This window comes from Plectropomus leopardus, chromosome 18 (genome assembly GCF_026936395.1).
Source record: "Plectropomus leopardus strain MGB_pleo_1.0 chromosome 18, ASM2693639v1, whole genome shotgun sequence".
Lineage (NCBI taxonomy): Eukaryota > Metazoa > Chordata > Actinopteri > Perciformes > Serranidae > Plectropomus > Plectropomus leopardus.
Genome location: NC_142193.1, coordinates 17,326,123 through 17,841,972, shown reverse-complemented (window position 1 = coordinate 17,841,972; position 515,850 = coordinate 17,326,123). Strand labels below are relative to the sequence as shown.

The 515,850-nt window shown below is 39.7% G+C and overlaps 25 protein-coding genes and 2 long non-coding RNA genes across 55 annotated transcripts; 14 read left to right on the top strand and 13 right to left on the bottom strand.

Moving 5' to 3' along the window:
- Positions 1–1,669: 1,669 nt before the first annotated feature.
- Positions 1,670–52,917, top strand: cyth1a (cytohesin 1a). Of its 4 annotated transcripts, none has more exons than XM_088090906.1 (13): positions 1,670–1,733; positions 35,419–35,501; positions 38,266–38,330; positions 39,891–39,957; positions 40,057–40,175; positions 41,490–41,570; positions 41,816–41,928; positions 43,693–43,841; positions 43,937–44,048; positions 48,907–48,983; positions 49,082–49,150; positions 49,677–49,831; positions 50,763–52,917. In XM_088090906.1, the coding sequence occupies exons 1-13, from the start codon at positions 1,715–1,717 to the stop codon at positions 50,839–50,841; spliced, it is 1,188 nt and encodes a 395-aa protein (XP_087947032.1). In that variant the 5' UTR covers positions 1,670–1,714; the 3' UTR covers positions 50,842–52,917. The 4 variants fall into 4 exon arrangements, with proteins under 4 accessions (XP_087947032.1, XP_042360882.1, XP_042360883.1 ...); XM_042504948.2 differs by lacking the exon at positions 1,670–1,733 and adding an exon at positions 8,587–8,942; XM_042504949.2 differs by lacking the exon at positions 1,670–1,733 and adding an exon at positions 18,787–19,031 and having other exon boundaries at positions 43,937–44,049; positions 48,905–48,983.
- Positions 52,918–71,573: 18,656 nt separating this feature from the next.
- socs3a (suppressor of cytokine signaling 3a) lies at positions 71,574–74,148 on the top strand. The gene is made up of 2 exons (XM_042505650.2): positions 71,574–71,760; positions 72,290–74,148. Exon 2 carries the CDS (start codon positions 72,424–72,426, stop codon positions 73,039–73,041), a length of 618 nt encoding a protein of 205 aa, XP_042361584.1. The 5' UTR covers positions 71,574–71,760; positions 72,290–72,423; the 3' UTR covers positions 73,042–74,148.
- Positions 74,149–119,789: 45,641 nt separating this feature from the next.
- On the bottom strand, positions 119,790–135,057 carry LOC121956076 (transmembrane protein 235). The gene is made up of 4 exons (XM_042504165.2): positions 134,563–135,057; positions 133,356–133,433; positions 132,702–132,839; positions 119,790–121,166 (listed from the first exon to the last, which is right to left on the bottom strand). Exons 1-4 carry the CDS (start codon positions 134,732–134,734, stop codon positions 120,922–120,924), a joined length of 633 nt encoding a protein of 210 aa, XP_042360099.1. The 5' UTR covers positions 134,735–135,057; the 3' UTR covers positions 119,790–120,921.
- A 766-nt stretch (positions 135,058–135,823) lies between these two features.
- On the top strand, positions 135,824–181,924 carry LOC148186475 (uncharacterized). The gene is made up of 4 exons (XR_015774824.1): positions 135,824–136,062; positions 138,289–138,372; positions 140,775–140,874; positions 181,507–181,924. It is a non-coding gene; the product is annotated as an uncharacterized LOC148186475 (long non-coding RNA).
- On the bottom strand, positions 147,298–155,904 carry fscn2a (fascin actin-bundling protein 2a, retinal). Its single transcript, XM_042505831.2, has 5 exons — positions 154,823–155,904; positions 151,381–151,537; positions 151,177–151,298; positions 150,892–151,059; positions 147,298–150,754 (listed from the first exon to the last, which is right to left on the bottom strand). The coding sequence occupies exons 1-5, from the start codon at positions 155,643–155,645 to the stop codon at positions 150,549–150,551; spliced, it is 1,476 nt and encodes a 491-aa protein (XP_042361765.1). The 5' UTR covers positions 155,646–155,904; the 3' UTR covers positions 147,298–150,548.
- Positions 181,925–205,976: 24,052 nt separating the features above from the next.
- On the bottom strand, positions 205,977–321,506 carry bahcc1a (BAH domain and coiled-coil containing 1a). 12 transcript variants are annotated; one of them, XM_088091089.1, is made up of 32 exons: positions 313,393–313,612; positions 312,837–312,903; positions 304,999–305,037; positions 292,433–292,839; positions 289,187–289,510; positions 254,953–255,135; positions 246,051–246,176; positions 243,431–245,836; positions 242,448–242,562; positions 240,923–241,122; positions 240,026–240,187; positions 238,373–238,665; positions 237,768–238,113; positions 235,240–236,172; positions 232,792–232,961; positions 232,462–232,598; positions 232,135–232,248; positions 228,076–228,190; positions 227,531–227,765; positions 226,579–226,773; positions 224,876–225,049; positions 224,461–224,741; positions 223,132–223,212; positions 222,537–222,666; positions 222,322–222,436; positions 220,872–220,947; positions 217,932–218,040; positions 217,673–217,789; positions 217,419–217,568; positions 215,296–216,533; positions 214,891–215,127; positions 205,977–208,143 (listed from the first exon to the last, which is right to left on the bottom strand). In XM_088091089.1, the coding sequence occupies exons 5-32, from the start codon at positions 289,356–289,358 to the stop codon at positions 207,934–207,936; spliced, it is 8,820 nt and encodes a 2,939-aa protein (XP_087947215.1). In that variant the 5' UTR covers positions 289,359–289,510; positions 292,433–292,839; positions 304,999–305,037; positions 312,837–312,903; positions 313,393–313,612; the 3' UTR covers positions 205,977–207,933. The 12 variants fall into 12 exon arrangements, with proteins under 12 accessions (XP_087947215.1, XP_087947216.1, XP_087947221.1 ...); XM_088091090.1 differs by lacking the exon at positions 313,393–313,612 and adding an exon at positions 313,042–313,174; XM_088091095.1 differs by lacking the exons at positions 304,999–305,037; positions 313,393–313,612 and adding an exon at positions 321,175–321,506 and having other exon boundaries at positions 224,876–225,046.
- A 1,206-nt stretch (positions 321,507–322,712) lies between these two features.
- LOC121957294 (protein VCF1) lies at positions 322,713–328,089 on the bottom strand. Its single transcript, XM_042505855.2, has 3 exons — positions 327,517–328,089; positions 326,588–326,705; positions 322,713–325,230 (listed from the first exon to the last, which is right to left on the bottom strand). Exons 1-3 carry the CDS (start codon positions 327,531–327,533, stop codon positions 325,009–325,011), a joined length of 357 nt encoding a protein of 118 aa, XP_042361789.1. The 5' UTR covers positions 327,534–328,089; the 3' UTR covers positions 322,713–325,008.
- A 1,673-nt stretch (positions 328,090–329,762) lies between these two features.
- On the top strand, positions 329,763–340,678 carry hid1a (HID1 domain containing a). Its single transcript, XM_042505125.2, has 19 exons — positions 329,763–329,923; positions 330,573–330,722; positions 332,016–332,186; positions 332,627–332,743; positions 333,773–333,879; positions 334,010–334,126; positions 335,013–335,220; positions 335,309–335,365; positions 335,448–335,588; positions 335,674–335,764; positions 336,309–336,460; positions 336,551–336,629; positions 337,278–337,442; positions 337,578–337,805; positions 338,687–338,838; positions 339,387–339,473; positions 339,566–339,657; positions 339,752–339,910; positions 339,985–340,678. The coding sequence occupies exons 1-19, from the start codon at positions 329,858–329,860 to the stop codon at positions 340,046–340,048; spliced, it is 2,403 nt and encodes an 800-aa protein (XP_042361059.1). The 5' UTR covers positions 329,763–329,857; the 3' UTR covers positions 340,049–340,678.
- Positions 340,679–342,363: 1,685 nt separating this feature from the next.
- Positions 342,364–345,941, bottom strand: LOC121956441 (proton channel OTOP2-like). 2 transcript variants are annotated; one of them, XM_042504650.2, is made up of 7 exons: positions 345,799–345,860; positions 344,716–345,110; positions 344,498–344,634; positions 344,353–344,411; positions 344,154–344,278; positions 342,731–343,536; positions 342,364–342,629 (listed from the first exon to the last, which is right to left on the bottom strand). In XM_042504650.2, exons 1-7 carry the CDS (start codon positions 345,852–345,854, stop codon positions 342,459–342,461), a joined length of 1,749 nt encoding a protein of 582 aa, XP_042360584.1. In that variant the 5' UTR covers positions 345,855–345,860; the 3' UTR covers positions 342,364–342,458. The 2 variants fall into 2 exon arrangements, with proteins under 2 accessions (XP_042360584.1, XP_042360585.1); XM_042504651.2 differs by having other exon boundaries at positions 342,366–342,629; positions 345,803–345,941.
- LOC121956442 (E3 ubiquitin-protein ligase TRIM16-like) lies at positions 345,803–352,008 on the bottom strand. The gene is made up of 6 exons (XM_042504652.2): positions 351,359–352,008; positions 351,111–351,206; positions 350,783–351,016; positions 350,348–350,519; positions 349,981–350,052; positions 345,803–349,892 (listed from the first exon to the last, which is right to left on the bottom strand). The coding sequence occupies exons 1-6, from the start codon at positions 351,764–351,766 to the stop codon at positions 349,354–349,356; spliced, it is 1,521 nt and encodes a 506-aa protein (XP_042360586.2). The 5' UTR covers positions 351,767–352,008; the 3' UTR covers positions 345,803–349,353.
- amn (amnion associated transmembrane protein) lies at positions 347,555–349,116 on the top strand. The gene has a single exon (XM_042504654.2). It carries the CDS (start codon positions 347,555–347,557, stop codon positions 348,965–348,967), a length of 1,413 nt encoding a protein of 470 aa, XP_042360588.2. The 3' UTR covers positions 348,968–349,116.
- Positions 352,009–352,613: 605 nt separating the features above from the next.
- ush1ga (Usher syndrome 1Ga (autosomal recessive)) lies at positions 352,614–376,290 on the bottom strand. 3 transcript variants are annotated; one of them, XR_015774894.1, is made up of 8 exons: positions 375,786–376,290; positions 375,636–375,679; positions 374,270–374,328; positions 363,124–363,276; positions 357,141–357,594; positions 354,472–355,268; positions 354,317–354,372; positions 352,614–353,781 (listed from the first exon to the last, which is right to left on the bottom strand). XR_015774894.1 is itself a non-coding variant. In XM_088069473.1 (7 exons), exons 3-7 carry the CDS (start codon positions 374,317–374,319, stop codon positions 354,369–354,371), a joined length of 1,458 nt encoding a protein of 485 aa, XP_087925599.1. In that variant the 5' UTR covers positions 374,320–374,328; positions 375,636–375,679; positions 375,786–376,290; the 3' UTR covers positions 352,614–354,368. The 3 variants fall into 3 exon arrangements, 2 of the variants coding, with proteins under 2 accessions (XP_087925599.1, XP_042360587.2); XM_088069473.1 differs by having other exon boundaries at positions 352,614–354,372; XM_042504653.2 differs by lacking the exons at positions 374,270–374,328; positions 375,636–375,679; positions 375,786–376,290 and having other exon boundaries at positions 352,614–355,268; positions 363,124–363,491.
- On the top strand, positions 366,012–370,719 carry otop2 (otopetrin 2). 2 transcript variants are annotated; one of them, XM_088069392.1, is made up of 7 exons: positions 366,012–366,101; positions 366,585–366,955; positions 367,051–367,187; positions 367,274–367,332; positions 368,125–368,267; positions 368,643–369,508; positions 369,601–370,719. In XM_088069392.1, the coding sequence occupies exons 2-7, from the start codon at positions 366,586–366,588 to the stop codon at positions 369,769–369,771; spliced, it is 1,746 nt and encodes a 581-aa protein (XP_087925518.1). In that variant the 5' UTR covers positions 366,012–366,101; position 366,585; the 3' UTR covers positions 369,772–370,719. The 2 variants fall into 2 exon arrangements, with proteins under 2 accessions (XP_087925518.1, XP_042361720.1); XM_042505786.2 differs by lacking the exon at positions 366,012–366,101 and having other exon boundaries at positions 366,453–366,955.
- A 731-nt stretch (positions 376,291–377,021) lies between the features above and the next one.
- Positions 377,022–379,979, top strand: LOC121956815 (Golgi apparatus membrane protein TVP23 homolog B). The gene is made up of 7 exons (XM_042505207.2): positions 377,022–377,119; positions 377,327–377,394; positions 377,474–377,618; positions 378,286–378,375; positions 378,936–379,061; positions 379,159–379,287; positions 379,377–379,979. Exons 1-7 carry the CDS (start codon positions 377,108–377,110, stop codon positions 379,401–379,403), a joined length of 597 nt encoding a protein of 198 aa, XP_042361141.2. The 5' UTR covers positions 377,022–377,107; the 3' UTR covers positions 379,404–379,979.
- Positions 379,980–380,550: 571 nt separating this feature from the next.
- On the bottom strand, positions 380,551–392,622 carry LOC121957136 (5-hydroxytryptamine receptor 3A-like). Of its 3 annotated transcripts, XM_088069227.1 has the most exons (10): positions 392,567–392,622; positions 391,839–391,905; positions 385,535–385,680; positions 385,028–385,072; positions 384,839–384,945; positions 384,595–384,764; positions 382,805–382,920; positions 381,878–382,088; positions 381,632–381,790; positions 380,551–381,097 (listed from the first exon to the last, which is right to left on the bottom strand). In XM_088069227.1, exons 2-10 carry the CDS (start codon positions 391,855–391,857, stop codon positions 380,841–380,843), a joined length of 1,230 nt encoding a protein of 409 aa, XP_087925353.1. In that variant the 5' UTR covers positions 391,858–391,905; positions 392,567–392,622; the 3' UTR covers positions 380,551–380,840. The 3 variants fall into 3 exon arrangements, with proteins under 3 accessions (XP_087925353.1, XP_042361592.1, XP_087925352.1); XM_042505658.2 differs by lacking the exons at positions 391,839–391,905; positions 392,567–392,622 and adding an exon at positions 387,127–387,285; XM_088069226.1 differs by lacking the exons at positions 391,839–391,905; positions 392,567–392,622 and adding an exon at positions 385,799–386,373.
- Positions 387,471–394,071, top strand: LOC121957214 (inward rectifier potassium channel 16-like). Of its 2 annotated transcripts, none has more exons than XM_088069229.1 (2): positions 387,471–387,602; positions 392,621–394,071. In XM_088069229.1, exon 2 carries the CDS (start codon positions 392,647–392,649, stop codon positions 393,793–393,795), a length of 1,149 nt encoding a protein of 382 aa, XP_087925355.1. In that variant the 5' UTR covers positions 387,471–387,602; positions 392,621–392,646; the 3' UTR covers positions 393,796–394,071. The 2 variants fall into 2 exon arrangements, with proteins under 2 accessions (XP_087925355.1, XP_042361680.2); XM_042505746.2 differs by lacking the exon at positions 387,471–387,602 and adding an exon at positions 388,815–389,116 and having other exon boundaries at positions 392,621–394,070.
- Positions 394,072–395,204: 1,133 nt separating this feature from the next.
- LOC121956622 (inward rectifier potassium channel 2-like) lies at positions 395,205–401,874 on the top strand. Its single transcript, XM_088069221.1, has 2 exons — positions 395,205–395,357; positions 397,791–401,874. Exon 2 carries the CDS (start codon positions 398,039–398,041, stop codon positions 399,353–399,355), a length of 1,317 nt encoding a protein of 438 aa, XP_087925347.1. The 5' UTR covers positions 395,205–395,357; positions 397,791–398,038; the 3' UTR covers positions 399,356–401,874.
- A 5,763-nt stretch (positions 401,875–407,637) lies between these two features.
- Positions 407,638–418,249, bottom strand: LOC148186474 (uncharacterized). The gene is made up of 3 exons (XR_015774823.1): positions 417,959–418,249; positions 414,715–414,769; positions 407,638–408,953 (listed from the first exon to the last, which is right to left on the bottom strand). It is a non-coding gene; the product is annotated as an uncharacterized LOC148186474 (long non-coding RNA).
- A 5,295-nt stretch (positions 418,250–423,544) lies between these two features.
- On the bottom strand, positions 423,545–436,261 carry LOC121957025 (dual specificity mitogen-activated protein kinase kinase 6-like). The gene is made up of 12 exons (XM_042505513.2): positions 435,916–436,261; positions 431,926–431,995; positions 430,582–430,630; positions 430,375–430,488; positions 430,010–430,129; positions 429,790–429,906; positions 428,484–428,535; positions 428,250–428,377; positions 427,665–427,742; positions 426,157–426,296; positions 425,865–425,910; positions 423,545–425,586 (listed from the first exon to the last, which is right to left on the bottom strand). Exons 1-12 carry the CDS (start codon positions 435,932–435,934, stop codon positions 425,509–425,511), a joined length of 1,011 nt encoding a protein of 336 aa, XP_042361447.1. The 5' UTR covers positions 435,935–436,261; the 3' UTR covers positions 423,545–425,508.
- Positions 436,262–436,976: 715 nt separating this feature from the next.
- btbd17b (BTB domain containing 17b) lies at positions 436,977–446,073 on the bottom strand. Of its 2 annotated transcripts, none has more exons than XM_088069474.1 (3): positions 446,023–446,073; positions 439,636–439,921; positions 436,977–439,282 (listed from the first exon to the last, which is right to left on the bottom strand). In XM_088069474.1, exons 1-3 carry the CDS (start codon positions 446,057–446,059, stop codon positions 438,208–438,210), a joined length of 1,398 nt encoding a protein of 465 aa, XP_087925600.1. In that variant the 5' UTR covers positions 446,060–446,073; the 3' UTR covers positions 436,977–438,207. The 2 variants fall into 2 exon arrangements, with proteins under 2 accessions (XP_087925600.1, XP_042361747.1); XM_042505813.2 differs by lacking the exon at positions 446,023–446,073 and adding an exon at positions 441,170–441,617.
- On the top strand, positions 445,497–451,937 carry LOC121957277 (G protein-coupled receptor family C group 5 member C-like). 3 transcript variants are annotated; one of them, XM_088069475.1, is made up of 4 exons: positions 445,497–446,067; positions 447,051–448,031; positions 450,564–450,667; positions 450,756–451,937. In XM_088069475.1, the coding sequence occupies exons 2-4, from the start codon at positions 447,065–447,067 to the stop codon at positions 450,852–450,854; spliced, it is 1,170 nt and encodes a 389-aa protein (XP_087925601.1). In that variant the 5' UTR covers positions 445,497–446,067; positions 447,051–447,064; the 3' UTR covers positions 450,855–451,937. The 3 variants fall into 3 exon arrangements, with proteins under 3 accessions (XP_087925601.1, XP_042361772.2, XP_087925602.1); XM_042505838.2 differs by having other exon boundaries at positions 445,509–446,067; positions 447,032–448,031; XM_088069476.1 differs by having other exon boundaries at positions 445,510–446,067; positions 447,223–448,031.
- Positions 451,938–454,499: 2,562 nt separating this feature from the next.
- Positions 454,500–458,754, bottom strand: ccdc137 (coiled-coil domain containing 137). 2 transcript variants are annotated; one of them, XM_042505411.2, is made up of 6 exons: positions 458,563–458,754; positions 458,227–458,369; positions 457,083–457,290; positions 456,414–456,496; positions 456,131–456,210; positions 454,500–455,361 (listed from the first exon to the last, which is right to left on the bottom strand). In XM_042505411.2, the coding sequence occupies exons 1-6, from the start codon at positions 458,631–458,633 to the stop codon at positions 455,164–455,166; spliced, it is 783 nt and encodes a 260-aa protein (XP_042361345.2). In that variant the 5' UTR covers positions 458,634–458,754; the 3' UTR covers positions 454,500–455,163. The 2 variants fall into 2 exon arrangements, with proteins under 2 accessions (XP_042361345.2, XP_042361344.2); XM_042505410.2 differs by having other exon boundaries at positions 454,500–455,364; positions 458,563–458,753.
- A 2,992-nt stretch (positions 458,755–461,746) lies between these two features.
- LOC121957162 (rod cGMP 3',5'-cyclic phosphodiesterase subunit gamma-like) lies at positions 461,747–465,688 on the top strand. Its single transcript, XM_042505684.2, has 4 exons — positions 461,747–461,903; positions 464,464–464,625; positions 464,716–464,756; positions 464,847–465,688. The coding sequence occupies exons 1-4, from the start codon at positions 461,872–461,874 to the stop codon at positions 464,921–464,923; spliced, it is 312 nt and encodes a 103-aa protein (XP_042361618.1). The 5' UTR covers positions 461,747–461,871; the 3' UTR covers positions 464,924–465,688.
- A 449-nt stretch (positions 465,689–466,137) lies between these two features.
- Positions 466,138–468,711, bottom strand: tspan10 (tetraspanin 10). Its single transcript, XM_042504233.2, has 3 exons — positions 467,675–468,711; positions 466,970–467,550; positions 466,138–466,869 (listed from the first exon to the last, which is right to left on the bottom strand). Exons 1-3 carry the CDS (start codon positions 467,762–467,764, stop codon positions 466,563–466,565), a joined length of 978 nt encoding a protein of 325 aa, XP_042360167.2. The 5' UTR covers positions 467,765–468,711; the 3' UTR covers positions 466,138–466,562.
- Positions 468,712–473,326: 4,615 nt separating this feature from the next.
- LOC121957260 (uncharacterized) lies at positions 473,327–477,264 on the top strand. Of its 2 annotated transcripts, none has more exons than XM_088069423.1 (4): positions 473,327–473,482; positions 475,183–475,285; positions 475,442–475,568; positions 476,351–477,264. In XM_088069423.1, the coding sequence occupies exons 2-4, from the start codon at positions 475,192–475,194 to the stop codon at positions 476,628–476,630; spliced, it is 501 nt and encodes a 166-aa protein (XP_087925549.1). In that variant the 5' UTR covers positions 473,327–473,482; positions 475,183–475,191; the 3' UTR covers positions 476,631–477,264. The 2 variants fall into 2 exon arrangements, with proteins under 2 accessions (XP_087925549.1, XP_042361748.1); XM_042505814.2 differs by having other exon boundaries at positions 475,439–475,568.
- Positions 477,265–478,148: 884 nt separating this feature from the next.
- Positions 478,149–481,918, top strand: LOC121956658 (immunoglobulin lambda-1 light chain-like). Of its 2 annotated transcripts, none has more exons than XM_088069248.1 (4): positions 478,149–478,286; positions 478,379–478,708; positions 480,519–480,548; positions 481,397–481,918. In XM_088069248.1, the coding sequence occupies exons 1-4, from the start codon at positions 478,247–478,249 to the stop codon at positions 481,723–481,725; spliced, it is 729 nt and encodes a 242-aa protein (XP_087925374.1). In that variant the 5' UTR covers positions 478,149–478,246; the 3' UTR covers positions 481,726–481,918. The 2 variants fall into 2 exon arrangements, with proteins under 2 accessions (XP_087925374.1, XP_087925373.1); XM_088069247.1 differs by lacking the exons at positions 478,149–478,286; positions 478,379–478,708 and adding exons at positions 479,634–479,780; positions 479,866–480,195.
- Positions 481,919–485,797: 3,879 nt separating this feature from the next.
- mgrn1b (mahogunin, ring finger 1b) lies at positions 485,798–500,735 on the top strand. 2 transcript variants are annotated; one of them, XM_042505275.2, is made up of 17 exons: positions 485,798–486,153; positions 487,861–487,979; positions 488,155–488,243; positions 488,360–488,506; positions 489,586–489,703; positions 491,052–491,118; positions 491,232–491,275; positions 491,972–492,019; positions 493,543–493,611; positions 493,715–493,874; positions 494,001–494,110; positions 494,875–495,089; positions 496,472–496,583; positions 496,672–496,717; positions 496,819–496,923; positions 497,355–497,400; positions 498,900–500,735. In XM_042505275.2, the coding sequence occupies exons 1-16, from the start codon at positions 486,066–486,068 to the stop codon at positions 497,393–497,395; spliced, it is 1,578 nt and encodes a 525-aa protein (XP_042361209.1). In that variant the 5' UTR covers positions 485,798–486,065; the 3' UTR covers positions 497,396–497,400; positions 498,900–500,735. The 2 variants fall into 2 exon arrangements, with proteins under 2 accessions (XP_042361209.1, XP_042361208.1); XM_042505274.2 differs by lacking the exon at positions 497,355–497,400 and having other exon boundaries at positions 485,799–486,153.
- The last annotated feature ends 15,115 nt before the right edge of the window (positions 500,736–515,850 follow it).

The following is a 515,850-nucleotide window of genomic DNA, read 5'->3' as shown; positions in this document are numbered from 1 at the left end:
GGTCACTCGTGAGGAAAGATTATCACTTGAACGTGCAGCTCCCTTCAACTTTGTGTAGCTTCATAGTGAGTTTCAGCTCATTATGTAGCTATGTGGTTTGTAATTTTGCGTTTTTGGTTCACTCAAATCTCATAGATTTGTTTTCAGCTGCAGCAGGCAGCTGTTTTCTGTGAAAAAGCTAAAAACAAACAACCCATTGCTCACTACCATGTAAGCACCAAACAGCAAACACATTTAGTAGCTAACTGGTGATGGATATATTCGAGCACTGAGCAGCTAAAGAGCCAAATATTTCCCAGAGAGACCAAAAATGTCTAGAAGGGAGTTAATATTGGACTCCACTACCACCATTCACCAAATTCACCAGTGGCCAGAAACATGGCTCCAGATGAATGATAATTTGCTCCATAGCCGCTAAACCAACCTAACCTACTGCTGTATCAGCTAATAAGGAAAGAGTATGTTGTGCTCACATCTTCCTTCAGCTGCCCCCAAGTGGCCAGAAAAATCTGTTATGCAGGTTGAAAGAGCAATGCAGCAACTGCTCACCTGGTATCCAAAGGTTCTGCAAAGTTGTTAGTTTACTAAAACCCTCTCTCATGAAATGTAAAGAGTACTGTGAAAATACATTGATTAAAAGTCAAACAGTCAATAAAAAGCAGCAACCACATTTGCAAACGGCAACGGCTCAAGAACATGTTTGGCAACTGGCTGCCAATATTTTAAGAGCCCAAGATGTTAAACCTTATTTCTAGCATTTAACCCGATGTCCAAAATTACCTGATTTCACCCTGTTCCTTAAGCCTTTGAAACCTAGATGGACATCACTTTTCTTGTGCATTCAGGCACCATTCACCAGTATTCAAACCTTTGAATCCTTGAAAGCAAATTGGTTTGATTTCTATTAAAACCATGGGCAATGGGCAACTTGGTAGAAAAGTTGTTGAAATCATAAGTAAATAAAGAAAAACTTTTTTTTTAAGCTGGAAAAAAATTCAGAGCACTATATTTATAATTAACATAATAACAAATTTAATTTAACATAATTATTATAATTTATAATAATACATTCATCATTTATCATTTCCCAAAGTTTTTTTTTTTTCCAAATCACTTTCCTGTTTTTTTTTGTTTTTTTTTACTTTTCTAACTTTTCAGTTGTTTTTTGTGGGCCAATTTTCAGGGTTTTCTTTTTTTTTTTTTTGCACTTTAAAAAAAATAAACAATTCCTTGCCTATTTCTACATATTATTATCTTAAGTTGGTCATTGACGCCTTCCCAGGTCTCAAAGTGTTTAAAATAGCCCATGTATCTCCAAATTGGTCCAAAAACTGGATAAAATGTGGTTCAGCAAAGTTGTTGGTTTCTGGAGAAGTTAGAGCGTGACATCACATCTGGGATGGGCGGGGCTAACATGTGCACCGGGCTGCTCTGGATGCATATCAGCAGGCGGCCAACAACATCAACGCACACACATTTAAAACGGCAACTGGGGACAAACAAAACAGCAACAAGCTGGAAAGTATCACCTCAGAGTGAGCTTACATATTCAGAAAGAGCCTGCCATCAAGTAGAAACCTGGGAGGAGGTGAGCGGAGACAGAGGGAAATAGAGAGACCGGAAAGGAAGGGAGGAAGGTATCCGGATTGTTGCGGCCGCTTGGCGAGAGACATCCCCGGGCAGAGACGCCTGCGGCAGCATCAGGACCGCCAGGATGGAGGGGGAGAATCACGGTTGGTCCCACTTTTACACAGGCTGTTTGCCATTTTGTGGAGCCCCTGACAGCACCATGAGTGTGTGTTTTTTTTTCAGCATTGCTGTCTACAGTGTTCGTGCTGTGCTGAGCCAAGTGTAGAGAAATGACAGCATAGATGTTCATACTGCTGCCAGTCTGAATGCTTGGTGGGACTGTTAAGATGACAGCATGACTGACTGTACAGTGCTCATGCATTATTTCCAAAAGAGATTTATTATTCGTGTTAATTAAACTGACACAGAAAAGGTTTTGTATTAATAAGCCATCTTCAAAACAGGTGTCCCCTGTAGTATTCGTTGCCAAAAGGATATAAAAATAATCTGTATGATGAATTATTAAGCATGGCACTGCAGCTATGACAGCATGGGCACTGTAGAAATCCACATATTTACACACTAGAATGAATGCAGTGTGAACGATAGAAATGTCCCTTTTCTTGTGGGAATTAAGATGCAAACTGATTTATTCATACCACGCTGGCATCCAGTCTGAGGCACATAGGCTCTCCAGATGACACACTTTCACAAAATGCCTACTTATAAAATTGTCCTCATTGCTGTAAAACCATCTTTTACAGGAAGTTCAATGTCCTGACATCATGTATAGGGTGACCCACACCCTGAACCGCTGATGATGTCAGGCTGTGATGAGCTGGCTCATGGCTCATCTTAGGCTATGATAGACTTCATCTCAATTATTTAGCAGTTTAGTTTTTCTGTGAGCTTAATGCATCTCAAAATAGAACCACCAGCAATGGCCTCATTGCAAAACTGATGCTCTGTGGGGAGAAAAGAGGGCTGGTACCCCACATTGCTGACTGTGACTTACATGTAAGATATAAAAAAAAAGTTTAGGTCTAACGTAGTAGGATGAAGGTTGCTTGCTCAGAAAATTGTACTGTTTCACTTACCAAAAGTCTTTGCATTTTCATTAGGTTTTTGACTTATAAGTAAGGCATACATGGCCCAGTATGACTTCTGGCATGCTGCATGTTTGCTCTAGGCTTCCAAAAAGGATAATAATTTATTTGCAGTCCCCTACCCTTGTCAGTACCTTCCTATTTGCAATTCAGCTGAAGTCACCGATTATGTAATTATCTTCTAAAGTGTGAGGCACAGGAGAAGGGACATGCTGAAGCTCCCAGCACATTCACATACCACTCACACTGTCCCTGACACCTCCTTATTCCAATCGATGGCTTGTTGATCTGAATGAGTAAGTATAAGTCATATCATCTCTTCTGTTCCTGAGCACTGTGGCTGTTGAACTCAAGTCAGAGAAGGAGGATGGAAATAATCCATCCGCTGTCAAGACTCCAGCAGACGTCATTTTATTTTGGTGCAGCTGTGTTTGCTCTATTTTATTATTTATGTTGACATATGTATTTGCAGTGTATTTAACAGCCGTGCAGCGTTGAATCACCTCCTGAAAATTTTTGATGGGATTACCACACTGTGTTTTTGCACTCTGCTCCTGTGATGTTGCTAGGTGCCCTAAACCAGCTATCTTGGGATTCATTGGGTGCTGCTCTGTTTCAAGACTCACTTCAAAGGCTCTGAGCTGCACGTTGTCAAAATGACTTTGTTTTATCTTTTTTTCTTTCCGTGCTCTTTTGCCATCTACCTGCACCTGTCAGTGCAGCTCGGTTTCCCTTTGCATAATGAAATTTGTGCACACAAAGGAAGCAGTGTGGCGCCTTATAGGCGTGGTGCGCTATAGCAGCAGGTACGTGTGGTTGCAGTGGTTATGGGTGTCATCTCTCCTCCCAGTTTGAAATACAGTTGCTTCTACTGTTTTTCTGCTGCATACTGTCACCCTGAACCCATGTGATCAGACAAGTTTACTCCAGCACTAAGCTCCTCTCTTGTTCAAAGCACATTGAAGCTGTCAGCAGCAAAGTCTCAGTGGACTTATGCGTATTGCGCATATCATGTTCCTGCTGAGAAAAAGTGTGACGCGAAAGTCAAAACATAAAAAAGGAGAAAAAGTTGAAAAAATGTTACTTCAAAGTACATTTTAAATCACTTGTGCTGCAAGTTTTCTTCTTACTTACCCATGTGAGATGCCAGTCTAGAAATAAACTTGATTATTTTAATGATGTAAGCTGATTGGTGGAACCAGATAAACACATCATCCCTTTGTTTCTCATCTTTAAATCTCCTCCTATCACAAAGAGATGTAGATAAAGAGAAGCAGACAAAGGGAGGATGTTCATGCTTTGAGACAGCTGAAATGAAAAGTGGGCAGGGTGCTGCAGGATGTTACTTAGCGCATTCAGGCCATATTTAGCCTGTTGAGCTTTATTCTGGCGAGTATTCAGTCGAGTCGTACCGGCAGAGGTGCTCGTTCTGCTCCCATCCAGCCAGTTGTTAGTCACTGCAGGTGATGCTAACAGAGTGCTGCTGTATGTAGGAGTTCCACCAACACAGATCACAAGGCTTTCTGTAGGTTTTATACCCAACTGTGGAAACACTTTCATCACACAGAAGACTTGTCTGCCTACCCGACTGTTTGAAGACAAACATATGACTGATTTCCATCAGAATCTCCCTGTAGACTGTCTGCAGAGGTAGATGATAAACAATGTTTGCTCATGACTTGTTTAGAGGATTTCAATTTTCTGTATGCAGTCTTGGGAAATGACTACACGTTTACATTACAAAATAATGTTCTTGTAATTTGTTACAATTACTAAGGAAAACCATGGAGTCTATGAGGAAAACATATGAAGACCTAATTAAAATACAGTTAATTATAATGTTGGTGGTTACAAAGGGGATTACAGTGGAAAAGTCTGTGACCCATCAGATTGTGTGACCAAGTACCAGACTCCATGAAAAAGTGGACCCTATATGCTGAGGCCTTTGCAGCATTCTGGGTTCGAGTCATACCTGTTGTCCTTTGCTGCGTGTTGTTCGTCGTTCTCTCTGTCTTGCTCACATTTCCTGTCAGTCAACCCCCCCACCCCCACCCTCCGGAAGTTAAATTCATCCAATAAGGGATTTCAAGCTTGTGACTCCAAAGTTCGTTTTTTTAAGAGGTTAGAGTAGATTTCTGGACCGTGTTTTGACTAAACTTGGATTATGTTTATCTAGAATTTATCCTGTTTTTGACGTTTTATTTCCATATTTGGATTATAAACTGAATGATTAGGGTTACGATAGTCTGGAGGATATAGGTCTGACCTCATTAAATTCATAGTTGAGTCCTGATTACTCGGAAGATGGAAGACAGTTGGGTTTTGGCATTGAAAGCGAATGGTAGGGTAAGGACAGTAATCTGTCATATCTGTCCTATTTCCACACATTTTTCAGCTTTATCGCCCAATTTAAAACATTTGTCAGAAAACTCATCAAAAAAACAATTAAATGTAATGAGTTGCATTACTTTAATGAAGTTAGATTACTTATTATTTTTAATAGGGTAACCAGTAATCTGTAACCTGTTATATTTCAATTAACCTCCCCAACACTGGCTTTGTGATACGAGTAAAGGTGTTGTTCCATGCTATGTCCACCTGATGGCATGTATGCACAACAGCTCAAATTAAGTGTTCTTGTAAGTCCAGTTCAAGGCCAGAACTACAGACAGCTTGCAGCATTGTGCAGAGAAAATCTCAACAGCCACTGTTTGTGCTAAACAAAGATGTTTGCTTCATAAATGCACATTAAACCACTTAGGCGAGGCTTCATCAGATATTGTTGTAATGTGGAAACGTATTTATTGCATGAGGAAGTGTTTTCTTCACTTGAGGGATCATCTACAAAACAGCACCTTTGCCAGAAGCTGCTTATTTAGGATTATTGCTCTGTTTGTAATGTGTTATTGTGGATTTGAGTGAGCTTTATTGCAATTATTCTATTATAGTGGGCTGACAACAATGTGTTTTCTCTGCTGTTTGACTGCAGATTGTTGGCTATTCACAGTTAATTGAACTAAGCATGTATGTGAATATTTACGCACCAAAAATCACTACAGTCAACAGCTTACAACAGTGATACTTGGCCTGGCTGGTGGGTCAAATCTGGCCCAGGGTAGGGTGCTGAGTGGCTCGCTGATAATTCTCTAATTCACAATAAAAAGCAATGGTTCGATATTAGGTTTTTTTTGTACTTGTACCTTGGTGTAAATAAGGCGCCAAAGTGCATAAAAACATTAAAATGTTGCTTGTTTATATAAAAAGGACCCAGGATTCCAGGCTAACTGTTATATATTAATTATTAATATTTGTATATTAACTGGCCCCTGGGCTAATTTCATTTTGCAAAAGTGGCCCCCAGTCAAAGCAAGCTGAGTATTCCTGGTCTACAACTTAAACTGTTAAAAATTTATGTTGCACGATACAAATAAAACTACTCCACAGCGCTACTACAGGTCAAAAACTCCACAGGGAACCTTCAAGTGCTGTTCAGGCTGTTAGCGACTGCAATTGGTTCTCTAAGTCTCTTTCTGTGTGTTGCACTTTGCTTGAAATAACCCACAAGGCCTTATGGGTCAACATTAAGCATAATGAATTGAAATTTACTGTTATTGCCGAAGCTAATTTGCCTTCATGGCTTTCATCAGGGTACTTACAATTTGCAATGTGGACTCAGGCAAAGCCACTTGACAGTTTAGTGTAATACATGTTATTCCATTTACAGCGATGAACTTTGCCAGCAGGGAGGACCAGGAACTAGGCTGATGAGTGCACTCTGCACACCTACTCACCATCTATCTATCTATCTATCTATGTCTGTTTTCTTATTCATACCCTCTGCAGGTGTTCAGCCAGGTGCTGACAACACACTCTTATTCAGCGAGGTAATGTGGAGTCGTGTGGAAGGTGGGGGTAATATGCATACTAAAAACGAGAAGCGAAACATTTGTGCTGACTTCACCACGTGCTGTGCTGCTGTTCCTCCTGTGACAGAGCAACTCCTCGGGGTGATGTGCAGCTGCAGCATTTTAAAGTGGTCAGGACTGACTTTGCAGTTCATGCATGGGTCACTGCGAGGCACTCGGCCCCACTTTTTTTGGCCGTGAACTGGGCAATGATTGTTCGGTCCGAAGTGATGTCATAGCCATGCAGGCTGAGGAAACAGCATCTGTCAGGTATACCTTGTTATGAGTTTGCCACCTATAGCCTGAGTCGCTGACATGCTTGCTCCTGATGTCAGCGTGACCGACAGAGAGGGCAGAGTTGAGAAATTAAAGTTATACTTTGCCGATTTTCAACCAGCTTCAAAACAATGTGGGTAGTAGGTGTCAGTGAACTGTGGTAAACTTTCCACTATCTAACCATGCAAAAGTCCGCCGGATGATGCATATTGATGCAAATTAGTCATCCAGCTGAGTTTCGCTTGCTCTCTGGGCTGTTGCTTGCCTGCCACTCATGCCACCAGCGTGGACACAAAGAGTATAGAAGCATATAAAGAGACAGACCCCCCTTCTCACTGCACTGCCCATTTCTCTCCTGAAATGTTTTCAGAAACATATTTTAGCGCCATGTTTAGGTGTAACAGTGAGAGCTTCTGAACAGGAAGTGGGCACCATACTGTTTCTGGCACAGTGAAAACGGAGGCTGAAAAAAGTGAGATCAAATGGTAAAACTAAGCAGCGCTGACCAAATATAAACCAAGATTCTGTTACTGCATTGCCTATTTCTTGTCTCAAATGTTTTCAGAAACACATTTTAGCCTACTGTTTAACTATAATACTAGCTTATGTCTTGCCAGCTGGCTGTAGTTGTTTCACATATGCCAGTTTGCATCATGTCACCCACCAGCAGAAGCGTTTATTGGTGTAATGCAGCGCAGTGCATTAAGGTACTTGAGCAAAAGTGTCCTTTTTTGTCTTTTTTCTCTGGTCATGTATCACCATCTTTCTAGTGCATAGATGTTCTAGTTTAATTAAAAGGCCTTCTGTCCAGCAGTGAAATACTTCTATAATGAGTGACACTGAGTGAGAGAGGCTGTTGTTAAAGAGTGAGGAACACTTTGTGTGACTGACAGGTCGGCTAATTCAGAGTGGCAGGAGTTCAAGAGTGGAGGTAAACATTTCCGCTTTGCTCCATGAGAGAAAGTGAAAATCCAAAATGAAACCAATTGCTGTTGATTATGAGCGCATCTGTGACAGAACCAGACCTGTTTATTTTGTTGTGTGTGTATGTGTGTGTGTGTGTGTGTGTGTGTGTAAAAAAACCCTGTGTGTGTTATACAGCTCCGAGACCTCCAAAAATGCGATTGTGTCGTAGTGAATAACCTCAATAGGTGTGAAGATATAATCTAATCAAAACAAATGGCTCACAGTGTTTTGCCTGGGAGCAAATCATTTCTTCCATCCCGTTGCCAAGCAACAATGAAATCTTGATTTTATGTACAAAGCTTTTGAAGCCAAAAATGATGAGTGACTAGAGGCTAAAAAGCAACAGAGGGTAGAGCTGGAACTCTGACTGCACCGCACTAAACAGAGCGACGTGCTGATAGCTGGCCGTGCTTGTAATGCAGAGTGAAACTTTCTCCGTAATTGTTTCTTTAATTGGTTTTCCCCTTGTCTCCACAAATTATCAGGCAAATTTGGTCGCAGCAAAAAAGTAAAAACAAAGAGAGTTATGTCCTGATACTTTAAGATACGACCTGACTTTTCCATTTGCGTGTGCAATCTGTTATGTCTAAGAATATCTGCTTGAATTAACATGGAAAGTAGCAAGAGAGTGCAAGTGGGAGAGAAAGAGAGAGAGAAAGAGAGGGAGAGAGAGAGCAGAGGAGGATAGAGGGAGGCACCAGCACAAAAGGGGAACTGGGAGAAAGCAGAAGTGATTTCAGCGTCCTGGCAAGTTGCACATTCTAATCGAGGAAGGGAAGAGAAAGTAGGTGAGTGTGAAAGCTTGGCGGAGGATTCATCCAGCTGAGGGGGGATTAGGTGCAGCAGAGTGACAGAGAGCAGGACCTTATAGTTGGAGTCTCTGCATGGACTGAACAGCCGGGAACTCGGAGTGACTCTCAGCAGCCACAGCGGGGGAGCCCGGGCCTTTCCAACATCTCTTTCAATCTGAATCGTCAGCAGGGAGCATCCACTGACGGAGACATTCACACGCTCATAGACATATCACACACTGAAGCTATGGGGTCAGTGAGTGAACTTTGCGTGTCCAGCCTTCAGACGTTCTTGTGTCCAGCTGTGAAGCCACTCCAGCAAGCTCCAGGTAAAGTGTGGGCCTTGCAATGCATTTTTGATAGTTTAATTGTCGGCATGTGTCTTACTAATCAACAGGTTTGGATTGAAGGTCTTTGTGTGCACGTGTGACCGAACACATGGCTCCACCAGAGATGATAACAGATGGATAGAAACAGAGGGAGCTTCTTGAGGCTAAGGAAGCTCTCATTAACTTAAACCTCAGTGCGCACACACTTAGAGACAGAGAGAGAGCTAATGTTATTACTTCACTGAGCAGATCTAATCCCCAGCAGGTCTCACACACTATCTGCCGCCAGATTTGAACCTCACACATCCTTATTCACACAGTGTAAGAGATCTGCGTGCTGTATGGCAACACTGAAACCCTAAGGTGAAAACACAGCCACACATTTCTGCTCCTGCACAACCTGCTCTCCCCCTGTATGAAAATGGCTCTTCTTGCCTCTGTGTCCTTCAATAACGGGGTTGTGTTTACTGGAGATCACCTGCTAAACGTGGATAAACAACTCTCAGTGCTTCCCAGTGTAATTACAGATGGAGAAGTGGAGCTGGCTAAGACGTCGGCCTCTTTAGGAGGTGTTTTTATACTTACCATCTGTTCCCGGATTTATCCTTTCACACTGTAGTAATAGCATGATCTGGACTGTGATGGAGGTTTGTTTAGGGTTGGTTGTTAAGTGTCACAACTGTATTACACTGCACTGCAGGGTGGCACACAGGTTGCCATCGGGAGTGTTTGAAACTGTGTTGGCAGACAGTGTTGACATGACTAAAGCGGCTTCGCTGGCTTGTGGTGAATCAGCTGACTGCGTGCGTAGCAAGGGGAAACGGTGCTGTCTCAGTGATTTCAAAACACCTGAATCAGCACTACAGACGGGCGTAAAAAGATGGGCCTTACTTTTTTAGTTCTGGATACTCAAGGGGGAAGTAATCTGGATTGTTCTGGTATGAAGTATTTGGTGACAGAAATAGACATATGGGTAGAACTGAAGAAAAAGTCCTCTTATATATGACACTGGTTTGTCATTTTAATATTCAGCCTCCCAAAGGCTTAATTCCAGCTGTCACCCACATGCAAGTGTCAGTTTTTTTGCTTCAACTGCATTATAAAACATTCATGTCATGATGGCAGCCTTTGCATTTTAGACCCCAGGTGGTGGGAGGAGATTGGGCAGTGTTCTGTGAGTGTTGGTGTTTCTGTTTTTAATCGTGAATCATGCCAGTGATTCATATGTGACTCATCGAATGATCGTCCAGAGAGTTCACGCCGTATCTGCAGCACTATTAAATCACTCTTGAAAAATAGCCAAATGCTGTTTGATATGAAAAAACAAGTGCAAACATTATCAAGAAGTTATGAAAAAGTCACTTGGCAGCTTCGCTGGGTGACCTCAGGTCTTATTTCCCAAAGTCTCAAACTGTCACTCACTCTTAATTTGTATCTTAATGAAATATACACACGCACAGTGTTATGTCAGTGCTCTTTCAGACTGTAAATGTTACTGTGAGTCTAACTTTCACAGTCACTGTGAGTGTGACTCAACATGCCCAATTAATTTTCACAGGGCACAGGCTGGGACTGATGGCGGGAAGTGCATTGCCCAAAGCTGACGTGATAGTAATTTAGCTGATTAATATCATCGCAGTAAGTTACGAGTTCCGTCTGTGCTGTGAGGCAGGTGTGTCGCAGCTTTGTCTTGATTTTCTCTCATGGAAATTACACCATGTGGACGCCAGGGGCAGCTGAGGACAAAGTGATCCCTTTGGGAGCATAAACAAACCCATCAGCAGCAGCAGCAGCAGCGTTCAGAATATTTGCCAAATCAGCTGGTTGTAAAGGAGGGCACGGGCCCGTATTGACAGTGGGTAATGACACCAACATGATTATTGTTGTGGTTCTGTTTGGGGTCCTGGGCGTCTTTGTCAGCTTGAAAATAAATTACTTATTCCTAATTTTATAATCATCATTTTGAACTGACAACTTGTTTCAGACGTCTACAGATTACCTCTGTTTGGGTTATTACACACCCAGCTATAAAACATGGTTGAATACAAGTGATTTCCATATGCTCTGTATCTGTGGTTTATGTTCAAAGTACTTTTTTATACAGCAATAGCTCCCCAAAATCCCAAGTTAATGTGGATTTCTGCTATTTGAGTTTGTCAGAGGTTTAACAAAGAGTTTGACACTGGAGTCTAATTGGCCCCAAAACAAATGATATTACTTTGTAGTCAGATGATATGTACTATAAATATTCTGCCATATGCACGTAGGTTCACGGCTTTACTGTGAGCGAATTACACTTCCAGTAAAGGATGAAAAAAGCAGAATGCCTTTGATTGTTTTACTGGAAATAACTGTGAAAACAGAACTGGACATCAAAAGTGATTACAAATCAGAAAACCATGTGATTCCACAGAAAAGAGTTAGATCAAGGAAACCGGATTTAATAAGTCGAGGCAAGCTGTCAAATTAGTGTAAAACTTCGATTACTGGTAAATGCGGTGTACATGGCTCCTACTTTAGACACGGTATGGTGACGTCAAAAAAAGGGGCAGTATCAATTAAAACAATCAAAGAACTACAATTAACAATACTAACTAATATTTCGATAGAGTATAACTGCATAAAACTGGGTAAGGTAACGTTAAGCAGCAAATAACTTGTACTTCTACTAACTTTAAGAGCTTGCTAACTTTAGCTCTTTATGCTAATGCAGTTATTAGTTTGCTATTGATTGCCATTTTGTTGCTTAACGTTACGTTACTTAACTTAACGGATATATCGTAATTTTAGGTAGTATTGTTCACCTCTGTGTTATTGTAGGAGGCTTTGTGGGTTTTTCAAACTAATGAATGCATGCTATCATATCCCGATGATAGTATTCTCCACGTTTCATGGCATTAAACATATAATACACTTATGTATTAACAATAAGCATGATAAACAATACATATGTAACCTGTAAATGATCTGTGATTAGTAAGCTTAAAAGGCTTACTAATACAGAGACATGGATATGACACAATGTATTATATATACAGTCAGGAGGATACTTTATTTATCACAATAACTGCAATACGACAAAACAATGTGCAGTTTATCACAGTGGCCTTCAGATTATGAAGCGGGATAAACACATGGGATTTTCAACCTTAACACACTCTGTAACCCACATGGTTGATCAGTAAGCTCCTGTGTACATATACAGAGGAAGAACACAACATTTGTATGTTATAGATTTCATGTGAAGTGTTATACCACTGGTGATACAGATTGACGTGTCTTGGATGCTGAAGGAGACAGACTCTGCCAGCGAGCTGCTTCAAAGAGGCGTGTGTGGGAATCCAAACAGAGGCAGATGAAATCCACACAGCTCTATAAGCCAAATAAGATCCTTCTGGCTGCATGGGAGGATTTGTTTTTCTCCGAGTTCTTGGTTTTTATCTTGATGAAATGGCATGAAACGAACAGGCGTGGTAGCATGTTTGCTGGCGAACAGAAAAATAATGTTCTTGATTGTGTTTTTGTATTATCGTTGACATTTATCACATACTGTAACTCTTATTGTTGTACTGTAAATGCACAAACATGCATCAAGCTTTCATGCCTGCATACATGATTCATCTATGAACAAACAGACCTTTATTTTGTCATTCCGTAGTTGTTAGTCTGACTTATGCATAATAAATTATAGATGAACAAATGCTTTGTCCGCCCGTACTCTTTCACCGCTTGTTGGGTGTGATGTCAACTGCAGAAATGTATGCAGTGCAGAATGCTGCGAGTCTAGCCTGAGGAAGAGTGACTTCTAGACAGGCTGTCCTACTTCAGCAGCTCTCTGCATTTCACACCCTCTTCCTAAAATGGATTTGCAAAGTCATATTCTCTGACAGCAGTATTTCTGTATGTATATAGGTGAGGAAAATAGGAGAAAAATATATTCGACTATGAAGAAAATTGCCTCGCTGTTATGGAGAGTGTGGTGTATGTTAAAAATAGAACTTGATGTTTGTAATTGCCAAGTGATTGGTCGCCCACTGAGTGTTTTTCTCTCACATTCACATTGGAAAAGAGACATGAGAGCCAGATGTATTCATGGCTCATGTCAGTAATTAATCGCTCAGGTCCGCCCACCCTCTCACCCGGAAAATTATGGGATGGATTGATCCAAAGGTCTCATTACCTCTGACTGCACCTGTAAAAAGAAAGCAGTGGTTTCAAAATCAGCTTGTGCAATGAGTCATGATGCATGGAGATCCTAAACTCCCGCCACAGCTTATGCCGAAGAATGTCCGCCATGCATGTAGTAATCATACTGATAACAGAGACATTTTTCATGCTTGTTGTTCATCTCTTTCAAACAGGTGTGCTGAAATTATAACCTCCTGTTTCTTAATTCTGGGAAGTTAGTTTTGTTTGTGAGTCAAAGACAAAATGTTAAGAAATATGAGGCAATTGCGTGGGTATTTGTATAACAATGTCTGGCTCCTTAGGGATCATTCATCATTTAGGGATCATTTTTAGTGATGTGTGTGTTCAGATAATGAATGATTGAAACCTTTATTGCCCCGTTTATTGCACCGAGAGCGAAAAAATATAAACGACAAAAAACATCAACATCCACACTGGACAGCACATAATAATATAAAAAAAATCATCAAAAAAACATCACTTAAAAACATGATCAAAGCATCTCAGGATTACATGAAAGAAATGTCAAGTAGCAAGTTCAGTTAGAGAGGCTACTGTGCAAAGTTTCCTTACATGCCATTTCTTGTTTCTGCAGTTTGGACTGTAATTACAGCAGATGCTCAGCAGGGGTCACTCATGGCATCTTTTCTCATGGGATGGTTAAGATTATATTCCCTTTCCTCCCCCATCTAATTCAGGTTATTTAAACACATAGATTTACTTGTTACTTTGATTCTCAATCAACCTTGTGGTTTCAGGATTAACTCTGTCGTACAGTTACAGTCATACTGATGATTGTGGAAAGTTGACCACAACATTGTGCCAAGCACACACAGCTGGTCTTAAAGTCCCAAACCTAACCCTTCAGACACGTTTATCAGTTAAAGGTCATTTTACTGATTTTCTGCATTAAAGCCAGTGTTCCCACAGTCATGGAAAACCTGGAAAAGTAATTAAATTTCACAATCACATTTTCCAGGCCCGGAAAAGTCATTGAATTTTGTTGTGTGTAATGAAATTGTTACAGTACTCTTCCATGGATTACCTTCCACATAATGTTACATTAGAGCAGGTTTATTTTCTGAAGCTGTCCATGTAGCATAACTCTAATATGCGTTGATGTGTCACACAGTTTGTTGTCAGTGAATTCAGTCTCTCCCTCCATGTGTGCTAGCAAGCTGAAATTACATTTACAGGCAAGTAGGGACAGAAAAGAAAGGAAAAGTGGAAAAGTTTTGAAATTTTGCTCATGAAAATGTGTAGGAACCCTGCAAGGTGACTTTTATCACAATGTCTTCTCTACCTTTGGATGTTGTTCTCTAAACGTTTGAGAAAATTATGTACTCATTTACAGAAGAAAGGCTGCGTTATAAACAAAGGTCATGGAGTTTGAAAGATATCAATCACTAAAAGTCAGGATTATTTATTGCCAAAAAAAGGCATGAATAATCCAGGTCCAGGCACTCAACATGGTTTAAAGAATACAAAAGGCCTTTATTTCAGCGGGCTAGAAGCACTAAAAATACACCAATTTGTATTGGCTTGCACCCTCCTCAGGGTGTGAACCCTTTGAACTCTCGAACCGTCTTTAGTGCCTGGACCTCGGCCATTTCTGCCTTTTTTCTAGGAATAAGTTTTCCTCTCTTTTTTTTTGAAGAATTCCCCTCCATGATGCCAATGGTACTCTTGCTACCTTTTTCTGTCACATAAACGTCAGGATATCTCAGCCTTTGCTGCACTAATTTGACCGTCATTTTTCTCCCTGCTTTATTGCTGGAATATGCCATTAAATGCTGAATCTATGTTTCATAATCTAAAGAAAGAGACACAATGTGAGGGGGACATCTGACCACCATGGAGAGAGCTGTCATGCTGAATTGCTTGTTTAAAGTCAATAGCACTGTTGTCAGAAATATTGATTTATCAATTAATTGATAAATTATCAATTTATTTTAATTTATCAAATTAATCGCACACTTTATTAAGAGCTCCAATAGTTTTATCTCTACAATGCTTCGATCTAACAGAGATTTTAATCAGGCATTTTCAAAGTAGTATCAAAGTTAAAAATTCCAGTATCTTAATGACACAAGTCAGAAGTCACATTCGATGGTCAGCCAGTGGACAGAGGAATACAGGAGGCACCTTTCAAACATGAGAGCCAGGATTCCTGAGAACTGGCTCTGTCTCTTGCAACAACACTGTGATCTAAGGGCTTAACATGGTACGCAAAGACCGAACAACGCCTATTCCGTCATACGACCATGAAAGGCCTGTGTGGGGTTAAAATGTCCCCTGCTGTTGCAGATTTAGTTGTTTGGAAGTTGACAAAGAAGCCCTGTATTGATTTTCTTACTGAATCTGCTTTACCATCATTGCAGACAGAGCAAAGGAACAAAAGCAAATACTTGCAAAATAAAAGTAAAATAACCTTGAAGGTTTTTTTTGTATTGTATAACCTTAAACTGTCAGGTGTTACTGTTACCTTCAAACTGAAGCAGCCTGAAAATGAACCAAAACTGCATAAACAACAGAGATGTTTGATGAAACAAGAACACTTTGTCCAGCTCCATCTTTTAACATGCAAGAACAAAATCTTGTATGACGCTGTTTTGACGTTGGAGGATCAGTTTTGCATGTCTTTGTGTAGATCAGGAAGTTGCAGACAACAATGAGTTGAAATCAACCGATTATCTCTTCATTTAAAGGTCAAATGGTTCTCTGGTTTCAGTTGTTCTGAGGTCTTCAGCACAGATTTACTGCAGTGCTCGGGGGAATGGATGAACTCTTGAACAATGAATTGAAACTTTGTGGGAACAGGGTTCACTTCACACAGGCTACATTGTCAGTTGTTGAGTTTGGGCAGCACAACTGAGGCATTCATGGGCCACAGCTTGAGGGTGAGCCCCTCAACTGAAGTGGCCATGCAGACTGCAGGGCCTCTCAAGGGTGGGTTTGTGCTTTTGCTTTAGGTGTCTTGATGATCTCTGAGCTGATATGGTCTTGAGAAAAGGGCTGAATTCCAATATTTGGTCTTTATTCCTGCCATTAACCCCTCGAAACCTAAGCAAATTAGCTTGACTCCTTCCCAAAATATGGCAAGAGGGCAACAAGCAACTAAACAAGAAATGGCCTAAAAATGAGTTTAAAAAAATGAAATAAAATTACCTGAAAATAAGCCAAATGAAAAGGAAATGTAAAAAAAAAAAACAAAGAAAGAAACTTGCCTGATTAAATGTTTTTTTCTGTAACATACATTTCAAATAAAAAACAACACATTCATAATTATTATTATTATTATTTTTTATTTAAAAAATAAGTTTTTGGTTATCACCTTTAACTTAGGTCTTGCAATTTGTTGGACTTTTTTTTGCCACCTTGCTCATTGCCTTACCCCCCATGTTTTCTAATAAAAAAAAAAGTTTCAATGGTTTAAATGCCTGTAGAAGGTGTCTAAACAAAGCTAAAGAAAACTGATGACAATCCAGGTTTCAAATGGTTAAAATATAGCTAGACATCCAGCTTTTTGCACATGTTTTACTCCTTGTGCATCAGATAGGATAGGAGAGGAGGTATTTTCCCCTGGCCTCTTTCACTGGCTGTGAGCGCAGCATTCCTCCTGGCTCTGCAGCGTTCATCAACAGGCAGGGACAGGCTCGCACTTTCCTATCTGACAGCCGAGCAGGTGTTATACAAACAGCAGGCTGATGTATTCACTTTTAACAAGGGGATCGAAAGCTGGGTGCCCTTGCAGTTTTTTCTAAGATATGCAGCCAAAAAACGTCTCCCTACTAGTGCAGCCATCAGGTGCTCCTTTGATCACAGGCAGCATAAATGTGTATAGATGGGCCAGGATGAAACATGAAAGTAATAAATGATAGTAAAAAAAAAGATGAGGCTGTTATTCATGGGCAGGTGCTGGTTTCTGGCAAGGTGAATCAGTCATAAAACATGTTGCTAAGAATCACTGGGATTTGGTAGAACCAGTTTCAGCATTACTGACACATCCGAATGTACGTGTCTGTAATCTTGTTGGAGTGAGCCAACACTTGAAGTTGTGTAACTGAACCACAGAAATGTTCCTGATGATAAAAAGGTGCAGTATTTCTAACATTGCTTTGAGAAGTGTAGTCTAAATTATTTTTTAAAAAAATAGTCCAAAATGTTACAAATTGTTGTAAGGCCAGTAAAAGCAATGAGCAGCTGTACTGATGTTAGACATGTGCGAATATGCTGTGATTATATTTGCAAGTATTAGGTCATGTCTTCACCGCAGACAGGTGTTGTTGCTATTTTCTAAAGAATGGTAAAAGTATGACTGCCACACACACACACACACACACACACACACACACACACACACGTCTGCTCTCTGCGGATGTGGTGAATCAAATGCAGCAACAAGCGCAAGATCAGCAACAGCAGCGGTGAACTGCTGTCTGTGTGTGTCAATCACTTTTCTCTCCCTGCCCCCAACCATGTCCCAACAACAGTTAGGTGTGTGTGTGTGTGTGTGTGTGTGTGTGTGAGAGAGAGCGAGAGAGAGAACACAGTGCCCCTGGTAACAGGGTGTAACCACAAGCGTCAAACGCGTCATCTGGCCCATTTGCTGCACCTTAATCTGAGCAACGTCAACACTGCAGAGATAGAAGATTGTTACCGGATATGGAGCAGCTCTTCTTTAAAAATAAGAGTCAAACAAATAAGAATTGTTTATTATTTGATTTTCCAATATGCTGTAGAGGCCGTGTATGCTGCAGTGCATTTACTATATCTCAGCAGAAACCCAACTAGGCCTATTTTTTTCCAGGTGATTTTAAACTAATGAAAACATAGTAATGGATATTACTAACCATATCATTTCTGTCGTGAGACAATCCTAAATTCTACAAACTAGACCTTTAATATGTAATATGATCATAGATTCAAATATGTTTGCTACTTTCTGGAGGTGTATGGTTTGAGTATGTGGACTTGAATAGCATAGCTATCTAACTCTAAAAAAAAGTTGATATTCGGTAGTAATGCAAATCAATTTAAAGTTAATTTATGGAACAGTCTTAATATGGAGCTGAGGCAATGACCACTATAAAATAATGTATAAAAACATGATTTTCACAAGGTACAGGGATATAGAGGGGTTTTGACAGTCATCAGGTGTTTTCAGGGATTGTTGTTCATTTATTTGGTTATTTAAAATGTATTTTTTTCCTAGTTTATCTTCCTCCTTTTTCTGTAAATAATAATGAAATAATAAATAAATACATAATAATAATAAATAATGAAAAATCTTAGATATTTGACTTTGAGTATGTGGGTGTTTTGATATTTAATTAATTGCAGTATAGTTTTAAATGGACAATGAAGCTGGTTAATTAAAATTCAAGAATTTTTAGTGATGGGATGAGATTAAATAAGTTTTTACTTCTTCTCACTCCTCAAATATGTAAACCAATCATCACTGACCATTATTTTAGCTTTATGTTTTTCATCGTCTGAAATATTATTTTTTTGTCTGTCTGCTTTTGTGTAATACTTTGTCTTTTCTTTACACTGGAGGCAGAAGAAAGCCGTTTGAGGGTTTTATTGTGAAAGTCATAGCCGGAAGCTCGTTGATTTACTCCGGTTTGTATTGACAGAGGCTCGCGCGCAGTAAAGATTGGCTGGTTAAATCTCGTCTCTACAAACCACTCCCTTGAGTTCTCGGCAGAGCTACCCTTCACTTGCCGAAGAAACTAGTCCCAAGTGTATTTGCTAACTTGGCAGAAAGAAAAACTATTAAAATATTTGTCGATACTACTCTCTGGTCAAAGTTTCGACGCTCGGAAACTACTTCAAACTTTTAGAAGTCGGACCTGCCAGAGGAAGACAGCATGGTGTTGAAGTCAGAAGACGGCGTAGGTGAGTGAGTCAAGGAAATACATTTTTCGTCGTCTAAATATCGTTAAATGTCTCTACAGGACTGTGTTTACTTGAAAATGTGTGAATGGGAAGTTTTAAACAGTGTTTATAGGTGGTTTATTTAACGGTGAATCTCAGGGACCGAGTTTGTGTAGTGAATGCGGGATCGCCTGGCCTTGTTTACAGTGTTTACGCTGCCATTTGCTCTGTGAGTCAACTTTGTGCATATTTTATCAACCAATGTGTTTTTTTTGAAAAGGCTAAACTTTGCGTGCCTTCCTTAAAAATGAAATGCAGTGTAAGGAAAATAATAGCGTCAGCATACAATGGAAAACTTTTTTTAAATTACAAATTTAGCTTAAAAACTTGAGTGCAAGGCATTAAGGTAATAACAATAATAGCTATTTATTTGACACCTTTTTTAAAAACAGTTGTTTATGAAGTGATTTGAAAGACAAAAGTAAAGGCAGGAACTCATGGAATAATAAAATAAACATTAACAAACATGGCAAACAGAGAAATCAACCAAAAGGCAAGAACAAAATACGTATACAAAAGGTCAGCAAGAATAAAGCAAATAAAAGGAATAAAAGTGATAAAGCAGGCAGATTTTTAAAGGCAGTTAAAGTACTGAATGAATATAATTTGTAAAAATATAAGAATAAATGTAATAAAAGAAAAAATAGAATAAAAAACAGATAAAAGGGAGATAGATGAACAAGTAAATACATCTAAAACATGAAAAGATGGTAAGATCAGGACATAAGTGTAAGGAATGGATAAATAGAGTAAGAGCAGCTACATGAATGAAGAGAGGAAGAGAGATATAAAAAAAAGAACAATAGAGAATAGAGCCTATGGTTACTGCCACTTTATTTTAAGATTTTTAAATGGTATGTAGATTGACACAGTCTAATCAGTTGTTTTTTGCAAGTAGTAGTTTTAGCACTCTGTGTGTTATTTCTTGACCGCATCTAAATACTTAAGTAGCAGTTTTATTGCTTGAAACCTTGATGCACAACAGCTTCTGCTTTATAGAGAACATCTTCGGTGTCAGTTTTCATTGACTGCTGAACTATCAGCAGCAACAGGTGTGAGAGCAGTTACTGCTCCAGTGTCAGCATGGCAGCAAAGCACTGTTCTTCATATTTACATGTTAGTTTTCTGCTTTATTCCTGAGTTTGAGTAGGTTATCTAAATAAAGGTCACTCTATAATCCTCACAAAAAGCCCATTCCAACAGCTGTAATATTGTTTTAAACCATATGTAATTCCTTTACATGCGGTTCAGTTTTATTATTACCACAGACTGTATTACTATATAGAAATAAATGAGTGTGCAGCCTTTGAAGTCACAAAGAAAGCCTTTGTTGCTGAGCATGACTGGCTTTCATCTCCTTGGCTTGGTTTAGCTGGCAGCATTAATTAGCACCCTCAACTTGCGTCACTATTAATCGTGTTAGAGAACAGTGAACGTCTGACTGACTGATCCTGTTATACGCTGCTGCTCTTTTGTTCTGCTGATGGAAAAGGGAGAACTTGCACACTTCTTTGCTCACTTAGTGGCCCCCATGGCTGAGTCTTGCTGGCACACAGATGCATTGTGTTTACAGGGATGAGAGTAAGGGAACAGTCGATTCTCTCCGAGTCCATTTGTCTCTGCCACTTAGAGGTGGGTGGTCTGGGAAGTTAAAGTAGTTGTCACTAATGGTTCCCTAATGAGTGGTGCTGAGAGCTCTAATGGGCCCTCCAGAACAGTGTGCCCTGCCTGGCACTAATGCCTTGATGGTTTGATAATCATCATCCTCTCCCCATAATCATATTTTAGCCTTCTTTCTGCATCAGTTTTGGTCCTCTTCTCCACCCAGGACAGTGTCCATTCTGCATCATTCTGCGCGGTCAATGCTATAATACAATCAGGCAAATGTGTATTTACTATACAGTGCAGAAAGGTGTTGTTTTGAGTCTCATATTTGGTAGCTCAGCAGCACTCAATAGGCTGCACTGCCGACATTTTTAGGGCAGTGTCACCAGTCAAAAAAAGAGGCAGAACAGTTCATGAAACATTTAAAAAGTTAACCAATTATTTTAATCAAAATTAACTAGTTGATTAATTATTGTTGTCAAGGTTAGACTTGTGTCAATTTCTGGTTTAGCCAGCCCAGTGTACGAGCTTAAACTAGTTTGATTTTATGCAAACTGGCTGCATACAGTCTGTGTGGAGAGGCAGAGTGCATTTGCTGAAATGCAGTCTTGCAATCAGCTATTGTCTGATGACGATTTAGTTTTATATTATCTTATTTTTGTATCTATCTGCACTCATATGCAAGTATCTGTTTATAGAGATTATTTTAATTGACATGGAAGAGGAAGTCTTAACTTAGATATCCACTTACTACTGCGGATCTCCTGAAATATTGGCCGTTGCCCCCAGAGGCTTATTGTCTTCGGACCAATAGCTGGTTTTGTGATTAACAATATAACAACTGGATTAACATAATATTATGTTTGTTTTAAAACGGACAAATGGAGCCTCTAGCATAGCATCAAGTAATGTCATATGTCATGAGCATGATAAAACACTCTCGCCAAGTTGAATTTGGCCCAACCCTGGTTAAGATCTAAGCCACAGAGTATAAATATATATTTTATTCTCAGTTTATGGAGCCAGAAAACAAAATAGGATTTCTTAGCCACAGTTATGCAGCTCTATCCAAGTCTAAACTTTATCCAAAATAATTAATTAATGAGGTGATCATCAATTTTGATGAACAATTTTGATCGCAGGGTAATCGTTTAAGACATTTATCAAGGCTAAGTTTCAAGTATTTGTTGCTCTGAAATAAGATAATTTGCTGTTCTTCTCTTTTGTATCTAAGTTTGATGCCTTTTAATCTCTAGTGTGTTAGTTAGACAAAACAATCTAACTATGTCACCCTGAGCTCTTGGAGCTTGTGTGTATGTTTCACTATGTTCTGACATTTTTATAGACTCAACATTTATTCAGTTTTATGTGATACACATAATGTCACTCGTTCTGTCTGTCTAACACATTTGACAGTTATTGCTGATTTGCATGGGAGCTGTATTTGCTCACATAAGCTTGTCATCATGTAGGCCTGTGAGGAGCCGTATCCTCTGTTCCACAAACAGATAAAGTGGTCCTAAAATTGGCCACACTGTGCCATGGTTTCATTTTGGTAATAATTTCTCTGTCTCTCAGTCAGAAGCATGTCATACACACAGCCTTTCTTTCTCTAGGTATTGAAATTACACCAGAATTTTTATTCTTCACTTCTGCTTTTGTCTTTCTTCCGGCCTGTTTAGTCTCCTATTCATTTTTCTCTTTTATTCCAGTACTGATTTGAGTGACTTGCAGCAGAGCTGTACCAAATAATTTGCAGCTAGCTAAATATATGTGATAATTACCAAAATTCACAACATGCTTTTATGTTACAACATATTCTGCTTCAATCCATATTTGTTTTTGTTGAGCTTTTCAAAAACAATGTTTTCCCTGCAGTCAGAAAACTGTTTTTCCTCCCACTTGATGCACTCAAAGGGAGAGATGCACCTTTATTAATGTGGCAGTCTGTCTTACAGCAGCACAAATGACATGTATTCAGTGAGGAAAGTTGATTTAATAATTAGAAGACAAACTCATTAAATCACTGAATCACTTTATTCAAACCGCTTTATTCAAAAATCTCAGCAGAAGCTTGAATGTAGAAAAAGAGACATTCAGTACAGCCCCAACGTGCAGGTTTGTTTGCATGTAGAGACACGCCTGGAGTCATTTCCTTCATGCAGGACAAAATTCTGTGATCAGTCCTGCTGATAGTGCATTGGAAATTTAAAATGGCGCCTAGCAGGAAATCCAGAGAGTGGGCAGGTCACCTATCAAACACAGCTCTGGGTGCAGGTTAGGGTTTGGTTGCGCTTGCATAGTCTGCGCAGCATTATTTGTATGTCATTTGTTTGGGCTGCAGGAAAGTGATGCCAAAGTGAAAGCAGCAGTCCAACATGACACGCTTTGCTCCTGATGTCGAAAAGCAAGTTTTTAGTGTTGCTTATCAGATCTTTTGTTGATTTTACAAATGATTTTACTATTTGTCTGGTGTGTTGTCTTTTTAAAAACACAAAGAATGCATTAGGAAAGATCTGGCACCATAGAATCTCTGTAAAAGAGGTAAACAATGCATGCTGAGTTGTATGGCTGCTTTGTTCGAGTCCTTTTGGTTTTTGTGCACTGTTGAATGTGCATGCCATCATGTTGTGACAGAGTTGAAGGATTAAGATTATAAAGAAAAAAGAATGGCCATTTTATTGCCTTTCCTACAGGATGGGTGGGTTAAGCCACAGCTTTCACTCCTCCTCTGAACTATGAGAACGGCTCACAAACAGGAAGCCAAGAGTTTGACAATATGCTCAACAGGAAGTGACATCCCACGGTTTGTGTGTGGGCTGAAATATCTTCACTGCTTTCTGACATAAAAGGCAACAGAGAGACAGATAATAAGACACTAGGAGAAAAGAGATCAGTGGCTCTTCCAGCTTTTCTGTCATGTGTTTTGCAAATGTGTGTGTGTGTGTGAGCGTTTTACTGGCAAGAGAGGATGTTGATAGTAGGACAGTCCCGATAAGAATCAAGGCCAGCAGGATCAGAGCACAAAGGCGTGCATTGTGGGTAGAAATAGCACTTCCGCTTTTGAGGGAAAACATTGAAAGCCCCCACATCGGCCTATCTAAACAATTAACCTTGATAAATGCCAATAAAACAGAATGGATTATTTAAGAAAGCTGATCTTTTGTGTTCATAGTGATGGATTGTATGTGTGTGTCTGCGTGCTGCTGCAGGATGTTTATGCTGTTGAGTCGTCTGTGTGTTTGCTTTACACCGAAGCTGTGTTTGTGGTGACAGGCCTCCTCGCTATACGTGCTTCAGCTTCCATATGGTCACATCCTCTGGTCCCAGCATTCCTTCACAGCTGCCTACGCACAGCTAGCTAACTGATGGTGCACTGTCTCTGGGATGTTGATGTTCTCTCAGAGGAGCAGCAGTTGAATCCTGTGACTCAAAAGTGTGGCAGACACCTGACTGGACTCATATACATGCAACAAGGCGGCGTTGTTTTTGTGAGACAGACAAGGCTCAAAAACATGGGATACTTTTAACTGTGCTGTGCGGTTGTTCCTAACCTGGGGTTAAGTGTTGCCAAAAAAATCTGCAGTGTCACACTGTTTATCTGTAGAGTACTGCACTTTGTCAAGTTTGAGTCATGGGGTCGATAACTGATGTGTGGATCCGGTTAGAGCGGATCAGATCACATCGATGCATGAGAGGTGCAGCTGCTACAGAGGCAGTGAATGCAAACTTTTACGGTGGATTTCCACCGCTTGCATGTGCGTTGCGTTACAGCTCCGCTGCGGTTTTGCTCCGTGCTCCGTCATCCGTCAAACCCCACCAGTTGTGTTTTGAGTCTGGCACAGCACCGCCGTATCAGCTGGAGTGGTGCGACTGAGGAGTTCTCGCAGTCGTTACAGAATCACGCGCAGTATATATTTACAGAAGAAAAAGTAGTAACTCCATTCACTCCCAGGATTAATTACAGTGATGCCAATTCACTCCCATAACTCCCAATAAGTTGCTCCATGCCATTTCCTTTCTATGGTTGTCCTTATAAAAGGATGTGTGGTGTCATAAATAATTTTGTGGTTTTCCACCTTCCAAATTGACTTCTCCTTGTCCGTGTTGCCGGTAATGACCCCCGAAAACCTCTGACCTGTTGAATCCAGGCCTGGATCCGCTTATTTTGACGTTTTGTTGATGTAGTTAAGTGAAATATGATCAGACATAAACACGGAGGGTGGCGTGTGGCGTGTTGGCATGACCAAGTGAACAAGTTTATCCTGTTACATTGCATTTTGATATATTCAGACATCTCATCCAGGATATAAATCATCACTTGGTCTACGTCAGAAGTGGCTTTAACTCCTCTAATACATGGATGGCATACTGACACGAGTCAGAGGACGCTCCGTCACTGTGACTGCAGAGTGCAGCCGGCACAGCAGAGGGCTCCAGGTTGACTCATAAAGACAAACAGACATGAGGCAAGCACTCACATCTGCTCTGTGATGCAGACGCACCCGGGGCAAGTGTACACTCATGCTGTAAAAACACACTGCTTGGGATGTGACGAGGAGGAATGCTGGGAATCTTGTGCAGTCGTTTGCAACGCATCATCAGCATGGGGTTAGTGGTCATGCACTAGTCTTAACAAAAAAATACACAATTGTCAATTGGACAGACTCCATTGTTTATCTGGAGTTTGGTGGTGAAAATGAGATCACGACTGGTCCTATGACTGATCAGGAGAGGGAGACCTGGCTCAAATTGCTGACTCATAACAACAGCTCATGACTTCCTCACTGTCTCGTAAGGAGGTGACAGGATGGGTCCAAAGAAGAATAAATGTTCATCCTGTTCACCTTCAAGTTGAGCACTAATTTATCTCTGTATAGCTGCCTTCAGTTGATAAGAAATATGCTCTGTGTTATATTGTGAGGTAGCGTAGAGAGCATAGTGTAGACACTGGCAGAGGCAAAGTTGCAGTGCATGTCATCAAAAAGCTTTAGCATTAGATTTAGGTAAGTTTGTAAACTATACCACAAACCTGGTAACCCCACCTAATTACTGACATTTCAACATGCATTACTTTTGCTGGCGAGATTGTTGTGTATTTTTAGTGTTGTGTTGTAGAGTTGGGAAATTCAGAAACACAGAGGATGATTTTTTTCTTCCATCACTATCTACCTACCTTACCTGCATGTTGTGCTCCTGGCTTAGTCACATTATACTACTGTTATCTCATTGGCTGAGCTTCAAAAGGTCAGCAGTAGGCAGTGCGGTTATTATGAATGGGGAAATTTGCTATACAGACCAAATCTGTTTTTTGTTCCTGGCTAAAAACATGTTAATTTTTACTATAAAGTCAGGCTCTTAAACAAAGGGGTCTGATGAGATTGTCTGGCTTCTGTGTTCATTTTTCAGCTCTGGAGGTTGCAACTTGTGCATCTACCTAGTTGGCTTCCACAACTCTTCCCATAGAAAAACAGTAGCACAGCCGATGCGGAGAGGTTGTTGAAGGCTTGCATCTTTTTTCTTAAGGTGTTATCTCTAGAGTCCCTGAACATATTTCTAAATTAAGCTACACATGACATGAGACTTTTGAATTAATCCTTTTTCAAAAAATCTGACCCCCTTTTTGACACAAAGCAGACTTTATGTTTTCTCTTTTAAGCTACCGGCTGATGTGGCTATGATGCACCATCTTACCCCTCTGAATCACTGTTCATATGTTTTGTTTTGTTTTTTTGTATGTTGCTCATCATTGTAATCCTGTCATTAGGATTGATTCTCAAACTCAATATCTTTTGAGTACCAAGAGAATTGTGTCCATATTTGTCTTGATTTCTTGAATTTTGATGCAGCTTAGTTGATAAGTCAGATTTCTCCCCAAATAATTTTCAAATACATATTTAATCATACATATCTGTATTGAAAGAAAGTCATGTGGCTATATCTGTCTATCTATCTATCTATCTATCTATCTATCTATCTATATATATATATATATATATATATATATATATATATATATATATATATACACACATACTGTATATTGTTGTGTGTGTGTGTGTGTGTGTGTGTGTGTGTGTAGGCAGAGAGAGGAATGACCACTGGGTGGAGCCTCCATGTTAATAGTAGTGACAGCAAAATTGAGAGAGAGTAGAGAGAGAAAGGGAGGGAGAGGAGGGAGTGAGGTAGTGAGTAAGGCTCCTTCTTCAAATGGACTGTGTCAGTGTGCTGTGTGAGCATGCTGGGAGCTGATAGCTGTGCTGTGCAGTTGAGGAAACCTGGCAGTATCTCTCTCCCTGACTGGAGGAGCAGGCTCCTTCTCTCTGCCACTTGTCATGAGGACGTCCGGCTCGCCTTCATTAAGCCACACAAGCTGACAGAAAAAGAGCCTGCTGGGTGTGTTTTTATATCAAGGAGGAGAGATAAGGTGGAGTAGAGACATAAGAGGAGCTCTCTGGGAAGAAATTGAAACTTCGGAGGATTTCTCTCACAGGTTAGCTTTAAATGTATGTCTGTGTTTATTTGTTATACTCATCTTGTGTTGTTTTCCACAAGTCTGTTTATGTAGCTTGGCGTCTCTGGTATGTTGTTGTCATGTGGGACTTTGGTCAGTTTTCATTGACTCTGTGTCCACCCCCTGCTACACTTTGACAGTATTTGAGATTAAAAGGGTGAAGCTGGGCATAATGCATGCTGCCCAGATCAAAAACAGCAAGGATTAGAATAATTTAAAGTGCTAGTTTGACTTTTTCATGTGCTGGGCTGTCTTGTCATTCTCCAGCCTGGTTTGTTGTGATGTGGTCAAGGCCAGTGAAGGGAGCGCCGCTGACTGACACTTGAGATGATTGAGTACTGGTGCAGCAGGCAAACGTCTTGGCACTGTGTTGCTGTCAGCGGGGGTGAGGTGTGTCTGTATGAATCGGCAGGGATGGTATGAAGGCCTATGTTTGTGTGACTGTCTGGTATCATATATCTGAGGCACAAGCAGAGGCTTCATAACCACAGCTGCGGAAGTCACACTGTGATTTCACGTAATAATGGAACTCAGAGGCACAAGATGAAGCTGGGAGGACAAAAAATTAATGTAGAGCCTGGTCACACAAGTAAAGGATGTTTGAGCCATCAGTGCCCCTGCCTGGGTCTTGTTAAGGAATGTCTTGAGAGGCAACTTTCAGACACAAAGGGAAAGCTGTGATCGTCCCACTGCTCTTCCCACTGTCTCTGTGTTCTCCGGCCATTCGCCAACCCACGCCTCCCCGGCCAAACACAGGGCTCCTTCTCCTGTCGTCTCTCTGTCCCCCTTCACCTCCTCCCACCCTCAGGACATGTCAGGTTTGTGATCCATAACTGGTGGTCCATTTCAGCCTGTTTCTGTGTTTGTGTTTGGCAGCAATAGATCTGAAGGTCAAAGAAGTTCGCTAAGGCCGTTGCCCGCCTTAAAAACTGGCATTCCTTCACAACACTCACTCCACTTTGTTAGAAGCTGTCTGGTTCAAAAGATGAGGGTGTGTGTGTGTGTGTGTGTGTGTGTGTGTGTGTGTGTGTGTGTGTGTGTGTGTGTGTGTGTGTCTGTGTGTGTGTGTGTGTGTGTGTGTGTGTGTGTGTGTGTCTGTGTGTGTGTGTGTGTGTGTGTGGTTTCAAATATATATGAGGGAGAGTCCCCCCCTGGGGGATTCTCTAAAGTAATGAGATTCAGTCTCAGATCAGAGATGAGCGGATGAGACGTTCACGTTTTAAATCGCCCTTTGTTGTTCACGCAGCAAACAGCAGCAAAGATCAGAAAGCTTAGAGCCATTTTAATAGCCTTTGGTGTACTTCTGCGTGTGTTGTTGCCTAACCCAACTCACATAATCGATTGTTTGTGCGCATGTGTTTTGTGCTGAATGCATTAGACCTCATCATGAAGTGGACTGCTTCTTGTTACAGCCAGCACTTCTATTGGTATAGGCTAGGGGTCGATTGATTGGAGTCTACAGGGACCCTGGGATGGGGGGTGCTTTTTACTGTTCAAAGAGAACTGTCCATGTTATTCTAAGGACAAAGGCTGTAGAGCAGCAACAATAGCCTTAGAACAGGGGCAGAGGTATAGGGTTGGAGAAAATTGATGATCTTGGTTGCATTTTGGAGATAAGGTTGGTTAGAAACAGAGAGAAAGGTACAAAGGAGTAAATGAGAGGAGACAGGACAGAGGAAGAAGAGAAGGGGTAATCAAGAATAATAAAGAGTATTAGAAAAAAATTAATGCTGTTTGTTTCACAAATATATGGAGGAAAAAGCTTTAGACACCAGATAAAGGACCTTGTGCATTTAGCAATTCCTGCTATGAGTGTCATTCATCTGCCTCGATCAGTGCCCGCACTTCATCAAAATGTAATTATGTACAGGCACACAGACACGTGGCTGCTGAACTGGATGCGTATCTCTTTGCATATTCCCTCAGTCAGCAGATCACAGGCAGCGTTGTAGCGTAAATATATTCATTGATGTCTCCATCTGGTCAAGTAGATATAGAGAGAATAGATCCGGTGTCACGTCAAACTGTATCAGTTCACCATTCAGATCTGTGTGTGGGGCATAGATGTGTCCTTTTAGGTGCACCTCAGTGTGTATCTTGTGACCCTGCCCGGCAGTTGTGTCACTGGGGGTGGCCTAGGTGAAGAGCTTATTTAATTAATAAGTTTTTTCAATCCTTGTGCTCTGAGAGGAGCTCCCTAAATTGGGTCACATCTGCAGGGAGGGGGGTGGAAGCTGAGAGATCCTACAAGCACTGAAGAATTCTAATTTCCTTATTTTCCAAGGAGAGTTCTTCAGTGATCTGGGTGGAAATGAGACGTCTGCCTCTTCTGCCAGGATGGCAATCAGGATGTGTATTAGTGGGCTCCGCCGCTGTGGGAGAGGGAGCTATAATTGGTATCTCCCTTGATGTCACCTCCCCAGTGCTCTCCGCTGACCCAGCCCTCACTAAAAACTACTTTGCCCATCCAGGAAGTCTGCAGACTCTTAGAGGCAAAAGATTAGGACACACACTGTCAAACTGTTCAATGGGATTTAGTGCTCAAATGAAGCATTGTTATGAGTTTTACAATGTTAACGTGACAAAAGTTTTGAAAAAGAGTTTATGTACAACAAAATAGAGCTGTAGTAGGGAATAGGGCCAATTCAAGAGTGGGCACCATGGTTATACTCAAAGGGAGCATATTAAGTGTTTTGAGTCATAAAATTAGGTTAAACAGCACTCAGTAGTAATGAGGGCCAGGACATGGCAGGCTAAAGCTCAGATTATACTGTCCCAGATTTGGTAAACGGGCACTCGTGTCAGTACCTTAACACAGGGATGTTGTCATTATCATTATCTGCTCTCCACTCACGTTCTCAAATCTACACACTAACCACTAAACTTTGCAGCAAACAAGCAAAACACATATCTTGCAAGAGAAAACAGTTCTCGCAAACTCTTTTAAAAATTGTGTGTAATCAATGAAGTAATCCCATGCATATTATAAGTAAGCAAGCATACAAAAGTATAAATTAAAAAAAACACTTTTTCTGTGTGCAGGGCAGTTTGCAAAAAAATTACCTTTATATATAGTAAACACACTAACACACAGGGATCAAAATTTTTGAAATACAGACTCAACATAGCACATTATCAAATAGATTTTTTCTCACAAGGTTTCAGCATTCCTCAAACAGCAAAAGCATTTTGTAAGAAAAAAAAGAGAAAATAAAAAAGGCTCTTGACTTCTTTGGCCATAAGACTTCAGCCACATTACATGCAATGTTAATATGGAAAGGCAATTTCAAAGAAGTGTAGCAATGTAAAGAGCAATGTTTTGCAAAAAGAGAGTAAAGTAGAGAGCAAGCATTCAGTTTGGCATTCATGGCATATGCATCAGCTACAAGTGTTAGCTTACGCTTTCAGAAAGCATTAAAGCATTCAGAGAAAAACTTAATTATTATTTCAAAAAAGCAAATGTGAGGACGTTTTTCTAGTATCATTTTTTTTGCTACAAGAAAGGTCCTGTCTTGTTTCCCAAAACTGACTTTGGTTAATAACCTTTATTTGAAATCTTTTTGCAGTGATGTAACTGACTCAGTCTGAATATCATAGTCCTGACAGTTCCAGTCAGATGGTGTTAGTGTTGAAAGTCGAAACAAAAATCAAGTTGCTTAGCGCTGACACAGCGCCAGGCACAGCACAGCCCTTGGCGACGCACTACGTCGGCCAAGGGCGTCGGCGTGTGTGTGGGTGTTACGCATGTGCATGTGACTGTACCCTAGTGTATGTTCACGACTGCACTCGTAGCGTGCACGCCTCTGTGTGCATGTGATTCCCCTGAATGACCTGCTTTCCGGGCAGCGTGAGTCCCTGAAGGAGTGAAGATGTGGGCGGCTTGTGTTTCTCTTTCAGACTGTGGAAATCACTACATAGAGGGTAGCACTAGTCAGACCGCTTTAGGGGCCCTCTGCTTCTGAGAGGCTCCTTAAGTCAAATATAGACAGGACAGAGGTGAGGTTGTGAATATAAAGGAAAAAACACCACATTTTCCTTTCATATCAGTTAGTCGTCAAATGTTTTAGCTGTATCACTGCATCTGCAAAAGAGATAATTAGCTTTCACAACAAAAACTCACTCTTTCTTCACCCTGTTTGCCCTTTCTTTGTCATTTCCTGTCTGTTTCTGATGACAGCCTCTTTTCATTTGCCCTACCAGTGCAGAGGTTTGCTGAATGACAGCCAGGCAGCACTCCCAGACTGAAGAGAAACAAGCAGCTCTCAGCATTTACTTAAGTGAATAGGTTTCCCCCTTCGTTTGCTGTATTTAGGGAAATGACACCCACTTGGTGCCTACCTCTGGCACATGCGTTGGTGGGGCCTTTCCCTTCCCTGATGTGGTCTTGATCATTTTGGGTGGAGTAGGGAAGGCAGCGATTGGTGTATGTGATTGGCTCCTTGAGTAAGTTAGATCATGTAGGTGACGATAGATAATTGCGGGAAGACAGGGTAGAAATCCTGCCCTTTAATCCCAGGCAGTGGTGGACAAAGTACATAACTCTATAACTTGAGTTAAAGTATAGATACTCCTGGTTAAATATTACTCCAATACAGGTGAAAGTTACTGAGTCAAATTATTACTTGAGTTAAAGTACTGGAGTACTTGCTTTTAAAAATACTTAGGTATTCAAAGTACTTAAAAAAATCTCAATGCATTGTTGTATATTGTCACACTACATAAATAAAATGTAATGAGGGTGCAGTAAACGGAGCAAACATTTATAATACAAATCATTCTTCATCTCAAAAACTTCCAGCATGGACTTGGTGATCTAGTGGAGAATCTCTCAAATAAATCTTCCGCTGCCGTAGTACTTATGTACAGTACTTAAGTAAATGTTCTTCGTTACTGTCCATCTCTGATCCCGGCAAAAGGGAGTCTGCCCTGCTGATGGGCTGAGATACTGATTTCCTACAAGCTCCTTGTTTGTGCTCTTGAGGGAGGAAAGATGATTTTCATCTTCGAATGATAACGCTCCTTTTTTCACTTTCTTTTAAATTATAGTCATTTTCTCCAGCTCCTCTCTCCTGTCAGTCCTTGACTTTGTGCTCCTCCTTCAACACAGGAATGCTGTGGTTGTGTTGGGTCTGGCTGTCCTGCTTTGTGTGGCGTCGCTTCAGCGTCCACCAGCCGCCCAACCTGACATCATATTTCCAGAAAGAGGAACGGACTTCCTGCTTTAATCTTTTCCTCTCTGTGGCTCTTGTTTGTGCTGATAAATGCACGGCCTGCTCTCGGTTTACTCAGCGCGACATAAACTTGTCCAGTCAATGGGGAGACAGGGTCATTAAATGGGAGCCGAACACACACTCTCAAACCTGTCAGCACTTTGTATGTTTGTGTCTGTGCATCTCAGTCTGTATCAAAACACCCATGTTTTCCCCAGTATAAGCCCCAGCTGTCTGACCAAATACAAAATGTTGCTCAAGTATTTATCTTGGTGTCAGCTCCCCCTGTAAATCTTGTGTAGAGTAAATCATGGTTTCCATGGATACCCTGAATATTTAGGATGGAAACGGCCGGTTCTCCAGATGTACTGTAGGCTGTGAGGTATGATGTGTGAAAGGTCAACCTTGAGTGGACTGCCGTGCTCCTCCAGCTGTCTGAAAACAACACAGGAAGACAACATGGCTTTGTTTAGGAGTTCCTTAACAGCCCGCTATAAGACTCTTGTTTCGGACTTCCATTGTCTGTTATCCCTGTGTTAAATATTAGCAGACATTCCAATGTAAGTCATGGGCCTCAAGCTGTTTAGGTTAGCATACCTTGTGTTATTAAAACAAGTGCTTGCCATTATGCAGCATGTATTTTCCCTATGGGGTATAATTTATTTAGAATATTATGCTTGGATTTAATCTTCTTTTTAGGGAAATAAAATGAGCTTATGTTGTGTTTTGCTAGTTGTGAAGTTGTGCATGTTTGTGTGTGTCTCAAAGCACAATGAAGCTCATAATTTCTGCATGGCTGGCCTCGTCCTTGCTTTATTGATTGCTGTGCCAGATTTTGTTTAGCTTTTGTAACCTTCATCTCACTGACCTTTTACTGCAGGTACACTGTGTCCACAGTTTAGCTGTTACATTTAGTCAAGAATTTTTCAGGATTTGTTAGGATTATGTAGCACCAATATTGAATTAATGTTTTCATTTAGGAGAGTAAAAAATAAAGAGAAGTGATGTCTTTAGGGTCATTTTTGGTTTTATAGAGGTGTGCATTGAATCATATAAAACCTTGTATTGAGGAGTCCTCTGTCCTCAGCTCCCATCACTCTATAACCATTACCTTGTTAACCAGTTTTCAGAGATCCACAGTCAACCCTAGCCTTTTTAACCTTTGAACCCTGCTACTGAGATAATGAGGGGAGGAGGAGAGGTCAGAGGAGGCTTGTGCTTGGCCACTGGGGGAATCCGGACAGAGATCATCTTCCAACATAACTGCTGTGACTTGATCAGCTCATGACAATGACATGGCTCTGTGGAGTTGATTCTCACTCATGCTAAATATTTCCAGTGATGTGATACTGAGACAGTCTTTCAGTGTCTACCCAAACGACACCTTGCAGCAGTTATTTTGCCACAGAGGAGCCAAATGGTTGGTGTCTACACCTCAGAGGGCACAAGCTTTCATTTTATTTCCCAGGAAATTCAACTAAAATTTAGAATTCATAAATGCATGTTGGATCATGCATTTCGTCAGCAAGTGGAAATACGTTTTTGTAAACATGAAGAGGATAAAATCAGTTCCCTTCAGGCATTACAGATGTTTTAAAAATACATAGAAGCATTTTGCTCTCCAAATTGCCTGCTAGTAAAAATACTTTTTATTCAAGCAAGCAATTATTGCTGTCTTTTAGGGAGTAATTCTGATTCAAAAATAAGTTAGTTTTCAAAGAGACACTTAATCTGATGAAGATATAGTGAATGGAAAATGCTTCCAGTCCAGTGCTTAGGTAAAGGAAACAGGGATTGTGCTTGGACTGCTGTTATGATTAGAGTGCTGATACAAGTGGTGTCCCTTTATGCTTGTAGTGCAGGTAAGAGCTGCACACACACAGACACACAAACACGTGTCCATCAATCAGGACACGTTGCTCACCCCTCAGTCCTTGGCGCAGACAAAGCTAATTATAACAGCCTATAGTGTGAGTGACGGGAGAACTGGCAGCGCTTTGAGACCTGTCACATTTGTGCTACTCTGGTGCCGATGCTCAGTGCCGCCTGGCTGACCTGAGCGCTTTCATTTAGTCGTGGAGATTACACTCAAAAGTTAAGCCCTCTTCAAGGTGCACCTGGCTGCCACATACTTGGTTTACTGTTGGTGGTGATGCTTTATACACTGAGGCCTAGTTCCCTCGTACACAAGTATTTTTGAAAATGTAGCTTATTATAATGCATTTTTGCCTTTCGTCCTCATGCAAATGGCAGTTTAGATCACTTGAGTTTTTGGCTTGTAACGTCAGAATGTGGACTTTCATCTTTTTGCAGCCACACAAATGAGGCAACATGTCATGCAGTGGTGGATGTTGCCAAAATAGTTCTAGTTCTAAGCTTGCTAATGGGACTTTTTGCATGTTTACACATAAATGTACAGTTACTCTCCCATAAGTGTCAGAATATGCTGAAAAGATCACTGCTACTGGTTGCCATTCGATGATAGCTTTTTTTCAGGCTTCCGATTGGCCAACATCTTTAATTTCTTCTTTGCTTGGCTTTTGAGTCATCGCTGCCTGCCTCTTGGTTTTGCATTGCTTGTGTGGAAAGATTTACACACAAAAAAAAGGATAAATCAGTTTTAGTTTGGTAGTTTAAAAAAAACCCTGTGAACATGTTGACTAGGCCTGAGAGTGTTTGTTTGCTGCCTGATCTCCTCTAGCCTACGATCCTTTTTGACCACATATTGTTTGATGTTGAGAGACATATTTCATGACTGTCACTACTACATATTTCACATGGCAGGACTCCACACCACTTGCTTTGGACATGCAATCACCTTCTGATATGAAGGAAATTATGATGATATTTCTGTGCACTGAGATACCCTCAGGGACACGCCTCAGGGGGGAGATATACATAAAGAAGGATTAAGGTGCATTATATTTTGGGCGACTCTGTCCTAACCCTTCATCCTCTCTCTCTCTCTCTCTCTCTCTCTCTCTCTCTCTCTCTCACTCTCTCTCTCGTCTCTCCTCAGTGCCGGACGACCTCACCCCAGAGGAGCAGCAGGAGCTGGAGAATATCCGCCGGCGCAAGCAGGAGCTGCTGGAGGACATTCAGGTAATGCTGGAGTAGGATGTGGTAATGTTTGTTGATATGAATCCTAAACCACAGGATCCATAGATAGGTACAAGAAAGATCATGTACATTATGTGTTTGATAGCAGAAAACCGTAAGTTTATATTTATTTTTCAGTTTTACTAATGTTTTAGAGAAATGTGAACATTTTTTTCAAAAATAATTTTACTTTTCAATTGAAATAAAATGTAAAAAAATAAATGAATAAATAATACACTAGATTTGAAATGGAAAAGAGTAGGTCTATTTTACCCAACTGCAACACATTTCATGGTGCTGTAATTTTGTCTGCTGTAAAAGCTTCTAAAATTATGCTTCTCAGAGCATAATATCACAGTCTAGCTAATTTTGATTTAAAAATTAAGTGAACCATCCATTCAAATGACCAGTCTTGAGATTCACTGGCTCAAGGGGCAGGAGGATCTTAATTTTTGACATACAAGATCCAGATATTTGGCTATAATCCACTGTACTCAGTTACAATTGAAACTCCTCTTTTGGTTAAATATTAACCTCCTGTCCAGATCTGCAAATGTCTCTTTCCAAGCAGTCCATTTCACTCAAAGTGGAATTTGAGGTATTTCCTGACAAGTGCTCACTTCCTCCAACCATTTCTGTTTACTTTTCAGCCATTTGTGTTTTGTAGATTATAGAGTCAACAAAAACCTCTATTTATGGATACAACTTGGGGTTTTTTATTGAAATGTGGTTTTGAATTTAACATGAGTTTAAAAATAAGACAAGGAAATGATTCTGCGTACAGATGAAATGGGATTATGCTCTTATGAGAAACGTGCTTGTCCAGGCAGTTAAATATCCCTCATGTTCTCTCTAGCCAGGATTCAAATCAGCTTGGCCAAATTTCCTTACAGTATATCCCATGATATTTTTTTTGGCTAAACCTAAGAGCAGATCTGATTATCGAAACGAGCTGCTCAGGTTAGTTCTGTCACCCAGTAACCAACTCTGTAACCAATTGACACACAGGGTTGACTGAACTGTCAGGGCCTAGCGGAGTGTTGGCCTCCAGATGTCAGACAACTCAGTTTCTTCTGGCCCTGAAACTTGACACATTGGACACAAGCTCTTTTACGAGCCTAGGCCAACATAACACCCCCCCACCCCCACCCCCTCTGATGACCCCTCCTCTCCTCCTCACCTTCTATGTAGTCTACGTACTGACCGCTCTCCTCCTCCTCCACTCCTACACCCTCCTCTGCTGGTCCTGCATGTTGAGCCCCCTCACCACAACCACCCACTTCCCTGTATAACACAGCCTTTGTTTGTGGAGGCAAGCATCTGAGGAATGTGTTGTGATTGCGCAGGGTTTGAAAACACAGATGTTCCCTTTGTGGTTTGGCCTATATTGTGTTGGTCTTATGCATGAGAAATGATAAACTAACACTGCGGCTGGATATGAATGGGGAGGCTTGATGGTTTGAAGAGTTGCAGCCTCTCCTGATCCAAAGTCTTTCTGTATACTGGACTTCTCTTATGCTACAGTCTATTATTCGGCACTTTCATCAAGCTGACGTCACCTTCTCCATCCTCTACCCTCTGTAATGCCCTTACTGCGCCAGTGTGGCACCGGCGGTCCTGGCTCGATCGACTAAATCTGCCTGCAAGCCCATTAATCACTAAAACGCTAAACACAATATAATCCACTTTTACGCTTTCTTACTCCATTTGTATCGAGGTTGTGCCCGAATGTTCTCTGCCTTATCGCATTCAGAATAGGAGGATTTTTTTTTAAAGAGCACAAAAACACATGCATTAGTATGAGATACAGATCTGAATGTATTCACTTACACTACTTTTTGTCTAAGATGCTCTTTATGATTCTACTTGTGTGGTTTTCTTTTTTATACAAATCTAATTGCGTTGTTGGAGGAGGCATGAGTCAGAAGATTTGCAGTGGCAATGCTCTTATAATTTTTGTGCATGTGACAATAAATAACATTGAACTCCGTTTTTAGTTTAAGGTAACTGAAGAGAGCTGCAGGGTTCCTGTGGATCCTTAAAAAGACCTTTAAGGCATTGAATTCATAATCTAAAAATAAGGCTTTATTTGGTATTGACATGCCTGAAATCAGTCTCTCAAAAGTCTTAAAAATGCATTGGAAGTACAGTTTCATGAGCTGCTTTTTTTCTGACTTATCATGGTAAAATCATAGTCAAAAAACATTTTTTTAACCAAATTGCTCCTCTTAAACTCTTCATGATAGGAATAAAAGCAGTAGAATTCCACATACAGAGTGATAAACACAATTAGTAATAAAAATCACCAATAAATGCTGAGTATTTCCCAATTCTAACCAGATATTACTTTTTCACTGGACCAAAAATGTAATGTTTTATGTTGCGTTGAAAATTTGTTGTCCTTAAGTCTGTATAAAAAAATTTGGTTCGTGGTTTGTGGGGTGATTATTTAGGCTGTAGGAATCCTGGAGCAGGATGAGCAGCAGTTAGTTTCATTTCATCAGCAGCGACACTTTTGCGGTGATGGCTCTTACGAGTATTTGCTGGACTTGATAAAAGGCCACCTGGCTTACAGACAAACAAAGACGATGCCTCTCCCTCAGCACGGTTTAATAGAGCCTGACACAAACACTTTGCATGTTGGTTGTGTTGGTCACACTCATCCACACCTCCCGGTGTGAGGGAAGTTAGTAGGCAGATGCAGATGATGAACTAATCTTCTCATTCTCATTACATTTTAAGACTAACATTTGTGTCTTTCCTGCAGCGGCTGAAGGATGAGATAGCAGAAGTGACGAGTGAGATCGAGAACCTGGGTTCCACTGAGGAGAGGTAAGAGAAAGGAATCTGACTCTCCCCTCCACACACATTTCCCTTTCTGTTTTTCCTTAATTGGTTTGTTGTTTGCCTTCTATTAACTTAGCAAATGAAGTTGTCAATTATTAATGTTTGATGGGCAGGTCGGGCCATCCCGTCACACAAAATAAGCTCCCCAAATTGGCTATGCTTTTAGGGCAGTTTAAATGTTTCATCAGGCACACCCCCATGATGGGAGGCCTCATTGAATAATGCAGTGGGTGTATGAGCAGAGGCAGACAATGGATTGTCCCAGGGGAGGGAGTGCTGATGTTTGGTCTACTCAAGTGTATAGGGATCCCATCAGCTACCGAACAATCCTAAAGCACTCCTTCTTGGATCTGAAATCCATTAAAGGTTACAACACCTTCTTGTGATCAAAGTTTCTTCAATCCATGTATTGATGAAAGTACATGATTGTATGAGCTGTCCTGGAGCGTGTGTTTAGTTGAAGTTTGGCAGACAAGAGCTGGAAGAATGCTGGTGCGAGTGAATCAGTGGGAAGAAGTGGTGACCTCTCACCGGCTGGAGATGGGAGATGTATCCATGGTGATGGCGGACTCTTTGAGCGCACTTTGACCCCTGAATAACTCAAGGCCTGAGAAATGAGACGTTCCCATATGCATGGTGTTAAAGGCTTTATCAATGCTTTGTCATCACAGTGGCGGGGGAGGAAAGGCCCGTCTCTGCCAAACAAATGAAAAATGTTAATGGGAAAGACACTTTCAGGAAATGAAGCGAATACATTTATTATAATGCACCGAGTCTTGTTAAATCAATTTGTTGGATTTGCATACCTAAAAGGCATAAAATCTAAATGAATTCATGATTCAAGCATCTCAAATGTGAATACTTCAGGGTTTCCTGAGAGTTCTGTGGTATTGAATTTAATATTTTTGGATTTGGAGGGTTGCTCATTTAACAGACAAAATTCTTAAAGATGTACTATGCAGGATTTTCCTAAAACATATATAGACTCTTTACAGAGGTAATCCTCCTCCTGTCATTCAATTAAAAAAACTTAAATTTTTAATACAATCACAACAGTGGGCTCTACATTTTTGTTTGTTACACACTCTCTAAAAAGCTAGCAGTTTAAGTTGAAAAGTCGAATGGCGGGCGTTTTCACAATTCAAAATGAACCACTGCCACAAATCTTTGCGTGTTAGCAAAAAGTAAAAATAAGTACAGTGTTTTTGAGAACCGATACATTATTATCTGGATACTCCGGTATTGCCTCATTTTCTTACACACTTAGCAATTTCTTATTTTCCTCTTTTTTTGTTTTTGCAACATTTATGGATGTGTACCCCCACAGCGTATAGGTGTGGTCGAAGCTTTATAAAAAGGTAGTGAGAAGGTTCCAGACTGTAAGCAGCCAGCATTGAAGAAACACTTGAATTAGTTAATTGTGAAAATAATTGACAGATTAATCAATAATAAAAGTTATTGTTGCAACCCTGGATAAAGGATAAATAATTATTGAAAAAGAAAATAAAAAAACAACTAACAACAACCTTTACTCTGATTTTCCAGGAAAAATATGCAGAGGAATAAACAGGTGGCCATGGGCCGTAAGAAATTTAACATGGACCCCAAAAAGGTAAGAGAGATAAAGATGAAACTGTTGTGATTCTTCGGAAACGTGTCCCACATGTTCTCATTAGCAGGATGTAACCTGGGGCTCTGTTTCTTTTCTTAGGGGATCCAGTTCCTGATTGAGAATGACCTGCTGAAAAATACCAGCGACGACATTGCTCAATTCCTCTACAAGGGCGAGGGCCTCAACAAAACAGCCATCGGAGATTACCTCGGAGAGAGGTCAGAATGAAGATTAATTTATTGTTTTTTCCCCTCTATCTAACCATCTCTCTCTCCATTATGAATCACCAGCACCCATCCATGTGGTTGATAAAAGCATCGAATAGCGAGTGCATATTTTCCTTATTGCTGTGCTTCCTCTCGGTCAGGCACACGCCCATCCTTTCTAGTCTATTGGTCCCACATTTAGACCATCCTCTCAAGACGATGTCCGTTACTCAATAGCCTCCATCTGGCTTTGGTTATCTTACTCATTCATAAGAAACTGGATCAAGAGACTCACAACTTGGGAATGCATGTGTTTGAAATATTTCTCTCGAGAGCTGAGACTGTCTTCGTTAGAGTGAACACATAATACAGGAAATAGCTATGAGCCTGATGTTTAATATGTGCAGCTGAGGGACTACAGGGCAGGCAGGGTTACAGTCAGGGTGTGGTCTGTGAGGTCAAACCAGGAAATGGAGCTCAGGCCGTCGTTGGATGCTCTTAGTATGATTGTTATCAAGCTCTCCAAGTGTTTTGGATTCTGTGAGGAGGGGCTGGAGCAGCGTGAGAGCCCTGAGACACGATTGGTCACTCGTCCACTGGGAACAGTAGTGACTGGATATGACTCTGTCAGCGAGAGCTCCTTAGTGCCTTCCCAAGATCCCACAGGGCAGATTATTTACCCTGAAGGGCATGAAGGTCAGGAATGATGTCACGAATGAGATTAGGTGATTAATGAATCATAGGTGGTGGGTGTTTTTTTTCTTCTATTGGGTTTGATGGGAGAATGCAGCTAATAACAGACACTCTTGAGCCACCCTGAGCTGGGTCTTCAGGTTGCTGATAGCGACCACTTTTCAAATGAGGCAACAATCAGACTTCGATGAAGAGCCACAAAGCAAGCATGTTTTAGCCTTCCTCAACATCCACCAAATCCCTCGTTTAAATTCAGCTTATAAGTAAAATTGCTTGGACACAATGATCTTATCTCATTTCTTGGTTTCAGGTTCGCATTGTTATGATTTGCTGGTTTTTTGATCTTATATGACAGGAAATTGAATAAATTTGGGTGTGGGACTGAGGTCAGACAAAATTAGAAATTAATTTAGGTCATTTGGGGCTTTAGGAAAGAGTGATGGAAGTATCTTACTATTTTCTGATATTTTATAGACCAAAGTAGCAAATTATTTGAGAAAATAATTGTCAGATGAATTAATAATGAATAAAATCATTAGTTGCAGCCCTAATCTTTTGCATATTTGGTTGTGGTTATTCAGAAAAGCACATTTGAAATATTTACCAGCAAGAAATTTGTTTTCTCTCCTGTAGAGATGAATTCAATATCCAAGTCCTCCATGCCTTTGTGGAGCTTCATGAGTTCACAGACCTCAATCTGGTTCAGGCCCTAAGGTAAGACCGCAACTTCTCAAGAACTCACATCCTCAAATCTGCTACATACTCACCAAGTCTTTGACTCGATGCTCACAGCTTTGCCCCCCTTTATATGTAAATCATGTGTGATACAGTCCATTTTTTTAAAGATTCCCCTCCCCTTGCAGCTGTCAGTTTCGGTTTTGTACCTTTAGAGAGCTCATTCAGCCTTTTTACAGTAAAAGTGAATCTGTCGCTGACTACTGATCTGTGTCCCCTAACAGACAGTTCCTGTGGAGTTTTCGGCTACCGGGAGAAGCTCAGAAGATCGACCGCATGATGGAGGCCTTCGCTCAGCGCTACTGCCAATGCAACCCTGGCGTTTTCCAGTCCACAGGTAGCGCCATCGTGCCATCAATGCTTTCAGTCTTAAAAAGCCAAGAAGCTGCATATGTGTGTGTGAAACCAAGAACAACATGACTTTAGATTTTCTTGTGTCTTGATAGTTTGTCAATAACAGGTAACTTTGGTATTTCTAACCTTGACCCTATTTTTCCATGTTTTTATTACTAAGTGACAAGTGAGAACAACAATTTTTGAAAAATGCCAGCATTGTGCGAGATCACTGCAGCCGGCCGCAACAAAACAGGCTGCAGTGTAACCACTGGGGGCAATGTGCACATCCACTAAAAGTACTTGTTTTATGTGTATTTATTAAGTGTCTTAAAGCATTATGGAAAGGATCTCAACTGAGACCGACCCTTTTTTGTTAAAGAGGAAGATCCTTTTTGTTCAAACAGAATCAGCCTAGAAATTGTTATTGCCAAAGCCACCAGACTCCATTAGATAATCAGTTATTTTATTTTTGCAAAACACACTTGATTCAAAGTCATTGGAAATAAAGTAAAACTCACAAAAAAACATCAAGGTCCATTTTTCATCTATTCCAACAATCACCGACTCTGGTTTGGTTGAAATTAACCCCTAATTCAGCCAGTTAGATGTGAAAATATGCTGACTCTATACACACTAAAGTTACTGTTTATTGAAATGGAGTCTGGTGAGTTTGGCGACAGCAATTACAGGGCTGTTTCTGGTTAAACTAAAAAGGATCTCACTCTGGAAAAGAAATTCTATTTCTGTAGGGATCCTTCCCATAATGTAGTCAGACACTTAAAATATCAATCTGGGCCTGTCGGTGGTAAAAATCAAGCACTGTTGGTGGATGCAAACTTTTTTGCAGCTACCGGCTCCAGCAGTCTGTCAATACTGAACCAAATATTAAAGAATGTTGTTCTGATTAATCATTTAGACACAAAATCGAGCGAAAACAGCGCCAGGGTTTAAAAAATAACAAAATTACCCTGTAAGTCTAAAATATAGCCTTTTTGTCTGCAATATTGAGGGACACAGTTACTCTAATTCAAAGCTCTAATCAGAAAATTACTAATTACTAAGTGTAACTCATTTTTTTTTATCTTTAAGGGGCTATACCAGATAAACTTTTGTCTCCCTGAAGCACTCAATTTTCCATTTTGCCCTGAGATCTAATAGCATGTCAGTGGGAGTCATATCAAAACTGCTTTGTTTAGCAGACACAGAGTCTGCTGAGGTGAACTGTGCTCTGGAAGAGTGTCTGGCTTTTGGGAAATAATGCCCATAGCAGACAGCCGCCTGCCTCTAACATGAATGCAGATGGATGTGAATAATGCATGGGACTTCTCAACAGCCTAACGGGCCAGATAAAGTGCTGCTGTGTCAGCCGTGTGCCGACCACGATGTCTTTTAGCAAAAACACACACACACACACACACACACACACACACACACACACACACACACACACACACACACACACACACACACACACACACACACACACATTAAAGCGCACGCCCAGAAACACACATGCATACTTAGCTGCCCACACGCAGCCTTTCACTCCCACCCACTCTCCTCGCTAACGAAGCTTTGCCTATCTGTTCCTCGCTGTTTGACTATGGCCCCCTAAGTGCAGTCCTTTCAGCTCAGCTAATTTACATTCATATTTCAACACTAAATTAAACACTGGCAGCAGTTTTTATGGTAAACAGCAACCTTTTGCTCATCCCTCGCTTTTGGTGTGATAGCGTATGCGTGTATTTATGTGTGTGTGTTACAGACACCTGTTACATCCTGTCATTTGCCATCATCATGCTAAACACCAGCCTCCACAACCCAAATGTGAAGGACAAGCCGACTGTGGAACGATTCATCTCCATGAACAGAGGAATCAACGACGGAGGAGACTTACCTGAAGACTTGCTCAGGGTCAGTATGGATTTAAAACTTTATTCCCCTCTCAGTGAGTGTATTCTCCACCTGCAAACCTGCTCTGTTTTCATGCTCAACTACCTTTTTTGTAGAATCTGTATGAGAGCATCAAGAACGAGCCTTTCAAAATCCCAGAGGACGATGGCAACGACCTCACACACACTTTCTTTAACCCAGACAGAGAGGGCTGGCTGCTAAAACTGGGTGAGTGACACTGAAATACATGTGCACGGTGATTTGGGCACTTATTGAATTGCCAATTTGATGTACCTGTGGTGACAGATTTCTTCAGATTGTTGTTTTTCGAAGCAGCTCATATTGGTAGATTATGTCCAGGCTGCATTAAGTGATAACCAATGTCTCTCCTGAGGTCAGTAACCTGTGTGTGTGTGAGTGTGTTAAAGTGTGAGCATGAGTGGATAGGTTTGTACACACTCAACCTAAGACATCTGAAGACATCTCTGCCCGCTTTCATGTATTATGAATGTGGCCCTGAGATCAGAGCACCACATGTGGAGGCCTCTGAATTATTTAAGACAGGGCATATTCATACTCTGACATGCACGCACATGCACAAATACTGATTTTTATAGCTTGTAAATCAAGTGTGCACACCTACTGCATTGAGGGCATTTTTCATGGACATTTTGGTTCTTATATTGGAGATTTGAAGTGTATACTGTGTAGGGTCTCAGCAGGCCTTGGAGTTTTGTTAATAATAAAGGGTGTGTCTAAGTCTTTTTTTAAATCTATATTTGTAGTCTTAAAACTATATTTTTATCCTAATTAAATGTTACCAGTGTTTCGTGACGTTTTAAGGTCCTTTTTGTGCTGACCTTTTGCCAATTTTTATACCATATGTTCTGACACAAACACATGCAAAAACACACACACGAACTTGAGTTGTAACAAATGTTTCACAGGGTGTCAGCTGGTACGTTTACTGGCTCACAGTCACCTTACAAGCAGAAAAGCACAACGCTGGACCCCTGAACTCTTCATCTTCTGTTTCCTCTGATATCTCTCTCTGTTGTTCAGATTCACAATGAATTTAATCTATAAAAGCATTCATTTTCAAAGTGAAATTGTATCCTCCAATCGCTGTGAATCTTTACAACCGACTATACCAAGAAAGTAAAGAATTACTCTTTCTCCAATGACTCCTAATTGGCAGATTTGAGTAAAAACAATCAGGGTGGAAGGTAAAAAACTGGAAATAACAGAAATGGACTCAAGTGGAGGCAATATTTAATGTAGTGCTTTACGGCAGCAGCTGTGATAATGAGTACAACTCCCCCTTGTGGGCTGATAGAGTAAAAGCAGATATGTGAAAATGGTAACACTTTTTATGACGCAGGGCATTCCTAAAATGCTTTATAAACAAGCTTATGATGTGCTATAACCTGCTTATAGCACTGAATAATTATAGTTGTAGGCACTCATAAATATTTGCATTGATTTGAAACAATAATCAGCACACATTACAAATATATATAATGAGTTAAGTGTCATGATACTCCATACTAACTGGTCACATTTTTTTTAAAGTCCTTAGTGTACTATATCTCATAGTACACTATAGTGTACAATATCCCACACTATATCACTACATTTCAAATCTTACATAGTTGTGAGATTATAGAGTATAGTAAGTTTATAATGCACTGTAGTCACTGTTATAATGCACTATATTGTAATTATAAGTCACTATAAGTTATCATTTTTTGCTTGAAGTAAAGTGAAAAATATGGCATTAAATCTATGCAAGAACACAAATGATGTAAAATTAATCTATTGTTTAAGAGATCATCAAAACAACCAAGCACTAAAATTTGGCACAACTTTTTGATGATGAACAACTGAATGGATAACATTTAATGTAAGGTTTCCCCCAAAAAAGTCGCTCTAACGACTCAGTTGATTCAAATGATAAATGATCCAGTCAAGTCAAGTCAAGTTTATTTATAGAGCCCGTTTTAAAACAAGAAAGTGCTTTACAGAGAGATTTAATACAACAGAGGAATCAAATAAAAAAAGAGAAACATAACCAGTATACTGGTAATGTATCCCTATTTCATTCACTAAATTGACTCAATTTATAGAAAAGTCTTACTTCGAGTAACCTATAATTGCACTAAAATACATTATATTCCAATTAATTTTAATGTATAAGAGCTATTAAACTTAATATACAATATGATTCTCACAAAAAAATGGAAGAGTGACCAGTAATTATGAAGTTTTATGATACTTAGCCTGAAATGTCATTTTAAAATGCATTGTAATGCAGGACGATTATTGGCATACAGTATTATGGCTATTCAAGAGTGCTTATATTTGTAATCATACACTGCTTACGTTGTAAGTGTGTTTACATTGCATTATTGACATGAGCGTCATAGAAAGTGTTACTATAAAATGTGTTGACTGTCATCACGGAAAATTAAAACTTGAAGCTGTAAAGCAGTTCATCAAAGCCTCGCTGGAACCAGATTAACAGGACTGTGGTGCAATAATTCCTTATCATTTAATTTGATTTTTTTTGTTTTCTTTTCCTCTTCGTTTGTTTGTTTGTTCCCATGATTTTGGCTGTTGTCTTTCCTCAGGAGGTATGTACACCTGCTCTTCCCAAAACGCTAGTCCATCTCTCAGCTCTCGGGTGCTTTTTGGTGGTCCGCCATGCTTTTGTTCTCTTTCTCATTTTTTTGATACGTTCACACAGGGGTTTTTTTTGTCTGCAGATTTTTTTTTATTTTTATCGTTTGTCTCTCCATCGACTCATTTGAACTTCAGATGTTTGTCTGTTCAGTCTCTCATTGAGCTGGTGGTTTGTCCACACTCTTTTATCTCTGTGGGTGGTTGCCGGGCAGTCGCCGGGTTCGTTTGCCACCCCGTGGGTTCGGCTCGGGGAGCTGATGCTTTGTGACCACTCTACTGAGCAGTTTGACCCTCTTTTCTCTGTATGCTGTGGTTGGTCACTCTCTTTGATCTCTGTTTTTTTGGAAGCTGCATTATACCCTTTTTTCCATACAGCGAGCACAACAAAGGACTTTTGCTTCACTCTCTGAATTGATCATGAACCCATTCACCTATTGGCTCATCATTGTTTGCTCGCTGGCTGCATGGAAAGGGAATATTGCACCTTTCCAACAATGTGGCTCTGCTCTTCTTATCTTATGCTGTAAATGGATCTGAAGGGTAACAGTGTGGCTGCGGCCCGGTGTGGTGCTTGACCGGACTGGACCAAACTGTGGGAGAGAAGCGTGGGCAGAAGAGCGTGCCGAAACGGAGTCAGGCATTGTTCAAATGATTCATGCATGCTTAATATTCACTTAAAGTGCACACGGTTACTAGTTTGACTGTGCATTCTTGTAATTTATGCATCTTTCTTATCAATTACAAAATAAGAGCCCTTATTTAAAATAAAAATCTTTAGGTTAGAAGAGAACCAGTTGTTTATTGAAACTTTTGCGATAAATCATTTCCAAAGAAACCATAAAACCATTTACAACTAGATATGATTCACAAGAAAGCCTGCTCCCTCTTAACCTCTACTCGCCCAGCCTCCCACAGTCCCGTCATGCATGGGTGCCCCCCTCCTCTCAGCTCCACTCCGGCCCAGCACCGTCCACACACCTCTGCAACAATCTGCTGGGACGTCCCACCTCGTCCCAGACATTCTTGCACGGGATGAGGTCATATCTCTTTTCTCGGGAGTGACAGGAACTGACACCAGTCACAACCTCCAACCAACCCAATCAACTCTGGGCCTGTCAGCTGTGTGATTCTGCCATTGCGTCTGTGTTTTTCTGTTTGTCTGCTTTTTTGTTGCAACACGCTGACGAGTCGAGATGTGGCGAGTGGCTCTCCATCTCCGCCTGTCGAGTGAAGCGTGTCGATGGCGTCTGTAGATTATAACAAGCATAGACTGAAGTGTTTGACCTATCATGATGTCTGTGATGATGATGGGATATCATATACAGCGCTGCTGCTGTTATATGATAACATAAGTGTGTTCTACATGTCTGTATATAAACATCCTCAAAGCCTCCTCTGTCCTGGTAGATGGGTTTCACAATGCAGCTTTTACTAACACTGGTGCTGGGATAGCTTAGTCTAGACAAGGCTTAGCTCCTTATGTCATGTTCAGAAAGAAAGCTCACCCCCTAAACTCATTGGACACTGCTCCTGCGTGCTACTTAACAAAGCCAAAAACAGGAAATTTTGTCTGAGATGCCTGTAGAGAAGCCGAGCATAGCTTCAGGCGCTGAGCTTCCTGCCCCACTCAGTTTTGTTGGCATCCCATCCTCCCAGAGTGATAGTGCCATCTGCCACTGTGATCAGGTTTCCCCTCACAGGAAGTATGGGTGACAAAGAGGGTCAGAGGTCAGCTACTGATCAGTGAGCCGCAGAGTTAACCAGAGTCCCGAATGGGCATCAAAAAAAAAAAAAAAACCCTTAATCCTCAGTCCTCCTTACATTCCACACCCAGCCTTTGTGTAGTCATTGGAGTACTTTCCATATTTATAACTGTCTTCTAGTTACTTTATTAAGTTCAGTGAGTGCAAAGTACATAGATCTGTATCCTGTCTATTGATCCTGGCTCTCTACACTCATTCCTCTGAGTCAGCAAATAAGGAAAGAGAAACAAGTAAGAAGAGACGCACCAAGATACTAATGAAGACATGTAGCTTTATTGTGTAGCATCACATTGGCTCAGTTAGCCTTAATATGGCATTTATCAACAATATATGGGAACTGTGAGTAACTGATATATGAATGTAGGTGTGAAAATAGGCCCAAGTTAAATCAATCAGGGCTTATAGAGTCAATAACCAGAGAGCTGAGGGCTGTGCAGCTGTGGTGATGGTGAGCGCATGATGCGATGGTGGATCAGGGTGAATAGCGGGATGTTTTGGGTAAAATGAGTTCTGTGGAGCCGTCATCTGTCTGTTTGCCCATACATCTGTCTGCCTGTCTGCTGCTCGACCCGGTGCTTCGGTGCTCGTTTCTCTCCCTTTTCTCTCTTGAGCTTCTCTGACCCTGGCCGTTTGCTCCACAGGGGGACGAGTTAAAACCTGGAAGAGGAGGTGGTTCATCCTCACAGACAACTGTCTGTACTACTTTGAGTACACCACAGTGAGTACAGCTCCGTCACAGTACAGAAGCCGCTTGTTCTGTTCCTGTCGATCCCTGCATGTAGCGCCCTGTCACTCACATATTTCACATTTGTGCAGGACAAAGAGCCCAGAGGAATCATCCCGCTGGAGAACCTGAGCATCAAAGAGGTGGAGGATAAGAAGCCTGTAAGTACAGCTCCCTTTGCTGGTGTGTTATGTTATTACACACTGTCAGCACTGGGATTTTATTGCCACCCTTTTTTTTATGAACAGTAAAAAAGTAAGCTATCCAGTGCTGCTCATTAAGAAAATTGATTACTGGTATTAATTTAGTTGATTTTCTACAGCTTGGATTTGCACCATGCACTACTTTGACTTTTGAGGATAAACTTAGAAATTAATCCATCTTCCTTATTAAGTATATATAGAAATTTAATTGACTATTGCTGCTTGATGGGCAGTTGCATTTATATAGAAAACCACTTTTATTGGCAGTTATTTAGAAATGGGGATTTCTAAACCTAGATAGTGTACACGTATGGAATTGTAGGTATCTGTGCTTATATAGTATATGAGTATAGTAGTATAGTATTTGATTATCATATATGAAAAAAATGATAAATACATTTATTTATTTATTTAGTTATTTGTATTTTTGTTTTCACATCATACCTTCTATCGTTTCTAACCTCCGTACTTTTCACAAATGCAGAACTGCTTTGAGCTTTTCATTCCTGACAACAAAGACCAGGTGATAAAAGCGTGCAAGACCGAAGCAGACGGACGCGTTGTGGAGGGCAACCACACCTTCTACCGCATCTCCGCCCCTACTGCTGAGGAGAAAGAAGAATGGATGAACAGCATCAAGTAAATGTTTTTTCTTTACTTCTTGAAGGCATGGTATGACAGTTAGTGTGTTAGGCTCAGTGCTGTAGTTCAGGGGGGGTAAAAGTCACTCCTTTATTTGTCTTTACCTTGGTTTGATTTTGTGGATAATCATGATGCAGGTTTTTGAACTACAGCTCCCATAATGTAAGGGCTTTCAGGGGTGTAAAGATAGGGCAAATGTTGCCTTGGACTCAGTGATTTAGCTGTGGTTGCAACTCCAGCCTGTATTTGTTACCATGTCAGCATACTGGCACCATTAAAAGTGGGCCGAATTAGGAGATAGCTGTTCATGTTTGCAGTTGTGCAGTTGTGGCAATGATTTCCTCCAAGCAGATTTGTGAATTTTTATTTGCAGTGGTCATTTGGGCCGATGATATCCTCATGAAGTTATTCTGAATCTAAACATTAGTGTTGTTCAGATTTGACTGAGTTATGTCTAAATGGAGGAGCAGAATTGCCACAAAAAGCAGTAATTTACTGCACACGAGCATCTTTGCCTCACGTCTCTCCCTCCGTGCCTCCTCTTGAATGTTTTTTTTTTACATTTTTACTATTTTTTTCCCCCCATAAATATACCAGAATCCCTTTTAATTGGGGAAGATTGGTTTGAACTGATTGTCACTTTTCTGTCCCCGTATTTCCATGGTGTAATGTATGGGAAATAAAAGCAAAAGTGCAGATCATGCAGAGCAGTTCCTCTTAATTAGGTCTAAAACCGTAAAAGGTGTTCTTTTTACAGTCTCGTTTGACTTTCATCACGCACATCCTCCTGTAAATTTTTGGAATAAAAACCGGCTAAACAAGCACAAATTACACTCAAAGGCACATTGTCTGACATTAAGTGCCGCACTATGCAAAGTTATGCCATTATCCTTCTCACTGACATTTCCCTCTGCGTCTGTGCCCACAGAGCTGCCATCAGCAGGGACCCCTTTTACGAGATGCTGGCAGCCAGGAAGAAGAAGGTGTCGTCCATGAAGAGGCACTAGAGGCTCTCAGCGCTCCAGATGTTGCACTTGACAGAGCAGGGGGTCCGGGTTTCTGCTCACCCTGCCTGGGTCGGTGCAGAGGCCGCGGCTAAGGTCTGCCTCAGACCTCTCCAGGGGATTTCTCTAGGATACATACTAGCTCTGGCTTTGAGACTCTACTGGCCAGAAAAACAGGAAGCATGCTGGGGTTTCTAGATAAGAGTCGGGGCCAAAGCGTCCTCTAACCCCCTGTCTCTCTTTCTCTCTCTTTCTCTCTCTCCCTCTCTCTTTCTCTCGGCTTTGTGTGTGCTCTCTGTCTATGAGGCCAAAAGGAAATCTTGCTGTTCAACTCGGCAAAATCCCCTTTGAATATGCTTTAAAAAAACACACACAATTCCCATATACATTGCACACATACACAACATGCATACACTCATGCAGTCCCCAGTAGCACACATCGTTTGAAACTCAGCAGGTCTGACCAAGTGTGGCACTCCAACCAAAATATTCCTCGCTTTCTGAAAGAAAAGTTAAGAGCTTTTCTGATGTGCTTTGATATGTTAGGGTAATACGTGTCTATTTTTACAGCTTTAAATGTTAATTCCTCTTGCGTCTGTTTAGTTTGCTTTTGTACAAAAATTTAAAAAAAAGTTCTTGCAACAGAAACTGCAGTGGGGGCGGGTGTGGGAGGGAGGGTATAATTTGCCAACTGTCATTGATTTTGTAGAAAAAGAAGAAAAGAAAACAAAAACTTCTCAGTTTCAAAAAAGTTGCCACTCAGGAGATTGTTACGAGGTTCTGAAACTTTCCATGTCTGCGTCGACATGGATCCTGTTCACAACATGACAGCCATGCGAGGAATGAAAGCCTCATCTGTGTCCCAGACCAAACTGTTTTTTTTGTTTGTTTGTTTGTTTGTTCGGTTTTGTTTCTGTAAATGTGAAGCTGCAGCGTGGGGACGTAGCGCTGCAGGTGAGGGTGTCTGCTTGTCTGGACGGGGTCTCAGTGTCGGATCTGGCTCTCGCTGTTCATTTCCTGAAGGTCCTTGAGGTGCATCCTGGGGATTAGTGTCTTTTAAAGGGAGTATTTGTCACCCTGGGCTTCTTTTTGAGGTTGTCTGGAAATTATAACAGGTTGCCCCCTTTTTTAATTTTCTCTTCCTATACATTTTTCTCTCATTTTGTCTCAATCACAAGACAACTTTATACTACTTAATTTCATTTCACGGTTAGGAAAGTTACTTTACTGCTGCACAGTGCCTGGCGCTCTATATGAAATGTGATGAGAAAAGCTGCTGGTTGGCGACAGTAATGCACAGTTTTCTTCTCCTGGTCAAAATAGAATTAATCTTTCTTTCCTGCCTTTAATGTGCTTTTTCTTTGTAGAGGTTTACCTATTTAATGGTAAAACAAATCTCTTGTCATTTTTAGCTCGACCTCATTGATCATTGTACAATACTGTGTGCTTCAGGTCATGGTTAAGACGTGAAATATGACATATTATTGTAGCGGCTTCAAAGCGGCACAAATAAAAGTGTTTTATTGAAGCTACGCCTGGAAATAAAATGGGTTGTCCCTGTCTCAGGATCCAAAGAGTGATGTGAAACAATACAAAACTACTTGTCGTATGAGGAATGTACTGCAGTGAACCAAAAGCTGGAGGTCAGGATGGTTGATTGGTCACGCGGAGGCAGTCAGAGTCATTTTGTCAAAATGCGTCAGGGTACCATTTTGCAAACACAGTCTGAGTTGTGCATCAAGCGATTGTCTTTTCTACTTTCGTCTCCAGTCGTCTGTGCCTGCTGGTCATTCTCCTCAGTCCCTGCCTGTTCTGTTTCCCGGTTCTCTTCCTGTCTCTGCTCCTCTCTGCGCTCTAATCCTAGAGAAATAAGGAATAAAATGCAAAACAATCATAATTCTAGACAGTATTGGTTTATTTATCAAAGTTGTACATACTTAAATGTATAGTGGGTATTTTGTCTTCATTTGTTTTTTTTAGTTGTGCCATTTTCTTTTGGTATTCTGTTTGATAATGTTTGATTTGAGGTTTGTATCATTGCCATTTAATCAAGCTGAAATAAAGACAAATTTGTCACAAGGCTGCCTGTGAATGACTTTTATACATGCATTTAAAAATCAGCTCACGCAACAGTATTAAAATACCTCCAGCAGGTGGCAGTATGTGATAAAGTTCGGTGCTGCAGAGACTCACCGCTGCAGCTCGACATCTAACATGGGTTTTTATCCTGCCTTTTAATTACAGCTGAATTACAGTCATGCCAAATCATCAAGAATTAAAGTATGGGGCAAGTGAGGGAAACCTGAATATGTCCATGACTACTGAATAATATTTCCACTTAAGGGCATACTGGAAATTCAATCATTTGAACGTAATGCGCAAAGTTTGCATTACTTTTACCACATGTACCCCTTAAAAAAGTAACCCACTACTATTTAAATCCAGCTTTTATTTACAGCTTCATAACATTTCATATCTTTTCGCAAGCTCACTTTTAAAGTATTTATGGCACAAATGTCAGGGCAGCAGGGAAAGGTCGATATTTACAAGTGAATATGTATCAGATTAAATGATGCCTGGAAAAGCAATCAATAGAAATGACTTTTTCTCAATGGAAGGGGTTAGCAGGAAACCGACTAAAATGCAGCTGGAAATATATATGCAGATGCATCTTTGGGTTTCTGTTAGTGTATGGGTTTATACTGAATGCTTACGAAAAAGAAAATATTTTAAAGGGACAGTTCACACCAAAATCATTTTTTACCTCTTGCTTGTAGTGCTGTTTGTCAGCTTAGATGGTTTTGGTATGAGCTGCAGTGTTTGAGACATCAGTCCTGAAGATGTCTGCCCTCTTTTGAATATAATGGGACTGGATGGCACTTGGCTTGTGATGCTCAAAGCGGCAAAAATATATATTTGAAAAACTCAAAAGCAATGTCTTTATCCAGAAATCATGATCTGGTTACTCAAGCTATTCCACAGACCTTGAAAGCAATGTCTGGAAAGAGACATTGCTGCTGAGTTTGTCACTTTTTTCTTTTTTTGGCACTTTTTAAGCATCACAAGCTGTGTGCCATTTAGTTCCATTGTAGTCAAGAGAAGGCAGATTTCTCAACACTCACAACATAAGAATCTCGGTCAGCATTTCCCAAATCTCTCCTCAGTACCACTTGTCCTGCATGTTTTAGATCTCTGCCTGCTGCAACACAGCTGCATTAAATGATCCACTTGTTATCAACAGCTTCAGTAGTTCATAACGAGTTAATCATTTAAATCTGCTGTGCTGCAGCGGAGAGAGATATCTAAAACATGCAGCATTCATGGTACTCTAAAGGAGGCTTGAGATATGCTGATCCAGACTCATATACAGCACTACAGGTAAGAGGAAAATTGTTGTTTTTTTTTTTTTGCTTTTGTGGCATACTGTCCTTTTAATCTCACTTTTTTGAGAATTGTGATGATTGTGTGCTCCTACTGTCATCATGTGGTGACATGGGAAAGAGTAAACACCTCATTGAGACACAAAAACACTGTGTAGTGACATTACAATATAAATGAGGGATGGACAATCAGGTTGCAGCAGTAGCCAGAAAGTCTTAGTTGTAAAAAGTTGAGAAAGTCTGACTCAAGTGTTTTCATTCCTTCATTTGATTTATATTTTGTATGAAATCACAAATCACAGTCAGAGGGGAGTGCTATTAAAAGGACTATGGGTAAACATTTAAAGCACTTTGTAGCAACACAAATCAGCCTCAGTCCCTGTTGAACATCCACAGTAAATGCTAAACTGCACTGACACACACACACACACACACACACACACACACACACACACACACACACACACACACACACACACACACACACACACACACACACACACACACACTGTAGCTGTAGAGTTGCAGAGGCCCGTGGGTAACATTGAGCAGGCGGTAAGAACAGTGAGAAAGTAAGAACAACAGTTGTGTCTTGTGAATACGTGAGTTTATTCAAGTTGAGACGTGTTTATCTGCACAGAGAGAATTTGTTCGAAAAGCCCTTTGATCTGTGAAAGATTAAAATATTTTCCCCTCCAGCAAAACCAAATTATGCCCTGGACTCAAGGCTAAATGAAGAGGTGCTTATTTGTATATATTCCTCAGGGCCGTAGCCTGCAGTGTTTTGGCTGAATATGAGTGCAAATTATAAAACCATTTGTTCCAGATGTGCATTGAAAAGATATAATAGCATGCTGTTTGCAAAACAAGATTCCTGCTGTGCAACTGTGCCTTCTGATATTAAATGAATACAGTGTTGGCGGATGGGAAATTGCCCGTGCTCATTTATGCAACTGCGGTTAAAATAATATTTTGCATTTTGCTCTTAAACAGGATGATAATGACGTTTTTGAGAATTACAGAGCAGGGCCAAGGAGGTGACCGTGACTGATGGGAAACGAGAGGCACACTGCCACGGCGAGAAAAAAAACAGTGAAAAAAAGTTAGAGAATGTGTGGTGGTGGTGAGGCAGCAGCAGCAGCAGCAGGGAAGTCTTTGTTTTTCACCATCTGTGCTGTTCTTCACTTCTCGTATTTCTCACTGCATCCTGGATATGAAAGCACATGAAAAGACAGTAAACTTTTTTTGTGAGGTTGAGGTTTTTGTGCGCGTGAGAAGGGGGACGTGATAGTTGGACGGGGAGGTTTCATCACCTTTACCCAGAATGAGTTAAGCAGGAACAATAGGAGGAGGCTGCACATACTGTACAGAAAAGAGATTCTTGGAACAAACTGTACCCAGAGGGTTGTATCAAGGTCAAATACTGTTTTAAAAACACAATCTAAAGTGGCAATATGGCCCACCTGACCTCACTGCACTGAAACAGCCCAGACCACAGCACTCAGTCATGCTGTCATGTCAGGCCTGCTTGGTGAATTCTGTGTGGTTATGCTGATGAGGGGGGAAACGGCCTGGGCCTGCAGCAGCTCTCATAGGCCAGGCGGCGGGATCCTCCGTCTCCTCCAGTAAGTGGAGACATGTGAGACCAGTCAGGCTCCAATTAGGCCCAGACTGTTTCCCAGAAGCGCTGCAGGCCTCCCCCTGCCTCTCAGCCCACCACGGTGGGAGAAGGGTGCACCCCACGGTGTCCGGACCTGACCTCAGCTGGCATTAGAAGGCCTCCTTTCTTGTACAGGGCTCACGCAGGCAAAGAATGCTACACACAGACAGGCGTGTGCACACAAACACTGTCACGCAAGCGTAAATGCAACACAGTCAGAGTAAAAACATTTTTAAACCAGTTCACAGCTGCAGAAAATTTGCTGCAACAGGTTTCTTGTTTTTTTAGTTTTGCATGCAAGTCAGTTTTTGTAAAGGGCCATGCTTTAACTCAGTGAAACCTGAGCAAATTGGCTTGATTTCTTTTATAAACATGGGAAGAAGGCAGTGATAATTTTAACAAGAAATGGCCGAAAAAAATGTGCAAGAAATTAACAAAAAACAATTACAAGAGAATTATCTGAAAATAGGCAAAAAAAAAAACATTAGCATGATATTAGTAAAAGGTTACAGTTATCTGAAAATCAACACAGATAAAGGAAAAGCAAAACACAAAAACAAGAAAATTACCTTAAAAGTGATGTGTATGATCTATATATTTCTGTAACAATATAAAATGTATAATTTAAGAATTATGAATATAGTTTTCTGTACATTTTCCCTAGTTTTTTTGCAGGACATGTCTTGCCAGGTTGCTCATTATCTTTCCTCCAATGTTTTTGAAATAAAACAAACCAGTTTTCTCAGGTTTCAGATGTTTAAATGCTTGACAGGCATCTGAACACTGCAAAAAACTGATTTTGATCCACGTTGTAAAGGCTTAAAGCAATCATGTGACCCAGCATTGTTCAAGACAACTATAAGCTGTCAAAATTCAGAAAAGAAAACCCTGTTAGATCTCCCCTAACTGCCATGTTTATACAAATACAGCTTACAGACAGACTGGTTCCAGGTGAAGCTAATATTCCAAAATCTCTTTAAATGCTATATATCGCAGTGTTTTAGGTACTAGTGTGCACTTCAGGTGCTTTGTTGACATATATCTAGTTGCTTTACTGGAAGCATAAATCCTGCTCAAATCACCTCAGGAATCTCCTCTCGCTGCTGAGGGACACTGAATTCATCCCTGGGGCTGGATTTCTGAGAAAGGGAGTTAAAAAAAACACAACCACAACAAAGTGTCTCCCTCCCCTTCCCTCCTTCCACTATCTCTCTGCTTCACACACACACACACACACTTATATAACCATGCAAACATATTTACAGTATACCACTGCATCTTTGCCAGCTGAGAGTAAGGTTATAGCGCTGATAGCAAAAAGCATTAAAACTTAGGCCTGTGTTCAGCGCAGCGAGGAAAATACTGCGGGGGCGTGGAATATATCATTTACTGATTCGGTTTCAGGTTTTTCCCCAAAAACATGCAGTTATGTAAGTTTGCATACAAGATTTTGCAAAACATGTAATTAAAACTAGCTGGAACTGACAAGAAAATGAAGATCGATGGCCTCACTTAAGTTTTTATTTTAAATTATGTGACTGAGTCTTTCATCTTAACTTTGACATGGTGAAAAAACAGAACATCTGCTGTTTGCACGGCCATTTTTTAGTGAATTGAAAACTTTAGGCCTGTGTTTGAAATGACACTCTTCATGTCAAATGCAAATTTTCAAAGTTATCACCTTCTCCATAGGTGACATGGTGACCTAGATAGAGTGTATAGGTCCTAAAACACACATGAAAACAAACAGGTTCTATCATAATCCCTCTAGTTGAAATTGAAGTGTGCTCTTATTTAAGCAAATGAAAAGTCCTGGAAATGATCTGATTGATAGACAGTATTGAGTAAAAGCTGAGCAATGACGCGAACACCTTAAATCTGAGAGTTTGTTCCTGAATTAAATTTGACGAACAGGATCGAGTTGTGAGACATAGACGCAGTCTTAGTGCCACATCAATTAGATTTACTGGAAAAGAACAACTTTTCTTGTGCAAAATATTTTTGGTCATGAACTTGCTGATGCAGGGCTGCAGAATAACTGTGTGAACAAGACAGAAGGTTGTTTGTCCCAGCGGGAAAATGGTATTGTGGGATTTTTGTTCTGCACATTCATTGAACTGTGGGTGGTTCTCATTCTGGGAAACTCAGAAGTTTTTTTTTTTTTTCAATGTGGTGCGAAAAGAAGCACTTTTTTTCCCTGTGGGATTCTTTTTTTATGGTTTATCTCCTGTCTTAGTGGAACATCCTGCACATTATCTCTTGTTGATTGTAGCGTATTGTGCGGCTTAATGATTACAGGCATTGCAGAAGTCTCAGAACAGAACATCTGGCAGATTAGCAGATATGTAGGTAAGCTGGAGTGTATCTGGAACAGGCAGATTGTTTGTTTACATGCATGTCGGAGGTTGGGACAAACTGTTCCCTCCTTCCAAGATTTCTAGTAAAGGAGGGAAAAGGAGGCGATGGTTTGGAGCAGCTCCAAAAGAATTTCCTGTCTACAGGGAGTGCCTAGCTAGGAAAAGGAAATGCCAGGAGATGAGAGAGAGAGAGCGAGAGCGAGGCCCACAGTGCTCCTTTCTGATCTCTGCTCCAGTACCAGCTTACTGCAGCATTTAGTGATCAAAGTGGGTGTGCGGGTGTGAACCCTATAGAGTTGTAAGGGTCAAATGTTAATCGATAACCCACCAGGCCATCATGTAGGTTGTTAGTTAGATGGGTCCAGGTTTGAATGGGTGGATGAGAGGTTAAAATGTCTTCAATAAATTAGCGCATGCACGGGTTTTTTCAAACACAGATAAACCTGCTAAATTTAGGCAAAACTACATTCCTATTACCTGTGAACAAAGCACTGCAGCACGCAAGTCTGCCTTTCTTGTCTGTGTGTGTGTGGGAGTTGCTTTGCTGTTGTGTCTGTGCAATGTCACTGACGGTCAGGAGAACAGGTAAACAGTTGAAATCAGCATCGACAAGAGTCTGTGGAAACTTTTCAGTGGTTTCCTCTTCAGTCTCTCAAGGTGTTGTGTTCCCATCAGTGCAGATAAATAACTGTGTCTACTGTGTCGTTTGACCCGGGTGTGAAACTCAAAGTTAAGGGATTCAATGTTTAGGACTTTGTTCCTGCTTACCTTGACTTATGACTTGAATGAAAAAACTTGAGACTTACTTGTGTTACCCCCCATCCTTGGGCATCCATATGGGGCAAATAACCACTTACCCCCCAAAAAACCCCACATAAAACACCTTTTAAAACAATCAAATTGATAGGATTTATTAACAAACAACATACAAACAAGACAATAAAATCCCAGGCTGAGAGGCCAGAAGTCCCATCACCAGAAGCCTGTCTCCTCTGCTGCTGTAACAGAAGCTTTAAAGCACCTCCTTCCCTGGTCAGGTGCAGTGTACCTTGTTAGGCAACGCAGCACACCTGGGCAGATCTACTGACAAGGGAAAAGAGAAAACAACACCAAACATGGAGCCTGTTTAGGCCTGATATTAGCATGCGTTTTGGTGATTCGAAAGCAAGTGGACAGCCTAGACACATTGCCATTAATACCTCATCCTGTCATGTGTCTCCAGCTGAGCATTTGTGAGACATAGACGCAGTCTTAGTGCCACACTTTTGCTGGCTGCTCACATTAGCAGTTGTGTCAGGGTAGCTGGAGATATTGTTGGCAGAATTCCACGTCTCCTTCCATAAGGCAAAACAAGGGACGGAAATGTAACACTTCGTACAACTCAACATTAAACAGGTAAGATACAGAGCATTAACACGCTATCACCAAAACAACCACTACATCCTGCACTGATGATGTAGTCCTTGTCGGAGAAGCATCAGGACAGCGTTAGCATTTATACTACAAAATATATGTGAGTGCTTTCCAGACCACCTCAGCAACTGGTTTCAGTGAATGTATTGGAAATGTCTTGGTGGAAGTCAACACCTGTATTTAGCGCTATCCAGTTGTGATCAGATCACCCAAGACGCATGTTGATGTCAGGTCTAAGCTGGATGATTTACAACTGTAACACTTGTGACTTGCAAAACAATGACTTGGTGCCACTTCTGCCATAAATATGCATGAGAGGCTGTGAAGATAGGAGCTCCCTCTGTTAGGCCTGTGTGGGACACTGAATTGCTGTTTGCAGAGGTCACAAACCTCTATGTGTGGGAGTTGCACATCTACAATGCAAAATTGGATTCTTGCAAACAAAGAGAGCAGAGCTTTAAAAGATAAAAAAAAAATATGCATGTATACTGAGTGCTAACATAGCTGCAATTTTATTAGATGCCTTCTAAAACCAGGGAATAAACACTCATTCATGATGACTGAAAAGATGAAAGGGCGCTGTTGTAACTCACACAGAAACACACCTGTGCCAGTAACAATGGGCTCGATTCAGCTCGCAGTCAGTTTACAGTCACCCTGATATGACGTCATTGCATCTGCCATGAAGACATTTTGTGCAAGGTCATCGAAGGCCCTGTCATGCACACATGTGGAATCATTTCCTTACTGAGAGAAAAGCCAGGATCAAAGCTTTCCCCATGGTGACTGATGCATCCTGGGTAGTTTCCTCAGACATCTGGGACTGACTCAAGCCCCTTTAGACAATGTATGTGGAGTACAAGGGAAAACTTATCGTTGAGGGATAACTTGCAGTCAAGATCTGGCTCCTTTTGGATTACAGGACATCTACCAGGTAACCCCCCCCCCCCCTCCCGATATTCTGAAACGTCCCTGTCTTCTGCCTGGCACATATCACAGGATATCAGCACTCTAATCTGGACAGTAACCACAAAACCGGCGCAAACATGGCACGTGCACACTAAATCAATCTGGAAACATCACGCTTACTGGCACAGCTCAGGATCAAGTTACTATAGAGGAAGTATGTGTCTCTGCGTTTGCATGTGGTCATAAGTGTAGACGCATATGGATAACCAGCGTATTATTTTATTTATCTAGGTCATGCTTTTGAAAGAGATCCTGATCTCAATGGGTTTTTATCTGGCCAAATAAAGGTTATAATTTGCATATGAATAAAGTGTGCATGAGTGCGTGTTCTCTGTCCACTCACTCATTTGTATGTTGTAGCAGTATGTGCACTCTCGCTTGAGTGCATTTAAACAAGTTGAATGTGAAACAGCATCTCTCATCCAACCTGCTATTATAGTGTAGACAGATTTATTACCATCTGCACAATGACATCAGCCAGCTATTTCAGGGGTTTGTGGGAATCAAAGTCCATTTTGAAGATCCCGATTATGTCATTGGCTCCCTTTGTCTCCAAGCATTTGATACTGATAAACGGTTGGAGGCGGCAGTGGCCAGGCGAGCCGAGATAGGCGGGCAGCATCAGATCAATCATATTATCTACCATGATGCAATCTGAATGTCTGAGGCAGCAGTTGATCATGATCTGGATGCTGGTAGTTTCGGGGAATGTGGCAGATGTGCATTTTCCAGATGCAGGCTGTACCACCATGGTGGTATGACCTCACATACTTATTTCAGCTGGAAAGTTCGAAGATCAAAGAAGTGCAAACTGTAATCTTGCACCTCATGGTTTCCTTTGGGGTGTTTATTAGTTTTCTCTCTTGTTTGCATATAACTCATGCATTGTAAAGTATATTAGAGGAGTAGCTGACACTGTGGGAAAAATGCTTTTTTACTCTCTTGCTGAAAGTTAAATGAGAGGATCCATACTGCTCTCATGCATGTAAATATACAGTTATCAGCCAGTTAGCTTAGCTTAGCAATAGAAATACAAACAGGGAGAAACTGACAGCCTATTTCGATTCAGAGGTAACAAAATCCACCTACCAGCATGTGCAAAGCTTTCTAGAGGTGAGGTGGACTATTTCTTGGTTGGGGCCATAGATTGTATTTAAAGATGGATGACACGCCCCTACTCCTGCTATGCCTAAGTGAGGCTAAAATACAGGCACTGCCATCTTGCGTTGGTGATGTCATTGAATATATCATTGCAATAGTGATATGCGCAATGTGGGAGTTCCCCGCTAAAACACCCATCTGACCAATTCTGAGCAGCCCCATTGAATGCAAGCGCATGGATTGGTTGTCACAGCCGTCAATCATGGCGGTAAATCCCCATTTTTAATAACTTTAAACCAAACTTATCACAAACATTTGATCAGGGTGATGAGAAAAGCTTTCAGTGACAGAAACCATACTTGGGAAAAAAAATATTTGATGTTTACTTTGAGTTTTTAGTTTGGCCAATGTGCGTCCCATTCACTAACATGGAGGGGCAGGCCTTAGGAACTATACTACAGTCAGACACCAGGGGGTGATTGAGATTAAAATGTTACATTTTGGGAGCAGTGTTATGTTGTCAACCTTTATATACAGTCTATGGTTGGGACAGATAACTTTCAGGAGTCCTTAACTGTTGCCTGGCAACAGGTTTCAACCAAGGAATAGTCCAGGGACATAACCCCTGTTAAAACTGCAAATGTTGGCTTTTACACTTCCTGTAACAAGATATAACCTGTTAATGAGTGACCTTTAGAGATGCTAGTCGGTGGATTTTGTTACCTTCTAACAGAGCCAAGCTAGTTGTTTCCACGTTTCCAGTCTTTATGCTAAGCTAAGATAAGCTGTTGGCTCCAGCTTCATATTTAAAGGTCTAGTGTATAGCAGTGTGGTGGTGAGGTTGCAGGTTGCAACCAACTAATTGCACCCTCTGGGTCCATCACTTGATGCCATGGGGCCCAGAAAGACTTTTCCCCATAGACTTACCTTGAGATGTCTGTAAATCAGTGCATACACTTTTTTGTGTATAAAAAAAAACTCAAAATGACTTGTTAAACAATTTATCGGTTTGGTTCAACAACATTTAGAAAGTTAAGAAGAGTCGCAAGATTAAATCATTGTATTCTCATTCAAGCTAGTGGAGAGTTAAACCAGAAGTTAGCCATTCAGCCGATGGAAGTTAGACAATCAGGTGCACTCAGCTGCGCTTGGCCATCATAAATCTCTGATATACATGCCCTGTTGGCCCCATGTGGAGGATCCGGGTACTCTCATAGCATGGTTTTTCATAGAAATGAACTGGGCCCCACCACCAATGCTGTATCCAGGTATCCTAATACACCCATGCTTATTAAGACCCCCAGGACTCCTGCTTAGCCTTGCCTCTAATGTTTCCCAGTGGCCACTTGCAGTATTACAGCAAATCAATCCCCTGCAGCAAAAATATTCCCCATAGACCACCATTATAAAAGAGATGTCTGAAAACTGCTGAAAGGACACTTTGAACTGGAAGGTCAATTATGACACTTTCTATTATGAGTTTTTGATCCTTGGAAGTTTTAAATGACTAAAACTTCCCTTAAACCGAGAAAAACTCAGATTTCGAAATCTATGATGTCATCACAATGTAAATTCTAAGAGACAAGCAGGAACTTGTGGGCGGGGTCAGCGGGAGAAACACTACTGCACATGGTCAGTAGGCTGCATACCAGGTTAGTAAACCCATAAGCTAGAAAACGTATATGGCTTATGTGCCCAGTGAGCAGCTCCATTAAAAAGGAATAGATGCCATCTTTGGGGTCTGATATCTAGTTATTATTTCATTGTACATCTGTGGAGTGAACCCACTATGTATGCAGATATTAATGGCTCATTCTAAGGTAACTAAAACAGAGTGATTCTTAGTTTCAGGTAAAAGTTAACTAATGAAAAGCTAGTTATTTTCTTCAATTTCTGCCAATTTATCCTCCTAAATCTTTAACACTGGATCTTTAATGTACAGACATGAGAGTGGTGTTGATTTTCTCATCTAACTCTCAACAAGAAAAAGAAAAGGTGTCTTTCTGAAAATGTCACTGTCCCTCTTGCAGTAAATGATGCTTTGCACCCATTAGAATATCTACAATTAAGAAGTCAAACATCAAAAAGTTTGTATCTTTCTAGACAAAGATAGAATGCGACGTGGCGTACAGTGGATCAGCTGATTTTATGTGCTACACTATAATCTTGAACATTTGAACTTCAGCTTGCCAGTAAATGTTGAGGTGTAATGTGCCTAGCAACCACATCTGGCATAATGAGGGTCGTGGTGGAAAATAATGACACACTGGATGTCATACCCGATGACGTTTGTGACATTTACTTCTTTCTTTTACTTCTTCCTCAATGCCATGACTTTGCAGTCAAGGTGAACTGAATAACTCGTTCCCATAGTCTGCATTTCCTGTATCCATTTTCACAAGTTAGCACTAAATGTTAAAATAGTTATTGCACAAGTTTTGTCAGCTATATGTGATTTGGAAAGAATGGGTTTTGAAATACTTGTGTGGGTCTCTCAGGAGTTAGTCTTGTGATGTCGACCTCAATAATAGCCCCAGCTCTCTGTCACATGACCAAAATGTTGGTAACTGACACATACTCTTCCAGTTGCAACTTCTCACAACAGGACTAGACATTCCTATTATGGTCTCATTGGCTTATACCAGGAAATTATTTAGACAACAAGTTTATCACAGCTCTCCTGTTGTCACATCAAAAGCTTACTCCCTCTTCTCCTTCTCCACTTGTTAACCTTGAGAAGAGGAGCCATTGGCTCTGGCCCCGTCAATGGGCCACAGTGTGGTGAAGTGTAAATATTGGAGTAGTGCCCGGAGCTGAAAAGTTTCATTTGTTTGCAGGTCATTTGCTGGCAGGGCTTACAACAGACAATGCCAGAAAGTACATCATAAAAACAGGAATAAAATGATTTATTCAAGGATCTTACCTGGTAACGTCATGGGCTAATGTTAAGAAGCTCCCCAGCTGCTGTGACATAGATAGACACATTTTCAAGGAATAATAATCTGTGTTAGTGGAGGAAATGTACTGAAGTCAGCACTTTTAAGGTACTTATATTTTACTTGAGCATCTCAGTTTTGATACTTTATTTTTCTACTGCACTATATTTTAGAGATATTACAAACAATATATATAATCATATAATCAGCTCATACCACAAAATGTATTATTACAGATTAAACATAATAAATGCTGCTTCACCATGACCAGCTACAACATTAACCCATTTGTGCCCAAAGACTACTAGTAATTGGTTTTTACATTTTTCATTACACACATGCAATGGCCTCCTATCGATATATTCCACCTAAATAAAATATGCACAGGACTATCATTAGTGATAAAGCAGGTAAAAACATTTGCATGAGGAGCCGTTCTTTATTCGTTTTAATGGATTTTAATGCATTTCTTAAAGTGTTCCTTCCAAGTTAACATACAAATATTGAAACAATGATATTATAATATAAAACTTTAGGGCTCATCCTGCACTTTTAGTGCTTTTGATACAGTACATTCAGTACATTTTGTCTTTAATACTTCTTTACTTTTAACTGAACACAATCTTAAATGCAAGACTTGTAAGGGTATTTTTATAGTGTTGTTACTTTGAGTTAAATAAATTATTGAAATGTGTCTGAATAAATATTTTTAAAAAAGAAATTGTATGACCTAACATGAAAAATGGCCTCATAATTTAACTTACCTAGAATAGCTGCAATTGTGAAATATCTTTGTGGACAGTTTTGTGGGTGTGAAAAATACAAAGTAATGGCCCTGTGTTCTTCTTTTAGCTCTTCCCAGAAGGCAGCTGTGACTGTGATGATACTCTCAGCCATAAATAGACTCCAGGCGACACTGTATGCTGGCAAGAATGCTGCATGTGCCCGGTATGATACGCCATCTTTCACTGCCAACTTTCACTGTTAGCTTTAACAATTTTTCAGGTCATCAAATGCCAATCCTCCCTTTATGGGAAACCTGTTTACTGATTTAGAATCAAACGCCCATATGTGGTGCAGAAGGGTGTAGACAGATTTTTTCAGCTCTGCAGATAGAGATATGACAGGGTGCACGCTTAGATCACATGGTGTAAATAAAAAAATGGGAGGGCACCTTTTTTCGTTGGATAAAATGCTGACTGATTTTTGTGTGAGCTTTTATATCAATCATCAGTCAGTCACTTCCTACTGTGGGATAAACGAGAAATGATAACAATAAAGTGTGCTTCCCTGTAAATTTACAGTAATGCTCAAGGGAGTTTCGCAATCAGTGTGAAGAAGCATATGTCATGAACAAAATATCCTAAAAAGAACTAATGACATCACTCCACATCACAGGGAGGATTACTCTAAAATGTTTTAACACAGCACAAAATGCATTAATACATTTTATACTGATACCCAAAGGACATAGTTTGTTTTTATGAATATTGTGTAGAGAATGAATTGTGAAAAACAGTGTTGCCACTTAGGGCTTTTGTTATTTACTGTCTGGGGTGTTCACACACCTTCCCATATTTCAAAGAAATTACACAGACAGACAGAGAGAGACCAGGAAATTACCACTGGTTGATTGGTGATTACATAGAAGCAATCTTGCTCAACCAACAAGGAAGTTTTACAGTAACACTGCAGCTGTGAGTGACACATCTCAATAGTGGACAAACGGTGATATTAAGGGCAGCAGGTAGAGGCAGGAAGTAAAACTACTGTACATAATGATACAGGACTAACAGGAATTAGATCGGCTAATATGCCAGGAACCTTCCTGTTTATCTCAGATCATCAGTGACACTTCTATAGTAACTGACCTGATTTGAATCATACATAATTAACATCTCATAGCAACTACAATGTTTCCTCTTATGCTGTGCTCACACCACGAGTGACACAGCAACACAAGTCATTTTCAATTAAAGCTGGTGACACAAAACTACAAACTGATGGCTTTTTTCAAGCACTCCAATGAGGTCCAACCATTCATAAGTGTTTTTGTTTCTACCTGTGGTACTATTTTTTTTAGGTTAGGTAGTGGATGTTATGTGCTAGCTTTATGTACATTGTGGTGCGATGGGACAGTAAAATGTGATGCTTAAATAGGGCTCAGACATTGAACAAAAGCACAGATGGTTTTGTGACTAAATACAAACTTTAGATGAAGTTCAGATGCGGTGCTTTGTGGCAAGTACTCTACACACACAAGCCTGTGACGATGTGACTACATAAACCAGCACTTCAACCGCAACTCAGCGGTAATGTAACTGATCATGCTGTTGCTGTGTTGCGTATAGTATAAACATAGCATCGAAACTCTTTCAGTCATTCTGTATCGGTTAAAGCTGGTGGATTTTATATAGGTGACATAAGAGGATGCCAAAATTGCATCCCAAATCCAAGTTTTTTTTAACTTAAAAAAAGGACAACATAAGGGATATGAAGGACCAGAGTGTATGTGGAGAACATTACAATAAGAGAAAATAAAAAGGCAAAAGCCATCTTCGCGCAGTACAAAAACAAAATAAATAAATAAAAGAAAAAGACAATAATTTCATCTTTGCACATAGTGAATTTTCTCATTGCTTGTTATTTATTATAACTGTTTGTTATAGATTTTTTAAATTAGTTCTGATCTTGTTTTGCCTGAGTCCAGACTTTTGAATCTGCCCAACCCATTGAGTTTGAGTTGACTTTGATTCTGGCATTGTGGCATGAAACAGTGGCGAGTGGGAAAGAAAGCGTAATCTGTCAGCCAGTCAGCTGACAAAACAAACATCAATGTCCGCCTGCCTACAGGTCAAAAGCCATTGTACTTGCCTGCATGGACAGTAATGTTCACAATGTGATTTTATTTAAGCCTGAATTACATTCAGCCGCTCTCTGTTTTATCAATCTCTATGGACTTGTTTGTGTTTGGGCCTTGTGGTTGTGCTGACATAAAAACTCAGCTCTCACTGCTGAAATTTAGCCACAGATTTGGTGTATCTCCTGGCTCCAATAACTGTCAAATGGCGTGCTGACACCGACTACTCTACCCCTACTGCAGGCGTACACCAGCATAGTACAGGTACAGACCCACAGTGACGCAAGATTCAGGCCAATATGTGGAAGTATCAAATCTCCCTCCTCCACAGAAATCAGACTAGACGCAATGTCAGACTAAAGATGGAAGTGGAGTGAAACAAATTGACAATTGTGTCTAATATCAGGCAAGTCCTTGTTAGCAAATAAATAAATAATAAGAATTTTTAGGAAACTTGCTCAGGGCACCAACTGTGTTAGTTCCACCTGTGGATTTCAGTAAAACACATATTTTTTAACCCACCATGATTGTAGATGATGTGATGTCCTGTAAATAACATCAGCTGATTTCAGGGCTCACTGTATTCAGCTGTGCAAACAATAAGTGGCGCCTTTGTAATTGCCAACACCTCAAACAATTTCACAGAACTGGCAAAACACACAGAGCTTTTAAAAGATCTCCTTGTTTCAGTAAAATTCTCCTAGACCAAGCAGCTCCAAAATATTTTGTTGAATAACATTTTTCTCTGTCCAGCAGAGAACTCCGCTTTTTCCCCCCCTCGTACCCACTGGGTTTACGGGAACCATGAGCTAGAGTAAATTTCTGAGTCAGTGTGGGAAAACCTAAACAGCTGCCTTTTCCACTAAACAGTGGTTCAGACCAATAAGCTATCATGCGAGGCCTTGTCCCATCCGCAGAGCTCAAATTCATTGAGTTTGCATGTGAGTTGAGACTCATTCACCTCTAACGTCATGTTTAGAGTATTAAGAGGATACACATTCAGAAACCAAAGAAAAACATGGAAAAAAGGGTGTGTTTTTGGTTTTTATTTAGATTCTGTAAACCTACTAGAAATAAAAGACACAGACACACATCGCCTACAGAGCCAAAACTGTCATTGCCAACCCTCACACCCTGAGGCTCAGATGTTTGGCCAGAGTCCTGCGGCATGCAGAGTAGAAAGCTTTCTCAGCCTCAGGTCACTTGGTTCGTCAGTGGCCTTGACTGACCAACCATTTGAGGGTTGACCTCTGGTTAAGTACACACTATCTTCTGTTTGTTTATTTTACTTTTTTTTTTGGTTACAAGTCTTGACGTACTTACTCTTTTTTTAAACATCTTTCTAGCTGGGCTTAAAGGTCCATTTTCCCTACTCTATTAGTTGGGAAATTACATACTAAAAAGCCAAGTCAGCATGCTGTAATAATGTGCATAGTGGTTTCCTTGGAGACGTGGTGAGCTCAAACATAGTGTAGGGGGGTGTTTCCCTCCCTTCTTCCTTTCATTGACTTGCGTTATGGTCCCAGTGGAGACTTTAGATGCTAAATACATGCCTCACAATGATGACACAATAGATTTTCTGGAAACAAGTGGACTGTTACGAGGCTATCCTAGTGACCCTCCCCCCTTCATCCTGCTGGTGGTCTGAATCAGACAACACCTGACTCACCTCTGTGGACACAGCTGGCTTTTACCAAAACCCATCAGGCTCTGTGGCGTCAGTCCGTTGCCCACAACCCGCCTCCCTCTATCAAGCTCCCAGCTGAAGTTTGGTAAAACGCACGCCAAAAACAGATGTATCTTTTCCTGAGGGTTAAACCGAGAAGTGTCAGAGCCGTTTACTGTCTGACTGTAACTTATATGCTGTCATCTACATGATGAGTACTCAGAGTCAACAGGTTAAAGGAAGACAAAGTCTGACATGACACCATAGCCTGGAGTTAATCTGTCATTCAGTAACCACCTGAGGCTGACGGTGGTCATGGCTGAGTCAGCAGGGAGGGCGCTGCTGTGGATTGTATGAGCACTCTATCAGTCACACACATGTTGCCAAAGATTAGGCTGACTTTACATGAGGATCTGAAGTCAGCTTCCCTTAGATGGCCCAATGCTGATTTACAAATTATTAAAATGATGATAAAGACGGCCTTACAGTAAGGATGAGATCAGGAGAAGAGCTGGGGTCACCACAGTAGGAGGAGGGGAGATGAAAACTGTCAAAATTTAAATCTTATATAAAACAGAATTTTTAAAATAGACAAATAAATAGATAAAAAATAAAACTAAAAACAAAATATATTTTAACTTTATATAATAAAATTGTTTCTGGTTGAATTATATATATAAAAGATCATTTAATATTTCTAATCCCTATATCAATATTTACTAAATTTTGCATGGGGGGACTCTAAGCCTGGGCCCCCCAGTGTCTGGGAATGCCACCAATTAGGGCATTTTAAGTGTTTATTATAAGGTATTTGTCAAAAATTAAAATTTGTCCTTTTTTTAAAAAAAATATTTGCATATTTCGCTTATGCTACTCATTACTATTGCACTGTATGTATTATAGGTGTCATTTTCTGTGCAAACACCAGCCTTCACTCACTGTATGTGTTTTGTAAAAATAGCATAACATGGAGGCTACATCTATTTTTTCAAAATTAAGAAAAGGCCTAATAATTTGAAAAATAAAATTTAAAAAAAATCCCAGATCTAATTATGTCTCATATCATTCACACTTGTACTTGGACAGGCAAGGAAAGACAGGACAATTCAATGTGCTTTTCAGAACAATAAAATATAAAACTTAATAAAGGATGCAGATTTACAATAAGAGTTAAGAGATAAGATGTGAAAGATAAAAGTAATTACTAAATGATTTGCATTTTTAAAAAAATAAAAATCATCAAAAATAGCAAGAGTGCAGAGGTGCAAACATTAAAAAATATTTTAAATTCTGAAAATAAATGAATATACTTAAGCATAAATTCATACATTTAACTATTTTTCAAATCTAGTCAATAGATTTCTAATAATAGCAGTTGTAAAGTATTTTGTAGTCAATACTAATAACTAACAACTACTTATTGTTCTCATCACAATTCATTATGAATCTGGAGAGTTTAAAAAAGGTAAATTAGGTGCCAAGAAAAAAAGCATCTAAATAGAGCTTTTTCATCATATATATATATATATATATATATATATATATATATATATATATATGTGTGTGTGTGTGTGTAAAAATTTTTAATGGGGGAATGGTCCCCCTGGACCCCCATACTGAGGTCTGGACTAAGCCCCCAATTTCCTTAAATCCTTAAAACGCCCCTAGACAACAGTATTAAAGTACACATTTTCACATTTTGATATTTAATGGCATGTTTACAGAGTGCATTTGGAGAGAGCCTTTTCCTGGTTTTATTATGGCCCTTGGGATAGATCAATCATAGAAGGTGCTCATAATCACTGCAGGGAAAAGCAGACAATAAACTCCACAACAATGAGTAAATAAGAACCTGCTGCCCCTGGATACCAGCTGTGGCTATTGGGAAACAATTGCTTCATGTGCTGTATACAGTGGCCCCAAAATCTGGCGCCCTCTCTGGAGAACTGCTGCTCAGCATGTGAGCAACAATTACTGAGTATTTCTCCGAAAACGACTACACAGAGCTGAATCATTACCTCATTGTTTAGGCAAAAGCGGAACTTCTACAAATATTTAAGAAAAAAACATTATAATCAAATATGTTTTTCAATAGCTTATCCTTAAACTCTAAAAAAGAGAGAGAGATTGTTTTATTTAAAGTGTTTATAAAGCACTAAAGAGACATACTAGGTTACCAAAGGTAATCAAGTATTGCTAGGAACTCCTCAACCTCATTTTAGACGAACAGCGGGGGGAGGGCGCTTCTCATAGCAGGAATCCTTTAAAAAAATAAATAAATGCTTCCTGTCAATCTGCCAAGAGAGAGAGTCTTTACTGGAATGGAGGAGGAGGAGGAGGAGGAGGAGGCGGAGTCACCACAGTAACCTCCTTCATAAGTAACTCACAGCACAGCAGGGCAGCACACAAGCTCTAACACGCCGAGCAAACTACTCTACAAGTTTGAAGTTTGAAGTTTGTTGCCAAAGAATTTCAGAAACATTTGTAAAATCCTAACAGTCGCTGAACAACAGTGCATCTATCCGGCGACTGCGCACTTGGATTTATTTTTAAAAGGGCGAGTTTGGAAAAACATTGAAGGTGAGGATCTTTTCTTTCTTTTCATTATAACACTTATATTTTTTTGCATGTTGTATATAAGAGGATGAATATTGTTGCGAGTGTTTGTATAAGTGAGGTTTAGTGAAGCCGGTAAATTGCGCAATCAAGATTACGCTGTCTTTACTGGAACTGACCGAGTCCCGAGGGCAGATTACACACAAAAAAGTTTCCCCGAAATGCCTGAAACTTAATTGGAAGCATTTTGTTTAAACACGCTGTTAAAGCGACACCGCCTCTTAAACAGAGGAGAGAAGTAATGTAGCTTGTGTCTCTTTTTTTGTTTTAAAATTACAAAAAAAAAAAAAAAAAACTCATGCGCTCTAGGGCAATTTCCCCATCACCACCAGGGATGTTTAAAGCTTCCACATCTGGAAAAATGGTTTCCAACAGAGCTGCTGCATCACATTAGGCCTCAACATGACTAAAACAGAGCTGTTACTGTATGTCAGCTTTTAAACTGCATTTTAATGTTTTCCACACTGAGCTCACATTTCTCTTGTCTCCTTAGGTGTTTCCAGACGGATTGACCTCTCCACGCCCTCACCGTCAACCCTCTGAACCTCTCTTTGACCCCACCTCCTCTTCTCTTGTCTGTGCGGCGCCCAGAGCTCCCCAAGCTACCTAGAGAGCGGGCACAGCGCCATGGTAACTCACAGCAAGTTTGACTCCGCGATGAGCAGCAGCCTCTTGGACTCCAGCATGCGGCTGCCTCACCGTTACAAGACTTTCACCTCCAAGACGCAGTACCAGATGGTCCTCGCCACGCTCCACAAGCTCCAGGAGAGTGGCTTCTACTGGGGTGCCATCACCGGGAAGGAGGCCAACGCCATGCTGGCGGCTGAAGCCACCGGCACGTTCCTCATCAGGGACAGCTCGGACAACAGACACCTGTTCGCCCTCAGTGTCAAGACAGCATCGGGGACCAAGAACCTGCGCATCCAATGTGACTCTTCTTCTTTTTACCTGCAGACAGACCCTAAGAACATTCAGTCTGTGCCCCACTTTGACTGCATCCTCAAGCTGGTGCATTTCTACATGCCTCAGAGCAAAGGAAACGCTCGCAGTGGGAATATCTACTATATTTACTCAGGAGGAGAGAAGATCCCTCTGGAGCTTGTCAAACCTCTCTCCTGTAGTTTGTCCACGCTGCAGCATCTGTGCAGAAAAACAGTCAATGGACATTTGGACATTTCTTCTAAAAGAGACCAACTTCCACATCCTCTAAAAGAGTTCCTCCAGGAGTATGATGCTCCTATCTAGAGGTGTTGGATTGGTGCTCTTGAAGGAGCAAAGACTTAAGAGTGAAATGAAGAAATGAGAAGGTTTCAGCACAGCTACAATCACAAAGGAGTAACGGTGAAGCCGAGCAGAGCCTGAGATCGAGCTAAAGGAGCAGTTTACTGTACTGACAAGATGTGAGCAGTTCTCACAGAAAACTGGGCATCAGTCTCTGGATTAGGGACTAATCCACCAAAAGGGCGAAGACCGAGAGAGTACTGCTGTAACCTGGTGGTATGAAACCCCGCCGTCCTCCTCTGCCTCACCGATGACATACAACTTTCTGAAAACTGAAGTGAGGCTCACAGTCAGCTGTCTACAGTCTGATGACGCACAGGTTCCCTCTGCTGCCGCCGCTGCTGCTAACCAAATGTGCTGCAAGGCTGTTGAGCTCGCACACATCAGAAAATCATCCATCCATTAAAGCCGGCTTTTACGGTCAGGCCGGCTTTTTTTGCTGACCTCAGATGATAATCTTGGACATATCAGACACGTCCTGTCTGGCATCCTGGGATCTCTGACCACGCTGGAAACACACAGACAATGGAAACTTAGAGTGGACACTGACGGCCTTCTGGGTCCAGTCGAAAAAGAGAAAACTAAACTTTTAAAGACCAGAAAATGTGCAAAGAATGTGTTTCTGATATTTTATGTAGACGAAGGGTTTACGCCAAACTTGCCTAAAGAAGACAGCAGTTTGTTGGAACACGACTGAATCCTAGAGGATCTTACTTGAGAGAACAGCACCACTGCTTCATATGGCTTCAGTGGTGAGGATACCAAAAGATATGGTAGTATTTGTGGCACAGACAGGATCACTATTGCTTGCAAATGAATGTATTAAGCAACTGTCTTTTCCCATAAGGAGAAGAATCCAAATGTGTCTTATTTTCATGAGTTTACATGAGTGAAGATGTGTTTTTGTGCTGTCTTTTATAAAGATGTGTTTTTGCCAGCCAAACCACTGGCTGTGGATGCTTGAAGATGTTTGTTTAACAAAGCGAGCAGACTGAAACGACTTTGCACTTATTTATATTTGTATGAACATTTCATTAATTTATAATAAAAAAGCCCTATTTTTCTATGAAATGAGATCTCTGTGTTTGTTTGGTTATGAGTCAAACTTTATTTTCACAGGCAGAGTAAACTGACTGATGGTGAAACACTCTACATGTTATATGCATCTTTCAGTTACATCTAGGAAACAAGTTCACTGTTTTATGGTTTCCTCTTAAAATTTAAAGTGTCTCAACCCCAGATGGGAAACCGTTGCTCTGTATGACACTGCATTTTTAGAGACACTCCAATAACAAACATATCTACATGTTATCAGTTTCTCATATCTCAAGAGCTTTAAAGTTTCTCTATTGAAGATAAGTTTCCTGGAAGAGACAAGCTCATTTTTATTTTCTGAGCTGATAAATTTATCCCTTTAACAAAGAAACTGCGCGGCCGCTTCAGACAAAATACTCCAGAACTAGAACAAGGCGGCTCCGGTCTTCTAGAGAATTACAAGTTGACTTTATACTGCTGTGACTCACTTGATTCTCTGTAGGTGTTAGTGTAACCTGACATGCTCTCACATGCACTTACATTTGTGATGCCTCTTAATTACATAAATGCCTCTTACTGCACAAGAAGTGTACAACTTCTCCGAAATGTCCCTGCCCTGTACATAAGTGCACACTCGGGTAAAAATATGTCAACATGTGTGCCTCACAAGATAGGAATTCAAAAAGTTGTATTTGCCATTGCACATTTTGCACCTCATGTGATCAAGCAGAGTGCTGCCAGTTCACTGGAACAACGTGTTCTTAAACAGCAGTGTGTGTGACACACCGTCTGTTCACCTGTGCACCGTCTGACGTCAGGCGACTTCACTACAATCAGGAGAGATGTCAAGTCTCCTCCGACCAGCGTAAACTATTGTCAGGATTATTTTTAGAACAACACATCCTGTGCTCCCTGGCTCTCTTCCTTTGTAAGAAGTGCCTGGTTTCCATCTGCATGTGTATGAGTGCTTTTGTTTTATATCTCTTTAAAATCTTAATCCTAATGTTGTGTTTGGCATCCTGGATACCCCTGGCCCTCTTAAAGGTCCAGAGTGTATAATTTAGAGGGGCATATTGGCACGAATTTAATATAATAAAATAAGTATGTTTTCTATTATGTGTGATCACCTGAAAATAAGAATTGTTGTGTTTTTATTTCCTTAGAATGAGCTACAGGGTGGGGGTTCCTGTCTACTGAGGCTGCTGCCATGTTTTAACAGACGAACCAAACACTTGCTCTAGATAGGGCCATGAGCATTTTCGCATTAGCCACTGTAGTTAGCAGCCCCTCCGCAATGAGCAGCAATGATAAAACACAGATTTTTTATTTTATTTTTTTTTAACTTTTTTTTTTAAATCTAAAATGGCTTTATTAGTGTTTTTACCAGATTAAATCACCAGGTCTGTTTGTTTTAGAGTGGGAGAGCTCTCTGCAGATAATTCAGCTCCTGGTAAAACTTTCCTGAGCATTTGAATTCAAGTTATTAGAGCGTCCCGTCTCCAACAAGCGTTAGAGAAACACTGATTTGTAAGGTGAAACTGCTTAATTCAGTGGTTTTACTAGTTTTAATCACCTGGTCTGTTTGTTTAACAGAGGAAGAGACCTCTGCATGTAACTCGGCTCCTGGTAAAAACCTCCTGAACTTCTGGATCAGAGAAAAGGTAAGCACACATTAGCAGGTGCTGGTTTGCAACATGCCAAACAGCGTCAGAGAAAACATGAATTTAGGGTCAAATAGTTTTATTCCAAGTTTTTGCCAGTTTTAGTCACCAGGTCCATTTGTTTTGAAGAGGAAGAAACCTCTGCTGATAATTCAGCTCTTGGTTAAAACCTCCTGAACAATGAACACTGGCGAAATTCTAACCGGGAGACATTTTAATTGGTTTCAATCTGCAATCCTCACTAGATGCCACTAAATCCTACATACTGTCTCTTTAATATGTCGTGAGTTAAACAAATTCTGTTGGTTGCACATTAAAAAAAAATAGAAACAGACAACATGCTTCAGAAGTCTGTTACAGGAGATAAGACATTACCACTGTTTGGGGACACAGAGACACCTGCTGTCAAACATGGTTAGGGATGATCTATTCGTGTGATCTGGGTTGTCAGTGCTTTTTATGCATCATTGACCCTCCCAAATCCCAAATAAGTCAGTAATATCTCTGTATTTGTTGTAATACCAATGCTTTATGGTGGTTTCTGTATTTTATCACTTTCATAAAATGTATAAGCCCAGTTTGTGACAAAGGGATGGATAACCACTTCAACACTTTATCACAAAGTAGGATTTAAAAAGGTCAAAAGAAAATGACAAATATACATTTGACAGAAAAAAAAAAAAAAACATCTGTCACACAAACAGTGAGACATACAGAAATAAAAACAAAATCAATACAATGATTAGAATTTTTATGACTTATTAATTTCCACTCTAGATGCTGCTTATTTATTGCAATTCCCCTGTGAAAGCACATCACAAGAGAGACTACAGCCAGGAATGTCATGCACAGTTACGGCAAACCGCTAAAATGATGGATGAATGGGAATCTACAATAACCTCCACACACAATTACAGGAATCAGCTCCTGCTCTACCTGTGAGTGGTCCAGAAAAAAAGTGGGGTTTTTTTCTCAGTAATTTTTTGAAATCAAAACAACATGATTCTACTGAAATACAAACTCAGAGGCCCCTTTATACATGTAATTAGTATCTCAGAGAAAGCTGCAAGGGGCATTCTCTGCCTTCCCTGTAAAATATCAAAGATTCAGTTCCTCAGAACTAAACAATGTGAGGATTTTGGAAACATCATGAATCATTTTTCTGGTTGAATGTGCTCTAAGGCAATGGGTGCAGGACTAAGCTGGGAGTACTGAATCAATCCATTTGTGTGTAATAATACCAAATAAGTGCAGGTTGCTGCAAAACTGCTGCTGAGCTTAAAAAAAAACCCAACCAGTAAACATCACATTCCCCTTTGTTCCTAGTAAACCTGAGCTGCATGAATACACAAGACACATGGGAGATAAATGGGGAAACACAATACAACACATGATCATGTGAACTTTATGTGTTTAGTGGTTTGGAGCATGTATCTGTCAGTTATTCAAGTTATCTGGTTTTTAATGACAAGAATCATAAACCTGTCAGAGCACTTAATGCATTAAAGGTTGTGACACATCTGAAGCCAGCTGAAACCAGCTTGCCCTTCAGTGGAGGACTATTAAAAGCATGCAGGGTTAGTGCGGTGCTCAGGAGAAATTCTCTGGTAGTCCTGGTCATGTGATTCTAAAGAATGAGCCCTGAAGAGTCTGCGCACACAAGCTTTACATTTGTCAGCATAGCAACACCCACAGCTGGCTGAAACCATTACAGCTTACAGGTTTTTCCGGGGAAGCGCTGGTGTGCTCTCCACAGCTGTACTCAAAGCTATCACACAGCTGGTACAAAACACAGAACTAATAGGTGGTGTTATAACAATCTTACTTTCTTTGGTGTATTTCTTTTTTAAATTTTCTTAAGAAAGTACATCTGTATTGCTTCAAATAGAGTGTATGGTGACAGTTAACTCTAAATTTTTAATCTGTTTCTTTTTGGCTACAATGTACAAAAGTGATTTACTGCAACTAGACGCAGCTGGATGCCATTATTTACGATACTGCATATCAGACATATTTTACAAGACAGGAGATTAGTCTTTTTCAATTGTGCAATAACCCAGCCTACATTTGTATGCAGGGTAAATGGGCTGAAAAATGGGTCTGATATAGGACTGTCCATGGGTTCCATAATGGCCACATGCCAAATGCACACACTGTGGGGTTTACCCAGATAAGATGGATATTTTAGGTGCATACCCACTTAGTATCCAGGTAACCCTTGCATAACCCATGTGGAGCCCACTTGGGTTAAACCACCCATTTGTGCAAGTGGCACGGGACCATTTTTTTCCAGCCCATTTATAGACTCCTTTCTAGTTGTCAGTTGCAGAACAGAGCTGTGTACACAGCTCAGCGGCAGAAAAGTATGTCTTTCTGTGTTTTTTTTGTTTTGTTTTTTGTTTTGTTTTGGTGTGTCATGTTCGTTCATGTTACATCATGGACAGGCCAGCAAACACGTAAACATTAGAAAGCAGCATGGATGCCTGATGCCTGGTGAGACAGGAAGCATGAGATTTATCAGTTTTTGACATTTTTGGATTGATATTTTAGAACTGCTTAGATGGAGATGAACAGTATATAGAAGCACGTCATTGCATCTTATCAGTTAAGGACCTAAAATTAGAACGTTCACCCCAGTGCTGTATTTCCATCACTATAGATTGAAGCCGGAGGCAATAAATACCCATGACAGTTATAGAGTCAGAATTGTGTGTCAGAATTGAGTGTGAATTGTACATTTCGCTTTTTAAAAAAGTCAGATTTTCGCAAGTGTTAGTCGTTTTGTGTGTTGTTTTTTTTTTGTGCAGTGGGAGTCTTGAACCAAGGGGCAAGGTGGCAAGGGATAGGGGTAAAAATAAGAAATGGCATTGGGCCCAATGATACTTCATAGCCAACATTTGTATATATGGGGCTCTCAAGGGTTATCGCATGTTTTAAAAAAACCAACCAAAGTGCACGTGCTAATTTTGTTGAAAAAAGAGTATAACAGACACCAAGTGTTGCCGAACAATGCATGTATGCCGTCTCCAGCTATGGTAATTTCTCACGTGTAGGCTACAGGCAGCCTTTTGTTGTTGTCAAGAAGCTTGCAGTTTGTTGATGATTTAAGTTTCAAACAGGTCATCAAGTAAAAGGGAGCACTATTTCTTTACCAGGCCACTAGCAGTGTATGAACTTCTCTACAGGAAATAAGTTAAATTTTGGGCATCATATGTCCTCAAAGAGAGTACCCCTACAGAGATTTCCCAATTCTTTTTTATGCTTGTTATAAAGAAGAAGACCATAATAAATTAAAACAACATTATACTAAGACAGTATGATAAATCTTTATTTAAAAAACAAAACAAAAAAAGCCCCACTGTGGATTTCTTTTGTAGCTTGTGCAGCCATCGTAACACTCGGTTTGAAGTGTGCCTAAGAGGTGGAGGCATGGGTTGTACTGGGATTGGGCCTTAATCAGCATTATTTAAAATGTGGCTTGGGTATTTAATTTTATTTTTTTAAAGTATGATGGTTGCAAAAGACCTTAGCTGCATAAAAATGAGACAAATATCCCTGCGCCACAACGTCCTTGACTTTAGTCAGACTTAATATAGCACAATAAAGTGCCTAATGTCATGTTGGATTTGTGATAAATACAAACTGCCGAATGGAAAAATCCCTCCATGTCATCTTGGTTACATTACAAGCAGGACATTAGATTTTGTAGGCTTCACTGACTCTAAGTTGATGTCTCAAATTGCTGAAGTTTACACAGATGGCAAACACTACAGACAGATGAGTAATACACAAACATTACATCAAATTAACAATACATGTGAAAAGTGAGCAGTGTTGTACATTCATGCATTGTGTCTAACCTTGGTAGTAATACAAATAATATGGAATGCAACACACTCAAACTGTAATAATGAGATGTTATAAAAAGTTCTCTTACAAGATAAATACTCTGTGATCTGTCGAAATTTGCTGGTATCAAGCCAAAACATCTAGCTGTTGTAGATTTGTTAAAACTACCTCAACAAAATACTGTGTGATCTATAAACTAGTGCAAATTTGTATAGATCTGTCTTTTTAGCTTGTCCCACTTACTTAGATATATTTGTATATTTATCAAAGTTTTCCCAGTGTGGTGTTAATGGTCAATAAAGTGATGACGCTGGACTTTCTATTTACTGGAAAGCATGGTTAAAAAATAACCTAAACAAACACAGAAGTGATGGAAAATAATTTTGCATAGTCTCATATTCTAAATATATTCAAAACAATCCCAGCTATGTTTTCCAAGTAAGGATTTTGCTTAGCTTAGCTCGCAACTTTTGCATCTGCTCCCATGAAGTTTTGACAGGATGCCTATTTGTCAAAGGCTCAAGGGAGCTGAAGTCTAAAATAGTCTTAAAACATAGAGGCTTATAAAAGACAAGGAAGGCCAAAATGTGGGGAAGCTACTGCTCCCGATAGCACAGTTTGTAAAATGCACTGCGTACAAAGGTGATGTAAGTCATTCTAGTTTATTTATAGTATAGTTTCTTGCATTAATGTGGTGGAGCTAATGTTATCTTATCATCAACGGCATAAATGATCTTGTAAGTGAGAGATTTGACTGTCCACACTGAATTCAAGCCCCACAGTTTCTCCCTCAAAGTGTCACTGAAACGTGAACTGAAGTTTCTGGGTTGAGGGGAACTAGACTGAGAAATTTTGAAATGGTAGTTCCCGGGGGAACTACAGCAAAGGTGTCAAGTGATTCTTCCAACTTTCTTCAAGAATCAATCATGCAAGCAAAGAGGAAAGTTACAGAAACTAAACCACTTACTGCAGGTCAAGTCCATAAAAAAAATCCAACAGGCAACAAAATAAAACACAGTATTCTGCAATGCAGGGGTAGTAGGACTTGTTATGGATGGATTACAGGCTTACTGTGCACAGGCCAGGGGCCCAGGTGTTGCCCCCCCCACACCACTCCCCTTTATCGACCATCACTTGCAAAATGTCTTTTAAAACATTAACAGTATTTACCTGGAAGGTAAATGACAATAAAGAAATGGTACTACAAAGACACATACATACAACCAAAAAAGACACAAATATGACTCAAAGAGACAGAACTTGACCCTCAAAGAGACACAAAATGACAAAAAAAAGACAGAAACGATCAAAAAAGACACAAATGTACCCCTATGAGACACAAAATGGCCTCAGACTGATACAAAAACATTACAAAGTACACAAAATATTCATTAGGACACACAAAACCAAAAAGAGGTGCTGATAACTACATAAAGAAATGCAAAACAACAACTACAAAAAGAGGCAAAACCAGCACAAAGTCTGTGTGTCTTGTTCCTGTGTGGGTCCTTTTGCATGTCTGTGCCCAGGGACCCATCTGTCCATACTATCTTTAAATTTTCACTTCTCATTTATTATTCTTTAACGGTGTAAGCATTTATTATTACATTACATTCCCATTTTACAGTGGCAGAAATTACTCTGAAATCTTTCTTATCTAATAAAAAAATGACTCCTGAATGTTGCATACATTCACATATTTCAGGGAAGGCCTCCACATGTGCATCTTGTCATATCACCCCATTTGCTCCCTCTGACCTCAGCATGCTCGCACACAGTAAGCTGACAGCCGAGTTGGCGCTCTTGAGCACGGGGTGGAGGAACAGCAAAAGCCTGCTTCCCGCTCGTCTTTCCAGTCCCTCAGTCTGTTTACAATTCCACAACTGATGGTTGCCATGGAGTCATTGTCAATGAGCTCCAGATGCCAGATATGAGAGCCAACCAGGGAGCAGCAGTGAGTCACCATGGCCCGCAAGTCCCACCCTCTGAGAGGCTTCTCCGGGCATGCTCCTCCTGTTCCTCCTCCAGGCCTCTAGATTTACTGTTAGCACTCCACTTCCCTGTGCCGCACTCCACTGCTGGGCTGTAATACTGTAAATCTGCACCTCCATCTCCACGGTATTCTTTCAGCCTTTATCCTCTGCCACTTCAGCAGCTCTGTGTGCAGACTGTTATATCACTGCTGTGCCTCAGGAAGAGGGGGCTCCAAGAAGAAAAGAGAAAAAATAGATGAAGCCGAAATAAATATGAGGCAATGCTTCAAAATAGACCTTGGATATAAGCCATTACCCCTGATGGTATTGTGCACGAGCTCTTCTGGCATTTCCTAAAATGACCTTGGCTATTTTAGTTCAGTGTCTTATTTCACAAATCCAGACGTCAAGACAGGCATGCATAAAAAAATAGGATTCAACAAGAAGTTTATTTCCACTAGACCACCTTTCCTGCGTGTTACTTTACATTAATAATCTTTGGATTATTTTAATAACTGTAGTTGCTGTTGCACCACAAATGGTAGTCTCTCAGATAGTAGGCCCCTGGGCTAAGATATGCAAAAGGCCCCCACCACCTCTCAGAGGTAAGATACACAGACTTCGTGCTGGTTTTGCATCTCTGTGTAGTCATGTGCATCTTTTTGTGGGTGTGTGTTTCCTTGTCACTTTATCTGGTACACCGCCATCCTTTACAATGTTTATGAGATTTTGTTAAAATTATCCAAGAGGTGTTACTGCAATTACAGATCCAAGGTACAAGGTGAATTTATTACTCATTTTTTAAACATAGTTTTAAAAAAATTAAATTAAGATTTGTCCTTGATCCTGCTATGTCATTAGGAAGGATGAGTAGATGAGTCTCTCAGCCTGGGGAATGAAGCTGCTCCGTAGTCTGGTGGTACAGCTGCAAATACTTCTGTATCTTTTCCCAGATGGCAGCAGGGTGAACAGACTGTGGCTAGGGTGTGTGTTTTCTTACAATATTCTTAGGGCTCTGTGCAGACATCTCACTTTACCAATGGCACTGATGCTCTGTAGATGGGTACCAGTGATGTTCTGGGCAGTTATTTTGTTCTGGGCATCATCCACTGCAGAGCCTTGGCTGTGCATACACCATGCCAGTTTGTGATTGTACATTTGATGTGATTAAACATTTATTTCTGAGGTCATACTTAGTAGTTGTGTTGTAGTGGACTGCTTTATATTGTTGTAATTGATTTAAAGAGGCCTTTGAGTGTAAATGTAGGCCTATAGTATTGTCAGTAAGAATCATGTAGAAATACTTTGAGTCATCATAGTGTTACTCCTACTATATTGTAGCATGAAAACCATGCCACAGTTTTAGTGGAAACCACACAAAAACAGCAATAGGCCACTTTGATATATTTAGATTTCTTTAGTAATTTGATCCATGTTATACAATTTGTTCTTCTTGAGGATTGGTTTGACTTAAAGTCCTACTTTGACTCACACAAGAGCCACAATCACGTCACTTCCCAACGTAGTTCCACACACCTATACAGTGAGCTAACAATAGCCAGCACAATATTAATTTACAGTACAAACCATTCATTAAGCTATTGCAAAGGTGCAAACATCAATTGTGTGATCAAATAAGGCTTTTTGTTTTGCTTTCATTTAATGAGGGTACGCAAGTTATCTAAGTACTGCAAGTTCAGGTAAATTGCTGATAGTTTTCCTTTCTTTTCTGCATTGCAGAAACTAGATTTACAGTTGTAGCGCTTGTAATTGTCAAACAGGTATTAAATGTAAACACTGTCAGCTGAAGAGAAATCCCTAACAGTCCTCCTGCACTGCCAGGAAACACCCTATGAGTCACCGCTGCAAAAAAAAACAGACTGGCGTAACAGTAGGCTGGGACTAAGAGAAATGACGTACTTCTGGTGGATGGTTACTGCACGAGATACTTCAATACACCATGCAAACACAGACTTCATTAGTTACAATGTGGGAAAACTCGGGGCACCCATACACAGCAAGGCTATCATGACCTATTCTAAAAACATACAGTCAGCTTTCAAATAATGCTGAGTAGAACAGATAATAATGGACTGGGGGGAAAAGTCGCAAGTTCTTTTATAAGCTTGTTGCTGTGCAACGCTGTGGTGATACCCTGACTCACTTCCTGTTCATCTTATCTGGGTGAAAAACACTGCAAACAATCAACATGTGTTCACCACCTATCATATATTCAAATGAATACGCAGCAACAGAGTATGCTGCAGGGAGACTTTTCTCTCACTCACCAAATGTTAAGAAAAGTGTTGGTAACATAAAAACTTCCTTCTGAGTCATGAAAAGTTTTATTTTAATACACTCTAATGCTAGTGATTGTTGACAAAAGAAGTTTGTTCTTAAAATAATCTATGCATTGTTTTGACGGTTTTTGTCTTGTGCTATACAAGGACACTATTGTGTGTGTGTGTGTGTGTGTGTGTGTGTGTGTGTGTGTGTAGGAGAGTCTTTTATTGGAACAGGGTGTGTGTCTTTGACATCATGAAACTTGATCTGGGTTGCAATGTAACTGAAGCTAATACTGCCTCCATTCATTGTGCAGCACAGCTTGTCATCACCGTGGGAACCAAATATGTGCAGTGATAGTGTAAATGAGCACAAGTTCTGTACTTAAATACACATTTGAGGTAATTTTACTTTACTTGAGTATTTTAATCTCGCGACCTTTTCTACTTCTGCTCCACTCTACTTCAGTGGGAAATATTTTACTTGTTACTTCACTACAATGATTTGATAAATTCAGTTATTTTACAAATTCAGATTTTTACACACAACCCATATGAAAATGTGAAAGTGCAGCAGAAATGATAGTCAACTGATTAGAAAATTAACTGGCAACTATTTTCAGAATCATTTTTTTATGCAAAATATGTCATGCTCCCAGCTTCTCAAACATGAGGACCTGCTACTCTTTTAATTATTTTGATGTATTTTAATTATTAAAAGTGTTGAATACGTTCCCTATTAATACTTAAGTACATTTCCCTGATTGTATTTACATACTTTTACTTAACACTCTGAAACCTGCATCGATGTCAGTTTTCTTGTTTTGTGTTTAGACGACTTTAACAAGCTAGTTGACTTTGAAACTTGCTTTGATTTTTTTTTTTTTTTAAATAGAAAAAAGGAAATGATCAACTGTGCAAGATATGTCCTACAAACTGAGAGAAATCAGTAGAAGGTAAGAAGAAAATTACCTATAAAAATCTTTTTACAAAGGAAGAGAGGTTTATTAGATTTTTTTAAAGGTAAAATGTGTGTTACAACAATTGTATATTAAAAATTATGTTACAGAAAAAAATATAAAATATATAATATATACACATTTCTATGGGTTGATTTTCGTGTTTGTTTTTGAAAGAAATCAAACTAATTTGCTCATGTTTTAAAAGGTTAAGTAAGTAACATTTCCCATGCAGAACTTTTACCATTAACGTAGTGCTTTTACAGTGTGGTACTTTTTTTAGTACTTTCACTGAAATAAAGGACCTATAGCTTCCTCCACCACTGATTATGTGAAGTGCATACTATGTGTAAAAGTGTATCCATCATTATAGTAAAAGTTCAGGAATAAGTGTTGCTCACATTAAATGTAATTTGACTTAATAACATCTCTATTGTTGAAGAGGAAAGTAGGAACTCAGCAGTTTTAGAAATCAAATAGAGGAAAAAACAGGAGCTTCCTTTTTCTTTGGAAACCTCTCAGTTATGCAAGTGATGCATTATTACTGAGAACTATTGAAGTGCTTCCGTCAATCTTCCAGGGATTTCCTCCCAGTTCTCTTTGGTATAATTCATGTCACTCACAAAACAAACACTTTTATAAGGGCTGCCTCGATCTGCAGCCACCTGCAGCAGGCATACTGCACTGGACAGAACATAAAAGCTGGCAATTATCACACAGGGGTGGGACTAGAAGTTGCTCAGAATTTTCCTCTTAGTTTGTTTTTATAGATACTGCCAAGGCACGTAAAAGATCAACAGATATGTTTATCTCCGCCGTGTTCTCTGTCATTTAGATATGTTGTGCTGATCAGTGTCTGAGATATGCTACATTTGTAAAAGTATCAAAGTCAACATGTCATGTTGACACGTATTAACTTCCATGAAACAGAGTCATTCAAACACACACTACGAAGACAACGGAAGATACTGAATTTAACATGTATAACATGCATATCAGTATATGATATGACACAACTGATCTGTGACTTAATTAGCTGCATTTTAGTCAATGTCAAGGTTAAAGTTAATTGGGATTGGAAATAGTGTACTTTAAGATGAAGAGTGCAGAAATCACCTAATGCTAAAAATGACTATATATATATATATATTTTTTTTTTTTTCAACAAAAATGTAAGTTTATTTATTTCCATATATTGCTAACTTATATCTGTTCTGGTCAGTGTCCTGATGACTTTTTGGAAAAACTGAACTGAGTGTAATAGACTTATTTAAGTTGCTTGTATTTGTGTGTTTGTGTTTTCTGTTGACTGTGTCTTTCCGTTCCTGTGTTTCTGTGTGTTTCTGTGTTGACTTTTCCTCATTTACCCATCTCCACACCGGTCCTGTATCAGCCTCGTTAGTCCTGACCTGCTCCTGAGTTTTTCCCAGCCAATCAGCTCCCTGCCGGTTCTTTTGCCTAATCACCTGATTCCTCGCACCTGAGCTTCTCTACCTTTCTCTCCACCTGCACTATATCCCCTAGTCAGTCTAGTTTGTATTAAAGTCCTGCTTTTCAGTTCAGTCTTTGTTGGATACTTGGTTTGGTTGTGTGACGTTCAGGTGCTCTTTCCCTGCAGCGACCTGGAATAAAGCGTGATCTTTTCAGTATCTGCTGCCTGCAGGCAAGGTGATGCTTTAAAACACATACCATATGCATTTTGTATTGTATTTGTCATCACAACTCAAAATATCCTCAATTTCTGAAAATTAAAATCAAGAGTAAAATCTTTTAAATCTCTTATATGATTTTTAACATCTATAAATAATAGATTTCATGTTTACTTTAGAAATTCTTTAAATACAAATTATTTACTTTAACAATGACTGATGTCTGGAAATGTGCGCTTCCTCCTTGCCTCATGTTCGGCTATGCCTGTTAAAAAGTTTTCTTTAGGTGAGGTGAATCAAACATGCGGGCCACGGGCCAAAACTGGCCTGCTAAAGGCCAATCTGACCCTCTGAATGGCTTTGAAAACAAAAAACAAAAACGGCATTTTTTATCAAGTAACAAGGAAGTGCTCCATTTTTGTTTTGTTTTATTTTATTTTATTTTCCTTTTATTAAAAGTACTTTTACTTGAGTACAGTATTCTGGTACTCATTCCAACTCTGCTCTGGGCTGAGTATCAGAGACATGCTTGGGAAATCAGAAAGTGAAGAGAGGACTAACCTGTTGAGTCTTTTAAATAACAAAAATATAGAATAACACCAGCCTTATCCTTTAACATGCAGCTGGCCTGACCTTATGTCTTTTGTTTTTTTCTTTTTTACTGATTTTTATTTGATAGCTCTAGGTGTCCTCAACTTATAGAAAAATTTATTCTCTAGAACAAGGGGTGAGGTGCAAATCCTTCTATATCTAGGCTCAGAAACCATGAGGCGGATGCCTACAGGTTTTCATGCTGATTAAACCGAACAGCTACTTCTCCTCCTGGCACTCATGGTACTGTCTCTGTATGTGGCAGGTCACAAAGCACAGTTACAACAACAGCTGTCAGTCATGTTTGAATATGTGAATGATTGCACATTTTCAGTGGAGTGTTCCTGTTAAAACCATCTTTATCTCATGCTTCATGATAAAAGGGATTAGTCACCAGATTGATTGCCTTAATTGTAATGGAAAGCACGGGCAGATAAAGTTAAATAAGGTGATAGGTCATAATGTCATAACACCACCTAATTTAGGCCAAAGAAACAAAATTTTGTATAGACATTTATGTAAACACTTACAAAAAAGATTTTTAAATGGGTTTCACAGGTATACGTGCATTTAAACTGCAGTTTAGCTCAGGATTTATGTCAGTATATTTTAGTATATTCTTTTCCCTAAGATGAGATCTGTTTCTTGTTTGCACGCTCTTTTTTTATGTTCCAAGAATCAGCTCAACTCTCAGAGGACAAAGTTTCTTATTGTCTAATGTGGAATGTGCACATTAATGTGAGGATGCATGATGTGACTAAAGAGTCGACCAACTGAAATAAATAACAAAATGATCCAAAGCCACAATCTTGGATCATGTGTGGATCATAAGCCAGCAGCAGGAGCTTTACTGGAAGCTGCCTAATCATTTGACACACTGAGCCATTCAATGCATCAAGCCACTTTTTTAGTGTACAATGACATCTGTGTGTGAGTGTGTGTGTGTGTGTGTGTATGAGTTAAAGAGCGAGAGAGAGATAAAGAGAGGGCCTGTCACTATTATGTGCACATGACTTCTACATGTCCTCATGTGTGCTCATTAGGCAATAACTTTACGATAAGGGAACAAAGAGCTGAAACTAGAGCTCAGTCAGGTGGCGTGAACAGGTCTTTCCTGTAACAGAGGTCATCCAGTGACCAGAAATGACCCAGAATGCCCTCAAGGATTGCCAGGATGGTGTGTCAGGAAAAAGCGGAGCAAATTACTGGATCTCTGGCAAAAACAAAACAAAACAAAAAAAAAAAGCACACAGCACTTTGTGTCATTAATGTTCTAAAAATTTACATATTATCAATTTTGTATATGAACCTACAATGCCAATTCATTTTATACTTTAATCTAAATTTCACACAGAATATGATCCTGAGTACCACATATTTAAACTAGATGATTGTAATATGACTCACACACTGAAAAAAAGGTCACTTGCCAGTAGAAATAGAAATACTACAATTGTACTTTGTTATAAAAAATTCTTGCACTAAAGTTTTTTACTGAAGTACGACATCAAAAATGTATTTAAAGTAGGGCCTATCAAAAGTAAACGTAATCATCATACAGAGATTTATTACATTTATTGATGCATTAATCTAAAAGCATCTATGATGGAAGCTTAACACACTGCAAACTGAGAAAGCACGTGCTGAATTTACAACAAGCTGCAAATAAACATGTTACAAGAGGGCACAACACAACAGAAACTGTTTCCAGGGGACACTAAAAAGTGATGCACACAGCTGCAACAGGCTTGGCATGGTTTGTGGCTCATGAATCTGTTGTACTGTCTATCAGTGGAGCTGGAAAATTACTTAAAAAGTTTTTTTTGTTTGTTTGTTTTTGTTTCATTTAACATTGAGAATGAATAATTCAGATATCATAATAATAAGCAAAAGGCTGAGGTGAATAGCAGATAGTTGCAGTAATATTTGTTTTCCCTATTTGCAATGCTTTTTTCTAAATGTTGCATGTGTTGTCAAATGATAAAGATGCATCTTCATTTGCTTGTGATCTGTCCACAGACTGTTAAAATACCCAGATGTCACCTTTTGGTTTGTGGACTCCCATTTTGAAACCTACAAGTTTGGCATCTGGACACCTTTCCCATCTTAGATTTTGGGGGGCAGAAAGGATGAGGTGTGACCATATGTGGAGGAGAATAAAGGTTAGTTAACAATAATGCTGGTTTTAGCTAGCAAAAAAACACAAAAAACAAGCTTAAAACCATTAAAACAAAATACACTTACCCGACAAACTTAACATTTGTCTCAATTTGTAGCCCAAGGATCAAAACTGGTCCACAACAGGGTGCAGGGTGGCCTGCCAACCATTTTGTCATTCAATATTTTCTCATATTTTCTCATCCACACTTTGTCTAAATGTTGCATGTGTTGTTAAATTGGTAATTCGCTTGTGTTGTGTCCATAGACTGTTATGGACGTAGCCATTGTGACATCACCCAGTGGGTTTGTGGACTCCTGTTTTGAAGCCTACAAGTTCTACATCTGGATTGTTACCGTCTTGGAATTTTGGAGGCAGACATGATGAGGTGTGGCCAAATTTAGACGAGAGGAGGGAGGTAAGTTCACCTTAATGTTAGCTGCTAACATAGTGCAGTGCATTTCTAGTCGATGGTTGACCATGATAATGCTGTTTTTTCTGGCAAAAACAGGCTTAAAACTATTAAAACAAAATGTAATTACTGGGAAAATTGAACATCTGGCTCCTCTGGAACAGTAATAGTCAATTTATAGCCTTAGGGACAAATCTTGCCCATGACAGAGTTTAGGGTGGCCTGCCAACTTGCTTAAATAGTACAGTTTAAAATATAAGCAAGACTTATATATTTTAAGTAAGAAATAACGCCCGACAAGCTGGGACACGTCACTTTAATTTCAAATTAAGTGATATTTTCAGGAATTTTGAGGTATAATCAACTTTGTGTTTGTGTTGTAAATTTATATGCGTCTCAACAAGAAGCTGTTTATCTCTTTCAATTTAGTGGTTACACACAAAAACCCAATATTATATGATAATATCAAAATGCAATGTAAAAATGATGTATTGGCATTATGATTATATGTCATCTGTTATAAAATCATAGGTAAAATGCAAACAATAGTTATATAAAAGACTGCTTTGACAGTTTCCAAGCTAAATAAATACAAACAACGGAAACTAAGAGGAAGAAATATTCTGCTACAACAACAATGGATGCTGTGGGTCACAGAGGACATGCATTTGAAAGGGCTAGTTTTAAATCATTTTCAGCTCTTTCCTGCGTTTAGTTACTGAGCAGTGTTGTGTTGAAGTCTGTTCAAGAAAAACTATATTGTTATAGAAAAAAAACTTTTGGCTCAACGTTTAATTTGAGTTTGATGACTGGAGTACTAGAGTGTGTGAGGTTCTTATATCTGTCTGCTGTTTTCAGAGGGAGTATTGGTGTTAAATTGTGCGTATCACTTTCCTTGACATGCTTCTGCTATGGCAGGTCCTCACTTGTCTTTTTTAAAATATTTTTTTTTTATTGTGCCATGGGAAGGAACACGCAAACTTGTGGGGCTTTCTGCATAATATGTGGGAATGATTATGAGAATTAGTCATAATAATGTCCCCTCAAATAATCCTAAGCTTTTTAACACATAATTACAAGGGATCTTCACAATAAGTCGCAACAGAGGCATTTGCAAATAAATCCTCCTGGTTTCATATCCAACGAGAAAAGAAAAAAATACCGGTGTTGTTTTTCTAATCCTTTTTGGAAAATACAACACTAGGGGAAAAAGAGTTTAAGCAAACCCCTGTAGTCTTTAAAAATAAATACAAATCCTGTGAGGACATGAAAGGTGTCCCAGGAAAAAACAAGCGGCTGCCATGGAGATGTACGCCGAAGACACTCAGATCTCTCGCGTCATAGAAAACCGCACGGCACTGAGCATGCTCCAGGAAAAGGCTCCTGCACACTTCCATGGAAACGCAGCCCAGTGAGCTGGGAACATTCTGATACTGTACACTATCCGCTGTGCCCTGGCAGGCCTCACGCAGCCCACACACCAACTCCAAAGCATGTCTCGCCGCACACTGACTCTCACAACACAACAAACCTCAACATCAAATGTCACTAAAAGCCGCCATTATGGGCCAGCTGGCCTGAAGAGGAAACAGGACGTTTTAGTCCTCCTGCTTTTTTCTTAATTTTTTTTTTATGAGAAATCTCACTATAAATAGGCTTCAGTCCTGGTGCTTTCCATTGCTATGAAAAAACGGTCCAGTAATAGAAAATTTAACATCAGTAAACGAAAAAAGTATCCATTTATGTCTCAAACACTTGCTGCAAAAAGTTCACAGTCAGGACTTTTTTTAAAAGCGAGTTTTATCTGCATTTGTGATTCTCTGAAAAACTGTCTTTGATGTCTATCAAAGTGCAGCTTCAGTTGAGATCTGTTGGATAATAGTAGTGACACTTAAGAGTATATTTTACGCTTATATGACTAGAAAAAAAAGTACAGTGTTATACTCCGCATTAGTGGCTTTAATTCAGTGTGAAGCGTGCTGACAAGGTTCAGCTTCCAATTAAGCTTTACAAGGAGATACTTGATGTAAGCTGCTTTGAACATTGATGCCTGATGTGCTCGGTCAAATAAAATGAGATTTATGTACACTGCTGTGGTAAGGGTTTATTAGGAATAGGGCTATCCACTGCAAACACCCAGACGGTGGCACTTGCATAAAACAAAATGAGAGGAAAGGGAGGTTCATGAGCATGGTAATAACAGGAGTGCGTTTAAGATTTAGTTGTTTAAAGAAGTCCTTCACTGCTGGACAGATGGCCTTTTAATAAACCAGGACGTATATGCAGTAAACAGACGCAAATACTTTTGAAATAGGTGCTACATGACTAGAGAAAAAAGACACTTTTTGCTCAAGAATATCAAACTTACAACTACCAGAATACGTCGCGCTGCCCCAGAACAATAAACGCTACCCACTAATGGGTGATGTAATGCGAACTTGTACATGTCAAACAGTGGTGGCCAGCTGGCAAGAAACAATCTTGTTAAACGGTAAATTAAAATTTCTGAAAACATATAAAGCAAGAAATATACAATTTTGGCTGTGCAGGAAACAGTATGGTGTCCACTTCCTGCTCTGGAACCTTCTCTGATATCGCTAAACAGGGCACTAATTTGTGTCTCTATCAACAGTTTAGGCCAAAAATAGGCAGTGTAATGATACAGTCTAGATTTATATTTGATCAGCACTACCTAGTTTTACCATTTGATTGGATTTTACAATTTTTGTCCAAGTTTGAGAGACAGAGAGATAGAGAGAGCCGGGTCTGTCTCTTGATGTGCTTCTACACTTTTTTGTGTTCATTATGGCTGCATGGGTGGCTGGCAGTATGAAAATGCGTAGGTACAGAGCAATGTCCCTGGAGAGCTGGCGAAACTCAGTCGGATGGCGTGTTTTGCATCAATTTGCATTATCTGGTGAAGTTTTGCAAAGGGATATCTAGGCACTGGTTAGAAGGAGGGAAGTTTACCACAATTCATCAGCACATACTACCCACATTGTATTGATTCAAAGCTGGTCAAAAATTGGCGAGGTTTCCCTTTAATTTTTAGTGGAGGTTAAAGGACAGCTTTTGCTTTTTACATAGTCTAAAAGCCAAAAAAAAGGGACATGTACGGCATGATTACAAAATCAAAATGATTGAAGGGTGAAAAAACATAAGATATTTCATATTTCAAACATAAGATCATGGTTTGCTAAAGGATAAGTTCAATGACACAACTCCTTGTCTTGCCAGGTTCAATGTGGAGGTGAAATGATGCAGGGAGTGTTTTAATGCCATTTGCTATATCGGGCCCTTTCATAACAAACAAGCATCATTTGATTGTGATTGCATAATTAAATATTACAGCTGGCCAGGTGCAGATCTCAAAAGACTGTCAACACTTCTTTTTTCAAGCGATCACTGGCTTTGTTTTTCTCCAAGGGGCTGTGAACTCAGCAGTCCAACACAGACCTTCTGGCTTTGATGAAATGAGATATTTGCAGCATGACCGCGCAGCTGAAAGACTCACATGAACTGGACCATGATTTCTGTGAAACAATTTGAGGGTCTTGTTGAGTGAAGCTTCTAGGAATTTGGTCTGTTGTGGAGGGAAAGGTTGGCCTCATATTCAACAAAAATATAGAGCAGTTACATAAATTACTTGTCATTATTAAAAGTTGAGTGCAGGGTAGTGAGTAAATATATTTATGGTGAAATGTGCATTAATGAAGTAAAGATCAGATGTGAAACACACAATTCCTTTTAGAAATCATTAATGAATCACGGTCTTGGAAGCAGCATGAGGAAATGTGTTTTAGTAACTAACTTAGAGAAAATAAAAGCAGGGGAACTTAAGCAATACATGTTGAATATTTAAACATTGCTTAATGCCTTTTCCAAAGCAATCGTGGTAAGAAAACACGTAGTTTAGAAAAATTAGCGGGTCAGAAGAGGACAGGATATACGCAGACAGGCTGATTCCTCACTGGACTGACTCATATGTTTAATATATGGAGATTTGGTGGACATGGAAACTTGCATTTAACAGACCATCTCTCTGTCTCTGAAGAGGAGCTATTATGCTGATTTTTAGATTCATACTTTTTTTCATAATTTGTGTCTGCTAAAACATGTTTACATGCTTTATTAGCCAAAAACACTGTCTGTGCTGGAACTCCTGTGTTCACCCTCTGTATGAAACGCTCCGTTTAGCACCTGTCTCTGTAAACTCCCCTCTCAAAAAAGCCCAGTCTGATTAGTCAGCATTTCTTGATCTTCTGCATCTGGGCTCTCGGCATCTCTGTGCCATCATTGCAGCCAGGGATTTACTGGACTGGGCTCTTTCTACTGTGTAAATCACCAATAAAAGCTTCTAGACCAAAATCTTCATGACCGAACATGTTCCAGCAGAATTCTGATCTCAAATTTGGGCCAATTTTGCAATTTGCATGTTTCCTGGCAGAAATCTGGTCAGAAATTAGGGAGAAATAAACAACAACAGAGAACAGCAGCACTTTCTACTGTGATCTGCAGCCAAGTTTACAGGTTCTCTTTATATTTGTAAACTTAACTATTTGAAACTCTGGCCATGTTTTATATAAACATCCAAAATTATAGCACTGCACATAAGACAGAAAATAGGAAAAGCATAATAGATCCCTTTAAAATCTCTCTTTTTAAATATTTTTTTCTCAGAATTTGTATGCAGTCCTTAGGCCTAAATGCCATTTAGGCAATCATCATAGTGGCATAACGGTTTCTCAGCTTGCAGCTGGTTTGCTGCTGAGTTTTCTGTGGATGTCTTCCTGTTTATTTTTTATTTTTTTACTGCCTTTAATGGACAGGGCATTTTGAGAGTGAAAAGAGGAGAGAGAGACGGCAATGTGCAGCAGGAGGCTGAGGCCAGAATCAAACCCGCGACCACTGCGGCGAGGATATAACCTCTGTATATGGGACGTTGCTCTAGCCACTGTCTTCCTGTTTCTTGAACAAACAAAACCTTGTTTCACTGTGTATTTACCACAATAACATCCATCAGAGTCAATTTTCACAAACACCAGCATGGATTAAGTGTGAGATAGACCCAATTAATGGGTCCCTGAGGACAATATTATCAAGGCTTCTAGTGGGTGTGTGACTATAACTGATGATTCTTTATCACAGTCTGAGGAAATGTCTTAAGCAAAGAGCTGAGATATCTCACAAAACCATTAAATGAGCTGAACTGGTTATTAGATTTCTGAAGGTTGACTCACAAAGTACACAGTAACTGTAAACAGGGATGGATCACTATTCCCATCATCTGCACACACACACACACACACACACACACACACACACACACACACACACACACACACACACATTTCCTGCCTCATAAAATCTCAAAAAATGTTACATTAGTTTGTCTTTGTACTAAATTAGTTCTGTCACCATTACAAAATGTTCCAGTAGCGGTCATGAACTCTTAACTCATCCACTCAAGTTAACCCTTAATTTGGTTGTCATGCATGTCCATGTGGGAAGTGCAACGACAGAAAGACTGGAATTGTTGTAATAAATGCAACAATTGCTAAGAACAGGAAAAAATATTGCAACATTCCGCATTTGCAGTATACCCCACCACAAAGACGCTAACATGTACAGTACACTCTTGCAAAATGCCTCTAACTAGAAATATACTTGCTCAATTTACGTAGCAAAGGAAGTGCTGAAATAGCTCTGTGTATTAAGTATGAAATAGTGAGCGTTGCACAGGTGCAAACGTTAAAAGATGTTGATGATGTATCTTACTGGCCATCAGTGAACGGATCACTAAGAAGCACAGCTGCAGTTGTGAACTCTTAGCTCACAGAGTTTACTGAGAAGTTCATTATCAACGATGCGCATACACATGTTGCATGTGGTTGTGAGGTTTGCATTGTATTTTTAGTACTTTTTAACACCATGCTTAGAGGGGGGAAGTGGCCCATTTTACTGTTGATGAGATGAAAAACAGTTAAAACATCCCATTATAGTCATTCAGTGTTGGTGTGCCTGTAGTTAACTGGAAGATGACAATTGTTTTACAATGACCTTCAATGCATCACTTCCATTCTGGTGAAATGGAGTAATTTTGGCAATGTAGATGGTGTAATGCCTGTAATTCATATTTTCTTTTTAGATAATAGTCATGAGTTTCTGAAATCTCTTCCAAAGAACTGGGCGTCTTTATGTGACAGTATCTCAGTATCTCACTGTGATCTGATTTCATCACAGCATGATTCATGTGTGTTGTTAAATGAACTGTTTCACAGTGGTGGAAAAAGTAGTTTGAAATGTGACTTAGGTAATAGTAGCAGTGCCACAGTGTCGAAATACTTGGTTATTCCTCATGAAGAATGGCCCATTTTGGCAAAACGTGTATTATGGGATTACAATTAGTAATGTATTAATGTTTCAGCTGGGGGACATGGGACTAATTTCAACTTATTATACTGCGTAACTTTATTCAGAGGTGGCACTTCGTCATTGTTTTGCAAGTCACAATGAAGTCTCAAAACTTTGCACTTAAGTTCCAAGTAAAGGCTGACCAATTCCAAGTCCCAAGTCCTAAACACTGAATTTTGAGTTTTAACAAGTCATAATAAAGACTTCATCCTATGTAGTAATATAATAAGTTTACAAAAATAATGAATTATTTTTAAAATCCTGATGCTGTCCTTCAGCATTTCAAGTGCACGGGACTGGACATGCGCCTTGCATGTGGACTTGCCCGCTAGCGTAATATAACAATGCCACCGGTTCTGTCCTACCGGGTTATCACCTGACACATCTGTGCACATGCATGTGGACGCAGAAGGTGGCATTTGGCGTCACACTCATACGCTGAAAGCACTGACAGAGTCAAAGTATTTGACGAATTCGGAATAAGAACATGTTGAACTGGCTCCCATGGGAATGCAAGAGGTGTTATTGCATCGCAGTACTCCTCAAAAGTTGATCATCCAGAAGTTTTGAATCCAAAATTCTTCTGTGAAATCGTAGGTTATCACCTCCCAGAAAAAACCTCATATCTGGCCACTCCCAAGTATAAAGGGCTTGCCTTTCCATTATCGCTCGCTTGCATAACATGCCTACATCTCCTTTGATTGGAAATACTGATGGCCAGTGCAGTGGCTGCAATAGAAATAAACTTGCTAATATTTTGATCACCCTATTGCAATGCTTCTTGGAATGTTATTGCGAGAGGCGAAGTCAAATACATCACTAAATGGAAATGCAGTCATCTCCAAATTGTGTTTTATTGACATTTTAAAAACATTGTTTAAGTTTTGCGCAAATCTGTAGTGGAAACCTGCCCTCTGTCTCTCATCTTTAATTTAATTTACTTTATATAGACTTTCTGGTTTGTATTAATAATCCAAATCTACAAAGAAACTAAAGCTTTGTATTTGAAGAAATTAAAAAGTGCAATATTTGCTTAGCATAACATGGAATTACTTAAGTACAAGTACCTCAAAACAATACATAAGTACAGTATTTGAATATTTTACTCACCACCACTGCTGGTCTATAAGTTAGAGTCTATGATTAAAGCTTTTTAAATGAGTTTATTGGAGAAATGTAGGGAAAGTAAAATTGAATTCTCATTTATACTCACTATTTCCATGGTAAATTATTGAGCAAAGAACATGATACAAGTCATAAAAAAGTACACAAGCTACAGATATTATATATGAAAACAGAAAATAAACATTTCTTTACTACATGAGGAGACAGTCACTATCAGAACAGCTTGTCTGACAGACTTCTCATGAATGAGAAAATGACTACCATAGATAGAAGAATGGGAGGAGAAGTCAGAGGAGAAGGAGGAGGGGAGTTGTTCTCTTAGTAACAATTCAAGGAATTGATTGTGGCCTCTGAGAAGTGTGACTCATCCTGTGGCGTGTCAGGAAACCCTTCAGATGTTGTTCACAACCTGTGCGCCTTAAGCAAATGCGACCACATCTTATGCAAAACGATCCTCTCAACCTTTCTCTCTCTTGTTCTCTTCTTTAAAATAATCCTCAAAACTAACGCAATCCTTGCGTGGGCACATCAGGCTCCCACTCTCTGCCCCCGCACAACCTGCTCTGTATCTCCCCGCTGCAGTTTTGCTTTACTCTAAAACTCCCGCTGAGTATTGACACGTGTGATTGGAAGTGGCAGCACAGAATCAAAACTTCACATACCAAACTGCTCACGTCAGACAAGACGTTCAAAAACAATGATCTCCACTTCCCATAATAGGGACACACACTGAAGTCAGCCTTAGTTACTGGTTGTGCATTATTTACAACCGATAAGTAAACGGACAGACTTATAAAAGCAATTTAAAGGATGAATTGCTCAACCAAAAAATATGTTTGGAAAGAACAAATGAGTCAGGGATTAGGGCATGTTTCTCCAGCCAACATCTGATTCACTCATTTGGAATTTTTATGTGTGTAAGACCACTGTCATCAGATGCATTGACCAAGTTTCACTGGACTTTCATGTCATTTATTCAAAATGAAACAATTTTAAACGTGGCTTTTTCGAATAAAAATGGCAACCACGAAAGAGAAACCTCCCTCAGGTTTCTCTCTCTTTCATGTTGAGCAAGAGAGCAGAAACCCCTCCGCTCTCCCCCTCCTCTTACCCGCAGCAGTGATAGGAAGTGACACAGCTGGGACCCCTGTGTTTCTACTGCAGTGATGATAACAGATGATTAGTTTCCTCTAAACTCTTGTGCCCTCGCTACAAATGTACGAGGGTCGTGTTTAGTCAGAAAAAAGGTGAAATGCAGCATCCAGTCAGACTGAATGATTCCATCTCTTTGGTGTGTGGTGGGCAAAGTGGATATGAGTCCTCACAGTTCCTGTAAGATTCACAGATTTCATTGTGATGCTGTTTAAAGGTCTGACGTACACAGGAACTCTCAGGAGCCCCCTCAAAGAGAGCTTGACTAATTTTTGACTTAAACACAGAATCTTTCCATTATTGACTTAATTACTAAATAAAGAGCAACACACAGTGACACATAATGATCACAGTCATCCCCCTCATGGAAACATCTTTAATTTGCTTCACGATATCATCATTTTTCCATCTTTTTATGCTTTCATTGCTATGATAACTGAAAGTTTTCCGCCTGTCCATCTGTCCCATTCTCATGGGCGTGATATATCGAAAACACCCTCAGGAAATTTCGTCAGATTTGGCACTAAAATCCACTTGGACTCAAGGATGAGGTGATAAGATTTTGTTGATTACAGATCAAATTTTAAGGTCATTGTGATTTCATCTTGTGAATGGCATTTCTCAAGAATGCCTTGAGGGTTTTTTTTTTTCAAATTTGGCACTAACATTTACCCAATTTGATGGTCAAAGGTCAAAGTTATCGTGACTTTCATCTGATCTCGATAAAGTGATATCTATAGAACATCTTGAGGAAATTCAGCACAAACGTCCACCTGGACTAAACAATGAACTGATTAGAATTTGATGTTCAAAGGTCACTGTGAACTTGCATCCATCTCCCTCTTGCAAACATGAGGGAGGCCTTGAGGGAATTTCCTCAAATTCGGCACAACTTGAATTCAAGAATGAACTATTCAGAATTTGGTGGTCAGCGGTCAACATCGAGGTGAGCTAAAAAAAATTTCAAGAATTAATGCATTAAATCATTATTACAAATATTACAAGACAATTTTCTGGCCATTATTCTAATGGGGGGGGTATATAGCATCTATGTTTCATAGACATGGATGCAAATTGTGACTGCAACTTATTCGAAGAGGCATACAACTGCAAGGTGGAAAATTTAGTTTTTTGTGTTTGCTTTTTACTGATAATTTCTAATTTTGTCATGCATAAACAATGGAGTTTAGTTTTAGGACAGCATGTAAACCAAAGATAGAATGGCTGTTTTATTTCTTTTATTTAAAGAGAGAGGTGTACTCACTTCACCATGTCTGGCATATAAGTGGAACATAAGTATTGTGCTCCTTCATCCTGTGTGTACGTGTGTGCGTGTGTGTGTGTGTGTGTGTGTGCGTGTGTCATGGGGAAGGCAGAGAACAGAGAAAAAGACCCAAAGCAGAGAGAGAGTGACAGACACAGTGTGATAAACTCACAGGGTAGATTGTGTGAATTGAGAGTGAAACACTCGAGACCTTGGACATCAAAGATGTAAACCTCATATCTTTATGCAAAATCTGACTCAGGTGAGTCTCCCTGCTTCCAGGAAAAGTCTGTTGCAAAACTAAGTGTTTTTCTCAACACACTGAAACAACCAGAATGCATGAGCTTCCCATAAACAACAAGCTTGCAACATTACAAAACCACTTGGCTCACATGAAAAAAAACAACAAAAAAAGACTGAGATGAAATGTTGTGACATGCAAAAACACAGTCTAATAAAACTTTTGGATTTGAATACCACAAAATGACTTTAAGATACTGCTTCCTCCCTGATCTGGAGGCTTCCTGGAAATCATACGTAGCCTTATTTGGAAGCCAAATAACACAGGCATCATTCAAATATCCATTTATGCCAGTAATTCAGATATATCACAGGGAAATGCCTCATTACACTCCACTGCACATCACATTCAGGCTCCCGTAAACAGAATTTCCTGTCACACATTAGTTTTTCTTACCAAATTTTTACATAGTCATGACTTATTTTCTTTATGCACAGTTGATGCCCAAGAATAGCACATTATCTATTATTTATTTTCTAAGACACCCATACTATAATATGAATAGGTAGATTGAAAAGAAAAATCCTATAATGTGCTGTCATATCTTGTATTGACTCCTTATCACTTTTATAAATCCACATAATGGTCACTTTTCTTGTTCAGTGGTTTGAGGATAGATAGAGCAGCTTGTTAAATGGAGTGTTTAAATGGGGAGAACAACATGTAAATGTTTAACACCTGGGACACAAGGGTCATCGAGCTGTCATTTTGTCTTTGCATAAACACTAAAAAATAAAATCCACATCTTTAAAGCTGTTTGCAGATGTGCAAAACAACTGCAGAACAATGTGTGCCTGTGCTTGTGAAGCATGTCTTTCAAGTTCTACATCTTGAGGCGTCTTGACTTGCGTTAATTGTACAGTGCTGGTGTTGCATTTGTATTTTAGAGACATTTAAAAACTAAAGCAGTTTCTTTTATTTCCCCATGTGGGAGTAACTAAGTTAATATTTATCTTTTATAACAGATAAGCTTTGTTCCCAGAGCTTTAGACTCAGTAAATCATTTGTTTTTGCTCATACACACACAAAAAATCCACATTTTGTGTACTCCCATATGGCATGACAATTTCCAAAAATCACGAGACTTGCCAAATGGCTTGTGAAATTATGGAAACGAGGGAATGCAGGATGACACATACGACAACCAAACTGCAGAAGTGTCTTGCACTCAAAAATGGCTCCTGTTTCCACATCATACACATACTGAAAACTGAAACAGTTGTTTAAGGTACATGTGGGAAAGGGTCTTTACTAAGTCATTAGATTTTCCATTAGCAATGAGTATGAGGTCAGACACAAGCAGGACTGGATATAGAAAAGCAGCTGCAGCACATTATGAGGCGGCTATCATGAGCAATTTCTCTTTTAATAAATGGCTTGCTGCTAATTTGTTGCAAACAAATATCAATTTGTCATTCCATGTAAATGCATTTGGCTTCAGATGAATTTTGTTGGATGAATAAAAGACAGCTGGCAGTTCACTAGCTGCACTCTAAGCCCATATAAGTGACCGAAAAGTTGAAGCATGCAAACACTGCATGTGTGCACACGGTGTAGTTTCTGTGGAAGTGAATTGGTCACACTGGCTTACTTCAGTTTTCTTTGTTATCAAGACAGAGTTTCTTATTACCAAGAAGTTACCGCTGTTATCAGTTCACATGAAGTTCATTTGCTTGACAAAACATTACTTCATGACACTAGTGAATGATAACACTATGGGATAACCATGAATTTCATGATAAGGGAGTACATTAACAGCTTCCCGAGGAAAGCAGTGTCTGCTTTCACAACTGAATTTCTCTCAGTGGAAGCTGGGAAAGTTTTGCATTGTGTAGCATACAGTTCCATATGCAGAAACTTGTGATTGTGTGTTTCTTTTTTTCCATGTGAGCCACAAAAGGTCAGTGTGTTGAGGTGTGCAATATTTTTGGAGTAAATCCCTGAAGCTGGAAACGAATGCCACACAAGAACACCTACCAGGTCAGGACAGCAAGGGATATTCATTAAAACCAACTTGCTAAAGAGACACAAAAACAGAGTAGAAGGGGAAAAAGAGAAAGTGTAAGGCAGACAAGTTGAAGCAAACAAAGCAGAAAAACTGGCTAAACACGAGCACAAGAGCAATTCCTGTAAGTCAAACCCTCTGGGGATCTTTGCAATGCAGCGTATGGATCTGTTATTCCACTCTTTACAGGAAAGCTCGACCACACTGCTACTATGGCAACCAGGTGACATGGCATGCAGTGCCCTTACTCACTGAACAAATAGGCAGATTTGTCAGGCAGCCTGACAGAGTATGGAGAACACAGTGTCTGACCCTGACCAGAGCAGATTGGCAGTGACGCTGGTCAAAGCCTCGCGTTTACCCAACCGCCTTCTATTGACACATTTAAGCATTTCCATTCAAATAAGCACAGATCCAATAATGCACACACGCAAAGCAACCTGCACACAAGCCGACACACATACAACTAGCAGTTGGGAGTAGAGGTTTGGCACCGTGGAGTGAAAACTTCTAGCTTTTATAAATCAAGCTCAGCGCTCTTTTTCAATGATCTGTACTGCAGTTAAAGCCTCCAGAAAGAAACAGTCAGACATGCGGTTCAGTCGACAGTAAATCAATTGTACAATTATCAGATCAGTCAGGGTTTAGGTTCTGGGCCCAAAGGTGCAGTTCTGACAGAACTTTGCAAATTGGTTTTTACTTTTTTTTCCACGGCTGTTGTGGAAAATACATTATGCTGCCATTTTCCAAAGCATACCATGTACAGTATGTTACTGTAGACCTATTTAAATGGTTTTTTTTTCTTCATGGTGAACATTCTCTGGACTTTCATTTGTTTATTATCTAAACACATTTAGTAGTATGACAACAAACTCTAAAGTTTAGCATTTTCCCCAACAGCACCTGAACACACCGACCTTGAAATTAACAAATTATTATTAACAAATTACAAATTATTAATTATTTTTTCTACTGCATTAAAATAATAATGAAGAGTAATGGCCACTGTGTCAGGGATATCTTTTTCAAGCATGTTTTAAATCTGCAATCTGATTTTACACCGTATTACACTGAATTCATAAAGAAAACTTTCTTATCTCGCGTGCCTCCATGTTACATGAAGAATCCAGAACCCTAGAAAACGTTTACCAAAAGCAAAACTATATCGAAAAATATCAGATTACAAACTTCAACACAAGACTTGAAGTATAATAGGTAATAGTACATTTTATTTATAAAGCACTGCTCAAGGTACTCAAAGACACTTTAAAAATGTAAAAAATAAAAAAATCACAAAATAGAATAAAATAGGATATCCAACTCTCATTTATTCATTTGTATGCACAGTACTACCCACTTCTACATTGACGATTTCGCACAAGGACAAGTAGCAGGCCTGGGCATCGCGTGCGTGTGACCTCGGCTCAATGGTATGCACAAGCATATGTGCTTGCCCAGGCACGCTACTCCTGTGCCGAAGTGTTTTAATACTGAGGTTTTAGATTTTTATCCTTTTACTGAGGAAAATACATGTTTAAGAGGTAATGAACATGACTGTATAAATGAGACTTTGATTTTAGTTATGAGTTGTGTTGGTTTGTAAATGAATGTCACGCTATAGTATTGCTGTTGTTAAACGCAGCCACCTTTTACTCCATAGAGAATTTTATCCGTTTTTGTATTCTTCATTCATTGTGGAGTCATGTGACAAAAACAGTTTTCTTCGCATATTCAACGCAACACATAAAGCAGGCTGTTCTCACAAACTGCTTGTACATTTTCCTTAAAAAACAAACCCAGAAGTTGTACACCCCACATATTTTGAAAGGCCGCTGCGCTGACGGGAGTAAAAAGTGAGGCAGGTTGGGGTGGTGTATGGGTCACAAAAATCCAGACTTAGCCCCCGGTCTTTTCCCTGTGGACACGTGTTTGAGATTATGTAAACTTTGAGTGAACTTGAAGTCTTTTTAAGGTATATCCTCATGATGTTTCTTTTCCTAAACCTCACCACAGTGACTTTATTTGCCCAAACCTAAAGGCATCCAACCATGTTTCTTTTCTAAACCCTATACATAGTAACTTTTGCTGCCTAACCTAACCTTAGTAACCATGGTGTAGTAATTATGTAACTGTACATTAAAGATGTAATGTCATTTGTGAGACGCTAATTTGTATAATATCATACAAACTGTTGTGCTTGCATTTTCGTAGGATATCATATGACCCGTTCTATGATATTATGTTGCGTGGTGTTTAATATATATACAATAGATAATGATCATTTATTTGGTGAAGGAAAAAAGCAGATGTAGTAAAAAGAACTAAAATCATTTCCGTGATTTTTCTAAAAATGTTAAGAACTACTCTATTAAGCAGGGTCAGATCAAATGAAAGATCTATTAAGATAGATACTCTTTTTAAGCAAATTTGTTGAATCATTATGTGCTGTGACTGGTAAAGAGAGAGCTGCTGTTTAACAGTGAATGGACCAGACTTCATTTGTCCTGCCTGGTGTCTGCTGTGTGAAACCCAAGCTCCTCTGCTCTGAGGTAATGCTATAGTGTTTGCAGACGGCTGCAAGAGTGGATCAGGTGACGGCAGGGTGAGACACTTCCATTTTTAATCACCTGACTGACACACACATCCTCACTCTCTCCTTGTCTCTTTCATGTTGACACAGGCCTTTTAAATTTTTTATTTATTCTTTTTTTTTAACTGCTCTTAGAGCTGAAAATAGAGATAAAGTCCCATCAAAGAAGGTCCCAGGCCTGTAGATGAAAGTACCTTACTTTGTCAGGATGGCAGTTCAATCCTGAAGAAGAATGGTGTTCCAAAAAAATTTGTCAGACATTAAAAGTCTCAAGAAGTGTTTTGTGCTGCCGCAGTCTACTAAGCGAAGTTCAACAAGGACAAACTGAGAAGTGCTAATGCAGAATAGATGGATGAGAGATGTAGAAACAGCGACCTCTTCAGAGAGACTTCATGTGGAGGTGTGGATTTGTAGTACTGAAGTAAGGTTCTGCACATAGGAAGTATATTTGGTACAGTTTTGCTACAAATGACTGCATAGATGCATAAAAGCAACGCTTGCTGAGCACTTTTGTGGCACAAAAACAATCAAGTGTTAAAACCGGTGTTTGATTTTGTTCCCACGAGCCTGTAAAAGGTCAAACTCCACTGCAATGTAAATATTAAAGGTTGAGCAGGTTCCTCTGCATAGCAGGTAATCCCCTCGAGGCACAGACAGACAGTCAACACTTAATAGAGAGGGCTGTGAAATTCTTTCAGGACACACTCACATGAGTACCCCACATGACACGGAAAAGTAGTATTCAGCCAGTGACTGTAAAGGTAAAGGGCAGTAATCAAAGTCTGTCTGCAGCACTTTGAATGGAGATCAAAGGGCAAACATTTTCCACATTTTGTGGGATGAACGTAAGAGGGAAATTGTGTGATCAGTTTATAACTGTATTCAAGAAAATGATTTGGACTGTCAGTGATGAGGCGGCACTTTTAAGGTTAGGAGGATTATGGTAAGCATTAGCCTCTTTTTGGAGCATTTTCCTCATGAAATGCAGTTCCCAAAATCCCCTCAGTATCACCAAACAGTAATCCAGATGTCACATGAATTTGAGCATGGGCAGTCTGTTTTCACAAACATCCGGGGGGCATTAAATAGTGTAGTGGGGATTTTGTATTTCAGAGCAACGGGGGAAAAATATCCTGATCATTCACTTACAGTTCACCCCAAAATCAAAAATACAAATTTTTCCCTTTTCCGGTAGTGCTGTTCATCAATCTAGATTGTTTTGGTGTGAGTTTCCTGTTGAAGATATCGGTCATATAGACATCTTCCTTCTCGGAAATATAACGGCACTAGATGTCACTTGGCTTGAAATATTTTTAAAAACTCAATAGCATGTCTTTTTCCAGAAATCATAACCTGGTTATTCAAGATGATCCACAGACCTTGTGAGCAGTTTCCTGTAAGACTGATTTTCATACCAACTACACCACCCAATCACCCCGCAGAAGGAAGCATTCATCTACTCATGGATGAAAGGCTCCTTCTCATAACAGTGTGAGATGTAAACATTAAAGGTGTTGTCCTTGGTTGAGCTGTAACATTAGCTAGCTCAGTGGTGCTTGCTGTGCTAGCACGCAAGCTTGCTTCTGCGCAGTGATTCAGTTGGTGGGTGTAGTTCAATGGAAAGAAAAGTTCCTACATGAAACTGTTCAATACAAGGTCTGTGGATTATTTTGAGAGATTGAGTCATTATTTCTTGAGACATGGCTGTTAAAGTTTTTTAATGTGTTTTTTTGGCACTTTGAACACCACCGATTGCTAACTTATTCCATTATATTGGAGAGACAGCTCTACAGCTGATATCTCCATTTGTTAACTCACACAGAATATAGTAATATATATATAGTATAGAGAGACAAATTTGAACTACTTTATAAATTGCTGAATAACAGATTAGGTGTTTTGTGTGTAAAATCTAAATCTGAAAGTAACTACAGTTGCATAGTATAACAGAAGGTATAGTTTAATACTGTAAAAGTTGGGAAGTAGAGGCGTTACATACAAACACATTTAGGTAAATTGACTCAAAATTGAATTCAAGCACAGTCTGATTGTTTTATTATATAATATGAATATGCTCAAGGTGAACTCTCTGTTATAACAAACACTACACCCTTGTCTTTAAGACTTTTTTTAGAATGAAGTCCTTTAACTTGAAACAGGCCTTTCAGGGAGATTTCAACCACACCTCTGTTTAGTTCAAGATCAGATACTCTACAGCTGTGGCTGTAGTTTACTTAACAAATTCATGTGAATCATGGCCACCTGCTTAAAAGGAAACCATAGGGTGGAATTTTGTCAGTGACACAAGATAAACGATTCACTCAACTGTTTCCTCTTTCCTAGTAAAGCAGACCAGAATGACAGGTTTGGTGTTTGACCAGCAGTATCAGCAGATGTCAGGTTCCCATACTATCAGGATTAATTTAACAAAGAGTCACAGGGTTTATCATTTAACTATAACAGTATAATGTGATCAGCGAGAGCACACATTTGTAGCTGCGCTCACTGGTTGGCTGGAAGTGTGAGTCAGTGAAGGATTGGTAGTTAGTTGTGCTTAGCCTGAGGAAACATTTACCCATTAAACTGTAGCTCTGAAACTGTAACTGAATAACAATCTGGTAGACCGGCTTTAATGCACTCACAAAGACTGACTCCATTCCCCTGTCTTTGTTGTGACCCCCATCTTGTTGTCGTAACATTTCACTGCCAAGAAATGTTGCTCCACACACAAAGAAATTGTAAAATTCAAGTCAGGCTTGCTCTGTTTCCTAGAAGAGTGAGGAAGAGAAATACGAGCAGAGAGAAAAATTGGATAGATGTGTGGAAACACAAACTTTAAAAGTTCAGGCATGCATATGTCTTTACTCTAACACCTGGCTGCAGCATGGCCTGCATTTGAATAAAGCCTGTGACCGCCTCCTTTAAGCTTAATCAAATCTCGTGTCTGTTTTTTTTGGACTATTTAGGAGACAAAGAGAAGGAGGGGTGTGTAGATGTCCTGTGTATGTGTGTGGAGGGCAGCAGTGTTGGCAGGAACAGCGACCATGAGCTCATGTTGGCCCTTCCCATCTTGGCTTGACTTCTGCTTCATCCCTCAGGGATAAGCAGGACGATGAGCTTTACGGTGAGGTGTGTAAGTCCTCTTTGTTGAATCGCAGCAGGAGAGACCTTGCATTGCTAGCAGAGGCTGAGTGGATCAAGATGGTAAAGGGCACATAGCGACCATCCCACTGCACACTTTGTTTTGGGAGCAGTGAAATCTATGGGAATTAACAAATACATCTCAGCTGAGCCAAACTGATGGCGCTGGTTCCAGAATTGGTGCTCAGCAGACGTAGCAGTTGACAGATGCTCGTTGTGGAAATAGAGCTGAGTTCTATCTTCGGAAACACTGCGTGATTGTTTGTTTGTGCGCCGTATAAGTATATGACTGAGAGCAGCTTTGAGAGGGAGATGTTGTTCACCCCCACACACAGCAAAAAGGCCATAATGTGGGCCTTTGTTCTGCATTCACATGAAGAGATCAAAAACAGGTCCGAAAAATTACAAATACTAAACAAAGGCATTTTCCTCCTACAAGCCATGGGCGTTGACAACTTCCACATGAAAGCCCCAAGTCAACTTTAACTCTTTGCCTCTGTAGAAAGTCATTAGGACAAGCCTGAACCTTTTAGACAATACACCCCCGCATTTCATGGTAGTTCTCCGAAAAGGCAGGAAGAGAAAATAACTGCAGGGTCATTTGAGTGCAAGCGAGCAAATGAACAAAACTTTAGGTAGTTTGCAGGGTTCGCATTAGATGGTACACAATTCAAAAGCTCAACACGAATTAGAGGAAAAACTGCTGCACACTGTCTAACTTGCAAAAATCCTTATTTTAGTGTAACTTTTTTGGAGACCTTCATCAGGCAAACAGTTTTTGGCAAAGAGAAGCACTCTTATGTAGGAGGAGCTGTGAGTTTGCAGTCAGTCACGTTCCCCTCGTGCAGTGGGAAGGCAATACAAAACATCAATTTATCTGTCAGTATTCAATATTATATATAGAAAGAGAGATGTTAAAAGGTAAGAACACTAAAAACACTATTTAGGAATATATATTTTTAGGAAAATATTATATAATTGTAAAGACCATACAGGCCTAAATCAGGCCATGCTGAAACATTGCATATATATAACATGACAATTCAAAGCCCGGCTGCAGCAGGCCTGTTGGCTGCAGTGAGTTTGCTCTGAATGCACATGCAAAACTTAAGGAGGGTGTCATTATTTAGGCAAATAATGCTTATTCAAAGACAGAGGTTTTTGGTTAGATTCTACTGGTAGAAGCTCTCACTAAACTGCAGCCACCTCAGGACAGGGCACAGTGTGGTAGAAGAGAATGAGAGGAAACAGAGCCAATACACACACACACCCTGTTAAGCCTTACTGGAATCATGATGCCCTTTGGATTTCCTTACATGACACACTTGCTTCACCTTCAGCCAGAGGTAATTTACTCAATGGCAGGCAGAAAAAACAGACAAAAGGTTGTAATAGATGCCTTAACAGCACTGTTCACAGGGTGTGCTGCATGCAGTAATTACCCAGCTTTACATGCACACTTTTTCTGTAAAGTAGTTTAATAAAGGATTCATAATAACATGGCTGCAATGTGACTGATTACGTTTAGTGTGCTAAGTGCCTTATTTTTGGATATGTGAGAAAAGAGTACTCACTTTAATTGCTAATTTATCTGTGTTACTGTAATTCTGTTGTAATTATAAATCCTTAACTACAACCTAGTTATTCACAGTATTTCACCCCCAGTGTGTATCAGCATGCTGAAAGTGTGCATTTGGATGAATACAGAGATTATTTTTTTGGCCTGTCTGCGCAGAGTGACGTGTAGGCAAATGCTGACACCTAGTGGATTATGGGACAAGAGACCACTGGGAGTCCTGGAGGAGGAGGGTCTGATCAGTGTTGCTTACATTGTGTGTCCATCTGGATGATTAATTACTTGCCTACAGGCTCACCGAATGCATAATGAGTTTGTGATGAAGGTCAGATAGGCTACTGTTTATCACAAAGAAACCATTAGGGCACATTTAGCTCTGTGTTATTTCTTAATGAGTTTGTTTAAGGGCTATTGCCACTATTTAAGACATTTTACAATGATACTTGATACAGTCCTTGTTATGTTTATTTATGTTTAAAACTTTGCCTGTCCTGGTAGCAGCATTGTTATATGGTAATGTTGGTTTGTTGGTTGACCACTTTGGTCCTGAGGTGAGTTAAATTTAGTAGACATTCAGGGTCCCTAGAGGACGAATCCTATTGACTAGAGTGATCCCCATTCCTCTGATACCATCGACAGGTCTAAATGGGTGGGTATAAGACTTGTGTATTTTAAAGCCGCTCTAATCAATATTAAAGAGACAAATCCACAGAGAATTTTTGCCTGACTCTGCAGTTCCCCTCAGCTCTATGGGCTGTTTAGACCTCTTCCATCTCATTGTTTTGGTTTTATGGTCCACAGCAGGCAAGCAACTGTGTTTTGCAGAAAAGCTCTGTACACATCCTGGCCAGCACTAAGGCCGAGACACACTCTCTAAACCCAAGGGAGCTATGAGATATTACACATGCACAATGCAACTGGAGCTGCGATGTTGGAGTTATGGGTCATTACATTTGCATTGGGAAGTCAGAATTTCGGAGTCCCTTGTTGGAAATTTTAACTGGAACGTCATCAAGAAGTTGGGTTTCTGACCTCGAAAGTCAGAGAAACCTCATCAACCCTGACCTAAAAAGGCTGCTCCTTGCATCTACATTATTGTGAAAGCTGTGGTAACATCCTGTTTAATAGCACTTTTATGTTATTTGAGTAAGAAAAAAACAGTCATACGCACAGCTCTGTCCAAGTTCTATCTGTGGACATTTTGGTGCAGTGTTTGTATGCACAAAATACAGCGTAATGCCTTGTTATCAACTGGTATTGCTAATGCCAGCTTGCTTTTTGGACTTGTTCTACTGGTACGTAATGAACTTAGGTTTGATGTCATTCCCAGCTCTGGCCTCCGAGATAAATGGAACGTAGAATTACAGCAGATGGCACAAGAAATACAGGGATGGCATCTGCTCCTGGCTATATAGGGTGCTCATTCTGTAGCATCTTTGGGCACTCTCAGCGTGACAAAATGTATAAGGTACGCTTATATAGATGGCGGACAAAATACAGTAGTTTCATAGAGAAAACATTAGTTTATGGTCTTTTATTAGGGACCTTTTTCAATGACTGAAGCACTGTAATTCGGCAAGTCTGAGCAGATTTTTCTATGCCTGTGTTGTACATCACTGATACAATGCAACATTAAAACGTGACTTTTTCTCTTTTTAACCTCCTTGTCCAAAACCACACTACAGACAAAGTAAGTGAAAGTTTTGGTGAGAATATAGTGGAACATGTAGCTGCTAAAATGTTTGGTAGCTAACTCAGGAGCCAGAGAGAGAGTATATTGGACTATGTTAGGTTGTCAGAAACACTTCTCTAAATGAATGCTAATGTTTCCCTGTATCTGCTGGATGTGTAAACAAGCAACCGTTTGCTGTTTGCTACATGCATATGTATGTAATACTGTTTTCACTCAAGTTTGATTTACATAATCACACAAAACTGTTGTATTTTTCTTTGTTATGGACCTCAGGAAGAGTAACTGCTGTGCTTGTTAAAGCTAATGTGGCTACAAATACAAAAATAAAAAGGTGCATAAGGATTCAAGAGTGATATTTAACAAATCAATAGTGCTGGAGAGATAATTAATTGTGCTAAAAAAAATCTTTACAGCGATATATTCTGGACAAAAAGCATACTTTTTTTTAAATTCAAGTTTGCTTTGTAAGCTCTTGGTTATCATTCACAGCCACCTGTGCATCACGCTGCGGTTAAATCATCGACTGCCGTCATTGCTGTTTATTTCAGGGGCTTCGTGGAATGTTTACACACAGAGCCTCTAAATCCAGATTTAGAGAAAAAACATAATGTTTTTGGCTTTGTGGGGTTTTATAAGCTTAGCCAGAGAATGTCATAAGGATTCAGGTGGTGTTTTGAATCAAATTAGCGGCCATGTGTGTCATGGCTTATTGGGTTACCATGTCTCTGGAAGGCATGACGCCATTACAGCAGCTGCAGCCACCCTGCATGACATTTCCAGGCAGCAGGAAGACATGAAGCCTGTGTCTCACTGGCAATTTACTCCATGCCCTCTTTGCATTATTTGTTGGCTTCATTTAACCTCATTAGCCTAACATGGACTGTGGTTGCCGGCGATTTAGTAGCGCTATGAAGGAACCTGTACTGTGGAGATAAGGATACATTAGGCCTCCACAAGAACAATTCGTCATTGGCAGCGGAAATGAACCCAGTGAGACAGAGAAGGTGGAAGAGAGAAGGGGTGACAAAGGTGAAGGAAAAATAAAGCCATTTTTGTGATGCACTCACTGCCCCTTTCCATTTTCCTTTCTCTTGGGTCATAGCTGACAGTATTGTGCAGCTTTCATCAACAAGAAGTGGCACTTTTTTATTCAGAGAGGAGAATATGTGATCCATCCTACTATTCATATCTTTTCTCTCAGCCTCTTTTTTGATCTGCCTGTCTGAATTCATACTTTGAATCCATTTCTATTTGAAAATGTCCAAGCCCATTATAGAGAGGCCTTCCAGTTCTTCTCTGCTGAAGGAATTTAGATATTCATAAAAAAGCTTTGTAATCTTTCTTTTGTCAGCTGTTGTTTGCTGCTGTTTGTCAGCTGTAATCCGGGCCAATGCAGGTCACATCACAAGTCTTAAACAACAAATTGTCAAGGCAAGATTCAAATCATTCAGGTCTCTGAATGACAGAGGTATGAACTCGAGTCATGACTTGGAAATGACTCAGATTAGAGTCACAAATGTGAGGACTTTAGACTCGACTTGACAAAATTAAAAAAAAAACAAACATGCACCTTGATTTGGACTTCAACATCAGTGTCTCATGACTTCATCTTGAGCCTTTTGACTTGAAAATAATTGACCTTCCCACAAGCCCAAAGATTACGAGATATATTATTTAATAAGTGTGCGAGGAATCAGTTCAGTTCCCTTCATTTCTTGAAACAACTGTTAACGCTTTTTATTCCCAGCAAGTGAAGTGGCAGGAAAAAAACCTTGAAGGCCCAATGTTACATTACTGAGCACCAGTTTGAACAAATTATTCTGAAGATAATTTTTTTCATTTACAAAAACTACAGGGTGGTCAACAATACTGAATTGCAGTATGTAAATTGCTCAGGTCCTAAATTAAAAACACAACTTCCTCCAACAAACTTATTTCAGCAACAACAACAAAATTAAAAAGCATTTATGATTTTTGTAAATTTAATGTATCATTGCTCCAATAAATTTGAGCACATTGCTCTCAACTTGTGACTTGATGTAGGACTTGAGCGCAATTATTTGATACTTATTTTTGACTTGCAATACAATGACTTGGTACTTCTCAGAACAATGACCATTACTATATACAACATATATAGACACAACATTTAACCGTTAACCTTTAAAAACTGTTTGAGCGTCTTTTCAACGCATTTAAGTGGAATTTTATATATGTATTCATTACAGCCAACCCCAGAACTGAGTCAAGTCTTTCACCTTTTTAGTACTGATGTTTTTATATCAGATGTTTTTAATGTGGTTGTTTTATTTTAAATTTCATTGGTTTATTTACTTTACTTTACTTTGCTTTACTATATATTGTTTTTAATTGTAAAGTGTATTGGGACCATGGTGCTTGGTGACTCTACACTTTATATAAAATTGCTCCTCAAGGCTTTGCACAAAATTGTAGTTAAACTTTCAAAATGAATAACTTGGAGAATAAATAAACAGAGAAAACTCTGTTTTGTTCATTTTGGGCTCAAAATATATTGTAAAAAAATGACAATTCTTAGTAATTTGAAACAAACAAATCACAATACAATAAAAAGAACTTAGAACTGCATAAACATCAATTATTGAAATCAGGCACATGTACCAGATAAATGTATGCTGTACTATAAAAACTTGTGTGGCTGCCTTGAGGCAAGTAATAACATTTCTTTGAATATTCTGAACACAAAGAGAATAAAAAATATATATTGAGCTCTTCATTTTATTCCTTTGGGTAATTTTACTTCAGGCCTGATAATAAACTATGGAACTTGTGGGCACAGCTACATATATAAGGCCTGCCTGACAATATGTATTTTTATTGCATCACCACAGGCAAAATGGACCAAGTCTTTTCTCTCAGGTTCTTATATTAACCTCGTGCGTCAAGTCAAGTCAAAAGACCAAGTCTTAGGTCTCAAATTTTGTCAGTCCACTTGTCTCACTATTTACACTCTGTTGGATTTGTGTGTCTATGTGTTGCAAGATTTATACATCTGGAATGTGAAAGTGATTCCTCCCATTTCATTATTTACCTGCATAACCTATACACTATCACAGGAAACAAATGAACTTGACACTCATGGCCTCTTCAATCTCTAGAACGATCCCATTACTAGTGGTGCTCATCAAGCAAGGGATGTGTCTAATTAACTTTTCAAGTGGTTCCCAGGTCAGAGAAAAGACATCTTATTCACGTTCCTCCAGGGATTGAGTCCCTCTTCTTTTTATGAGACCACTCAATCCCAGCTCCACACAGCCCTCAACTGCAGAGCTAGAATGAAGCAATGTGATGTGCTGAAGTGTCTAAAGAGGTTAAAGATACAGAGGAGAAAGTTGGTCTGAACCAGAATGTTTCAAACTTGACCTGTCCTATCTCTAAATAAGGCAAAAAGGCAAGGCAAAAATCTTTGAAAACAAACAAACAAAAAAAAAAAGATGATGAACCCACCAGATACTGTGTGAGTGCTGTTAACTGGTTGATGGACACTGTATGAATGGGAGAATTTGGCATATAGTGTAAAAACATTTTGAATGTTGGGAAAACTAGAAAAGTGTTTTATATAGACAGGCCTATTTGCAGTTATCATTTTATATGAAATTAAAAATAATAATTAAAAAAAAAACACTTTAATTTGATGTGTCAAATGTCAAATTTATGGCCAAAAAACGTGTAGAGTGCAACCTTAAACATATCATGAATGGCCTAAGTTTGATTTTTAAAATCCCTCTTTACTATATATGCCTGAATGAATCATTTCCATTGTGCTGTTCTCAAATGTGCAACTATTTAAACACTCCATCAATGCCTCTTAACAAGGGCAAAATCCTTCTTTGTCTGTCTTTGATTCAGTGAGGATGATGGTTGCCCTTCATGCAGTGATACATTCACTTTTCTGTAACATCTGAAAGAAGGGCTTATTCATTGTGATTGATCTGTAGAAAGAAAGCAGTGTACTGATGGCAATGACTGCAGGCACAACATGCTCATTTCATATAGTGAAATAGATGAGGCTGCTTAGTTTGTGCTCTACGGCTACATCACCGCTGTCACCATGGAGGTAATCGCTTTAGAAAATAACATGGGTTCTTACCTTTCCCTAAGGCAATGCATTTTTTCTGTAGAATATACTGTGGATGCTGCTGGCCATAATAACACACATATGAACAGTTCTAGTGTCCAGTTAACTGTATGAGCTCCTACAGTGTGTCAAATGATATATATTTATGTTAACCCCTTGATGGCAACAAATGGAGAAAAGCCACAGTATATTGCTCATAGAGGTTCACTGAGTCAAGTCAAAAGAAACGCAATTTGGAAATGAATCCAAATGTGTTGGAGCAATCACACAAAAAGCTAAAAGTCCAATTTAACTTTGTTTCACAGACCGCTCAAGGGCTCTATTGCTGGGCAAAAGTCCACGGCTCTGAACAAAGACAAATTTCATAAAGGCCACTGAAGAGCCATCTCACGAAACAAGAGAACTGATTTATAAATGTACTGAGTGATTGCATGTTTGGGAGCTTTAAAAAACGGCAGTCCGAGGAGAAATTTTGAGCGAGGAGAGTGGTTCTGATGAAAAGACGCTGTGCTTCTTTAATAAATTCTTAAAACGGAGGTTGTCCAAGTCAAAATTACTGCACTCTGTCAAGGACAAGGGCACAAACCAAGGAGTAATGGCTTTGCACCAAGTTTGGTGCTCTTCTGCCAGTGAGGATTGAATTATTATGTTCCATAAAAGTTTAATGGGATTTCAGCAGGCCTAATATATAAAAGGGGGTGCTGCAAAACCAAGCTGCTGTGCTTCAGTCCCTCCTTTATAGCTCCCTGCTCTCTGTTCCATCAGAGACAGGATTACCAGACAGGATGCAGCCTCACAAACAGCTGAGTGGACACAATGTTTCATGGTTTGGATTTTGATTCACTGGCTGAGGCACTTTAAATCACATTGCAAATTACTTAGTACATCTAGGCAAAGCACACCTTTCAATGCTACAGTGTCCATTTTTGCCACAAGCATCTTCAGCAAAGACTTTTGCACTGCTTTTTCCCCATTGCAGCACTGAGTGGTGTAATTTAAAAGTGAGTTTAATGCAGGTCTACATCTTAGGGTCAAAAATTCCACTTAAAACATGATCAGTGCACCTCACATTTTGGCCTGCAACCTTAAAAGCCTTTGTGTGTATAATTAAGGTTTTATTTCCTGTGAGCTTTTTTTAATATTGAATTTTTTCATTTTGGGGGGGATGATTCACTTTTTCTCGTGTGTGACAGGCAGTTTATCAGCATAATTGTAATGCTGCAAAAGCATCAACTGAATTGAGATTTCTTGGTGATTACTGGTGTAAAATTCCTGTAGGAACACTATCTGACACTGCATAGTGGCAGTCTGTGACAAAGTTGGCAGGCTTGATCATAATCTCTCAGTAGATAAACAAGTTGTCAATGTACCGATACTTTGCTTAAATGCACTTTCATACCCACAATTATCTCTGTTAAAGCTCATATTAATGACAGCATATCAGGAATGTTTATAGATGCTAAAGGCTGCTGGTATTGTCGTAAGATTATTCTTTAATGAGCACTCTGTGGAGTTGTCTTTGTATACACCTCTGTTTTTATATATTTTACTATTTTACATGCATTCCCCTTTTTAAATGCACTTTTTATATAGAGCAAAAAAATTATGCAAACCTTGCCTGGGTCCAGACCAATGAGCACCGCAGGGAGCCTCTATTCGCTAATCAGCGCCACAGGTACGAATATCGCTAATGTCTGTTATCAAGGGCTGTCAAGCAGTGTGAGCACTACAGACAGGACAGACACTGCTATCGAGGCTGTTCTAAACTGACATGTCTTCAGGGGTGGCTGTGGCTCAGGAGATAAGAGTGGGTTGTCCAGTAATTGAAAGGTTGGTGGTTTGATCCCAGGTTTCTCCAGTCCCCTTCTACTGTAAAGATTAACTATTTGTTTTAATTTTAAAAACTAAGTGTCCAGGTTACCATTGCTTTTAATTTTCTTCTCTAATTTTTCTAACGATTTAACTTCTCTTCTAAAATTCAGCCAATGTAAAAATTTAAGGCAGTGCAGACACCAACAGTTTTAAGTTAAAACAAATATATTAGTTTTACTATGTGTCAATATCAGTGGCAAGATATTCAACCCAAAAGATCCCAGTGGCTCCTGATTGCTCTGGGAGTACCATCGGTTACTGGCTTGACCAGTACCTTGAGCGGCCTCGGCCACAACTGTGTGTATGTCGGTGTGAATGTGACATGCAGTGTAAACGCGCTTTGAGTGGAAGACAAGAAGACTCGGCGCTATATAAGCGTCGGCCCATTTACCATTCTCAATATCACCTGACATCATAGTTTGTTTTTACTTTGCTGCCCTCCACTCTCAAAACCCCGGCACGACAGGTATGTTGGTATGGCTACACATTACACAGATTCAGGTGAATATGTTGGTCTCAAGTGATTGGTTTGGTAAAGATCAAATTCACCTCCCCTATAAAAATTCGGTTCGCCTGGATGCAGTCTCAGACTGAAGATGGAAATGGAGTGTAATGAGTTGAAAATTCTGTCTGATATCAACTGCAAACCCCGTTTTGAAAGCTTTGGATCTGCATTGCTCATATTACTGTCTTATAGTTTTCTTCACCTCCTTTTACAGCACATTTGCCACCTTTTACAGCAAATTACCCACATAAAAGCTGGTAATTCACTGAATATTATGAACCCACAGTTGCCACATCTCCAATGTATTGTTAAAAAGATTAATGTAACTTTTATCGACAACTGCATTGTAGCAGTATTGTGACATTTTTTGCCAGACCTTTCTGAATTATTCTCAGGCTGTCTTAAACTATTTTTTACACAATTGTTTTCTTTCTTGCTTCTGACTCCTGATGCGCTTCATTTACATTCAGAGGCAGCCTGGATTTATCCCAAGGCACAGCAGCTAAGTATTCTAGGAACTTGAAGACGTATTGTCTCAGAATTATATTGTATACAGAGCATGTAAATCCAACAGTGCATGAGTGAGCATATAACCATCACATTTTAGATCTTACTGTCTCACAACACAATAATCTTCAGGATGTTTCAACAATTGGATTACACTGTTTACGCTGTTTCACTGGCATTTAAAAGCATTTCATCAATGTTTCTGTTGCCTACATACAGTTTGCACTCACACCGCAGCAGGATAAATGTTTCATTTCAGCTTTAGCTAAGTTAATCTTTTCATTTATAAACACATAAGCATGATTTGTTATGATCCTGAAAAGGCAACAACACAATACATTTTACAGCAATACAAAGTGCTATGTGTTGTATTTCTTCTTTTTACTTTCAGTAAAGAAGTCTCATTCCTAGAAATGGACAGCACAGACATAACATTACAATATCTAGCTATTAACTACTGCAAAGCATGCAGCAACACTTGCACATATGTATTCTGTACTGCTGAAACCAGTTTGCAAGATCCCCAAGAGTGCACTTCGGTTGTAACTTCAGCCCTGTTTTCATGATTAACCTTAGAAACTTGGATCGATGTCATGTGCTGCACTCAGACACCTTCCACAAGTATTAAAACCTTTCAACCCCGAGCAAATTGGTTTGATTTCTTTTGTGAACCATGGGGGAAAAGGTAATGAGCAAATTGGCAAGAAATGTTCTGCAAATTGCAAGAAATAAGTAGGTTTAGCAGATTTTTAGAAAAAAGCTAGGGTGACATATTTCTTTTTAAATTCTTTTTTGCTATTTTATTGAAAAAAATTGTATATAAATAATAAAAAATAAAAAATATATATATATTTTTTAGAAATGTTCCTATTCTTTTTTTCCCCAATGTATATACAAATTTAGGTTTATTCTTTTTCTTAAGTTGCTTATTCTTGTCTCCTCATGTTTTTGAAAGAAACCAAGCCAACTTGTGCAGGTTTCAAAGAGTTAATGCATTTACCAGTATAGGAAGTTTCTAAGCAGTAGGCACAAATTTTCTCTAAAAGTCACAATCCAACATTGTCTCAACATCTGCAAAATGCTAACTACTTTTCAAAAGCTGTGAAAATTGTATCTAACACAGCAGCTTTTCTGTTATGAAATACAGAAACTATCTGTTCTGCTGGTTTTCTGCTGCAGATTCAGCAATGTTTTCACTTGAATGAAATGCCTTGATCCACTGATGTGAACCATATTTAAATGCATTATCCATATGGTGTACAGGAGGTGTTCTCCTCAAAAGATTTATACAGCATGCGTGGAAAAGAAATTATCCCATACAACTTCACTTCTCATTTTGTCTGCGGTGATATTTCAGGACAGTGAGTCTGTATTTGGTTCGTAGACGAAGCTGCTCTTTGTAAATTACAAACATATTTTGGGGCAAATCTCACCAAAAACCTACTGCTAAATGAATCACTACACAAACTCCTACATAATTTTTTACATAATGGTTACATTTATGGACAAACATGGCAACAAAAGGCTAACAGGGAAGAATAATACTTCTAATTTCGACAGTAATTACATTCTGAATGGTGAGCCCCTTTGTTCTGTTTGTGGCTGTATTATAATAATCTGGACTGGGACAATGGATACACAATGATACTGAGAGGATGAAAGGCAGCTGTCGTCATAACAAGCCAGCGGAAACAGCATCACTGATATAGCTATGTGCCTGTTTTTGCAGTTATGTAAATCTAGCTTGCATTTACATTTTGTTGCTTTGGCCTTTGACCTGTTTGATAATATTACAAGACGACATTCAAATCTGTTTTACATCAGTACAAAAAAATAAATAAAAAACAACAGCAATAATATACCATTCTGTGGGCTTTTACATTCTGAGAGCACAATGCATTGCCCTGTTTTTCTGAATTACGAAAGAAATCTGAGAAACCTTTCCTTTTTTTTAAATTAATTAACAAGATTATTATTTAAGAATTCTGAGAAAAGTTCGATGGACCAAATCTGCTCTGTTTTTCCAGCCTGTTCTCATTTCGAAGTTGTCAAATACTGCTGCTCGGTCATATTTCAGCGTCAGAGAGTGATGGTGAAATTAGACGGTGTAGGGTGGCTGAACTGCACCTTTCACAGCAGTATGATATGCCACTGGTTGAATGGACGGCACCTGTTGCGGTTCAATATATGCTGACAGGCGGTGTCAGTTTATGGCACAACCAGACAGAATCTGTCACGGAAGTATGATATGCCGCTGGATGTTACAAATGCTGTCAGTAACAACTTAATATAAGGAGCCCAAAAGTTCCTATAAGTCCGGCAGGAGGAGAAGAGGATGGGCCCAGCAAACCATTGACTTTCACCCAGGAGTTGACTGTTTGCTTGTATGAGTGTCGAGCCAAACCATGATGTTTTTTTTCTAAAAAACTAACCAGGTGCTTTTGTTGCCTAAACCTAACCATGTGCTTGTGTTGCAGAGGGATACAAATGTAATTATGAGGTGTTTTACCGATGGTGTAAGTTTATTTTGATAACCTCACATCTGATGAGCAGAAAATGTATTTTTCCAGTGAAAATAGAAGTGTATTTTGAAAAGACTCGATTTTAACAGGCCTAAATTTACACTCTGTCCCTGAATGTCAACAGCAAATGGAGGAGGATACCTATAACACGTAATATGTAGAGTTTAACAGCTCTGACCAAGCAGCGATATTTGACAATTGGGGATGAGAATGTTCATTTTTCTTACTTAATGAAGTTATTATTATTATTATTATTATTATTATTATTATTATTATTATTATTATTATTATTATTATTATTATTATTATTATCATTTATTCTGACAAAAGTTTAAATTAAAAAAATTACTTGGTTTCCTGAATGAAGGAGAAAAATTCTTATTTTTATGAATTAACAAGATTATTATTTTGTTGATTCAGGAAAAAAACAGAGCCATTTTTTCTCTCATTATGCTTCTATATCATTCACTTGATCACCAAAAAATATAAATCTATAACATAGCGATGGTCACACCAGAGTCATAGCATCCCTTCATCTGAGTTATTCTGGCAGCTAGCATGAGCAGCAGGCCGGTGACCACTTCCAGGCTGTAGGAGAGCCACGCTATGGCGAAGGACCATCCGAAGGACACGTCCACATGGGCGAGGCTCTCTGGGGACACTATCTGCTGGAACTCCTCCATGGCCAGGTCAGAGTATCTGACGTAGATGCTGACCCCAGACAGGGTAAAAAGACCTGTTAATACACAGAAACAGACAGATGGCACCACTGAACACATTGCATTGTGCCTGTGCCATGGAAATGGATCCATGTTGAAGGATTACTGTAATGAATTCTCAAGGCATGAGACCCTTCTCAGCTAATCAAACACTATAATCATCATGATGTCTTATATTAAACCACTTTTACAATGGGGTCATTAAGGTGACAAAATAATTAGCAAATAATCCTTTTTCAACCTAATTATATTCAGTTAACTCAATGGATTTCATTAGATAACAGACTTGGCTCATTAATGAGAAACAATTAGTATAATCTTGAAGAATAAACTATTTAAAGCAGTTGCAAGAAAATTATTTTCGTTCTCATTCATATGCAAATTATTCCAGTAAAGTGCTTCTAAATATAATCAAATCATTTACTCAACAGGAGCACTCCCTACGTAATAAATTTCTACGGTGTATCGTTTTTTTGTTTGTTTTTGAGTTCCCAAACAGATGAGTCATGAACAAAAACCCAGCTAAGTTATTCTGACAGGAACAACATCACTGAATGCCAACCCCCAAAAAACGCTTCAAATACCGAGGAGCCACCACTGCATGTGCAATTCAGACTGACCTTTAGAGTGGCACCATGGAAGGCAGAGGCACTACACACTGCACAATCATCTGTAATTAACCCGGGTTAATTGCAAATGATCATTCAAAATCACAACTGTGGGCTCTCTCAAAATCTATGATGTGCTTGATTAGCAGGTGAGCACATCAGAGTAGATAGAGGGAGCAGAAAGATAGAAAGACAGAAAGAAAGGCTAGCAAGTACCAATGCCATGAACAGTACTATCTGCAGACATCCCTTTCAGAAAGGGCTAGGGGACTATACTTTATTTATCAGAGTAGGGGGGTAGCTGCGGTGTGACTTCGTTTTTATATCATGACCCTCCCCAGAGCCAGCAATATTTTTCCTTGAGGATTCCAGAGGGACTGGAGGAAAATGAATGACCCTCCCTCCACCATTAATAATATCTCACGGTCCACAGCTATGAGAAAAGATGTGATTTTGGAGATTTATTATTTGAGAAAACATGCCTTTCCAACCGAGGTTTTGGGGTTCTAGTGGAATATATAAATACAAAATGCAGCTGTTTAAAGTTGTCCCTGCCCAAAGCCAAACCCCAAAAAACATAACTCTGTCCCCAGTGCTTAAAAAATAATTTTGATTGTCTTCCCAGTTTTGCACTAACCCCCCCATATAAGTAATAGTTAACAGTCCCTAGCAAATAATTTTCACATAGATTAATCTTGTTAAATTCAGTCACACCCCCAGATTTTTCATAGGGGAAATGCAGGAATTCACAAATGCCGTTGAAGTATATAGGCTAGTTGACAACTATGTTAATAATGGAGAATTGGAATCGCATACTGCTGTCTCATTATCTGATGTGCATAGCAATACAGTTTGCATTTTGAGCAAAACAACAGTCATGTTTAAATGTGTATCAATATGGAGATTCATTGTTCTTCAAATAGGCTGGCTTTCCTTTTTCTTAAAAAGACAAATATAGCCAATCGTTTTAGTTTGAAGGTGTAGGGTAGAATACATATGATTGTAAGGAATAAAACACTTACTGGGAATAAACCTTCTCAAGTTTAGGGGAGACTTGTGGGTAGCAATAGAACGGATTTTCATTTAGAGATTTTGAGGTAAGAGTTCAAAAGACCCCTTTGAAAATGGCCTTGCCAGTCATCCCTCACCAAAATTTTACCAAACTTTGGAGTGTTATTTAGCTCCCTTCCTGAGAGGCTGTGCCGACGTTGTTGATACCAGTGGTCACCTTAGCTGTCTAGTTTCACAAGATACCACACCTTTGTGCTTCACGAGTGCGTCACAGCCTCATAAAGATAACAGTTTCAGTCTCCAATTACAGAATTTACACACAGCAGATTTGTTTCATTTAACTTTTCTCAGAATTCTTAAATAATGATCGTGTTTATTTAAAAAGAGATGATAGGGCAGAATTTTCATTGTACACAATGACGCCACTGGTTGAAGGACATTGGTTATTGTAGTGTGACAGAAATAAATGGAGTAAATACTAAAAAAGTTTATACAAGTGCTCATTAACACAGTCTGTCTGATACTTAGCTTTCCATTGCAGTCTATTAGTGCTCCTACATGGGCCAGCTTTCACCTTAGTTCTACTCTACAATACATCCATTATGTATTGTCTTCTGTGTACTCCATGGCTTTTGGTAGTTCCCTTGGACTTCAAGCGAGGTCTGAGCTCTTACCGCACCACTGCCACACTAAGGATTTGTTAAACATCTATTTTGTTCACTTAGAAAAGCAATATTAGCTGAGACATTTCAATGGAGTAAAGCTAGCTTTTTAAAATGATCTTGAGCTGCAGAGCTGCAGAATCAGACCTGAAGCCAGAATGCCGTACATTGTACACTATCTCTCACACAAACATTTCTAACTCAGATATAGGTTGTTTTGGGGTGTAAAGTGCATCTGTATTGTCTTGTGTCGAAAAGGGACGCTATTGGACTTGGCTCACCTGCACCCTTTCAGAGTAATTGAACATCCTTTCTTTGTGTGCTCCCATTTGAACAGATGCAGGTTCAGCTGTGATTTCTCAGGTAAGACCTATAATCAACTTGAAACATGTTACAGCAGGACTGTAGCTGTTCAGCTTTATCCCACCAGGGGATTTCAATCTTATTTCAAGGGCATCGGAAAAAGCATCTTTGGAAAATTTTTCTGTTTTTAGTATTTTTCCAATCTGCTTCCACTTGGCACTTTAGCTTGTGTATGTTGTATGTACTATTGATAAACTATTGATAAATCTGTTACTAATTGTTGTTATATTGCATGTTGTCCAAAACAGGCCTGTCTTGAGAATGAGACTCATCATCTCTCAATGAGATTACCTGTACAAAGGTTAAATTGAATAGAAATATACCTTTTCATTTCTGTCAGTGCCAATGTGATAATTAAAAATAACTGGTCAATATAAGCTAACACTAGCTGACCCAAGAAATGATCTGTTGCTTGCTGTTGAATGTGAATGATTCATGCTCCACAATTTCTGGAACTTGAGTGAAGAAGCACAGTAGGCAACAGGAACTCATTTCTATACCCCCCTGCGAGTCACAAGTCCACCATTAGACTGTAACCTGGATTGTCATACTCTGGTTTCATCACTGAAATTGAAAAGCAGGAAGCATTTTATGTGTGTTCACTATGGAAAATATAATCTTCAGTCATTGTCAGAGGAAAAATCATCTCCGTAAACCTTTGTTTGCTCTCTTGGCTAGATTGTCTTTTGGCTTTAATGGATGTGACAGAGCCACTGATGTAAAACCAGAGCTTGCCCTTTTTAAAAGAATATGACATTTTGGGAAATGTGCTCATTCACTCTCTTGTGGAGACTGAGATGAAACTGATACCACTCTCAAACCTGTCCTTTGAAGCAAGAGCCGGAAGACGATTAGTAGGGGACACAGCTAATCTGGCTCCATCCAAATGTAAAAAATCTGTCTCAAGCACCCTCTAAAGATCTTTAATCGACACAGTAAATCTTGTGCAATCAGTTAACAAACAGGAATGTAAAAATGTGTGTGGTTGTGGTTTCACAGTAAGGAGCTGGAACTGTTTGTTTTTTTTACCAGCTTTCCTAATGGATAGAAAAAGGGTGTTCTTACTCTTCTCATAAGATATGCCCCAAAATGTCAAAGTATTGTTGTGTTATGTTTGTACATCAATCGAGTTCTAGTTCCCTCTCAGATAACCTGTCCTGCTCTTCGAGCCAAGGAGAGAGTCGCATAGAGTGGGCAGTTCTACTCCCTGGAGGGTGAGCGCTAGATCTAATTATACTGGAACAAGCATTTCTGTGTTGAAGGGTGAAAAAGAGCTACCAACTGTTTTGCTTTATTGCAGATTCGGCACTGACTCTAAAGTTAACGTTTCCCATAATGTTGGGATGCAATGTATGGAAATTAATGAGGTAGAAAAATTTCATTATTGAAGTTATCTTTTAGTGCACAGTTAAATGTTATTTAATCTAAATATAATGAATCTGAACCTAAAGTAGTACTTTTTGTCTGTTACCTCTCTTGTAGAACTATGGTCAGATGTTTTACTGATGACGGCAGGGGGTCAGGATGTCGTGCAATTTAAAGCAACTCGTTTTCTGAAGCACAACTTCCTTGACATTTGAATTATACATAATTAACAGATACAATAGGCCAACTAGTGAGAGAAAAAAATGTGGGCTTCAAATAATCCTGGGCTGATTCTCCTCATGGAGGTTTTCAGATCTTTGCAGGAGGAGCTCAATCCGACGTTAGAGGGAGAGGTGATGTTTGGGGATTGTTGAACTCTGAATAATGCCTTTTCTCCAAAGGGCTATGAGTATGATTGGGTTTGTTCGTATTTTGCTTTTCTACAGAAATATGTCAAATTGCATGTATTTTAGTATTTTGTGTGTATGTGAGAAATTCATGATGAAGGTCCATGCTAATTAAGATTAAGTCTGACATTTGAATTTTTTGATTGGTTTTTTGGTTTTGGATTCAGAACTATGTTTTTGCATTCAGTATCACAGTAGCACTTCAATGATGCTCAGCAGGGTACTAGATACCTCAACGAATAGATGTCAGTGGCCTGTTACTGCCCTGACACACCAAGCCAGCAATTGGGGTCAATGTCAAAAAGTCAGTGAGCTGCTGTCCTCCTAGTTTTTGTGGTATGTCCCTCCCCTTTGGCCCTCGATGGCTCTTACCTTGTTGCTTTTTTTTTTTTTTTTACAGATTCCGCATGTTGAATCAGCGTTGGAAAAGGCAGAGCCTGTCTATGAGCAAAATCACTCTGATTGGCAGGTCAACTAGATGCATGAGAAGAGAAATGGAAGTGAGGAAGGTAAAGTAAATGGCTAAAGTCAGTGGGGCATAGACTGGGACAAACTGGTAATATTAGATAATTTTTTTATATATATATTTTTTAATTGTTGGTGTTATTGTTTGCTAGCGCTTGTTAAATATCACAGTCTTTCAATATCAGGTTGTGTTGTTAGTTTGATAACTGGCTAACATAAGTCTTGAATCTGTTCTGTTGGTCTTTCGGGTTTCCTTTTTGAATGATGAGACTTTTGTCTCCTGCTGATGTGTAAAGTTATTTCCTCTCATAGGCACAGAACGTATGTGCTGGTTGGTCATTGGCTGTAGTCTTTGGCTGTGTTCAGGAGTAACGTTTTGGCTGAGACACAGGCAGCAGGAGGCAACTTGAGGCCTTCACCACCAGTCTTTTCATGTTGGTTAACTAGATTTTTAATATTCTATAATATATTTTGATGTGGTGATATTTAAGGTACACATCATTACACAGTGGACAGCACTTTGGCAGCAGGAGTAGTTTGCTTTTTTTAATTAACCAATCAAGGCATGCTTTCATCAGAGGTTTTCACCCCACTCTGAAATGGTCTTGTTATGGTCTCATTTTATTATTTTCTGCTTTGTAGTCATACTGCAGCATTTACGATGACCTGAGGGGAAGCGAGTCAGCAGCTGTACCTCCTTGTTCTAAGGCAGAACAAAGACTGACACTTTATATGTCATTGTGGACAAACAGCTCATCCACTGACAGGGAGCCGTCTACCTAGCTGCATTTGATGAACTGTTTAAATCTCATGTTGTGTTCAACCTGTCCTATGAGGTGTCCTTGGCCTAGATGTACAACTTTGTGCAGACAACATATAACACTGACAATGGAACAATTCAGACCTCTAGAGTTTGCAAAACTTCTCAACTAGTGGTGATGAGATTTTAAGGATGTTTTGGTGTTTTATTTGTCAGGCTATGCATATCAGCTGTTGTTTCAAGTGCCTGAGCATTGGCCAAAAGTTCAACATTGCATCAAATTCACTGTATTTTTTCATGCTGACAAAAGAAATGAAGTGATTATGTTTAACAAAATGCATAAATGTTTATCAGAGAAAGTGAGGACACTTTCTTTTTTTTCTAGATTTTTCAATTTTATTTTACTTTTAATTTTTCTGCCTGTGCACTGGTGATGGCTTTGGTTGGAAGGTTGTGACCTCACAAAACACATTTTGGCCATAATTCAAGAGTTTATGTTCTAATTATGACAAAAAAATTCACAAAAATGTCTAGAGTAAACTGATTACATTTTATATGCAAAAGGTTGGAGGTCAGATACTATATTGGTGACTCTAATCATGGGTCAATCATTTGAAACTGTGCTGTCTGTATAGATCTTCTGTGCTGCTAGGGGGAAGGTGTGTGTGAAGCATCCATATTTTAGAATTTGTTGTCCTCTGCCGTAGCATCCATATTTTAAGCATTGTCTAATGACATGGCTAAAACTTTGTGTTCTTTCTTGTTCCTCTTGCAGTCCATCACAAGCTTGTAGGTTTTGCTGATATTGAGCTTCAGGTGATAGTCATTGCACCATGTGACAAAGCTCTCTCTTAGTTCTTTGTACTCTATTGTAAATTCTTACTAGGAATTATTTACTGTAATCATACATTTCAATATGGTGATAACTTCCATTTCACCAGAAAAAAATACACTAAATACCTTTTATTAAAGCCGTCATTTCATATATTATTGATCTGGACATACATGGATGAACTGTATCTTGACTGGTTGTCAGAGGCATACATCCGCAAAGTGGTAGTAGTAGTTAATTAACATTTCTACCTATATCAGTTAAAGGCTGAAGCTTATTTGGGCACAAGTTTATCAGTTTTCACTTTTCTCCAGTTTCAGAACTAAGAGATGCAACATGCAGGCTGTTAACATTTTTTATAAATCAGGCCTTGCACATGCGCACCCATATACTGCTAACTCACTTCAATCAATGAATCAATCAAGCAATCAATCAACCAATGACTTTATTTGTCACATGAAATCATAAGAATATTATTTCAGTGAAATGCATGTGGGGTTCATTTAGGATCCTAGTTGTTTGAGGGTAGAAGCTCTTCCTGAGCCTCTCTCTGCCAGCTTGGTGTAATGTGGGTATCTGGGTGGTTGCGATCTGTAATGACTTTCCTGGCTTTATTTTTGTATGGCTTGGTGTAAACATCCCTCAGGGTAAAGCAGCGACTATAGTAAGTCCAGCTAGTAGAAATACTCTTTGCAGGGCTTTGCAGTACTGTTCGGTGCAGTCTCCATACCAGGCAGTGAGTTTAAGATCATCAGTGGAAGACATCACCATAATATGGACCAATAAAACCATTTAGCATGAGTGATGGAAATGCATACACACATTTCTCATTTGACTTGCTAAATGGAGGCAAGGCCTGCACCATCTGCAGTTCCATTGAGGTGGAAATGCCAATGTTCTCCAAAAGAACTCATACCCTGTTATCTACTTTGTTGTTGATAAACTTCTGAATTGCCTTTTTCAGTAATTGTTGTCATACCTGCATAGTATTAGATGGAAAAGAGGAGGATGTTATGAAAGCTAACACTGCAGATTTAGAAGCCTTTTTAAAAGTGCATGTGGTTAAGATGATGGCCCGTACATTGTGCCTTTGTTGTCACTGCTCTAAATTGTGTTGCTAATTGTGTTTTTAACTTTAATTTTATAACCTCATGCAGTTTTAAGAGAACTAAAGTGAATTCTTGTAAGACTTGATATAATTTTGCCTTACAGTTTTTAGAAGAATAAACGTTACTTGTGGTCTTTAAAATGATCTATTGCAATTAACATTAAGATGTTTGTAGGAAGAAAAAAAGGAATGTAAATTAATTTGAGTGCTGAAATTTCAGTTAATTACTAGAAAATCCAGGAATGACACCGATTGTGCTGTTAACTGTAAACTGTTCACTGTAATACTTGCACTGGTACATGTAGAGTAAAAAGCATTCAGTTTGTTAAATTACTGTGTAAACTATGTAACGCTAGTGGTGACAATCAGAGTCAGTGTATCATTAAAATCACATTTTCTGGTGTTCTGAGATGATAATAAGTGTTAAATTTAACACTCACTGGCCACTGCCAATACTCTGTCAAAGTACTTTGCTGTGATCACCCCTTTTTTTCTGTCTATCAAAGAAAGTTTTGAAAGTGGAAGAGGATAGGTGTCTGCAGTCTTGTGATGTAGAGCTGTGGACAGGCCATTTGCTGCAAAGCCTGAAATTAGCTGTCTCTACTGTGTGACATGAAGGTTGGGCCTGTCAGCAGAGATGGCAAAGTATATTCAGTAATAAGACCCTCTACCTCTGTGACAGATTCATGCATCCAACCTCACCCGCATCCAAATGGAGATTCAAACTCATTTCCATTAAGTATGGACCTCATCAAATGCATTCTTTGATGGATATTCTATTTATTGTCACTGCTCAACAGCTGAACCCTTCACAGGAATGGAAGAAAAGCAATCTTGATATACTGTATTGCTGATGAAAGCATAACCCTGTACTCCCTTACTGTATAGGCAAAACCAACATTTCTGCTTGAAAAGGACTTTCCAATGTCTGTCAATAAGGACAATGCTCAGTCTTATCTTTGAGCTCCTATTCTGTTGGAAATTCAGTTTCAATTTTCCAGCATTTACTACTCTTTCATATGGACAGATCTCCTTTATGGCATCTGAAGTATTTCAAGGTTTATGATATGTTTAAGGCCATACTTCAGATATGTAATGGTTTTACCTGACAATCACAGCTGAACCTGCATCATTTTAAAGGGGAGCAAATAAAGACAGCAGGTTCAATTCACTCTGAAAAGGTGCAGGTGAGCCAAGTCCAATCATGAACATCAGTGTGGAAAATGGCACCCCATTTTGACACAAGAAAATACGGATGCACTCTACACCCCAAAATGAGCAATCTCTGAGTTAGAAATTTTAGTTTGACAAACAAAACAAAACAAAAAGTTTCTTGTTGAACTATGTATCGACTGGCCTTTAAAATTCACATCACACTCTGCAGCACTGATTAATCTGGCCTCAGGTCTGATTCTGCAGCTCTGCAGCTCAAGATGCTCTAAAAAAGCTGGCTTTCCTCTACTAAAATGTTTCAATTTGTATTGCTTTTCTAAGTGAGTGTAAATCCGTAGTGTTCTATAGATGTAATAGGAGCTCAGATCTCAAAAGTCAAAGGGAATGACAAAAAGCAAAAACAAAACAAAAACTACAAAAAAAATGAATCAACTAGAATGGGAATCTAACTGTGAGACAATGTTGTCACGAGCACTTCTATAAATTGATTTAGTATTTACTCTATTGATATCCACCACACTGCAATAAGTAGTGTTGCTTAATAAGTAACACCTTGGTGTAAATAACTGAAAGCAGAAATTGTTACCTTTAAGAGGCTGTGTATGAAGGTCAGTGTTATCAGGTAAACTAGACAACCACGGTGACCATTGGCACCAATCATGCTGTGCTAGCTTCTCAGGAAGAGGGCGAAATAGTGCTCCAAAGTTTGGCTAAATTTTGGGGATGGAAAACCTGCATGATCATTTTACAGGGGTCCCTCGACCTCTGACCGTCTGTATTTTATGCCAGTCCCATGAAGCTTTTTGCTGTCATTTGATTCCTAATCAAGACATCTGGAAGGAATTGCTTTACCTTTTCAATATCGACTTGAAAACTATTTTGTAATGCAAAATAATGGAATTGCACTATTTCACAGTTTTAAAAAAATAATTGTTTTGACAGCCCTAGTCTAAATTAGTTATTTGATGCTAGAAAAATAGCTTTTGAAGACATGGTTGATAGCTTGTGTGCATATTGGTGTGCACAAGTTCAATACGCTGCTCGTGATCAAACCGCTGACCTTCCGATTAGAGGACGAGCTGCTCTACCTCTTAGCCACAGCTGCACCGCTATTATTAAAAGTGCTCATAAACTCAGTATTTTATCAAATGTCCGGGCTGTGCCTTTGATGAGGTCACAATAACATTTAAAGGGGATGTGTGTTTATCATTTATCTGCCTGAGATTATCAATAAAACATTATGTGAGATAGGCCAAAATGTATCTAAAGGACTGTCTGTGTGATCACACTCAGTTTCAACAAAGAGGAAATTACATTTGTTGATATTTAATGGGGATGCCAGTTGAAACAGAGAATGACATGAGAGGGGATGCATTGATGATCTCTGGTTGAAGTCTGACTGAACCTTTTAATCAAGAACAAGCTCCTCTGTAATTTTGTGCCATTCTATCACAATCAGCAATCACTCCACATTCTGCGATCAATACTGATAATTATGTCCATGTCCAAAGTGAGAATGTTTGGTGGTTTGTTGTTCAAGGCTCATCAAGGAACAGCTTAATTATGATTTATCTTATGCAAATCTGACTGGCAAGCACTAAGAAAAAAATATCAAATCTTCACTACAAACTGTTTTAATTCACACAATACTACAGCACTGTAATGTTTTGTAAAGGGTGTCAAAGCTGTGATTCAGCATATGGTAGTCGTATTTATTACAAATGGTTCCACTACCATAATTGTATTATTCCCAAAATGTGACAAACAGATGGAATAAAGCTATATTAGTCTTGCACAGTGCACTCTTGTCAGTAAAAAAGTTTCTTTCTCCCAATTCCCTAATAAAATCCCAGAAACCAGTGTGAGTAAAAAGATCATTACCTAACTCAGCTCAATTAAAAGTCCAGTGTGTTGGATTTAGGGAAATATATTGGCAAAATAATTATATACTGGTGAATAATCACCTGATAATAAGAATCACTGTGTTTTCGTTAACTAAGAATAAGCTTTATCCACAGATTCTGCTATGTTCCACTACCATGTTTCTACATTAGCTCAAAACATACAAACCAAACACTGCCTTTAGATTGGACCATTTGCAGTTTTGTGTTGGCCACCGTAGTTAGCAGCCCTTCCGTGACAAGCCAAACAGCATTAGGAAGACATTGATTTTTAATATGAAACTGCTTTATTCTGTGCTTTTACTGGTTTCAATCACCGAGTCCTGGCAAAAACCTCCTAAACATCTGGGTCTTAAACTATAAGAGAAAAAGATAAGCATGCATCAGCAGGTGCTGGGCAAGCATCCTGTTTCTGACATTCCTAATAAGCATAGAAAAAACACTGATTTGTGACATAAAAACACTTTATTTGGTGATTTTACCAGTTCTAATCATCAGGTCCATTTGTTTTGGAGAGGAGAGAGACCTCTGCAGATAATTTGGCTCCAGGTTTAAACCTCCTGGACAATGAGCATTGAAGAAATTTGAAACGGGAGAAGTTCCTGCTGGTTGCAATATCCAGTACTCACCATTAGATGCCATCAAATCCCCTTAAATCTCACACACTGTTCCTTTAAGTCAGAAGTAAGTCAGAAGTGAGCGAGCAGGTGACAGTTAATTCCTAGGGTTTTCTTTGACACACACAAGGGCACACACCTGTATGTGTACAATGTGCCACCCACACACTTTCTCACACACATCTTGCATGCTAATGAACCCTTACAAAGGACTTGTTTTATAACAGCCTAGCCTGAGGCTCAGGAAAAATAAAACAATAAAAATTCTCTGTGGACTTACTGCAGAAGAAAACATAGGATGCGGATCCAGCCAGCAACTTTGGACTGCAAGCCAATGAACTGACAAGTCCAAAGATCCAGCTGAACACCAGCAGGACCAGGCTGAGGGGCAACACGATGACCACCACCTTGTGTAAGCCTGCAAATACACATGCACACAAAAACACAGTGCGGTTACTGTGTGCTTGAAAATTAAAAATGACTCCTGTGATTTTTTTAAGTGTCTTAACTACAAGTCATCTAGATATACTGCTGAGTGCAACCATTTTCAAAAGCAGCTGGGGTTTTTTTAGATTGATTTCTACCATTCAGGGAGCCACTGCTTGTCATTTTCATTGTTAGCTGGGGAGTAAAATAAAAAAAATTGAAAACTTGTTTAAGATAGCTTCTATCACAGTGGACAAGTTATTATTGTATTTCATGGTCAAAGTTGCAAACAGGGAGCGTTTCAGAAAATTCACCATCCTTTACAATAATGTACATGTTTTCCTTAGGTACGTTTTCTGGATTGGATTTGCAGACAGCACTCTGCCGCTTGTAAATGTAAGTTACTAAGCAGCCAGCTATCAGTTACTTTTTTCAGGAATCACTAATGTATTAATTTAAATCCACTTCTTTATGAACTCCTATGCCCATCAATTAAGAAATTACTCACCAAGAAGGTGCCTTTCTGCTTCTGATAGGCTGGACATATTTGCTGTGAAAGAGGGGATGACTGAGCTACTGTTCTCTCCTGAAAATGTCAAAGGAAAAGGTTAGACATGACAAGGTGCATGGACAGAGCTGACAAAATAGAAAACTGCCACTGGATACCAACCAAGGTCACTTTTTATCCAAGAATAGTACAAATAATGATCAGTTTATTAAGAAATGTAGCACGGTGTGTGCTCAAATTAGTCAAACCAATTAAAGACCTCTCTGTGTGACATATTTCCTCAGCCCTGCATGTGTGCACCTCTGCTGCTCCTGTGAACTCAGCCAGCGCAGTAGATGATATAACCATGTCAGAACACATTCCACCTATGCCACAGGTGCACTGCTTGAAGAGGTTAAATTGTTATGTTTGACTTATTACTCGGCTTTACTATGTGACAGGTGGGTGCCAGAAACACACTGGACACATGAGATCTCAAATTGTGCAGCCAGCAAACAGATTTGCAGCTGTATTAAAAAAAAAAGGATTTTCTTTGCAGCCTCCTACATGTTTGCCTGCAGCTGCCTGCAGATGTAAGAGCGTTAAAGCTATTGTAAAGAATGGCAAGAAAAAACTATGAATACTGGGAGATTTGGATCAATATATATATATATATGTGTGTGTGTGTGTGTGTGTGTGTGTGTATATATATATATATATATATATATATATATTTGCACTGTGTGGTAATTATACTAACTGAGTAAAAAGGGAGATTTTTATCATCTTTTTGAGGAGTGAATAATATTGCATTTATTTCTCCAAGCCACCTCTTCTGTGCATTGTGTCAGAAAACTAAGACTCACTGAAAGCAATTTTGTGTTAAGGAATAAATCATGGTAAATAGCTCCTGTCATGCTGCTGACTGAACATGGTTGGTAACACAGCTACAGGAAAGCGAGACCCATGTGTGTACAATGTTAGACCCAACGCCATCAAATTCACAGTGGCAGTTACATCGATTTTTCTTTTTGTCAACATCAGAGACGATCAATACTGGGATTTGCACAATTGAGATCAGGCGTTTTGTGCCACGGGACAAAAGCTTCTCAAAATGACTGTGTTCAGAAGCAGAGCAAAAGTTATTCTGCAAAAAAATAAGGTTGCATCCCATTTTATTACAGCTCATCCTCTGAACTGCATGTAGGTTTAAGTTGGATTGACATACCTTCAACAATTCGCCACAGTCCAGAATGTGAACTCAGGTCGTCTGAACATGTGCAGTTGGGTTTATTCACATCGATAATGTACCAGTAATCTGTCCCAATAGCCACAGCGAGGAGGCTAAAGCTAAGCAAACCAGTAAAGCCAGCGGCAAGAACCACCAGTCCGTACTTCATTATATACACTCTAAACGCAGAGCGCAGTTACTAGAATAGTCTGTGCAGTTTCTATATTTTTCCACAGTTATCTGTACAGACGCTCCAAGATGTGAGATGCGTAAAAGCTCTCCCGCTGGATCCTTCTGGTGGCTGGTTCTCCATGGCAGTCACGGTCCTAAAATGTAGTTCGGGATGAAAACTGAACAAAACACATCCCAGGAATAGTTAACTTTAAAATGAAAATAGGAGAAGAGGGAGATGCGTCCTCCTCGGCACCAGTTCACATTGCACTGTCAGGTAATTGCTGCTCACAGCGCTCTTGGATCGATCCACAGCATCAAGCTGAGAGAATAAAACGCCACACTCTCGGTGCAGAATTCCAAAATAAAATCGCGGAATATGTGTTGTGAATGTGTTTTGAATGTTTTTTTTTTTTCAGCAAGCTTGCCCATATCCGGCCATGGTTGTGTTATGTAATGTGTACTTGACCCATGCAATTTAACTGGAGACTATTCTAACTCAACAATCGTCGAGCCTATTCTTATGTCACTATACGCATACAAAAGTGGCTCAAATAAATAAATAAATAAATAAATAAATAAAAAATGCCTATACTTAACGGATAAAAAACAACATTTATGTCTAAAAACTATGCCTCGTGTCTCTACACTCCATTAGAAAATCCAAAAGTACTCCTGGCTAATATGTTGGTCACATGTGGGAAGCTCGGTGGGAATAACATCCTAGTTACAAACAATAAAATACTTACCTGTTGCATTTCGTGACGTTCGTGACGAGAAAGACAAACAAATAAACAAACTAAATAAAAAAGACTTAACAAATAAAAATCAACATTAAAAGCTAAAAAATGCTGTTTTTTGTCGCTACACTCAATTAGAAAATCGTGAAATACCCCCTGATTTGTGTAAATTACATGTAAGAAGCTCGGTTTGAATGGCATCCTGGTTACAAACAATAAGATACTTGTCTTTTGCACTTCATGACCAGAAAACTATATGTTATTCAATAAATAAATAAATAAATAAATAAATAAAAATCAATAAATCAAACAAAATTGATGACCAGGCGCTTCCGTTATTACAGCTGTTATGCCGGAAGTGTCCTGCAGGTGGGGCAGCTGGTTGTCAACAATCCAGCACATCTACGTCTAAATGTAAAAGGAGACAGCAAACTGTCGGGTTTGTAGCTAGCTTTGCCAACCGATGTTGACATCAAATAAATAAAGCTATGAGACGGGCAGTTTTTGGACAAATAGGCCTGCGTATTACCGTGGAGAGACGCAGCGGTGGACACCTGTTGAACAAGTCAACTTTAGCGTCCGTGAGGTAGGCCTTGGTGTTTTACTACTGAGCCCCAGTCAATGTGATTTAGCTTTTTTTGGTCACTGATCTGCAAAGAGTTGATGTAAAAAATGCAAACAAGTCGATACAAATTAAATGCAACCAGCAATTAGCATCAGCATTCACCCCCTTTCAAGTCAGTTTACTGGTACTTTTGGCAACAGGCACGTGCAGCCTGGAGTCTGTGTGAATAGATCTGTCAGCCCCACACATAATAGACAATCCACCATTGTTCCCTGTAAAACTGCCCAGGCTCTGTCAAACTGAATTGGGACTGTGAGTGAAAAGCAATTTCAAGTACTGCAACAAATTCTCATTTAGACTGAGGTCTGGACTCTGACTTGGCCACTACTCCAGGATATTTCGAAGCTTTTAACTTTATGGCTTTGTGTTTTGGTGTTGTTGTCTCACTGGAGATCAAATCTACCAAGTTCATTTGCAGACTGCAGCAGGTTTTCCTTATTCTCACTGGACCATAGTTACAGCTATAGCAGTATTTTTAAGTGTCCATTTGTAGAAAGTCTTTTCATGTAAAAGGAACACTTATATAGAGGCAGCATCTAACCTTAAATACTCAAGTCAGCATGGTTCATTTTCATGTTGAATTGAAGCAAGTGATTTTAAAAAAACTGAAATGGTAAGAATAATGGACCTGCAATCATACAACTCATATATTAATCTGTCATGCTTTGGTAGGGGTCAAGCACACAAAGGAAAAAAATGGAAACCAGCTGCAGCGTTTTTCTTGGAAATGACTATACAACTCACCCAAATAGCGAATGTAACAACTACAGGAAGTTTATGTAAAATGAACAAGTTTGAGCACATTAATCCTATAAATATTGTGTCAGAGATGGTCTTGATATTTTTATGAACATTTTATATAATTCTCTGTCTATGTTATGTATCTTTATTTTAGTTTTTAACAATCATACATACTAAATATGCTTCTTTTTTGACAAATTGGTCTCTTGGCCATGGTTCTATTAGCTATTTGGTTGTTTTATCTGTGTACTTTTGTACGGCAGTAGTGCAGAGAGTGAAGGCTCTAGCTTGTGTTAAAGTTATCACTGTGCCCTTATCTTGTGAGATTTTTAGTTTATATCTGGAATAATAATCTAAACTTTAAAAAAATGACAATTTCATTAAGTTTTTTTTTCTCACAAAGAGAATATATATATATACATACATACAGTATTTATGTATATACAGTATGTATGGACCAGCAGTGTAGTAGATCACATAAATCATAGATGAGATACTTTAGGCAAAAGATGCATGACATTTGAAACACATTTCTTTTCATTGATACTGTATCTCCTAATTGTTATGTAATCAAAGGAGACTGAAATCTCACAAACACAGACTGTTTGTGTTTTAGTATTTGTATTTATTAATTTGCAAAAAAAGAAAGTCTGCTCACAATACACTTTTTATTGAAAATCCCATGCATACTACCGAGACCATCTGAGCAGGATACTGCACAGTTCTTTTGCATTGAAAATATGCCAGGATATTCAATCAAACATTATTACAAATGTAGCACTTTAATACCCAACAAAAAAACAGAAACTAAATATGCGCATTAGACTTGTATTTTGTACTGCAACTGCAAACCTTTGTACATGTGCAAATTCTTTCATCTGAATAACTCAAATGCCGTTTTGGGTGAAAAGCAGGAATGCTATGATGTGCTGAATAGTTGAAGCCTTGTTAATTTATCTTTTGAACCGCTCTTGACTACTTTAACCCAAGTAACCTGCCTGTTTGCATGTTGTTATGCAGACTTCAAACATTTTCTTAAAACTTTCCGCTACATACTTATCTCCTTAAATTACCAACCAATAAATATTATAGCTACAATGCTTCATGCTGTTAACACTATAACACCACTGCCAGCTTCTGGTTATTGTTGTTAAATAAACAAGAACTGCCACATCTGTGTTTAATTTAAAGCTCACATTCTTTCTAGTAACTTCTGCAGAGGCATCACTGCATCAGATTTTGCCGAGTGTAAAGTGACTTAGCTAGTCAACACCTACCCGGAGCTGACATTTTTGCACCATCCTTCCACAGTGCATGTCGTACATTAGCACGTAGGTTTGGACACGTGATTTTTGTCTTGTCTGTATTATTTTATTCTTCAGTGGCTTTTGCCTACAGCAAGCATGATGCATTTTATAGATAACTAAATCAACTCTGTTTTTGCAGATTCAGAATGCAGGAGGAATTGATTCAGCCATGTTATATCCAAACTGTGAAAGGCAGTGTGATGAACCAACAGAGAATAAAAAGGTAGGAAAGTTGACCTTTTCTTGGTGCTGATAACAGAAGTGCCACATTTGTTTCTTAAATGGCAAGGCAGGTTTATTTATAAGGTACCCTGTAGACAAAAGGCACTTCGAAGTGCTTTACAGGGGCACAGAAATTCATGAAATTCAATATATTAGGTGCATATTAAAATTGCTTTCAAACACTAAAAGACAGTCAAAGAGCAAAAGTAGGCAATTTTTAAAACAAATGTATGTAAATATGTTATTGGAAAGCCTCGGTAAACAATAATGTTCTAAGCCCCGATCTTAATGAACAGTTTCAGCAGATCTCAGGTATTCAGTGAGTTTGCTCCACAGGTGAGGAGCATAGAAACTAAAAGCTGCTTCAGCTCGCTTGGTTTGGATCCTGGGAACGCTGAGTAAATCCATCCCAGATGACCTGAGGGGTCTTGATGCATTGTACCATAAAAATATATCAGAAATGTATTGAGGCCCGAGACCATTTAGGGCTATATGTATGAGTAATAGTATTTTAAAATTTATCCTTTGACACACATAGACAGTGCAGAGATGCAGCACTCTGGCAGCAGCATTTTGGACGAGCTGCAGCTGTCAGAGATTTTTTACTGAGACCTGTGAAGACACCATCACAATAGTCTAGCCTGCTGAAAATAAATGCATGACAAAGTTTTTATGAATCTTGTTGAGATAGAAATCCTTTAATCCTTGCTATGTTTTTCAGGTGTTAATGGCTGATTTTTTTATGTCTGTCTTAATGTGGCTGTTTAAATTTAGGTCAGAGTCCATAAGTACACCATGATTTCTGTATTGATTTTTAGGTTTTAAATCCAAGGATTCAAGATGAGTACTGACTTTAATCTTACTTGTTTGGGGCCAGATATAATAATTTAAGTTTCTACTGTGTTCACTGATATGTTCAGTGCACTTACTCTATATATGTAGAGCTGTCCACATGTGATTTCTGTTCAGACACCAAATTACCAACTGAAACAAAATAGTTCTTGTTTTGTAAATACAATTCAAACCAGTTCAGAGCAGTGCCAGAAAGTCCCACCCACTCTTGTAGTCTGTGGACCAGTATTTTATGATCGACCATATCGAATGCAGCCAAAACCCAAACTTTTGATGCATCACTTTTCAGATGAATGTCATTTGAAACTTTGACAAGTGCAGTCTAAGTGCTGTGGTGCGACTGAAATCCAGACTGAAATGCATTAAAGTAATTATTAAGCACCAAGAAAGTGTGAAGTTGCTTGAAAATGTCTTTTTCAATAATCTTTCCTAGAAAAGGCAGGTTCGATATGGGCCTTTAGTTATTCATTACTGAGGTATGCAGACTGGGTTTCGTTAAAAGAGGTTAAATTACTGCAGTCTTGAGGGTGCATAGAAAAAGGCCTGACTGTAGTGAAGTATTAACTATTTAATGTACATCTGATAATATGTAGTTAAAAATGTCTTTGAAGAAACTTGTAGGCAAAATGTCAAGACAAAACTTACAAAACAAAATTTCTGTCAAGGTTGTGCAGTCTAGGGAGTGAAAGTCTGGAAATTTACAAGTGGATTCTTAAAAGGAGACACAGGTGACATAACCAATTTCCTTGAGCTGATGAAAGCGCACGTTTTTGTTCATGATTTGTGCAAAAGGATCATTGCATTGGCTTCTGCTTAGAGTAAAGTAACATAGTTCACCTGTGCTCTGTCACAACAAGCTAGTTTGAACTGAAGTTCTTGCACCACCTTTCTACAATCCATGTTTTACATTAGCACATAGGCTTATACACATATTACACACAGAGTCATGGAAAACCTGGAAAAGTCATGGAATTTCATTATCACATTTTCCAGGCCTGGAAATAGTAAAAATCATTGAAAATTTGAGAAAAGTCATGCAAATTTGTTGTGTATAATCAATTAAATTACATTAATGTAACACAAGGTGAATTTATTTTCTGTAGCTGACAACATAACGTAGCGCTAATATGAATGTATGAGAATGTTTTGGTTGTTTTTGTTTATTTGTTCATCACAAAAGTGTCTTTCTACCCATGTAGAAAAAACAGAAATTATTGATGAATCTTCAAATTCCCGACAGTCCTTGAACACATCTTGGTTGATGCTGGAATTATGTTTGAGCGGAGTTTGAATCTTATGTGTTTGATAAATGCTGGGCAAGAAATAAAAATATTGGGTAAGAAAAAAAATATTTTGGGTCCTTGAAAAGTCATGGAAAAGATTTTGTCCATGGACATATGTGGGAACCCTGTACACAGTGTGGTAAGATGAGTGGACATGGTATTTGTAGCACCACATACTTCACCAAGCATGTTGTGCTACAACAGCGACTTTAACCCACAGCAAGCATGATGCATATTTTAGATCAGTAAATCTACTCTGTTTTTGCAGATCCATTAAAAGAATGCAGGAGGATTTGACTCTGCAACAAACTTTGAAAGGCGGTGTGAAGATGCTGGAGCAGCGTGGGGAAACAACAGACAGTCAGAAGGTAGGAAAAGTTAACCTCTTCTTGGCTCTGATCACATAGTGAGCTCCTAGGAAACCAATTTGTCAGTTATGCCTTTTTTGTTGCTGGCAGAACGGTCTCTGTGCTCACTCATGTCTTTCTCAGTTGCTCAGAGTGCCCAGATAATCTGCCTCTGTATCGGCTGGTCAGTGCTAAGTTTACTTAGAAGTTTGTATTGAATGTGGAGTGTTTGATGCACCTTGCCTTCTTTTAAGGCTATAATGTGGTTGGTCGTTTCTGTGTGAGGTCTGCATGCTGTCGATGAGCTGAGCCTCCTTAGCAGCTGAGAAAAGACTTGTGTTCATTTTCTTCTTCTGTGTACAGCTTTGTAATAATAGGAGCTAGGCTCATTGGCTTTAGGGTGTTTGTAGAATTTTTATTGTTTTTCTTGGATCCTAATGACAATTGGCAGTTGGTCTCTGCATGGCATCAATTGTGTGTTGTGTTTCTGTGCGTTCCTCAGTTTGCAAGGTTTCATTTGGGTGTTAATCCCATTTGCAACAGCCTTGTTTTGTCATAATGTCCCCACATATTACAATACAGCAAAATGCTTCAGGTTCATATTAAAATATTTGATAAAGGGTGTTAAGATTGTTTCATGGCATAAAAGCTCCCTTTCTCTGTCTGTGAAAGCTCTAAAAAAAGGCCCATTGAACAAATTTGTATTCATAATGTATAGTTATTTTATTTGTTTGTTCAGGCTCAGTGGAGCCCAGTAATACACAACTTGGATTTAACATGTTGGCTTAATTCTTGAAAATCATGGTCATGTTTCTCTCCAGATTTACTACCAAGGCCCAGTAAGGATGTAAAAAAACAACTGTTATGATTAAATTTAGCCAGAAACATTAGGTAATCAGCAGACAGAGGTCATTTTGAGCGAGTATCTAACAGATGGGGAGCAGGGACATCTGAAGGGTGAAGCTGTAGTTTGTTGTGTGATCATTTGGTTTAAAACCAGTATGTCATTTTCTGATTACATAATGTTGAAAAGGACTTTTTGCAGTTGGTTGTTAAGGATGCTGCAGAATAACTTGCGGGTGCTACACATACTGTATTTTTCAGTAGTTTTTTTGGGGTCAAATTTATTTCCAGTTTTTAAAATAGGTATGTTTGTCAGCATTTCTGGTCCTGTAGTCCTTATGTCTTTTATTTCAGTAAAATACTCTGTTACTGAAGTAAAAAGTATTAGCATCAAAATACACTTCAAGCACTGAAAGTAAACTTCTCATTACGCTTTGTGGCCCATTTGAGAAATATTCTAAATAATATTATTAGATTATGAATATTGATCTCTTTAATATCGCAGCTGGTTAGGGTAGGGATAATTGCCATCACTTTATATGCTTCTTGGTGGAATTCCCTCGTGAGGACCAATGAAGTCCTTTCTTCGTCTAAACTATAAAAACGCATTATCATTTTTTATTAATCATATTTTGTATTATTAATCTAAATATTAAGTGGAGTAAGAGTTACAATATTTTCTTCTAAAATGTAGTGGAGTAGAAGTATGAAGTAGCAGAAAATAGAAACAGGAAATGTAATCTTTCCATCGCTTGTAATAACACTGAAGTGATTAAAGGGCAACTCCATCGATTATCCATCTTTTTTAGTGGCTGCTCACAATATTGCAATGAAAAATGCCCTTTGGCCCAAAAATCTTTTTTTTCCATAGGCCAGCATTGTAAAAAGGCATGTCTGTAATACTGATGACAGAACACAAATTTTAAGTAATCTGGGCTTTAATGTGTCCTAAGATGAGAAAAGACATTTTCTTAAAGACGTCGCTGCTGTGTACTTGCACGGCACATGTTGTGTTGTTTCTGGGGAAAAAGGACGTTTGCTAGGTTATAGCAAATGCTGTACGGATATAGAAAAAAGAAATGGAAAACTTCTTCTTTTTCTTTCTTTTTCTTCTTTTATGTGATCCGTGTGTACCAGCAGATTCTCCTCTTTTGGCACAGATGACACCAAGCCTAGCATCCATTGGCAACAACTGCATTAATTATTATTATTTTTTTCACTGAAAGTGTCTCAGTGTGGCAAAATTATAGCCCATCACGAAAGCAGACTTTACTTCTGTTTAGCTTAGAGCAGTCCCTAGCACATTCACCAACCATTAATTTGTGATTGTGTTCATTTTATGTGTACTTAATGAACACAACCCCTTTTGCAAGGCTGATCAGCAGTGCCATGTCCACTATCCAGAATGTGGTTTGCTCTGCCACTGAGGCATGATGGGATGAACACAACTGTGCACCAGTGGGCTGCATAACCCAGTAAGTAAGCTGGAGGCCAGAAACTGTTTTGGCACATGCACCAGACGAGCATTGGAATGATTTTGGGGTCATCTTGGGCTCCATTATATAATTTTTGTGGTACATATATGGGAGTACAACATGTGCAAAACAAAACATTGCAGAAAGCATACTGTGCCTCTACAGGAAACAGTGTGATATCTGAATAATTTGACTTGAATATGAAAATGAAAAATTTTGAGAATGAAAAAAAATCTGGAGGTGTGGAGTTAGAAAGAAGTGAGTTTACAAGACTTCTGTAGCCAGTCCTCGTCTTTGCTTAAGACTAGCGGCTTGAGGCTACATTAGCTACAACTAGCATAATATAACTAATTCTCAGACCAAACTGTCTGCAGTCAAATTGCATTTTGGGTAATGTAAGTTGAAGGAAAAGACAATTCTGCTGCATTGGATTTGTTTTTGTCTTGTCCCACAATGTTACAGAAAAACAAATCTGTTTTCTTTTACTCTTTGTTGAAAGTGTTCTTTTTGCGTTTCATCATAAACCATCAGTGCTGCTGGCTGTCATAGTTTAGGGCCTGGATTTTGCTCTCTACTCTTTGACTTTTACTCTTCTCCTCTCAGGCTGAGAAGATGTCTTGTTGAGGGACATTTAAAGTTAAAAACTGTCCAGTGCCATAGTTAATCTGACACTGATGCATGCGCATAAACTGCCATTTTGAGTGTGATGTGTGTTTTTTTACCTCTCTGTCGAGGCTGATCCAAGGAGAATGCTGAACTAAATTTAAATTTAAATTTAATATTGATTTGCATAAAAGCTTTTGTTTAAAACAAGCCCCTTTTTTAAATACAAATAAAAATCAGAATTTGATTTTTGTCTAATGTTTGACAACCTACCACAAATAATCTTGTTTTAGTGTTGTTTGTCCAGGACAAAACTGGCTGCAGGCAAACCTTGAAGTACAGCAGAGTAAAAACACAGAGTCAGTAATACATATTGACCTTTAGCCATCATTTCTCACCAGAGGACTACAGTTTTCTGTTTAACATACAGACAGACTGAAGGGAAAACTTAGGTCAGAGGGGTTTATTTCTTGAGTACTTGTAATACCAACATTTTATTTAGTTTCAGAGTTCTTGTTTCGTCCGTTTGCTTTGCTAAAATCTTTGGCGCTCTCATTGGTATTGCAGACATTGCACAGTTAAAAGAGTCTACGACACATTAAAGGCAACTTAATCTGTTCAAACATCTCCAGTTCAGTGAGCAGTGTATAATGTGCTTTAGTGAGCACAGCAGTTACGGGCTGTGACGCACAAAGGCAACTTTTGCCAGGGTAATTATAGAATTAAACAATTGTCAGTGTGAAATGTGCTGGGCTATACCTCAAGGAGACAAGAATGGACTACAAAAAGACACAACATTTGAACAAAGAGACACAAAATAACTTAAGAAAGACACAAAGTTATCTCAAAGAAATTCCAAACAACCACAAAACACAACAACTCGATAAGCTCAATAAGTCACAGAATTACGAGAGCGAAAGAGAAACAGAAAGAGACACAGACTTCAGAGGGACACAAAACAATGACAAAATTACCCAAAATTACCACAAAGAAACAGAAAAAAGCCCATAAGACACAAAAAGACTACAAAAAGTCTAAATAAAAAAATACAAAGACACACAAAACGACCAAAAAAGACAAGTTTACCCAAAAAGAAAACAAAATTTACAGATAATTAATACTGGTTATAAGACTAATTCAAATGCTTTATAATCATGAAGAAGTTGGGGTAGGTGGGGGGTGAGGGTTTAATCAGAAAAGCTTGGAGTGTGCTTGTGTGTGTGTGTGTGTGTGTGTGTGTGTGTGTGTGTGTGTGTGTGTGTGTGTGTGTGTGTGTGTGTGTGTGTGTGTGTGTGTGTGTGTTTTAAAGAAAGAAAACTTAAAACCATAGAAAAATACTACACTACTCTTTGTTTTGGATAAACACTATGAATGGGTTGGAGAAGGTGATGGTTCTGAACCTGAGAGGCTTCCTATACATCCTGTGAATCATGTCTTGTTCCCTCAATGTCATATGAGTGTTGCATGCTGCAAGTGACAGCTGTTGCCACGCTGAGTTGTTGAAAGTGTGGTAACACATTTCAGGAGTTCAGCTGCAGTGTGGTGGACTGCAAACAGGTGTGATTTTTGTAATAGCAGCAGGATATATTACTTTCACAGCTCATGTCAGTGACTATTACTGTAAGAGAGAATGAGCTTAGAGAGGGTGCATACTGCCACCCAGTGTAGTAAATGGGAAAATGCTATGAATATAAATATAATACCACACTTCTCATAGAGCCCTTTCTGTTATTTATGGACGAATGCTGGCAAGGTTGGACTGTGTTTTGGTTGAGAGCTGCCAGGAGAACATTTTAGTATTTTGGGTACAATTTTACCATTGTTTTTGAATTACTTTCTTGACAAAGCAAAGGCCACTTCTGTTTTTTTTACCCATACACAAGGCTCATCTACCCTTTTCAGCAGACATTGTGACCACTCATATTGTAGCATGAAAAGCAATTAATGAGACCTCAGTTTCATTTATGTCCCCCAGCGAGCCAGCATACACTATATCAGCGCTCTGGAGCCAGCACACATAGAAAGTATAAGTATAAGTATAGTCATCATTTAGCCATCAATTGTTCATTACACTACCTATCCTACTGTGCCCTGTGGGGAACAGTTTATATTGTAAATATGATATTTACTGTCATACTGTTGAGCTATAATTACATTTTTTATACACCTCAAGGAAAGAACAAGTGGTAATAATAATAATAATAATAATAATAATAACAATGATAATGGCTAAATCCTCTTTTTTTCAGTTTCAGGGTCTTGAAAATTGGAAAATCAAAATATGAATTCATGTGCTTCTACCGGACTGCATAAAAATAATGGAACTATAGCCACTGTGATGTTGGTTTGTTGAATGCCGTATTGAAGACTTGGCATTTTGGCTATCATCATCTTGGTTTTTTGGAGCCAAATTTGACCATATTTCTGTAAGCCTTAATAAAATGTAAATGTTTGAGTTATATATAAAAAAAATACTGTTAAATTTGCAATTAGCTACAGAGACCAAAACCTTTTTTTATTTTAATTTTTTTACCAGGCTTTAAATATGTTTACTTTGCTGTAAAGTTGGGCATTTGAACATGAAGGTGTATGAGGAGTGACTTGCCTTTGGAGTCAGCCTCAAGTGGCCCTTAAGAACTACAGTTTTTAGCACTTCGACCTTGGCTTCATTTTTTAGCCGTGGAGGTTGCGGCTTGATTACTATCTTCTACCATTTTGTAAATATTTTGATTTAAGCACGTTGAGATAAACAACTGGCGACAATAACTCTCCAGTCGGAGGCCATTACTGGGGACGCAGTGAGATGATGTAATTGAAATGTGCCTGTTGAAGCTCAAACAGCAGACAGTCATGCAGAAAACATGATGAAAATGTGGCATTTATATTTGTTTTATATATTCATTCGAGGAAAATCTAAAGATTTAATGTTTCTGCATTATTTCATCTCTTTAGTGAAGTGGAAGTTCACATGCTTTATGTATGCCATGATTTTGTCTATTCCCACTGCAGTTCTCACATTTGATTTTCATTGATACATTAACTTTTCCACCTTGGCCAAGCATTTTGAGATACTTCATTTTTTTAAATCTCTATTAAAAAAAACAGCATTTTTACTAACCTTTTTAATGAGCAAATTGAAAATACACATGAAAAACAGGTGGGTGGAAATGTACTTATGGCTTAGTGGGACACTTGAATGGAACAAAGCCATTGTTAATGTTATTAGTAACCCCTGTGCTTGGGGGTAGAGCAGATTGTCTACTAATCACAGGGTTGGCGGTTCGATAGCTGGCGCCTCCTGTCCATATATCAAGTGTTCTTGGGCAAGACACTTAACCCCAATTTTTTTCCTGATGGGCAGACCAGTTCCTTACTGCCTTTCATTGTCACTGTCTTTTTTTTTTTTTGTGTGTGTGTGTGTGTGTGTGTGTGTGTGTGTGTGTGTGTGTGTGAAGCAAATAGTATAATAATAGTACTAAGCTTTGCTGTCAAATCATGTCACCAGAGGAAAATGGCGGCCATATCCAGGACATTATGGCTTTATTTTTGTACAATGGGAGTAAGTGAAAACGTGTCGTCTATCTTGATATACAGTGCAGTGATTAATGGTTAACCATTTAAATCCCTACTTGGTGTACAACTTTAGTCCCAAAGTCAGCAAAGATATTGTCAAGTTTTTATTGTCATCAACATTTTCAAAAATCATATCAGAAAACAATGATAGTAAAACAACAAACATCTATATTAAATACATTCTAAAATATGGCTGGAGGCTCTATAGAGCTGATACAGGATGCATAGGTGACCAAGCCTTAGAACGTGCTTCCTAAAACTTCTCTACTAATTGCAAAGTGCACACATCACAAAACCATTGATTTAGACATCATACTTGAACTATTGCAGATTTTATTTCTTTCTGGGTTATAACTTAAAAAAATGTACAGTATAAATTGTATACAGGTTCAGGCCGTCCTCTGTACTGCACGCCAATTATGTGCCAATAAACTCTGGGCAGCTTGTGCCCTTTGGTGGGTGTCAGGAGTGTGTAATAAATTCAATGAGTCCTGTGAGATTAATTTAAAAAAAAAAGTTCCTCCTTCGAAGGGTTGTGTTCGATAAGGGTCAACTAGAGGCTACTGATCACATTTTATAAAAGCAGTGTTGCAAATGTTATTCAGAGGAACAGTCCTGTATTTTTTTAAATACAGTTTGCTGTCTTTACCAGAGTTAGATGAGAAGATTTGTATGAGTTTAAGAGCAATGTTCTTGGCCTGGTTATGCACAAAGACTGGGTGCAGAGGGAAGACAGATACCCCAGCTTTGCAAAAAGTAAAACAAATTTCCCAAAAACATTTCCAAACCTGTCTGAAGAAGCAGTTTGCTGCCGCGTTAGAGCATTGTTTGACCAGCAACCACCGGGCAAAGGTGGTGCACAGAGCACTTTAGAAATAAAATTCATACATCTTCTCATCTTACTGTGGCCAAATGGACATAAAACGAAAAAGCATTATTTAAAGATTTGTAGTCATACATTTTTGCTGCCGCGTGATATTTTAAGGGTTGTCACTGTTGTAATGGCAATTTCCTCAAACATATCTGTTATCTACATCCGTTATCTTTTCTAATCATACCACCCAACTCTGAACATTAGAACAGGGTATAAAGGGATAAAGAGTGCAGTATGGTTTAAGGCCCCAAGGCAGAACACCAGAGAAGCACTTTCTGGGTTCATGCCTGGTACATTAAAAATGATGTATAGTCCATCAGATGCTTTAAATGTGCTCCCCCTTTGGTTTCTTGCTGTCCCTGATATGGATATATATGGCATTTCTACGGATGTCCTTTGTTCCTAAACATGTCTGATCTATATGTGTTGCACAAAAACATATTTCAGTGTTTGCAGTGATGATGAGTAAAGTCCTCTTTGGTTTTAAGCTATATTGCTCAACACTGCAGAGGTGTCTGAGACAGTGTGGTCTACTTACTCCAGTAGTCTTCATTTACTTCATATTGCTCTTTTATGGAAACTGTAAAAGGTCCATTAAGATAGATGAAAACACCATTGACACCAGACATTCATTGTCTTTGAAAACAGTGGTGCATTTACTTTGCTTGGAGTGACGTCAGTGGCCACGTTTTTCTTATAGAACAAAGTACTGAAATTATTTGAAGGTGTAAAAAAACACAGTTAGATTGTTGACAGAAGTTATAGATATTGTTGACTAAGGTTTAGTGACCAAAACAAGTTAATTTTGTGTCTATAAATAAGTATTCCTTTTTTGATTTTTTGTTTTGTTTTTTAAAGTAAACCCTAAGAATGCAGCCACGCTGATCCTTCATTGTCTGTTTCTCATGGATTTTCATGGAGTTTTTTTCAGCTTTTTGAGCTCGTTCAACTAATTAGCCAGTAGAATTCAGTGGAACAGCAGCAGCAGAACTATGGGCTCGTACGCATGCTGCTTCTTTTACTGTCTGGCAGACGTGAGCTCGGGTACTGGCTACTGCTCTTGTATCAGCTTTCAAGTATGTGCAGGTTGCACCTGACATTGTTAAGCGAACATAACCTACTTCAGAAATCCAGACGTTGATGATTATCTTCTTCCAGGCGATGTTTTTTTAAGCATGTGCTAATATATTGTCCATAGGACATATGTAAAGCTCTGGGTAGACTCATATTTATGGAAGAAAGGAAAGATATCTGCGTGTTGTGAATGGTTGTTCCTCTTCACATGACATGCAGTGCATGTTGCTGTGTTCCAAAAGTTGAACTTTGTATATCTCAGGGCGCAGCCGTTGCGCCCTAAAAATTGGCACTCTGAAACACTTGCAAACTGATGGCATTGCTTTTAGGAAAGCTGTAACAGTTCATTAATTAGTTGTCGACTATGAAATGAATTACCAACTGATTTGGTAATTTGAGTAGTGTTTTTATGTAAAAAAAAAAGCCTAAATTATCTAATTACAGCTTCTTTTAAGTGAGTATTTTCTGGTTTATTTTAACTTCTCTGTGACAGTAAACTGAATATCTTTGGGTTGCAGCCAAAGCAACACATTTAAGGATGTCATTTTGGGATTTGAGAAAACACTGATATTTTCACCATTTTCTGGCAGCTTATAAACCAAACAACTAATCGATTAGTCTAGAAAACAACTGACAGATTCATTGACAATGAAAGTAATTAGTAATTGAAGCCCTACGTTTCAGCCACCTTCCACACGTCTACATTGACAATAATGGATTTTAGAGCGCAAGAAATATGGCATGTTAAATTCCCCTAATGTGCTTTTCGTTGCCATTAATGGCCATGTTACCTGAATAGGCTCAAGTGGAAATGCAGCAGAAGAATTGCTGGAAGCAGCAACAGTCTTTGTTGATTTCTTTGTTCATTGACTGATCAGTGTGGCTGCCCTCAAAGATATTTAATTGTTACTGTACCTATGTTGAACCAAGTGTGTCTGAAAGAATTGGGACAGCCATTGTCTCATTTTTTATCTGTGAAATTACGCATTTTCCAGAATATGTGTTGTTTGTTGGCATTGTCAAGAGAAAAACATTTAACATTTACAAGAAAACCACACATATCTTGCTAAAGTGTTCACTCCTTCCCAATTAAAAAACAAAACAAAAAAAGAACATGGGGTTGGGCACCTGGCAGCTAGTATAAAAACAGGCAGGAAAATGTTACCCGATCAGTCCATTTCATTTGAGATGAGAGAAGCGGGTCCTGCAGCCCGCCTTCTTGCTTCCTCGTTGAGCACCCTGATTGAAAGGTGTCAAAACTCCCAAAGAGAAGATGCATCAACAGTTGTGCCATCAGCCATAAGCGTACCTCCCTGGTCTCCACGAAGGTACTTGCCATCAGAGGCCTTGATAGCGACGCGTCCATGCTCCAGGAACTCAAGGAAAAAGTCCTCTGGCTTTTCTCCGTCTGAGCACACTAGGCCACTGCTAGAGACGTACCAGAACTTTCCATTCACACCTGTAGAAGGATATCGGTAAATTTTATGTTAGATTTTTCAAATGAACAATAGATATAGTTGATGCTAAATATCGATTAAAACAGGATCTACACTGGCATGCGGAAATTTAGTATGTAGTGCGCACATGAAAACTGACTTTTTATATTGTAGGCGCCATCATTGAAGATCAATGAGAAAATGTCATAGACGGATCGGTTTGCATTCAGAGTGTTTGAGTTCTTGTGGTGACACACAAAGCCGTTCTCTCCACACAGGATCAGCATAGGGCGGTTGATAAGTTTCATCAGGAATAATTCATCATCACCTGCAATGAAGGACAAATCCTGTTCATCTCTTGAACATGGGTCAGTGAAACTGTAGTCTACCTATAAATGTAGTCTACCAGCATTGACTCTCAAGTGGCTTGACTGAAAGCACTTACCCACTGTATCGCTGACTGCTGAGAGCTGCCCATTCTTCTTTGTACACACATACTTTCCGTTGCTTGCTTTGAGTGCCACCCTCTGTCCTCGCCACTCAATGTCAAACATTGTGTTGACCTCTCTGGGAAAAGAATGCACGAAGAGGTTAGGGAGAGGTATTTGAAAACATTGAAGAAAGCTCCTTAGCTACAAGAGCTACTTACACTTCTATGGCAGTGGACTGGATCTCTCCGTGAGTCACTAGAGTCCAATAAGATCCACCATTGGTCCTGAACATAGACTTTTTGCTCTGCTTATCAATCTCCATCTGGAAGGTCTCCATGTCTGTCTCCACGTCCTGATTGGCTGAAATACTCACTCCTGGGAAATAATGGAAGAAGAGACCATAATTATGCATTTGCTTCATAGAGATTATGGGTGACAATTTTGCATCCTCTCTTGAATGCCATTTGTGTCCTCTTGAATGTCATTAACTCTCTCAGGCATTGCCAAAAAGGCATGTGTGTGTAATACAGTATTAATCCATTCTCTGTTGTTGCAACATGTAACACAGTGTGCTGGCTACACTGACTCATCCAAAGCTTCGGTGTCCTCATAAAGGCTGCAGGTGCGAGGTTACACAGCATTTTATTTAGCAGATTAATAAACTGTCTCGGTGATGTGGATATCATGTAGTCACATATTTGATGATGCATTCCAAATGCAGTGTTACCTCCATGGATTTATGGTATTTAATCATACTTCATACATGCTTTAATGTAATGAGATAGCTGTGTGTAATAATTAGCTTGAGTTTTAAAGCACATTTTAAGATTGCAATGTTTGCTAATATCCTTCGTTATTTATTAGTTAACGAAAAATTTATTTGTTTTTGTTTAAATCTGTCTCATAAAACACTCACCTGGATTTGAAAAATGATTATAAAAAAAGTTGTGTTTTCTCCCCCTCTTAGAATATAGGAAGCTTTGGCCAGGTTAAATGAATTGCAGGTCTGATTTTTAGATTTGGATGTTTTGACACCATGTCGTTATTGCAATCTATTTTACCTTTAAAGTTTATTGGAGTCAAGTGTTTCATGTTCCAAAAATAGATTTTAGGCATAGGATCATGTGAAACAGTTAACTTGCTTTGTAGCCATCTGCGAGCTGTGGACCTCCCCCCTGCCTCACTCTGTGAACCTTTGCACAAGGGCTGGGCTATCTATTGATACATCAGTATTGGACTAGATATTTACTTTATATAGACTTTTGATATAGTAATATGGAAAGTGTCTTTTCCTAGTTTGTGAGAAAATTTTAAAAACTTAACAGACTGTAGGTATTGCATTTTTTGCCTTTACCCACTTTATACCATTATCCACATTACTGATGATTATTTATCAAAAATCTATAAAAGTAGTCAACACTGCAATATTGTTGCAATATCAATATGGGGGTAATCAGGAAAAAATATTGTGATATTTAATTTTCTCCATTTCGCCCAGCCCTACTTTGCTCTTAAACAAATTTCATCTGATCAATTCATGTCATATGTTTTGCATACAAAAGCAAGAGTGTAAGAAAAGCCAAACCCAACACAGACTAACACTAAAAATTTGCTTAACTTGTGCCCATTTTTAGTCAGTTAGTGTCTTGTTCTCTAAACCCACAACCCTCACTTGCAGCCAATTTAGTGTTATACACTTAATCCATATGTATTAACTCTGTCTGGTGGGGTGTGTTAGGTGGTGGAGAATACACAGACACATATAACTGAACTGTGTCTGCTGTAGTTCAAATTAGATGCCACTGAAATATCCTTCAACCTTTCTCTTAAGCCTGTTACAACCCTAATCCCCCACAGTCACCCCTCCACCCTTCCTGTTCATTCGCTTGCTGTAATTCCCTGAGTGGTGAAATGCAAATCTGCACTGCAGGGCCCACTAAGCAGCTTTCAGTGCCTTGTTCCTTAGAAAACGTGGAACTGCCACAAGGCCAAACACTACAGTTAAAAAATCTATTCTGTGCCCTATATTATGAGAATAGAGTGCAAGGTTGTTGAAATATTATTCATGCATAAGCATAATGACTGCAGTGTAAAGTTAGTTTGAGATTCATGTTCCTCAGATATGCTTTAGTATTGCATGTGCATTGTACAGCTAGTTTAAAGAAGTCTGTTGTGTTTGAATTTTAAAGCTTTAAAAAGCTGCAACAGAACCCAAATTGCTCTCCTGTCCTCCCACACTATTTGCTTGAATAATTATACAGGACAGAGCAGATTACATCATGCAGGCTGACAGGGGACCTTGTAACTAACTCATCTGTCTGGGAAGGCCTGGCTGTAGCTCTGTTTGGCTGCCACCTCACTGCCACACTGGCCAACCATAGATCCACATAATTTGGAGAACTTGCCTCAATAGATGACAGTAAAGAGCGAGTAGCTGCACGGCTTAAAGTCCATTGACGGTAATTGACGCCCGTGGGGCACAGATCTGCCCTGAAGTCATTTGCACGCTGCTTAATCTTCAACGGACACACAGTGGATATGACAAAGCCCATTACCACAATTACCTCCACAGCATGGCTGTCAACCATTCTGGATGTCGCGTGTAGACAAGTAAAGGCAGGGCTTTCCCTCATTAGCTGGTAAATGTTGCTGATTTTTTCAATTAAACAAATCCAGGCTGTCTCAGGTTAAAAAGAATCCCCCATTACTATAGTGTGATATTTGAATACATGACAGTGGTACTGCACCACTTAGGAATGTACTATACATGTATTTGTCAAAAGGCACACAGTGTACTCTACTGTGCTCTGAGTTAAGCTATTTTACTGTATATAGGCTAGGGCTAGAGTCTTAGCTAAACCCAATGCCTAAACCTGCAAAATGTAACAGTCTGTGTCATCATCCTGGTTCTTTTTTTTTTTTAAGCTTTGCAAAACTTTTAGAGAATGAACTGAGAAATACAGCCAAAATAAAAACTGACAGAATGTAGAACTAAATTTGACAGGACCTCTGATCTGATATCAACCGTTCCTGGAAGATAAGTACTGCATTTAACCACAGACATGGTAGATAAACTGTAGCCAGGACAATGAGGTAAAAAATACATTTATCTTACCAGTGAGGGGTTACTAGAGAGGTTAGCAAAGACATACTTGAAGAGGCGTGTACCTGCATTTTCAGCAATATAGTGCACTGCTCTCTAAAGGATCTGATAATGATTTCACCTAGTCTCAGGTGCTAACGTTCGGAAAATACATGGGGACTTACTGCAGCTGCATAGTGATTGCAAAATCACAGTGGGGTAAATTGCTGTGTCTCTCAATCTGTCAAAAATTTCATAATTTCTCTTCTGAAATGTGAACTCGGCATGCAGCCTCTGAGAGGAGTGCTAGCTATGTTTGTTACCATGAAGACCCTTTTACCTCACCTCATTTTGAATAGATCCAAGTTTCTTTCAGATGGATTTGCAAACAATCAAATGTCATCCTTTACCGTAATGACTTTCAACAATGAAAAACATTTTCACTCTAAAGTCTCTCAGTGCTTCATACCAGATTGAGAGCATAATGCTGTAAGTGCAGCACTTCAACCCATTTTCTGCACAAAACTTTTCAATTTTAGAGAATGTGCTTTTTTAAGACTACACCACAGACCATTTACCTTGCTTGACTGAGACAAATCTTTTATTGGCGGCTTGAAAAACTACTTGTGGATGGCTCTCCTCAAGATCAAACAGCTCATCTTTTCCTGGCTTGGAGCATCGGCCAGATCTCAGAGTCCCTGTGGGACCTACTGGGGTCAGATATTTCCCATCACAGTCCTTAAAGGCCAGCTTGCCAGATTTCAGCTCCAGTGTGAAGCTAGTAGTGTTGTTGTTCTCCTTCACCAGTTTGCCATCATTGCTCAGGAAACGGCTGTCGCAGGTCTTGAGGCTGTACTTGCCATCGATGTATACCAAGGTGACAAGGGAGTCCACTCCCCAGGGAATGTTGCTGTCCACTGAGATCTCTCCATCAGAAGCAGACAGATGGGCATAGCGCTTACGTGCCACACTTAGCAGGCTGGCCTGTGGGTGTAAAGCCAAATGGACGGCCCACAGCTCTTGTTCCCCGATGGCTTGGGCGAAGCACGACAGGTAGTCGGCCGAGCCTCCAAAGTAACGCAGGTAAGGCTCTGATTGCAGTGCCCAGCGACCATCGGATTGAGGCACAATAAGGAAACGGCAGTCAGAGTCAGGTTTCTCTGCCCCACATGTGATCTTCCCATCTTTGTCGGAGGCCAGATAGCGTCCCAGGTGGCTGCGGAGGAACACCACTTGGTTATCGTGCTCGTCCTGCTCTAAGGTCCAGATTTGTTTCTTCTTCATGCTGACACCTGAGGCGTTCACCTTGAAGCCGAAGGCCTCAGCCGTCAGGTAGCGATTCTCATAGTTGATGAGGCCAAACTGCAGCTTCAGGGCCCTGTTAGTTCCGTTTGTGGGCATGCTTCAACAGGCCGCACGTTAAGATTGCAAATAAAGATGTTTAGGTCAAACCACGGAGAGGGTAATGAGGGAAAGCAGGCATGAAACTGAAATGTAAAAATAAAATGCTTGATCACCCTCTTCTTCTGTCTCTCAAGCCGCAAATTATCTCCACTTATCTCCCTTGATGGATTGTTTAGTGTTCCTTCCTTCTCCTGTCACTTTCTCTCTTTCCCCAGAGGGCTCGCACAGGCACTTGCTCTCTGTGCCTTAATGAGTTAGGATTAAAATCAGCAGGACACAGCACCTCAATCCAACAAGCTGCTGACGTCACATACCAGTGCACCAACCGCAAACCTCCCCTCCTCCCTCTCTTCCTCCGGTACACTCAGTGCAGATTCATTCTCTATCTCTTCCATATCTTCCCCTTACTCTCATCTCTTCCCTTTCTCCTCCACTCTTGTGTTCCTTCCCTGTGACTCTCAAGTGCACACTCATTTGTCAACCTGTCTCCCTATCAGTTGTTACACTCATATTTAGGTCCATTTACTAGTAGTCAGGCCATCCAGCCCGGATTATCCTAGCTTTGATCTGCTGGCGAGCCACAGCCTAATTGGAAAATGTCCAGAGTGTACAGGTGCTTTTAGTAGCTCCCCACTGCTTCTCCTTCTCTTTTGGGTCCCTTTTCAAATAGATTAAGTTTTTCATGGGTCAGTTTGTGTAAATATAGGCACGTTTTTAATAACATTTCCTGTCCATGAATAAAATGCTCTGGTTGTTAAAGACTTGATGTAAAGATTAAATTGTATTCACAAAGAGCCCCTTTCACATTGCATTGGACATGGTTGACTAATTTAGAAGCATAGTCTTAGCTCTCAAAGCGGTACAAAGGTTTCTTTCTTTAAGTTATTACCCCAGTTTGCCACATGCAGGTACAGAGGAGCTATATAGCAACATTATGTTTGCTTCAAGTCCCCAGAGATATTTGAATTTGTGAAGTCTGTGAACTTAGCTAAGAGGGATTTGAATAGCACACATTTGAATGTGCGAGCATTGCCCATTTGCCTTTGCTCCACTTCCACCTTTTGTGATTCTCAACCTAATTATTGCCAATCCTTCCAGACCCACCTCTGTTTTTCTGTTGGCCAGTTGATAATAGATGGTGAGACTCCACGACCTTTGTCACAGTGCACATCCAAGGTCAACCTTTGTAAGAGCATTACCACCCTATGTCCCTAAAGGTTCCTGGGGATGTAAAGGGTAATTCTGAGGATACAAAATGTGAATACCAAAACCACAAAAGTGTGTTATTCAAACTATAGTACAAAGCAAAATCCTTAGGGTATTATTTCTACTTGATAATCTTTAAATGCAAGTTATCCCATCCATTAGCCTTGACAGTTAAGAGTGATTAGCATTGTGATCTCAGGCAAACAAGGGGGTTAATGCTCTAATGTCAGTCTAAGGACAAAGGTTGGCAAAAGCCCAAAGCTATAAAGAAGCTGTTACTGAAGGATATGTAGCATGTTGATGTGTGTAGTAGCTAAAGGACAGTATTCCTTTTATTGAGGTTAGTTCGGGAGTATTTAAATCAGTTACATAGGGCGAAGAGCTCAGATATCCGAAAGGAGCTTGTGTAGAGCTTCCGCTTATATGTGTAGAAAAACAGTTCAGTTTTGTGCCAGTGAGCTTCATCAGAACTAGTCAGATGGTCGAATAGTTTCAGATTTCGGTTTCGGTCCATTCACATTTTACGTCTGCCAAGATGCACAAGGGTGAAGTTTCAATTAGTTACAATCTGCAATCTCACAGCTAGATGCCATTAAATCCTTGACTTTATATGCTGTGATTGGTTAGCTTTGCAGAGGTGAGAAAGGAGCCAGGGCTTGCCATAGGTGATACAGGTGGTCGCCTTGGGCACCATCCCAAGGAGCACCAAATTTGTGCCCAGAAAAACCTTTTTCTGTCTGTTTACAGTATAACGTTACCCACCTATTACCCACCAACTGGCCAAAAAGCCATTGGAATATATAAAAGAGTATACCCACTCTCTCATCTAATTTGTAAGCCACCCACCTACCTAGTAGAATACCCACCTCATCAACTACTACTATACCACTGAGAGAAGCGTATGTTGAGAGAAAGAAAACGAAAAAGAAACAACAAATATGTGTTGAAATCAGCAGAAGAGCTTATTACTTTACCTCTAAGCAATCATTGACTGCAAGTAAAAGCTCACTGAGTTTAAATTGAATTATATTGTGATACGTTCAAAATAAGCACTAGGCAAAGGCCAACTGTAACGTTTACATGATGTGTTCAATGTAGTCTTGGAAAATGTAGCTTTTAGCGAGAAACTTGAATAAATAAGCTGTTTGAAGGAGAAAACTCTTGATGTTTTCACAGCAACATAAAATAGATATTAGAGAGGGAATTATGAGATATAATAAAAAGTAAAACATCTTTTATTGGTTTTATTTTTTTTTTTAGGTGGTCATGTGAAAGACGTGGTGTTTTTTGCAAAGATTATTTTTTGGGCTTTTCTTGCCTTTTTCGTAGTGCAGTCAGAGAGTGACAGGAAAGGGGGAGAGAGAACAGGGATGACATGGAGCAAAGGGCCTCAAGCCAGAATCGAACCTGTGCTGCTGCCTATGACTCAGCCTACGTGGGGCACGCGCTCTACTCACTGAGCTAGAGGCCAACCCAAAAGAAGTTTATTGTAAAGGTTGTTTTATTAATGTTTATCATTATATTTTTTGTTCATTCAATGGTGGTGTATTGAAGGATTTACTTTAAAACAGTTCTGTAATTTTAATGGTGTAGATTTCTTTGTTTCCCTGACACAAAAGAAGAATAAATAAAAACAACAAAAAACTGTATAAAAACATCAGGATCCGTATTTCAAAACTGATGCATCCCCTGTTCAATTAGAAAGTGAATTACTTTTGAAAATACTTTTTTTTATTTTCATATTATCGCATATTGTATTTTTCTTCTGATCAAGGAATTTGCATTTTTTACTGCAATTTTTATTAAGATTATTTATTTGATTATTAATTTATTTGATTATTGCAACACGTTACTAAATCTAATAGAACCGGCACTGCCGGTTTTTGTCCCTTTTCGCATGAACCATGGCATACAACACCTTGCCGGGAAAGACTGTCTGAAAATGTCTGCTGTTAACCTCAAATTTAAGATCCCCGTCTTTATATAATGTTAGGTATAATGTTAATGTCACATGGATGTCTCATGGATCTACTGGGGCTAACTTGCGGACTCCAAACTCACTGGTATAATTCAGGATATGCTTCACAGCAAACCAGTTTGTATGAAGTGTTGTCAGACCAGGTCAAATGTATTTTTAGCTGTTGAGAAAGGCCACACTTGAAAGTGAGGTGAAGAAGTTTCTGTCGGAGAGAGAGAGACATATGGCGATAACAAAACTCATTGGGACAATCTTTCCTCAAATATAATTTATAGTGTTGCTTTCTTTCACATATACAAAAAGTGACAGAAGGACATCTAATTGGGTAAAGAATGAAAAAAGAGAGTTTGAGTTAAATGTGAATAGAGATTACAGCTTCACTATTCCCATCATGACATATAGTAAAATTCAAGCCCTGGGTGTATACAGGCGAGGTCACAATTTTAAGTTATAGTGGGTTGCATGCAACTTACATGCTTTTATTTTCTTCCAGCTAGCTGTGGGAAGACTGTTGCATTTTTAATAAATGAATAAATCTCACTCTGCAGACTTGACCAAATATTGGTTGTTTTGCTCTTACTTGCCTTAAATTGTGATTTTTTTTAATTTTTTTTTTAAAAAAGCATTCACAAAAACTCCAACCCATCATTCATAAATACAGTGTCTATTACTTTCCATGTGTTTTCACCTTGCGCTCACTGGGTGGCAGCATTGCCATGTATCGGTACACAATAATGGTTTGCCATCACAGGTGGATGAAATGATGAGTTTGAAATGATTGTAATTTTATTTGTTTCACAGTTTCAGAAATACATTTAAAGGTGCTCTAGTTGTGAGGATCCTAAATGTGTGTATTTATCCATCTACAAACTTTACCTTTTTTTCATTCCCATAAAAGGATAGTGAGCATGAAGATATACTTGTGTAAAATGGAGTAGTGTAACATTGAAACATATGTTATGATAGTCAATGCTTATTAGATTATTTGCAAAACCTAAATGAACTATGTGATGTATCAGATGAAATGCAATAAAAGTGACACTTCACCAATTCAAGATAAACTTTATTGTCCCTTGAGGGAAATTTGTCTTGGGCTATGGTACTACACAAAGCTGTAATTACAGCTATACTATATAAACAATCAATCAATACAGCGAGGTGAGAGACACAGACAAAAAAACAGCAGTTTACATTGATCGCACACATTATTGACCGCCTTATATTGCACCTGCCTTATGATAATGCACCAGCATCTGCAATCACATTAACGTGGCAACTTATAATATTGCACCAAAACAAAAGAGTTATGTAATTGCACAAGGATGAAATAAAGAAGAAATGTCAGTGATAACGACAAGAATAAAAGTGACATGAAATTACGATATTCACAAATATAAAATAACTGCTGTTACACAAACATAAAATGAGATTTAAAAAAGCAAGATAAGTGAGAGGGAACCATGGCTAATTACAGCGGCATGGAAAATAGGCAACAACAGGAAAAATAATAAAAGGAAATAACTGCACAGCAAGAATTTAAAGTTTCTAGGGTTGCTATAACCATTAAAATGCTAAAATTGTGCAGGTTGCTGGTGAAGTAGAGCTTTGGAAGTTGGGAGAAAGGAGAGCTTTTGAATCTGCTGGCTCTGCAGCACACATGTCAAAGTCACTTAACATGTCATGTCTGTGAAAACAGTTGTATGATGTATTTCGTGGCTGTGCAGGAGCTTTGTGAAGTCTTGGAAAATGGCTCCACTCATGTCACTTGAGTAATCTTGGTTTGCACTTGGAAACTACAAATTGTTTTAACAGAAATCGATTGGAATTTGAAAGATATGACAGTTTTCCAGGCAGGGAAAGTCAGGGACACTATTAAGTTGTATATGTTTTTGTGGAGCCTGACGCATAATAGGAAATACAGCTCAGAAATTCTCAGCATCTGTTGCGTTGTTATTGACTAAAATTCTTGAAAGCTGTCTTTTACAGTTTCCAAACTTCTGTTGGAGTGCAATCCCAGTTTGACAGATTACCACTTTACTTGCCAATCATGAGAATCAGGGTAGACTGAAAAATAGAATTCACTAGGGAGATCACGATCAATACTATGATTAATTAGTAAAGACACATGATGACACATTATGTCCCTTTATGATTATTTGTTTCTGGATGACAAATGTAACCCAATTATCCTTTTTTGGGACACAGCCCGGCTTTCAATTAACTTTGCAGCTCTGTGGTTGGTGGAGTTGACTCATGTCCAGTAGATGTCAGTGTTGACCGTAAATTGCACCTCGTTTGTGTTTCTCTCTCCAACTTGTGTTCCTGTGTTTACTGGGTTATGCTTTGAGAAGCATTTCATGAACAGAATGTCACAAGTTTTATTATTTCATAAGTGTGCAGGGAATTGATTTCTTAGGGTATTTAGAAAAGACTCATTCTACCTTTTCTCTTCCCGGATAGGACAGAGTCATTCAATCTATGCACTTATGCATCAGTCTGAAGTCACCTGAGAATTTTACTGTAGTTAATTGATAAGCGATAAACTAGAACAGAGGCATTTAGAGATATTAATTATAAGTTTAATCACAATACTATATTGTATTGATTATTTTGGACAATTTGATATTTGCTGATATCATAAAGTCTGCCACAGTACAATTTTGATTCAGTTCAATTAAGGGGCCTGTGATGGATATTATATGATATCAGTAAATGTTCTCATTGTCTTTTTCATGGCTGCTTTCCATTATCTGCCAGGTGCTGATTCTCTAGCACTGTTTGAATGTTTAGGGGGGTTTAGGTGCGCTTTTATGGAAATGGTGACACAGATGTGCTGTGACAATTTAAAAATAAAGGCATAACTCAGAGATGATGATAAGTATTGACCTTTTCACTTTGCATAAATGATATTTGATCATTAATTACTGAGTCAGTATATTGATTCAGATCAGTGTGTCTCAAGTCAAGTCAATTTTATTTATAGAGCCCATTGTCCCTCTGCCCTTAGACCCTCACACACCTGAGGAAAAACTCCCAAAATGAACCCCTGTAACGGGGGAAAAAAGAGGAAGACACACCCCAGGGGGCACATAAATAATCGTTTGCATATTGAAGTTTTTTAGATTACCTTTTAGTCATTTATATTTAAGGAAAACAAAGAGTTTGAATGAGTAGAAAAAGTCTTACAGTGAAGTATTGTGATATTTTGCATGCAAATATTATATCAATAAATAGTTGCCAATTATCAATTTTTAAATTATAAAAATGATTAATATAGCAAAAGTATTTATATACAAACTTTTGGTAGCCTACTAGAATATTAAAGTCAGTTGCTTCCTCAGTCCACTAGAAACATTTTGCTGCAATGAACTGATTGAAGAGGTTAAAAAAAAAGAATTTTTTAGTTTTTTTGTTTATTATTTATTTTATTTTCATAAAGGGGTGTTGAAAGGGTATTAGTTTGGGGGGCATACAGCAATTTGCAGTTGAAAAAAAGATTTTAAAAAATGAAATATATCATAATATATATTAGAGCAATTCTCAGCATATTGCAAAACATTTAAAAGATATGGTTTTGTGACGTAAGATTTGCGATTATATCGTATCTTGGGGCCTTTCATGATTCCTGCTTCTACCAAATTTAATAATGAAGAAGGAAATTGTAGCGTGAATCATAGGAAAAATGTGATTTGTATGTTGCAGGCGTGAAGTGATGAACCGCTTTTGAGCTGTTCTTCTTTAATTATTGCAAACAAAACAGAAAAGATCCAAAAACTGTTTTGATAACCTTCTGTAACTGATATACCATGAGTCACTGATGATGGAACTGGCCTAATATTTAACAAACGAGGACATTTTTTCTCCTGTCCTTCAGATGCCCCCACTCCATTGCAAGTCTGGGTCGCCTGGCACTCCAGGAACCTTATAAGCAGTCATTAAAACTAATTTAAGCTGTAGTGGTCCAGTGGCCATGCCAAATTGCATATTGTGACCAAAATGTCTTTAATTTTGCTCCTCTCTGTCTTTCTCGGCTGTCCTCCTGTCTTTGTATCCGTCTTTCTTTTTGTCCCCTGTATTTGTCACTTCTCCCTCTCTCTCTCCCTGTGCCATATCCCCTGCTGGAGCTCCTGGTTAAAAGCAAGTCAGAAAGAATAATGAATCCTTTGCTGTTAGCTCTAAAAGGAAATGATTGAAGGAGGGAAAAAATGAGTGAAAGGGGTTGGTTACACACAAATACGCAGAGACATGCATGTGCACACACGTACTGTATACATGCACTCACACACAGATCAAATGGTGAGCTGAGGTCTCCTCCTAGGGCATGAACATGGATTAATGTGCCCAGCACGATTATTTCATTTATAACTGTCCTGGACCTTTTCAGATAAGACCATTTTTCAGGTTGCCATCCACTAGCACCTTTAGACTGCATCTATTAGCCTGCCAAGCACTCAGAGCTCCATTTAAAGGGCCGGCAGCCTCCCTGTTTAGCTTGCATTGTAGTGCGTTTTCAGAGAGAAGTCAAGGTTGTCTCGTGGCAAAATTGAGGCCAACTAAATCCCGAAGGACTAAGGTGCAAATGTTTTAACTAATCAGAAAAATGACACCTCAATATGGATGTAAAGACAGTTCATCTCTTTACAATCAGAAAGGTGCATTTATCAATCCAGGTGAGCTCAGACAAAGTCAATACTATAACATTTTATTGTAAAAATCATAGTACATCAGCATAAACCTATGGAGTCGTGTCATTGAAATGGCTGCTGTTTCATAAAATCATAACTGCATAACTAGCACACCCACTGCTCATGTCGTATATACAGTACACGGGTCCAAAAATGTCCTTTCTTCGCTCTCTTGTGCCCCCGTGGGACCCTCCCGCTGCCCCCTCTAAAACCAGCAGAGGAAAACGGTCCATGAGACACGCAGTAAAAGTAAAATGTAAAATGGCTGCCTTGGCTGGGATTCTCCTTCCTCAGCAGCATGGTGCTCACTGACCCCATTAATCCAGGTGTTCATTCATCTACAGGACGATCCTCCCACAGGCCGTTAGCGGCTCACCCCACTGTGTTTGCCCAGCCCCAACCCGGCCCATCCCCGGCCTTCTCACTCCTGCTCTACCCAGAGTAACGGGGGCTGCCAATGAGCTAAGTGTGGGCAGCCATATAAATGAGCCTCGGTAAATGTCAAGCCTTTTAATACTCAGTTGTAATGCCACATTTGTTTTGTAGGCTGTCATTTGTTTTTAGAGTGAGCCAAACTTGTTAAACCACTCCCCACCCCCTCCTCATTCTCCAAGCAGTGAAGACAGTGAACTGGTCATGCAAAGAGAGACGGTGGTATAACTTAATTGGAGGTTGCTGTCAGTGCAATACACTATTGACAAAGATACTTCAACTTTCAGCGAAAGCAGCCTGTAAATAGGTGAGCAATAAAAGCAGTTTCTCACTGATTAAACTGCAGACTGGTGGACACTGCGTACAGCCGTGCATTGACTGGGCTCTTGTTTCGACGCAGACAGGGTGAGCTTTAAGGGACAGGAGCGCTCATGTTAATGTCATCCTTTGCTCACCAGCTCTGACAGCGGGGCTAATATGAGGCCTCAGCTTCTGCCATTCTGACAATTCCCTGTCTCTTCCATATGAAGAGAATGATCGTGTGAATTACAATGACAGGTATGTGCATCTGTCTGTAAAACTGCAGCTTGTTTGTGTGTGTGTGTGTGTGTGTGTGTGTGTGTGTGTGTGTGTGTGTGTGTGTGTGTGAGAGAGGGAGAGAGAGCTAATGCCTGAGTGGGTGTGAGCCTGCATGCGTAGCTAATACTCACCATCCTTGTGTGTGTTTTTTGTTTGTGCCTGTGTGTGCTTGTGCATGCATACATGGTAATTTATGTGCAAACACATGTGTCTCAGCGTCTCCACATGTTGGTCTGTTCGCTCAGAGGTTTATGTACAAGCTTTGCCATTCTGCAAGAGCCAGGCATACAGTACATCGCGTTGCATTTCTCCTCCCTCACTTTTTACTGCATTCCCACACGCAGCGACTGTAAAAGAGTGTGATTTATACACAAGTGAATAAATACTGTGAGCTTGTGATACAGTCAATGCACTATAGCTCCCCCCACGCTGATTTTAAAAGCTTCAGTTAGTCACAGGTTCCTTTAAGAGGGTCAGTGAAGCATGTTTGTTTTGCATCCCAGCAAAATCTGTCAGTGGGATTGTTAGTGGGGGGTAAGAAAAGAGGAATTATCAAAAAGCAGTGCTTGTACAAAACCTGGGATAGATGCTGATATTTTTAAGCACTGGCGAGTTGGGCAACCAAGCCCCTAAATTAGGTGGCCAAAGTACACTTTTGATGGCCCAAATGAATGCTTATATAAAGAGGAGAGCCTGTCACTTCAATTAAAAAAAGATAAGGAGACATTAACAGAATGAAAGTATCTTGGTAAACATATGGTATGTTCTCTCCAGCCTCTTTGTTCACAGTCTGTTGTTTCTTATTATCATCAATAGTTGGTAGTGGTATAATAAAAATACCATTAAATGTTGAGGATATGAATATATTTTGTTAGCCCTATAGAAATAAAAATGCCACCGTAAAAGATACAGGCTTGATTTTTGAATACATTTACTGCTGATTCTTATTGTTTTGTATTTAGTTTAAGTAAAGCACTTATTGATCAATAGCTACAGCCACATACACTAAATGTTCTAAAATTAATTTGGTATATTGTAAAGTGTCTGTATCCCCAAATTCACAAAACTTTTAATGTCACCTCAAAACTATATGCTACTCAGCTGAAGTACTTAAGTTACATTATATTTATGAACTATAAACTAGTTGTGTTGTCACATTTAATTTCAGTTCTGTTTAATGCGTTTTGTTCCTGAAGTCCCCGAAGTACAGAAGTCTTCAGTCACTCGATTCACTTTGTCATTTGTCAAGGGACAGTTGTACTTGCATCCAAAACCCCTTATGCCCCAGGGGTGTCCTCAGGGAGATCTCTGTTATTCCCAAACACAATTATGGTTTTTTTGTTTTTTTTTGCCTTTATTTGACAGGACAGCTTGTAAGGGTGAGAGAGATTGGATGACATGTAGCAAAGGCTGCAGTTTGGGGTTAAATCCTCTGCTGCTGGAACTCTAATTTTATGTTATGTAACTTTATGTGGCCCCGGGCCGTGGGCCATGGTTAATGTTAAACCCTAAAAACTAAGGGTCAGCCAATATTGGTTTTTCAGGGCTGATACTGATTATTAGTAGTTCCTGAGACTGATAACTGATATTTGGAACTGATAACTGATTTAAAAAATATTTAGGATTTGGAATATAACAAACTCCAAAACAAAACTTTGTTTAAATGCCTTCAACAAACGTTTAATAAAAACTGAAACATTAAACATCATATACAGCAACTTCCCATCATTTTTATTTATTTTTGTAAAGTCAAGTGAAAATTTTAAATAAAAAAAGAATAAAAAAAAAAAGATCCCTGAGATTGTACAAAGTAAAATTCCCTCCCATGCTGGCATTGTCTTTGCACTTTTTAATTAATTAATTTTATTGTCGATCATTAAAGTAAAATGCTGATAAAGATAATGAGCAAAATGCCAAGTATTGGCCCCAATAGTCGACCAGGCCAATAATCTGTTGACTCCTACTGAAGACTATAGGAGTCATCACAGACAGTTTCATATTGGGATGAAATTCAACTACATGATGGCTAATCATAGCGACTTGTGAGGCCAATATTGAGGCTGATGTCTAATAAAACTAAGGCAGCAGCTTCGGCCAGCAGTTGGAATAGAGGGGAAAACATGTAGGAGGAGAGCGAGTGATTAAGAAAGGAGAGGGAGCCCTTATTATGTAGTGTGAACTCAGCCAAGCTGTATATCCAACGTCTGTCTCCATAAGCCCTGAGCACTTGCTTTGTGTTCTTCTACACAGAGATGCCATTTGTCCTTGCATGCACATGCACACACAAACAGACACACACATTCCCCTCAAACAGACTACGGTAGCTTGTCTGACAAATTGAGCACATTTGTTCACTGGAGAAATTTTCATTGAGCAACTGGGTCTTCTCTCCGTCTCCTGTTGTTTCTCATTCAGAGGTTTCCTCCCCTCGTTCTCCGTCTGTGGGTAGATTGTTTACAGCAGGAAGTGCCTGGCATCCTCTCACTTGGCATTGGGAGACAGTGACTTGGCTGGTGCTGGTAGCCCAACATCATTCACAGTCCCAGTGCCTGCTTCAATGTAATTCATGTGCTTTTGGGAGACATCCTTACCGGAATAGAGAGCATTTTTGTTGATTATTCCGTCTGTTTTTGATTACATCCTGGCTGGCCTCTGAGAGTTAGCGGACAATTTAGCTATCATTGCTAGATGGGTTAATGGGGCCCGAGCTGGAGGTTTATGTTGGGGTTCAAAACAGTAGATTGGCTGAGATTTTCAGTTGTTACAGCAGCGATTACTGCATATAAATGTTTGTGTGGTATTTCTATTCCATGTATGTGTGCGTATGCGTGCCCGAGAGGTTGACATTTGTGGTTTTGAGTGAAATGTCTCAACAATAGGATAGATTGTTATAAATTTTGGTACAAACGTTCATGACCCCGTCAGGATGAATTGTAATCATTTTGGTGATCCTCTGACTTAAAATCTTGTGCCATCATCTTGTCAAATTTGAAAGAAATTTTTAGGCAAACTTCAAAACTAATCACATTTCTGTCGGCCTCAGCTGTACTTTGTGTTATTGCTAATTAGCATGCTAACACACTAAACTAAGATAATGATCATGGTAAACATAAAGACTCAAAAATACCAAACCAACATCAAAGAACTAGCGGCGAAGAAAGCCTCCTGTTGCATTGCTTCTTATTGCCTGTGTCTTGGACAGTTTTTGCACCAGAACACACTGCAGAGACTACAGCTGACAGCCAGCCTGCACATACTTTTTGCACTTGTATAAGAGGAAATAATTCTCCATACCAGCAGGTGGCAGATAGTCAATCAGATTTGTCAATCAAAAGGGAAACCTAAAGACTGAAAGGACGGATTCAAGATGCCAGTTAGCCACTTAGCAACCTAACAACTTGATGTTGTTGAAGAACCAATATATTTACTGTGTTCCAGCTAATAATCTGCCAGAGCTCAATGGCTAAAAACATAATCTTCCCTAATATATAAGTTTGTTGCAAATCTCACGCCCTCCCGTTGTTTTTTTTGCTTTCCTTACTTCTGTTTCTCTTTTCGTGCACTGAGTTGAACTGCTAATCTGAGTGATGTCACTCATCGTTGGGCTCTGCCAGGTAGAGGGCAGCATTTGGATTGGGATCCCTTGGTCCCCATGAGACAAAATAAAAATCTTGGGGGAGTTAGCAGCAGTAACTTTGCTGCCATTGGGAGCGGGTGGTAAAAAATAAACTATGGGTCCTGTGATTTGTTGGAATACAACAAGTCTGTCTTTATCTCGGCCCTCTTTGTGTGCTGGTAGAAGTCATCTGTTTAAAATTCTCTGCCCAATCTATGAAAGATATTAAAAGACGTAACAATAACTGTCGCTGGAGTGTTAATGTGATAAACATTTGCGTTTATGCAGGTGAGAATTGCAGTAAATACTTAAGAAACCCCTGCCAAATGTAGCTGGCTGTCACATGGGTTACATGCAGCAGAAGTGGGAAGGATTACGAAAATAGTTCTGGACAGGATTCTACTGCCAGGTCTGAACCTGATTGAACTTCCTTTATCAGCGGTAAAACAGTCAACAAAGGCTGAGTAGTTTAACAGTGCGGGAAACACCACAAAAACTAGGGCAGCAGACACTCACAGACAACCTGACATTAAGGGTTGTCTGTTGGCTTGGTGTGTCAGGGCCATTAAACCTACATAGCATCAGCATGTTAGCATTACACTGTAATCATGCTGACATTTGCATTTAGCCTCACAGAATCCCTAGCATGGCTGGAGACTTGACAAAGCTATAGTCATCAGATGTTTAATCCGTCTCATCTCATGACTGTTTGAACAGAACAGTCCCTGTTGTTTGCCCAGCAGTGATGTCAGACACACTGTAAAAGAGAGGATATTGGTCTCTTCAAGGTGCAAACAGATCTTGTGCCCTTTGACCCTTTAGATGGATGTTGCATGGTCTGAATAGTGCTAGCTTCTGCATAAGTACTCCAATTGCTCTCTGCTGACGTGCTAAGCCTACTGGGGCTGTTTGTGCTGGGTAAGCTTATATTTCCTTGAGCATGCACCACCTGTCAGCAAGCAACACAACTGTGTGTGGATGTGTGTTTGTGTGTGTGTGTGTTAATATGTTCATGCTTGGACCTTACAAGCGTGTCACAAGCCATGACTAGTGGCACAAGTCAAACCCGTATGTTGTTCTTCTACTGTAGCCTATAACAGTAAGAGGTTGGCACTCTCTTATTAAGGAGCTTTTAGACTGTGTAATTGTATTCCAAAAGCGTTTGTGCTTGTGTATGCTTATGTTAGTGCATGCAACTTTCCCAGGGGGCTACCTGATCCTATTACATTATCCAGTGCACATCAAAGGGTTAAGAGCTGTCTGCCTCTATAGTCATTAAGCCCTCTCTTAGCCACAGTAAATCAACGCAGTGCCAGCAACAGCTGCTCTGATCACCTATTAAAACTTCCATAATGTGCCGTGTGTACAGAGTGGGGCCTGTAAGCTGACACTGGCCAATAGACCCCAGATAAAGGCCATCTTGAGCCTCTGATCTGGATCCTATGGTTGAGATAGCAAGGGCAGTGGAGCTGAGTGGGGAGAGATGACAGAAAAGCCTTGTCATTAAGGACAACTGCTTCAGGGCTTGAAACCATGCAGGATAAAAAACGGATATGCCCTGTACTGTAGATATATTTATATCTCAAGGCACCAGACTATAAGATGTTATCAAGCCTTTAGCCCAGTTGGTTGAAGTCTTTAAAACTTAATATATTCAAAGCTGGAGATTTCCCCAGTAAATGCCTGGTAGCAGCTGAGAAAATACTTTATCTGATGTGATGGGAGCCATACATTAGAACTCAGTAAAGGAATGCATCCTGCACATGTGAAAATGTCTCTTAAAGCGATATTTTGCCAATTTTCAACCAGCTTTTTATGTGAATAACATGTATAAATTAACTATGGTTAACTTCCCTCCATTTGCTAGCGGCCAGATCTGTCTGTTCATTTGCCAGCAAAAATCCATGAGATGATGCATTTTTCATTGAGAGAGGGAGAGCCGCCCCTCTCGCTCACATCAGACCATAAAGCTGGGGCCTGCTGAAATATAAACCAAAATTTTGATACTGCATTGTCTAGGCCAGTGGTTTCTTACCTTTAGCCTAAAGGGATCCATTTTCTATCAAATATAAACTGACGACCCCTGACCAGGCAGCTGATAAACTGTGCAATTAACCCAAATTGTGAACACTATAACTGCATGAAATTTTTATTAAATTAGTGATTTGGATGAATTCTGAGGAGATTATTTCCTATGATTATTGCCTGAGATGAGTTTTCCTGATATTTTTATAAAATTCTCTGTCTGATTTTGTTATTATTATTATTTCTAATAACCATACATACTTTGTAGGCTTGTTTCTTTTTCACAAATTCAGCATTTTCTTTTTCCCTGATGCTTGGCTGTTGTTGAAGTGGGCACCATGCTGTTTTCTGTATTGTAAAATATGTAGATTGAAAAAAAACTTAGTGAAAGCAAACTCAACAGCCCTTTTTCTGTTTTCTCTGATCATATTGCACAGATTTCAAAAAGCATTTGTGTCTGTCTTCAGCACAGGCAGCCCAGTTTTGTGAAAAGACAATCTTTCCAGCAGTGAAATACTTCTTTGAAATACATATTATATGTCAGTGACCAACTGTAAAACATGCAAAAAATGAGAATACACAGCGGTTAGCTGCAGCTGTTGACACCAGTTTAGTTTTTAGCCAAGAACTTGACTACAGGCTAGCTTTTCTTCACTGATCTGGTCTGGGAAATTGTGTGGGAATCAATAGCAGGATGAGCTAGCTGGACTACTGTCAGTGTATACAGAAGCACAGACTCAGGAGGCCCGTCTCCATGGAGACACAAGCAGGGCATAAGACTGCCCTCAGGTGAATTCTCTGTGTGGCTCCGCCAGCTGAATTGGTCCATTTAGGTTTCATTTTCTTTCTTGTCTACATCTTTCTCTTTCTCCTTTTCTTTCACTTTCTCCCCTACTGCTCAGCAGCAGGCCCTGGGACTGACTTTTCTATCGCTTTCTTTCACTCATTCATTTTTTGTTTCTCTCCCACCGACAGGTAGCAGGGCTAAAATTCAGAAGAAGATTTAATGTGAAATTGTTTCTCTGTACATAACAACTGTCACAGGCCATTCGGAGGGTGGGTGCTGATTTGCCTCTGTCAGGGTTGCAGAGATGTTTGTCAGTTGATCTCATAGCGAGGCCCATGCATGCTGTGCTCTTCCCTCTCCTCCCTCTGACTGAATTTCTTCCACCTTTTTTTGTCCTCACTTCTCTTTATCATTTTCTCTCCTCTTCCTCACTCTCACATGCTGATTTTTCAGCCCTCTCACCTCTTTACTACACAGACCGTATATGGCTGTGCCTCTGTTTCCTGCTATCATAAGGTACATTTAGTGCTTTGAGTTTGTTTCAAATTTAGCACACCAACCCCAATGGATTTGTTTGAAGAAAATGAGAGATGTCTCCAAAATGTCTGATCAAAGCCTGGCTTAGTTGCCCAGGGGCTTCAACTCATGTTGATAAGATGTCCAAGTGCCAGTCATGGAGCTTATGACTGCCTTGTATCTAAGCAGATTGTATATTTTTAAAGTGCTAGATATATTCGAGGAGGAGAGCAGAGCAGAGCCATCCAGTGAAGGACATGGATGTGTTTAAGGGCTCTGGCAACCGGCGCTGGGGGCCTGGCAGCTGGGCAGAATTCTTTTATATCCTGCTATGACTGGCACTTTTATACACACACACAGGCATGCATGCATGAGTTCATGCTCTGTCTCTCCCTCTCTATGTCTCACTCTTTAATACGCTCACTCACCACTCGTGCCATTATACATGCTGATATCCTTTTTCATCGTGGGTGAGGCTACTACTGAGGGAGGCTAGGAGAAAGAGGTTCTGTGTGTGTGTGTGTGTGTGTGTGTGGCAGCTTTAACTACTGCATGCATGTGTCTTCATCACCCTGAGAGGTCTGTGGAGAATGTGCGACAGACTATCAGTTGTTTTGACCACCTGCAGCCCACGATAGGGGAGATTTTCCTCTTTTTTTTCTTCTAAGTTCTTCTCATTTATTTTTTTTTACATGTCTGGCATTTTTCACAATACATCAGCCCTACCTCTTTCTGGCGTCCTGGTTAGTTTTCTGCATTAACATCCACATCAGTGTAATTTTGGACTTGGGCTTGGCAATATATCGATATTACATAGGTACTGTGATATGAGACTGAGATATTGTAAGTGTCTCTTCCTGGTTTTAAAGGCTGTATTACAGCAAAGTAATGTAATTTTCTTAACTTTTCTTCTAACCGGGCCGTGCTAATTTTCTATTATTTGCCTTTACCCACTTAGTCATTATATCCACATTACTGATGATTATTTATCAAAAATATCATTGTGTAAATATTTTGTGAAAGCACCAATACAATATACTGCTGTTGTCAAATAGATACCAAGATATTTGGTCAATAATAAACATAGTAATTATATGATAACTAATTTTCTACTTAACACCCAGCCCTAATTCAGACTAATTTGTTGCACCGTATAAATGAAACCAGTAACTAAGCTTTGGTAAAGGTGGTTGAGGCTTTTATTTTATCCACACCATCTGATCAAAAACATACAAATTAAACCTAAAAGATTCAGGTAGTGAGAGGGAGCAGGATCTATAGCCCTTTGATCAGTGGTGTGCTCACTTGTATGAATCATGGATGATGTTTGTGGATTTTGCACTTGCAGTCTGTGCTAGTCATTTTGTCATTCACATCACCATTTAATGGATGAGACTGTATTGCACCAGTTCTTCGAAGGGCCATTTCACCCCAAAAACAATTTTCCTCTTACCTGTAGTACTATTTATCAATCCAGATTTGAAAAACTCAACAACAATGTCTCTTTCCAGAAGTCATGACCCGGTTACTCAAGATATGTTACTCATGTAGGAACTATTTTCTTTCTATTGAACCACACCTACCAAAAGTATCAGCATGCAGAGGTAAGCGTGCATTTACTCGTGGACGTGAGGCTCGTGCTCGTGATAGCGTCAGATGTAAACATTAAAGTCTTCTTGGCTGAGGTGCAGTGTTAGCTCACTCAGTGGTGCTAGGTTAACCAGAAGAAAATGAACGCCTCCTTTTACACAGTGATATGGTTGGCAGGCATAGTTCTGTCGAAAAAAAGGTTCCTACACAGAACTGAAAACATGGTCTGTGGATTATCTTAAGTAACCCGGACACAATGTCTGATTTATTTATTTATTTTTATTTATTTATTTGCTTTGAGCATCACAAACAAAGTGCCATCTAGTTCCATTACATTCAAGAGAGGGCAAACATCTCTATGGCCAATATTTTCAAAGCTCTCCAACTCACACTAAAACAATCTAGCTTGATAAACAGTCCTATAGGTAAGAGAAAAAATGTGTATCTAATTTTTTGTGGAGGGGGGGTTTAACCGTCCCTTTAAATGTGTGACTTGCCATATTGCTGATGTGGTAATTCATTTGATATTTGAGGAAACACTGTGTATCATGCTATATGAAACACCAAACATGCATACGAACGCACCTTGAGGGGAGGCGTATACACACACACACACACACTCACTGATGCCAGTTCACATGTACTTGAAGGAACATACAGATCCAGACAGGTCCATATTCTTCAGCCCCAAGCTGTAGCTATTGTATTGTGATAAATGGAGTGTCTCCTGTCCCTGTAGCCACAGGGCCCTACTGGGAGCCTGGGGATGCTTGGTGGCCTTTCTCCCAGGTTTCCTGTCTCCTGACTCAGCACCAGCTGTGCACACCAGCAGGAAAAAGAACATGCAAAGGGTAAAAATAATTCACTGGAGATTCATGGTATGGTGTGACCCTAAGGCAGTCAGTTAGACAATAGTCTTTCTTTTACCTGACAGCGTGAGCCAGGCAAAACGTTTCAGAGGAAGGATCATCATGCTCTGTGGGATAATGGCCCCTATGGATGATGTCATGTAGAAGCAGGATATATGGGGTACTTACAGAAAAAGTGCCAAAATGATGAAAATGCTCACTGTTTTGTAACGACATACTATAAAAGCCGTGTTTCATTGTAAAGATGTTTGTGGCAGTTTATTCTAGATCATCTGGATATGATTGCCGCTTGTTTAAATCACCACAGAACTGCATCCCGTACAGAGACACTTAATCAAAAGCTGAACTTGGCAAATTTGTCTTGCGGTTTGAAGACAATCTCTGACAGTTGCCCCGGCTGATTCTATGCCCAGAAGCCACTCTGGCATTGAAGGAGACTGAGCTTTATGGCAACAATGGCAGGCGTGCCAGCGGAGCCAGACAGTCATCATGGTAGCGACTATGGTGGGCTGTCAGAAAGAGCTGTGTGGCAGCACTGCGTGGTTGAAGCGCCTGCTCTCTCCATAATGGAACAGCTGTTTAGAGCGCGGTGCGCCAGGGCGCTGGAACACAGAGTAAATAGAGGAGAAGAGCAATGTAAACAGAGATGGGATGGTGGGAGCTGCTTTCCTGCTACCGTGAAAGGGGGTAAACACCCCAGAGAACTAGACGGAGGGGTTGTCGACACAGGAATGCACAAACAGCACTACACGGGAGGGTGTGGAAAGAAAGGGGGGTGTATTGTGAAAGAACAAAATAGTAATGCTGTACTCCAGCCTCAGTTTCCCATTCAATAGCTGACCTGTATATTTTTATGAGACAAGAGTTGAGACATTATTATACCTGCTACCTTGGAGACCAATCCCAGTTTCTCACATGTGAAGCCTATGGGTAAATTATCATCTACATGCCTTAATTTGATGAGATTTTGGGTGCAAGTGATTAATTGAGCTCACAGCTGATCTCGCTCCTCAGAGGGCTAAAGGCCTTTCTTTATTATTTAACATAAAGAGCGTTTCCAGCTGTCCTGCACTTACAAATGGGATAGTATGAGAAGGCGCCTGACCCTTTTTATGACAGGCTGTAACTTTTCCTGCTGTTGGGTCAGTAGAGTGCTGTGGACAGTAAGAGAACAACTGTGGCTGTTGGCACAGTATCGCTTCAGACACAGAAAGGCATCCATACATGATACTGTCTTGCAAACCCAGATTCATGTGGGTGTTGCGGTCGATTTAGGAACCACAAGTAACAACAAGCCCTGTGCAGTGTGGAAGGGCTCAGCTGACTTCTGAACTTCTTATCCTCTGTCTTTTTTCAACAGCTAGGCACAGAATTGAGGCTGGGAAAAATTTGATCTTTTGGATTCAAAGACCCGTTTTACAAACTGCATCCATCCCCCTGATTACACAGTATTCTGTGATTGCTGCCAAGCTGGGTTAATACATTATGAGTGAGCAGTTTAGGCCAGATGCATATCTGAGGTAGTTGGAGACTGTATGGCTATTAAATCTCCTGGGAAAAAATACCCCTGAGTGGACCATCCTCCTTAACTTGTATACTCATATATGAGCATGCTAATGTCTCTTTCCTTTACATTTTACTCATCCATTCATGGACACTCTACAGCTCTCTGACACAATATAGGGAAAGATATAAAGAGTTCTAGATAAAAGGTGATGCAACACAATTCAACTTACAAACAAAAAGAGCAAAAAAAGACCCTAATAATGAGTCATGCATTAGTTACTTTGTGAGCACCATGCAAAAAGGGTGGCAATATTACATCAGAGTTTGTGAGCAACATATGTAGCGAGGAGCAACAGTAATCCCATGTAATACTGTGAAAAGCTCTTTTAGCATAGCTGATACAGAATCTTTACAAGCCACTAATAATGAGCAACAGAGAAATGGATTAGGGGTGGCATGGCTGGATCTGGGCCACAGCAAGTAACACAGCACAGTTAGTGAGTGTCTCGGCATATGTGTCTATGGCGACGCATTAGTCCCTATGAGGAGTGTAGATTTGCAAATAGCAGGTGGTTCAGTATTCAAGTCACCTCTGAAAGCCTTCTGTTATGCATGCAGTATATGTGCGCACAGTTTCGGCTTTTTGAAGGTTTTATGCACTTTACGTTTTTGAGAATTCAGGTTTGTGCTAAAACAGAATGACGCGGGTCTTCTTACCATCAGACTTGCCTGTCATTTTCCTTTTTGCTTTTACACTTTTTATCCACACTACTGTATTTATTTTATTTACAAGTCTCACACTTCAGTATCTGTATTAATCCAAATGTTGACATCAAATATGTTTTTCACACTAAGGCTGCACTTTTGCTTTACTTAATAGAGGAATCGCTTGAAAGATACAATGTTACTCCTGCTTTCATTATTGTTGAGGTTATTCTTCAGTGGCTGTAACTCCTCCATAATTGAAATACTCAAAAACGAAAGATCGGAGCTGTAGTGCCCTTTAAGAAGAAGCAGTCAGCGTCTGAATGATCTGTTTGTCCTGCTCTCGTCTCCCAGCACCTTGTTAAGACCCAAGACCTCACCTCGACCCTCCTGAAAAACACACACACACACACACACACACACACACACACACACACACACACACACACACACACACACACACATATATGCACCGGGCTGTCTGTCCCCTGCTCAACCCCCTCACAGTCAGAGGCCAGACAGGGTCGAGCAGAGGGCGAGACATTTATGAGGTGTAGATATTTGTGCAGGAAAGCATTCCTCCTGTTGACACTGAGCAACACAGTCTGGATGCTGAGCGAGCTGAACCAGACAGGCACTGAAAACCAAGGCAGGCAGATCACTGTGAGTGAGAGGTAACAGAATCCAGGTTATAGACTTTAAATGTGGTCCAAATTAGGGAAGCAGTAGACAACTCTGGTGCACTGACCTGTTTTACTGACCTTTTCTTTCCCACAGATACCGCATGTTTTGATCGGCTTAATTCAGAGTGTATAATTTGTCAAAAACATCTCAAGTACAGCCTAAGTTGTCCTCATTAGGTCCATGATGAATCTTATCTTGACTGTGTATCTCAAAGCACACAGGAGTAATGAAGCAAAACTGTCTCAAAACATGATAATAACCTTAAGACCCCCACACACCCACTCTTAACCCCATCTCCAGCTCCAGTGGTGAGTCGGCCCGCATGCTGATGGTGCAGGAAGGGCCACGGCTCAGACACGGGGCAGTGGCCACAGTCAACACAAAAGGTTGTGGTGGTAAACAGAGCTGTTTGTGTTCACTGGGCCACTGTTGGAGATGACTGATGTGCCCATTAGCCCCTGTCTGGGCATTAGGGGGGGAGGGGTGGCGGCACTCCGGCTCCATGCAGGACAAAAAGACCCCTGGGCCTGCAGAGAAAGGTCACTGACCCATATTGTGTTTCCTTCAGGCCTAGCCAGTGGTTGTTTCACTGATTCAGGTTACAGAGATTGGCTTTGTCAAAGCTGATGAGCATGTGTGCAAATGGACAGATGCTGTAGGTTATGGATGATATTGTGTGATAGAGGCATGTACCTGCTGCTGGAGGATCGGAATAGAAATGGTGTCATATTATTGCGAGCATTTTGTGCTCTATTGTTGGCAAAAAGTTAGCATACACTGTGTTTTTGAGTCAAAAGGTAAAAAATAAGGCGTCTGCAATTGTGTGTGATGTAGTGTGTTTTGTGAACCACTGGAGGGCGCCCTCCTTTACATCTATTCTTCATTTAAGAGATGTCAAAAATCTATGTGTAAAGCTCCTTATTTTGTTTAGAAATATTTAATTTCTAAAACTCTCACATTTTTTGTTATATTAATTCATATATTTAAATAAAAATCTTCATCCTTTAGCACAGTGTTATTTATAAAATAAAAAATAAAAAAAGCTGTATACAATACAGAAATGACACATTTACAGATCTTGAAAACATTAACACACTGAACGCTGACAGACTTGTTCAGGAGCTTGCAACCAAGTAGTAATTTTGGTTAATGTCTGGCCTTGTCCTACAGATACACCAACCAGAAATAACCAGTTCATGTTAGAAGAGAATAGGCAACTGTGCTTTATCATGAATCACGAAAATTCACATCTATCTCTGAATCAGTCAACATCGTATTTACAGAGCTTGGCAGCTAAACCCAGTAGGCTTTATTTGATGCTGTGACAGATCTGTCTCTATTTACTAAGGAACTCAAACCTCACATAAACTTAGTTCAGCCAGAGACACTTACATCAAAGGATTTATCTCAACAAATAAAAGAATTTGGCAAAGAAAAGGGTTTGTGCTTGATGGTGCTTTACAAATGAATCCAAGTAGCCTCAAAATTCTAAGGGGATCACATTAAAACTCCCAACGGTATATAAAAGAACAGAGCCCGCACATGCAAATAAATAAGATATGTGATGAGCATTATGCACAACAAGTGCAAGAGCTGCCATCACCATGTCTCGTAATAAAAAAAAAAATAGAATAGGTGGAGGTTGGGGGTGGCTAAGGGGGAAATCAGCTGTGTGATAAAGGTAGTAATGAATAGTACACCCAGTAGCAGCAAAGGTAGCACATATGATCAAATGACGGGAGCAGTTTTTTCTTTTATTCTATTTTATTATCATTGTTATTAATATTACCTTTTTATTTTTCTTCTTCCATTTATTTTAATATACTTCAATACTTTCAATTTGGGACTGAGGACTGTTGACCTTGAGAATTGTATGTACAGAGTGGTACGAGTGGTAATCATGAAGAGCTTGCAACTGTGCCTGACATCAGTTGCTATCTGGGTTTTGATAATGCTGGTTACTGTTGTTTCTTCATGATTTTATAAAGTTTTATGGGGTTGGGGGTTTGAGAGGGGGAGAAGTTTCCCTGATAGGCACTACTGGATTCTTTTCTACTCTTCAACATACAACCCTTTATAAGCTGCATTGGCTAAGCATATCAATGCAGCTTGTCAACTTCTCTAACCATTTATTCTCTCGTTTTCCTGAACTGAGCTCTCACTATTTAATTTTTGGGGGAGACCTCAACTGCTGGATCACTCATCCACAAAGTCTGGGGTAGTGAGTAAATCCCTTCACACGTTCAGTTCTTTCTCTCGGAGTATGGGATTTCAGATATATGGCGATCCCTCCACCCTAAAGAGAGAGTATATTATTTTTCTCCCATGTCCACCACACGTACACCAGAATAGACTGACAACAGGTTAATCCCCCAAGTCTGCTCCTGTGAATTACAAAGCATTGTTATCTCTGACCACGCCCTTGTGGTGATGTCACTGCTTCTTCCTGGCGTTCCAAAGACCATAAGGCACTGGCGTTTTAACTCAATTCTACTTTCTGACAACAAATTTATAAAGTTCATAAAGGAACAAATCATCTTTTTCTTAGTACCAATAAAACCTCAGTTGCATCTGCTCTGGTGATTTGGGATGGGCTCAAAGCCTGTTTAAGGGGGCTGATTATATCATTTACAGTAAACAAGAAAAAACAGTCTGGAAAGGAACGATCAGACCTGTCATCTAACATCCTAGAGATTGATAAATAATATGCACTATCCCAAACCCCGGAACTATACAACAAAAAATTAGAACTCCAAATTAAATTTGACCTCCTGACCACTCACCTAACACAAATGATCTTATTAAAAAGCAGAAGGAAGCAGAAAACAGGGGGCGGGGGCATAGTACATAAAGTATCTTTATTTGCGGACAACCTTCTGTTATATGTTTCAGACCCCGTAACTTTTTTACCAGTCGCGCTTTCCCTACTTAGCCAATTCGGTTCTATATCAGGGTACAAAATTAACTGAAACAAAAGTAAATTATTCCCGATTGATAACGATGCACTTGAGATTGATTACAATGGCATACCGTTCCAAATTGAAAAATGTCAGTTCACCTATTTGGGAGTGGTAGTGACATGGAGATTCAAGAATCTTTTCAAAGAAAATGTTATTACCTTGTTAAATCAAGTTAAAATTTCACCGCTTCAAGCCCTTGCTGGCTGAACAAGCTCTATTAAAATGAATATAATATATATACATAAAATTTACATATTTTTTTCAGTGCATAGTAGTGTTTATCCCAAAATCTTTCTTTATGTCACTAGATATGATTATCTCTACATGCATTTGGCAAAATAAGAAACCACGAGTAAGCAAGTTCCTTTTTCAGAGACCAAAAAAGGGGGGTATCGGACTCCCTAATATCCGCCACTATTACTAGGCCGCTAACATTCGATGTCTTGCCTCCTGGCACCACCACTATCTTCAGCCCAATAGCCCAGAATGGAGAATGAAAAACTCATGCCAAAATATATCACTTCCTGTAGTCCTCGGGGCGCCGCCCCTATACCCTCTGCCCAAGCTAATAGACAACCCCATTTTGCGCCACACCCTGAAAGTGTAGGCCCAGTTCAGGAGGGCTTTTGGCTTTAGGGATTTCTCCCTTCTCAGCCCTATTGCTTCCAACCATATTTGTATTCCATCTGCACATGACTTAAGCTTCCTGGATTGGCACAGGAAAGGTATCATGTCATTCAAGGACATGTTCAAGGACAAATGTTTTATCTCCGCTGTCAGAGAGATTCCACCTGCCAAAACAATTTTTTCCATTACCTACAGGTCAGACATTATGTGCATTCTGTTATAACATCTTTTCCTAATGAACTAGCATAACAAGACATGTCATGGTATAGAATGTCAAAAAAACGTCCAAAGACTAAAAAATGACCAAAAACGTCATACTATAGTATGTCGAAAAATGTCAAAATATGACAGTATATGTCAAGTCACGTCATAGTATAGAATTTCAAAAAGGAAAAAAAAAACGGCCAAAAGCGTTATAATATAGCATTTCTAAAAAAAAAATGACTGAAAACATAGTAGTATAGTATGTCAAAAAATTACTTACAGGTCTCACAAAGTTTTTTAAGTACCTGGGTGTTCACCTGAACAATAAACTGATGGACAATAAAAGATGGACGATCACCAAGCTGTCATCCATGCCGGACAACGACTCCCACCCCATGCATGACACTCTGACTACACTGGAAAGCTCCTTCAGTGACAGACTGCTCCATCCAAAGTTTGTGAAGGAGCGTTACCGCAGGTCCTTCCTTCCTGCTGCCGTCAGACTGTACAACCAGCACTGCTCCCGGTAGACCACACAAACACACTAACTGGACTTATACCAAAAGTGCGATTTTTCACAAGTGCAATTATACTCCATGTGCAATGGGTGTACATATATATATATATATATATATATATATATATATGCTTTTTTTTTCTTTTTTTTTCTCTAGACTGTTGAGTCTCACTACAGTATGTCGAAAAATGAGAAATTATGACATTTCCAAAGAACAGCTGAAAACCACATAGTATAGCATGAAGAGACACGCCATGCACATGAGCTTCTACAGCCAAATAGAAGGTATGTTCGTAAATTAGCAGCTTATTTTCATTTTTTTTTTTTTTTTAACTTCACAAGCTCATTGACATGTTTTCTGTGTTGATACAGTTACTTTGAGAGTGTGAAACTGGACTCCGCTGAAGAAATCACCTTCACATCTGATACTACAAACAGACAGGCAGGGAGAGGAGGGAGCCAGGGCGTCATGTGGACCAAACACCTGATGACCTTGGACTTTGCAGGAGGGGGCGTTGCGCCTGACCCCCCTGTATGTAACCAACCCTCCAGATGCAGGGAGGACAGCAGACCACCATAAATCTACATTATGTTACATGGCAGTGTGAGACCCTCACAAGTGATCATACCAGGCCAATGTGTCTAGACAATACTTTACAGATTTCCAGCTCCTCACGGCATAACACTACTACTGTTACCCTTGTTACATGTAAAAAATGTGTGTACTGTACTGAACTGTAAATGGATTGTTTTAGTCAGCTCTTTTATCCCCATATTTCTTTTAAATGTATGCAACTTTACTATTCTATAATTAAATTTGTTTACAAAGTGATTTTTCTTGTACTTGCATAAATTAAACAGCACATTTCCATATTATATGACCACAATACTTTTTGAACACATTTTAAACAATATAAAGGTCTGCATTTGTGGCATTGAGATTCACAGTCAATACTAGGCATGTAATGTCTCAAAAATAATACCTGAGAAGCTTTTGAGAATGGAAGTGATGACACTTAACATATTTTCAATTTTATTTGATAGATGGCCGAAATACAAAGGACGTGGGTACAATACATGGGTACATTAGCTAATTTAGGGTTGAAATAGAGTCATAAATACTTAATTGATCCCCAGAAAATTGAAACATTTTACTGTTTGCTCTCATACTGTGTGTATCAGCAAAAAAAATAATAAATCTGAATTTTTTAAGTATTCAAAATATGTGCATTATACTACCAAAACAATAGTATAACATATCACCAAAAAATGACTGGAAAACATCAAAGTATAGTATGTCGAAAAAAGTCAAAATATGACTTGTCCAAAAAACAGCTAAAAACATCATAGTATAGCATGACGAGACACGTCATGGTATAGTGTACCGCAAAAAAACGACTAAAAACATAATAATATAGCATGTCGAAAAAATGACTGAAAAACAGCTGACAACCATTTATTATAGAATGTCAAGACACACCATAGCATAGTATGTTGAAAAATCAACCAAAAACAACAAAGTATATATGTCGAAAAATGTCAAAATATGAGGTGCGAAAAACAGCTGAAAACCACTAAGTACAGCATGTTGAGACACGCCATAACAAAGTATGATAAAAAAAACAGCCGAAAACATAAAAATATAGCATGTTGAAAAATCGACCGAAGACTAAATAGTTATAGTATGTTGAAAAATGTCAAAATATCACATATCCAAAAATAGCTGAAAACCACATAAAATAGCATGATGAGACACGCCATAGCATAGACTGTTGGAGAAACAACCAAAAACACCATTATATAGCATGTCGAAAAAAAACGACCAAAAATGCCATACTATAGTATGCGGAAAACTTTCAAAATATTACATGTCCCAAAAACAACTCAAAACTGCATAAAATAGGGTGCTAAGACACGCCATACGATGGGATGTTGCAAAAACAGCAAAAAACACAATAATACAGAATGATGAAAAAATGACCAAAGATGCAATATATGTCGAAAAATGTCAAAATATGACATATCCGCAAAACAACTGAAAACAACATAAAATAGCATGCCAAGACACGGCATAGCATAAAATGTTGGAAAACATGTCCCAAAACACCATTACGTATCATGTTGAATAAAGGGCTGAAAATGCCATACTAAAGTATGACGAGAAATAGAAAAATATGACATGTTCAAAAAACAGCTGAAAAGCGCATAAAATAGCATGCTGGGACACGCAAAAGCATACAATGGTGTAAAAACAGCCAAAAACGCCATAATATGGCATGTTGAAAAAAATGACCCAAAAAGCAAGGCTATTGTATGGCTAAAATGGCAACGAAAAGCATTTCCAAAAAACTGCTGTAAACTGATGAAAACGACATCAAATAGCTCACAGAGAAACAATTGCACAGAATGTTACCAAAAAAATGCCGAAAACACAATAATATGGCATTTCGAAAAAAAAAAAAGCAAGACTATAGTATGACAAAAATATCAATAAATGACATTATGGTGTTTTTGGCTGTTGTTGCAACATTCTATGCAATGGCGTGTCTCTGCGCGCTATTTTATGTCATTTTGATCAGTTTTTTGGAAATGTCATTTTTGGACACTTTTGCCATACTATAGCCTTGCTTTTTTGGTCATTTTTCCGACATTCCATATTATGGTGTTTTTGGCTTTTTTTGCAACAGTCTATGTAATGGCGTGTCTCTGCACACAATTTAGTGTCGTTTTCATCAGTTTTTAGCAGTTTTTTGGAAATGTCATTTTTGGACATTTTTGCCATACTATAGCCTTGCTTTTTTGGTCATTTTCTCGACATGCCAAATTTGGGTGTTTTTAGCTTTTTTGCATCATTCTATGCTATGGCGTGTCTCTGTCTCTGTGTGCTGTTATGTTTTCATCAGTTTTTAGTAGTTTTTTGGAAATGTCATTTTTGGACGTTTTTGCCTTACTATAGCCTTGCTTTTTTGGTCATTTTTTCGACATGCCAGATTCGGGTGTTATTAGCTTTTTTTGCAACATTCTATGCTATGGCGTGTCTCTGCGCTCTATGTAGTGTCGTTTTCATCAGTTTTTAGCAGTTTTTCGGAAATGTCATTTTTGGACATTTTTGCCATACTATAGCCTTGCTTTTTTGTTCATTTTTTTGACATGCCAGATTCGGGTGTTTTTAGCTTTTTTTGCAACATTTTATGCAATGGCGTGTCTCTGCACGCTATTTAGTGTTGTTTTCATCAGTTTTTAGCAGTATTTTGGAAATGTCATTTTTGGACATTTTTGCCATACTATAGCCTTGCTTTTTTGGTCATTTTTCCGACATTCCATATTATGGTGTTTTTGGCTTTTTTTGCAACAGTCTATGTAATGGCGTGTCTCTGCACACAATTTAGTGTCGTTTTCATCAGTTTTTAGCAGTTTTTTGGAAATGTCATTTTTGGACATTTTTGCCATACTATAGCCTTGCTTTTTTGGTCATTTTTTCGACATGCCAAATTTGGGAGTTTTTAGCGTCTTTTACAACATTCTATGCAATGGTGTGTCTTGGCACACTATTTATTGTAGGTTTAAGCAGTTTTTAGCAGTTTTTTGGAAATGTCATTTTTGGACGTTTTTGCCATACTATAGCCTTGCTTTTTTGGTCATTTTTTCGACATGCCAGATTCGGGTGTTTTTAGCTTTTTTTTGCAACATTTTTTGCATTGGGGTGTCTCTGCGCGCTATTTAGTGTTGTTTTCATCAGTTTTTAGCAGTTTTTTGGAAATGTCATTTTTGGATATTTTTGCCATACTATAGCCTTGCCTTTTTTGGTCACTTTTTCGACACGCCAAATTCAGGCTTTTTTGGCTTTTTTTGCAACATTCTATGCTATGGCGTGTCTCTGCACCGAGTGTTCATGTTTTAGCAGTTTAGTCATTTTGGTCATTTTGCCATACTATAGCCTTGCATTTTATTGCATACATGCCATGAACATGGTGTTTTAGCTTTTTGCAACATTCTATGTAATGGCGTGTCTTGCGCTATTTATGTAGTGTCAGTTTTCATCAGTTTTTAAATGTCATTTTTGGAAATGTCATTTTTGGACATTTTTGCCATACTATAGCCTTGCTTTTTTGGTCACTTTTTTGCCACGCCAAATTCTGGGTTTTTTGGCTTTTTTTGCAACATTCTATGCAATGGGGTGTCTCTGCGTGCTGTTTTATGTCGTTTTCATCAGTTTTTAGCAGTTTTTTGGAAATGTGATTTTTGGACGTTTTTGCCATACTATAGCCTTGCTTTTTTGGTCATTTTTTCGACATGCCAGATTTGGGTGTTATTAGCTTTTTTTGCAACATTCTATGCAATGGTGTGTCTCTGCAGCTATTTAGTGTTGTATTTTTCATCAGTTTTAGCAGTTTTTGGAAATGTCATTTTTGGACATTTTGCCATACTATAGCCTTGCCTTTTTGGTCATTTTTTGACATGCCAAATTCGGGTGTTTTAGCTTTTTTGCAACATTTCTATGCTATGGCGTGTCTCTGCAGCTATTTAGTGTTGTTTTCATCAGTTTTAGCAGTTTTTGGAAATGTCATTTTGGACATTTTTGCCATACTATAGCCTTGCTTTTTTGGTCATTTTTCGACATGCAAGATTTGGTGTTTTTAGCTTTTTTACAACATTCTATGCTATGGCGTGTCTCTGCGCGCTATTTAGTGTTGTTTTCATCAGTTTTTAGCAGTTTTTGGGAATGTCATTTTTGGACATTTTTGCCATACTATAGCCTTGCTTTTTTGGTCATTTTTTCGACATGCCGAATTCAGGTGTTTTTAGCTTTTTTTGCATCATTTTATGCAATGGCGTGTCTCTGCGTGCTGTTTTATGTCGTTTTCATCAGTTTTTAGCAGTTTTTTTGGAAATGTCATTTTTGGACATTTTGCCATACTATAGCCTTGCTTTTGGTCATTTTTCGACATGCCAAAATTCAGGTGTTTTAGCTTTTTGCATCATTCTATGCAATGGCGTGTCTCTGCGTGCTTTTATGTCGTTTTCATCAGTTTTTAGCAGTTTTTTGGAAATGTCATTTTGGACGTTTTGCCATACTATAGCCTTTTTTGGTCATGTTTTCGACATGCCAAATTCAGGTGTTTAAGCGTTTTTTACAACATTCTATGCAATGGTGTGTCTCACACTATTTATTATGTCGTTTAAGCAGTTTTAGCAGTTTTTGGAAATGTCATTTTGGACATTTTTTCCATACTATAGCCTTGCTTTTTTGGTCATTTTCTCGACATGCCAAATTTGGGTGTTTTTAGCTTTTTTGCATCATTCTATGCTATGGCGTGTCTCTGCGTGCTGTTTTATGTCGTTTTCATCAGTTTTTAGCAGTTTTTTGGAAATGTGATTTTTGGACGTTTTTGCCATACTATAGCCTTGCTTTTTTGGTCATGTTTTCGACATGCCAAATTCAGGTGTTTTTAGCGTCTTTTACAACATTCTATGCAATGGTGTGTCTTGGCACACTATTTATTGTAGGTTTAAGCAGTTTTTAGCAGTTTTTTGGAAATGTCATTTTTGGAAATGTCATTTTTGGACGTTTTTGCCATACTATAGCCTTGCTTTTTTGGTCATTTTCTCGACATGCCAAATTTGGGTGTTTTTAGCTTTTTTGCATCATTCTATGCTATGGCGTGTCTCTGCAGCTATTTTAGTGTCGTTTTCATCAGTTTTTAGCAGTTTTTTGGAAATGTGATTTTTGGATATTTTTGCCATACTATAGCCTTGCTTTTTTGGTCATTTTTCCGACATGCCGAATTCGGGTGTTTTTGGAGTTTTTTACAACATTCTATGATATGGTGTGACTTGGCACACTATTAAATGTAGGTTTTTTAAGCAGTTTTGGAAATGTCATTTTTGAAATGTCATTTTTGGACATGTTTGTCATACTATAGCCTTGCTTTTTTGGTCATGTTTTCGACATGACAAAGTCAGGTGTTTCTAGCTTTTTTTGCATCATTTTATGTAATGGCGTGTCTCTGCGTGCTGTTTTATGTCGTTTTCATCAGTTTTCAGCAGTTTTTTTGGAAATGTCATTTTTGGACATTTTTGCCATACTGTAGCCTTGCTTTTTTGGTCATTTTTTCGACATGCCGAATTCAGGTGTTTTTAGCTTTTTTGCATCATTCTATGCTATGGCGTGTCTCTGCGTGCTGTTTTATGTCGTTTTCATCAGTTTTTAGTAGTTTTTTGGAAATGTCATTTTTGGACGTTTTTGCCATACTATAGCCTTGCTTTTTTGGTCATGTTTTCGACATACCAAATTCAAATTAATTTTAAGCGTCTTTACAACATTCTAACCACAATGGTGTGTCTTAGCACACTATTTATTGTAAGTTTAAGCAGTTTTTAGCAGTTTTGGAAATGTCATTTTGGAAATGTATATCATTTTGGACGTTTTGCCATACTAGCCTTGCTTTTTTTTGTCATTTTCTCAACATACCAAATTGGGTGTTTTAGCTTTTTGCATCATTTATACAATGGCGTGTCTCTCATTCACTGTTTTATGTAGTTTTCATCAGTTTTTAGTAGTTTCAGATATATCATTTTTTTTGAGACGTTTTGCCTTACTATAGCCTTGCTTTTTTGGTCATTTTTACGACATGCACCAAATTCTTGGGCGTTTTATCTTTGCAACATTCTATGCTATGGCGTGTCTCTGCACGCTATTTAGTGTCGTTTTCATCAGTTTTTAGCAGTTTTTTGGAATTGTCATTTTTGGATATTTTTGCCATACTGTAGCCTTGCTTTTTTGGTCATTTTTCCGACATGCCGAATTCGGGTGTTTTTGGAGTTTTTTACAACATTCTATGATATGGTGTGACTTGGCACACTATTAAATGTAGGTTTAAGCAGTTTTCAGCAGTTTTTTGGAAATGTCATTTTTGGACATTTTTGCCTTACTATAGCCTTGCTTTTTTGGTCATGTTTTCGACATGACAAAGTCAGGTGTTTCTAGCTTTTTTTGCATCGTTTTATGTAATGGCGTGTCTCTGCGTGCTGTTTTATGTCGTTTTCATCAGTTTTCAGCAGTTTTTTTGGAAATGTCATTTTTGGACATTTTTGCCATACTGTATACCTTACTTTTGGTCATTTTTTTACGACATGCGAATTCAGGTGTTTTAGCTTTTTTGCATCATTTTTATGCTATTAGGCGTGTCTCGTGCTGTTTTATGCTATCGTTTTCATCAGTTTTAGCAGTTTTGGAAATGTGATTTTGGGCATATTTGCCATACTATAGCCTTGCTTTTTGGTCATGTATTTGACATACCAAATTCAGGGTGTTTTTGGAGTCTTTTACAACATTCTATGCAATGGTGTGTCTTGGCACACTATTTATTGTAGGTTTAAGCAGTTTTTAGCAGTTTTTTGGAAATGTCATTTTTGGAAATGTCATTTTTGGACGTTTTTGCCATACTATAGCCTTGCTTTTTTTGGTCATTTTCTCAACATGCCAAATTTGGGTGTTTTTAGCTTTTTTTGCATCATTTTATGCAATGGCGTGTCTCTGCGTGCTGTTTTATGTCGTTTTCATCAGTTTTTAGTAGTTTTTTGGAAATGTCATTTTTGGACGTTTTTGCCTTACTATAGCCTTGCTTTTTTGGTCATTTTTTCGACATGCCAAATTCAGGCGTTTTTATCTTTTTTTGCAACATTCTATGCTATGGTGTGTCTCTGCACACTATTTAGTGTCGTTTTCATCAGTTTTTAGCAGTTTTGGAAATCGTCATTTGGACATTTTTGCCATGCTACTATGTGCCTTACTTTTTGGTCATTTTTTCCGACATGCGAATTAAAGGTGTTTTAAGCGTTTTTTACAACATTCTATGATATGGTGTGACTTGCTTTTTGCACTATTAAATTGTCAGGTTTAAGCAGTTTTCAGCAGTTTTTGGAAATGTCATTTTGGAGCATTTTTGCCTTTTATATAGCCTATAGCTTTTTTTGGTCATTATTTCACGACATGACAAAGTCAGATGTTCTAACTTTTTTGCATCATTTTATGTACAATGGCGTGTCTCCTACGTGCTAAGCGTGGCTTGTCAGAGTTTTTTAAGCATGCATGATTCCTATTTGGCATATCAAACGGAAATGACTAAAAAGCAACCCGATTTTTATGTAAAGTGTCCAAAATATTGTTCAAAAACCTTCAAAGTGATAAACAACACTTAAATACCGTGCAGAGACACGCCATTACATGAATGTTTGCAAAAACAAAACCACCAATTGGCGTGTCAAAAATGACAACAGGATTCAAATGACATTTCAAAAAAGCTAACCAAATATCAAATCAGAATTCTCAAAAAAAGACAAAAAAACCAAAACTAAACCAAAGTGCTATGGTGTGTCTCTGACAACAAATAAACATAAAATAAAAGCAAAAAAGAGTCAGAATTTGGCATCAAAAGCAGAACTGATTTTTAAAAGCAGTATAGTAAGGCAAAAAAATATCCAAACATTTCAAAACTGACTAAACGATTTTTGTTGAACACTATGATAAAGAGTTTGAGGACAGGATGAGGGTTGGTCATTTTTCAGAGACATTACTTGTTACATAAAATGTTGCAAGAAAAGCTAAAAACACTGCAGTCTAACATGATCGAGCAAACCTAATGTGACAAAAGATGGCAACACTAATGAAAACTACTAAAAGCTGGTTGACGTTTACTAGCACTAAACAGAGAATGTCATCGTATAGAATTATTGCAAAAATAAAAAATACTTACTTAATTTGGCATGTTTTTCGAAAATGACCAAAAAGCAGGCTGAACTAGTAAGGCAAAAATGTTATAATGACATTTTGTTCAAAACCAACCTGCTAGCTGATAAGCTGCTAACACTAAATAAGCGTGCTATAGTATGTACCGCCATTGCTCAGAATGTTTTAAAAGAAAGCGGCAAAATGACCTAGTCTGGCGTATGTGAAAAATGACCAAAAAAACAAAGGCTATGTGTATGGCAAAAAATGTCCAAAATGACATTTCACATAGAACTGCTAAAAACAGTGAAAATGGCTAACACTAAATGGCGGGCGTGCCGACCTGCATAAAAACACTGCAATGTTAGCAAAAAAATGCAAAAACACATCTGGCGTGTTGAAAAAATGACCAAGAAAGCAAAAAAGAGTAATAGACAAAATAAAAATGACATTTCCACAAAAACTACTAAAAACTAGTAAGCAAAACAACACTAAATAGTGTGCAGAACCATAATCTGTCATGTATAAAATGTTGCAGAATATTCTAAAAACACCCCAAATTTGGCGATGGTGACGAAATGACAACAAGGGCTAATAGTATGGCAAAATGAATATCAAAACTGACATTCAAAAGGTGTTGCAGTAAGGCAACACTAAATTTTACATGCATAGCAGACCAACATAGAATATTGCAAAAGAAGCCAAAACAACCCAGTTTGGCACATGTCAGAAAAAATGACCAAAAGCAACAGACTAGTATGGCAAAATGTCCAAAGGCATGACATTTCAAAAACTGCTAAAAACAAAAAACAACACTAAATGGCGTGCAGGCCAGCGCCATAGCATTTACAAATGTTGCAAAAAGCTAAAACACCAGAATCTGGCGTGTGCAAGAAAAGGTATTGACCAAAAAAGCAAGGCTATCATGTTTCAAAATATCCAAAAATGACATTTCAAAACTGCTAAAACTGATGAAAGAAAACGACACTAAAGTAGTCGATGCGAGAACCATCATAACTTGAATGTTGCAAAAAAATAAAAGCCAAGAATTTGGCGCTATCGAAAAAAATGACCAAAAAAGCAAAGGCTATAGTAAAGCAAAATGTCCAAAAATGACATTTCCAAAGGCTGCTAAAAACGTGAGCAACACTAAAATAGTGTGCAAAAGAGACCGCATTACATATAAATGTTGCAAAAAAAAAGCCAAAACACTGATTCCAGATAAAACACTTGAAAAAAGTGACCAATAAAAGCAAAGGCTATAATTTGGCAAAAATGTCCAAAACATTTCAAAACTGCTAAAAACTGATGAAAGCGAACACTAAATGGCGATGCAGAGATTCTCATAAATACATAGAATGTTGCAAAAAAATAAAAAACAAAACACTTAGAATTTAAGGCGTGTTGAAAAAGTGACCAAAAACTAAAGACTATAATAAAACAAAAATGTCCAAATGACATTTCCAAAACTGCCTAATAACTGATGAAAAGCGACACTAAATAGCGCAGAGACCTGCGCCATTGCATAAATGTTGCAAAAAATAAAAAACACCAGAATTTAGGCGTGCATGTGAAAAAATGTAAACCAAAAAAGCAAAAGGCTATAGTATAGCAAAAATGTCCAAAAATGACATTTCCAAAAACTGCCTAAAAGCAGTAAAACAACACTAAATAATTATTGCCAGAGGCTGAGACCAACGCCATGGCATAGAATGTTACAAAAAAAGCCAAAAACCCAGAATTTGGTGTCGAAAAAGTGACCAAAAAAGCAAAGGCTACTCAAACAAGTGATGGCAAAATGTCCAAAAATGACATTTCCAAAAACTGCTAAAACTGATGAAAACTTGACACTAAATAATTATCGTGCAGAGACAAGCATCCATAGCATAGAATGTTGCAAAAAAGCCAAAAAACCAGAATTTGGCGTGTCGAAAAAAGTGACCAAAAAGCAAGGCAGGCATATAGTAAAGGCAAAAATGTCAACTATAGCGTGCGAGACCGCATTTCGTGCAAAATGTTGCTGCTAAAACTGATGAAAGCGACACTAAATTTCAAAAATGGCGTGCAGAGACAACATCATTACATAAATGTGTTGCAAAAAAAGCCACCAAAAAACCCAAATTTGAGGCGTGAGGTTGAAAAAATGAGGCTAAAAAAAGCAAAAGGCTATGTGTCTGAAAAAATGTCAAAAATGACATTCCCAAATACTGCTAAAACTGATGAAAACAACACTAAATAAGTGTGACGAGACACGCCATTGCATAAAATGTTGCAAGAAAAGCTAAAAACACCAATCTGGTATGTCGAAAAATGACCAAAAAAGCAAGGCTATAGTATGGCAAAATATCCAAAATGACATTTCAAAAAACTGCTAAAAACTGATGAAAACAACACTAAATAGCGCGCAGAGACACGCCATTACATAGAATTTTGCAAAAAAAAGCCAAAAACACCCGAATTTGGCATGTCAAATACATGACCAAAAAAGCAAGGCTATAGTATGGCAAAAATGTCCAAAAATGACATTTCCCAAAAACTGCTAAAAACTGATGAAAACAACACTAAATAGTGTGCAGAGACACGCCATTACATAGAATGTTGCAAAAAAAAAGCCAAAAACACCCGAATTTGGCATGTCAAAAAAATGACCAAAAAAGCAAGGCTATAGTATGGCAAAAATGTCCATAAAATGACATTTCCAAAAAACTGCTAAAAACTGATGAAAACAACACTAAATAGCGCACAGAGACACGCCATTGCATAGAATGTTGCAAGAAAAGCTAAAAACACCTGAATCTGGTATGTCGAAAAAAATGACCAAAAAAGCAAGGCTATAGTATGGCAAAAATGTCCAAAAATGACATTTCCAAAAAACTGCTAAAAACTGATGAAAACGACACTAAATAGTGTGCAGAGACACGCCATTACATAGAATGTTGCAAAAAAAAAGACAAAAACACACGAATTTGGCATGTCAAAAAAATGACCAAAAAAGCAAGGCTATAGTAAGGCAAAAATGTCCAAAAATGACATTTCCCAAAAACTGCTAAAAACTGATGAAAACGACACTAAATAGTGTGCAGAGACACGCCATAGCATAGAATGTTGCAAAAAAAGCCAAAAAACCCAGAATTTGGCGTGTCGAAAAAGTGACCAAAAAAGCAAGGCTATAGTAAGGCAAAAATGTCCAAAAATGACATTTCCCAAAAACTGCTAAAAACTGATGAAAACAACACTAAATAGTGTGCAGAGACACGCCATTACATAGAATGTTGCAAAAAAAAGCCAAAAACAACCGAATTTAGCGTGTCGAAAAAATGACCAAAAAAGCAAGGCTATAGTATGGCAAAAATATCCAAAAATGACATTTCCAAAATACTGCTAAAAACTGATGAAAACAACACTAAATAGCGTGCAGAGACACGCCATTGCATAAAATGTTGCAAGAAAAGCTAAAAACACCCGAATCTGGCATGTCGAAAAAATGACCAAAAAAGCAAGGCTATAGTATGGCAAAAATGTCCAAAAATGACATTTCCCAAAAACTGCTAAAAACTGATGAAAACGACACTAAATAGTGTGCAGAGACACGCCATTACATAGAATGTTGCAAAAAAAGCCAAAAACACCCAAATTTAGCGTGTTGAAAAAATGACCAAAAAAGCAAGGCTATAGTATGGCAAAAATGTCCAAAAATGACATTTCCCAAAAACTGCTAAAAACTGATGAAAACAACACTAAATAGCGTGCAGAGACACGCCATTGCATAAAATGTTGCAAGAAAAGCTAAAAACACCCGAATCTGGCATGTCGAAAAAATGACCAAAAAAGCAAGGCTATAGTATGGCAAAAATATCCAAAAATGACATTTCCAAAAAACTGCTAAAAACTGCTTAAACCTACATTAAATAGTGTGCAAAGAGACGCCATAGCATAGAATGTTGCAAAAAAAATGCCAAAAACACCCGAATTTGGCATGTCGGAAACAATTACCAAAAAAGCAAGGCTATAGTATGGCAAAAATGTCCAAAAATGACATTTCCAAAAACTGCTAAAAACTGATGAAAACAACACTAAATGCTGCGCAGAGACACGCCATAGCATAGAATGTTGCAAAAAAAGCCAAAAAACCCAATTTGGCATGTCGAAAAATGACCAAAAAAGCAAGGCTATAGTATGGCAAAAATGTCCAAAAATGACATTTCCCAAAACTGCTAAAACTGATGAAAACAACACTAAATGTCGTGCAGAGGCACGCCATTAATTAGAATGTTGCAAAAAAAAAGCCAAAAACACCCGAATTTGGCATGTCGAAAAAATGACCAAAAAAGCAAGGCTATAGTATGGCAAAAATGTCCAAAAATGACATTTCCCAAAAACTGCTAAAAACTGATGAAAACAACACTAAATAGCGCGCAGAGACACGCCATAGCATAGAATGTTGCAAAAAAAGCCAAAAAACCCAGAATTTGGCATGTCAAAAAAATGACCAAAAAAGCAAGGCTATAGTAAGGCAAAAATGTCCAAAAATGACATTTCCCAAAAACTGCTAAAAATTGATGAAAACAACACTAAATACCGTGCAGAGACACGCCATTACATAGAATGTTGCAAAAAACCCCCAAAACACCCGAATTTAGCGTGTCAAAAAAATGACCAAAAAAGCAAGGCTATAGTATGGCAAAATGTCCAAAATGACATTTCCCAAAAACTGCTAAAAACTGATGAAAACGACACTAAATAGTGTGCAGAGACACGCCATTACATAGAATGTTGCAAAAAAGCCAAAAACACTGAATTTGGCATGTCAAAAAATGACCAAAAAGCAAGGCTATAGTATGGCAAAAATGTCCAAAATGACATTTCCCAAAAACTGCTAAAAACTGATGAAAACAACACTAAATAGTGTGCAGAGACACGCCATTACTTAGAATGTTGCAAAAAAAAGCCAAAAACACCCGAATTTGGCGTGTCAAAAAAATGACCAAAAAAGCAAGGCTATAGTATGGCAAAAATATCCAAAAATGACATTTCCAAAAAACTGCTAAAAACTGATGAAAACAACACTAAATGTCGCGCAGAGACACGCCATAGCATAGAATGTTGCAAAAAAATGCCAAAAACACCCGAATTCGACATGTCGAAAGAATGACCAAAACAGCAAGGCTATAGTATGGCAAAAATATCCAAAAATGACATTTCCAAAAAACTGCTAAAAACTGATGAAAACAACACTAAATAGTGTGCAGAGACACGCCATTACATAGAATGTTGCAAAAAAAGCCAAAAAACCCAGAATTTGGCGTGTCGAAAAAGTGACCAAAAAAGCAAGGCTATAGTAAGGCAAAAATGTCCAAAAATGACATTTCCCAAAAACTGCTAAAAACTGATGAAAACAACACTAAATAGTGTGCAGAGACACGCCATTACATAGAATGTTGCAAAAAAAAGCCAAAAACAACCGAATTTAGCGTGTCGAAAAAATGACCAAAAAAGCAAGGCTATAGTATGGCAAAAATATCCAAAAATGACATTTCCCAAAAACTGCTAAAAACTGATGAAAACGACACTAAATAGTGTGCAGAGACACGCCATTACATAGAATGTTGCAAAAAAAGCCAAAAACACCCAAATTTAGCATGTCGAAAAAATGAACAAAAAAAGCAAGGCTATAGTAAGGCAAAAATGTCCAAAAATGACATTTCCCAAAAACTGCTAAAAACTGATGAAAACAACACTAAATAGCACGCAGAGACACGCCATTGCATAAAATGTTGCAAGAAAAGCTAAAAACACCCGGATCTGGTATGTCGAAAAAAATGACCAAAAAAGCAAGGCTATAGTATGGCAAAAATGTCCAAAAATGACATTTCCCAAAAACTGCTAAAAACTGATGAAAACAACACTAAATGTCGCGCAGAGACACGCCATTGCATAAAATGTTGCAAGAAAAGCTAAAAACACCCGAATCTGGCATGTCGAAAAAATGACCAAAAAAGCAAGGCTATAGTATGGCAAAAATATCCAAAAATGACATTTCCAAAAAACTGCTAAAAACTGATGAAAACGACACTAAATAGCGTGCAGAGACACGCCATTACATAGAATGTTGCAAAAAAAAGCCAAAAACAACCGAATTTAGCGTGTTGAAAAAATGACCAAAAAAGCAAGGCTATAGTATGGCAAAATATCCAAAATGACATTTCCCAAAACCTGCTAAAAACCGATGAAAACAACACTAAATAGTGTGCAGAGACACGCCATTGCATAAAATGTTGCAAGAAAAGCTAGAAACACCCGACTTTGGCATGTCGAAAACATGACCAAAAAAGCAAGGCTATAGTATGGCAAAAATGTCCAAAAATGACATTTCCCAAAAACTGCTAAAAACTGATGAAAACGACACTAAATAGTGTGCAGAGACACGCCATTACATAGAATGTTGCAAAAAAAGCCAAAAAACCCAGAATTTGGCATGTCAAAAAAATGACCAAAAAAGCAAGGCTATAGTATGGCAAAAATGTCCAAAAATGACATTTCCAAAAACTGCTAAAAACTGATGAAAACAACACTAAATGTCGCGCAGAGACACGCCATTGCATAAAATGTTGCAAGAAAAGCTAAAAACACCCGGATCTGGTATGTCGAAAAAAATGACCAAAAGAGCAAGGCTATAGTATGGCAAAAATGTCCAAAAATGACATTTCAAAAACTGCTAAAACTGATGAAAACAACACTAAATAGTGTGCAGAGACAGGCCATTACTTAGAATGTTGCAAAAAAAAAGCCAAAAACACCAGAATTTGGCATGTCAAAAAAATGACCAAAAAAGCAAGGCTATAGTATGGCAAAAATATCCAAAAATGACATTTCCAAAAAACTGCTAAAAACTGATGAAAACAACACTAAATGTCGCGCAGAGACACGCCATAGCATAGAATGCTGCAAAAAAAGCCAAAAAACCCAGAATTTGGCATGTCAAAAAAATGACCAAAAAAGCAAGGCTATAGTATGGCAAAAATATCCAAAAATGACATTTCCAAAAAACTGCTAAAAACTGATGAAAACGACACTAAATAGTGTGCAGAGACACGCCATTACATAGAATGTTGCAAAAAAAGCCAAAAACACCCAAATTTAGCATGTCGAAAAAATGACCAAAAAAAGCAAGGCTATAGTATGGCAAAAATATCCAAAAATGACATTTCCCAAAAACTGCTAAAAACTGATGAAAACGACACTAAATAGTGTGCAGAGACACGCCATTACATAGAATGTTGCAAAAAGCCAAAACACCCAAATTTAGCATGTCGAAAAATGACCAAAAAAGCAAGGCTATAGTATGGCAAAAATATCCAAAATGACATTTCCAAAACTGCTAAAACTGATGAAAACAACACTAAATAGCGCGCAGAGACACGCCATAGCATAGAATGTTGCAAAAAAAGCTAATAACACCCAAATCTGGCATGTCGAAAAAATGACCAAAAAAGCAAGGCTATAGTATGGCAAAAACGTCCAAAAATGACATTTCCAAAAACTGCTAAAACTGATGAAAACAACACTAAATAGCGCGCAGAGACACGCCATTGCATAAAATGTTGCAAGAAAAGCTAAAAACACCTGAATCTGTCAGGTCGAAAAAATGACCAAAAAAGCAAGGCTATAGTATGGCAAAAATGTCCAAAAATGACATTTCCCAAAAACTGCTAAAAACTGATGAAAACGACACTAAATAGTGTGCAGAGACACGCCATTACATAGAATGTTGCAAAAAAAAGCCAAAAACACCCAAATTTAGCATGTCGAAAAATGACCAAAAAAGCAAGGCTATAGTATGGCAAAAATATCCAAAATGACATTTCCCAAAAAACTGCTAAAAACTGATGAAAACAACACTAAATAGCTGCAGAGAGACACGCCATTGCATAAAATGTTGCAAGAAAAGCTAAAACACCCGACTTTGGCATGTCGAAAACATGACCAAAAAAGCAAGGCTATAGTATGGCAAAAATGTCCAAAAATGACATTTCCCAAAAACTGCTAAAAACTGATGAAAACGACACTAAATAGTGTGCAAAGAGACGCCATAGCATAGAATGTTGCAAAAAAAATGCCAAAAACACCCGAATTTGGCATGTTGGAAACAATTACCAAAAAAGCAAGGCTATAGTATGGCAAAAATATCCAAAAATTACATTTCCAAAAAACTGCTAAAAACTGATGAAAACAACACTAAATGTCACGCAGAGACACGCCATAGCATAGAATGTTGCAAAAAAAGCCAAAAAAGCCAGAATTTGGCGTGTCGAAAAATGACCAAAAAGCAAGGCTATAGTATGGCAAAAATGTCCAAAAATGACATTTCCCAAAAATTGCTAAAAACTGATGAAAACAACACTAAATAGTGTGCAGAGACACGCCATTACATAGAATGTTGCAAAAAAAAAGCCAAAAACAACCGAATTTAGCGTTTCGAAAAAATGACCAAAAAAGCAAGGCTATAGTATGGCAAAAATATCCAAAAATGACATTTCCAAAATACTGCTAAAACTGATGAAAACAACACTAAATAGCGTGCAGAGACACGCCATTGCATAAAATGTTGCAAGAAAAGCTAAAAACACCCGAATCTGGCATGTCGAAAAAATGACCAAAAAAGCAAGGCTATAGTATGGCAAAAATGTCCAAAAATGACATTCCCAAAAACTGCTAAAAACTGATGAAAACGACACTAAATAGTGTGCAGAGACACGCCATTACATAGAATGTTGCAAAAAATGCCAAAACCACCCGAATTCGGCATGTCGAAAAAGTGACCAAAAAAGCAAGGCTATAGTATGGCAAAAATATCCAAAAATCACATTTCCAAAAAACTGCTAAAAACTGATGAAAACGACACTAAATAGTGTGCAGAGACACGCCATTACATAGAATGTTGCAAAAAACACCAAAAACACCCAAATTTAGCATGTCGAAAACATGACCAAAAAAGCAAGGCTATAGTATGGCAAAAACGTCCAAAAATGACAATTCCAAAAAACTGCTAAAAACTGATGAAAACGACACTAAATAGTGTGCAGAGACACACCATAGCATAGAATGTTGCAAAAAAAGATAAAAACGCCTGAATTTGGCATGTCAAAAAAATGACCAAAAAAACAAGGCTATAGTAAGGCAAAAAAGTCCAAAAATGACATTTCCCAAAAACTGCTAAAAACTGATGAAAACAACACTAAATAGTGTGCAGAGACACGCCATTACTTAGAATGTTGCAAAAAAAAGCCAAAAACACCCGAATTTGGCGTGTCAAAAAAATGACCAAAAAAGCAAGGCTATAGTATGGCAAAAATATCCAAAAATGACGTTTCCCAAAAACTGCTAAAAACTGATGAAAACAACACTAAATGTCGCGCAGAGACGTGCCATTGCATAAAATTTTGCAAGAAAAGCTAAAAACACCTGAATCTGGCATGTCTAAAAAATGACCAAAAAAGCAAGGCTATAGTATGGCAAAAATGTCCAAAAATGACATTTCCGAAAAACTGCTAAAAACTGATGAAAACGACACTACATAGAGCGCAGAGACACGCCATTACATAGAATGTTGCAAAAAAAAGCTAAAAACACCCGAATCTGGCATGTCAAAAAAATGACCAAAAAAGCAAGGCTATAGTATGGCAAAAATGTCCAAAAATGACATTTCCAAAAAACTGCTAAAAACTGATGAAAACGACACTAAATAGTGTGCAGAGACAGGCCATTACATATAATGTTGCAAAAAAAAGCCAAAAACACCCGGATCTGGTATGTCGAAAAAAATGACCAAAAAAGCAAGGCTATAGTAAGGCAAAAATGTCCAAAAATGACATTTCCGAAAAACTGCTAAAAACTGATGAAAACAACACTAAATAGCGCGCAGAGACACGCCATTGCATAAAATGTTGCAAGAAAAGCTAAAAACACCCGGATCTGGTATGTCGAAAAAAATGACCAAAAAAGCAAGGCTATAGTATGGCAAAAATGTCCAAAAATGACATTTCCCAAAAACTGCTAAAAACTGATGAAAACGACACTAAATAGCGTGCAGAGACACGCCATTACATAGAATGTTGCAAAAAAAAGCCAAAAACACCGAATTTGGCATGTCGAAAAATGACCAAAAAAGCAAGGCTATAGTATGGCAAAAATGTCCAAAAATGACATTTCCAAAAAACTGCTAAAAACTGATGAAAACGACACTAAATAGTGTGCAGAGACACGCCATAGCATAGAATGTTGCAAAAAAAGATAAAAACACCCAAATTTGGCATGTCGAGAAAATGACCAAAAAAGCAAGGCTATAGTATGGCAAAAATATCCAAAATGACATTTCAAAAACTGCTAAAACTGATGAAAACAACACTAAATGTCGCAGAGACACGCCATTGCATAAAATGTTGCAAGAAAAGCTAAAAACACCCGAATCTGGCATGTCAAAAAATGACCAAAAAGCAAGGCTATAGTATGGCAAAAATGTCCAAAATGACATTTCCCAAAACTGCTAAAACTGATGAAAACGACACTAAATAGTGTGCAGAGACAGGCCATTACATATAATGTTGCAAAAAAGCCAAAAACTACCGAATTTGGCGTGTTGAAAAAGTGACCAAAACAGCAAGGCTATAGTATGGCAAAAATGTCCAAAAAATTACATTTCCAAAAAACTGCTAAAAACTGATAAAAACAACATTAAATAGCGTGCAGAGACACGCCATTGCATAGAATGTTGCAAAAAAGCCAAAACCCAGAATTTGGCGTGTTGAAAAATGACCAAAAGCAAGGCTATAGTATGGCAAAAATGTCCAAAAATGACATTTCCGAAAAACTGCTAAAAACTGATGAAAACGACACTAAATAGTGTGCAGAGACACGCCATAGCATAGAATGTTGCAAAAAAAGCCAAAAAACCCAGAATTTGGCGTGTCGAAAAAGTGACCAAAAAAGCAAGGCTATAGTAAGGCAAAAATGTCCAAAATGACATTTCCAAAAAACTGCTAAAACTGATGAAAACAACACTAAATAGTGTGCAGAGACACGCCATTACATAGAATGTTGCAAAAAAGCCAAAACAACCCAGAATTTAGCGTGTCGAAAAATGACCAAAAAGCAAGGCTATAGTAAGGCAAAAATGTCCAAAAATGACATTTCCAAAATACTGCTAAAAACTGATGAAAACAACACTAAATAGTGTGCAGAGACACGCCATTACATAGAATGTTGCAAGAAAAGCTAAAAACACCCGAATCTGGCATGTCGAAAAAATGACCAAAAAAGCAAGGCTATAGTATGGCAAAAATGTCCAAAATGACATTTCAAAAACTGCTAAAACTGATGAAAACAACACTAAATAGTGTGCAGAGACACGCCATTACATAGAATGTTGCAAAAAAATGCCAAAACACCCGAATTCGACATGTCGAAAGAATGACCAAAACAGCAAGGCTATAGTATGGCAAAAATATCCAAAAATGACATTTCCAAAAAACTGCTAAAAACTGATGAAAACAACACTAAATAGCGCGCAGAGACACCCCATTGCATAAAATGTTGCAAGAAAAGCTAAATACACCCGAATCTGGCATGTCGAAAAAATGACCAAAAAAGCAAGGCTATAGTATGGCAAAAATATCCAAAAATGACATTTCCAAAATACTGCTAAAAACTGATGAAAACAACACTAAATAGTGTGCAGAGACACGCCATAGCATAGAATGTTGCAAAAAAAGCCAAAAAACCCAGAATTTGGCGTGTCGAAAAAATGACCAAAAAAAGCAAGGCTATAGTAAGGCAAAAATATCCAAAAATGACATTTCCAAAAAACTGCTAAAAACTGATGAAAACAACACTAAATAGCGCGCAGAGACACGCCATTGCATAAAATGTTGCAAGAAAAGCTAAAAACACCCGGATCTGCTATGTCGAAAAAATGACCAAAAAAGCAAGGCTATAGTATGGCAAAAATGTCCAAAAATGACATTTCCAAAAAACTGCTAAAAACTGATGAAAATGACACTAAATAGTGTGCAGAGACACGCCATTACATAGAATGTTGCAAAAAAAGCCAAAAACACCCAAATTTAGCGTGTTGAAAAAATGACCAAAAAAGCAAGGCTATAGTATGGCAAAAATGTCCAAAAATGACATTCCCAAAAACTGCTAAAAACTGATGAAAACAACACTAAATAGCGCGCAGAGACACGCCATAGCATAGAATGTTGCAAAAAAAGCTAATAACACCCGAATCTGGCATGTCGAAAAAATGACCAAAAAAGCAAGGCTATAGTATGGCAAAAATGTCCAAAAATGACATTTCCCAAAAACTGCTAAAAACTGATGAAAACGACACTAAATAGTGTGCAGAGACACGCCATTACATAGAATGTTGCAAAAAAAGCCAAAAACACCCAAATTTAGCATGTCGAAAAAATGACCAAAAAAGCAAGGCTATAGTATGGCAAAAATGTCCAAAAATGACATTTCCAAAAACTGCTAAAAACTGATGAAAACAACACTAAATGTCGCGCAGAGACACGCCATAGCATAGAATGTTGCAAAAAAAGCCAAAAAACCCAGAATTTGGCGTGTCGAAAAAGTGACCAAAAAAGCAAGGCTATAGTAAGGCAAAAATGTCCAAAAATGACATTTCCCAAAAACTGCTAAAAACTGATGAAAACGACACTAAATAGTGTGCAGAGACACGCCATAGCATAGAATGTTGCAAAAAAAGCCAAAAAACCCAGAATTTGGCGTGGCAAAAAAGTGACCAAAAAAGCAAGGCTATAGTATGGCAAAAATGTCCAAAAATGACATTTCCGAAAAACTGCTAAAAACTGATGAAAACGACACTAAATAGTGTGCAGAGACACGCCATTACATAGAATGTTGCAAAAAAAAGCCAAAAACAACCGAATTTAGCGTGTCGAAAAAATGACCAAAAAAGCAAGGCTATAGTATGGCAAAAATATCCAAAAATGACATTTCCAAAAAACTGCTAAAAACTGATGAAAACAACACTAAATAGCGCGCAGAGACACGCCATTGCATAAAATGTTGCAAGAAAAGCTAAAAACACCCGAATCTGGCATGTCGAAAAAATGACCAAAAAAGCAAGGCTATAGTATGGCAAAAATGTCCAAAAATGACATTTCCCAAAAACTGCTAAAAACTGATGAAAACAACACTAAATAGCGTGCAGAGACACGCCATTGCATAAAATGTTGCAAGAAAAGCTAAAAACACCCGAATCTGGCATGTCGAAAAAATGACCAAAAAAGCAAGGCTATAGTATGGCAAAAATTTCCAAAAATGACATTTCCAAAATACTGCTAAAAACTGATGAAAATGACACTAAATAGTGTGCAGAGACACGCCATTACATAGAATGTTGCAAAAAAAGCCAAAAACACCCAAATTTAGCATGTCGAAAAAATGACCAAAAAAGCAAGGCTATAGTATGGCAAAAATATCCAAAAATGACATTTCCCAAAAACTGCTAAAAACTGATGAAAACAACACTAAATAGCGCGCAGAGACACGCCATTGCATAAAATGTTGCAAGAAAAGCTAAAAACACCCGAATCTGGTATGTCGAAAAAAATGACCAAAAAAGCAAGGCTATAGTATGGCAAAAATGTCCAAAAATGACATTTCCCAAAAACTGCTAAAAACTGATGAAAACAACACTAAATAGCGCGCAGAGACACGCCATTGCATAAAATGTTGCAAGAAAAGCTAGAAACACCCGACTTTGGCATGTCGAAAACATGACCAAAAAAGCAAGGCTATAGTATGGCAAAAATGTCCAAAAATGACATTTCCCAAAAACTGCTAAAAACTGATGAAAACAACACTAAATAGTGTGCAGAGACACGCCATTACATAGAATGTTGCAAAAAAAAAGCCAAAAACAACCGAATTTAGCGTGTCGAAAAAATGACCAAAAAAGCAAGGCTATAGTATGGCAAAAATATCCAAAAATGACATTTCCAAAATACTGCTAAAAACTGATGAAAACAACACTAAATAGCGCGCAGAGACACGCCATTGCATAAAATGTTGCAAGAAAAGCTAAAAACACCCGAATCTGGCATGTCGAAAAAATGACCAAAAAAGCAAGGCTATAGTATGGCAAAAATGTCCAAAAATGACATTTCCAAAAAACTGCTAAAAACTGATGAAAACGACACTAAATAGTGTGCAGAGACACGCCATTACATAGAATGTTGCAAAAAAAAGCCAAAAACAACCGAATTTAGCGTGTCGAAAAAATGACCAAAAAAGCAAGGCTATAGTATGGCAAAAATATCCAAAAATGACATTTCCAAAATACTGCTAAAAACTGATGAAAACAACACTAAATAGTGTGCAGAGACACGCCATTACATAGAATGTTGCAAAAAAAAGCCAAAAACACCCGAATTTGGCGTGTCAAAAAAATGACCAAAAAAGCAAGGCTATAGTATGGCAAAAATATCCAAAAATGACATTTCCAAAAAACTGCTAAAAACTGATGAAAACAACACTAAATAGCGCGCAGAGACACGCCATAGCATAGAATGTTGCAAAAAAAGCTAATAACACCCAAATCTGGCATGTCGAAAAAATGACCAAAAAAGCAAGGCTATAGTATGGCAAAAATGTCCAAAAATGACATTTCCCAAAAACTGCTAAAAACTGATGAAAACAACACTAAATAGTGTGCAGAGGCACGCCATTACTTAGAATGTTGCAAAAAAAAAGCCAAAAACACCCGAATTTGGCATGTCAAAAAAATGACCAAAAAAGCAAGGCTATAGTATGGCAAAAATGTCCAAAAATGACATTCCCAAAAACTGCTAAAAACTGATGAAAACAACACTAAATAGCGCGCAGAGACACGCCATTGCATAAAATGTTGCAAGAAAAGCTAAAAACACCTGAATCTGGCATGTCAAAAAAATGACCAAAAAAAGCAAGGCTATAGTATGGCAAAAATGTCTAAAAATGACATTTCCCAAAAACTGCTAAAAACTGATGAAAACGACACTAAATAGTGTGCAGAGACACGCCATTACATAGAATGTTGCAAAAAAAGCTAAAAACACCCGAATCTGGCATGTCAAAAAAATGACCAAAAAAGCAAGGCTATAGTATGGCAAAAATGTCCAAAAATGACATTTCCCAAAAACTGCTAAAAACTGATGAAAATGACATAAAATAGCACGTAAAGACAGGCCATTGCATAAAATGTTGCAAAAAAAGCTAAAAACACCCGAATTTGGCGTGTGTCGAAAAAATGACCAAAAAAGCAAAATGTCTAAAAATGACATTTCCAAAAAACTGTTGAAAACCACCTGAAAGCACATGATAGTACGCAGAGAAATAACAGTTTAGAATGTTGCAAAAATGGCCAAAAACACCATAAAATAGCATGGTGAAAAAATGACCAAAAATGCCATGTTTTAGTATTGAAAAAAACATGGCAAAAGACATGTCTAAAACAAAAGCTGAAAACATCATTAAACTACAAAATAGCATGCAGAGACACACCACAGCATAGGATGTTGCCAAAACAGTCAAAATCTCCATAAAATAGCATGGTCAAAAAAACACAGAAAATGTCATGGCGAAAAATGTCAAAATAAGACATGTCCTAAAAACAGCTAAAAACCACATAGTATAGCATGTACTATGATGCTTTTGTCATATTTTTGACGACATACTGTAGTATGATTTTTATGTCATATTTTGGATGATATACTACAACCTGTGATATTTTAGATGACATCCTACGCCGACATTTTTGTCTTAATTTGGATGACTTGTTATACTATGGCTTTTTTTCACATTTTAGATGACGTCCTATACCATGACTTCTTTGTCATATTTTGGACAACATACTATACAATTACTTTTTTTGCATTTTTGGATGACATACTATATTGTCATACTATACAATGACAGCTGTTATTCCATTTAGGACAAGATTTTTTTTTCTTAACATAAATGTGTTCAGGTGCAGTAAGATGAGAGGTGCATAGAGGTGAAGAGGACACAGCCAAAATACCAGAATTAATTCACAGAGGTTTGCGGATGAGAAGAATCCAGTGTTGCTTTATTTCCTTTTCACTAGATGGTCTCTACAAGACCAGTTTTATTTAAGAAATACAAATGCGACATCACACCAAGAAAAACAATGTCACATTCTCATAAAGCGCTCTTGGCATGAACAAACAGCAACACTGACAATAAATAAAATGTTGGCAAACAAAATAAAACTTTGTGAACAAAGAATACTTAGGATTGCATATCAAACAAGACAAAAAAACAAAAAAATGTTGTTGGCACAAATTAAATAAACTTAAGTAAATTTTCAGATTGAGTGAACCTACTCTATGTCCATTGCTTTGTGAATCTGATTGTCCTTCACAGTCAGCATTGAGTATGTGCATTTACTGTACAAAATAGACACAGATGGCTGATGAAATTAAAATAGACTAATTCCAAAAAATTGTCAGTACTCAACTTCTTTCTCTGTCGGTACCTTGACCTTCATAGTCACACTTCCAGGTGGCCTTTTGCTGCATATGTTTGCACTAAACAAAACTGCAGATACATGTGCAAGAAACCATTGTCACAATGCAAAGCCAATATTTTATGCACATAAGTGGAGGACAATAAGTTACCAGTGATTTCTGATTTGAGTTCAGTACAGGTGCTTGACATATGTTTAATTTAAATAAAGGAAATAAAGATATTAAAAGACACTTTGGTATTTTGTAGGTCAGAATGTGCTGAACGATGAATTCATTTCACACATTTTCATCAAAAGACCCAGTCTTGTTCTAAATTGATTTGTGTGGACATGATTATAGTGATGCCAGGACACTCATCACACACAAATATTTTGTCAAATGTTATATTCATATATCATTGATCTTAAATCATTTTTGACCCGTGATTGCAGTCCAGTGGGATCTGCTTTGTGATGATGACCAACTGAGAAGTACATAAATAAAAAGGTGTTTTTAAAATAGGAAAAGAAAAATGCAAAGTAACAGAACACTTACAAAAGCCACTTGACCTAATTTTTAAACAGGATGAACCCTCTCTCTCAGAAAGCAGATTTTGTCCTGTTATAGACTAAATCCTTCTGTCTTTGTGCTCTGTCTGTCTGTCTCTTTATGTCTCAGCAGGGCATATGCAGTGCAACACTAACCTCTCCAATCCTGACGTCCCAAAGCAAAGGAAAAAAACGACGTAATGTATTCTACACCCATATAAAAATAAATCAATCGCAAACATGGAAAGATACATCTCATATATACAATAAACTCCTATATAAAATAGCTTTTATGTACATATAGACAACAAACAACAATACAATAATTGACCTGTACAATGTACACCTGAACAGTAAAGACAGGTGAGAGGTACTGAAGTGTATGGCTTGATTGGGAAATATTCAAAATATTTACAGACATCAACTTTACATCCTTTACATGTTTTCAACTTCCCTGGAATGAAGAGGTCTTGGGAGAGCCCAATGCCTCGCTTTCTTTTCCATTCCCTCAGGTAAGGCTACCTTTACAGAATTGGTCCGCAGAGACTCTTCAGCCTCATGGTATTTTGCACAGTCAAACACACTCTCAGCTCTACTTTGGTGACATACGATAGGAGCTGAAAGCAAGAGTCCTCAAACCATTCAAGCTGTCTATCCCATGGATCCATTACAAAGAGATCAGTTGGACGATCGAAACGTCGCTCATTGAATTTTGTGATGCCTAGGAAGACCCAGATCTCCTGGTATTCTTCTTGAAAGGATTAACCAGTTATGGACATCCTCTTCACATCCATTAAGGTTAGATGCCAACAGACTCCAGTGTGTAACCTTAGACAGTTATACTTTGGTGCTGACATTTTGTCCATGGATCTTTCAGGCAAACCCACTGAACACTTGTTGCCTTCCCAGGCTAGAGGGTCTTGGACTTTAAGTCATGGACTTTTATCCTTCCTCCAAAGGAGTCCTTCAGTAGTGTCCTCATGGAGGTTCAGCACAGGATGGAAACTCCTTCAGTAGTGACCAACTGACCAGCTGTGGGGTCGTAAGTCCCTGCCAGGTAGTAGAGGTCTGGGGAGGTACTGTTCGGCTTCTGATTTCGAGTCAGACACTCATACTCCTCCCTGCTCACCACCTGGCACTTATGAGAGATTGTCTGGACGTCATTCTCATCCTCATGACATGACTGGTACAGGGCATGCTGGATAGGAAAAAAAACAGTTAGCTGCACAAGTATGTTTATGAACTCAAAAGGAAGAACATCACTGGAAGGTTCTAACTATACTATGACATTGTTTTGACATACCATGTTGTGACTTTATTTTGCGACATACTATGCTGTGACATGTTTACAACATACAGCACCAACATTTTTATGCAAAACATTTTGGACTATACTACGACTTTTTTTGTCATATTTTGGACGACATACTATACTATCACTTTTTGGGTCATATTTTGGACGGCATAATATACCCTAATTTTTTTGGTCATTTTGAACGGCATACTGTAATATGATTTTTTGTCTTATTTTGGATGACATACTATACTAAAATCTTTTGTCATATTTTGGATGACATCCTATACTAAAATCTTTTGTCATATTTTGGATGACATCCTATACTAAAATCTTTTGTCATATTTTGGACAACATACTATGACGTTTTTGTCAAATTTTGGACGGCATACTGTAATATGATGTTTTTGTCATATTTTGGACAACGTGCTATACTAAAAAATTTTGTCATATTTTGGATGACATACTATACTATGACTTTTTTGTCATATTTTGGACAACATTGTTTAATATATATATTTAACATACATACTGTAAGTTATTTTCTTTTTTTTTTGCCATTTTAGACAACAAACTATACTACAATGTTTTTTTTCTGCCTTTTTAAAAATTTTTCTACAGTGTGACAGTTTCAATGCTGTTTTTGACCATACAGTATAATATGACTTTTGTATGCCATTTTGGGCAACATAATATACTGTAACGTCTTTTTATTTCATGTTGGACGACATCCTATACTGTGACGTTTTTTACGTCATGTTGCACAGCATTCTATAATATGACGTTTTTCTATTTTGTTTTGGACTAAATGCTATACTATACCTTTTTATGCCAGTTCTTGTCAATTTGGGCCAGATACTACACTATGACATTTTGTGTGCCAATTGGACTTCATAGTATAGTAGTAGTTTATAATGCCTTTGGGTGACACACTATACTATAACGGTTTCATGCCATTTACGATGACGTACTGAACTATGACATTTTGTACGACATACTATACGATGACATTTTTCTGCCATTTAAGATGACAAACTATACTATGACATTTTTGTGCTGTTTTGGATGACATAGTTTATACTATGATGCTCTCTATGTTATTTAGGACGACATACTATACTATGATTTTTTTAATGTAATTTTGGACGCCCCACTATGACTTTTTGATGCCATTTTGGACATTCTGCTATAGTATGACATTTTTGTGTTGTTTAGTCATCATACTATACTGTGCCATTTTGGAAGACATTATATACCATTACTTTTTTATGCCATTTTGGACAACATAGTATACGATTACTTTTTTATGTCATTTTGGACAACATACTATACAATGCTTTTTTTATGCCATTTTGGACAGCATTTGACATTTTACATGCCATTTTTGATGAAATGCTATATACTATGATGTTTTTTTGTCATTTTGGATGCCATATAATACTATCATGTCTTTTATGCACACTTTTGACAACATACTGTACAACGATTTTTTATGTAGTTTAAGAAGACTTAATATAGTATGACTTTTTAATGCTATTTTTGATGATAGTATGATAAAGTATGACATTTCTATGGCATTTTTTATGTCAGTGTATACTAAGGTGTTTTCATGCCATTTTGGACAAAATACTACACTATGACTTTTTTTATGCCATTCAGGATGACATACTATACTATAACATTTTTCATGCCATTTTGTACGACATAGTATCATATGATTTTTTTTGCCACTGGGTATGACATACATACTATTCAGAAATTATGTAACAAAACAGAACAGAAGGAAATAAATAATCTATTATCAAAAATAGACAGTCGAAAAATATGGAATACACTCAATGAATTAACGGGAAGGAAAGCTAAATCGACACCATCTTTTTTGGAAGCAGATGGGCTTCTTCTTACCAAATCAACTGATGTTGCCAACTTTTTAAAGTAATATGCCATGTTTGACGATATCATAAACTTTGTTGGATTTTATGCCATTTTGGACGACATAATATACTATACTATGTTTTTAACGCCATTCTGATCACATGCTATACTATGACTTTTTTTATGGCATTTTGGACGACATGCTATACTTTAACTTTTTGTTATGAAAATTTTGTGCCACACACTGTAATATAACATTTTTATGCTGTTTTACATACACACTGTTTCACATACTATGATTTTTTCGCACCATTTTGGACGGCACACTATAGTATGACTTTTTGATGTTATTTTGGATCACATATAATAGTATGAATTTTTTATGTTATTTTGAGCAACATAATAGCATACATAGTTTTAAGTGACATTTTGGATGACACATCTTACTAGGCCCTTTTGATGCCATTATGGACAACACCCTATAGTACAACTTTCTCATTCTATTTTGGACAACATACTATACAATGATTTTTTTTTCATGCTATTTTGGAGAACATACTTTTTTATGCCATCAATGACAACATAGTTTACCATGATTCTTTTTCTTGCTATAACATAACATACCATATCATGAGGTTTTAATACCATTTGGACGACGTGATGTACTATGACTTTTTCATTTTGTACGACATCTGGTAGCATGAAATTTTTATGCCATCTTGGACAACATTCCTATGAATTTTTTTTATGCCATTGTGACTTTTTTGTAGATTAACCATACTATGACTTTTAAAGATGTAGTATACTGTGACATTTTTAAGACAGACTTCACAGTTTTTTTTTTCTTGACATGATATACAATGGCTTCGTGAGGACATACTATACAATGACATTTAAAAAAAAATACTGTACCAGGACATTTTAAGAAAATGGAGAACTTTTTATACTATACTATAATTTTTACTACATACTATACTATGAGGTTTTCTGACATATTATACCTTGACAATTTTTTGACATATTATAATATACATCCTTTAAGACAAACTATACTCTGACCATTTTTTTAAAAAATAATCTAGTATGACTTCTTTTTAGACTTACAATACTATAAGTTTTTTATGGCACACATTACTATGACAATTTTTTGACATAGTATGACTTTTTTGGACACACTATACCATGGCATTTTCACAACATAGTATATTTTTACATCATACTATAGTATCACATTTTTCAACACCATATACTAAGATATTTTTAGAAATTATACACTATGACTTTTTTAATGACCATCTGTACTGTGACTTTTTTGTTTTTTTTACATACTTTACTATGGCCATTTTTTCAACATACTATACTGTCAATTTTGCAGAAATACTATACTACCACAACTACTATACTATGACATTTTTTTAAACATACTATAACATATTTTTTAAGTGGATATTTTTACAACATACTATTGAAATTCTTATTACATACTTTATCATGACCATTTTTTGACATACTATACTATAACATTTTTTAAAAATACAGATCATCACAATTTGTTTACACAATACACTATGACTAATAACATACTTTACTATTGCGTTTTCTAAGATAATATACTATGAGTCTTTTTATTTATTTTTTTATGTGAATTGCGATGACAACAAAAGTGAAAACTGTGAAAAATAACACAGAAACAGCCAAGAGAGACAAACAATGACACATACAGATAGCGAAGAAAATACTTTACAAAACAAAATGGATGCAGCACAGGTTTTAGCAGATTTGTATCAGAAATGTGGTAAAGCCCACAAAAAAACAAACAAACAAGCAAAAGAAAATAAACACAGATAACAAACACAGGCAAAAACATGCAAATGCGTCTGTGTGTGTGTGTGTGTGTGTGTGAGTGTGCATCTATGCGTGCAAGAGAAATTGGGGTGATAGGTCTTTTATGTTGGGGATGAGGATATGTCTATATATTAAATTAAGAGGAAAAAAAAGGAACTGCACACACACACACATATATATATATATATATATATATATATATATATATATATATATATATATATATATATATATATATATACATATACACACATACACAAAAATATAATATTCCTATACATACACAATTATAAAAAAAATAACAACAACAATAATAATAATAATTACTATTATTATTATTATATAAATAAACAAACAGTACCATAAATGTGATTGTTACCACCATTATTGTTAATAATTAAGTCATAAATCAGTTTTTATGAGGTGTTGGTGTGTATGTGAGAAGAATCGGAGGATAAATGTGTGTGTGTGTGTGTGTGTGTTGGGGGTTGCTGTAGCAGACTGGTACTGGGGCCCGCCATTGAGGGAGCAAGCCCAAGCTAAAGATGGTACAGCTATGTCATCCCACAAACAGGAATGTTGGCCCCAAAACAAATTAAATTAACAGGAAACAAAAAAACAAAAAACCCAACAAGAACGAAACCACCAAGTTCATCTTGGTTGTATACTGATACCGGAAATGAGGAACGCCCAGACCCTTGGGAGGGGGTTTGCCCATTCTGGTATACAGTCTTTTTGCTAATACTGGTTGAGGTATGTGTGCAGGTCATTTGTTTATAATTGAGGAGATAGAAGAAGTCAGTGACACGATAAGCAACCCAAAGACCCTTCTGGAGGGGGTGCTCATCAACAGCTTATGAATAATTATAATTATTCATAATTAAATGAATAAATAAAATAAATAAATGATGGTGTAAGTGTAATGGTGGATATGCAGTGGGTCTCAGTTATGAATGGAATTTGTGGATATGTACACGGCTTGGTTTTAACTGTGACTGAGGTTTAGATAAGAAATAAATGTATTCCAGGTTTCATTAAAGACTGATATATTGTTTTTTGATATGCTGACATTCTTTCAATTGAAATATATTCCGTAAGTCAGTTTATCCATTGTGTAATATTATTTAGATTTCCAGTTTTGAAAGACTATTTTCTTAGCGATAGTTATAGAGATGAGTAATGGGCTTCTGTATCTGGTTGGGATGGTGAGTTGTGTTATGTCTTCCAGCAAGCAAAGCGATGGGGAGGGTGGGATTCTGCAGTCCAACATAGAGGAGAGTTTTTCAGTGACTGCTGAGTGAACTGGTTGACAGGCCCGAGTGGCATGAAAGTAGTGCATTGTGAACAAATGTCTGTGTTAGCCAATCCCATTTTAAACAAATTCCCTTGGGTGATATGTGTTCTGTAGATAGTTTTGTATTGTATAATTTGAAGATTTGTATTTGTGGACATAGAGAAGATGTTTTTATTGATTTGTGTCCAGAAGTCGGAGTTGGTAGGCAGAGACATGTCATTTTTCCTATTTTTTGGTTGGCAGTGTTACAGAGGTATTTGTTATGGATATAAGTATGTAGAGTTTTGAGATTTTTTTTTTTTTTTAGCCTGTTATTTTCCTAATTCCCACAAATAATTGAAAGGGTTGCAGTGTGTTATTGGCAATGTTTTGTAATGTTTTGTGTTTTTGTAATGTTTGGATTTAATTATGGATTTCAATTTGTGGCACTGAAGGAACTGATCGCTCCTATGCCCGTACTTCTGTATTAGTGTATTAAAATATATAAACTGATTGTTTTGAAATAAGTGATGGAGGTGAGTGGTGCCCTCGTGATGCCAAGATGCAAAGTAAACAGGAGTGTTGTGCAGTTCTGGGTTATGCCAAATTTGAGTGTATCTACATGGTGCCAGTGATGAGTTATTACGACTTATTTTTACACATATTATACTGTGAAATGTTTTTACTATGCAATGGATTTTTTTATGACAAACTATAGTATGACATTTTTTGGCAAACTATACTATTTCTTTTTTGGGACATTCTCAAATAATGCTTTTTTAGGACACTGACAATTTTTAAGACATACTATACCATTGACATTTTTTAAAAATACTATACTATGACATCCTTTCAACATGCTGTACTATGATAATTGTTATACCATGACTAATTTTAGACATGCTATACCATGACATTCACGACGTAGTATACTTTTGAAATTTTCGCATACTATCCTCTATTTTTTTACATACTATACACTATATCTGTTTTGAAATACGTCACTTTGACCATTTATTGACATATTATACTAAGACTTTTTTTAGACATTAAATACCATGAGACTTTTATGACATATACTTTTGAAATTTTCTCAACATACTTTACCATGACTTTGACATACTTATTGTATGACATTTTTTGACATACTTACAATATATAACTTTATTTGACATACTTAACTAGGACCATTTTTTGACATACTATTCTATGACTTTTTTTACATTATTTTACAAGTTATTTTTGAAGGAGACTTGCATTCTATACTTTTTAGATTTTTAGATTTGAGAATCCACTTCACCATAGCAATGAGCCCTTCATATAATGAAACAAATACTATACTGTGACATTTTTGACACACTTTGAATTATTTTGTCATGCTCTACTAAGACGTTTTTCAAATTACCATTTTTTTTCCAACATATTTTATGACATATTTTATGACATACTATACTGATATTTTTATGACAGTGTACTGTGACATACTTTACACTGACATTTTTAGGACACACTATACTGTTAAATTTTTATGACATACTATACTATGACTTTTTTAAAAAAAAAAAACATACTATACCATGACATTTTTAGGACATACTATACTATGACTTTTTTTTTTTTTTTAAATTCTATGGTATGCAAAATCTATCAAGGCTTACCTTGCCATCTCGATGCCTCTTGCCGAGCTTGGTCTCCTCAGGGTGGTAGAACCACTTGACTTTGACCACCATGCTGGAGGTCCAGGATTCCCAGAAGTTCTCAATTCGACCTACGTATGGGAGGTTAGGGCGCCCAGCTGAGAGGAACACAGCACAATCTCCCACTCTTACTGTGTCTCTGCCTCGCACGATGGCCTTATAAAAAAGCTTCCTGGCCTTGCCCTTTAGACCTCGCCGCTGTGGAAAACAGACATTTTGACCAATCTTGTTGGTTAATGATGATTGTTATCACCTATCTTGACCTTAAGTAATTTATTAGTTTTGGCTTACTGCACTAACATTGTGAAAGGCTATTCTTTGCTACATTGATGCAGTGGAAACAAGGAAAAAAAAAAAAATTCTCACCTGTGTTGGGTTTCCTGACCATCTCCACATTTGTCGACCTGCAAGGAACGCAGACATCTTGGGCCTTGGAATAAATGAGGTGTCATCTGGAAGCATCCTAGATTTCTTCACAAAATCCTTGGATGGTTTAGACGGGGAGCTAGTGCATTCTTTCCTCTTCAAAGACTTGCTGGAGACCTGGTCAGAAGGGCTTCCTTTGGCGTTGGAAACAGCCACAGCTTTGGCCACAAAGGAATGCTGGTGCGGCCTTGAAGATGTAGAGGGCTCAGAGGGCTGCAGGAGCCCCCGGTGGGAAGACAGACAACTCTGAAGCATCAGTGTAGAGCTGTCCTCATCCTCTGAGCTGTAGGAGGAATCATTGTCCGAGGAACACAGGCTGGAACTGGAGAGAGAGCCTGAAGAGGAGGAGCTTGAAGAACCTGAAGACGAGGAGGAGACAGAGAGGCGAGACAGGAAGCGGCCAGCCGTCCTGAGTCCACCTGAAGCTGCCACCAGTGCAGCCCTCCTCCTCTCCTCTTCATCATCTTCCATATCAGAGTAGGAGCTGTGACACTCTCTGTGCGAGCTGAAGCCCAGGTCACCGTATTCATTGAGACGCAGCGAATAAGAGGGCTTTCTTTGGGGTGCGGTTCCTTTCAGGAGAAGTTCTACCCTGGATGAACCGCCCTTTTTGTTGTCTTTTACCAGCAAGACAGGATGAGAGTAAGCCTCTGTCCTTGGAATACCACCCACACTGGAAGATCCATCTCGCAACAGCAGAGCTTTGCTGTTCTTTGTCTTGGGGGAAGTCACGCCTTCATGATCTAGCTTCACCAGGAACTCTTGTCCAGACTTCCTGCTCCTTGGCATAACAAGCTCATCTTGCCTACGCCTCTGGCCATACAGCCCACTTCTGGATCCCAGAGATAAACCCGGACTTGGCCCTGTAGACTGCGTGCAGAAGGAGGAATAGCCATTTGCAATGCTGCTGAAGGAGTCCACCTCAAAGGAGCTGCTGCTGAAAAGGCCTTTAGCTGGGGTGGAGGGTACTGGCTGGGTCCTAGGCAAGGGGAATGGGTCACCGTCTGTCCCTCTCAAGGCCTTCCTGGGTGCCCCATTGAGCTGAAATAGGTTGTCGGACGACCTCTTTCTGGAGTTGCCCAAGGAAGGCCAAGCCAGGAAAGGTGAAGGATTTTTATTAGCATTCTCTGCCTGCTGTTGCTGCTGCTTTTGTTTTTTTCCAGAACCCTTTGGTCTCCCTGAAAAGTTTTAGCAACATATTGCAAATGAGGAAACATGACTCGATCATATTTGCTCACGCTGAACACTAAACAGTTGTATAAAACAAACTCTTCAATCTACTGAAGTCCATTGTTATGTGGACATTGTGTCAAGATGTGTTTGCTCAACTGGGGGATTTTTTCCCATTTATATGCATAATGTCAACAAAATATCAGACGCATGTATCAATATAGTGTAAATGTCAAAAACAACACTACCTAATTTAATACAGCCACAAAAAACCCAGAGTTGATATATCGCTATGACAACAACAGAACAAAAACATTATAGAACATTATAGATGTCACAAATATCTTTTGAAGGCTAACATGCCGAGCAGCTTACAAACCCACAGAAATGTATTTTAATTCTAGTCAAGGACCCATGGTTTTAAGTTTTAGGTTTTACATAAAATGAAAAGACATTTTGAAATTTGATGTACAGGCTCGGTGGCAAGAGTCTGATGTCTGGGCCTTTGCCCATGGGGCTCAGTCGGGCTCAGCCCATATGGTATACAAGGACATACATTCACCACCTGCAGGGCAAGGAATCAGGGCCGGCTCTATTGTGTGCCAGGCAGGGGCATGGTCCCAGGAGTGCTGACCCTTGGCTTCAAATACTAGCTCTGAGGATGTGGAACGTCACCTCTCTGGTGGGGAAGGAGCTGGAACTGGTGCAGGAGGTGGAGCGATACCAACTAGATGTACGTAGTTGGGCTCACCTCCATGCACAGAGCTTGCTGTAGAACCAAACTTGTTCGGGGGGGGTATTTCTTTTGTTTTTGTCTAGTGTGACATGGTACCATACTTTACATCTTCTTGGTAATTTAAGGTGAAATTAAGCATTTGAGGGATAATTCTTACCCGGTCTTCTTTTGTGAACAGTTGTTTGGCTGTTTGTGAAAGTACTGAGTCTGTCAGAGGGTCTGTCACTGATAGGGGCCTGCTCCAGACTAGAACTTCTCTTGGCGGTTGTCTCGCTGGGTAACAGCAGGGCAGGAGATGGCTCCCCACCTAAAGGATAAGGGGAAGATGATTGTTAGCGTTTACTTACAGGTAGACAACACAGTGCAACATTACAGAGAAAATTCACAGTAACACAGAGAGAAGACACCCACAGTGAATCTGGTATCCTGGAGGCAGAAGGCGGATGTTTTGGAGAGAGATCTTCCCTCGGTCTCCATCATCAAACTCTACCATCACTCCCCCTTGTTTCCCTTCATCAGATGAACCACCTGCAAGAGACAAACAAGCAATTCATTGTTTAGGCAGAAAAATTAGCAAATGCTAAAAATAAAATCAACATGCAACTAAATATGTCCTTGAAGATACACAGGATACACAGGAAAACAGAGATAGAAGAAGTTAATGTCTCACCTCTGCGAACGTAGCCTGGGTATAAGCAGCGTGACCGTTCGCTCCAGTAAGCGCACACCCTGGTTCCTTCAGTGAGCACAGTCTCCGACTCTGGCCGTACATCCAGGACCTGAAGGCCAGACCAAAACATAATTAAGATTCATTACAGGCTGCACACAAACAGACATGCATGCATGCATACACACACACACACACACACACACACACACACACACACACACACACCGACAGTGTGAGAGCCATAGAGCATTGTGCATGGGCAGCCACTGTGCCACGTTTCCAAGCGGCACTTATCTCATGCCAATGTGCCAGTCAGGGCTGAAAAGAACGGAAGCCATGATGCAGTAAATCCTGACTTGCTGAGTAATACTAAAGAGGGCCTGAATAGAGGGCTTGTGATTGCAGGTTGCCAGATCCTCCCTCCAACAATGCAGGCAGCCCCAGCATCCGCCACTCACTGGGGGCTCTTTCAGGTTGCTTTCATTTACTGTTGCCATGGCGAGGGACCCTTTGACTGATGAGGTGTGGATGTGGGTTTGTCTGTGTGTGTGTATGTGTGTGTGTGTTTGCACGGGGGGAGGGAAAAGGAGAACGGTGAAAATCGGGGCATTGGTGTCAGAGTCAAAAAAATGGCTTTGGGACTAATTTAAAAGACAAGAAAGTGGAAGTGTGGCATAATTAGGATCAGCTGCTATCTGATGAGTGTTTAAATAAGACTAAAGTTGCCAGAAGTGCTTTGTGTAAAACTGCCGGGAGAATCGGTATGAGTGAGCTTAAATGGATAAAGAGGAGGTCAGAAATTAAATGGACTTTTGTATCTGTGTCACCCGATGTCAGACATAATTGACAACTTTCTACAGCCAATTTCCATTTTCACACTGACATTGCGTTCACTCTGACTGATTTTTGTTGGCGACGGGGAATCGATTTTGCCTAACCGATCACCAATATAACTGCCTGAGTCTAACATCATTTTAAGTCCACAGTGATGTTTAGCCATGCCAATAAACTGGTTTTGCCAGGGTTTTAAAAAAGGACTGAAGCGAAGTAAAACAAACTATTTTGGGCAATAATTGAGAAGACGTCAATTTAGAACAGCCTCTTCCATCCCTGAGACTCAGGCACGCGCATGTAGTGCTATTAGTGGACAAAACACAAAACACTATGCACTTTATGGATGCTTAAAGGGCCTTTTCATGTCTCTGCAACAATGCTCTTTATAGATTTTAATTTTGCTTTTATTTACTTGTACTGATTTGTTTTTTCTCGTCTTTTTGGGGAAACACAATGCCATTTTTATTTACGTATGGAAGTGCATAATAAATATGACTAATGACAAGGAAATCTGAATCTGAGTCTATCTCGTCTATAACAGTTGCCATTGTTGTTATCTTTTACTTTTTTATCTTTGATGTCTTTAATTTCAAAGTGGGCAGATTTCAAGGTCTGGACGCAGGCAGGGATTTGTACCTCAAGGAACAAACAAGAAAAAACTAATAGTGTGTTACAATACATACAATTTTGGTCTGTTTGAGTAGGTATAATTGAATTATATGCTCCTGTAATGTATTAATTTCAGTTAACTTTAAAAACGTTTCTCAAGAGATTAGAAAAAAACGCAGCATTTTAAATGTACTCACAAGATTTACTTAATATTTTATCCAGCTTTAATTAAAAAGTAATTCCTCACAGCTTTCAGTCAAAATGTGCCTGTCTTTTCAAAAAGAAGCAAATAGCTCAAATTCCAAACATGCTGCACTTCAGCAGAACAAACAGGAAATCCAGTCACACAGTCTATAATTTGTGCAGAGCCGTGATAATTCCCATATCACAATAAGATTTATATGATTTAGATGACATATGATCACAAAACTAGTTTAAATTAGGTCCAAGCACAGTGATCATGCCCTTTTGGCAGCTCTTCATTCCCTGTATTAGAATGACAACAGAAGCCATTAATCCAAGGCACAATCATGCCAGTAAACTCTGCTCCATTGTGTGCAACACAACCTCCTCTGTCCTGTTTGGCAATAGTGAAAACTTATGTCCACAGTTGGAGAAAATGTGGGTGTGACAGCTATGTTTCAAGTGACCCAGCATCTTCTCAGTGAAAAAACAAATCGGGGAAAAAAGGTCACCTGCTTCGGTACACTTAAAACTCCATTCAGGATGCAAAGCACACCAGGAAGCACGTTACCTAAATGCAAATGAACAGCAGCCAAGAATGTGCTGTGGTTTGTATAAATGTGTCTCATTACATGGATGACTTACGCAAACTCTACTTGTATCTTAACATGAGTGAGAATTACAAATCTAAATGATCTTGTGGTTTAGGTAAAAGATAAATCGTAACCATCCCAGGTGCAATTAAAAAACTTAAGGGGTGAGCAATTTTATTGTGAGGTATGGATATATGTCCTATAAAAGCTGGACGGCCGTACACTTGCGGATCATCCTTTTACGTTGCTAGCTTCTCTTCCAACGCTACATCACTGTATCTTTGTCAGTCTGAGCGTTTAAAGAAATCTGCTACTTTGTCAGCAGTAGGGATGTGACGTTCACGTCATCTTCCATTTAAACTCCAAAATGTGAATGGATTCAGGTGTTAGCGGGATTATCCCACCCACACACAGAGCTGGGTTTAACGGACAACCGCACTCACACACACACACACAAACACAAAGATCCTGTCTCCCATATGTTTATATGCATTTACGAGGTTTAGATGGCCTCAATGACCCCGAGAGACTGTCAAGGTAGGTTGAAAGAAAGAAAACGAAGGGACTGGCAGCACTACAGAGAGGCTGGAAGGCCACAGAGAATTGCAGAGGGTGAGAAGGATGTTTAAGAGAAATAGAAGTGTTGAGTGACCCAGACGACCAAACAAGTGATGGTTTTTCCTGTAACAAAGAGTGTGTCAGTGCAGCACGGTGAACTTACAGCTTCCTGCAGCAGCTGCTCCAATGAATAGATTCTTGGGCGGTTTCCTCTTTCACCGTAGATAACAATGCTGAAGCTAGAGAAAACAGCACCACAGAGAGAGAAGAAAAAGATATTTTCAGATGCTTGTATTATGCTTGCCTGGCTCCCATGTCATATGTTACACCCACTCTGCTGTTGTTAAAGCATCTTTTTGCTGCCTGAGCTGGAGGAGCCGTATTGATACTCAGAGCTTGGTATGGGACGATGTGGAGTTTGTAAGGTAAGGAAGAAAGACATAAAGAGATAAACCGAGGCAAAAACATGGGATACTGGTGATAACTTCTATTCCCCTCATGCTTAATTCCTCTTTTTGTGATCTTAGAGATGCCTACTTCAATAAACCTTGTAAGCATGATTTATTTTATGGTGTATTGATATCTGTAAGGATGTGTCAGCCTAAAGGTTAATTAAATTATTTGATTTCCTGCTACTTCTACATAAAAATGTCACTTTGTGGAGGGCTAGCACATACAGAATGAACTGTGACAAATAGGTGTAAACATGGGACTGAAGTAATCTGAGTCTGTTAATTGCATCATCCTTACTTCAATTTCAACATTAGCCCCCTTAATAAATGAAATAGCATGATTAAAGGAATACTTCACCCCCAAATCACCATTTTTATATCATTTAATCGCCTAGTGTTATTCTGCATCTTCCCCCTGAGCGAAGAATCCAGAAATGTAGAAAGTTCTTGATCAGTTGAAGCTATAGGGGTCCAGGTATACAAATCAAAAAATTTGTTTATAAACTCTTACGCAACACCTTCAGTTTAATCCAAGTCTCATTTATCCCGTCATGTGCTCAGTACTTCCCGATAAGTCCTTTGCGACTGGAATCTGAACAGAAATTGAAACTTATTTATGCTCTCTTCAAAGCCAAACTCCACTGACATAAACAGTAATTTTACCTCGAACACGGGAGGTGCTGGTTTATTGCTGCTTTGATCGGTAGTTTGTGTCACTGTGTAACTTTGCTGAATCTGAAATAACCCTTTAAAACACAGTCACAAATACACAAACTAATTTATGGATTTAGGCAGCGGTAGACCAGCAGCTCCTGTGAGGTAAAATTACTTTTTTTGTCAATGGAGTTCAGTTCTCAAGCAGAAAGGGCTGTTTTCTCAGGAAGTACTGAGCATGGATGAACAAGAATTCGATTGCACGAGTTGTATGAGAATATTTAAACTGATGTTTTAATAAAGTTTTGCTGCTGTTACGGCCATCTATCACTTCAATTCATCAGAAAAACAACTGCTTTTCTTTACAAATTTGTTGTAACACAGGATGAGAAAATTGATATACAAATGGTCATTTGGGGTTAAGTGTTTATTAAAGGTATCAACATAGCAAAGAGCATGTGGATTCTCACACAGACTCATCACTTGAACTACTGCAGGTGTGCTTACATGTCTGGGAGCTCCAGTGTGTGGACTCTGGCAGCATATAGAAGCTCATCCTCCTTGGAGATCAGCACCTTCAGCCCATCAGTTAATAGTTCTTTGGTTAGGACGCAATTGGGAACTGCAAAAGGAAGAAGTAAACATCAACCTTAATATTTCATTACGTCACCGAAACCTGCTGGTTGGAACATTGTTGCGAGATATGCGGTGTTGTCTTTAACCTTCGGGGCTTTTGTTGCTGTACGAGCGGCTGCTGTCCTCCTCTTCTTCTGAGAAGCTGCTGCCATCCATCTGAAAGCCCTCATCGGCCGCAAAGCTCTCCAGCAGCCGACTCACTGCTCGTCCCTTTGGCTGTAAAACATAACAGACGGGACGCACAGAAGAATAAATGGATGCAGGGATGAATAAAAAAATAAATGTGGCGACAGAAAGTGTGATAGAAGAAAGAAGAAATTGTTTAACATGCTACTCAAAGTAGCAATTAACCACAGGGGGCTTCACAGAGCCTGTACTATCTCCTTCCAGTAGCCATTTTTTCACTCTGTCACAGCAGAAGGTGTGAGCCACCCCCCCCTTCCCACATCTCCTCTTCCATCCTCTCCTCCCCTAAGATTACTCAGCAGGAGGTTGGGCTATGGGTAATGTGCTAAGTACTTTTAATAGTTCTACAGTAACTGTCCTCAGGGTGAGAAATCTAGGACAGTAAGACATCACCAGAATTGTTAATAGAATGTTTAAAGACATTTTTTGGTTATGCATGTGCCTGGGCCTGGTTTCCTGAGTGAGAATTTCATGCTTTTTGACGGAGTCTGGTACCTGTTGGTCCTTGCTCCTCCGTCCCCTGCTGCCCTCCTCGCTCTGTGAGGATGGCGCCCCAACTGACCAGCAGCTTCTCCTCTGTTGATGTGGACATGAAGGTAGAAGGGGTGAGTGTTGACAGGGTGACACATCTCCACAAACAATGATTATGGTCCCAGGCAGTTCAAGGGAAGCAGGAATGGGTGGACAAGTTTGTGCACATGAACGATCAAGGATAATTATTTATATTGCCTGAGTCCAGACCTTTAATCCATCTACGCCGTCGAGTGTGAGTTGACTGATTTGTCTGGCATTATGACGTTAAACAGCAGTTTCTCGGTTAAAATAAAAAATGAAAAGAGGGCACCACGAGAGGACTAATGCCGTTCTCAAGCGTGGTCAAGTAGTGTGTGGGAACCCTATACGAATTGTTTTCCCCAACATTCTATACTGTGACTTTTTTTCGGCACGTTATACTATCATTTTTTATCAACATAGGACCTTTACATACAACTATGACTTTTTTAACTGTTTTTCTTTCTTAACTGTTTTTTTAAAAAAATTCTGTACCATGATTTTTTTGTTTTCTATGTACTATTAATGACATTTTACATTTTTTGGAAACGCTATACTATGCTTTTTTTCAACAACCTTTTTTTTTTTCCAACCCGCTATCTATACAGATTGATAACAGAGATGCAGAGCAACTACAAAGACGCTCAAAATGACTACAAAGTATCACGAAATGTCTACAAAGAGATACATAAAGACTACAGAAACACAAAGCAACTACAAAAAGACTTGGTAGTGCCACAAAGAGACAAAAAATGACAACAAAGAGATACAAAATGACCAGTGATAAAAAAAAATGACCAGTGATAAAAAAAACACAAAGAAGCAAAGCAACTACAAAGACGCTCAAAATGACTACAAAGAGACTCAAATGACCACAAAGAGATTCAAAATGCCCCAGGAACTGATTTTCTCACAATCTGGTTATGCTCCACTTCAATCTTAAAACCCCAGCAAAACAGGAAGGTGGGCATGGTTACACATCAGCATGGACTTATGACGGTAGATTCAGGCAGATACGTTGGTGTCTAGTGATTGGTTAGGAAAAACTGAACCCTCCTCCCCATGGAAATCAGTTGGAGTGGACACATTGTCCAACTGAAGATGAAAACTGGGTGAAGCGAGGTGCAAGTTGACAATTCTGTCTGATATCAGGCAATAATTTATGTGCAGAATAGTTTGCATGATTCAAGACCTTTGAGGGTATGAATAATTAATTTGAGGGAACAAAGTTGAGCTATAACATTCATATTTATCTAAATACTTTCTGCTGACCTTATTAATTGCTCCCCTCAACATGGTGCTCTTGCGGGTCGCCCTCTTTAGCCTCTCGCTGGTGGTCGGAAAGGTGGCCAGTCCCATGCTCCTCCGGAAGCGGTTACCTCTGGTCCCAAGGTTGCCCCACCGAGGCTCCTTCGACCTGGGTCCACATGGCCTTCTAACCCCTTCGGGCCGGTGATCTTCATGGCGGTTTTTAACTGCAGTGGCCAGGCCCAGCCTACAGGGGGGCTTCCTCACTTTGACCTCACCATCTGCTCCAGGCAGACTTTGGGAGCCTGTACAGTTCAATTACAGAAACAGCTTTAGACCAAGCTAACAACCCAGGAGGAGAAACACAAAACAGATGCTTCCCATGAAGATGTGGGGCAGCTTTGTTGACTTATGAATCCGGTTCAAAGGACAGTCTTACCATAAAGTTCCTGTCTCTGTTTTTTGTTCCTGGCTTTCTGATTGGCCTCCAGTTTTACAACAGACGAGGGACTCGGACCTGTCACAGAGGAGCTGGAAGTGATGTCTCTGGGGAGTTGGGCTTTGTAGTCTTGACCCTCATCAGTATCATAACTGCCTTCCTCTTCTTCATCTTCTAATGGAGATGGAAACAATACAGCATAGAGATGCAACTATTAGGTGGATTTTATGAACTTACATGGCTTATCAATTCCATCTCTTTAAGTCATTACTGACTTAAGTTATTTAACTTCCCCTCATCATTTCACAGGCACTTCATTAGCATTTAAGTAAATAGTTTAACTGTTCATAGAAATGATGTATGAAGTGCTTTGCCTCTGTGGTATTTCCTGGTGTGAACCCACATGCTACACAGCTAATCTGTAAGGGAGAGTAGGAGTGACTTTGTGTGTGTATGTGTGTGTATTTGTCACTGCACTTTCTCAAGCAGCTCTTTGACCCAGTCTGTTAGTCTCCAGGGCTGTCAAAGCCTCTCACAGGCAAGTGTCTGCAGCTGTGGCTGCACATCTAGCCCAGACTGGCCAACGAGGCCTATCACCGAGGTGTTGAATGTCCCTGCACACCCCTGTCTGTTACAAGACATTTATCAACACCAATTAAGTCGCCTCGGATTGCTTTTAAAGTGATTTACAAATTCACAAAAGGCACGTTGGACTTAAGAGAATACCTGATTCAAAGTGACACAACAGCTACATCCACACTAATGTGTTTTTGTTTTATAACAAATAACTATTGATACATTTATGTCAAGCATCCACACTACTCTGTGATTTGGAACCTCTTAAACTGAGACCTTTGAAAATGCTGCTGACCCTATTTTATCTAGATTTATTTTATCTGGGTTATGTTTTGGCATAGATGGAAGACTTTTGAAAGCGAGATGCTGTCACCCGTGTTCACTAACTGATTGGGTCATTTCAGTCAAGAGTCAATCGAAAACATTAAAGCTACTACAGCGACTATATAACTTGTGAGAAGTCATTCTTCTTTTGTGGTTATTGATACTCATTTCCCTTTGCCATGGCTTCTTCCAGCTATGGATAATGCCCCTGCTCTAATATTTCACCATATTTGCTTTGGAATGACTTCCAGTCAATCCTCTGCCACCTTGACCACTGATGTGCTACTTTCAGTAACAATTGCATCTTTTCAGCAGTCCACGCAAAGAAATCCTGGTCTTACATTTTGCCATCTATGTGATGTTCTGTAACAAAGGAACCAACTGCAGAGAAGACACAGGCATGTGCATGCCCTGCATACCTTACCTTTTTTTTTTGCATTTATAGAGTTAATATGTATGGAGATTATTTATGAAATAGTGCCGAAATTCTTGTGTGTTTGGGGATCATTTTTGTTTTAAAATAAAAACGTGTTATTGTGAATGTGGCCCATGTAGGGGGTTGTTTCTTTATTTTTAACTTGAAACAGGTTGAATGTTTATAGAGTTGCTCCATCAAAACAGTTAAAACTTTCATTGCCAGCCAGCCAGTTAGAAGTTGTTTCAGAAAGAGTAAGGTCCAGAATTCACATCCAGCTTTTTTTTTTTTTTTTTTTTTGCTGTGAGAGGACAGTTAACCAATGAGCCATGTTGTGTTGCTGTGATCGGTTTCTTTACCCGTCACTGCACATGTCTCAGTGTCTCACCTTGATCAGAGGAGTCACTCTCTGCAGGGGAGCTTTCTCCGTCCTCCATTGCCTCCGGTCTCTGTCCACGGAGAACCCTTGCTCTGGGTTGACTCAGACGGGAGGAACCCTGCGTCAGGGTGGTGGATACCTTTTTACGTCCACGACGCACCAGTCCGGTCCAGTTCTCTTGGGGGCCACTGTCCACACTGGCTCCTGGAAAGTTTATAAAACCAATCACAAATCTAGGTTACGAATGGGACTTCAGGGATTCAACAGCGTGAAAGTGAAAACAGCACTGTGCTTATTCAGGGTTCCTGCAGCTTAAGGCAAGATAGATTTGAGACTTTTTAAGACCTTTTTTTACTGCCACTTGGAATCAAATTAGGACCAATTTTCTAAAAACCAAATTTGAAGAGGGACAATTTTATTTTGCACAAATGTTTATTGTATCATAAACATGACTTTTTTGTCCTGTGAAAACTTTATTTCAGATTAAATGTTTAAAAAAAACCTTTTAGAATGAAACACATGGAAGACAATGAACACATTTCATTTTTATAAAAGTATGTATTTGGATTACCAACAGAAGTGGGAAATATCTGGCATTTCTGGAAAGTTTTCTTGGTGATTTTGTGTTTTTTTACTGTGAACATTGAAATTCCACTGCTTGGATTCCCACAAGTTTAAGAAAATGAATTTATTAAATCAATTAACAAAAGAAAAGATGTTACCAAATATTTTACGATTTCAATATGTAATGTCAGAAAAATGAGTATTCATAAAATCCTACTTCCCATGTCTGAGCATTTTGGAGATTTTTGAAAGACTAATTTAAGTCAATTTCATACCAGCTAAGGCCTTATTTTTAGATTAATGAATCCAATGCCTTTTAAGATTTTTTAAGAATTTGCGGGAACACTGTTATTAAAACAAAACAGTAGAAGGCAAAAGACTGTAGACCAGTGTCTACCTGTGTCACTTTGTCCCCCAGACTCTCGCCTGGACTCTGCTTTGCTCGTGCCCTGGCCTCTGTGTCCATGCTTGGGGTTGGAGTTGCAGGGCGAAACCTCCTTGTCCCTGGAGCCCGTCCCTGAGAGAATCTTTTTACCCTGGGCTTTCTGTTTGAGCTGAGTCACATCATCGGCCAGCTTGGAGCCGGCTATGCTGTGAAGGCTGCTTTTTCTGCAGCCCTGTGCTTTTATCTGCTGCAACAGAGAGAGATGAGAGAGGGAGAGAGCCAGTTACACTCTTGGTCACAGCAGCCACGGAAAAGCATCAGAACGTCAGAGGGAGAGGGCTCTCGTTTGCTCGCACACAGAGAAGAAAAAGGAAGACGAGAAGCCCCAATGATAAAGATATTAATATGGAGAGCAGAGGATTTGACTCCTGAGGGTAGCACCTAATTAGAAATAGTGTGCAACAAAGGAATATATCAAACGCAAAGAAACAAAGAGTGGCCTCTTTCATTTCTAGTTGCACAGAGGACAAAAGGGACGAGGACAAGGGGACCCTGACCTGTGTGCTGCTGAGTCGCTCAAAGCCTCGACTGGACAGCCTCTTCTTCCTTCTCTGGCTGTCTCCGCCCCCTCCTAGGTCCTCAGGCGACAGTGCAAGCCCCGCCCCCATCGACCTGCCAGTCAAAACAAGGGAGAGGCATTCATTAGAGAAGAATGGCGGTGGTTTGAAAGAAAAAGAGGGGGTAGGACATCACAGGGGAAAACAGAGTTGAGTCACCTCACTGTGGGATCTAATAAGTCTCCTTTCTGTGTCTGATGAGGAGAATGACAAAAAAGGACATGGAGAGCCCAGTGTCTGAACCACATACTTGAAAAAAATTGGGATCTAACAAGGAACCTGGGATTGTTTGAGGGCAGTGTGGCATAAGAAGCCTTAACACTTTATCTAGGGAGTGTCTGCAGCCTGTGAAGCGCTGCGTAGCTTTGAAAGATACACTGAATGGTTGGAAGGCATTGCATTTGTATGCGGCTCTATTGTTCTGAGCGAATATCATAGCTCTCCAGTTGCATTTTCATATCACTGTGGCACACTCTTTCCCCTACACTGAGCAGCATCACAGGCCAACCACTCCAAATGCCCTTGAATTTCCCTCTGGAAGCCTGCCCGTAGACCACACCGACGTGAGCCAGGCCATGCTCAAACAAAAGATTAACTTCCCCTCTCCTCATGTGCATGCAGCCTCGGAAATCGGTCACATTCACAGCAGAGTTGAAATGTGAAGTAGATAAATAAAGCACATTTCGTGTTAGTTCTTTGTCTGTGTATTGTAGTGTTCTGTAACTACACATTGGGCCTCGTGGAAAAAAACAATCTCTAATTTTTGTTCTATTTTGTTAGTGCTCATTGATTTTCGGGATTCATCAATGTTTTCTTACTTTTGCTCCCCTCTTAGGGTAAAAGAAAATTTTACGAGTGGTCAAGGGCTCTCTCACCAAGATAAGAGAAAAATTTGTTTTTACAGTTTACAAATTGTTTCCAAGTGCAAGGAAAAATAAATTGTTGTTTGAGGAAATGCATGAATATCATAAAATCAAACTAACTAATCAAACTAACTATCTAGGTAACAGATGAATTATGATCAAGTTGGATTCAGCATTGATCACTCCTAGTTAGAGCAGATTTGGATGATTAGGAACATTTGATGCATCTGGAGGTGACTTCTCTTATATTGTTGCTTTCTAGAAAATTAAGAGAAAATGTAAGAGAAATTTCAGAGAATGTTGCTGCATTGTTCATTGTTTGCAATCAAATGTGTGTGTGTGTGTGTGTGTGTGTGTGTGTGTGTGTGTGTGTGTGTGTGTGTGTGTGTGTGAGTGCATGCACGTGTGTGTGTCAGTGTGCATCTGTGACAGAACGGAGGCCATTGTCGGCCAGTGGGACTGTCGGCCCGCTGACTGACAAGAGAGTGACAGAGGTGGCAGGGAAGTGTGAGTTGTCCCTGTGAGGCAGATCCCGCCATGCCGCGCCTTCCTCTGCTGACAAACACAATATGACAGAGTCCCTCCCCTCAGCGGGGGGGCTGGTGGAGCTGAGCGTACAGTGACTAATTAAACAGAATTGATTAGCAGGGTTTGCTGGCTAGCAGTAGCTCTCTCCAGCCTTCTCTCCAATCAAAGCAGCACCACAAAGGACCGAGGCGCTCTACGCACAGGAAAAACCAAGGCACGCACAAAAACAAACAATGCCTGCATGAACGCTCATAAGCACACAGCTGCAGCCATACCTAATTGCACAGATGCATAGAATGTGAAGGCAGGGAGGCTTAAGTGTATCACTCACTGAAACACCACCACACACACTCCCTGTGGTTCAAGCGAAATAAGGAGGGAGATGCTAAAAGGCTGGGCTGTTACCCACTGACCCACTGCCCTCCATCATAGCACCCAAGCGTCAGCATCTTGTAGAGGCATGAGTGGCAGGTGCAGTGCATGCTTTTACATAACCCTGCCATGTAACGCAACATGAGGCTAATCAGTCCCCAGCCAGCCTTTTCCTTGTTCAGATATGTCATGTCATTCTCTACTGCATTGTACACACACATCCACAGAGACAAAAGCGCCCTGGCTGCCTTGAAGTACTTGTACGACTAAAACTGTGTGTACGTGCAGAGGGAGAAATGTGCATACACATTCTTATCCTCAGATTTATAAAGTGTGCACCATAGATTCTGTTTAATAAATCTCAAACATCGTGCCACTGGGTGCATGGGCAAGAGCCTCATTTCCACACCCACAGTTTACCATAACTGGCTGTAGAAACGCCCTTAAAGATCCCTTTGCATATTGACACATGTCCCCCTCCACCATTCGTTAAACCTGTCAGTGCGAAATCCAGTAAAGAAAGTGCAATTTCACTGACTGTGTTGCTGCAGCAATTGTCATTATGCATGGCTGCGGATATTTGTAGCGTCCATACCACCCATTCATCACATTTCCGCAAATCATTGTCCCGGTGAAATCTCGATTGTCAGTATAATAAAATATCAGACAGACTATCAATGATTCATTCATTGTGGAAACTGACTTTTAAAAAAGGCTCCACGTGATAAAATTAAACAATCACTAAAAGGGAAGTTAAAAATAATGCTGAAATGTATCACATCATGTCACTCATCAATAATTTTAGATTATCTTTCGAAATGTGCCTTTGATTGACATTTTACAGAAAATAGTGTAAGCTGCAAAATAAATAACAAAATAAAACGGTTTAAGACAGTGTTTTCCATCTCTTAACGTACATATATAATCTCTTTCTTATTATATTACCTGTAGCTATCTCGGCTAAAACTCTGAACGCCTGCCCTGAAAAATGCACGAGGTGCGCACATTCTCACAGCACATTCCTCTTTTACAAAGTACCAGTTTATGTTTATGTTTGGGCAAAGGCATAACCACAGTTTTTGTGCGTACACATCATTCATGCATCTGGCCCCTGAGCTGTGGCTCAACTCGCAACCACCCCCGTGTCGGCCCCCCACCCTCCCTCTTTTGCACTTTGCTGCAGGGCCACAGCCCACTACGCTTTCATTTGGGTGTCATTGTCACCCAGCATCAGCGTCCCCACTCTGATCAGTGCTGGCCTGGCAAGGGGGCAGGGGTACATGGGTGGAAGGAGAGTGGAGGTGACATTGCAGAGGGGCCGCAACACTGTGGACCGTTGCCCAGAAACCATAGTGAGAAAAGGTGGGCGAAGAGAAGATGAAGAGAGGGGGAAACGCTGCGAGGTGACATTTAGTACTCTAAGCCTTTCCAAATCCTGATGACAAGGCTAATTGACGCCAGACAGGAAACCTTTCACCCCGAGACCCTTTTGGTTTATCACTTCCGCACCTCCATCAAACAGCACTGGCACCGCTGTTTTGACAAGAGCATAAAGTAGGTTCTGTGTCTCTTGAATATCTTCCAATCGGCATCCTCTGTTATCTATCCAACTCTTTAATTTTATTCGGCTGCTTTGCTCACTGTCTTCCACTAATTATTATTTTTTTCCTTATACAAACGCTGACGTTGTGTGAGAGCTCTAAATGTCAGCTTATCTCTGAGTGCCTCGACTGTCTGACCATCATATTATCCTTTGGACCCCCGGCGACCCCATGAGGCTGTAATGGCAGTGGTGTGTCACATTCCTGCTGCTGGGACAGATTACAGGAGAATTCACAGTAGTCTAATTACATCCTCTGCCTGTCATCCCCCGCCTCCCACCTCAGCCAGCAGCCAGCTCCCCCCCAAAACCTCGACATGCACTACAGTAATGCCACTGAGGTTTAAGATTAGCTGGGTTGAAGCCTAATGAGATGGTGAGCGGTTTTCTAGGTATATCAAAATATTGTGCACCAGCAGACATACACACAACTTTATTAGCATACTGCTGTTATACAATTAACGCCGGTGTTGATTAGATTAGAAAATGGACTTCCTTGAATGGTTCAGCTGTGTGTTCTCCCGTTTCCTGTTTATGCCAATGAAAGGCAGTCCCTGAGTGGCAGTGATACAGAGGGACTTATCAGGCAGGATTGGACTACAGCCAGCCAGCGTAGATGGGCTGAGTGATACTCACTTGACTTTTCTTTGGCCCTCCGATGAGGACACTGGACCTGTGGTGAGGGTGGGTTTCCGCTTCCTCGGCCGCCCCGGCCCTCTTCGCGCTGGGCTTCGAGGTGTTTCCTCCTTCCTGCTTGCACACGCAGATGTAAACAGACAAGAAGAGGGAGAGGAAGTCTGAGATACTACACATATTTAAACTCAAACGTTTGTAGCAGCAAAGCAATACAGACAGGACTCTGAAAACTAGAAGCAATTGAGTTTGTTTTTTATTACTTTGGAAACGTCTGAATGCAGAGGGTAGAGAGAAGCTTAAGGGAAAGGAGGACAGGGTCACACTCACTGATGATCGTGCTTCCTCTGCAGTTTGGCCAGCTCTTTTTGCTTCTCTTTGTATCGACGCTGTAGCTCAGCCAACTTCACACGCATTGCAAGCTCAGGACCGTCCATTGTTTCCATGCTACCTTTGGCTGGGCACACCTGTGGTACACATCATCAGTGGTTATTTTTAACATTAAAAACATCCTTAAATTGAAGAAAAACACATTCTTCCCTTGGTTATCTACTCATTTATGTAAATGAAAGACACTGAAACCCTTTATTGTAGTCATTTATTATACCATTTATTATTTATTAGGAACTTAATGTTTTGAGGAATTAGTTGAAGTCTTACTGGTTCATTGCGAGGTGTCCAGCTGCATTTCCTGCGTAAATTAAGGATCCTGCGGGCTGGGAAGGGTCGCCCTGAACCCGTGCTGCTGCCTTCTTGGGAGCCTATCTCCAGTGCACGTGCTGTGGCCAGGGTAGCAAGACTCTGGAGGTCAAACATTAGCAGCTCCTCTTCTGTTACAGGAACAAAAGTATTGTTTGGTTCATATTGTGTCCATGCATGCTTGATTTAGAGACAATACAACTGTATTGCGCTTACTTCCTTAAAACGATAGTCCAGGTCTATTGAAAAGGGGTTATTTGAGGTACTTGGTATCCATAGTCGGTGTAATACCTACAGTAGGTGGCTGTAATCATGCCCCCAGTTTGGAGAAAAAGGCAGGCGATCCGACACAGAAACTCAGCGATGTACTGCTATGGATGGGAGCAGCAATTAAGCATAATTTAGCCACCTAAAAAAATCAGTACAACAAAAATATTTTCACCCTTTACCTTGCCGCACACAAACCTTCCCAATGCAGGAGCTGGTAACAGCTTCAGTTACCTTCAGTTACCCATCTATGCACTATCGGCTCAGTAAAACAGTAAAGTAAGATCTCTAACAGCTGCCTCGATCAAATCATTTGTTTGTGTCATTGTGTTATTTAAGCATTCAAATGTTAGTTCGGATTTACCGAAGTCACAAAATAACTGACCGAGGCAGCTGTAGACCAGAAGCTCCTGTGTTCAGTGATGTTAAATTACTGTTTCTCTCAATGGAATCTGGCTTTCAAGAGAGCCATTAAACAGCTTTAGCTCCCAAATAGAAATCATAGTCTGATGGCGAGGTAAAGCCGTGAAAATATTCCTAATAAAGCATACACGTTAACTGGTATTATTTTTTTCAGGTGGCTGAAATACGTTTTGTTGCTGCCCTCCTCCACAGCAGTACACTGCTTAGCTTCCATGTCGGTACTCCAGCCTGCTTCTCCACACTGGGGGTGTGCCCACCGACGTCAACTGTATACAATACAATGACACACAATCTATGGATGAATACCTCATACAGCTTCAAAAGACACAAACTATCCCCTTCAAATTCCTCAAAAAAACTCACCAACAGAGGTTTTGTGCATGTGACCGTTACAAGCGCACATTCAGCATCAACACTTGCACACGTGGCTTATTATTTCAGCAGTAATCTTGTGATATAGTGAATAAATAATCAAGAAGAAAAAAAACTGAGGAATATTTGGCACATAAAGGCAGTATGAGGAAGAGGCAGCGTATCGTTTCAGAGGTCATATCAATGTGGACTCACCAGATGCTGCTATGTCAGTGGCCATCTGGGCCAAGCTCCTACTACTGTATATAGCTCTATCTGCCTGTGGCACTGACTGGACTATCTGCCATCAATGGACTGAGCTAAATATCTGAATATCACCAGCTGCAGTCTAGTCACACAAGAAGATACATAAAAACTTGTTTACAAAATAATACTGCCTTACATCTTTACGTATATAAACACAAAAACCACTGATTCTTCCCACTTGTTTTATTTCTTGTTTTGGTAAAGACTATTGTTGTGACTCGACATGTGCCACTTCCTTGAGCTGTCAACAGTATCGCATCACAAAGACAACATCACTGACTCTGGAATCAGTTGATGATACCCTTTTTATAGAACCCTCTTTTGGGAGCAGTTAAATGCATTAGGATGCTGTGGTAAACACAAAACATCCTTTTGCATGAATAAAAAAAAAACATGGCGCTTTGAAAAACAAGGAAGCTTTTAAAGGCACTTTAAAACAATGGGGTCTAATTAGCCAGGCAATGCTCCAGGGTGCTGAAAACATCGACTGTTTTTGTGATTACACACTAACTTTCAGTAACGTGTTGTGTGTGGGAGAGAGAGGGAAGCCAATTGGTGCGTCTCGTTTTTTTTTTCTCCCGTTTTGTTTAAGAGTGTGTATTGGCGTGTGTGTGTTTGTGCGCACGTGTGGATCAAACAGCGGCGGGATGGAAAGACAGAGAGACAGCTCCCTAAGGAAAGCTGGAAGGGAAAGAGAGGGAGCGAGAAAGGGAGGTGTGCACCCCTCACTAGTAGTTCAGCCCTGTCCTCCTGCTTCTTCTCCCTCTCCTGAGGCCTCTGCATCATTAGAACAGCCTTTTAGAAAATAAAAGTGCCTTTAACACACCAAAGAAGAGAAACGGCAAGCAGGCTTGCAGACAACTTCTCTGGGGACATGTTAGAATCCACCAGAGGCTCTTGAGACCAGCAGAAAGAGAGGAGTATCTGGGAGGGAACACAGAGCGACGGAGGCTAGGCCTGAGGGGGGAGTGGGAGTTTGTCTCAGTGGACACAGAGGAGAAGGAGGGTAAACTACAAGAGAGAAGTGCATTTTTCTGATATGAATGTGTTTCTGTGCACGTGTTAATGTGTATGAGTAATGGAGGACCCACTGTCCCTCACCCTGGCTTTTCCCACAGGTGCGCTTTTGCTGCTGCAGCTCCAGATCTGCCAGCTCACTCAGAAGCTCCATACCCTGGTGCGGGTTAGGTTGAGAGGGTGCAGCTGATGGGGTGCTAAGAGGGAACAAGGGAAATGGAGGTACGTCTGTGCAGAAGGCAGCGGCAATCAGCAGCTCCAGACTCCAGTAGCAGGGCACAAGAGGTTTGTGGGGCACGGCAACAGTTGCCTGGCTCGGGCTAGGGGTGGGAGCTGAGGCGGGGGAAAGACATGCAAAATCCACTGAGGCGTCATCAGGGGCCGCCTCGCTGTCTTTTGCACCCTCAAAGGCAGAGGACTGAGGCTGAGGAGCTGCAGGGGAGGCAGGGTCGAGCTCGATGATGGTGGCCAGCTCTGGCTCCTGCTCTCCAGACATGTTGCCCTTTTGAGCATGCTCCACCTGGCTCTCCTCACCCACCGCCTCATCATCTTCTTCCTCTTCCAAGGTGATGACAGTTTCTGGCCTTTCAGGCTCCTCTGCTGAAAGGGGGACTGGACAGGAAGCAGCCTCGCACACTGGGCTCTTAGCAGGGGGGCACACCAGCACCTCTTCCTCAGCGGGCCCCTGCTCCTCCACCTCCCTCTCTCCAGGCACATAGTTGGCTGCTGTCACGGCCGCTACCTCCACATCCTCCCGCTGTTCCAGAATGCTCTCAACCACACTTTCTTCCTCTTCTTGTGCCACTTCCTCTGGTGGGAGTGGCTCTGAGAGGGACCTGACCACCGCTTGGCAGTCTAGCTCCTCCCCCAGGCCTGAGAGCGACTGGGGAGCATGCTCAGCAGGCTCCGCTTGGACTGCTTCCAGGTCGGCTGGCTCAGCCAGTCGAACATCCTGGGGGGAGGGCCCGCCCCTGTAGCCCATGGCAATAGAAGGGTAGGTGTAGCCAGGAGGCAAGTCTACAGAGATTGAGAAATATAGATAACAAAACCATCAATTGTCAATATTGGCTAAAGAATTCTGATAAAACTCACAAAAATGTCTCATAATTATACTATACACTACACTGATATTTTGGCTGAAATACACCAGAAAGCACCATTTTATGCTAATCTTCCTCAGGCCCACTCTAAACTTAATTCCCTCGCTACCTTTGAGGTCACAAGTGATGAAAACCGGGAATAGGAAACGCTCTCTGCCTTGATCTCCCAGCAGCAGGAGCGGCAGAGGACCACATGCAACCTTGTGTGAGTGTGTTATTTGAAGTGAGCCAGGCTTTGGTTTATCAGAGCACCTGACACAATTCCTCTGGCGTGCGGCGGCCGTTAGCCAGACATTAATGATGATGAAGAGAGTGCGGGGCCTGTGGGGGTGGAGGAGCGGCAAGGGCCGCTATTGAGGTGTTTCTCAGTCATTACCGAGGTAACGGTAGTGGAAAGCCCCAGCTCAGCCGGCAGCCATTTTCTGCAGCTTTGAGCCGTTCAGTCAATCAGGGGCTTGCCAACACAGCCACCCACACATATTACCACAACACCAGCAGACAAAAAGGATCATTTACAACAGTGGCGATTCCAATTACCACCTGATCTAATTTTCAAGTTGATCCTATATCCTAGAACTCACTGTCCTTCTTGTCATACTATTTGAATTATTTGGCTTTACATATATAATAGGGGTAGGCAACATCCATTATACTCCATTTGTTTTGCCCCTTGTTTTATTTAAGTAGAAGAAATAGGATACGTCACACACACTACACCGCTGTAACAATTTATTTATTTATTTATTTTATCACTATTTAACTTAATTATAAAAGTACTCCATCTAAATTTATTATACAGTACTTGATTTAACTTTATTATAACAGTGCTTTAACTTTTTGTAACACTACTTAATTGAACTTTATTATAACAGTACCTTATTTAACTTTATTATAACAGTACTTTATTTAATTTTATAGTACTTTATTAAACGTCCTGATAAAAGTACTTAAGTTAAATAAAATACTGTTATAATAAAGTTAGATTAAGTAAAATAGCACTTTAACCGAATTAAATGGTACTTTATTTAGCTTTATTATAACAGTACTTTATTCAACATTACCCTTACAGTAATTTATTTAACACTTATAACACTACATTATTTAACTTCATTATAACATAACTTGATTAACTTTATTGTAACAATAGTCTGTTTCTTAGTTTAGTATACTACAGTACTTCATCGTAACAGTTCTTTATTTAGTAGTTCAGTATTTTAGAATTCCACAGCAGTTTAGAGGAGATTCCAAAATATTCCTATATTTATATTGTGCATTGCAATATAGCCTAAAAGTATTGCAATATTATTTCGAGGCCATTTTTCCCAGCCCTGATCTGTAACTAGCGGCATCCTTAACGGTTACAAAAATCATGTTCTTAAACAGTCTTCCATCTGATGTCATCAATATGGCTCATACTGAGGCCACTGAACTCAATGCATCCAGGCAGCTGGAAAACTTTGAGGCACATTTGTATATTTTTGTTTGCATGTAGACACTTTTGCTGATGCTTACCAGGCTCCAGAGACTGTGGGTAATCCTGCGGGGGCTGTCCCTCTCCTCGCTTGTCTTGGGATTCAGCCCCCTTGGGCATCTGAGGTGGAGCAGGGCTGATGGCAGGTGAATGAGGGGCTGCTGCGGCAGGGCTGGGAGCAGGGCAGGGTGTAGACGGGGTGCTTTTGGGATGCGGGCGTAATGACGGTGACTGGCAACAAGGGGACAGGTGAGCGGCGCAGGCCCCAGGGGGGGAGTTGTTCCTCTGAGGCGGGTTGTAAGAGTACGGCTTGGCAGGTTTAGATGTTCTCTGTTCTGAAATGAGTTCCTCCAGTTCAACTGAGGGCTCATCAGGCCTCTTCTGCATCTGTAGCAGTTAAGTAGAGATGTTTTAATTTCTACATTTAAAGAAAGGCACTACAAATCTGGATGTCATTGACACAAAAAGCTTCTTGCTCTGCAGCAGAAAAATCTTAGAAAAATATTCGGGAAGTTAAAAATAGACTAAATAAATCATGTGAGAAAAGCTGACTCATGACTCACTTACTCTGCCTGAGTCTTGTTCTCTTTGTGTAGACAGATAGATAGAGATGGATTGTATTTGCATATTTTGATTTGGTGATCACCTGTGAATTGTGGGCAGCATGATGTTGCATGTCCATGCCATGTGCAGATCTGTGCTGCTGCTGCTGCTGTTGCTGCTGCTGCTGGGTTTGAGACTGTGGTTGCGGTTGCTGCGACTGGTGGCTCTGGTGCTGATGTTGATGCTGATGCTGGAGCTGTTGGTGCTGCTGGAGAGCGTACAGCTCCTGTTGCCGTAGAAACTGGGATCTGGAGTACACAGCAGGATGCTGCATGTGGGAGGGTGGGCCCCGGGCGCCATACACAGGGGGCCACAACCCTGGCTGCTCCATCACATCTAATGAGAAAAAGGAGGAGGAATGTGATGGAGAGGGCTACCTTCGAACAAAAAGGCACACACGCACGTACACACTCAGCAACCTTTTCCTTCTGGATTTATACACATCAACACTATGTGGCGCACACTTACACATACACCATTGTGTTTCCATATCCTTATCCTCTCATTATCTGCCTCCCACACACCCATTTCAAAACAACGAAACCATTATGGATCATTTAAAAATCATTGTATTCACATTTTATAGCAACGACATAGACAAATGTCTTTAAAAGAAAGATTTTTGACTTCACAGAACAACATCTCCCCAGGCAGCAGCAATCCCACACTCTCCCCCGCTCTGAACAGAAAGCTGTCTCTTAAGAACTGCCTTGAGAATTTGCTGGAATGCTAAAAAAAAAAGTCATGACAGTGATGAAATGCGAACAGATGATGATGGCTTTAGGTTGATTAGAGGTCAAAATACTGGACTGGAAATGCTTGTTTGTCTCGCCGGAGCATTCAGTGTGGACTTTCCGCCAAAAAGTCCCACCTGCTCAGTCAAATCGCAGATAAGGGTCTGCAAAAGGGCCCAGCAGGAAGCTTAGTTCCCATGTCTGTGGGTGGACAACCTTTCTCGTTATGTGGCTTTAAGGACCAGTTCATCTTGGTGTGGGTGATGTTATATGACATACGTCCCACTTGGGAAGTTTTGGGCCAAAATGTAGTAACCTCAAAAACTTAATTTTGCTTTTCTCTCACCCTTTGCCCTTGACTCGCCCCTCCACCCCCTTTCTCCTAGACACACCAAAAATTCCTTGTTCTGAGACATAAACTTGGATGCTTCCTGTGGGAAAGCATTTGTGGATGCACTTCCTTCCTCGGCTGAAACTCGTGTGGAGCAAAGAGAGAAATGTACCATCCATGATAGTGAACTAATTAAATACCACAGCCTGCTCAATGTGAGTCTACTATGAGTTTTGAGAAGTGATTTTTCCCTCACTCTCACACTTCCTCTTTCTTTGGTGTGGTACCAATGTGTGTGTGTATGTGTGTGTGTGTGTGTGTGTGTAGGGGGGTGCACATACAGAGTAGCTTCGGATGAGTACCCTAACCCGTTGAGCACACTATTCCTGCTGGGCCGAGCAGGTGGTGTGCAGGAAATGTTTTTTTGTGGTGTCTGTGAATGAGCCCATTAAAGGGAAGTTATCTGCACAGGAAGTGATCCAGTGAAGACTGCAGATGAACTGAGCCAATGGTTATTTTAGTGTGCATGTAATGGTGTCCTTGTGTGAGGCTGCTCATGCATACACATACACGAAAAGCTGTATATAAATACATTTGGCTTTCCAGAGGAGAGAGCAAGGTTATGGCATACCCAGGTGATGAGTGGCAGGATGGGCGGGAGGCTCAGTGGGAAGGACCACCAGCTGGGCTGAAGGGTCCTGAGGCAGAGGCAAGACTGGCTGCAGAGGGCCTGACATGGCTGCAGAGAAACCTGGCGGCAGATTCTGGTGCAGGGCGGTATGACCTATACCTGCTTTATAGAAAGGATGTCAGTTTATATACACGTCATGATATGTCGGGCCTCTTTTGGGATGGTAACTTTAAGGAACATTCTTAATTGGACTATTTTTAACATTTTATTTTATTTTGGCCTTAATCTCTACCTCTGTTATCATAAGAACATGTTAGCGGGAGTCAATGATGAAGGTGAGGATTTTAAGAGGTCATGGGACTTTTTTGTTCACAGCATATCTGGGAAACTGTGACGATCCAATTGTGTGTCTATCGTTGCTAAATGTTTATTTCAGTTGTTACAAATATGTGCATTTGCTACTAGCCTTTGGATTTTGTGCAACTAAAGGTTATAACATGTTTTGTTTTTACATTCAAATAATTACAAAAAAAAGAGATTCTCAACAAGACTACTTGTTTAAAGTAAAGGATTCGATAAATACAAAAATGAAAAAAAAAGAAAAAAAATGATTTATATACACATCACATAATAGCGTGTAAAAAGAAATCTTCCACAATATACTATAACTACCAGTCATAACCAAAACATGACCAAACCATGAAATAAATCTGACTGGAAACCAATGAAAATATGCTCATGTTGAAATCATGTAAAATTCTGGCTATTTCTGCTCAAATTTGAGATAACAGAAGAGTTCTGTAGGATGTTTTTTAACACATAAATAAAGCAAAGCAGGACTTCACTACCTTCCTTACATGATCAGTCACGCTATAAAATTTATTAATATTCTCTTACCATAGGAGTGTCCTGTCATCCAAAGGGATGGGCTTCCAGTTCTTGGCATCCAATGATGGTGAGCAGAATGTGCAGCAGGATCTCCTAATTGGCCAGACTGGAGGGAAGTCCCGCCTGGGACCATGAGATGAGAGGTGAGGTCTCCATGACAGCTGTTGGAGGGGTGGATTCTTGCAAACTCCACCCGTTCCTTATTATCCCTGGCATCAGGAAAAGACAAAGATAAGCAAATGCAAATGGAGACGAGTGAAGGTTTCTAACAGATTTTACCTGGGGATTATGTAGGGCTGTAACTTTCTGTGTATTCGTACCAAACTGTTACTCTCAGCCAAATGCAGAACACGCAACATGTAGATCGATGCACATAATGTGGAACCAAGGTTCCCAAGCACAAGTTCTGCGTGGAAGATTTTAGCTGCATGTCGTAAGCAGCGTATGCTGAGGTAAGCACAATAAGCTGTTTAGTGCGCCAAAACATGGAAGACCTGTCTGCGGGTTCTGGCCAGCTACAACAGCAGCTGAGAGAGTTGTGTAAAGTACAAATATGTCGTGCTGGATGTGATTGGAAATACACCCAAGACACTAATACACATTCAGTGGCATCATACAGTTGTGCCAATGATGCATTTTTGGTTGCTTTGAATGTTTAAAGCTTCACTCCAGACACATTTTGAAGTGTATAAAATACTCTGCTATATTTAATATTTTGTTTAACATGGTTTTCACAAGTAATAAAATAATAATAATAACATTTTTTTTAAGTTAGAGGGGATTTGAATCTCATCTACTCTTTATCCGTCTGTGAAATTCTGTATTTGGTCTCAGGCCCGCCCTACCACGGCTGCTTGTGCCACACTGAGAGGCTGAGTACCGAAGGACCAGTGCACATCAAGGTGCCTAGCAAGTACGTGTAGTTAACGTTTTTAAAAATTTGTTTACAGACATCTCCCTCCTAAGTAGGGAAAAATGAAAATACCTCCCAAGTGACAAACTTTGCAAAGATACCAGTCAGTATACTCAAGGTCAGGCATCTTAGTAAGCAAAAGAAAGACGTTTTTGAATGGAGGGGGTCTGTAAATGGAGCCAAGGTGGGATTAAATGCTCCTAATGCACAAATTCTATTTTTTATTATACTTCTCATTTTGGTATTCTTCACTTTCATAGCACAAGAGATGCTTTTTGGTTTAAAGCCTGCTGTGGCCTGTTGCCTTTTGGGAAAGTATCTGTCTAATGTAAAACCACAATGCTTGAAATGTGTCTTATTCTTACAATAAAATTATTTTACCAAAGTTGCCATTAGGCAAAATGTTACCTCGGTCCCCAGCAAGAGGATTTTGTCTGTCTTTGACTCTTAGACTACTTTCAAAACAAATGAAAAGTAATGGATCCTTATGCATTTGGGAGTTTTTGCCACTGTGCTGAATTTATACCAGACTGAGACTCCTCAACCGGGGTATGAGCCAAACCGTGACTTTTGTGAACCCTTACACCCCGAGGATTAAGCCATAGCTTTACTATTGCTTACCTGATATATGCTTCTCTCTCTCTGTCCAAGCAAGTCAAGCCTATCTGCTCCCCACTCATCCTCTTCCTCTCCTCTTCACTGGTAGGATCTGAAGGATACATGGAGCGGGGTGGCCCTGTGAGACAAACATTAGATCAATAGCAAACAAACAATTAAACAAACAACCATTACTTTAACCATTAACTTTCACCATCGTGTCACCTGGTGAGGGCATGTTCCCAAGTCTACCACAGTCTCTCACAACACTTCTGTTACTCACAAGAGATGTAGACAGGGTTCCCACACATTTTCTTGGGCAAAACTTCCAAACTTTTCCATGACTTTTAAACAACCTTTTTTTTCTTGCCTCTCTTGCACAGCATTTTTAAAGCATTTTAGATTTGAACCTTATACAAACATAATGACAGCCAGCTGGGACACATGAAGGGAGAAATGGAACCCGGGGAGGATACGAAGAAACGTACGTGATGATTTAAAAAGAAAACAAGAAAAAAAACATCACATACGCAGTGCTACGTCATCAGCTACAGAAAATCAGTTTGTTGTTAAGTAACATTACATGGACATTATCCATGGGAAATTACAGTCACAATGTTATCATACATAAAAAAATTCAATGACTTTTCCAAAACTTTCAATGGCTTTTCCAAAGACCATGACTTTTCCAGGCATGGAAAATGTGTTTGTGAAACTAATAATTTGTTTGCCCCACTGTAAAGATTTTATATACTTTTTAAGGGGATTTCAACCAGACTCTGAATTAATGAAAGTGAAAACTGAAGATCTGTCTGTGACTGCAAACAGTGCTCTGTGCCACCAATATTTTGCAAGCTTTTTCAGCTCTACACCTTGTTTTTTTGTCATTTTTTTCTTTTTTTTTTTGCTTCCCCAGCTACAGGTCAACAACAGGTCACAGATAAGAAAAAAAACAGGTCTGTGTTCCCTGCACCTGTTTTTCTGAGGCAGTGACCTCTCCTGCTTACCTTTCACTGAGGGATGGACCCTGCCCTGCCGGCTGTTGGGATGACTGTCTGCTGAACGACACGGCGGCTCCCTTTGTCTGGCCACAGCCACCGCAATTCCCACTGGCGGTTGCCGCACCTCACTTTCCCCGTGACCTGCGTCCCCCATATCTCGGCCCCGCCCACTGTAATCAGGGCGGTCGTTGTCATTGGCTGGACCTTTTCTGGAAGGTAGAGTCTGTTTGTTGCCCTGCAGGGCACAGCTCCCCCCAGCAGGACCTGACTTGAGGCTTCCCAGCCCCCCAAAGGGGCTCTTCTGGGAGAGGAGCAGTGGCTGTTGCTGGTTGCTGTACTTTAGTAAGCTTTTCATGGCACTGCTCTCCCCCTGAGTTGGGCCCTGCGGTTCAGGTTGCTGCTGTGGCTGCTGCTGTTGCTGACTAAGGGGAGGTGCGGGGGGAGGCTGGGGAGGTGGAAGGCTCATTCCCGGCTGCTGCTGTTGCTGCTGGGAGTGTTGCCCACCGGTGCTCCCTAACTCCATGTAAGATTTCCTCTGCTCCTCCTCAGGTTGTGACATGTGGTGGGGAGCCCTCATGGCCCAGGGTGGCACTGGGGGCTGCTGGTGGTGGTGCTGCTGCCCACTGCTGTTGCTGTAACCATAAGGAGACATGTCCATCTTTCTTTTCAGCTCCTGATTAGTCCCCTGATTCATATCAGCAGGAGAGGGAGCATCTGGACCAGGTCGGCCATGCTGCTGGTGGCGTATCCTGGCAACCTTCTGGCCGTCTCTCTGTAAGGAGCAGCTACCTCCAGGAGCAGGCCCGTGGGCTGCACCAGCCCCACTATGTTGACCTATGCTTTTACTTCCAAGTGGGGACGAGTTGGGTTGGGGTCCTGGATGGGAACAGTCTCTGTAAGGAGAAGTGTTGACAGAATGAGGGACAGAGTGTCCAGTCTTGGGCCCCTGGGGCAACGACGGTCTGAACACATCCATATCCACACCACTGTTGATACACTCAGCACTGCGTGATCTTACAACCTGATGCTGCTGTTGGGGATGCGGAGGCTGTTGTAGTTGGGGAGGCGGAGGAAGCTGTGAGGACTGAATGTGTTGGTGGTGGGACTGCATCCAGTCTGGAGCCTTCTCTGTCTTTCTGTAAGGGTGCTGCTGCTGTTGTTGTTGCTGCTGCTGCTGCTGCTGCTGCTGCTGCTGTTGTTGTTGTTGTTGCTGCTGCTGTTGTTGTTGTTGTTGTTGTTGTTGTTGTTGTTGTTGTTGTTGCTGCTGCTGTTTTCTGTGCCAACTACCATGATGCCCACCACCTCCAGTCTTTTCTATTATCTTGTCCTTGGCATTGCCGCCTCCCCCGCCACTGCCCACACCATGACAGTCCAGGTTACCAAGCTGGAACGATCCACCAGATTTGTCTCCGAGGCCTGCCACAGATGGCACAAACGTAGGCCCTGTGACTTTAGGTTCTCTCCCCACATTGGCCGGCCCTCTCTCATGTGAGGCAGGGTTAGCGAGAGGAGCAGGAGGGGGCGGGCAGAAGAAGTCCGGGTGGTGGTGTGTGTGGTGGGAATGATGTGGGTGGTGCGGGTGGCTGGGGTGGAGCTGAAGGCAGTGGAAGCCCCCTGGGTGAGGATGTGTGTGAGGGTGAGCATGAGGATGCGGGTGGGGGTGTGCCCCTCCAGCAGCAGAGCCCATGTGTAAGGGTGGGGGCACAGAGTAGGACAGAGAGTGGTGGAGCGGTGCCTGACCCCTCTCCAGACAGTCTGAAGGTTGCTCACTGATCCTCATCTCCCCGCTTACCCCCTCTTTGGTGCAGCGACTACTGCCGCTGGACCCCATATGTCTGCCCTGGCCGCCCGCCCCACCACTCATAGCCCCGAGGGCTGTGCCCTCCCCCCCACAGCTGGACATGGAGGCCTTCGCCCCTGCTCCAGTTCCTGCATCTCCGTTTTGCATCTTTCCATTGTGCAGACAGGCACTGAGGGGCTTGCCCATACTCTGAGGGTGCTCCTTGCTGTACTCCATCGAGATTGATGCCTTGTGCCTCTCCAGGGCCCGACTGTTGACCTCCTCCAGGGGTAGTGGGTGCTGTGGATAGTGTGGGTGCTGCTGATGGGAGTGGGAGTGGTGGTGGTGTGTGGGCTGGGGCGGCTGGTGGCTGTGGTGTTGTTGCTGCTGCTGCTGCCTCTCCTTCGCCTCCTGTTTGCTACTGGACCGCTCCTTGTCCTTGACAGGTACCACTCCTCTCTCCACAGACCCTTCTTTAAGACTCTTATGCAGACCCGTCCCTGCCCCTGGATCTCTGTCTCGGCTGCAGGACCCCTGAGAGTGTCCTGAACCTGCCCTGGACATCGGTGGCAGACTGTGATTGGCTGAGATGAGAGGCGGCTGGGAAGGGAGACCTCGAAGGTAGAAGTTCTCTGAGGGAGAAAGAAAGGCAGGCCAGTAAAGACAAACACGTTAGTCAAGAAAGGAAAAGGCAATGACAGAATTAGAGTATTCAGCTCTCGTGATCGTGTCCCTAGGCATCCTTATATCAATATCCCACATCAAATTACACCATACTATGTTGTATAAATTGGATTTAAATGTCTTGTTTCTGTCTGATTAAATTTTAATCATCTCACGCCTCACCTTTTTGCGTGTCATAGAAACGGTGCTGCCCATAAAGAACCCCACTGTTGGCATGGTGATCCAAGTGGCTCATGGGAAGGAAGGTGTGGGCCAGACTCCCTGAGAATCGAGGGTACCCTGGAGCTGCTGGGATGGATAGCAGAGAGAGGGAGATAATTGATAAGACAGGACAATAACCACCAAGATGCAGTTATCCAGACTAACCCTGCATAATCCTTCAGGTCCGATGCAGCTGGTGGTGTTCATACGCAAATAAGTGCTGGCTCTGCCTGTCATGTTTGCCTTTCCTGCCTGAGTTTAGAATGCAAACAATACGAGACAAGCTTGGGGATTGCTGTAATGTATGAAATTTGTCTTTGAAACATATGGCTCTTTCTTTATCTCTCTCTCAGAGCTGGCAGTGGCATCTCGATCCATCTGAATGGGGTGATAAGGACGGATTTGAAGCTTGTGTTTACAATGAAGGGAGTGCTGGGCGGCTGACCTTCAATGACCTACATCGGGGGTACAAGTTCATCTGGATGTTGGGCCTGTAAGCCAGTACACCTGGGCTTAATGCGTTGAGCCCATCTGGAAAACATTTTCACCACAACCAAACACAAACTAATTTTGCAATGGAACATTCAAAAACACAAAGGACTTTGAAGGTGGAGGAGAGAGAAAACATGGACTGAGATGAAAGCCCATCGCAATATTAGGACAAAGAATCACTATGACAACCCACTTTCACTGCAGTTGGGTCACTAAAACATCTAAACAAAGCACTGTGAATTAAATGAGCTTATCTTTTATTGTATATTAGGTTATTTCACATGATCACAAGACAGATATCCGATAATAAAAATCAAAGTATTGTAACACTGAAATAATTAGGGGGAAATCTTTGATGGTAACAGTGCTATATAACTACAGTATATATATTCCCTGTTGGGCATATTATGCAATATGATACAGTCAAAATAAAACCTGTTCCCTCCCCATCTACTCTAATGCAGCTACAGAGATATAAATGAGGAAAAGAAAACAACCCATATGCACCAACACCATGAACCAATAACGCGTTTTACACAGATCACACCATTGCCGCTAAGAAGTCTCTTCTTCATGCCGCCATGTATACACACAGCTAAATGACGGCGGCATCATCCCGCTCCAGGGTGTGATTTTAAACCTTTGAAATCAGGGCAAATTGGCTTGATGTCTTTCAAAAACATGGGAGAAGGCAATGAGCAACTTAAGAGGAAATGACCCCAACATTGGCAAGAAATTAGTCAAAAGTACATGAAAACTTACTGAAAATCAGCACACAAAAAAACAAAAACAAAGGATAAAGTAAAAAAAAAAAACAACATACGAACAAACAAACAAACAGGGAAATGACCTGAAAAAAGCTTGAAAATAATAATAATTCTGTTGAAATAATTTTTGATATGATTATGATCATTTTAAGCACAGTTCTCTGGAAATTTTCCCTAGTAGAGCTTACACAAAAAGTATTTGTGTAAGTCTACTCAGTCTTGAAATATGTGAAACATTTCTTGCAACTGCCATTTTTCCCATGTATTAGAAAGAAAATAAACCAATGTGATGAGGTTTTGTGAAAGGCATCTGAATGCATAACAAGAAAAGTGATTCAGTCCAGGTTTCAAAGGGTTAAGTAGCATGCTGGTAACGTGGAGCCGTAAGAGACATGAGGGGTGTGATGTTTAACACAACAGCATAAGCCTCTAATGTGCCAACACACGCATCAGCAGCACTTTATAAACAATAACTATGGCATAACATGACAACAACAATTTACTGTCCCTGTTACATGGCGGCATAACGGGGAGATATTCCTGCTGTGAACAGGCAGTGCAAAAGGGGTTAACGTCAGAGCAGGAAAGAACAAGACAAAGACAAAGAAAGACATCAAGAGAAGAGACCAGAGACATTTAGAGCTACTTTGAGTTAGCGCTTCTTTTCATACAGGACGTCCACTGTCCACCAGCGCCACATTCAACCGTCTTAGTGACCTCTGAGTCATCTAGAGAAGTTCAGGTGTTTCATGTCTCCATTTCTCTGCTGCTGCACCTGCCTCACCCTCCACTTTCACACTCGCAGACAGAGTGAAGGAAGGAGGAGGAGGAGGAGGAGGAGGGGGTAGACAGAGAGGAAAACATGGTTCTACAAGCTAAATGAAAGACAGACGTATTTGTGTTGGCAAGCGTGCGACCTGATCCCGGAAAGCGCAGATGCAGTTCATTTGGCTGTGTGTGTGTGTGTGTGTGTGTGTGTGTGTGTGTGTGTGTGTGTGTGTGTGTGTGTGTGTGTGTGTGTGTGTGTGTGTGTGTGTGTGTGTGTGTGTGGTTTTAACAGGAGCTCCGAGTGTTGAATGTCTCACTTTCTGCCGGTGGAACAATGGGGCCGGTGCTGTGAGCCGGCTCTGGGGAGGGAGGAGTGTTGTGGTGGGCTTAATGACCTCGTCTCCGAGCGGCCTCCGCATGCTCCCATCTTAATTAATGAAATGCACGGAGAGGGCAAACACTCCTGCAATAACACAGGAGGTGCTGCTTTCTGAGGAGGGCAATGGGGTGATAATTACATACCCTCACTTTTTCCTCTCTTTCTCTTTCTTCCACCTATTCCTCTATCTCTCCCCCTTTGTCTGTGTCTTTCTCTGCTGTCACGATTAATAAGCACACACATTTGTGCCAATTCATCTAGAGTGGGAGGAGGAGGGGGGATCCTTTGTTTAAGCAAGACGTTTTTCTCTGATTTGGGGAGGGAGAAAAGCAGAGAGCTGTTTGGCAGTCTTTATCCAAGCTGGGAGAGGGGCTTTTTTTCTGCGGCAGCATGTTGTTTGTGAGCGTGACGATTGACGGCGTAATCCCTTTTCGCAGCGTGGTCTGGCTGTGCCCGATAATGCCAGCCCGCTCAGTTTCAGCATGCCCTCCATTGGGGCGGCAAGAGGGGGACTGCTGGGCACGGCAGAGCCCATTCAGCCATTAATCTGGGCAGGACAAGGGAAGCTGCTGCTGCTGCTGCTGCAGGCGACGTGATCAGGGTCTTAGTGCAGTCTGCTGACTGCACAGCAGCCTCGGTCTCTTTCCCTCCTCACACACACACATAAACAACTCAGCATCGGCAAGTGAATGACAGGGGGAGTTCACAGCGCATGCCCTCCTTTTCCACGGGCGGAGCAGGGGCGAGAGACTGAACAAACAGAGCTGCATCCCAGGGAGGGATTTCCAGAAGTTCTGAAGGTATTTCTCACAGCGTGATGGGTTGAGAGAAGCAGGCCGACAGGGAGGACAAAGAAGGGGGCTGGATATAGAACAGCACCTAGAGGCAGTAAAGAATTAAGCCTGCTGAATTAGAGGCAGACGACAAGAGTGTTTCGTTCCTCTCTCCATTTCTACCCACTCTTCTTCTACCTGCTCTGAAAACGCCAGCCTGAACAATTGCTCATGAGGATTTCTCCTCTTCTGCTAAAAGGCTAAATAAAATAAATGCTGTATATTGTCTCTGTAACATTTCAGAAAGAGAAGGACACAGACAGAGAGAGAGAGAGAGCATGGCAGAGGAAGACCAAGAGGAGAGGAGGAGCAGGCAGAGCTGCCTGTCAGGTCCACTAATTGAGAAAAAGTGACAGAACCATCAAGACACAGAAAGGGAGGAGGAGGGGCAGTACTGTGGTGGATCTCTTCAGGTTTGACTAATTGAAAGGAAGGGATGCAGGCTGGCACGAGAGAGAGAGAGAGAGAGAGAGAGAGAGAATGAAAGAGGCAGGAGTGTGGAAGAGAGGAGAGGTGTGGGGGGGTGCAGCTTAAATCCCACAAAAGGAAAAGCTAGCAACTGCTCACAGAAGGAAAGATGGACAACTGAAGATAGGCTTGGAAAGGCGTATCAAACAGAAGTGGATTAGACAGGTGTGTGCCGGCAATTGTGTGTGTGTGTGTGTGTGTGTGTGTGTGTGTGCGTGTGTGCGTGTCTATATGTGTTGACAGAGATATGAGACTGCGATTGTTTTTGGCATAACGTAAGAAGTCATTTGGACCACAGCCAGCTGGCCTCAGGCCTGCCAAGAGCCCTGCAGGGTTTTTTTTTGGGGGTCCATTTTTCTTTTTTAATTTTACCACTCACTTGATTCAAGCAGGGGGCATTCATGGTTTATATAATGGCTCCAAACCTGAAAATAAATCTTTCAAAGCTCACAGGGCCTAATCCATTTTACCAGGTGTTATGAAAAACATTTTACATTACATTTATTAAAATGGTCACTACTCTACATCTGAACCTGTTTGTTTTTTCCACCCACAACTATATACTGCCACCCCTCTCTCTCTGTCTCTCTCTCGCTCTCTCCATCTCTCTGTGTCAGTGAGTCCATGTCGCCACTCAACAAATGAACAACAGACACCCCCGTACACAATGGCTGTTACTGTATTTGGCAATCAATCTGAAGAGAGAAACTGAAACAAAAAAACCTCTTTAAATCTGTGCTACACTCTGACATCATGAAAGCCACTAATGGTTTAGCTCTTGTCACCGTATATAAATATCCCAGCATTTGTAAGGCTACACTGAACACTTTCCTTTTCCCAACACAATAAATCTTTAAACAAAAGTCAACACTGGACTTTTTTTTTTTTGTACCACATTCACCAACTCCCGCTGCCAAAGTTATCTTCATCCAGACGACCATGCCACTACTGTTATGTGGTGATGTTATTTATAGGTTTGCTTAACGTGTCACTCAGCTAATGGTTTGTCGCTCCTGCTCCCAACAGAAATGTGGTCTGTGTGCATGACTTAACTGGCCCTCTCTAAACATACTACGCTCGTGTCCGGGCTATTGCGGATTAAGTTGAAAACATATCTTTTTCTCTCGGATTTTCCCTTCCAACACCAAAAACTGAGCTTTGAAAGCTCTTTCCTAATTGGACAAATTTGAACATGATGTTTTGCTGTAGTGTGGAATGTGGGAAACCTAATGTATGATTGTCAGCTTATTTTTCACAGACATGGTTTATTATCATCTGTCTCCATACATTATTATTATTAATATTATCTCCACCGAGGAGCTTATGTTTTAAGGCCTATTTTTCTGTAAGTCAGCAGAATATCTTGTCAACACATTTCTCATTTAGTGGAAAGTTAGGCCAAGAATCTTGTGATTAGTTTTGGGTGCAAATCCAGATTCAATTTCATATCCAGGAAAAACACTGCATTTTTTAAAAAACTGTTTCTATTTTTCTCATGCACTTCTGCACTTACTGGAATAAAAACACATCAGCCATTTGTGTGTTTTCATTGTCTTTATTGTTGCAGATCTAGATCTAAATGAACATGTCCAAACCTTTTCTGTTATGAAAATAAAACATTCAGAGAGGCTTGTGCTTAACTTCTTTTCATTTTTTTGACTTCTTTTTTATTTCCACCATGATTACAATTCCAAAGCCTGTGACAAGTTTTGGAAAAAGAGTAAATGTTCTTAAAGGAGCAGTGTGCAAGATTTAGGGGAATTTAGTGGCAGCTAGTGGTGAAGACTGCAAATTGTAACCTGCTGAAACTTCTTCTGCTTAGAATATCTTCAGTGTTTATTGTTCAGGGTTTTATCCGCAGAGGTTTCCTCCTCTCCAAAACAAACAGACCTGGATATTTAAACCCATAAAAACACAGAATATAACGGTTTTATGTTCAGTGTTTTTCCAATACTGTTTGGCTCGTCGCGAAGGGGCTGCTAACTACCATGGCCGACGCCAAAACGTGAATGGCCCTTTCTAGAGTCTGTTTGGTTTGTCCATTATGGGTTATTGTAGAAACATGGCAATGCGGACTACATGGACAAGGGCCCATAAGTAACTTAGAAACATATTTAATAATCATATATAATTTCTGCCAATACATCCCCCTTAATCCTACAGATAAAACCTTTCAGTGACATCTAATATAAAAATGAAATGTATGATTTCGTCGCTCGATGTACTCTTAGTCTGCTAGAAGACTGTTTATCCACACTAAGTGACTGGTTAGTTAGTGACTAATGAGATCATTGATATCTATTGCTTGATACATGGTAGATTTTAGTGCTTTAATCTTTGGCAAACGTGTCGGAAGAATAGCGGAGACAAAGACATTCTGCACCATGACAGGTATATGCCAAAGACATGAGGATCATGCAGTAATCTTTGAATACAAATTCGAGCTGCTGTGCTTGGATTTGCATGCAAACAGCCACTTTAAAAACACACCTCACAAAGAAAAAAAGAAAATCCAGAGAATATCTTTAAGGTTACAAGTGACACACTAATGCACTGACACACACACACACACACACACACACACACAAGTCAGTGCCTGCTCTGCTGCTGGTGGGGTTCTGCTGACACCCGGAGAGAGGAGGCGAGAGTCTGGGTAATTGTGCCGCTCATTTTGATGACTTGCTTTTTATGCAAAACAGGAAAAAGACAATATGCAATTATCTTGAGGAGGGAACAGCTGAATGTGGTTGATGAACAGTCTGGATTCAATCATGCTCTTAGTGCGTTATATGCAATTAAACTGCAATAGAGATAATGGCCTCCATTGCCAACTGAGTAATAATCCCAGTCATAATCACCTCCATTACTTTTATTAGGCTTGGCATTATCATCATCACTCTTATTAATATTATTCTACTTTTCTACAAGAAGAAAATCTTTGACAATGAAACCCTGAAACTATGAGGTAAAAGGAACACTGATGCTTACAAAATGAGTTTTGAGGGGAAATGTCTCTGAGCTGATGCTGGAGTTGATATCTCACTCGCCATTCTCCAGAGCCCCTTTTACACCGCCTGTTCAAGGCGGGACTATCACCAACTTGCCATTCTGTCTTAAATATGATCGCAGAATGGATGGATGGAGTTGTCTCGCCTTTGAGCCAGCAAGGAGGTCCTAACAAAGCCAAGAGGGGTGTCTATATAAAAGGGACATCTGTGTGTGTGACACACCACGGGAGATTTAAAAAGCAGCTAGTAGCAGTCAGTAGCTAACTCAAAGAACAGCTGTTGTAAATGTCATTACATTGGGAAAACTTTGAAATTCGGAAGTTCCTTACAGCGGGCTCACACTGGACACTGAAGCGCTGTGAAGTGCCCCCGTTTTCCACAGAGTGCTGCTCGCTCCCTTTTAGCATCCATGTTGCACAACCAGACCTTTCACACTGGACGCACTGAGGCTCACTATCTTAGACGATAGCTTTGGCGTCTATTTTTTTTTTGTGAGTGAATCTGGCAATCATCTTACAACGCTTGTCAGTTGTGTCTAAACAGACAGGGACAAAGACGAGCAGACACACACTCTGACACACAGACATGCAGCCAGAGACACACAAGCAAGCAGTGACACAGTTCTCTGTAAAATTAGAAAAGAGTAGAGAAGGAGAATTGCAGCAGACAGGTGCGGAAAAATGTGCTCCTTGTGTTAATAATTTCGTTGTGTTTCCATATCCAGTGTGAGCAGAGGATGATATAAGCTGCCATATAACAGCGACAATAAATGATCATTATTGCCATGTTATGACATTGTTATTGTTTAAAAAGCCAAAGCATATGTTATATGTCACACTAGAAGTAGATGATGTGTTACATGTCAACCCCATCACACCTCATTTGCTTCCGCAATGCCAGCATGCTGTCCAAAATCACACACTGGTTTGGTTCTGTGTAAAAATACAAAGGGGACGCAAAGAAGGGACTTTGTAGCTGCCCTAAAGCACAATCTCTGTGTAAAAGGGCTCATTTTTATTTAGAAAAAACCTACAGTTTCACCTATTCTCACCACTGTAGCAGCTGTCCACTGACTCAACCCCTGGTGGCCAGGACATGAGAGCGAGATCGGGGTGGGGGTAGGGGGAGAAGTGGCTGCGAGGCATCCAATGGCTTAACACACAACAACAAAAAAACAGCATCTCAGCTGCACTGCACCCAATCAGCCCGAGCCACACATCACGCAACTGGGGCGCCACTGATCAGTGACCACAAATAACAAACACTCCCCACCGGCATCCCCCTGTGGACTAACAGCTGGGCTATTCTTAGAAAAGAAATAAATAAATACAAGAGGGCTGAAATAACAAGAGTCCAACAACTTCAAAGACTGCAGTTCACTATATGGCATTGGGCGGCCGTCACATCGTGTAATTAGAAAAGATTATGAACGTGTTAATCTAAAAGTGACAGAAGTGAAGTCACAGGAAAGCAGACCTTGCATTAATATATCAGTGGGTGGTATTGGATAGGTCTAACATTTATCTGTCATCCTTAGCATTTGAATTCCCAAAATACCCGTGCAGATTAATCTCTCACTTTATCCTTGTCTGACTTCCTGGCTGTATCTAAGCAGAAATGTGAGGTGTTGAACTTAGTGTGTGTTTGTATTTTCCGCCGTGTGTGTGTGTGTGTGTGTGTGTAGCCTGGTTTTTGTAATGCTGAGCATCGTGTGGGAACTACCCTATTAAGCTGTGATGGAGACACCAGCTGAAAGCTCTGCAATCACTGCAACTTTTTACTGGCGCGTGCTGCTTCAGAGAGTCTTGAGTGACATTCCTGCTGACGTGAATCGAATACCGCAAGATTCCTTGGCTGAACTATTGACCCTGTGTCCCCATCCAAAAACCATGGCACTGTACTCCATCCCAAACATGCTGGGCCCGGGCCTATTTTGGTGCGCAAATAAAAGGGTGGGAGCCCGGCCTTTGCTAGATGATTACAAGCCATGCTTTGGTGGAAACCTAACACGGCCTAAAAATACACAATATCAGAGTAACAATACACCCTGCAAAGCTCTGTCCCCAATACTGCCAGGATGTGAATATCGCCTCATGCAGACGGTGTGGTCACATGAAGGGATGTGTTTCGTGTGTGGATATGAGGTACCTTCATGCGAATGGGGGAACCAGATTTGCGAGGCGCTGGAGTGGGGTCCGCCCCGGAAGGAGGGTGAGGAGGGCGAGGAGGGCGGCCGGGAAGGGTGAGACGGGTGGGAAGGGGGGGAACCCAGACTACTGGCCAGAAAGGTCCCCATGAAGGAGGCGGAGGAATTGCCCATCAATCCACTGCCTGCATTCCCACAGGGACAAAGGTAAGGAGAGAAAACATGGTTAGAATTAGAGGAGTGCATGTGTGACCAAAAAGAAAAAAAAGATGTAAAAAGATGGAGCCCACTGGCCATCTAGGTGGAACCACAAAGCCGGGCAGATTTGATCCGTGCCCAGGGGAGAGGGTGAATGAGTGTGTGTGTGTGTGTGTGTGTGTGAGTGTGAGACTCTCCTCCCCCTCACTGACAGCAGAGTCCTCTCCCCTCGTCTTCTCTCCTCTCACACCGCCTCTCCCCATGGGCAGACAGAGGTCTCATCTCACAGCTGAGTACACACTTTCTCAGGCTCTCTCCCTCTCGCTCTCACACACTTTTGCTCCTGCTCCCCAGTGTCCCTTTCTCAATTTCTCTCCCTCCCTCCATTATCTTATGCTCTCCATCTCTCACTTTCATGCCCTCAATCTCTCTTATTGCTCTGCTCCATTTCATCTCCTCTCTGTCTTTCTTCCTTTCTCTCTGCATGACTCTGACAATCTGAACTTTTTCTTTGTTTCCATTTGGCTGTTTTACTCCTTTTTTTCTCTCCTGTCCCAGCAGAAATACACATGCCTCTTCCTTATCCTCATTGTCTCTTCCTCCCCTCCCTCTGTCCCTCTTTCTTTCTGACACATAGCATTTCTTTGCTTTGTTCTTTACCATAATGATGGCACCAGCAGAGCAATCTGTCCCTGGCTGGCTGAACTGTGTGTTTAACAAGACTATGATGAGTAATTGACCATTCGTAGCAACGCCCGTGTGACTGGGGGCTGATTGTCTATTATGCATTGCTGGGCAAGCTGGAGAAAACACACTGATTAACCACTGCTTAAATTACATTCCCATTACGCGCCCGCCAGTGCACTTGAGCGAGGGGCCCGGGTGCCCGACTCTTTGCACATTCATTTCCCCCAAGTCACACTGCTGTGAAGTCTCATGCATATGTATGACGCCTGGATGAGAGCACACATGCACATACTTGCACAAACACACACATCGGTGTATCGTTCATTCTGCGCACTGGGCAAGCTGTTAAAACGTCGGGGAGAGCAACATGGCAAAAATTCATTATCAGCCCCTCATGATGAGCTGATCCAACAAGGAACGCGGTGTGATTTGATTTTCTTTAAGCATGAATCAGTCCAAACATGAATCGATCCCTTTTCTGGGAGTGTGAGAACAATTGTGTGGAAGTCTTAATCAGCCAGGTGGTGAGTGAGCGCGTCCTCTGGGCAGACAGCAGGGATAAACCCATCAGTCTGCTGCTCGCTCCTGCGCCGAATAGCCTATGGCTCATGGGCCAGAGCACAGGAGCATGCAGAGGCGCGCGCACACACACACACACACACACACACACACACACACAAACACACACACACGCTTCACCCAGAAATAGGCATGGGCACATATTCTCGCACACGTACAGACACACCTCTGTCACAATTTACTTCACAGCCCCAGACAGGTGGAAATCCCCCACAATCCCCAACCTCACTCTACCTCAAATCCTACCTTATAACCTGTCAGTGTGTGTGTGTGTGTGTGTGTGTGTGTGTGTGTGTGTGTGTGTGTGTGCGTGTGCTCCAACAACAATCTATCACAAACTCACAAAACCCAATAACAGTCTCCTTAGTGTTTAACTAGCACATTTAACACTGCAACACAAAATTGCCTCCAAATTTGGCCACAGGAGGAAATATAACAAGGAAATTGTTTTATGTTCCTTGTTTCAGTATTGGTAATTAATAATGCTGTTTGTGTTGTTATCTCCGCCAGGCATAAGCCTGGAGGGGATCATGCCGTTTGGTCGTGCGTGTGTGTGTGAGTGTGTGTGCGGGTATCTGTCTGTCCGCAGTTAATCTCAACTAGCACCAGCCCAATCAGCCTCATATCTTGTGTGCACATTTATGACTGTATGCTCAAGGATCTCTCCTGGTTGCAGTGATTCGTAAGCTATTGAAAAACCTGTTTTATTGACTCTTTTTATGCAGTCAACGACTGCTGACTCCTCGCTCTTTTTAACCAGCCGGTAGGGGCCGCTAGTTTTACGGGATCAGCTTGGCTAAAACAACAAGCCGTTTGTTGCTGTTCACATTTTGGCCTCGGTCGCGCCTTAAAAAGTGATATCCATAAAAAAAAAATTCTATACAAAATATATTATGATCTATTGAAATTATGGACAATACGGGAAGAATAATCTTCATGCCCTCTCCTGGACCCCCTGCAGTGCACCTACAGAACCAATGGGTCTGTAAATGACGCTGTCAACCTGGCCCTCCACCTTATCCTCGAGCATCTGGACTCAGCAGGAACCTGAGCAGCTCTGCTTTCAACACAATAATCCTGGCGCTGCTACAGAACAAGCTCTTCAAGCTGACCATGCCTGACTCAACCTGCAGGTGGATCACAGACTTCCTGTCTGACAGGAAGCAGCAGGTGAAGCAGGGGAAGCATGTTTCTGACGGCAGAACCATCAGCATCAGCTCCCCTCAAGGCTGCGCTCTTTCTCCTCTCTGTCCCTGTGCACGAGCAGCTGCACCTCAAGTCACCAGTCTGTCAAGCTCCACAAGTTCGCGGACGACAACACCGTCTTTGGACTCATCTCTGGTGGGGACGAGTCCACCTACAGGTGGGAGGTTGACCATCTGGTGACCTGGCGCATTAAGCTCTAAGTTTTTCTCACACCTGGCCTTCATCAGGCAAACATGTTTGTCTGATATAGGTCTAGCACAAAAATGTTGAAAATAAAGTGACATTGCAAGTTAGACAGTGTGCGGGAGCGCTTTTGAAGTTTTTTGACATAGGAGAATTTGATCTGCTCTGTGCGATGTACCGCAACTCAGTAAAAATGGACAAATGTGCTTTTTTTTAATTTCCTTCTCATACTTCTGAAATGCACTGTGGTGCTTCTGCCCAAATTACAAAAAATGTCTGGAGTGGCCGACTGACCACCTGGCAGAGATCTACGTTCTACTGAGCTCACTTTTCTAGTTTATCATTTGTTTCATGGATTGTCTGCTACAACAGAAAATCTGCCACGAAAACTGTTTTTAACTATGAGTCAACCATTTGAGTCGAAGTCAGCAAATCTGTTTTCTGATGCAATACTATGGACAAAATACAGAACACATGCAAAAAAAATTCCACTATCACGACAGATTTGTGGGATGAAACACAGAAACGATCAACAAGACTTTAAATATCTTTAGGAGGCCATGGCAACATTGTGTTGGATGTAGCGGCTGACATACTACAGTATCCATGCTTTCCTCCACTTCAGCCCCCCTCCCATTCCTTCCTTCTCCGCTGCCACCTCCTATCACCCCTGACCCTGCGGAGCGCTCCTGGCAGCTCTATGGAGTCCAGGGTGGGGTTCGGGGGCAGCAGGGGGTGGATTATTGCCAACGTGCTTGCTAGGCACACATCCAGCCCCCATCATCCAGACACCCAAGGCTCCTGTATGGCACCGCCCACAACACTGCACACTCCTCGGCCTTCTCTTTCTGCCTGTCGCCCCCAGGAACCCCAGCTTTCCTCAGCGCCTCGGGCTCACATAAATCAGCTAATCCTCCTGCATTATTAACAGCCTCGCCCCAGAGAGAGAAAGGGTGAGAGAGACATAGAGAGTGACAGAGAGAGGCCGTGAAGCCCCTCTTCACACACCATGAGAGGAGAGAGCCTCTGCCAGAAAGACAAGGAGAGGAGAGGGACAATACATAAAAAGGGGATGTCTAGATGTCAGGCAAGGGGATCTTTGAAGTTTAAGCTGATGTTAGGGGAGAAGGGAATGGAAGGAAAACCTTTGGAGGGTCCCAGATCGACTCATACACAACCAGATCAGACCTCTCACTGATCCAGTTTGGCCATACTGGGGAGAAGGGCATTGGTCCAATCTGAATGGTGCAGAATAACAAAGCAGTGGCCTTCACCTCTGTCACACCGCCTCTTGCTGACTGCACAGCCTGTCACTCATTCAGTGACCCCTCCCTCTGTGTTATGTCTGCCGTTTGCCTCCTGCTGAGACATATACTGCTCATGATGCTGCGCAAAAATGTCTCTCTTGCAGTTTGCTCCAGCATCCTCATACGCTTTTGAAGCGCAGAACATGAGCAACACTCACACTGTTTTATACGATGCCCTGCCTAAACCCACTCATAGCCTAATGAATCAGAGGTGTCGCTGAGAAAGCACACAGGTTATTAAAGTGGGCTGGTCTGCCTCGGTGTCGGGGCAGTTTCAGTTTGGTTGCCAACCAAAGCAGAGCACAACAAGCGGAGCGAAGGTCCGAGGCATGACAGCACCGGTGCTGGACTCAACATAACTGTTTATTTAGCAGCTTATTAAATTGTAACATGGATCCAGGAAGCCTGCCACCTCTAAACCAGCTCCTTATAAAAGTGGTGTTTTTTTTCTGCCTGTTTATTTATTTCTGTGGTTCTTAAGTGGTGCCAGCAGTGCACTTGTATGGGCTCTTAAGAAAATCGGGTCATGTGCGTCCTAATCGGCGCCGATCCCTGACAGCGATGAAGATTAATCCTATTAGAGAATTAAAGGAGAGGGGAGCATTGGGAAGAGGGAACCCCACCTCCTCCTTCCCTGACATCCAAACATCCCACCCTGACACCCAGTTGTGTTCAAATAGGTTCAAATGTACAAACACAGAAACAAATACACAAATATCCCAGAACCTCTGGAGGTGGAGGTGTTAAGTGCTACTCCACCCACGCTGAAACGTGGGTGAAGGAGTCCAGTTTGTTCACAACAACCAAAACACACATGCATGCACACACAGTTATGTGGGCCCAGGCATAGGCCCCCGTGCACGGCACGGAGTGAGCAGCAGGCGGGGAGGCGGAGCAGGGAGAATGAAGGCCCAGTTGTCATGGGAACGAAAGAGAAACAGCGCTTGAGGCAAGGAGGCTGAATTCTAGCCATTACAACAGCAGTGGGCAGATGCAGTTGGTCAGTTTGCTGCTCAGCAACAACAGCCTTTTCAACCTACCTTGAAACCCCACCCAAGCTCCCGTGCAGCTCATAAAGACACGCACACACAGACACGCACGCGCACACACACACACCTTTCTCCAGAATTAAATCTGGTTACAATTGTTAGGCTGCGGAGAGGAAGGTGTCATAATCTTTGCCCCTACTCATTAATTTAACTCGAGGGTGAGTGGTTGTTTGGTGTCTTAACAAGGAATTATGAAATAATAGGATGTAAAGGGATTCGTGGGCCAAGCAGTGATGGGAAAAGCTGAGAAGACAACAAGCACCCACCCACAGCACGTTGTTCTTTTGAATGCTGGGAATCAGATCAAAATTTCCTTCTTGAGAAATACACACCCATTCACATGCACTTGTGTACTTGAAATCACACACATACACACACATAAGCGCAGATCTACGACTATGCCTATTGTTTAAGAGAAGATAAAGTACAATTATTTCACCGTGCATCATATTTCTCTGTCTGCTCTTGAAAAATGAGCCAGGTTAGTCTGCAGCTCTCTGTCTTATCTGTAGACGGCAGCCTGAAGGGACGGATGGACGTGTCGTCTAGACAAGGACACCAGACAGACAACGAGAGATGAGAGTGATGGTGACAAGAGAAGAAGAGAGACAGAGAGAAAATTACAGGTGTGACTGCATCAACCTGTTCTCCACAGCTCAGTGATCAGCCAGCGCCAGAGAGATGATGATAGAAGAAGGAGAAATGCCAGGAGATAGGAAAACACACACACACACACACGCACAGAAAACTTTATAATACCCGAATCACTGAAAGAGTCAGTGAGCAGAAGCCAGTTGAGGCTGCACTGTCAGTGGTTAGTGCCATGTGGAAGCCAGTTTCTGTAGCTTTTCAACACACGACCTGAATGATCACAGCTCATACTCTCTCCCCCTCTCAATAAAATAAATTAATATCAGCAAGAGTTCAATAAAGCAACATATTTTTTCTTAAAATCCAGCAGCTAGTGCTAGCACTGCTTTAACTTGCTGCAGCCCAGTCGCGACAAGAAAATGTTGGAATTGTACGTTTCTGCAAACCCATCAATCAAGGTTTCTATAGTAACATAGTTCTGACAGTTCTGGTCCGAACTGCAGAAAACTGTTCGAGGCCAACAACACTGCTTGTTTGTTAGCAAGACATCAGCTGCATTTGTAGCGGTGATTGCACCACCAAAAGTGGGGATATCTTAACAAGACATCGCTGGCATTTCCAGTGGCAACTGCACCACCATTTCTAAGAGTGATTGTGCCACCAAAAGCAGGTGTTTTGTTAGTGAGACATCAGCTGCTTTTCCAGCGGGGATTGTGTCATCTAAAATGGTTTTTACTTGGTGTGACGTGGCAATTTCAGCATTGATTGCACCACCACAAGTCAGTGTTTTTTTATTTTTTTTAGAAAGACACTGGATGCATCCCCAGTGGTGATTACATCACCAAAAGCTGTTGATTTTCATTGAGATGTCAGTGCCATTTCCAGCTGTGATTGTACCACCAAAAGCTGGTGTTTTCTAGTGAGACTGAGCTGCATTTCTAGCAGCAAAAGTGCCACCAAATAAAGATATTTTAAGCAAAATCCTGGTCTTTTCCTAACCATAACCAAGTGGTTTTTGTATCTAAACATAACATATTAACCAAATTGAAATGTCAAGTTCAACACATCTACTACACATTAATGTACAAGTGTTACATTGTCAATGTGTTACATAAAAATGCCATGCCAACATTTACTCTGGTGATTGGGTTGCTCTCTGACACAGCAAGATTAGTCCGAAGAGCACATTGGTAACATTTAAAAATGGAATTTCTGATTTCAGACAAGTAATTGTAATGTGGCTTGGTTTAAATCTTTAACACCGGAGTAATCTGAAAGCAGGGAGTCTAGACTGAAGACAGAGGCAACGAAGAAATAACCATTTCAAAGTTAACTTACCAAGTGAAAACATATTGAGCAGGATGTGTCTCATCAGACTTTCCTACCGATGTAGTTCCATGTTTTGCCCAGGAATTCAGACGCCCAAGAAGAAGCCAGCCAGACTTTCCAAACACATATTCACTCATAAACACACAACTACGTTTTCTGACCCTCTCTGGCAACACAGGGTTGGACTGTGCAAGGGTACACACCGGCAGCCCCAGACAGACTGCACACGCTACCCTGGAGGGCCGCTGACTAACCCAGCGCCTACTTCCTCACAATAAAACAGAAAGAATTTCAAATGGCTACTAAAGAGGGGGGATTTCCTTCAAACAGTCAAAGTCATCTTGAAAACATTAGCGCAACTGGTAGCCAAATTCCTCCTCACTTCAGAAACAACTGTAGCAAGAAGTTTTTTTTGTTGTAGTTGCTTGCCCAGCCCCTGTATTACAAACTTCCTCCCTGACTTTATCTTTCTGGGTTGGTGGGTGGTTGGATGGTGGGGCTAATGGAGCAGGCCCCTTCTACAACTCTAGTAGGAGGCTGGTCTGATCAGAAGCACTCTGAAGTGAGAGAGAGAGCGAGCAGGCGGTCCAGTCCTGGAGCCGGGCCCAGTGCATGGGTGGGGGAAAGTGCCAGCAGCGCACGCCTCCGACACTCTCCACACTGCGTGCCTGTGGAGTGAGTTTAGTGGATGTGGTCAGTGCGGGGGTGGGAGAAGTGGAAAGGGAGCGGAAGAAGCAGTTGGAAGAATGGATGGAGGAAGAGAGTGAGAACGTATGACAGGGCAACATCCAGAGGAGGGGTAAGGGGCGAGAGTTTAGACTAGAAGTGTAGATAAGGGGTGTGAGGAACTGTGAGAAACTTTGAGAGTGAAAGAGCAGCAGAGAGTGTGTGGGAGTGTGTGTCGCTGAGCATATGCGAGCCTCCGTGTGTGTGATTGTGTGTGCATATGGTGGTCGTCTCACTGAAAGTTGACAGCCTGTGTTTGCAGAGTGGCTTCGTGGTCAGCCACTTGCTTTGCGATTGAAACGATGGTGGGGTAAAATGGATTCTGGGGAATTTTCTTTTTAGTACTATGCAAATAAAATTGGCTTGGGGGAGGTCAGCCAAAGCACCCCGCCCACTTCACCCAGCTGTTTATACAATATACAAGTTGACATGATAGGGATAAGAGATTCTAATCCTAAACAAATTAGTCCAACTGGCTCGTCCCGGCTTGGCAGGAAGCCTGAAAACAACAATGGATCCACTCAGGCCGTGATGCTGCGAGAAAACAGACAGCAGAAAATGTCTCTGAGGGATATTTTGCTCTCAGGGGTGGAGCCATGTCAAAAAAACATGTATACATCCCACCAATATATGTTTCTCTCCAGCTATTCTTTCCCACCCTCCTTCCAGGGTTCCCACACACTGTCATGGACACAATTTCAAAACTTTTCTGTGACTTTTCAAGGACCCCAAATATATATTTTTTACTTGCCTCACTTGCCTGGTGTCTTTCAAACATGTAAGATTGAAACTCTAATCAAACATATTTTGGCATCTTGCATGATGATGGCAAAAAGCCTATTTAAAAAAAAAAAAAAATATATATATAAGGAAAAAAATCACTACATTCCCTAAAGAAAACATGCCTTCAGAAGGCGGTAAAATAAATACAATTACAACCATTGAAAGTTGTATGCCCCTCCCCTAAAGCCAATGGTGCCAATGTCTCATGCAAGCCCCCAGGAAGTGCGCTTAGCTCTAATGCAAATTTTACATAGTGGCCAAAAGTGGAATTACAGAATCCGGGTCGGTCATGTGATGCCCACTGACCCAAAGGACTTTCCCTCACTGACTAACATTGAGAAAGAGATGTCTATAAATCAGTAAATTATTTTTGCATCCCCAAAACCCCCGCAAAACTTCTAATTTTACAATTTACGCTTAAGCCATCGAGTTCGATAATATTTGGAAAGTCTAAAAAAGCAGCAAAATTACATTTTTTTGACCGTCATTCAAGCTTGCAAAGCGCTAACGCAGAAGTTAGTCACTCTGCTGACGGAAGTTACCCACTCAGACACACTAAGGCCGCGCCGTAAGTCTCTAGTGTGCATGCCTTAATGGCCAATAGATCGGGGTATTTTATTGTATTTTATACCCAGAAAAAGAGCTTTTTTTGCTTCATGTGCCAATGAGCAGCTTTCATAGGAATGAACAGGGCCCCGCCTCCATGGCTGTATCTAGACTTGCTATAATAATTATAATACATCCATGGTCTCATGGACACACATGAAGGTAAAGACAGAGCACTGGGAGAAAAAGAAAAAACATACATGGTGAACATATAAACAAAAACATAGTACAACCAAAACGTCACGTTTACACATATTAGAGCTATGTTATGTTGTCAGCTACAGAAAATAAATTCAGTTTTGTTACATTAATGTAATTTCATTAATTACATATATTTCCACTATTCTCCCAAAGCTTTCAATGCTTCTTACTAGTTTCATGACTTTTCTTTCTTCAAAACATCAGCTGGCATCACATGTGCCGCTACCTAGCAAACCTCCACCACCTCCATTTTACTGTAATTAATCCTTAAAGAAGCCTGAGGGGGGGGATCATTGTCAAAAGGGGGCTCCACCTGTAATCCCATCACTCCTGTGACAAAAGCGGTGTTTGGTAGGGACAGGGGGCGGCCGACAGGATGAGACAGCAATGTCTGGAAGAGTTCCTGCTGTGTTTTATGGGCACAGTAAATAAAGAGCTATACACACGGCACCGGTGGAGCTATTAGCAGAGGAGCAGACCAGGAAGTGTGTTGTTTAAGAGACAATAAGAGCTGTGATTGTCTGAGTAAGAGCTGGCTGAGGGTTGAAGGCTACAGGGGAAGAAGAAGCTGGGGCATTGGTTGAAGAGGTTAAAGAGGATCTATTCTGCTCACTTTAAAGTTCATACTTGTTCTATCAGGAACCCCAATTACATTTTTTTTACACCTTTTAATGTTCAAAAACCACTTTGTTTCCCTCATATTATCTGCGCTAGAACATCTGTGTTCACCTTCTTTGTAAGCATTTCTTCTTCAAGCAAGTCTTCAGCATCTTTCGGTGTTTCTGAGTCTTCTGCATCTTGGCATCTTTGCACCGTTATTGCAGCCCAGGCCTCCAGGAAGTGCACCAGGCTTTGAAGCCAGTTTTCATAGTGGCCAGATCGCGAAATTACACCACCACATGATGCCCAAAAAGATTTTTTCCCATCGACATGCATAGCAAAAGACACATCCTTTAATCAGTGGATTTGTCTTTTTAAGCGTCATAACCCCTGCAAAATGACTCATCCTCTATTGGAATTTGATTCAGTTGGTCTGATAACATTTGGAAATTCAAAAAGAGCTACACAACTGAATCTGAATTCGATTGTATTCTATTCTATTCAAGTTAGCTGAATGTTAAACCGGAAGTTGCCAAGAGACGTCTCCATTGCATCTTCTCTGTGGGCTTAACAGCGCGGAAGCTAGTTGGCATACGTTGGAATACGTTGGCATGTAGCTACATGTAGTAGTCTACTGGTAGCTGGGAAATGACTGTGTATAGCAACACTTTTCCCATTAAAAATCACCATTAAACCTTCTAAACAGAACCGGACACACTCCAGCAGTAATTTGACCTGAAATATGGGAGAATTTTACAAAATTAGCAACCGAGCTTATGTTTCATTAGCATGTAGCTACATGCAGCAGCATAGGATATGTAATGTAAACTAAGGTTGCAAATTACACGCACTTTCCTTAATCAATTTATTGGTAAAATTAACAAACGATTAATCGTTATTTTAAAAAAAACTTAACGCTTAACTTTTTTCAAACACTACGAAATGTGTTGTTTCTTTCATCAAAGCTCACATCAACATGCTGCATGCACTTAAACAGCACTGCATAGCCTATTGATTGATTCAATATCACATGTTTAAACTTTGACGACCGATTAATCAACTGCCGATTAATTGTTATCATCCCTAATGGAAATACTTGTAATAGTGTGCCTGGCAATCGGTCACAATCTGACATCAGCTTGTCTCGAAAGTAGAAAATAAACAGTATTTAGAAACAGTATGAAGCCTGAGGTTTTTTGCTTTCAGGGACTACTTCTACATACGTTTACCTCACTATTTGAAACTTTTGCCACATTTAAAATGAATTTACAGGAGCAATGCCACTGATAATCTAGAGAAGAAACTGGGCAAAGAGTAGCTGGCACATTAATGTCTGAACAAAAAGTAGTGCTTATTCGGCTTGGGCTCGTCTCTTAGACTTGTGTTTAGGTGCGCTGCTCGCTGTGATCCGTGTGAAAGTGCAGTTAGTGTGCTGAGTCACTGGCCTCATCTGCGCAGAACAAGCAGACATTCCAGGCTGGGACACAGGAGGTGGGAGGACAGATTCGAAACAGCAGCAGGATCAGGCCAGGACAAATGAGCTCAAGGCCCATTACCTTCCTTTTACACCCACCCACACATGCACACTCACATTCCCGACTCCCACAACACAGATTTAACAGCACACACAAGAAAAAGCTATGTCACAACAACACAGAATTGCCAAACTCTGCTTTCAATTTCTCTCATTGTATCCTTTCTCTGAGAACTTAAATGTTCATGACGTAACAGGATGTGCGCATTACACCAGGCCGAGAGTGTTTTCTCACCATCTTGTTATTTCAATCAGCGTTTTACTTTATTAAATCCCCCTCCACGCTACCTAATAAAACAGTTGCTTTTTTGGGGGGGCTCAGATAAAATACAAGTGTTTCTTATGGAATGGCCTGACATTTTACTGAGCGCTCGCAGGGCCAGAAGCACTTTGTTCTTTGTATACAGGGCAGCTACACACTCCTCAAGGAGAATCATTTGTTATCTGTCCAAACTTTGGTGAGTGTGCTTGTTAACTGACCCATTGTTACACGAGGGCGTTTCAGGGCCGTTTGCTGCGTTCCGGCTCTTTATTCCTGAGGCATGAAATTGTGATTACCATAGTGGGGCACATCCATCTCATTCTCTCATCCACACGTACGCACGCTAAACATCCGCATTTGTATTTTGCTTTCTCTCTTTCTCTTCCCCTCTCATGATACACACACACACGCACACACAGAAACACACCCAAATACAAAAAAGAGCCGCCCACAGCTGCGTCAGGCCATCTCTCTAACAATCCAATCTGTTTTCTTTCCCATGATGTTTCCCATTGGCACAGGGAAGAGAAAATCAGATTTACTCCCCCACAGGGCCCATGCAGTTGCACTGATATGGAAAATGATTTCAGTGCTGCTTGAGCCCATAAACATTATTTTGGTCTCCCCTGTTAATGACACATTTCTTCCCAGCATTGTGGATCTCACAGAGGAAGAGATGAGTGTAAGGGGGGCTGAAGAAGAAGGGAGGAGGAAGAGAGGAAGGGGGGAGGAATCCTCCAGGGCCTCACATACAACAGGGGAGTCCTTCACCCCTAAAACTGCATCCTGACATCCAAGACTTCTCTCACCCTCTTCCTCACATACACACATGCAGAAGCACACACACACACACACAGCTAATCAGCCATGCAGGAACTTAGATTGTCACAGCCTTCAAATAAAGGCCAAAAAAAAATCAGAGCACAAAGATATCCCCGCTGGAAAACGAGCAGAGTCAAAGAGGGATTTCTCACCTCTCTCTCTCTATCTAGCTGTCAGGCTGATTCCAAACACACTGCATTTGGCTCCGGGGCTCAAAGCAGCCCCACTACAATTGTGTCATACAGCCCACATATCTTTTATTGGTAGCTAGCAGCCAATATAGCAACCAACCCCCCCACCTCATCTTCTTGAACACAGGGATAAAATTTGTACTTTTAGTGGTAAGTTACAAACACTCTCCGCCCGAGGCGTATTGTCAACGAGAGGAGTGCGCCATAGCCCCGAGTCCTAAACACAAGTCATTTAATATGATGGTGTTAAAAAGAGACTCCAAGAGGCCAAAAGCGAGGCACTAAACCTCCCATTTGGCATCCATTAAAACCCATCTGCAGGACCAAACAGAGTGGGGGTTGAACAGGAAATGGCCGCGTTAGATATGACTAAAAAACTGTCCTCCACTTTCGAATATTCTCTCACAGGTCTCTCAATCTCCAGATCCAAAAATGGGATTTTCATGGTTCTCCTGTTCCACTGGAAACATCACGTGGAATGCGCTGGATCTGGTTTGTTTTACAGCTGATGACTGATCTGTCTAAATCCATTGGTTTTATGCTCTGGCCAAGGGGATGGATGGGTGACTAACGGCGGATTGCGTGCCATGTTTCAGCCGACGCAGCCAGAGCTCAGCCAGCCAGGTCACGGACACAGACATGCCTGGTAGTGGGGAAAAAGGCAGATTAAAACAAGTGCTCAGCACTATTCTCTCTAATTAGTCCCCTGTTAACTTTTGAACTTAATTGGTTAATTGAGATGTGGTTAGACTGGGCAGGTTTCCCCTCCCTCAGGGTGACCATACGGCTCCAGTGTTTCAGCCTGGCACTGCCTGGCACAGGAGGTGGCTGCCTCTCCCTCCCTCGCTCACTCTTTCTCTTTCTCTTTTCTAGCATCCCACCGCTCCAGTGACGAGGAGTAATGATGCCGCACAGGAGGCAGTAAAACTGTGTTTTGCGAGTGTGTTTTAGCAGAGATTGTGCCCATGCACTGCACATATGCTTGTGCCACATCAAAGCAGCTCTTTGACTACCCAGTCCTGGGTGGTCTAAACCTCTCTTCTCTCAACCAGCGGCGCTGGATAGATAGGCTTCGGAAAAGTGGAGCGTGGATGTGGGTGGATGTTACCTCACCACAGGCGAGTGTGTTCTGTCGAACTCAGAAGTCAGTTTGCTTTGGAGGAGACATGAACAGCGTGAGGATGGAGAATAAAAGTGCGGTGCAGTGCATACACAGATAAACACACACACACACACAAACCCATAGGCGTCACATTGCTCGAGTCTCCCCATCTCCTCTGGTTGATGTATAATGATACCCACAACACCACATAAATCTGCAAGCAGCTCCACTCATTGGGGCAGATTTTGCCTGCTGTCTTCCCTTTTTCACTTTCATCCCCTCTTCTCCTTTTGCTCCTTCGAGCCCCATCACTCATTCCCCTTCTCGTTTTTCCCTTTCCGTCCTCACACCCTCTCCATCATCCCTCCATCACTCTCCCTCCTTCCCCCTGCTGCTCAGCTCCATATTTCTGTCCTCCCTCATCACCTCGCTCTCTTCCCTCAGCTGCCGTCATCTGTGTGCTTCAAAATGGAAACACTTTCTCTTCATTTTTTGGGGTTTTTTTAAAAACCGCTTTCCCTCCCACTCTCTCGTCCCACTTGTGCTCTGTTTCTCTGCTCTTGTTCGTCCATCAGTTTTCCGGAGGCCTGGGAGGGTAATGAACGTCTTGTTTTATGGGAAGTCACAGGTTCACCCCTCCCTCCATCAGAGCCGCCCATAAATCAGCGTCCCAGCATTCAACTGGCAACCAGCGCTCGTAGGAATGTCCTGTTCTCTCTTGTCCTCCCATCCTTGCTCCCTCCCTCTTCCATCTGTGGCCCCGGCGCCTCCTTTAGGTCACGGAGAGCAGTGCCGGACACCAGGGGCCTGGTTGAAGAGACTGCTTTGCTGCCGTCCTCTGAGTCCTCTTGGATTGGGCTGTAATATGATAAAGTCCTGGAGTGATGTGTGTGAGAGAAACAGAAGGCAGCTCCCTGCTCTGGCTTCTCTCCGTCTGATGTAGCCTGTCAGAGGCGCAGAGACAGAACAGTGCAGATAACAGAGCCGAGAGCCGCCGCGTCAGCCAGCCAGCCCAAGGTCTTTCTGCAGCCCTGAATATAATTTGCTGCTGGTTCACAATGGGGAACAAGGGAGAAATGTTTAATTCTTGTAGCGTTGGCCAAGACAAATGCAAGCGTTTTTGTTCTGATAACCTACAGACAAGGGGAGGGATGGCACCTGGGTAGCCAAGGCCAAACAATATACAGTATTACCTTGTAAAGAACACACTGTATAACACGCGTGCGTCTCCTTGACTTCTGTTGTTGCAAAGCTTCTTCGCCGGAAGGACGATACACCAGTTGGCCCATACAGATAACCATCTTCGTTCCCACTGCAGCAGGCTACACTTTCAAGTGTGTACAAGGTCAGCTGAATCACACAGTAAATTCTTTTATGAAATGCATCTGACAAACTGGGCTTTAAACTTGAGTTATGTCTGCCGACTGCTGACACTGGTCATCCATGGAATGCCGCTGCTGGGGCCTGCTCAACATCTGCAGCAACACACTTGAGCAGAGATGAGTAAAATTAGGAGCATTTCCTGCAATCTGTACAGAGTAGAGAAGGTCACCCCCACCCGCACATGAGCAGATGAAGTGTAACATAGAGCAGGGCAGCCATAAAAAGCCTCTCCTCTCCCGTCTCCAGCTGGTTAGCTTGATGTAAGCTTTAACAGCTAGGAGTAGCGAAGGCGCAATCCAAGGTCAAAGTGGGGAGACGGGAGGGGAGGGGATATCATCTTGATCAACTGCTCATGGCCTGTCTGTCTGGTTGGTTGGCTGCACGGCTACCAGCGCAGTCTATCTCCTTTGCAGTGATCACATCGAGACCGCTGGACAGGTGGGCGTGCCGGACAGTCACGTGTCATTCCCCCTCGATGTGTGTTTGCCTGCAGGTTGCATTCACAGAGGAGGAGGGAGGCCTTGAGGGGGTTACAGGAGGCTTGCAGCATCTGATCGAGGTTAACAGATGCGTTGCAGCTGCTCGTTTTGTTTGCCATAACACATCCTTGAAACACACACTCGCTGAAAAGACGCACAAAAGTACCACTATATATACATGTTAGCAAGATGGAAATTAAAATCATATATTTTCCGACTGCTCGATACCACTACTGGCAGTGTTTTGGGTCTCAAATAAAAACCTTACATCCCAGAGTAACCATTAAAACGGCTTTGAACAGTGTGCCCATGAGTGCACATGTTGGCTTTTCTTATTTTTCTTTAATATACGCTTAGCTCTGTTGGCCATAAAACATGTCAGCACCTCTGCGTTGGGCCAGAAAGCCTCAAGCAATGTGGCGGGCCTGACCAGCGAAATGATTTAGGGAAATCTGTGGAAGGAAGACAGCGAGTCATAGTGACGAAGGCAGGAGGTAGCGCAGAGAAACCTCAGCTGGGTGTCCTCATATCCACGGGAGAGCAACAGCTTTCAGCAGGTTATCACAACGCCAGTGTGAGCCAAGCTCAGTCTAAACCTGGCAGAGGCCATAATGGAGAGGCGGGGGGAGGTGGAGGGGGGGACGGGGAGAGACAGGGAAGGAGAATAAAGAAGAGTTATTAGGGTGATGTGAGGCAATGAGGGGAAGACGGCCTACCGAAATGTTTTGACACAGAAAAACAGCGAATGTGACACAGGTACTTAAACAAGGGTTTGAAAAGCAAACTGCTGCCATCTTTCTCTCTTTACTCTCTCTTGTCTTCGCTCAGCTCAACACACAAGTGATAGCTGAAGCCACAACTTCCACATACTGCTCGTTCGCTTAAAAGCCAGAAGGCGGAGCTCGTCTCATGACTGTCAGACTGGCCTTCGGTCTTTGCCAGGTTGAGCAGCGGAGCAGAGTCCAGGTCCTTCACCCAGATTACTGACATCCTAAACACCCCATTATTTTCATGAGCTGACATGAACGCCAGGTACTCTGGTAGCATGAACAGCCTGCGCTGGGAATGCAACCTGATTACACGACTGCTGTAAAGCCCTGCTCTATCAGTTCAGCATTGTTCTGCGCCATATTGATCAGAGGCCCACCATCAGGAGAGGCAATCAGGCAAATGTTTAGGGCCCCGCAAAAACCTTTGGAAAGGGGGCCCTCGATGGTTACTCATATTGGCAAATTTTGAAATGACAACTATAGAGCCTTAAAGCTCCCATAAAGGCATCACACAGTGCACGGCTGCTACCCTAAAATACCCTATGTTGGTCCCCTTCTAGCTATTGTATTACAGCTGGATACCATTAGCCACTTTTATACGGATATCGCGCTATAGGGACGCAATGAACATCGCGGCATCCTGTGATCAAAGGAGGCATGACGGTTTAACACACTTAACACATGAGCTTCTGCCTCTATCGTGACAAATAATGTATGTGTCAGCAGCACTTTTTAAATAACAACAAAGGCATAATATCTCCGTCACAATCATTTATCATCTCTGTTATTTGACAGATGATCTCGTTCTCTGCTCGGAAGGTAAGGAGCTCCTGAATCTCATTGTTTTCCCAATTTGCGGACATTTATGGCTGCTGTTCTTCTCCTTTGTATTAGCCACTATGCTAACAGCTGCTATGTAAAACTCCTGTGGTGGGTTGCAGATATAAACAAGTTGTCAAAATGTCACACTTGGGCCGCCCATGGTCATTTCTCTCCAGTTACGCGGATGGCTGACCAAGAGTCAATATTTGGCCGTCGGTAAGGGTTGGTTGCCCTTGTCGCTGCGGTGTGTCACCATTGGCCCTCATTGGCTTTTTTTTTCCAGTCGATTCAAAATATTTAATAGCGTCGGAGACGGCGGAGCCCATCGGTGAATGAAATCACTCTGACTGGCAGTTCAGCTCAGCACACAATAACCAAAACGGAAGTTGGGAAATTAAAAGCTGAAAAATTTCCTGATGGCTTGTGTTGTTGTTTACTTGCACATGGTAAATATGCTTTGTTCTTTCAAAATAAGATTGAGTCATTAATGTGCTAACTGGCTAACAAGCGTCCTGTCGGTCTTCCAGTTTCCGTTTTTGAATGACAATTACAGACCACCGTCATCTGCTGGTATGGAGCGTTATTTCCCCTCACAGAGGTGCAGAGGATATGTGACGGTTGACCGCTGGCTACAGTTATTGCAGTGTGTTTATGTGCAACTTTTCATCCAAGACTCTAACCGTCATACATATGCAGAGGATCAGCACCAGTTTTTGGACCTTATGCATAAGCAGTCTCTATGGGGACTAAATTGGAGCTAAATTCCTGGCTATCTGACGGCCTTTAATTTAAACACCTGCTATTATGCATTCGACCATTTTTAAACTGTGTTAGTTGTGCTCACCTTTCTTTTGAGAGGAATCTGTCAAAATCTTTTTTTCCTCACAGTTTGCTTTCTTTCCATTTCTGTCATTTTACTTTTTTGTAACAACATATTTTTTTTCTTGCAGAAAGACATGACAGTGTAAGTTTGTGCTCCTGCAGAATTTAGAAATCACTGTGAGGGAGGTCTCAGAGAGCCTCTGCTATTGTTTTTAATACAGTTAGGTTAAGTTAGTTAAGTTAAGTCACTTGACTGATTTATTCAGCCTATTTTAAATTAGTCATGGCACAAATTTCTGAGAAAAGAAAAGTGCCAACTAATTCTGGTCACCAGAAATAAAAGAAAAAAGCAAAAAGAGGAGTTAAACTTACACCCAGGGGTGCCCTCAATGAGCTTATTTGCCTTGGACCCCCTCAGAGTCTAGGATCACCACTGATATTTATGCCAGCATCAGCAGCAGATTTGGCTTGTACTGCCATGCGACACATTCCCTCACGGCCAGTCCGTGTGTGTGTGTGTGTGTGTGTGTGTGTGTACTGGAGAGTGTGGTTTCTATCTCCTTACTGTATTTGTTCTGGCACAGTGTTCTATTGTGGGGCTGGGCTTTGCACTCCTCAGATAAGAGAGCAGTTATGTCAACACTGGGTGCTGTGAAGGAGCCGCCTGGTCGTGTTGACATTCTACAACACTGCTTATTTACTCTGACCACAGAGTTCAGCCATCATCTAACCTCTAATGCACTAATGACCAGAAGCCTCCTGGGGTGGAGCCCCCTCCTGGCTCTGGCCGGTACTGGCTCTCTCAGCTTGTCAGGTGAGAAGAAAGATGAGGGCGTTGGGGATAACTAATGGCTTTGAGAAACCCTGAGTTTAAAGCAGACTGCCAGCAGATTCTGAGAGGGAAAAAAAAAAAGGTTGACAAATGCTTTGCACTATACACACAAGCCCTTGTAGACGCAGGCAGCATGAGTCTGCATATTGAGCTGAGCTGAGCAGCCCTATCAGTAAAGAGCCAGTGGAGCAATTCATGCATAATTAGGGAAGGGGGGAGGGGGTTAATTGACTTCTTTGAGAAAGATCCTGATTTCTATCAGCCAGTCCCGTAATCATGTGGGCCAGGGCTCTCATTAAGCCCCCTCCCTCATTTATCTCTCTTCCCCTCTAACCCTTTACCCTCTCCCTCCCTCGCCTCTCTCCTCCCCCGCTTTGAAAAAGGGTGAAACTCACAACCGCTCCCGCTGTGTCCTCAGCAGGCCAGGAAAGGGTGAGGCAGATTTATAGCTAGCACCTGAGTGAGTAAGGTGCACGCTGGCACATAAACACACAATGAGTGCGCATTCACACACACACACACTCAGGCTCCAGACTGCAGTTGACCTGGCTGTGACCCCGGTGCCGTAATGTACTGACTAGCAGGTATTAGCAGCAAACCCGTGTGTCCCTGGGGCCAGAAATGTTCTCTACACGCACAAACAGCGTTACACACAAGATTCAGACCTGATGTTTTTTTTTTATTTTTTATTTCCTACAATAACGTTCAAACCACAGTGCAGCGGGAACAGCACCATAACAAGTGCTTTGAATTATTTACAGGCAGAAAGTATACACTGCCTAATGACACGCATCCTTACCACAAACAAAATACATTACGCTGGCATGTCAACACCTATGAATATTTACTAAAACATATCCACTAAGACAAGCCTTTTGTTCGACATGGTTTTAACCAGATACGGAAAAAATACATCTCCCTCCTGGCTGCTCCTCTTTTGTCCTCTCCTTCCTCTACATTCTTTGGAAGCACTGGAAGATTTGGGGAAAAGCCGAATTCCATCGAGAGTGAAAAAAGGATGACGTGGAGAAAAGAGATGAAAAGTGACAAATGGGAGATTTCCTTCACAAGCTCATAAATCAGTAGACGCGGGCAGGGGCAGTACGAGGCCTCCCTCAAAAACTTTTTTCCCCTCTTTCACAGCCAGCACTAACCACCCCTCTTCCTTTACATGCACGCAAACACACACCTACACAAACATATGCGCATAATCACATAGACAGGAACGCACACTGTCTCCCAGATGGTGAGTGCTGGGATGGTGTCTCCCCATTGGCCTCCTCCAATCTGGTTGTGGCGCAGTGGCCTGCCTGACTGGCACAGAAACACGTCTCATAAAATCACTTACGGTTAGGAGTAGTACGGGCTTCAAAGCGGCGCGCCTTCAAACCGGCCCTGTTAAAGGGTCCGAGCACGCGTGCTGAAATAAATCCTGCTCATTCTGTCATATAAAAACACACAGGACGGAGGGCTGGGTGGTACTGCTGCTGCTGCTGCAGGTAAGTGGGACAGACAGAGGAAAGACGATGAGGGAAATGAGCTCTTCAGAGCATTTGCTGTATGGACACAGTAGGGTGCCACACACTGGGTGAGGACGTGGAAGTGCAGAGTCCCCCTGCTGGGTTTGGAGGTATCTGCTGAGTTGGTGCGACGCAAAAGGAGTGAGCAATGGTTGCAACTGTCAGCAGCCCTTTTTCAGCTCCACTGTTTGTGTGGGTTAATGTGGAGTGTTACGGAACGCGAGATTAAAAAGCACTATCAGACTGGACATATGTGCGCTGTGGACGGAAGGATAGCGGCGACTTCGCCCCGGTTTGAGAGAGGGGAAGGCTCAGTCAGTGCTGAGAAACTTGAGCCCTGCGCAGGACGGTCCCAGAGACTGCTGAATTGATGGAGATCCAAGAGGACTTAGGATCTGCTTTCATTCTGAATGTTCACCATCTGCTTGGCTGGAAAGAGAAGCCACGGAGCGGGAGAAAACTCTGTCAACTGACAGATGAGACAGAGAGCGTAAAAGTGTGTGTATGTGTGTCGTGTGTGTACTTGGGTAGTGTGTCAGTATTGATCCTCAAAGCAGCTCCACTTTCTGAAAGGAGATCTGTCAAATGGGGATATATACACACACAGACACACACACACAAATTCCCCTCCACCAAAACAAGAAAAAAATGGCTTTAATACATTACGGACCTCACAGCTTTGTCTAAACTAACAGACATCTGCAGCACCGTCACATGCATAGTTTACTCCACCTCCACTATGCCAGTGGTGGAGTTTTTTTCAAATCAAGTTATCAAGCTCAATTAACACAACTGCTTGGAAATCAAGTCAAGAAAACTTAATTCATTTATGCGTCATCGAATAAAGTAATTATTTTAAGTTAATTTACTGATTAGATTTCATTTGATATGTTTTTTTGCCATTTATTTTATAGCTTTTCGCCTATATATCTCCACTGACTGTCGATAAAATCACTCGTCTGCACTGTAAAAAGGAAACATTTCTTTTAACTAAAAATTTTAAGACTGAATTTGAGATTACAAGTTAAGGTGGCAGCCCCGACACCACCTACCTTTTTTTTAGTTCAAACAAATAGTTCCTTTTTACAGTGCACAACTCCTATTATGATGTTGATGTATATAGGCTAGTTGAAAGCAATGTGAATGTGGAGAGTTAAGGCATTGTCGATATGCTTTGCTTTCTAATTTACCAATTTATGTTACAAATTATCTGACAAATACCAATACACAGCTTTACTTTGAAGGAGAACATTGATTATAAGGAATGGACTTGAATGGACTTGCACTTGTCTAGCACCTTTCTAGTCTTTAACTCTACAGAGCAATATTTACACATCGGGGGCAATTTGGCGACCTTAAACCTAGAAATGGAGGAGCCAGAGATTGAACCCCCGATCTTGCAATTAGTGGATGACCTGCTCTACCATATAAGCCACAGCTGCCCCAAGGAACAAAAAAGTTACTGAGAGCAAGCATTCCCAAGTTCAGGAGAGGCTCGTGGGTACATACAACCCATTTTTATTCACACATCTTGCTGTGATAGTTCAAGAGCTCAAATTCAAAAAAGGCCCCATCAGTTGTTCCCTCACCAAATTAAGCGCACCATATTTGGTGTACGGATACAGCAATTATCAAACTGTTTAGATTTGCTTACCTATGATATTGGGGGAGGAAAACACATTGATGCAAAATCTCAACTTTATTTTGGTTATTTTTATATGGGAGACTTTTTACCCATACTTCCATTAAAAAATGGCTCCAAGTCTTAATTTCAGTGATGAAACATTTGTTTAACCAAAACTAACCCTTTTGTTTTCTTTCCGTTAAGGGTCATTCTGACTGATAATAATTCTGTAATATCATGATACTGTGAAACCACAACATTTTTTGAGACAGTTATCGAACCGTGAAAATCTCATACCACTGCAATCCCACTTTGTCACGTTGTTTTGCTCCTTTCCCGACAAGCTATACCAACATAGTTGATACAAATGGATGACTTAGGTATTCTAGTTTCACAAGATAGCACTACCTAGCTTAAAAAAACAAGGGCACCAAAACCTCTTCAGCTCTTTTGCCACTGGTAAAAAACCCCCTCTAAGACCCACTAACATCTGCCTTTTAGTTTTACTGGGAAAGATTGCAATCGGCATTCACTGCCAGGACAAATGACTCTACAGCAGTCTCAGGTATTTATTGGCTCCAGCTCCGATCAGCAGTGATGCAAACATGACACCTGGGTGGACACACTAATTTAAGCCCCTTTGCCAGCACGAGGCAATGATAGACCAACAGAAAATACTAACCGCCTGGACTGAAGCAGCGCTCTAACATTGCTCAAATGTAGTCGGCACTGAGTTTGAGAGAGAGCGAGAGACGTAAGAGATATATCGGAAAAAAAAAAAAGAAATAACCACCGTAATATTTTCAATGACCTCCATGCTGCTTTCTGCTATTTACCAACCTGTTTTCCAGCTTTTGGACCATCGGTGACATCAAACTCAACCCACCAGAAAATAAAATAAGGAAAAATACTAACGCTGACTCATTTGCTCATCGGCTCTGGTCCACTGGTTATGGTCTGGTCTGGTAATGCCAGGTTACCAAAGATGACCACTTCTCTCCTCATACTTCACTGGTCTGTCATACATTAGCCAGGAAGGTACAAACCTTCCACATCACCAAAATAAACTGAATCCAGGTCCTGTTTTGTCTCCTAACAACTGCACATGAATCCACATCTGTACAACCAAGTCCATTAATGATCTCTTAGCAGCCACAGTCTACTGCTGACCTCCAGAAGCCCCTGTGCATTGAGAATATCTCCTGTAGGTCTCTTATAAAATCCCCTGAGCAGCCCTTCGGCCTCTGTGTGACCTATGACTAAACCAGGAACTAATCAGCGAGGATGTACACAACAAAATCCCTTTTGCCGTGTCAAAGTTCTCTCTCTGACCTCCTGACCCCACACAGAAACCACAATGATGTCTGTATTCCTTCTGTCTAGTTAAAAGAGAGATAACACAGGCCTAAGGGCCTGATGAAGAAACAGCAGATACACTCCCATTACTGTTATCCCATATGCTGGGAATGCGATGTGATTTACAGCAGTCGCCGGAAAAAACAGTAAACCTCAGCTTCTCGCGAACGGGGGTGTCCGCACACCTGAGAACAAGCTGTTCCACAAGAAAAAAAAAAGTAATTAAAATTATGAGGTGAAAAATGAACACAGCTTCTTAAAATTCTTACCAGATTTACAGTATAATGCTGTATAAATCCATCTGTGTGTGTTATTATTCTGATTACTGTCACAGATATATCGGCTAATCAACGTTGTAATTGAAGCAGGTGGATTTACTACATCCCCCAGCAGCCCCGTGCAGAAGTGGAGAAGAGAGAGATGGATGGAATATAAAACGCCCTGGGCTGAGGTAGAATTAGGCACCTGCATCAGCCCCCCGTCCACCCCCACATGCTGCCCTCTCAGCTGCCTGCCACTCTGTTTCCTCTCTCGCTCCTTTTATACAATCTCTCCACCACACAGCTCCTTTGATTGCTCTTTCCCGTGGGCATACGCACACACACACGAACACAACACATGCGTACACAAAAACTCAAACACACACACACAAAAAAAACACACTTCTTCTGTACTGTTCAGAGACAGTTGCGCCAGCTGAGTTTTGATTTGGAGAGAAAAGTTGCCTCCGCTACAAATAACGACAGGCACTCAAAAAACAAGCGGAGCACAGCTATCACACAGAAAACACACACACAGACCCGTATGCAAGCAAAATGCACAACTCACAAAAACATGCAAAAAGCACAGGAAACCACTCTTAGAAGCAAGTTTAATCACAGATACGCACACAGGCAGCCATCCACATGTAGCAAACGCGCACACACACACACGTGCGTCCACACACCCTCCCATTATGCTGTATAACCAAAAGGCATTCAGCCATTTCAGCAGCGTTGTGAGAGCCAGCCAAGTGAGAGGTCTGTCAGTGCATTAGCCAGCATGTAATCATAGCCCAACCTCACTGCAATTAGAAGTGGTTCTAATTCTTCGCTGGAAACACTGCCTTCTCCCACCGCTAATAGTTTACTTTACTCCAACAGCTGACAGACCCAACCCTGCCTCCCCGCCTCGGCTTCCTAAACACACACACACACACACACACACACACACACTGACACACCCACAGCTGTAGCTCGTCTGTCAGTGTGGGAGATCAAAATGGATCCTGGGAATAGTCCCCAGCCATGTCCCACTTGTGCCACATCAATCCCACGAGTCTTTAGGCTGTGCCACAGTTCACCTATGCGGTGGAGCTCTGTGACTAAAAGGCCTCCTCTCTCCGATGCCTTCGAGGAAAAAAAAAATTCTTTTTTTTAACCAAACATGACAGAGAGAAATGACAGCGAAATCATGAAACAATTGCAAAAAAAAAACAGGCTCTCTGTAGATGAGGCAGGCGTGTGAGGGGAGGGTGGCCAGATAGCGCCAGGGAAACGTTAGCTAATGAAGACTGAGGAACAGGGAGCGCTCCCTATGCTGATGGTATTGCTATTAGCCTGTGAGCCAGTGCACTTGGGTGTCACTTCAAAGCATTCCCCACTATTAATCAGAGACTATCCAGCCCTCCAGCAAAGGCCCCGCTGGCTGTGCCGCTAACTACCCCCCTCAACATCAACACAATGGAGCCATCATTACGGCCGTTACGCTACGCCTCGGCCAGACAGCGCACCTTTATCTCGGCATATACGTTACATACTCACGGCCAATTAATTTACCTGCCATGTCTCAGAATAAAGGGTGGAGTGGGTGGTGGTGGTGGTGGCGGGGTGTAAGCAAGCACACATTTCCATTATGTAGTGGTTTATGTATTTGGGTGGGGGATGGGGAGCACCTGGCTCAGGTTGCATCGAGCGGGCTGTGCATTTGGCTTCAGGAGCTCTTTACGGAAGCACCTGCAAGAGGCTGCAACCTGCCTCCAACCCTGCCCTGATCTGGCTCTCACCTGGCAACCGCGGGCGGGCCGTCAGGGCTGACAGCTTCCCCCCTCCAGGCCCCTCTGGCTAACAACAGCCTCTCAGCTGGATATCAGCCACCAAGCTTGGGGATTAACTACCGCACTGGCCCTGTCTCTTTAATACTCGATACATTTTATACAATGCTAATCCTTAACATCAACTCTTTCTTCCTTTTGTTTTGACTGTTGTGATGGACGGCGCTTTCCACCGGGTCGAGGCAAAAGCCCGCGGGGCAGGGGCGAAGGAATTATTCTCTTCTCTTATTGTGAACTGAATGTATCAGGGAGGCTAATGGGGGGAAATGCATCGCCTTGTTTGCCGTTGCTCGCTTCCCGTAAATTTGCACATTCATGTTACATGAGGATGAGAGAATACGATACAAGACCCTCTCCCCCTCCCCCCTCCGTCTCCTGTTGTACTGTACTGAGAGCCTGCAGACTGTAGCAGCGCTGAGGGGATGAGATAACCGTTCACCATTGTGAGAAAAGGCTGTCAAAGCTTTGTTTTTTTTCCCTCGCTCTCACTCCTCTCTCTCTTTCTCGTAAGAATATAAAAAAAGCTGGAGCAGTGGTTGCAGAAATAGTCCTGTTTCTATAATTAGATGTAAACAGACGAACCAGACTCTCAAGCTTGCTCTGTCCCACTGGCCCCACGGCCTCCTGGGAAGCGAGATGTGTGAGTATGTGTGACGTGCCAGTGTTTGTGTGCGCGTGTGTGCGTCTGCTTGCAATGCACCAGTAAGTGTATGTCAGCATGTGACAGTGTGCATCTAGTCTCTCTCTCTCTCGCTCTCTTTCTCTCTCCTTCTGTCTGTCTGTCTCTTTCTCGTGCACACATTCGCCGTCACCTCCCCCACATTCACCAGAGGGTAGGTCAGTGGCCGTGCAGAGCGAGCGGAGAGAGCGTGCAGACAAACACACATCTGTTGCTGAGGAGCCAGTCATTTGCCCCACATCCTCAGGACACGTACTGTATCAGAGAGAGGAGGCAGTGTAGCCTGGCGGTCACACCAGGCAGAGGGGACAAAAAAAAACTGTAGATTGAGGTGGAGGGCAGAGCGGGACCCACTTCGAGAAATATAGGGAAGGGGGGATGTGGCAGGGGGTGCGGGGAGGAGCAGACAGGAGTACGGACATGCATCATCAAAGAGAGAACATGCAGCAATGAAAGAATTTGTGGAGTAAAACAAGTGATTTGACAAATAAAGCAGACGGGGAGGGAGAGTGCCGGATTTTTGTTCTAATCAATGTCAGAAGGAGCACAGGAAATCCATGCAAGAGAGAGGGAGGAAGAGAGAGCCAGAGAAACGAGGAAAGAGAGAGCAACAAGTTCCCCTTTGGATTGAGGACGAGGCAGCTGGTTGGATGGTCCCAAGAGACTTATTAAAATGGAATTCCTGATGCTAATCTTTGTTTTCTCACAAAAGGGCTGACACATCCTTGAGAGGCATACTGCATGTATATTTAATGGCAAATCTCTGCATATATTTAGCAGCACACCTCATTGTTTGGCACCGTGTGTCACCACCGCCCGCTGTTCCCATTGACAGTCACCGAATCGCGGGCCGCTGTTTGAGTTTATCTGCTCTCAGTCCTGCCCCTCCACCACATACTATATACATTTGTTGATCATATTTGAGGTGGGGGGAACAAGCATACAGAAAATATGACGTAAAAAGATAAACTAACAGGAACAGAAAGGAAGCGCTGCACAGGAACTGCTGAGTTTTATAATTATTTCCCTTTTAAAATGCACTCAATACATTAACATGTGAGCGCTATAACAGAAACTTCGGCCTGTTCTCTTGTAGAATTTTATCGAGCCGGACAGGCAGCCTGTATGCTAAACTAGCATCTGACAGATGAGAACTTGTGAGTTTTCCAAACCCCTCTTACGTGTAGAGAGAAACAGAAAAGTGGGACCGCTATACGAGCTACATCATAAGCATGATATCCTGCCAGGAGATCCAGAAGGGACAGACTCAGACGTTAGAGGGTTAACAAAGCACCTGTCTGGGCCTCACAGCCAACCACAGGGTGCCTCAGCTCTAGTGGGGGGTGTCTGGAGAACACAGCCGAGCTCTCACACACACACACACACACACACACACAGAAAAAAAAACACCCACCCACCCAAACATAACCACACACACACACACATACACACTCGTACAGTATTGTCGCTGACCACAAATCTGCTGACAACAATAGGGCAACGGCCCTTTTTTGTTCTTTTCACTGAACGATTACAATAATAAAATTGAAATTAAAAAACAAGTAATCTGGATTTTCTGCTTGAGCCGTTAATAATGTCTAACAGCTGTCACATGCAATACGGCCATGCGCTGAGGTGGGCCTGGGGCTGCCTGATGAGAGGCAGCCTGATACTGGGAGAGGGAGGGAGAAAAGAGGGGGGAGAGAGAGATAGAAAGAGAGGGAAAAGGAGAATAACAGAGAGAGAGAAAGAGAGAGGGAGAGAGAAAGAGATCCAAATCACAAACAAAACAGTGGCGGTTGACTTTGGGTGAATGTATCAGTCTATTCAATCTCTCAACAATACATTTTGAGTCCAGCTTTTTTTTTTTTTTTTTTTTTGAAGTTTTGTGTGTGTGTGTTCGTCATGGGAAGTGAACAAAAGACCTCCATAGCCTCATTGGATTCTTAATGCAACTTCTCACTTCCTCGCATCGAGTGTAAAAATAGACGACGAGGTTTTGAAATCCAATGCCCCGAAATTCGATACAGGAAGGTATTACCCTGCCCGTCACTCTCACCCGTGGGTCTCCTTTGTGTTTGTCCTGTGTGCACGCCCCATGCTCGAGGCGAGGGCTCTGTGGCACCATGCCACACGGTGTAGTGTGGGTGGCGGTCTGTTTGAAGAGCCCGTCTCTGAGGCAGCATGGCCACTCACTAGCCAAATTCCTCCCGCAAAGCCAGACCTTTGCTTTTTTGTGCTTTCCCCCCCCCCACTCCACCTAAGCCTTCATTTTCTGTGGACAGTTTTGCTGATGAACAAAAAAAAATTGCAAAGAAAAGAAACCGATTAAATCACTAATCGGACATCAAATCTGTCGTTTGAGTGTAATGAATTAGAGATGCGGACCTGGTACGATGATCCAATGGTGACAAAATTTCATATTGATGCCTGAATCCATTCAAAACATGGTGAGTGCACTCTAAGCAAAGGTATTTTGAAAATCTGCATGGGACCTACCCTTTCAAAGCAATTGACTGACCTTGCAAGCCATTTCGGCTTCCAGTGGGAGTGTCAGGGGAAGGTGACAGATGGTGGCGGCATCAGGCAAGGTGCTATTTCAGCCAGGTGTAGGATGCCAAGCAACACCTTCACTATTCAGGGGGGCTCCTGTGACATTGCGTCTGAACCGTGTCATCTCAGAACAATCCACAAACGAGCACGACAACAGGCCAAGGTTCTCACTCTGTTTTGCAAAGCCAAAGCTAAGAGAGAGAGGGAGCGCGTGAGGCCCGAGTCGAATGGAACTTGGCCGCAGACCCACCTTCTGTCACTGTACTTCTACCCCAGTGGCTCCCGGATACAAATAGCCTTTTAATGTAATATTTAACATGGATTATTCAGGATATCAGTCTTCTTTTCACTCAGGTAAGGCTCAACTCTTGAATTTCCAACCCAATGGCCAGAATAAATATGAGCATTGTGCATTTCTGCAAACCATGTGTATATATGTTATTATATAGTGGATATGTTGGAAACTTTATATTCATTTACATTCAACCACGCTGTGGTTAACATGTGGTTATCTTCAGGCATAAAAAGCACTTTGTTGTGGTTATGAAAGGTCATGTTTTTGCTAAAAATATCTGCTTTTGGTGCCACAATCATGCTTGGAAACGACACCGATGTCTTGCTAAAACACAGTTTTGGTGGTGCAACTGCAGTAAGAAAAACAGCATTTCACTAAAAAAAACGAACGGTATGTTTTAACAACGCTGTAGTTAGCGAGTGGTTATGTTCAGGCAAAAATACACATGGTTATGGATAGGAATAGCTCATGTTTTGGCCTAAAATATCCTGTTTTTCTGCCACAATCACTGCTGAAAATCACAATCGCCCCTGGAAATGCAGCCAATGTCTTGCAAAAGACAGCAGGTTTCATTTGTGTTGGTCTTGAGCAGTGGTCTGCAGCTTTGCAGACATCTCACCTATGTGTCACACCATCCAACAGCCCCTACGCCTCCTGATGACAGTCAGCTCATAAACGTGCAATCAGATCTGCATTACTTTACATACGTTTGTATGATACATAAGAAATGTTCAAATGTAACGTATCTGTTGTGTGCAGAAAGATGCAATGCAAATTATTCCTCTGGCGACCGGGCTGGGAATTTTCTCACCAATATCCGCAATTGTTAGAAGGAAACAGGTTTTCATCGGGGTTGGGTGCTGTGCTGCTAAATAATTACGCTGAGCACACAACACACTCACGTCATCGCTCTTGTGCGGGGTTAACAAGAATGGGGGGAGGTAAGTAAAGCCAAAGGGAAGCAGGGTACCAAGTGTGAGTGCTCCCAACACAAGAGCTTCAAGGCCAAAAAGAAGAAGCCTCCCTTCCCACAAACAAGCCACTCACTGAGGTTTATTCTTTTAAAGACCCTGGTTGTAACCAGCCCTTTGCTAACTCCACCAAACACCTGTGTTTGTCTTTGAAGCGTCTTCTCAACAACCACAGACCCTTGGGATATTCCAGCAATGAGACGTTCAATAAAAGTCTCAGTAAAGTTATTTATTCCCCTTTGGAAAAAAAAAATGGGAGAAGGCAGACAGCATAGCTAACCTTTGAAGGGGGAAGCTGCTCGGATATCCAGCTAGGACATAAAAACCAAGGGAATGACAGGGACATCCTACCAGAAAACAATAAAGGGGGTGGAAGGGACTGTTTTTTATCTTTAACAGCAGCCGTAAAACACACACAAAGCTCGGGTCTGCAACAATGGCCCGGGGCAGGGGAGGGTGGCTAAAACAGAGGTGGCAGGAAGACCACCGCTTCCCAGACACAAGGGTCTTCCTGCTGGAAAGAAAGGAGAGCAAGAAATGGAGGGGAGGAGAGAGAGGACGCTTACGGAAAGGGAGACAGGGGTGATGCAAAGGAAGGGGAGGCCGGGCGAGCGAGATGACACAAATATGACCTTTGATTACATAGGTTGTTTAGAGCAGAGCTCAGCCGTGGACAGCCTCTGGACCCCTGCTGCTTTCACACAGCCACACCTCAGCCAGAGCACACTGATCAGAACAATATGGCTGAAAGATGAGCCCCCAGCCATAAATGCCAGCAGTAAAGACAGCTCCACTGTGTCTCCTGCTTTGACACTATCCAACATCTGAATCCAGGCCTCACAGCCAAGTGAAGACTGTCTCCAACTCTGCGCCGGAGCCAGCAGGAGATAAAATTACTATTTCAAAGTCCTTGTAAATGGACTGGCTGAATTAAACCGCATTAGATGAGTTTACAGGTCTGTGTCTCACTGTATCAGCAAACACACACGCTGAGAAGTTGCTCCAATGTCACATTCCCAGAACACAGTGCAAGCGCAAACTATAAATCGACCACCTGACATGCATTACAAACGACTGGCTTGTAGTAGGTGAAGATGGACAGAGGCAAATGCACACTGACAGAATCTCCTCTGATTCGGAGTTTAACATGCTTCAATGGGCAAAAAGGTAGGAGCGTGTGTCTGTTGTTGCTTGATTGCAACCAAACTCACCAGTGTGCGCGGGAGAAAGAAAGGAAATTTCCCCCACAGAAATATGTTGAAATTCTGTAAAGGAACAATGCCAAAGGAGGGTGTCGCAACCGCCGTCACTCTTTTCAGCAGCGAGGGTGAAGGGAGCGCTCACAATAAATACCTCTGCAAAGTCAGAGAAGCCCTTTCAAGGAGCCACATCAGAAACCTGCCTCTGAATGCATTTTTACATCAACCCTGAAATATTCATGCTCTTTGTAAAGTATTCATGTGAACCAGTGTGCAAGTTAGTCCCCGGGGGGAAAGTGCAGAGAAAACTGAAGGGATCCAACACACTCAGCAAACAACATGCACAGTTGTGCTAATGTTGCTAGCATACAGGACACTTGAAGGGACACTAATGACCTGCCCTGTCAAGACGAACAACAGTCTGGGAACAGTTTGGTCGGACAACCTACAAGCATTTGACTGCTCTTATATAGTGCAGCTGGTCTGTGTTCATTTGGTAAAGTGGCTGAAAAAAAAGACCTATTTCAGTGAATAAAACTGTAAATGAATAAATTGCAAATAAAATCTCAGCGCATTGTTTTTAATACTCAATTTGGACATTATAAATGATTTTTTTTTCCTTGTGTCACAATGACAATAAATTTGCATTGTGTGCTTTTTTTGATGAATTACCATCTTAAAAATATACGCCGTGAATAATCGTGAATTATGCCTCATGTCTCATCCACCTATTTGCATCATGACATGCTTGACATTTTCAAATATTATTAAGATAATAAATCAAAGATTGCACATCAGCGGCACACAATAGCAAAAATAATTCTAACAGTGCCTGGAGGGAATTTAGATATAATGTGAACTCAAATTATTCTTCACATTAATTTAATCAAAAACACCTGAAATGTAAAGAATTAAGATCTTGAGGATTTCAGATAGACTTCTCTCCAGTCACACCCATGTGTTAGTGACGAGGCTGGCGAGAACAATAAACCACCTGTGCTGCTCATTGAACAGTGATGACATTTGGAGGGTAGGTCTTCATGTTGGTGCGGCATAATAATACAAAAGAAACACCAAATCTGGTTGAGGGGGGAGCACCTGTACCCTGTAGCCAGCATTACCCTTCATGCTCTCAACAAAACATCCATAAGAAAAAAACATACGGACGCAGGCTGTGTGTGTGTGTGTGTGTGTGTGTGTGTGTGTGTGTGTGTGCAATAGAGAGAAAGAGAGAGAGAGAACTGCCAAAAGCAAACATGAATGGTGGGAGATGAATGGTGAACAGCGCCCATGAATTCTCCTGAATGACTAATTATACCTCATGTTTAGCATGATTTTGCAAATGAATCCTGAATCTTTATAAACACAATGCATTTGAAAAATATCTTTGATTAGCCTGACACAACATTGCCTATACAGTAGAACCGTTTAATATTGAGAAAAAACAACAAATAAACAAATAAAATGTAACACGGAGTACAAAAACACTGCCAGAGGTGACTTTGATGCTGTATTTAACCGCCTACAACAACCACCTACACTGATACTCACTTATAAATTTAGCAGATATATGTTACATAAAATAACTTTAAAGGGCTAAATATTCCCCGCTTTCAACTGACCCAAGATTCCTCAGCTGCTGCATCATAAACGAGTGGGTTTTTTTTAGAAGCAACATTAACATTTTTTCAAAGCAAATTGTTTCAGAAGTGGAAGTGTTTGATGCAATCAATATGCCGCTGTTGAGACTTATTTAAATTTCCTTTGTTTTACATAGGTGGGGGAAATAATACGTGCGTTGTGATCCAGACTATTTTACATTTTCTTTTTAATTCTTTTCTACACAAAAAAAATTAAGAACTGTTAAATATTTATTTAAATCCAATAGTGCATATGACCTCAAAAATGATCATAAATTTAAAAAAAAAATCAGGGTTAAAACCATAAAGGTTTTATATTTTGGAGGTTTACCGCTCGTTGCATTTTAAAAATAAATCAGCTGCTATTCTGTTCATCAGCCTTTAAGCTGAGTTATACATTCTGTCTGCGCTATCTGGACACGAATGTGTGTATTCATATTTGTAAAGGTGCACATTTAGGAACACAAGATACCAAAGTCACTTGTTAAACCTGATGCATGCACTGTGAACACATTTGCACCCCAACACTTTGAAGCCCAATATAGAAGGTTTTTTGCTCCTGCAACCTCCACACACTGCAGACCTGTTCATCTTCTCCCTTGCTTATATGGCTCTAAATACATGGCCCAGGGATTTTTGGGGGGGGTTGTGCGATGGCACCGATGTGACACTTATCAATATAACGTGAAGTGACAAAATCTCATTTCACATTCAGCCCCAGAGCCAGCGGGAAACCAGTGCCAGTGTGCTCTGCCCAACTTCCTACGTGCAAACTAAAACAGATCTTAAATGCCTTTTTTTTTAATACCATGGCATTTACCTAACTTATCAGATGGCTATTTGTTTAACTTAGATGTCTTTATAACCTTTGAGATATTTGAGCTATAAATGTTGATTCAGCTTAATCAAAATTCCTGATCGTGGGCCTTGTGTAAATCAGATTTCACCTGATTTATTAACTGATATTTGAATGGGGAAACTCTGTCAACAGCCACACCTGAGCAACCATTTATTTAAAACACAAAGCCCCGTCTATTCCTCGCTTTTGTGCCAAAATAATCTGCTTTGTAGCTACAGCACACATGCAGGCCACAGCCTATCACTCAGGCTGATGAATGCACAGGCTTTACAGCGCAACATTATGAGAGGAGCATTTCAAACAGCAGCTTTAATATAGATAAATGTTGATGGCTACATTATTGCATGACAAAAAAAATAAAAAATCCGTGCATGTTTGACTAACCTGAGTGTGGAGCCATCGGTATGTGAGAGGGGTAGTATTTCCCCGGCGTGAAGTGACCGCCGTGCTGTACAGAGCCGTGGCCCGAGGGAGCGATCCGAGAGGCGGCTCGGTGCACCAAGGCGCCCCGCTCTGATAGGAGGTGCGCCGGAGCTGCGAAATCCCGTCCCTCCATTCCGAAGAATGTGGAGTAATCCGAAATCCGGATAGGGCAGGTCAGGAAAATCAAATGCAACCCATATAATAATCCTTTCCTTCAGATCTATGTGTTGCATTCAGTCGATCGCAGGCTTCCCCAGCCAAAAACGTAGCCCCCGATCATCTTTTCTGTCAAAAAAAGAAAAGCAATTTTCATTATCCTGGGGAAAAAAATGGGGAAAAAAAACACGATGCAAAAAACACTGACAGTGCAGTAAAAGAAAACAAATCAGGCGGAGAACCGCTCCATTGGATTTTGTTGCAATTCCTTTCTGTCATATCAAGGTTGCTTTTGCATACAGCAGAAATCGCACATTTCGACCTAAAACTGATGGTGCAAAATAAGTCACCGCAGATAAAAAACGGCCAGCGAGGCGTCCACAAGCCCACTGAGCCGGGCTCACACTCAGCTCTATTGATCAGCCTGCATAGGCCTAATATGCATCATATGGAGGAGAGCACTTCATATTGCACACACACACACAACGAGCATTGACACACTTCTATATATTCTATTCAGCAATACTATATTTCATCCAGCAATTCATTCAACCACGTCAGCAGTTGCAGCTGTCACTCTCTTCCAAAATCACGGTAAACATATTAACATGAAATATGAAAAAAAAAGAAAGAAAAAGAAATCGTGATTTTTGCAACAATCTTAAATAAAGCTCCTGTTGGAGGGGGAAGTGTGTTGTCCTGTTTGGGTGGGTTACAATGATGGAAGCCTACATCTCAAGGTGAACAACGCTGCCTGCTTTCTCCTGCTCGTCCTATTGTCTCCGATTGATACAGGCGTTTTTTTCTGCCTCCACAACCTCCATGCACTTCCCATTATACCTCACACTATTTTCACATTTTGCAATGCAGTGATCTTATATATCAACTGGGATAAATAAACAAAAATTCTGCACGATCCGCACACTATAAAATTGCATAATTCATCATAAAACTGGCAACAGAGGGGAAAATGCATCATGCGGGAGCAATTTGCACAATGAGAAGACTGTCAGTTTAAAAAGTTTGGAAATCATAAAGAGGCCTGATATTTAAAATATAATTAAAACGCTGTTCCATAAGAGAGGTGCATCAGATCATGAAAGAGTCCCCAGCTCTATCTCTCTGTATGTGTGTGTGTGTGTGTGTGTGTGTGTGTGTGTGTGTGTGTGTGTGTGTGTGTGTGTGTGTGCGTGCGCGCGCGCCCGTGTGTGTGTATGTGCGCATGTGAATAACTGCACTCTCACTGTCTTCATCTGCCTTGACCTATTTCAGGTCAGGTAATCAAATGGAGTTGTAAATACATTATAGGCTAGATCCTCTGCCATGTCACAAAAATAGCATTATAAGGTCGAGGAAAAAAAGAGAAAAAAAAACATTCACATAAATTAAAATAAAATGTAATTTCAATATTAAATTGTATTGTCTTTGCAACAATCAGACAAACGTGACAGCCAATTTCTGTGCCTCTGAGTTTCCAAAAAGAAAAACAGGCAAACAGAAGGTATCTTAATTTTATAGGTCCAAATGAGTACATAAATAAATAAATAATGAATTTTCTCAATACAATATGTGTGCCTTGACATTCTAGATTCGCAATTTTGGGGCCCTACAGGGTTTCTCGAACAGGTTTCACCCTGCATAATAAAAGCATAATTTTACCATAAATTAAATTTAAAAAAATCGAAATTCTACAATGTGTAATAATGAAGTATTCTTATCATATATGCTATTTCAATCTCAGCAGTACTATCTCCCCATGTAGCCACTTACAGACGAGCCTTCAATTCAGTGCCACATCAACGACAATAAAAATCCCTCCATACGGAGCTCCCTGGGACAAAATCTCCTCCACTGGGGCTTCCTGAGCTAATGTGAGTGCATGCATCCTGTAACGTGTGTAAGAAAGCTTGCTGTTGCATACATGATAGCTGAGTCTTCGGTTTGAGGACTGTGCAGGGATCCAAGGTGAATGGCCGCCCGTCAGCAGGACTGCCTTTGTCTCCATACTGAGAAAGTGCTTTGCAGTCAGCCATTACCTTCCCCCTCGCCATGCTGTTGCATTCAGACCACTCTCTATGTCCACTAACAACCTCAAAATAAAATTATTCAACACTTACGAGGCTGGAAAGAGACCGCTGCTTTGCAAATGCTCCAAATGTGCGTTCATGGAATCGCAGTAGCGTGAACACACATGGTTGTTTTGTTTCATTTCAGCCTCCAATGTGCGAATTCCCACTCACCAAATACACGCAATAATTTTTAAAACCGTTCAAATGATCGACGCCCTAATGCAATTCATTAAGCAGCTGTCAATTGCATTTACAGAATCCAATCGAAAGCAGAAACGCAGATAATAAATCACATTACGCCGCGCAGGTTGTAGCGACCGCTCAGCGAGGCAGGCGGGCCTCCGTGACTGAGCTGGCCGGCAGGGAGTGCACCTCGGCCGGCCCGGGTAGAAACAAATCTCCTGCTCTCTCAGTGCAAAGTATCCGCTTGGGATTTAGTGCAACCTAGCTAAAACCATAATCGACATCCTATCGATGGGTTAACAAAAAATATAGGCTTACATTTGTTAGCAATTTATTAAATGCGCTTAAACATTTACCAATTACAAAAAATACATAGGCACGTTTCTATTATAATTAAAAACAAAACCACATGCAAACAAATCGACGATCAATATTTACAATTTTTTTCAAATTACAAAAATACTCCTAACGCCAAATATAGCCTATTGCAATTATTAACATTGTTACTAATAATATTATAAGGGATACCATTAATAACAATAATTAATATAATTTAATGTGATTTATTTTTGTCATGTCATTGCATTAAATCGTCAAATTATTCCACATAGGACACACCTCACACATCCTGTTTTGATATTTTGTAAATTATAGCACTGCACTGTGTATAATGAACAGCATGTCACATACAGCGTTTTGGTCTGAAATACAGCCTCTGTCATCTCACAAGGAGGAAACAGGCCTTAAAATATTTTATTCAATTTAAAAAAAAAATCAAGTATATAAAATGACTACTTACTGGTATGTTAAATCCTTGCATAACAATAAATTATAAAATCACAAAACACAGGGAGGGAAGGAGCAAGGCCAAGTGCGACGCCCATTTAAAATCAAAATCTGAAATAAACCATGTGGCTATAGAATGAAATCCTACAGTATTTCCATCTGAGGCTGTGGAGTAGCCTGCTGGTTCAGTCTATGGTAGCAGTGGGACTAGGGCTTCCGGCCTGGCTGGATCGCGGCTCGGATCTCCGAGCAGCGGTTTCTCTCCCGGTGCAACTGCGTACCTCGCGTCTCGGGGCAGGGTAAACACGCCCTCCCATTGGTCGGATACCTGCATGTTAATTAGCTCGTGCCGCCCGCCCGGAGATACGGGAGGTTCTGATTGGCCGGCAGCGCAGTCCAATGGTGTGGTGACTGGCAATGCTAAACAGAGAGAGAAGCGCCAGATTTAAAGCACGGGATGGTCTAATTCACTTACAATGGAGCTCAGTGCAGCCTGAGCACAGTTTAAAATGTACAGCAGATAATAAAAAAGGCTACAGGCAATGGTCATGATACTGTAAATAATGTACAAAAACAACAATTGAAATGTCAATTGCAATTCAATTAATGTATGCATTCAATATAACCCAAATTAAATTTAAATTAGTTGGATCATGCTCCAAAAATGAGAAAAAAAAGGCATTATGCTGATTATGTGACATAAAAGCCTGGAGGCATTTCGTGCACTGTAGATTTTTTTTAAGTGAATATCAATATAAATAGCTAATGCAAAAAAAAAAAAAAAAATGTCTGTTTTTTGTAGAATGAATGAATGAATATTTTATTTCCATGTCTGGTCATTTGTATGACCCATTCCACATGGGATTATTCAGAAACATTAACTGAAATATAGTAAATATTCTGAAAAAAAAATGTAATATATATATATATATATATATATATATATATATATATATATATATATATATATATATATATATATATATATATATATATATATATGTATGTATGTATATATATATTAACATTTCCATTATCAGCTCAGTAAGTGTTGCCCCATGTTAAAATCAAATGTGGTGAAACTGCTTTTTGTCACTGCTGCCTGCTGCTAGAATTAGCCCCTCTTGAATGTAAGATATACGCCATTTTTAAAACTAAGCTTAAGACTGCCTCCTTTCCACAGCTTTTTAGTTAATGTTTTGTGATATTTTTTCAATTATTTTTTAAACCTGTCTATACTAGTATTAAACCTGCCAGTCCTGTTTTTTTTAATTCTTTGATTTTCTATCTATTTCCTTACCTTTTGACTTGAAAGCACTTTAAATAACATTTTTGTATAAGGTGCTATACAATTGAACTAGCTCTGTAACAGACCGATGTGTCACTAAAAGCACCCTTTTTTAATCACACTTTGCTAACAATTCAGTGCATGTATAAACATCAGACATACACTGTCTATATATTTCTTTAAAGCCAATAAAGAGGCTTTATGACAAGTGCTTTTAAAGTCAATTTCTTGAAACTCTACGCTGAATTATGCAGACAAGACAGTAATTCCAATAATTCCCTGCTGTTATTACTATGGACTTTGGTTATTACATTATGCTAAATGTTTACAAATGAATCCGCTCCCTGTATGCAAGCTTTTGATTGGCTGGCGCGGTGCCAGAGCATTGTCAGTCACAGAGTGTAAACAAGACTCTGATTGGCTGTTGGCCAGTCCGCATTGGGCTGTCTGAAAAAAAAGGCAATAACTGGCCCTGCGGTTTCAAGGCGTCCCGGGTTAGATGATGAAAGGGGATAAGAAGAGGCGGTTTCAAGGCGCCCCAAAGGCGGACCCCTATTGGCCCTGAAGCCATATGAGTCAAGCGTGAATCAAAGGGAATACTGCAGAGAGAGGGAAATTATATGTTGGATATTTAAAATAATCGAGGTTAGTTTTCGGATAAATGCGGACCAGCGATGCCTAATCATTATGAAAAGTTATGAAAACAAGTGAAACGAGCCTCGAAACAATTCAGGTTATAGGCTGCACGTGAGGGTTGAGAGGAAAGAGAGAGAGGAAAAAGAGCTCCGGTTGTGGATCGCCCTGCCGAAGTCCGCGAGAAAATCTGCGTGGAGACTTTCACCATTTTAAAGTGTGGCTGCATGAGGTTTGTCATAGAAGCGATAGTGCGGTAAAATATATATTAAAAACTGAGTGATTTGTTTAAAATGATATTTTTAGTAAATCGGATGATAGCGTCGCATGCTGTTTGTAATCGCTGTGGTCTGGTTTTAGTCGGATTTTTCAGATTAGCGTGTAAAATGAGAGAACGAGCGAATATACGAAGAGGACGCAGAGACGACCGTGAATGAGATGCAGCCAAAATATACATATTTTATCATAGCCATTTACAATTTATTTTATCACGTTTTTGTCCTGAAAATATTTCTAAGGCCCCCTGGTATTTGGGTGAATAAATAGCTACCACCTTCTCATGATACTTTTTTTCTTTAAAAAAAAATGTAGCCCATGTTTGCATTAAGTATAATAAAAAAGATAATGATCACCATTTACTTCAATTTCATTTATTACTCTACACAACTGTGCATTCATATTTTAATCATTTTTTGTTTGTTTTTTTTATTTTGTTTTGCAAAACTAAAAAAATCTCATAAACATTTCATTGTCAGGTCAGAGGAAAATAAAATACACAAGGAGGTATTAATACTCACGAAAAAAGGGAATATTTATGTTAAATTAATTCCACATTTTCGTGTGTGTTAGTCACCCCTGACCCGCATAAGAATTTCTTATTTTTTAGCACTTTACATGGCATGACAGAAATACAAAATAGTCTTTATTCCTTTTGATTTTTTTAAATTTTTGGGGTTAGATGAAACCTCAACCATCATTTTCATTCTTTCATTCTTTTTTTCATTCTGGCATATTTTACATTCACCTTAGAACCACATCAATAAAAATAAAAATAAAAATAAAAATAAAAAACAATATTTCTGACAAAGTGATTTTACTAGATTATTCTTATTTTATTGTAATTTCACTTTAATCTTTTTTATTTATTCATTTCTTTCTTTATTTTTAACCACAGCTGACACTATTTTCCTTGTGCACTGCCCTGCTGTGTGAGATTGTAGGCTACAAAAGGTCGACTGCTTTGCTTGAATACTAACTCGTATTTCAGCAGAAGGTGCTGGAATTTCAGCTCATCGAGGGCTCCTTCTCGTGTGAGTGCATGCAATGTGAAATAGTCAAATAGGTGGTTAGCTGCACACGCACGAGCACGCACGCTAATACGCTGCACGCACGCGCGCACACACATGCACAACAGGCAGAGTGATAATTAATGCGGAGTGAGTGATTTCTTAAGAAAAAGACCAGTTTTACGACGAGGATTGTCCTTGATCAATGAAGCGTTAATGATTGACAGTGTGTGCCTCCCACCCACGACTACAGACGGAGAATGGGCCCTTGGATATTAAGGATAGACAAACTGATTGTCTATATGCTTTTATTTCCACACATAAAAATACTCCATAAGCATCTGGAACATCTGACAGTGATATAGAATTCATGTTGTGAACATATTTATTTTATAGCGAGACAAAAACACGTTAAATTGCCCAGAATGAAAGATTATGGGTATCTTAATATCGCTTTTCTTCATTATTTAGCTACCTAAACGCTGAATATCTCACTGCAGATCTTGCTATTTAAAAATTAAGAGAATCATCCAAAATGAGTGAATGCATGACTTGGAAGCAGTTTTTATGCGTTTAGTTTGGTTTCCAAAACCATGTGGAGCGAGCCGACAACGGATAGCCTTTTGACCTGTGTGTGTGTGTGTGTGTGTGTGTGTGTGTGTGTGTGTGTGTGTGTGTGTGTGTACATGATTTGATTGGATATGAGTCCATATATTAATTAGGCTGAGATGAATCTCTTATGGACAGGTTTATCTTTATGCATATATTATAACATTTTGCAGCAGCTCTCATTTAGAAAATATAGCCTGCATTACATAAAAAAAATGTTTATCATGCATGAATTGGCATCATCCAGGTGGAGATGTGTGTGTGTGTGTGTGTGTGTGTGTGTGTGTGTGTGTGCGTGTGTGCGTGTGTGTGTGTGTGTGTGTGTGTGTCTCCCATGTAAAAACTGCTTGAATTGTAGTGGCATATGGCATAACCAGAAGCCTACTGAAGGCGGGCTCTGTTACATGGATCTGTCTTCACTTCAAGGACAGAATCCCCGATCTTCACTACACTAATAAAAGTGTTCATATTATTTTTAGATAATTCTCTCGGAGATGTAACTCTCGCTAAAGGGCAGCTCAAACACGCTTTTAGTAACAGGCCAAAGGTAGTCTGCTTTAAACCAAGTCTCATAATTTTACATCATATATATTTCCTCTGACTGGAAACAAAAGATCACTGGAAGCATGAGTGCCTACAGAAGATGGTGGACACAGAAAATGCACAGAAATATCCAGTATAATGAAGCACCAAATACAATTTTGATGAAAAAGTATATTTTAATATTAATAAAATATATTATTTTTATAAAAAATAATAAATAAGAACATTTTGTTTTTAGGGATTTGGTGCTAAAGCATGCAGCGCATAAATGAAAGATCTAACCATTTGCACTCGCCCACAACCCTGTGACATCCTCAGACACCTTTGCCCTTCTTTACCTTCAATTTCACCAACCCTGGGAACCTGACATTATGTTTTAACCCCCTCATTACCTCAGTAAGGACGACAGGAGGCCTGCAGGATGATTGTTTCCCCCCGCATGCAGTCCTGCTGGCCCACAATGGAAATGAAAACATTTGCAAAGTTCATCACTAGTTGGAGGCAGCTAATGCAATTCCACACCAACAGCAAAGGATAAAATGTTTACAAAAGTGAAGCATAGCTATTGCAACTGCTGATTTTTACTGATTCACCTATGCTCACAGATGCAAATATATCCCAATCAAACCCATTTGTATTTGCATACAGTTGTGTGCATCGACATTTTTTTAATGTGGCATTCAAATCCACTCTCCTTCTGCACTGATAAGATTAGATAAGATAAGAGAAACAGCTTTAGTTGAATATCTGTTCAAATAGCCCTATATGATCATTGCCTCAGACTGTCTTACACATTAAGTCATTATGCTCCTTGACCAAGTCTTGTGATCGTGGATGTGTAACACAGCCGTTGAAGGCTTAACAACACACAAGAGGAACATTGTGCGTCCATTATTAAACTCATCAGCCATGTTGTTACCCAACATCTGCAGAGAGGGGTTCTGGGGGACACTGGAGGGGGGGATTAGCATGATGCTCCCATGGTCATGTGACCAAGATTGTCTCTAAAAAGCTCTTGTTTGAGAGAAGAAAAGGGGGTTTGTGGTGCGATTGATTTCTCCCCCAGCTGCAGGTTTAGTGGAGCATTGCATAAGCATCACATGGCTGAACTGGGCAGTGATCACATAGATAGGTTCAGGGTCCCAGACACAAGCCTGGTATCTCCCGGGGCCCAGGTCTTCTTCCCATTTTCATTCACAGAGCCCCTTGCGTACATTTTACACAATTCACTCTTTATCCTCTTCGTTTCCTGACACCCTAAATCAGGGATACTCAACTTGCTTTGCCCAGGGGCCACTTTTGCCTCATGTCAGGAGACCGGGCGCGTGTTGATTAACAAACAGTAATATTTCTCAGTTTATAATAAAAAAATTGCCTTTTTTATGTCCTCACTCATCTTTACCAAAAGGAAAATCCAGTCACAGCAGCCCGCGCAGGTCAGGGGCACGCTCAGTCTCAGAACAGTGTGCACAGTTTTCCTACAGTTTCCAGGTTGAACGACATGTTTCCTCTAAATAGTGTGAAACGATGTGCAACAGGTTTTGAGGTATGTTTTCTCTCGTTTCACCAGTGTGTCAGAGGTGTACCCAATCATCAGTATATAACCCAAATTTTGGTAGATTGTTACTTACTGTAGCCCACTTACATTTTTTGTTTTTATTTCACACTTGCTTTGTCCCATTTCAATAAAGCCCCTCTGAATTGAATTGAATGAAACCCTGCCTTAATTAAGAGCAGTGCGCCTGCGTAATGCAACAGGGTGGTCAACATACCAACATTTCTGTTTAAATAAACGTATTAAACGTAAAGTACGATGTGATGGGGCTGAATGCAGCCCTGGTGCAATCAGGGGTGTTTCTAGGATTTCAGGACATTCCAGATCCCCCCTGGCACTTTTTTATAAGAAAACTCTAATTTGATATTTCTTTGCACTTTAGCACCTTATTTATATTCAAAGTACAAAAAAAGAAAATCCCATTGTGAATTAACTTATTTTTACTGTGCATTAAAAAATTTCGGCAGGCCACCTTGCAGGCTATTGTGGGCCCGATTTGGCCCACAGATTGTAAGCTGAGTATCACCACCCTAAATGCTTCTTAGGGCAGATTTATTAGGATATTCTGATTTCTCCTGCCAGTTTAATAGAGGAATAACACAACAGCGTTTCTGTTGGCAGTGAAATGGTACAAATGAAGGATGTGTATTTGTTCTGATTGCACAGTAATGCAAGAGAGTATTTCGTATAATAGAGCGTGCTTCAAGTTGACTGGTGCTAAAATCCTCTGCAGACCCTGAAATGTCATATTATAAGTATGGAGACTGAAATGTATGTGAATCACAGTTTACACTCCCTTAAGTGTATATTCGTTTCAGCTACAGAGTCATATCATTCAATAAAAATACAATGACAGTTAATTACTGCAAAGCATAATAATTTTCCATATTGCTTTTAGGATAACATAGAGGCATATTGTAAATCAGCTACAAACTTAGTTCATACTTGAACAAACTTTAACTTTGCCACCTAACTTTGCCACCCCCACCCCGAGAAATCTAACAGTCACTAATGTGACCCTCAAGAGTACATGTCTGAGTCCCGAAAATGAACCCTGCAGAGTGTAACAGTGTCAACATCCTCCAATCATCCACCTCTCTGTAAACTGAATCAAGAAGGTACTGAGACGGGAGCCACCAGTGACTGATAAATGATCAATAGGGACTCAGACCTTACAGCACAGCAGGCCACAGCCCTAACTAAGAATGTGTGGCTTGGTTAAAAGCCTTATGTTGATACTTATCTACAGTAACAATAACAACAACAACAACAACAACAACAACAACAACAACAATAACAAGCATGCACTAAAGTCAGAGCATGTTAAAACGGTTTCTGATAACAAGCAACTTTTGAACAATCAGAATATTTCTTTGCTGTTATCTGATGTGATGCATGATTGGAAAGTCATAACTAAAGCACACAGCTGTCTGCCTCCATGCACTACTTTTTCTTTCCCTCGTAAGCGTCTCTCTCTCTCCTCTATGTCTCTTTGCTTGCTGCCATAAATCCAACTCCGCCATCATACCAACGAATCAGTTTATATGACATGTATATGCTTTTTACATGAAGCTTCCAATTAAAAATGTCCTCTGCGAGGCCTAAACCAGTTTTCCTGCTCGATGTGTGCTCCCCGATAGCAGAGCCCCCCTCTGTCATATTAATTTCACATCCCAATGGCCGATTGGGGTTCCAACATAAAAGTGATGAGCTGTATTTCAGTGGCCCCGGCTGAAGCGACTCCAAAAGATATGGGGGCCTTTTTATGGATCTTCAAATATGCAGTTATCACTCTGGCTGCCCACCTGACAGGCCTGCGACGTGTGCAAAAGATAAAAGTTTAACATTGTCAGATAATTGCAACAATGCTTAAGTGCGGAAAAGAGGAAATGGCAGCAGGGGACACAGTTAGTTCATCCAGCAACATATGAGCCAAAGACCTCAGTCTAACCCTTCAGGTAGAAAAGATAGGACCATGCACAGCTGATTTTTCCACCACATGAAAAGTCTCTTTTAGCATAGTTTGTTCATAACTGATTTGCCAAACAAGTAGAACCCACAAAGCAAGTGTCAAAGTTTGAAAGATAAGATAAAGAGAGCATGTCACTACAAGCTCCGCAGGTCAGCCATACAGTGCCAGATCTAGCAGATTTGCAGCCCCACACAAACACACACACACACACACACACTTCGGACTTTCACCCAGAAGCCCACTGTTTGTTTCCCATGTTAAACCAAAAGTCAATAGAGTTATTTTAATTACAACGTACCAGGACGTGTAGCATCTTATGGCGATGACATATGTTACATGATGTATGTCAGATGACATTGCATGACATTAGTAACATCTGTACTTATTTTAAGCCAAGCCATGACATGTTTTACAAAACCTAACCACAGACCTTTTTGCTTAAAGTTAAGGAGATAAAGCTAAAAAGTGTTTACTGCACACTGTATGTTTATTTTTTTAAAAGACTATGCATGTAACAAGCAGAAACTGTACATTTCCTCTGAAAACAGAAATGTATTTTGAAAAGATGCAGTGCTTGCAATGCAAGAATAAATTTACATTCTGCCCTGAACATCCAAAATTGATGCAATAGGGTACCTATCACATCATATTTAGATGCGTAGGTCCAATGTCTAAGTGGCAGTATTTGATAAGTTGGGATGAAAACGCATTGTGCATACCCTCCACCACTGTCTCTGAATCATTTTTTAAAAATAAAAACAATAAAACAACAACAAAAACAATATTGTCGTTTTTTCCCTAAGTGGCACCCTTGGTGGCTGCCTATTTCGCCTATAGGAAGATCCACCAATGCAGCCATAGTAGTAGTTGTCACATTTGATTAAACCACTAGATATGTACTAAGAATTATTTGCCAACAAAGATAGCGCTACCATAAGATGCATTCTAGATTGAGTAATTTATTGTTTTATTATTAATCTGTGCCTCCAGTGCATGCAAGCATCTTTTTCTACTTTGTTTTTTCATTGTTTAATTTTTTTTCTTCAGGAATTTAATATCTTTGTTGAAAATGAAGGTAAGCATGTTTCTGCATATGCCTTCACACATACAGTGCATGTGTGCCAGCGCAACACTTGCCCCTCTGACACAGATATTGCCAGAGATATAAGTTAATATTATTGTTTGTCTGATATGACCAGGGAGCCATGTTCCTCCAAGGAGGACATGACACATGGTTGAGGCCAGAGGATAGAATAATGTGTGGCAGAGTGAATGGCTGCACATGCTCATTAGTATCATTAATCACCGGGGACAGAGATGCCTAATGATAGTGAGAGGAGGGACTTCACTGAGGGAGGAGGGAAAGGATATGACAGAGATAAAGGATTCCTCAAGAATATTAACATTTGGAAAATATAAGTCGCGTTCAGATTCATTTAAATTTATCTATTTTGGGCGCCCCTGGGTCTGACAACATCGCAGGGATTGCTCGAAACAAAAGGAACAGTGTAATTAATACCAGGCTTAATTGTCACTCTAAATTGTCTTAGAATTCTAATTTAATGTGGTGTTCTCACTCAGTGTGAGCGAAAATTGGGCTGAGCCAGTTCCCTTGTGGAAATAAAAAAAAGCATCTCTGTGGGGATCAAATGGGTGTGTGACATTTTCTCACAGACGTTTGATTGTGAACTGAAGGCTTCCTTTTATTGGGCTGCGTGGCCGCTGATTGCCCACCGTAGCATGCGGCTAATGGGAGAAGCTGAGCCTTGAACCAGATCTCAGGGTGGAGAGTGTCGGGTGGAGCTCTGCCGCTCCTCTGCAGCCTGTTCTGTGGGAGCAAGAGGCCCTGAGCTTGGCCGTCCCTCTGCAGCAGCAGAGGCTCCGGGGATAGTCGTGCATGGCGAGGGCAGGCTGTTTGATCAGCACATATTTTTAATTGGCTCCGGGCACCCTGGAGTGTCAGCATTGCCACAGAGTAGACTCCTATTGCACCTTTCCTAATTAAAATCATTACAAATTCCAGGCGCATCATAAAGGATTAAATGAGACTTGTGTGTGTGTGTCTGTGTGTGTGTTTCCATTGGTGTGCCTGTGCATGGGTGCCTTGTCTCCTTGATAGCTACCATGTATAGCTTAATTGTTTTTCTTCTCAGTAATAGTAAATGAGGGAGGGCTGGCTGTAATCCTGGTCCACTAATCAAATTACATGAAAGAGAATCTCTGAATATGGAGGAATATGTTTATATATATGTCTTTTCAATTAAATATAAGTGCCAAAAACTTTTACATTTGGGAGTGTTTAACCTGCAGTTTTAGGTCTTTTATTGAATATTCACATCTGTCCTGCTGTGTGCTGTGGGTTTAATGGAGGCAGTTTGTCTTATTTGAAATAACTGATGTCAGGCAAACTGTGCAACTCCGTGGAGAATCATTTTGAAAGGCTTGAAAAAAAATGGTCTCAAGAAAACTTGCATGGAGTGGATGTTTTATTCATCACCTCTTTGATAGGAACAAAACTCTTTCCGTGTCTTAAATCAGATATATAGATGATGAAGATATTTTAGCGATCTTGCTGCTATACTGTGCATAAGAGGAGCTAGAGGAGGAGTGGCTTCAGCCTCCCTAAACAAAGGAGGCTTAAATCCCTTAAATATCTACCAGTGCCACTTTGCCCTGAGGGAGCATAGAAACAAGGGAGTGTTTCTTTGGTCTGATACTGGAAGCCTAGAGTTCATAAAGGCAAAATGCAAGCAATGACTATGGAAGGATTTTAAGAGCTGGCTCTGCTCAAAAACATGCGCCTCAAACCTTAACACACACCCTGAAAAACAGTAAAATCATATGGCATATGACAGAGAAAATTACTACAATTTATAAGGATAATAACCATGTCTGACCAAGTTTAAGATGAATATCTCAGTCATGAGCCATTATGAGAGCTTCTACAGCATTCAGGGTTCTACACTGTACATATGTATAGGGCACAAGCCTCAGAGTGAGAGCTGTAACCGATAGTTACGGCAATCCAGATTGATTATGTCTCTACTGGAACACAGTGGGACTTCTGTTCACATCAACAACCAATAAAACCACAGCAACTCATATAATAGTTAATGGACAGTATTGTCCAGCAGTGAATGGACATGTTATGGGTAGGCAGACACAACAATGGACAGCATACAGACGTCCCAGGGTCCACTGTAACTCTTGTGGTTACGGATGCGAGGGCTAAAGTAGTCGCAGACTGATTCGTGTAAACATAGGGAGAACTACGATGTTTTTGTCAAAATTGAAAAAGGAAAGTGGGACGCAGATGAATAATATCTAATATTACCATGCAAATTAAAGGAGCAGTTTCTTAAGATTTAGGGGGATTTAGTGGCATCTAGTGACGAGGATTATAAATTGCAACCAGCTGAAACTTCTGGTTAGAATTCAGTGTTCATTGCTCAGGAGGTTTAACTGGGAGTCAGATTATCTGCAGAGGACTCTTCCTCTTCAAAGCAAATGATACAGGTGATTTAAACCAGTAAAAGCACGGAACAAGGCAGTTTCATGTTACAAATCAGTGTTTCTTCAACACTGTTTAGTATGTCGCAGATAGGCTGATAGCCCAACAACTCCTAATATATGTGCAACTTTTTTCTTTGATAAATTAGGATTTAAAAGCCGAATTATCTGCAGAGGTCTTTTCCTTTCCAGGTACATTTGTTTTCTGATATTAACCTTTAAAAAACACAGGATAAAGCAGTTTTCCTTCAAAAAATCAGTGTATTTCCAACGCTCTGGTCATGGGGCTTGCTTATTATGGTGGCTGACATGAAACTTGAATGGCCCTATCTAGAGTACTGTAGAAACATGGCGGTGCAACACCTCAAACTCTGTGGACAAGGACCTGCTCCCTATGTAGATACAGTCAGCTCATTCAAAGGTAACAAAAGTGCAACCATTCCTATTTTTGGCTAATTCTACACTAAATAACACAAAAAAAACCCAACATTCCATTTTTGAAAATTTCTCCCCCTTTAATCCCTCATACTGGACCTTTAAGTGTTTTAAAATCTATCTTTTATCCGCTTAAGTCTCTTCAGTTTCTTTAGTTCCTCTGCAGTTCCTAAAACCAACGCAACAGGACTTATTTCAGAAAAAAAGCTGGTAATTTGCAGCCAATGTGGGGACTCAACTTTCTCGAAAAAATGCAACCACGTATTTTGGAGGGCGGTATTTGTGGAACATGATCGCTTGGTTCCTATTGACTCAAGAGGGACAGACGTGGCAGAGGGAAGAAAGTGAAAAATGGATCGGAAAGATGAGTGAGGGTGGGGTGTCTCCCCAACCATCGCCGCTTCCTGTCCGGAAAAGTCCATTCATCATTTTCACGTCTTCGTGTCATGGCTTTCTTTGGCAATAGCCAGAAGTGTGGCAATGATGACACAGAGGATTGATGAGGTGCAGGCGGGGGTGGCTGGCAGGGGTTTGGGGTGGAGATGGTCAAACCAGATGTGTTGTGAGGTGGGGCTGGGATGGACCATGAGGGGGGACCTGATGAAGGTCATGAAGTAACCCACTGCCCCCATTAACCTTATTTTCAGGCGCACGTAAATGTAGGCCACATGCAGAGATTGGATTGTCAATACTGGTGTATAATAAAAAAAATATTCAAAAACACAACTTTCCACATGTTATTACTCACCGGAATACATGAACAGTTTACTCACGATGTGAACACCACCTGCAAGAATTCATGACACATCAGTTGTTTCACAAAGTCATAAAGTATTCACATAATGTAAAAATTAAAATTAGGAAAAGCACCAGAAAAAGCACTTATTCATGCTTTTGCTGGGAAATACTTGAGAACATTGATGCCTCTCTTATGTCCGTAAATATGTAGCTTCAGCCTGCAGCTGGTTAGCTTAGCTTAGCACAAACACTGGAAACAGGGGGATAAGCTAGCCTGGCTCTGTCCAATAACAAACTAAGCATACCAGCTCCTCTAAAGCGAAACACACTATATCTTGCTAGTTTAATTCGTACAAATACAGAATCATAATAGTTACATATTGTGGTTTTACAGTTTTTATTCTTTGTGCTAAGCTACCAGGCTGCTGGCCTCATATTTATTTTACAGACACGACAGTGGCATTTGTTCTCAGCAAGAAAACAAATAATCACATCCCGAAATGTACAACTGCCCCACAAATAATGGCACATGTAGGTTACATTTAGGCAAGTAAAGTTATTGTGGTTAGGTTTAGGGAAAGAAACATGGTGAAGACGTACCATATAATGACTAAAAGTTAACAAGGTTCTAAAAACCAGTATCCTGGCTCCTGTGTTTGTCATTTATCCTCTGCCAATTTCTCTTGGTTAATGTTTTTTACTCTGTTTACTCAACTGTAGCACATGTTAACCTGAGTCTGTTAACTAACACCTTTTCCCCGTAAACAACAACAGGTAGAAATTCTTGTAACTCTTTGACTGGATCTAAAGGGGCCAAATATACTAACTTAAAATATATAAATAAAATGATAGATCAAGTGCTTTTACTGATAAAAGGAATAATAATTACTGTGTGTAATAATAAAAATGCATTCTGTCTTTCCACAGTAGTCTGTAACGTATAAATTAGTGTGGTGGCTTAAAGGACCAGTGTGTAGGATTAAGGAGGATATACTGGCAGAGGTGAAATATGATATAACAAGTATGTATTCTTTAACGTACGATCACCTGAACTGAAGAATTGTTGGGTTCTCCTAATGTTAGAATGAGCTGTTTATATCTACATGGGGAGCCGGTCCTAGTTTTTGGAGATTGACATGTTGCACTACAATGTTTCTACAGTAGCCCAGAACAGTCAAATCAAACACTGGCTGTAGATTTGGCTATTTGCTTTTTTGCATTGGCCACCACAGTAAGACGCTCAACTACAATGATCAGAGCTGGAGTTACAGTGTTTGTAATGTGAAAGTGTTTTATTCAGTGTTTCTAGTGGTTTAAATGACCAAATCTGTTTGTTCTGGAGAGGAAGTGACCTTTGTGGATAGTTTAGCACCCAGTGGACACCTATAGATTGTCTGGATCTCAAGTTATTGGAGAAAAAAATCAGCATCAGCATCACATCATCAGCATGTGCTGGACTTGCCTCCCGCAGGGACATGCCAAAGTGCGTCGGGAATACATGGATTTTTATTCTGAAGCTGTTTTTTTTTTTTTATCAGTTGACATCACTTGTTGGTCAGTTTGTTTTGGAAAGGAAGAGACCTCTATGGTTACAAAGTGCATGAGAACAGTCTGATTTGCTGAAACTGTCATTCACAGAGAACTAAATGAGACAGATAATCTGTGGAAAATCAGAGCCGTAAAGTCTAACGCAGCTGACAATCGTGTCGATCAGCAGCTCTGATCAAATATGAATCAAGATTCTGTTACTGCATTGTCTGTTTCTTGCCTCAAATGTTTCCAGAAACATATTTTAGTGTTTATTGGGCGGTGCTTGGTACTGCAATTGTTTCAATATTCTGTGTTTTCTCACTAACACACTGGCAATTTGAGTCCAAATCATGGCACCTCTTTGGAGCTCGGTTAGTTGTCAGTTGTCTATTATTGCTTTGAAAATTCAAAAGTGTTCAGAAATTGCTGTTAATCAGTCTTCAAACTAATATTTCACTCAACTTCGCAGGGGGAATGTGAAAGTTGTTGAAAGAATTTATTTGCTTTGGTAACTTATCGATATTGTTACAATAATTTGCTAACTCCCTGTGATTTTGTGACCCAGCCCAGATGTCACACTGAACCCTGAGATCTTGTGGTAATTCTGCATTTTAAAGCTCGACTCGCCTCCTCTCTGCTGTACAGTCGATGAACGCTGGCAGGTCCACATTAGCAGGACACAGTGATACATGAATGGGTATTGCTGGACTCCCCCTTGTGGTAAAATATTACACAACTGGAAAGCAAAAAAAAAAAAGACCTCAGTCTGCCAGACAGATAAGAATAAACGGAAATGTGAAGAGGTAACTGAACTCAAACTGAATTAAATTACAGCCAAGAGTAATATCAAAAGGTGTTCCCTCTCCCTCCTCTCCCTCTCACTTCACTGTGTAGCGTATCCCCTGCTGGCATAAGGCGTACTCCGAAGAGTGTGGTTCTCCCAACTCAGTAGCTGATCAGAACCAGGTGGGTAGGCCTCCATGTGCTTTCCATTTGTGCAGGATGTAAATGGATTCAATTAGATCCAAATGCACAACCTGTCAGCCAGGGGGAAGTGGCAGACTTTCAAAGGCCATTAGATTATGGACAGGATTTGGAATAAAAACTTCACTGGCCCAGGATTGTGCCATTAAATTGGTTGATGTGAAACTATTGAAGTGATTTGAGCTTGCATGCTGACTGTGCGCTTATTCATGTGGGTGCAAATCCTGTCGCACACACACCCTCCCAAATTATCATTAGCACCCCTCACCCTCCTCCCTTCTTTCTTTCTTTTTCCATCTCTCTCTCCCTCCTTCCATCACACACACATACGAATGCAAACACACAAGACATAAAAGCTGTAGTATATCCTCAGACATATTGCCAGTGGCCTCGCAAAAACTCGCCTGCATTACAAACAGTAGCTCTTACAGCTTTAAAGTCAAACGGCTCCATCAGTCATGGCTGTTAAGAAACCCAGCCATAAAAATTAAAGACTTCCAGCAAACTGACCAACTGTAACACATCTCCTTTGTTTTGATTGGCTGGGATAATATGATGTCTACTGTTAACATTCGGTTTCACTCACCGGTCTCTCTAAACATGTAAAAAATATGGTGGAATTTAAACCTGTTGAAGGAAAAACACTGCAAAGTAGTCATTGATGTTTCCTCTAATCTGTGACGCCTTTTCACACTTTTGTTGAGGAAGCTTTGCAGAAATCTTTATTACTGGGCCAAAAAGATGTGTAAACTGCAAACCAGTTTTTCTTATCATGTGTCAGAGTGGAGAAGCAGCAGAGTTGAAAACAAAGGAGTAAATACAAATGCAATAGACTGAGAGAGGGTTCGGTTGACCTATGATTTTAATGCAGAGAGCCTTTACTCTACTGGCCTGATATAGAAGTGAATCAATGGGACATTTCTAAGCCATTATTATCAATCACCATTGCTTAAGACATCCTAATGAGCTCATTAGATAAGATGAACAGCAGATTGATTGCAAAATGGGGCAAGTAAAAAGTAAGATGTAGAGAAGTAGAAGGTGATGGAGGAGAAAGGAAATAGGTCTCATGGATCTCCAGAAAGAAGAATGGGAGAGTGGAATTAAATGAGTACGAGACAGGCCATGTGTCTTGGGCTGTATTTCAAATTTCAAATTCAAATTTTGGGCATCTTGTCAATCTATTTTGCCACCTGCACTCCCCCCTACAGCAGGCAACTCACCGTGCCCAGGGGCCATTTTTGCACAAAGACAGCAGGCCAGGAGCCACTTGATAAACAAACCTTAATAATATTTATCAGATAAAATGAATAAATAAGGCAGCCGGAGGCAGCAGCCTAGAACATGCAGGTCAGGTGTAGACAGGGACATTTCTAGGATTTGAGGATATTCAGGGCTCAGTCTGGACCTCAGTCAGGAGGTCTGAGGGATCCTTTACTAGCTCTTTTTTTTCTTGTTATATAAACAAGCTCTATTTCAATGCTTTTTGCGCACTCTGGCACAGTATGTATATTCAAAGTACGAAAAATTTTACCACTGTCAAACAATTTATTTTTACTATGAATTAGAAAATGGTCAGCAGGCCACTATGCACCGTATTGTGGACTCGATTAGTCCTATTGCGTGCTCCAAGAATTAGTCCCAAAATTTAAAAAAAATAGTAAGCACTTTTGCATCTTGAAGTCAATCATTTTTTTGAATGGGTTTCTGAATAAATGCCTGAAATGAGGTTCGTGGTTAACACAAGCATAAGAGATTTTCACGTTTTTCATATGTAAATTCACTACTTGGTTTATTTATTAAGTGGTGGGTATACCTTTATTCCCTCCACTTCACTGCATGCGACCATGAGGTAGTTCGTTTATAGCCTAACGTTAGCTTTTTTTCTTCTACGATTGCATTTTCGCCTCAAAAATCATAAAACTGGTGTTCATTTGTGACAATTATCTTACCGAACAAAACCTGTAAATATAATTACTATATTATTAAAACTATTGTTTTCCACAGTGCTTATTTTCTACAGTATTAAATAATTAAAAGATCCCATTGTTTTTTTTGTAGAGGGAGCCAGGGTGATGCTAACTTTAAGGTTGGCCTACAAAAAAACATCATCCCCGCACAGCTCTATAAAGATCACACAGATATGTCTCTTATACTGAGATGCAGAGGTGGTTTCAGAAGGCAAAATGTCATCAAAAAAAGAATCAACAAAATGACCACAAACCCTTGCAGCTGTAGAAATGATGACCTGGCATGTGTCTCCCACACACACAGATGCTGATTTTAGCTGCCTGTGGTCTGCAGAACAAAGCAGTTCACCAGCTGCCTTGATAATATGTGGACATAAGAAAGAGGGAGACAGAAAAGTCTAGAGCGAATAAAGAACCAAAAGAACAAAGGGGGAAAGTCAGTCAAGTCATAGAGGCAAGAACACAAAGAGGGAGGGTAAACGGCGTGTGTGAGAGTGTAAACGATGTGATTGGGGCAGACATTTGTTCCCCTCGAGCGAGCTTGATAGGCCATTCTGTCTGAATCGGGGGAACGTTAGAGAACCCCACTGCTGTTGGATTTTGGCCGCTGTGGCACTACAGTGCTTTGAAAAAGTGAAAATATTGAAGAGGAGGTCAGTATTAAAGCAGAAGCAATGCTCTCTGTTTCCACCTAGGACGTAACAGATGTGCTCACAACTCCAGCTGTCGCCAGATGTGGATGTAGGGCCATCTGCATGAGCTGTTACTGTGTGTGTGTATGTGTGACTGTGTGTGTTTTTAAAAGAAGCAGGCACTGAAAGTTGCAGCTTACAGTCAAATTGAGTAATGTCACTATTTTAGATGATTTGATTCTTACACCTTCCTCTCCAATTACCCCCCCGTCACGATGATTGTAGATGCTGATAGCCTCAAGGTGTTTTACAAGAGCGAAAACAGCTAAACGTTTAATTACTGGAACATATTTTGGAGTGTGTACATAGACTTCAGCATCTTGTCACACTTCTGCATTTAAAAAAAGCCGCTGTTGCTGCACAACACACACTTTGATCTCATGTGTGGTCAATTATATGCTGAGGACTGAGACACACGCACACACACAAACAGCAATCATATGTTCAATCATTTGGCTGGAAATATCTACCAAAAAAAAAAATAAAAAAATCACAATGGCGACTAAAAAAAGTAGACCAAAAGAATAGAAAAAGGAGTCATTTTTTTTGTATGATCCCAGAATATAAAACCTGATGAGACATATAAAGCCATAAAGTGTTATGAGACCCAGGGAGATGGCAGATTAAAATGTGCGATTTCCACCAATAAAGGTGGAGACAGCGGCTGCTCCACCGCTGCGCTCTGCTCCACCAGGCAAAGAGAATGGTCTGAATGGTTTTCAGCAACCTTCAGGACTAAAGCCACCTCACAAAAGGGAATAGAAACCAAACCAATCAATTAATGCCCCCCAACAATGACAAGCACAGACAGGGAGAAATGCTTTCAGACCTGGTGTATGTTTGAAACTTGCTGGGTTTCGACATCCTTTGGCATTGAGCAGGAGAGTCAGGGTCTATACTCTCTGCATGTTCGCGGCTGCTTTCTTTGTGTGTGTGCATGAGCGTGTGTCCTAATGTGTTTGTGTGCATGTGTGTGCGTTGAAAAGCTCCCTATTGAATGAGTACATTCAACAGAGCACCGAGCCCTTTAAATGCCAATGAAAATAAAGAGAGGGAAATTGTAGGCACTCTGAAGCAACAGGGAAAAAACCAACAGAGCGAGACAGAGAAAGCAAAACCTTACAGCGCCAAGAGAGACATCATAAGGTTTAGCAGCCCTCCACTCAAATATACGGTGGCCATAAATCCTCCACTTAATGTCCGCTGGGCTCCACTTTTTATGGGTAGTGACAATGACAGTGAGTGACTTCTTTTTTAAAAAAAATGTTAATCAACACAGAAAATTTCAACAAGTCTGTCTGGGTAAACTCCAAGGTTTACTCTTTCCAAAACTCCCGTTCCAGTAATGAAAGTCGACAGTACGCTCTGTTGCACTACACAAGGCATTCAAAGGGATGTAAAATATTATGTTTCCACTGAAGTTTGGTGGGAGTAAATCATTAAAGAGAATACAGACAGTCCAATACATGATACTGTGCTGTTAAGAAGGCCACACTTGGTGAAATAAATTTGCGTTGGGTTTCTTTTCTCTTTTTAGCTCCGATTTGGCCCTAAAAATGACACTTGCAGTGACAATGCAGATATAGCATGACAGAACAAGTTTGTATTGGCAGTAAAATATAATTCTCCAGTATCAAAAGTAAAAGCACTCTTTGTGAAGAATGGCCCCTTTCAGAGCGGTAAAATATTAATGCACAAAGCTGCAGGGAGTATTTTAACTTAGTTGGTCAAACTAATTCATCTAGCCTTGAATAGTCTCAACTCCAACAATACATCCTCCAAACATATCTTTTCAGGCAAAGTAACTACATGGTTGTTGATAAAAGCTGTTCTCGTAAAGGAAAAAGCTGACATTTTTTGCTCAGTGCTGGAGAGTAAGATGAGAAGACCAGCACCATTTTCATAAGTGTTGCAGTTGTTTAGCTTAGCTTAGCATAAAGGCTGGAAATATCTAGCCTGGCTCTGTCCAGAAGGGCCAATAGAATCAAAACGTTTCATGAGATGAAACTAGGCGGAGCAAACGCTGCCACTATTGTTTCGTTTTTAGCCACCTGAAAAACTCTTTTGACAAAAACAGTCATTTTAAATTACTTAAAGATTACACAATGAAAATATTCCAAATTTAGCATACTCTTAAATTTATATTGATTTCTTCGGGGGTGGGGTTTACAATTGGTTTTGCTGTGGCCCCCCGTCCACAGCAGTATAGTGCTTAGCTTCCGTGCCAGTAGAATTTGTTTATTAAAAAAAGTTAGCAACATAGTACCTTAAATAAGCACAGCAGGAATGTCAGATAGGTCGGACCACCATTTCTAACTGTATATCATTTAACGCACAGTCCCGGCTGAAAATGACAACGGAAATAAAACAAGTTTGCCAGTTTCACATATCTCAGCTATAAAAAACAATCGCCAGTTGTCTACCTGGAAGAATTGGTACGGCGTCACTGTGATTCGGTTTATAGTAACAAAGTCCACCTCCAGCAGGGCTCAAAGTGGGCCGGTTCTCACTGGTAAACAATACCTGTACTACATTTTCCAGCTAGTTTTCTTTTCTGCCCTCTCCATATCAGGTTCTTAGGATGATTCATAATGGCCCTAAATAAACTGCATTACCCAGGGGGCAGTGGGGGCACTACATATGGTACCAGTCGGGAACCACTTAATGCTCACCTGTTTCCATCGGGTGGTGGATTGTCTCAATGTGTACGATGGCATGATAATAACGTTGGTTTGGCTCCTAAAGGGAAAGAGAACATGAGCAGAGTCAGAAGACGGCAAAACAGAGCAAAAAGAACAAAAATATTCACAGTGTTAGTAAAATTAAACACAAGCGAAGTATTTACGGTAAATGCAGTTATCCCAACTCATCACTTACAAATCTAGAACAGTATTAGCCTTTTTCTGTCACATGTCCTGTATATAGTGTCTTAAGTACCCTGTGTCTTTCGAAGAGATGAGAATCATTCTCAAAATGTTTTCGATTTTTTCACTTTTTTGTGTGCGTTAATAAAGCTCAACTTTTAAGGCGCTGTGGATGAAAAGGCTTGTCTCCTTGTATATTGTTCATGGGAACTTGTTTCCCTTCTGGTTTGATGATTACTCATGTTTTTACACCCCCCACTTTGTAACTGGTCCAGCATAGACAAGCATGCAACGTCATTCACTGTGGCATCGAGGTGTTTCAACAAAGCATGCCCAAACAATTCTCTGTCCAAGGATTACTCACTGTTTTCTTTGGAGAGTCGCTTTGCTTTTCTATTTTGTCCATATATCCATGACTCCATATACCCAAGCTCTGTGATGTCAGCCTTTTCTCCCCATGTTTCTAGGTTGTTCACAGTCGATCTTGATGGCTCATCAAGTTGTCATGGCCTTCCAGCTTTTATAGCATTCCTTTCTTTATGTCCCGAGCTTTTTTTTTCATCAGTGCACGCTGACGGCGCTGTAAAATAAGCGCACGAGCAGACCAAAAGCTCTGAGGTGCACTCAAGGCCAGGTACGTTATGTTGCTATTGGAGTAGTCCCGCCTTCCCTCAGAGCGTGATACCACTATGGGCTTTCTTTTGGAGGAACAGTTGGGGGTTGCAGTCTTTGAAAGTCTGACTTGGGTTTTGTATCAAAACAAAGGGACTACACGAAAGAAAGCCGTGTGGGAGCAAAAAAGAGAAGAAGAAAGCATGAGAAAGTCTGGTCACCACGGCTTTGGTTTCATGTTTAACAGAGGAGTGATCATCAATGGCGAGGTGAGGAGGAGGAGGAGGAGGAGGAGGAAGGGATGGTAACTGAGTGACTACTTGCCCAACAGACATGATAGATGTCTTTAATAACCTCTGGCTGCTTTTTTAGTGTCCTCCAGGATTTGTTGTTATTAAGATCTAGGTCTTATTATGATGACCACCTCCTTCATCGACTCCCACATCACACTGGGCGTCAGTCTACACAGTCAAAATAAACACAAAGTCAAAAGCCCCCCTGTATAAATGCTGATCTGGCACTTGCTGATGGTGCCAACATGTCTCAGCTCTGACCAAGGAATACGTGGCTTCACAATAGTCAGCAGTGAGGAGAAAATAAAACATCCAGCTTGATGATCACCTGTTGAATCAGTTGGAATCTGCACCTCGACGCCCTGCAGCCACTGATGTAACAGTATAAATTGCAAAAACATGTTTAGGTAAATGGCGTTTGATGGTTTTAATAAGCATTTACGAAAAGAAAGGAGGAGGAGGAAGCTCCTCGGGAATACACGTAGGACCGCAGGAGCCATAAGAACTCATCACCACTGAAAAACAAAATTAGATTTTATTGTGCTTCCATTTCTCTTGAAAATAACAATCACAAACACTCAGTCCTTCCTTTAGTGTGTCTAAGTAGCTTCGAGCTTTATCACAAGCATAGATTTGGTGGGGGCCCATGTTTTATTAATTTGCAGATGAGCTCAGCTATTGATGGCGCTGGCCGCCCATGGGTTCAATTAGGATAATACAAGGAGAGGGGCAGATTATGGGCGGCTATTTAAGTGAGGGTATATCTCTTCCTGACAGTTATAGTCCAAATGCAACAAATTGCACCTTGGTGGCTGTGAGCGGCGCCATATCAGTTCTCTGGTGATGAAACATGCCTGTGTGGCAGGTCAGCCGTGTGGAGACGACACCGGGCTGTGTGAGCCATGAAGCCTGTCCTCTCTGAGCTTACCGCGCAGGCCTGAGTGCAGCCTACTCCCATTCAGTTAATAGGGGCCATTTAGAAAACAGCGGTCTGTATGGCGGTGCGCTGAGTGCATGCTCTACCCAGCCAACCCTAAACAGTCCCACTTAGCACAACTCTCTCTAAACTATTGCACTTCTTCTCTCAGGGGTTGACAGCCATTGAGAGTTGATGGCTGAACAAGGCAAAACTGCACGTAAACATCACGTTTTACAAATACAAGACGGGGTGTGTAAATATTCTCACAGGCGACCATAAAAGGAGGACCGGTTGTGGCCTGCATGTGGGACGAGAAACTGCTCACAGCCTTTCTTTTTGTGTTCTGTGTGAACATTTATTATGATTGATTGAGGCCTTGACTGTAACTTTGCAGAGCAATGAAAACAGTCTACTGTACATTGTCTCAGGAGCGCATTGTGCGAAATTGAATAGGGAGGCCATAAAGTGGAACCGGAGACACTGACCCAAGCATGCCGAGCCTGTCGGCTATCTTACTTTTCTGTTCAGTCCGCTCAGGGCTTTAAAACTGCAGACAGCTCTATAGAGAGTGGCTGCACTGTTTGCTTTCTTTTTCTGAGGAAAATGACGACGGTTTCTCAGCTGCATCGGGGCTGCGTGTTTAGGCTACAGTCAGTGAGATAACCCAGTCCTCCTCTCCACACCCTGACAGCAACAGTTGAGGAAAGAGTGAGCACTTACAGGAGCAATGTAGGCTGGCTCATAGAGGATAAGGAAGACGATCCTCCTCTGTTTTTGTGTTCACTCAAGGGCAGGTCGTTTCAGTCTGAGTGCTGTGCCTTCATAGCCATACATTTTGTATTTTAACAGCCTCTGTCTTCAATTCCAGTCAACTAGCTTGCTCTGATACTAGTTTAAGTGGCAAACATAGACAGTGATATCGTACTTTCACAGAAAACACAAAACATTTCACAAAATTCAGAATTTCTTACAATAACACTGAACTAAATGAAGTCTTTTCATCTGTGTCGTTGACTGCAGGATGCACTTCAGTCATTTTATGTCTTTTTTTTTTGGTCATTCTGTGTTTCTATGTAGTCATTGTGTGTCTCTTTGAAGTCATTTGGGTCATTTTTGGTCATTTTGTTTCCCTTTGGTGTCATTTAGTGTCTTCTTGTGGTTATTTTCTGTTTCTCTGAAATTCATTTTTGTCTCTTTGACGTCATCTTGAATCTTTTTGGTTGTTTCAGGTTTCTTTGTAGCCAATTTGTGTCTCTTTAAGGTCATTTTGTGTCTCTTTCAAGTAATTTTGCTTATTTTTGGTCATTTTGTGCCACTCTGTAGTTGTCTCTTGAGGTCATTTTGTGTTTAATTTATTTTGTGTGTTTTTTGGTCATTGCCATGGTCTTTCTGTGTCTCTTTGGGGTTATTGTGGCCTTTTGTAGTAAATTTGTGTCTCTTAGCAGTTCCCTTGCATGTCTTTGTGTTGTTGTGTGGTCATTTTGATTCTCCTCCTGGTTGCCGGTGTTAATTTGAAGGACGTTTTGCAGGTGGAGGCTAGGGGAGCCCCTGACACTTGGGGTCCCTGGGCCTGTGCCCATTCAGAAATCCATCCATGCATAAATGCAGTAAACATCTCAATATCACCTGGATATCCATCCATCCATCCATCCCAATACCAGACCTGTGAAGTATTCATCATCCTGACCCACTAACCCTTCCCTCTCCTTGTTCGCCTGCTACGGCTTTCCCTAGTCCCTGCTCCAGCCAGGATGGGGCAATAGGGCACCGCTAATGTGCTTGGTGGGTCATTAATTCTTGGGACGGCCATGGGGGCAGCAGAGCAGGCGAGCTTTGTTGTTTGATGTTGGGCGAAATGGTGGTGGGGAGGCAAAGCAGATGTTTGTGTTGGCTGGCGAGGGAAGGCTGTATACTTGATGCCAACCCAATCACCATCTCATGCTAGGCAACAGCTGCCCAAATACATTTCAGCCAAAGTCTGGCAAAGAGAGGCAAGGGTGACCAGGTCAGCATCAGCTCACTTTTGCTTTCTTTTCTCATGTCCATTTAGCCCTGACTTAACTCATATTTTGAAAATACCAAAGCCACTCATTTTGAGTGTCCTGTGACCAATTTGTCGTTTTGTTTTTGGAAATATCCTCAAGTCTTGGAGCTGAAGGTGAACCAGACACTGATAAATCTAAAACATACAGCAGTTTGTCTGCTGCTTGTCTGTATTTTTTGTGTGTAGCTGAAGTTCACTGCGCTTTTGCCTTTGAGGAAATATGGGAATCTTCACAGAGAGGACACAAAGAAAAGGAACCAAAGACTAACCCAGATTTTTTCGCTGGCCACGGTAAAAATATAACAATGTATGCGCATACATAGACCCCAGAACAAGGACAGTTCATTTAACTCTCTCCTGCCTCTCCACTCTACTGATATGAGCCATTCATCACCGCCCACCTTCATATCTGTGTGCTACTCGGGAAAGGACAGTGTGTTTGTGAGTGTTTGTCTGTGTGTGCGTGTGTGAAAAAAAAATTAAAGATAAATATCTTAACGTAGCCCACACGTTTTGACCCTGTTGTAGAATTCCTCCAGCTTTTATGAGATGCAGACTGCGAGGAGTACAGTTTGTGTCCAGCTAACACTCAGAGTGTGCTGCCCTCTACTGCTCTTTTCATGAACATCTGGACTCAGAACATCTGCTGCTAAGAAAATGCACATTAAAAATGTATGCTTAGCAACACTGTGCTTCTGTCACGAACTTTTTACTCTTTGTCCTATACAAATAAAAACCTTTTAGCCAGTGGTAAAACATGCATCCATATGGATCTTAATCCAAATTTGCCAAACTTTTCATTTACTTTTCCTGATATTTTTACCCATTTCCATGACTTTATTTGGGTAGTTTAAATAGGTAGGCCTATAAAGCCATTAAGCCATACTTAATTAAACAAACACTTCCCAGGCATTTGCAGATGAGCAAAGTGAAAGCGGTTATGCTACCTTTACTCGCCTGTTAGACAACTATCTGCATGTGCCATTAGACCAGCACATATTGGTTCTTTTCGAGGGACAGAAAACTGAAAATGATATTGATATCAATGCATTTTGATGTTTGTTTAGATTATAATTTTGTCAAATTTCTCTGCATTTGTTTCTTGCTAAACAAACATTTGTTTTATGGACATTTCTAATAATTGTTTTGCCACCTTGCCTAAACCTGAGCTTTCATGATAACTTAATAAATAAAGGTTGATCGCTGTCATGTCCTTTCAGTTGTTTCAGTGGTCACACAGTGAAGCACTGGATTTTAAATTAGCAATACAAGGAACATATTTCACTTTAGATTAGACACATTTTGGTATATCAATGAACATATTTGAACTAATAGCCAAATTAATGTGTATTAAAAACTTTTTCAAAACATTACAAACCAGATTTTAGATATAATAACTTTGCTAAGTCTATCCAGTATGTCATGCACTTTTATTTGTTAATGGTAAAACAGCAAGAAGCTCATTTTCGATATTGGGATCTCCTCATGGAACAGCTGGCCCCTGATTATTAAAAAAAAGCTAACCATGGACATGGAGTTGCAAGGGGGACAAGTAGGTTAAAAATGTAATTTGTTTGTTTGCAATGATTTGTATGTTTATATGTATTGTTTGTTGTTTCCCTTGAGGATCACTTTGGGAATAAATGTTGTTTAGTAATGCTTTAAAGGCCCAGTGTGTAGAATTTAGGGGAATGTATGTTTTGTTAAGTGTATAATCAGCGGAAAATACATATCACTGTGTTTTCGTTACCTTAGAATGAGTTGTTTATATCTACATAGGGAGCAGGTCTTCGTCTACAGCTTGTAATGTTGCATTGCAATGTTTCTACAGAAGCCCAGGACAGACAAACCAAACACTGGCTCTAGATAGGACCATTCACATTTTCGCGTCAGCCACCATAAGAGCCCAGCTGCTGTGACAAGAGCGTTGGAAAAACTATTTTTAAAATGTGAAACTGCTTTATTCAGTGTTTTAACTGGCTTATATGGATGTGTCTGTTTGTTTTTGAGGGGAAGACACCTCTGCGGACAATTTGGCTCCCAGTAAGAGCCTCCTGAAATTAGCAGGTGCTGAGCTAGCGGCCGGTAATCGACAAGTCGAACTGCGTTACACTAATTTGTAACATGAAACTGCTTTATTCGGTGGCATTTAACAGTTCTTATCGCCTGGTGTGCTGTTTTGGAGAGGAAGAGACCTCTGCAATTAATTTGTCTCCCACTGAAAACCTCCTGAACAATGAGCACTGAAGAAATTCTGAAGTTTCAGCTGGTTGCAATCTGCAACCCTCATAGCTAAACGTCACTTACCCTAAATCTAATACACTGTTACATTAAACTCTGTCCTGTTGGATATTTGTATCATGATATGTCTCCTATGAGTCACTGTGCTTTTTCATTCCTAAAAATCAAACAGGTTCATTGCTGTAAACACTGAGCATAACAGATCAATACGTTAAAAAAGTACCTCACAGGGCACTTTGTAGGCTTCACTGAATTTCTATTTTGGACGGAAATAACTTCTTTAATATGTGATAATGTTTAACTCAAACAAGAAATTGGATTATAACTAGGAAAATATTATCCAAGCTGCTGCTAATTGCATCCTTACCACCTTAATTACACAGCGCGCGCCTGGCTCTAACGTGATGTTTACTTCAACATAAAAAAAGCTGCTCAAAAAAAGATGAAGCTAGGATGAAAGGTTCACTTACGACTCACTAATTGTCCCTCTCTATACGTCGCTGCATTACATGTTTCGAGATAAGGAGGAGGCATGCATCTAAGAAAATAGCTACACTGTTAGATAGCAGGGAGGTCGCGAATCCTGAATTATCATTGGCCCATTTGTCATCTCTAACTTAGTAGAGGTGGAGAAAGGGAATCAAAGGAGGCGAGTAATGAGGACCCACAGTTGCCCCGGCAAGGTAACCGTGGTTACGTGTGGTGCATTAATGTATGTAATCTGTTACTGTGTCTGTGACAAGACAAGGACATGTAGTGTGCTAATTAAAGAAACCTTTCACTGCTCCTCGCTTAGACACAGGTCATATCTCATTAATGATGGTCTCAATGCATGGGGAGTCATTCATTACTGGCCAATTGGAGCAAAAGGGGAGGACATGGGGATGGAGGGAATTCCTGTTTGCACATACAGTGCATGCAAAGCATTAGGTATTTCCTAATAGAGGGGCAGTGTGACTAGACCCAGATCCTCCCAGCATCGCCATTTTAGAGATTTATTATATATTTCATACACCAGAATTACAGCTTTGCAGTTGTTTGCCTCTCTGTTAAGTTGCAATTACAATTTAGATCCATGTCTGTGAAAACATGGATGCTTCTCACACGTCTTCGGCAGCACAGAAGATCTATAAAATCAGCAAAGTTTCGAGGTGAACACCCAAAATTAAAAAGTAATGGCAAAAAAGTGTTTGGTTTTTTTCAGAATATTATGATGTCGCAGTGAAGCTGACTGTTACCTTTTTAGATATAAAAAGACATCACTTCATCATCGTATCCCATTAGACATTTGTGTGAAATTCTGTTGTAATTAAGGCATGAATTCCTGAATTATGGTCTAAACTGTGTTTTGTGAGGTGACAGTGACCTGACCTTTGATCACCAAGTTCTCATCAGTTCATCCTTACGGTTGTAAATCAACATTCATCACAACACAATATTATCTATCTATTCTTTGAACAATAATACAACACTTGCCGAAATCACAAAGTTTGCCATGATGCGATTTCGATTCGATTCAGATTCCTGCGATCAATATGTGATGACATTATATGCCAGTTTAACACAATCTGTAACAGAAGAAGCTGCCACCCCTTTCTTTTTTGCTTTTGCTTATCAAAGATAAAAACATTATATAAATAATTTTAATAACTGGTTAAGCTCAGTAAAGTCTACTTTAAACTGACGACATTAACACACACAAAACATCACGTGGGACAGGTAGCCCCCCCTCTGGAAGAAAAAAACCCAAACCATGATATTTTTACTAAAACTTCTATCTGCAAAACCCTGACAGCAAACTTCTCTCCACAGTCATAAAACATGGATTAACAGCAAGGCCATTAAACATAAGTATTAAAATGAACTCATTATCAACTGCCAAGAGTCATAGAAAACGCTATTGTGTTTTTTTTCTAGTCACGTGGTATTAGCTTAAGCACTTTTACGTTGTATAAATTAGCCTAGCGGCTAACGGACTTTGACTCTCCTCATTGCTATAACAATTAACATGTATAATTCATGCTTTCTCTTACTCACCATTGGTTTAAGTTTCTGCATCTCCCGACAGAACAGCACGGTTGAGTTTCAGTCTGCATGTTTTCAGTCTAACATTGTTGAAACAGAGCCGCTAATCGTGCTAAGTTGCTGTCTGAAGTTAGCTTCCTGGAAAGTCCCTCCAGGTAAGAAATGTCGTCAGATCCGATAACGTCATTGTTTGCATATGACACGTGCTCTGTTGATCCGTATTTTCTAAGAAATCCAAAATACTTCCACGCTGCTCATTTATTCCCAAATAAATCCTCATCGTCTTCTTCCTGGCTGTTTGCCATTACCTGCCTGCTGCTGTGTGACAGTGACACAAACTTTCAAATTAAAGGCTTATGCTAAAGATAATGATATGGATATTGATGTTTTCACTATGCATGGATAAAAATGTATCCTTGATCGTTTAATCTACATTTGATCGGGTGTTGTGCCCAAAAGTGATGGTCTGCCAGACACTGCTTGCCGGCCGCGGGAGCGCGCGCTGCCTGTTAAAGCTGTATCGCCCATTATTCACGTCTTCAGCTAGTCTCACATGGACCAGACAGTCCTAGCATGTAAATACACGTAACTTTATGTCCGTGGTAAAAGCATAGGTATGTATTTGTGAAACTTGAATGTTTCTTGAAACCCAGTTTTCACGTGTTTGCGATTTATAGTTTGATCAGGCATGACTTTTGTGCTAATATAGCCAATATTTTTGTTCCCCTTGTTTGTAGCCTATGTGTTTAATATGCCCAAAGTCTTGTTTACATTTGGAAAGTAGTCTATCATTCTTTACGGATGGGTAATGTAAAAATAAAGGTATTATCTGCTATTATCCCTATGAGCCTGCATTATATTACCTGCTCTGTGCCTGAGATTATAACCACTCCAGTCTTTTTTACCTCCTTTTACCTGTTGAAATACCTTTGAAGAGCCAATGCAACAAATACAAACCTGCCAAAAAGTGATTGCAGCTCCTATCTTGTCATTAAAAGGTTGTTTCTGCTTCTTGACTTTTATTCATAGTGGTATATCCAACAGATTGTAGCTCACCCAGTCCTTTTTCAACTGTGTAAATACCTTTAAAGGGTCAATGCAATGCAGAAATTTCTATTTCTTACTTGCCAAAAAGTGACTGCAGCTGTCTTGCCACTGAAAGGCTGTTTCTGCCCCAAAATGACTTCATTTCATTCATAGTGATTATATTTGACAGACATAGCTCATTCAGTCCCTCTTCACCTGTGTAAATACCTTTAAAAGAACCAATGCAACCAAGAAAATGCAATTTTCAACTTGCCAAAAAGTGATTGTAGCTGTTATGTTGTTACTGAAAGATTATTTCTGCCTCAAAATCAATTGCAATAATAGTGTATTGTGAATTCAGTATCATGATAGTATCAAATTGTGGAGCCTCTAGTGATTCCAGCCCATGAGAAATTTCCCCAATATTCTCTTGTGATATCACATTCATGAGAATGAGTGGGATAAATGGTTAAGGTGATCCTAACCTGGCGAAATGCAGCTTAATGAAAAGAGTAAATAATGCCTTTGTTCAAAAACATTTTTATTTTTTAAATGAATGGGTATTTACAAGGACAAAAAGTCAATGGCAGGCTAATGTCATGTACATTACTAAATACAAAAAAATATATCATTGGAAAAAAAAGCACACCTTCAAAATGCTTTCATTTCTTACACACCAGTCTGAGAAAAATAAAAACTTAAACAGCTGAGCTTACTCCTGGGATGTGGCTTCAGCAGTGAAACCAATCCTGCTTTAAGTAATAAGGGAGACGCACAGCCCTATGGTCAGTGTTTGTACCTGGATGTTCAGTGCACAGGGACACACATACAGCAACCATCGCATGGTAGTGCAGAGAGGCTTGCCTGCAATTGAAACAGCATTTAGTGGCTCCAGTAATATTGCAAACAAAAGCCTTAGGAATGTCTTTTTGTTCCTAAATGCTGTGCTATAACCTCCACTAGACAAATAAAAAACTACATTTTCCTACTTGCTTAAATGCCACATCAAACAGCTCCATACAATCAAAAAAAGGATTGAGGACTATAAAGGAGTAAGAAAGGTTGTACAGTTTATAGGTGTTACCATTATTTTGTTTTTGTGGTCATGAGAAAACAAAGCTGGCGATGTAGTGAGCACTACATTTTTCCATGATCACAAGAAACAGAACAAAAATAACCCTAATAACCCTTATCTTATAAAATAATCAAAATTCCTACATTTTTCTGCCATGATCTTGACATAGCAAGCTTTTTTATCATGATCAATTTTGTTATAAATACATTTGTATTGAAATGATAATTTGAAAAGATATGCCGCATGTTATAGTTATCGAGAATTAGGGATGTCCCAATCACATTATTTTGCCCCCAATCCGAGTCAGTCAATATTGAGTATCACCTTAAGTTGTCTGCAGAGGCGTGGTGAGTGTGGTAAGCTCTGCACTCCTGCTGGTCTCTCCTCCAAGTAGGGCTGAGAAACACTGTGCGCTGTAATTGGAAGCAAAACGCGAGACTCTCACACTGAGCTGGTGTGTGGTCCGTCGCAATGGACGGGGCTCAGCCCCCGTTCTTACACGCAGGAGATCAGTGGAGTGGAGAAAGAGACAGTGCAGAGTTTGAGCATTGAGTGAGGCTGCACTCTGTGTTGCTGTGCATGAAAATAAAAACGGGCATAAAACTATAATAACTGACTTCTATACTGGGGTATCATAATATTACGGGAATTCTTCCTTTGGTTGTAGTTGCATCAGTTTCTAATGACAAAGGTGTTGAATTCTGATGTCGAATGTGAGCAGTGGCATTTGATTATGGATATTTTTCCCATGTTGCATCTACAGCATTATTATTCAGTGATCATGAGAAGACAGGATGGGTTAATTTGAGATCACAAACTTCAGTGATAAATAAAAAGTAATATACCTGGAGAGCAACACCTGTGCATACCACTGCCAAAGTGGAGCAATATTTTAATAATCAACGATGTTTATAAAATCATGTTACATGTGGGATAAATTTGCCACATTTTTTATCCAAGTAAGTGCAGTAGTTGATGTAAAATAAGTACAACTTCTTAAAATTCCCCATCTTGCAGTATTATGAAATCCTTTTAAAATTTCAAACCATACTAAAACCAAATCATTTATTCCAGACTCTCCACTGAATTTAACTAAAATCTAAGTGCTCTATAAACTAATAAAACAGGAACAAAAAAACAAAACCTTGTTGGTCAAGTTACCACCCATGGCTTCTACAGTTCCCTGTAAAGGAGTCCCTATCTGAATATGAAAGCAAATGAGCAGTCCGAGACAAGTGCAAATCTTCCCTGAGACTGGTCCATGTACTTACACAGACATCAGATTCAGCATTATACAACCCAAGTATCCTAATAGGAGACTAAACGAGTCACACTGACCGGCCTAAAAATTGTGTTTGGTGCCATCTCTGCAGCCGCAGAAGCACTGTTTTAATACATTTAAGACAAAACACAGGGATTCGTCACCATCACTCAGTCACAATAAGGCTCCCAGAGCAGCATGTAAACCAGACTGGTCAGAAATCAAGTGGATCACAAAAAATGTTTACGTTTATCACAGTTATTATTGCTAAAATGATTATCACTTTTGATTTATTTGAATGATGAACCCCCCTCCAGATACCTGACCAGGAGCTGGTCTCCATCCACAGATATGTCGAGCTGCGAGACATCACAGTAACTGGAGATGAGTGGGAAGAGCTGAGTGAAGTGAATCAGCATGGGGTGCTCTGGCACGCCTCAGGGACTCAGTCCTCTGGTGGCTGACAGAGGGAGCCATTTGGTCGTCATGTGTCTCTGAGCTGACATCGGCTCTGCAGGCTCTGGAAGTGGGCCTGCTTCAGGATGCGGTTGATCTGCAAGTAGGATACCAGGTTCATAGGGCCCGCCAGCTCTGAGGAGTCACCGGAGCTGAGGGGACTGCAAGGGCCCGCAACGCACTGGCTGCTACAGCTCCCAGCCGCATGCTCCGGACTGCTGATGCTGCTGTTGCTCTCACTGTTGGATGACTGAGAAGCACATGTCATCATTAGCTGTGTGCTATAGCTAGATATGAACATCAACATCCATCTGAAAAATTCAAAGCCTTACAACTGACATGCTTTGGGATCATTTATGCCAAAACTAGACATCAAAAAGGCCTCATTAGCCATGATGTCTCACAATGGACATAGATAAACTACGGGTACTTTCACACCTGCCAGTTTGATGCATTTCAAAGAAACTCTGGTGCATTTGCCTATTTTGTTCAGTGTTTCCTGTGCTGGTGTGAAAGCTCTGAAAGTTGACCAAGATGCCTTGGAAAGGGGCGTCTATGTTTGCTTTGAATCAAAGTCGTGTGAGAAAAAAGAACAGCCAAAGGATTTTGCAAGAGTGATAGGGATGGGTGGATTGATACTAACAAATAAATACTACAGCTACATTTTCATTTTGAAGCTTGATACCGAAAAAGTAGGGCTGTACCTGACTCAGAATTACGGCAGTTGAATCTGATTTGGGAGTTCAATACGAATGTTTGACAATTTGTTGTGTTTTCCATATAAAGTTCTAAATTTTGAATGGGCTCCATGGGACATTCAGTGTAACAGTGGCATCGACATCATATAGTTAACCAGCTAATGGTGCTAATGATGGATTGCAAACGTGCAACAACATTTTTTGCCGACACTACATAAACAAAAGTTAGAGACTGTATCCTTTTAACTTGCTGTGAGCTGTAAATTCACCACTTTTTCACTTTACAGTATGGTCTCTCTCTCGCTCCACACCGCTGCCTCCAAGTCTGCAAGGTGCAAAAAGTAGCATGAAAGTCAAGAGCTATCAATCCGTAGCAAATTCTGGGGACAAAAACGTCCCCAGAAGTACACTACATAGAAAAAACCACTGCTTGACTTGAAGCAACCTCAGTCAACTGAGGGTCTCCGAATGATGATTCGAATTTGCGACTTTCAAGGGGCAGCCCGAGCTGTCAAACTTGACCAAGATGCCTTGGAAAGGGGGGTCTCAGTCTGCCTTTAATCAAAGATGTGGTGCAAGAGCAAAAAAGACCAGCCAATGGATTTTGTAATAGTAGTGAGGATGGCGGATTAATACCAAAATATTGTTCTGCAGATACTACGTTTTAATTTCGAAGCTCGATACCTAAAACAAGATTTGTCTCTCTCTTCCATTTCTTTGTGAGCTCACTGTGACCACCAACTAACAAGATTTCAACTCATAACCTTTGGTTTGGACAAAGTGAACCGAACAGGTGTCAACATCTACCAAAAAACTGTCAACTGAAGAATGAATTAGAACAGCTGTTTGTCAAGCTTGTTATTGTGTCTGCACTTGTATGATTTTATTTATATTGACAGATGTTTGTACCTCAGAGTCCCAGGCATCCCGGCCTGGCTCAGGAGACAGAGGATGAGCCCTGCTCTGTCTTTTGGCTTGAGGCACCAGGTGGCCACTCTCCTCATCACCACCGCTGCGCTGCCGTTTCCTGTTTGGGTGCAAGCACAGGCATTTAAAACAAACTAAGTATATGCCATGACATACAACTACTGTTGTTATAACCTATGCATGACCAGCTGCTGCATGTGTCAACCCCCATAATCAATATCTTTTCAATGGCTGCTGCAGGTGGTGAGAAAAGGCCACGGTAGCGTTACGCCAACATTCAGGGTTCCCACACATTGTCATGGACAAAATTTCAAACCTTTTTCGAAAATTCAACGATAATTTGTGTTTGTTCTGTTTCTAGCTGCAATAAGTGGTGTAATTTTGGCGATTTTTAAAGAAAATATGCCTTTTAAAAAATCATCAATTATAAAACGGTCAAAATATTTTGACGAAAAAAATGTCCAAAGTTAAAAAATAATCTGTAAAAACTGCAGAAATCAAAATAAATACAAAATACAACCATCTTAATGTGTATGCCTCTCTCCTAAAGCCAACGTCGCATAAAAAGTATTTGACATATTTCGTGGGCATAAATCAAGGGAAAGAAGGAGCGCGGAGAGAAGATGAAGAAACGTACATGAACACAAACAAAAAGCAAAACTATCTCGTCAGCATCAGGAGACAAATTCCCCGTTGTGCATTGTGTTGTTGTTGCATGTTTAATTAAAAAACTTATTACACACAACACATCTCCATGATTTTTCTAAAACGTTCATAGATTTTTACTAGTTCGATGACTTTCCAGGCCTGGAAAATGTCCAGGCTTTCCTTGACCCTGGGAACCTTAAACATTAGTTTCTAGCAATATCTCATCAGTTAGCGTCACATAATGTATAGTAGGTCCAACTCACCTGTTTTCAGTCAACATATGATGACACTAAATCAATCTCGACGAGTATCCGTATTTGTTCTGGCCAGACTGGAGGACCCGACCGCTTGTTGTTATCGATTGCTAGCTTGCTTCCTGTCAGTCGATGGCCTATCACCTGAGTTAACAAAATAACTTCCCTGGCTAGCTAATTATGTTGAATAACGATTTGATGCCGTTAGACATGTTTGCGACACTTGAGAATAATCTGATATGATCAACAACACCGACGCGTGCTATTAAATTGCATAAAGACCGGGTGTTGCCGAGCTAACGTTAGGCTAGCTAGGTTGTTGGTTAAACAGCAAGTCACAAACGCTGGGTAACAAGCTAACGTCACGGCTAGCTAACCTCCTTGGCTGATATTCTCAATCAGTGGACAACAGCACAATTTGCAGAAAAATAGCCTGGGTTCGTTGACAGCATTCTAGCAATTTTAGTACCGGAGCCTGAGTAAAATTACACCTGCTTTAGTTCAACCTAGCTAGCAAACGTTTCAACAGCCATAGCTAAATCCACAGCCAGCAGCGGCGGTTGTGTTTACATGCCAGTGCGCATGCGCCAAGAACAGTCATGGTGCTTTTGGGTGCTGTCGGAAAAATATAAGTATGTTGTGCTAGTTGGAGAATCAGATCAGTTTCCTATGGCATCAGAGCGTAGCGAGCACGATAGACATGATGAAAATTATGGTAAATGAAGTAATGAATTCGGCTTCTCTTTTATAGCTTACGCGTAGGCCTGTGTAACACTGGTATGACAATTTCTGAAAGAAAGTTTGGACTTACAAGCAGCACATAAAAGCAGCAGATAATTACACTGGCGCACATTTTGCAGTGCGGTCCTGATAAGGTACTGTTCTTTATTTATCAAAGGAGACGGGGCGAGGGTGTGACTGTTTTGTTGCTGTTTTTTAATTATTTACCATTATTTTATTTCTTTCCCCTCCCCAAAGCTACAAACATTTTCCTTGAACCTTCCTGAGTAATTTGGGGAGAATGCATGACTCTCCCTTCACCACGAACTAGTTTTTAGACTTTAAAATTACCCTTTGATGTTTAAAAGTGAAAAGTTGAAGATGAAATTGTGGAGATGGAAACAGACTTGTTTTTTCACCGCTGTCAGGCATGGTGGTTTGTTAGTGCACACCTGGTTTATTTTGGGGAGAATTTTAAATTAGACATTTAAAGTGATTTTGATGAAATGTCATTATTTTTGGCTAAGATTTGTTTTTGTTTTTTTCTCCCCAGCCCAGGCTTGTAAAATAGTGACGCTTTGTCAGTGCTTGTGGTGTAAGAGCAAAACGCCAAAAGACACCTTTCACATGCGCATGGAACGCTGCACGTTGTCAGGTTGAAATGCTGTGACACGTAATGCAGATGAGGATTAGAATAGTTTTTTCTGACGTAAGCATTCATCCCACATAATGTGTTAAAGGACCATCTGAGATTTGAGAATCAAATGAAAAGTTCAATTTTTAGTTTCTGGCTGTGATAAATGGTGTAATTTTGGTGATTTTTAAAGATAACATGGCAAGTTTTCTTTTAAAAAACAAAAAACAAAAACTGTGTCATGCTGTCTTTAAAAATGTAAAAAAAAAAATAAATAAAATAAAATAAAAAATAAAAATACATACAAAATACAGCCATCTAAAGTTGTGCCCCTCCCTTAAGCCAAAAAAACCCCCATAAGTCCCTCCCCAGAGTTTAATAGATTATTTGACATGCCTCCCCCTTTTTGCTCCACCCCTCCCCTCTTATAAATAACGAACAGTCCCTAATCAGCTTGATAGATTTATTTAAATTCAACCACCATAAGTTTATTAATTTAATTCTGCTATAAAACAATAAATAATCAGACACAGTATAAGACAAATATTGCCTGACACAGTGTCCCCAAAAGATGTCGCTGTGTACGGTTTTATTAAACGCATTGTCGCTAAATGTAGTGATTTCTCTAAGGGCTGTTGGTACAGAACTGTATTTTCAATAAAAACAGATTGTTCATAAGACAAAGTGAACTACAGCCCACATTACTTAAAAACCACTGTGGCTATTTTTTATATATAGTACGAACTCCAGCCTAATGACACTCATAAAAGGACATATTTTTCTAATACGGCAGTTAAAAATGCTGGAAACAAAAACATCAAGTGAATTGTTGACATCTCCACAACCCGGAAGTTACACCCTGTAGTGCAGCAGGTCCAGCCAGCCAATGGAGTAAAAAAAACGCCTCCTCCAATGACTCAAGCGAAGGACGGAGGTGAGATTAACAGGGATCGTCGGCAGCATCGGTCCTGCTAGAATAAAGGGTAAATCATCGCAATGGGCAGCACCGATTCGAAATTAAACTTCAGGAAAGCAGTGATCCAACTAACAACCAAAACACAGGTATATGCGCTTCCAATTCAGCTGAATAAAGGAAATAAGTAGAGGTAATGTGGCAATGAGCGCGCCGGAGAGCATCACCGAGGAGATGAGATAACGCGTTATAATGTTGTAGCAAAAAAAAAACAACCATCTCATGTTGCGTGCGCGCTTTTCAACTCATATTCATTTATTTTGCACGATTGTAATGTTTATAATGTCGGTGTGGAAAGACTGCATGCTCTGTAATATGTCGTGTTTGTCATGGATTAAATGATGGTCGATTCTGGCATGCAGATGACCATAAACCTTCATTTAAGCTGTGCATGTTTAGTTTTGCTGATATAATAAACGATGGCGTAGCAAAATCAGAAGTGATGACGTAGGTCTAGCAATGACCAGTTTGCAGATGCGGCAGGTGGACTGTGCTTAGACCAAATGTGCCAGATAATGTTACCTCACAGCTGCTACAATAAAGGTTGTGTTTGCATTGCTATTAGGTAAGCCATGTATGCGCTATATAATGAAGACCAAACAACCATTATGATGACAAACATGATATTCTGATGTACTGCAAGATCAGTTAAGCCACTGTATTTTAAATGTCACTGACATAAAATGCTCCATTTGTCTCAAATACATGGGAACTGAACACTAATCATATTTTCTGCAGCCAGTGGAAGCCACAGACGATGCCTTCTGGGACCAGTTCTGGGCAGACACCACCACCACGGTCCAGGATGTTTTTGCACTGGTGCCAGCTGCAGAGATAAGAGCTGTCCGAGAGGAGTCCCCCTCCAATTTAGCAACCCTCTGCTACAAGGTACACACTGTTAATGCATCCGTGTAGTGCAAATTTATTTATGAACAGGGGCACTACGTCATGGAGTATTGTTATTTATCAGAGCCCAGCACACGAGTCTGTCAGCACTGCTTCATGCTCTCAGATGTGGAATAACTGAGTCAACTCCCCTTCCTTTCCCCTTCGCTTCCTGTCTCTTGGTACCAGCTTCCGTTTGAAGTCGCCAATCAGAAACAAAACAGACATGTTTTGTACTTACAGGCCTAATTAAATAAAGAGGAGGAGACAAGCCCTTGAAGCTGAGCTGATTCAAAGGGGCTTGTTACCTATTTTAGACACAGGCTGCAACATGCTGATGATTAAATGTAGATAATGACTCATTTTCAAAAGTAAATCTTTTCTAGTAAAGGCCCAAAATAACAACACATGTCCCTGTTTCTCTGGCAAAATATTTCTGTTCAGATTAATAAAATATATCAAACATATCAAATGAAACATACCTTATATATCCTGTGTACCACACAGTGTGAATTATATTAACATGCACAGACTTAATAAGCAATTTAGACGATGCTGAAGTTTGAAAATAGTTTGATTTAGAAAGCTGTTAATTCAGCACGTACACAAACACCTCATCAAATTTGGCACAAATGTAGCAAATTGGATGATTTAAATTAATATTTAAAAAACTATATAAATATGCCAGATTTAAAGTGTCATGACCAAGTCATGGCCAAAATATTGAGCGTTTTGAAACCGTGACAAGACCTTTAGCAGTTCGGAGTCAAGACTAAGACCAGACCAGTGCAAAGCCCACACTGCATAACACACCACTCAAATTTACTGAAATGGTCCACAATAACTTGGAAACAACAACAGAAAACAAATAGAGATTTATCTTCAATCACCTCTTTTATTGTCATAAACTGTATATATATATATATATATATATATATATATATATATATATATGTGTGTGTGTGTGTGTGTGTGTGTGTGCATGTGAAAGTATAACATTAAAATTATCTTGATAAAATAATGAAAATGTTTTGCAGAGGTGAATTTTATGCATGAGTATTTTTCTTAGTTTTCTATGAGCAAACACTCCTTATAACTCTTTTTTTGCACAAGCAATTTAGTGATAATGTTGCAGTTGTGGTCTTGATCATTGTTGAATTAAAATCCAGAGTTCTCTTTGTGATTAGTCTGAGACCTTCAAAAAGTGGTCTTGGAACTGGTCTCAAGACCAAGACCGATCCCGAGTACTAAAACACTGTCCCTCACACCTCCTGATCACGTGTTTTGTCTCCTCAGGCTGTGGAGAAGTTGGTGCAGGGTGCAGAGTCTGGTTGCCCCACAGAGAGGGAGAAGCAGGTGATCCTGAACTGCACCCGCATCCTGAGCCGCATCCTTCCCTACATCTTCGAGGACCAGGACTGGAGAGGATTCTTCTGGTCAACAGTGCCTGGTGCTGGGCGTGCGGGGGTGAGTTGGCACAGGAAAGGAACTTGCTAAAAACATCCAAACAAGTCATCTCTCTGAGCACTTTTTTGTCAGAGGGTGTCGCTGTTATTTGCACAACCTAACTTTGAGCACAAGATTGTTTGTTACTAAAAATATAATCAGTTACAAAAGAATTCAATGTCCTCGTGGGGCTTCTCAGATGCTTACTCACCCCAGTGATACAATACAGTGTAATGAAACCACTGAGTATCAGTGTGTCCTTTTCATGAGCACATATCTTTGACTCAGTTGATGAGCTAAATCGGTTTCCTCATTCCAGCTGTAAGGAAGTGTGGAGCAGGAAATATCAGCTGCACTGAGCCATTTCTTCCAAGTCATAAACTCTGTCTCCATTTCACCATTTACAATATATCTTTCAATCAATGTTCGAGACTAACGATCATCATGTCTATCCTTTGCAGACAGATGAGCTGGATGATGACGATGGAGCTCGACCACTGGCCGAGTCGCTGCTCTTAGCTATTGCTGACCTGCTCTTCTGCCCTGACTTCACTGTGCACAGCCACAGGAGAGGCCCAGTGAGTACTGTCACTGTGCAAGCACCAGCAAGATGTCATCTCAGCACCAGCAAGATGAATAATGCTGACACATTTTGATGCTTGCTAAAAAATGGCTTACATAATCTATTTTGATTGTTAAATATACTTTTCTGAGCAACGTTTCTGTCTTCCTGGTCTAACCTTGCTGAACTAACCTGTTGCTCGAGTTTCTGTGAGGACTAATGTAGTAAGAGATTATGATATGATGAAACACTGACGGTCTCACCAGGAAGAATTCTTTGTCCGTCGCAAGCAAGAGAGGAATGTTGCATGTCCGACTTTGTTTACATATAATTCTTCATGGGTTTAAACTTCTCTGTAGTATACTATGCACATTATTTCGCCATCAGTTCTAGTATATGTCCTACCTAAACTGCATTGTGGAAAATGTGTTATGATACAATTCCAAAAGGAGATCAGGTAAAGTGACATAGTCCTTTTCAGATAGCAGTGGTCATTTGTTTCTTGAGACAAACTGTGGTGTCTGATAGCGTCAAAGCAGGAAGAGAAGTGAGAAAAATAAGACAGGCTATGGAGACCATGGTGAGATAACTGAGCAGAACTACAGGGCACAGGCCCAGCAAAATGTCACTCAAATTAACATACTGACCAGGAAGAGCCTCAAAAGAGACTCAAAAACAACACAAAGAAACGCACGGGAACTGCCAAGAAACACACATTTATTACAAAAAAGCCCAAAACAACTAACATGACATATGAAATGATTACAAAGAAATTCAAAACAACTAGCCTATTGCATATCTGTGGACCAGGGGCCCATTGTCTTATAATCCGCCCATGGTGGAGTAGGGTGCACATTTCATATCTTACTAACAGTTTCCATTTAACATGAGACAGAAAACTTTCCATAACCTGTTTTTTTAGTTCCCAAACCTTAACCATACCCTAAAAATACCCTTCAAATAGCAGTCACTGCTATCTGAAGAAACTGTAATCCTGCACTGTCAATGAAATGATTTGATTTATAATGTTTTTTGTGACCACCAGGACTCGGTAGAGAATATGCAGTCTATAGACAGCTGTGAGTACATCTGGGAGGCAGGGGTTGGCTTTGCACAGTCTCCCCCTCTCAACTACATCCATGATCTCAATAGGTGAGTCAGCCAGCTGCATGCACCTGGCAGCATCAGCAGCATAAACAGGCTTTAACGCTCTCATTTTTAGATTGGTGACTCTTTTTTCGGTGCATCTCTTTGCTTTTTTTTTCTCACTGATCCTCTTTAGGACAGAGTTGCTGAGACTGCTGCTCACCTGCTTCTCTGAGGCCATGTACCTGCCTCCTTCATCAGACAACAATGTGCTCAACCCCTGGGTGACGTTCTTCTGCTCCACAGAAAACAGGTAAGCGGCAGATCACATAGGCACATCTTCAAATATATGGAGAAAACATGACTTTTTAAATGCCACAAGTAGTAAAACCTTGATTAGGAGAGTTTAAGTTATTGTTAATAAATAGAAACAGCATTCATCCATACCAGAGAATGCAAGAGTTGTTGTTTGACCCCCAAAAAACAAACAAATATGAAAAAATCTGGTCCAACTTCCACCCACACACTAGTTTTTTTTGTGTTTTTTTTTTCAGACCTTTCTACCATATTTTTTGATTTTCATCAGTTGAATTTGCTCCATTAGTTGTTTTGGTAGACGGTTTAGTCACTCGTGCATGTTAGGTATCCACATGCTAGCTAATGATGCTAGTTCTAATATTATGGAGAGCTCATTTAACCCTTTAACACCTGAACAGACATCAGTTATCCTGTGTTTCATTCATACGTCTTTCACAAGCATTTAAACCTTTGAAACGTGAGCAAAAAACTTAATAGAATAGTAGGGTGACAATAAAATGACCTGAAAATTAGGATTAAAGAATTATCAAATAATAAGGGAAAATATCAAGAAGACTTTATTTGTATTTGTTATAATCATATATTGAAAATTAGGTTACAGAAAATATATATTATTATGCATTCATATTTATTATTTTAATTGTACACTTTTTTTTTCTTGTAGCTTGCTGTTTTTTGGGTCACATCTTCTTTCCATGTTGAAATCAAGGCCATTTCAAACAGTTAAAAGTGGACCTTAAATTAGTCTCTTTTTTTTTTCAACTTTCAACTTTCCATACGTTTTGTATTGACTGTAATAGGAGAAGTCACCAAAATTAAAGCATATTATTCTAAAAAAAAAAAGATTCTTTAACATGGTCTTTGCATCTTTTTTTCTGCAGACATGCTCTGCCTCTGTTCACCTCTCTTCTGAACGTGGTGTGCGCCTATGACCCAGTGGGCTATGGCATCCCGTACAACCACCTGCTCTTCTCCGACTACCGGGAGCAGCTGGTAGAGCAGGCCGTACAGATCCTCATTGTGACACTGGAACATGACGGAGGGGTTCCCCACCGGCCCCCCTCCCCGTCCAGTATGGAGGAACAAGAGGTGCGATGCCAAGGCAACCGCAAAGAAATAATTCAGATGACTGTATTTGTTTAGTGTTACTCAAATAAATCTCCCCATCTTTGTGCAGTCTGCAGGCCCCGAAAATTTGTTCGTGAATTATTTGTCGAGGATTCACAGAGAGGAGGTATGCTGTCATTTCTATGAAACACATAAAGACTTTCCCTGTGAAGTTGTCCAAAGCATGTTTTCTGTCTCTCCATCGGCAGGACTTTGATTTTGTGCTGAAGGGCCTCGCTCGTCTGCTAACCAACCCTTTGACGCAGACTTATCTGCCTAACTCTACCAAGAAGATCCAGTTCCACCAAGAGCTGTTGGTGCTTTTTTGGAAGCTTTGTGATTTCAATAAGGTCGGAACAAAGCTAAAATGAGGAATGTCTTTGATTAAGAGTCTGTGCTTTTATTCAACAAAGTTCCTGTTGTGCTCCCATGCAGAAGTTCCTGTTTTTTGTCCTGAAGAGTAGTGATGTGCTGGATATTCTGGTTCCAATACTCTTCTATCTGAATGATGCGCGGGCGGACCAGTGTGAGTCTCACCCCAGTGTTTTTCTGGCACACAACAGGGCTGTACTTGATATTAGCCCTTTGAAACCTGAGCCTAGCAGTGTGACAAGAAATGACCCAAAAATTATTAACAAATTTGCAAAACTTACAAAAAAATTACCTGAAAATGAACAAAAAAGGAAAGTAAAAAAACAAAAACAAACAAATGACGTGAAAAAAAAACCCTCCAAAATTTATACTTGTAATAATCAAACATAGTTTCTGGGCATTTTCCACAAATTTTTTGGTAATTTTCTAATAATTCTCTCTGTCCCTCCTTTTTTTTAAAAAAAAAAAAAAAAAAACAAAACATTAATGTTCAAGGTTGTGTTCCTGTCACCTTTCACCAATTTTCTTGCAATTTGCTTATTGTCTTTTCCCATGTCTTTTTAAAATAATTAAACATTTTTGCTTAGGTTTCAAAGGTTTAAAAACCTGCAAGAGACGTTTGAATGCAGCACAAGAAAAAAACTGATGTCCATCCAGGTTTCAAAGGGTTAACTTCTGATATGTTTTTATGGCTGCAGCCCGTGTTGGACTCATGCACATCGGTGTGTTTATTTTGCTGCTGCTGAGCGGGGAGAGGAACTTTGGCGTGCGCTTGAATAAGCCCTACTCTGTCCATGTGCCCATGGACATCCCAGTGTTCACGGGGACTCACGCTGACCTGCTCATTGTGGTAACATGTTACATCAGCAGAAATGTTCTTTATTGCATCTAAATTAAGACACAGTTAATGCTCATAGCTGCCACTGTGTTTGTTTTGTAGGTGTTTCACAAGATTATCACCACCGGCCACCAGCGTCTCCAGCCTCTGTTCGACTGCCTACTCACGATTGTTGTAAATGGTGAGTTTCTTTGGCCTATTTGTCTGGCATGTTTTATTTACAACATCAACGACTTAAAAATCTTAACCTCACTGAAGAAATAGATGCTACGTTGTCATATTAACCCCTTTGTAACCTGAGCAGTATGACTTGATTTCTTTCAAAAACATGCAAAACAGGCAATGAGCAACTTCACAAGAGATAACCCAAAATATTGTCAAGAAATTTGTAAAAAGTACAAGAAAATTGCTTGAAAATCAGCACACAAAAAACCCAGAAACCCCCCCCCAGAAAATCAAAACAAACAAACAAAACAAAAACAATGGCCTAAAACATGTTTAAGAATCATAATAATTTTAAGTATTTAATTATGATAATCAGAAGTACAGTTTTCAGGATGTTTTTCCCTAGCTTTTTAAAAAAAATAATTTTCTAAATATACTTATTTATTTTCTTTCAATTTATGGAACATTTCTTGCTAAGCTGGTAATTGATTCCCTATGTTTTTCAAAGAAATCAAACAGATTTTCTCAGGTTTTAGAGGTTTACATGCTTGTGAGAGTCATCTGAACAAACGCAGAACAAGAAAACTGATGTCAACCAAGCTTTCAAAGGGTTAACATGCCTAACACATAATCATTTTCTTAAAACTGATTTATTTTTCTGTAGTGTCTCCCTATTTGAAGAGCCTGTCCATGGTGGCAGCCAATAAACTGCTCCACCTACTGGAGGCCTTCTCCACCAGCTGGTTCCTGTTCTCTGTCGCCCAGAACCATCACCTCGTGTTCTTCCTTCTCGAGGCTTTCAACAATATTATACAGTATCAATTTGATGGTAAGATAAAGCTGACTTGTAACCAAATACTGGGCTTACATGTATTTAAAACATTTTTTTTAGTTGGTGTTAAGATTGAGACATTAAAAGGAGCAGATTGGCTCATACATCTGTCCTGCTTTCTTTCGCCTCCAGGAAACTGCAACTTGGTGTACGCCATCATCCGCAAACGTAACGTGTTTCACCAGTTGGCTAACCTGCCCTCTGATCCTGCTTCCATCCAGAAGGCTCTGCAGAGAAAGAGGAAGTCTCCGGATGTTATTTCCCGCACCAGCTCGCAGGAGACTGTATCCATGGAGGGCTCGCACCCTGCTGTGCCAGCAGAGCCTGGTACACTGAAGACCAGTCTGGTCGCTATTCCAGGTACAAATTCTGTTTTTTTTTTGTTTTTTTTTCATATTTTCTAAAATGACTACCATTTCTTGACTGTGCAGTGGATGTCTGTCCTGTGCACAAGCCTACATGTTAGCATACAGCTCATTGAGCATCTGAAGAGAATCACAAGAGGAACGACTTAAATTATTCAGAGTGAGCAGAAGTCTTTTATAAATAATTTTGGAGTAAAGGATTAGTTGACAAGGGTGAAGTGAACCATGGGCGCAGTTTCTCAAAAATGTCTGATAAAAATGCCAATTTGTAAAAAGCAATTTTAAAAGATAAAGCTTGTAATATTTTACATTTCAAAGCAAAACTAACAGTGTATTACTCCATTAAATTACTGACTCTCTGACTGACTCTCTATGTTGCCCAGAGCTCTTGACCCCAAACCTATTGTTTTCTATCAAAGGCATCTTTTAAAAACAGTTCACAAATATGTCAAGGATGTAAAAACAAAAATAATAACTTCATTTTTAGTAAATGTTACTAAGCTCGGAAAATCACATAATTAACTGTAGCACAGCCTTTGAAACCAGGAAAAAAGTTAACAATTAGAAAATTACATCCAAATTCTAAGAGATTATTTAGTCTAGATATTACATCAATATATTGGCCAGCCCTAATGTAAAATTAACAAAATAAACTACAGAACCCATGTTCATGGTGAAGAAGAAACATATCATCTAGTGCAACAGTGATGTGCTTTAAATAGTTAGAGCGCTATGGCTCAGATAATTACACTTTATTTTAATCTACATTTTATTCATGTTTTTGATTTGTTTATGGGAAAACACGAAAATGTAAACTATAACCAGACTTGACCTTCAAGTCATGATTGGTTTCCTGTGATTCACGGTGTCCTGCAGGCATTGATAAACTGACTGAGAAGTCCCAGGTGTCAGAGGACGGCACCATGGTTTCGGTTCCAAAGACAGACCCCTCACATGCAGCCATGTCAGACCAAAGCACAGTTGCCGGGACGAGCGACACAGAATCAAACTCAGGCCGAGACAATGAAGTAAGTGTATGTGTGTGTGTGTGTGTGTGTGTGTGTCTGTGTTTTTAACTAATACATTTATTTAATTACCTTTTTTGCCACAAAAACAATATAAGACAAACATATAACAATTAGTATTTAAAAAAACCCCAAAACAGTTCAGATCAACAAACATACAGAGGGTTGCAGGGAGTAGTCCACGTTGCAGGTAAATCACAGATTACAACAGTTCACGTTCAGGAAACTTGTTATATAATAATGGCAGAAGAATCAGATCCAAGATAATTTGGAAAAGGCTGCCAGACTTTGTAGATCTGATCTGCTTTGGTATGTAGGGCATTTGGAAGATTTTCCAAAGGAAACAGCTTAAATATAACTTTACACGAACCCTTAACAGAGTGGTCCTTATCACTAGTCCACTGTAGTAGTTTACCTGTTCTTGCAGCAAAATTAAGAATATTGTATAACTTTTTGCTAGTTGCAGCAATTATATTTCTACTTTTTAGAATCAAAAAGTGTGTGTTTAAAAATGCATGTATGTTATTTAATCTATTTCTTGACATTATCAGGATGTTTTCTACACCGAAGCAGAGATGGAGAGAAGACGTTTGTCAAGTGCGTCTTCAACATCGTTTTGGGCTCCCACACCAGAATGGGTCAGTAACTTCTTTTGCACCCAGCCTCTTTTATGTTGGATATCTTGCAGTTTGTAATTGATTTAATGAGGATTTTGCTATTTTTGTCCCAGGTCCTCTCCTGGAAGTGTAAACTACCCCTTCAGACTATCATGCGACTTCTACAAGTTCTAGTTCCTCAGGTGGAGAAGATCTGCATCGACAAGTACAACAAACGCTTCTCTTCCCTGTTTTTCAGCATGTTAAAGTCCAACACTGGCTGAGATTCCTGTGAAATATTAATAATTGTTTCACTGCAGGGGTCTGACAGATGAATCAGAGATCCTAAAGTTTCTCCAGCATGGCACATTAGTGGGCCTGCTGCCAGTTCCTCATCCCATCCTCATCCGAAAGTATCAGGCCAACGCAGGCACCGCCATGTGGTTTCGCACCTATATGTGGGGTGTCGTCTATTTGCGGTAAGTCAGACACAAGCGCATGGTATTACGTAAACAGTCGCCTTTCCGCACTAACATCTTATTCTTTTTTCTAGCAATGTGGACCCTCCCATCTGGTACGACACTGATGTTCGCCTTTTTGAGATTCAGAGGATGTAGGCAGGAAAATGGAATTGTTCCTCCTTCCTTTCAGTATCCACTGGTTTCCCGGTAAACCTCACTGTGTTTTACTTGCCCCTGTAATCATCACAATACGTACACCACCGACTCATGTAGGAGAGTCACTCAGACGAGCAAGGTAGATGCATAACTCTCAGATAAAGCTGGGAGATGGCTGAATTATCAATATTGTGTTTCTACATTTCTTAAGACCTCAAGACCAGAGAATGTCTGGAGCGTTTCCTGGAGAAGTTTCCGAGGCTCTTTCCTTAGAAGTAAAAGAGGAAATATTATTAAACTTTGCAGCAAGATTTGTTCTAGAAGATGTGGTGCTCTCCAACAGAGGCTTGTAAAATATCCTGGACGGCACAACATTGGTGTTTCACGTTATTTGTTGTACTTGCCGATGCTTTAAAGTGCACTCTTTATGAGTTGTCTGTTATTATGGTTGTAGTTTTCGTGACAGTGTAACTCTACGGGAATTTGGAGACAATACTACAGATTGTATGTTTTTATGTACATGACCAGGTTAAAGTTTGGATCTGGCTGGCTATGCTTACAATGCTTGATGTTGAAAATTGTATTTTACGTAAATTATCCTGAAAATATATATTGATATGCATCTGTGAATATTGTGTGGGTTGCCTCACTGAACTCTATGCTTTAAAGGAGAATCTCAAAGAGCCACCATTTACTCTTTGTGCACCATGTGGACTAATTTATTATACACTGGAAAAAAAATGCAAACTTTTGTTTATGGTATGATAGTTGTTTTCCTCCTAAATGTTGGCCACAAATTTGTTGATATGCATGTTAGTGAGCATTTCTCAATTTTCTAAGACAATCCATCCCCCTGACAGGTGTGGCATAACAAGAAGCTGATAATCCAGCATCTTTTACACAGGTGTGCCTTGGGATGATCACAATAAAAAGCCTATCTATGATATGCAGTTTTATCTTTAATATCAAGGGCCAAACCAAATCTGGTTCTTGTTCAGGGTAACTACAACTAAACTAAAAATTTAAACTAGGTGTGAATAAAAAACTAATTGAAATAAAAATAAAAACTAGACTTTAGAAAAAAAGAACTGAAAGGATATCATGTGTTTACAAAACTATATCTAAATACTAAAATCTACAGGACACGTCTTTAGTTTTAGTCTTTAATGTGGTCAAATCTGTCAACTCATCAAGCATGATGAAGCATTAGTGCAGATGTTTGAGATTGGGACATCTACATGACTGTGAATCAGTTACCTTTACAAGTGTTGTATTTGTATTGCAGTACTTGTTCTGAGCTTCTTTAATCTTGTCCTTGACAAATACTGGGCCCCACATATTATTAATAAAACAAAAGAATTACTGAAACAAAACTATATTAAAACAAACAAAAAAGGAGCAAACTCACTCTGGATACTAACTGAAACGAAACTAGATCTTCACTAAAACTATAAGTCAAGTTAAGATAAATCAACACTTATTATCCATATCAACTGCACATTTTATTGTAAAGTATTTTACTTTCTACACCCCTTTGTATGTAGCTTGGTCAGAACATGTGTAAAATCAGAAGTGTCCCTTTACATCATGATCACTAGATGGCACTGCGTCCCTCTCCAGCAAACAATCTGTTACATGTTTCAGCAGTTATACTGACTGTTAAAAGCAGCAGACGGTCCTTTTCCCCCCAGAAATCTGTCAACTCCATCATATAACCTATATTTGGAGTGTTTTCCTGAGCATCTAAATAGCTTATTTCATTATTTTTTGATTATAATTATTTTATGTGTTGGTTGAACAATGTAAAATGCCTGAATGGCTTGCAAGACAAACCCCAAAGAGTCATAAGACGATAAACAGCAAATGATACAATCAAATAAACCGCTGAATCAAACCAAGTTTTTCTTGGTTTTTCTTGGTTAAAATTTTTGCTTTTGTTGGTAGAGTACTGGGTACCCCTTGAGGCCTCTACAAAAGTTTCACAATGTAAGGAATAATAAATCAATTAAAACATACCCGAATTAATGTGCAATATGCAATAAGGGTTTACAAGCAGCAAGCCAAAAAGCTTGGCAATATTTGTGATGTTCAAACACCTGCCATTTTCCTTCATACCGTTTTAAAAAATTATATCTTAAAATCTGTTTCTTACTTGATCAAGTAGTTTTATGGCCATTGTAATTTCATACCCATAAATAACCACACAAGTAAATGCAATTACTTGTAATGTGCAGCATATCATAACACACAACTCTCCTCAGTAAATATAAATTCATATATGGGAATTCAAAGTAATACATGGCATTTTGTTTTCTTTTAAATTAAAATTTATTATTTATAGCAAGTTAAATTTAAACATAATAAAACAGACCATTATAAAGTTACTCTCCACGTTAAAAAATAAGTCCATCTAAGACATCAAATACACCTCAAACAGACTGGCGACGGAGTGCATGCGGTAGAAGATTCCAAAAGGAAGTCCAATATTCACGATGGCCGCCCACATTGTGAATTTGTAGAATTTAATCTCGATGGGATGATCAAACTGGGGACGAGCACCAAAAGCAGGCATGATCCACAGCTGTCAAATACAGAGTGAAAGAATGAGCATTTCAACAGGAAAACCCACTGATTATTGATTTGTTGAAGTTAGTTAAGAAATTAAGTGTAAATACAACTTACTATTATGTTAGCAAACAGAAGAAAGGCACAGACTTCCTTCAGCACTCGTCTTTTCCAACTAGGCTTATCAAGGCTAGAAGTCAGAGAGTAGCTGGACTTGTTGCACTCTACAACAGCGCTCATCTCTGTATGTTCCTGGAAGGCGTGAGCGTTTGTGTGCAAAGCCGCCTCCTGCATCACATGGAAGGGCTCCCTGTTCAGGCCTTCTATGATGAAATAGTTCTGCAGGCCGAGCTGGAGTACTGTCAGCACAGCCCACGACAAATTAAGGGTATTCAGGTACCCTCTGGCTCCCGTCGCCACAACGGCCACAATGGTGAAATAGCTGATGATGAACTGTCCCATGGATGCTCCCACCAGCAGCCCCACATCTAGACTGCGAGAGGGGTTTTTCTCAGAGACATGCTCCCTGTGGTCCAGCCTGTAGACGATGCAGCCGATCACGGTAGAGAGGCACATTAGGCTCACAATCACTATATTCGTGATGAAATGAATCAGCAGGGCCTTGTTTCTATTATTCTCGTCCTCTTTTAGTATGTCCACCTCATACAATATGAATGTTACAAGTCCTCCAACCACCAGAAGTATTCCCATTGCGGGGCCCAAACACACATCCTTTGGACTTAACTTAACGCTGTGGTGCTTGGGATCCTCCACAAGTCGACCAACATTCTTCCACATGATGTAGGCCATAGCTGAAGCAAAGAGGCTGTATTCAATGTTGAAGGGGTACAGGTAGTAGAAGGCCTCTTTGAAGGTGTCGCATGCTGAATGACTGCATTGACACTTCTTTTCACTGTAGCTGGCTGAAAGGGAAAGTCTTGAATTTTATGAATCCATCAATGAATCGGGGTGGCGCATGAATGGATTATTGACCTGATTCACGTACAGAATGTCATTTACATTCATAAATAATGATCACGAAGATACTCAAAATGACCCTAAGGAGATGCCAGGAACTGCCAATAGACACAAATTTACTACAAAAGGACCAAAACAACCACAAAAATATACAAAACAACTACATAGGACAAAATGTATACACAAAATGACCACAAAGAGACACAAAACAACTACATGGAGACAAACAACCACTACAAGGCAAAAAAAATGACTACATAAAAACCAAAGACCATCACAAGACAAAATATAACCAAAAAAGACACAAAAGGACCGAAAAAAAACCCAAAATGACTCCAAAGAGTCACAAAATGATGACAAGAGACATGAAATGAACACAAGTAGAAAAACAACCGCAAAGAGATGCTAAATGATCTCGAATCAGCGTGTATTGTTCCTATTTAGGAGTTGACAGGGTCTTCTGGGTATTTGTACCCAAAGGCCCACTTCCTTATAGTCTGCCCATGGATTGGAGTTTAAAAAAAAGGAAGAAGAAAAAAAGAAAAGAAACATGCCCAAATACCTCTGTACATCTTGTGCGAGACATTGACATTCAGTTCAGGAATCTCCGTTTGGTGAATCGATTCTTCAGTGACAGCAGCCATCCAAACCACAAGATTAGTTGAAAGTGTAAGAGTAAGCCCACACCTGGAAGAGAGAAAATGTGAGTGTCTTGCAAGATCAAAAGACTGATTTTCTAGTGGGTAAAGAAAATAATTTACCGTGTAAAATTTGTGTGTAGCTGCACACAGTCTTTTGCATGAACCCACAGGAAGTATGTCTAAAAACAGACAGGTTTTGATCAATTTTTCACATTCATATACAAAGTAGGAGAAAGCTTATGTTCTTGTTCTTAACTGCAACAACCTGGACAAACAGAAAAACAGCTTGCACGACAGGGAAGGCAACTTTAACAGCAGAGTCGCAGTGAAGGTATCCCACATAAGTAGCAATCTTAAAGATGTCCATGAGGAGACTGAGAATCCCAAACAGCAAAAGTCCAGCTGAAATATAAACATTTAACTCATTAAACTTTGAAATTACAATGACCTGAAACAGACACCTAGTGAGTCAAGCATACTCACCTGCCAACCACACAGGCCTTGCATGGCTATCTTTGAACAAAACTGCTTGATCCCTTCGAGAGGTGTCGACTGTGTAAAACAGCATCCACAGCATTGTGAGGAGGAGGAGAATGATGAGGAAGATTTGCCTGTGCACAGCAGTAATGGCTACGCTGTTGAAGGCACTGCCGCTGACCAGAGCACAGCCCAGGATCAGGATGTTGATGCAAATGATGCCAGACAGGAGCCATCCACCACCATGGTGGGCCCTTTCTATCACTGCCTCCATGTGGTGACCGCTCGCTCTGACAGACTCCACATTGGAGAAAGGGCTGGACAAATGCTGGATGTTGTCCATCTGAGCTGCTGTCTCAATATTGGACAGATGTACCTCCACAGCATCATTTGGCTTTTTTCTACAGAGGATGCAAATCATAAAGTTTGTCTCAGAGTAACATCACTGGTTGTTTTGGTGTGCTTGAGATATTGGCCTTAGAGATGACACCTAAAGAACACATTTAAAAACTCAACAGCAGTTTGTCTTTCTAGAAATCATGACACGGTCACTCAAGATAATCCACAGATTTTGTTTTGAGCAGTTTCTATGTAGAAACTATTTTCCTTCTACTGACCTACAGCTGCCCACCATAACACTGTGCAAAAGGAAGCGTACATCAGCTGCTGGCACATCTAGAACCACTGAGCTAACTAACATTACAGCTCAGCCAAGATGGTTGTCATTGATGCGTACATGTCACGCTACACACGCCACTCATTCATGAGTAAATGGGCCATGATTTCAGGAAATGGGCGTTGTTGATTTTCTTCCAAATGCATTTTTCTGGAACTTTGAACTCCACAAGCCGAGTGCCATCTAGCTCCATTATATTGGAGAGAGGGCAGGCATCTCTAATACTGATATCTCCAGCACTCTACAACTCACACCAAAACAATCTAAATTGATAAACAGCACAGAAAAGAAGAAAAAAAATATTTTTGATTTTGGGTATACCTGCTTCTTTATCAGTGTATTTTAAGTAATGAAACTCTATCAGTAAATTCTAGCTCTCGAAAGTTGAGTAAAAAAGTGTACCAGATATTTACCTACAGAAAAGTTTCTTCCAAAACATCTGTTGAGCTACAGTTTTCATGGTGTCCATCTGACCAAACGGAGACTGCACGTCATAAACAATCAGAGACGGGTCTCAGGACACTTGGACCTGTCTTTGCCCTGTCTTCAGATGAAATTCATACGGAAATTAAAGACTGAGAGCTGGAAAACATAACGTGGACCAGAGTTCCTCTATCTCGGGTTGGATGACACAGAAAGCTCGCGCACCGTGCATGGTGCAGTAATTGAAGTAAAACAGGTGTAATTAGTTTCAGCTGATTAATTATTCCCATGTCTGGCCCCGCATCCTCAGCGCTCCTCCTCCGACACCTTCAGGCGCAGTTCCGATCGTCACTTCCATGTCAATTCAAGTCATACTATGCATTTTATTGTTATTCCAGGTAAGGGAAACAACTTACTTATCCTCCAATAACATGCAACTGTGGCACAGGTGAGACACAGCCCCAGGGCACAGTCAGGTTCAATGAGGGTGTTTGTTTTGATTTTGTCATGCATAATCCTGGTACCTGTATCAGAAAGCAGGATTACTGCGTATCTGAAAATCCAATACATGACCTACAAATGCAGCAGAGCAGCATGCTCCTTAGTTCTGAGAAGCTGTTGCAAAAGCAATAACAGCAAAACGTTTCCTAAAATGCCAGCATAAGATTGGCCCTATAAGAAATTTTGGTTCTTAAAAATTAATATTTTTTATTTTTCGTATCTGTAACTTCATTTGATTTCATATTCATTTTAAAGTTTAGAGATAAATTATTACATGTGCTTTTTAAAGGCTTCTGCATGCCCCATACACAACTTAAGTAGGTTAATAGTTTGAGTTTAATCACTAGTTTAATAGCATTCCTGATGGTTTATAGTGTAAAACTTCAGCAAAGTTTCCAAGCATGACTCACAAGTAAATGAGTGGCAAAAAAAAGCTCAGAGGGCTGCTCAAAAGTTGTCCTTTTAGAAAGTTTTGTCCTTGCAAGTCCCAAGAATTGCTGAATGTATGATGATTTATGTATGTACTTTTTAGTATCCTGCAGTTTCTCCAAAAGAGATGTACCAACCAGGAAGAGGCTCCAAATGACCACAGAGAAACACAAAGACATGCAAAGAAACTTCCAAGAGACAAATTCACCACAAAAAGGCCCAAAACAACCACAAAAAGACATGAAAGACAGAGAAACAAAAAGATGCAATGAGATGCAAGGAAACTGCCAAGTGCTTTACTACAAAAAAGCCCACAACCACACCAAATGACCCTCAAAAGACACAAAATAACCTTAAAGTGATACAAGAGGACCACAAAGAGATGAAAATAAAGTATGAAGAGACACAAATGTACTATAAAAGGGGCCAAAAGAAATTTAAAAAAAAATGAAAGGGATCTGACAAAAACAACAAACTACTACAAATGCAGCCTAAACAACTACAAAGAAGACACAAAATTATTTCAAAGAGACACAAAATGGTCACAAGGAGACACAGAATTTCAACACGGAGGTGCAAAACAGCTGGTTTGAGATATTCTGATGGTAGACAAACTGAAAAAAAGGAAGAAAAAGATCATGAGGCCGGTCTGTTGTTGCAGAAAATGTAAATCTTTTACAGATCACCTGCTCGAGCAGGTGGATGTGGTTCAGAGCTCATCAGCATTAATGCTAAGCTGTGTGCTCTCATGTGTTAGTCACAAGGTTGGAAACAAAGGTCACCTAATGTTCTCTTAGTCGGTCACAAACATTCAGGATGCTGAAAACACCAGACATGCTTCTTCTCTTCTGTCTCGTCGGGGCAGTGAATGCCCTGCACAAACAGTGGATTCCTGACACTAACTATGAGAACGAGACTAACTGGGACAAAGATACTGTTCCTTGTGGCAATGACATGGTTCAGTTTAAAGCCCAGAGGAAAGTGTCAGTGTTTGTGGAGACCTCGCATGCTGTGCGGGAGATGAGGCTGCCAGTTGATGGAGAATTCATCCTGAATTCAGGAGCTGGATTTTATGTCATGAACGGACAAGATCCAGGCTGCGGAGAAGGTGTCGTGACCCATTTCAAGGATTCAGAGTCTCTTCAGTGGTTTAACCCCGCTTTGTGGCAAGCTGCCGCAACTTTGGATGATCTGCAGAGTGGAAACTTCCTGTTCTCAGTCCACGAGGAGAGCGTCCCTTGCCAGCATGACGATGTGGTTTTTAAACAGCATTCATCTTTCAGGGTGGACACCAGCTCCAGTCAGTCTAGCATTGCTGTCAAGTCTGTGTCTGTGCTGGGGAAGAAGTTTGTGAGCCAGTCTGAGTTCTCCCAATATCTCGGCTCACGCTCAGGCCAGCTGCAGTTTCATGGATCCTCCGCTGTCACTGTTGGAAACCAAGAGTGTGGGGATCCTACCGGCTGCGACTGTGGGAATTCTGCAGTCCACCAGCAGATCTGTAGCACTGTAAAATGTGCCTCTGTGAGCTGTAAGAAGCCTATCCTCCCTGTCGGACACTGCTGTGATATTTGTGGTGCCATTGTCACCATCCGCTATGCTGCTGGTTTCAACCTGCAAACTTACAGGCAAAGAATCCATCACCTGTTTCTCACGCTGCCACAATATGCATCCATTCAGCTGGGCATGTCTAAAGTCTTCAAGTCACAACGATTGATGGGGATTGTCCCTTTTGGTACCTCACCAGAGATCCAGGTGGCTATCGTGGAGGGAGAGAAGGGAACAAAGGCAGAAGATCTGGCCAAGGACATAGTGAAAGACGCAAACTCTCACAGCTCCAACTTGGGAATCACTGAGGCTGAATTTCAAAGCTCCTCTGGGGGCAGCAGTGGTCAGCCTGGAGACAATGTTGGGATGGTGGTCGGAGTTGTGTTTGGAGTTTTGCTCATGATCACACTCGTTGTCGTCATGGTCGTCCTGGTTCAAAGGGGAGTTTTGCACATGCCATTATCGCTGCAGTCTCTGATCAGCAGGAGAAGAAGCGATGTTGGAGAACTTGGTGGACCTCTTGACCATGGCTTTGATAATCCCATTTTTGATAAGCCCAACATGTTGCCTGATATTCCCGGGGCTAATGCGACTGAAACAAATCTTTCGATCTCCATGACCCAAACTGGAATGCACTTTGTAAATCCAGCTTATGACGAGAATGAAACAGATTTTAATGCCTGAAGTTGACTGCATTGAACTTTCAGGATGTTAATGATTTCCAAAGCACTTTTGCATTAACTTGATGATTTAGAGACCCTTCATACTCAATAAGTCTCCTTATAGCTTTATAATGGACTTGGAGGACAAATAAAATAATTGTTGGCATACAACTGTGTACTTTTTCCCTCATTCATATCACATTCAAGAGCAATAAAGTTGCAATAAAGTTGCAATAAATTCCTAACACACCTTACAGCTGCACAGGTCTTGTGCTCATGTTGCACAATATGAGATGGTGGTAAATTTAACCTTCAGTGACATGTATGTGAAAAAATCCTGCATATGTTACACAACTTTGTTGTGTAACCTAAATAAACATTTATTTTTCCTCTGCAATCTCACAGTGGTCATAATTTTGGATTAACCAGAGAAACTACATTGTCTTTCTTTGACAGCCAGGCAGTTACATATAACGGCTCTATGAAATCAGCTTTGTACATATGGAGCAGCCTCAAAGGACCAGTTACATCATAGAAAGACATAGAGCCTCTGTAAAAGTCCACATATAAGCCAACTCTTGTAATGTCAGTGACATCCAAGGGCGTCTCTACGCCAGCGTGCCAGGCAAAGAAACCCCGGCTGTTTCTTCCCATGCACCAGGAAAAGTCGTTCCCAGTGATGCAGCTGGTGCTTTGCTCTCCCTTACGATCGATGCTCCTGTACGTGACTCCTACATGCGCACCTTCACCACTCAGCTCTGCTTCGATGTAGTGTCTCCCCTGGTAAAGGCTGTCTGAAGTCATCGCTTGACGCCAATATTCAAAGCGATCGGGGTGGTCTGGGTAGCTGTGCTGCCAGGGGCTGGTGTTGGTCAGCTTTCTGTTGTCGTCTTTAACACGTAGGAAATGATGGGTGGTGTTGGGATCAAAGGTCAAACTCCTTGTGTCTACAATGCAGGGTGAATGTCATTTGTGAATAATTCACACATAATATATTGAATAATATATATAATAATATATGAAAAGTGTATTTACATTTCAAGAAGTCCTCTCGCGTCTCAGGATCAGGCTGAGATGAGAGTTGAGGTTCTGGCATCTTGGATTTGCCTAGTTAATCATTTTGCAGAGAGATTATTCAGTGTTTTTGTAAGACATAAAGATTTCTACAGTTCTGAATATTCGATGAATAGAGAGCTTCAAAAAAATGCGTGGGCAAAGAAAAACTCAATGATAAGAGTATACAGCTATGCTAGTGGCTTTGTGAGGCTGTACTTTTCAGCCATGTTGCTAGCATGGCTAAAAAAGAGCACATAACAAAGTACATATACAGAGGAAAGCATGTCTTTTCTCCACAAGGAGCTAGAAGAGGTAAATCAAAGTATTTGATATGACATATACTCACCACTTTTACAAATCAAGGTCAGTTTTTCCCCGTAGGAGGAGAGGATCAGGTCACACAGCTCCTGTGTAGCGTCAGTCACTACCTGGACATAAGAGGCTAGATGATCCATGCGATTGACGTACGGACTAGGCGGACACACATCTGCCACTCCTTTCTTCCACTCTGAATACTCCTGGAATAGCAAAACAAAAGTAACACATATCATGATGATGACGAAACAAGGGTGTTAGGTAGCATGCAACTCCTATTTTCTCTGATCCAGAACTTTTCTCCGTGATATAACTGAAGTGATGAAATGCCTGCTCTGTGTACACTGTCAACACACCAGCTTCCAAAATAAACTCTTAGCCTCAGAGAACATCCTGTGCTAATCCCAGATTATATGAGACATGAGACTTTATTTATTGTTACCTTAAATATTTCAGATTTTTGTACCTGCAGGAAGTCAACATCAGACTTGCACCTGGACAGTTTGTTCATTTGAGCCAAAGTTTTCATCAGCTCTGTTCTCCTCTGCTCCAGATGTGCCTGGATGCCCTCTGCCTGTCTGAGCGCCTGTTTCTGCTCTCCCTCCAGCACCTTCATCGCCCCTTTTCTGGCCTCCTCGACAGTTGTCTGCAGCCTGGCAAACTGTTGTTCAAGGATACCACAGACCTCCTGCACTGAAGACTAAAGGGTGAGAGAGAAAAGAGAAAAACATGTAAATCAGACCGTTTTGTTTTAAATTAATATACATGGTGTAATATTTGCTTATGTAACAAACCTTAATCAAGTCATTGTTGCTCTGTAACTTTTCAATTGCTTTCTTAGCTGCTGAAGCACCCTGGCTGATCTCTTCTTGTTTCCTCTGCAGCTCAGTCTACAGCACAAACAATCATCAAAAACACAACTGCAACACATGCTGCAAACATGCAACCATTATTGACATATCCTAAATTAATGTTTAACAGTTTGAAACAACCAAAGCAAATCTGGACAAAAGCTCTGTGTGTTCTGTTGTGTTGTGAAGACCTCAATCTGTGTGCGTGCCTCCCCCACAGATGCAGTCATGTGCCCCTCGTGCTCCTGTGTCTCACAGTCCAGACACACGCAGCAGCCATCCATCAGGCAGAAGCGTTCCAGAGGAAGCTGATGAACCTCACAGGTCCGACAGTCGATGTCATGGAGGGGATCCACCAGACGGTGGTTTTGAAATTTGGTGTTTTCCAGATGGGGTCTGAGATGGGCCTCGCAATACGAAACCAGACAGGTCAGGCAGGATTTTAGGGCCCTGCTGGGGCTGTCCATGCAGGAGTCACATAACACATCCTGTGGGAGCAGCGTGCCAGGCGTCTCGATGGCAGGATCTTTCAGTTCCTCCTTTTCATCTGAGTTGTCTGGACTCTTCTTCAAATTGTCCTCATTGCTGAGTGTTGCCATTCTTAAGACTTTCTTTAGTCGCCTTAAACCTGATTTGTTTCGCTTTAGTCACAAGGCCTACTCTGCACATACAACTGTTTTTTTCTGCCTTTTCTTAGATCCAAAGACCCTCAGAGTGCATGAGGAAAGAATTTAAAAACCACGCCCTGGGTATTTCATACTCAGCCAGCTGAAGCTTTCTCATTCTTAACCCCTCCCTTGTTTAACTCTTTGTCATTTACGCTAAGCTTAAGACACAGCAGATTCCTCAGATGAGTGGAGGAAATGATGAGTGTATTATGACCAAGCCAGGAGGGGAAATTAACATCCTCTTTTTCAGTTAATGATCGGGCTTGTTTACCCATTCGAAATTCTCTGGCAAAGTTGGGTTTATTTCAACAATAATAGTGCGAAGAAAAACTCCCTGTTGTGTCTCCAATAAGTCAAATTAATTAATAAAAACATCAGTATAGTATCATGAGTATAGAACATGAATATTTTAGTTCTTCTATGTGGGAGAGTCTGACAGTGTTTCCTTCTGATAACAATGTTATGTAAGAGGCAGGGAGCTTCCAGACAACAGCATTTATCTACTTCCTGACTTTGTGTCATGGTGTACTGAGGCAACAATGATGCCTGTCTTCTGTGTGTGAGCAGCATGTGAGGATTATAACTGAGGCTGAAGATGCCAAAATAAGTATTTTTCTGCTCACATTTGTCTCCGTCTCACACACACAGACACACGCACACCAAAGTCTTAGCAGACGCGTAAAATTATGTCTTTGTAAACAGGTAGCAACGGAGACAGGATGTTCATTGACCTGAAAAAACTATGACTGCAAACAGAGCATATTAGTTACACTACGCATAAGTATGAACTTGATTTATTTATGTGTGCTGTACACTGATGAGTGAGCATTCATCATTCACTTATATCAGGGGTTTGGAAACATTGAGTATTTAAAAATTCTAAAATAGAAACAAAACATTTTCATTCATATCTTAGTGCCAGAGTCCTCAATGTTAGCCATGGTTCTGCTTTATAAGGGCACATCTTATTGAATATTCTGTATATCTCCAATCTATAGCAAGTACAGTAAAAGAATAAGAACAGTAAAATGTATGGAGTCAGTTAAGTAAGTTACAGGATTTAAAACTGTTTCTTTTTATTCAAAATCCACCTAAATGTTAAAAAGTTGACATATTAGACATTAACATGTGCTCCTGTGCAGATTACAATAATAATGATAATAAAAAAAGTGACTCAAGATACAAATAAATGGAAGACAACTATACTGTCAAGACTGATGTGAGTCATATATAAAGGCTTACAAATTTGCTAGTGTTTGAACAAAACATGTAAAATATAGAACTGCAACATGTTATATTGTGTATCATAAAATTATCAAAAGATACTGTGTTTTCAATTAGTTTACAATACTACAGGAATCTCAATGCACAATTGGCCTTCATTACGAGTGAGCCACACTTGGACTGACATGGCTTGCTGTATGTAAACATGCTCAGAGATGAAATATGAGTAAGGAAAAAGATGAGTGGTGAAAATGTTGGTTGAAATTTTTTGATTTATACAAATAATAATATTACAATGAAGTTAAAGGGGCAGTTCACCCCCAAATCAAAAGTACATAATTTGTTGTTTTACCTTTAAATTATGTACTTTCAAAAGTACATAATTTGTTGTTTTACCTTATTTTAGTGCTATTTATTAGTCTAGATTGTTTTGCTGTGAGTTGCTGAATGTAAGAGATACTCGCTGTAGATACGCCTGCCTTCTTTTGAATATAATGGAACTGGATGGCACTTGACTAGCAGTGCTAAAAGTGCCAAAAAATACATTTGTAAAGCTCAACAGCGATGTCTCTTTCTATAAATCATGATCCAGTTACTCAAAATAATCCACAGACCTTGTTTTGAGGAGTTTCATGTATGACTCACTTTCTTTCTTACCTAACTACACCAAGCATCCATATCACCATGCAGAAGGAAGTGTCTCTACTGCCGATATCTCCACTCTGCAACAGACACCAAAACAATCTAGACTGATAAATAGCACTACAGCTAAGAGGAAAAATATGTCTTTTTGATTTTGGGATGAACTCTCCCTCTAAGGGCAAAATTATTCATAACTAAAGACACTTTTAAGCAAATGCACAGGCACGAGCAATGCAGGCACATAAGGCGGTAGGATTCACCCCATAGGGGCAAATACGTTTAGGGGACACAGACCCCACAATCAACTCTCTATTGATACATACAATGAACAGGGCTCTGCACTCTGGTAATTGCCTTTCAGTTTGTTAAACCATGCATTGCAGGGAACTCCAACTGAACCGACATACAGAGATATTTACAGTGATCCTCCTGCGGCCAACAAGACATACTAAAAGAATCCTGTAAAGAACTTGTCTCACACTCATCTATTCTCGCTTGACATTTTCATCTTGACAGTATTCTTTTCTTTGTCTTTACCACTGAACTACCAGGAGAGGTAAATCACTATGTCCTGTCTGTCTATACATGACATTCACTCCACAATGCTCCACTGACCTTTAAGCATGGATGAGCAAACAGCAGGAGGGACCATCTACAACAACTTGTATTATCTGCAGGATGAAATGAAGGCAAGAGAAGAACTGTGTTTGTGACTGAAGAGGGCTGGAGTACAAAGACGGCATTGTATAACTGAAAATCCTATCACTCACAGCTCTGTGTCCTCGATGCAGTCTGGGTCCTCTATGGTCTCTAGTCGTCTCTTACAAGCATCTAAGATCTTTTTCCTCGGTCCTAAGGGGATGTGGATACTCTTAAGGTCGTGGTCAGAGCACAGCAACAGAGCTTCGAGGTCAATCTTCTCCCTTTTGAAGATGGAAAAAAAGTCACTCATGCTCTGCGTAGCAAGGAAGACCTCCAGAGGGCTTGTGTCTGCCTCATCATCATCGTCCAGCCCTAATTCGACTTCATCCCAGGGCAGCTCCTCAATGTTCCTCTCCTGCAAACTGCGTGCACTGCCGATGCTGTCTTCGTCTGCACTCGGGTACTGCTGCAGCCGACTGCGTAAACGCACATTATTACCCGACCTGTCCACACTGCCCTCATCCCGACCACCAAGGTCAAACATCCCCCCACTCACATAGTTCCTCCTGAAGACCATGGTCCCAAGACCAGGCCTGTTGAACAGGGAGTCATGTCCTGAGTCAGTGCTGATCTCAGAGTAGTCCACATCGGGCCCGTGGAGGTCCGGCTCGCTTATGGCACGTGAAATGGCATCGAAATTGTCTCTGGGGAACATGTCACGGACGTTGCGGCGGCCACGATCCTTTGGGTTGACGTACGTCCCTTGTTTGACAAACATGACATCATTACCCAGCTGAAGTCCAGAGAGGGAGCGAACACTCTTTCTCCCGTCCTCGTAGATTTTAAAGGTCCCATCTCCTTGTTTCCTCTTCTCCAGTTTCCTCTGGATCTTGGTCTTCCCTCGGTTTGTGGCATGGAGAGTAGCCTAACAGGACATGAATGAATACAGCAATTAAGCACAATCACAGTGACAGGGTTCAATTTTCAAAACATTACTAGTGACCATTTTTAAACCCTTTGAGATAGATCAATTAATTAGGCCCAACATTGAAATATCTCAACACCTACAGGATGGATCTTCATTAAATTTTCTACAGACGTTCATGGTATATGGACCTGCACATGTATAGCAAAGGATGAATGCTTCGGACTTTGGTGATCAATGACTTTTTCTCTATTTTTGATTATGCTTCAACTGTTGCACAACTATTAACTCGACTGCCTTCATTCACTCTTGTTGTTCATGATTCCAAAATGATGAATTGTAATAATCTGGTAATCCCATCACTTAAGGCCCCAAGACACCAAACTAACATCAGAGAACTAGTGGCAGCCAAGGTGAACGGTTGTGTTACCTCACATTGCCTGTGTCTTAGCCAAAAATTTACAGTTGAACCCACTGCAAAGACTCTAGCCAGTGGTCAGCTAGCAAATATGGTCCTGCGCAAGAGGAAATAACTTCATACCAGGAGATAGCAGTAGTCTTTATTACTCGCTTAAAAAGGGCAACCCCGAGACCAACAGGATGGAATCACGACGTTAGTTAGTCGGTTGGTACATTAACACAACCCAGTGTTGAAAGCACAAAGCATATTTACTGTGCGCTAGTAAACAATAACAAAAACATATACAAACCATTCCTAGTAAAGGGCTCAATGGCTAAAAAAAGAAATGTTTCCTTATATAACAAGTTTGTTTCAGTCTCATGCCCTCTTGACTTTAGTTGCATGTTTACTTTTCTCACTTTCATTTCTCTTTTTGAGCACTGAGCTGAGCTGCCACTCAGAGTGATTTAGTACACAGCGGCTGCACCAGGTCCAATGCCAACGAGGGCCGACTAGTGCCAACAATGCAGGACACACCTCAAAACTATGATGACAGACACTTACCAACAGCCCAACATTGACTGACGGCCATCTGTTGGCTTGGTGTGTCAGAGTCCTGACATCATCAGGCTAAAATTCCCATTTGTCAAATAATTTGCTTCATGACTAAACATTTCAACAAACGTTCCAGCCTCTATTATCATTTGTTTTCGGTGCTAAGCATCAAATGTTAGCATGGGAACATGCTAAACTGAGATGGTTAACATCATAAAAATTATAGTATAGTATAGTATAGTGAAATTATAGTATTATATTATATTAAGTATTATATACTAGTTAAACATAATTCTTTTTTGCATTTGTCACTATGACCATGTTAGCATTTAGCTTAGTCTAGATGGATTTGAAAACTCTTAGTTGGCAACAAAGACTTTATATAAAAATAGATGACATGACAGCTCACAAAAAGTGAAGCCAAAACACTTTGATTGATTGCCCCCTGCAGCATAAGTTTTAAAGCCTGCCTTCTCAATGTTATTGAATGGGACATGGTACAAAGCACAAAGAATAAATATTATGGTTTCTGTCATTTTAGGTGGTTCTTATCAAGCTGACATATGTTCAAATGTTTATTTTTCTGTTGAGTTCGGCCGTAATTAGCTATTTGACGCTATATAAAGTGAGCATGATGTCACGATTGACTCAGGTGGGTATATGGGCGGGAACTCAATACCACGGCTCCACTCGCTGAACACAACTGCGCAGAATGTTTACAAATGACGTCACCAGCGCAAAATTGTTGTGCACGTATCTGGGATATATTGGCTTCATTTCTATTCAGTTGGAGGAAGGGGAAAAATGTCGTCCATCTTTATAAAGCCTACAGTCCATGGGTGGCAACCTGAACCCCACAAAAATGCAAAACAAGCAAACTCTGTCCTTTTAAACATAGACAAATTAAAGCTCCTGACCTGAGAATATGGCACACTGACAGTGGCTGCATTGAAGTTGTGCAGCTTGTGGCTAACAGAGCTGCTGGTGTAACTGGAAAAGCTCATGACATCTGACGCAGACACCTCAGAAGTCTCCTTTTGAAACCTCCGCTCCATGCGTTTGTGATGTTTCTTCTGCATCTTTAAGCACTCTTTGATTCGCCGCTCAGCGTCACGAAATGCCCGATCCTTCATCTTTGTGACCAGCTTTGTGTTGAGGCCTGTCTGCTTTGTAGCGATGGCATCCAGGTAGCGGACGCAATCCATGTGATTTTTTGTAGCGGCCATGTCCAACGGCGTGTGGTAGTCGTTGTCCAGGCACCATATGTTGGCACCGAAAGACACCAGGAAGAAAAGGCAATTGAGGTGACCATTGGCAGCTGCCAGGTGGAGCGGCGTGTTCCCCCATATGTCACACTTGTCAGGGTTTCCTCTGTGGGTCATAAAAAAGATGTTAGATGCAGCATTTTGACATTGTTTCAGATTTACTAAATAAATATTTTCATTTCTTGTTTAGACTGTTTGTAAGGTTATGGATACCGGTTGCCTCTTTGGTCTTCTGTCTAGATGACTCACTCATGAGTAAGCATTCGATTTTTTGATTATGTTTTCAGCACTGACCTGCCATCCGTGTGTTGTTAATAAGGCCTTATTTAATAATTTATAGTCTAAACACCACATTGCGCTCTCTGAACACCAACCATAGATCTTCTATATGCAGCTAATTATATTTCAAACACTCTGAACAATTTGAAAATGGGATGGTTTGGTTTAAATGATCAGTTAAAAGGGACTTAATATGAAATGCAGGGGCCATAAGTGAAATTATAAACATTTACCCTTGGCTGATTGTTCACGACCTTAGGGTTACCTCTGTGTGTGCTGCACTGTTGCTGCCTTGTCTGTAATATGACCACAGGCTTGCCAGCACCACTGCTACACTACCTGTATCCAGTTTCAGGGGAGGCCGAATAGGTTGCGCCTGACTCAAAAAGCACGACTGTGCATGGCTGGTGATGTCATGCTGATTTCCTCGAGTCAGAACATACAGAGTTGCAACTGATTGGAGGATTCGGATAAATAGGAGCAAGATAAATAGACTTTCTCTCTCTTTGTGTCTCTCTCGCTCTTTTTGTTTTGCATCTCCAGTTTATGTTAATTTGTGTGAGGTCTTTTTGTGTCTCTTAGTTGTCATTTTGTCTTCTAGTGGTTGTTTTCTGTCTCTTTTGTTCATTTTGTGTCTCTTTGAGGTCATTTTGTGTTTATTTGTGGTCATTTTATGTCTCTTTGGGGTCATTTTGTGCCCTTTTTGTCTATTTTATGTTGCTTTGAGATCGATGGGGTCACTTGCATCGTTTTTAGTCATTTTGCATGTTTTGTAATCTTTTTTTTTTAGTATTTTCTTCCCTTTTTGTAGTCATTTTGTGTATCTTTGTGCCTGTTTTGGTCCTTTTGTAGTCAATTTATGTCTCTCATTAGTTCCCTTGCATGTCTTTTTGGTATTTTAATGTGCCTTTGGAGCCATTTTGAGTCTCTTTCTGATTTCTACATTTTCATTTAAGTAACATTTTGCCCGTGAGGGCCAGGAGGTCCAAAGCAGGCACGTTCAAAAATCCATCCATTGCTCTTATTGAAATATTTGTTCAAACTAGAATCTCATTAAACATCTTTCGGATAATAACATTCAAATGATATATTCATGTTCTCAAGCTTGTCTGTGACCACTACAACTAAATATTCGTAAAATGATTTGAATTTTGCATTTTCTTTTTCAGTTTGGAGCCATCTGGTTGTATCCCACCCCCTGAAATTACATGTTTACTGAGCTGTCTTGTCTTGTCCCCGTCTTCCCATGCAACCACGTACAGGCTGCTGAATATTTGATACGATGGCTGTGATGCTACCTTCGAAGTGCAAATGTATTATTGATGGATTGCGTTGTAAGGTTTTCACAGGGAATGTGTGTCAGATCTGCCGGACCCGACCTGGACAGCGATTAGCAAAGTCCGACTCTGATTTCAGCCTCCTTGCTCTTTTTTTATTGTATCTGGACAGGATTGGATTTAAACACTCAGAAAGAAAAAGCAATTTTAGGATCAGCATCCGAGTTAACAAACTTAGAGAAATTTGTCTTGGGTGTGCAAGATGGACAGTATGTGGCAAACAGCCCAGAAAGAGACAGTTAAACAATGATCAAACAAAGGAGTTACACTGATAACCCTGTGCTGAAATACATAAAGGAGCATAAAATGCTATAAACTGCTGTCATGAGATAAACAGCAATTAGTCAATTTTTATTTTGAGAAGTAATATTTATCACCCTCAGATTATACAATATGCTTTTTATAGTTAGAGACGACCTCACATGACAGCTTTATGTCTCATAATTTATGTCAGTCCTGATAAAATGCTGACCGCAGCAGTGATAGGTCTGCCTACATATCTCTCCTCTGTCCTTTATCACATTACGGGCTGTGTGCGTCTTCACTTCCTATGACAGCTTGATGTTACTGCAGGCCGCCCAGTGCAATATACTTGCCAAATATAGCACCACATGGCAACTTTCCCATGAACTTGTCAAGCAGTATTCAACTTATCTTCATTATTTCCCTGGGTCTCACACGTTTGGTGCTTCTGTGAAACATTATGGTGGCTATTAATGTTTAATTTTAGTGCCGCATGTCAATCAGGAGTTTATGTGTTCTGCTGTCAATAGAGGCACAGTATGTCCTTGGCAGCTGAATGCCCCCAGAGTCTTGCTTATACTTATTCCGTGGGAAATAGTGAATTCAGCATTATCATGTAGCGGGAGGGCCTTCCTTGCTTTGTTGCCTGTGTATTTTAAGAAAATTGTAAAAAAAAAAAAAAAAAAGTCCTCAAGTGTGATATTTTGCATTCAATGCACTAAACACTGATGAATGATGTCGACTCACTTTTACAGGAAGTCTCTCACCAACTTTACTCAATTAAGCAGATTCATAATGGATCCATTTTTCTGGCTGACAAGCAAACCAGGTCAGCCAGAAATGATGAGGAATGGGCTGTTCATGATGACCAATCACATTTGCACACTTTGGTGAAGCAGGGCCTGCATTTATACCGTGACACAGTCTCCTAAAATTATCATATCTGCTGTTAATTTGATGAAGCATTTTCTTTTGCCTATGATGACATGAAATTAGCAGTTATGTAATGATATGTTATCATGCTACTATCAAAACAAAGCACTGAAAGGTTTCCTTTCACATAACAATTCATGATGAATGAGTTATTATTTGTTTTATATGCCAACATTATTGCTGTAGTTGTCATACTTTTCACTGACAGCAGAGCCTTTGATGGACTGTATTTTCAGTAAAATAATATCTTTATGACTCATCTTATGTGTAGGCCCTTTCTTCATGAAAGGTGCCTCTGTTATCAGTTGACCTTGAGCTGTCATCCTGTTAAATGGCACAGAGGTGTGAAATTTTTACACAGTCAGTGGTCATATGTGGCTTTGAAAATGTCTCCTGCTATGACATATTGCCAATGATCTGTCAGATGATCACAGTTACAAAATTCTGAAAATATCTGGTGAACGTCCAATTAATCATTTTAAGAGCTTTAACTATAACACTTACAAAGCTTGATGTCACTCTCAACTGTGGAAAGTATGATACAAATAACACCCTGTCCCCGAAATGGTAGATTTAGGTCTGCAAACATCATGTGCAGGAATATTTTTATCTATGAAATATAGTCTGTAGTGTCTTGCCCAACATGGAGATTTTTTAGACATGGCAAAACAGCTGAGCTAAATTGTTAATAAACAGATTGTTTGGTTAACCCTTACTGTTCATAATCCATACCTTCACAGTATGGACTAATTTCTAAACCCATATTGAACCACATATCTATTTAGAATGTATCAATAGTCAATCTGACATTAATAAATGGGTGATTAATCCTAAATTAATGTTTCATAGAGCAGGGAGATGGTATTTTTTTAGGTTTTACACAACATGTTTATGGTGGAAAAATATCTACTTTTGCACACTATCATGTTTTCTTTTACCGAAGACATGAAAACATGACAGCCATATTTAAACTAAGAATGGCAAGAACATTCAGGAACTGTGGGGTTTATCATAAAACCATTTATAGCCATTGTAATCATCAAACACACTCGTCGCTGGGTTGGTTAAGCCAAAACACCAGTTGATGACCTCTTAGACAGTAAGTTTTGACACCATAACTTCAATCACTAGGCAGATTCCCCTTACATTTGTGCAGCCATTGCACTAGCCGTCATTATTTCCAACCAAAGGCAACGTAGCGGTGGTAAGCGAGCGATAATGGAGAGGCAAGCCCCCCTTATGTGTGGGAGTGGTCATAATTGCTGGGAGACGATAGTCCACAATTTAACACAGGAATTGTGGATTTAAAACTCCCAGCTGATCCGCTTACAATTGGAGAGTTATGGGATGCAATAAAACCTCCTGTAGCGCCTGCTGCATCACCATTTCCTACTGACAAGGGCTTTTTCGAATCGCCTGAAATACCAACTCATGGGAGTGTAAAAACTTTTTTGCATTTTTAAAAAGTTTCTATTAGGCATATTTTATATTTGCAATTTCAATTTGTGCAATTTAAGGGTTAATGGAAACCCGCCTACTGCAATTGTTTATAGTCTAAAGATGCTTCTTGTGCCAGTGTCAACATCCCCCTTGAAGTCTGTTACTACTGCGCCATAAAAAATATACTCAAACATTTTCCCCCATACCAACATTTTCTCTGATTTGACTCACACTGATCGTACTAAAGCCAATTTCAGTAGATACGGTTTAAAATTTAACTCAGAACAGCGTCAGTGAACAAGTAGGCCTATAGTATAACATTTATTATAAGCTGACATTTTTTAAATATTTTCATTTTTGTGTGGTCACTTAATGGGAAAAGTCAGCAAATTTCAGGCTGAAAGAATGGCATTAGGGTGTTTTACTGTCAAATGTCAAGATGGGTCAAGCCTGACCTTAACATTACCTAAGGGTAAAAAATGTTCCTCTTGGCCAGGAGCAAAGTCCGAGGCTTCTGTGGTGTTAGTATGTCAAGGCCTCTGGTATGTCCAAGTCAGATAATTGCTGGACCAACGGTGACCTACATTTTTAGCAGTGTATTGTTACTTTAGTATCTGGACTTTGTCTGGTTCAACTGCAAAATACCGTCCTTTAAACCTTCCTTAAACCTGATGAAGTTACTTTGAGTTCTTTCAAAAACATGGGGGGTAGGTAACAAACATCTTAATAAGACATGACCCAAAAATTAGCAAAAAAAAAAGTTAAAAACTTACAAAAAAGTATAAAAGTATTTAAAGTATAAAAAAAGTCAAAAACAAAGAAGAAATTAAAAAGTGAGGAAGATGAAAGAAAGTGTATTTTTTTCATATTTCATTTTTCCTTAATATCATTTAAAACACAAAATTATTAAAACTATAAATAAAGTTTTCTGGACATTTTCCCTTGTTTGATTATTATTTTCTAATACTTCTCCTTTTCAAAAAAAAAAAAAATGGTAATTTTCACCTTTTATTAATATTTTTGCAATTTGTGGGACATTCTTGGCTAAGTTGGTCATTGCCTTTTTCTTCCATGTTTCAAAACCATTTTTCTCAAGTTTAAAAGAGTCAAATAGGTTATGAAAGGTGCCTGAATGGAGAACAAGAAAAATGATGTTAATCCAGGTTTCAGAGGGTTAAGTAGTATTTTATCTGATTATTTCTAATAAACTAGGTCATTTCTGATCATTATTTGCCTTTTTCTGCACAATCTGACAATGCAAATTGTTTGTAAGAAAGGAAAATTATGAAAAACTTCACTATTGAACTATTGATCTAACGTGTTTTTAGGAATGAATGAGATGGACACGGTAGTGCGCACACGCCCATACATCGTCAAAGCACCAGTACAGCTTCAGGACTCACCCCCTCCCCACAATCAGCCGTAGAGCCTCCAGGTTGCCGTGATAAGCAGCCCATAGCGTCGGCGTCATTCCATCCTCATCAGGCGCGTTCAGGTCCTTCCGAGTCGCCTCCTTCAATAAGTCCAGGTAGCCGTCCCGGGCTGCCTTGTGGTACCTGTCATTCATGGTGCAGAATTAATCCACCCTGCTCGACTCCATTCCGTTTTATCAACACCTGCACCGCCACCACCATCATCATTGTGCGGCGATGGAGTGGGAGCAGACCGGATACTGTGCCACTTTGCCCGCAGTCGCCCCGCAGCCAGCCAGAGGCTCCAGATCAGCGGAGGAGCGCGTCGGTGGTATCCAGGGACGCTGACATGAACACCGTGCGGGGAACAGTGCTCCCGGTGGCCGAGGTGGTCCAAAACAGACAAACAACAGCCCCCCTAAAAATACACCAAGTTCCTAAATTGCAAGTTTATCTTCGAGAAATAGATGTCGGTAAAATTATTTAATGTTGGCCTCAAAGATCTCAAGCCTGTGCGCATTTGTGGCTCTTAGCAATTACTACTTCAGATTGCATTATATCCTCTGGTATTTTTTATATACAGTTACTAGTTTATCAGGTACATTAAACCAGGGACGTTTCTAGGATTTGAGGACATTGATCAAGCTCTACTTTGATGCTTTTTCAAACACCATAGCACCTTGTTTATTACCCCCCTTTTTAACTTCCCAGACTGAAAATATGAGTTAGTAATTAATATTGAGTAGACAGGACACAGACTATTATTTATTTATTAAAACTAGTACAGGGTCTCTGTGTGCACTGTGTATTTTAAACAGTAATATGTATTTATCATTAATTTATTTGACCACAAACATGATTTTTATCCTTAAATACCCATTCAAAGGCTATTTTATTCATGGGGTTTTATATACATATTGTTTTACATCATTTTTATGTTTTATACCTCTTTTATTTTTTGTTTGGAGTTTTCCCTTTGGTATGAATTCAGTTTCTATCTATCTATCTATCTATCTATCTATCTATCTATCTATCTATCTATCTATCTATCTATCTATCTATCTATCTATCTATCTATCTATCATTTTACCATTGTAAAAATGAATTGGCTAGAGTTGGAAAATAGTTATATCAATGTATGAATTTATGTTACAAGTGGGGAAATGTAATGAAGTATATTAATGAAGGACAAGTTTGAACGGAATGACAAATTACCTATCTGTTATTATGTATTTATTCTTTATTATTATTATTATTATTATTGCCTAAATGTTTAGATCTGGGGCTACTTATAAAACATTTGAGGCTGAAGCCTCGGACGCCCAAGGCTAACACTGCCACTGCACATAACTAAAGCTAGAGTAATCCAATGGAAGAGTCCTGTAGTAAGTCCTACCATCACAAAGGTTAGAATTTTAACTGTTTAGCTAGGAATTGACTCAACTGTATGGTCATTTTGGAGGAGGTAGTTTGTGGTGCTGTTGAATCCATTGCACCTCCTCAGTCTATGCAATAACTATACTGAAAAAGTAATACTTCCATGGATCTTACTTAGTTTGACCTAAATGCTTTACATTTTTTTTATGTTCCGATTATATCTCTAAACATTTTTGGAACCTTTCCTGTATTCTCTCAATCAAATCCTTCACAGCACTGAAGTCACATCAACTTGTCCAGGAAATGATCAGTACAAACATTTCTGGATATGTGAGTATTACTGGAGATGTCTCACACACTGTGACATGCAGGAAAGAGTCAGAGTCAGTCTGGTGACATTGCTTGTCCACGTTCTTTTCAATGAACCATTGTTCTCACTTTAAAACTTCCCATTGCATGTAAGATTTACAGAAACAGTTCTTGTGTACCATGGACTGTTGCAGTGAAAAAGTACCAATGCTCTCAGCCACACCCTGATGAAAAGGGCATACTTAAGCTTAAGCAATAGTCATAATAATAATCAATGCATACTCAAAACAAGTTAGAAAGTGCTTTACATACAATTAAAGATGCAAGTGAAGAGTTAATAAATTTATTAAGATAAATGCAACAAAAGATAATAAAACAAAAGTATCAAAATCAAGTCGAAAATCATGACTTTTTCAAAGTGACTTAAAGGAAGACAATTTGTCAGCGTCTCTGATGTCCTCCTGGAGGCCATTCCACAGATAAATACTGATGTGGATTAAGCGCAATTGCACCAGAGGCACTGGACAGAAGCTCTCAACCAATTGAAACTTCCATAACAATAGGCAGAGATACTGGCCAGGCTTTTAATGCACTACCCCTCGGGTGTTTTGCAGAGATAAGATACAGAAGCAGCACTTCATTGAGCCGTGAATAGCATTAAAGAACTTAAAGTATTCCCTTCGAGCATGCAATCAAAAAAAGATAAGGCGAGTAACATCTGCTCCGCCTATTTAAAGAATTTAGATCATGTTTAGATTCTGAGGTGTAGCTGCATGTGGTCAACTGCAGAAAAACTGGGATGAGTTTCATTGAGACGGCACAGGTCATAAAACCTCTGAAGTACTTATAACTGCAAAAAAGATGATGAGAAAATGGTTAATGTCACATGCAGTTTTGTTTTCCCATAAATATTTATTTTGTGCACACTGTCAAGATGACTAAGACCTACAGCACATGACTGGAATTTTGAAATGTATTGTCTAATATCAAAAAATTGCTGTTTATCTGAAAAGGAACCGGTTTCTTGTATTTTGGAATTCATGAGAAAAGGTTATTCCTGGAAACATCTTTTGAACTTTACATGAATATTTTGTGCAAAACACACTGTGTTTGGTGATAATATGGTGTTGTTCATAACAGATTTATTGACATTTATGACTGTACAGTAAACCACCATGGTTTTGAAGGCATATAAAAGCTGTGACAGCTTAGAGTGCCTCTCAGATCATACTGAATCAAGCAGGCTTATAGGTATCCTGAAACCTTTTCTTCATTATTAGAAGGTCAGTGCTTTGTTGGATTGCTTGATAATTGACAAGAGCTACTTTTACATGACTATATTTCACCTGTCTTGATGTTATACCTGATTTTATCAGTGGAGAGAGAAAGTGTGGATTAATAACCTCAAGAAAATAACAGCTATACCATGTACTGTAAAAAAGTTTGAGGATTCTTTCTCAACACAGCAGCATTAGCATGCATTGTTTGCCACGGGGAGGAAACAAAATCTTTTGTTAAGTACCAACAGGGTGACAATTATGCTGATTTTGTGTTGGTGGAAAGGTTTTGCTTGGGCGGGATCTATTCTTACAGAGAGCCAGTAAGTGGGTGTAGCTGTTAAACCTGTAATGTCTCCATGTCTCATATGAAACCACATCCAGCAAACAACTCAGATGTGAGTGGGGCTTAGAGAGAGGAAGGATGTGTTTGAACACGGGCTATCCGTGCAACTGTCTGACTGATGGCAATCCCTGTGAACCATGCAGGATGACGGCCAAAGACAAGGAGACCGAGGAGGCCCACCTGTCCAGCAACATCAATGTGCCAAATCAAGCAGAGAGCATATGTGAATCCAACCTGAACATCCCCTCTCATTCTGTCGGGAAGGAGCGAGGCCGAAACTGGGGATGGATGCTGTCTGGGATCATCTGTGTAAACATTCTGATCCTGGGCACTGCCCTGGTCAGCGGCAGCGCCTACAACAATGTAAAGATCAGCAGCTCTGACGTGCAGATTTTTCTCATCATCCTCCTCCTCACCACATCCATCTGGATGCTTTATTATGTCATCTACACAGCCAGGAAAGAAGATGCCGTTGTTTATAAGGATAGCCATGCTGGACCTGTGTGGCTCAGGGGTAAGCGAAGAGAAAAAGTTTAGAATTTAGGTTTTTTTTTTTAATAACAAAGATTTTTTTGAAAAGTTTCATGATTTTGATTCTTGCTCCTGCAGCTGGACTTGTGCTATTCGGGCTGCTCAGTATTCTCATGGACATTTTCAAGATAGCCAGCTACGTGGGCTACCTCCACTGTGACTCTGCTGTTAAGGTTGCATTCCCTGTGGTGCAACTTGTTTTCATAATTGTGCAGGTAAAAATACCTATTACAGACATTTTAAGCAAATAATTGTCTTTTTGAATGTAAAATATTCATATATTTGTGCATTCCTTTTGCAGACATACTTTTTGTGGTTCCACGCCAAGGACTGCGTGCAGCTACAAAGGAACATTACACGGTAGGTGATAAATGGATTTTCTTTTCATCGTTCACTGTCTTTGTAAACGTGCGTTCCCCGAGGACACCTATTTGATACCTAAATTTTAACCCTTCCCTCCCGACATGGGAGTGTTTTTTTAGACTGTAGGTGCTATAGTACTCACTGCAAAAATCAGAAATGTCTCCTCATTTGCAGACTTTAAAAAATGCAGTTATTATATTATTTGTTTCACAATTAACTGAAATAGTACTGCAACTAAAATATAATTTCATTACCAATCTGCAGATTATTTTCTTGATTGGTCAATGAATCATCTAGTTAATGAAATTTCAGATAAAAAAAGGGTTGGTTGGGCCTTTTGCATGTCTGTTCCCAGGGGCCCATTGTCTCACAATCCACCTATGGGTCAAAGAACAAGTTGACATGTTCTAATAGTGAAAACCTGAGTTATTCAATTTACTAATATATAGGACTATGAAAAAAAGGTTTTCACATTATATTCAATATATTAAAAGTCATGCATGCTTAAAGAACTTTTATCTATTACCACAATTATTTCATGTTATTGTTCTTTCAATTAAGTAATTGATTAGTTGTTTTAGCTTACAACTTAACACCAGTTCCATTAGTTCCACCATTAGATTAAAAGCAAGGCTGTTATTACTTGGTGGATGCTGATTTTAAATGTGGCACTCAAAAATATATTAAATCTGACATTAAGGCAGATTATTTAAGATTCATTGTCATTGTTTTACTTCATGATGTCTCTGATCATTAATTATTTTGCTTCTCTCTGGTCTTATTATTTAGCTGTGGCTTGATGCTCACCCTCTCCACCAATCTCGTTTTGTGGATGACTGCGGTCACAGAGGAGTCCGTTCACCAAACAATTCTTCCTGAATATCCAGGCAACGACACTAAAGCCCATGGAAGGAAAATGTACACAATGAAAGGTAATCAAAGCATATAGCAATCAGTTAAATAACATCCAATTAGGGTTGCAACAGTATGACAATCTCATTGCAATTTCAGAAAAAAATCCCAGTTTCAAAGTTTTAAGGTGTACTGTATTATACAATTATCATTATCAGTCACCCATAAAGAAATGAAAACTAAAACTTGACACCATTATTTAAATGTAAATATGTGTACAAGTCTGACATGTAGTCGAGGAGAAAAGGATTCTTCATCTGGTTACAATATTTTTTAATACTGTAGGAGAGCAAATGTACATGGTATGATAACCAATGATTTTTTATACAGTATATCTCTTCAATTCAACACAAAACTTATCACATTGTTTACCTGTGCTCTGTCATGTCTTACAGCTGGTTATGGAGATGATAAGTGCAAGTGCAGCCACACTTCATGCAGCATCTTCAAAGAGGCATACTTTTACTTGTACCCCTTTAACATTGAGTACAGTCTCTTTGCCTCCGCCATGGCCTACGTCATGTGGAAAAACGTGGGCAGATTTACAGAGGAACACGCACCCCACAAGCTCAAGTTCCGTATGAAGGATGTATTTTTCGGCCCTGTGGCGGGAATTCTCTTAGTGGTGGCAGGTCTGGCAACCTTCATCGTATACGAGATTGAAGTGATGAACGACGACAGCGACGATGACCAAAAAGACCGCGCAGTGATGATGCACTTTGTCATGAATATAGTAATAGTGACCCTGATGTCTGTGTCCACTGTGATTGGCTGTGCCATCTACAAGGTGGACCACAGGGAGCACGTATCCGAGAAAAACCCCACGCGCAGCCTGGATGTGGGGCTGCTGGTGGGAGCCTCACTCGGGCAGTTCATCATCAGCTACTTTACCATTGTTGCCATGGCAGCAACTGGAGCCAAAGGCCACCTGAACAGGCTCAACCTGGCCTGGGCGGTTTTGATGGTGATCCAACTCGGCCTGCAGAACTTTTTTATCATTGAAGGTCTACATCGGGAGCCCTTCCACGAGGTGCACCACATGGACCCCGTGGAACCGGTCATTGTGGTTGCAAATCCATACGTGCTGCAGCCAAGCAAAGATCTAAGCAACCTCGAGGGATCAGACATGGATGCAAAGTCCAGCCCAGTACTCAAAGCACACAACCAGCATGGCCATGCGGCCGAGCACAGGCCCAAACTGACATGGAAGAGACGGGTGCTGAAGGAGGTCTGCGCGTTTCTGGTGATGGGCAACATAATAGTGAGTTCAACTCTCACACTTCACACTTCCAAAGTCACTGTTTAAAAATTCACCCAATACTCAACCTGTTCTTTTTCCCCTTTCTGTCACAGCTGTGGATCATGCCAGCGTTCGGTGCTCGCCCCCAGTTTGACCACGACACAGAAACTGGATTCTACAAATTCAACATGTGGGCTGCGGTTGTGAATGTTGGACTTCCTTTTGGCATCTTTTACCGCATGCATTCAGTTGCCAGCCTGTTTGAGGTTTTTCTGATGTCATAGCGCTGCTGGAGTGTAAGATGTGTACAACCAACTGTTTTGACATTATAAAGCTGTTTTGTATAAATCGTAGTTTGTTTTGATGATGCTTTGTTATTTCTCCATAAAATTGTGAAGCAGATGTTGACTAACGAATATCATCACTTTGTCACATGACGTGTCTTGTGATTGTATAGCCTGTATAGTATGTGACAATGTAAATGTATTCAAAATGCTATTTTCAGATGTCGAAAACAAATGAATCACGGAGCTAATCTTGTAGGACTCGTTTTATACTTCAGCCTCTTTACACACAAAATAAAGCCAAGCAATGCAATAAGCTGAAAATAATTATGTCACCATAAAGACATCATTAATATCATAATTTTTTACTTGAGTTCTCACAGCTGCAGGACTTAACCTGATGCAAAAAATATAGTAAAGATATTTTTAAAGACCAAATTCTGAAGGCAGCTACAGTTAGCTAGCATCTATTTTAAAACAGATGTTTAATAGAGCTCAACTAACAAGTCAACTGACTGACTAGTCAACAGACAGCATGTTATTTGCCATTTTGATAAATAATTTATGTTCTTTTCAAGCTAAAATACCAAACATTTTGTTGTTTTACTTTCTCAGTTCTCACAGTTTAGGAAATTGTAATGGGCATTTTTCAAAATTTTTGAAAATGTGTAGACCAAATGATAAGAATTACTAGCTTAATTGATGATGGAAATACTTGTTCACTGAGGCCCTAATGATCTTTTTTGGAACTTCATCAATGTATTGCATACTGTTCTGAAAAGGGCTTCCTGTTGAAAATCTAGATTTGTTACCTTATTGTTGCTACCTGGACTGTGGACATCAAAATACTAGTTTATGTTGTTTTAATCAAACTATATTTAGTTAGATAACAAATTTTGTTATAAAGGAGAAATGGAAAATGTAAAAAAATAAAAAAAGTTTATGGAATACGTGCAATTTGGGTGATATTTTGTGTGTGCTGTTGAGATTCTTTATGGTGTATGTTGCTTGTTTTGTTTATTTTTCTCTTTTTCTTTTGCACTGGAACTGTACTACCATGATGTACCAAAACAAAGTATGTATCAATATAAGTATCTGAGTTATTTTATACAAAATACAAGAAATAAAAAATAAAACCTATGCCATGAGTCAATTAACTAAATGCATGAAGAGATCCTCCTAAAGCTTTTGGATAAGATTACAATAATGATAATCAATTTACAGTTTATGGTCCAAATCTGGCCCACACTAGAGCTTGGCAACCAATATCATCACGAAGAGCATTTTGAGTGTTGTTTGGGTCGGAACTGGTTGGAACCACCATATTGTGTGGTCTTCCAGCAAACCAATCGGTAATTTTATCGGAGAAGTAGATCCCTATGAAATACCCAAAGAAGACTGCTTTCGTGACCCGGACGCCTTGCCTCCCCTTACATTCCCAGACATTTTTAGTTATCTTGTGTGTGGCGTTAGTGCCTACATTGCATCTCAGTTTCCACATTTTAAATCTTTAGAGGACCACATTCAGTTTACTAATGGCTGGGTACATGACCTGGAAATGTATAAAAGTCCAAACTGTATCAGTGAATGCTACTCTACGCCAGCTATAAGGAGTCGAAAAGGAAAACTCCACCAGCCAACTTTGAGGACTTGTCACCACTACTTGATACAATGCTGCAGCATAGCAAGGCTGTTGTTTTGTCAGGGATGGAGGATAGGGTCAGGCCTAAGAGAATTCCTGACATGATGCCAAACAGCACAGGTGACAGGAACCAGGATGTCACTTTGGATTGCAAAAGACATTTAAAAGATAATTGATAAATGAACTCTGAGATGCACTTTTATTTCATATTTAGTAACTTTTGTAAAAAAAAAAAAAAACTTGTCATATATGCTGAAAGTATCACTTCATCCTTGCAGCAGTACATGAGACAGATAATCTGAGGAAAAAATCTTGTTCCTGTTGCTCCTCCTAGGGATCATAATGGCATTTGCAAGAATACACTTCATTTGAAGCATTAAGATGTACAACATGACAGCTCCTTAAAAATGTCCATAACATCTCAATGTATCCTTGGTGGCTGGCTGCAGAATAGGTACCCCCTTGTTTGACAGTTTGATTGGTTGGTATTGTTCAGGCTCGGTGGATTGTTGCAAATGCCATTAAAGCGGTAGGAGGAGTTTGAGAAACATGATTTTTTTCATGTACTATGATCAGCATATAGTGTCACATCATCGAAGACAAATCTATATATATATCTATATATCTATATATATATCTATATATATATATATATATATATATATATATATATATATAAAACCAGCACATGAGAATAGAGTTCTATTAAAAAAAGCTTTATTAAGCATGAAAAATAGCCACAAAACAGCATTTTAAATGTATAAACCTTTCAAAAAGGCCAAGGAAATGCTCCATTTCCATCAGTGTCCTGTAACAGATGAAAAAAGTGATTAGTTGTCTTGCTTAGAAATATGAAATTATAAATTGGTGGGGAAATAAAACTGTCTGGTCACTCACTCCCACAGCTGCTTGACAACATATTTCTTCTGTGTGAACTGATCCTTGTTCGCCACCAGCAGGTGAATGATTCTCCTTGTGTTGTTACAACAGAATGTAAACATTAGTGTCCATTCATAAAGCTGCTGCTTGTTTTCATTTTTAGCTGGCGTAAAAATGAAAACAATTAACCGACTCATTATAATGCTAGCCACTAATATTAGCCTAATTGACGTTATTATAGTGGCAGATATGATCACAGGACAGAACTTAACCATAACCAGTCAAAATATGTTAACACATTATTCCAAAGTACCGTTAATCACACCCATAGAAATTACCGCCTGCAGTTGCAGTTGTAGTTGTTGCTCATTTCTTTTGTGGCGGTCGTTTCCTTCTCCTACCTTTTCCTCTTTGTTGTTGTTCTTTCCAACGTGGTGGTTTTTTATCTCCTCCTCCTCATATTATGACATCATTCCTTGCTTTGTGGTAGTCTTCTCCTGCTCCTCCTACCTCCTCTGCCGTTCCTTCTCTGTGGTGGTCTTCTTTTCCTCTTCTTCCTTCTTCAGTGTTAATGTTCCATTATACATAGTGGCTTTCATCTCCTTCTTCCTCCTCTTTGTTTTTGGCTCTTCCTCTGTGATGGTCTTCCTCTTTTCCTCCCTCCTTTTCCCTCCTCTTTGGTGTCAATACCTTAACAAATGTGGTCTTGTTCTAATCCTCTATGTCCCCTTCTTGTCATTCATTTCTCCTGTGGTGGTTGTCTCATCCTTTTACCCGTCTCCTCTCTTCATTGTCCTTCATTCCTACATGGTGGTTTTCATCTTCTCCTCCTTCCAGTCCTCCTCCCTCCTCTTTGCTGTTCCCTCCTCTGTTTTGGTTTATTTCTTCTCCTCCTCCACCTTGTCTACCCTCCTCTTTGTTTTCATCAATCCCTCTTGCAGTGTTCTCCTCCTCCTTGTCCTCCTCCATCCTGTTTACCATAATTCCTTCCTCTGTAGTGATCTTCTTATCGCCCTCCTCCTCCTTGTTTCTTCTTTGATTTTGTTCCTTCCCCTGTGGTGGTCTTTATTTTTTCTTCCTTCCCCCCAATGGCACGCCCAGATTTTTTACAATTATTTTTTTTATTCGGGTGGCCCAAGTGGGGCACTGACCAATGCAAGGGTGACATGAAGTACAAGAGAAGTGTACACCAATACCTACTTTAGTTACTAACATTGCAGTGTCCTACATTCTTGTTGTCTCAGCTGGTCTGGTGGTCAGGACTCTTGGTTTACACTCTGCTGGGTACAAACCAGGAGTCCTGACCACCAGGCCATCTGGGACAATAGGAAACTGAGATCTAGTTTTACTTGTACATGGTAAGGCAAGCAGCACAATCTACGAATACAATGAGGCTCTATGATGACAAAACTGTAGATATGAGCCAATCAGAACCCTATTATAAACAGCAAGACCTTGATTCACACAAATCTTCATCTGAACTAAAACTATAGGTCCTTTAAGGCACAGATTAAACGTCTAATGTTATTTGGACCATTTTACATTTTTTCTTTAAAATAAAAACACTTACCCTTTGAGCTAGCTAATTAAGCCAGCTCATCTCCCTGGGCTCACTCATTTACTAACATTCTCTCTATTCCTTCCTCTGTGTTCCACAGTGGAAATTGTGAAATTCGCAAGTTGAAATTGGAAAATTCAAACGATGAAATTGTGAAATTTGCAAGTTGAAATTGTGAAATTCGCAAGTTGAAATTCGGAAGTTGAAATTGTGAAATTTGTAAGTTGAAATTCGCAAGTAGAAATTCGTAAAATCACATGTTGAAATCTTAAGTTGAAATTCGTAAAATCACACGTTGAAATTCGTAAAAATGGATGTGAAACTGATGCAGCGCTTGAAATTTGACTCCCACATTCACTCATCACAAGCAGTCCCGTGTGACACACCTCAGGCAGGGTTTGAGCCTGCATTGAAGCTACCTTTCTATGTTGGCGGTCGATGTCCTTAACCACTGGACTGTCTCAGGCATCAATGAACTCTACAAAGCAGAAGGAAAAAGAAGATGAGACCTTAGATGTAAAAAGTTCCCCTTCATCAACCTGCAAAGAAACAAAGTTTCCTGCACACTTAAGCTGTTGTGGCGTTCTTCAAGTCTGTTCTGAAGGCTCTTTAGGTGGTTCTGAGTTTCGTTGTACTTGTAACTTCTGAGTGTTGAATCAGTTTGGGACAACAGGACACTGAGATCTGGTTGGACTAGCAGCTCTAAAGAGCATGCTGCTTGTCAAATGGTGTGCCACTTTTGATTCAGCAGCATGAGGTGATCCCCTGGCAGCAATATGCCCCCGTGTTTCACCGGCACACACAGTTTCCAAACAGTAGTGTTTGAAAAAAAACCCCAAAAAAACCCAGCGTGGAAGCAGCTATATGCTAGTATAAAAGTTGTTCACTGAAGTACAAGACTGTTCCAGCACTACTGATGTTGCTATGTTTTGGTGTGAGGTTTGCCTCTTTGTGGTGACACTCACTCCAGATATGTGAAAGTTGGCAACCATGGTGGCGAACGGATTAGCGGAATAAAAAATCTATATTGAGAAAAAACAACAAAAATAAAATAACCAACATGGGCAGATAATATCAGCATGGGGCTCTGAGTTTATTTTTTGATTAATTGTCCCCGTTTATTCAATTCTACAAAAAGGGGATTGGACGTTTTTGCGGGTCCGTGAATGCAGCGCAGCAAGCGGAGTTCTTTTCTCCTTTGCAGCTGAATGTCACTCTGAGGTGGATAATTGATCTGTTGATTCAAAGCTGATCAGATTGATAGATGACTGGAGGTATTTGCAGATTTTTGTAAGTGAAAGACAGTTTTAGGCCCAGCAGAATGAACGGTTTTAGTTTCACATTTAATGCGCCTGACGCTCTGCTTCGCGTCTCTGCCTCTCCTACGCTATAAATAACCCAACCGTGTGATGTACAACTGATGTTCACACTTATAGAACACCAAAAGCAACATGACCCCATTATGTCCAACAGGAAATAAATAAATAAAAAAGGCAACACTAACAAAAAATACCACCAACAAATAAAAACTATATGGACACCAGAGATGGGTGCAAACAGTGCCTAACATTGAGCTACCTAAATTAGGCTAAATAAGCCAACCCGACACATGTTGTAGCACCAACAGCAGAATATAATCATCACCAAGACAGACAACACGGAGCTGTTCAAACTTAAAACCTCACTGCAGCAACGCAAACATTAGGGCAAAAAGGAGCAAACGGAGGGACTGTATGCTACACAATGTTGTCTGTAGTTGTTGTCATCTCGAGTTGTTGCACTCACCTGTATGAGTCAGTGAGCTGTCCACGCGAAGTCCTCCATTTGCACTAGAGCGAGAAAAACAATCACATTAAAGAGAAGCAAAATAAGGGACTGTATACAACGTTAGCTGGAGTGGTTGTTGATAAAATCATCTCGGGCTGTTGCACTCACCTGTATGAGTCACTCCGTGAGCTGTGTCCACGAGAAGTCCCCCATTTAGTCTGCGCTTCCTCAAACTTCTCTGCTCGTTCATTTTAATGCATAACGTGAATATAACAGTCCACTGGTCATTTTTGTGCCACTGCGCTCCTCGGCGTTTTCCAAAATGTTGAGCTGAATGCGGTCACATTACGGTTTATTGTCAAAAATAGTAGAAAGTCCTTTGAATGTAAAACCCCCCTAGTCAAAGCTCTGACGGACGCACGAGGGCATTAGCGTGTTAAGCGAGCACCTGCGTCATGTAACGTCGCAGACGTGTTTGACTGTGGTCATTAGCATAAGGTAGACTTTATTAAAATTATGTTGAGGCCCAGTAACGCTAACCATAAACAACGCGGAAGCAAACTGAATTTGTGTCTGTGTCATTGCACGTGCGTTCAAACTGAACAGCGCCTCACCTGGACAGCGCACGAGAGCAGGAGGCCGTAGTAGGAGGCGGTGACAAAAAGCTGCCATCAAGTCCAACAGATTTCTGACTTTTCCGGCAGCCTTCAGTTTGTACAGGAAGCCACAGAAGCACCCACATCCTGTTAGATTCAGTTCCGATTAAGCCAAATCTTATCATATCGTTCATCAGTCTGTTTACAGTCTCCAGTTATTGCATAATGTTTCAAATATTATACAGGTGATCTGTGATTTCTGTTCATGGTTCAGCCTTCATTCACAGGAACTCTGATGTATATCAGCGATATATCATTTTGCTGCTGTATTTAAATCCGCTGAGCGCATCTGTCACCCCAAAACTACATCAATAAATCAAAACCATCATAACAGCTCTCAGTGCAGTTCAGTCAGACAGTCCTATGGTCAGGGCTTCACATGTGTACACATCATTTTATCTCTCTCTCTCTCTCTTTATATATATATATATATATATATATATATATATATATATATATATATATATATATATATATATATATCAAAATATAACTTGGAGAAAAGTGGAGAAAAGTGTCACATGAGATTCAGGCAATTAATTCATAGCTTAACTGATATGTTACATATAGTTAATGTTTATCTATAAACTGTTCCCTGACGTCTTGTCATTTTGCAAAAGGGACCAACGGGCAGAGCAAGATGAGTACCCCCTCGCTTACCAGCTTGAAATAAAAACCATTTATCACATGCGACATAATTTAATATTCATTTGTGCTAGATATGTCACGCTTACCTTTGAGTCAGGCACATTTAAAGCCACTTGTCTTTGGGGTCCTTAGCACACGGTTTTGTTTACAACCACGTCATCAGGAAATACACCCGGAAGAGTCAATATGCAGAGACAGGTGAAAGATCCTAAATTTTGATTTTTGTGATTACTTAGAGACATATTTGTCTTTGAGTTGAGTTTAATTTATCCGAATCTATATTTTACACCTTATGATTTATACATTGTCGGATTGAAATGTCAAACTAAGCCGTAGAAGCAGAGTTTTTTTTGGGGGGGCAGAATAGCATTAGCATTAACCGGCTAACGTTGTTTATATTTTCAGGACTCCCAAGATGCGCCTCTTTTTGGTGATGATGACGGTAACACGGGGCTAAGAAAGTCCAAAATTAGGTACTTCTTTGGTTATAGCTTATTGTTTTTGTAACTTCCCCGTTCTGACCAAATATAAAGTATAAAATCTGTGTTTCAGACATCCGCTGGCCTCATTCTTCCATCTCTTCTTCCGAACAAGTGCCATCTTGGTGTATTTACTGTGCGACATGTTCAGCAGTCGTTTTATCGCCTGTATGGTCACCATCATCCTCCTGCTGTCATGTGACTTCTGGACCGTCAAGGTGAGCTGTGGAGTTAAAGATCTGTGTCAAGCTTCAGTTTGATACAAAACACATTGTTTGTGCTACATATAGTGCTACAACTGGAAATGACTTTTTATTACAAATCATTTTCTTGATTTAACAATCATTTAGTTTTAAAAATGTCTGTAATCTGTAAACTGGTGGAGTTGGGCAGAAGAATCAATGTGAAAGTGTCACTTTGGGATATTATGACAAGATCGTTCACTGATTTTAATCACATTTGGTGAAGAAAAGCATCAAATCCTCTCATTAAAAAAAAGCTGTTACAAGAAAATGTTTGCTATTTTTGCCTTAAAGGTGACAGAAATGATTAATTGAATATTGCATATTAATTTTCTAATCATTTATACAATAGTTACATGCTATTTATTGTTTTGTATTGTATTTTTTTGTATTTATTGGTATTTCATATTGTAATTTGTATTGTGCAATATGCATATGGTTTTTATAGTGTAAGGAAACTGCACTGGTAACTTAATAAAATGTCATTGTGTATTTCATACTGTATTTATTATTGTGCAATTAGTGGTTAAATCTGGTACAACAATGTTTTTATTTCCTGGAAATGATCACTGTCATTGCACGCTCTCCTTTTTATAAATTAAATAAACTAATTGAACCAAAACATTATCTTTTGTTCATCCAGAATGTATCTGGCAGATTGCTGGTCGGCCTTCGTTGGTGGAATCAAGTGGATGAAAATGGAAAGAGTCAGTGGGTATTTGAGTCAAGGACGGTAAGCAGACGCTCATCAGATATAGTCATAAAAGCCCGGCAGGCATTTGCATCGAGCTCTTTTCAGCTCAAGATAAAAGAATAATGGTACTCTTAACAAAGGTTTCTCACGTGAAAGACACATTTGGAAAAAAAACATCCTTTGTTAGCAAAACAGCCTCATCACATTTCCTGCTTCACAAGAATGTGACCTTGGCAGTGAGCAATGGCGGCTTCATGGCGAGTAACAGAGATCTCAGTAAATGCAGGGTTGTTCGAAGTAGCACAGAGGTGACTGCATTCCTGTATGTGCATCTACAATTACACAAGGTGAGCGCACCTCGCAGCGTTTTTTTTAAGTGCCAGTCTAACATGGGTTAATCCTTTTTACAGTGTAATGTAGATGCGTGACCTTATTGGACAATATAAGATAGTGTAACATAAAACAGCGGCATTGTCCTCTCGTAGAAATATCATACGACACAATGGGGACATTGGACATGAATTTTCAATGCCTATAACTTTTATTTCGGATTTTTATTCAAAAGCTTGAAATTAAATCTTGTTTACTTTTCTTAACAGAAAAACAGTCAGAGCACAACGTCCACCGCTGAGTCACAGATCTTCTGGCTCGGGCTCATCGTGTGCCCCATGTTCTGGGTTGTTTTCGTGTTCAGCACCATCGTCTCTCTCAAGATCAAATGGCTGGTTAGTTCAGAGTTTTTGATAGTGACTGTTTATCTGATTAACATCTAATTAGCTGCTGATTGTTGGGTCATGTCTCGTTCGTGGTTGTACCCTGCAGGCTGTTGTAGTTATGGGCTTGGTTTTACAATGGGCCAACCTGTACGGCTATGTGCGATGCAAGGTGGGCGGGAAGTCCAACCTGAGGAGCATGGCAAAAAACTATCTCGGTGTCCACATTTTTAAGCAGGTATGTAAAAATAAATCATACTTCCCTCCTTACATTTTGTCTTAATGACATCATTTATTAAGTTCTCCTTTTTTTTTTAAAAACTAAAGGCAATGAAGAAAAACGAGGATCCTTGAAGTTAAAGAGGACGAGTGACGATCTGCATTGTGATGGGACACATTATATTTACTTGATTCCTGTTGATCTTTTCTGAGGGTTTGTGATGTTTTTTTTTTTTTAATTTCATTTGTGTTTTTGATATGTGCTGTTTCTCCTGAGTTCATTGTCTAAGAGTAAAACTCTTCTAATAATTAAGATAAAATACAAAATAGTTGATTTTGAGATTAATTTAACATTTAACAATAATTTTAACATTAAAAAAGAGGTTTTATTTAAACATTAAACTTTTGTGACATCCTGTGCCCTATGGGCAGCATCTCTGAATGTACTGTATACTGTTGTGAAAAGGGCTGTTGGGAATAATATATATATCTGTTATCTTATTGTGCCTACTATTTAAACCTGCATGGAATTTTAATCTAATTTTATTTAATTAAAATGGTATGGTTGTGAGAATTTTATAAAGTTTTGTATTAAGTGCCATTTGGGTGTGACTTTGTATAAAAATTGTTGTTTGCCTCAGAAGTTTCTGGGAAATAAATGAATAAACACAACAATAAATGTATAGCCATCATTTCTGGCTGCAAATGTCAGTTGACTCACTACTCCTGTGATAGTGTTTTCTTAACTGTATATTAAACTGTGATTCTAAAGGAGTATAAAACTGGGGTGTTCTGGTAAAACATTACATTTTCTTAAAATTATGTTATTAAAAAACAATATACTCACCTCTTATTAGCTGCCCTTCAGAATCTTCATCTTAATTGTGAACACAGACAGAGCTGTAAATTATTCATATCTAGCTGGAGCCCTCTTGGTGGAAATTTCATCAGTAACTGTGGAGACAAATCAAGTGCAGTGGGTCACCAGTCTCTCTGCAGTGAATGATTCAACCACAGGGTGGCAACAAAGGAACACATGTGTTCAGCAGATTCTGTCCCATACACAGTTTCATTTCTTTTCCTTGCATTTAATATACTTATATATTTGTTGATGTATTATAATACAAGCATTTATTTAATTGATTAAAATTCCTAAAGAATCCTATACACACACACACACACACACACACACACACACACACACACACACACACACACACACACACACACACACACACACACACACACACACACACACACACACACCATGTGACCAAAATGATATTAGAAGTGAAGGACGAAATTCCTTTATTTGTTAGATTTCCATAAATATGCCAACATGCATCTTTATTAGACAAGAGATTAACTACAAGTACAAATCAGCGCTGAAGTATTTTACATAGTATAGAGAATCTATCATATTTAACATATTAAAGTGTCAAGTTATGTAACAAATGTAATGTGTGCTGAGACCTACATTAGTCTTTGAATTTGTATGTTGAATTTAAATTCATGAGATCGTATGTTTCCCAGCTCAGTTTAGCTGTTTGTACAGTAATGGCATGCTTTTTATTAGTACCAGAAGTCAAAATGGTTGACTGTACATTTATAGTGTACCATCACAGTAGTCATAGCAAGAAAATAGATGGTGCCAAAAATTAAATAGAGCCAGAAATATATCTTATCCAGTTTGTTGGCCAATGTCTGGTGTCTCTCACTTTCCAGTGTATTTGCTTCAAGAGCTTCAAGGAAGTTCACCACTTTTCTGAGCATTCGACTGTCCTCCTCGGCCCCGTTCATCTGAACGACACTAATGTCAGCTTTGCTCTCTGTAGGGATTGAAGTCACAATCAGGGCAGGTTATACAGTGTTATCAAAAATCTGTATTAGCAACAAAACACCCAACTCAGTTTTAACAAGTATTGCAATACCGCCTCAACACATGCTGTATTCGTTTAACCATTTAAAACCTGAGCAATATGACTTGATTTCTTTCAAAAACACAGGAAGAAGTCAATGAGCAACTAAAGAAGAAATAACCGAAAATTAGAAAAAAAATAGTGGAAAGTTCAATAAAATTACCTGAAAGAGAAAGTACAAAATGAACAAGGCAAACAAACTTGTAGAAAATTTAATATTTAATTATAATAATTAAAAAAATATAATTTTCCCTAGATTTTTTTCCCCTAGACTTTTCCCCTAGTTAAAAAAAACATTGCCATTTCTCCCATGTTTTTGAATGAAATAACATCAATCCTCTCATGGTTCAAAGGGTTAAATACTGTTGAAAGGCATCTGAAAGTAGCACAAGGCAAGTGATGTCACTCCATGTTTCAAATGGTTTACAGTCAAATCTTCCTCACCCTCGTCATCTGTCTTTTCTTTTTTTCCTGTTTTTCCTTGGACGGAGTGTTTGGAGCAACAGGAGAAAATGAAGCTGCCATCTTTGGCCAGCCGTGTCAGCACCATGGACACCAGCATGCTCAGCACCAAGAGGACCAGACAGACACAGAAGTGGGGTCCTGTAGTGAAGACAAAAAACGATTTAGTGACTCAAACGTATGCTGTTCATGTATCTGGTGTGTGAGTGTGTTTGCGAGCGAACTGACGGATGATGGGGCTGCATTGGCTGTCTCCGGGGAGCTGGTCATTGAGGATGATGAGGAACATGGTGAAGCTGAGCACCAGTGTGACCTTGAAAGAATTGCGTTCTCCGCCTCCCAGCGGTAGAGAGAAGCTGACAACATCAGCCAAGACGATCAGTATGGTGGGCAGCAGTAATGTTATGAAGGGGTTGGTATATTTGATGCTCAATCCCACCTGAAGAGTAAGCCAGATGTAATTGCATAGTATATAGAAAATGCGTTTTCATTGTTTTTCAGAACGCAAAGCTTAATTACTTGTGGACAGAGAAAATGGTAGATCATTAATTTTCTTTTTTTTTTAATTTTTAACCAGTGTCTCTGTATTTTCTTCATAAATCAATTGGTGTTTTTCTAAGATATGTCTGAAAATAGTGAAAAAAGATTCACTACAACTTTCCGGAGCCTAAGTGATTTAGTGAAATTGTGTGATTTTTCCAATCAACAGTCTAACACAAGATATTAAATTCACAGTCATTTATCAACATAAAGCGCTTTTAACTGTTTGAAACCTGAGCAAATTGGCTTGCTGTCTTTTAAAAACATAGGAAGAAGGTATTGGGCAATTTAAACAGAAAAAAATCTTTCCCACATGTTTGAGATAAAGCAAACCAATGTGCTCAGTGTAAAAAGATTTAAATACTTCGTGTCTGAATGTAACACAAGAAAAATGATTTATGTCCAGGTTTCAAAGGGTTAATATCAAAACAGTTGCAGATTCATTTTCTGTTGATCAAAATATTGATTACCTAACCATTAATTAAGATTTAACGCCATTAGATATGTCGCAATCACACAGGTCAGCTGTTGTTTATTTAAAGTGAAATACCAAACATAATAACTACCCATAATAAACAGGTTATAAATGACTGTTCTGCACATTCATTATCTTACCAGGATGTAATTGCGGTCTTCTCTCTGATTCAAGAGGTCAACACCGTAAGTTTCCCAATCTCCATGGGTCCCATCCACCATCCTCAAATCGTCAAAGTTTAGCAGTGTGCCACACCCTGAATGAAACAAAGTTTTTTTTTTTAAAAGATTCACCATGGATGGTTAAAAAACTAAAAAGGACCTCCACACAATGCAACTCACCATCAACAGGTGAGCTAAGCTAACACTGACTACTGTAGCATTGAGCAAAGATGGTAAGTGAACCACAGAGGCCTGGTAAACTCACTTCTTTCTTTCTTTCTTTCTTTCTTTCTAACTCCACACCCATAGATTATTTTAATTTTAAAATTTTCAGTTGTCGGGCTATACTGAGTTTGATATCACCAGAAGCAGTTTCAGACTTTCGGCCAACACCAACTAGTGTCAAGGCCCAACCTATTTAACAGAATATATGTTGACATCGTATGTTTCTGCAAAACACAGATATGTTTCTTATGACGGAGGTATGTGGACCCTTAATGTTTTTATTGACATTTCTTTATGTTTCAGTTTTCAATTAGATCTTGTGAAAACACTGTTGTTAACATGTGGGTAGTTTTATACACAAAAACAACATAGTGTTAAAAAAAAACATGTTTCAGTTTAAAATACCAGGTTTGGCTGCTACAGACACGGCTGGAAAGGTCCTAAAATCATGTTAGAAAATTCGCTTTTGTCAACACTCTCCCATACCTAAAGGACAGAGCAGGTTGATTGCTACTGACTTCAAAACAACTTCTTTGACTGACCCCAAATGATGAATATTTCCATTTTTAAGGTTGCATTTTTAAACACATCTTTAACATAAAACATCTTTAATCATAAAATGGCTGCAGTGCTACTCCAAAACTTTGTGATAAGATTTAGACAACAAAAGTATGTTGTTAGGTTAAGGAAAAAACATCATGGTTTGGTACTAAATAAGAACGTTTGTCAGTAATGTTACATAACAAAAGTAAAGTTCATAGATTATATGGTCACATACACTGTCACTATAGAATGCCACACAACAGCATATGAGGCTACTTTGTAAAATAAGTCAGCATTGACTTCCATACATGAACACTGGTCTCCTGGCTAAAAGTCCTGTGTTTGTTTGACCTATTCACCATTCCTCCTGACCACATCACGATATTTGCACAACATTGTGTGGACTCTGTCGCTTTTTATGTTACATCACTTCTTCCTCTGCTCCTGTAATAATTACTATGGCCACTATAGTGTTGATCTTAAACAGTGATTGGCTGACGCCTGCTGCTTAGCAGCCATCTTGCCTAGATGTCCCACTATCCACAAACACAACCCCCCTCCTCTTACTGATGATGGATTCAGCTCATATGCATGTGATCTGAACTATATCATACGTATGGAACATACAAATATAACACATGCGTGGTTTGCAAAACCATACAATGCCAACACTTTACTCTAGCAAACGACCTGCAAAGCCTTGTCTACTGTAACTATTTATAGGGCTCTATCCCCAAACATCTCTCTCTAATCTACATCAAAGTCTTCAGTAAATAAAAATCCTTTGCATTGCTATCATCTGTAAACAGATGGCAGCACAGATGATGTGTAAAACTGGTGGAAATGTGGATTTGACATGGTAATGTTAGAATTTGCCACAAAAAAGCTGCCTGTAACATTTTGGCAGGCAATATACAATTGCAAACTCAGAATTTGTTTGACCCTGAGAATAAAATGTGTTTGTGTTCATTTTACACTGTAGGACACATTTTTAAACTCACCATCCTTGGTCCAGGTTTGGATCGCGACAGGGCATGCATCACTAGCGAAGGGATAGTTGAACAGGTTGACTTCACAGTTCACCTCAGCAGTAAGGATCACACTGTGCTTCACTGTGCCATTACTGTTCACCAGCAGATCACGCGAGCTGTGCTTCATAGTTGTTGTTATTCTACACAGGTGATAGACAACAGAGCGATATCAAGAAGTCCTTGCATTGAATTTGTGATAGATTATATAACTTACCCATTTGTCACATGGAGCTCAGGGGTCCAGACTTTATTTACTGGCAGGGCCACATGATCATATGGGTAAACTGACGTGTTCCAACCCAACTCAGGATCTTCCCATACCTGCGGTTTCAAATCAAAGTTAATGTCAGTGAAACATACTCTTTGTTTATTTTTGCCCATTTTAGGTGTATTGAAAGCTTACAAGTGAAGCTTGCAGACGACTATTCAGACGGAGATTCTTTGTGTCCTTTGAAACACAAACAAACAGTGAAAATGGTTAGGCAAAGTGTCAACACTACTGCACTGTAACAACAAACCTTTTTTTTTCTTTAACTGTCCTCTCAAATTCAATAAACTTAACATTACAATGCAACCTTGGCACTAACTTTAAGTTAAAACAAACAGTTTCATTTTACAGCAAGGCGAACGGGTGAGAATTAATTTGTATCCTTGTGACTCAAAATACTGAATAACATTTTGTAACACTTCCTGTATGTTTTTTTTACCTGATCAAATTCTCAACACATCTTCAGCAGGTTTACAAAAAACCTCGGAAATAATAACACCAACATTATAATTTTAATAATTTGTTTTTGGAAAGATGTGAGCATTGTAAAAGCAAATAAATAAATAAATAAATAAATGAACAAATAATAATAATAATAATTTTAATTTGGTTTCAATATAAAATGTATAACACAGTACTTACAACTGACAGAGTCTGGTATTCAATGAAAGGCACATTAATCTTTTGGGTGCAGTTGTCATACTGAGGCTGAGACTGATAGTTTTTTTTGATTAACATTTCAGCCAGACATCTGCGTTTTGTGCATGTGGCGTCAGCAGGTCCACATCCTGAAATTGGAGATAAACGTCAGCCAAAGACTTGAATATTTTCAGCAATACTTCTACCAATCTGCTCCTTCCTTCTAACACTTTGTTTTTTTTCTTGTGAGATGCGAGTTACACTTACCGACAATAAGTAAACTCAAGATGAAGACTGCCTTCCACAGGCTGAGGGTAGAAAATCTCAACATTTCTGACTATTTGACTTCATGTAATCCTGATGGACTGACTGCTGTGTGCCTTCCCTTTATGTTTCAGTCTGACATGGCACTTAAATAGGCCTGAATGTGACGTTTAACTACAACACGACATAGGAACACTACAAGACAATATAACTGAACCACAATGGTGTGTAAGAAAATACCATCCACTGAGCACTCAGAGCATCCCTCGGTGATCCTGTGCAAACAGTCCAGACACGAGAACAATTACTCACACTGTCTGTTTACCTGCCAGGGGACACATGTAGCCCCAGCTGCCATTTGTTATTATAGCTGGCCATGCTACTCTGCATTACAATGGGCCTGTGGCAGTCAGACAGCACGGTAAGCTGCAGCAAACATTAATGGAGACATGAGTTAACCCGAGAGTCTCCCAGTCATGGATACAGGACAAAGACTGTGGTTTCAGTGCGGTCGAGGAGCGGCATGTCTTTGTTTTGACAGCTGGATGATGAATAAGGTTGTGTTTTTTACTTTTTTTACACTATGACTAAGAAGCTCATTAGGTTATATAAGGCTAATTATAATCTTCATTTAAATTATACTGCACTCCCACAACATTAATCTATATATTTCATGTAATGGGGATTCAAGATTCAAGAAGGTTTATTGTCTTTCCAAAATATGAGGTTCATGAGATGGAAGGAAATTAGGTATTGAAGTCCTGGTAAGGCAACAATAAAATAGGGCACTAAAAACTAAAAACAGCAGAAACAACAAATAAATACAATGAAATAAAGCAATTTTCTAAGATTAATAAAACAGTAGTTTAGGATTAGCAAGGATGAAAACAGTTCAAATTTGCAAATGCATGAATAAATATAAGTATAAATATATTCAATTGATATTTCTCAGAGTTCAGATGGACTGTAACTTAATTTCCTACATACAATTCCTTTCACACTACTAACTAATGAGCTGCTGTATTTGTATAAATAATTTGGGAAACGATCTTATTTACAATCTTAACTTTTTCCTAAAGTACTGTTTAGATTAACTTAACAGATGTGTAGTCAAAATGAAGGCCAAGTTTGAAGATGGGTGGTCCAAGCAAGGGGGACAGAGGTAGGGCGGTAGGTATGTCAAAGAGCCAATGGCGCCTCCACTTTACACCCCTGGCCCACATTTCTTTTCGGTCATATAACGCTACATGCCAGCATGAGTAATCACAATGCAAGATGGTCTTGTCTTTTATATTTTGAGTGTGTTATACTTTATTCAAAGTCAGGCTTACTGTCACTGTCTTGGGTAGCAGACTTGGACCCAACTGCAGACAACAAAAGAAGCAGCTGGATGAATTTAAATACTTATTTAAAAAAGTCCAAAAATCAGGCAGGTGAAAGCAGGCTGGCACAGGTAACAGACCTCCAAACCAAAAATGAAGAAGTACTGACAAAGACAGGGGAGACACTGATTGTGGAATTGGGAACAGGTGAGTTGACTGCAGGACAAGTGAGGGACAGGTGAAACAAATCAGGGCGGAGCAGAAAATCTATATTGGCGGGAAAACACAAGGCCAGGAAGTGATCTAAAAAAAGAGATGTAAGTGAGAAAATAAAACAGGAAACACTAAGCATGACTGAAGAATAGAATAAAACAAAGGAAAAATATGACTTCAAAAAGGAGATCAGGGCAGATCATGACGCTTTAGCTAAGTTTGTGCTGAAAGTAACTTGTCCACCCTGCATGTTGGTAAGGACAATTTTAAAGGTATGTAAAGGTTTGTATAAAACAAAGACGGATTTCGATTCTTTTCCTGTTTTCAGCTGGAGCTATTAGTGTGTCTTAACTTTAAACAGTTTTAATGATTTTAAACCCGTCGTACAATCTGTAAAATAGTGATGTGTGAACATTTTGTCTGTGTAAATCTTTCTTTTTTTCATGGATTATTGGGCCGTTTTGAAACAGGTGCTTTATCTTGAATCTGCTGCATATGTGTCATACCTGACTGACCTGATTATTATCAGTCACTGCTGAGGTTATCATCTTCTGGTCTCAAGTATGTTGGATAAACAACAGACGTCACACTTTCAAAAGCTCTCCATGCTGCTCAGTGATCGTTTTCTACAATAAATCTCTGCCTTTCCTCTCAGGATAGAGGAATTAAAAGTGATTATTTTATACCAAGACATTGCTGCTTTTTCAGCGGGCATTGTGCCACCAAAACTGGGTATTTTCAGCCTAAACATGATGTTTTCCTATCCATGAAAAAGTGTTTTTTGTGTGCACAAAGAGGCCTTTGTGCCTTTGTGTTTAGCTTCATGTTGCTGTAATGTGAATTGGATCTTCTGAAATGGTGGATGTTGTCTCAAGTGTCATCTGGTGCAGGACACTTAAATAAATAAATAATCTACTGTGCTGTACTTTCACATTTTATGGCATCATAACATAGTGCAGTGAAGGAAGTAATAATATTTTCTTTCTCTTCGTGTTTTCACGCTTGTTCGTTTCCCGTAAATGACAGACAGATGAACTGATCTTTGCAGGTTATCTTTCAGAGGAATGTCTCTTATCTCTGTCTTCACACATCATCCTAAACAGCCAATATGTGATGAATCAGGTCGGTTTCATAGGGAAGGAGACGGTCATGTTCTATTTTTAAAAACACAACAAGGTTGTTTAGGTGTCGTCAACCTCTTTGTAACAGCTTTGGATTTTCTTATGGCTGCAATAAATGTGCTCTAAAAGTTAAGTGTGTCCCGGCGGCTTAGTTGTGATCTCTCTTGTCTTATCAGAACCAAATTGAGGACAACTGAGACAAAGCAAATCCTTGTGCCAATGACAGTGTCTCTACCTGATGGAGCAAAGGTTAACTTTCTGTCTAATGAATCATGGAAATCCAAAGGGAAATGACTCAAATATACATAGCAGCAAAAATAACTTCATCAATATTTCTCTGCCTTTATCATTTTGTAGAAGATTATGCAATTTCTATTTCATCATCTAGAAGCAAACAGTCAGAGGACACTTGATGTTCTTGTCCAGAGGAGCCTCTAAAATATTCCATAGGTCATAAATTCCTCCAGATTGTCCAATAAGGTTTCAGAGGGACGTGCTGTGATATCAGAGCAAAATGGGACTTTGCCTCAGGACCAGGTCGGCCCTCAACACTCTGCGACCGGCAAACTCAGAGGTTACTTCAAGAGTGGCAACACATCGTTCAATGCTTGGCAGAACTGATGGGCTTATGTGACACCTGACAAACTTTAACTACTACTCTGCAAGTAAGTAGAATATCAAAAAATAAGTTTTGCATAGAGTAATAAACAAGAATTCTGATATAAATAAAGTTTTCTTTTTTTTCTGAGGAGGAATCCAAATTAGCCTTGTCTTTCTAAAAACTGTTGTAGATAATGTAACTCATATATTTTACAGTAATCACAAATGCAGCTGTATAAGTGCAAAATTTACACAGGATAATACCTCAAAATGTAAGTAGGGTCATACTGGCAAGGAAGGAAATAATTAACCACAATTTCTAATAATAATTAGACATCATCAAGTAACTTGTGGGTAAACAAATACCAGAAGTTACGTATGGCCATAAAAGATAACATGGCATGGGAAAAAGTAATCATTTTTCATTTTTTATATTTCAGTTTGTATTTTTTTTACTGTATAATATTTGAGAATTGATCTAACCTCATATAACAATCTGGAATCATGACATTTCATTCAGAATTTAAACTCAAGCTTATCTGGCCAGTGTGCACAAATATAGCGCAGACTGTAATGTCAGCAGCCTAGAGCGTCTTACAGAAAGATAAAATAGGGTCAAGCATAAATGAAATAAAATTTGTAAAAAAAAAAAAAGGTGAAGAAATAGAAAAATAGAGACTGGCAAACACATAAAGTTGATATAGACAGAATAATCCATTTGTAAATAGTCATGCTTTTTCTTAAATATGTGAAGAGGGCTTTATATTTCTCACATACAGGTAAAGTTGATATAGGCAGAATAATATTGTGACATTGCCATGCTGAAGAAGGGTGTCTCGCCCTAAACGCCTTGTGTGGCAATATTAAAAAAATGAATAAATTGGAGGCCTGTCCAACATTGGCTAGTCTTGGTAATATTCCCTGCCCGTTTTGTATCTGTGTCATTAATGGAGGGTGGGCAGGTGGGCCCCACTGACCTTTTTCCTTGACCTGATTGTCCTGTCACCTGTTTTTGTCCTCCTCTGCAGACTCAGTAGTTTCTGTGTAGAAATCAACTGTCTGAAACTAAGTGACACTGCAGCTCATGAGGCAAGGACTCGCTCACTTATAACATGTTGACTTGTTATCTCACTATTTTTTTGAAATACTTTACTTATACTAAAGTCTACTTATTTATCAAAAACCATCACTGCCTGCTGCAAAATGGTTGTGGCATATAGTCAATGCAAAATAAGTTAGTAGGCTGATGTGCTGTGTATAATAGAGATGTTATGTTTGAGTTCTTTTTCTCCTGTCTTATATCATTATTTTATGTTTGTGTTATGAATATTTTTGCTCTTTAGCAGTTTTAAATCTAAAGGTCTTATGCATGACGGTGCATATTTCCACAATGTTTGACTTTTTCAGTCTCTAAGTATTTTGCTATAAGTGCACATGGCACTACTACAACTCTTGAGAAGCCAAGTATCATCAAGTATCATAAACTGAGATAAACATCAGCTACGTGTTCTCAGGTGACTCAATTAAGCAATAAAAACTAAATAAAAGTTTGACAGACTTCTTGGCAGGAAGGACATTGCTCAAAAAACATATTGATCGGTGAGTTACTTGATAGCGTGCCTTTCATCAGTGTCAAGTCAAGCCGCTGTCAGACAACAGAAGTACAGTATATGAAAGTGATAACAATGTCCTGACTTTGTTGTATGTTATGTGTGACTGAAAAGAAGTCGAGGTGGTTAAACTTTGACATCTGAGGAAACATTTGTAGGTGAAAGCTGTTAGAGGATAATAATTTACCCTGATGAGGACAGAAATAGAGGTTGAGGTTTTGGTTAATTAGCCGAGACATACTTTCTTAGGATGTGTGGAGTAGTGACATATATACATACATAAATACTGAAAACCATTATTAACATAAAGAACTTTTGTGGAAACTGACACAAAACGCTTTGGTCAGAAGACTGCTGTTTACTATCGTTCTGGGTCACATCTGGAAGGGAACAGACTTTGCCAAAACTCAAAAAAAAAAAAAAAAAAGGATAAGCCAAACTGATTAAAAGGAGGTTCTTTCCTGTAGTGACTAGATTTCCCTGATCTTGTCAGTTAATCTTGTCAGATGGTCATTGCTTAATCTATCTCTCGTATGTTGTAAAGCCCTCCACAGCTAATTATGATTTGTGACACTGGACTTTAAAAATCAAATTGCAATTGAATTGAAATTACTATTTATATAGCTCTTTGAGGCATGCTTTGTGATGGGGCTACAATATACTTTGACTTGGTTTATCTGTGCAGCAATTTGGGTTGTGTTTGGGTAGGAAATGTGCTATATAAATAAATTTGCCTTCCCTTGCCTATGTATTTATACACCTATGTATCTATATATATACAGTATATACTCACTGAACAAAGTCAGGAAGGTCTTTTGTAATGGAGTAGTCAGTGCCTTCCTCTCTCTAAGGTGTCTCAGGCTCAAAACGAAAAAAAAGTCAAAAGCATGTACGCGAAATTAAATAAAATTTGGAGAAAACATACATGCATGTAATGTCAACAATGTCTACAAATACTTGATGACCTTTAATTACAAAACCAAAATCCCAAAAGCAACCTGAGTTGTGAAGGAAAAAGACACAATTTTAAGTTTGAAGGTTTGTAAAACTGGCATTAAAATGATTCAATCTAACATACAGACTATATTAAGTTGAGTATATTTCCTATAAATTCCCTAAAATGCAGTGCAGCATCATGTGACAAACATGTAATATGACGGTAGAGAGCAAACATTACCAAAAGAAGTAGACGACATACTAGAGCATCCAGTTAGGAGAGATCCCAGTTTAGGCAGCCATCAAACCTGTGAGACAAGGACAAAAAGGAAGAAACACACAGGTTTTAGATGACTGAATTGGCAACATAACACTCGAAAAAGTAATTCTACCTATGACAAACACCTAAATAGATGCATAATTGCAGGGGAAGAATTCAAATGTATTGATTTAGATAAACATTTTAAGTTGTAAACATTATTTTGTTAAGTTGTATTAATGTAACCATGTTGATAATTGCATCAACTCAATACTGTGTGCAATTTTAGCTCAGATTTCTGTGTAAATGGATTGAAAACAAAATTCAAGTTGAAGTAACCCTGCTGAAATTACGTGGACAATTTAACTAATCTTCTTCTTCCTGTTATTATTATTATGTTTGTAACAAGCTGAATGAAAAGAATTCTATGCACGATTACATTTGGTTTTAAAGCAAAGTGTTTACAGAGAGCCTTTAGCTGATTTGGACAGTGTCCAGACTGTAATGGAACTTGTGGTAAATAATCAACTCGTAAGAAACTCGTGCTCTTGAAGTACAATTTTCACACCCAGAGCTCAAGTCATTTGCTGATAGCCGGAGGCGCAGAGTGACCGAGGCTGCTTGCTCAAACATGAAGGGTTCAGCTCAACAAACAAGTCTTAGAACCTTTTACATTTTAGCCATATGTAATGAGTAAAATGACGCCCCACCTGCCAATGATCATCCTAACGTGCATTTTCCATCTCATCTCTGCACTCCTGCAGGAGACTGAAAGGCAGCTTTGGTCATAATGGGCACAGAAAGAGGCGAGCAGGTCGTCATCGATACCCACTACACTACAGTCCACACACTGGGAACGCAGAATGAGGGCAAACGGCTGCGCTACATGCAGAAAGATGGCAGGTTCCCTGTGGTTTTCGAGAAGGCCCCCGGACAGTGGAGCCCGTACCTGATGGACATCTTCACCACGCTTGTCGAGATCCGCTGGAGGGTCATGCTGCTCGTCTTTTCCCTCTCTTACATTCTCTCTTGGCTGTTTTTTGGTCTCTGTTATTGGCTCATTGCATACGTACACGGGGATGTTGATGATTTAGATAACTCACCGTGTGTGGAAAATGTGCGAGGCTTCACTGCGGCCTTCCTGTTCTCAATGGAGACCCAGGCGACTATTGGCTACGGTTTCAGGGGGATGACTGAGAACTGCATGGTGGCCATAATTGTGGTGACGGTTCAAGATGTATTTAGCTGCCTCATTGACACCATTGTCATCGGTATCATTGTTGCTAAAATGGCATCCGCTCGTAAGAGAGCTCAGACGGTTGGTTTCAGTAGCTGTGCGGTGGTCAACCTGCGAGATGGAGTTCTGTGTCTGTCGTGGCGAGTTGGAGATTTTAGGGGAAATCACATTCTAGAGGGAGTCGCCAGGGCCATGTTAGTCCGCTATGTGAAACAGCCACCTGGGACTGTTGTGCTGTCATACGAGGACCTGCAAATCCAGAATCGAGACATCGTCCTTGCCACACCAGCCACCATCATCCACAAGCTGGAGCCTGGCAGTCCGCTGTACAGTCTGGGCCCCGACGACCTGCTGGGGGACGACTTTGAGCTGGTGGTTTCTTTCACCTACACCGGTGACTCGACGGGAATGCTCCACCAGACGAGAACCTGCTACACACCAGCAGACATCAGATGGGGCCAGCGCTTCCAGGACATGTTGAAATTGGGCAAGAGGCACTACAAGGTGGACTACGCTCTGTTCAATGAGACCACGTGGATGCCGGTGCCCCAGCTCAGTGCCGAGGAGTTTGACAGGAGGGGACGTCCTGCAGAGGGGGGTCAGAGCCATGGTCCTCTCTTTGCATCCATCACAAGAAATGGACATGCTTGCAAGGTGAATCCCAACATCACTGAAGAGGTGATGCAGCAAACCTGTTTGTAGAGTAACACAGAGTGGGCGTGAGATGGACAGTGCGATTAAAGGATGTGCTCTTGTAAATATATTTATATGTAACTTTAGTGTTTACAACCTGTTTTTTATATGCATTAAATGAAGAAAATCCATAAATGTAATACAAATAAAAGTTGTAAAACTCTGAAACATGAACTATTGTAATAATCATTCTTTTGGGTATTTTGTAATTATTATTTTACTTGATAGATGTAATTTGTAAAAATAAAATAAAATAAAATAAAATTCAAGAGCTTGTATTTGTACATTTCAAATACTAAAAATACATTGTGTAATATGTCATTTTATTCTCAAATAAGATCCAGTATTATCCCCAGCCACAGCAACTGGCCCAATCATATTGTTTGACTATATGCAATTTAATAATGTGACATGTCCTGTCAGGTCCAGCAATATGCTCAACTACTGCAGTACATTTGAGTTCCTTTAGACTGCAATGTTAGGGGATAAAGGAGAATACTTTATTTTGTATGTTAATGTTTGGTAGTGGGTGAAAGGGAGGGAAAGTGCTTCTCTTTTTCTTTTTCTTTTTTTTGTTGCTATTTTGTACTGTAAAAAAGTCTTCTGTAATCACACTGTTTTGCATCTTTTGATGGTAAATTTTAAATTCTAGAAATATTCTTTCCCCACTGAACTTACATTTACTGCGATTGAAAAAGGCATATTCGGCATGCGGAGTCTTTTTTGGCCCAAATGTTCAGCCCCCCCAGCTGCATTTCAGTTGGCTGTTAACTCAGTCAGTAGTCGCTTTGACAGAAATCACCCATCATGCACTCCTGAATCATTATTTTTTGCTATTTTCAATTTGAACAAGTTAATCTTTGATGTATTTGTACCCACCTCTTGTAATTTCAGCCTTATCCAAAGACAAAACAGTGATGGCAGCGCTTCTGTCAGTTTTTTTCTCTTTGTAGCTCTACACTGCCACCCTGTGTTTACTGACTGCACTCAATACCTCTAAAGCAGTGATTGCTCTTAGGAAAGTCACAGATTTCACAATAAGGTAAGCATTCTCCACATTTCCCTGAATATCTTTAATTCTAAGACAGAAAAGGACAAACAATTGTGTTTTAAGAAGTCCAACTGTAGTTAATGATTTGACTAATTAAAAATATTACATACTGTTTTGCCGCAACTCTGGAGATGTTTGTTTCCTATTCAGCGTCATGTTTCATCGTCTCTTGGAGAAAAAGAGTGGTTCGACTTCTTTTGACATCCACTTAGACAGATAATGAAAAACCCTCCATGCGGAGCTCAGAGCCTCAAACCGGCGCTGTAGCTTGTTATTGGCCGCCGCGGGGCAGCAGGGGCGGGGCTAGGCACACGTGTTTTTAAAGTCTGTCTTTGCAACGACAAACATCATCTTCAGTATTGCTGGAGAGGGCTATGGCACAATTTGCAGCCCCAGACGGGAAGCTGAGTGAGCATAGTAAAAGAGCAGCGAAAATAAAAGGGACGCAGGGGGCGTATGTGGCGCATATGGGACTTATTACAACAAGGAAACGGCAGATTTGCAGCGCGAGGACCAACAGGTAGGTGGAATAAGCGGGAAGGATTTATCTGTAATGACGAAAGTGACTTGAAACGGGAAATATAAACACACTCTGACGGTCTCATTGCAAAAACTGATGTCCTGTAATAAGATTAATTTCAATTCCGGAAAATTATTGTTATTATTATTATTAGCTTATTATTATTACAACTATGTTATTATGGGCTATAATTTAGGATGTCGACTGGATGATGTATTCCTCCTGTCTTTATAGTTTGAATTAAACTGTATAGTTTATGATATCTGTGCATGAGCTAATTCTTATATTATACTAACCATGTTAGGAAAAAAATAAAAATATGATATGTGTGGTTTCAGCAAAAACATAGCCTATTTAAGATTATATTACGCAATTATAAATGTTGCAAAAGCTTAGATGCTATCTGCTAGATGATTGGCCATACTTATTGATTGGTGTAATAAGAAATAGAGCAGCTTTATGTAACCAGTTTCCATCTGCCTCAGCTGTTGGCTCTAATTGAGAACACATGCAAAACAAACAATCACAGGTTGTGCAGCCTCTGGAAGCCTTGGTCTGTCACCAACCTGTAGTAATTTGTGTTTAGATATATGATGAGCTGATAAAAGCTCAGACACAAAGAGTACAGTTGCAGTGAGAGGAGGAGAGAGTGACCTCAGTGTGTGTCAATGATCAGTGTCAGTGCATCAACAGCACAAAAGATAGTGGATTGATTCACACTGGGTGAGGTTAAAATATATGCACTGTTTACTGCAGGCTGTTTTAGATAAAAGTAACACACAAATATTCTCTTGTTGGATATTTTGATTGTTACTTCTCCCCAATCATGCAGTCAAAACTATGTACACTCTATGCTTTTGTGTACTCTGGTGTTTGCCTTGTATCAGTGCCACAACAGAATAGTAAACCGAAACAAAAAGGTGACTAATTGGCCAGCATGCCCATGAGAAAAACTGTATATTGTATGTGTAATATGGAGTTTTCTTTGTCAAGTCTTCCTTGCTAAAAAAAAATTATAATTTTTGAAAAAAATAATAGCTATGACAAGGTTTCCAGTATCATATAAAATAAGAAAATGATAATAATTAACTTTAATTATGGAGTGTTTTTAAACAAAATTATAAAGTGCATTACAGGTTTGAACCCATATTTAAAACAATGCAGGGTTTAAACAAATAACATCAGACAATTTTAATCAATACAAAGAAACAGGAACCCCCAAAATAAAGATAAATAACACCAAAATAACTGAAATCCATTAAACATTATTTTTTTTGCATCATTTTAGCTATCAATGAGTGGCTCTGCATATTCCCAATTGTGTGCGTTAAGGGTTGCTATTTCTAGTCGACCAAGCAGTGAAATCATTAGTCAAGATGATGCAGGAGGTTTTAAGACCACGTCCTGCACATCTTGTCCCACATGAGCTTTGGTCACTTAAGAGCAGTTTAACACGCAAAGTAAGATAGTGAATTAAACCAAAGCCAACAAATGTTTAATTTGTTTACTTCTGCGCTGCTTTTAAAATAGAAATACAATAAAAAATATATCAGAATATTAACTGAAAAGACAGGATATTTTACTTTGACACAATAGTGACCCTCAGATGAGACAGTTCATGAAGTGGAGGTGGGGAGTTATTTTGGCACTAGCAGAGCATGTCTGGATGACCATGGCCTTTTGTAGCCTGTGGTGTTACATTTTAATGGACCTCTCAGGCCACACACACTGAGTCAATAGCTTTTCTAATTTAGCTGTCCTTGTTGTTATGTTGCATACGATGCAAGGTTACTGTCGCTTTCGGAGAAAGACACCCATCCTCTCTGAAATGCTGATAGGTTCATTAAATCTTGTTCCATCATGTAGTGGTGCAAACTGTAGTTGTGAATTAGTTTTGGCTATACATGTGGACATATGTTACTGAAACTCTGCATTTGGTAACTGAGATTAAATCGCCTTAAATTTAATAACTAAATAAAGAAAGTTTTTAAATGCATGCATCATATTTTAACTGTATGCATTGCTTTGTCATATATGACACATCTGCACAAAGCTGCTGCTTTGATCCAGTGACTCAATGGATTAACATGAACTTGATCTGTAATCTGACTCAGCTCCCCATGGACTGACCTGCCTAATTAATACTTACATTAAGCAGTGTAAACATCCTTTCCCACTTTGTCAGCTATCTAAGTGCTTGAATCATATTTTTAATCTACTACTGATAATGCACAATGCATTCCCTGTGCTTTCTGACTGTGCCGCATACTCCGTATATTATTGTCTGTGTATGCAAGAATAGCTTCACTAACTTAGAGTGTACACTGAATTATTTAGACAGCAGGTAACCACACACCCACATACACTGATCTTTGCCCTGGTTCCTGTCAATTACTTTAAAACTGTTTTTCTCTCTCTGTGTAATTTCCACAGCCCACTTCACTGATGAGGTCCAAAGCAGCCGTCAGATAGGAGTGACTTGCCCTCACAAAAGGTGCACAGCACGGTTGCAGAAGCACGGGCCTGCTCTCCCCTGTTCCCTGCAGGATCCAGTCCTGTTCTCCACATTTTCTGCCTGAGTTTGTCCCCTGGATCATTCAAAACTGTTTCTCCAACGCTTCTACCAAAAACTTAGACTGTTTTCCAAAGCAGATTCGGCCCAGCCCTCCCAGGTGGAAGTAATGGGGAGTGTGCGAAGCCACCGTTACAGCATTGTGTCCTCTGAGGAAGACGGCATGAAGCTGGCCGCTATTGCCGTCCCAAATGGCTATGGAAATGGCAACGTCAACAAGGTGCACACAGAGCACCAACATCAGAGCCGCTTCGTCAGGAAGGATGGCCACTGCAATGTGCAGTTTATCAATATGAGTGAGAAAGGCCAGCGGTACCTGGCAGATATCTTCACCACCTGCGTGGACATCCGCTGGCGCTGGATGCTGCTTATATTCTGCCTTTCTTTCCTGCTCTCATGGTTGTTTTTTGGCTTTGTCTTTTGGGTAGTGGCACTGTCGTACGGGGACTTAGAGAATGAGACTCAAATGTGTGTTTCCAATGTGGACAGCTTTACCGCTGCCTTCTTATTCTCAGTGGAGACCCAAACCACAATTGGCTATGGTTATCGCTATGTGACAGAGGAATGCCCAGTTGCCGTCTTCATGGTCGTCTTCCAAAGCATCGTGGGCTGCATCATCGATGCTTTCATCATTGGTGCTGTCATGGCCAAGATGGCCAAACCCAAAAAGAGGAATGAGACCCTGGTGTTCAGCCATTATGCCACAGTGGCCATGAGGGACGGTAAACTCTGCCTGATGTGGCGCGTGGGGAACCTGAGGAAGAGTCATCTGGTGGAGGCCCACGTCAGGGCCCAGTTACTCAAGTCCCGCACCACCGCTGAGGGAGAGTTCATCCCTCTCGATCAGGTAGACATTGATGTAGGCTTTGATAGTGGCATTGACAGAATCTTCCTGGTGTCTCCAATCACCATCGTGCATGAAATTGACGAGGACAGCCCGTTCTACGAGATGAGCAAACAGGAGTTGGAGACGTCAGAGTTTGAGATTGTAGTGATTCTGGAGGGCATGGTGGAGGCCACGGCCATGACCACTCAGTGCCGGAGCTCCTATGTGGCCAGTGAAATCCTTTGGGGCTACCGCTTTGAGCCTGTGCTTTTTGAAGAAAAGAACTACTACAAAGTGGACTACTCTCGCTTTGATAACACGTATGAGGTACCCAGCACGCCCCACTGTAGTGCCAGGGAACTAGCGGAGAAAAAATCTGACACCTCCAGCTCGAGGAACTCCTTTTGCTACGAGAACGAGGTTGCGCTAGAAAAAGTCGAGATGGAGGAGGAGTTCGATGAGGAGGAAAACAGGGAGATGAGGGGTGCTGAGGTCTGTGCACTCGAGGACACAAACGCAGATGTGGTGTCAGACTCTGAGTGCAACCTGGACTCTTTGCCTCTAGAATCAAGGCCTTTAACAGCAGAATCAGAAATATGACTGAAAGATAGGGTCTAAAGAAGGGTACCACAGGGTACGATAAAAAGAGCTTTGATTCGGTCCTGATTGCTGTTGTTGATAATGCATGACAGTTTGTAAAAGACTATGAGTATGAAATTCTCTATGCAGAAGCTCACGCACAAGGCACCATGGGAAGCCAGACATGTTATATTTTTTATGGTAAAAGTGGTGATAAATGAAGTGGTTGCATGAAGCCAGAGAGATGAAATGGGTTAGATGCCTTCACTTCTACAATGTGCAGTCTGCCCTTCCTAATATATTGTTGCGGAAAAGCCAATTGGGTTCTGAAAAATGACTATATTTGCAAGAAAAAAGTTTTTAATTTATTGTGGTTATAATAGGTCTTTTTGGGGCCTAAACATCACATAGGGTTGTGATTTTCTAAAATTATTAAATATGCATAAAAAAAGATATGAACCTAAAACTTTAAGATTTGTTTTCAAATGCCAACCCAAATTTATATATATTTTTTAAGAAAATTTGAAATTCAAGAATCTTGTTTTAAAGGCTCCTAAAACATTTCAATCACCTACACAAAGGGTACTGTTTGTTAATGAGCTGGCCTCTTAGCAAAGTATATATACAGTCCTGTTCAGCGTGGTGGTCTTTGTGCTGCTCTCATGGTGTGATGCAGGAAAGAGATGTCTCGCACAGATTATGAGCTCAAATACACTATGCTCCTCAACCCATTATGTGGTCTGAGTATAGCATCTTTTGCAAGGTGTGCCTTAAAAAAAGTCTCAGTCTCGGTGGAGACACTCTGAGCACACACTGCATTAGATGTCACAGGAAGAGGAAGCATTAAGAGTTGACTGACTGCGCAGTATACTGCCACTCCTCGCAGGTCTTTATGTTCTGATGTGCAATACAGGTCAGAGGTTAGACAGGAACCCTGAGCCGAGGTCATGAATGTTGATGATAAGTGCTGCTAAGTTACATATTGTATGTTTAGTGGGAAGTCAAGAAGCCAAAATGTATTATTTGTCTTTTAAAGTATCCATTTTGAAGATGCAGTCTATGATGTTATTTCTAGATGTAGACAAGCATGATTATGTCAGTGTGTTTTCCAAAGCTTTAGTGCACTTTTTTTCCTCACCAGAGAATTCACCCCTAATGACAGTGGAAACTGTTGACTAACCCAACGCCAAATGTGTACATATAAGAGACATCAACCATAACTTAACTGTTAGTCGATGTTGATTTAAAACCCCAAACTTTTCCTCATCTAACAGTGGTTGGCTGTTGAAACACTGAATTAGTTGATTTTGACTTTAGCCTGCTTTATATTAACGTCAGTGTTCTTGGTGCAGCAGACGCACAGATTTGGACACATACTATTGTGGGTGAAGTTTGCTATTTCTTAATGGACCCTTGCTTTCGAAAGATTAAGTCTGCTGAATATATTACAGTTACAATCTAGCACACTTGACTTCAGTCTTACACAAGATTAGGTTTTAAAATTTTTGAACTGCTATTGTAATGTATTCATGCTTGGATCAGTGGAAGCCAGAACAGTGTACCACTTCTCTGGTAAGGAAACCATTAAAAGTCCAGTGTGTCAGATTTAAGGGCATCTATTTGCAGAAATAATATAAAAAATATTAATAACTATGTTTTCACAACGTATCTTCATAGAATAGTTTGTATGATAACCAACAAAAATTCACACACAACAGTTTGTATGATATCCTACGAATTTGCGGCCCATGAATGTTGTTACGTCCTAAAGTTGTGTAATTGGTATGGAGGTTAGCTTCAGGCAATTAAAGTTCCTATGGTTAGGTTTAGGGAAAAGAAACATGTTGAGGAGATACCTTAAAATAACATAAAGTTCACTCAAAGTCCACACTATCCTTAACACCTGGCCTCCTCACACTCCTTACAGGCCGCTTTGGACTGCTAACTTGTTTTGTCCCATCAGTGCATTGATCACGTAATTTTTTCCAAAATGCGTGGATTATGCACGAATTGCTGGCTCATTATTATGTGGGTAATGTAAGAATTTGGGTGCATTACTTTTTGTAAGATAACATATGAACAGTTTATTAGAGCAGCCTGGTTTTCATTACCTTAGAATGAGCTGTTCATATCTACATACAAAGCACTTCCACTGAGTCTGCCATGTTGTTCTAGTAGACCAGAATGGACAAATCAAATGCTGGCTCTAGAAAGAGCCATTCATGTTTTCACACTTTTGCATTGGCACCGTAGTTCTCCTAAACACTTGGCACATGGGATAAGTTTCAGTTCTGCAACCACATTGCTTTAGATGCCACTAAAGTCTACACACTGCACCTTTAAATTAAACATGTTCTCTGTTCACACATTTAAACTTTTCCTGTCTTAGGTCTTTATTTTTCTACCAGGGTCTTCCTACCATCCTGCACAAACCAGACTGTACAGATTTTTTTTTATCTTTTGTAAATTATAATGCAAATACTGTAAATTGACATTGCAGTTGTTGAAAAGAGTTTGTCCTTTTTCCAATAAAAATGTAGAAAATACATTGAAGTTGATGTTTTGATTGTAAACAACAAATGAGTTTCAGCTGCCACTGTGATATTTTAACTTGTTAACAGATATTAGCCATTTTCTACATTAACTAAGTGATGCATCTGCATCCCTCTACTGTGCAAGAATTTTCCAAGGATTTGCATTTTGACCCAAAATGTGTGACATCTGGAGGCCCCGCTTGACTGTTTTAGCTGTGCTCCTCTAATTTGGAGCTGCGGCCCAAATTCCAGGCAGCTAGCTGTCAGAGCTCACACCATCATTTACTATAATTCACCAAACTGACTCCAGTTCTGCGAAAGCCCATAGAGACCCCATGCTATATCAGTCGGCTCCGCTGGAAGTCATTTTCGGTGACAGCAATGGAAAGAACGCCTCATTGCTTCTCCCAATCTATTCGAGTAAACTGTGGAAAATAAGTGTATTCTGCACCACAGAGCGTCTTGAGGAATGGTGTTAATGTGTAGAATTAACAGAACTGCAGAATTAATACTTCTTAAAGCAACAAATGAACAAAAGTAAAGCATCACCCTGCCCTGAACATCTGTTTATTAATCCAAATTTGCTGTCTTTTTAAGAGATTTTCAATACAAATGATAAGTTAAAGGTGTTCTACGATACCACATGAACACACAGATTGCATAACACACCCGGATGCAGCCAGTGTTATGAGATCCCCCTCCAGCTCCTCTAAATATGCAAAAAAGACCGTTAAGCAATAGATGTGATCGATATGGTTGTGTCAGAGGTGAACGTAGGTTTGCAGTATGACACATTTGTCAGCAAATTTAGTTAGTTTCCATCCACAGCTGCATTCTGCCAGCATGAGACGTAGTCGCGGGATCTATTGATCAGACACGTCCACAGGGAGGCAGTGAGCCGATTTGATTTGGTTCTACATAGGAAGTGAATGCTGCCTCGGGACTTTTTCCACATTAGCCAATGAAACTGCCACAAAGTGACAGCTTGGGAGTGAAAATGGGGACCGTCCCTTTTCTGTTTAGAAAAGAAATTTCAATTTATTCTCACCAAGTCAGTCTATCATCACCTTTGTTGTGAAAGCAGATGATTTCCTGTAGTGAGGTTTGTTACAATACAGAATCAAAAATATTTATGTCCCAGCTTTCTTTAAAAAATGTCCTCTGGATTTTAACATCACACGTAAACTCCTGAAACCTCTGAGATGACATTTAACTGAATGAGATGGTGGCTCCAGTTCATGCTGGGTGCACTGTGTGAAAGAAATTGACATCCAGTGCTGTGCCAGAGAGCTCCTGTCGATGATGCTGATGACGTCTCTCTGGCGAATTCCCCTGAACAGGCTTATTACTAAAGGGCTGATCAGCCTGACCTTCAGATCAGACGTGTGAATATAAATATAAACAATTCGTCAGCGGGGCAAAAAACCCACTTGACTTTTTGACTTGGACGGAAAATATATAGGTGAGCAGACATATTACTTTCTCCAGACTTCAGCATAAACTGATAAAACATGAAGATACGACCAGTGGAAATGAAGCATATTTACTTTTGTCCCCCCCTTCTAAAAGCTCACTATCAGCCCCGGTTTATCTCAGTGTCCGTCACTAAGAGAAAGTTTATACGCATAATTTTAGAGAATGTTAAAATCACAGGCATATTTATGACTAAGGAGGAAGTGGGGGTAGTCTGGACAAAGTCTTTCTTGAATGTATTTAGAAAAGGGTATTATATCAGAAAAATGATCTGATTTCAATCTTATGTGGGGCACATCCAGCCTGCAACATTATAAATAGCTGTAACTGCATGTGCTTGGCCCAAATTCATGTCTTGAGTGTGCCGCTGAGGTCAGAAAACAATATGTGTCAGATAAAAGAGTGCAATATCTGTGTCTGTGGAGGTTCTCTGTCATCTAGGTCATGAGATATCACGTAAAAGTAAAATCAAAGGCAGCTGAAAAGAACTTCAGTTCATAACTGAACTGAAGCATACGCAGTTGGATCCTATCAGCACAGACTTTGTTTCCAGCCATCTGACAGATGTGACGTCTCTGTTACACTCAGCCTCTCCATTTTTTGCTACTTCCGAGCAAGCCGTGTGATAATCTTGACGGTAAAGGAAAGCGGTTGTAGCAGTGACGTTCACAAGTTGTAACCATTCAGTCAAAATGACTTATTGCCTTAGCAAGTCTGGAAGTGGGACAAACCTGCGGACAGCTGACTTTTCTCAGAGGATGGAAGCCAATGGAAATCTGAGGGATGTGCTTGACCTTGGTTATGACAAAACTCATACAACATGTTCTCTTCATGGCGGGTCGTAATTAACCGCCTGCTAGAGACTGCAATCTGCCACAGTCAGGTCACTTAAACTTGTCATGCCACACAGATAACTTTTAAAGCAGGTTTATTCATGGATAGTTCTAGTCCTTGATTGGCTGATCTGTGTTTGAAGTCATTGTAAAATATTCTATAAACACATCTGTGACAGCATTACAATTTCAGCATTACTGCCCCGAGAACTCACTTATCATCCATAGTCGTTTATTATCTGCTAGGACAAAAACAAGTAAAATATGCCTCTATGTAATTCGGTGAATGCCCATAAAAAAACATAAAGATGCTGCAAAAGGAACAAAGAAAGCGTATGATGATTGACCAGCCAAGGAACCAACCATGTCTCGCTCCAAATTACAGAGAGCATCTTTTAGAAGCATGTGACAGCATTTTGGAATTGTTTTTAATGAGAGAAAAGTGTTTTGATCACTGTTTTTGCATTGCTAAGTGCCTTTTGTTTTTAAGTTCTATGCACCTAGCTTTGCAGGAGCACCCTGAACACCTTGAACTGATAAAACTCCAACTCAGAGTGTGGAAAGGCACCCGACATCAATTTGGTGCCGACGACAACAAGTGGTAGTGTACAGTCAGTGTTCATCTACATTAGCTCACTTTCATCGTTGCCTTAGGCAAGCTGCAAGATATATCTGATCGGGACAAAACGGGGTTTTAGCTACTGTGGTGCCTTGTTACTTAACAGTTATCATTGGTTACAGTTTGTAAACACGCATGCCAGCAAAAGTGAATGTAGAAGCCAATCAAAAATTTTATCTTGTATTGTGTTTTGCCTCGACATACTGTCTCTCTTGGATGCCTGCTGGCACCTGGTCTCTAGCTTTTTATAAAGCCCCGCCCTCTCCTGAGGGCTGTGGGTGTATACGCCCAGAAACATCACAAACACAGAAACACAGAAAATAAAGACAAAATAAGAAAATACAGGTCGAGTCTTTGCAGAAAAATACATCGCTACACACTCCTAGCGGTTCATAAGAGATGACTGAGCGGGATTACCTTGGTATGAGACTATACATTGTTTTTCAGGAAAATCCTGCAGAATATATCTTTAAATAAATTATCATCGTGGATTTTCAACATTGTCATCTGAACTTTTGCCTCTCAAATGGCATTACATGAAAAAATCACCATAACACATCTTCCCAGAGTGCAATGGGATTAAATTAGGTAATTATATAATTCTGATGTCATGGCAATTGCGTAAGGCTTCTGATGGGTCTGACGGTGCAGCCAGAGACCTGCTGTTTCATGCAGCCAGTCAATGAAGGCACACAAGAACTCGTGGCACAGGACTCAAAACACTGATATTCACCTACCTTTTTAAAGTGCAACTTGGAATGATAATGCCATGAGATTCGGTGCAGGTGGCCCCAAATGCAGGAGACGGCAGGTAACAGGAACTCAAAAAGAGAACTCATTATTTCAAAGACACAATAACTGAATATTACACTTACAAATCAAGGATCCAACAAAGACTGAACAAAAAAACAGGACTTAGACTGATGAGGGGATGAAGTGAAACTGAGGAGCAGGGAAGGACTAATGAGGCTGATGCAGGACAGGTGTGTAGATGTGTAAATGAAGGAAAGGCAGCACAGGAACACAGGAAAAGACAAATACAGTCAGCTGAAACCCCCAAACCAAGAAAATACAATTATCTTAATAAGTTGACAAAGTGAAAACAAAGACAGTCTTACTAATAAACTTCATTTAGTCTTAAACAGACACTTAGTCCGATCTTCCCAAAAGTTTAGCACATAAAAATTAACTACTGAAGTCTAACTTGTGTGTCTGAGCTATCAGAATACACCCAAGTATGCATCAAGTTTTACTGTACAGCTTTACACAGGACTGGAGTATCAGATCACAGATTCACCCAACAGCTGACACACTTGCCTGGACCTTCAGTGCGTTTGAGTGTGTGATGGGGATTCCTGAATAGTGACAGTGAAACTTCTGCAGTGATCATTATAATGGGATATGAAATTTATACTTGTAAAACTGTATATCTTTTAATGTCTAGCATATCAGGTTGTCCCATTTTTAATTTTACTTGATATCATGTTTGTATTTTTATTTTTTAACGACTGTGAATAAACTATGAATGAATGAATGAATATTCCAACTTTTTGAGTGTAGTGTGAAGTTTACTAGTTTTGACTTTGTATTTTTTGTTTTTTTTTCCTTATCTTTTAATACTGTCATAAACTTTTGACAGTGGAAAAAAAGGATATTTTTATTCTCAAAACGGATTGTTTTAGCTTCTTTATAAGCAGTCTAACATATCTCTCTATTTCTGTTTTACTTGCTTACAGTATTTCTTCATTTTTACATTTAATCATTTCAGATTTTTGAACTATAATAACCTTACAAATGCAAACAAACAGACACGCGCAGACACACACACACACACGCACACCTGCTGACACTCATTTTGGCTCTATTTTCGACAGCTGAGTGTCTCATGATCCTCGGGGGAGGAACAGGAGAATCCAGCAGGTACAATATGTTGGACAAGATTCAGGCTTTTTCCATTCGTCGTGCCTGCGGAAAGACAATATTCATTCACAGTGGGTTTGCCTGGTCACACATGCAACAGCAAAAAAGCATTTGGCACATGCCAGCTTCTATGCAATCGTGTGTGTTTGTCCGTGTGTTACTTTTTTAAACTTTACTTCTCATGTGTCAAGCAAACTTGTTTACGTCCTTGTCTGAGATTATGTTTTCTGCACATTGTCATTGGGACAGCACACAGTTACAGTCTTGCAAACACGTTGCTGTATCTCCGTCAGTGAACACTTCTCTATTCATGCTGCTGACCTTTATCCTTTTGGCTCGGGCTCCTCTGACCTTGACAAATACATCCAGAGCCAGGAAACAAAAGCGATACCTACTTTATGCTCATTGTTGGCTCTTGACCAGCGGCGCCTTGTACTGACAGGACTTGGCTCTGTGCGGTGTCACACTTTGTTGCCTATAATGGAGGCGCATCAGCGGGTGAGCCACAACAGTTAACACAAAGCCTCCCTGACTTCCATTTATGATGCCTGACTCCATCATAACAAGGCCCTGCTGGCAATGAACATCCACCTGCAGGAAACATTTAACACAATGCAACTGGGGCTTTTTTCTGTCTCTCTCTTCTCACAAAGTCACAATGCAGACAGGTTTTAAAGTGTACTTGTACCCCTCTTAAAGTGGCAGGAAGCAAATGTAGATTCTCTCCCTTATTGAAAAAATTCTCAGTCTGGCTCAGTCTTTGACCCTGCCCACCACCACTCTTTGCAGCACGTAATGCTTTTTGCACTTTCTCTTGCGCTGCTTGCGTTAGGTTGACCCATGGATAAATAAAAAGACCTTATATTTATTGATATATTATTTATTTTAATATTTCACATTAACCCCTTTTAACAGTCACGAATCCTGCCATCCTTTAACTAAACACAAAGGCTAATGACGTGTGAGACCCGGAGGGAGCCTGCATTTATTTGTTTTTTAAATTCATTTAACCATCATTTTTCAAATTTTAAATTACAGTATCCAGACACCTAACGTAGATCTCCAGGTCCTTACATGATGATATCTAAATTTGACTGCTTTTAGCCACCTAGTTTATTGATTTTAATGACACAAAAGAAATTTTAATAAGTTAACAACTTTTTAATCCGTGTGCCCGTGCTATTGGAGCATCGCTTTTGGGATGCTGCGTTTTTATCTTCACCTAACTCCAGTAATGTAAAAGAGGGTAAAATGATTCAATCATGCAGCTCCTCCAGACTTTCCAAATGTTATCAGACTGAATGTTTCAAATCCCGAAAGCGAAACAAGTCACTTTGCAGGGGTTGTCATGCTTTAGGTGACAAGCAAACATAAACATAAGAAAAATACGGTTATGAGTGGTGGGAGACTTTAAATGTTTCTCTTTAACATTTCAATTTCTTTCCAAGATTTATTTTATTTTGCCATTTTTATTTTGCCTGCCAGGATCTCTTTCAAATTTTCCCTTAAAATGCCAAAATTTAGTGAGTGAAGCCTGGGAAGTAACATTGTAAGAAAATATGAATATTAGAAACGTGCGGGATTTTAAGGAAGTAGGATTTAAAGGACAGGACATACTTTAGAGGGGCTTGTTTATGAGGACAGCTGAGGAGAGACGGATACCTCTGAACTGTTTCCAGCCCTTCAATGATAAAGGTTACTACCAAACTGGTCTTGCCAGCCTGCCACTATTTTAATACACTGAGGACCACCAACTGTAAGTCCACAACAGTGCATTGTTGATGTCTGCCAAACAGCCACACACCAACAATGACATAATCAAAGAATATTTTCTTTAGTTTACCATCTTTAACAGGTTATATACTCAGGCATGGTCATCTTAATGAATATCATGCTTCACATTCACACAGTTGTACACATTCACACCTTAAAATTTGGCCACTGATGTGATAATTTCCTACCCACATACCCCCAACTCTCCCTGGGGATTAATTTCGACCACAAGCATGTTTCTGTGCCTTCTCTCCTGCTGACTCCATGTTCAAAGAACCAAACTGCTCACTCAGTGTTGTAAACCAGTTTGTGAATGGTGGTGACATCTCCTCACTGAATGTGTAGCACATCAGCCCCCTCAGGACGAAGCAGCTTCTGCACCTAAAAGAGCCAAGAACGGCCCACAGCCAGGGGTTACTATAACGATATCTGGGCAACCAGCGACGTCATCTCCACTGTGGATCCCTCTGGAGGAGACACAGAGAGTAACTTGGAATCAGATTTTTGTTGTTTGTTCAGGGTCTAAAGATAGATGGTGATGATGATAGTATGACATGTTGATTTATTTTTAGGGTTCATACTGGTAAGCAAGAGGGAAATGCACAGACTTTATGCACCATAATATATTTTTGCTACTCCCTTTAGCTGTAACTGTGACTGTTTTTTTTCTCTTTACTTGAAATGAGTCATAAATAATATAAGATACATATCTGATGAATGGTGTCAAAGATGTGGACATTTACCAGGTGCAGAGCTACTACTGAAATATGCTACTGAGTTCTCCATTGGGAAGTGTTGGATCAAGTTTCGTTATTTTTTTTTTGGTTGGTTTTTTTTGCCCTGTTTACAGTAAGGCCAGTAAGGATAAGATGGCCAAATCAAAATGCTGGAAATGCTGCTGATGTCTCACTAAAAAAAAAACACCCAGTTTTGGCAGCACAATCGTCCACGAAAATGTTGCTATGCGTCACTAAAAAACAATCTTAAACATTGGTCTGCAGCTTGGCAGCTGCCTCGACTAGGTGTAACTCACTTTTGGTGGCAAAATTGCCACTCAAATGTCGCCAATGTCTCAAAAATACAACACCCAAAAATGAAGCAGATGTCTCACTGAAAAAACAATCATCGCTGGAATTGCCTTGCCTAAAAAACAACCGGTATTGTTGTTTGTTTGTTTGTTTCCAACAGTGGTCTGCAGCTTAGCAGCTGTCTCGCCTTGGTGTCATGCCATCCACCATCCCCTCCTCCTCCCGATGACAAAGTCAGCTCAGTGATGTAAAAAGAATGACGTCACCTTAGAAACATTGATATGAAACTTATGCAGAAACACACAATGCCAACCTTTTTTCTGGTGACCAGGCACCAAAGAGCTCCGAGCATGGCAGAAGTCTTATTTTTCTTTCACAAGTTTACCAATATTTTGGAATGCAAAGTTTTATAGAAATAACATCACTTTTCTTATATATATTAATTTTGCATTGTCTGTACCCACCTAAGTTTAAAGTTAACTTTACATTGATAGACTTCTTCCCTTTTCAAACACATCAATCAATTTATGCACACGTGCTTCCTTGACACATTCATTTTTCTAATTTTTTAATTGTTAAAAAAGTCATTGCTTTTGTGTTTTTACTATCTTTTACTATTCATTTCCCGATGGAGGTTTAACATACAGTATGCTGTTGCCGAGAGCACCTGGTTGTGTGCTGCATTTGCAATTCAGATCACCTGTTAACGTCACATAGAAATTGTGTCAAAGATACAGATCTCTGTCAAGAGCCAGGATAGCTGTCTCATATCGTAACTGTTGATCATGGGAAGTGGAAGTAAGACTTACATCCAGACACACACACACACACACAGAATCAGGGCACAAGGCAAAGTGAATGTGATCATCCACTTCCCCACTTTAGATTTAATTCACACAGAACAAGATTAGAGGATCCAATCAGTGGTGACATTGAGCCGGGCACCCGGAGGAATGGGACACCAGGGAGGCCTAATCATCCCTACTGCGCTGCTCTGCTGCTGCAAGCCAATCAAATCCCCTCCAGACGAAGCAGATGGTCGATATCATCTTCTCCCTTTTCTACGTGAGATTATCTCCTCTACCTTAGCCCTCACGGGTGGATGTTTACAGCAACGGTGGCCTTTCTGCCATCCGTCTGCGGGATGCTGATGCTGAGTTTCCCATGGTGTCGAGCTACCTGAGACCCCAAATGCACAGGCAGGGGCCCATAATGTTACCGGTGTGATGCAGTGATCTCATGCTGTGCTGCATATGACCTTCCAAATAACCCAAAATGGGAAACTGACAAGCACAGGGAGTTTTCATTTGCTTATGGAAATGAAAACAAATTTATCATATATTCTTGTGTTGAGAAAACACCTAAAAAATAATCTATTAAATTACATTTTAACTGTTAATAAGCAAACAGCTACTCCATTCTAAAAATAACAAGCGATTTCTTCAGTCTGCTCAGAATGCAATTTCTCCCAACAAGAAGATTAATCCTTACGTCACAACACAATTTTCTCTCCTGTCCTGCCTGTCCTGAGATTACAGAGGTGGCTTATGTTTGGTTTAAGCAGGTCTGTCACAAGGAAAACAATACAGCAGGAGATGACATGTGACTTCTGATTAGAAACTCCTCAGAGGAAGAGGGGGCAAAGGTTGAATTGATGAGCAATTTTCCTCCATGAGCCATGATCAAAATCAAACACAGTGTTATTATAGTCAGCCGTACCAGCTTAAAGGCAATCTGATGGCTCTGCAATACACAGATCAGTGCCTCATATAGCAACTATTGTAAAACAAGTGTAATTTACAACACTGACGCATGTTTGTGCACTTCTGGAACAGCAAGCATGCACGCTTTCCTTCTGGCATGATGCCAAAGAAAGGAGCAGGTCTCCAGTGCTGTCTAATTAATGCAATGTACAAGAACCACAAGTGTAATGGAAGCCATCTCTACTCTAGTACAGCATTGAAAACAGGGCAAGTTTTCCATGTACACTGAGAGGAACAAGTAACAAGAGAAGAGCGGCACACCACTTTAGGACGTCCTCGCGCCAGATAGAGGGCTCATTGTTACACCTGTGCGCTCAGGTAATCAACAATGTTTTCTGATCTCTTGACTTTCCTTCATCACTAACAGCAGCAGACAAGCAGCAGGAGGACCTGCCAATTAAAATTCAAGCTGTTGATATTAAGACAGGAGGAATTGCACAAGTTTAAGCCTTTGAAACATGGATCAACGTCACTTTTCATTCAGTCTCCTTTTACAAGTATTTGAACCTTTCAAACCTCCACAAATTTGTCTGATTTCTTTAAAAGCATGCAAAAAAGGCAATATGCAACTTGGCAAAAAATGTGCCGTACACGACAAGAAATTGGTCGATTTAATTATGAAACAGATTATTTCTAAAAAAGCTAAGGTACAATTTTCAGATATTTCTAAACATTATAACTATATTTTTGAAATGTTTTTTACAGAATGCCTATAATTTTAAACAGTTTTTCAGGTCTTTTCCTTTCTTTAAATTTCTGTTTTTTAAACTTTCCCACTTCTCTTTTTTTTGCTGCTAATATTTAGCTGTTTATATTTAGCTTTTTTAGTACTTTTTAAAAACAAATTTCTTGCAAATTTCTGGGTCATTTTTTCTTAAGTCTGCTCATTAGCTTTTTTCAATGTTTTTGCTCAGGTTTTAAGGGGTTAAACATGCTCTCGCCATGCTGTGCTCTCTGTGCATATGATGCTCCACACTGTTTTGCCAACCTAAAAGATTACTTAAAAAAGGAGACACAGCATATGACATCATTCCTTTCCCAGAAGCCAGGATTATTTGTGTCATTTAGATATTGGCAGACTTGGAAATAATCTGTACAAAAGTCAAATGCTTTGCCAAGTCTATCTCAGGAACAATACGTCATCCCATTCATGGGGGACGATTGCTTTTCCATCGCTAATAAAGAAAAAAGAAAATGAATGGTTGGGGGGGTTACTGACACTAATCACTCCCCAGTGATTCTTGTAAGACCTAAGGAGCAAGACTGACTAGTTGACTTTGTTCCTGCATTTAAATCATATAACTGGACAGAAAGACTTTCCATTTTTCCAGCGTGGAATTTAATCCTCAACATACTGTACACCTGCTTCCGTAACTACGACACTCTTTGGTCTGACACACCATCTTTTTCATTTTCTTGTGTTTCTTCTTCCTCGTGCTGTTTGTATTTCACCTGACCATATATAAAAGCTTTGAGAAACTTTCTTTGGTTGAAAACAAAGTGATTGACCATCTGACTTGACTTTTTCAGCATCTCTTGCTTCAGTCTGATGTAAAGGTATTGCAAGAGTGGCTTTATAAAAAGACACAATCCTCTCAGGAACAACATGTAAGCTTCATGATCAGATCAGGCTTCATAGTATTCAAGAATCCTAAAAGAGGTTTATATTTAAAACCAATCCCTTGCGGTCTGAAGCTTTTTTAGTCTCGGTTGTTTTGCATTAACAGGCACAGACTTGCAGCGAGGCAGCCTTGATGAGAAGCATCTCTCTACACTCACTCTCACTGGGGACAAGCATGTTTCCACTGGACCAGCTGGGCTCTCCTTCAGGAAAACAGCATGGCTTAGGGGGGCACTGCTTCTCCTGTCCTCTGTTGCCAGCCTCACTCCTTGCCATGAGAAACCAGGAGCAATGTGATGGCAACAAAGAAAAACACTCATTTAATGACTTCACTCTAGTGTCAACAGTAACAGGTGTGCAGAGGGGGAAGAAATACTGTTTACATTTAATGTAATCTGTCCTGGAGAAGGATCCTTTCAATTGAAAATAAAGTTAGCCAACTGCAAGCAATAAGAGCAGATCCATTACAGTATAATCTGTGGCTGTAACCCATTTCCATAAATTTGAGCACCTGTATGTTTTGGCCACTGCAAAAGTGGTTTTATCCTTAGTCTGAGTGATTATGTTTTAATTTGTTGTACAAATCAAGAAACTCATCTTGAGATAGTGTCTCAGTTGCTGAACACATACAAAAAGGGCCACTGAACAGGCCAGTTAGAGTAAATCGAATGTTAAAAGCAAGCTGTGGAGATGAAAAATTAAGCCGATGCAGAAGTGCCAAAAACTGAAGTCCCTCTAATGGCCACTTGTAGGCTGGCAAGAGCGAGTCAATCCTCATAAACCCCCATGATAAAATGCCCAACTTTACAGCAGAAAAAACATGTTTTCAGCCAAATACAAAAAACGGTTCTGTACAAGGGGGGATTCTTTTTATATAGCCAAGCCTAAATCACCTTTAAATGTTATTAAGGCTTTAAGTTATAAATATGCATGATCACCAAATATGATTGCCTCTGGCGACTCATAACAAGTGATACTAATGCTGTGTTCCATTCAAAGTGTGAGGTCAGAAATTCCCAGTTTTTACGACTTTACGACGAGAAATTTACTTCCAAGCATTCCAGGAGCACAACATCGAACTTAAAAACTATTCGTAAGTTAACAGACACTGTTATACATTTTATTTTACAACATTTTTATACTTGGAAATGTACATGTCATTCACTAGCCTATGTGGTATAGTAGATGTATTTTTTAAATTAAATGCATGCAAATATACTTTACGTTGCCTTTTAGTTCATTTCTTACCCTTAAAGTGTGCGCCTCAGTAGCCTACATGGATGCAGCTATGCATCTGCAGCTAGAAACTCCGACTTTGAGTGGCGCGCCATTGTACTTTTTCTAGGTGGAGGTTGAAATATCTCAACTTCTTCTCTGGTATACAGTATAAGATAAGAAATTAGTTAAGCTGAGACATGCTGATGATAATGCTATGCCTTTGTTACAGTTTTAAGTTTTTAATCATTTCAGTTTTCTAGCATATTACCATGCTAACATTAGCTAGTCCTACACAATAAGTAGGCCTACAGCTTAGACAAGGCTAGTTTAATTTTTAGCAGGTATACTGTTTACCACAGTTGCCATGTTTTAGCATATTAGCATACTAACAGTTGATAGCCTAAAAAAAAGTTGGGCTACATCTGAGAATCTGAGACAGCTGACAATGCTTGCATGTTGATGTTTAGCAGGTATATTGTTTACAATGGTCATCATGTTGGTCTTAGCATATTAGCATGCTAAAATGTGCGAACTAACATTTGCTGTCCCTATTTGAGACAGCTGTCAGTGCTAGCGTGTTATCAGGCCTTCTCTTTACCTTGGAAGTTGGAACTGGGAGTGACGTCACGCCTGGGTTGACCATGTCCAAGTAGCTACAAGTTGGAAAAAGATAGAAGGATGTTAATGATACCAGTTCCAGCCATGTTAGTCATCTTTAGCAATACCAGTTTATAATAACACAATACGCTGTATTTTGCAGATACAAAGACAATGGCAACATTTCCACAGAAGCTGAAAAGTACAGCATGTAAAACTGTTTTAACTAGACATGCCATATTGGATTTTGAGGTCTAAAATTGGATTTCAGGGGGTTCCCAATGGATTTTCCTACTGGGAACTGGAAACTCTGACTTCTAGTGCAAAAGGAATGCACCATTAGCTGACCATTGTATAGGCTGCCATGACCACCACCTTAGTTTGGCAAGTTTGTTACAATGCAAAGTATTTGGGCTTAAAGTTGAAGACAAATTGAAAATTTGGTCTGAGATGCCAAGTCACTGAATGTCATCATGACAAGTCTATACCACATTTCATGGCAATTAATCCACTAGCTGTTGAGATATTTCAGTCTGAGCTAAAGTGGTGGACTGACAGACAGTCTGACATTCCTGTCCCAAAAGCCACACTGCTAGTGGGGCTGAAATGTAGAAAGTTGTCTATGTCTTGCTGCAGGCTCCAAAAACTCTTGCGCATTCATTAGTGTTGTCCAACAATATTTTAGTAGTCTGAGTAGTACTCTGAGTGGTGTGAGCAGTCGCTCTGCTCATTTGCTCTGCTGCCAACCACAACAAAACTGGTGGATCAATACATGCTTGTCAGTAATGCTGGAGGTCATCAATGGAAACACGGAAGCGCATTTACGTAATCAGGCAAATGGGAGATGTGAGGTGAAAAAAAACAGCAACAACAAATCCTTGTTTAGATTTAGATTTTAGCTGAAAACTGAGGCATAAAATGGATGTGAATCAAATTCCAGTGAGAATAAACAAACTAATTGACATGTCCTGTGTAAATGCAATATTTGCCCACACTGGATGTTCGGGCTCTGCCTTCAGCTGTGGTTTGACAGGAGAGGATGCCTTATGCTGCAGCTGTTCCACTTGTTGACATCGACCCACTGCACTTCTTCTATGGAAATGATATTACATTTCACCGTCTTTGGCTTTCCAGGGTTTTAAAATAGTCCAACTTTTCCGCATCATGCAGTAAACAACACACATCCTCCTTGTTTAGCATGCAGTCATCTGAATGTAATCCTACAGCAGCAATTTTAAAGGCTATTGCAGATATATATTTATGGTGTCTTAGTGTTTCATACTGCTTAAGTATGTTTATTTCCCACAAGGAGTCATCACTTCATCACTTCACTAACTAAAGGCAGGAGGGTTTTAAATGTTAAGTGCTGCCACACACACATCTTGTCAATCTGTTAATTCACTGGAGCAATAAACTGGTACAATAAATAGAGCTGAAAAATGTGTTGAGCTGCATCTGTATCAGGAAAGAGTACACAAAACATCTTAAATATTTACCAGTTTGATTAAATATGCTGTCATCTGCTTTCTATGAAGAGCACTGATTGCAAATATTTGCTTTTATATGGTGACGTCTGCTTATTCACACACACACACACACACACATGCACGTCATCAGTCTGCACTTAGGAAACAGCACAGGGGCAGATGGATCGCCTCTCAGGCTTTGTGCGTTGTGATGGATGCTTTGCCACCAATGCTTTGGGGGTTTAATTACGACATGGTTTTAATCTGGGCTCAACTATCAAATCTGTTCAGGTATCATCTTCAGAGCAAGAGGGAGGAACTATCATCTACTACGGGTTTGTTTCAACCAGTAAAGTTAAGCTGCTGTACTGGATTGTAAGGGTGTAATACTAGAGAGCTGTATTTCCAGTAAGTTCAGACTACTCTGAACTCTGTTTACAGAGGGCATTTTAAGTTTGGGGCTATCAATTTGACACACATTGTCCTCTCAAGCTGCCAAGGTTAAGGAATCTCTCTCAAGCAGGTGCTACTCATGATCCTAGATGCCCTTCACTGCTTTCATTCAATGCCTAATCCAGCCTTATATTTGATATGCCATGCCTGACCTTGTATTAATGCAATCTGAGAGCTGTATCATAACTGTAATCCTTGCTGATAACTAGGTTAAGAAGACTGAGAGGCTTGAAAAAAAATACAGCAGCAGACATTCCCAAGCCACTTTTTATTCCCAAAGATGTCACCAAAATGTAATTATGTAATTGCCTCATCCTGAGAGAGTCCCTTTGAAACATTTTCTTTTCTGCAACAGATTTATTCATGGACTAGCGTCTGCTTTGTCACCCAATCCTTTGAATCCAGAGAGCACAGCACTGCCCTGAGGGCTTTTCATTGAAGGAAGGAAGTTTACATCCAACATTGCAGAAGAACACTCTAAGTCACATTAGCATTAGCGTTTTAGGCACAGCATTGTATTAAAGCATGCTTATATTCAAACCTGTTTCCTATGTTAATGAACATTTATGGCTCTTACCCCATCAACTAATCAATTAAATTAGGCCTACTGAAGGGACTGATAAATGTCTATGTCCTTCTTTATCATATTCCTCTCATTTCTTTTTTTTTTTAAAATCAGTTTAGGCCAAATTCCATATCAAAACTGGAGAATCTCAACTATTACAGAAAACAAAAATTAAGCGACATGGTGGCATTAATAATTTCTAAACTTTTTGCAATTTACATAAAACAGTGGTGGAAGAAATACTACTACTTTACTAAAGTAGCACAAAAGTAGTAAATTTAATGTCACAAGTAAAATTCCAAAAAAGCAGGCTACATAAGTATTAGCAAGGATATATAGGCCTAGAACCAAAAGTAAAAGTAATTACGATGTAGATTGGCAGTTTGGGTGGACTACTCTTTAAAATATTTTTAATATACAGGTGGGTATCATAATTTATTGGTTGATTTGTGTTTTTAATTAATAATCTAAATCTACAAAGTAACCTGTAACTGATGTTGTCAAATCCTTGTATCTTACATGCTTGATCACTGGAGCACCCGACTAAAACAGAGCCATCGTTAGCAAAATTAGCAACACTTGTGTTTTTCCTGCAATGACAAGTCAAAACGTCTGCTGTAAGAAAGGTCTGTACTTGCTTCCAAAACATACTGGAGTAGAGGTAACCAGTAAAGTAGCATAAATTGGAAATTGTAAAGTGAGGTGCAAGCACTTAAAGATGTACTCATAAGCAGCTTTCCACCACTGCCAACAAAACTCACTTCTCTTCCTGGAGTGGCACAGTGCTGCAGTGTTTAGCACTGTCGCCTCACAACAAGAAAGTTCAGGGTTGGGAACAGCCAGGGCCCCTTTGTATGGAGTTTGCATGTTCTTCCTGTGTCAGTGTGGGCTTACCCAGAGTCCAAAGACATGCAGGTCAGGTTACCTGGCCAAAATAGTAAATATGAGTATGAATAGTTGCCATATGTCAGCCCTGTGATAGTCTGTTGATCTGTGTAGGGTGTAGTCTGCCTCCTGCAACTCCTCACAGGATAAGTGGTTACAGCTGATGAATGAATGATTGGTGGCACCCCTCCCCCTCTGGTGAAAGAGGCTGTCTTCAAGAGGCTGTGGTGCACCTTTTTTAAACTGGTGCAAAGGTAGTGGTGTCCTGACTCTAGACTATGCACAGTATTCATTGTTGTCAACCATGTTGGCATAGCTTGTTGACATGGGGCTGAATAATGTTCCTTAGTGTGGCTAAATATTGGCGAGGCAGCACCATTTTTAAAGGGGTACCCATAAGTCTACCCTAAACTTTACAAGGCTCTCTCCAAGTAAATATTTTGTTCCTGACAATCAATGTACTCCTCCATATTAAATATTTGGTCCACTTAGAATTACAAGGTTCTATCTGACATCTCTTTTTTCAATCTCTTTTTTTTTTAAAGTTATATGCTTTTTGGACTTTTTATTTAGAAAACAAAAAGGTTTGTATCACTTATGCAATTTTGACTGCCAAACTTTGAAGCTCAACATCTAAACCCTATTTGGAACACCAGAACACCAAACATATATAAAACATCAAAAGATGTGGCACAATAAAACCAAAAGCCAGAAAGGGATTTCAGGAATTCAGTCACTTTTGGTTTTGGTGTCCCACCTCGAGATTCTCAATGACCTTATCTCAGTGACATATTTTTGGGGGTGTAAAGTCTGGCTCATAGAAACCTTAAAATAAAAAAGCATGATGCACTCTTCAAGGACAAGAGTAAAATCAAAACATTTGATCATAATTGTCAAGCCAAGTTAGGCAAACTAAATTTGCAGTATATGTTTGACAAAGTAGGTCCAATCTTATCACATTAAATATTCAACCCTTTTCCCATTTGCAGAGGTGACAGGATGACTACTGAAGGACAATTTGCTCTGAAAAGGGTTCTGACATAACATTTCCTCCCGTCTAGGTTATACAATATGTGCATGTTTGCATGGATGTACCAAGATCACACACACCCTAATTTCGACTGTAATTAGACTCCTCAAGGCTTCTCAACCTGTCATGCCTGACCAAGTTCATGTCAACACTCACTGCCCCTCCCTCCGCTGCTCTCAGACCCAGACTCACGGTGCAACAGGAGCCCATCTATAGTAGAGCGTGTTGCATAAGGTTGTGCAGTGTCAGCCCCGGGCCTACAAAGATCTGGTTCCATAAAGGCTCTCAGAAAAGAGACCCCGTAATAACTCTCCACTACAGGACACCCTGTGTCATGCCTGTAGAAGAGAAACTTATGCAACGTCATCTGCTGCTCGTAGGTCTGCCATCTAAGGGCACGGTGAGGGCAACGTTTTCCTTGGCAAAAGGCAGAAAGGGGCAGGGGGTACAGGGTCATGGAGAGTTTACGAGAGGTGATGTCCCAAGTTCCCCCACAGCTTGTCCATTTTAAAATCACAATGCGTAATTATTAGAATTGGCACATCACAGTCATCAGCGGGATGAGTGTATGGAACATTGTGTGGCACTCTAATGAGCTGTTAGGTGGTGTGCAAATGCTGCCACCCGATCTCCATCTCCAGGACGTAAGCAGGTCAGGATGTCGTGAGATCTGGCATAGGATTAATAGGGAAATCATTCCAAAACGGAGTGCACATACTTACCATGTCTTGTCTGGCACTCCTCTGTCCATCTGTAGGTCCCATGGGGAAATTGCAAACAGAGTTCCCAAACTTCTCTGAGCAAAAAATAGGCATGAATTTAATCACTTGTACTCGTTTGTTAGATCAGACCTGCTTGGAAAAAAAATCCCAGTAAAGGCTGAGCAGAAAGGAAAGAACAGAGGTCTGGTGTGCGTCACTAGCAACTTAAATCATGGGAGCTGCTAAAAGTCAAAAGTGTGTGATAACTAGTCACAGTATCATCTCTCTGTTTCTTAAGCACCTGTTTAAAGATGGGAAACATACCAAGAACGTCTGGCATTGCACTACATGCTTTACAGCTGGGAATTCACTTTTTAGCTGTTAAAAGATGTAATACATAATTATAACATCAACTGCTAAAATTACACATCTCATCAAATTTGTATTAGTTAAGCAAGTCTAACATCTACCATGAAAGTGACTGCAATGTCCGGATATTAAGCCAAACACTTTTTTAACTAGTTTGATTTTTTTTTTTTTGTTACTCTTGCTAAGCCAGGTCTTTATATTGGAGAGAAGGCAGATATCTACCACTGATATCTCCAACACTCAGCAACTCACACCAAAACAATCGAGACTGATGAATAGCACTACAGGTAAAAGAAAAAAAAAGTTCTCATAATGCAAACAAATTGCCACTGTTATATTATTGTTTATTATTGGATTAATATTACGGGTGCAATATTGTTTAGCCTATGTAGCATTATACTGTTGTTGCTGATCAGCTGAGCTCATTTTAACTATTTTCTATGGGTAGTTAATTCATATTTTGTATGCTCATCATAAGTTTTGTATGTAACATATTAATGTGTAAGCAGATACTTGAGAGCAGTAAAAAGTACATTTTTTTTCTGAATTGAGTGGAGGTGAAGTATAAAGTGGCTTTTCAAATGTCTTGCATTTATAGCATTCATTTGTTATTATGTACAAAACAAGCCATAATAACCCAACCATTCACTTTCACCGCTGTCCTAAAATGCCCATTTGCAGTTCAGAGATGTTGTGATTCATTTCTGCATCACAGTCCACATTGAATTGGGCTGGGACAGTAATTCAACTGGATGTTGCCTATTTTTCCACTCGCATGCCGATCTTTTGAGCGACATTATGCAAGTCCTCATCAAAGGCCTTCTTTCCTAAAAAGAGTGTCTTTAGTTTGGCTGACAAACCACTCTTCTGCACAACACTGGAGCCACTGCCTGCAGTCCACATGGCATTGAGTTTCCTCATCCTGGCATGAAGTCATCGGTCTTTTACAGACACCCTCAGAGCAGAGTAGTCTGCTCAATGTGAGCTTTTGTTAACCTCTGTTGTTAACATTCACAGCAAAAAAAGCACTCAGAAAGAGCCATCAAAATGAGATTCTTCTTTCTATTCATCACACATCCTGAAGTATCACGACTTGCCAAGAAGTGTGTTCACTTCTGTGCACTTACATAAGGATGTTTACACAAATGGAAGCAGTGGTGTTGCTGACAACAAGCATAGTGCAATATAAAAAGCTAATTATAATTAGATTTGAAAATTGAGTTTAGGCTTATAACTGCAGAGGGTAAAGGTTATTCACCCAGTCAGAGGAGTTAAGTTACCATGCTCTTATGCAGAGGCCAGGTGTACCATTTCCATCTCAATTGCTCCAATCACACTTTCATTACATGATACCTCCTTTACAGTATCACATGTGAGAGGATGAAAAACATGGTCTTGCTGACCGGTGTGCGAGAAGAAAAGTGAGAGAGTTGGAGGTTGCCACGGAGAAACCCAAAGACTTGGCTTCCTTTTATCAGAAGGATCAGTCAGCTTCAGTATCTCTTGTGTTGAATAAAGTGTGCGGTTGCAGGGATGAGAGTCTTAAGTGGAACTGTTAGTGACATGGAAATAGGCACTAAGTGGGTTGACTGCAAGGAGTCACATGCAGAAAAAAGACCCAGTAAAAGAATAGTTTATCCACAAAAAGGCCAGCTGTAAATCAGTCATGCCATGTTAACTTGAATTTGTGAAAAAAAAAAAAAAGAAGCTTTTCTTGCATTCCTCCACTGGAAAATGGTGAACATAATGATTTACTGAAGGAGCACAACTTTTGACAGCTGCAAAACTCTATCGAAAACATCAGTTTACAAACTCTTACACAACTCATGCGGTATAATCCAAATCTCATTTATCCAGTCATAATCTCAGAACTTCCCAAACACATGCTTTTTTTTAAAACCTTATTATTTAAGACTGAACTGAATGTAAAACTATTCATTTCTCATAGCCATACTCAAATACTAAGGTTTATTAAGGTGACATGGCATAAATAATTGAATTCCATTTTAAATAGGACTGGGCTGGCATTACACTGCAAAAATAACTTATTGAATTTAAGAGAAACCATTTTAGATATGATTTCGATTGAAACAATCAAATTTGGCTGCCAGTACACTTTAAAAGTTTCCTATAAAAAGTCAAGATCTTAAAACAAGACCGAATTACTTGAAATAAAAAAGTGGTATTCTTGTTTCTAGATAACCAAATCTCACACAGGCAACATTTGGATGGATTGCTGCCCAGCAAGGTTTTGAACCCGTTTTGGGTCTAAAAAAAGAAAAAGAAAAAAAGTCCCTCCTAAAACAGACTGATGCTGTAAAGTTGTTAATACACATTACTCAATCAGGAATGAATGGTGAATTTAGACTATTTTCACATGTGGATTAAGCATGCATTTATACCAAAAACAGCCCTTCATTAAAACAATGCAACAGGCTGCATTGGTGAAAACTAGTGAGAAGATAAAATTTGACCTAAAACACCCAGTTTAAGAATTAGCTTCATGAGTTTGAAAGCTTGTCAGATGTCAGAATGCTGCATTTATAATACTGTGACAGTATTTTACATTTTAAAAATTTATCACAGTGGTAGCTATTTTATCATGTCAAGACGATTGCGAGAGAACAAAGTCTAAGTCCTTCATAAAATATTTCATTGTTGGTTTTAGTCTTTTGATGGCAATAAAAAAATATACAGAATGGGGGCAAAGTGATGGAAAAAACCTGAATAAAAGAGTGGAGAAACATCAGACGCTTCTGTTCAATAGGACTCACCAGATGGTTTGAGGAGTATAAAGATGACGTGAATAAAATGCTGCAGCCTTTGGTCACCTGATCTCAACCCAGTTGAACACGAGCTTGTAAGACAATGCTCTTCACCACCATGTCAATAAGACCAAATGATATAATATAAACTTTTATCTTCAAATTTATTTAGTCTTGTTTGTCTCTTGTGCTGTAACTCTTTCTGTTGTATATGGCAGTTTATATTTCCTTTTATCTGCTGTACTTGGGTCTTTCTTGCAAAGGAGATCTTGATTTCAGTTAGATTAGCTGAATAACTAAAGGTTGTTTATATAAATGAGGGAACATCTTTTGGAAATATGGTATTCATCCACCTCCCAATAGTGTTTCATAGACTTAAAAAGGAGCACTAAAGCTATCCTGGAGTCTCGTGGTGGCCTGATTCCAAGACACGTCATGTTGGTCTTTCCTTTAATTTTTCACCCACTGGTTGAATACTGATAGCCTTATCCTTTAAATTTGAACAGTGCATTACCTCTGCATTACTCACATGAACAGGAATTAATCTTTTAATTGCTAAACCGACATCAATCATGGCAGGAAAGCTATAAACGGACATACTGAACAATAAAGCCTTTATTTTTTGTCTTTCCATAGTTCAAGTTTGTCAGTCCCACCCAATGAAAAGGTGGCAAATAGAGTGAAGGAGTAAGAGGTAGAGCAAGTGTTCCATTCTCATTGTGATCAGCGTAAAAACTCACTTTTACACACCAAGGGAATGGCCATCCAAAGAAGGCCGACTAAAAAAAAAATAATAGAAGGGAAATAAACAATAGCAGCTTCTTTGTGGTGTTGCTAGCTTTCCCTTATTATTCACAATCATAAATACTCCTAACTCTCTGACTTTTTGATAAAGGTTGCACTACAGTGTAAACCAGAGAGGCGATGAGTGCTAACCATAAACAGAGGTGGTGCAGTCATCATCGCCATCATCATCATCATCATCATCATCACAGTCTCTGAACACTTGGGAGTGGGGAAACTGCCACATGGCAAGGTCCTTCTTGCCGTGTGTCCGAGGCGAAGGGGCTCTGCATAGTATGCTCAGAGAGAAGAGATAATGGCTGCCCACCGTGGACTGAAAAGAGGCTCTCGGTCTGGCACTCAAGGAGAAGACGACCTGGGGAGAAATAAAATGGGGCCGTCTCCATGTGAAGGAGAGCACAGAAACCTGAGCGGTGGAGCCTGACAGCACATCAGTCCAAAACAGGTGTATGATAGTCAGCTGGCCCTGTGAGTACAAGTGTTTGTGTATGCGTGTCACACTGCATTAAAACTAACTACTACCAACCACTCTACCACTCATCTGCACTGCCAGGTCAGGACAGTGCCATGTTACATTAAAAAAAAAAAAAAAAAAAGGAGATAGTATTTACATCTTCAACACATAAATTATTTCCCTAGCATACTGTCTGTGTAATGCATAACAAGGTCTCTGGAAAAAAAAACAAACATAAGTGCCTCATATGAAAAGACTATGCTGACTCCAGATTTGAGAACGGTAGGCGAAGGGATAAATGCGGCGAAAATAAAACAAAATGCAGGCCAGAACAAGTCCAAAAAAAGAGAAAAAAGAACACAATTAATGCAGTAATTCATGAGAATGATTCGCAAAATGGCACACAGAAAGAGATAAAGCTGTGAGCTCGATTCGGCAACCCCTGAATACTTCCAGGTGGCAACAATGGCAGCACCGAAGCCGACTCGTTAATACCAAAGAAAGCAGACGAGTACGGAGGGGTCACTGCATGAAGGGCCTCAGCGCGGATCAGATGATACGGGATGCTTTACATTCCTGCCTCACGTCGCCAAGAGATCTAGAAATGACTTGCAACTCCTCTAGTCCAGAATGTGAACTTTGACATTTCTCAAATGTTTTGTCTCAGCTCTAGAGCCTCTGCAGCCCCTGCAGGTATCTGTCACCTCAGGACAGAACCAGGTCAAAGTGTTCACCTGATGCGATCTGACAAGTAAGGCCCTAGTCTGGTACAATTCACACTTGTTGACGATATACAGTATCAAAACTCTGTATAATGAGAAAACATACAAACGCATATGCAAATATAGCTTTCAATACACAACAACATACACATTAACTGTTGGTTTTTGCAGATGAAATTCAAAGTACAATGTGTCACAAAGAAATGATGGCTGGCTCCGTCCGTTCTGAAGAGAGAGATAAAAAGGGGCAGTGGGGCAAAAACAAGCGAACAAGACAAAAACAAAATCTGGTTCAGTTCATATTTGTCATGTTGAATAATTGCACACACACAGGAAGCTTGGCAGAGTGAATTTAACCTCTCCAGTTGGTTTGTGACTGTATGAGTTCATATTACCACCACTCTCCACTCCAGTGCTGCTGGGCTGCTGTCAGTCTTTGGGACACCCCCCTTGTGTTAGGGTGCAGGAGAGTCTGTCATTCCAGTGAGTTTTTTCTTTTTTTTCTTTTTAAAGGTAGGCCATTGGTTCGTTTGCTGAGAGGTCCCGCCTACCCTGATGGGCCGCGGCCCGGAGGGAGCCCATCAGTCATCCAGGATGACCTTGACAAAACTGGCCACATCTGTTTCTTTGGAGTCATGCACGGTGAAAAACGGATGTTGCTGCATCAAAAGGAGGGAGAAGAAAACATTTAGAAATGTGTTCTTGAATTATGAAAAATAATTTAGTGACATTATTTATTTGGGAAATACTAACATCATTGTCTTAGTGGGTTAATTTGGTAAGCCTGGCCTCTTGTGGACAAAAGCAAAAACAAGCGCACACTGGTCACTACTGAAGGGACGTTAATAATGGCAAAGTAGACAAAGTAGCATCATGCACACTATGTGACTTTATACGAGAAAAAAAACGAAAAAAAACGCAACAAAAAACTACTAACCATCAATTCTGTATAAGCTGGTCTCTCATTTGGCTTCTTTCTTAAGCTGTGAAAACAAAGAGAAAAATGCAAAAGTGAGAAAGCAGTAAAATATATGTAACATAACTTCATATAAAAGTACATCTAAAAATAATCAAGTGGCATAAAGATCAGCTGAGAGATACTTCTGCCACTTCTTTCAGTGAACACAGAGTAAACACTGACCCCTGCTGGGCCTCAGTGCAACTATTTTTTTTGAAAGGTAAATAAGTTGAGAAAACTCAACACATTTGTCACCGGGTGCGAGACTCACCATTGGGAGATGAAGTCTACAAACTCTGGGGAAAAACGGTCGGCGGGCAACTGTGGAGACGGCTCGTCCACCACCTGTTTGAGCTGCTGGAACGGGGTGCCCCATGAGTCGTAGGGGAATTTCAAAATGGCCAACTCAATCTAGGAGACAAAAGAAGGCAGATATAACAAAGATTGTACATGCTGGAGGTAAATTACATGACTGCAGTGCATGTTTAATGCTACTAGGTGAGCATCACCATTAACTACAATTCAGAAATATTTATTTGACTGTAAAAATATGTTTGAATTTTGTCCTATATATACTTGTAAGTAAATTCTAGCAATCTGTAAGCAATGTTATGTAATAACTGCGGACAGCATGGACATACTGATCTGGCATCAGCCTGGCACAGGTAATACAACTGTCAGAAGTTACTGTGACTCAGCACAAGTGCTGTTTGGAAATATAAGAAGGCTGTAATGAGGTCTGTTCTGACTTTTGTTGGGAGTCCAGACTGATATGGAGTCATATATCATAAACCAGAATTATGAGTGTTGAAAAAACAAAAGAAGTTGCTTATCAAAGCCTGAAATGAGAGCGCTCAGAGTGCTGCTGGGAAACACGTGATTGTGTTTATTCCTTAAAATGCACTTTGACACATATTATATAACTGTACATTTTTGTTTGTCATAAGTTGTAACAAATCTGAAAATAAGCTCATAAAAAACAGGGCTGTGAAGTTTTATTGTGTTTTATCTACGCGTAAACTAAACAGATGAACAGTGAATGTTAGTAGATGTAATGAGGGGAGAAATAACACAGATTGATTTTCCTTAAACTTGCCATTGTATATGGAATCATCGCTGTAGTGGAAACTTCAATAAAAAAAACAGTCAGTCATATTTGGTGAAATTGTCAACATATTCACGTGGTGCACTGGGGAAAAAAAAAAATCATACTCCCCTGCCAACTCTACTGCAATGAAACACCACTAATGGCATTACAGCACGTAAATGAAAACAACCGATCAGAGCCGAGGGGCCTCTAATACAGCTGTCATCATAACAACACTGCTCGTGAACTGCAGTCAAATTTAGCAGCGATAATCAAATATAAACCCAGATTCTGTTACTGTGCTGGCTATTTCTCGCCTCAAATGTTTTCAGAAACATATTTTAGTGTTCTGTTTAGCTATAAAATGAGAAAATTTGCAATTTTGCAAGGTTTCTAATATGAGGGCTGGGTCACAAACTTTGTTATTTCACAGCGTAACAGCTTGATGTGAGATATAGACAGCTGTGTTTAAGGCTCCTTGGCTCTGACTGGCTGTTTTCAGTGTTATGCAGTTGATTCTAGCGAATGCCATCAGAACAAGAGGAGGAGGGACATGATTTTTTCCACAGACTGTCTCACGTACTTCTTTCACAATATAATGAGAGTTTCACCAAATATGGCAAAATTCTATTTTTATAAAAGTTTTCAACTATAGCTTCAAGAGCCACATTTTGATATCCGATCCTACTCACCATCGTGATACCAAGACTCCATATGTCTGACTTGACACTGTAGCCTTTCTGGTTGAGGTCAGGGTTGATCCGCTCAGGCTGAAATGGAAATTAGCAGCAAGAGATTAAGTACCACCACTATGTAAAATTAGTGTGAATAATTATAGTGTACCTTTTGTGAAACAAGTTTTGCTTAACTTTAAGAAAAAAAAATTCTAAACATAAATAGAAAAAATGGAATACAATAAAACATGCAAATTAATGAAAGCCATTTCAATAACAGACATACATTAAAGAGAAGACTCCAATAATTAAAAAAGGCATGTAAAGATGAGAAAAATGTGTTTTAAAAATAACAAAATTATGTAACAAATGATAATAATTACATGGTTTTGCTTTGGTCAGATGTTTGAAAGCTGAGGAAAGTAGAGGTCTAGATTTCAAAATGGTCATGGAGCTCCTGGCCTGTAAATTATTAGTTTTACTCCAATCAATTAGGGGTTCCAAGACCTCAGACATAGGTCATCTCTCAGTAAATTCACAGTGAATCCTTTCCTAAACCTCAGCTACCGACTACCAGCAGTCTCTTCCTCAGTGCCCACTCACCGCCATGTAAGGCTTGCAGCCTGCATCCATCGTTTTGGCCACAGAGTCCACCAGGTGGCCACTGATGCCAAAGTCGCACATTTTCACTTGGCCCTGAGTGTTGATCAGAACATTGGAGGGCTTCACATCTACAGAGAGACATTGTTGGGAAAATGTTGAAATAGAAAATGGCAAAATAACAAGGTGAAACATCAACAGGAACCTGAAAACTGTATACGCTGATGATCTGATTACCTCTGTGTATCACTGACAGGTTACTGTGCAGGTGCTCTAATGCCTTCACAATCTGTGGAGTGAACAGAGAAAAGTAAGGCAGAATTCTTCAAGAAACAACAACTTCTGCTGTCTCAGTTATGTGAGTTATAGTGTTTTACACTCATATTAATAAAATAATACGTAGAAAATACTGACAAAATTCCCAATCTCATTGTTGAGTCAATTGATGTCATTTCCTTTGAGTCACAAATATTTTATGTAGCAACACATTTCTTTGGAACTGTTGGATGTAGCCTCAGCCCACAAAGCCATTTTCCAAGTAGAAAGGAAAAGAGACGATTGATTTATGTGACAGAAATGTAAAAAAAGAGTGTGTGGTTTTAGGACTCGTCTTGTGATGATGCAACTATTTCCTGAGGAGCAATACTTAATCCGTTTGTCTAAGACCACATACAAAACATTTTCAGAGATATTACACCCAGCAATTGTTCACCAGGTGATAATTGCAGCACTTTAAGTTCCCGTAAAACCTCAACTTATGAGAAGGGTCTAGCTGCAGAGATCCAGACTCAGGTCCACCTCCTCCATCGGACCCTTTTCGGTCCTGAGCTTGGAGAAAAAAGTCTGATATTGTGTAAGCCCACCTCAGATGATCATTGTGATATAATAATATGTGTTTACATACCGTTAAGCATTACACGTTCCATGTAATAAAACCATACGCTGCTCAGAATACAGGTTACTACAACTTCAGGCAAGTTAGATTTAAGGCATTTTAAGACTTTTTTAATGCCACTTAGAATGAAATTTAAAACCAATTTTACAACCAAAATTAACTAATTTTGCCCAAATATTTAATGTAACATAAACATTATTTTTTTTGGTGACGTTCATGCGAGGTGAATTTGGCATGTTTTAAACATTAAAAATAATATTCTGAAAAATAAAATAAAAGATGTTACCAGTTATCTTTAAATCTTATAATGCCACATCAGAAAAAAATTAAAGACATTTTAATACCAATGAATCCCTTATGTCTAAATTATTTAATTTAATGCCTTTTTAAGGATCCGTGGGAATCCTGGTATAATACAGTGGCATAAAAACATTATTTATTAACAAGAAAGTGCGATAAATACACAATTTTCTACTTTTCCACACACGACACAGCACCAAAGGTGGGCCCAAGCCTGGAGCGTGCAGCGGGACCCTATAGCAAATAAAAGTCTTGTTCTCTGACACAAAGTGAAAACGTGTACTTTTCCAAAATGCTGGGCTATTCCTTTAGTGTAACACTTTTTGGAAAATGTGGGACAGGACGTACTGCTACTGTGATCTTGCCCAAGATGTCCTCTGGGATTTCTTTGCCTTTCTCAATAACCTTCTTATAGAACTTATCCAGAGACGTGTCCATTAGCTCCATACAGATCCAAACATCCCCCTGAAAAAAAAGAGATGTTGCCCAAAATAAACAAACAGATGATCAGACACTCAACATAACATGCAGGTGTTCATATCAGTCATGACTGCGACAGTTTATTTACCTCTCTGAAGAGGGCGCCATAGAAGGTCACAGTGAAGAAGCAGTCCACTGTCCTCATGGAAATGTCCAGATCCATCAGGAGCCTCTTCTGCTCCAGAGTGTTGACGGTGGCACGAATCCTCTGAGAAAACAAACATCACAGATTTGGCTGCCGGTGTCACCGGAGGGCAGATATAGCTTAAATCAAATGGTGTCCAGTGTCCTTTAAACCCCCTCAATATAACGTCTAATGTCATACATCCGATAGATCTCGTCCAAGTGTTTACAAGTTGAGCTCATATGTTGAAACTATCTCTGAGTCATTGTACTATTTTAAAATAGTTCATTTACAGTTCAGGTAATCTGAGATGCAGCTTCCCAGCCCACCTTGACAGCCATGATAACACCACTGGGCACATGTTTCATCTTGTCCACCACCCCGTACGCTCCCCGGCCCAGCTCTTCAATCTGCTCCAAGTCATCGGCCTTCACCACAAAGTTCTGGACAGAGGAAGCAGGCGTTACATTAACGAGTGTTCGGCCCATCAAAAACCAGCAGTATGTTTCAGAGGAATACAACAGAGACAAGTTTACCTGATCTCCAATTGTGACGCAAGCTTTTGAGTCAAGATCTCGAGGCGGCCTGCAGGGAGAGAGCAACAAAGTGTAGTCGGTTTTAATGCCACAATACTCAGTAATGGAAAATTCATACTCTAAGAGAAAATGTGCATGTTTGTTGAAGCTGTTTATAACATTCATTCGAAGCAAACATTGATTACAGTCAATGCTAAAACCAATAAATTTAATTCTGAAATACCTCAAACACATAATTGGCATTTTGGTGCAACATTTCTTTCCTACTGGCAGACAAACTGATACAGGTATAGCTGCAATAAGTTGATACCAGGCCCAATTTATTGTCCAGGCAATTGTAGCAATTCCACTCTAATTTCAAGATTATCTTCCACACCAATATGTTTTTGTTTTAAAGCTATTGCTATAGCTATGTGTTTAGTTACAAAGAAAGCAAACCTTTGTTTTTTTTGTTGCATGAGTGTTCCTTTGTATCAATCTATGTCCTCTCTCTGAATTCTGAGGTTTTTGCGGGTCCAGGTACGCAGCCAGAGCTCTTCATGAGATATATTTTTTCCTCAGCAGCAGTTTGTGACTCGCAAAGCAGATAATTGATCTGCCAATCCACTCAGAGCTGATAAGATCAGATACATGAATGCGAGGAGCAGCTGCTACAAGTGAATGTAAACTTTTTGGCGCACCAGAATGAACGATTAAGTTTCACTTTCAATGTGCTCTAACAATCTGCTGCTCCATGTGTGCCCAGAGTACACCCTGTGCTCCACGAATTTGGTGAAATGAATAACTGAAAGGTATATAAATTTCAACAGCACTTCTAATGAACAGTTAGATGATGGCAGATGTTTCTGTCGTGGTGGGCTGTCAAAAAATGAATGAAAATGAAACCTTGCCTTTTTCATTGCCTTGGATTCTCACAGTGATGGATAATACTCCCAGTGACATTACTACTCTAACATGTCGCCATATTTGCTTTCCAATGACTCACAGTGTTTTCTGCCACCTTGACCACTTAATACTCATGATACTTTCAGTAACAGGTCCACCTCATCATAGATCCAAGCAAAGAAATCTCTGATCTTACTTTCGCCAGTATTAAGTATTTTCTGTAATGTCAACGAAGCAAACCACCACAGAGTACACAGTCTGCTTCCTGTTTACAATGAAATGCGTGTACCCAGTGTACGTCTATGATCATGTGATATGCATTTTCAGACATGTTAGTATGGACAGAGATTTTTCTAAAACAGAGCTAAATTGTTTGTGTGTACAGAGATACATTTTAGTTTTGAAATTAAAACACATTAGTGTGGATTTGGCCTTAGGATGGTATGGCTGTTGTCTTACCCTGCTGCTTCTGGTGGGGGCGGCACAAACACTTCTTTGGCCAGCTTCAGCCCGGGGTTCTTCTTCTTCCCTTAGAGACAAGAATCAGAAAACCATTACCATCTCACCTCCATCATAGGTTCATATCAATCAATAAAGCTGTAATTAGAAGTAACCACAAGCTGGTATGATTAGCAGTGTTTTGTAGAAGGAGGAGGCAAATGGACTTTCACATCTACAGACTCTTATGAGCCCAATGTCCACATTACTGAGTTTAGAGATGAGGTTTACCACAATGGAGATCTGAAGTTCTAATTCAGGCCATTAACTGCAAACTAAGTGGACTTGCTTGTTTGCATATGTCCACATCGGTCTATTGATAGTAAATTTTATTCTATTCTGGTAGTAAGGAGTTTTTTCAAGGTTAAAATCAATTTGCAGTTGCACAAGCTGCAACAAATGATCTGTTATCTCTCTGGAGATTAGGTGTACTCAAAGCTGAGGCCCTGCAACAGGGAAAAGGAAGACTAAATGACTAATCGACATTGGTATGATGACTCAAATGGAAGGGAGGAGGGGGGGTACAAGGGAAGTTTTTTTCTTTTTACTGTTACGATAATTGCTATCAAATCAGCTATCAATGGGTTTTTCCTCTTAGGTCTCTTTTTTCCTAATCTCAAGTTTGGTTTACATGTTTTAATATCTGGAGTATGGTGCTGTAAACTGTGGAGCTCTGGGACCTTTCTGTGTTAAATTAGTGACAGCAATCCATTCATAAACACAGTTTACCAGCAGCCTCTGGGACTTCCCACAAGGGGCTGCGAGTCCCTGCCAGAATGACACAGCTACCGGGCCTGCGAGCAGCAACACGGGAAAAACAACTCAACTTCTCTTCACACAGACACTTGTGTTCAGCATGTTCGCTCTTGTTGCAAGGTCGACAGGAAACACAGAACACTTTTCTTGACCTCTGTTTGTGTGTGCTATGCCACAACTTCACCCCCTGGGATATGATGAGAAACAGTTTAGACCTGGTTGGTTATTTCCTGTTCTTGTCCTGCAGCATACAGGCGCGAGCCGGGCTGTGCAATTATTCTACCCCAGTTCAGAGAAACTGGTTTAATGCACAAGCACCTTCACTTTGGAACAAATGCAACTGCTCTCATTATTACTGTAGGGTTGTGTTTGCCATTGCGTGAGTCACAATACTCCAGTGTGGAGGAAGTACCATTGGGTAAACCCCTCCTTGCTAGATTAAGCTGGAAGGGAAGTGAAGTTTTACAAAAGATTTTAGATTCTATGGCCTACCACTGAAACGCCAGACAGGTCCATTTTGTGCTGCAGCCCTAAAATAGGCCTACAGTGTCTGGACAGACTACGGTAGTCTCATGTGGTAGGGAGAGATTGAAGTGTGATTTACTCACACATGCTTGGTCAAAAATAGATTATGCATTTCCTCTGCGTGGGATAATGTACGAGCACTCAAAGCATTCTGATGACCTGACAAATAAGACAGCCTTTTGTTCAGGGACCAAAATTAGTTTAGCATGCGAACATGGCGGTGCAAAACTTGTGGCATGCAAAAGCTGTTTTTAAGAGATATCTGGAACACTATTAAAATTGCACTAAATACATGCAGCTTTTTAGTTTCATTTCAGTCTGAATTACTGCTAAATTCTCAGGGAGCAGTATGCGGTGACAATGTAACCGTGTGTGTTTGGTGGGATATGACTCACAGCCAGTCAGACTGGACACATCCGCTTAAAACACAACAACTGTCAGGACCCTTTGGGAAATATGATGTCACTTTACTTGGACTGCTTGCTGCTCGCTGTCCCTGTTAGGGCCAGCTGAGGCGAGCTTCATGACAGCTCTCTGCTGCAAGACATGCCTGCTCCTCCAACTGAGCCTGGTAGGACACAATAGTGCCATGTAGGGTTGCAATGATATACTGGTTTTAAGGTATACCATGATATAAGAGTCAGAGTATAATGATTATCATATTGTGTACATTTGCTTATGTATGATTATGAAAAAATGCAACTTTATTTTATTTATTTTCAAAGGTGGTAGTGGTGGGGGGGGGTTACACATACTTCCTTAAAAAATGATTTCAAGTCTTAATTATTGTGATAAAGCATTTGTTCAACCAAAACTAACCCTTCTGTTTTCATTCCCATAACTGTTTTCATTCCTTTAGCAGTCATTCTGACCGGTAACAGCAATAATAATAATAATGTAATATCATGACTGCAATATTTTCTGAGACTTATTGTACAGTGAAAATCTCATATCACTGCAACCCTAGTGCCATGACATCAGCTTCAGTCAAAGTATAAAGAGGCAGCACAGGTAAAATTCATGTGCACAGATACCATATTGGTATTAAGTGTTTCGAGGCAGTGGGTGATGCACAGTAGCAAGCCCAATACTTGTAATTCATGCTATTTATATCAATGTGTGCACTGGAACCTTGCTGTATATCCAAATATGGCACAAGTTGCATAATGCATTTTGATTTTAAAAATCCCCACACTCACACTACACTACAGACAGTAGCAGTGAATTGCTGCACTCTTACAGGAAATGCAGCAATTCTTAGAAAAACCAAAAAGATGTTCAGTGGAAACTATCCAGAGTGCAGTACGTAATGTGAACAAGAATTTCTGGATTGCGCATGGGATCAAAGTGTCAATAGCTGTGTGGCGAGTCACCATCAGGAAGCTCCAACCCTCAGAGTGGGTCCATATACAGAAAAGGATGACTCATGCACATATAATCTTCTACACCACCCTATCAGTGCTGTTAGGGAGAACCCAATCTCTAAACATGCCTCAGCAATACCATGAACAGCAGCACTGCAATGCACTAAGGCCCACTCCTCTCTTGACCAGCAAGGCTCAACTCCTTAGAGTAGCCAGAAACTAGGGTAAACACTTTCACAAGGACACCTCAGGCCTGCTTTGGTGCACACAACAATTACAGCACAGAACCTGTGTAGCAGCTATAGAGTATCTGCTTGCAGCCAGAGAACTGTCAACAAAAAAGAGGCTGCACTAGGTATTGGTGCTGCAAGTCAAAACATGCCATGGTAGGCCAAAGGCTGTGATTGCCTGAGCAGCCAATCTACACAGCCCTCTCAAAACAGTGTGTACTCCCGACCATGGTAACGCTAGTATGATTGTGTAACAGCACAAGCGGTGAACTTGAAATGTAAATTGACATCATCACCATGCTTTGTGTGTGTGTGTGTGTGTGTGTGTGTGTGTGTGTGTGTGTGTGTGTGTATGTGTGCATCTGTGACGCAGAGGAAGGACCTTGATTTTTCCAAGGTGTGTATTTTATTCAATAGTGTATAGTGATTACACAGCATAGACTCGCTGACTGACTGGCGGAAGCCAAGTGTGTGATAGCGCCATGGTTCCTTGGCATCGCCGCCTGTTTTTTTTTGTTTTTTAAATAAAGGAATTTCCATCACGGGGGGGGGGGTGGGGGGGGGTACATTTACACGAAAACGGCGCTCGCTGAATATATTTTTTCGCGAATACCAAACAAAGAGGACTTTGGCACAATTGTTCAACCATGAGTCAGGAGGCCGAAAAACACCTGTGGTCCCAATGTGCTACACTTTACCGAAAAATGAGTTCATAATTACAGCTTGGAAATATTCCTTTATTGTCGTGAAAATGCTGTTAGCTAACCACAACATGGAAACTTAAACGAAGACGCGAGTGTAGCATTTGGCTAATCATAAAAACTATGATTTCGCACACTATCATTAACTCTGTGATGAATACCTCCAGACACCAGTGTGTCTAGAGCCTTCCCATAATGATAGAAAGCAAGACATGCTGGCTAGCTTCGTTTACTCCTCTCATACATGCAGCTTTCCACCTGGCAAGGTTACATTTCTCAAACATAGCTAGCTAAATTACTTCCACGCCAACTGCAACTCGATATGTAAAATATTTGCACGATTGTTTCAAAAAATAGTGAGAAAAAAACACTTACCTCCTTTAGACAGAGACATTTCCCCTTTGCTTTGATGAGGGGGAAGGGAAGCACAAAGACTTTTGCCTTTTTTTACTCCCTCCCTCCCTGCATCTAGCCTTACACCCGCTCAGGATCGCTGGCTTGTGCAAAAACTAGCAGCGATTAAAACCAAACGGTTCGTCCTCGTGCAATCTTTGCGCTTCGATAACCAGCTCGCGCGCTCAAAGATCGATTAGCAGATCAATGCACAACTTTAAATAAAGTCGGCGCGGGTCGTACAGTTCGAGTTAGTTTGCTAACAAAACCTGCACTTTTAGGGTGGCCAAAGTCTGACAGCTGAAGGTTCCAACGACGTAATGGCGTATTTCCTGCCTCGCGCAAAGCATCAGGGGAAGTTGAGTTTGTATTGTGTGAGCACAAAGCAAAGCGAGACTCTTTTCCATCAATTAACCTACTGCAACTTTTTTAATAAACTGTGATGGAATAAAACTGAGTGCATTTTCTCGAGCACTGTTTTTAGATACAAAGTTGAGGTACTTGTGTTTTATTTAAAGTCTTTTCATTTTACTTTATTGGCACTCCATTTTGGAGGGAAACTTAGCACTTTTTATCTCACAAAATATATCTGACAGTTTAAGTTACCAATTATTTTGCAAATTATTTTTTATTATGAAAAATTATATTTAACTATTATAATTATATATAATATAATATATAAGATAATTATAAATTATATTTTTTGCACAAAATGAAGTACCTAACAATATTTAGGCTTACAAATACACCTGAAACCATCAGCAGATGAATCAATAACAGGTATTTTGATCAGTTCAGTAACTGTTCATGTAAAAATCTTTTTTTTTTTTTTTTTTTTTATTACAGCTTCTCAAATGTCAGAATTTATCTACATGGGTGTATTATACGTTTTACTTAAGTAACATTTTCAATGCAGGACTTTTACCTATAAGTACTCCTGAATACATCTTTCACCACTAATTATTAAAGTACAGTAAGAGCGTGCATCAATGACGCCGCAGTTCTGTTTATTTCTGCAAACCCAATACAGGCCAATACAGACATTTTTTTTTATTGTCTTTTATTAATATTTTTATTGTTTCAGGATGAAAATCACATATTGATTTAGTTTATTTAAAAGATGGATTAAAAGCATGTGTAACAATAAATAAATAAAAAACAAAATACCACAGGACTCACTGTCTTGCAAGCAGTGTTGGTAAGTGGTGCACTACGGTTCAATTACTACTTTAATTACAAATTGTGGTGGTTGAGTGGCAGTTTAACTACGCAAAAGTAATTTTACGGTTTATTTGCCATATAACATGATGCAGCTTATTGGCTATGGTTATCATAAAATAACAACTACCAGCTATTTGACTAAAACCACCAGTTGTCCATGACCACATACTATGAATTTCCCAAGCATTTTTCTTATTCTATCCCAACGACTGCTCCCTCTCCTCTTCATAAAACACATCCTCGGGCTGACTAGTGAAGGATTGACCTGTCAACACACTTACACTCAGTGTCAGTTCAGTTGTACCAATAAAAAATTCCATACTCCAATTGTGACGATTCCCTGCTCTGTAGTTTTTGATTATTTGTTATTAGTTGAACTACTTCATTTTATTTTCACAAGTTATTTTTATGAGTAAAAATGTAGTTTAACTAATTTTCATTTTGACAGAGCTTAATAGTTTGGTAGTTTCCCCAACACTGCTTGCAAGTCAGCTACAGTATACAAAGGAACATAGATAATGGGATTGCACTTTAATTTACACATTTTGGTATGTAAACAACAAACAAGTATATAAGAGTATGTCACAGGTTAAAAGTGCCATGAATTGAAATCTATATTTGACCGCTGAAAAGTGAAATGCATAAAATTAATAGCAATAACATTTCTTTGAAAGCAAAACTTCTAAAGTACCTATGCAAACAACATTAACCATCACACATATTTAATAATTTCAAGGATCAAACCGCTGAACTATAGAATACCTGAACAAATACAGTACAGTGAAGTGTTTTATTTCTTGTTGCATGAAACAGTGAAAAACCCACCATCATTACTGTGATAATAACTGCTGACTATATTGTGAGTCCTTTATTGTACCAAACATCTCCTTGCTGAATAGTTGGAAGACAACAAAATGCACAAACTTATCAACAATGGAGATGTCACAGACCAGACGCATAAACACGGGCTGCGATATGAGTTTACCTTGGAGCATGTGATTTTGTGAGTAGAGCGTGGATAAGCGATGGTAAGGCCACACCAAATTCCTGCCGTTACTTCCTGGCAACAAGGAGGGTATGGTAGAGAGGTTTTATTACAATGTGCAGATAGAGGGAGCTGTCAATCAGGTACTCTGATGCACGGCGCTGCAGGTCGGCATCCACCAGGAAATCCCCGGCCTCCTCTGTGCTTTGGTGAAAGTTGTAGACGTGGCGAACCACCACTTTTCCTTGCTGTCTCGCCATCACGATCACCGTCTTCTGGAAACTCACACCAGCAAAGTCTGGACTTGAAGTTGCTGGTGTTACAATAATTCGAGGTCGACCTCCATCTGTGCGTGTGGGCTGCATGGCGCCCAGCTCTGTGTAGGATGACCTGGCGCTGAGTGGGAGCCAGCGAGGGGAGAATAGGGCATTCCAAGTGACTCTCTTACTGGAGTCATGGCCACTGGGCCCAAGCTGGGTCTGGAAGCTGAAGCTGCGGTCATCACGGGTGGGGTTATTGATGACCCAAGGGGACCCCCAGGAGGTGGACAGGTAGTTACGGGGAGTGAAAATACTGCAGTTGACATCAAAGTACTTGGCCAGTTGAATAGGTGAAGCGGAGTGAAACTGGAAAGCCAGGTAGAGGAGATCACGTATAGACTCGTAATGCTTCTTCATGAGGGCGGACTGCTTCTGAAGACGAAAGAGGTGCTGAGGGGGGATCATGCCGTATCGAACAGCCCTTAGGGCGTTTTCCACTGTGGAACTGACAGGCTGGTTCTGGCTAATCCAGGCCTCCAGGGCCTCGTAGAGCTCCAGCTCACTCTGCAGAATGAGGTCAGAGCGCTGGAGCAAGGAGAGGAGCAGGTCTTCACTGATCGAGCCCCATTCTCCGCTCTGCAGCACCGAAGACAGGTTCCAGGACAGATACTGCAGGCAGCTGTCCCGCAGGACCATGTCCCCAATTTGTAATGCATAGTTGTACCAGCCAATCACATGGCCAGAAGGCGAATCACTGCACAGATGTTGGGTCATATATTGGGTCAAACCCTGTTGTAAGGCCCACACGTGGTACTTGCTGGCCAGCTTATGTAGAGAAATGGCCTGATCTAGCCGCACTGAGATGTCACCGCAGTACAGATACCTGCAGAAGAAAAACAAAGCTAGAATAGTCATCCAAAGACATGTTTAAAATATATATATTTCAGTAAGGCACGCTCCTTGTATTCTCTCCTCTCATGTGAGTCACTGAATAAACCCACACTATCTGATTTTCGACTGTGAGCCTCAAACGGCAGGTGTAATTTTAGAATATTTCACAAGATGGAGCATCTCACGTCGCCAAAGGAGAGAGTCAAAATGGTGAGTGAAGATCCAACTTTACACTTGTGGTAAATACAAAAGCATCTACAAGTAGCTCCACAGATTCTTGAATGCTTCCATCTCATCAAACTTGATAAACTCTGAACAAATGATTACAACCAGAGTCACTCTCACCTGACAAACTTGTCAAAGACAGCAGCACAGTCGGGCGTCTCCCTCAAAACCAAAACACTGTTGTTGCGAGTCAGCAGCAGTTCCTCAAACACGTCACTCTGCAGCGTGAGAACCAGGCTGTGGGCCTGGATCACCTTCACCTCGTCCGTGTTGATGGTCTGCACCCGCAAAGTGACATCACTGCCGTTCCCCAGGGCCAACAGGGTCTCCATGCGCTGCACCAAACTCATGGAGTGATTCAGCACCGTGGCCCCATTGTCCAACGCCACTTCTTGCTTCAGGGCAGCTGTGGAAAAGAAAGTGCAAGATGATAGACTGGTAGCACAGCTCTGATTTTCTGTTTTCATCACCGTAATTTGCATCAGTCTGACTTTCCAAGATCCCACAACAGAATCCATGTGCATTTGTTACAACTTAAATAAGCTTTGACACAGCAAGAAGTGGAAAAGTGCTCCCAAACTCTTCAACTAAACCACAAGTGATAATATGTGTCAGGGGAAAAGCAGACTTGCACATTCCTCTATTTTCAATTATTAGAGAACAAGCCAGGTGGCTGACTCAGAAAACCTCCGGCACCAGGTGCTCAGAAACAAATCCTGAGTTTGCAGCGCTTTGCAGATGGCTGCTTCTATGGGCCTGAGTAGAAGTGACACATCCTGGAGAATCACACATGAAAGACTCAGCATGACAAGCTGCTGTTTCCATTCTGCCACAGCCATCAGCAGCCTTGTTGGCCTATTACTAGGGGTTTAATGAGACACAGGGGGAGCACATTGGCTTCCTGGAACGCCTCACAGTCTTCATATCTCTACCACAATCAAGCGCCCCCTACTTCAAAGTAACCTTTTTCCAATTAGCCAGCCAGCACCCTGAGCCAGCTGAGCGTGGTGTGGGGGAGTGTTTTGACAAATGATTCTGGCACGTTGTAACTAATTGAATTTTCAAAATCACCAAATTCATTGTGAAAGAAAAAAACATCAGAGGGATTCAATTCAAAGTAAAAGTTATGAATAAAAAATGTGTCAGCGTCTCCTCCACTCAAGCTGAGAAGAGCTGAAAACATTAAATAAAACATTTTCCACACAGTCCCTAAATATAGGATTAGATGAGTCTGTGCTCGCAAGGATTTAAAAAAATAAAATAAAATCTGGCAGTGCAGGAATGTGGCCTTCAATAGCTTTGGTCAAAATCAGTCAAAGTCACAGCTTCATTAAGTAGTAAAAAGAAGCTTTTCCTCAGCGCTTGTACTGTACTGTATCACCGAGCCGGCACAAAGCCAGGCAGCAAATGGACTTGCCTGTCTCTCCCTGCACCCGGCAGACAGATAGATGAGGACAGGATGAGTAGAATAGATAAATCCCCATCCCCTGCCCTAAGGCTGAGCACGAGCCACACATTCATGCTGTGCCCTACTGACAGAATGGGGGAAGCTGGACTGAAATAGAACAATACTGCTTCTCTCACAATGTAAGATATTTAAAAAAAGAGTGACTCTTAAAAAGCAAACAGTTCAAACTAGTGATGCCATTCTTACCTCCTCTAACTGTGACAGAGTAGATTAAGAGGAGCAGGGTGCCCACACAGACCCAGGCAGGGATCCCTTGTTCACGTGAGCGTACCATATCTTCTCAGTTATTCCCTGCCTCTCTTCCTTTGTCCTTTCCCCCCTCTCTTCCTCACTCTTCTCCTGACTCTTCCTTCTTGCTGCTTTGCCTTTGTGTGAGCAGAAAGGTGTGTTGCCCCGTGTGTGTCGCCCGGCTCCCTGTCCCGCACTCTTTATGTAGGACGCTGGCCTTTCCCTGGCGCATCTCGCAACCCCACGGACTCCATTGATTGGTGGAATCTGGCAGGGGCGTTGCTATAGCGACAGCTTTGATTTTGAATTTCTCCATCCATTCCTTTTGGATGTTACATGGCATTGATCTGCGGCACCGGGCCAGCCAAGGACTCAGCTTAATGGTTTTTGTTTTTCTTTTTTTAGTCTAAAAGTCAGAGAGGTTAGGCACTATTAACAATCAATATTAACACAGTTTCATGTTTTAATGGCACTCAGCAAATGCAACAAATCTCCTGGACTGCAAAATGTTGTTTATGATATCTGAATTAAGCACAATCAGAGTCACATAATTAGCCAATGAATTGCGAATTGAGACTCAGCATAATTGAGATTTTAATATGTGTGACAAACTGCAGTCAGTCAAATTTCACAATCCGTTTTGCAGGACAGTTTTTCATCTGAGAGCAATTATTCATCTGATGGCATGCTAATCTGACTAATGGGTGGATGATTTCATTGGTGCTGGGTCTGCTCATCTATTTAACGCAAAGTCTGTTTATCAAATTCAACTGCCAGTCAGGATTTTATGGAGTCACATCACTGAACCAGCGCATGTTTCAGGTGCAGGCGTTGCATCACAAACCTCACAGGGGTCAGCAGGTTTAACCAATGTGTGTGATATAAATTCCAGCTGGATATGGAGTTAATGGTCTGCCGCTTGCAGGGAACATACTAAGCTCCAAGCTATGATAATCGATATGAAATGCTTTAATGACTGAGCCACATGACATCCTCAAATAAAATATGGTAAATGGGATCAAGAGAAGTACATTTCAATGTGAAATGGCAGCGATGACAACAGTAGATGGCCTCTGGTCATGGCTAAAAAAGATGTTTACAGTGCCATTTATGTATCCCTCAGTTAGCATTGATCTGTCAGACAGAGATGGGTCAGTCAATACTGAGATCCCAGTTAAAATCTTCTCCAAAAAGTATGGATCTGATATTTAAAAAAAAAAAATCATTGCATTAGAGTAGGCTATTTGTCCGATTACAATATTTCTATACAAGCTGCAATGTGACAAATATGTTTAAAATAGCTCCAAATCTGTCACGCCTGTATCCAGAGACAGACAAGGAGAGTCATCATTTCACAGTGAACTGGGTTTTGGTGATGCCCCGAGGGCTGCCAGGCTGCAGTAAAAATGCAGGAGAAGAAACGTCCTATGAGACTCCAACCTGAGCCTGCACTGCTATGAATAACCTGACAGGTTCTCATAGGACAGCTGTGCTGCTGGGGAGCCCTAATGAAGCCTGCTGCAAAAAACTGGACGAGACAACACAGACGAGGCGCAGGATCATATTGAGTATATGATGGCATCTTCTATTTGTTTGAGGGGGATACAGACACACGAAAATAAGATTCATAAGATTTATGCTATTAATCTTCAAATAATGAGACTTATGCTAAAAGGACAGTTAACCCCAAAATTAGAAATACATTTTTGATTTTCATTTTACATTTGATATGTCAGCTTGTGATGCTAAAAATGCCCAAAAAAAGCATTTGAAAAACTCAACAGCAATGTCTCTTTCCAGTGATCATGTACCGGTGACTCAAGATAACCCGCAGACCTTATTGTGAGAGGTTTCATGTAGGAACTATTTTCTTTCTACCTAACTACACTTGGCAACTGTATCATTGCGCAGAAGAAAATATGCATCCACTGCTTGCTCGCCTAGCAACAGTAAGCTAGCTAACGTTACAGCTCAGCTGAGGAGGACGCCATTAATGTTCAATCTCACGCTGTATAAACATAAGCCTCTCGTCCATGAATAGATGCACGCTTCCTTCTGCATAGTGATACAGTTTGCGGGTGTAATTCGGTATAAAGAAAATTGTTCCTACATGAAACTGCTCACAACAAGGTCTGCAGATTATCTTGAGAAACCAAATCATTATCTCTGGAAAGAGACATTGCTACTGAGTTTTTCAAATATGTTTTTTGGCACTTTGAGCACTACCGATCGATATCTACTGCTATTATATTGGAAAGAAGGCAGACATCTCTATGGCTTGATATCTCCAACACTCTGCAGCTCACACCAAAACAATCTAGATTAATTAATAGTTTTATAGGTAAGAGGAAAACCTGTGATTTGGGGGTGGACTGTCCCTTTAATACAGTGATCTACCTGGTATTATAACCCCGTATTCTATATTAGGTAAACTGGGTAAATTGGGAAAGTAATTCAGGCAGCTGTTGTTAGACTACAAAATGAAAACAGAATAAACCTAAAGACCTCTTTGTGTGTGCATCAAATAAAGGGCACACCCTTCATTAAGGTCACATTGTTTTCTCCTTTGAGATCAGCTCCTATTAAGAATCTGCTAACAGGACCACAATGCAAAGGGATGGATTGACGAGCTGCTGGGTTTTTGAGAGCACCCCTCGGGACGAGATCCATTGAGTGATCGATGCACCACAGGGGGCTCCATCACGCAGTATAAACAGTTCGTTTAGTAGAGGGCGAATGCCACAGTGAGCTTCAGCAAGGTGTCCCGTATGACCTTACTCTTGTGCTGGACCCGCAGGGGATGCTCTAGATAACCAGAGCTCCAGAACATGACACAAATGGCTTTTGATATAAACACACATTTACACATTAAATACACTAAGTGTTCAATGAATTAAAGACAAAAAGAGGAATAAAACTGCATTCTGTTGTTAGTTCACACACTGATATTTCCAGCATATATCTCATGGCGCAAATGTATTATTAGGCCTATTTCTTTGTGACACTGTCTTTTTCTTAACTGAAAGTTTGACTGCTAAATTAGGAAGTGAGGTGATGAAGTCACATTTTGTGATTTCAAAGGGGTATTTCACTACCAAAATCGAAAATTGGTATTTTTCATCTTACCTGTAGTGCTATTTATCATCCTTTATTGTTCTGGTGTGAGTTGCAGAGTATTGGAGATATCACCCTTTTCTCTAATATAATGGAACTAGATGGAACTTGGATGTGGTGCTCAATGCACCAAAAAAAAAAAAAAATACATTTGAAAAACTCAACAGCAATTTCTCTTTCCAGAAATCACAACCCGAATAGTCAAAATAATCCACAGGCCTTGTTGTCAGCAGTTTCATACAGGGACTGTGTTCTTTCAGTTAAAGTACACTTGCCGACCGTACCACTGCGCAGCACCACAAACCAAGTGCCATCTTCCAGAAAGGCCAGAAATCTCTACGGCTGATATCTCCAACACTGGGAAACACACTAAAAACAATCTAGATTGATAAATAACACTAGAGTAAAAGAAAATATGTGGATTGATTTTGGGGTAAAATATCCCCATAAATATTCACATGGTCTAGGCAAACAAGCAGACAGAGCTACAGATTAAAGAAATACATGGAAATAAATGTACTAAAAATACTTTGCCTTATGAGACTACAATTTGACATTAAAATAAACTAAGAACATCACATGACATCAAATTCATCTTTCTAAGCATAATAACAAAGTATTGATGGGCTATGATGGTTTCACATATAACACAGTATTTGAGCAACTTTCTCATGTAAAACCATATTTACAAAAACCTATTGTTCTCTATAGTAGAGAGAGTATTTAAAAGCTTTAAATCAATGGCATCGGTCAATGTTCCTATTTATCAAATGGCTGTTAAGTGGTTTGGCCAACAACAGATCAATAACAAGATCTGTTTTGTTTTGTTGTGTAATCTGATTTGATTATGTAACACAGGAGTCAGTCTCGCCTGTAACAACATTTTCCACCAGGTGGCTCTGCAAACTGGAGGCACAGTCTCTCCTCTTATGAGGGCTGCCCTAAAGTACATTTCCTTAAAGAGAATACAGACTCAAGTATAATTTGATTTCTCAAACTGCATGTTGTTTTTGTATTAAGTAGGCCTATTAATTCAATTATTGAACATGTACTTAATGGCATACATTACAGCTGAATCACTGTATGTTGGCATTTCCCTCCTATACAACTAAAAGAATATCAGGTGATTATTCCAATGGAAAGCACCTTTAAATCACATAATCGATCTAATCAGAAAACCTGTCAAAGATTAATCATCAGTTGTTGCCTATATACAGATCACATTTGACACCATATTGCACAGCCCGTGTACAAGTGGCAGTGTCTCAATGGAGAGGTGAGTGGTCCCTTTGTTTGGATGTAAACCGCCTGATACAAATAAGTAGGCCCGGAGCTAATCTCACAGAATATGCAAAGCTGCAAACACCACAGAGAGGTTGGATGAAGAGCCGGAGCGGGGGTGAGCTGAGGCGTTAGACACGAGTGTTACATTCACGGAGTAATACTAACTTTACAGGACTTTGGCTGCCAGTGAGAGCATTATAACATGGTTCAATAACAGCTGAGAAGGAGCGGGCTGGTGGAGGACTTTCCATGATTCCGCGGGGAAAAAAAACATAAAAAACGTGGATCCAGTGAATCCAAAGTGAACATTTGAGCGCGCAGACAGTAGTCGAAACATCTGCGAGGAACCTAAAAACAACCGAAGAGTTCATATTTCGGACCAGGTTGGGTTATTCTTACCGGAGTAAATTTACCTGAGTCACCTGTTGGAGCGGAGCTGCTCTCTGTCATCAGTCCAGGTAAGAAGTCCCTGACCAGGAGTCATGATGGGCTTAAAATATTATTCTAATAACTTCTCCTGTAGGTTTATATGTTTCCCGTATAGTTACATAAAGCGCGTCATAATGATATCAGCCGAAATATCATAAAATCAATATACGATACAATATAGCAGCATCATGACAGATTAGGCAATTTATGTATTTAAAGAAAATTATCTCAAGTTTTATTTTTTTTCTATTTTATTTTTTTACAATTTTATACAACTTTTTACAACTTTTTTACAACAAAGTTTACAACACTTAATTATTCAGCTTACCTAAAAAATCACCACATTTGTCCTTGGATTATTTTTTATGATGTGTTGATAACTGTCAATTCTTTTTTACTTTACAAGAGAAAAATATTAAATTGACAGTCTAAAAAATCGAAATAAAGTTTACTATAAAACAGTTTTAACTTTCAATTACACTGTTTTATACATTATGCATAAAACAGATGTGAATTGTTGTGATGTGTACCTAGCATCCCCCCCAAAAAATGTATATCAATGTGTCATCTATATCATGTTAAAATGGTGCCTCTACAGATTTAATGGAATAGCAAGGCTAGACCAAGGTGTAATTAAATTAAAGACAGGGGAGACAATTAGTGAGTTTTTTAAAATTTATTTTCTTATTCTCCTCCACACTCAAACGTATTTGTTTATTCATTTTAATTGAACACAGGGGTGCAATTGTGCAGCAGTAGGATACATGCATTTAGCATACATAAAACCAGGGCACATCTTACAATACAAATACCAGAAAACACAATCTATTACGTGAATATAAAATAAGAAAATACATTCAATTAAAGAGATTAAAAAAAAACAATAAATAGAACAGTTCAGTTCAGTCTGCCAACATCAGAAGTTTGTCAGGAATGCAAATAACAGAGTTGCATTGGCATGTATGTTTAGTAATCCAGATATTTTTGTTGAAGCACTTTTCAAAATCTGCAGTGGATCATCAAACCATGGGTCTGACAAGTGCTCCAAAGGGATGTGGTTCCAGTATCAGCTCCATATACTACAACCTGTGTGACCTGACTACAGTTTGGGGAGTCGTGGTGGAGGCCATTGCTGCTGCTGGTGTGGTGACTTCCTTTGTTCTGTTGCTCATCCTCATTTGCAGTTTACCGTTTGTGACACACAAGAAGAGAAAGGGCATGGTGGCCCTGCAGGCCGGCATTCTGGTCTTTACTCTGGGACTTTTTGGACTCACCTTTGCCTTCATTGTGGGCCGGTACTCCACCAGCTGTGCTGCACGGAGGTTCCTCTTTGGCGTACTGTTCTCAGGCTGTCTGGCCTGCCTGGTGATGCACGGGCTGTGGCTTGCCCTGCTGGCACGGAGAGGCCGGGGGCCTAGGAGCTGGATGTTATGCCTGGGAGCCCTGGGTCTGTGGATGGTTGAGGTGATCATCAACACTGAGTGGCTCATCATCACTGTGGTCAGGAGCTCACCTGGCGGTGTCATTGTCCCTGACCTGTCCTGCATTATTTCTAACCAGGACTTTGTGATGGCTCTTATCTATGTGATGGTTCTGCTGCTAGCTGTGGTGCTGATGGCTGTGCCCTCGCTGACACACAAGCACAAGCAGTGGCGCCGAGATGGAGCCTTCATCCTGGTCACGGGGCTCTTCACTTTGGCTATCTGGGTAGCTTGGATCGTTATGTACCTCCATGGGAACAGAGTGGCCGGGAATCCCAGCTGGGACGATCCTACTCTGGCTGTGGCCGTCGTGTCAAATGCCTGGGTGTTCCTTTTCCTCTACACCATCCCAGAAATCTGCCTACTCACCCAGGAGGACCCAGACCAGGAGCAGCCACTTGATGGAGATGATGTTTATCCTGCCAGGACCCTGGTGTACGACAACATGCTGAAGGAGCCGGAGAATGTGTACATGGATAATAAAGCCTTCACTATGGATGAGCCTCCAGCAGGTATGGTCTATCGTTATTATTACAGTAATCCAAATCGTTTCTTCATGTACATATGCTTTGGGCTGACGCCTTTTTTGTGTGCAAACTGGCAACAAACCAACATAGGTGAGCTATATAATGCAGTGCAGCAGTAAAGCTAATAGGATGTACCATTAACATGTTGTACAGTTTGGTGCCAGAGAAAACGACTGTTAAATAATTGGCAGATTACTATTTATATTCTTGACAAACAGCCAAAAAGCAGTGACAGTTTTACTTTGCATTGTTGATTTATTTGACTATTGGATGAGTTAAATAAGGTCATGTCTGCCATGCAAACATTTGGTGCCAATCTCTGTCTGCACAAATCAAGCAGATAACGTAATAGCTGTATTGTTACACATTCTTTTTCCCGCTCACCTGCCTGAGATGTCAGGCCTGCTGACAGTAAATAGCTTTTTTTCCTCACATAGTGTCTGACAGTGCTTATGGGAATCTGCTTATCTGATAAAACTAAATATGTGCCACTCAGGTCCCCTGTCCTTTTTTTTAGGACAAAAGTCTGATGTACTTACTGAAGGTTGTGTCCTTGACTAATTTTGTGAGACATCTACAGACAGACATTTGCTTGGAAGTATTACAATGTCATATTATCAGTTTTACTGTTGATATGTCACCAGTGTTGGGGAGTAGTGATTTACATATAATTAAACTAGAAGTTTTAAATTATTATTGAACTACTGTTTTACAAAGAAGTTTCGACCAGTGTGTAGTACTTGGAAATGGTAGCTTTCCAAGTAGCTTCCCCAACACTGTATGTCACCAGTAAATACTGATCATAAGCTAACTATGACACATTTACATTGATGTGGAAACTGAAACGTCGATTGATGTTCACTGTCCCTGATAAATTAATTAATCAATAAATAAACAATGCTGAGAGAATTAGTTTCAGTATGATTCTACGGTTTAAATGTAGATCTCACTGCACAATTGTATGTAGGTTTTGCATAGTATTGATACGGCAAGAAAATCTAAGTGAATATGTGTAGTATATGTGCTACTGTGTTTATGTGTGTATGTTTGCATGTATAAGGTGTCAAATTGTTGGTGAATTATCATATGCATAAATGTTTTTAATGGGGACTCCTGGAGGAGAAGTCCTTGAGCTAAAAGAGATCCAAATAAAAATCAATCATATCAGCACATGACACTTAAGACAAATTGAAAGTAAGCAGGAATCTGCTTACTTTCACTCAGTGATTGTGTCAATCACTGAGTCTTAAGAAGCAAGACATCTATCTAAGCCTAGGTCTGGTCTTTTTAAGAAAAGTGTTTAAAAAAGAAAAACATTACGCAGTTTCTTGTATTGGTCAGAGCCAATATATTGCCTACTCCAAACCAGACTGTCCTGGTTCCCTTTAGACAAAGAAACTATCCTTGGTGGTAACTATGCCCAATGCCACAACACCTGCAAAACCAAAGAATTTAGACATCCTAGGACTGGACGAAAAAATCCAGTGAGGGGAGTTTGCACATGAAACAAAAAAAAAAAAAAGTAAACTATTCATTGAAATGTCCATGTGATAAACTTTATGTTGGTAAAACTACACACCCCCTTAAAGAATTAGCAAACAAAGATGTTCCATAAGAGGCAAAGATGTGAATTGCAGTGTAGCCTGTGTGTCACTTTGATGATCACTCTCACTCCATCTCTCCCCTTATGGTGCCAAGGCATAGAGCAGATTACGCTCCACAGAGGGGGTGAGTAAGAAAGTTATGCCAGAGAGAGTTTTTTTGTATTCATTTCAGGAACACTGCAACCACTGGGTTTGAATGAGGATTTTGATATGAGTATTTTGTTATGAAAACATTTTAATAGATTTTATGTGCTTTATGTTATTTGATGGCTGACGCCTGATGTCTACATAGCACCTGTTTCTTTTTTTATGTATTCGATCGTAAATATGGTAAATTTTGTAAATATGTCGTGCTTGGTGTTTGTCTCTGTAGTTAGTGTTCATTTTGTCGTAACTGTAATGTCTTGTTACTCAACACTCAGTAATTGACACAAGTGTTCTGCATTAAGGCTAATCAAGTGATGCTCTCCCACCTCCTCATACTGATGACTGTACTTGTTACCTGTTATGCCTCGAAGAAAGTCTCTTACTGAAAGCTTGCAAAGTAAACATGATTTTCGCATAGATTTGAATGTGCACATGTGCTTCTTGCACTGTTGATAACGATCAGCTCCAGAACTTCAGTCTAAGTCCATATACCTGGTGAGAGTTGTTTTTCCAAGATTTGATCTGAAAAGTTTTACAGTATCCAACTTGTGTGAGGCAGATGCAAAAAAAAAAAAAAAAAATCAGTTAACCAGCCATTTTGAGTAATTGTGTGGTGCTACAGGAATTGTGGCAGATGTCTTAAAAGTGCCATGTTAATGTTTTCAACATAGAACTTGTGTCTAAAAATACAAAGCACTGGACTGGACAACACAAACTTATTTTCAGTTCTCTTCTGTCTTTAAAACATTTTTTTTTCTTTTATCAGTGTCTACAAAGCCATTGTCTCCATACGGTGCCTATAACGGTCAGCCGCGAAGCTGTGTGTACCAGCCCACTGAAATAGCCCTGATTGCCAAGGGTCTGACCAAGGTGAGCGAGTACACAATGTCTTACACCACAGAACACCCCCCTCTTGCCACATCAGCTGAAATAATCACTCCCCTGTGTGTTTCTACAGATGGACCAGGATGTGATACTGCCTCGAGCCAGAGCTCCCTCTCTGATTCCAGGAAGTGGCAGCTCCGTGCCTCGTTTGGTTGAGTCCCCGCCATCATAGGGACTGTCACACACAGGCAGCGTGAGTCGAGGACACATTGCACTGTCACCTTAACATGAGGTTGTTACACCCCTGAAATCTCAACCAGGGGTTTGTTTGTCTTCAGAGTTCCTTGTATCAAAATGTAACTTTTTCTTCTTTAGAAAGAAGCTTTAAATAATGATATATCTTTTTTTTTGCTCTGATATTTGTTCACTGCTTTTAGAGGCTATAGCCAAATGATTTCCGTATAGAGATGTTGTGCCTCAGCTCCTGTATTTAATTTCCATTTTTATGCTGAGGCAACATCTTCCTTTTGCTGATAAGCCAGCTTTGTTCCCTTTCATTTTACTCTAAAGGAAAAACAAGAAAGATTGTGTCATGAAATGTGTCTGTATGAGAAAGCAATGACTGACATGTGGCTAGGAGAGGGAATAAATACTGATTTTCTATTTCTACAAAATTTGCATCCTGAAGTGGAGCATTCTATGACATTTTCAGGTGAGCTACTGTAATTTGATGGTGACAGAGAAACAGTGGACAAGGATTAGTTTAAGCCAGTTGTTCCCAGCTGGTTCAGTCACAGGGTCCAGATTTCTCTTTAGTAATTAGTTCAAGGCTCACACATAGTAAATTACCACTTATAACATTTTATAAAAATGTAAACACTTTGGCTTAAAATATAAGGAAATAAAACATATTGCAAACATAAACGGCACTTCAACATAAAAGCTCTCTGTCTGAAATTCACTGGCCTTCAAATCAATGCATTTTTTTTTTACAAACTGGAGACATTCACAGGTCACTTGCTGTCCATTCAGAGTGTGACTTTGACCCACTTTTGGACCTCAACCCACCAGTTGGGAACCACTGGTTTAAGGGTGTTTATAGCAAAGCAAGATCTATAATTTAACTGTTAGTTTTGATGTACAAACATTGAAAGTTGTTCTCTCTAATTTTTTCCTTGTCATATCTTTAATTTGTTAATCTATAGTAAAACTTTTTTTTCCACATGTGGTATTATGTTAAGATTCAGACTTTCTCAGAAAGCCGTATGATTTTGTAGTGCCTTGGATTTAAAATATCTATCTATCTATCTATAAGTGTTATCTATAAGTGCTATAATTATGTTAAGTTGTAAATTCTAATTTATTAAACTTGTAAAGGGTTGCTTAAAAAACGGTGTGGCTGTTGGATCATTTTAACAGGTGACACGTCAGGAGAAGACAGATGTGAGATAATGGAAGAGGAAGTGTCACAAGGATTGCACTGCTCAGAGCACTTATTTACATATGTTCGGTTGATAAGCTTTAACTATTTTTCCAGGCGTCCTGTGCAGGGATTGGCTGTCATACTGCAGTATTTGGTTGGGTATACACGGCATAAAACATTGTAGATGGCACACAGTGACATTGTGGGAATGATACACTACCCAAATAGTAAAATGTGACAATAAATCCATGTGATGCCCTTTTCTAGATTGAATTGAAGGCTGTAATATGCTGTACTGCATTGTATGGAGCAGCTCTACTTGAGTTGCTCTTTTTTGGTTTTCCATAAGCAAATATTGTGGATAGTACCATACACTAACCTTGAATGTATGTTTAACATACGAAGTACATACTGTACATATTCTTTTTTCTATTTATGCAAAGGTTGTGTTGTATATTGTATCATAATACACATATTTTTATACTTATATACTTATTTTATACTAAATCTTACATACTAGTTTTATACATAGTAATGTAGCATAATGCTGCACATTTCTATATTTCTTACGCACTCTCAAAATGGCAAATTATCAAGATTTTATATTAATATTTTACAACCTATTGTTAAACATTGTAGCACAATGAACACAGAAAAAACACTACATTCTCTATGCTTTACATCAGGGCGACTGTAATGCATCACAATGTCCCTCCGGGTATCAATTAAGTATTTCCGATTTTGATTCTGTACCTTTTTTTGGTACAACCTCGGTCAAGGTTGCAGGTGAGCTGAGCCGATACTAAAATGGGGAATTTAAATACTGCAGACTACTGATTGGTCTGAAATAATCGTAACTAAAATTAGCTAGTGCATCATTTTACATAGCCACACCACTGTCAATAGTGACCTCAACTTTTTTATTTACTCGTCCCCAATTTTTCAATTGTGAACAATTATTCACATGTAATTTGTCTCACACACACACACACACACACACACACACACACACACACACACACACACACACACACACACACTTTGAGAGCTTCAGGGTGAGCTGTGGCTGCCTAGCAGCAGGCTGAGTAGGCTCTCTCCCAGTTACTCCCACCATCCTGTGCTGTCAGCAGCATAAGTGCTTGCTCAAAAAGGAAATTGCTCACAAACTGGAAATCAGACCGATCAGAGATGTACAACAGAGCATGAGATTTTACTCTGTGATGCTTCGTGCCTGCACCCTACCATTGCCCTTGCATGGTTATAAAAACGAATGCAAAGAGCTAAAAAAAAACGTGCAGATAGGCAGCATGGTCTATTCAAACAACATGATCTTGGACAAACGACAGGGAAAAAAGTATACAAATTTAAACAAAACAGTATTTAGACAACTGGTATAATGTTTTCTCAGCATGTCCAAGAACACCTTTACTAGTTACTGTCTAACCTCACTGACCTGGGTAACTCTAGATCAGTGGTTAACTACAGCTGCAACCATTTATCAGTTAGTCATCAACTATCAAATTCATCACTAATTTAATAAAAGAGTCATAAAAAGAATCATAAATCTCTGATTCCAGCTTCTTAAATGTGGGTATTCTCTGTTTTGTTTTTTGTTTTTTTTTTACTCCTCTAAGACATTAAACTGAATATCTTTGGGTTATGGACAAAACAAGACATTTCAGGATGTCATCTTCAGGATTGGGAAACACTGATGGACAATTTTCACTATTTTCTGACATTTTATAGACCACAAAATGAATTAATTAATCTAGAAAATAAGAATCAACAATGAAAATAATTGTTAGTTGCAGCCTTGCAGTTAATACTTTTGGCTCGTCTAACTGGATTTTACCCATGTATCTCATAAAGGGGTTATTGGTGAGGTCTCACTCTGCAGAGGGGGGTAAATAAACATATCCTGACCAGTGACTCGAGCCGACATCAAAAACATCTTTCTCTGACTGGCAGCAACCGCAAATCCCCTGATAATACCAACTGCTGTCTGGTGCACATGGACACAGAAGGGTAAACGACCGACAGTGGTTCAGCTGCGCTCAAGGGAGTCAGCACTACCAATCACAAGCAGCTGTCCTCACTTAATGCATTTCCTTGTCACTGTGACAACCCTCAGTGGATAAACACAGACCGAACAAAAAAAAAGCTGATCAAACAGAAACTGTAAACCCACAAACCAGACAACAGGGATTCAGTATTATTAGTTAATACCATGTGATGGTATCATTCAGTAGCTCGCTACTGCAAAAAAAGTGTTTTAAGTGAAATGTCTGCTTTTACATCTAAAATAATTTGAAGGATGAAGTTGTTAAACAAACATCTCTGAATTTACAGTTGTCCCAGAGGTTGGCGTTTAAACAAAGACCTTGTTCATGAGAGTAAACCTTAGACGGATTACAAACATAAATAGCTGTGCCAGGCTCTAATAAGTGCTGCACATTCTAAAAGGCTGATGCGATTTATTTATTCAGGCTCTCGGGGAGGTACAAATGGAAACAAGGTGTGAAAATATTCCACAATAAATTGAAATTTACATACAAAATAAGGCTTAAAAAATACATTTTTAATATAAAAGGCCACAACAATCCGGCCTGCATGTTCTTTCACTGGCTTTCTACAGGACTGCCATCTAGTGGGACTCTAGCAAACGGTTACAGGATTCTAACTTTGCCTTGAAATAGCCTCAATGATTATATTAATTTCTCAAAATACATCATAGTGATCACCTAAAGATGCAAACAGTAACCAGTGTGAACACCTGCCAGTGATTATCTGACTGTACATAAGAGAGAAATCAAAGAAAGCCACCTGCCTCAGTTTACTTAGTTTGTCTTTTTTCAAAGTCATTCAAACACTAATAATTTAAATGTCCTGTTCTGCTTCTCAAAATATGTGGCAGGTGAATGTTGATCAGCGGATGCAAATGTTTGCTTTTTGTCCCTGACAGTTCGCTACACTGTGGTGAACTTCTCCACTGCTATATCAGTTTCAGTGTAACACAACACAAACAGTCTGCGGATGGTTATTATCTTACAGTCTGTTTCGATTTCTGAGCTTCCCAGCTGACTGAAGTCCAGGATTTATATTTCTTTGTCATGAAACATTACTTAAGGTTCTTGAGTTTTTCCAGATTGGCTGTCCTGGCCTCCTGCTGCTGCTGTTTCTGTTTCTTCAGAAGACGGTACGCCTCCACTGCGCGTTCCCTCTCCTCCTCCATCATTCTCTGTCTGGCCATGGATGGCTTGGTTGTGGAGACCGCCGTGTGGCCAAGGAGAGAGTTGAGAAGCAGCTCCTTTGACGCCTTCTGGATGATGGAGGTAGAGGAAAAAAGAATCACTTAAAAGGGAACTTTGATATTTTTTTAACCTAGACCCTATTTTCCCACTTTTTGTGTCTAAATGACTAACAACCTTTGAAACTGCTCCATCTATGGCAGCAAACAGGCTGTAATGCAATCTCTACGGGCAGCAGTGTACCATCAATTTATGTCCATTAAAGTGCTTGTTTTTGCCACTGACAGGCTCTGATTGTTATTATAGTTGTCTGAAAACATTACAGAAAGGACCCTACAGTTGAATGAAAACCTTTTCCTTATCATTCACTCCAGAAGAAGTCTTGCTCTGAAATCTCGCAAGAGGTGACTTTTTGCAGGAAAAACCAACAATGAAAACAGTGATGAGTGTTAGAGAGAGGAGTGCCGGGATGAGTTTGTTGTGTTGGAGTACAAAATTTGTGTTTTATCTAAAAGATAACATTTCATTAGTGTAGGGTCCTTTCCATAATGCTGTCCGTTATAATAACAATCTGAGGCTGTCAGTGGCAAAAACAAGCACTTCTAATGGACGTTATTTGATGGCGTACAAAGCCAGAAGGGATTAAATTGTAGCGTGTTTCGCTGCTGCAGCTGGAGTGGTCTCTTTTGATACTTGATCAATTGAAAAATCAGTCTCCATTAGTCACTTAGACACAAAACGTGCAAATAGGGTCCAAAATAACAAAGTTTTCCTTTAACCTTTGTCTTACCCATTAACACCACAGACATGATGTGATAACTGCAGAACAGGTATTACCTGAGGTTTGACCGGAGCTTTCTTTGGTTTGGCACTCAAAGACGGCGGAGCCATTGTAACTTCACCAAAGGGAACATTATCTAAAAAAAGAAAAAAGCCCCTCATTATCAGTCAACAAATACTTTTTATATCTGGTTCTGCTCTGACAACTGTAGCAACTTCTCATACATGTACACACATTAAAGTATCAAAGTGATAAGAGCAGTATTAATGGATGTTTTAGCGCCTGCTTGAAATGAATTGTACCTAAAGAAAAAAAAAAACTGCTCCCTCTCAGCCTTACCTACAAACATCTCTTTTTCCATCTGGGCCTCCTGTCTGTCCAGCTTTTTCTGCTGTAGCCTCATTAATCGGATTTTATCAGACCTGAAGCAAAAACAGCAATAATCAAATAAATCAGACCGATATTCAGGAATGGTATTTACTTTTACATTTCTGTGTTTTACTGTGGTCTGCTTTATATTGTTATTTTTCACTATTATCATTACCATTTAACTCCAGCACTTTTCAGTTCTTTTTCTAATAAAATTCAATTACAAGTTTAGAATTATTGTTTTTAATTAACCTCCAAGAATAATAATGCACCATTTGATAAACTGCTACAGTAGAATACATAAAACCACAACACGTGAAACATTAGCCACGAAACCAACACAGAAGATATTACATATCCATTAGGGATTGGGGGAAAAAAAGATTTAGCACAGTATTACAGTATTTTGTGTGGCAATGTTATATCAATACACGGGTGCAAGGTATATTTTCAAAATATATAAATTATTAATACTGTGAATACAAATTAAACTGTTTTTTCAGTGCACTGCATACTGTAAGTACCCTGAGAAGGAGAATAGGGTTTGACTAATCAGCACCACCTTTCATTGACGTCCCACATCAGCAAAAACACAAGGAAAAGGGCTGCTTTGCTGAATACAAGTCAACGTGTACTCACTCTTTTTTTTTCTCAGACTTGTTTTTGTTGTCTGCTTCCAGCTCAGGATTTCTGTCTATTTGGTTCTTGGTGAGGAAGAGGACGTGTTTTGTCTCATTCTCCATGCGCCGCACGTATGCTTTCTCACTTTCATTTTTTCCTCTTTTGAAATGCGGGACAGGTATGTCTCCACTCTGGAGATCCTCTGGTTTACCTTTAGGGGATATGGCTACAGAGACAGAGACAACTCTTTAACTATCTTTATACACAACCCATGACTGTTTTACATCACAAAATATAAAGAAGCTTCTCTACTGACCACTATTTACATGCACTTTGGCTCTGCCCACCAGTGCAACACTTCTAGAAAGACATAACTACTAAACTTTCACTGTTTTTTGGTTGTACCATCCCTACATCCCTGTGCATACTAGGAGACTTGAGCATACTTGACACATTAAAAAAACTAATCACAACACCTTTACTGGTAGCCCTAACTACTGCCAAGAAAACTATTCTGAAAATTGGAAAAACAAAAAGCAACTCGATATCTCACAGTAGTTAAATCTTTTAATAGAGCATGTAACACTGGTACTATAACTCAGCTAAACAAAAACAAAAAAACAACTCAATGAAAAATCATGTGCACTGGTACAGATAGATAAACACATCTACACACATTAGAGACAGACATACAAATGCAAACACAATCACACAGCAAGACACGCCTCAGTGTTTGCTCATTCATCCAAACAATGTATCTGGAATTCTTTTTGTTTATTAACTTAATTTCCTAATTTACATTGTTATATAATTATAAGAATTGTTGTTTTGTTTTTTATGTGTATGTGGGTTCATGTAGCTATATACATATATCTGTATGTGGGTATAGATGTAGGTATTACTGACTGTCCTTATGTTAATTAACATTTTAACTACAATTACAACTATTAATAATGACTCAAACACTTTTTAGTCCAAATTATCTCCACAAAGCGGCTTCCCTACAATCATCATTATCATTCAAATCTTGCACAACTACAGTTAATTTCCCTACTTTGATTTTCTACATGTACTTAACCTCTACCCCCTGTCTGTATGTCATCCCTGTATCTTTGAGGCTTTGTTATTGCAAATAAAACTTTGAAGAAGCTTCTCTACTCACCCTCCTTAAGCTTTTTGGCCTTTGGGGGACCCGTTTTCATCCTCTCTTTGCTCTTCATGATCTCTCGCAGTCTAAAGGGGATGTGTTTCAGGTGGTCTGGTTTGGCTTTCTTTGGTTTCCCATCTCGTTTGAGCTTCTTATCACTGTTTTCACAAGTGGCAGTCCAGACAGCATACAGGAGACAGTGGAATAAATGTGATAACGAAGGGACGTGTCCTCGCTAAGATTAAAAACAAGTTTCAATCTCGTTTTGCTAGCTACACAGGAGTCTAACAGCAGCTAGCTGCTCGAGCTAACTAGCAGTTTTTCAGTTACACATTAGCTTCTGTACGTTACCTTGAATGTTGTCCGGCCTTGCCAGCTGTTTTTTCTGTCTCGTTAGTTTTGTTCTTTTTATTCTTCCCCATGTTACTTCACTTGGTTTCAATGCAATACAAATTAGATTATGAAAACATAACACATGCGTTGCAGCGTGTTTAGCCTTTAACCTACGAACTTCAACCTAAAGCAACAGGAAAGCCGGAAGTAAAGAGGTCTCACTCTGTCACTTTTTTTGGGTACCGTGGAGGTTTCAACTTGTGGAGCATTCAGGAGTACTAACTTACCTCTCTTTGACTTCACAGTGGCATGCTAAAAATGATCTCTTTTCCCTCTTGTGTAATCATTCAACTTTAAATAACTCCTGGGTTTTTAATGTTCGTGATAGAGTTATGTTTAGATCTTGACCCTCTTTAGTAATAATACTGGTTTAGCTGTAGTTTTAAGCGGCCTGTGTATGACGCATTTTGTTGAATTAAGTTAAATCAACAATATTTTGACAGCCTCAGCATCTTTTAAACTATATATCAAACTGAATTGAAATGAATAAAAATGTATTTGGAAGATGTAAAGAAAAGGAAAGGAAAGAATGAATGTGTAAAAACACACACATACATACAGTCATGTCCGAAAAAGGAGTAGGAAGAAGTGCACCCTTATTAAATCCCTTCTCCATCAGTTAGCCTATTGAAAAATAATCGACCCACTTCCATTTTTTAATAAATTTGATTTTCTTAAACTATAAAAATTATAAGCCTATGCAACCTTTATACTAAACAGACCACAGATAACAACATGCAGACATATTTACATCGTTGTTTAAAGAAAAAGAGGAAGAGATAGAAAATGGAAATCATACAAAATAATACAAAATAAATAATTATACAATAATCACTGTAAACAGCTCGTGACTGTCAAAACCCTTTTTTGCCCATGTACCTCATGAAAGTCGTATGCTCATGTTTGAACACTGCTTCAACTGTTTACACTATTTCATAATTTTAAACCACAGATTGAAATACAAAAACTTTTCATAGTTGTCCGCACCCTATGAATTTCAAAATTAAAATTTCCCCTTAAATTATAATCTCATCACAACAAACATTTTCTTCACACTGAATTATTTTCAGCTTCAAATATTATTTGTGCAGCAATTCCACAAGATCCATTAATTTTCAGACAAGAAATTCTGCCTGACTGACTAATTGTATTCCAGAGTGATACAATGGTATAATAGACGATCTTTACTGAAAACGTCATCCTGAGTGGATAAAATAAGAGCTGTATCTATCTGCTGCCACTAGATGACGTCGTTATGTCAATTTGTCTCTAAACACAACAATTTTCAGCTTTGATGTTGATAATATTGACAGGTGCTGTATTTGACCGTCCAGACTGTGTGTTGTTAATTTTAACCATTTTTAGGAGACATAAATGAAATTATGGCTGCAGTCAGACCATGCACTACACATTGCAATTTTTTGAACACATGTAAAATTAGGCTAATTGAATATTAACCCCAAAATCTAAAAGTCTTACATTTTGAGATACACACATCTGAGGTAGATCAAAGCACGAAAATGGGTTTTTTTTTCATAACTTAAACATTTTTTCAATATGGTTTGTTGTATAAAATTAAATGCCAATTTAGCTTATTTTGTTGATGTTCTGATCCTCCCCCAAACCTAAAATTGAGAAAATTTAAGTTTCTCCAAGAAGGACATCTGCCGTATCTCGTGTATCTCTGGAAATAATTATCAGCATGTCACCAGATTTTAGGCTGAATCTTCACAGACACAGCTAAATCTACTGTTTCACCAGATGGTGGATGTGACACTTCAGCACTTCAATAGGTCTACTTAGCTTTTAAGACCTAAACACTCTTTTTATTGTGAATACTGTTCCGTTTTCCCACAGTCCATGTAAGTATGACAACAAGTGCTTGAATGCATTAAAAGCACATGCACCTGCAGTAGTCCAATATGTCAATTCCTTTATATTCTTCTCTCTGCACATCTGCTTTTTTTCCCCAGAGGTTTGTGGGCTCTGTTTTAGCCGTCATTCAGATATTAAATTATGTGAAAATAAAATATATAAAATTAAAGGAGCAATATGTAAGATCTTGGGAGATTTAGTGGCATCTAGCAGTGAGGACTGCAGATTGCAACCAGCTGAAAGTTCTCCCGGTTAGACTTCCTTCAGTGTTTATTTTTTCAGGACATTTTTGGCAGGAACATTATCTGCAGAGATCTCTTTCTCTTCAAAACAAATGGATCAAGTTCTTTTTATTTTATTAAACTGGTAAAAACAACGAATAAAGCAGTTTCAATTTTTAAAAAAAAATCAGTGTTTTTCCAGTGCTCTTGTTGCAGGCTTCTTTTGTCCGTTCTGGTCTGCTGTAGAAACATGGCTTTGTAACATGGCAGTGTCCGTAAACAAGGACCTGCTTCCTATGTAGATAACATCTTTTTCTAGGGTAACAGAAATACAACAATTCTTATTTTACACCAAAAAACTTATTATATTCAATTTCTGTCAATATATCCCCCTAAATCCTACACACTGAGCCTTTTACCAACAGCACATTCATTAGTTGCAGACTCACAATCAGTTGTTGGCATCATAATTATAAATCATTCAGTATATCGTCTCTGAGGATGTACTATCAGACATGTGGCACTGTGAGAGAGTTTGTGAGTCTGAGAGAGACAGTGAGAGTAAATCAATCAGAGGAAGTGAGAGCGTGAGTCCCATACACGTGTCTCACGTGCATGTGTATGAATGGAATAGATTAAAGACAGAAGCTGTGGTAAACCTTCAGATGAGTGGACCAGGTGTGTGTTTGGGTGTGTGAGAGGTGTGGGGATTACCAGTGAGACATAATGCAGCTCAGTGTGAGGGACTGCTGATGAAAGGAGAATGCTGCTGCTGTTCGTGCTTGTATGTTCTCTCAGTTGCATAATATTGCAGATGGTGGGGAGATACTGGGGATATATTTTGTGAAAATTGCACAGTAAACACGCAGATGTCTTCTGGTGGACACCCTGGCAGACATCCTCACTGTTATTCTAAAACATCTGCATTTGTTTTCCACTGTCATGTCTGTGTCAGGTCAGTCTCAGCAGCAGGGTCATCCCCGAAACTGCCTGTCAGCCAATCCCCTAATGTATGTCCTATATGCAACCTGTGTGTGTGTGTGTCTGTGTGTGCAAGTGATGATGGGACTGCAGTTTATTGGTTGGTAGCCTCATAATCTTCTCAGAGTCCGAGGTGTATAAGAAGGATTCACTGAACAAGACTTATCATTTAACAATAGCCCCGATCACTATGCCGACAGAGATAACACAACAACACAAGAGGTGAGTATATGCAACCACTCAGATGCTGTTTTTAAGCTGCATTGTGATTTTGATGCACATGTGCTTTTGGGTCATATTTCAGTTTATCATATGCAGATTAGATTTTTAGTTTTAATATCAATTCATAGGATAAAAAAAAGTATTTCACAAGTTCAAATGTTGGAAACTGGGAAACCAATACATGTTCAAGAAGAGATAGTGGCCACTTTATTAGATGAATCTGTCCAGTCAAATGCAATCCAATACATTTGTACTGTCATAAATTCTACTTCTATGATACCTAGATTTTTTTTGACACTCTCATAGAAGTATTAATTAAATTTTATTTTTTAGCATAGAGCTCATATTGGTGGTGTTGCACTGGAGGTGTTTTCTATTTGTTTGAAAGGGTAGAGGGCAGAGCCTATTTATTGAGCTGCTTGATATTGTACAAGTGTACTCTACTGAGTATATATAAATATCACATAACAGAATGTTATCTCCTTGTATCTCAGACAATCTGATTGAATAATTAATGAGCTATTTTCAGGTTACCACTACAAGCAAATTCAGCATGTCCTCTCAGTAATCTGATTATGAAGATGCTGTGAAGCTTAAAGGCATCATGGTTCATTAGAAACGTGTGTGTGTGTGTGTGGGGAGGGGGATTACAGGAGTCTGCATTTCTTTGATTATAAGTTATTAAGATGGGTTTTGTAATGTAAAGACAATTTGTTTCATATGATATGTTTGTTTCATATCAGTCTGTCTCATGTAGCGCTTGTCAGCGTCAGAAAAGGTTGGGGAGATCTGGAGGTTGTGGATGCGTTGCCTTGCTGTGCTCTTTGTTGGATCTAGTTTTGGTTTTCCATCACCGATGAAGAGCAGTGCACAGCCACTTTCCTAAACTCTGTGTCTGTCAGACAGACTGAAAGAGATAAAGTGCAGACCAATAACATAATGCACTGCAGACTACAGGGAAGGATTTAAAAAAATATATATATATATTTTGACTTCTCAGTGAACACATAATGTAGGATATGCTTTGACTGTTCAGAAAGTTTTGAAAATGAGCAGACACTTCTTCCCAACCAATTATGACACGAAAATATGTCTAAGTGGGCTACTAAGGCTGAAACCTCTCTGCAACTTGCAGTGAAGACACTGGCAGAGAACCAAACACAAAGGGATCAAACGAACTTACAAAGCACTTTAGCTTGTTTTCTTCCAAAGTTAAGATAATGGGCCGATGGTATTCTGTTTTTCATTTAGTAGCCTCTGAGCTTTTCCTTGGTAGGCTGCTTTTGTTTGCTGTTGGAACAATAAGAATGCTTTTTACCAAATCACAGTTTTCTGATTGGCTGCTGTTTGTGATCAACAACAAGACCTAATCAAAGTTGAAATGCAAAATTTCTAAATGTTGCATTTGTTTTACAGCAGTGACTGTACATAATGATGAACAACATGTCTCCACTTTCTCCTAGAGCATTTTCTACCTTTGTGGGAGACACATCTTTTCTCCTTGGCCTTCGTTTAAGATGAAAATGTTTTTATCCCAACACATTTTACTGTTATTGTTGATATTGCTGATAATTTTGATATTGTTTTAGCATGTGTGACGTATTCTCGTGTTCATGTATTTGCCTTTTTACCCTGTAAAGCACTTTGGTCAAGCTGGTTGTTTTTAAATGTGCTATATAAATAAAATTGACTTGTCTTGACTCCTACTGTACAAAAATTAAGCCAAAATATCCTGGAGCCAGATTCTGTGAAGTAGTGATCAGGAGGTGGAGCAACAGTATTGAGTCCCTGCTATATAACAAATAGCAAATAGCGCCACTGATCCTGAGCGCACTTGTTGGCCCACACAACTTCACAATCTTGATGTCGAACCCCCTTTTTATAGCATCAAGTAATTAATTCAAATCAAAGTTATAAGTTAAATAAACACATGAATATACAGCAGTGTGATATGCACTACCCAAAATGACATAAAATAGAATTGGCAAAAATTTATTTGATGTGTAGCATACTTTGACTTTTTAGTTTGGTCCATCTCCCATACGTTAACATGGAGGGGGTGGGCTTTATGACCCATGTTGCAATGGGTGAAGATGTTTTGGTTTCACCTTCAGGGAGTTATTATGTAATGCATCTTTACTGTAATGTCTATGTTTAACATTCATACATATAGTTTCTATTCACATGGCATTTTTGTTTTCTGATAAACTAATGATAATGATATTAGAACTGTCCAGTTTAATTAAATCTGTTCTTTGGAGTTTAATGCTATGTTTTTTAAATGATATAACAGAAAAACAATTAGCGTTAATATTCAGGTAAAATTATCAGCCCACATTTTAACTGATGGGGGCAGTAAGGGACCTGGATAATGGATAAGTGGCTGTTAGTCGGAAAACTATTAAGAAGCACTGGTCTAGAGTAAAACAAAAACGAGAGAAGTGAAAGTGTATAACTGTCCAGCATGCAGTATATTAAATCTGGCAATGATAAGTTTATAATTATTTTCATGCATTACATCCCATAATGTATTTACGACATATCCACTGTCCTATTATAGTTCAAACAACAAAAGTATGAATTTGGATGTGGCCAAACCTGAAGCGAAGACTGGCAGCAAAGCTCCCCTCAGAGTCCCGGGCCCTGGATCCGGCCCCCCTAAGTTCAAACAGAGGAACAGCCGCCAGTTCAAGAGCAAGCCTCCTAAGAGGGGAGTCATCGGGTAGGCCTAAATTTTCATGAGCATCATCTAGAAAGTTTGAGCATTTCCCTGTACATTGAAACGTGTGATTGTGATTTGTTTACTTCTCAGCTTTGGAGAGGAGATCCCAGGAATGGAAGGGCTCGGCACCGGTTAGCAAAACCACTAAGTACTGCAATACAAAAAAGTAAACAAACAACTTTTCCTCTTTCTTAATTGCTGTTTTGTTCTTTCTTTTTCAGACATCACTGTAATCTGCCCATGGGAGGCATACAGCCATCTAGAGCTACATGAACTGGCTCAGTACGGCATAATCTGAGTCTTTTTGGTAGAAAAAAATAAGATTTATATCTACAAAAGGAAACTGATGTGGCAAGTTAAGCAAGTGGAACCTCAGTTATCAATCATCAATATTGGCTCTTCTTTAATGGTGAAGCATGTCAGCAAATTGCTATTCTTTGTTGCTGTTATTTTCTTTTTTCTTTTTTTAATATTAAATCTATTTTCATAAGAATTTCAAGCTGTCATTTTAATGTTCACAATCTGTCAATGCTGGATGTGTCCCTGTGTCGCTGTCTGAGATTGCAGTGGGAGCTGTATAAGCATTTGGTCGCTGGCTTCAGAGACAGAGTTTCTGCACAGTTGTAAACATCAGGTTAATCAAACTCAGAATAAAGCTTGAATTTTTTTTTTTTTTTTCAAAAAAAAGAGTTTCTTATTTTTCCTCTTCCTTTTTGCCAAACGTAGTATGTTGCATAATTCCAATTAGGATGTTTGTCCTTTTTATAAACAATAAGAGTATAAGCTGCAAAATAATCAGAATAATAAAGTATTTTAGGATCAATTTAATCTCTTTTTCTTTTCTCATGAATTTAGCTGCCCATTTTACATTTTGCCAACACTTACTGTAGCCCAATAGTCTCAGATTTTCAGAAATACTCTTCTTTGCATTCTTACAGAAAAAGGTGACTATATATACATATACAATATACTGTACTACTACATATGTGTGTGTGTGTGTGTGTGTGTATGTATATATGTATATATATATAGGCAGCAGTAAAAAGATACATGTTGTCTGGGATTGGTGAGTGTTTTTACAGCAAAATGTAGGTTTAAAGTGTATTATTTTACATACTGTACATTCAGATGTAAAAACTAGCCTTCATGTTAAATAGGTCTTCCTCAGGTTTTGAAACTTTAAATGTCTGACATTCTTTTGATTGAATTTCTTCCTAAATCAAAACATGTATTTTTGCCAGCCAAATAATGCACTTTAGACTGTTACCTTGGCATTTTATGTTGAAATTTGCTTCCTTAAATTTCCTTTATTTTTCATTTACACTGTTAAGACAGGAACAGTAATCAGAGTATTTCCAAAAAAGCTGAGTAAAGATTTTTTTGTTTTACCAGTTACAGTCAGGGTTCCTACTGCTTTAGGCAAGTTAGACTTTTAAAGACTTTTTTAATGTCACCATGGATGAAATTTAAGACCAATTGTACATTAATCAAAACAAACAAAAAACAAGAACCCACATTTTTAAGGACAATTTTGCCCAAATGTTTATTGTCACATAAAACATTCCAGTCAAGCGAAAAACTGGTTAGAACTGGTAAGAACTAGGAAATACCTAACTTTTGTTGGCAAGTTTTCATTGTGATTTTTTTTAAAATAAAAAAATAAAAGATATGACCATTTATTTTGAGATTTTACAATGCAACGTAAAGATGACTCATAAAATAATACTTGCCATGTTTTAGCATTTTTAAGACTTTTGACATATTGATTTAACACATCTTAGTACCAATTAAGGCCTTATTTTTATATTTATGAACTCAATGTCTTTCAAGACTTTTTAAGGACCCGCAGGAACCCCGGGTACAGTGTGTTTACTGCAAGTCACAAACAAGGTGGATATCCACAAGCAGTTAGCACACAATTTATTCATCAGCCCATGTTACATGTAAACTTTATGCCACTGGATGCTTTCCAACAGTCGTGTAGTGATAAACAGAGTCAGTATCTGGACACCCAGAACAACAATTAAAACCGTCCCAATCAGGCCCTCGTGCTGCTCGATCCAACGTGAGATTCCCCCCAGACAACCGCCCAGGAAGATCACGCTCTGTGCAGTAAACTCATCCAGCAGCTGGGCTTGGACACCACACTGAGAGTTCCACACTGTGCCGTTCTCCAGAGGGTCCACACAGCATGTCGCGGGGACGCCACAGGCCAGCACGCCTGGAGCTGAGCAGTTGTAATATCTGCAGAAAGAAAGGAGAAGATAATCCTCTTTCAAGGCATTCGTACATCAAGTGATGTACTTTTTTTTATTAATGTCTTATTTAGTCACCCTCTACTCACATGTTGAGCTCCCAGTCACGGTAGTTGTCAGCCCCACAGCACTGCAGATTGGACTGAATCTCGTCTGTGATGAACCTCAGATCCAGATCATCCTGGTAGCGCACCATGGCTGCTAACATCCCTGACCGCAGGTAGTCTCCAATCTGATCTTGCATGCTGTAGGCCATAATGGCAGCCAGCACCTGAGCGGTGATGAGTGCCAGCACCGCGGCAGAAAACAACTTCAGTAAAGAGCAGTTCTCTCTTAAGGCGCCTACGCAGCCTGATAGGCAGAGCACCGTCAGCACAAAGCCCAGAGTCACAAGTATCAGCATCGGGTCAGTGCCGATACTGCCGATCTTCTCCTGAGCAAAGGACTCTTTACTGATGAGGCCCCACATCCCCACACCAAGAACCACCAGGCCCAGAACTGTGAACACCAGATTGCATGCAAACAGGAAGTATTTTAGGAAATAGTCCATCCAAGAATATCTGTATAGGGGTGGGACGCTTGTGAACAGGCTGTTGTCCTGTCCATCGTTGGACCCTGCTTGGTGAAAGTCAGTGGTGAGCTCCTTGGCATCCTCTTTAGCAGAGCTCGCCTGTGGACACACAGGAAAGAGACTAAATAGAAGTTTTTGAGAACAGACCTAAAGCATCCGATCTACTCAATATTTAGAAAGAAACTAATGTTGCACAAAAGAAGTTGAAAAATTGGCTCCTTACCTTCGGTATGAGCGGACTGGACTCAGTTTGCGTGGTGTCCCTCCTCAACCATGGCAAAGGAATCCTTTTAAGCACTAAATATCTCCTCATGTTGGAGATAATTCTCCTGTTGCCCTTAGCTGGTCAGAAAGACACAAGCTAAAGTGGAACATAGGCGGGAGCATTCGGAACAGTCTGAACAGAGGAGCATGTGAGCCGAGGTGGAGAAACCATGCAGTGTTTAGCCTCTGGCTGCTGTGAGCCGTCGGATTTCTTCATCATGTGAGAGTCACGGTGAGGGGATTAGATGGTTATCAAAGTGTATGTGAGAGACTCACACACAAGAGTCGGCCTCTGATTACCCCAAGAGACTTCTGACGTGAAGTTTATTCACATAAACCACTAAGATGTCATGGTGTTATGTTATGATCTGATAGTACTTTGAAAATAAAGTGGATAGTCAGGCTACAATGGAGTGTGTTTTACACTGCAAACTGTAACTGAAAACAGTTAAAAAGGCAAACAAACAACAACTATAGCAAAACAGTTAACTATGTGGAGATAGGATTTTTCCAAAATAACACCTTATAGCCTAATTAAACCAAATATTGTGACACAAAGTAATTTTACGATATAATATGTAACATATCCACATTAAAGGGATACTTTGCTGACTTTCAACCAGCTTTATCCAATAAAACCATAAATCAGGCATGTCCAAAGCCAAGGGCTAAATTGTGTCCAGAAAACCAATTTTAAACAGCCCCTGTCTTGTCTCTTAAAAGTACACTATACATGGCCCACCACACAAAGTTGTTTATTCAAGCATTTAATTAGCATTTTTTTCTCGTCACCTCACAATGTCAAGACTGTCATACAGTTTGTAAACACAAGTAGAGACTATGCAAGCCTAACTAATGTAAAACTCAAATGAATGGACCTAGCAGCAGACATTGTGGGGACTTTTTTAATTAGTTTTACATTGTTTTAATTTGTCTTAAATTGTTTTAACTTTGCTGTAAAGTCACCATTTTTAGTAATAAATCAATTTGTTATGAACCATACCCACCGTCTTCATGCTGTTTTGGGTCAGCTCAACTCTAGGTTTAATTAGATTTGAACAAATTTTGAATTAGAAAGTCACGCTATACACCCGTAACATAAACTTCCCTTCATCTTATCAGCGTCCTCCCTGCTCATCTAAGCACATATTCACTGGCTCTAGAGCAATTGCTCAAACTAAAGACTGTTGTCACTCTTTTTTTGTGTGCTTGCCAAATGTAGAAGTGTATGGGGAGAGGTATGTCGCTCACCAGAAGGAGCACTGATGTGGAGTGGCGCAGTGAATTTTGGTAGTTGTAGGTTTTCTCTTGAGCAAAACAGCCCTTCTACAGTTTTCCCTGATCATGTAGCGCCCATGGCAAAAACATTTGTGTCTCTCCACTGCATAGACAGTGCAGTTTTATGGTAAGAACATCTTTACTGCTGTGAAATATTTCTTATATAACACACTGAGCAAATCTTCTTGGAACATCCGTTTCACAGCTGTACCTTTATCATAAACAGGACCTTTCTTTTATGGGAGTGAGAAGAGGATTGAGGCTTGTTAAAGTTGCATAGTACTGGCTCCTGCTTGGCTATCACTGTTCAGAAACAAAAAATAACATGCACTCTCCCACATAGTGTTATTTTTGTATTGTCCTGTGTTTCCTTATTCTGCTATTAGCCAAGTGGAGTCATAACAAACAACAAAATCATCCTAAAATCATCTCTACATTTCAACAGTATTCACCCATTATGTTTGCCTTGACGCTGGTATAAACAGCAGTTAGACTTGTTGCTGGCCTTTTATAAACATTTACAATCATGTGACGTAATATGAAACATGAGAATCCTGGTGGTGCTCCTTCTGGTTGTCGTCACTCTGTGAATATGACAGCTGATATATTTCACGTTAACTGTCCTCTGATAAAGTCATTATGAGGTGATGTGCTGCTGTGAGTCAATAAGAAGCATCATGTGAGAGAGAAAATGGGACAGTGAGTTTAAAAAACAGAGAAAGGGGCCTGGTTATCTCACTCGCTGGCTCTGCAGGTCAGCTGCTGTCATTCTTTCCTCTGGCTGAGCTGGACCGAGCTGCACGGAGCTGGAAGGAAGTCGGACTGCTGCTGCAGACAAAGCCCGAGGCTGACTGCTGGTGGACTCCAGATGGGACTGTAAGGCTCATGAGGCTGGACATTGGTGCTGTTGTAAATCTGTTTCCATATTAGTGTGCATTAACAGAAAAACAAACATGAAGTTGTCCCACTCATCACAGACTTCCAGATAACTTTAATTTGATAGTTTGCAATAGATTTCAGACACATAGCTTTCATGAGTTTTGCCTTGTCTCTTTACATAGCAGATGAATGTGTGTGGTGGAGTGCCTGTAGGTGGACCTACACCTGTACTCAATGCTCTAAAAAGATATGCAACTATGTACATTTGCTTGAGATACTTGTTCATTTATTTTACTCTTTTCTTCTAGTTCACTGCATATAGGAAATTATTATAAAGCAGGACATTTATTTGCTTTAGTTTCACTGTGACGATTAAAGATCTGCATCCAAAACTATGATGCAGCTATCCAAAATATAAAACAGTAAAAACAAGGCATTGGGTTTTTTTTTTTTTTTTTATTGGCTACAACATAAAATGCTGCAAAAATAGTGAACAATATACAGTGAGGTGGCGGGTACTCTGCTGAATAATGATTACTTTTATTGAATGTGTTGAAAGTATGACTTAAACTGGTGGTGGATTATTTGTACCTTCAAGTGTTGCTCAATACTTTTTCCACTGCACGTGATGTCTTCTGTGACTGCTCTGCTGCTACTGCACATTTCCACTGATGTAAAGGAAAATATTAATCCAGGCGAACAATGAACTGATAATCAAAAGAGAAACTATATGTCTATACACACTGGTATATACAATGGGGGCTAGAAGTCTAACACCACTTGCCAAGATATTTCTATTTTCCTGCTAAACATGAGACAAAGGAGTAGAAATGCCGCTGGGTCTTTGTAGTGGTCACATACAGGTGCTTTTTGGATACTTCAGGTATACTTCATTTATTCCATCTTATAAAGGGCTAATTTCATTGGTGAAGTATATTCTCAATCAAAATATACCATTTAAAATGCCTTTATTTTACATGGCACTATAGGTTAGAATTACCAATGCGTTGCAACTCACAGGTCTGCATCAAGGTCATTGCCTGCTGTAGTTATGACACACAGCTACAGCGGCCCTTCATATGATGGAGTAAATCCTTTTACTTTCCATTTTCTTTGAAAGCAACACTTTTTTCTCGTAACAAATGAGAGCTTAACATTCAAGGTGAAGTGGAAAGAAAATGTACAAAAATTCCAGTACAATCAATTGTTTTGTTAGTCCCCTTTTGCTTTATTAAAGCTTACAATCAACTCAAGTGGAAGTGGACTCCACAAGTTTGTGCAAAACCTGATGATTCCTGTCATCCCAGTATAATGTGACAACATTTCAAAGAGCTTTTTGTCTTGTCACAGAATACTTGGCTTTCAGTCTTCAAGTGCTCACGTTGACTGGAAGAAAATCCATGATAGTCAGGACTCCTAAATCTTCTTCTCTGGTCTTTGGCCTTTTAATGTTCCATGCATGATCCATGAAACCTTTTGGTGTCGCCATGATTAAACGCTGAAAGAGCCCCTCTTTGCTTTGAATAACAATTTGACACCTGACACTTTTGACAGTTCTGATGTTACAAACCTCACCATCACAATTCTGCTTACTGAACAAAGATCTGCTGGAAACTTGAGGCGCAGACATAACAGGTGAGCATTGGAGGCGAGTGGAGTTACTTGAATAAAACACCTGAGTGTCATTTGAATGCATGTCTTAATGGAAGGGATACAACTCAAGGGAATCTGACCTTGTACAGGAGTTATGCTGGTTGTGTTGGTAAGTGCCATGAATTTGTTATCATTTGATTGCTTACCTTGAAACGCTGCAGAAAGTTAAATATTTACTGTTCATTTTCAATGCACTGTAAAAGAAAACTATTTTAACTTAAAAAGTTAATGTTAATGTGCAGGCTGCCTTGTAATTTTAAGGTGACTTGAATTTTGAGGGGATTTGAAATTAAAGACCAGTTGAGGTACTTTTGTAATGATTCAACTTGTCTTCTCAGTCAGTCAGTCAATTTAAAATTATAAGGCAGCCTGGACACTAACTTTTTAAGTTTAAACAAAGTTGTCACAAAGTCACAGTTTATTTTTATAATGTGTCCTAACATCTTGCGTTTTAAAATATTTTCTAACATTAAAAAATGTTAGAGCTTTATATAAATGAAAACAACATCTGGGTTATACAATTCCAGATGTACAAACCATCTAATTTACTATGACTGGTTACTGACAGAATGGATTATCAACTGACTCTCAGATTTCTTCAACAAATCTCACGAATCCTGCTGTTTCCTTATTTATAAATCAAGATGGAATGGAAAGAGCATTTAGTCCACGCTTTTTGAATGCAATCCAACTGATTTGGTAATATTGTCAGCACTAAAGATGTATAGTACATATGATATTCATCTTACAGCACACAGCACAGTATGTTGTTTGTCGGGGTAAAGTTGTTGCAGATGGCAGGACCCATCGTCCAGCCAGATTACTTTTCAGCAGTGATGGGCTCGCCTCATGTCATATATCAATACTGTCTGCAGACATCAACACAGGATGCAGCAGCATTAACAGTCTTTCAGATGGAATAAGGCACTCCTATCTGGAGTTGATCAGAGCAGGAATTTACTGCGACAAAAGGTATTTTATTTCAGCGCTGTCAAGTGCGAGCATTCCTTTGCCCAGTCTTTAAAAAAAGACGGAAAATGTGCTTTAGTGCTGGATATTTTTCTGCCTCTTTCAGGTCCAGCTGCCCAAAACTTTCCAGATTAGAAATCTGTCCTCCATCAGCAATCAGATTATTTCCATACAAGTTATCTAGACTCATCAGGGGCGTGTTAATGTCAAATTGAGATGGAGGAAATCAGACAGCAGCTTATTTGAGTTCGGGATGTCGGCAGTCTCGTGCTGAGGAAACCTCCTGGGGGCTGTATATTTTTCTCATTACCGTATAACAGCCGTTTATTATTGATTCATTCTATGATATTAAAATTATTAAAAACTCAATGTGTTTTCATTCCCCCATTTTCAGCTTCATCAAGGGCGTGTGGCTCTGTTTTTTGATCATCTCTGACAGTTAAAGGGACCATTGCCGGCTGACTGTCGTAACCCAGCTGTTGAGCAGATTGTATTACAGTAAGCAGTAAGAATGTTATGCTGGAGCCATACTGCTTCATCAAACACCTCTTCTGGATTACAGCCCATAGGGAGCGCAGTTGCCCTACACCACTCACAGCGGCTCACAGACATATGGGGGATAGATGGAGCATCGATAGGGGATTATCAGGACCTCCCATTCAGGGTCTGTGGGTTATTTAACATTGTAGTGGATCCGCAGTCTGCTAGAGACATCTGAGGCTGCAGTGGAAAGCATATGTGTGTGTGCATGTGTTAGAGGAGCTTTTAAGTGCCATGTTATGTGTGCACGTGCATGCATGCTAAAGGAACAGAGTGTGTCTCCACTGCATCACTGGAGTGGGTGGGAGCAGGTGGGGGATGAGGGGAGGCTTTTATAAAAGAGTGCTGCCCAGGTCATGTTTTCTCAGTGTGTCACTGCTGAAGGATCGTACCACAGAGCCTGCTCTGCTGCTGTGACCTGGAAGAACTCCTGACACTTCACAGACAGGTAGATGACATCATCATGACTCACATATATATTCAGAATCGACATGCAAAACCTTTGCTTCTTATTGTCTATCAAAAAGTGATTTATCATTTGCAGATTCAGTTAAATATATGCAAAGCAAAATCCAAACTTTGTCACCCAGTGAAGGTGTGAAAGTGTGTGTGCTTATACTGTGCTAAATGTCCAAGTTTTCCTGGCATCGCTTTCCCACAGTAGAATAAATTCTGAGATTCTTTACATAAAAGTAGAAATACCGCAGGGTACAAATTTTCCATTACAAATTAAAATCCTGACTTAAAAATGTCACTCAAGTAAAAGTATCAAAACTAAAATTACTCATTTTGCTTAATGGATCCTTTCACAGTTTATTGTTATATTCTGTTTTGGTCACTAACATGTAAGAGCTTTAATGTGTAAGTTCATCAATGTGGAGACAATTTTATAAACCTCTAAGCAGATTAGTAGTGCAGTACAGCAGCATGTCATGAAAGCCTATCATGTTTTTTTTAATGTAAAAAGCAACTGTGATTGTCAAATAAATAAAAGGACTTTAGAAAATGTATGTCTTATTCACATTTCACAACTGCTTCCCTGTGCACTTGCTCCTCAGCAGTGGTGCCCCCAGAAATTTTCATTGGGGTGGCCAGATGGGGATCACTAGAAATCTTGGGATGGCACCACAAAACTAAAAGCCAATACTGAGTTTCTGGAATATGAGAATGCTGTTGAAGCAATAAGAAAGATGAAAATTATGTCAATATGCATGTTACATTGCATATTGATATACTTTAGCTTGTTATGTTTCAGTTAATGTTACTAAGTACCTCATGTGCATAGAATAATACTGGTATAATTAACACTTTGAGTTCCACATCAATCCTGTTTTTTCCTAATGTTTTTTGAATTTATACGTTAGGTGATTCATTGTTCTTCAAATGGTCTGGTTGTCCTTTCCCCTAAAAAGACAAATATACAGCTTTAATTTGAAGGTGTGTTCATAAGAAACAAATCATTTACAACAAACAACAAACAAATCGTTTCATATTTAGGGGAAATCTGTTGGTACCCATACAATCCTTTTGCATTGAAAGGTTTCGAGATAAGAGTTCAAGGGACCCGTTTGAAAACAGCCATGCCAGTTGTTCCTATGCTAAATTTAATCCTGACTTTGGAGCATTATTTAGCCCCCTTCCTGACAAGCTAGCATGACATGGTTGGTACCAAGCACATTTATCAATAAAATCTTTTAGTTTCATATGATGCCAGTATCATCATCATCATCATCATCTCTCTTTAAAACTCAGCCCACAACAGCCTCTGAAAGATTGTAATGTCAGCCATGAATGCCAGTACCCACGTGGCATGGAAGAGGTTAAAGTAATAATTTTATTTAAAGGCAAAATCCCAACTTTCAAAATGGCTCTTAATTCTGCATATGACATTTAGCAAGTTGCTCTTAATGATGCAACATGTCAACATTCATACTTGAAGCTATGCCTAGTTTCACAAAGCACTAGTTTAAAAAATAGTGCCCTACAGCCTCTTTAAAACAGTATATCTGTTTTCAGTTACTTTTGCCTGGGAGGGCCCGTGGGGCGATTAGCAGTAGTATCGCAGGGACCACGGCCCCCTTTGCCCCCCCTTTAGGGGCTCTACTGTTTCTCAGCAGAACCCACATCTTATATTACTGTTTTTGTTAGGTGAGGAAGATGACGATGAAGGGAATTCTGGTCACTCTCTGCATGATCTTAACATGTGGAGCTCAGAAGTGGAAAGAGGAAACCTCCCGCTGGGACCCTAAAGGTCAGGGATGACGTGTCAACACTCTCAATTTTCCACAATCTGTAAATGCTTAGCAAAAAGGTTTTATTTTTTTAAGCACATAAATCCAGATCTTGTTTGAATAGTTCAGGTAGAAAACTGGGTTTTACTTCTGCTCTAAATGTCTGTCTTCAGCAGAACACACGAATGGTAAGACTTGCTCCAACCTCACGCAGGTGCTGGACAACTGGAAATTTGCAATACTAACCCAAGTGAAAGACCTGCTGATCAATGACCACGCCTCTGTCCTGCCTGAGTACAACAGGTGGGTCTCAGTAGCTCCTGACTGTAAACTGCAGTGATGTTGGATGAAGAAGCAAACACAAGACACAACAGGCCAAACATTGAGAAAGAGCAAGAATAACAACAGTGACGTCAGTGAACATTTTATTGTTCCTTGCAGTCATACGAAATTAGGAATTATATAACTTCCTTCGCTCAGCACATGACCACTGACCTGTCAGAGCCAGTAATTTGATCCATCATTGCTCTGGTCCACACAAGGCTGACAGTGCTTTCTAAATGACCTCACTACCGTGACTGAGCCAACAGAAAACAGGAATTGTTTTCAGCCTCATGTTCTTATGAATCGTGTGTTTCAGGCAGATGTTAGTCCAAATCAATGACCCTTTCGTTTTGAGGTTGGCTCTGGGCGATGACAACAACAGCTAGTTTAATGTGAACTTTTCCTGAGTAACTATTTAAGGTGCACTTCAGGCTCACTGCAGCTATCCTTTCTTCAGTGTGTGCCGAAAATCTGATATTTTTGTCCTTTCATCTTTTTTGAACGGACTTCCGTTCTTTTTGTCTGTTACCCTGATGTTTCCTGCAGATGATGGTGCTGTTCCTGCTTAACAGCATGTCGTGACTTTCATGTTCATGTTGCCAATTTGCTTGACTCCTCTTGTTTGTTTTGCCAATAAACATTTTTCCTATTTCATGTGACCTTATGGAACATTTCTCCGCCAAAGCTCTTTCACTGGTCATTCGAATGCTGAAATAATTTACTCATTTGTTCTTTCCTAAAATATCTCTGCATGTGTCCAGGATCCAGCCTCTGTCAAATGCCCTGGGAGACCTCTACAGGGAGTTTAACATGCTAAAGGACGAGCTAGGGAAGCTCACTGCAAAGTTTGACGGTGTGGAGGGTTTTGTGGACGACCTCAAGGATGGCAGACTGGCTTTGCCTCAGCGGCCCATAATGAGGGTTCCCCCTGGCGTTGGTCTGAGGTCTCCACTGCGGGCGCAAATGAGAGCTCATGACAGGGGCATTATCAAGGGGCCAACATTGCTCAGAGCAAGGAGAAGAGGGCCACAGAGACCTTAGACCTGTCAATGCTGATATATCAAAAGTTAATATGTATATATATTTTTTTCAGGAGATGATTATATGATAACATTGAAAAGCGTATAGGTATTTGAGTACAGGTTACATAAATAATAAATAAAGAAACAGTGGTACATGGTGTAGAAAAATAAATTTTAAAAGAAGTATTTATCATTGCTTTTCCGTACAAAGTCACTTTTAACCACGAGGTGGCAGCATCAATCAGTTTATCCTGACTTTCATTCCACTACTCTGCATTAATAGCTGGACATGGTGTAACATTATGACTGAAAAGGGAGTCTCAGTGTGATGTAACACTGTACTTTTTTGCATCAATTAACATTGTAAGACCATTGTATTTGATCTGTTTACTAACCAAATGATTATTAAAAACTGAGTTACAAGTTTCAGTATTTGGTACACTGTAAATAGACTCTATCTTTAAAGCTACTATGCAGGACCTTCCTGAAAAACAATGTATACTGAAATAATTCCTCTCCTCTGCTTTGCCCTCTGCCTGTATTTTCTTATTGTCTTCATATTTTCTGTTCATCATGGTTATTGGCATGCAGAAAATCTCCAGGTAAATACACCACCTCATAAATGTTGACTGAGAGGAATTAATTCACTATAACTCTGTACAGTGTTTTTTTTTTGTGTGTGTGTGTGTGTAGGAAAAACTTGCCATACAATATTGTAATAAACACTAAAATGTATAGAAGGTAACTAACCTAAGGCTTGGTTGATACAATAAAAGGGCGTGGTTTTGTTATGAAGATTAAATATACAGAGACAACAAATGCATGACACACATGGTACATTTGTTACTACATTTGAAGTGAAATTTGAAATTCTTTATCACGTCTGACTCATTTGCCAGGATGTTACAAAAATCAGATAAATTAATCAAATGAAACTGAGTTTTCATTCTTCATCAGTGAAGCATCACCTCTCAACTCCTCCCTCCCTTCCTTCCCAGGATGCACCTGCAGGCCTCCTCTCCTTATTTATAGCTCTATGTAAATGAAGAGGTCAAGTGTCTGCTCTCTTGAAAATCTGACACAGCTGTGACTGACAGGAAACACACTGATGTTTCGAATATTAACATGTTGGTATTCAGTTTACCTCTGATGTGTTTGAATAACGTACATGTATAAAGACTCAGAGCTCATATCCTGCTGCAGACGTCTGTTGTAACTTTGTAAACTTGTAAGCAAAGTTATTCAAAAAAATATGAAACTTTAAAGCAAGAATTCCATCCTTAGGGTACTAAAAATAGAAATATATATATATATATATATATATATATATATATATATATATATACACATATATATATATATGAGTACTGATACTGATACTGATTAAGGTTTTCATCTGTGATGAAAATGATGGATCCATTTAAGACATTTCCCTCCACAGAAGACAAGAGTAACAAATCTGAGAAACCATGCAGTTTTAAGCAAAGCTCCTCCTCCTTTCAGTGACTCTCAGTTTCACTGTTGTATTAAATTGCTCCTCCATCACCTCCTCTCCTCATTCTACGAACCCTCTAATCTGTCAGCAGTCAGCTCACTTTCCAAGTTACAAGACCATTCTCAGCACACACTGACAACATGCTGGGGATGCTCTGCACTCTCATCACTGCTCTAACATGTAAGGAGGCTGACTTGCTGCAGCTCTGACCTCATGTTTGATTCATCAGTCTGTGTGTTTCTCTTGACTTCATGTTCTCCTGTTGTTCCCAGGTGTGAGTGGTGTGACGGTGGTGACACAGAAGCCTCCTGTTGTGACGCTGAGGAAAGGAGAGACAGCCACCATGGACTGTAACTTGGGGACTGTTACTAACAGTGCAGCTCGCTGGTATAAACAGATTCCTGGAGGAGTCCCTCAGTATGTACTGAGGTTTCATCACAGCTGGAGCTCTGTTTATTATGGCTCTGGTTTTTCCTCTCCCAAGTTCACATCTAATCATCAGTCACAAACAGATTATCGATTGATCATCAACAATGTGGAGGAGGGAGACTCAGCAGTCTACTACTGTAAAACATGGGACAGCTCTGTCAACCAGTTCGTATCACAGTGATTTTCACTGTGACAAAAACCTCCTCTGAAGTACTTCTGCTTTTCCAGTGTCTGAGAGAATGTGTTGTATAATAGAGCCATCAAACAACACTGTGTAACAACACACTCCTGTATAATAATCTGTTCTTAAACATTTGAATGCTCATATTGGATTCATTCCAACATTAATCAACAGGACACACTCGTACCTTGAATACATTCTTTAAGGATGAAAAAAAATGCATGAGCAATGTACAAGTACATACACTCCACCTTCGTTCATAACGTCTTAAATCTTTATAAACTGCTGATCCAGGTTTTAGGCGTGACTGTATCTTGCCACATATAGTCTTAGAGTTCATACACACTGGTTTGAATACACAAACTGTGATAAATATTTTCTGGATCCATCAGTTGTTGCCCAGGTAGTGATAATTGTTACAGTTCAAACTACAGTAACTGTGACAGTAATCTGACTATGAATCCAGTTTTATGAAATAGATCTCAGTGTTCAGCTGAAACAAAACCAAATGAAAACGTCATCTTGACTTTAAATCAGGTCATCCAGATGCAGAGATCCTTCATTTGGTTTTATATGACTTTTATTTTTTAGGAAACATGTTTGTTTGGTGGGAATTAAAATTAAGATGTGGAAAGATACCGAGATTAGAAGTAAACATTTTTGCCATCACACCTTCTTAATTAGAGAACACTGTTTAATTTACAAACAACAGAGAGAGATGCATATGACCTTATACACTGGTGATATGATTCATTTAATTATTTAAAGATATTTGAAGGAAATCTGACTGGAGTTAAAAATATCTAGACTACAAACACAATCTGCTCATAAACATGAATGAAATATAAGATTGGTATGAAATGTTCAGTGACTCAAATGTGTCAGTAAAAGCAACGTTAAAAGTAAAACTCCTCCCCATCTTCTTCTCCTCTGTGTCTTTATAAGCTTCAGTCTCTCTTCTCCTCACACTCCAAACCCTGCTCACATCTCAGCTCGACAGTAAATTACACCACACACTGACAACATGCTGGGGACCCTCTGCACCCTCATCACTGCTCTAACATGTAAGACATTCTTCGCTTTACTTTGACAGCCCACATTTTCAAACAAAAACCTTTAACTCGTGTATTTTTCTCTGTATGTTGACAGATGTTGATGCAGTGATAGTGCTGACCCAGACGCCTGCTGCCCACACAGTTTCTACAGGACAAGAAGTTGTTCTCAACTGCAATATTCAGAGATATGATGGAAATTCTGTCAGCTGGTATAAACAGGTTCCCGGTGAAGGTCCTCAGTATGTTCTGAGATTCTATTATGCTAACAGTGCACTCAACTTTGGATCAGGATTCTCCTCAGACCGATTCAACTCTAAAGCTTCATCAAACATTGATTACCAGTTCATCATAAAGCGGACAGAGACAGGAGACTCTGCTGTCTATTACTGTGCAACATGGGATGACAGGGCTTCTGCAGCTGTACCACAGTGATTCACACTGTGACAAAAACCTCAGAGAGAGACTCAATACAGATTTTTTTAAAAAAAAATATGACCAAAATCAATTAATTCAACACAGTAAAGTTGAAGCAAAACAAGGGCAGACTTTACATCAACTCCTCAGGAGGGACAAAAGTGTTTAAAACAATCCCAGCAGTGTTTTTGGAATATAATCAGACTGATGAAGTGAATGAGACGTTGACAGTGAAAGTTGGTCTCAACAGGATGTTTCAGTTCCACTCCCCTCATCAGTGAGAGTCAGGAGGTTTTTGTACGGCCATGTGTACAAACTGAATCACTGTGGTATTCGGACAAGGCACCAAGCTGACTGTGACAAGTAAGTACTTTATAACTCATCATTACACAGGATAGATATTCTGATATGTATTGCAGATTTAAATTTGTCTTTACTTGTTTAAAAATATTTAGAATTTTTTTATTACAAAATTTATTTGCATTTTTTTGTAGTTGTTATATCATCCTTAAAACAGCACAAAGCTGTTTTTAAAAACAAAATCAACATTTGACTGCATTATATTCAAAGTTCTTATTCTTCTTGTTCTTGTTCTTATTTTTTGATTGTTAGAACTTTTAAAGAAACACAAACCAACTTGTACAAGATTGTTTTAACTTTTAATGTTCATTTTGAGCTGACATTTATTTTAAGAAGCTTTACAATTACAACTTTTCTATCATTTGTCAGTCGCAATTAACACAATTGTCATAGTTGGCCTAAATGTGTATTTCATTAAGTTAAAGAAGAACATGATTTTAAAATATAACTTTTTATTTTTATTGTGTATTTGACTAAAAATAATATTTGATTTTTAAAAATCTTGTAAAAAAATGTAATTGATATCTGCTGTTGTAATTGATATCTGCTGTTGTTTAACACATTGATTAATGATCTCATGTGCTATTTAGTTATTGTGATTGGATTTGATTTTTTGGTAAATATTTCAGATGTAATCCTGAGGGTATCTTATGTCAATGAGAGGTTTTGTCAAAGCTGATATCCATCTATTTCAGATGATTCAAAACTCTTTTAATTCTTCAGATTATGTCATTAATGACAATCACAAATATTTCCCTCATGAAATACTGTGTCGTGTTGTTTTCTATGATTTTAACTTCTCTGTGATTAGACTCCTAGATATCTGATAAACGTCCTTTGTGTATTTTCAGGCTCCAGCATCTCTGCTCCCGTCCTGACCGTCTTCCCTCCGTCCAGTGTTGAGCTCCAGTCCAACAAAGCGTCTCTGGTCTGTCTGTCCAGTCAGTCCGTGCCTTTTGCAGATGTCACCTGGTTGGCTGGCGGGAGTCCAGTGAGCAGCGGCGTCTCTACCAGCACCGCTGTTCAGAAACCAGATCAGACTTTCCAAATCAGCAGCTATCTGGCCATCCAGACGTCAGACTGGAACATGGATAAGGTTTACACATGTAAAGTGTCTTTGGGCTCCCAGACTTCAGAGAAAATCATCAACAAGTCCGTCTGTCCCACTGAAGAACAGTAGAGGAGCAGAATGACCATTTATCACCTGCCTCTTTACTGTTCGGACTGTTTGCTTGTTAAAGGTTTTACATGTTAGAAAAGATGTGTCTGCATGCTTGTAATAAATGTTGTGACAGTTGGGCGGAGGTGTTGTATCAGCTTTGCAAATGCTGCATTTTTAATACTCATATAATAAAATGCCTTAATCAAAGAAAGTGTTTGTCTTTGTTTGTGGCCATTAAAACTTTATTTAAAAGTGTGATATTTCTGGTGCAAATATTGTTGCCTTTGCAAGGTTGTTTTTCCACTGATGCTCATCTCACTGACAATTAGAGTTACTGTAACAGACAACAAACTATTTGTAGTTTGTTTTTATCTCCATTTATTTATCATTATCCTTAGAAGTATGTTATTCGGTGTGAATGTGCAATTAAACGACAACAGAAAGATCAGTATAGCCCTGCCTGGTTTTAGTTGCTTACACTATAGAGAGACTGCCAGGAGGCAGCGTTTTGCTTCGATTTGCATAGTTTTTCTATCGTTATTTGTTACTTTTATTGCCTTTGGAGGGAAATGCCTTTAATTTGTCCTTTATAGTCAGAATGTATGTAGAATTTGCAATTTTTTTATTATTTACAAAAATATCAGAATGTCAAAAAAGCAGTTTATAGATATCACTTAATATATGTGGTGCTTAATGAATGGGCTTCATGCATTAAAGTTTTAATTCTTTAGTACAATTTAGCAAGTTTTTTTTTAAAAAATAAATTAACAACAGGCATCTGTGTATTGCAGGATATAAACTTCGTCTCTGCACTCATGTTCATATAGCTCTAGAACTGAGCTGAGCAACTTCGCTCATTCTCTCCTCCTTGTTGCCAAATACAAGCATTTTTGTTTTTCTCAATTAATTTAAAAGAAATGTAATTGCATACAGCACGGGCTTGCTGTAAGAACTGACAGCGTGAGTCTAAGGGACTAAGGTCACTTGGTGAAAGATTATAATAAATCTGAGTGTCACCTGCGTAGCTGTGAAAAGAAACATTATTGTCACTCACAATTTAGTCTAGAGGGAGCATGTTGATGCTGAATGACAGTAGCCCAAGAATCGAGACTTGGGGGACTTCACATATCATGGTGATGTGCTTAGATTTATGACCACTTTATCGTTTGGTATCTTTCAGTAGACTTTAAGAGTACCATAGAATAATCAGTTTTTAATGTGTGTTTTATTGGTTGGAAACACATCTTTATTCACTAAATCTATAATAGATGTTGTCAGGTTAATGTAACACTTTCATGTGGTTGGGTTTTTCGGCTGCCAGTTGCCATTTAGACCTGTTCACAAAAAAGGACAAATGCAACTAGATGAATATTTATCACATGTTTCTTCTACTGTCATCACTATATGTTCACCAGACTATTAATTATCTGAGTTTAGATCAGAAAATGAGAATCTGCTGGAAAGTTTGGAATGTTTTTTTTAATGACTGGAAAAAGACATTATATTTACTGATTTTCATCTTATAGTGAGCATATTGTCAGTATTTGCGTTCAAGTATATACACAAGGAACACTGTATTTAACTACCAATTGTAATTATATGATGATTTAATTTAGACTCCAATGTGAATGATTTAGAAGTGATTTAGATTTATAAATGTGGAAGCAACATAAAATATTCACTGTTGGCTTTACTCACAGTCAAAATGTATTAGTGACTCAAAAGGCAGAAGTGTTAAGTGAGGAGGTTTTTGTCACAGTGAAAATCACTGTGATACGTACTGCTTAGCAGAGCTGTCCCATGTTTTACAGTAGTAGACTGCTGAGTCTCCCTCCTCCACATTGTTGATGATCAAACGATAATCTGATTGTGACTGATGATTAGATGTGAATTTTGGAGAGGAAAAACCAGAGCCATATTTTACAGAGCTCCAGTCGTGACGAAACCTCAGTACATGCTGAGGAACTCCTCCTGGAATCTGTTTATACCAGCGAGCTGATTGATCTGTAACAGTCCCCAGGTTACAGTCCATGGTGGCTGTCTCTCCTTTCCTCTGCGTCACAACAGGAGGCTTCTGTGTCACCACCGTCACACCACTCACAACTGGAAACAACAAGAGGACATGAAGTCAAGAGAAACACACAGACTGATGAATCAAACATGAAGTCAAAGCTGCAGTAAATCAGCCTCCTTACACGTTAGAGCAGTGATGAGAGTGCAGAGCGTCCCCAGCATGTTGTCAGTGTGTGCTGAGAATGGTCTTGTAACTTGGAAAGTGAGCTGACTTCTGATAGATTAGAGGGTTCGTAGGATGAGGTGAGGAGGTGCTGGAGGAGCAATTTAATACAACGGTGAAACTGAAAGTGACTGACAGGAGGAGGAGCTTTGCTTAAAACGGCCTAGTTTCTCACATTTGTTACTCTTGTCTGTGGAAGGACATGTCTTCAATTCATTTATTATAGTCAGTGTAGAATTGTAGGTAGTATGCTTGTAGACGTTGCAGAATACAAAAATATCACAATGGAAATGAAAAGCATGCAGTTTACATGCATTTCTTACTACATTTGGTTTTCTAATCAATGGGCTGCATGCATGAAAGTTTTTTCTTTTTTCATGAGTCCACAACAAGAATCTACAACAGGATATAAACTTTGTCTCTGCACACATGCACATAATGTAATTCAAATACACCAGAGGTATGATTTTATAAAATGTTCATAATGAAATCGTCACTGTTCCCTCCTGATTTTACAGAGAGCTGACACTTGACCTCTTCATTTACATGGAGCTATAAATAAGGAGAGGAGTACTGCAGGTGCATCCTGGAAAGGAAACAAGGGAAGAGTAGAGAAATGATGCTTCACTGACAGAGGATGTAAACTCAGTTTCATTTGCTCATTTTATCTGACGTGTCTAATGCCTTCACTACTTAAAGCAAGTAAAACCAAGCAAAGTCATATAAATATTTCTAATGCCAAATTACTTCTAATAACAATGTTGTTTAATTGATTTATATATAAGTAATCAAGCAATAATTTAACAAATATTTATGTCTGTTAAGTAAAATCTAGTGAAGGTCACCAGATTTTGTTAAACATTAAACATTAACATTTCAAACAATGTTTTCCTGAATCAGAATATATACTACACTTATATCACACTTTTTCAACTTTTTGGTGTTTTATTAAAAGATTCTTGACAAAAAAAGATGCACTTGTAAAACTGATACAACACCTCCACCTGACTGCAACAAAATGTATTACAAGCATGCAGAAAAAACAATTATTATTAGTATAACAGCCATTTAAATACACTGCTCTGGACATAATAATACCACACCAGAACTTCAGATAAAATTGTAAAATAAAATAAAAAAATAAAAATAAAAAAATAAATAAAATGATGATAAGGCAGGGGTACCGGTTGATAACTTTAGACTGTATAAATAATCATGACAGAAGTACTAAAGGCCTACATTTATTAGTACTTCTAAAGAATGTGAATTGTTGTATTTATTCATTCTTTGGGGGGCAGAACATACCCTACCATGCAATTTATCATAATGTGCATTTATTTTCCATGTGCACTTGGTGTATATATTTTTAGTGTTGATTTTTGCATCTTGTGTTTTGCCATTTATACCCATCATTTTGCCCTATTCCTTTTTTTTCACCAATTCCTGTTTCAATTCCTATTTTTTGCATCTTTTCTTTCTTTCTTTTTTTGTACTATTAATATTGTACTATTGTACTTTTTGCATACTAATAAATGAATATCTTATTTTGTTTTATTTTCTATTGTGCACATTTGTTTTTTATTAATGTTATAATTAATATTAATGTTATTAATGTGTGTTATGGTGCCACACATTGGGCTTCACAATTAAAAAACAAAGACCCATCCCCAACTGTTATTTTAATTTCACTCTACTATTAATTTTTTACCCGTTTTTACTCCATCTACCTTTTTAAAACGAACCGACGCCCTTGCCCTGACCCCTTCCCCTCCTGACCTCCTCCCCGCCGGGCGGTCCCGACACACACAGCGAACGCCCCGAATCTCTGGAACGCTTGGAAACAGCCAATCAGGTTGGTTCCTGCTCCGTTAGCCCAGCTCTGGCAAAACAACAACCCGTCTCAGTTTGTTTCCTGTTAGCACTGGCATTCACAGTGTATCAGCGGACAGAACTACCCGTGTAAAATGTTAAATTAACGACAGCGTTCACACCCGGTCGATGTTATCATTGCTTTGTCGTTAGTGAACGTTTTGGAGGCAGGGCTATTTGAAGCTGTGACTCGCTGTTAGCTGCCAAGCTGCTAAGCTAACTGTAGCTAACATCGGCGATCCAGCAGAGAAAGATGGGGTCCATTCTCAGTCGCAGAATCGCTGGTGTTGAGGATATCGATATCCAGGCCAACTCGGCCTATCGATTTCCACCGAAATCTGGTAAGTGATTGGACTCTGTCTCTGGCTGAATTAAGATTTACCATAAACACGTCTTTTTAAAGCACGAATCAACATCCAGGCAGTGAGCTCAGGTTAGCTAACGCCAATTATGCTCGATTTATTGTTTATGTTGTGTTCGTTATCATCAGCTAACATTTGATAAGGAGATATCAAATGAGAACACGTGAATCTATAAAACTGTGACTGCTGGAGTCACATGTTTAGAAACCCTTGTAAAAAATTTTGTTGTGTCTATCTGCAGTATCTTATTAGTAAGAAAGTATTACAGGAAAAAGTGCATCATGGTTGTTTTTTGTTTTAGAGATTACATACTGAAATTAGTAAATAACCATATATGAATATTATATACGGGGGAAAAAAGTATAAATACAGTAGTTTAGGTATCGGGAATCGTACTACTGCTGAGGACTGTCAGGCGCTAGTTTGTTTATTGTTAGGTTATTTCAGTGTTATGGCAAGGCTTTGAAGCAATGCATGTCAAACTGAACTATAATGTGTGTTTTATCCACATGAAATTGACGCTACAAGAGTTAATGAGGCATGACACCCATTGGGTTTTCAGCTTACAAGAATAAACAAATAAGTAAATAAAATATAGGCGAGTCTCAAGGGCATTTCTTGTTGTATTTTAAATAAACAGTTTCACATGTTAATTATTCTCTAACCTTTGTTTTCAAACAATATCATTAAGGTGTAGTGTTGTCACAATGCTCGAGTTTCTCACTTTGATAAAATACTGTTTTGATACTATGTGGAAAAATAACACTGAGATCATAAAATTTAATTTTTTTATTAAAATGTAATGATAACAAGGCTTTAACATGGTACAGAGGAGGTTTATTTTCTTGGTCAGTAGCAGAGAATAGCAGAATGACTGTAGTACACATTAACATTAAGAGATTAAAAAAAGTGCAGCTGCTACAGGTGTATCATACTGCAGAAATTATATAATCAAATTTAAATTTTAAATATTCAGAGTCGACATGTATTGATGAATAAATATTTTTTTGACAACGCTAGTACGGAGGTTAATATGTCAATGTTAGACCTAGAGACTAGACTCAGTATACAACCCATAAAAAGCACAACCCTTTTTAATGTCAACTGGCCCGTCAGCTGGTCATATCATTTCCTGCATCTCAGCACTTACCTTTGGTAATATCATACAGTAACACTTTAAGGCAAACATAGTTAACAGTGGCATAGTGTTGCGTGACTTCTTCACAAACCTTTGTTATATGGATTGATCCCATTTAGTCAGCCAAGCAGCCTATACAATTTTATCTCACCTGAATAACAGACCTATAATGAATGGGGGAAAAACAGCCAGACTCAACTTCAGAACATAACCTGTAAATACAATAATATTATTACCGGTGGTTTTTGGGGTTAAACTCTTGTGTATCTACTCTACTCCTGCCTTTGAAACGACTGCATTATTAAACATGAGTTTAAAACATGTTGCTTAAAAGAGTCATAGCCAACAATCATACAGATACATCAATTTATTTTTTAACAGATAATTTAAAGTAACTATGTAGAAACTGAGTTGTTTACATTGACACAGACCGAGAGGTTCCTTTTTAAAGACATATAACACAAATTTAAAAGTAAGCTGAATCACTGTCAGTGTATTATATTGCTTGCAGTGCCCGTGTTATTCATGTTTCCTTTTCTTGTCCTCAGGGAATTATTTTGCAAGCCACTTCTTTATGGGAGGAGAGAAATTTGACACACCACATCCAGAGGGATACCTTTTTGGAGAAAACATGGACCTGAATTTTCTTGGAAATAGGCCAGTGCAGGTGAAAACTACTTCATCTGAGTTGTTTTAATCATCTTAGGATTCAGTGCTGTATGTTGTCCACATTTTTAAAACTACAACGATGCAGTTCTACATTTGTGGTCAGTCATAGGATATATCAAAGCATGTCAATAATTTTAAATCAAATCTCATCCATATTGCTTTTATGTCACTAGTTTCCATATGTGACGCCTGCACCCCATGAGCCTGTGAAGACCCTGAGGAGTCTGGTAAACATTAGAAAGGACTCTCTGCGTTTGGTCAGGTAAAAATGACGAGACAAATTACAAAAGAAATGACATTAAAAGTAAATAACGGCTTTAAGGAAAATAGTTTCCAGTGTGGCAACTTGTAAAAGCTTACCAAACCTCTTGATTCTAGGTATAAAGATGACTCTGACACACCAGTGGAGGAAGGTGGGAAGCCAAAGGTTCAGTACGGTGTGGAGTTCACCTTTGATGCTGATGCTCGAGTGGCCATCACCCTCTACTGCCAAGCATTTGAGGAGTTCTCCAATGGGATGGCAGTGTAAGAATTTAATTTCAAAACTCCTTTTTTGGGGGGGGGGCTGAGTAGGCTGAAGCTTTAGCTTTTTGTAGATCAAAGGGTGAGCTACTACTTAAATATTCAAGTGAACTGGAAGTGAAGTTTTATCTAGTATTATATATATATATATATATATAAAAGGCGGGGGGGGGGGTGACTTGCAGCAAAGGGCCAGGGCCAGACCTGAACCTGCTGTGGTGAGGACACAGCCTCTGTTAATGGGGCACCTGCTCTACCAGCTGAGCCACCGGGCCCCCCCATATTATTTGAACTTTAAAAACTTTCAAAATCATTTCACCAATTTAAAGAGGGTTCACACATACAACTAGGCCATCTATGCAGTAGAAAAACACATCTACTGTTGAAATTGGGGTTACGTGACTAGAGGAAAAAAGAGACAAAGGGCTGGCTTTAACTCAAGAGGTAGTGAACTACAACCAAAGCTGGCTGAAAATGGCTTAATTATCCCTTTCAGCGCCACATCTGAATCCATTTATGAAACAAAAATAGGGCATATTTATCTGTCTTTGAGAGGGTAGATTGTTCAGATTTGAATCATAAAAACTGATAAATGTAACTAACACAGCCACATCCTATTAGTGGAAAATCTTGTGCCGGAGACATTAAATCTCAGTTTTATGGATAGTGAGATTCAGGCCTTACAGCACAAAGACGAGAATAGATACGGTGGGTCCTTAGCAACCACCAGTCACCATGGATACTGCTGATTAGACTTAGAAGAAGATGAAAGTAATATTTTCTACTGAAGTTTTTGAGCTATGGGGAGATCAGACAGGGAGATGATGCATTTTTCCAGAAACATAAGGATCAGATATGGCTCCTGTTGTGCTACTCTACTCATTTTTTTTATTTTCATTTTGTCGAGGCACACTAATGCATGTATTGAGTACTTGAAGATGATAACAGTCATTAGGCTGACCTCAGTGATGAATGCTAACATTTGTTGTTGCCCTGTAATAAAACCAGAGTGCACTGTTCATCCAGGGTTCCTTCTTGCTCCTGTACACTGATCACTTTTTTCTGTAACTTATTGTGTGCAGATACAGCCCGAAGAATCCATCGCTCGTCTCTGAAACTGTGCATTACAAGCGAGGTGTGAGCCAGCAGTTCTCCATGCCATCTTTCAAAATAGATTTCAGCGAGTGGAAAGAGGAAGATGTAAGTATTTGCAGTAGTTTGTTACTGAGTCCCACATCATGGCAACAGATTGTCATCTCTGGTGTTGTATTATGTTTTTGAATATCCTGCTCATACTTACAAAGGACACTTTTTGCCAAAGGGTCTACATTAAAGCTTTGCCTGCCTTACCTGACCCCCTGGGTTCAGGCTGCGCAGGGCTGTTACTTCTTCATTTTCCAACGAGCTTGAATTGGGCTGGGTTCTCTGCAATTTAGTGCTTTTATTTGTTATTTTGTTTATTTATTTGTTGAGTGCTAAAACTGGTAGTTTGCATGCATAAATAGCAGAAGATTTAATGGACTGGATCAAAAGGGAAAGTGGAGGGGGCTGCAACTGTGAGAGAGAGAGAGAGCAATGTAAGAGAGCAATGTAGTAGAAAAGTGGGTGAGGGGGTTGCTTCTGCCTGCTTCAGCCTCACCAGTAGTGGAAGAAATCTTTGTAACCCACAGAGTAGACCTGTGATCTGCGCGCTGCATTGCCATGTATCGCCACTCTGCAGAGCCTGACTTGCTTGAGACGACAACCTTTTGAAATAAGGAAGAGAGGAAGTAGAAGGAAGGCCACTGAGAGTGAGATCTGGTTTACAAGCACACCCTGATCGCAGTACAGATAAAACAATAGAAGTACACAGAAGTTACAGTGTACATCAACAAATTATAAAACAATGTATCAAGAAGGACATCAACATAAGGGCCAACATCATTAACAGAAAACACCTGCGTTCACATTACTCTCAGTGAAAAAGAATTTAAATTGATTCAAAGGGATTAGCTTGTCTAATATTACAAGCTCCTGCAACTTTTTTCGCTTGTGTTGTTGTGGTGTTTAAGAGCCAATTTCCCGCTTTCAGTGTTAACATGATGATTTTCGAGGACCAGATAGTCATGGGACCTGGCACAGTATGAATTTGATCCATAGTTTAAAAGACTTCTAAAATACCCTGGTGGCTTGCCCAGAAGTGCTTTGTAAATAAATAGTATGCAGTGTTCTCTTCTCACTGCCACCCAACTTCCCATATTATAAACAACAATGTGTTTAAAAGCCCTCTACAGTCATAAACCTGAATGCAAAGTGATAGACTGCACTGAGAGGTTGAAGAGTAGACACAAGAGAGTGCATGTAAATTACAACGCCATAGTCAGTAAAGTATAAAAAGACTTAATAAACAATTTGCTTTCTGCAGTTCTGGAAATTGTTTGCATTATTTTTGTGGAAAAATGTTAGATAATATGTTTTGATGGACTGTTATTACACACATGGATACATGTCCTCTGTTTATAAGCGTGCCTCATATAATGATAAAATATATGCATCTCTTCCCTCAAAGCTGAACTTTGACCTCGACAGAGGAGTGTTTCCCATGGTAATCCAAGCTGTGGTCGATGAAGGGGACGGTAGGTAGCAATCAGGACAATAAAGCGTTTCTATGGAGACTGTCAGTGTTATCAGTTGAATTGTAAGCTTAAATGCACGCTTGTACTAACCTGGATTTCTTGTTCTTTTCAAGATTGCCTCGGACATGCTCACGTGCTTTTGGCAGCGTTTGAAAGAGTACGTATACATCTAAACAACAGGATTCCCATGGGTCTTTGAAAACCCTGAAAGTTTGTGAAGTAGAGGGAAAAATCCAAGCGTTAGAAGTTTTTGAAACTAGATATCAATCACTGAAAATGCTTAATCTATATATTTTGTAATGTAGTTTGTGCAAGAATATTGAAGTTCTTTTGATATTTTATGCCTTCACTGTAACTCAGCATAGTTGAGAAGTGTTGCCACAGTGTCAATAATTCCCTGCTGTACTATCTACTTTTGCAATATTGGAAAAAGTATTGAACAGGACAGAGAATTTCACCTGTTGGTGTGCATCTTCTTAAAAAATATTCTCTAACTTCAATTAATGCAACATTTTTGTTGCACCAAAGAACCCTCTGTTTTCATTCTTTTTAAGAGTCATTGTAGTGGATAGTAATAATGATAATATTAATAATATTAATACTGTATACAGAAAAAACATGATTTTTTTCTAAGATGGTTATTGTACTTTTAAAATCTCAAACCGTTGCAGTTCTAGTGGAAAAAGTAATTAACCTCGATCTGTGTCTCAAACAGTAGTGTTGTGTTCTCGAATTTGAAGAAAATGGGCGAGGAAAATCCTTGTAAAAATCTTTGAATTTGACTTTTAAAAAAGCATTGTAACCCTGTTGTAAAAGTAAATAATTTTTATCTGTTTGTTTTTTCCTCCTGCAGCACGTTGATGGCAGTTTTTCCGTCAAGCCTCTGAAGCAGAAACAAATCGTAAGCTAATGAATGTTCCTATTTCAGTAGTGCTTTTTTATTCTTAATGAGTAAATAATTAAGTGGAATGTTTTAAGCAATTAGGACTATTATTGTTTTTTTTAATCACCCTAAATGCAAGACAGTACATTGTGAAGCATGCACTGTACGCGCCACAGCATGTTGTTAATGTAATGCAGGGTGTTTTATGCATCAGTGACCCTTGTACTTGTTTGCAGCTTTAAAAAGAAAAAAAAATACAAAAATCGGTGCCTTGTCCCTGGGGAGTCTTGCAATACTGTAGATCTGTGAAGTAGACTGAATATAAACGTTCGGAGAGCTTAAAGTAATTTCAGTTTTGGATCAGTCTGTAAATATGAAAATTTTGGTTCATTTAAATGGACCTTAATATTTCACTAATATTCAGAGTCATAGCCCAGTGAGAATATAAATGGCTAATGTAATTACCTCAGTCAGAAGAGATTGGCCTGGATTGAAAGGGGTGTTGTTAACATTTTTTATAATCCTTTCAATAGGAAAATATTACTACCTAATAACCTCATAATTGCTTAATCCAATTGTGTCTCTGTGGTTGGAATACATTTATTCTTTCTGGGCATGTTTGCACCATGATGGAGTAACATCAGGTGAGATCATGCACCGCACGCAGAGTACTGCATCAGCTGTTTCTGCGTTCTGCAGATTTTGACAGAAAATCAAGCATGAATTCTAAAAATACTTAGCGCTCTGCTGGTGCTATGTTTTTATATGTGTGCTCTGTTTCGTATGCTTTGATTTTGAAACAGTAGCCTGATGTAAGGTTGTTGCTAAAGGCTGCATTATGGAGTTAATGGACAAAACCATTGTCTATTGCTACCAGTAGCATGCTGATGAGACGTTCAGGGAACGTATTTAAATTGTAACATCTACTACATTTGAGGTGTTCACATTGGAGGGACATCTTTAATTTTAGCGACAGAAAAAAAACCTGAGTTACACTTATGCTACTTATTGATAGATGATATTAACAGGTGGAACAGCTTTTTCTCCTTCTGAACTTTATTTATTGAATTAATTTAATTTTCTCAATAAAGTCTGAAAAAAAGCTCTGTATTTCCAGCATATTAGGCACTTCACAACAGGCAGCCACTTAATGCAAGTCAAAAAATATATATTTCTATTAAATACTTTGCCGCATGTAAACCCACATCTTTAGGATCATTTTATTTAGCGTCCCTATAAAGAGTTACGTTGGAAACTCTTTATCAGAATGATTTTAATTGGACGGAAGAAATATTATTATGTAACCGCAGCTGTTGTTAAGACATGGTTTTATTTTAAGAATGAAAATAACATTCAGCAGTGATATACAGTATGGGTATGAATCTCTTGTGTGTATCACTGCTCTCAGACTTCTCTAAAATTAAAAAAAATCAAAACAGTGTGGAGAATATGTTACACATTTTACTTGCAGGCTCTATTAGACCTCATTGCATGTGCAAACATAGGTTTCTGAAAAATCATTTCTGTTACTGTCTTTTCAGGTGGACCGTGTGAGCTACCTCTTACAGGAGATCTATGGGATTGAGAACAAAAACAACCAAGAAACCAAGGTTTCAATGGAAATATTACCTTATACATGAATAACAATGCTGTGATAGTTAATGAATGTTTGTCTTGTGTTACTCTTGACTTGATTTGATTTATTTTTCCCAGCCATCAGATGATGAGAACAGTGACAACAGCAATGAGTGTGTTGTCTGTCTGTCTGACCTGCGAGACACACTCATCCTGCCCTGCAGACATCTGTGTCTCTGCAACTCCTGCGCAGACACTCTGCGTTACCAGGCCAACAATTGTCCGATCTGCAGGCTGCGTAAGAAGTGTTATATTATTTAAATAAACTTCTTCTCTTTAAGGTGCTTTAATGAAACTGTTTGAAGAGTAGTCAAAGTTTAACATTATTACTCTGTTTAATTGGAGTCTGCATTCCTCTTGCCAGCCTTCAGAGCCTTGCTGCAGATCAGAGCTGTGAGGAAAAAGCCTGGTGCTCTTTCTCCCGTGTCCTTCAGCCCTGTTCTGGCTCAGACCATGGACCATGAGGAGCACTCAGTAAGTCTCATGTACATGTGTGTATAATCAGATAAAGTTGGCCAAGATGTGCAGCAACATCAAGGGAGAACTGGGGATGATTTGGGGCTGCAAAAGATTTCTGTCTATTTTTCTGTTTTTATTGCATTATGAAGTCTGCAGTAAAAAAAACTTTGCAAGGAATGCATTTTTGGAACAGCTGAAGTACACAAATTGAAGTCCTAAAAATAATCAGTTTTTACCTTAGCATGTGTCAAACCGGTTACTCAGTAAAAGGCTAACACACAGTTAAAATGCAGTCAAGATTTTGACAAACCTCTATAGAGCAGCATATTGGTATGTTATGGCTCAGTCAACATGAATCATCATGTAATAATCTGCCTGCAGCTGCTTCAGAGTTTAAGCCTTGTAGCTTCCAGGATCCCAGCAAAAGCAAGGCACCAGACTACTGAAGGGCTCTGTTAAGCAGTGACAGATCAGAGATGTACATGAAATGTTGTTTCAGCCACCAAAAGCTAATATAGTACTCCAAAAAGATAGTCAAATTTTAAAATTTTTGATCTTTTTTTGGGATTATGTCGTTGCAGCTTTGTAAGGCATATTCTTCAGCAATTATATAGGGGTAAATGTTTACCGTATGTCAGCACAGACTGATGAGTTCATCTCCAAACCCTAAACTGGTATTAACCTCTGAATGAAATATTTTTTTATGCTTATTATTATGCAGCCACGTGTTTCTCAGCTGTACATTGTCACCGACAGTCCTTGTCTATGTCTCTGTGCAGAGCACAGACTCGGTTCCTCCCGGCTTTGAACCCATCTCACTGTTAGAGGCTCTGAATGGTCTGCGATCAGTGTCTCCTGCCATCCCATCTGCCCCCCTCTATGATGAAATCAACTTCTCAGGGGGTCTGGGAGGTGACAGCAGACAGCTGAGCTCTCCAGAGCATCTGAGTGATGGAAGTCTGCAGAAAGGCAAAGTCAGCAAGTCACCTGACAGGTATGTTTACAACACATGCACTCAAAAACATTACAGTAGGAAATGAGGTTAGGACAAGACATTCGATATGTATTTATTTATAACATTAATTACAAACATCACTTTACGTCAGGCTCATTGGGCTCTGGCTTGTGTTTTTCCCCTACCAGTGATTGCTCATCAGGGTGTTGGTGTTGAATGTTTTTTGGCACGTTGCTTGGGTTTTTATTCACATACCGTACAATAGTGGAGCAATGCCAACACAACTCTCTTCCTCTCAGTTACAGTTGTAGCTGACCGGGAATCCACTGGCTGGTCTTCCAGCTCTGGTGTTTGGTTTGTGCTTGCTGTAGCATGACTGACTCACATGCCAGTCAGCTTGTTGTGCTAGCTTCAGAGCCTGTTGCTTAGAGCTATAAATTTGCAGATGGAACTTGTGAACTTCTGTTCTGCATTACGTGAATCAACTATGCGGCTGCCTGTGCTGACTAGTTCTGCTAAAATACACAAACTGTTGCAGCCCTGGTCTCTACTGCAGATTTCCTTTCATATGGGACAGTCGTTATGACTTTATTGGAGGATGTAGCTTCCTCATGCTGCTGGCCTAAAGCCAGTTGTATTTAACATTTATTCTAAAGGGTATTGCATCATTTCTTTTTAAAAGCCAGAGGTGTCATTATTATGTGTTTGGTTGTGTGTGTGTATCTGTCTGTCCAGTTAATCTCAAATACTACAGGAGCAAAGAGACAAATATTTTTTGTGCATATTATAACTGTCTGCTCGAGGACCTCCTGTGGTCATGGTGAAAAAGCTGTTTTGTTGACATTTCATCATTGTCTACTGACACCTCAGTCTTCTTAACCCTCCAGCAGGGACATCAACAAGTCATTAAAAAAAAAAAACACTTTACAAAAGCACAGAACAAAAGGTATTTCCAGATACTGGCTAATTACCAGAAGCCTTTCTGTCTGATGCAGACCACATTTTGGCCTTCATCTTGGCTCGAAAACTGCTATCCATAGAAAAGTTTGGTCTCATTTTGAGCCGGATGATCTGCAGAATAATTCTTTACCTGATATGTTGTTAACCACTGAGGTTAGGCAGCACACAAGATGAAAAAATAAGTTTTTGTTAACTTCACCACAATGTCGACAGTGAGTTAGACTGGAAAGACAATTCCACTGGGCACAGTCGCGGCACGTGCGCTTTCCAGTGGCTGCGATCAGCTCCTGTGGCCACAGCCAGAACACTGCCACCTGGTGGAGATCTGCACTCTACAAAGTGCACTTTTCTAGATAGAGTGAATATCAGACAGTTTATTGAGCTGTGATTGATTGAATTACCTTTTCATCTTGAATCTTTTTGTATTCATTATTTTTTTTGTCTTGCTCTCCGACCTACAGCACCCTGAGGTCTCCATCCTCCCCCATCCAGGAGGAAGATGAAGAGAAGCTGTCTGAGATGTCTGATGCTCAGCCACACACTCTGCTGTCCAGCAGTCCCGCCCCCACTGACGTAAGCCGCCACTTCACCACCTGGCATTTAAACTTTAACTCTGCTGCAAACAAAAGTTTTAACTGGATCTTTGTCTTTCTTATTCCAGGCCACAGCCACCGAGGATGTGGCAGAATCCCTGTCTCCAGATGATGGTGAGCAGTCAGTCAGTGAACAGTTAATTATGTGACACTGGTAAAGATTTTTTGGCTTTGAGAGCTACGTTCGTTGACATTGACTCTCCTGGGTTATCCAGAGGACAGGATGCATGCTGGAGGAGACATCCTGCAGGACTGCAGCAGTGAACACAGCAGCTTGACCAAAACAGAGAGCGACCCACCAGGTGACTTGTCTCTGCCAGGTAAGAGCTTCTCTGCCAGGAACAGAAAAGACATTTCAGACTGTCAAGAATTCTCTCAGAGCCTCTACGATTAAGAACCGAAAGAAAAGAAGCACAATATGTACTGTGTATGTTATCAATTATGTATACAGCCATATTCAGTATAAACCTGTTTCTTCCGAGGACAGCTTAGCGCAAATCATTTGATCGAACGTTGACTGTACCTCCTTAAATTGATAGCATTGTCAACTATAAGTGGTCCGTTTTTTGCTCATTTTTGACTCTTTTCTAGTTCTGGTTCTCTCAGCGTTTCTCTTCATGAATCCAAGACTGAAGGCTTTGATTCCCTGTGCTTTGCATCTAACCTGTGTACTCTTGTGCTTCTCTGTTCCCTAACACTCCTCCTTTGTTCCCTACCGTCCTGTCCCTTCGTACCGCCTCACTTTGGGCAGCTCTCGGTCCTGATTCCTGCTCTATTGGTATGGAGGAATAACTGTGGTATGTAGGCTTTCCTGTCGGCTATGCTTCTCTGTATGTGAGCTCTACTGCGCTCACCGAATCCTGCTCTACGCTAATATTCGTTGCCATATATCACAGCTAGAAATGAACGATCTGTCGGGTATTATCAAGTGAATTTCTTGTGATTACACCAGTTTTTATTGCAGACAAGGCCTATCTGATCTAGAATGTTTTTTTTGTGCATTGATATGATCCTGTTCATGCCTGGTATTAACATTTGTTTTGGTAACCCAACACAGGTGGACAGCTGAGACACCTTGCCGCTCAAACCTGCTCACACCTCGCCGCTCACATTTTACCACTTGTGTTCAGATTTTGTTACTGCCTACATCACTTACACTAGAACTAGGGCCCCATGCACAGTTATTATGTTGACTCTCTTGCTAGCTGCTTGCTAGCATGCTCATGAGTTGCTTTAGCGGTTGTGTCTGCACAGCTGGAGATATCTCTGTCTGCAGAATTCAACCCGTCTCCCTCTATAGGGCAAAACAATGGATGCTCACGCAACACTTCAGCTAGTCGAAGTCATCATAATATTGGCAAGTTAGGCTTTATGTTACCATAACAACCACCATGTCCTGCATTGATGATGTAGTCCTTGTCTGGGGTGCATCATGACCATGGATGTATACAGAGAATTGGATACATGGTTGGAGGCAGAGCACACCTTATTCATTTGAAAGTTGCTCTGTGGCACATGAAGCCAAAAAATCTCGATTTCCATGGTGTGAGATTGTCTGGATCTTACAAATTTTAGGGGCCATAGAGAAAGCACACTAGAAGGTCAAGGCAGCCGAGTACAGCCCAGAGGCTAACTTATCTCTTAGCCCTATGCTAGCTTGAGTGGAGCTGAAAATGATTTATTCATGCAGCTCCTCTCGACATACGAAATGTCATCGGACCAAATGGTTCAAATCCAGATAGTAAAACTATTCATTTTGCAGGGATTGTGATGCTCAAAAAAATATTCAGTAATTCACAGATGTCTCTTTCACAGTCTAAGTCTATTGGCTATGAAAAAGGCTTTTTGGGTTTTTTCGTACGAAAACTTAGGAAGGCTAAATTCCAGAGCAAGATCCTGGTTGACTTAGGAGCAGACAGAGGAGCAATAGAAAGCGTACCAACTGGAAACAGCACGAACTGGCATGGTTCGTGCACGGCCCACGACAGGAAGGCTCTACAGCGGGTCATTAAAACTGCCCAGAACATCACTGGCAACCATTGTTGAAGTGAGGTGTTACGTTTATGTTTGCACAAAGAAAAAATGTGGCAGAAAGTGTCCCAGACCACCTCTGCGAGTGGTTTGAGTGATCGGATCTCAAAGCGTCTTAGTGGTTGTTTACACTTACATTTAGTACTTTCCACTTGTGATCAGTTAAGCCTCATGTTAATACCCGGTGTAAACAAGCTCTATTTGAAGCCTGAGTGGAGAATTCCCTTTGAGCTGTGTTGCTCATCTGCTGCTTCTCCATCTCCAGGGTCATCAGAGTCAACAGAAAGCCTGAAAAGTCAGAGCACAAACTGCTCCAGCCAGCCTCTCTTGTGTCCCATGAGCAGCCTTCATATGGAAGATGAGCACCTCAACCCCTGACTCTCATCCAGCCTTCTTCCCTCCCATCCATCACAAAAGATTTATGCATTACAAAGATCACCTTGTCCCCCTAAATAATTTTACCCCCCAGCCCATTTTTTCCGTGTCAGTAATCAGAGCTGACGATGACCCAGAGAGAAAGGTTACTAGAACAAGGGAGGACTGTTTATTCCGTCAGTGTCTCTGACATAAGAAAAGAAATTTGACTCCAGCAAAGATGTTCATGGTACCTTACTCTATGGCTGATGTTAAAAGACATTGTTCCCCTGGCTTTGAAAACATTTCATTAATTGTCAGATGGTGTTCAGTTGTGTGTCTTGACCAGAGTTGTGGTCTAGTAATGTGGATTCCAGAGATAATGCACCACCTGTCATGGTGGCTTTAAGCACACTTACTTTAAATTAACTGCGTATCAATGGCTTAACCCTAAATTCAAAAGAGTTTCTAAATACAGTGTGTGTTTGGATATTGCATTCATCATTGAGATACATTAATGACTTAAGAACTTATTTTTACAGGTTGATTTGGGTTATGAGCAGAAATTTGAAGACAAATATGTATCTGTGTGTCCATTTGAAGTGATTTTGCACTCCAACAAAATCATTTATAATCCATTCCTTACAACAAGAGTTTATCAGTTGAGTTTAAGTTGTCTGTAGTCTTAAACATCTACATGTGACTTTTTTTTATAATTTCAGAAGATGTGATATATCTATGTATCATAACTTTACTAGAATCCTGTGTAGTTACTTCAGAAATTGTATACTTGCATATTAAATAGAGAAAAAAAATCCTGATATTGAAATAACAGAACTAGATACAGATAACATGCACATTATTTAAGACTTGGATAATCAATAAGAGCTACAGATTCACATCCCTACAGCTAAACTCAAAGATAGCTAAAGCCTGCAGCAAGCATTGATGCTCCAGCTACATGTATGCCGACTACAGCACAGTAAGCGTGCTTGTCGTAGATGTTGCAGATCTCTGTACAGTCTTTTTGTGGAAAATCCGGTGTCTGCTTATGTGATGTAGCTGCAAAAAACGGGGGCCAGTGATATTGTGGCTGCAGCACTTTTTAAAAACTTGGTCCTTATGTGTAGCGCCATGCATATAGATTTATGTGCCTTGAATTGATATGGCTGCCTGCTTGTTGCATTGGACATTAGTGTTCTTATAAATGCTACAATATACAACCGTTTTCAGCCCATAGGCAGGATTTTTGATGCTGATGTACAGAGCCTTATTTTCTATCGCAATCTTCATGTTATTGGAAAAATGTATCTTGTTATTGCAATATGAAATCAGTGTTCATTTACTATGTTATGGCCATGTATCAATTATGCATTTAATCTTAGTGTTTAGGTTCAAGCTGATTCTCTCACTGTAAGTTTGATTGGAAGGACCATATCCAATGCAATAAGTGCAAACATTGCATTTTAATAATTGGGCTATCATTTGCATGTGAATTTGTAGAGGCTTAAACCTCTTACTGCTCTTAAATAATGGTTATTTTGTCTTTCTCCCCTCCTCTTCTGTGCCGTTTCAACTTGACACTGTGCCTTCCTGTTCCTGTTCTGACCACTATTGACCTGGTATCCAGGATAACTCCACAGTAGGTGGTTTGTGGCTCTCTGTAAAATCAATACCTGTCTCTCCTCGTGTGTATAGCAGCATGTGTATAACAATAAAGAACAAAGATTCAGAACTTAAACTCAAACTTTCTGATAATCAAATACTTTTTTTTACCTCTTATAATGATATGCTTTTTTTCTACAAACTGGAATCTGTTCATCCATAGTATTTGGTGAAATTATAAAATTTGGCTCTAAAATTCAGTTATAAAATTAATTATAAAAGTTGTTCTGAGATTGATAGGACTTTATAACATGACTGTTTTTGTCTCATTCAATTTACTAATCTGAATAACGAGGAGAGGTAGTTGTAAAAATGTTGATGAGTTTTGCGTTTGGATTAAAAAGTAAGGAAACTATTCCCTCGCCTCTTACATAAGTAAGTCCAAAATATGTTGTTCAAAATATGTAAAAAATGTCACACAATAATATGTTGTTCAAAATATGTAAAAAAATGTCATACTATAGTATGTCATCCAAAATATACAAAAAGCCATACTATAGTATGTAGTCCAAAATATGCCAAAAACGTTATACCATAGTATGTCACCCAAAATATGTCAGAAAAGTCATACTGTAGTATGTCATCCAAAATATGCCAAAAATGTCAGACTGTAGTGTGTTGTCCAAAATATGCAAAAACTGTCATTCTATAGTACGCCAAAGAAGTCATAGTATAGTATGTCGTCAACATATGCAACATATTATATTATGACGATGAATTTGATTAATTTGTATTTAAGTTAGGTAAGGAAAGAAAGTGCTCCCTCACCCCTTGAACTTCTAATTCTAAAATGTGCAAAAAATGTCAGAGTAAAGTATGTTGTTCAAAATATGTAAAAAATGTCATACTATAATATGTCGTCTGAAATATGCCAGAAAAATCATACTATAGTATGTCGTCCAAAATATGCCAAAAAAATAAAACTATTTTGCCAAAAATGCCATACTGCAGTATGTAGTCCAAAATACGTAACATATGACAGTATGGAATTTAGTATGAAACTATAGTATGACATTTTTTGCATATTTTGGATAGGATATTATACTATGACATTTTTGGCAACATTTATGAGGTTTTATTTGCTTTTCAGCAGTTTTTTGGACATTTCATATTGTGACATTTTTGCCATGGTATGGCACCTTCAATGTTTTCTTCCACATGCTATTTTATGGTGTTTTGGGCCGTTTTTGCAACATCCTATGTTATGGCGTGTCTCAGCATGCTGTTTTAAGTGGTTTTATTTGGTTTTCAGCTCTTTTTTGGCCATGTCATATTTTGATATTTTCGCCATACTATAGAAAGGCATTTTCAGTTGTTTGTTCAGCATGCTATATTAGGGTCTTTTGGGACATTTTTGCAACATCCTATGGCGTGTCTTGTAATGCTATTTTATGTGGTTTTCACCTATTTATTATGACATGCCATATTTTGACATTTGGCATTTTCTGTTGTTTTTTTTGACATGCTACATTAAGGTGTTTTTGGTCGTTTTTGCAACATTCTATGCTATGGCGTGTCTTGGCATGTTTTTATGTGGTTTTCAGCTGTTCTTTGGACACATATTTTGATTTTTTTTTTTTAAAGATTATTTTTGGAACCTGCGGCCACTGCAGCAAGGACGCAGCCTCTGTACATGGGGCACCGCTCTATGCAAAGAGCCACCAGGCACCCCTATATTTTGAAATTTTTGACATACCATAGTATGGCATTTTCAGTCATTATTTCGACATGTTATTTTATGGTGTTTTTGGCAGTTTTTGCAACATCCTGTGCTATGGCCTTTCTTGGCATGCTATTTTTTGTGGTTTTTATGTGGTTTTCAACTGTTTTTTTTTTGTTGACATTTTTCACCATACTATGGTATGGCATTTTAGATTGTTTTCTTGACACTCTATTTATTGATGTTTTGGGCCATTTTTGCAGCATCTTATGCTATGGTGTGTCTCAGCATGCTATTTTATGTGGTTTTCAGTTGTTTTTTGGACATGTCATAATTTTACATGTTTTACCATAATGTAGTATGGCATTTTCTTCGTTTTTTTTCAACATGCTATATTATGTTGTTTTGCAACATCCTATGCATGGTGTGTCTCATCATTTTATGTGGTTTTATTGGTTTTCAGCTGTTTTTTGGACATGTCATGTTTTGATTTTTTTTTGACATTTTGTATTTTTGACATGCTAAATTATGAAGCTTTTGGCCTTTTTTGGCCTCCACGTCATATACTATGAAGCGTCTTTACAAGCTGTTTTAATAAGTTTTCAGCCATTTTTATGACGTCAAAATTTGACGTTTTCAACGTGCTATACTATGGCATTTTTGGCCATATTTAAACATGCTATATTATGACATTTTAATGTCATTTAATTTAATAGGCCTTTATTTCCACATTGTATTCTATTATGTGTCTCTTTAAACCATTGTATGTCATTTTCAACCATTTTTATGAGCTGTCAAATTTTGACATTTTTCAACATACAATACTGTGGAGTTTTGGCAGTTTTTTCAACATTGTAAATTCTGAAGTTTTTGGCCTTTATGTGCACTTTGTATAGTATGATGCGTCTCTACGAGCTACAATATGTTGTTTTTAGCCATTTTTTATGACGTCAAATTTTGACATTTTTCAACATACTATTTCATTTCATTTCTACCATTTTTTGGACATGGTATTTTATGACATGTTTCTCCTTCTTTCCAATTGTATACTAATACGCATCTCTACAAGCCTCAGTATGTGTTGTTTTCAGCCATTATTATGACGTGAAAATTTGATATTTTTTGACATACAGTACTTTGGCAAAAAAAGTAACACTATTGTATGTCATCCAAAATATGCCAAAATACTCATACCATGGTATGTCATTCAAAATTTGCCAAAAAAGGTATAGTAAAGCATAACATGCGGTCCAAGAAATGAAAAATGGCCATCCCAAATATGTGAAGAAAAACAAAAATGACAATTGTTGAAGAAACGAGCAAAAACCATTAAAACTGGCATTAAAACTGGCATAGCATAATGTGTCAAAAATGTCCAAAACACCATAAGATGTCAAAAAAAGACATGTCCAGAAAAAGTGCTGAAAACCACATTGAACCACATAACATAATGTGCCCAGAAACAGCTGAAAACAGTTGGAAACCATCTAAAATAGTGCTCCAACACACGACATAGCATAGAAAGTTGCAAAACCAGCCCAAAAAAAAGTACTATCATGATCCAAATTATGACCCAAACAGCAAGGCTATAGTAAGGCAAAATGTCAAAATTTGACAAGTCCCAAAAATAGCTGAAAACATTTGTAAACCACCTAAAACAGCACGCCAAGACACACCATAGCATAGAAAGATGGAAAAAAGGCCAAAAACACCATAATATAGCATGTCAAAAAAATGATTCAAAATGCAAGGCTATAGTAAGGCAAAAATGTCAAAATTTGACACGTCCCAAAAACAGATGGAAACATTAGTAAACCACCTAAAATAACAGACAGTGACATGCCATGGCATAGAAAATGGAGAAAACGGACAAAAACACCATAACATAGCATGTCGAAAAACTGACACAAAAAGCAAGGCTATAGTAAGGCAAAAACGTCAAAATTTGACACGTCCCAAAAAGAGCAGAAAATAGTTGAAAACCACATAAAACAGCGCGCAGAGACACGCCATAGCAAATAAATTTGGAAAAATGGCAAGAAACACCATAACATAGCATGTTGGAAAAATCACCCAAAAAGCAAGGCTATAGTAAGGCAAAAATGTCAAAAACCTGACACGTCCCAAAAATAGCTCAAAACAGTTGAAAACCACCTAAGATAGCGTGCTGAGACATGCCATAGCATATAAAGTTGCAAAAACGGCCAAAAAAATTTAATATAGCATGTCGAAAAAATGACACTAAAAGCAAGGCTATAGTATGTCAAAAACGTCAAAATCTGACACATTCCAAAAACAGTTGAAAATAGTTGAAAATCACCTAAAATAACGTGCCCAAACACGCCATAGCATATAAAGTTGCAAAAATGGCCAAAAACACCATCATATAATATGTTGAAAAAATGACCCAAAAAACCAAGGCTATAGTAAGGCAAAAACATCAAAATGTGACACATCCCAAAAACAGCTGAAAACAGTTGAAAACCACCTAGAATAGCATGCCCAGACACGCCATAACATATAAAGTTGCAAAAGTGGCCAAAAACACCATAATATAGCAAGTTGAAAAAATGACCCAAAAAAGCAAGGCTATAGTAAGGCAAAAACGCCAAAATGTGACATGTCCCAAAAACAGCTCAAAACACTTGAAAACCACCTAAATTTGCATGCCCAGACACGCCATAGCATATAAAGTTGCATAAATGGCCAAAAACACCATAATATAGTATGTTGAAAAAATGACCCAAAAAAGCAAGGCTATAGTAAGGCAAAAATGTCAAAATTTGACATGTCCCAAAAACAGCTCAAAACAGTTGAAAACCACCTAAAATAGCGTGCCCAGACACGCCATAGCATATAAAGTTGCAAAAATGGCCAAAAACACCATAATATAGCATGTCGAAAAAAAATCACCCAAAAAGCAAGGCTATAGTAAGGCAAAAATGTCAAAATTTGACATGTCCCAAAAACAGCTCAAAACAGTTGAAAACCACCTAAAATAGCGTGCCCAGATACGCCATAGTAAAGAAAGTTGCAAAAATGGGCAAAAACACCATAATATAGCAAGTCCAAAAAAATGACCCAAAAAAGCAAGGCTATAGTAAGGCAAAAATGTCAAAATGTGACATGTCCCAAAAACAGCTCAAAACAGTTGAAAACCACCTAAAATTGCGTGCCCAGACACGCCATAGCATATAAAGTTGCAAAAATGGCCAAAAACACCATAATATAGCATGTCGAAAAAAAATCACCCAAAAAGCAAGGCTATAGTAAGGCAAAAATGTCAAAATGTGACACATCCCAAAAACAGCTCAAAACAGTTGAAAACCACCTAAAATAGCGTGCCCAGACACGCCATAGCATATAAAGTTGCAAAAATGGCCAAAAACACCATAATATAGCATGTCGAAAAAAATCACCCAAAAAGCAAGGCTATAGTAAGGCAAAAATGTCAAAATTTGACATGTCCCAAAAACAGCTCAAAACAGTTGAAAACCACCTAAAATAGCGTGCCCAGATACGCCATAGTAAAGAAAGTTGCAAAAATGGGCAAAAACACCATAATATAGCAAGTCCAAAAAAATGACCCAAAAAAGCAAGGCTATAGTAAGGCAAAAATGTCAAAATGTGACATGTCCCAAAAACAGCTCAAAACAGTTGAAAACCACCTAAATTTGCATGCCCAGACACGCCATAGCAAAGAAAGTTGCATAAATGGCCAAAAACACCATAATATAGTATGTTGAAAAAATGACCCAAAAAAGCAAGGCTATAGTAAGGCAAAAATGTCAAAATTTGACATGTCCCAAAAACAGCTCAAAACAGTTGAAAACCACCTAAAATAGCGTGCCCAGATACGCCATAGTAAAGAAAGTTGCAAAAATGGGCAAAAACACCATAATATAGCAAGTCCAAAAAAATGACCCAAAAAAGCAAGGCTATAGTAAGGCAAAAATGTCAAAATTTGACACGTCCCAAAAACAGCTTAAAACAGTTGAAAACCACCTAGAATAGCATGCCCAGACACGCCATAACATATAAAGTTGCAAAAGTGGCCAAAAACACCATAATATAGCAAGTTGAAAAATGACCCAAAAAAGCAAGGCTATAGTAAGGCAAAAACGCCAAAATGTGACATGTCCCAAAAACAGCTCAAAACAGTTGAAAACCACCTAAATTTGCATGCCCAGACACGCCATAGCAAAGAAAGTTGCATAAATGGCCAAAAACACCATAATATAGTATGTTGAAAAAATGACCCAAAAAAGCAAGGCTATAGTAAGGCAAAAATGTCAAAATTTGACATGTCCCAAAAACAGCTCAAAACAGTTGAAAACCACCTAAAATAGCGTGCCCAGACACGCCATAGCATATAAAGTTGCAAAAATGGCCAAAAACACCATAATATAGCATGTCGAAAAAAAATCACCCAAAAAGCAAGGCTATAGTAAGGCAAAAATGTCAAAATGTGACACATCCCAAAAACAGCTCAAAACAGTTGAAAACCACCTAAAATAGCGTGCCCAGATACGCCATAGTAAAGAAAGTTGCAAAAATGGGCAAAAACACCATAATATAGCAAGTCCAAAAAAATGACCCAAAAAAGCAAGGCTATAGTAAGGCAAAAATGTCAAAATGTGACATGTCCCAAAAACAGCTCAAAACAGTTGAAAACCACCTAAAATATGTGCCCAGACACGCCATAGCATATAAAGTTGCAAAAATGGCCAAAAACACCATAATATAGCATGTCGAAAAAAAATCACCCAAAAAGCAAGGCTATAGTAAGGCAAAAATGTCAAAATGTGACACATCCCAAAAACAGCTCAAAACAGTTGAAAACCACCTAAAATAGCGTGCCCAGACACGCCATAGCACATAAAGTTGCAAAAATGGCCAAAAACACCATAATATAGCATGTAGAAAAAATCACCCAAAAAGCAAGGCTATAGTAAGGCAAAAATGTCAAAATTTGACATGTCCCAAAAACAGCTCAAAACAGTTGAAAACCACCTAAAATAGCGTGCCCAGATACGCCATAGTAAAGAAAGTTGCAAAAATGGGCAAAAACACCATAATATAGCAAGTCCAAAAAAATGACCCAAAAAAGCAAGGCTATAGAAAGGCAAAAATGTCAAAATGTGACATGTCCCAAAAACAGCTCAAAACAGTTGAAAACCACCTAAAATTGCGTGCCCAGACACGCCATAGCACATAAAGTTGCAAAAATGGCCAAAAACACCATAATATAGCATGTCGAAAAAATCTCCCAAAAAGCAAGGCTATAGTAAGGCAAAAATGACAAAATTTGACACGTCCCAAAAACAGCTCAAAACAGTTGAAAACCACCTAGAATAGCATGCCCAGACACGCCATAACATATAAAGTTGCAAAAGTGGCCAAAAACACCATAATATAGCAAGTTGAAAAAATGACCCAAAAAAGCAAGGCTATAGTAAGGCAAAAACGCCAAAATGTGACATGTCCCAAAAACAGCTCAAAACACTTGAAAACCACCTAAATTTGCATGCCCAGACACGCCATAGCAAAGAAAGTTGCATAAATGGCCAAAAACACCATAATATAGTATGTTGAAAAAATGACCCAAAAAAGCAAGGCTATAGTAAGGCAAAAATGTCAAAATTTGACATGTCCCAAAAACAGCTCAAAACAGTTGAAAACCACCTAAAATAGCGTGCCCAGATACGCCATAGTAAAGAAAGTTGCAAAAATGGGCAAAAACACCATAATATAGCAAGTCCAAAAAAATGACCCAAAAAAGCAAGGCTATAGAAAGGCAAAAATGTCAAAATGTGACATGTCCCAAAAACAGCTCAAAACAGTTGAAAACCACCTAAAATTGCGTGCCCAGACACGCCATAGCACATAAAGTTGCAAAAATGGCCCAAACACCATAATATAGCATGTAGAAAAAATCTCCCAAAAAGCAAGGCTATAGTAAGGCAAAAATGACAAAATTTGACACGTCCCAAAAACAGCTCAAAACAGTTGAAAACCACCTAGAATAGCATGCCCAGACACGCCATAACATATAAAGTTGCAAAAGTGGCCAAAAACACCATAATATAGCAAGTTGAAAAAATGACCCAAAAAAGCAAGGCTATAGTAAGGCAAAAACGCCAAAATGTGACATGTCCCAAAAACAGCTCAAAACAGTTGAAAACCACCTAAATTTGCATGCCCAGACACGCCATAGCAAAGAAAGTTGCATAAATGGGCAAAAACACCATAATATAGAATGTTGAAAAAATGACCCAAAAAGCAAGGCTATAGTAAGGCAAAAATGTCAAAATTTGACACGTCCCAAAAACAGCTCAAAACAGTTGAAAACCACCTAAAATAGCGTGCCCAGACACGCCATAGCATATAAAGTTGCAAAAATGGCCAAAAACACCATAATATAGCATGTCGAAAAAAATCACCCAAAAAGCAAGGCTATAGTAAGGCAAAAATGTCAAAATTTGACATGTCCCAAAAACAGCTCAAAACAGTTGAAAACCACCTAAAATAGCGTGCCCAGATACGCCATAGTAAAGAAAGTTGCAAAAATGGGCAAAAACACCATAATATAGCAAGTCCAAAAAAATGACCCAAAAAAGCAAGGCTATAGTAAGGCAAAAATGTCAAAATGTGACATGTCCCAAAAACAGCTCAAAACAGTTGAAAACCACCTAAAATTGCGTGCCCAGACACGCCATAGCATATAAAGTTGCAAAAATGGCCAAAAACACCATAATATAGCAAGTCCAAAAAAATGACCCAAAAAAGCAAGGCTATAGTAAGGCAAAAATGTCAAAATGTGACACATCCCAAAAACAGCTGAAAACAGTTGAAAACCACCTAAAATAGCGTGCCCAGATACGCCATAGCAAAGAAAGTTGCATAAATGGCCAAAAACACCATAATATAGTATGTTGAAAAAATGACCCAAAAAAGCAAGGCTATAGTAAGGCAAAAATGTCAAAATTTGACATGTCCCAAAAACAGCTCAAAACAGTTGAAAACCACCTAAAATAGCGTGCCCAGACACGCCATAGCATATAAAGTTGCAAAAATGGCCAAAAACACCATAATATAGCATGTCGAAAAAAATCACCCAAAAAGCAAGGCTATAGTAAGGCAAAAATGTCAAAATTTGACATGTCCCAAAAACAGCTCAAAACAGTTGAAAACCACCTAAAATAGCGTGCCCAGATACGCCATAGTAAAGAAAGTTGCAAAAATGGCCAAAAACACCATAATATAGCAAGTCCAAAAAAATGACCCAAAAAAGCAAGGCTATAGTAAGGCAAAAATGTCAAAATGTGACATGTCCCAAAAACAGCTCAAAACAGTTGAAAACCACCTAAAATTGCGTGCCCAGACACGCCATAGCATATAAAGTTGCAAAAATGGCCAAAAACACCATAATATAGCATGTCGAAAAAAAATCACCCAAAAAGCAAGGCTATAGTAAGGCAAAAATGTCAAAATGTGACATGTCCCAAAAACAGCTCAAAACAGTTGAAAACCACCTAAAATAGCGTGCCCAGATACGCCATAGTAAAGAAAGTTGCAAAAATGGCCAAAAACACCATAATATAGCATGTCCAAAAAAATGACCCAAAAAAGCAAGGCTATAGTAAGGCAAAAATGTCAAAATTTGACACATCCCAAAAACAGCTCAAAACAGTTGAAAACTACCTAAAATAGCGTGCCCAGATACGCCATAGCAAAGATAGTTGCAAAAATGGCCAAAAACACCATAATATAGCATGTCCAAAAAAATGACCCAAAAAGCAAGGCTATAGTAAGGCAAAATGTCAAAATGTGACATGTCCCAAAAACAGCTCAAAACAGTTGAAAACCACCTAAAATAGCGTGCCCAGATACGCCATAGTAAAGAAAGTTGCAAAAATGGCAAAAAACACCATAATATAGCATGTAGAAAAAATCTCCCAAAAAGCAAGGCTATAGTAAGGCAAAAATGTCAAAATTTGACACGTCCCAAAAACAGCTCAAAACAGTTGAAAACCACCTAAAATAGCGTGCCCAGACACGCCATAGCAGATAAAGATGCAAAAATGGCCAAAAACACCATAATATAGAATGTCGAAAAAATGACCCAAAAAAGCAAGGCTATAGTAAGGCAAAAATGTCAAAATGTGACATGTCCCAAAAACAGCTCAAAACAGTTGAAAACCACCTAAAATAGCGTGCCCAGATACGCCATAGCAAAGAAAGTTGCAAAAATGGCCAAAAACACCATAATATAGCATGTCCAAAAAAATGACCCAAAAAAGCAAGGCTATAGTAAGGCAAAAATGTCAAAATGTGACATGTCCCAAAAACAGCTCAAAACAGTTGAAAACCACCTAAAATTGCGTGCCCAGACACGCCATAGCAAAGAAAGTTGCAAAATGGCCAAAAACACCATAATATAGCATGTTGAAAAAATGACCCAAAAAAGCAAGGCAAAAGAAAGGCAAAATGTCAAAATGTGACATGTCCCAAAAACAGCTCAAAACAGTTGAAAACCACCTAAAATAGCGTGCCCAGACACGCCATAGCACATAAAGTTGCAAAAATGGCCAAAAACACCATAATATAGCATGTAGAAAAAATCACCCAAAAAGCAAGGCTATAGTAAGGCAAAAATGTCAAAATTTGACATGTCCCAAAAACAGCTCAAAACAGTTGAAAACCACCTAAAATAGCGTGCCCAGATACGCCATAGTAAAGAAAGTTGCAAAATGGCCAAAAACACCATAATATAGCATGTTGAAAAAATGACCCCAAATAGCAAGGCTATAGTAAGGCAAAAATGTCAAAATGTGACACGTCCCAAAAACAGCTCAAAACACTTGAAAACCACCTAAAATAAGCGTGCCCAGACACGCCATAGTAAAGAAAGTTGCAAAATGGCCAAAAACACCATAATATAGCATGTAGAAAAAATGACCCAAAAAGCAAGGCTATAGTAAGGCAAAATGTCAAAATTTGACACATCCCAAAAACAGCTCAAAACAGTTGAAAACCACCTAAAATAGCGTGCCCAGACACGCCATAGCATATAAAGTTGCAAAAATGGCCAAAAACACCATAATATAGCATGTTGAAAAAATGACTCAAAAAGCAAGGCTATAGTAAGGCAAAAATGTCAAAATGTGACACGTCGCAAAAACAGCTCAAAACAGTTGAAAACCACCTAAAATAGCGTGCCCAGACACGCCATGGCATATAAAGTTGCAAAAATGGCCAAAAACACCATAATATAGTATGTTGAAAAAATGACCCAAAAAAGCAAGGCTATAGTAAGGCAAAAATGTCAAAATTTGACATGTCCCAAAAACAGCTCAAAACAGTTGAAAACCACCTAAAATAAGCGTGCCCAGATACGCCATAGCAAAGAAAGTTGCAAAATGGCCAAAACACCATAATATAGCAAGTTGAAAAAATGACCCAAAAAAGCAAGGCTATAGTAAGGCAAAAATGTCAAAATTTGACACGTCCCAAAAACATCTCAAAACAGTTGAAAACCACCTAAAATAGCGTGCCTAGACACGCCATAGAATATAAAGTTACAAAAATGGCCAAAAACACCATAATATAGCATGTCGAAAAAAATGACCCAAAAAAGCAAGGCTATAGTAAGGCAAAAATGTCAAAATTTGACATGTCCCAAAAACAGCTCAAAACAGTTGAAAACCACCTAAAATAGCGTGCCCAGATACGCCATAGCAAAGAAAGTTGCAAAAATGGCCTAAAACACCATAATATAGTATGTTGAAAAAAATGACCCAAAAAAGCAAGGCTATAGTAAGGCAAAAATGTCAAAATGTGACATGTCCCAAAAACAGCTCAAAACAGTTGAAAACCACCTAAAATAAGCGTGCCCAGACACGCCATAGCATATAAAGTTGCAAAATGGCCAAAAACACCATAATATAGCATGTCGAAAAAAATCACCCAAAAAGCAAGGCTATAGTAAGGCAAAAATGTCAAAATTTGACATGTCCCAAAAACAGCTCAAAACAGTTGAAAACTACCTAAAATAGCGTGCCCAGATACGCCATAGCAAAGATAGTTGCAAAAATGGCCAAAAACACCATAATATAGTGTGTTGAAAAATCACCCAAAAAGCAAGGCTATAGTAAGGCAAAAATGTCAAAATGTGACATGTCCCAAAAACAGCTCAAAACAGTTGAAAACCACCTAGAATAGCGTGCCCAGATACGCCATAGTAAAGAAAGTTGCAAAAATGGCCAAAAACACCATAATATAGAATGTTGAAAAAATGACCCAAAAAAGCAAGGCTATAGTAAGGCAAAAATGTCAAAATGTGACACGTCCCAAAAACAGCTCAAAACAGTTGAAAACCACCTAAAATAGCGTGCCCAGACACGCCATAGCATATAAAGTTGCAAAAATGGCCAAAACACCATAATATAGCTTGTCCAAAAAAATGACCCAAAAAGCAAGGCTATAGTAAGGCAAAAATGTCAAAATTTGACATGTCCCAAAAACAGCTCAAAACAGTTGAAAACCACCTAAAATAGCGTGCCCAGATACGCCATAGCAAAGAAAGTTGCAAAAATGGCCTAAAACACCATAATATAGTATGTTGAAAAAAATGACCCAAAAAAGCAAGGCTATAGTAAGGCAAAAATGTCAAAATGTGACATGTCCCAAAAACAGCTCAAAACACTTGAAAACCACCTAAAATAGCGTGCCCAGATACGCCATAGCAAAGAAAGTTGCAAAAATGGCCAAAAACACCATAATATAGCATGTCGAAAAAAATCACCCAAAAAGCAAGGCTATAGTAAGGCAAAAATGTCAAAATGTGACACGTCCCAAAAACAGCTCAAAACAGTTGAAAACCACCTAAAATAGCGTGCCCAGACAAGCCATAGCACATAAAGTTGCAAAAATGGCCCAAACACCATAATAAAGCATGTAGGAAAAATCTCCCAAAAAGCAAGGCTATAGTAAGGCAAAAATGTCAAAATGTGACATGTCCCAAAAACAGCTCAAAACAGTTGAAAACCACCTAAAATTGCGTGCCCAGACACGCCATAGCAAAGAAAGTTGCAAAAATGGCCTAAAACACCATAATATAGTATGTTGAAAAAAATGACCCAAAAAAGCAAGGCTATAGTAAGGCAAAAATGTCAAAATTTGACACGTCCCAAAAACAGCTCAAAACAGTTGAAAACCACCTAAAATAGCGTGCCCACACACGCCATAGCATATAAAGTTGCAAAAATGGCCAAAAACACCATAATATAGCTTGTCCAAAAAAATGACCCAAAAAGCAAGGCTATAGTAAGGCAAAAATGTCAAAATTTGACATGTCCCAAAAACAGCTCAAAACAGTTGAAAACCACCTAAAATAGCGTGCCCAGACACGCCATAGCACATAAAGTTGCAAAAATGGCAAAAACACCATAATATAGCATGTAGAAAAAATCACCCAAAAAGCAAGGCTATAGTAAGGCAAAAATGTCAAAATTTGACATGTCCCAAAAACAGCTCAAAACAGTTGAAAACCACCTAAAATAGCGTGCCCAGATACGCCATAGTAAAGAAAGTTGCAAAAATGGCCAAAAACACCATAATATAGCAAGTCCAAAAAAATGACCCAAAAAAGCAAGGCTATAGTAAGGCAAAAATGTCAAAATGTGACATGTCCCAAAAACAGCTCAAAACAGTTGAAAACCACCTAAAATAGCGTGCCCAGACACGCCATAGCATATAAAGTTGCAAAAATGGCCAAAAACACCATAATATAGCATGTTGAAAAAATGACTCAAAAAGCAAGGCTATAGTAAGGCAAAAATGTCAAAATTTGACATGTCCCAAAAACAGCTCTAAACACTTGAAAACCACCTAAAATAGCGTGCCCAGATACGCCATAACAAAGATAGTTGCAAAAATGGCCAAAAACACCATAATATAGCATGTCGAAAAAATGACCCAAAAAAGCAAGGCTATAGTAAGGCAAAAACGCCAAAATGTGACATGTCCCAAAAACAGCTCAAAACACTTGAAAACCACCTAAAATAGCGTGCCTAGATACACCATAGCAAAGAAAGTTGCAAAAATGGCCAAAAACACCATAATATAGCAAGTCCAAAAAAATGACCCAAAAAAGCAAGGCTATAGTAAGGCAAAAATGTCAAAATGTGACATGTCCCAAAAACAGCTCAAAACAGTTGAAAACCACCTAAAATTGCGTGCCCAGACACGCCATAGCATATAAAGTTGCAAAAATGGCCAAAAACACCATAATATAGCATGTAGAAAAAATCTCCCAAAAAGCAAGGCTATAGTAAGGCAAAAATGTCAAAATGTGACATGTCCCAAAAACAGCTCAAAACAGTTGAAAACCACCTAGAATAGCGTGCCCAGATACGCCATAGTAAAGAAAGTTGCAAAAATGGCCAAAAACACCATAATATAGAATGTTGAAAAAATGACCCAAAAAAGCAAGGCTATAGTAAGGCAAAAATGTCAAAATTTGACACGTCCCAAAAACAGCTCAAAACAGTTGAAAACCACCTAAAATAGCGTGCCCAGACACGCCATAGCATATAAAGTTGCAAAAATGGCCAAAAACACCATAATATAGCTTGTCCAAAAAAATGACCCAAAAAGCAAGGCTATAGTAAGGCAAAAATGTCAAAATTTGACATGTCCCAAAAACAGCTCTAAACACTTGAAAACCACCTAAAATAGCGTGCCCAGATACGCCATAGCATATAAAGTTACAAAATGGCCAAAAACACCATAATATAGCAAGTCGAAAAAAAACACCCAAAAAGCAAGGCTATAGTAAGGCAAAAATGTCAAAATGTGACATGTCCCAAAAACAGCTCAAAACAGTTGAAAACCACCTAAAATAGCGTGCCCAGATACGCCATAGTAAAGAAAGTTGCAAAAATGGGCAAAAACACCATAATATAGCAAGTCCAAAAAAATGACCCAAAAAAGCAAGGCTATAGTAAGGCAAAAATGTCAAAATTTGACACGTCCCAAAAACAGCTCAAAACAGTTGAAAACCACCTAAAATAGCGTGCCCAGACACGCCATAGCATATAAAGTTGCAAAAATGGCCAAAAACACCATAATATAGCATGTCCAAAAAAATGACCCAAAAAAGCAAGGCTATAGTAAGGCAAAAATGTCAAAATGTGACATGTCCCAAAAACAGCTCAAAACAGTTGAAAACCACCTAAAATAGCGTGCCCAGATACGCCATAGCAAAGAAAGTTGCAAAAATGGCCTAAAACACCATAATATAGTATGTTGAAAAAAATGACCCAAAAAAGCAAGGCTATAGTAAGGCAAAAATGTCAAAATGTGACATGTCCCAAAAACAGCTCAAAACAGTTGAAAACCACCTAAAATAGCGTGCCCAGACACGCCATAGCATATAAAGTTGCAAAAATGGCCAAAAACACCATAATATAGCATGTCGAAAAAAATCACCCAAAAAGCAAGGCTATAGTAAGGCAAAAATGTCAAAATGTGA

What these genes read in the sequence shown, in the direction of transcription:
- bahcc1a (XM_088091086.1), bottom strand. Translation starts at nt 289,358, where the DNA reads ATGGAGGGACGGGATTTCGCAGCTCCGGCGCACCTCCTATCAGAGCGG. An exon ending in CCCACAGTCTCTGGAGCCTG is followed by an intron (nt 236,173 to 237,767) that starts GTAAGCATCAGC and finishes CAATCTCTGTAG; the next exon opens with ACTTGCCTCCTGGCTACACC. An exon ending in CCCAGGCTACGTTCGCAGAG is followed by an intron (nt 217,790 to 217,931) that starts GTGAGACATTAA and finishes TGTCTCTTGCAG; the next exon opens with GTGGTTCATCTGATGAAGGG.
- amn (XM_042504654.2), top strand. Translation starts at nt 347,555, where the DNA reads ATGCTGAAAACACCAGACATGCTTCTTCTCTTCTGTCTCGTCGGGGCA.
- LOC121957260 (XM_042505814.2), top strand. Translation starts at nt 475,192, where the DNA reads ATGACGATGAAGGGAATTCTGGTCACTCTCTGCATGATCTTAACATGT. An exon ending in CTCCCGCTGGGACCCTAAAG is followed by an intron (nt 475,286 to 475,438) that starts GTCAGGGATGAC and finishes GTCTGTCTTCAG; the next exon opens with CAGAACACACGAATGGTAAG. An exon ending in GTCCTGCCTGAGTACAACAG is followed by an intron (nt 475,569 to 476,350) that starts GTGGGTCTCAGT and finishes GCATGTGTCCAG; the next exon opens with GATCCAGCCTCTGTCAAATG.
- socs3a (XM_042505650.2), top strand. Translation starts at nt 72,424, where the DNA reads ATGGTAACTCACAGCAAGTTTGACTCCGCGATGAGCAGCAGCCTCTTG.
- LOC121957294 (XM_042505855.2), bottom strand. An exon ending in GGGATGCCTGGGACTCTGAG is followed by an intron (nt 325,231 to 326,587) that starts GTACAAACATCT and finishes TGTGCTTCTCAG; the next exon opens with TCATCCAACAGTGAGAGCAA.
- LOC121957162 (XM_042505684.2), top strand. Translation starts at nt 461,872, where the DNA reads ATGCCGACAGAGATAACACAACAACACAAGAG. An exon ending in ATAACACAACAACACAAGAG is followed by an intron (nt 461,904 to 464,463) that starts GTGAGTATATGC and finishes GTCCTATTATAG; the next exon opens with TTCAAACAACAAAAGTATGA. An exon ending in CCTAAGAGGGGAGTCATCGG is followed by an intron (nt 464,626 to 464,715) that starts GTAGGCCTAAAT and finishes TTTACTTCTCAG; the next exon opens with CTTTGGAGAGGAGATCCCAG.
- ush1ga (XM_088069473.1), bottom strand. Translation starts at nt 374,319, where the DNA reads ATGCCTGAGACAGTCCAGTGGTTAAGGACATCGACCGCCAACATAGAA. An exon ending in TCGACCGCCAACATAGAAAG is followed by an intron (nt 363,277 to 374,269) that starts GTAGCTTCAATG and finishes CATGAATGACAG; the next exon opens with GTACCACAAGGCAGCCCGGG. An exon ending in TCAGTGTGCCATATTCTCAG is followed by an intron (nt 355,269 to 357,140) that starts GTCAGGAGCTTT and finishes ATGTCCTGTTAG; the next exon opens with GCTACTCTCCATGCCACAAA.
- LOC121956622 (XM_088069221.1), top strand. Translation starts at nt 398,039, where the DNA reads ATGGGGAGTGTGCGAAGCCACCGTTACAGCATTGTGTCCTCTGAGGAA.
- LOC121956441 (XM_042504650.2), bottom strand. Translation starts at nt 345,854, where the DNA reads ATGGACACCATGAAAACTGTAGCTCAACAGATGTTTTGGAAGAAACTT. An exon ending in CTGTTTTTCTGTTTGTCCAG is followed by an intron (nt 344,412 to 344,497) that starts GTTGTTGCAGTT and finishes GTCTGTTTTTAG; the next exon opens with ACATACTTCCTGTGGGTTCA. An exon ending in TTCTGTTTGCTAACATAATA is followed by an intron (nt 342,630 to 342,730) that starts GTAAGTTGTATT and finishes TGTATTTGACAG; the next exon opens with CTGTGGATCATGCCTGCTTT.
- otop2 (XM_042505786.2), top strand. Translation starts at nt 366,520, where the DNA reads ATGTGTTTGAACACGGGCTATCCGTGCAACTGTCTGACTGATGGCAAT. An exon ending in TGGACCTGTGTGGCTCAGGG is followed by an intron (nt 366,956 to 367,050) that starts GTAAGCGAAGAG and finishes TTGCTCCTGCAG; the next exon opens with CTGGACTTGTGCTATTCGGG. An exon ending in CTACAAAGGAACATTACACG is followed by an intron (nt 367,333 to 368,124) that starts GTAGGTGATAAA and finishes CTTATTATTTAG; the next exon opens with CTGTGGCTTGATGCTCACCC.
- LOC121956815 (XM_042505207.2), top strand. An exon ending in CTAAGAAAGTCCAAAATTAG is followed by an intron (nt 377,395 to 377,473) that starts GTACTTCTTTGG and finishes TCTGTGTTTCAG; the next exon opens with ACATCCGCTGGCCTCATTCT. An exon ending in GTGTCCACATTTTTAAGCAG is followed by an intron (nt 379,288 to 379,376) that starts GTATGTAAAAAT and finishes TAAAAACTAAAG; the next exon opens with GCAATGAAGAAAAACGAGGA.
- cyth1a (XM_042504948.2), top strand. Translation starts at nt 8,861, where the DNA reads ATGGGGTCAGTGAGTGAACTTTGCGTGTCCAGCCTTCAGACGTTCTTG. An exon ending in TTAACATGGACCCCAAAAAG is followed by an intron (nt 39,958 to 40,056) that starts GTAAGAGAGATA and finishes TTCTTTTCTTAG; the next exon opens with GGGATCCAGTTCCTGATTGA. An exon ending in GGGCTGGCTGCTAAAACTGG is followed by an intron (nt 44,049 to 48,906) that starts GTGAGTGACACT and finishes TTTGCTCCACAG; the next exon opens with GGGGACGAGTTAAAACCTGG.
- fscn2a (XM_042505831.2), bottom strand. Translation starts at nt 155,645, where the DNA reads ATGCCCACAAACGGAACTAACAGGGCCCTGAAGCTGCAGTTTGGCCTC. An exon ending in CAGTCCACTGCCATAGAAGT is followed by an intron (nt 151,299 to 151,380) that starts GTAAGTAGCTCT and finishes TTCTTTTCCCAG; the next exon opens with AGAGGTCAACACAATGTTTG. An exon ending in TGGCGCCTACAATATAAAAA is followed by an intron (nt 150,755 to 150,891) that starts GTCAGTTTTCAT and finishes ATCCTTCTACAG; the next exon opens with GTGTGAATGGAAAGTTCTGG.
- LOC121956076 (XM_042504165.2), bottom strand. Translation starts at nt 134,734, where the DNA reads ATGAAGTACGGACTGGTGGTTCTTGCCGCTGGCTTTACTGGTTTGCTT. An exon ending in AGCAGAAAGGCACCTTCTTG is followed by an intron (nt 132,840 to 133,355) that starts GTGAGTAATTTC and finishes GTGTATTTGCAG; the next exon opens with GCTTACACAAGGTGGTGGTC. An exon ending in ATCCTATGTTTTCTTCTGCA is followed by an intron (nt 121,167 to 132,701) that starts GTAAGTCCACAG and finishes GTGTATTAACAG; the next exon opens with GTCTTTTTACCCTGTCTGGG.
- ccdc137 (XM_042505410.2), bottom strand. Translation starts at nt 458,633, where the DNA reads ATGGGGAAGAATAAAAAGAACAAAACTAACGAGACAGAAAAAACAGCT. An exon ending in AAGGCCGGACAACATTCAAG is followed by an intron (nt 458,370 to 458,562) that starts GTAACGTACAGA and finishes TTGTGAAAACAG; the next exon opens with TGATAAGAAGCTCAAACGAG. An exon ending in AAGCTCCGGTCAAACCTCAG is followed by an intron (nt 455,365 to 456,130) that starts GTAATACCTGTT and finishes TCCATCATCCAG; the next exon opens with AAGGCGTCAAAGGAGCTGCT.
- tspan10 (XM_042504233.2), bottom strand. Translation starts at nt 467,764, where the DNA reads ATGAGGAGATATTTAGTGCTTAAAAGGATTCCTTTGCCATGGTTGAGG. An exon ending in CCAGTCCGCTCATACCGAAG is followed by an intron (nt 467,551 to 467,674) that starts GTAAGGAGCCAA and finishes GTGTGTCCACAG; the next exon opens with GCGAGCTCTGCTAAAGAGGA. An exon ending in CGTGACTGGGAGCTCAACAT is followed by an intron (nt 466,870 to 466,969) that starts GTGAGTAGAGGG and finishes TTCTTTCTGCAG; the next exon opens with ATATTACAACTGCTCAGCTC.
- LOC121957136 (XM_088069226.1), bottom strand. Translation starts at nt 385,862, where the DNA reads ATGTTGAGATTTTCTACCCTCAGCCTGTGGAAGGCAGTCTTCATCTTG. An exon ending in GTCGTCTGCAAGCTTCACTT is followed by an intron (nt 384,946 to 385,027) that starts GTAAGCTTTCAA and finishes TTGAAACCGCAG; the next exon opens with GTATGGGAAGATCCTGAGTT. An exon ending in AAGACCGCAATTACATCCTG is followed by an intron (nt 382,089 to 382,804) that starts GTAAGATAATGA and finishes CTTACTCTTCAG; the next exon opens with GTGGGATTGAGCATCAAATA.
- LOC121956658 (XM_088069248.1), top strand. Translation starts at nt 478,247, where the DNA reads ATGCTGGGGATGCTCTGCACTCTCATCACTGCTCTAACAT. An exon ending in CTCTGTCAACCAGTTCGTAT is followed by an intron (nt 478,709 to 480,518) that starts CACAGTGATTTT and finishes TCACTGTGGTAT; the next exon opens with TCGGACAAGGCACCAAGCTG. An exon ending in CACCAAGCTGACTGTGACAA is followed by an intron (nt 480,549 to 481,396) that starts GTAAGTACTTTA and finishes GTGTATTTTCAG; the next exon opens with GCTCCAGCATCTCTGCTCCC.
- mgrn1b (XM_042505274.2), top strand. Translation starts at nt 486,066, where the DNA reads ATGGGGTCCATTCTCAGTCGCAGAATCGCTGGTGTTGAGGATATCGAT. An exon ending in AAAACAACCAAGAAACCAAG is followed by an intron (nt 493,612 to 493,714) that starts GTTTCAATGGAA and finishes TATTTTTCCCAG; the next exon opens with CCATCAGATGATGAGAACAG. An exon ending in TGGACCATGAGGAGCACTCA is followed by an intron (nt 494,111 to 494,874) that starts GTAAGTCTCATG and finishes GTCTCTGTGCAG; the next exon opens with AGCACAGACTCGGTTCCTCC.
- LOC121957277 (XM_088069475.1), top strand. Translation starts at nt 447,065, where the DNA reads ATGGGTCTGACAAGTGCTCCAAAGGGATGTGGTTCCAGTATCAGCTCC. An exon ending in TATGGATGAGCCTCCAGCAG is followed by an intron (nt 448,032 to 450,563) that starts GTATGGTCTATC and finishes TTCTTTTATCAG; the next exon opens with TGTCTACAAAGCCATTGTCT. An exon ending in TTGCCAAGGGTCTGACCAAG is followed by an intron (nt 450,668 to 450,755) that starts GTGAGCGAGTAC and finishes GTGTTTCTACAG; the next exon opens with ATGGACCAGGATGTGATACT.
- LOC121956442 (XM_042504652.2), bottom strand. Translation starts at nt 351,766, where the DNA reads ATGGCAACACTCAGCAATGAGGACAATTTGAAGAAGAGTCCAGACAAC. An exon ending in GCAACAATGACTTGATTAAG is followed by an intron (nt 351,017 to 351,110) that starts GTTTGTTACATA and finishes CTCACCCTTTAG; the next exon opens with TCTTCAGTGCAGGAGGTCTG. An exon ending in CTGATGTTGACTTCCTGCAG is followed by an intron (nt 350,520 to 350,782) that starts GTACAAAAATCT and finishes TTGCTATTCCAG; the next exon opens with GAGTATTCAGAGTGGAAGAA.
- LOC121957214 (XM_088069229.1), top strand. Translation starts at nt 392,647, where the DNA reads ATGGGCACAGAAAGAGGCGAGCAGGTCGTCATCGATACCCACTACACT.
- LOC121957025 (XM_042505513.2), bottom strand. An exon ending in GTGTTATCATGGCTGTCAAG is followed by an intron (nt 430,130 to 430,374) that starts GTGGGCTGGGAA and finishes TTGTTTTCTCAG; the next exon opens with AGGATTCGTGCCACCGTCAA. An exon ending in CAGCTTATACAGAATTGATG is followed by an intron (nt 425,587 to 425,864) that starts GTTAGTAGTTTT and finishes CTTTTGATGCAG; the next exon opens with CAACATCCGTTTTTCACCGT.
- hid1a (XM_042505125.2), top strand. Translation starts at nt 329,858, where the DNA reads ATGGGCAGCACCGATTCGAAATTAAACTTCAGGAAAGCAGTGATCCAA. An exon ending in TGATGCGCGGGCGGACCAGT is followed by an intron (nt 335,765 to 336,308) that starts GTGAGTCTCACC and finishes TTATGGCTGCAG; the next exon opens with CCCGTGTTGGACTCATGCAC. An exon ending in CAGTCTGGTCGCTATTCCAG is followed by an intron (nt 337,806 to 338,686) that starts GTACAAATTCTG and finishes GGTGTCCTGCAG; the next exon opens with GCATTGATAAACTGACTGAG.
- btbd17b (XM_042505813.2), bottom strand. Translation starts at nt 441,257, where the DNA reads ATGGTACGCTCACGTGAACAAGGGATCCCTGCCTGGGTCTGTGTGGGC. An exon ending in CTCTGTCACAGTTAGAGGAG is followed by an intron (nt 439,922 to 441,169) that starts GTAAGAATGGCA and finishes TCTTTTCCACAG; the next exon opens with CTGCCCTGAAGCAAGAAGTG. An exon ending in GTCTTTGACAAGTTTGTCAG is followed by an intron (nt 439,283 to 439,635) that starts GTGAGAGTGACT and finishes TTTCTTCTGCAG; the next exon opens with GTATCTGTACTGCGGTGACA.